This window comes from Lepisma saccharinum, chromosome 27, assembly GCF_977018435.1.
Source record: "Lepisma saccharinum chromosome 27, izLepSacc3.1, whole genome shotgun sequence".
Taxonomy (NCBI): domain Eukaryota; kingdom Metazoa; phylum Arthropoda; class Insecta; order Zygentoma; family Lepismatidae; genus Lepisma; species Lepisma saccharinum.
This window is the reverse complement of record NC_139255.1, coordinates 30,495,839-30,989,941: the sequence shown is the minus strand read 5'-3', so window position 1 is coordinate 30,989,941 and position 494,103 is coordinate 30,495,839. Positions and strand designations below refer to the sequence as shown.

At 39.6% G+C, this 494,103-nt stretch overlaps 2 protein-coding genes and 2 non-coding genes across 6 annotated transcripts; 3 read left to right on the top strand and 1 right to left on the bottom strand.

Moving 5' to 3' along the window:
• Window positions 1–19,430: 19,430 nt before the first annotated feature.
• LOC145980370 (uncharacterized) lies at window positions 19,431–474,485 on the top strand. Of its 3 annotated transcripts, XM_083113431.1 has the most exons (4): window positions 19,431–19,474; window positions 199,112–199,259; window positions 459,454–461,207; window positions 473,831–474,485. In XM_083113431.1, exons 2-3 carry the CDS (start codon window positions 199,157–199,159, stop codon window positions 461,181–461,183), a joined length of 1,833 nt encoding a protein of 610 aa, XP_082969557.1. In that variant the 5' UTR covers window positions 19,431–19,474; window positions 199,112–199,156; the 3' UTR covers window positions 461,184–461,207; window positions 473,831–474,485. The 3 variants fall into 3 exon arrangements, with proteins under 3 accessions (XP_082969557.1, XP_082969558.1, XP_082969559.1); XM_083113432.1 differs by lacking the exons at window positions 19,431–19,474; window positions 199,112–199,259 and adding an exon at window positions 303,450–303,534; XM_083113433.1 differs by lacking the exons at window positions 19,431–19,474; window positions 199,112–199,259 and adding an exon at window positions 330,535–330,772.
• On the top strand, window positions 116,862–116,932 carry TRNAR-UCU (transfer RNA arginine (anticodon UCU)). The gene has a single exon. It is a non-coding gene; the product is annotated as a tRNA-Arg (tRNA).
• Window positions 324,440–324,514, top strand: TRNAV-UAC (transfer RNA valine (anticodon UAC)). The gene has a single exon. It is a non-coding gene; the product is annotated as a tRNA-Val (tRNA).
• LOC145980454 (uncharacterized) lies at window positions 440,570–451,683 on the bottom strand. The gene is made up of 8 exons (XM_083113551.1): window positions 451,491–451,683; window positions 448,605–448,768; window positions 447,467–447,813; window positions 445,722–445,984; window positions 444,909–445,090; window positions 443,561–443,720; window positions 442,551–442,681; window positions 440,570–441,266 (listed from the first exon to the last, which is right to left on the bottom strand). Exons 1-8 carry the CDS (start codon window positions 451,564–451,566, stop codon window positions 440,928–440,930), a joined length of 1,662 nt encoding a protein of 553 aa, XP_082969677.1. The 5' UTR covers window positions 451,567–451,683; the 3' UTR covers window positions 440,570–440,927.
• Window positions 474,486–494,103: the final 19,618 nt, after the last annotated feature.

Here is a 494,103-nt window from a genome sequence, read left to right as displayed (position 1 = left end):
AATGAACGTTAGCACCCAGTCGTAAGCACGACATTATACAAGTTTCTCGGACGGGGGTATTACACATAAGCCTCTCTCGTCCAATGAGAACAACTACACAATTACATGGGGATGCAAAAACTTAATTGGCTCCAGCTGCCGGAATACACTAATCAATCGTCGGCGCGAGCAAAAATTACCTTAAAAACCACTATGCAACAAATAATACTATTTCACGCACACGACCTTGCAATAAAAACAACTACGCTTTCCACAATTAAAAAGGACTCATCAGTCAACTATTGACAAATTAAATGGCGCGACGGGGCGGTCGGTTACACAAGAAATGAAGCACACTTTGACAATTTATACTAAATATTAAAGAAATGAAATGGAGCTTCTAACCCTGAATGCAGACAATTAAATTAGAACATCTGAACATGAAATTACCCTTTTTTATAACAATACCAAACAATTTTTAGACGCGGAAGTTAGGTTTGGGTTTTCCTGAGTAACTTTGCAAATAAGTGAGACGTCGGCGTTAACTGTACGGTGTTGATACTAACGGCGCACGTTTACATGTACATGAGACCCTCTGAAGTATACTGTACCAGACTCTGCTACATGGCGTGGTCATTCATCTCTCCTGGACGCGGGACTTGCACACGGTTCCTTTGTGGCGAAATTGTCCTCCGAGGTCGATCGCGACGAAGAATAATTGCGACGATATGGTGTACTTGCACCTCCTCAGAACTTCGGGCGTTCCTCTTGTCACTAGCGTCGGGTGTACGTGGTCACGCGTCGGTTCGGAATCTCTCTGGTGACGGGCTTCGATTCGGCGTCGTTCTGGAAGCGTCGTTCTGGAGTCGTCCTTCAATCTCTCCCTCTGGCTTCGATCGGCGTCGTTCTGGAGTCGTCCTTCAATCTCTCTCTCTGGTGACGGGCTTCGATCGGCGTCGTTCTGAAGACGTCCTTCGGGCTTTGGGCAGTGTTTGGCTTTGATGTCGTCTTTGGCGTTGGCTGACTGGCTTCATCGGAAGATGGCGATGCATCGTTGCGGGGTCAGGGAAGTCGACAGACTCCCTTCTCAATCTCCTTTAGCCGCCCATGATTATGTAGTTAACGCTTGGCAAAAAACAAATCACCGCGTAATCTTCACCAAAATAAGGCGCACACTGGTACCTCTCTATCCGCAACTCGCTCGTGGTACGTAAGGAAACAAAGTCCACGGACACAAAACAATAATCACGCGAGAGTGTAGCGCGGAGCTGCTCTCTCTATGAAATCCGGGTGAAAACTGTCTCTGGAATCATAGTACTGCCTATATATAAGAGATTCGAATTCTTCCGTTGAAAAGGACGCTCTAGTGGCTTGGCTTCTGTTTCAGAGGGATGGAAATGACCTCTCTCCATTGTCTTGAAAGGCGCGGTCGGCGACGCGTCCTGGATCCTTGCAGGCTTGAGCTCCAGCTGGTTTTCCTGGTCATCCGTGAACATGGGTTCGAACGCCTGCTGCGACTCAGGCCTGGTAGCGACGAAAATAATCTTTCCTTATCTTCGCGTTGGTGCAAATGTGTCATGTTCTAAGCGGCGGCTGTCACTCAAGAAAAACCCGTCCCCAGCTTCCGACGTCTGGCTCGGATACAAGTTTATTCACAAAATAAGATCAAACCTCACACTTTCATGTTTGTGCATAAAATGAATCAATAAACAAAAAATAATTTATATCGAACTGCGTTTCACATGTCACTAGATACCGTGACATTTCGCCCTCCTTCCGATCAAAAAATTCTGTAGGCGAATAAAATTTTTTTTACTACTCTGGGGCATGAAATTTTGACTACAAATTTTTTAACACCCTGTACGAGAAAAGTCAACCAGTTCGATAACACAACACACATGATATAAATGATACCTCCAATAGTTCGGCGAACACTCTCTTCTCCCCTATGGTGAGGCTTCCGCAGGAGGCTACCGTTGAATCCACTTTCTCTTTAAGCTTCTCGTGGTGGTTGACCTCGGTGCACAATGCGACGTTTGGCTGGAACCCGCTCTCTTCTCCTTCCCCGGGCTTCATGAACTCGACGTCAAACTCTTCGTCGCGATTAGCCAGAGTTACGAAATGCTTGCCGATATTCAGGACCGAGGCATATCGACTGAGGAAATCCATCCCGATTAACAAGTCAACAGACAAAGACTGGACCACCAAAACTTCAACTTCTACTGGGTGATCGTTCATGGACGCATGCAGTTTCTCTTCTATTTCCTTTATCTTCTCGGAATTCCCTTCCGCTAGACTCGCTGCTCGCCGTACCTGTCGCTCGAGGGCATCGTTGCTCCGAGTGCAGTCTGACTCCAGCTGTGCACATTGTTGGCCGATGTGTTGCAAAGCTCCTTCCTGTTCACGCACGCTCTGCGCCAGTGTTGCCACCTTGGCTTCCTGTTCATTGATGCGAGCGTCGGTCCTGGCGATCCTGGATTCGATTCGAGCCTCGGATTCTTGGATCGTCTGAAGGAGCTGTTGTGTCACTTCTTCTCCGGAGGCGCGAACCGTCCCTTGGAGGCGTTCTTCCATCCCTCGTACGTCGGTCTGCATCCCTTGCACCTCAGCCTGCAATCCTTGGATGTTGGCTTGCATCTCGGTCTGCATTCCTTGCATGTTGGCTTGCATCCTGGTTTCCATTCCTTGCATGTTGGTCCGCATCTCGGTCTGCATCCTGGTTTCCATTCCTTGGAGCATCTGGAGGACCAGCTGAAATTGGTTGGCACCACTGCCACTTCCTACGTCATCTTCTTCCTTGCTGTGGTCGCTGTCCGCACGTGACGATGTACCCCCTTGGGCACTTGGTATCTCCCTTTCCATTTCCAACGAGCCCTTGCACTGAAGACAAACCGGTCTGGCCCCCTGGCTGTCGATTTCGAAATCAGCAAATTCCTTTCCACAAGCCTCGCAAACCATCATGACGTCACTCTTGTTCAAACAGTCTATACGACGATTTCTTAATCTCATGAAGGCCTTTCGCTAAATATCTGCTCGATTTTCTGTCGCACTTTGGAACAGTTACGCAAACTTACGCGAGCTCACACAAAATGTGAATTACAAATCGATACATAAAAAGAAAAGGGAGGTCCGTCGGGAATCCCTTATCCCGCAACTCAGCCTGAAGCCATAAATTACGCCAAAAACAAAAAAAGTACACAAAAAGTACATAAACAATGCCCTATGCAGCTGCCCTTGCTGCTTTCGCCGAAAAAAATATCTGCCCTATTGTTACCAATTACGCCCAATACCGTGTCCTTACACGTGAACCTATGACAAATACATGAAAATAACCCTCGACATACAAAACGAAAAACACACAAATAACCAGGAACCTAACACAAGAATTTTATGCATGACGTATACAACAATGAAATTTCTACCGCTCTCGCAACCTGGCTTTCCTGGAAAGACATGACAAAAGTTGCCGTCCCATGTTCGCGGCGCCAAATGTAACGAGTGCACTCACGGTCCCCGAAATGACGTGTCAATCATACCCCGGCACGGGGCCAAACGTCGTTATGTGTACGGGAAACCGGTCGTGACTCACGGTCCAGTTATCAAGTTCGGTACTGAGACGGTCGTTTATTGTCATACTATTGCGAGGCGGAGATTAATACCTTGAAAAGTTACACTGTTTTGTTTACCTATGATATGTAGATTCGAACAATCATAAAATACTAATAGCATAATATCTGGTACCTGAAAAACGTCAAATAACAACACTGACGAACGGTAAAAAAGCGAATATATATTGTAACAACAAAAAAATATTGCAATCAACAACTGTTTACAAAGCCTCCTCAAACGCTCACTCATTCACTCTTTCTCTCTTTCACACACATGAGGTATTTTTACATGTGAAGTATGGATACAAATCATGGATCTCATTAACATATCACTCCTTTTAATTTTTCAAACCTTTATGTGAATTTAGGGCATTTGTCTGCCAGCTCCTGTGCTCTTTTAAACTAACTTAAGTGCCAGCCCTCGGAAAGCGGTTAACTAAGACAATTGGGTCGGCGTGGTTAAATCTTTCGTTCGAATGAACGTTAGCACCCAGTCGTAAGCACGACATTATACAAGTTTCTCGGACGGGGGTATTACACATAAGCCTCTCTCGTCCAATGAGAACAACTACACAATTACATGGGGATGCAAAAACTTAATTGGCTCCAGCTGCCGGAATACACTAATCAATCGTCGGCGCGAGCAAAAATTACCTTAAAAACCACTATGCAACAAATAATACTATTTCACGCACACGACCTTGCAATAAAAACAACTACGCTTTCCACAATTAAAAAGGACTCATCAGTCAACTATTGACAAATTAAATGGCGCGACGGGGCGGTCGGTTACACAAGAAATGAAGCACACTTTGACAATTTATACTAAATATTAAAGAAATGAAATGGAGCTTCTAACCCTGAATGCAGACAATTAAATTAGAACATCTGAACATGAAATTACCCTTTTTTATAACAATACCAAACAATTTTTAGACGCGGAAGTTAGGTTTGGGTTTTCCTGAGTAACTTTGCAAATAAGTGAGACGTCGGCGTTAACTGTACGGTGTTGATACTAACGGCGCACGTTTACATGTACATGAGACCCTCTGAAGTATACTGTACCAGACTCTGCTACATGGCGTGGTCATTCATCTCTCCTGGACGCGGGACTTGCACACGGTTCCTTTGTGGCGAAATTGTCCTCCGAGGTCGATCGCGACGAAGAATAATTGCGACGATATGGTGTACTTGCACCTCCTCAGAACTTCGGGCGTTCCTCTTGTCACTAGCGTCGGGTGTACGTGGTCACGCGTCGGTTCGGAATCTCTCTGGTGACGGGCTTCGATTCGGCGTCGTTCTGGAAGCGTCGTTCTGGAGTCGTCCTTCAATCTCTCCCTCTGGCTTCGATCGGCGTCGTTCTGGAGTCGTCCTTCAATCTCTCTCTCTGGTGACGGGCTTCGATCGGCGTCGTTCTGAAGACGTCCTTCGGGCTTTGGGCAGTGTTTGGCTTTGATGTCGTCTTTGGCGTTGGCTGACTGGCTTCATCGGAAGATGGCGATGCATCGTTGCGGGGTCAGGGAAGTCGACAGACTCCCTTCTCAATCTCCTTTAGCCGCCCATGATTATGTAGTTAACGCTTGGCAAAAAACAAATCACCGCGTAATCTTCACCAAAATAAGGCGCACACTGGTACCTCTCTATCCGCAACTCGCTCGTGGTACGTAAGGAAACAAAGTCCACGGACACAAAACAATAATCACGCGAGAGTGTAGCGCGGAGCTGCTCTCTCTATGAAATCCGGGTGAAAACTGTCTCTGGAATCATAGTACTGCCTATATATAAGAGATTCGAATTCTTCCGTTGAAAAGGACGCTCTAGTGGCTTGGCTTCTGTTTCAGAGGGATGGAAATGACCTCTCTCCATTGTCTTGAAAGGCGCGGTCGGCGACGCGTCCTGGATCCTTGCAGGCTTGAGCTCCAGCTGGTTTTCCTGGTCATCCGTGAACATGGGTTCGAACGCCTGCTGCGACTCAGGCCTGGTAGCGACGAAAATAATCTTTCCTTATCTTCGCGTTGGTGCAAATGTGTCATGTTCTAAGCGGCGGCTGTCACTCAAGAAAAACCCGTCCCCAGCTTCCGACGTCTGGCTCGGATACAAGTTTATTCACAAAATAAGATCAAACCTCACACTTTCATGTTTGTGCATAAAATGAATCAATAAACAAAAAATAATTTATATCGAACTGCGTTTCACATGTCACTAGATACCGTGACATTTCGCCCTCCTTCCGATCAAAAAATTCTGTAGGCGAATAAAATTTTTTTTACTACTCTGGGGCATGAAATTTTGACTACAAATTTTTTAACACCCTGTACGAGAAAAGTCAACCAGTTCGATAACACAACACACATGATATAAATGATACCTCCAATAGTTCGGCGAACACTCTCTTCTCCCCTATGGTGAGGCTTCCGCAGGAGGCTACCGTTGAATCCACTTTCTCTTTAAGCTTCTCGTGGTGGTTGACCTCGGTGCACAATGCGACGTTTGGCTGGAACCCGCTCTCTTCTCCTTCCCCGGGCTTCATGAACTCGACGTCAAACTCTTCGTCGCGATTAGCCAGAGTTACGAAATGCTTGCCGATATTCAGGACCGAGGCATATCGACTGAGGAAATCCATCCCGATTAACAAGTCAACAGACAAAGACTGGACCACCAAAACTTCAACTTCTACTGGGTGATCGTTCATGGACGCATGCAGTTTCTCTTCTATTTCCTTTATCTTCTCGGAATTCCCTTCCGCTAGACTCGCTGCTCGCCGTACCTGTCGCTCGAGGGCATCGTTGCTCCGAGTGCAGTCTGACTCCAGCTGTGCACATTGTTGGCCGATGTGTTGCAAAGCTCCTTCCTGTTCACGCACGCTCTGCGCCAGTGTTGCCACCTTGGCTTCCTGTTCATTGATGCGAGCGTCTGTCCTGGCGATCCTGGATTCGATTCGAGCCTCGGATTCTTGGATCGTCTGAAGGAGCTGTTGTGTCACTTCTTCTCCGGAGGCGCGAACCGTCCCTTGGAGGCGTTCTTCCATCCCTCGTACGTCGGTCTGCATCCCTTGCACCTCAGCCTGCAATCCTTGGATGTTGGCTTGCATCTCGGTCTGCATTCCTTGCATGTTGGCTTGCATCCTGGTTTCCATTCCTTGCATGTTGGTCCGCATCTCGGTCTGCATCCTGGTTTCCATTCCTTGGAGCATCTGGAGGACCAGCTGAAATTGGTTGGCACCACTGCCACTTCCTACGTCATCTTCTTCCTTGCTGTGGTCGCTGTCCGCACGTGACGATGTACCCCCTTGGGCACTTGGTATCTCCCTTTCCATTTCCAACGAGCCCTTGCACTGAAGACAAACCGGTCTGGCCCCCTGGCTGTCGATTTCGAAATCAGCAAATTCCTTTCCACAAGCCTCGCAAACCATCATGACGTCACTCTTGTTCAAACAGTCTATACGACGATTTCTTAATCTCATGAAGGCCTTTCGCTAAATATCTGCTCGATTTTCTGTCGCACTTTGGAACAGTTACGCAAACTTACGCGAGCTCACACAAAATGTGAATTACAAATCGATACATAAAAAGAAAAGGGAGGTCCGTCGGGAATCCCTTATCCCGCAACTCAGCCTGAAGCCATAAATTACGCCAAAAACCAAAAAAGTACACAAAAAGTACATAAACAATGCCCTATGCAGCTGCCCTTGCTGCTTTCGCCGAAAAAAATATCTGCCCTATTGTTACCAATTACGCCCAATACCGTGTCCTTGCACGTGAACCTATGACAAATACATGAAAATAACCCTCGACATACAAAACGAAAAACACACAAATAACCAGGAACCTAACACAAGAATTTTATGCATGACGTATACAACAATGAAATTTCTACCGCTCTCGCAACCTGGCTTTCCTGGAAAGACATGACAAAAGTTGCCGTCCCATGTTCGCGGCGCCAAATGTAACGAGTGCACTCACGGTCCCCGAAATGACGTGTCAATCATACCCCGGCACGGGGCCAAACGTCGTTATGTGTACGGGAAACCGGTCGTGACTCACGGTCCAGTTATCAAGTTCGGTACTGAGACGGTCGTTTATTGTCATACTATTGCGAGGCGGAGATTAATACCTTGAAAAGTTACACTGTTTTGTTTACCTATGATATGTAGATTCGAACAATCATAAAATACTAATAGCATAATATCTGGTACCTGAAAAACGTCAAATAACAACACTGACGAACGGTAAAAAAGCGAATATATATTGTAACAACAAAAAAATATTGCAATCAACAACTGTTTACAAAGCCTCCTCAAACGCTCACTCATTCACTCTTTCTCTCTTTCACACACATGAGGTATTTTTACATGTGAAGTATGGATACAAATCATGGATCTCATTAACATATCACTCCTTTTAATTTTTCAAACCTTTATGTGAATTTAGGGCATTTGTCTGCCAGCTCCTGTGCTCTTTTAAACTAACTTAAGTGCCAGCCCTCGGAAAGCGGTTAACTAAGACAATTGGGTCGGCGTGGTTAAATCTTTCGTTCGAATGAACGTTAGCACCCAGTCGTAAGCACGACATTATACAAGTTTCTCGGACGGGGGTATTACACATAAGCCTCTCTCGTCCAATGAGAACAACTACACAATTACATGGGGATGCAAAAACTTAATTGGCTCCAGCTGCCGGAATACACTAATCAATCGTCGGCGCGAGCAAAAATTACCTTAAAAACCACTATGCAACAAATAATACTATTTCACGCACACGACCTTGCAATAAAAACAACTACGCTTTCCACAATTAAAAAGGACTCATCAGTCAACTATTGACAAATTAAATGGCGCGACGGGGCGGTCGGTTACACAAGAAATGAAGCACACTTTGACAATTTATACTAAATATTAAAGAAATGAAATGGAGCTTCTAACCCTGAATGCAGACAATTAAATTAGAACATCTGAACATGAAATTACCCTTTTTTATAACAATACCAAACAATTTTTAGACGCGGAAGTTAGGTTTGGGTTTTCCTGAGTAACTTTGCAAATAAGTGAGACGTCGGCGTTAACTGTACGGTGTTGATACTAACGGCGCACGTTTACATGTACATGAGACCCTCTGAAGTATACTGTACCAGACTCTGCTACATGGCGTGGTCATTCATCTCTCCTGGACGCGGGACTTGCACACGGTTCCTTTGTGGCGAAATTGTCCTCCGAGGTCGATCGCGACGAAGAATAATTGCGACGATATGGTGTACTTGCACCTCCTCAGAACTTCGGGCGTTCCTCTTGTCACTAGCGTCGGGTGTACGTGGTCACGCGTCGGTTCGGAATCTCTCTGGTGACGGGCTTCGATTCGGCGTCGTTCTGGAAGCGTCGTTCTGGAGTCGTCCTTCAATCTCTCCCTCTGGCTTCGATCGGCGTCGTTCTGGAGTCGTCCTTCAATCTCTCTCTCTGGTGACGGGCTTCGATCGGCGTCGTTCTGAAGACGTCCTTCGGGCTTTGGGCAGTGTTTGGCTTTGATGTCGTCTTTGGCGTTGGCTGACTGGCTTCATCGGAAGATGGCGATGCATCGTTGCGGGGTCAGGGAAGTCGACAGACTCCCTTCTCAATCTCCTTTAGCCGCCCATGATTATGTAGTTAACGCTTGGCAAAAAACAAATCACCGCGTAATCTTCACCAAAATAAGGCGCACACTGGTACCTCTCTATCCGCAACTCGCTCGTGGTACGTAAGGAAACAAAGTCCACGGACACAAAACAATAATCACGCGAGAGTGTAGCGCGGAGCTGCTCTCTCTATGAAATCCGGGTGAAAACTGTCTCTGGAATCATAGTACTGCCTATATATAAGAGATTCGAATTCTTCCGTTGAAAAGGACGCTCTAGTGGCTTGGCTTCTGTTTCAGAGGGATGGAAATGACCTCTCTCCATTGTCTTGAAAGGCGCGGTCGGCGACGCGTCCTGGATCCTTGCAGGCTTGAGCTCCAGCTGGTTTTCCTGGTCATCCGTGAACATGGGTTCGAACGCCTGCTGCGACTCAGGCCTGGTAGCGACGAAAATAATCTTTCCTTATCTTCGCGTTGGTGCAAATGTGTCATGTTCTAAGCGGCGGCTGTCACTCAAGAAAAACCCGTCCCCAGCTTCCGACGTCTGGCTCGGATACAAGTTTATTCACAAAATAAGATCAAACCTCACACTTTCATGTTTGTGCATAAAATGAATCAATAAACAAAAAATAATTTATATCGAACTGCGTTTCACATGTCACTAGATACCGTGACATTTCGCCCTCCTTCCGATCAAAAAATTCTGTAGGCGAATAAAATTTTTTTTACTACTCTGGGGCATGAAATTTTGACTACAAATTTTTTAACACCCTGTACGAGAAAAGTCAACCAGTTCGATAACACAACACACATGATATAAATGATACCTCCAATAGTTCGGCGAACACTCTCTTCTCCCCTATGGTGAGGCTTCCGCAGGAGGCTACCGTTGAATCCACTTTCTCTTTAAGCTTCTCGTGGTGGTTGACCTCGGTGCACAATGCGACGTTTGGCTGGAACCCGCTCTCTTCTCCTTCCCCGGGCTTCATGAACTCGACGTCAAACTCTTCGTCGCGATTAGCCAGAGTTACGAAATGCTTGCCGATATTCAGGACCGAGGCATATCGACTGAGGAAATCCATCCCGATTAACAAGTCGACAGACAAAGACTGGACCACCAAAACTTCAACTTCTACTGGGTGATCGTTCATGGACGCATGCAGTTTCTCTTCTATTTCCTTTATCTTCTCGGAATTCCCTTCCGCTAGACTCGCTGCTCGCCGTACCTGTCGCTCGAGGGCATCGTTGCTCCGAGTGCAGTCTGACTCCAGCTGTGCACATTGTTGGCCGATGTGTTGCAAAGCTCCTTCCTGTTCACGCACGCTCTGCGCCAGTGTTGCCACCTTGGCTTCCTGTTCATTGATGCGAGCGTCGGTCCTGGCGATCCTGGATTCGATTCGAGCCTCGGATTCTTGGATCGTCTGAAGGAGCTGTTGTGTCACTTCTTCTCCGGAGGCGCGAACCGTCCCTTGGAGGCGTTCTTCCATCCCTCGTACGTCGGTCTGCATCCCTTGCACCTCAGCCTGCAATCCTTGGATGTTGGCTTGCATCTCGGTCTGCATTCCTTGCATGTTGGCTTGCATCCTGGTTTCCATTCCTTGCATGTTGGTCCGCATCTCGGTCTGCATCCTGGTTTCCATTCCTTGGAGCATCTGGAGGACCAGCTGAAATTGGTTGGCACCACTGCCACTTCCTACGTCATCTTCTTCCTTGCTGTGGTCGCTGTCCGCACGTGACGATGTACCCCCTTGGGCACTTGGTATCTCCCTTTCCATTTCCAACGAGCCCTTGCACTGAAGACAAACCGGTCTGGCCCCCTGGCTGTCGATTTCGAAATCAGCAAATTCCTTTCCACAAGCCTCGCAAACCATCATGACGTCACTCTTGTTCAAACAGTCTATACGACGATTTCTTAATCTCATGAAGGCCTTTCGCTAAATATCTGCTCGATTTTCTGTCGCACTTTGGAACAGTTACGCAAACTTACGCGAGCTCACACAAAATGTGAATTACAAATCGATACATAAAAAGAAAAGGGAGGTCCGTCGGGAATCCCTTATCCCGCAACTCAGCCTGAAGCCATAAATTACGCCAAAAACCAAAAAAGTACACAAAAAGTACATAAACAATGCCCTATGCAGCTGCCCTTGCTGCTTTCGCCGAAAAAAATATCTGCCCTATTGTTACCAATTACGCCCAATACCGTGTCCTTACACGTGAACCTATGACAAATACATGAAAATAACCCTCGACATACAAAACGAAAAACACACAAATAACCAGGAACCTAACACAAGAATTTTATGCATGACGTATACAACAATGAAATTTCTACCGCTCTCGCAACCTGGCTTTCCTGGAAAGACATGACAAAAGTTGCCGTCCCATGTTCGCGGCGCCAAATGTAACGAGTGCACTCACGGTCCCCGAAATGACGTGTCAATCATACCCCGGCACGGGGCCAAACGTCGTTATGTGTACGGGAAACCGGTCGTGACTCACGGTCCAGTTATCAAGTTCGGTACTGAGACGGTCGTTTATTGTCATACTATTGCGAGGCGGAGATTAATACCTTGAAAAGTTACACTGTTTTGTTTACCTATGATATGTAGATTCGAACAATCATAAAATACTAATAGCATAATATCTGGTACCTGAAAAACGTCAAATAACAACACTGACGAACGGTAAAAAAGCGAATATATATTGTAACAACAAAAAAATATTGCAATCAACAACTGTTTACAAAGCCTCCTCAAACGCTCACTCATTCACTCTTTCTCTCTTTCACACACATGAGGTATTTTTACATGTGAAGTATGGATACAAATCATGGATCTCATTAACATATCACTCCTTTTAATTTTTCAAACCTTTATGTGAATTTAGGGCATTTGTCTGCCAGCTCCTGTGCTCTTTTAAACTAACTTAAGTGCCAGCCCTCGGAAAGCGGTTAACTAAGACAATTGGGTCGGCGTGGTTAAATCTTTCGTTCGAATGAACGTTAGCACCCAGTCGTAAGCACGACATTATACAAGTTTCTCGGACGGGGGTATTACACATAAGCCTCTCTCGTCCAATGAGAACAACTACACAATTACATGGGGATGCAAAAACTTAATTGGCTCCAGCTGCCGGAATACACTAATCAATCGTCGGCGCGAGCAAAAATTACCTTAAAAACCACTATGCAACAAATAATACTATTTCACGCACACGACCTTGCAATAAAAACAACTACGCTTTCCACAATTAAAAAGGACTCATCAGTCAACTATTGACAAATTAAATGGCGCGACGGGGCGGTCGGTTACACAAGAAATGAAGCACACTTTGACAATTTATACTAAATATTAAAGAAATGAAATGGAGCTTCTAACCCTGAATGCAGACAATTAAATTAGAACATCTGAACATGAAATTACCCTTTTTTATAACAATACCAAACAATTTTTAGACGCGGAAGTTAGGTTTGGGTTTTCCTGAGTAACTTTGCAAATAAGTGAGACGTCGGCGTTAACTGTACGGTGTTGATACTAACGGCGCACGTTTACATGTACATGAGACCCTCTGAAGTATACTGTACCAGACTCTGCTACATGGCGTGGTCATTCATCTCTCCTGGACGCGGGACTTGCACACGGTTCCTTTGTGGCGAAATTGTCCTCCGAGGTCGATCGCGACGAAGAATAATTGCGACGATATGGTGTACTTGCACCTCCTCAGAACTTCGGGCGTTCCTCTTGTCACTAGCGTCGGGTGTACGTGGTCACGCGTCGGTTCGGAATCTCTCTGGTGACGGGCTTCGATTCGGCGTCGTTCTGGAAGCGTCGTTCTGGAGTCGTCCTTCAATCTCTCCCTCTGGCTTCGATCGGCGTCGTTCTGGAGTCGTCCTTCAATCTCTCTCTCTGGTGACGGGCTTCGATCGGCGTCGTTCTGAAGACGTCCTTCGGGCTTTGGGCAGTGTTTGGCTTTGATGTCGTCTTTGGCGTTGGCTGACTGGCTTCATCGGAAGATGGCGATGCATCGTTGCGGGGTCAGGGAAGTCGACAGACTCCCTTCTCAATCTCCTTTAGCCGCCCATGATTATGTAGTTAACGCTTGGCAAAAAACAAATCACCGCGTAATCTTCACCAAAATAAGGCGCACACTGGTACCTCTCTATCCGCAACTCGCTCGTGGTACGTAAGGAAACAAAGTCCACGGACACAAAACAATAATCACGCGAGAGTGTAGCGCGGAGCTGCTCTCTCTATGAAATCCGGGTGAAAACTGTCTCTGGAATCATAGTACTGCCTATATATAAGAGATTCGAATTCTTCCGTTGAAAAGGACGCTCTAGTGGCTTGGCTTCTGTTTCAGAGGGATGGAAATGACCTCTCTCCATTGTCTTGAAAGGCGCGGTCGGCGACGCGTCCTGGATCCTTGCAGGCTTGAGCTCCAGCTGGTTTTCCTGGTCATCCGTGAACATGGGTTCGAACGCCTGCTGCGACTCAGGCCTGGTAGCGACGAAAATAATCTTTCCTTATCTTCGCGTTGGTGCAAATGTGTCATGTTCTAAGCGGCGGCTGTCACTCAAGAAAAACCCGTCCCCAGCTTCCGACGTCTGGCTCGGATACAAGTTTATTCACAAAATAAGATCAAACCTCACACTTTCATGTTTGTGCATAAAATGAATCAATAAACAAAAAATAATTTATATCGAACTGCGTTTCACATGTCACTAGATACCGTGACATTTCGCCCTCCTTCCGATCAAAAAATTCTGTAGGCGAATAAAATTTTTTTTACTACTCTGGGGCATGAAATTTTGACTACAAATTTTTTAACACCCTGTACGAGAAAAGTCAACCAGTTCGATAACACAACACACATGATATAAATGATACCTCCAATAGTTCGGCGAACACTCTCTTCTCCCCTATGGTGAGGCTTCCGCAGGAGGCTACCGTTGAATCCACTTTCTCTTTAAGCTTCTCGTGGTGGTTGACCTCGGTGCACAATGCGACGTTTGGCTGGAACCCGCTCTCTTCTCCTTCCCCGGGCTTCATGAACTCGACGTCAAACTCTTCGTCGCGATTAGCCAGAGTTACGAAATGCTTGCCGATATTCAGGACCGAGGCATATCGACTGAGGAAATCCATCCCGATTAACAAGTCGACAGACAAAGACTGGACCACCAAAACTTCAACTTCTACTGGGTGATCGTTCATGGACGCATGCAGTTTCTCTTCTATTTCCTTTATCTTCTCGGAATTCCCTTCCGCTAGACTCGCTGCTCGCCGTACCTGTCGCTCGAGGGCATCGTTGCTCCGAGTGCAGTCTGACTCCAGCTGTGCACATTGTTGGCCGATGTGTTGCAAAGCTCCTTCCTGTTCACGCACGCTCTGCGCCAGTGTTGCCACCTTGGCTTCCTGTTCATTGATGCGAGCGTCTGTCCTGGCGATCCTGGATTCGATTCGAGCCTCGGATTCTTGGATCGTCTGAAGGAGCTGTTGTGTCACTTCTTCTCCGGAGGCGCGAACCGTCCCTTGGAGGCGTTCTTCCATCCCTCGTACGTCGGTCTGCATCCCTTGCACCTCAGCCTGCAATCCTTGGATGTTGGCTTGCATCTCGGTCTGCATTCCTTGCATGTTGGCTTGCATCCTGGTTTCCATTCCTTGCATGTTGGTCCGCATCTCGGTCTGCATCCTGGTTTCCATTCCTTGGAGCATCTGGAGGACCAGCTGAGATTGGTTGGCACCACTGCCACTTCCTACGTCATCTTCTTCCTTGCTGTGGTCGCTGTCCGCACGTGACGATGTACCCCCTTGGGCACTTGGTATCTCCCTTTCCATTTCCAACGAGCCCTTGCACTGAAGACAAACCGGTCTGGCCCCCTGGCTGTCGATTTCGAAATCAGCAAATTCCTTTCCACAAGCCTCGCAAACCATCATGACGTCACTCTTGTTCAAACAGTCTATACGACGATTTCTTAATCTCATGAAGGCCTTTCGCTAAATATCTGCTCGATTTTCTGTCGCACTTTGGAACAGTTACGCAAACTTACGCGAGCTCACACAAAATGTGAATTACAAATCGATACATCAAAAGAAAAGGGAGGTCCGTCGGGAATCCCTTATCCCGCAACTCAGCCTGAAGCCATAAATTACGCCAAAAACAAAAAAAGTACACAAAAAGTACATAAACAATGCCCTATGCAGCTGCCCTTGCTGCTTTCGCCGAAAAAAATATCTGCCCTATTGTTACCAATTACGCCCAATACCGTGTCCTTACACGTGAACCTATGACAAATACATGAAAATAACCCTCGACATACAAAACGAAAAACACACAAATAACCAGGAACCTAACACAAGAATTTTATGCATGACGTATACAACAATGAAATTTCTACCGCTCTCGCAACCTGGCTTTCCTGGAAAGACATGACAAAAGTTGCCGTCCCATGTTCGCGGCGCCAAATGTAACGAGTGCACTCACGGTCCCCGAAATGACGTGTCAATCATACCCTGGCACGGGGCCAAACGTCGTTATGTGTACGGGAAACCGGTCGTGACTCACGGTCCAGTTATCAAGTTCGGTACTGAGACGGTCGTTTATTGTCATACTATTGCGAGGCGGAGATTAATACCTTGAAAAGTTACACTGTTTTGTTTACCTATGATATGTAGATTCGAACAATCATAAAATACTAATAGCATAATATCTGGTACCTGAAAAACGTCAAATAACAACACTGACGAACGGTAAAAAAGCGAATATATATTGTAACAACAAAAAAATATTGCAATCAACAACTGTTTACAAAGCCTCCTCAAACGCTCACTCATTCACTCTTTCTCTCTTTCACACACATGAGGTATTTTTACATGTGAAGTATGGATACAAATCATGGATCTCATTAACATATCATTCCTTTTAATTTTTCAAACCTTTATGTGAATTTAGGGCATTTGTCTGCCAGCTCCTGTGCTCTTTTAAACTAACTTAAGTGCCAGCCCTCGGAAAGCGGTTAACTAAGACAATTGGGTCGGCGTGGTTAAATCTTTCGTTCGAATGAACGTTTGTTGTTGTTGTTGAGTTGGTGTTTTAAGTCCACTTTATGCACAGTATGGCTAATCGGGACTGGTCCTACAGTTTAAAGTGGAATCCGAACCACTTGTGCCTCCACCGGGTATCGAACCCGGGATCCCTTGATTACAAGGCAACGACGCTACCACTGCGCCATGGGGAAGGCCCGAATGAACGTTTGCACCCAGTCGTAAGCACGACATTATACAAGTTTCTCGGACGGGGGTATTACACATAAGCCTCTCTCGTCCAATGAGAACAACTACACAATTACATGGGGATGCAAAAACTTAATTGGCTCCAGCTGCCGGAATACACTAATCAATCGTCGGCGCGAGCAAAAATTACCTTAAAAACCACTATGCAACAAATAATACTATTTCACGCACACGACCTTGCAATAAAAACAACTACGCTTTCCACAATTAAAAAGGACTCATCAGTCAACTATTGACAAATTAAATGGCGCGACGGGGCGGTCGGTTACACAAGAAATGAAGCACACTTTGACAATTTATACTAAATATTAAAGAAATGAAATGGAGCTTCTAACCCTGAATGCAGACAATTAAATTAGAACATCTGAACATGAAATTACCCTTTTTTATAACAATACCAAACAATTTTTAGACGCGGAAGTTAGGTTTGGGTTTTCCTGAGTAACTTTGCAAATAAGTGAGACGTCGGCGTTAACTGTACGGTGTTGATACTAACGGCGCACGTTTACATGTACATGAGACCCTCTGAAGTATACTGTACCAGACTCTGCTACATGGCGTGGTCATTCATCTCTCCTGGACGCGGGACTTGCACACGGTTCCTTTGTGGCGAAATTGTCCTCCGAGGTCGATCGCGACGAAGAATAATTGCGACGATATGGTGTACTTGCACCTCCTCAGAACTTCGGGCGTTCCTCTTGTCACTAGCGTCGGGTGTACGTGGTCACGCGTCGGTTCGGAATCTCTCTGGTGACGGGCTTCGATTCGGCGTCGTTCTGGAAGCGTCGTTCTGGAGTCGTCCTTCAATCTCTCCCTCTGGCTTCGATCGGCGTCGTTCTGGAGTCGTCCTTCAATCTCTCTCTCTGGTGACGGGCTTCGATCGGCGTCGTTCTGAAGACGTCCTTCGGGCTTTGGGCAGTGTTTGGCTTTGATGTCGTCTTTGGCGTTGGCTGACTGGCTTCATCGGAAGATGGCGATGCATCGTTGCGGGGTCAGGGAAGTCGACAGACTCCCTTCTCAATCTCCTTTAGCCGCCCATGATTATGTAGTTAACGCTTGGCAAAAAACAAATCACCGCGTAATCTTCACCAAAATAAGGCGCACACTGGTACCTCTCTATCCGCAACTCGCTCGTGGTACGTAAGGAAACAAAGTCCACGGACACAAAACAATAATCACGCGAGAGTGTAGCGCGGAGCTGCTCTCTCTATGAAATCCGGGTGAAAACTGTCTCTGGAATCATAGTACTGCCTATATATAAGAGATTCGAATTCTTCCGTTGAAAAGGACGCTCTAGTGGCTTGGCTTCTGTTTCAGAGGGATGGAAATGACCTCTCTCCATTGTCTTGAAAGGCGCGGTCGGCGACGCGTCCTGGATCCTTGCAGGCTTGAGCTCCAGCTGGTTTTCCTGGTCATCCGTGAACATGGGTTCGAACGCCTGCTGCGACTCAGGCTGGTAGCGACGAAAATAATCTTTCCTTATCTTCGCGTTGGTGCAAATGTGTCATGTTCTAAGCGGCGGCTGTCACTCAAGAAAAACCCGTCCCCAGCTTCCGACGTGTGGCTCGGATACAAATTTATTCACAAAATAAGATCAAACCTCACACTTTCATGTTTGTGCATAAAATGAATCAATAAACAAAAAATAATTTATATCGAACTGCGTTTCACATGTCACTAGATACCGTGACACCGCCTTGCAGGGCCTCTGTTGCCAAAGTAGCCGTTATTTGGCGTATCGAGAGGGACTCTATCCAAGATCATGATGACATAATAGTGTGTCCGGAAATGCATCATCAGATAAACACCTACATGGACGAGAATGTACACTGAGTGACAGAGACAGACGGACACTGAGAAGGATTGTGATCATGTTTTGCATGAAGAATGGTGGAATATCCCATTATCCACTATCCAGGACTTGTATTTGTCCATTCGGATACTGCAGGCCGTTTTGGAGGCGGTCCTGCACCTTATTAGCTACAGCATTCCGACTTTTCTTCGCAGGTGTTTCCATATATTTGTCCATCCCCTGTATGTACAGCAATGCGCGGCATCAACATGAATGGCCCTTTGGAAGCGCGAGACAGCGTGATAATGATTCAGCAGAAAGATGTTGTTCACTGTGCACCACATTTCACACGTTGGATCCTCATTGTCCGGCGACGAGTTCAACTATGTAATTGTAGGTTGAGAAGATCCAATGGACACGAGACGCAGCATTGAATTCTTACTAACCACATGTAAAACCATACGAGAACTTGGAACTATATTTTTGCAAATGGCGTGTACACTCACCGGCAATAAAAATGGGTCACCTAGATCCTGAATTCTCACTTGACTGCAATGCGATGTGTCTTGCCTAAGTCAACCGCGGTGGTGGTAAAGTTGCCATTAAAAATTCCACACTTATCGCTGTAGAATTACGCAATGTTTAAATTGCCATTGTAATAATGTGCAAAACAATGGCAAATTGCACCTGGGATTGTTCCTTGATTCTTTTTTTTTTTGTTATTTTGCAGTCCTGTCTTTCATTCCACTCTCTGCCAACAGGTGTCTCTGACGTCTGTGTGCAAATGGCTGACGTGCATCCATGTTTACTGGTGGAAATCATGTGAATGGTGGGTGGAAAATCTGTGTAATGGATTTCACTCTATCGCTAGATTACTAAAGTGTGTTCCAGCCGTGTCTGGAGGTAGTCTAGACTATTCCGTGGGGAAAATCCTAAGTGACACGTCACCACGCAAACAAGGCAAGATTATGGCCCTGAAATCAGCTAGTTTTTCATATGTAGAGATATAAAACATGGCACAGGATTAATCTAAATTAAAATATGAGCGGTATAATTGTCTACATATCACCTAAAACACAGTTTGCGTTCCATTGTGTTAAGTGGTGCAGTTATTTTGTTACATACTATATGTTGAAAATGATAATGTTTTTTTTTTTCAGATGTGCAAAGGATACTGGGATCATGCGACACCATTGTGACGTAAGTACACGCATCTTGTTTTAACCAGAGTTATTGTAGTGGTTACGTAGACTAAAGATACTGAATTCGCATCTCCAGAAAAATGTTTATGTTCTCTCAACGTGGAATAAATGCACAAACGCATGTCCAGCACAGATATTTCTGCCGTGCGATGCGCGACACAACTCAAGAAGCAGTGTTGCTATAGGAGCAGATAGAAAAATCGCTGCAGTGCGCCGATGCACAGCTGTTACGTACAAGAAAATTAGAGAATTCAGGTCTATCTAACGTTGAGTTTTAAACGTCATGCATTATACCAGGACTAGGATTAATATGTACTAACAAGTGGCTTTGTATGTAGCTACATACATATGGACTAAAAATTCGCAAAATATGAGCTAACACATACGTAAAATTACCAAAAATGCTGCAAAGAAGACTTCTTCATACGATTCCGTATTTGAGTGACTACAAACAAAATTAAAATAATATTATTTTCCATTGCATTATTGCATTGGTGGCGTTCTAACTGTTCACTCCCAAAACCCGTATACACTGGTACGGAACTGCAACGGCAGATAATAACATGCCAACGTGTTAAACAGCGACAATTGGACCACAACACTCCGCCTCAAGCAGTATTATTATTTCCTCTCTGTGATCGGCGACAGTCGGTTGCCTTTGTTGTACATTTACAAACGATGCCGGCTTCCAAAACAATAACAACATATACTGCCACTAGACGATAAGCTGCGCGGCTTTTTCTTTTGCAATGAACCAGGGCCGGCGCTAGTCATTTTGCCTCCCTGGGCGGTGGCGGTTCGACCCCCCCCCCCCCCCGTCATTATGCAGGAACGGGAAATTGAAAATCAATATATTCCTAAGTAAAACATCAAAATATAAAATAAATAATGAGACTTCTTATGTTATTTCAATACTATTAAGAGCAAAATAATATCTCGCTCGACCACAGTTTTCAATAGGCTTATTTTTTTCTTCTCTTCAAATTTTGCCGCCCTGAAAATTTGCCGCTCTGGGGGGGTGACACGGTTCGCCCTCCCCTTCCGCCGGCCCTGCTATGAACTTGGTCACCCATCAAAGCATGGCAATTTTAACACAGAAAACAATATGCATCGCATTAAGCAGCAAAAATGACAGCCTCCTCTATGCCATTTCTACAAGAACACGTGCCGGAGCCAAGAGTTGAAATGCTGTTGGAGCCACATAATTTATTTATTTTGAACATTTCCAATATTATGAAATATGAACAATTTGTGAATTAAACCTGTTGAAATATGTACAATTAAGTATATTTTCCTTAAATATGTAAAAGTAAGTATTTATTAAAGTTAGAAATATGGAAAAATATTGACAATAAAATGTACCTTAAATCACTACAAACATTACTATTCGCAAAGATATCACAAAATTTCAGCGATATTTCGTCAAACTAAAAGTATGTATTTACCTATAAATCCTAGCCCTGATTATATAACTAGTAGATAACATTGAACACAGCTATGGGTTCGGTAAATTGTCTACAGTTCAGAAGCACTCGCACACAACGTTAAACCGGTCAAATACTTAGTATAAAATAAAAATGTGGTGCTTCCAATCCAACAAAACTCACCGTCACTTTACCCGCCTTTCCCCTTCCGTGACAGAAATAGTGCTTCATTATTACAGTTGGCAATACTAGTTACTAGCTAGCAAATGAACATGCACTGCATAAAAGAAGCAACCACTACGCCGTGCTATATTGCCACTTTACCGTCCCTGCCGAACGGTGTGAACCACCAGCTGGAGCGCTATTCAATTGTTTTCAATGATGTTTGCGCGAGTGTGTCCAGGAATGGAATGGCAACATGGCAACAATAGTGAAGGTTAGCGAGCAGGGTAGAACACGTGATGCTAAGAGAGAGGGAGACGAAACGAAAATTGGTATCTACGCAACGGCAACAATGTGTGCGTTGTACTAGCTTTGATATCTAATTCGTGGGACTCGCTTCGAAGAATCTATCTTATTCTCGTCTCAAAGAAAGACAATAACGAGATGGTCTTGTTTTGGGACCAATCCTAAACAGACGGGCCATATTTTTCTTTGTAAATATATTAGTTTCTGACATATATATTGTTGGGTCTGACAAATGGAGGAACATGACAATTCTTTCGATTTCAGAATCCTGCAGTCGTATCTTTAGTAACTTGTCTTGCTGCTGCCATCTATTGAGCGCCGCATGAGTTAAACAGCTTCGCCGTATCGGAATAGGTCATGCACCAGCCAATTCCATAAATCCAGCTTGTGAGAAGCACCCCTATGTGTGTATTACGTATCAGTGCCAGGCCCATCTCCGAGAGCTCTCTCAGGCACGTGAAATTTCGTTTGTCCTTTGTAGATGCCGTTTCGATGGGAACGTCAGCTTTGTGAAGCTTCGACATAATGTGTCCGCCGAGGTAACAAGGTTTGGCGCGAGTCTGTGAATAGCACTTAGCTCCAATTACATGTGTTGGAGGGCTTTTACGAGGCAGCCCTTTGAAATATTAACACTGCGGTGGAATTGGAAGCCTAATGCGACGGGTAGAGGAGAAACGAAATTTTTGCCCCCAGAAGGTTTCACAACAGTTCCAGAGTCTGATACAATCGGTGTCTTATGAAAGTATTTGTTGCGGCCAGGGGGGTGAAATTGTAGCGATGTTTTATAATGAAAAATATTGTTTTCTGTAAATTGCAGGCCTTAAGTTACAGCAACTATTATTATTATTATTATTAATAATAATTATTATATTTTACAATACCCTTCGACACGTAAAATACATGGATCAGAGTTTCCAAGAAGGACAGTGGATTAAGTGGGTCTCAGACTCTGATATCTGTGCGTCGTAAAAAACTACAAAAGACAAAGAAATGTTCATAGATGTTTATTAAAAGGAAGCAACGCGAATCTAGTTTCTGTCTAAATAGATGACTCGAGTCTGAACTTTTGTACAACGCCAAAGTACTAGTAGTACCTAGTAATTATTTTTATTATAACAAAAACAATAGCAATAATAATAATAAACGTTTCCATGAATCTGCCCCCCCCCCTGAGAAAGATCCTGCGGGCGCCCGTCTGTTACCTTGTGAATGACAGGACCTGAATATACAGGGTGTCTCAGTTACAAGTAGCCCTGCTCGAATCAACATGACAAGGATCATGAAAATAAATGAAGTGTGTGTACTGATGGCATTAAGCACCTACCACGGTTCACGTTACAATGGACTATTCCATTTGCTGGTGCAATATAGCCGTCATTTGCCTCATAGACATAAAGGAAAGTCACCAAAACCGACATACCATTTTGTTTTTTACTCTTAACTCGGAGTAGGGAAGGAATTTTCCGATGTGGAATACATCATGTGTACATCAATTCCATGCCCAAATATAAGCTGTATTACAATGTCTATTACAACAACATTTTGTTCCGCAAAATAGTTCTTTCACTTCAGGTACAAATATGCCATCTGAGGAAATGGGTTCCTAAACCGACATACCTGTTTAAATAATGAATTAAATTAGAAAGCAACATAAACGAATATATGTAATGTTTTCTATTAGAGAATAAAGCAATTTCCTTAATCATCATGAATCAAATGCATTTTCTTTAGACTATTTAGCCCTCAATGGCATGTCATTTACAGAAAATTGACGTATAGGCCATGTTCTGCACCTGCACATTGAATATGAGCCCAAGATTGCACATGATGCACATTATCCATTCTTCACCACTGTCATCTTCAGCATAAAGTCCTTCACCAAACATTCAGCATCTTGGATATCTTCATCTCATGCAACGGTTTAGGGAACCCAATTATTGACGTATGTCGGTTTAGGGAACGACGCCATCAATAACGATAACCTCAAAAATAGCTATACAAACACCACATCTTCACAACTGAAAGAAATACATGTTCGGAATCGTTATTCTATCTACAATGACCTGATAAGATAAAACTGTAAAACTTTACTCATCCTCCCAGTATGAATAATATAGTGTCATGCAAAGAGAAACAAAAGTACTGAAATCACCCAAAAACAAAAATCTCTCCCTACAAAAAGAAAACCTCCAGCAGCGCTCGTTTCACTGGTCGCACATTATCTTGGAAGCCTAAAGAATAGATTTACCCTGTTACCACAAAGTGTCAGGACTTCTCGACTGTGAAATAATGGTGTGTCGGTTTAGGAGGATCTATGTCAGTTTTGGTGACTTTCCTCTAAGGTCTTTGACTGGGACACCCAGTAATTCTGTACGGAGATTTGTTTTTAATGATCTCAACAAGTATTCTTTTAAAATGGACATACATCCACCGCCCACTATGACATCATCAAAGATGTCGCTCGATGACAAAACTGCTCATATCTTTGTTGAAACTTATCCAACTCTGGAGGAAATATTTACATACACAATCACTCCAAAAATTTTTGCGTAGATGTAGAGCCACTGGCGTGCGCTAGAGAGGGCTACAACCCCTCCCGAAATATTGATTTTTTTTTCAAATTCAAGCAGTATAGAATTCGAACCGAAGCGGTGAATGCAACATCCCTTAAAATGACCTCGATTTTTTTTCTTTGAACAACTCTTCCGAAATATATAGTATATAGTGTGTAACGTCCACCCCCTAGAACGTAGCTATGTACTCGTAATGTTCACCTTTACAATTCCAGCATCCTCCGGAAGAAAGATTCTGTGTAGAGTGTGTAGAGATGAAGTGATTGCAGTGCCAGTGAACTTCGGGGCACAAGGACAGTGCATCGAGTCCCATCGTCGCTGTTACCTGGTTTCTAGACCGTACCAGATAATGCCACGTCACTGACAGTGGCTGATCCAGAAGCTACAGTTAGAAGGTGCGAATTTCGGTCGGGCAGTTCCACCTCACTGAGAATAAGTTTTAACATACACTTGTGTATGTAAACAATGCATAATCCTGTAAACAGGAAGTAAGCAGCCTTCCATGTTTTAGAGACTGGAGTATTGTCCTGCAAAAATAGGTTTTCATTGATTGATTGATTTAGTGTTTTAATTCCACTTTATGCACAGTGAGGCTAATCGAGACTGGACCTACAGTTTAAAGTTGGATCCGAGCCACTATGTGCCTCCACCGGGTATCGAACCCGGGACCCCTTGATTACAAAGCGACGACGCTACCACTGCGCCAACGGGGAGGCACCTTCAAAAATAGGGGCCCAGGCCTGGAATACATGGTTCTTATTGTATGTTATCATAATTCCTCCCATTTACACGGTTCTAATGGTTCAGGTTATATGAGGAGTAACGTGTATAAACAACGAAAGCAAAATAACTATTTTTTCAAGAGGCTTCTGCTTCGTAACCTTTTGAGGAATATTGCACAGTAGTTCAAATTCAAATTTAAACTGTAGGCTCAATTCCGATCAGCCTATCATCAGTGTAAACTTTAATCAAACTTTAAAATATATTATCGAGCCTAATAAATTTGGTGACGAAAGCCAGAGAATTTTCATAAATAACATTATAGCCTGACAAGTTAAGTCCCGATATGCGCAGATCGCTGCGGAGCACTTCCTATTACGTCATCCTTCCCACCACTCTTCTACGTACTGGTCTGGCCTTGAGACTACGAGTAGTGCTAACTCAGCAAAAATAAGCTAAAACAAATATGACAAACGATTTTTACTGTGTAGATTGACGGTGCCTGCTAATATTATATCAGTTTATCAGTGGTTCATTTGATTTAATCCGGTCTTTGAAAATGCGTGCGTTGCGCGGATCGTAAACAGTAGTATTAAGCACGCGCGTTAAGGTTTATATCGAAGAGAAACTTCTGGGCGAATTACTTCATTTTCTGAATGCGACATCGAGCAGTGGCCTGGTTTTTTTTTAAAGCCGAGTGGGGTGGGGGTTATTTTGCTTATCGTACAACAATCGCTACGAGAAGGCAATCTGATAACACGCTTGCCTGTGTTCTTTTTCTAAAGCACTGAAATGTTCTTGCTCTTTACTCTTAGCTGCATATTTTTGAAATGCAAAAATCAAATCATGCCGGGTGCAACGAAATCCACAATCTGCTCTGGAAAGCCTCTTAGAGGACAGGCCAGAGAAATTGTTTACAATGTTGCAACATATTTGCGAAAGAGTTACATAAACTTAAGTATAATGTTGTCGAGTCCACAAGCGCCGCCACGGGAGTATCTAAAGTTTTGAAAGAATTGGATTGGATTAATTTGTTGTTGTAAGTCCACTTTATGCACAGTAAGGCTAATCGGGACTGGACCTACAGTTTAAAGTGGGATCCGAACCACTATGTGCCTCCACCAGGAATCGAACCCGGGATCCCTGGATTACAAGGCGACGACGCTACCACTGCGCCATCGGGGAGTTCAAGTTTTAAAAGAAGGAAAAGAGTCGTTGGCGAAACGTGAGCTGAAGTTGTGTACTCCGACAGGTAGAAAATAGCCCAGGAAAAAGCGAATACAAATGTCGTTGAAAATCCTCAGACCATTCCGCTCCCTCCAGGTTGCAACACTGCGAACCAACGTCGCTGCAAAGAATGGAGTGGCGAAATGTGGTGCGAGCTGCGCAACAGCTATTTGCAGCGTCTTGTTTTTAAAGTTGTAAAGTTATAGATATAATAATGTATCCAAAATCCTGGCAGTTGGGAGCGGCGATCCCTCCTATCGCCCTCCCCGTGGATCTGCGCCTGGCCACTGAATGGAATCATGCCGAAAGTGAAACAACATTCCACAATTTGTGTTTATACTTGTTTCCAGATGAGACATGTTGCCTCATTGACCTGGAGGTCACCACACTCGTTACAACTTCATTACTTTGTATTTCACGTCGTTAGTTGATATATCCAGGTTGGTCTATCGATTAATACGCGTGAAATCGCCAGTGAGAGATTATGACGCAGTTTGGAAAACAAATCCAAAATACCGGGTGATCCGTTTGAGATGTCAGAAAAGTAAACCTTTATACACAAGAGGTTAATGTACGTATCTGTAAGCAGTTTGTTGTAATATAAGCAGAAAAGATGTAAGTTTCGAATGAGTGGAGGTTTAAATACTTCAGCCACATGGCGGCGCTAATGTGCATGGTAACAAAGGTACCAACATTTGAGGGGCAAGGACAATATACGCAGGGGTGCCCATCCCCCCCCCCCAAAGGCCAATGGCGCATCCCCACAAAAATCATGTCCATGTCATCCCCCCCTCCAAATCATATCATTTGCGCCCTGAAACTATATCGTAATCCCTACACCGAAAGTAACTTTTCCCTTAGCTTTTTGTTACAAATGATGCACCTGCTTTAAAATAAGCAGTATACCAACACTAAGCACTATATTTTAAGAAGTGATGTTACTCATGAATATGGAGAATATCGCTCATGTCTTGTAATGCAGTTATAGCATAAAAATTCACATCCACCTCAGTAAAGCGCCAAACACGTATTGTTGTAACAAACACATTATTGTGAGCGAAGCAAGCAAGAACATTTTTACATCCATTTCTTTTCAGGATTTCAAGAATATTCATTTAACGGGGTGTCAATACTTTCTTAGGATCCAGGGATATTTAGTCTTTTCCAACTTCTGTTTTGGCACGTTCGGGGTCGAAAACGTGTGGATACCATATCGCTAAATACAGTCTCCAAAATTTAATGTTCAAACTCTCTCTTCGCTACAGAAATCCCTTGACAATCTAAGATTTAACACTTTATCAAGAGCTTCCTATCTCCCCCTTTAAATTTCATACTCAATCCTACCACAAAAATGTCCATGCCAATTTTAGACTTACTGTTGATATTGAAGACTGGATATTTCCTCCTCCAAAAAATTAATTCTCAGTCTCCACACCAGAATTTCTGCAACATTCTAAGACAATAGTAATACACAAGAATTGGATACCTTAATGCTCAATGCCCCTCTAACTAAAATACCTAAGACTTAGAGTTGAATACTATCTCCGCCAACGTTTAATTCAGAATTCCCCCCAGAACCCACTTGTCAATTAAGGCCTAATATATAAGAGTTGGATATTTATTATCCCCCCTCGCACTTTCAATAATGACCTTAAACGCTTTATTTTCTTCATCTAATGGATTAAATATGGTGAATTTAAGGTGTAAAATTTTTACCTGTATTTTGGAAAAATATATAAATGTTCAATATTACATTATTTGAAGGGAAAATATCCCCCAAAGAATCTCGATGGCGCAGCCTGCGTCATAATCCCCCCTGTGGTCACCCCTGAATATACGTTTTCTTGGTAGAAAAGGCTTAGCATAAAGAGGCCATAGTGCGGGGACAAAAAGTTGCAAAATGTGGCTGGGGAACTGCATCCTCCACTTCCCGCTCCTCCTAATCGCCGCCACTGAATGTTTGGATTAAAATGAACGTCTTATTAGGAATGATTTAAAACACACACGGAAAACAAATTATTTGTTCATTGTCCATTAAGTATCCCTAGGCTAATGAAAGGCTATTTTGACAAAATATCACTCGTCATAAGTAATAAACAAGTAAGATTGAGAAATCTGTTCAGAATTTAAGAGATTATTAGCTAAGTTGCTCTTCGTTTTCTGAAGAACTGTCATATTACTAATGCGGGAGAAGCAATACACGTATGGTTACATGAACATATTTTTTGATTTAACAAAATGATTTAGGACACAAGGAATTCATCGAAGTTGATCATCGTACCAGTAATACTTCATCTATTTTGCATTGGGTTGTATGGCGTGACCATTTTGAACACACTAGAATGTCAACCTCTATCCTGTGCAGCATACCCTGGAAACTTTATTCTTTCAGGGCAACGAGTCCCTGGCGCTTGGAACAACTGTCGAAGTAATAATTTATGAGGGTTTGTAATTTTGAGTGTTTTCGCCCCTTCGTTACTTTCATCGAATGACCATTGAACCTTATAACGTCGTCATTATTTAAATTAGTAGAAAAATGACTTACAATAAAACAAATCAACCACAACTTACTCTTCCAAAAATGGAGTTTCATTAGTTTATACCTCTTAGAAAGTTGAGATGGTAGTTTCAATCGCACAGCGTTTCATTAGTGGATAAAGGCAGCTAATTCCGTGAACAATGACGTTATTTTCCGAAAGTCTCAAATATTTGTCTCAGGCAATCACCCTCTTAAAATAGACGCATCTTCTGTGGTGATAAAATGCCACGTTTTGTGCGAGTTCTTCCTGTATATTTTTTCCGCCAATGGCATAACGCTGTCGCATTATAATGAAGAGGTTCTGTGTTTGACTCCCCCCTCCTCTGGTGGAAGCACAATGCACACGGGTTCGGACTACACGTTAAACTGTAGGTTTAGTCCCGATTAGCCCATCTGAGCATAAAAGTGGGCTTAGAAACAAACTAACAAAATCGTCTTCTATATACTTCGTGACATAACTTTTTTTTTCTTTACTTCAGCTGCATCTACAAATTCTGTTGACATTTTCGGCTGATTCATGTGACAAAATTTATGTGTGGAACGAGGATTTCTAAATAGGTTAAGCCACTCATTAGCAATTGAATAATGCTGTACCTTTTTCCATATATAACTGATTTATTAAAATTTATTCACTTCGGTATTGTAGTGATTCTTGTGATTCCTTCTTATTAATAGAACGAATATAAAGTTGATATTTCGTATACCATATTGATATTTGAAGATGACAGGTATATAAAAATTTCAATGAAAAAAAAGGGGACACTTCTGGAATTTCAATGCAGAGCTAATTAAAATTATATTATACTCTATAGCAGGCATGTCCAACTTCAATCAAGCAGTGATCTACTTTTTATTGTCACAACAGGCAGTGAGCTACTATTAATCGTTAATCTTTGCAAAAAATTGTACCTACTCAGCCAATATACATTTTAGAAGTTGAATTCAAATAACGTATATTCGTATAATTACAATAGATAACTGCGATCGACCAACAAACGCTCCGCGATCGACCGGTCAATCGCGATCGACGCGTTGGACATGCCTGCTCTATAGCATACTTAAACCCGAAGGTTTATGGCTGCAGCAACACAAGCCTTCAATCTGTCCCTATCCTGGGCAAGATCAATCCAATGTTTCCCATCCCATTCCAGCCAGGCTGGAATCAGGCACGTATCCAGAGGGGGGGCTTAGGGGGCTCGAGCCCCCCCCCGAAAGTTTTAGGTTTACACTAGATAAAATGAGTTTTTTTTTGTTTCTTGTGGAGTGAAATAAAATAATGTGACAATAATTTAAGGAAAGAAATAATTATCGAGGCAAGACGGAGAATGTTCCGTAACCCTGTTATTGAAGATGGGGCACAGGGGGCTCGACCCTCTCCCCAGGAAATTTTTCACTTTACGTTAGATAAAATTAGGTTTTTGGCTTCTTAAATAATGTGAAAATAATGTAAGGAGAGAGATAATTATCGAGGCAAGACGGAGCATGTTTTATACCCCTGTTATCATTAATAGCACCTATCCAAGGTGGGAATCAGGAGGCTTGAGCCCCCTTCAGGATTTTTTCTGTTTACACTAGATAAAATTAGGATTTTGGCTTCTTGAATAATGTCATGATAATTTGGGAGAAATAATTATCGAGACAAGATGGAGAATCTTCTATAACCCTGTTATTGTTAATAGCACGTATCCAAGGGGGGTTGATGTGGCTCGAGCCCCCCCCCAGGATTTTTTTTTTATTTTACACTAGATAAACTTAGATTTTTGGCTTTTTGAATAATGTGACGATGATTTAAGGAGATAGACAAGTATCGAGGCAAGACGGAGAATGTTCTATAACCCTGTTGTTGGTAATATTGCACGTACACTTTTCTTGCGCTTTCGGTGTTGTCTCAGCGCACTTGAGGACTATGTATAGACTTGTCAGCATTTGGAAGCTGCACAACAAAGGTAGAGCGACACGTAGGGCGATTCGTTGTAATTTCTAATCTCTGGAAGGCGGGAGAGGGTACATTCTTGAATGAGAGAAGGAGTCAATTACTGGTGATATTAACGAATCGTTTTATCTGCGTAACGTTCTACAATATAATGAGAATATAAATACGCCGATTCAATTTTTCGATTGATCTGTACAAAGAATCGGTTAATGAGATTTCAGAGGTAAGTGTGACAATTCATACAGTCGATTGGTGATCAGATCAGTCAGCGTCCTCTGGTTGCTTTATAAGATATAGTGATTCGAAAATGAAGGCATTGACGACAGCAGAACTTCCAGGGCCTCAGAGTAGTGCTAGCTCGGTTCGAGGGCTGAAGAGATCAAGGCCTCTCTCTCTTTCTCTCTCTCTCTCTCTAAAGTGAATATTTCATCAGTACCGGATATTAAACGGAAATAAACTGCATAGATCAACTGAAAATCAAAGTTTTGAGTGATGATTTAGTTTTGCCAGAACTAAATTTCGTATATGCAGTCTGAGAATTTCATGATATAAAAAAATACTTTTGTTTAAGCCTACTGGGTTCGAAACACATTCAAACACTTAACTACCATAAAGAGACAGCCGAAAATTTTATGAATGTCGAGATGTGAAAGCAAGAAGATGTTGCATATGTAGACATTTTTGGAGGAAATTGCAGGCTCTACCAGTATCCAAATCAGGGCTCTACCAACTGAGCCACCTAGTCATCCTTGACTTCAACCGATTTTTCGTTAAAATGTCTACATAGTACATGTCCTGTGTATATCAAATCGTAAGGTGTTGCCTGTATAGTGAACAAGCACAGAAAATATAGGAGAGAGAAGAAAACTGAGGAGCATTATCACCGGTTGAGGATAATTTTTTTCTATGGTCAACAAGAGCTACTACTTCAAGGTGACAATGACAGTGGCCTCATAAGGAAGATTTCACACCGTGTCGCCTGAAGATTAGGTTTGTGCGGCCTTTTGTGTCGCTACGGTGTGAAACGTTGCTGTTGATTGGCCCATTCCAATCGACATGTATCGCGTGTCCCTTCGGTCTGAAACCTTCCTAAGTCTTGAAAATCCAAGTCACAAGGGTGGAAAATTAGGGCCTTGTTAAGGTTAGGTGTGAAGGCAGGCAGACGACAGCACCCTAAAGGATCATATCCAAACCTGAAGGAAGAACGCATCTTACTTCAATCTCCAATACGGTGATAAAAACTTCTGGTGAGTTGATTTTAAAAAATGTCCGAGATAAAGAGAGGCGTGCCCAGGATTTTCGGAAGGGAGAGGGGGAATAGTGGGTCAAATGGGGTTATTACCTCACCAACCCTCCCTTGGGCACGTCACTGGAGATAAATGAGAAAGCATTTGATCATACTGGGAGACGAAACATTAGATGTGTTGGGAATGGAAGGGTTTTCATTATGTATTAATTGTTTCGTGATCCACCTGTATTCGAGAAGACTTCCTTTGTTTCGTGCCGATATATAACAAGACAGCGGAAGCTGTGACAGGCATTTTTGAACACTTGTGAGTGCTAAGGCCTGAATCTGAACAATTTGGTGGGTTTCGGCTTTTATAAGAGCTGAAAAAATGGGAGGACAAGACACGTTAGTGGTGTTCAGGCTCGAATCAGAGAGAAATATTCGAGAGCTGTCTGCATCCAGTTCGCAACCCACAATTTGAATCTCGCGTTGTCGAGTGGATTGTCCATCCCGTGCATGTGTAACAGCTTCGTAGAAACACTCAAAGATACCATAGATGTTTTTATACCTGATGAGAAGAAATGGACAAACACACATACTGAGATGGATCCGGCACACATTATTAATGCATGGAAACAGAGGAGTCGAGTGGTAAAAAATGTTCCGATTTCACGTTCTGATTAAAATGATAGCCTTACAGTGGCAACGATTTAAGGGATGTTGCTCCCCATTTTTTATTTTTCTGCTTCAAAATTATGGCCTTTTAATGTTAAGCCTTGGCTACCAGGAGAAAGTAAACTTTCCTTGCAACGCCCTCCGCACCCCCCCCCCGTTTTGGAACCCAATTGCCACCACTGGTCTTAAACATACAATTGTGAGGTTCTTACTATACCCCTTAAAAAAAATGGTGTTGAGCCCCCCCCGAAAGGAATTCCTGGATACGTGCCTGGCTGGAATATACTGTATATACGTAGTGGAGGCCCGGATCTGCAGCCCTCAAGTTCACCCTCAATTCTGATCTAATCTTGATCATACCCTGAATAATTTTGAGCCTCCTAAGCCTACTAGCTGCTTTTAAACATGGAAGTAGTATTAATTTGATCACAGTTTTTGTTTAATAGGTGACCATTTTCAGCATAGGTAATATTCACAAGTAAAATATACATGTTATGAACACCAGGTTACACTTAAATATTTAATCATTCATATATCCCCGAGTATATGTACTTATTGAATTTGATTGGGTGGGCAATCGTGTGGGCACAGGAATTTCTGGGTGGGCGCTTGCCCACCCGTGCCCACCCCTGTCGCCGTCCCTGCCCGGTAGATTAAATAATGGATTTTCATTCTTGAACTAGTTGTCTGTGACACGATTAACATTTATTGAAATAATAGACGTTGAATTAAGATAGCGTCACTAATGCAGACTGACTACTCACCTCTCATAGAACCCACAATCTGGACATTGCCCTGAAAATGATGAAAATAAGTTAATGACCTTTCGATCGGGAAATCTTATGCACTTTTACTTGAACAATATAAAGATTTTAATCTTTTTGCGTTTCGCGTGCAATTGGTGTTCAGCGGAGCGGCGCAAGCCTCAATGGACTACATTGTTGGTTTTCTTCGCTGATCAACAATGCCCGCAATAATGCATCACGCGAGAACTCCCCTCCTTTATTTGAAGGGACTGTGATTGCAAGATGAGCATGCATGGCCGATTTGTATAACTGACTCAGGCCAGGGCCGGCAGGCGGTGCCCCCGAGGGGGCAACAAAGTAATCGATGTTTTAATAGACAAACATCAAGAAAGAAACAATTTACTACTGTAAATCAGTTAGGGCTAATCAATAATATAAGCATAGTAATTAATCTCTAATCTTATTTTGTTAATGAGTAAAGAGTGTATTGTATTTCACAGTATATATTTTATTTGTCATTTTGTACACTTCACAACATCTTATTTGACCGCCCTAAAAAATTTCAAAGTCCGGAATTCGTAAATTTGGCAGCATAGCGCTTCAGAGCCAACTAAGAGTAGCCAACTTTGCAACATTTCATCTTCCTGTTTGAAAACGCTCGTGATTTTTTTTCATTCTTTCACATTCCATAAAGTAAAGATACTCTAAAGCAGTAATAAAATATATGAGTAGACAAAAAAATGTTAAGTAGAAATACGAATGTTGAAAATATTTCAAGATTCTTCGTTCTGAATTTGAAAATAGGAAAATATATGTGCATTGTGCAGCACTGAACAGGTTCTCATCCACCTGGAAAGAATTGCGGTCACATTTGAATGCAAGAAGGCAAATTTATGATGATTTTATGCGAAATGATTAGTAAAGATACCTTGCACAACACCAAACGATTCTGCAAAGTGTGTCTTTTCCATGGTTCCTGGCGAAAAATGGTTCGAAACTCCGGCACAATGTTGCTTCAACTGAGATTAACGTGTTTTACTGAGCTTTCTCTCAGCAATCTCCTGGAGTATTTGGTTAGACGACAGCACTTTGGTTTTTTTTACTGTTTTCGTCAAGATCGAAACATCGTAGGTTCAAATGCCACCCTTTCCATATAATTTTTTTCCTTATTATTTACCGAGTACGAAGTGTTCTAAGAACGTAATATAATATTATATATTACTGTAAATATTTATGCGATGCATGTTCAGTGGCGGCGATTGGGTTTCAAAACTGATGGGGCAAGGTGAGAGGGAGGGGGGAGGGCAAGAACAGTTTATTTCCCTTGGTAGATAATGTTTAGCATAGTGCTGGGTCATCTGCCCCTCCACACTCCATAATCGTCGCCACTGTGCATGCCTCAAGTGATGCTTCTACTAATGTTTTTAATCTTTCAGTGATTGGCAGGGTTTTCGGAAATACTTTTCCTTTCATTCAGCTGTTATAAGTTAACACATATTAAGAACTTACATGTCAACTTTCTGCATCCGGAAATGCTGGACATAAATCGCATAATTATCAACGGAAATATCCAAGAAACGTAGATAAGCATTCTCGTCCAAAGCCGTTTACTTCCCGAAAAAGATTTTGCAAAGAAGTAAGTTTGAACCCATGACCTTCCATTCCATAACCAAACGATCCCCCTACACCACACGGTTCACGTTATTTTATGCACTCGGTTCGGATCCCACTTTAAACTGTAGGTCGAGTACCGATTAGCCTTACTATGCATAAAGTTGACTTAAAACACCAAATCAACCAATTCATCTCCTTTCAGAGTGATCCTTCTATGATACTGTAGTCGGCCAGCATCCGAAAATACAGTTCTGCTTCGCGTATACCAGAGTGTAATTGCATTTAATATTGTGACTAATTTTACTTTAAAACTACAGATTAAAGCGATAATAGTGTCCAGAAAAAGAACCTCAAAGTAGATCTTCACACAAAGTATTTTAATCCATTGCCAAACATTTCACTTAAGAATAATATTATGCTTTTCCATTGACCGTATTTTCGATTCATGGTGAATTTGCTAAAAGGACCATGTCAAGAAATCTAAATATGTAAGTTTTACTAGTAAATGCATTTAAAATGCACGTAACAACAGGGGAGGAGAAAAATAAACCTCAATGCAACAAAAACTGTTAGTAATACTGACAAATAAACTGAAAGTCAAAAAAGGCCGGAAAAAAAAAAAAAAAAAAAAAAAAAAAAAAAAAAAAGTAAAATAGAAAGACCCTAATTAGTAATTATGACCATTGAAAGAGTTGGAGGTATCTTACTTAAAATTTTCTTGCTGAGGGATCGTATCGTCCCATATCTCCACTTTATAATACAGAAAAAAATCAAGTTCATATTTCGAAAATGACTTGGAGTTTTCCACCACGAAAATATGTTTTTCATAGTTTGAAGTTCGTTAGTATTATCGTTCAAGGTTTCCATTGTTATAATTTCAAACATATTTTATATTTCATACGTTGAATATCCATTTCCTCTCTCTTTTCATACAGTCTTTGGAAAAAAACTGAAGTTTCTTGTCAAACGGGGTCTGGTTCAAATGACTCCTTTTCGCTCTCCTGTTCCTACTTTAAACAAACAACAAAAGACTTCGTAACTAAACGATTGCTTGTTCAAAACACGGAAGTTTTACACAATTTACAAAATATGACAAAATTCCAATAGGCATGTTCATCATTTTTTCCTTCAGCGTTTCTCGATTTTATCTGAATTCGTTTCCTCATGAAAATTGCCATGAGGAAATTATAGACATAACATTATGTGTGAATTGGTTTCTTCAAACTGGTAACAAATTTTAACAAGAGCTACCTGGAGAAGAGGTAGCGTGCTTGATTCTTACGAGGGAGGTCGTAGGTTCGATTCTCCACCTAGGCAGGATTTTTTTCAGGAGTATATCGTTGGGTGTGAGACCTACTATAACGGCTGGGGATACGTCGGGCTGACCCCCCCGACTATTCCAACACTGGTTGAAGATCTCCAGGTATAGAGGTGTGGGAGGGAGACCGGAAGTCGGTAGGTATGCCTAGGCCCTTCATGGGCTGTTGCGCAACGGATTATTTATTTATTATATCGTTGGGTGTAAAGTTTATCCACCGTGCTAAGAAGTTAACATTGGTCTCTGTATTTCATGAGAGGAAAGGAAATAGTAAGGGAAAGTTATTTCGATGATAGGAGGAAGTCACATGCCACGTGGAATGCGCAGAATCAACTTACATAGAGCTAAGTCTAATGGTGGTTTCGAAAGTTTGTTATATCTGATACTCGTACTTTCTGTTCAAAGAAGACAAACATTTTAGATACAAAGCAGTGAGGAATTAATGATCATTATGAGGTTTTGAATTTTTTGTTTGTCACTCACTATATAAATACTTATTAGTAGTTTCTTATCGAATCGGTCTTCGTCGCAATAACAATTTACTTATGTTAATTAGCGATTTACGAGTAGTTTTAGACGCATGGTAAGATGGTGGTGAGGAGACTGACAACAGTCATTACGAAGGAACGAACATAAAATTACCAATCTTAGCAATGTGAACTCATTAAACGCTATCCTTCGTTACAGTACTGCACTACGTCACTACTTAACATAACTGTGCATCTTTTTTTAGTATATCGAAATCAAATAATCAATATTTTAGGTGTCAGTGAAGAACAAACAATACATAACTTAAATAACATTCCATTTTGCATCCTGAATACATATATGTAATTTGTGAATTAATCATGATGTGTGTGTTAACACAACATATGAACAATAACTAAAAAGAAAAGTTTTAACTTTAAATCCTGGAAATCTCCTACTTCTAAGGGGAAATGTGCGCAGAAGGGACTTCCCTCAAGTGTGCATTGGATTCATTTTTCAAATATTCTAATATCAACGGTATCTGTTCAGCAAACAAAAATGTGAAAAAAAAAGAAAGAGGAGAGGGTGGTATTTGAACCCGCGACCTTTCACGCTTGACAAAAAATATGGATAGCAGCGCCTAAACCAACTGCTCTACGTTAACTTAATGACGTGATACCCTTAAAAACATATTGACGTTTATGAAGACTCCCACCTTCCTGTGTTTCAAGCACATTTTCTCGACAAGTCGTGTAAAATATATGTTTTTGAGAACTGTTCGATATTATGCAAGGTATTTTAAATAAAATGTCGCATCAACTCCTCACAAACTTGTTTCTTTCTGCACAAACTTGATGGCAATTTCCTGCAGGTGGAGAAAAACTCTGTTCAGTGTTTCAAACCCCCCAAATTTCAAGTCGAGCAAGCAGAATCTTAAATATCCTTCAAGGTTATTTTTCCAATTTATTATTTCTGTTTGATTGCGTATTATAATAGCGGTTTATAGTTTCTAAGTTCATGGAAAGTGTTAAATTGAAAACCTATCACCGCAGCGTTTTTCGTCTAGTGGAAGGACCTACTCAAAGTTGGCTACTCTCACCTGGAGCTGAAGTGCAATGTTGCTAAGTTTACGATTTCGGGACTTAGAATTCTTTCGGGGCGGTCAAATAAGATGTTGCGAAGTGTACACACACTTATTATTAGTCTCTAGCATTTGTTAAGAAATGCACATCTTTAATAATCAAGATAATTTCATTTATTTGCCACCCCATATGCTAGAAGTTTCGCATTTTTTGTATTCGTATATCCAGCCACTAATAGCAGTATAATTGAGGTGCCACCACTTAGTCTGCGCCCTCCTCCCCGCCCCTCTAATGATCGAACGTAGATTGCGTGAATTTTGGATCACTAAGTTGCCAGATAGGAAGCTTACACTCCTTGTTCATAGGTGGCAGGACGGGAAAATAACTTTCATATTGTAAATTACCCGAAAAGCCGCAAAGCAAGTTTCATACCTCTTATACGAGTTATTACACAATTATTCACTTCATAAAAAAGAAACAAGAAATATAATATGTGATGTATATATCAGCGAGAATTTTGAGAGAATTATTCGATATACAGTATATTTCTCTAGTAAACTGATCTATGGGTAACCTATTTTTTCTTTACGGGTATGTAAGAAATAATAAGTTCTGTCAGGGTTTCTTTAAAAAACGCAACAACTGATGAAGTTTTATAGTGCTTAAAAAACATATTTTGCTTGTTGAACCTATTTTAGGTTTATGCGCCTAAATCAAGCCTTTTTAAAGGTTTTTATGTATTTTTAATTGTTTTACAGGATTTTATGTCACACAGAGGCATTTGCTTAGTTTGGTCACAAAAATTCAATGACGAACGTGTTTGAAGCGTACTCTGTCGATTTCCCTTCCTCCAAGTCCATGGTGATTTTTCAAAGCTCTAAACGAAGCAAAATGCCTGGTGCCACTGTTACCTGTACAATCCAAAGTGGTCTGATCTGTTTACTCACTTTCGCGTCACTTCTGTGCTCTGTGGCATTCAAACCTTGCAAACTAACATTTCAGCATTGAAGTTTGCATCACTGACAATGTTTTTGTTCAAAGATCATTTTCAGCGTATAAGATGATCCTCACAGACAAATTGCGGAGTTTGACTGTGGATAACATGAAAAGAGATTTTTGCCTAACTATACGGCGAAGAGTGGATTTTAATAGCAAATTTCCAATGGTAAGTTCTGCCATCACCGTAGGGTAGGGCAACACACATAACGTTATGCAAGATAGTTCGTATTTCAGGATATAGGTGTTTCATTTTCATTCCCGGTGACTATACCTAATTAGCATTTTTCAAGAATTTTGAACTATTTTAAGTTTTTTTGAACCTACTTCAGGATTTTACGAGCCTAACTTTTAGGATTTTTAGAACCTATTTTAGGATTTTTAGAGGTCTAATTGTGAGGCAAGGACTACTGCCCGCTTTAAACGGAAGTATTGTATTTCGTTTAACACTTGCTAGCATAAATGATACACGCTCTCAAAAATGTTATAGCATTGTTTTATAGCAATATTCCTGTTATCATTTGCGATTGCAAAGCTTGTAGAAGCCATTAAATAATATATACAGTACGAAAGGCACACCGAGTTAAACGGTTTTCATTTAATAACTAGCATGTCGTCCTCTTTTCCACTTAATACTCTGTGGACTGTCTCTTGCAGGTTATTGAGGTTTAGGCTTCTGGACTCACAGTCAGTGTAATTCTCTATGGGATTTGTGTTGGGTGTTCTGTCATGTATATTGAGATTGTCAATTCATTCGCACCATCTTATCACCATTCAACACGATTTTAACGATTAGCCAAAAGTGGCAGAAAAAGCGAAATAAAATCAATCATCACTCATTATCATAGCCGCGATTAGCCAAAAGTGGCAGAATATTGTATTGCAAGGCTACTTGTTCAATCATTCTCACAGTAAGTCCAAAAGTGGGAAGAAGCGATGCAAAAACAAATCAAATCAGTCAACCACAGTATATCCTTGCACTAAAGAACACAGGGGTGAACTGTTCTTGGAAGTTCACACTAACTAACTAACGCTCTAACATTCTTAAGCCCGAAGGTTTATGGCTGCAGCAATCCAAGCCTTCCATCTGTCCCTATCCTGGGCAGGATCAATCCAATCTTTTCCATCCTTACCGATTTCCTTTAGGTCCATCTAAATGTTATCCCTCCATCGTCGTCTTGGCCTTCCTACAGGCAGAGGCGGATCCAGAAATTACTGTTGGGCGAATTTCAGAGTCGGGTACCTAACCGAACCTACAATTGCACTGTTTTATATGAACAATGGCTATATGGTTGTTTTAGCAATAGACAACTATGCTATAGGGATTATCTCTTTTAAGGGGTCCAGGGCGGCTAGGGCATGTTTTGCATTTTTTTACCCTTTTTGGAGTAATGGCCATTTTTTAAACTTTTTTAAACCGTTTTAAGTCAGTTTTAGGTCTTTTAAAAGCCATCTAATGCATTTTTCTACATTTGGTGAAAGAAGGGGCATTTTTCATGCAAATTTATTCTTCAAATGTAACCCTTAGATGGATAGAGGTTCCCGACTCTCGTCTCATTGCCTTCAGCGCCTGAATACCTGTGTTTGTTGAAACAAAGAAATTCTGTGCAGCATTGTTGATACAAGCTGTTGTGTAACAATTCAGCTCAAATAATGTGATTTCCTCCTCTATCAGTAAATACATTGTCGCCGAACGGATTATTGATAAAAAACAAGGGGTACAACATGGGCGTCCGGAAGGGGGGGCAAGGGGATGGCCACGGCCCCCCCTGGAAAATGAATGTGGGTTTAAAAATTATATATTTCACACATTGTTTCATTTCAATCACAGTAATTTATGTTAATTATTATAAATTCGTTGAAGAAATAGTGTTTTTTGAGAGGGCATCACTATTTTGGAGGAAAGTATGTGTCCTTTACCTCCCCCTGGAAAAATTTCCTTGCTTGCCCCTCCCTGGAAAATATCCTGCTGTGACAGTCAGATTTACCGTCATTATTATTATTATCATTATTATGCATGTATGTAGCGGTAAAAAGACGTGTTGATTCAAAGTGTTGAGTGTTTTAATTTGTAAGATTACATATTTGATTTTTGCCAAGCCGACGGGAGGAACGAGAGGTTCGCGTGTGTTAAGGGCGAGCACCTGAAGGGTCACGCTATGCGTCTAAAGCTTAGGAAATTCGACCGTAATGACAAACATTTAAATATCTCGGTTTCCAACGGTCAGATTCATGTGAAACTTATACCAGCGCAGCGGCATGTGTGCAAGGACGGATATGTGGAGTTTCGTCACGATCAAGCGACAATTACGGACGCCAGATCAAATCGGTTCTAATTGATCAGTTTGTGGACAGCGATTGCAATTGAGCTATGGGCGACAGCCAGGCGGAAGCTTAATCCGCACAAACTCAACTTCGAGCACGGCTCGTCCCACTTGGGAGACAATAGAGCAAAGTGGACTGACCTCTTCGGAAGCGTCGCTTCAACGATCGCCTAGCGTCGTTTTTCAAAATCTAAATAAAACGAAGGACATGGTTTTTCGATACACAGTCTTACCGCGATCCTTGTAGCGAGAGAAGCTCCGTGCTACCTCTCCACATACAGTTTTGCCGCGATTCTTGGAACGAGATTCGCCCGATGTCAGATGAAGCTACGCCGATGATGCCTATCCGCCGCCATGGAGAGAGAGAGAACGTCGAACGCCGCCCTATTGATACGCCGACGATGCCTACCATCCGCCACGTTGACGCCCCGACGATGCCTACCAACCGCGACAGAGAGACGTAGAGAGAGATGTTGACGCCCCGACGACGCCGACGACGCCCGCTCAGATGCGACGTCCGAACCGCGCCATACCACGGAGATCCACCGATCCCGAGAGGAAGAGGAGCCGGCGAACTAGGTGTTTGAATCCTTTTCGCATCTTCATCGTCGCGACCAAAGGAACCTTTCGCGTGGATACTATGTGTTTTCAATCGCCCATAAAGACGCCTGGATGCACCCCGGAAGCTGAGAGATGGTAAAGTATTCATCTGTGTGAACCTTAACACGTGACGGCCCGATTGATTTAGAGAACGCCCTTGAAATTCGTCGACATTTTGAAAACGCCCACTCAACTCGAAATTTTATATCGAACTCCCGTCGCGCTTGTCATTTGTAATCTATTCGTCTCAGGTCAATTTTTCTTATTCCTTGTGATATTTTTTTATGATCTTAAATTCATTGTTGTTTGTGCTCCTTTGTATTTGTTTAAAGTGCGTACTATTAGAGTAAAGCGCCGCCCGCTTAATTGCATATTCTACTTGAGGTTTGTTCATTTTTATGTGTCAGCGCTGTGTCGCTGCTAGCTATGCCCGGTCGCATATGTGATTATTTGTTAAAGTATTTGCCTGGTAATGTGAATTGCTCGTCGCGGCGAAGTGTTTAAGTCCCGCCTGCTAGAGAGTATATTGTTTGCGCCACTCAACGGAGGTTATTTGTTATGTTTGGAACCACGTGAGGTCTTGTAAAAGGAAAACGTCCGCCCACGTGAATGTAATTGCCGTTGAGACGCCTTTGTTTATACTGGTCAAGTAATGTATGGTCACCGCGCCGACTAGTTTCTTTTTTTAAAAACAAAAGGTGAACTTAAGTAAGGGCTGGCTAGGATTTAAGTAGCACTGGAGCAAAATCACAGATGACCTGATTAGACAAAAAGTAAGATAAAATTAATTGAGAATGCAATAATTAGGGCTTGTCGTCATAAAACCTGTGCATGTCATGTATAATTTCTTGTGTCGATGACCCCATGAGGATTGAATCTGAGAGAGAATGTGAGAGTGCAAGTGTGGGGACCTGTAATGATTCCATTTTTGTTGGTTACAAATAGAATATACTTTTTATTTTCATGTTAATTTTGGGCTATATCATTTTCGTATGCATGTCGCTACCCGTGATTTTCAGGTATGCAGCTAGCCGCTTCCCGGCTACAGGTAAAGAGGTGGTAATTTGAAAGTACATATGTCTTTGTTTTTATTCGATATGGCTTATTACTATGCACTGTTGGTCACCGGTTCCTACACACGAACTTAACCTGGACCGTAACGCTATTTCGCTTGTCCGAGGGAGATTTTGCCGCCTCTATCTAGGTAGTGGTAGCATTTGTTTTCCCGGGCAAGGGGAGGGCGTACTGCGGATGTTTATGGGTACAAAGTTTTGTGCTCTGCATCGGACATTTTGTCAGGGAAACAATTTGCACTCCATGGAACTTAAAGTGGCTGAACAGAAAGTGATGTTGTTCATTTCAAGTCAAGTTCATTGGAAGTCGAGAGAAGTTTTTCCATGTTTTTCTCTTGTCCGACAACCGACAATCATTCATTATTGAAAATTTGCATATGATTTTCATTGTGTACTGCACTCAGTACTTAAAGTGTAAAAGATGACAAAAAGTGAACTTTCTTACTTGTACTACCATACGCAATGTTTCTTGCAATGATACTTCACACTGAATATATATTGTACGCGAAGGACGAACAGACTTTAACACAATTTTAAAATTAAATTGCAAGTCCCAGCGCTCAACTAGTTTTCATAATGTTATTATACTTACATTGCAAGAATTAAACAACACAACTCAACTTCCAAAATATTATTTCACTTTATAACATTTGATATAAACTCATTTTCGATTTCTGACACAAGACATTTTAAGTCAATCTTCTTACATATAACAAAAACGAATCGAAAACATCAACTTGAAACAAATATCGACATTGATACAGCGTTCTTAATCTCAACAGTTCCCTGTTAATTTTATAAACTTGTACGCAATAGAAATAAAGTAAGTATTAGTTATTTGTGATTGTAGAAGACAGTCACAAAGATGACAAAAAGTGAACTTTCTTACTTTGTACTACCATACGCAATGAACATGTGACAGATACTGTTAACGTTAATTTGTAATTTGAATTTCTCTTGGTAGTTTATAAATTTGTTTTACAAATCTTTCAGAATTTTTAGGTCATTTTTCTAAGTTTATAGGGCATTTTCTTGAATTTATTAGGTCATAAATGCATTTTTTAAAGGTAATTTTTTTGGTAATTATAAGATCATCAAAATCCTAGCCCTAGTTATGTTTGTACTACAGGGGTTCCCAAACTTTTTCGTTTCACGGCGCTCTTAGCATTTCAAGATTCTTCCGCGGCGCCCAAGGCAGAATGTTGGCCTATCTAACACTTGCAACGCTGAGTTAGTGTGGTTAGGTTACTTGCCTTAAGTTAAGAAATAAACACATGTTTGAAATTGAGAAACATTTGATGTGTAAAAAGTCCTAAATGAGAACATATTTTGAACAATCATATCTAAAACCACGTGTAGACTATGAAGTAGTTGTCATTTAAGTGAAAATATTGGAACATTTCGTGGCGCCCCTGTAAGCCACCCACGGCGCACACTTTGGGAACCACTGTTGTACAGTCACGGACACTTCTGGGTTGTAACAATTCCAATGATGATAAATGGGGTTGCTACAACCCAGAAATGTCCGTGACTGTACATTGTTACTCATCGGCGTAGCAACATATTGCGGAGCTTGGGCGAGATCAGAATGCAAAGCCCCGATCCATTAAAATTTATATCTCAAAGTGCACAGATAAAAAATCTAGAGGCATGCGTCAGCAAAGGTATTATGAAATTTAAACACCGTATTTCTTCGAATTCCAGGCGCACCTTTTTCTCGCGTTTTGATCTTGAAAATTTAGGTGAACCTTGGATTCGATGGGGTATGCATAAACAGGAGTAGAAAAATACAAGATGCCAGAAAATTTTCAAATTCAGTACAAAAAAATTCTAGTTCGTTTGTGGGAATTTCCGTACCTTTTTTTTAAAAAAAAATAAGGAGCACAGTATATGTTTTTTAATGTTTGTGTGTTTTCTGTATCACGTGTAACATTACGTCATAATAATAAACATGCCATTATATCTTTTTCACTGTTACTAGCCGGATTTTAAAATTTTGGTGATATGGTAGAGTCGGCCGTGTATTAGAATTATTTCATTGTCGTCGCCGCCTTGTAATCAAGGGGTTCCGGGTTCGATTCCCGGTGGAGGCACATAGTGGTTTGGATCCCAGTTTAAACTGTAGGTCCAGTCCCGATTAGCCTTATTGTGCATAAAGTGGACTTGAAACAACAAATCATTCAATCAATAAATTATTTCATTGTTTTTCATGTTGTTACCTGTCGAACCTTGTTGTGGAAGGCCACTCTCGCGCAAGAATTAATTAATTTTAATCCAATGCAATTAATAAATTAAATGTTTTAAGATCATATTTCAAAATGTGTAGCTTTATCTTAGTTGGATTCATGGCTTTCTTAGACCATATTTGCAAATAAAAGGAAAGAGCTGGCTCCTGAGAGGAAAGGGGGCTGGCACCTGAATTCTAACCGTGGAGGTAAATATACACCATCGCAATAAAGTAATATAGAATTAAGTAATTGCAAATTTCAGAAATCAAGTTTTCTCCTCGAAAAAAATCACCCTTAACGAAATTTTGTTTTCTTTAAATTTGTTGTTGTTAGAACAATCAACATTTCACAACAAAGAGTCAGTCTAATTTTAGTAGTGAACTCTGTGATTTGTTCTTATGCTCGTGTTCCTGTAAATAGGTGATCAGTGAGCCAGCTTTTGCAAAGTGCACATCAAACGGACATTAAAAATGGAGAGACAGAAGCATCACTCATATGATGCAGCACTTAAGCATAAAGTTATTTTGTGTGCTGAGGAATTTGGAAACTGTGAATCCGGTCGACCATATACCGTAAGTGAAGTGTCCGTTCGTCGTTGGAGACGTCAGCGACAGCAATCTGTCGTTATCAGCCTCTCTCTTATACATGGGAAGAAGTGGTACAGTCTCCTGCCCTGGGGGCTTCCTTCCACCCCTTTATGATCTGAGGGTTAATTCTGCAATGGTAGGTTAATCTGCCAATTACTTTGTAAATTCTCTCGTCTTGGCCTTCCTTGCATCAGTACATAGCGGTTCTGTGTTTGATTATTTGGTCTTCATTTGTGATGATGTTATTTTTGTTACATATGTTGTAGTAGTCTTCTCAGATTGGTCCGTCGAAAGAAACAATCGTGTTGTAGATTATGAATATGTATGGGTTTGTAAGCGACATAGGGAGTCTGAATGTGTTCGAACCTATTGCTACCAATTTATTTATTACAGGCTCAGCTTTTGAAGTTACATAATCCATGTCATCGTTGCATTTCTCGTAATTTCACACCTAGATGTTTAGCTTCCTTTACTCTTCTAAGATTTTTCTCTGAGTTTTATCTGTGGGTGTTTATTAGCATTCAGCTTACCCTTTAAGATTATAAAGTAGGATTTTTGGGTGGCAATTGTCAATTTCGCCGTATCAAACAAGTCCTCGAGAGAGTTTATCGCAAAACTGGTCTATCTTTCCAACCCTGTTCTTGGATTACCTTCCATAACAATTAATACATGATTTGCAAAGTCTATTGTGCTTTTGATCTCCAAGTTTAGATTCCACAATTCGGAACCTTGAATGGATCCTTGCGTTGTTGATTTTGAGGCCGAGAAGTTAGACATCTGATGTGCTTTCCATCTGATATGGTTCGTGGGCAATCTATGTCTAGGTGCTGAAAAGATGGGGCCAACGTCGGTACAGGTAGATGTCAGTTCAAAGCCTCACAACGCCGTCAACGTCTCTACCATCTGTGAGGGCCTCTTTTTTTCAGTTGGAAGAGGGACGAAAGGCTATTTGTACCTTACGGCCTTGCGCCGGAGAACCAACTGCAATCGACTTGATATATCTCATGCAAATACACTCGATATAATGTCGATTGCATATGTGTATGACAATATCTCGCTTTCATGTTCACAGCGATCTCTTATAATACACATTCTTCCTTTTGGGTCTGCAATACTGACATGGTTAAATCTAAGGTAATAAAAATTGCACGAAGTACTTGAAATACCTATCAGTCAACATAACCTACAAGCTTAAGGAATTACTTCGCAGACCCAAAAGGAAAAACCGTTAGTGGTCTTACATTACATACCTACTATTTGCATACCTACACACACACACACACTGGCTATCAAGACTTACTTCATTACATAGCTACATTTCCTGAAGTGACATGGAAGATCTCAGGAATTACTGCTATTACTGTAATTGTACCGTGGTAAGCTGGCCAAGTTCACCCCAGCATAACAACAGTGGATGCTGAGCCAGAGCAGGACCTTCCCAACCCAGTAATATTCCAGAGCAGACGAACTCGTACTAGCTCGGAGAACCTCATGTACTATCACACCATAGTATAGGGCCACCAACGCAGAGGCAGGCCCATTGTCCTAGGTGGAACTTCCACGAGGTCTCCTACCAAACGGTAGGGAAAAACCTTATCGGAGAGGTCCTACAGTTTTTCTTGCCTCCGAATAACAGGAATCCATGAGATATAGGATGGAAATGTATCGTGTAAAGTGCTTTTAATTAAATTTAAAAAATAAATGAAAAGAAACTGCCTTGGTCAGCAGCTATAGTGTGTTCAATATGGAAACGAGGCATAATCGTGTTACAGCAAGAATCCAAGTTACTTCAGGAAAATCCTGTGTGTTATATTTTGTTAGCACAAAATATAACACACGGGATATAACTAGTAGATAAAATAGCAGATAAATTGAATAATTAGCATTCATTGTGCAATCTAATCTATCAAGCTGTATACAGCAGCGGCGATGGGATTCTATGAGTTCACTAGGCGCCATCTAACTGAGATCTGGTTGGCAGCCTTTGGCACTCTAAGACCTGTTGGCCACAGGGTTTGTCTGACAAACACCTTTGAACATATATAGCATTAATAAGGGTCCCGGGTTCGAATGCTGGCCTGGGAATGGGTGTTCTTTGTGACTGTCCCACCATCTTCATCTTCGCGAGTAGCCAAAAGTGGCAGAAAGACGAAGTAAAATAAGCCAAGTCAATGTAGCATTAATAACAGAAACACGCCGCTTCTGCGACCGAGTGTGTTATGTGGCCGACTTTCGATCTTGCCACAGGAGTTCCCGTGTTCGAATCTCGATCAGGGCATGGATGTCCTTGGAAGTTTCCATTCTTTAGTCACATCATCACTAAATTTGCATCTTTGCTATTAGCCAGAAATTACAGAAAAGCGACTGAAAATAAATACAAAAATCATTCAACAACTTACGTACTATCCTGCAGCTGACAGCATTTCTCAACTTTTGAATGAAAATCCGATGTTGAAGGTTTACTACAATATAATTCTTACGCGTGTCTGGTGGTCAGTTTTTGGATGTAGTTTCATAGCTACTATAACGAGCTTCAACAATGAACAATAACAGTTGCATGTTAACATTGTTGTGCTGTTTTGTGTTAGGTCACGTTCACTTACAAATAATCTAGAATGTAAAAGAAGTTTCGTACTTAAAGAAAGTAAATATTGAAACTGAACGTGAAGTTAGTAAATCTCTGGACTTGGCTAATTTTACTTTTTTTTTTTATGTAGCCATATTGGCATCGTTGCTCTTTACCTGTCCCAGTTCATTTTGAATTTCAGAACGTGGATAATTATTGTGAATTTCATTTCATTGTGTACGTCTGAAATAGTAATTGATTATATTTCGAAAGAAATTCCACCAAATCTGTAAAGTTTCCTTAATTTTCTGTCATTTCTGCTGTGTATAATGCTTCTCGATGTCCTCGAACCGCTAAATTATGAGAGTCAAAAATTGTGTTTATGCTTGTCAACCTTTGTAAGAGAACGTGTCATTGTTGTTGTTTGGCTTCCTGGATCTTCTAAAATCAGATGGCTACGAGTGGTGCCAACTCAGCAAAATTAAGCTAAAACAAATATGACAAACGATTTTTACTGTGTAGATTGACGATGCAGGCTCATATCAGTTTATCAGTGGTTCATTTGATTTAATCCGGTCTTTGAAAATGCGTGCGGTGCGCGGATCGTAAACTGTAGTATTACGCACGCGCGTTAAGGTTTATAACGAGGAGGGTTCTCAAGTTTTAAAAGAATTGGATTGGATAGATTTGTTGTTTTAAGTCCACTTTATGTACAGTAAGTCTAATCGGAACTGGACCTACAGTTTAAAGTGGGATCCGAACCACTATGTGCTTCCACCGGGAATCGAACCCGGGACCCTTTGATCACAAGACGACGACGTTACCACTGCGCCATCGGGGAGTTCAAGTTTTAAAAGAAGGAAAAGATTCGTTGGCGAAAGGTGAGCTGAATTTCTGTACTCCGACAGGTAGAAAACAGCCCAGGAAAAAGCGAATACAAATTTCGTAGAAAATCCTCAGACCATTCCGCTCCCTCCAGGTTGCAACACTGCGAACCAACGTCGCTGCGAAGAATGGAGTGGGGAAATGTTGTGTGAGATGCGCAACAGCTATTTGCAGCGTCTTGTTTTTAAACTTGTCAAGTTATACCACCCGGTTTATTTAAAATACTAAATAGTTGACGTATTCATTCAAAGGGTAATGCTTCACAAAAATTTATAACTGGTTAAGAACATGTTGTAGTAGTTTTATCGCCCACAAAAATTAGCCCTTTCCATCTGTTTTTCTCACGTCTATTTATTACATTAAAAAAGTAATAAGCTCATGGGACACGAGGCCCCTTTGTCCACCCTTTCCTACACCCCTGTTGTTATCATAATTCCTCCCATTGTCATGGTAAACTGAAGGTCAGAAATAAAGAGTAAAAAGAATAAACAAAAAAAAATAAAACGCATTCTCTGCAGTGGTCTCAGGACCCATTCCCTATTAAGGCACCTTGTAGACTCGTTCTAATCCAAATTTGAACTGTAGGTCCAGTTCCGATTAGCCGATCATGAGCATACAAGGACTTTTCGAGCCTGTTAGACGTGGTGAAAAAAATACAGAACGAATGAGTCTTGAATATTATTAGACATAATAATATATCCAAAACATGGCAGTTGGGAGGAGCGATTGCCCATTTCGCCCTCCCGTTGATCCGAGCCTGTCTACAGGTCTGTTACCATCAGGTTTCCCAACAAGAATCCTGTAAACTCTCCTTTCCTGTCTCCTCATCCCTTTTAGGTCCAAATATTTTTCTAAGGATTTTATTTTCAAATAATTTTACTTTATGTTCCTCTTTGAATGTAATAAACCAAGTTTCACATCCATATAATAATACAGGCAAAATCACTGTTTTGTATACATGAAATAACTTTTAGAGCTTTTTAATATTTTTATATATTTTATTGGAAGTTCACACACACAGTAAGCAGGAGATAATGGCAGAATGCAGCGAGAAGGTGGCGCTCACCGCAGCACAGAGCCCGGGGCTGGTAGTAGGCTGGGGTAGAAAGGGCTACATTAATTTTTGCTCGATGACAGAAAGAAGTGGACTAGCCTGGTTCCTGTTGGGTGGATGGAGGCAGAACAAGCTGAAGGGGCGGGACGTGTGTATTGTGTGGTGATGTTGAGACGAGATAGCACATTCTCGTCCAGTGTTCATGGTCAGCTCCGAACAGACAGCAGACAAGGCTGCGAACAGGATACAAAGAACTCTGCGTACGATAATTCAGGAAAGCTTGCCGACGGAGACATCAGAGCCCTAGGTATCTATATGAACACTATCTGGAAGGAACTAAGGAACACTTTGCAAGCCTTAAGGGAAAATTAAGGGTATAACATGACATGGGAGGGATAGGGGGACAGCATCCGGGGCAGGAGTGACTTCTGTGATTTCCAGCCTGTATAGGTGTACTACTGTAACGTTCCTCTGCTGTAGAGTGAACACGAACTCTACCCTGTATATGTGTGTATGGATAAAGAGTTATTCATGTAACATTATCTCTACATAATTGTAAACTAATACTTTGTATGTATTCGTACAGCCTGAGGGCTCGCATTTCAGAAATAATAATAATAACAAATAAATAAACATGTGCATGTATGTATGATATTTTACGTCGCATTTCTGCCACTTTAGGCTAATCGCGCGACGATGATGATGAGTGGTGTTTGATGAAATCAATGAAGGGACAGTCTCAAGGAACACCCAAGCCGAGGCCGGGATTCGAACCAGCGAACTTCGTTGGTGATATTGAAAGTCGATCACTTAACATATTCTGTCACTGAGCCGGCGAATATAATAGCTATGTACGAGTGCGTGTGGTTGTAAGATATTGAATTCCTAAAAAAAATATTAATTTATGTTAAAGTTACTGTAGAAACAGTTAAATTTTCATTAGAATAGAAGTAGTGTCAATATGTGACTCCCACTGCAACTCTGATTTCTTGACCAAACGACCACAAAAAGTTGAAAAACTCACTTTCTCTCCACGTTCCGCGCCTCATTTATTGCGCTGACGATGTTTCACGGGCGCAGAAAAGCAGTGATGAGTGAAAGATGAGCTCTCATCTTCTCATCCTCTCATCTTCTCATCTTCTCATCTTCTCATCTTCTCATCCTCTCATCTTCTCATCCTCCAAAATGTTTGTAGATCGTGACCTTTGTAAACCTCTCTCTCGAGAACGATGTGCCACACACACACACACACACACACACACACACACACACACACACACACACATACACATACACACATACACACACATACACTTATTTTCTCTCCACGTTCCGCGCCTTATTTATTACGCTGGCGATGTTTCAGGGCGCAGAAAAGCAGTGATGAGTGAAAGATGAGCTCTCATCTTCTCATCTTCTTATTCTCTTATTTTTGAAGGACCAAATGTTTGTAGATCGTGACCTTTGTAAACCTCTCTCTCGGGAACGATGTGGCACACACATACACACGCGCGCGCGTGTATCATTTTCTCTCCCTGTTCCGCGCCTCATTTATTGCGCTGACGATGTTTCACGGGCGCAGAAAAGCAGTGATGAGTGAAAGATGAGCTCTCATCCTCTCATCCTCTCATCCTCTCATCTTCTCATCCTCTCATCCTCTCATCTTCTTATTCTCTCCACCTTCAGAATATTGTCGTCAACATTAGAGATGAAGTTGGAGTGCTGGAATCAACGGGAACAAATATTTATATATCGTGACCTTCGTAAACCTCTCTCTTGGGGGAAGGATGTGGCATATACACACGCGCGCGCGTGCGCGTATGCCTTTTATTATTTCCGTATTGTAACACAAACAAACAAACAAAATAATAATTGTTGTTTTTTAGGATACCTGGCCCCTATAACCTCGCCAGGGTGCGTGGTGCCCAACCAAAAAGTAAAAAAAGGTTCTCTAACGGCCACGGTTAGATAACCACACCTCTGTAGAGTTTCACGTGTTTTTTTTTTCTCAAAAATCCTATGGGACACCTCTGTTTATCAAAAATTCGAGATATTTGCAATTTAACGCTGGACTCGGAAAATTTTCGATTGATGAAAAAAATTGGTTCCATGACGACCTATGTTTATTTTGGTATGGGTGGGCAGAGGACACCGAGACTCGACCGACACACTAAACCCGACCTCTCTACGCGTACTCCACGTCACCAAAAAAAATCAACAAGAGGAGATTTTTCGATAACTCTTATTGTTTGCAAAATACTTAGGTTTTTTTTTGATAAACGACAACGACGGAGTCATCAATGAGTAAACGTCTGAACTCGGTGAGCAAGTCAACTTCTGCAAACATTCCCTGACTGTGCGTGCGTGTGTGTATATGTGACGTCGACCTGTTAAGAATGTCACGTCAATAATACTATAGTTTAAATCACAAACCCTGGCACCTTCTGTAAACAAAACCACCTGCATGCAGAAAGCATTGCAAACTCATAGAAGTAAAATAATCCACACGAAAATCCAGCGTTGTTACAGGATTTATTACGTAAGGTAAAATAATGGCAAATTTGTAGTATGGGATACGCTGCCGCAAATGACGTCTCACTTTAAACCCAATGCTTTTTTTTTTGTACTTATTGCTTCATTTTTATGATTAATTTTTTGCACCAGTAATTAGTTCCCATAAATTTGGCTTTTTTTTTTGCATGCGAATTGAATATATTTTACTTGCATCTTTTTAGACAAAATGATATAACATGGTAATGTATATTTCTAAGGATGATATAGATAGGAGTGTATTTGAAAATTGTTTGTAGATTTTATGTAAATTGTATCTTATGTAAATAAAATATATAATGGGCATAAACAGCCATATGCAATGCTGTAAGTCCAATAAATATATTGATGATGATGACAAAGAAAGTTAGTAAATTTATTGCGGTTGGAAACTTTGACAAGCATCCTAATAACGATTTTTTTTTCGCCAAATAGAGTGCACTTCGTAAAATAACTTGGTGACATGGCAAGGCAAGATAAGTGTGAATATTTTGTAGTAATATGCATTGTAACTTTCAATGAGCTTAGAGATTCGTGTACATAATAATATTTTATAACATTGGTTATTTTCTAAAAATAATCATGTGAACAGCAAGGAAGTAGTGCAACTTAGTAATATTGCCTGACTTATTCTTAGAAAAATAACATGCCGAGTTCTGTGCGTGCGGGAAGGTCTCAGTGTTCTCCGAACTTGTTTTCAAAACACCAGCAAGGACAGCCTTTGAAAAGGGGTGAGAAACAGATTCTACTCAATATTTATGTAACGTTCTGTCAGTGGTATCCTGAGAAACCAGCAAATGAAGTGGCTAAGTTGGTATCCCAGTGCAGTGGTGTGTCAGTGTCTGCAGTTTTAAGGGTTATGAAAGAGAGAATGACCGGGAGAGTAACAATGTATGCGGCTGCATATTCGTCTGATGTTTTGAGAGCGGGTTCTCACATTCAGAGGCTCTTATATAAAATGAATAGGTGCGGCGAACTATGAGTGTAACAGCAGATGATTGCGGTCATGGATCAGCTGACGCGGAGTGATACATCGAATCGGTGAGACCGTTTGTTTACAGAAGGTGTCGGGGTTTGTGATTTAGACCTTAGCTTGGATTAGAGATTGATGCGCTTATGTATGTGTGTAAACATTAAGGCATTGACTTGTTAAGAATGTTACATCAATAATGCTGTCTCGGGAATGTTATGCTTTTTTTTTCTCTATAAAAAAGAGAAATGTTTGTTGATTGTTTGGTTAAAAAGAATTTCCTAATTATTTGTTTTGTTTGCATAAAGATTGATACACTTACAGCTATATATGTGCATTAACTTGTTAAGAATATCACATCAATAATACCGGCTCGGAAATGTCATGTCCTCTTCCTCTATAGAAGGTCATATAAAATGTGCTAATTGGTTGGCTAAGGGGGATTTCCTGATTAGTAAATTGAGGTTATAAATATGTACGTATAAAGGTTTTGCTAATATGGAATGCTAAAGCTCAGTACTTGGCTCTCTCAGGGATTCGAATTCTATTAGGTTAAACAGCATAGAAATTTCACAGCAAGAATTCTCATATTTACTGACGATATTCTTAACAACCTGTGTTGTGATTCCACTATAAACTGTATACAAAATATGCAGTCCCTAGAATAAAATGGATGAGGCTTATGAACCTCGACCTATACAGTTGTACAATCTGACAATGATTGGATGTTTTTTTTAAGCATAGCAGAGTGTTTTCGCTTATTTTAATATCAGGCAACAATGTTAGAAAGTGGCCCCCCCCCCAAGAATACAATTTAAAATCACTAATGTGATATGAACTTTTTTACTTGTGTGTATTTGAATATGAAAGTGAGGTACTTTGAATAATTGAGGAGAACAATCACAAATAAGCTTGCAACGGTATTGGGAGGGGTCACGAGTTCAAACTTCAAACAATTTCTGTTAATCTGCTAAGGTGATATCAGTACGAAAATTTGTAAAAAAGAAGAGGCTAATAACAACGATGAGGATGAATAATGATAATTATGATGAAATTGATGTGTGGCACTTAGAAAACAAAAACTTCAAAGTGTATTGCACCAACAGCTACCCCCTCCCCAAATACAAGACAGTTAACAGAGGTGTATTTTTGTTGGTTTACGAGTCTGAGGGCTTAAGTTAGTATGTTCACTATAGCTATACATATTAAAAAATGAAATGACCTGAGCAATAAAATATAACAATACCGATTCTAACTTTTTTGTCGGATGACGTAGTGGTAATGTTGTTGCAATCCCACGCCCTGATGGTGTATAAACTTAAATGTTTTGCATAACATGAAATATTGTTAATGGGAATGTGTTGTTTCTAATGTTAAATATAGAAAGCAGATAAAAAGAAAAAGAAGAAAAGAAATAATGTTGCAGGTAGATACGAAACCTCAGCCCAAACACATATATGATCAGACAGGATGTCAACGATGCATTCATAACTAACATGTGATTATTCAAAAATTGAAATAGTACAGTGGGAAACAACCAACTAACTAACTCTCTAAGCTTTTTTTTAAAACCCGAAGAGAGCAAATACAAGCACAAGCGTAAATAATTAAATAAGTTACAAGGGGTTCGAATTTTTTGATCTAGGTATGGATGCAGACAGGTACTAAGTTTTGTGTGTGATAATGGAAAATCCCTCTTCAATATAATAACATAGTGGTAATGTTTGGTCTTGCCTTGTTCCTATCGATAACATAGTGGTTACACGAAAGAAAGAAATAAAAAAAAAATTAAAACACTGCGTCCCCCTATTAAGAAATACTTCTCGAAATTTATTCAACTTTTTTTGTTCTCTTCCTATCTTCGTAACTAAAAAAAAAAAATGTTTTGTCAAACGTTTGGATGACTATGAAAATATTAAAACATATGATGTAATAATAAAATGTTGTTGCATTGTAATCAAATGAATTCGTTGAATATGTAGAATATGGTAGGATATATCTTAAAATGTTAGAAGCTATTTGTTATGGTATTTTTTTTTTCTCTCTCTCTCTCTCTACTCTTTCTTAAATTTTCATCATCATAGTTAAAATTAATCCAAGAGAAAATATATATTTTGTGTTGACATGGGAAACATGCAATAAAAAATGCATGATCAGTAGTTAAGGTCAAGAGCTGAATAAACAGTGAGGGTGATACACGCAAGCTTCCAGCTGTGTGATTAGTACAAAATTGAGAGATGGAAGGCTTTTGTTGCTAAATCTTCAAGTTTAAGAAGGCAAAATAATTAGTTGGTTAATACGGAGCTAATTAGGAACTGGCATCCTCGAAGCTTCATGCTGCAAGCCTCGCTTTTCAACGTTTCGGTAAACGTTCTTAAACGTTTCAACGTTTCGGTAAACGTTCTTAAACGTTTCAACGTTTCGGTAAACGTTCTTAAACGTTTCAACGTTTCGGTAAACGTTCTTAAACGTTTCAACGTTTATATAAGAACGTATAGAACGTACTGTGATACTCATCTTCACGATTAGTCAAACGTATCATTCATTGGCTGTTCATATATTCCATCCTTAAATTCTAATAATTATGTATTTTATCTAACAACAGATTAAATTAAATACCAAACATTATCGAGAAGCAATTCCCAAAACATTATACTAAAATATTAAAATTATAATAAGTGTTCTTCCATGGCCATTTCAGTCTTCAAACTGCTTCCAACAGCTTCCGTATGTTGATTCGCGATTAGTCAAACATGTCAAATGTAACTGCTATTAATAAACGTACGAGGAAAATAAGTTTTGTAGAAATTCTCTTCTCAATAAGAATACTATATTACTACCTTTATTACATTAAATATTAATTAATTAACTGATTCTCTAGCACTCTTGATTCTGAAAATTCGTGGTTACAGTTCAATTTGTACTTATCCTGAGCAAAATTTATATATATATTCTATTCCAATCTTTACAGATTTCTTTTAGATTCATCTCCATGTTCGTTTTGGTCCTTTACCATCAGGTTTCCCAACAAGATTCCTGTAAAATCTTCTTTATTCCTTTCTATTTCGTGCCCACCTAAGTATTCGTGATTTAATCATCAATCTAATAATACTTGGAAACTAACATAAAATATGTACTTCTAAATTATGTAACCTTCACCATTCACTTGTTTCTTCACCCCTTTTAGGCTGAAATATTTTCCTAAGGATCTTATTTTCAAATACTCTCAATTTATGTTTTTTTTTCAATTGTAAGAAACCAAGTTTCACACCCATATAATACTACAGGCAAAATTACTGTTTTGTGTATTTTAATTTTTATTTTCTTAGATATTAAACGAGAAGACATGTATTTCCTGAATTAAACCTACTTAAGAGACCTGTAGGAAGACCAAAACAAAAATAGAGAGACAACGTTGAGATGGACCTAAAGGAAATCGGTAGGGATAGAAAAGAGTATATAGAACTTGCTCAAGATAGGGACAGATGGAAGGCCTGTGTTGCTGCAGCCATGAACCTTTGGGTTTAAGAAGGCTAGGGAGTTAGTTAGTTAGTTAGTGTGTCTCACTGCTACACGGAAAATCCTACAGGAGTTTTATTTTTTCTTGGAAGTCTAAGATTCACCGAACCTCATATAGTACTAATTATCTTCATCGTTGCGATATAAAAAAAACATAAGTATTTGTGTTGTGAATAGAAGAGCCGGAAAATCGCATGTCACGGTATTTGATGTTATCTGTAACAAAAAAAAAGCATGAGGATCATGTCGGAAATACACTTGTAAAAAACGAGGCTTGCAGCATGAAGCAACAAAAGCCTTCCATCTCTCAATTTTGTACTAATCACACAGCTGGAAGCTTGCGTGTATCACCCTCACTGTTTATTCAGCTCTTGACCTTAACTACTGATCATGCATTTTTTATTGCATGTTTCCCATGTCAACACAAAATATATATTTTCTCTTGGATTAATTTTAACTATGATGATGAAAATTTAAGAAAGAGTAGAGAGAGAGAGAGAGAGAGAAAAAAAATACCATAACAAATAGCTTCTAACATTTTAAGATATATCCTACCATATTCTACATATTCAACGAATTCATTTGATTACAATGCAACAACATTTTATTATTACATCATATGTTTTAATATTTTCATAGTCATCCAAACGTTTGACAAAACATTTTTTTTTTTTTAGTTACGAAGATAGGAAGAGAACAAAAAAAGTTGAATAAATTTCGAGAAGTATTTCTTAATAGGGGGACGCAGTGTTTTAATTTTTTTTTATTTCTTTCTTTCGTGTAACCACTATGTTATCGATAGGAACAAGGCAAGACCAAACATTACCACTATGTTATTATATTGAAGAGGGATTTTCCATTATCACACACAAAACTTAGTACCTGTCTGCATCCATACCTAGATCAAAAAATTCGAACCCCTTGTAACTTATTTAATTATTTACGCTTGTGCTTGTATTTGCTCTCTTCGGGTTTTAAAAAAAAGCTTAGAGAGTTAGTTAGTTGGTTGTTTCCCACTGTACTATTTCAATTTTTGAATAATCACATGTTAGTTATGAATGCATCGTTGACATCCTGTCTGATCATATATGTGTTTGGGCTGAGGTTTCGTATCTACCTGCAACATTATTTCTTTTCTTCTTTTTCTTTTTATCTGCTTTCTATATTTAACATTAGAAACAACACATTCCCATTAACAATATTTCATGTTATGCAAAACATTTAAGTTTATACACCATCAGGGCGTGGGATTGCAACAACATTACCACTACGTCATCCGACAAAAAAGTTAGAATCGGTATTGTTATATTTTATTGCTCAGGTCATTTCATTTTTTAATATGTATAGCTATAGTGAACATACTAACTTAAGCCCTCAGACTCGTAAACCAACAAAAATACACCTCTGTTAACTGTCTTGTATTTGGGGAGGGGGTAGCTGTTGGTGCAATACACTTTGAAGTTTTTGTTTTCTAAGTGCCACACATCAATTTCATCATAATTATCATTATTCATCCTCATCGTTGTTATTAGCCTCTTCTTTTTTACAAATTTTCGTACTGATATCACCTTAGCAGATTAACAGAAATTGTTTGAAGTTTGAACTCGTGACCCCTCCCAATACCGTTGCAAGCTTATTTGTGATTGTTCTCCTCAATTATTCAAAGTACCTCACTTTCATATTCAAATACACACAAGTAAAAAAGTTCATATCACATTAGTGATTTTAAATTGTATTCTTGGGGGGGGCCACTTTCTAACATTGTTGCCTGATATTAAAATAAGCGAAAACACTCTGCTATGCTTAAAAAAAAACATCCAATCATTGTCAGATTGTACAACTGTATAGGTCGAGGTTCATAAGCCTCATCCATTTTATTCTAGGGACTGCATATTTTGTATACAGTTTATAGTGGAATCACAACACAGGTTGTTAAGAATATCGTCAGTAAATATGAGAATTCTTGCTGTGAAATTTCTATGCTGTTTAACCTAATAGAATTCGAATCCCTGAGAGAGCCAAGTACTGAGCTTTAGCATTCCATATTAGCAAAACCTTTATACGTACATATTTATAACCTCAATTTACTAATCAGGAAATCCCCCTTAGCCAACCAATTAGCACATTTTATATGACCTTCTATAGAGGAAGAGGACATGACATTTCCGAGCCGGTATTATTGATGTGATATTCTTAACAAGTTAATGCACATATATAGCTGTAAGTGTATCAATCTTTATGCAAACAAAACAAATAATTAGGAAATTCTTTTTAACCAAACAATCAACAAACATTTCTCTTTTTTATAGAGAAAAAAAAAGCATAACATTCCCGAGACAGCATTATTGATGTAACATTCTTAACAAGTCAATGCCTTAATGTTTACACACATACATAAGCGCATCAATCTCTAATCCAAGCTAAGGTCTAAATCACAAACCCCGACACCTTCTGTAAACAAACGGTCTCACCGATTCGATGTATCACTCCGCGTCAGCTGATCCATGACCGCAATCATCTGCTGTTACACTCATAGTTCGCCGCACCTATTCATTTTATATAAGAGCCTCTGAATGTGAGAACCCGCTCTCAAAACATCAGACGAATATGCAGCCGCATACATTGTTACTCTCCCGGTCATTCTCTCTTTCATAACCCTTAAAACTGCAGACACTGACACACCACTGCACTGGGATACCAACTTAGCCACTTCATTTGCTGGTTTCTCAGGATACCACTGACAGAACGTTACATAAATATTGAGTAGAATCTGTTTCTCACCCCTTTTCAAAGGCTGTCCTTGCTGGTGTTTTGAAAACAAGTTCGGAGAACACTGAGACCTTCCCGCACGCACAGAACTCGGCATGTTATTTTTCTAAGAATAAGTCAGGCAATATTACTAAGTTGCACTACTTCCTTGCTGTTCACATGATTATTTTTAGAAAATAACCAATGTTATAAAATATTATTATGTACACGAATCTCTAAGCTCATTGAAAGTTACAATGCATATTACTACAAAATATTCACACTTATCTTGCCTTGCCATGTCACCAAGTTATTTTACGAAGTGCACTCTATTTGGCGAAAAAAAAATCGTTATTAGGATGCTTGTCAAAGTTTCCAACCGCAATAAATTTACTAACTTTCTTTGTCATCATCATCAATATATTTATTGGACTTACAGCATTGCATATGGCTGTTTATGCCCATTATATATTTTATTTACATAAGATACAATTTACATAAAATCTACAAACAATTTTCAAATACACTCCTATCTATATCATCCTTAGAAATATACATTACCATGTTATATCATTTTGTCTAAAAAGATGCAAGTAAAATATATTCAATTCGCATGCAAAAAAAAAAGCCAAATTTATGGGAACTAATTACTGGTGCAAAAAATTAATCATAAAAATGAAGCAATAAGTACAAAAAAAAAAGCATTGGGTTTAAAGTGAGACGTCATTTGCGGCAGCGTATCCCATACTACAAATTTGCCATTATTTTACCTTACGTAATAAATCCTGTAACAACGCTGGATTTTCGTGTGGATTATTTTACTTCTATGAGTTTGCAATGCTTTCTGCATGCAGGTGGTTTTGTTTACAGAAGGTGCCAGGGTTTGTGATTTAAACTATAGTATTATTGACGTGACATTCTTAACAGGTCGACGTCACATATACACACACGCACGCACAGTCAGGGAATGTTTGCAGAAGTTGACTTGCTCACCGAGTTCAGACGTTTACTCATTGATGACTCCGTCGTTGTCGTTTATCAAAAAAAAACCTAAGTATTTTGCAAACAATAAGAGTTATCGAAAAATCTCCTCTTGTTGATTTTTTTTGGTGACGTGGAGTACGCGTAGAGAGGTCGGGTTTAGTGTGTCGGTCGAGTCTCGGTGTCCTCTGCCCACCCATACCAAAATAAACATAGGTCGTCATGGAACCAATTTTTTTCATCAATCGAAAATTTTCCGAGTCCAGCGTTAAATTGCAAATATCTCGAATTTTTGATAAACAGAGGTGTCCCATAGGATTTTTGAGAAAAAAAAAACACGTGAAACTCTACAGAGGTGTGGTTATCTAACCGTGGCCGTTAGAGAACCTTTTTTTACTTTTTGGTTGGGCACCACGCACCCTGGCGAGGTTATAGGGGCCAGGTATCCTAAAAAACAACAATTATTATTTTGTTTGTTTGTTTGTGTTACAATACGGAAATAATAAAAGGCATACGCGCACGCGCGCGCGTGTGTATATGCCACATCCTTCCCCCAAGAGAGAGGTTTACGAAGGTCACGATATATAAATATTTGTTCCCGTTGATTCCAGCACTCCAACTTCATCTCTAATGTTGACGACAATATTCTGAAGGTGGAGAGAATAAGAAGATGAGAGGATGAGAGGATGAGAAGATGAGAGGATGAGAGGATGAGAGCTCATCTTTCACTCATCACTGCTTTTCTGCGCCCGTGAAACATCGTCAGCGCAATAAATGAGGCGCGGAACAGGGAGAGAAAATGATACACGCGCGCGCGTGTGTATGTGTGTGCCACATCGTTCCCGAGAGAGAGGTTTACAAAAATCACGATCTACAAACATTTGGTCCTTCAAAAATAAGAGAATAAGAAGATGAGAAGATGAGAGCTCATCTTTCACTCATCACTGCTTTTCTGCGCCCTGAAACATCGCCAGTGCAATAAATAAGGCGCGGAACGTGGAGAGAAAATAAGTGTATGTGTGTATGTGTGTATGCGTGTATGTGTGTATGTGTGTGTGTATGTGTGTATGCGTGTATGTGTGTATGTGTGTGTGTGTGTGGCACATCGTTCTCGAGAGAGAGGTTTACAAAGGTCACGATCTACAAACATTTTGGAGGATGAGAAGATGAGAAGATGAGAAGATGAGAAGATGAGAGGATGAGAGGATGAGAGCTCATCTTTCACTCATCACTGCTTTTCTGCGCCCGTGAAACATCGTCAGCGCAATAAATGAGGCGCGGAACGTGGAGAGAAAGTGAGTTTTTCAACTTTTTGTGGTCGTTTGGTCAAGAAATCAGAGTTGCAGTGGGAGTCACATATTGACACTACTAATAGAACATCCTAATTTACGTATTTCAAAATATATATACAATGTCAAACCAGGAAATCTAAAGCCAAACATTGGAACGCGATTCTCGAGTAAAAAAAATGTGTGAAGAACAAATGAATGTGTAGTTAATATTATTTTCAATAATATGCATTTAGTTGCCCTGGAAAGAAAGTGTACGTTTTCTATGGACAAACACCTACCACTATACTAGCGACAAGATTTATATTTCTGAAACCTCGGAAAATATGCGACCTACTAAACTAGCTACACTCCTTCCATGCTAGAGATTCAAACGCTGTGGAAGATTTGTAGATGGAATGAACTTCCGCCCTCCATTACCTCCCTCCCCAGTCCTAACAAATTTAAGAATAACCTAAAGAATTTTCTGTTAGATGAACAATATCTCTGTTCAAGCTCCCACGAGTAACACTACACAATACAGTTTAGATTACATACGAGCCTCGCCAATCCAATCCAATCCAATCCAATGCTTGACAAATCTACAACTATAGCCTATTGTAATATTTACGTATGCGTTGTTCTATCGTATCTCACAAAACTACCATAATCATGTACATCAATCTCAACATCCGTGCGTGAATGTCCTGCTCAGAAATGTTTAGTATGTGTGTTTTAATGTGTGTGTGTGTGGGTGAATGTGTTTTTTTTCTCTCTTTCTTTTTTACGTGTTGTCTTGCTTTTTTTTTATTTTTTTTAAATCTCATCTTTGTTCTTTCCTTGTAACCATTTTTTATTGTATTTTCTTCTCTTTTTTATGATTTTGTTTATGTACACTAGGTAAATGTCAAACGGGGTTAGGTGGGAGAACAGCCACAGGCTGAACCTCGCCCTTTAATAAAGAAAATTTGAATTTGAATTTGAATTGAGATGCTATCCCCCCTTCTCTAGGAATGCAAAAAATTATCTTTTTTTTTTAGAGAAATTCCCTCGCTCTAATACACTCGCGTCAGGCACATATCTAGAAATATGTTTCGGGGGGGGGGGGGGAGGGTCCGAACTAAGTGTCTCAGGAATAATAATAATAATAATAATTAGGTAAAAAAGCTGTACCTATAAAAATAGAGATATAACAGCGCACGTAGCTTACCTTTAGTTAAGATCGGAATAACTTACATAAAAACAAGTGCTCCGGCAATGAAATTAATGTTATATAGATGAATAATTGAATATTTATCGAATAACAAAAATGATGGCACATTTAGTTGGAGAAAAGTAAGTTTCTGTTTAAAAAAAGTTCAGAGGAAATTAATAACCATCGTTTATGCAACAAATGCTATTTTCAATACTTAATTTTAGTACTTCGTAAGTCTTTTTGGGGGGGTCCGACCTCTGGACCCCTCCTAAATACGCCCTTCCTGTCCCTCAAAGCCTTATGATCCCAATATAATCCTTGTCTTCCAATAAGTTCAGAGGAAATTATACAACAACGGTCGCTTTTTGTGCCACTTTTGGCTAATTTGCGAGGATGGGGATGAATGATTATATGATGAAGTTGATGAATGGACACTCACAAACATCCATGCCCAGGCCGAGATTCGAACCTGGGACCCCTGCCGTCGTAGCACGATGTGCTAACCACTCCGTAACGGGGGCCGACGTGTATATTATTGTTTATTTATTAATGAACGATTCATCTTATACATATTATTTAAAATGAAATGCATTTATTGTTACAATTGGGACGGCGTACTATAGTGGAACCACAAGCAAAAAAGCCTGCGCTGACCCGCGAGTCCTGTGCACCGTACTCCCGCGTGGAGGGGTGGGGCAGAGTGGAACATGCTTCCTTATGGCCCGAGTTGAAGGGACGAAGGGGGAGATGCGCAGAGACTTTTCGCCGAAGGTTCTTTTGTTTGTGTTCGCTGGTGTGCAATCACAGCGCGGAACGGCTATTTTGACAAAATCATGTCTTCCTGCTGGCTGCTCCGGGAAGGAGGGATTGTAATGTTGTCGCTTCTTGCCCAAGGGCTAGGTCTAATTGACTGTTTGACCGCGAGTTTCTTCGTAGGTAAAGGCGGCAACAGAGGGTCACTGCCAGAAAGGTGGGTCCAGCGCTGGGAGTTAGCGCGATTTCTAAATACAACCCATTTTCACAGAAACTTTTCAAGCATGTCTCCTTCAACTACAGTTAGGTGGAAAATTAATATCCCTTGACAATGACTCTGTGAGTTTATCCACATTTCGCCATCTTTTTTTCAAAAATCCCATTTTTGCTTTCACTTGCAATGGCTTCACAGTCCGTAGAGGGAAATTTCCCTTGTGTTGCCATCACTGATTAGAGCTCGGAGTTTTATGTAATGTAAATAAATATGTAACAATAATTGATAAAATATGTACCTAAATATGTATTATCAAAAGAATATGTAGCTAAATATGTGATATCAAAGAATATAAGAATTCTGCTAGATATTTATTTTATCAGAACACATTCAACGTAATTTTAAAGACGTAAGTTGTTCAAATTAAAATTGGTATCAAATTTATAAACTCAAAAAAAGCACAGCAACGTGTACATATTTAAGAAACCAATTTTATCAGCTATCAATTACTTTTCAAATTATTGTATAATATGTAAATATGTAAGAGAGCTCTTTGTAACTTTTGAAACAAATTGTAAAAAAAAAGCATCTACAGAGAGAACACTCGAAAGAAAATACATAACTACTTTTGCATTTTTGTACAAGGGAACATATTGTGTAACTCGCTACGTACAGGAAAGTAGCTTTCTTGTCCACCGATGTCAAGTTTCTAGGTGCTTTGCTTAAACCTAAAAGCGAGAAGAAAATGTATAACCAAAAGGTTGGGGGGGGGGGGGAGAAACTTCAGCATCTTTCGATGATTACAAAATACGACCTCACACATTTTCTTCATCATGTTTCAGAGATCGAAAATGCATGAAAAAGGATCAAGATAGAAAAAAAAATAGCAAAATATGTTGTTTTATGTAAAGTAAATTAGCAAACATGTAAAATATGTAATATCCTGGAAAATATGTAAAAATATGTAACATGAAACTTATGCGAAATCATGTCAGTTATATAATTCGTTGACATTTTCCTGTTCAAGATGTGTATCTAGAAAGGAACATAATATGTATAGTCGACGCGCTAGCTACGTTAACGACCGGCTGGCTTTGAAGTCCACGGAGCGCGCCCACGAGCTACAACAATCACAATCAACGCAAAGTGTTGCCACACATCTACTCTACGCCACCTTGTCCCCCCGCGCACAAGCACCTTCCCACGGTCTCCACATTGAAGTTGCAAAGTACGGCAACAGCGTATCCGCAGTCATGTGACTGAGACTCCACGTGGAGTATACGAGCAGAATGACAGTTGCGCCCGTTGGCTCAAGGACTCCACTTGGAGTAGACGAGCAGAATGACAGCTGCGCCCATTGGCTGAAGGAAGGTTGAGTGTGATTGGACGAAAGCAACTCGCCCGCTATTTATCCCCACCCACGTTTGTGGCCGCGGGTTTCTTTTAGTCTTCGACGATTACGAAGTAAACGCGTGGACTATAATTACATGTAAATCCGTGCTCTACTGCTTATGCCTCGTGCGACAGAGCAGGATGCGACAGAATGGAACATGTCCTATAACTTGACAAGTTTAAAAACAAGACGCTGCAAATAGCTGTTGCGCAGCTCACATCACATTCCACCACTCCATTCTTCGCAGCGACGTTGGTTCGCAGTGTTGCAACCTGGAGGGATCGGAATGGTCTGAGGATTTTCAACGAAATTTGTATTCGCTTTTTCCTGGCTGTTTTCTACCTGTCGATGTACAGAACTTCAACTCACCTTTCGCCAACGACTCTATTCCTTCTTTTAAAACTAGAACTTTCCGATGGCGCAGTGATAGCGTCATCACCTTGTAATCAAGGGATCCCGGTTTCGATTCCCGGTTGAGGCACATAGTGGTTCGGATCCCACTTTAAACTGTACGTCCAGTCCCGATTAGCCTTACTGTGTATAAAGTGGACTTAAAACAACAAATCAATCCAATCCAATTCTTTTAAAACTTGATAAACCATCCATTTAGATACTCCTTTTGATTTCGCAAATACTATGTTGCAACATTGTAAACAATTATCTGGCCTGTCCTCTAAGGGGCTTTCCAGAGCACATTGTGGATTTCGTTGGACCCGGCATGATTTGATTTTTGCATTTCAAAAATATGCAGCCAGGAGTAAGGAACATTTCAGTGCTTTAAAAAAGAACACAGGCAAGCGTGTTATCAGATTGCCTTCTTGTAGTGATTGTTGTTCGATAAACAAAAGAACCCCCACCCCACTCGGCTTTGAAAATAACCAGGCCACTGGTCGACGTCGCATTCAGAAAATGAAGTCATGCGCCCAGTAGTTTCTCTTCGTTATAAACATTAACGCGCATGCGTAATACTACAGTTTATGATACGCGCACCGCACGCATTTTCAAAGACCTGATTAAATCAAATGAACCACTGATAGACTGATATGAGCCAGCACCGTCAATCCACACTGTAAAAATAGTTTGTCATATTTGTTTTAGCTTAATTTTGCTGAGTTGGCACCACTCGTAGTCTCAAGGCCAGACCAGTACGTAGAAGAGTGGTGGGGAGGACGTAATAGGAAGTGCTCCGCAGCGATCTGCGCATATCGGGACTTAACTTGTGAGGCTATAACATGACATCGCATGCGTATTTCCATCCGCTAGTTCCCGAGTTCAAGGAAAACTAAAATCGCGTTCATATTTAAACGCACCTCGTATTGATCTGTCAGGTGCTTCTAACCGCTAGGAAATGACTTCCGCTGAGGTTATTAACCAACTCGTTCAATTGCTTTCGGAAACGGAGGAAAAAAGGAGGCAAGGCGATTATCATAACAAATTTGATCGATTCATGCAAATTTCCCGCCGCTTCGGAAATTTTGAAGTCTGTTAGCTCAAGTTTCCTCACCGAGTGTCTCCACTGATAAGCTGAGGAATGAGGTTCTCATTTGAAGGGAAACACGCCTGTCTCAATTTTGTTCGATGGAGGAAATTTGAAGCGCTTGTGCCGTTGAAGATGAAAAATTCGTTTACTGTAGTAATTTACTTGTGCTTACCATGTCATTGCCCTTACAATTAATTGTTTTAAGATCACCACACCATTATTATTATTATCCTTTTCTGTAGTCACTGGCAAAAAGAGTGGGAAAACTACAGAGGTAGGCAAAACTATAATCAATTCAGGCATCAGCCCATTTTTCTCAAGATACAACTTTTGATTTTCCAAATACGAGCTAAGAAAGTCAAGAATCCAACTATACGCACAGCAATGAAATTAGGCGGGTGGCAGAAGTTGCGCTGTTGCCATGTCGGAGCACAACCCTGTGTGTTCCGCGTGGCCGTCCTCTCTGCGGCAGGTAGAGCACTGTTGCCAACTTAGCTCTTTTTGACCCAGGTCTGGCTCTTTCGTGTATACTGCTGGTCCTCAACGTATCACCAGTTCGGCATCTTTGACAGAACCCCAGAGGAAGCCGACGGGGCCCGTATCTGGTTTCGAGCCACCACCTGTTTTTCGGCAAAGCGCTGTTGTCACTTTTACCTGCAGTGTTTAGACATCCATTCACTGTGACGTTTTACTCCCAATGTCTTTATATTGCATAAAAGAATAGCAAAACACAATAACACAACCTAGCAAAGATAGAGAACCGCAACCTCGCGTTTAGAAATCTCTAAAGAAACTGAATTAGCAACATCTCGTTTAGTCCACGTGGACTTGACGAGAGCTGTCGTTTCTTGGACGGACGCTATTGATGGGAAAGGTTTACGAGCTGATGTGCGGAACGATGCGATTTCCCAACACTTTCGCTTTTGGCACTTACAACGTTTACCACTTTTAGTCGTCAATTGACAGGCGGAAAAGTCGAAACTTCCATTTGATTAGCCGTAACTCGAAGTTGAAGTTGATTCCCCGTAAGGAATACATGGGTTTCTGAAAATTCTTATTCATCATATTTTCAAACATCGTATCTAGCTTAATAATCAACTTTTAAAAAACGCTTTCAATTGCAACGTGTGGACAAATTCATACTCTCTTCAACACCGGCGTTTTTCTTCAGTAGCAGTGCCCATTCGGACGATATTGAAGTAAATGCACAACTGGAGTGAAATTGTCACTCTTCCCCTTAAGATAATGAAATATTTCGTTATAGAGTTGGTCTTTGTAATCCATGTGATACAAACTGGCAGTATTTGCTCGAAGGGTCAGGGATGATACAAAAGTGGCCCGGAGAGAGGTCGGCTGACGCTGGAACCAGTGTTGCCACAATATGAGTTCACAATTTCCCTTTCCAAGGGGCAAAATTTCCCTTTTTGGATCAATTTTTCCCTTCACCTAAGCAAATCATACAATAATAATAATAAGTATTAGTAGTGGTAGTAGCAGTAGCTGTAATTATTATTATTATTAATGGTGGTGGAAGCAGTAGTAATAGTATTTCCGTTGGTCCATGTCCATGTGAATGAAAAATGTTAAATTTTTGACATACATGTCACTTTCATCGCTTCCTGACCAGATGTCCCAGGTTTGGATCCTGGTAAGGAATCCATTTAATCGTTAATCCTCATCGTTACTTGTATCCGAAGGAGCAGAAAAGCGATGTACTTAACAGAAATATAAATAGATACAGGCTATAATCAAGGGAGCAGAAAAATGAACAGAAAATGTGAATATGAAAGTGGAACTTAACATTAACTGTAATAATGTTGGATCCAAGATGGCGGACGTAGTCATGACATTCATCAAAAAGTTCCCCCCTAGGCGTAACATTACTACCACGACTACTTGCTGCAATCTACACTCCCTTTCATTTTATAAGCGGTAGTCAGGGACTTTTGACTCACCCTGTATTAATATTCATTCATCGCCATAGAGTTAGGCAACACACACAACGCCTTGCAGGGAGGAAAGTATTTCAGGATGTAGGTGTCCAATTTTTATTGATAGTGACTGTACATAGTTTTCTCAACTCTCCCGTTCTTCTTATCCACGAGCGTAGGGAGAGTTCTGGTAACCTCACAATGTGAGGTTTAATTCTTCTGTTTGCAATAAGAAACTTATTCGCTCAGCAAATGCATACCAAAAGAAAATAAAGAGATAATAATTAGACAAAATATCGTCATTCCGGGAGGGTTGGCAATCCTGTATATTATCCGACATAAAAAGTAAACGACAGTGGCAACCATGAGTCCGTACCGCTTTATTACATACCGGGTGGCCAGAACTAAAATTACCCAACCCAGAGCCCTCTGTAGTCTGTTTGAGGCATCGTAGAATTCTGAAATTTGGTGAATCCACTATGCAGACCATGGGGAAGAGGATAGCGATAAAAAAAGAAAATATAGTTAAATTTTCCGCCACCAGGTTGAAATGTGGCGCTGTACTTTCATGATGGGTTGTACAAATAATCACGTTAAGTGATTTAGCTGAGTTATTAGTTAGAAAGATATTTGTTAGTGGCTGGAAGTTGCGAGAAAATAATCTCTCGTTTATTGCAAGATTGCAAGGTAAAGGCAAATGCATAACCAATTGGAGCAGTGTACGTCATTATTACAACCCATCATGGAAGTACAGCGCCACATTTCAACCTGGTGGCGAAAAATTGAACTATTTTTTTTATCGCCATCCTTTTCCCCATGGTCTGCATTCACCAAATTTCAGAGTTCTACGATGCCTCAAACAGGCTACAGAGGGCTCTGAGTTGGGTAACTTTAATTGTGCCCACCCGGTACATACAGGATGGATTATGCTGTTTCTCGAGAGCTGTGGCTTGGCAACGAGACCTCAAAGAGGAAAATGTTTCTGAGAAAAGTTGTTAGCCTTGATGCCCTCTGCAAGCTGTGAAAGTTTTGTTGATGTTACGCGGCTACACCCCGTGTTTTGTCTGCCACCCCTCCCCCTCCCAAGCCCAAATTAATTCCCGTGTACGCTACTGCTCCTCAATGTTGCCAGAATCATTTTTAGCGCTAAAAACCTCTCAGTTGGCAACACTGTGAACGTTTCTTCAAGAGGAGCGTGCCCACGGTGTGAGGCGACGGATTATGCGTGTGTATTACCTCATGCGCTTTCCCACGAAGCGACAATGACATTCACGAACTTGTTGCAAGGTCATCATGCATTGCCTCCAATCTTAGTGGCCGAGTACAGAATAAAAAGGCGCAGTACGGGATATGGAAGCGGCTTTTTCCCCACAACCAGTATGTGCCGTAGACTATAAGTTTACGTCTACATATGTTGTCTACACGTAATCTACGCGTAGATTACATTGGGTTGTAGTTTACATAGACTACGTAGACAATCTAAAGTGCATTAAAATTAATTTTCAATGGTTTCATGAAACGAAAGTGACATTTTCAACTGTATTGGTTCCTAACGAAATGAAAAGAATCCTATTTACAACAAAATGTATCTTCTCTTCTACGTATTATCAACTATATAGGAAGATGAATAGTTTGCAAAAAACAACAACAGATGGCAGTCGTGAGGTAAGAGTGGTCTTTTCCCCATAAAACACTAGAATATTTCCTATATTAGGTTTCTTCCTAGATGAAAATTTGTTCGAATTTGGAAGAAAGAGTATGAAAAGTTCTCTTCACACATCAGCAACTGATACGCAGTATAATCTTCTTTTAATTCTACGGCGCCCTTTGCTAAGTTATCACCTTTCGCCATGTTGTTTGCATAGATTACGTAATCTACGTGTAGAATGTAGACTATCGTTGTTTACGCGTAGACGCACATCACTGCCCACAACAATGTTACATAATTCTAGAACTGTCCTCCAGTTACATCGCAGGCAGAGGGGATTTGCCACTAGGCTATAGAAGTCCAGGGAGTGCGTACAAAATCGAGACGCTGAAGGAGCAGAAGTGATTAAGACCATCGCCTGTTAAAATTCCTTAATATTGTGATAATAGCAAAATTAAACACGTCAAGTTATATTCCTTTACAATAAACGATGCTCCAGTACATAAGATGCCATTCAAGCATTGGATAGAGATAGTGACAGCATAATAAGTGTATTAAACAGAGCTCGGAAGTTGAGGAAAATTCCTTTTTTTTCCTAGTGTCCGAAGACGAGGCCCAACAATATATGTTCATTTTAGGTCATTGTACACCAGAAAAAGGTTCGTTTTATTTGTCCTTTTTTGTCTTTTTCGGCTTATTGGTTCTTTTTTAACCTTTTTTAAAGGGTTTAACAGCTTTTTTTTGCAACTTCACCTTCTTTCGACTACGTTTTTACTGCCCATTCTCAATTCGAATCATCATCAGTTCATCACCTCTTAAATATCCTTTCTGTAGTAAAGAAATATAAATAAATATATTTGAACCATCCCTGAAACGAGACAAAAACGTTTTTGGACGACTCATGCAGGTACGGTACAAGGTCCTTTAACCGTAACTTGTCTGGAAGGTCGCGCTCTAAGTGGCAACTTTCTCTTGTTTTGAAGCTTTCAGCACGGTGTATAGGCCTACGATCAGACAGCCCGTGCCTGCAAAGATCTCAAGTCAGATAAGGAGGTGCCGCACATATTCATTAAATATGTAATTAAAACTTAAGATATTAATTACTTTGGATCACATTTATACGTTCTTTTTTCCGTTTTTAGCTCCTTTTTTATATTTTTAGCTCTTTTTATAGGTCTTTTTTTTAGCAATTTATAGGTCTTCAGCTTCCAAGCCCTAGTAATAACAATACCCAATATTAGGATAATACATCGATAGGAACTCTTTTTGAGACCAAATATGATATGCGGTCTCCGAAAGCCCACCGCACATAGTGGGGCCCAGTACATGTCTACGGCATCGTAGTGAATTCGCGACCCCCCCACTCCCCTCAAAAGTCTAATATCTTGGAGGATAAGAAGCGTCAAAAGGGGGGGGGGCATTCATCCATTTATGTACGCACGCACTGTCACACTGCTACGTGAGATCGAACATACGCCTGTTCTGTTTTATATGCTGCTAGAGTATCGGAAACGTATAAAAGAAAAGAATGAGAAAGTTACTATACATGAACACGGAGAAGAGATGTCCCCAGGGTAAACCAAGCAATCTTGTAAACCTCGGTTGCGTCACTTCACTTACTGAGAGACGATTTCGCCTTGTAATCAAGGGTCCCGGGTTCGATACCCGGTGGAGGCACATGACACAGTGGTTCGGATCCCACTTTAAATCGTAGGTCCAGTCGCGATTAGCCTTACTGTGCATAAAGTGGACTTAAAACATTAACTCAAACCAATCCAAAACTGAGAGACGATTTAAAATATTTAAATACGCGATCCTTGCTTCTTTTTATTGTTGTTTAACAATACTGTGCCGTTCTAACTATCGGCTCTAAAAACTGACATACAGTAAAACCTCGTTAATCCGGACTAATGAGGGGGTTAAGTTGACCGGTTTAATGAAAGTCCAGATTAACTGAAATAACCTAAAAGAACAGTAGAAAGTGCATTATAACTCCATTTATAGCAACAAGACACGTTTATTATGGTATGTTTAAAGGGCATAGGCCTAAATACACTATACAGTAGGTATAATACCGTAAAATGTAAAGCAAACAATGCAATACACAATGGAATCCGTTACGGAGCAGTATGAAGAATGCGATTGTTGGCTTCTAGCCACATTTTAAACCTTGCATTCTGATTCTTTTTTTTTTCTGTCCGGATTATCGGGGTCATATTAACGAGATTTTACTGTATTTAATAACCTTGCGGTAAAGCAGGGAAAAATACTTCGGTCAAAGTTGGAACACATCAATTACTTATGCAAGTACCAGAATAGCATTTCATCCATTAAAAATTTATTATGAAATCATGAGGAAATTGCTGTTTGCAACGTTGAATTAAACACTGAATTAATCTCGAGTCATATTTTTTTTCGGCTCTTCTAAACCACTGTTATCGTATACAAAAACTTTTATAACACAGTCATCAACTTAGTTGCTTTTCTTGCTTTTTTTGTTGTCATTTTACAAAAGACATTAATACGATCTAGTGCTGCCATCTGTTGTTAAAAAATACATTGAAATTCCACAGCCACTGTTAGTCCGAACGTTCTCATAGAGGAAACAATACATTTATTTGTCATTTGGGGTTGCAATCGATGAAATAAGCCTTCTGTACATTTTTAGGGAGGGTATACTGTAATCTTTCTCTTACGTTTCTCTTCCCTTCTCTTTTGATCTTGTTCCTCTATCAAAGACTCAATGAGTTAGGTTACTGCGCCTTGAATAACGTAGTGTGGAAAACGGCACAGTTCTGCGCGCTCTGGCTGGTTCCACTCGAAAATGATCCGCTAGAGGCGCTGGTGTTGAACCCGGTGCTTGGTATTCGTCTGCTTATAATGGAAGTAAATGGAGTTTTCGCTGTAACGTCTGATTCTTTTACATGAAACATTTCTATGAATGTGATAATTGCTATGATATTTGGTACAGTGGTCGCGAAGATATTAACGAACATTCTAGACAGTCGACCACGTCCTGTTATCGTCATACTTTCGTTAATAATACGGGAGAAAAAATAAGCGTGGAATGCTCTTGGCAACTAAATTTTTGTGTATGAATTACGTTCATTATTATTATCATCATCATCATTTCTTTTAAAGATATACACACTGAAGCATTTGTATTTTGGATATTTACTGTCTCTTTTCTTCCGCTTTAAACTAATCGCGGCGATGATGATAATGATGATTCCATGAAACGACAAGGGGAACCCCACAAAACTTTCTTAGTGCCATCGACATGAGTGTAAGGAAACTTTCTAACCACGACACGGGATGTTCATACTGTCACACTAGTGACACACACTTCCAGACTGTAAAATAGCATTCATTGCACATGAGGGTCCAAACAGCAAACGACACGTTCATATGGCGTATTCGCGTGCTACTTGTTACTTCGGTCGGAAAGCTCCTTAAAGGAAGGGTGCTCAGACGGAAGCGACGCGCTACAGGGGGAGTTCCCAACTAAGTGACAAGCGACATGGTGCCTTCAGTCTATTGGCAAGCGTTCGCTGCTAATTGTGCGAACAACAGATAGGCGACACGAAAAACCGCACATTACAACAACAGATCTAGGCGACACGATAAGTCACACGTGTCGCTTTGTCGCTTGTGCGTCGCTCAAACTGGGCCATTTCCTCAATAGCTTGCAACATGTTGCCGTGGTTTGTTGTTTGCGCATGCGCGATGCAATGAGTGTCTTGCTTTAGTGAGATTGCGCACCAAAGCGACAAGGGGCACGCGACACTTGTCGCTTGAGGATTTCACCAACCGAACGCTGGCCTGTGCTTCCCGTCATGCCGCTACGATGTGAAATGTTGCTCTTGATTGGCTCGTTTCCAAGGAACATGTGTCGCTTCGGTGTGAAAGTTGCCTTGGACCGAATGACCCGTGTCGCTTTGGTGTGAAATCCTCGTATCGTTTGTCGCGTGTCGATTTGGTGTAAAATCTCCTTGAGGAAACGGTGCAGTCAGAGCTTGTGTCCCTACGGTTCGAAAGGCTGCATTGATTACGGACTGCTCGCTTCCAGCGACACTTGTGGTTTGTCGCCTCGGTATGAAATATCTCTCAGGATACTATTTATATTCTAATAACATAGAAATATAGAACTCTAGTACACAATCCAACACCTGACGTCCGGAATCACTTTGCGATGTTTCTTCTTGCGTTACGCACGCATGCTATTTATTTATTCATTTTATTTTACTTTTCTTTCCAAACTAATGTCATTTCGTGACTGCAAATCACTCCACAAATATAACTGTTTCCATCAATTCACGTACCGCCTTTCAAGACAAACAAATCTACATAATATATTCCAAAAACTAACAAAGTCGCATTACTTTCATAAGAAAATTAGCACCGACATTGATCGCACTGCCATCTATGTTTCTCATCCGTCTGGGGAACCAGTTTCTTGGGTCGTTTTCCACACTACGTTATTCAAGGCGCTGTAGTTAGGTTAAACTAGAGGTTATACGGCGTATACCGCCGCCGTGTACCCTCCAATACAGCCCCATTGAATCACCGACCCCGGGGATCGAACAGGGGTCTCCCGCGCAGCAGTCAGGCAAAGTACAAGTCTACAGTCACGTGAAATAAAAACGGGATGTTTAGTTCCTGCAATACGCACTTCAATGCATGGCGTTATGCGTGTTGCATTATTCCACAACAGTATCCTCTGTGGCGGAGTGGTTAGCACATCACGCAACGACGCCAGGGGCCCCGGGTTCGTATCCCGGCCTGGGCATGGATGTTTGTGAATGTCCATTCATCAATTTCATCATGTCATCACTCATCCCCATCTTCGCAAATTAGCCAAAAGTGGCATCAAAGGCGAAGTAAAATAAAGCAAATCAATCAACGATAATTCCATAGCGAAGATCATCAGGAAATCTTCAATTGGTTCAGACATCACCGTGCAGTTAGACAATTTGCATAACGCATTATTTCAAGATCTATGCGTCCAATTTTTGTTGCATGTGACCATATTCCTACAGACGATGAAACAGTTTTATACAAATACAGTGTGTTTCAAAATAATTGATATCATTACAGATGTAAATATATTAGTAACTACACAAAACTACACAGGTGTAATGTTATACTCCATAAGATTTATTCATAAAAAATTGGATAAGAAATTCCAAGGTATGTGAATGCCACAAATGATGTTCACAAGTGTTCAACCTGTGACACGGCACACGTCAAGTGGGCAGAGTGAAGCAGTACACGCTGGTGCAAAGGCTGGTAAGTGCAGTCGCTCTTCCCCCTCCACGCAATCCCGTTCCCTCTCACATTTTCATTGGTTTGAGCCGTCTCGCGTCACTACTCGCATCAAGTCTTGTTCGACGGGGTTCGAGCATACTCCAACACTCAAAATGCCTTTTCTTTTCCAGTGAACATCATGTCTATACCTGTCAAGACAAAAGACATACCGCACTACATATTGACTTTTGATGTGTCTCTGCACATACTGTTAAATTTTCAGATCATTTCCACGAGAATTGGTAACTTTATTAGATTACGAAATTATATCAAATTTATTGAAACACCCGGTATAACAAGCGACTCTGAAAAGGTTTCCAGGAATGGCGAATACAACTCTGAAAAGTTGGAGAAAAATATGGAGAATACGCTGTCATTTCCTCAATAAATTGACGCTTCTCTTTTGTTTTCCACAAGGTAATTGGCCCCTCTGCCTTGCCGAATACTTCGTTCCATCAACAAACTTTACTAATCAGAAGTATTGCATTGGGAAGTAGGAAATATTTCAGCCTAATTGTACTTGAAATTTCTTACGATAAACAAGTTCAAACGCGAAAAGAAAAATTCATAGCCTTCCCTTAACAGTGGAACTCTTCCCTAATTTTCTACAGGCCTTTTGTTTCTCATATTCAACAAAATAAAATTCGATCTGGAATTTCGCAGGAAGTAAACAAACCTACTTTTTTTTCATCCCCTCATATTTTAAATTGAAAATGAACTAAAAATTAGCCTCTGGGCTAAAATAGAAGATTCTTGAAGAAAAGCGTAATTGAAAAACCTTTCCTGCCAAGAAGCGAATTCCAGAATTCCGTTTCTACAAGGAGGGGGTTGGGGGCACGAATGAAAAAAAGAAATAATTAAATTTTCCGGTTCGAAAGAATCCGAAACTCGTTCACAGAATCTTTTTGTTTTACTGAGCAGAAGGGTTGAGGGTTGAACTCAATCCGCATGCCACGCAGTCCAAACTCCCGTTGTGCTTTGCGTTGCATTCCGTTCCTGAAATTTCACGTTCTTCAAAGAAACTTCCGCTCGTGACTCTTTTTTTAAAGAAAAATCTCCACAGTATACGCTCCCGCCTCTTTCATACACAGAATAAAGAATTCAGTTCTTTCTTCTCTTCTAATTATAATTGGCTACGGATGGTTTACAAGGTACCTTTAGCCAGGAATAGTGGAAAGATCAGTAATGACGACTTCATATATATTTTAGGGAAGGGATGAATGTGTGTATGTGTATGTGTGAATGTGTGTGTGTGTGTGTAGATACAGACACACGCTAGTGAAAACATATTTGAGTTTGTTTCACCATAAAACCGGAGGGTTCAGTCATAAGCGAACTGGGAGCAGAATTTTCTTCTTTTGCAGTTCTGTTGCTTCAGTTCACATCAATGTATGAGAAAGAAACAAATAATTTTTTTTCTTCACGATAAAGTGAGGAGTGACATTTTCGCTGCTGCTCAAGAAAACCAAACATTATGAGAGAGTGTGGAGAGACAACTTGAAATTCAAGTTACGGCTAATCAAATGGGAGTTGCGACTTTTCCTCATACAACTGAAATCTTCCATGGGACCTCTTTCCGTTCATGTGTTTTTATGTCATCGGAAGTTTGATATTCCCAAGAGAACAAAAAAATAATATTCCCATATGCGTAATGCTAATTTTTTCCCTCCTTCTACAACGATTCAGCGCAGAGACATCTATTTCCCCAGCTCGCCGCGGGGAAAGGTTGGGGGGGGGGAGATGCAGTGTAGGGTCCTTGCGTCTGGTTGGACACAAACTGTTCCTCCTGTCCTTAATTGCAAACAATTTTCTAGACTTCTTTATCATAATATATCGTCGACTTCCGTGGCGGAGTGGTTAGCACAGCGCGCTACGATACGATAGGTGAAGTTGATAGTTACTTAATGTAACACGTATATCTCTTTAATTAAATAACCATTTTCGTTTAAAAAAATTATATCTCTTCCTCTTTAAATTTATTATTTATTAAAAACCGCATAACGCGTTATGCCTTTCCTGCTGTATATATTATCTAACGTTCTCTGAACTTTTCGCAACGCAATCGCAAATGCTCACCGGAATGGTTCTGTGTAAAGTATTATTAGGATTTTTGGACGCGCTTATATCCTGCTATAGGGACTTTGATGTTTCGCAAACGCGATAACACACAAGCAAGTCAATTGCTGCAGGAGAGTGTTTATGCATGTGCTGTGACATTTTCTGAATACATTTTTGAAATCGCGAAATAACACGAATTTGGCATAAAATGCGAATTGTGGCCTTTCTCACGAATTTCAACACATTTTGTGCTTAAACAACGAGAAATACCGCGAAACATTCTTGTGTTTTAGTCTTAAAGAACAAAATGGACCATATAAATGCATGTATAACGCGCACGTTTTCAAGGGAAAATTGTAATGCGTGTTATAGATGGAATAATTGCGACAGCTACATCACGTGTAATTGTATGTTTCCTACGATTTTTCAAATTCTATTGGAACGTTTTCATCACCGAGGAAAGCAGCGATGGTTTGGCGGGAGATCAAGTGGGCACCTACCGTCACACGGGTGCCGTAACATCGATATTTGTCGCGCAAGAAACCTTTTGCGTTACCGACCGAAGTGGTGCGGTTTTGGCGGAGATCCAGTACACACATACCGACACACGGAATCCTACGCGGTTTACAAGCTATGAATTACGAACAGTAATAGGCCACGTGGCTGACCTCAAATAAAATACTAGTTTAAAAGCACATTAAAGGTATATTTTTAGGTATATTTGGCAGACAAACGTGCTAAAATAAATACGCGAATTTTGGGTAAAATAACACCAAAAGGTTATTTGCAAAAAATAACACCGATAAAGTCGAGGTCCAAAGTTCGGCTAACTACATACCAAAAAGGTCAATTTTACACAGGCATCCAGTTATACATTACGTTATCAAATAGTTACAAAAATGTTCAGTTATCAAATAGTTACAAAAATGTTGAGAGAACATCGGTCTTTAAAACTATGATTAAAAAATTGCTATTGGAATATAAATTATATTCAGTTGAAGAATTTTCGGATATAATAATTTTATAAAATAAATTTAGATTCTTATACACTATATAATATTGAACTTTTATATCACTAGTCCACTATTTAATAAGAAATTAAAGAAATAATTTATTTTGTTGATTTTCCATTGTATTATACAAGTATTATACTATTATAATGCCCAAGTGATGTGTGTGTGTGTGTATATATATATATATTGATTGATTTAGTGTTTTAAGTCCACTTTATGCACAATAAGGCTAATCGGGACTGGACCTACAGTTTGAAGTAGGATCCGAACCACTTGTGCCTCCACCGGGTATCGAACCCGGGACCCCTTGATTACAAGGTGACGATACTACCACTGCGCCATCGGGGAGGCATATATATATATATATATATATATATATATATATATATATATATATATATATATATTGTGTGCGATGTCAACATATTGTATCTTGTAATGTACATGCACCAATGCCCCTCAGGGGTGAATTCGGTGTGAAAACTTCTCAATAAATTTCTAGCAAATGCTAAAGCAGGTCTTAATGTGGGATTGAAACCGGATCTAATGTTACTTGTTGAAAATTATGCATCCGAAAACAGTTTGATGAAAATTTGCAAGGATTCGTTCGCGAAAACCCTTTAAATGATGTTTCATCTTCCTGACATCCCTTCTCAAGGCAGGGATAATTTCCACGGAAACTTTCTTATTGAATTAACTCATAACGTCGTTAACAGGCTTATTTCGCGCTTTGCAGTAACTGCGTTAGGATTTCCTTTTTTTTCCCCTGCGCCAGTAGTTTCCTGGAAATGAAATTTCGGGCCTGGAGGTGTGAGGCTCCAGGGTGGAAGCTTGGCTAATGTCATTTGCAACGAGATGTTATGTCAGCTGACATAGGTTGCACGGGTGGCGCAGCCAAGTTTTCTCTTCAGCTGGGAGATCTTCTTCACCGCTCAGAAACTCAGAAACTCTTGTTGTTTTACGTAAAAGATAGACATGGCTCCGAGACGCAAGGTCGTATATAACCCTCGACCCCGTCCCTGAAATAATTACCATGTAAAGGGTTTATTCCGTGGGCGAAGCGCACAAAGGGAATTCGGTTGGTCAGGTCGTGGGTTACTATTCTGTACAAGCAACTTGTATATTACTAGAATGATTAACCCTAATCCACAAATACAGTCAGAAAATATACAAATATTTACAAAATGACATCCCCATCTACAGAGATAACTTGTACTTTTTACAGACCCAACTCCATCGCCGTGACATATGCATTGGTTTCTTCGGCGTCTTGTTTTAATTTTTGAATGAGCAAGTATACATTTGGATGTGGATAACCAACCTAACCTAACCTATAGTATGTCCAAATGAAAAGGAGACCTTTCCTGTAGCTGCGTTGTATCTAAACGAAGAAGGTAAATATGTTTGCCGATAGATGGCACCGTGTTTGTCCCAGTTTGCAGGTGTAGCGAACGGCTTTGACTGCTGTTTCCTCAGTTGGCAAAGGTTGTTTTGCGCGGACGGATGCATTATGGATTCCTCCAGATCAGCGCAGAGAGCTGTAATCCAATTTCTTCGCACAGAAGGCGAGCATGCTTCACAAATTTATCGCAGGATGAAGGACCTCTACTCATCGGCTGGCGGTTCTGCAACACGTTGCTGAGGCTTAAACAGTCCATCAAAAACAAGCGCAGAGGTAAGCTCTCGAAGGGGATAGTGCTGCTCCAGGACAACGCTAGGCCACATGTGGCCAAGAAGACCCTCGACCTGCTGAGAACATTTCAATGGAAAGTCCTCACACAGATTCTCCGTACAGCCCCGATATTTCCCCATGTGACTCCCATATCTTCGGCCCCTTAAAACAACTGAAAGGTCAACGGTTCACCTGTGACAAGGAAGGCAGAACACCGTGGAAAACTGGATCCGTATGCAACCCAGGAGTTTCTACACTGAAGTCATCCACTCCCTTCCTATGCGCTGGGATCAGAGCAGGAATATCAATTGCAATTATGTGTATCATGTGTGGGTATCATGTTACACATTAATTGTAATTCACATATTATGTAATGCAAATATTCTGTAATCTAATATTCTTTAGATATAACTGTAGTCTCCTTTTCATTTGGGCATAAGCTGGTACCGATATCCATCCGGTATGAGGGAAGGTTTGCCGTTTCTAGTCTCGATAACTTCCGTTACACCCTTGACTAAATCATTCGAGATTCACTCTTGTAACACACTCCTACGACCGTGCCGTGCTCCTACAACCCTCCACTCTACTATCTTAGTCATACGACCGGTTCCGTGAACCAGAAGTTAGGTGCAGTCAAGGCCACTAAGTCATGTGCGCTTCAACCACTGTGCGCTTCGACCACGGCACCAAAGGGTCTACCAATTTGAACGGCTGAACTTTGAAAGAGTGTTGTGGCAACACTGACTGAAATGACGAGATTGAAATGTGACATCTGTGTGCAGTAGTCTGTGTCAAGTTATTATGGAGAGATACATAATGCAACAACGCTTTGAAATTATTCGAGTTTGTTATCAAAATTCGTGTTCAGTTCGACAGACATTTCGTGCATTGAGAGGAATTTATGGTCAACATAATCGACCTACAGGACGCCATATTTACCGCCTCGTAGAGAACATTGAACGAACAGGCGCAGTAGCAAAGGAGCCAACATCTGTCCATCGTCGAGTCGGTCGTTCAGCTGAGAATATCGCTTCGGTAAGTCAGAGCGTGGTGGACGATCCAAACCTGTCTGTTTCATGGCGTTCGTAAGAACTCTGCCTTTCACAGATGACAACATGGCGAATTTTGCATCACGATCTTCACCTAAAAGCTTATAAAGTGCAACTGACTCAAGAGCTTAATTTTAATTAATCGTCTGCATCGGGAGTTCGCTAATTGGGCTCTACAGCAGTTGGATGCCGATCCAGATTTTGGCCTGAAAATCCTCTTTTCCGATGAAGCACATTTTTTCTTCATGGCTACCTTAACAACCAAAACTGTACGATTTGGGCAGATGAAAATCCGCAAGTGATTCTGGACGTTCCCCTTCATCCTGAGAAAGTGACTGTGTGGTGTGGTTTTCGGGCCAATGACGTGATTGGGCCTAATTTTTTTGAGGACCAACATGGAAATCACATGACTGTCAACGGGGAGCGATACAGGAATATGGTGGTGCAGTTTTTGTGGTCTAAACTGGCAAATCTTGTTATCAACAATGTGTTTTTCCAACAGGACGGTGCAACTTGCCACACAGCTCGCCAAACAATGGAATTATTGCAGGAAAAGTTCCCCGGACGAGTTCTGTCCAGAAAGGGTGATGTGAACTGGCCACCAAGATCATGTGATCTAACCCCCCTGGATTATTTTCTACGGGGTTATGTCAAATCTAAGGTCTATGAGACTAAGCCACGCACAGTTCGTGACCCGAAAAGAAACATCGAAGGAACCATTGAGGCTGTACCGCTCAATATGTGTGCAGACGTGCTGGAAAATTGGACATTCAGACAGAATCCATTCCACCCGCCGAAGCAAAGGAGGACATATTGTTCAAAACATAATGACATTGTTTGCTCTTAAAAATAAAAAAAATCTATGTGTCATTATCACTTGTGGTTTTCATTCTATCTAATTTTAAAATTCTAACGTTCAAATTGGTACACCCTGTAGTAAATTTAAATAAAAAATAAATACTGCCTGCCGTTTGTAAATCAGCTTTGAACTGACAGTTGTCTGCGATAATTATACTTGAACTGTACATAAATATAATAATGACAATAGTGATTCATTATATAGTAGGAATATTATACATACATTATAATCATGGACTTGACCTTCAAAATTATTTGTCCATAGACATACTGTACATCTTGTATTTTATACCGATTTTAGACATTGTTGCAGACTATCGAGACTCTATACTCTGTCTCGACTATCTCTGAGGCAAGCAAAGCGAAACAAGACTATGCGCACGTATAGTCGACGCGCTAGCTTCGTTAACGACCGGCTGGCTTTGGAGTCCACGGAGCGCGCCCACCAGCTGCAACAATCACTATCAAAGCACAGTCTTGCCACACATTTGCTCTACGCCACCTTGTCCCTCCGCGCACAAGCAACCTTCCCACGATCTTCTCATTGAAGATGCAAAGTACGGCAACAGCGTATCCGCAGTCATGTGACTGAGACTCCACGTGGAGTGGACGAGCAGAATTACAGCTGTACCCATTGGCTGAAGGTTGAGTGTGATTGGACGAAAACAACTCGCCCGCTGTTTATCCCCACCCACGTTCGTGGCGGCGGCTTTCTTCAGTTCTTGGACGTTTACAACGTATAAACGCGTGGACTATAGTGACACGAGACGGCTCCACCAGTGACCACGTGAGAGGGAATGGGATTGCGTGGTGGTGGAGGGCAAGCGATTGCAGTTACCTGCCTTCGCAGCAGTGTGTACTGTTTCGATCTGCCCATTGGATTTGTCCCCTTCTCTGCCGCTATGCACGGCCTTCCTCCAGAGATAGACGGGACGGAGTATAGCAAATTAAGCGATTAGGTACATACGTATTATTATACATAATATAATAATCAAGGACCTGACCTTCCTAATTCTTTTATACCAAACACACACACGCACACACACACACACACATATATATGTATATATATATATATATATATATATATATATATATATATATATATATATTCTTCTTATTTTACTCATTGTTGCTGCAGACTAACGAGGCTCTGGCGCAGTACCGTAACTAACACACTCTGCGCCCACCCGCACTTTTCAGCTTTGCGCCCCAATTCGTTAATATATATATATAAATATATATTCTGAAATATTAATTCACGCCTATATTTTTTGTAGGTGTACAAATGTGAAATTACATATAATTTGAATCTATGAAAAGGCTGGTACGAAAGAGGCATGCTCTAAATTATATGTTATAATTATGTGTGAAAATACACTGCTATAGTAAAATTAAGATATTGTGCGGTGAAAGTCAGCGTTGTCAGCTTGTTTCCCGAGGAGTCTGGGTTCGATACCCGGTGGAGGCACAAGTGGTTCGGATCCCACTTGAAACTGCAGGTCCAGTCCCGATTAGCCTCACCGTGCATAAACTCCGTACCACCTAACTGTAGACCAGGCGAACGAGAACAAGTCTCTGCGCAAGTAGTGACGCGAGACGGCTCCACCAATGAACAGTGAGAGAAACGGGATTGCGTAATGCGCGACGGTAGTTACCCGAATTCCTCCTTCTCTCTGTAGTAAGTGTGGCAAACTTTTCAAAAGGATTAACCGAACGCATATGACAAACGGACCGTGTTTTTGTTTCCAGGTCCGTACGATTGGTTTAAGAATTTCTTAGGGAAATATTAGGGATGAATCTGCAAGTGCAAATTTTGACAAGCCGTACATTAAGCGTACGGACTAAGGTCTGGACCGTACATCCGTACATGCCATGAAATTTCCGTACAGGTACGTTCAGGACCGTACAATTGGCAACACTGCGCTTTCACCACTCGATTTTCCTCCTCCTCCTCTGCCGATATACACGGCCCTGCTCCACAGTTAGCTGGAACAGGGTATAACTCCCGATGCGAGATTCGTCTTTATGACAGTGACCCTCTGTTGCCTACGAAGAAACTTGCGGTCAAACAGCCAATTAGGCCTACAGCTGCGAACCCCCCTGTCTGGGCAACAAGCTGACCAGATGTCCCAGGTTTGGATCCTGGTCAGCAATCCATTTAATCGTTCATCCTCATCGTTACTATTATCCGAAGGTGAAGAAAAGCGATACTTAACAGAAATATAAATAGACACAGGCTATATTCAAGGGAGCAGAAAAAGGAACAGAAAAAATGAAGATGGGAATATGACCTGGAACTTAACATATACTGTAATAATGTAGTCAGATGTCTTACAGTTTTCCTGAAATTTTGATATTTTTCGTAGAAATTCCCTTTTCCCTTTTGGCTAAAATTTCGGTCCGAATTTCCCTGCAAAAGCGAAATTTCCCTTCATGTGGCAACACTGTTATCGACACTCATCGAGGCACACAACCCTCAAAACCATCGGTGGACGGATGGAGCTATTTAGGTGAGCCGCCAGATGGGCCTGCGATCAGTATAACTGTACAGCAGCGTAAGGACTCGAATCGGAATCACCGGAATCACCAGTAATGGAATCCATATCGCACCGATATAATTTTCCCTTGTGGCTATGACAGAGTGCTTTTGGATGTCGATCTTGTACGCGCTCCTAATTTCATGCCCAGGAAACTTACACGGATCCTTTTGTCTTCTCGGGCCGCGATTTTTTTTCCCTTTCAGTTTTTGAACCGAAAGGGTTTGCGTTCGGGGAAGAGGGGGAACCGAACCGCGGAGAGAGAGGGGCGGGGAAACGGAATAACGGACGTCGGATACGGTTGCCATGGGAACGCAGCGCCGGTGAATCGGGAGTCGGGGGAGGGGCCACCTTCTGGGGTGACTGACCTTACTGCATGGGCGTTTCAGTGTGTGTTGGGCGAGAGAAGCCTCCCCTCCCTGCCCCCTTGGGTTTTCGGCCCTTTGGTGCATTGAATTTGCCCTGCAGTTGAAATTGTGCAGTTTTCCTGTACCGCAGTGAAAAAAAAATACGTTTATTTTTATTCGCGGTTGAGATTCACTAAATATGTCACATCAATACTAACTGACATCAAAGAGTTTTCTTGTATATTATTTGCCCAGGTTCGTATTTCTATGACCAAAATTTAAAATGGAAATATTCATGCGTTTGTCCCTTAGTATTGGGTTGGCCCATAAGTTCGGGCGGTTTTTTAGAAGGGAAATCTCGTTGGCCTCCCACGAGTGCAAGCGAGTTGCTGAAGACTGTATTACAGCGTAAACTCATACGGCCTTTTAAAAATACTTTTCAAATAGAAACTAGATTTATTTGTTTTGGACGAGAACAATCTTAGTGTAGACTGACTGACTGACTCTTTATGTGACTTTTTGTTCCGTGAAGTGTCGCCTTTATTAGGCCTGGCTTCTATTTCTTGTGTGACGTGTGAACTATTGACGTGTTGGTAGTATCTCTGCATTCTTTTACTCCTGCCAATGTCGCTTGTAGTTTTCATCTGCGTTGATCAATTGTAGACGGGTTCTATGCTCCCATCTTTTGGTCCTGCGAAGGATCTATTGGTGATGTGTTTCTGGTAGCTGCTCTACCTAATGGTATTCTTCCTATCTCCGTTAGGGATGGCCAGATCCGGATCCTGGCGGATCCGCAGTTCAGGTTTCCGGTTGGTTCCGGATCCTAAAATTTTTCGGATCCGGATCCAGAACTTTCGGATCCGGATCCGGTACTTTTGGATCCGGATCCGGAATTTTTGGAACCGGATCCGTTTTGCCATCCAACATGCGCTTCTTTGGAAAGTAAGAATGTGCTTATAACATATTGTTACCTGCTAATATACATATATATATATACACATACACACACACACACACACACACACACACACACACACACACACACACACACACACACATATATATATATATATATATATATATATATATATATATATATATATAGTGTGCGCGATTTGTAATTCATTAATACGCTTTCAAGGGAGGTCTAAGTCTCCCCCTCCGAATTTCCATGAAACTTGGCAGGTGTATAGAGTCCCCCCCTCAAATGTCAAGATGAGGAGAAATTGAAGTGGGGATCTGACCCCGAAACCACGTAAATATGGCATAGGAAGAAACAGGGGGCATAGGGCCTCTCTAATCACCTGTCAAATTTCATGGGAATCGGAGGGGGACACAGGGGTCAGATGATCCCCACGTCAATTTGTCCTCATCTTGACATTTGAGGCGGGTTTTGCCCTCAAAAACAGTTTTTTAGCCGAAACAAAAAAAAACAACACGTATTTCTTCCTTTGGGCCCCTCTATACACCTGCCACGTTTCATGGAAATCGGAGGGGAACACAGGGGTCAGATCCCCACTTCAATTTGTCCTCATCTTGTCCTCAGATTTCAATGTTGATTTTCTAAAAGACTGCCCTGAGCGAAACCGTTTGTTGACACTAACTTTATCGTATAATATTAACTATTTAATTAAAAAACCTACCAGAATAACATCTAATTCCGAAACTGCAATTGACAATGTTCTTACAAGTCTCGATCACGGTGACATCTCATATGACATTAAGAATGGTCTCTCTGATCATACGTGCCAAATAATGCACGTAAAAACTACACGTGTTACCAAACAACCTGTTATGCATGAAAATAGAATATATAGTCAAAGAAATATGTACAAATTTAAATCTTTGATAGAAATAGAATCTTGGAGCCAAATATATGTAAGTCAAATAGACAGTGATGAAAAGTTCACAATTTTTACAAATACACTCTACAATATTTTTGACAAAGCTTTCCCTAAAAGAAAAATACAAGCCAAAACTGGAAGGAGAAAACAGTGGATAACACGAGAGGTAAAACAATATAGCAAAATAGAAAGATCCCTAATAAGTCAAAGTCAACGCACTCCCATAAATAAATCAGTAAATAAATTTTACATAAATTACTATAAAAAACAAATAAGAGATGCCAAACAAAAATATTATGCGAACAAAATTGTGTCTTCAAACAACAAAAGCAAAGCAATGTGGGACGTTGTAAATGAAAATACTGTAATGAAAGAGAGAAAAACAAATAACAATATAAAATTATGCACAAATGATATTGAAATAGACGATCCATTTGTAGTGTGTGAAACATTTAATAAATACTTCACCGAATTAGGAGATAACTTAGTAACAAATATAAATAATGCAAAAAACCCATTGCAACTTTTGTGTAACTCTAAACCGCGCACTCTAGAAAGCATGTTTTTAACACCAACCACAACAAATGAAATATCGAAGGAGATATGTAATTTAAAAGACTCAAAGGCAGTAGGAGACGAATTTCCAATCAGAGTAATAAAAGAAATCAAGGAGTTGTTAGCACCCATTTTAGAATATCTCTTTAATGAATGTATCGCGAATGGTATCTTTCCCACTAAGCTAAAAATAGCAAAAGTCAACCCAGTATTTAAAAATGGAAGTAAAAACATGGTTCAAAATTACAGACCAATTTCATTACTACCTGTGCTAAGCAAAATTCTAGAAAACTTACTAAAACGCCGCCTTCTACAGTTCCTTAATAAACACAACATACTATCAAAAGAACAACATGGATTTATTGAAAATAAAAGCACAGCAAGTGCAACACATACATTAATCGAAAACATCTTGCAAGGTATAAACGATAAAAAATTAGTTCTCGGAATATTTTACGACTTGACAAAAGCCTTTGATTTAGTAAACCACAAAATATTAATTTCTAAAATGGAACACTATGGGATAAGGGGTAACGCGCTTGAAATTATGAAATCATACTTATCAAACAGAATGCAATGTGTTGAAATTAGTCACGAAAGAGAAGGAAACGTAAGAAAATACAAATCCACTCTAAAGACATTAAAATATGGAGTTCCCCAAGGATCAATATTAGGCCCACTACTTTTTCTTTTGTACATAAATGATTTACCATTTAATATACAGAATACAAAGATTTTGTTGTACGCAGACGATACTAGCGCAATAATAAAGGGAAATGATGTGAACGAGTTAGAAGCCAACATTGAAAAAACAATGGTAGAAATGAAATCTTGGTTTGACAGTAATAAATTACTATTGAATGAACAAAAAACAAATTACGTGCTATTTCACACAAAACAAAACAATAAAATTAAAGATGTAGTAAAGAATAGCCATCTTCCAGTAATATTAGTTAAACAAAATTTTTAGGAGTTACTATAAATGAAAATCTAAATTGGTCAAACCACGTAAAAATACTTGTTAAAAAACTAAATTCCAAAATATTTGCACTGCGGTTATTAAAACAAACACTTCAAACAAATTCACTAATTCAGGTATATTATGCAATGTTTCATTCACTAATAAATTATGCAATAGAATTTTGGGGGAACTCACCGGCAAGTTTAGAAGCATTTAGAAAACAAAAGCAAGCCATTAGGATTATAGCAGGTATAAAGCCTAGGGAATCGTGCAAAACGTTGTTTAAGAAATTTAAAATATTAACGCTCCCTTCTCTGTACATATATGAAATGTCATTATATGCCAGAAAAAATATTGCGCTGCGAAGTTCAATAGAACACACACATGACACCCGAAATAAACAGCTCTTAAAGCCATACTTCACCAGGCTAACATTAGTTCAAGAAGGACCCCAACAGATGGCAATTAAAATATTCAACCATTTACCAAATGATATAAAAGCCGAAAGTATGACAAGTTTCAAAAATAAATTAAAGAAACTATTAGTTAATAAGGAATATTATAGTGTTAGTGAATATCTAGATTGTAAATTATAGAAAATTTGTAATTATATATTTTTCTTTTATATGAACTGTACTGAACCCTCCAAATACCAATGTATATGGTTTATATGGAGTAATAAAATTGAAATTGAAAATTGAAATTGAAAATTTGAGGGGAGGTTGCCCCCTAGAACAGATTTTTAGCCGAAACAAAAAACACGTATTTCTTCATTTGGGCCCGTTTATACACACACACCTGCCAAGTTTCATGGAAATCGGAGGGGGACACAGGGGTCAGATCCTCACTTCAATTTGTCCTCATCTTGACATTTGAGGGGGTTTTGACCCCTAAAACCGTTTTTTAGCTGAAACAAAAAAACACGTATTTCTTCCTTTGGGCCCCATTATACGCCAGCCAAGTTTCATGGAAATCGGAGGGGAACACTTAGATAACCTCCCATGTTAGTCTTACACTTTGTAATTATATAACACTGCATATATTATAATGTTTTATTTTAATTTGTAAAACTGTAACTGTAGAACAATTGTATAATTTTTGTATAACATTTCTATCTTGTTATATGTGTTAAAGGTTTCATCCTGGAATGGAATGTCTCACATTTACGTGTGTTTTCATTTCCAATACATTCGAATGAATACATATTCGTTTCAATGGCATTTACAAAATCATCTCTGACATTTTATGTTAAACAAGTAAGATTATTTTTGTGCACGAGTGTGTTAGCCGATGCGTAGCAAAGTATTTTAGGAACAACACTTGAAAAAAATTCTTGTAGGACTAACTAATGAAAAATTTCTTTGTAATCGAAGATCATAATACCTTTTAAGATGTGGTAATATTATAATGGGATTGAGATACGAAACTCTCGGATCCGGATCCGGATCCGATACTTTCGGACCCGGATCCAAATCCGGAATTTTCGGACCCGGATCCGGAACCCTCGGATCCGGATCCGAACGGATCCGGATTTTTCGGATCCGGATCCGTTTGGCCATCCCTAATCTCCGCAACTGTTGGATTAACGTGTGTTCTCTGCATTTCCCAGAATTTGTGAACTTCTGTAGTAATGACATCTTTTAGCGGTTGCAGCTCAAGATCTTCTTGGAACTACACATTTGTCGTTCTTCTGGAATGGCCACTGATGATTCGCGGTACTTTATTTTGCACAGCTTGTAGTTTTTGTAGATTTGTTGGAGCAATGTTGTGCCATGCCGGGATGGCATACAGGAGCATTGGCCTGATCATCATCCGGTATATGTTTGTTCTCTTCTCCAGGGATAGTACTAGGTTCCTGAAGATCGCATCAAGAAGAACATTCAAATGGAGCTGCAAAGCTCTGGCAAAGCAGCTAGACAAACGAGGAGCATGGTCAACTAAATGGCGGTTAAAGATGAACAACGCCAAAAGCATTGCAGTACATTTTCACAGATGTCGATTCTACAAGGCAGTAGCGTACGCAGGATTTCATCAAGGGGAGTGTTATTTAGAAAACTTTCTACAAATTCACATTACCATTGTTTTATTATACTTTAATTAATAATAATAATAATAATAAATTAATTAATAATTATTATAATAATTAATTAATCAGTTTAATTACTACTAATAATTACTACTAATGCAGTTGCTATTTATGAAAGAAATAGAACAAAATTACATTTCTTTTGTTTCTTTGTTACAAAATAATTGTCTAGTCAACGGTTGTATATAAGTGAGACATTTTAAGTGTGAAGAAAATCCATAAAAACAAGCAAATATATTAAATTTATTGAAATAATCGAAATATGAAACTCATTCAAGGAGCCGCGCTGGTCTAGTCTGACAACCAGTAGCGTACGCAGGATTTCCTCAAGGGGGGTGTTATTTCTACAAATAAAACTTTCTACAAATTCACAGTACCATTGTTTTGTTATACTTTAATTATTAATAATAACAATAAATTAATTAATAATTCTTATAATTAATTAGTTTAATTACTACTAATGCAGCTGCTATTTATGAAAGAAATAGAACAAAATTACATTTCTTTTGTTTCTTTGTTACAAATAATTGCCTAGTCAACGGTTATTTGTATATGATAAGTGAGACATTTTAAGTGTGAAGAAAATCCATAAAAACAAGCAAATATATTAAATTTCGTGGGAGATCCGGTTTCGATTCCCGGAATTGGTTGGAATTTATCCAGCCTTGTCTCCGCACCCAGCCTCATAGCAATGGGTACCTGAGAGCAACCCTGGGGGATGAAGGCTGCCGGAACATGGTGCTGATCACATCAACTGCAAAATAGTTCGAGATCGAGAATCTTTGGGGCCCATCACACCACTACGTGTGCCTTCATGGTACGGTGCTCTATGCACGGGGGAATTTACATTACCTTTACCTATGGAACTCGCCCAGGATGATGATGATGATGAAGCGCGAGAATACATGTTGCTAAATTCCACTGAGTCTATGTTTTCGTTGAAAAGTAAGTTTAAGACATTCCAACACATTTATCACTTCTAGGTGATTCACAAAGCACTTCTTCAACATTATTTAATGATGTGGATGTAGACTCAGCATCACTTGAGAGTTCACAACGGGATGTGAAATCAATACCGGGAAGAACGTTTGCAATATTGTCGGCACGCTGCGACGAAGCAAGGAATTTTCACAATTCTCGCGAGAGTCACTGCGCGACTCTTTGAAAAAAAAAAAAAAAAAAAAAAAAAAAAAAAAAAAAAAATTGCAAAATTGAACTTTGCGGCCGCTTAGATTGTGTTTGGAATGTTGTGTTTTTCTTCATGCTGCATGGGAATAATAATTCAAATTATTATTATTATTATTATTATTACTGTCGCAGATCTTTGACTGTGATAAATTAGCGATTTTTAATTTTTTTCTACAGCATTTTCCATAATGTTTCAAAAGCTCAAGGGGGGGGTTTAAACCCGGTAACCCCCCCCCCTTGCGTACGCCACTGCTGACAACTTCTTGGGATATCCGGGTTTGATTCCCGGAATTGGTTGGAATTTATCCAGCCTTGTCTCCGCACCCAGCCTCATAGCAATGGGTACCTGAGAGCAACCCTGGGGGATGAAGGCTGCCGGAGCATGGTGCTGATCACATCACCTGCAAAATAGTTCGAGATCGAGAATCTTTGGGGCCCACCACACCACTACGTGTGCCTTCATGGCACGGTGCTATATGCACGGGAGAATTTACATTACCTTTACCTATGGAACTCGCCCAGGATGATGATGATGATGAAGCGCGAGAATACATGTTGCCAAATTCCACTGAGTCTATGTTTTCGTTGAAAAGTAAGTTTATAGACATTCCAACACATTTATCACTTCTAGGTGATTCACAAAGCACTTCTTCAACATTATTTAATGATGTGGATGTAGACGCAGCATCACTTGAGAGTTCACAAGGGGATGTGAAATCAGTACCGGGAAGAACGTTTGCAATAAGGTCGGCACACTCCGACGAAGCAAGGAATTTTCACAATTCTTGCGAGAGTCTCTGCGCGACTTTTTGCAAAAAAAAATTGCAAAATTGAACTTTGCGGCCGCTTAGATTGTGTTTGGAATGTTGTGTTTTTCTTCATGCTGCATGGGAATAATAATTCAAATTATTATTATTATTATTATTATTATTATTGTCGCAGATCTTTGACTGTGATAAATTAGCCATTTTTAATTTTTTCTACAGTATTTTCCATAATATTTCAAAAGCTCAAAGGGGGGGGGGGGTTAAACCCGGTAACCCCCCTTGCGTACGCCACTGCAGTACAAGGAACCACCACAGCTTACATACCTGGGACAACAAATTCCCTTCGGGGACTCAGCTAAATACCTCGGCATCACTTTAGACCACAACCTAAACTTCCGAAGACATGCAGAAGATATCAGATTCAGGGGAAGTCAAAGATTGACTGGACTGCGATCTTCTTAGTGTAGAGTTGCACTGCACTTAATTGTAACACGATTCTACGGAAAATGGATGAAAGGTAACACAAATCCTTTGCATTATCTCAACAAGCATAATTTTATGAGTAATATCTGGTGAAGTGATAAAAATATCCTAAAAATTGACCAAAACTATGGTAGTTTCATTCTTTGATTAAAATATGCTAAAACATGGAAAAACCTCATTTACGTGTTCAATAAAACCAATGCCATCGTGTGGCAGAAATCTAGGGTAAATGTCTGTTATATCGGAGACACTTTTCTTCAAATTTACAGGAGAAACTACTTACGGAAATGAGTTTCTGTTGCATTTATCAAACTTCGTGGAGGTATTTTGTCACTATGGAACGCTGTACAACAGAAATTAAGCACTTTTGATGTAATAAAGTAGCCTTTTGTGCGAAGCGACAACATTATGCCATTGTTTCCATTATGAACCTGCAGATGGCGCGAGTGTCGAAAGTCACGCGGTCTCGCGAGAGGAAGAAGTGTTTCCAAACGTGCCTTTTTTTTAACAGTTTTTTTTTTATTTTTTTAACTATGCGTACCTAACCTAACCCAACCTAACCTAACCTTGCCGGAAATGGTTCGTGGGGCTAACGTGAATGGTTTTTGGGGCTATCGTGGATGGTTTTTGGGGCTATCCGTCAATGGTTTTTGGGGCTGTCGTGAATGGTTTTTGGGGCTATCGGGAATGGTTTTTGGAGCTATCCGTCAATGGTGTGTGATGACATAATGAACACGGAAGTAGGTATTTTTTGGTTAAGAAGGTTGCAACACTGCATGCCCACTCCAAATCAACAAAACACAAGCACAACGCGTGATGATCTACAGCTGTGCGCGAAATATTCTATGTTCCGCAACGGAAGAAAGGACCCAAATGAATTACTCGTAATGTGAAAAATCGAAGTTATTTTCGTGTAAAAACCATAATGGCACCTTGAAATAGGTTCCGCAATACACAATTGGTAAGTACGAACCATTTGAAACTGAAAATATGCGTTAGAAAAGTGTCTCCGATATAACAGACATTTACCGAAATCTAGAAACTATTTAAATTAAGTATTGAAAACAGGTCCTCCTGATGTTATTAGAATAATAAGACGATTTCGATGGGCAGGCCATGTATGAGAAGCAGGCAACAGAACTGGCTGGTAACTGGTACTAAAAAGAACTGTTACTTGTAAATACTTTGGAAGTAGCTCGTTATTTCCAAAGACACTATGGACTATTAATCGTTATTCAACTATAGTAAATGTTACTTGTAAAAGGGTTGCAAGTAACTAGTTACTATACTGGTAACCGTTACTCGAAAAAGCAATAGTTATTCCAAAGAACTAATATTTTCTGTTAATTGTAACTAGTAGTACAGGTGTCCGGGTACTGGGCCGTCTTTTGGCGCTCGAATCATCATTTGGCGCTCGATCGCCTTAATGGATTTCTCTCGTAAGGCATGCGCAGTGTTGCCAACTCCTTACCCGAAAAAATCACCAAGGTTTTTGGTCTAACCTAACCTAAAGCAAGAAGCTGGCAACCTTTTTCTCGCAGTGTTGCCAACACTACACCCGAAAGTAAAGCTCGGTGGGGCTCGTCTTGATGGTTTGCTCTTGTAAGGCATAAACCCCCCCCCTATTTTCTCGCAGTATTACCAACATCTTACTCGAAAAAATCACCAAGGTTTTTTGTCTAACCTAACCTAAAGCAAGAAGCTGGCAACCTTGCTTGAGGCTTGCCTTACAGTGCATAAAGCAAGGTTGCCAACCTACTGGTACTTTTGCCATAGTCTTTTACAAAAAAAAAAAGAGAGGGGAGAGAGAGAGGGAAGAGTTAAACAACCGACAGCCTACCTACAGCTTTTTTTTTGTCTAACCTAACCTAAAGCAAGAAGCTGGCAACTTTGCTTGAGGTTTGCTTTACAGTGCATAAAGCAATTTTTGCCAACCTACATATACTAAACAAGGAGAGCCGGCACTGCCGTAAAAGAGAGAGATGGATGGACAGAGTTGGCAACACTGTGGGCTCACTGTAGCCTTTTATGAGGGGGGGGTCTATTGCCCTCTGTTTACATCTGGCAACACTACCGTAGATTGACAGTGTTGTTAACCTACTGGTTTTTTTTACTGTAAATTTTTATCAAAGGACCTGAGGGGCCCATGTATTTTTTATGTCTGGCAATACTGTTGGGGGCCTAGTGTTGGCGACACTGTGGGTTTTTACTGTAGCTTTTTATGAGGGGGGGGGTCTATTGCGTCTGTTTACATCTGGCAACACTACCGTAGATTTTTTGACAGTGTTGTTAACCTACTGGTTTTTTTTTCACTATAAATTTTCATCAAAGGGCCTGAGGGGTCCATGTACTCTTTATGTCTGGCAATACTGTTGGGGGTACAGAGTTGGCAACACTGTGGGCTCACTGTAGTTTTTTATGAGGGGGACCCATTGTCTCTTTTTTATATTTGGCAATTTTATTGGATGTTTTGTTTGAGGCATGGGTTTTGCCAACCCATCCGAAGAAAATTCCACTATATGATCTTTTACTGGTTAAGTTAACCTACAAATAGGAGTTGCCAACACTGACGAGCATCAAATGATGATTTCGAGCCTCAAATAATGATTTCGAGCATCAAATGATGATTCGAGCCTCAAATAATAATTCAAGACTCGTCGGTGTTGCCAACCCACTCTACAAAAATTCCACTATATGATATTTTGAAACCTTTCACGGTGTATGTTAACCTCACAAGCAGTGTTGCCAACTCGGGGCGAGGCGTAGCCTTTTATGGTGTATGTTAACCCTACCAGCAGTGTTTCCAACTCGTCGTAGCTTTTCACGGTGTATAATTTTTACACGCGCGCGCGTGTATTGTGACGAATACACTCTCTCATTCTTGAAGGATGAATGCAACTTATCGTAATTTTCCAACTGTGGGACCAAATGTTTATATATCGTGACCTTTGTAAACCTTTTTCGGGAACAATGTGTCGCACACACACGCGCGCGCGCGTGCCTGTATTGTGACGCAAGCAAACAAAAAAAAACTTTGCCTGTCATTACAAAAAAAAAACTTTGACCGTATTCTTAAATAACTAACAAGGACAATGAATCTTTTTGGCTTCCGCAAACAGATCAACATGGAGACTGCACCGCCAAATTTCAATAACCTCTTACCTTCCGTATTATCTAAACTCAATGGTTTACTGATTGTTCATCTCAACAGCATTTGGACGAAACTGAATGACGATGTGGGCAAGATGTTTTATGTTTTTAATAACAATTTACATTTCTACGAAATTCCGATCGACGGGAAACTTCAAATCACCGTGAATCCGGAAAACGCAGGCGAAATCAAAATTTCTACCGGCAAGAATATTTTTCGAATCAAGCACGACAAGATGCTTTCTAACATTACGTACGATGTTTCTGCAGGAGATTATCTTTACATGGAACTCCTCGGAGATTACGACAAACTCATTCCTCTTTTTGTAGAATTACGAATCGTCTATCCTATTATAAATAACCGTTAACCAAAAATGCCTAACGACATTTTCGGCAACACCAAGCGTGTAGACCACGCAGAAGAGATTCTCATGTTGGACATTCGACTTAAGAAGTTGAGGACCGATTTGATTGCTTTGCAGGAAACCTTAAACAAAAGTTTAGAGTCGGAAATCGCTACGCTCCAAACGCAATGTCTCGACCCCATTCTGAAAATCGATTCCGAACTGAAAACGCTCATAAAAAATTATGTCGACGTACCTTCTTACGACAGCGTTCAAAATATACAGTTGAGCGTGGATTCGCTTCAAAATGATTTGGCCAAATTACAGCAATTTCAATCGAAAAATGAAGATTTGGAAAAATTGAAACTCGAAATCGAAGAACGAACTTCCGCAATAGAAAAGAATTTCTCTGAACTTCAAACCGTCGTGAACGATATAGATGCAGAACGCTTGCATGTCGTTGTTTCCAAATTACAAGAAGAATTCACCAGCACGTTGGAAGAAATTAAATCCAAGTTGCAGACTTTGGAAGATACAATGACGAACCTACCATCGTCGGACGAACTGCAGGTCATCGGTAAAAGCGTCGCGAACATAAAAATTCAATTGGAGGCCTATCAAGATTTCGAACACATTCAAACCACCATCGCTACGCTTCAGGCGTCCTTGGAATTGATCAACGAAGAAATTAAAAATATTCACGCTGAAGCGAGCGCGCTGACGAGCATTCAAGACACGTTAAGCACGGTTCAGCAGAAGATCGAATATTTAGAAAATTTAAACGTCGAAACGAATCTTGCTCATTTTCATCACGTACTCGACAACATACAGGGTGACTTGGAATCGTTACGGACGAGCGTGCCTTCGAGCGAAGATTTGGAAAAATTGAAAACGGCGGTGACGGCACTATCCGATTCGAACGACATCAAAAGTTCATTGAGCGATCTCGAGAGTAGGGTGGCCAATCTCCCCACCTCCAAAGAATTGCACGCTTTGGAAAGAAACATATCTCGAATGCTGAAACGACTACAAACGGAAACGGCGAACGTGGAACAGATTCGGGACGAAATTAGTTCGCTGGTGTCGACGCTGCCCACTTCGCAGAGCGTCGCCGACCTTCACACGCAGTTTACAGAGATGCGAAGGATCGTGAACGATCTTACCGAGAAGAGCTCGAAATTGAATCAAGTCGAGAACCTTCAGAACATTGTCGTCAACATCAGAGATCAAGTGGGAGTGCTGGAATCCACGCAGGAATCGACGCTGGCCTCTTTCGGTGCCAAGTTGCAAGAACTCAACGAAAACTACAAGCAGTTGAACGTGGAAGTGAAAATCAAACCGTCGTTTTCTGCCGTAACGGATGCCATAATCGAGCATTTGCTGCCCATCGAAAATAAACTCGGACAAGTTCACAGTAATCTCGTCACCTTCGACACTAAATTCGCCAAATTGTTCACCTTGCAAGCCATCGAAATCAACAGCGTTCCCAATCAACAGAGAATCTCCACGTTCGTCGAAGGTAACAAACTGTACATGTTGCATCCTTATCATCCGTACTACAAGTTTCTCCTCGATGGCACGATTCAGATAAACGAATTTTCGTACTGGTCTCACGGCAGAAAAGCTAGCGTTCCTACCATGACTTTGATATCGAATCGTGGTGTCCAGAAAGCAGGAAACATTCCTCTGGCACGTTGGAACGAAACGCGCAACATATATGAAATACACGAAGACGAAGATCTCACCGTTTTCGACGTGAGTGCCGGCGATAAGCTGATCATTCAAAACACGAGCGAAGTACCACCCTCTTTGAATCCCATCACGCTTGTGCTTCTCTTGAAACGTAATCTCTAAAAAAATGTCTAGGCAAGCCATCGTCGAAGAATTGCATAAACCTGCACGCCGTAACTACGAACGTTTGGCTGTGGTAACCAAGGGCATCGACGACCTCTGGCAAAGCGACCTCGTGGAGATGAGTAGCGGCAATTTGAAAAACGTACATAAATTGAACAAGGGCAACAAGTACCTCCTCACCGTCATAGACACATTTTCGAAATTCGCATGGGCTCTACCTTTGAAGGCGAAAACGGGAACATGCGTCACGGAAGCATTCAAATTAATTTTTCGTGAAAGCGGCGGCAGACAACCACGGTTTCTGCAAACGGACAACGGTAAAGAATTTTACAACGCCGTATTCCAAAAGTTTATTCAAAAACACAAGATTCAACATTATTCGACCTTCAGTCACATCAAAGCCAGCATCGTGGAAAGATTCAATCGAACCTTGAAAACACACATGTGGAAACGATTCACGCTTCGGGGAAATTACAAATGGGTCGACATCCTGCCGGAACTCGTCGACACCTATAATGATACGGTACACAGAACGATATGTATGAAGCCAGCCGACGTTACGAAATCTGACGAGCAGCGTTTAATTTCTACAGTTTACTGTCCAAAGTACACGCCCACGACAAAAAAAGCTAAATACAAAATTGGAGACCAGGTGAGGATCAGCAAATTCAAACGCACCTTCGAGAAGGGATTCACAAAAAATTGGAGCACGGAACTCTTTACGGTGGTTCGAGTTCTACCCGGAAACCGACACACGTATATAATAAAAGATAGTAGCGGTGAGATTTTGAAAGGAAGATTTTACGAAAAGGAACTCTCTAAAACAAAACACCCCGACACGTACCTCATCGAGAAAGTATTGCGTAGGAAAGGTGACAAACTGTTTGTCAAATGGCTGGGACTTCCGGAAAAGAGTTGGATCGACGCGAACGAAGTGATCTTGTGAGTACGTGGAACGTGGTGAAGCGTCTACCGGATCCGGAAAGTCAAACGAGAAAAAAAAAGAACGGTGAGTTGCTTCCCGACAGCATCCGCTGTCTGATCGTAGGTCCTTCGGGGTGTGGGAAAACGACACTGCTCGTGGACAATTTTCTCCTCGCACCGAATTGGTTAGATTGGAAGAACAGGCACCTGTACGTGTTCTCGAAAAGTTTGGAGCAATCCAAATACCAGCAACTGATGAAACTGTACGATGGTCTGGACATTGCAACGTTCGCCTCGGAAATAAAACCACTCGACGATTGTCGTGAAAATTCAGTCGTTGTGTTCGACGACGCCATCCTGGAAAATCAAAATGAAATTCGCAACTTTTTCACGCAAGGTCGTCACAAAGGAATGGATTGTTTTTACCTAGCTCAAACGTTTTCCAAAATTCCAAAACAGTTAGTGCGCGACAACGCTAATTTCATATGTTTGTTTCGTCAAGATCACACCAACCTCAAGCATGCGTACGATGACTACGTAGGCGGAGACATGAACTACAATCAATTTTCGGAAGGCTGCTGCTCTACTTGCTGGAACGGTGACGATTTCGGATTCGCGACGATCGACATGACGAGGAAACCCAACGACGGAAAATACAGAAACAAAATCAACGACTTTCTAAACGTTGCAACGTTGTGAGAAACGACGTGTATAAATAACGTCATGACGAAACGAAAAATCGAAGACGAAAATCTCAAGCTTCGCGATTACCTCGCGAAACGCTTCAAAGGTTGGAAATCCGAGAATCGTGGATTCTACGAAGAGAAGAAACGTCAGGATCAACCCGTGATCGATGCCATCAGCAGTCTAGGTAAAGAAATTAAAAGTGTCACGGAACAAAATAAAAATTTGATCAACGAACTCGTACCGCTCGCAGCTAAAAGTTACGCCGTACCCACACCCATTTCGAGCATTCCTTCGACGCCGTTCGAACTGAAGGATGCACCGGCACGACGTCGAGCCATTGGTAGCACGTCGTCTTCGGATAAAATCGAGTTGGGACCTTTGGCACGAGACTACCTGAGCACGGGGAAATTCGACAAGGATGAAGTGTTCGGATTGTATCCCAGCATGGAAACCAGCGAAGGCGGCGGTGTGGTGTGGAAGATTGGGAAATCGAAGGTGACCTTCGAAGGCAACGACATTAAAGTCAATTTAGGCGACAAGGATAGTTGGAACAGGTATCCGGGTACGGTGGGACTGTGGGAACTCGTTGCCAAAAAGCAGCCGAAAGATTACACCGACGAAGATTACCAAAGTTACAAGGAAATTCTGATCATGACGGATGCCTTGTACCAGAACAACGACGCCTCGCAGAATAGGGTGAAATCGAGCAGCGGCGAGAAGTACAGGAATCTCATCAAACCGATTTGGAACCAGGTCAAAACAGGCAGCGGCGTCAAACGCTACAACACGTTACCCAAAGAATTCGTTTGGGTGGACGACGTTAGGAAACTCGTGGACCGATTGTTGGTGATAGCCGGCGAAGAGAATGCAGGCAATCGTAATTTCTACAACGAGAAGGTTGGCATCGTGGACATGATCAGCACGAAACTTTCCAACTTCATCGTGAACGACGACAAGGGCATAGGTTACCTGATCAAAATCATCAACACGCTGCCTCCGAAATTTTGGAACGTGGCCGAAGGAAAGGGACTCGTGAACGACATCATCAACAAGTTACCTTTCGAGATGCATCTACCTGGCTACCAGTACTGCGGACCGGGTACCAAACTCGAGAAAAGATTGGAGAGAGGAGACAAGGGTGTGAATCCGTTGGACGCGGCATGTAAAGATCACGACATTGCCTACAACACCACGCAGACGGATCTGGACGCACGTCACGAAGCAGACAAAAAATTGGAACATGCAGCTTTCGAAAGGTTCGTGAGCAGAGACGCATCGCTGGGTGAACGGGTCGCCGCACTGGGTACCACCATCGCCATGAACACAAAACAAAAATTGGGGTGGGGTATATAAATAACATACCGTAAAAAAACTACACAAGAAAAAGTCTCAGAATATATATATAAATAACATACCGTGAAAATAACACATAAAGCATCAACATGAAGCCCAAGGGTGTCGTGTACCAGATACCATATTCGAATCTAAAAAATCTAGGTGCCCTCGATGGGTTACTCACCAAGAAACAACGCGAGAAGAAACGTTCTTGCTTGTCGAAAGGACACGGAATGAAATTACTGCTCAGCATACCTCAATTGAAAAGATTGCAGCGTTCGCGGAAACAGCAAAAGATCGGAGGTTTCATATTCAGCATCCCCGCCATCCTGGCAGCATTGGGGGCTGTTGGAAGTTTGGCCGGCAGAAGTGCCGCCATCGCGAAAACCGTCATCGACTCGAAGAAGAACAAGGCCGAGTTGGAAGAACAGAAACGTCACAACCTGGCCATGGAGAAGAAAGGGGGGAAGGGCGTGATGAAGAAGTTTAAAAAAAAGAAACAACAGCACTCACCAACCGAGACATTGAATCTCTGATCGAACCGTTACAAATCAAACACTTCAGAGGAGTTTTCATGTCCGACTCGTTACCTTCAAGCGTTAAAAGAAGAGAATGCGGAGTAGTCAACTTGGACGGTCAAGAAAATCCAGGCACGCATTGGATATGTTACCACAAAAATGATGATAAAGCATTCGTTTTCGATTCTTTCGGAGGTGTTCCACCTACAAATTTAATTCATTATCTGAAAACGAACAAAACCTCTATATACTACAACGACGAACGCATTCAAAATTTCGGAGACGTGAACTGCGGTCATCTCTGCCTCTCCGTGCTCGCGTTTCTCTCTAAAATAAATAACCCTACGATCGAGGATTTCCAGAAAGCATTGTGGAACCTCAAACAGCATCACTAGGATGGGCGTGTTCCATCTCACGAGCGAATCTTCAATCTTGAAACTCACGCTGCACGACGACATCGTTTATCCTAAATCCGTGGCTCTGCGTGCATTCTACAGCATGTACCTCATACCTAACGTCACGCAGCACAACAACAAAATTAGCGTCGGAAGCGAACACATCGTCGTCACGCCAGGACAATACAATCTTTCCACTTTGCAAGCTCAATTACCCAAAGGCACATACCTTTCTCAAAATTCGGTCACGCACAGAGTGGAAATCCTATCCGCGACGGAGACCGTGGACCTGGGCACCATGGGAGAACTTTTAGGTTTCGAGAACAACCACCCAAAACTCGAAGCTGGCATCAAGCACGTAGCAACCAACATTCCTAAATTCTTGGCCATAGAGACTCTGAACGTACACTGCAACGTGGCGGAAGGCATGATCACGAAATCTTCGGACGGATTATTAGGAAGTCACAAGCAGACGGGAATCATAGCCACTTTCAAACCAAGTTCCGAGTTCATGGAACCGATCATCTACACGCCCTCTTCGCCGATCTATTTTCCAGTATGTCGCAACCGCATAGACGACATAGAGTTGGTGGTGACGAACGAGAAAGGAGACGTGGTGGATTTCGCAGGTGCCACTACGACGGCCATCGTGGAGATCAACGTATAATAAATAACCATACATGTAAAATGGAGCAAATCGAAAGTTACGAATTACAATCTTTCCCTCCCAACCGTCGCACGTTCGCCAATCTGAACGAAGCGAACAGGGAGATCGAATACGACGTGGACGTAGGCGACGGGTTCATTCATCCTCACAGAGCGGACCTCTACCTTCAATTCGACGTGGTGAAGAAGGAAAGTGGAGACGCGTTTCCTGCAGCAGCAAACTTGATACTCGTGGACAACTTCGTGCCTCACCTGTTCTCGCAGGTGGAGGTGAGGAAACACAACACTGTCATCGACAGAATAGATTATCCAGGCATCACGTCGACGGCAGTGGGAACGTTGAAATTATCCAAAACGGACGCAGCGTACTACCAGGCCGGGGGATTCGAAGCCGGGACCAAAATATCGACGAGAAGTCACACGGTGCTCTTTCCCATGCGTCTGCTGCCTGGTTTCTTCTCGGACTACAAGGAGATCATGTGGAAGGGAGGACTGAGGGTCACGTTTCGAAGAGCGGCCAACGACAACGACGCACTAATGCGATACGCTACTTTGGGTCCGGACGGCACCACGCCGATAGCCAACACTTTACCCGAAGCAGCGAAATGCGTCATCCGGAGCATGGAATTGAGAATGCCGGTGGTGGAATACGAAACGAACTACGCCCTCAAGTACAAAGCGGAGATCTTGAAAAGTCCGCAGGTGCCGATTCACTTTCACGGTTACCAGTGCGTGCAGAAGATGGCGTCGGGAAGTCACATGGAATTCGACGTGACGACGCAGTTCAACAACATACAGTTCGACATGCCAGATTTCGTCGTAGTGCTTTTTCAGACCGGACGCGATAACGATCAGGAAAAAGATTCCAGCAAGTTCGACGACTGCAAGATCAAGAACGTTTATCTGAAGAACGGTAGGAACGGAGTGTTCCCGCGCGAGAATTACAACCTCGACATGACCAAAGACGATTACCTCAAACTTTACGAAGCTTACACGGCTTACAAACGCGTGACCGAAGGAAGCGTGGACGTGTACTACGCGCCCAGCGAATTCAAAGCACGGAGACCCATGACCGTCATCAACACATCTAAGAGGAAACAAGTGGTGGTCAACGATCGTACTAACATCAAGATTGTATGCGAGTTCCACGATGCCTTGCCCGAGGATACTCTGTGCAGTGTCATTCTTATTGCAGAGAAAACATTTGTGTATGACGTCAAGAATGAAAGAGTGACTGAACAGTTTTAAATAAATAAAAAATAGCACACAATAAGAAATGTGGAATTTTATATATATAAGTACAAATTGCAATTAGCAGTTTCCAGAAGTTTAATTTTGCTGTGCCATGCATGCATGTAATCGAGGAAGTGGAAGTAAATTAAAATTGTTTTTTTTTTCGCATTGCCTATTACTTTTTGTTACACTCTGGGCAGGCCTTACTAGTTTGGAGGCGATAGTGGCCCCACGGAAGTGTATGGACCCCACATTCAAGAATACACCTCTTGTCGTCGTGTGCATCCAGAGCAACTTTCCTGACAATATTAGTTGTAAGCACATGATCGACGCTTTGGATACGATGCTCTTTTTGTAGAATGGGCGATTTTGTTCTGAGGCACTCGAGGTAATCCTCAAACATGGTCTTCCCAAATACCGCATTGTTCATTAATTTGAAAAAATCGAGATCAAGTTCCGAAGTGGCATCAGTGCGATGTTTGGTGTTCAGTTCGATGTACGGCTTCAACCATGGAGACTGCCTGAACAAGAGCACGTCGTAAACTGCTTTGACCGAGACCCCTTGCTGCATTAACCACTGGAGGTTCCGGTAGTGTAGCACATAACGCTTTTTGGGCTCCAAGTCCATGACGAGCTACGGTTGATCCGAGCCAGGTGGACACTTGACTTCCGGAGCAGGCGAAAGGTCACAGAATGTATCCTGCAGCTTCTCGGGGAAGTCAAGGTCCACCTCGGCAAAAAACCCAAACTCGTCGCACTCTTTTTCGATGTCGTGGTATAAAGGATCAACCCACTTAAACTGTCCTGTTGGGAGTGGCTGCATCATGGAGTGCCCGTAAAGATTATTCACGTCAGTGTACATGATGTAGCTTGATGGTTGGGAGGGGTCGTAACCAGTGGCCATGTGGTGATTGTTGGCGTGTGCGAAGCGTTGCGACACTTGGACCATGCCGCCCCGGATAGCTTTCTCGATGAAAAGCATGATATCATTATCGGAGATAAGTGAAAGTTTAACTTTAGTCAGCAGGAGCATGGCCGACCATGCCAGTCCAGGAAGACTGTAAAAATATACAGGGTCCAGGTTGTAAATTTTTATCGCAGTCGCTCGAAACGCCTGGAACACATCGGCAAGAAGCGTCACATCAAGCTTCAGGTATGCATCGTGGTAATCACCGAAAGTTCGACAACCCAACTCGACCCACATAGACTGAGCATGCTTGTACTCCTCGTCGGTAATACCTGAACCTCTCAGCTGGCTGTAGAACTTATCCTGGGGAGGCAGCAACTCTTCTTCGAACTTGGAAGGGTCTGTGACGTATTCGTAGGGGTAGACCCCTTTACGCCTGATGAGTGCGACATCTAAGTTCGGGAAACTTGATGTGGTAATGGCTAGTTGGTCGTCTCTGAGCTTCCCAGCAAGAGCATCGAGGCTTGCCTGGAGGAACCTCAGAGAGTCGAGGAACCGAAGCTCGATGCTGCTGCTTGAGTCGGGGATCGGCACCCACTTGCTGATGCTAATATAACGCTCCTCGTTCTGTGCCAGGACATTGATTCTCGCATTGTCGTACCCTAGATGTGTGACCAAGTGATGGAAATCATATCCCGAGCCATTGTGAAAAAAGACCGGTATGAAGCGCGGGTCCCTGGCTCTCAAGTTACACCTGTTGCACCACGGGCCAATGTAGCTTCCGGTCCCATAATGGTCATGGTGGTGGACCTTTTTGTTATCGTCAGTGAAGACCGAGTTGCAAACAGGACAATTTAGAGCCATTTCGTGCTGATGCTTGTCTTCCGGAGACAGAGGCAGCATGGGCTTGGGGGCCAACAGCACCTTCCCTATCTTGATGCCTTCCTGTTGCATTCTCTCCAGGAAGTGTTTGACCGGGTCGGGACCGCGATACACATAGGGCTCGGAGGCAATATGTTGGTCTCGCCACACCACAACATAGGAGTAACTCGAGGCCTCGTGGATTTGGAAAGGAATGGTAGAGGATGTTTCGGGGTTGGGCTCGCAGTTAGACAGAGGTTGAAGAAAGGCCTCGAAGTCTGCTACAATATAGGCAGGATGCTTCACCATAGCACTGTGCATGCGAAAGCACTCTACTGCACCAGGTTCGGGCAGGATAGTTCGTGCAGGCTTGTTGGTACCACAGTAGAGCATGTGGCGAGCTAGCTTCTCAGCAGCAATGTTGGGTCCTCTGATGCGCCGGTAATCCTGCTGTTCTCGATTATGAAATGTAGACAAGCACCTTCGACACACCTCGACGTGGGTTTTGTCTTTGCTCCGTTGGCTCGAAACAAGCCGAGAGAGGGAACGGATAAGGGTGTAATGGTGATGGGTTTCGTCCTTGATGAGCAGGAGGTTGATTTCTCGTACCTCGTTGTTGTTGCTCACGTTGCTCACCCGGATGGGGTGGACCTCATTTTCGTTCTCGGTGAGACCGTAAACATTGATGGCTAATTGCAGGCCCAACAAGTCACGAGCACGAACCTCAAACTTGCGAATATGCGAGACTTCTACAGGGTAGGCAATCCCGGCCATTGCATCCTCTAGTTCCGACTCATACTGCGTGTAGTGGTTAACACGGTACGAGTGGTTTTCCCTAGGTATAGGGTGTAATGCTGCCAGCACCGACCAGAGGAAGCATTTGGTGTCTTTGTTTTGAATATTGAGAACAGCTTTCCTTGCTTCAACCTCGGGTGGCAGGGCAATATAGCTAGACCCTGCCAGTGGCAGGGACTTGCTAAGTTTCAGACGAAGTTCGTGGGGGTCGCTACACAGCGAACCGCCCGAGCCTTTAGCCTGATGCTCCTCGTGCTTTGCCACAAACTCCTCGACAAACTTGTCGTAGATACTGTCGAGGTCAGTGACATCTGCCTGATGTAGTGTTTTTGCTTTTGTCGCATGGAAGAATTTATATATTTCATCAGACGGTTTCTTATACTTGCAGCATAGCACAGCATAGAATTTAGTGGAGTATGTAGCCAATGCATCGTTGAGGATGGATATTATCTTAGCTCGCTCGCTCTCCAGAAAACTACGCACATCGCAGAAGCTGTCTGATGTTATGTTAAAGTCTTCTAATAAATGCTCAAACGCAAATCGGTCTGCTTTCTTCGCCAGCTTGACGCGTTTGGCAGGTGGCGATGCATCGAGGGAGGTTACTTCTACCTTTCGCTTGGAAGGTTGCGGTAGAGATGTTCCAGTGCTCTTGCAAATAAGCTGGTGTCGCTTGAAGTTGGTAATAGAAAAATTTTTTCCACACTTAGAGCACAATTTGGTTGCATATATTCGCTTTCCCGGCACACAAGTACGACAGTGCCTTTGAAAATGTTCACTTGACATAGCAATTTGGCACGTAGGGCAATTTTTTACAGAACGCATAATGCAGAGATTTTTTGGGGGTATGTTATTTAATATCCAATGTTGTGTAATGTAAAATATAATTGTTCACTTTTTTTTAACTATTTTCTATGACCTTATTTGGGTTTTTTTTTTCGCCAAATTATATGCTTCTAGTCTCCTATACAATACAATATACGTACAATATTGTCAACAGTATCATATTTAAGCAGGTCGCTTGTCACTTAAACACTACAGCTCACAGGTTGGTAAAATCTGACATGAAAGCAGATAATACGTTTAAGTCTTATTTATATATAATTTTCACGGGCGTACAATATTGTCAACAGTATCATATTTGAGCAGGTCGCTTGTCACCTAAACACTACAGCTCACAGGTTGGTAAAATCTGACATGAAAGCAGATAATACGTTTAAGTCTTATTTATATATAATTTTCACGGGCGTACAATATTGTTAAGAGCGTCAGTTTTCGTAGAGCTCTCTTTTTCCATCTTCCCTCTATACAGTGAAGCTGTAGAAGACACAATTAGCTAACCTAGCATACAACATACTTTCCTAATTAATATGGATATTGTCACACATTCCTCTTATTTTATACTGTTGTAAATGGAAAAGATTATGTACGGTAAATGTTTTGTATATTATAGGGAAAAAATGCAAAATATCCCCCAACTTTAATTCGATCCACCTCTGAATCGAATTTTTTACATATTTCACGCCGCCATATGTTGTTCTATTTTGCTTCTTTTACTTGCCTTGCTTAATTAACTCTCGCTAATTAGCATTTTTTTGGAAGAAGTCAAATAGAACAACATATGGCGGTATGAGAAATATGCAAATTAAAGAACATTTTAGCAATATAAGGGCCCTAGCAATTAGCTTTCTCGACTAAGAGTACTCTTTTAAACGTCTTCTGCTGATCGTATTACTACGCGAGGACGTTTAAAATGTTTGGGTGTTGAAAAAGTTTGACCCTACTTTTTATTTCTATTGTTTGCTAATAGATGGCGCTAATAGTACCCCCTCCCCTTCCTCTCCCCTCTTCTCCTCTGCTGTATGATAAATAGTACAAATATAAAAATCAAGATTTTGGAGAGCAAAACATAAAATTTGCATGCATCTGATGTCGAACTAAGAACTTTTATCTTTCGGGGAGTCAACATTATTTTTTTACTCAGTCGTCATATAACATGAACACACGCAAATATTCACATGTGCTTTTTATTATTTTGTGTTCGGTAAGTACAAGTATATTCTTACATAAATTATTGTTTAATTTAATAAATTGTAAACTCGGAGCCTGCTATACTAACATTCCTTCTGTCTATTGAAAGCGAATGTTGCGTGCGTACGGAAATAACACAGAAAAAAAAGCGGATGGAAGCAATTTAAAATCAGTGGAGCAAGGTTAGTATTACGAGAGCGTAAAAACATGTGCTTTCATTCAACTTCGAAAAATAAGAATAAATGTGTGCATACAGAACACATATGCTTTCTTTTTACAGTTGTAAAATCATATAAATTGTACATGAAGTAAGTTACGGGAAGGCTCTCTCTTTTATGTCTGTGTATATGTTGTACAATTAGGTACAAGTATTGTACAATTAGGTACAAATTGTTGTACAATTATTTTCCCCAGTTGTCCAGTTGGAGTTGGGGGCATAACACTGGTACTATTTGTAATCACAGTGCTTACTCATGTATTTTGTTTAATATTTTATTTCAAATTCACTGTCAGAAACTAGTGTTGCCAGTTCCTAGATGTAGGTTTACCTACTCTGTTGGTTGTCACTGTCAAGCTTCCAGTATTCGTACAGCATAAAAAGCTATAACCCCCCTCTCAAAATATATACATTGTATACGCCAAGATGCTCAATAGCCTAGTAACACATCATGAAAAAACATGCCAAGAGGACCCAGTGGGTTTATAAGTCAGTGCTGCCAACTCCTATTTGTAGGTTAGCTTAACCTGTGAAAGATCATATAGTAGAATTTTTGTAGAGTGGGTTGGCAACACCGACGAGTCTTGAATTATTATTTGAGGCTCGAATCATCATTTGATGCTCGAAATCATTATTTGAGGCTCGAAATCATCATTTGATGCTCGTCAGTGTTGGCAACTCCTATTTGTAGGTTAACTTAACCAGTAAAAGATCATATAGTGGAATTTTCTTCGGATGGGTTGGCAAAACCCAAGCCTCAAACAAAACATCCAATAAAATTGCCAAATATAAAAAAGAGACAATGGGTCCCCCTCATAAAAAACTACAGTGAGCCCACAGTGTTGCCAACTCTGTACCCCCAACAGTATTGCCAGACATAAAGAGTACATGGACCCCTCAGGCCCTTTGATGAAAATTTATAGTGAAAAAAAACCCAGTAGGTTAACAACACTGTCAAAAAATCTACGGTAGTGTTGCCAGATGTAAACAGACGCAATAGACCCCCCCTCATAAAAAGCTACAGTAAAAACCCACAGTGTCGCCAACACTAGGCCCCCAACAGTATTGCCAGACATAAAAAATACATGGGCCCCTCAGGTCCTTTGATAAAAATTTACAGTAAAAAAAAAACAGTAGGTTAACAACACTGTCAATCTACGGTAGTGTTGCCAGATGTAAACAGAGGGCAATAGACCCCCCCCTCATAAAAGGCTACAGTGAGCCCACAGTGTTGCCAACTCTGTCCATCCATCTCTCTCTTTTACGGCAGTGCCGGCTCTCCTTGTTTAGTATATGTAGGTTGGCAAAAATTGCTTTATGCACTGTAAAGCAAACCTCAAGCAAAGTTGCCAGCTTCTTGCTTTAGGTTAGGTTAGACAAAAAAAAAGCTGTAGGTAGGCTGTCGGTTGTTTAACTCTTCCCTCTCTCTCTCCCCTCTCTTTTTTTTTTTTGTAAAAGACTATGGCAAAAGTACCAGTAGGTTGGCAACCTTGCTTTATGCACTGTAAGGCAAGCCTCAAGCAAGGTTGCCAGCTTCTTGCTTTAGGTTAGGTTAGACAAAAAACCTTGGTGATTTTTTCGAGTAAGATGTTGGTAATACTGCGAGAAAATGGGGGGGGGGTTTATGCCTTACAAGAGCAAACCATCAAGACGAGCCCCACCGAGCTTTACTTTCGGGTGTAGTGTTGGCAACACTGCGAGAAAAAGGTTGCCAGCTTCTTGCTTTAGGTTAGGTTAGACCAAAAACCTTGGTGATTTTTTCTGGTAAGGAGTTGGCAACACTGCGCATGCCTTACGAGAGAAATCCATTAAGGCGATCGAGCGCCAAATGATGATTCGAGCGCCAAAAGACGGCCCAGTACCCGGACACCTGTACTACTGTAACTCGAAAAAGTAATTGTTACTTACAAATGCTTGGAAGTAACTCGTTACTTCCAAACACTAAGATTCACTTGTACCGTTACTCGATGGAAGGAACTGTTGCTTGTAAGTGCGTTGCAAGTAACTTCATTTGCCGCTTCCTCGTAGGCCGCAATTCTTGAAGCCTTCACAATTCGAAAATCGATCCAAGACGCATTGTCATCAACTTCTAGAACATGCAAATTTAGAATCAACATTTTGTAATTTGAAGACTCCGAGGGAGCTAACAGGTCGGCGGATTGCGGTGCGCGAGGGGTTGTGGGGGAGCTAATAGGGTGGCAGAACATTAATGAAAGAACAGGGGTAGCTTGGCTGCTGGGAAAGTCTCTGTAGGGGGGTGAATTCGCGCTGTGAATAAAAAAGAAACTCTTTTACATAATGGTGATGAAAGTGGGACTGCGGAAGAATTCTAATAAAGGGAGAAAAATGAAATAAGAAACGTAAGGGAGGAAATTTCGGTTGTGGAATTTTAGTAGGATTGTGAATTGGCGGTGTCCGTGGGGGGGGGGGGAGAAGTGGGGAGAGCTCCTTTTAACAGTTAAAAGGGCCTGTTTTCATCATTATACGTAGAATGCAAGAGATCACTTTCTTGGTGCTAATATGCTGTATAAATGGAGACGTTGTTGTAGTCGCGTACTTATCGAGATATGCTTCGTGTTTACTAATCAGCATTTTTCTTATTTTTGTGTCGCTTTTTCTGCCTCTGTAAAGCCTAGTTTCCATTCGTCATTTAGTGCACTGTTTCCATTTCAAAAATACTTCTGCAAAATACGCCCGCAACAACACTGGAGTGCAGGACCGCAGTGTAGCGTGTGCTGTGCTTTAGACTATAGTGTAGGAGGCCTTAGAAAGAGCGTTTCGCGGGCTAACAGCAGACGTCGCTCGCACACTATTGCCGATACTCTCGTGTCGTCTGCTCCTCAGCCGAACAAACAGGCCGAGGTAGCAAGAGGCAGAGGTCACTCACCCTTCCAGAAGGGTGCAGCGAGCTAGCTGTGGCAACCGGGCTCGCTCATTTGCGAACCTGATTGGTTCTCGCAGACACACAACCATATTGTCGTCTGCTGCAAGCCCGCGAAGCGATCTTTCTAAGGCCTCCTGCACTATAGTTCAGTGTTTCTTTTCTATTGACTCCTGTTCATATTGTTCTATAAGTTTTACTACTTTATCTTTCGACCACTCCATATTGTCCACAAAACGAACACTCACGTACAACTACACGCAACCAACTACACTCAAATAACAGAACGTTGTGTCGTGACGCCGCTTCAGTCCGAACAGCGAGCACGTGGTTGTAGTCGCGTCGTCTGTTTGTACTCTAGTCCGCATGCCCGTGCCCCAGGAACTTGCTGCAGGCTGTTTCCATTGTCCGCGGCACATGTTGTGCTGACGCTAATTTACATGGGAGCCCTGCATGTACAATTTTTATACATGTGTGTCAATTGGGAAATTCCAAAACCTGTATATTGAAAATATCTTCCTTTGAAGGGTGCACTATTTATTTATTATCTCTTATTTTGTATGGCGGAGATTAAGGCTCATGCCTTACGCTCAACAATATTATACAAAGAGTTCATAATTAATTGCCGGCCCCCGTGGCGGAGTGGTTAGCACTTTGTACTATGATGCCAGGAGCCCCGGGTTCGAATCCCGGCCTGGGCGTGGATGGTTCTGAGTGTCCAATCATCATAGAAAAATAACGAACATCCATAAAACTTTCACATCAGACAATCTACAGCTGACTCCCTTTGGTTAAACCAATAAGTTGAGTAGAACAGTGAGACATTATATATTTGTTTTCATTTTTCTTATTGTTTTAAGTCCATTTATGCGCAGACAGGCTATTTGCGACTGGACCTACAGTTTAAAGTGCGATCCAAGAACCACTATGTGACTCAACAGCATGTCACCAGGGATCCCTTAATTACAAAATGACGATGTTAACACTACGCAATGAGAAACTCATATTTAGCGAGAAGGGCCATCAGTGACGTTTATAGGTCCATGAAATCGATCCAGTCTGTATTAACTGAAAGTTCCCACGTCACAAAAGGGTTAGCCCTCTTACCTTTGGTGCAAATGGTCCTGGGTTCGTTCCCCGATGGGAAATCCAAAATTTCTGTGTTGACCCAGCACCGCGGGGATAATTGGGGAGCTACTTGGAAGCAATAGTAACGAAAGTCAGGAGCAAGCTGTGGTGGGGCTATGAGATTAACACGCGTCATGCAATGAAAAGCCCCTTGGCAGACCTTGACCCTTTCAAGGTTTTTTGCGCCGTGGAGATTTGTTACCTTAATTGGGGATATATTGTCACGTCACAAGTCTCAGCTTCGTGTGTAAAAGCATCGGAGCGTGGTGCTGATCACCAAGTGGCCGAGATTGTGAATGTGTGAGGCCTATAGAGAGAGAGAGAGAGAGAGAGAGAGAGAGAGAGAGAGAGAGAGATAAAGAGAGAGAGAGAGAGATAAGAGAGATAGATAGAGAGAGAAAATTGGAAAGTATTTGAGAGGGAGAAACTCTTCCTCCTCCTCCTCCCCCTCTCTCTCTCTATCCCTTTATTTTCTCTCTCTCTCTCTCTCTCTTTCTTCTCTCTCTCTGGGGTGTAAGGGGTGCTCCTTCCACCTAGTGCACCCAATAGTCAACCTCACTTCCACGTAGTACACCCTGGACTGCAGACTAACGAGGCTCTGGCGTATATAATTTTGTTTGTGTTGTCCTGTGTTTCGTCCTTATTTGTGCTGAGTGCTCCTTTACAGCCTCAGCTTTTAACGAAAGTCAGAAGATTTTAATATTTTATGATTTTAGTTATGCAACGTTAGAGTTGTTATTTGTAATGTAATAACCCCGTATAATGTGACGGGTGCAAAATAGCCTTAGTGCTGACACACCCAAAATTTTAAAATCAAATTCAAATCAAAATCAAATCTTCTCTCTCTCTCTATCTCTCTCTCTCTCTCTATTATTCACTCTCTCTTTCCTCTCTCTCTATCTCTTCCTCTCTCTCTCTATTATTCACTCTCTTTCCTCTCTCATTTTCTTTTCATTCTGATTCTTTACTTCTCTCTCTCTCTATCTCTCTCTCTTTCCACTTCTCTCTCTCTCTCTCTCTCTCTCTCATTACCTCCACCCCCATGTACCTTCATGGCATGTTGCAGTATGCAGAGGGTAGCTTAACCGTTACATTACCGCAAAAGACTGTAACTTGAATGTCATTAATTTTCAAGGGCGTCCCTCCCTTTCCTCCTGGACACCTTTGTATGGATTCCCGGAGAGCTCTGTCAATCAGGAAGACCCGTGGATGTCACCAGGCTTTCGCCACTTCCTCCTGCTCGTGGAGTTCAGGGTTAGACCACACAAGAGCGCGGTCCAGCCGGCGGCCGAAGGTCTCAACACATGAGCAGCCATCCTGCATGACGGCGGGAGGGCAAGCGGGCGGAAATCCGGCGTCCACGCATCGAACGCAGGCCAGGTTACGCACTTACTCTGCTTCCGCAGCAACAACGAGGTCACCACAAGGGGGACGTTTAGAGCTGCGGCCACGGCACCAGCCAATTAACCCTAAGGAGAATGCCACTAACAACAGACACCGTTTATGGAGGGTTTTGGGGGTATACAACTTCGAGCTTACTCCATGTGGAAAACAGAGTGCCCTGAAAAGGGCCAGAAAATGTGACATAACTTGGTATCTTCGTGGCAGAGCGGTTAGCACAGCGCGCAACGGCGCTAGGGGTCCAAGCTTCGAATCCTGGCCTTGGCATGGGTGTTATTTGTGAGCCGCTATTATCTACTCGGTAAGGCGTCTGACTGCCACGCGGGATACCGAGGTTCGATTCTTGGGGTGGGATCTAAAGTGGGACACTTTCCGGTCTTGTCCCCGCATAAAAGCGGCTCTGGGGCTCACCCTGCCCAAATATATGGGTACCTGGGGCCATTTTGGGCGGTAAAGGCTGCCGGAGCGAGGTGCTGATCACATCATCTCCAAGTGCCGAGATCGATACCTCCACATCCCACTATATGCCTCATCGCATGGTGCAAAGTACACGAGGAACTCTACCTTTTTACTTCATTAATTCTCTCTTATCATCTTCATCTTCACAATTAGTCAAAAGTGGCAAAAAAGCGAAGTAAAATAAACCAAATCAATCAATCAACTTAGCCGACCCTGATCTTCTTCTCCCTGCACGCCACGATGTCAGAGGTCCCGCGTTTGAACCGTGCTCAAGGTATGCCTCATCATTAACTTCACCTGTTCATGATCCATCCTCATCGTCGCGTTTAAGCCAAGAGATAGTACAATAACCAAAGTAGAAATAACTTGACCTAAAAGTTATAACTGAAGTTATCTACAGAAGGTTGCGGGCGGCTCACGTCACGATGTTCTGATTTGATTTTTGTTACTTTGCGTCGCTTTTCTTCCGATTTTGGTTAGTCGCGAAGATGAGGATGAATGATGATACGATGGAATTGATGAAGGGACACACTCGATTGGAACTCCAGCTCACGATGTTTTTAGCCTCGGGCCTGACCAGCAGTATAAGAAAGGCACGTTGGGCATTCGTCTTGAAAGGTTTAGATCCACCTAGTTGTCTTAATTCTGAAAATTAGACCGGTTGAAAATTAAAATTGCTCCAGGAGTATACAGATATTTTTTTAATTTGCTTATTCTGCGCCTCTTTTCTAGCTTTTTGGCTATTCGCGACTATAAGGATGAATTATGATTAGATGGTATTGATGAAGGGAATGTCACAAAGCAACACCCATGACCAGGCGAGGAGCCGAATGAGAAACGTTACAGTGCTGACATCTGCAGGCAACCTTCCACACCACACTCGCGTGTTTCTTTTCGCAGTTATTGCAATTCGCATTTAAACGCACTTTCGCGCTTATCATGCACTTTTTTTCTCGGTTAATTGTAATCAAGGAATCTCTTGTTCGATCCCCTGTTGTAACTTATTGCACAGTGCTTCGAATCCAACTTTAAACTGTAGCTACAGTCCCGATTACGACAAACGTGTAACGAGCATACTAATGAATTGAAAATAATATTGTATTGTTTTAACTTTACTATATGTTCAGTTAGGCTAATGAGAACATCACCTGAAGTTTAAAGTAAGAGTCGAACCATTGTGCAATGTGTCTCCACCGGGAATCGAACATGGGACCCCTAAAGTACAAGGTAGCCGAGACAGTTCCAACCGAAATAAAAGTGTAGCAACATTGATTAGAGAGAATTTGCTGATATTACGTTGGAACAAGTGCCAGAAAGTAGGTCTACGACTTTTTAAACTTTTTTTTTTTTGCTTTCCGGATCTCATTTTAAAATGTAGACCCCATGTAGTCTCGATTAGAAATCTCAGGAAGGCGAATGTGGCATCCTCTTCACGCCCGTTGGCTAGCAGCACCATGTAGTTCGGGTTTTTCGCTAAAGATGGCAGGGCAAGACGCGAGTTAACATTCAGTTCTGACCAGGATGAACTGGATGTACCCGAACACTCGCATATCATTTTCATTTGGATATAGCATTCAATGTTTGGACGAAATGATCCTGCTTTGCAACTTATTTTCGTCTGCCTTCTGTTTCTGTGCCACTTTCTGTCTCATTCTTTCCATATCTTACTTTGTATCTCTCCCCCCGTCTCTGTAAAGGGTCCAAGGTTCAATACCCGGTGGAGGCACTTAGATATTGTGCATAAACATTAAATCAACAGACGGTGCTGATCGTCCTGATCGATTGAATGCTGCAAGAACCTGGATGAAAGAACAACTGATCATCCTAGCGTCTGTAAGAACCCGGATGAACGGACAATTTATCATCCTAGTGTCTGGAAGAATCCGGATGAACTGGGCCTCATGGCGCAGTGGTAGCGTCATTGCCTTCTAATCAAGGGGTCCCGGGTTCGATACCCGGTGGAGGCACAAGTGGTTTGGATCCCACTTTAAACTGTAGGTCCAGTCCCGATTAGCCTTACTGTGCATAAAGTGAACTTAAAACAGAAACTCAAACCAAACCAATCCGGATGAACTAACAATTGATCATCCTAGCGTCTTGAAAAGTCCGGATGAACGCACAATTGATCATCCAAGCGCCTTGAAAAGTCCGGATGAACGCACAATTGATCATCCTAGTGTCTGGAAGAACCCGGATGAACCAACAATTGATCATCCCAGCTCCTGGAAGGACTTGGACAAAAATCAAAGTTTGCATCAAGGCTAGGCCAAAAGTCAAAATGTTTGGACTCCACGATGGCGTATTTGTAAGGTTGTTGCCTTGTAATCAAAGGGTCTCTGGTTCAATGACTGGTGCATGTGTGTACTGATTCGGATCCCACTTTAAACTGGAGGTGCAGCCCCGATTAGCCTATCTGTGCATAAAAGGGGACCTTACAATAAAATTCAAAACTCTCAAACTTCCTGCCTGTCCCTCTGTCTGTGTACGTGTGCCTTGCTCTGCTCTAAACAATGCTCGAAGTAAGGGATGCTTTCTCCCAGTTAAGAAAATTTTCGCCAAGCACCCCCCCCCCCCACACACACACACAAGTTACATAAGCATCCCCCCACGCCTACTGCATTGTCTCCATGTTGATCCATACAAGCATCCTCCCACAAATCCTGAAACTTGACCAATCCCTCCCACTAGGAATTTCCACTTTGAGCATTGACTGCAAATATTTTTGAACGGGTTTATCGAGAATTTTCCATTGGGGGGGAGGGGGGTAAGGGTACATTCAGAGTCAAAATGTCCAAAATTTGGATCTTTGTGAAAAATTTAATGGATTCCTGAGGAAATTTGGGGGTGGGTGGATGGCTGTTGATTGGTTTATTTTACTTCGCTTTTCTGCCACTTTTGATTTGTTGTTTTAAGTCCACTTTATGCACAGAGAGGCTAAAGTGGGATCCGAACCACTGTCCCTGTGCCTCCACCGGGTGTTGAACCCGGGAGCCCTTGATTACAAGGCGACGACGTTGCCACTACGCCATGGGAAGGTCCAATGCACCTTTTGAGTAATCGCGAAGATGAGGATGAGTGATGATATGATACATTTATGAATGGACACTCACAAAGAACACCCAGGCCGGGATTCGAACCCGGGACCCGTGGCGTCGTAGCGCGCTGCGTGCGTGTGCCCATCCCGGGGTGTCGCTCCAGAGGGGGAGGAAGATATTGATTCATTAATCTTGGGGTTGGCACCCCCTTTTTTACATTCATTTTCCCAAGGAAACAGGCTAGAAGCTGAACCTTCAATCCGGTTATTTTCTCACCCCCTCTACCCACCCCTTTGTCCCAGCAGGGTGCGTGGAAATCGGAGAGACACATTACAACCCGTAAAGACTGCATTCGGGGACAGAGAAGCTAATCGCAAACGGCAACAATGAGGAAACCAGATCCAGCCCCTCGCCATTGAAGTCTGGCTCTTTTGCGCCAATCCGCGCTCATCCGGTATGACTTTATCTTCCCATTTCACCTGAATGGCTTCTGAAAGAAGAAGCTGCAGCCTCAGGCCTCCAGAGTCCCCCTTCGCCAACGGCTTCTCAGATTCCCAGACAGCATCTGACGCCGTGTCGTCACGATGTCACATCTTGAACAAAAAACTTGCAACGGTCAAAACGTTTGAGTCAGCAGTAGCTGTCCCGCCCTCGGTAACCGCGGACTGACTGCAGTCATATCTCAAATAATTCGCAACCGCAAAATCGGTGTTGCAAATTAGCTGCAGTAGTTACCAGAAAATTGGAAACACTTGGTACTGATAGTTCCTAATCCATTGCACCTGGTGAGTGCCTATTTCGGGGAAGGGGGAGAGATTGACAGGGTCTTCTTACATTTCACAAACTGTATGTGTTTCTTTTGTTTTAGTTTGGGTTTAAGTTCAACTTTTATGCACACAGATAGGCTAATTGGGACCGGACCTACAGTTTAAACAGGGATCCGAGCCACTATGTGCTACGTGTGTAGATGTGTATGCATGTACGCAGAGTCAGGTTGGGGTGACCATGGGCTGTCTCTGGACAACTGAGGGGGGACTCTGGACAGTGTTGTAAATACGCCACTGAAATAGTGATCTAATTCAGGAACGTGACACATATACAGGGTGAGCATTAAGTCTTTCCCTGATTACAAACTTTTATTGCTAAAGAACTATGCTAAATACAGATATGTGGTTTGTTGGAAATGGTAGCTTAATTCATAAAGTTTTTTTATCAGTACACTTCGACATGTGCTCCCTTTGTTGCCCTTAGAACGTCTAAGCGATACTCAATTTCTCTCCATGTCTTTGCCAACAATTCTTCCGTCACCGTCTCTATAGCATCCCGTATTCGTGTCTGAAGAGTTTGCATATCAGGAACTGGTGAACTAAACACTGCGTTCTTAACGTAACCCCATAAAAAAGTCAAGAGGGGTTATGTCCGGCGAACGCGGTGGCCATGATATGGGACCGTCAGACAAGAGAATAAGAATCAGACAAAACAAAGCAATGGAAAAAAAAAACTTGATGTATTGCACTACTTATTGCCATAGGTTTTATTTGCCTATCTACCGTGGAAGTTGAGATATAAATATTCATAATCGGGGAAATGCTTTATGCTCACCCTGTATTCTTAACACATTAATTACTCTGCCATAAGTTTTAAAATAGAATGAAATCAGAAATCACTGCCATCTGAAACAGTCTAATACCCTTGTTCCAGCATCTTACGATAAACACACATGAACTGCAGCTTTCCCTGTGTTTTTGTTTTCCTACCAGGATATGTCCTCATCATTAGCGGCAATTGGGTGCAAGAACTGGAGTGAGGCAAAGTCAGTATATTTTTTCTTATTAGACAAGGGAAACAAATATAGGCTAACATAACATAATTTCAAAACCTACTCTTCTATATGGTAGCTAATGTTGGACTCTTCGTCAACATGATAAAACTAGAATAAATTGTTCACAAATGGGATTTTTGCTGTGTTTAAGGGAAGTAACCTTACGAGACAAAATTTAAAGTGAAGAAATTCGATATTAATAAAATGTCGAAGCAATGGTGGACGAAATTAAAAAATATCAGTTAAAGTGAAATTAACATGTTCAGATGATGCCAGATAACAGTTTGCCTCGAAAATTATTAAATTGCAGGCCAAAACGAAAAATAAATTTAGGAAGACCATATCGCTAATGGGATGATCAATTTTTGTATTGGCAGAACGGACTTTGGTTACACACACCTGCAAGAAGATGAAGTTATTATTTCAGCAGATGAGCGTGTCGTCAATTTCCGTTGTCTTCAGCTACCGAAAAGAACCGACCTCCACTGTTCTTAAAGTATTAACGGCAATTAATGTAATTTTAACGATTCGGTATTTGAAACATTTCTGGTACACTCAACTGCAATTTATAATAATTGTATATATTTATACATGATAAAATATTCATATTGAAATAAAAATGTGAGTATCACGACATACTGTTAACGGGCAGTTATATTTTTATGGTAAAATATAGTAAATTTTACACTGTCTACATACGTTGTCTACGTTTAGATTGCATTACCTTATAGATACAAAGTCTACTCAGACAAAAATAAATTTGTGGCACTACCTTGAAAGAAGTGCCAAATTTTGATTGTTTTTTTTTCATATACAAATGAAAATGATCCTATTTACAACGAAACTTCTAGCAATCTCTTCTAACTACCATCTGTTGGGAGAATGTAAAATGTAGACAATGAACACGTGAGAATCGTTTGAAAAAACTAGTACATTTTTCAATTAATCTCGAACATATTTCAAACAGTCTGTTTTACACTTCGTGGAAAGTTGTTTGTAATGTTAAAGAAGGCTACAAGGTGCTTTTCACACATGTTCAAAAATTGAAATGCAGAATAATTCTATTTCATTTCTATAACGTCCGTTGTTAAGCTTATTGCCATTTTGTTTACATGTCTACAATCGTTGTTTACCATACTTTTCATTGGTCCTTCTGCTATAACGGGGCACTAGTTTACCACCACGGGTTGATTACTCTGACCACAACCTTTCAAGGTCTGCCATCCGTGCGTGTATGAAAGGTTAAGGGTCGAAGAATCGAACTTTTCTATTCTTTTGCCCTTGAACACCTGAGGCATTTCTGTTGCTCTGAACGTAGGTAGTAGGTAATCAGATATTCGGAACATCTAGCCAGCGAGCCTACCAACAGAATAGACCGTGAACAAGAGGGTTAGCGACAGTGATGTGCAGTAGACTATAATTTTACGTCTACATGCGTTGTCTACACGTAATTTACATTGGGTTGTTGTTTACATAGATTACATAAAATACGTCTATAAAATAGTCTACGTGTAAAATGTAGACTATCGTTGTTTACGCGTAGACGCACATCACTGGTTAGCGATAGGTGCGGAGTTAAGATGCTTGTTCATTGGCGGCTTCGGGAGTTATGACTCGCTCCCAAGCTGCATATTAACTAACTAACTCTCTAGCCTTCTTAAACCCGAAGGTTCATGGCTGCAGCAACACAGGCCTTCCATCTGTCCCTATCTTGAGCAAGACCTATAGCTATACTCTTTTCCATCTATACCGATTTCCTTTAGGTATATCTCAACGTTGTCCCTCCATCTTCGTCTTGGCCTTCCTACAGGTTTCCTAATGTAGATCTTATCCTTAGTCCAGGAACCTCCCAAAGTAGTCCCCACCCGGAGATCCGAATGCATATACATTACGGAAATAATCTCACTCTACGAAGTCTGTTTTAAAGTCTACTTTAAAGTCTGAGGCTAATCGCTCACAAACCCGTAAAGTAAATGTTTGCAAAGTTCAATACAGCTGATATCATACGGCAGGGTACTGTATTTGAAATGGGTTAGAAATTAAATTTGAAATGCGGATTTATTATTATTTTTATGTCAGAGACAGAATTTTGACGTCGGAAACAACTGACACTTTTGACTAATCGAGACGATGAGAAGTAAGACGATTATATGAAATCGAGTAAGGAACACCCACGCAGAAACAGCAATGCCCAGGCCGAGACTCGAACCCGGAATGTTCGGTAGCGACATCGACAGTCTCATGCCGGCACCAGGAGGCTTAAAAAAGGAATTTTGAACTTAAATATTATTTTTTTCGATAAGGAATTATTGTTAGGAAAACTTCTTGTAGGAGAGAAGGAATTTGGTTGTCAAGTGTGGAATTTTTATGTCAGAGAATGAATTTCTGCGTTAGAAATTGCATTTGTACGTCACGTGGGCGATTTCTCTGTCATTCTCTGGGTGTCTGAGCATGGAAGAGCACACAGTTGCGGCCAGGTGTGCCCCCCTCTCTCTCTCTCTGGTCTGCAGAACTCGTAAAGTTACAATTGGCTGATTTTCGAAGGCTCCAAACTGGACTTGTGAAATGGGGATGGCTGGATGAATGCCTTTGAATCTTCTAAGACCGACTTCTCTCTCTCTCTCTCTCTCTCTCTCTCTCTCTCTCTCTCGTTATGACCGCGCATTTCTCGGTCTTGTTTGCACAGACGTCGTCAAACAGAGATGGGATGGGAAGGCACGAACTGAAGTGCTTTTCTAAAGTCTAGCGAGACGAGATCGCCGCTCTCCCAACCCACTTGCGATGAGCAAAAGTCATGGACACAGTTTTTCCGTACTTACTGTGCGACCAGTAAGGGTATGGCCACAGTGGATCCGCTCTCGGCCGAACGTTTGCAGTGGCGTACACGGCAGAAGAAACAACACCATATAAGTAAGTAAGTGTGGGCGGTCGTACTGGCGCCGAGCTACCGTATAGTGGCACCACGGGCAAAGGACTTGCGCAGAACTACGTCTCCTGTACATCGCACTCGCGCATAGAGGGGAGGGTTAAGGTGGATCATGCTTTCACTGAGGAACAAATTAAAACTTTTTATTTTGCCGCTGGATGAAAATAGGTGATCTTTAATAAATCGGTTGTGCTGATTTAAAAAAAAATCATAACTAAAATGCTCTATCACGTACCATTTCTGGAGGAAACCATTTTGAAAAATTTTCACCGCACATTAAAAGAAGGATAAAGTATAGCATTTTGCTCCAAACCTTAATGTGATAATGTGAATTTTAGTAATACATTGGGTTCATAGAATACCAAATATGATTGTAAATGATGTGGTTATGACATGCACTAAAATTTGAAGTTGCAGTCAAATAGTAAACAAGAAAGTAAACAGTAAAAGTAACACATGTTTAAAACGTATTTCTGTATGATTTCCGCTTGTAGGGAACCATGGGAACAGCGTAACCACCATCGTAAATATTGCGAGCATCTACTGCAACAGACATGAGGAGCCCACCCTTTATCTTGGTCTCCGATTTTGCATCCGAAATATAGCTCGTAATCTTTCATCACTATTGGTGTAATTTGAGTTTCATTGGGATTTTGTCGTGAACTCACCACACATAGCAAAACAGATTGGGTGAATTTACACAGTTACGAGGCATCACTACACTATTTTCAAATACCACAAAAAACAAACGCAATGAAGCACACAAGCTAACACACAACCTACACTTCCAGCGAACAGAACGCAACTGATAAAGACACAGTACAATAAGTCACCTTGCCTCTTTAACAGACTTTTCTCTACTCTTTTCTTATCTGGTAAAAAATAAACAACAATGTTTGCCCTTTTTTGTTGTCGTTACAATGCTTTCTTCATATTACGCAGGAAAAACAGCCACACATGTTCTCTTGAAGAATCCCTGTATATCATATGGCGAAATAAAAGCTTTGTCACATTTACTTCAGTTTTGTGTTATTTCAAAAACTATACGTGGTGGAGGAAAAAGAACATCATTTTCGTGTTCAGCAAGTCAAAAAACATAGAAATATGTTGTTTTCTGGTTGCGGCAAATTTCATTGTTCCTCAAACCCGAGTTGAACGGATGAAGGGAAAGATGCGCGAAGGATTTTGGCCGAAGGTTCTTTCGTTTGTGTTCGCTCTATAGCGTGCACCGGGACCTCTGAATACGTAGAACCAATTCATTTTGGTTCTTTCGCTTGAATTGAAGACTAAAATGGTAAACGCTGTAAGTGCCACAATAATTCAAACACCGTTTTCCACGTTAAACTGTGAAATGTGCCATGCTTTATAATGTGGTAAACGTGAAATGGGCTGGTAGCCCTCTAAGTAGTTCAAAGGGCATGTAAAGGGGTCACTAGTGTGCACGTTCTTACGGGCTGATGTGCTGAACGATGCGATTTCCCAACACTTTCGCTTCTGGCACTTATAACGTTTACCACTTTTAGGCCTCAATTTTCCAGAAGTATAGAGCGGTGCGCTCTTTATTTGACTTCTTACGTTGTTTTGGGTGACATATACCGCATCCATGGCTATCCAGCACTGAAGGCCACATAGATATCTAGGTCGGGAGATTCTGTGGATATCCAGGACGGAATATCCCATAGACACGTCCTATGGATATCCAGAACGACGGACGAGATATCCTGTGGACCAGTGGCGTATGCTAAGTCCAAGATATGGGCTATCTCACTACACTATGACACGTGACTATGGAAGGAGGAGGACCTGAACACCGTGTATAAATGGATACACACACATTTTGCTCTTTCTCGGCGTCTCCAAGGAAGTATTGTTGCCGTGCCAACGGCGGCTAGGTTGCCAACTCATAAGAAATCAGGTTGCCAACTCCAGAATCACCATCATCTAATTGAAATGAGTAATTTTATTTACAATTTATAATAGCTTTTTCTTCTGTATTCTATTCTCTAGTTTTCAGGCTTCGCAGATAGCCTAGCTTTCCTAGAATATACGCTCCTGCTGTGGACGTCTAATGGATATCCATGGATATAATCTGCACATTTGTGGATATCCTATGTATCTCCCTTGGATATTTGTGCTGTATGTGTGTATGTCCCTTCATCAGTTTTATCATATCACCACATCACTCATCCTCATCGTCGCGATTAGCCAAAACTGGAAGAAAGGCGACGCTAAATAACAAAAATAAAATAATTGCAAAGAATCGCACTTGGCACGTATCATGAAATTAGGTCGACTATTAATTACTGTGCTGGTTTACATGTAATAGGGGCAAGTTCGCTAAACTAAATTTGTAGTTTTAAAAAAATATATTTGAATATCCCGTGTGATTTACTTTCTTTAGAATACCTCACAAGCAAGCGAAATACTTCCTCTTTTAATATAAACATGAAGATATCTCTTGGCATATGAAACATTATTTCAGTAGGGATTATAGTCTTCTGCAGTGTCGTAATTCAGAGTTTCTTGGTGTTTTCAGCAACCAGCCTCAATATTGAAGAACAAAAGAAGGAACAGAATAGAATTGAACAGTTGGGGGGGGGGGAGGGGGGCTAAAATCGTTTTGAAAATGTAACTTATGATGTAGAGGGTGGTCCATAATAATAATAAATGCTCTTATATTCTTCATGTAAAATTATTCATTTTATCCATATCTTGAGAATAACTGTATCAGCATTCATCATGTTAAAATAACCCCGAGAATGGCAATAACTTGCATATTTAAAAAAAAATAATAAAAATGCACAGATATATTTTGATATATATTTGGAAAAAAATGAAAATTACAATGTAAATGTGCATAATGTAAAATAATGTTGTAATCTTCTTTAATATACCTATAAGAATGGATGTAGCTATGGGTGTTTGTTCCCGCATAACTCTCGAACGCCTGCAGAGGTTTCAACGAAACTTGGTACACATATGACTTGCAATATGGAAAGAAATACTGTGGGGGTAAGACACCCCTGGCACCCCTAGGCGTGGGGGTGGGAAGGGGTGACATGTAAAAGTAATCGAAAACGACCGATATTAGTGTGGAATCTGGGTCGCTAAGATGAATACTGACACTACGAATGCCGTTCAAACCCCTGGCACCCCTAGGGGAGTGGGTGCGAAGGGGTGACATGTATGCGGAGAGGATTTAAGATCGCCATGTTTCTTCAACGGACAACTTTAATAGAAGATTGGGATAAATAAATGCCCGGGTAACGCCGGCCAATCGGCTAGTTCTTAATGTATAATTATTGTATGTAGATATACACAGTGAGATATTAAGAAATATTAGGGAAGCTGTTTAATTAACTGTGATAATAATGTAATGATTAACCAATTTACCATTAGTAAATAATAATCATAATCAGTAGTTATTAATATTACAGGTACTTAAATTTAACTATCCTCAGATTACTGAAAGTTGTACTCTTCTCATTATTTCCATGTAACTACGGCCGTGGGTGTGGGGCATCGAATGATCATTTACGCTCAACGTCGCGATTAACTCAGAGAGGAAGAAAGCGTCCTAACCTTCCGGACGAACTTAGGAAACTAAAGAAAACCCTTCCTTTTTCTTCACTTAAAAAAATCAACAAAAGATGGCAGTGCACTGAATGGCGCAAAGAGTTTTTTTTCCCCTCTTCCAGATGTTTCCTCTCCTGGTTGACTGCTCGTGGGGAATGGCACGCGACTTTGCCACCGCTGCCCAGCTGTTGCATGAAATGACTTCAGCGCCGCCAACCGTTGACTTCCTGAACCGCACGGCAGGTGAAGCGCTAAATCCAAATGCCTTTCAGCTGGCTTTCTCGTTGAGGTAAACAACTGGGTTTACTGAGGGACGAACTTACTCAGGCGTTTCAAATGTATTTAGCTTGTTTTGGGAAGTAGGAAAGGGTTAAATTGTGTGCGGGGCGTAATCATTCATTTGTGTCAACGGGTCCCTTAAAACTAGAGCCCGGATTTGACATGATTTTGAATAAGTTTTATGTGACATATTTTTACATAATTTCCAAGATATTACATATTTTACATAAAAAAAACATATTTCGGTATTCCCCCCCTAGCTTTATCCATTTTCCCTATATTTTCGATCTCTGAAACATGTGATACCATATTTTCTAATCAATGAGATGCATAGTGCTTACGGTCACCTAAAATTGACTGCCAAGTCGAAAGATAGGATATAGGCTATATATATAAACGGGATCTGTTACTTATCGAAAGATGATGGAGCTTCTCTCCCCCCTTTTCTGGTTACATATTTTCGTTTCGCTTTTAGATTTAGGCAAAGCACATAGAAACTTGTCATTGGTGGACATGCGGTGCCAAGAATGGCAAGCAGTGGGGGAACTGTCCCCAAACACCCCTAATCGCCGCCACTGGGTGTTGTAATTTCATTTACTTTACGTCGTTTTGCTCCGAATTTAGGCCAATTGTGACGACGAGGATGATTACATGGAACTGATTGTGGGGAACACCCACATGTGTGCCTGCGCTCGAACCTGGAACCGCCGGTCGTGAGATCAGGAGCCCACTACTAAACGTCCTGGATCACTCAGGCGACACGCTTGAGTACGTAACAGCGCGGTAGATTGTCACAGTTGTTAGCGGCACGTTCTTGTCAGTACAAGACCTTCCACTCGAATGATGTCATCCCAGCAAACCGCTCCTTATATAGTTTCGATCACTGCACTTGAGCAAGCACAATCGATTCATTCAGTTCAAAATCATTCATATTCCATAATCGCTTTCAAATCATTCATCATCTATAATCGCCCTACAATCATTCATATTTCATAATTCGCTTCAAAATCACTAATTTCCACAAAATCATTCGATTATTCTAACTATCGATTGTATTTCGATTATTCAAATAATTCGATTATGTCCATCACTATGGGCATTGGTGTTCTTTGTGTGTGTCCATTCAACAATTTCATCATATCATCACTCAGCTTCACATTAATACCTTCACATTAGTCAAAAGTGGCAGAAATGCGAAGCAAAGTAAACCAAATCAGTCATCTTTCATCCTAATTTTTCCGATTAGCCAAAACTGGCAGAAAAGTTAAGTAAAAGCAAGACATGGACTAAGTCTAATGGTCGTATTTCGAGAATTTTTGGTATCTGCGAATATGTCAAGACCTAGTTCGCATTTTCTAGTCCCAGTGCTTGTTCGTCTTGTCACGTGCCAGTGTCGATGACGCAATGAAAGTTGCAAGGAGGATTGGTTTCTCGGAATCGACGAGAGATGGCAGCACGCTATATAAAGAGGAGAAAAGGAAATTATAAAAAACTTAGAGCGGAGAAGAGGGATTACATATATTATAGTAAATTGAGAAATATATAAAAGAGTTCAAATACTATAAAATAAATAAATAGAATGTTGTATATAGTAAATTAAAATAATTAAGAATATGGCCGCATATGAAACGTTTAGGAAAGTTATTAAGTAAGCGAACGAATTCAGAAATCTATCTCTCTTTTTGATTCTCTGGCGAGGAGAACATCGCCATGTTTTGGTTGCTTGTCCCCGGTGGCGCTGTTGTCAAATTAGACGCCCCGAAGCACTTTACGGTTGCGCTCTTTATTAGTCGCACTGGGCCATCCGCAGCGCTTGTTATTAGCGATCCTGGTTATTTCCCTTGGTTGTTGTTTTAGGAGGAGGCGCTATTGTCAGATTAGACGCTCCTAAAAATCCTCTATAGCTTTGGTACAATTCTATACAAGGAATGCAGCATAATGATTTGTCTATATTATTGAGAAGAGATATGGTAAAGTTAAATATTTGCGATAAATGAGAGAATAAGACTTTTTCCAGTGGCAAAAAAGAATAGAAGAAATAAGAATTTGCTGTGGAATGAATAAATAGAAGAATTTATCGAGAATATAAGAATATCTCGTCGGAATATAGAAGATAATAAGAATTGCTGCTGAAAGAAGAAATAAGAATTGATATGAATAGAGGAAATAAGAAACAGCGATGAATAAAAGGGGATGACTATTTTTTTGTAAATAGAAGAAAGAGATTGTCATAAAAGATAGAAGAAAGAGATTGTCATAAAAGGTAGAAGAAAGAAAAAGAAGATTATCCTTTTACCAAAGAAAAGAAGTGGAAATTGAAGAAAGAAGACGTCATTCACATATTTTATAAGAAATTGACGAGATTGATGAAAGAAGAACGAGCCTTTCCATATTTTATAATAGAAGAAATTGATGAAAGAAGAGATACAAGAAAAGAATACCTTTTCGATTATATATATATATTTTTTTTCTCTCTGTATTTTGTATTGTTATCAGAATACAGATCCGCATTTTACTATATCCTCTTGGCTATAAAACGCTTTCTTATTTGGAATTTTCAAATAAAGAACCTATCCCCCTGAGATTAAGATATCTGTAGCCGTGGAAAATAACATTTAAGTACGTACCCACAAGGGGCGTAGCAGTCTACGCTTTTACAAGTGTGAAGTGCTCATAACACTTCCTTCACCTGTTACAAAATTACAACAATATGAATAATGTAAAGTGATTTGGGGGCAACCATTCGAATACAGTGGCCCATACTAAAAAAATGTTATCTTCAAGTTTTACTTTTAATGAAAGGGCCTACTTTACAAGTTGTTTAACGACGTTTTGGTCCTGTCTCGATTTCACTGACATTTATCTGTAACAGCGGCGGCGCCACGATTAATCATCTAGGGGTGCTGAGGGGGTGCGATGCCGAAAATAAAGAAAACATGAAACACACATGCAACCTTTCAAAACTAGGGGGGGCAAGGACAGTTTGCTTTCCCTTGGTAGGTAAGGTTTAGCATAGTGCGGGGGCAAAAATAGCATAAAGCGGGGAGCAACTACAACCCTAACCGCAGCCTCTGATTAACATAAATTACTGACTGAAATGAAATTATATTTGTGAAGTATATATCTTTAGATTGACATCCATTTTCCAGGGAGACTGTGCCCCCTTGCCCTCCCCCTGGACGTCCATGATGATATGCATTAAGTCTTATACTCCAAGATAGTGGTCATACAGTGCAAACTTTCAGAGACATGTTACAGTCTTATTGAACTATGTAGTGAAATGCAAAATGAAATTACCCTTGTCTTTAAAAACAATTTTTTAACCTTTTCAATGTAACCAATGGAGGTACTGCAAAATACATAGTACCTTCCGTCTGCTACTTCAGGACAAAACGCGAAGTTCACAGGAACTTCGTCTTCGTTAAAATCCCTTCTGCCGGACTATTCCCAACAACGAACTGTAAAATTTCTTCGTGAACATTGGGCATCTTCCTAACAGTTTTAAAAAAAGAAGCCTGAAATGGTACGTTTACTAGACATGTTACGTGGACCAAATACATAGAACGTGTTAACAAGAAAACTACCCTTCACGTTACAACTCGCATTAACTACAATTTCCAGATACCTTACCTTTGAAAGCAGCTGAAATTTTTGCTTCAGTGCGAGGAAGAACAAGCAGAAGGAAAATAAACAACTCACATTAAGCTAAAGGTAATTATCGAAAACAAAACAGACCACTTGAAGAAAGAAACGAAGAAATATTCATAACAACAATGCTGACGAAATTAAAAACGGCCGCTGCTCTTTATAGAGGCTGCCGTTAGTACAGGAAAGTATGTGTATCGGCATCTCTTTCAGTGCTTGCCTGATGCATACAATAATAACGGTCTTACTTCAGTACTTAACATTCGGCGCTCAAAATAACGACATGACATAATATGACACTCTAAGGGTTAGAGTTTTTAGTTAAACGTAGGGTGCGCACCCTCGCGCCCCCCTGATCTGTAACAATGTCGGTCTCGTCTCTTACATGTCTTAAAGGGTTTGGTCTTGTTCTTTTCTGGAATTTAAAATCGGTCCCGGTACAATTTACAGTTACAATAACCAGCAGGCTTCTTCACACAAGGAATCTTAAATTTAATTAATGTATAATATATTAACACACAGCAAATTGAATCTTTGGACTATCAAATAGAACCTTTCTACTATCAAATTGAATCTTTGGACTATCAAATTGGATCTTTGGACTTTCCCATTCAATCTTTGACCACCAAATTGAATAGTTGGATTTTAACATTGCATCTTTGGACTATCAAATTGAATCTTTGGACTTCCACATTGAACCTTTGGATTTCCACATTGAATCTTTGGACTTTAACATTGCATCTTTGGACTATCAAATTGAATCTTTGTACTTCCACATTGAACCTTTGGACTATCAAATTGAATCTTTGGACTTCCACATTGAATCTTTGGACTTCCACATTGAATTCTTGGACTTTCGCATTGAATATTTGGACTTTCACATTCAATCTTTGGACTATGAAATTGAACTTTTGGACTCTCACATTGAATCTTTGGACTTTATCAGAGAACGAGGGAAAAGCTCCAAGCCAGATGCATATCCCACTAACTACATCCTGCAGCAGGAGCATCTGTCCCTTGGGTGCCATTTACTGCTCTGACGTCACAACACAATTTGTTTTTTACCGTACCACTTGCAAGACACGTGTGCAAACGGCCTGTGCGTATCTGGTTTATTTATTTTATTTATTTATTTATTTACGACTTTGTTTACATGGCGAAGTTAAGGCATTAATGCCTTCTCTTCCACTTAACCATTAATTACAGGGATCATTTTTTTCTTTGCAGTAAATTGTATACAATTAAAAAATTAAAAAAGATAAATGAAAAATAAAATAATAAAAGAAAAGTAAAGTAGTGAAAGTAAAATGAAACTAAAAATGAAAGCAATACAGTTTGAATACGAGCAGTCAAGCCCTGGATTAACCATTAATTACGTACATTGTTCATTATTTTTACTAACACAATGAAAAAAAGTAGCTTAGAAGAAATTAAAAATAAAAGCAATACAGTTTCTACATGCACACACACACACACACACACAAGTACCTACATAGAAAGCATATTTCGTGGGCTAAATGTATAACGTATTTCTTTCTGGGAATTTAATCTAGGTCCAATTGTTTAGCATGTATAATTTTAATTGTCTTTTGAATGTTACAATTGAGGAGGAGGCTTGGATTTCGGGGGGCAGTCTGTTCCAGTGTCCTGCAGAGGTAACGGTTTTATTGTTTAATGGAGCTGGGGTCTTTATGAGTGCATTTATAGCATCTGCCAAGTGCAGTGAGACTCGTCGAATGCCTCGTTTCGTTAGTCCCGTTATAGTGGAAGTAGAAACCTATTTCTGTATCTTTCCCTTGCATTTTTCCGTGTGATATGCCGGTCCCTTGCTGTTATGGTGTCCGTTTATTATTCAAAGCAATATGACTTATCAGAAAACTAAGAAAAATCAACTAAAAACTAACTGTATCTCCGGAACTATTACACAGAATAGAAGTAATTTGTTGAACATCTTGCTAACATTAAACAAAAATGCATGTACAGAGTTTGATGAACAATTTCTTTGTTGCCTGTTTAAACAATATTACAGGTCGCTTGCCCTCATTTTAAAAAATTCAAATAAATACGAGGAGGTGTCAAAAAGTCAGCTGCACTCTTCCACTTGCTATACTTTCGTTTCGCAGTCCCAGTAACGTTTTCAACGTGGCAGAAGCAGTTGCCGTCGCGAACACTGTCCAAGCAGCGTCCAAATTTACAGTTCGTGCAGTGACTCGCTTTTGGGTTTGATGGAGGGGAGGGGAGGAAGAAAAGAGTCAACCCCGCTGAAATTAATCGTCAGCTACGTCTAAGCCAACAACTCATTTTCCTTCCACATCGATGGAGATATCGAACGCACAGATATCGAAGATGATTTTTAGCCGAGAATTATGTCAACGTCGATTATGTAATGAAAATGTTGAATGAGTTCACGATTTCATTCTTTCACACACACACACCCACTCGCACACACGACACACTCACACTCTAAGTAGTTGACTGGAGAAATTACGGTCTATGACAGTTAATTTCCGCCAACATCTAACTATACCGTAAAAAATTATCATGACCGATTTTAAAGTGTTAACGGCTACACACCAGGGTTCTTAAGCTTCAGGAACCCAGAAATTCTAATGGGTTCTATTGGGTTCCGATGCAGGACCGGAATATTTTTTCTCGCACAATTTAAATTCGGTCCAAGTTGCGTATTGTTTCATTCAAAAAAGGTTCCTGGACCGAATTTAAATTGATCCAGAAAAAAAGGTTCCTGGACCGAATTGAAATACTTTACAGATAAAAAGGTTATTTACGGTCCAGAACCCATTTACGCTTACTGATTTTATCTCCTGGACCGGAATTGAATTTATTTAAAATTCACGGACCTTTAACAACCTTCTACACATAAAGGTAAAAAAAAGGTAAAGTGCTCCCCTGTGCATAGCACCACGCCATGAAGGCGTATAGGGGGTGTGGGGGTAACGCCCCACACTTTCTTGATCCGGTCGTGAGTGGGGATGATGTGATCAGCATCACGCCCCTGACCGCCTTTACCCCCCAGGGTTTCCCCCAGGTACCCATGTTATTCGACGCTGGGTGGGCGCCGGGGCCGCTTCCACCTTTAGAAAAGTCCCCGGATTTGAACCGGCCGGGGATCGAACCCGGGACCTTTAGCATGGTAGTCAGACGCGTTACCGACTTAGCCACCGCGGCCACCACCTAGTTAGTTAACGTAATTAATGTAATTATATGATTCAGCTCTTAAAAACATATACTTATGGTGCACATAACTGCAATTTTAATTATTATCTGTCTCAATGCTGTTCTATAGTCACACGCACACATACGCACTGCTTTCTTTGTCTGGCGGTACGCAACGGTACGCCGTGCCGCCATAATTTAAAGGTGGAATAAGAAACATTAAAGTTTTACTTTTACGAAATAATTGTGTACGCGTGTGTGTGACCACAAGCACGATCACTTATGAACATGCACACATATGAACATTTTGAGTGGTTCTTACATGAGTAAGTTAGACTTACATTGGCATCACGTTTACATGCCATCCATCACAAGAAAGAAGTATTTCAAAGGGGGTTGGAAAAAGAGATGAAAGAAACGGTAGAGAATGGGGGAAAGGAAGAGAATGAAAGAAGCCACAGAGAGAGAGAGAGAGAGAGAGAGAGAGAAGGGGGAGAAAAGAGAAACGCAAGTGAGAAACAGATAAAGATAACTAAAAGAAGCGAAAAATCTTATGGCATATTTCATGACATTTCTCAAGGATAGGCTCGGTCCGTAGCATTTTTCGTAGCGTAACCAATCAGAAGCGACCTCGAGGTCACGAGTGCAGGCGTAATGGCGGCCGCGTGAGATGTAGACAATGTATCACTTCACATTTTCAAAAGTCGATAACTATTCAACCGAGAGGAATACCGTTTCGTGTAAAATGTTATTAGGTACAAAACAATGGCGCTGCTTAAATACATACTTTACAACGTTTACTGTGCACGTATAGAAGAACATTTTAGTTGTTTCAAATGTAAACACTGTGCACTCAGCATAGATGGTGTAACTCAACGCGGCTTTCATGCTGTATATGTTATACATTGTAATCGCAAAAGCTAGCCGAAAAGTTACATGAAATGCTTCCGTTTAAAGTACTGTCTGCTACAAGAATTTTGGAAGAATTTACATAGCGTTGATGCTAGCAAAAATGCTAAAGGAAATGCTTTCGTCTAAAGCCGACCTAAGGGCGAGAATTTACCTTTGTTGGTTGGGATGCCAGGGTCTAATGGGAGGAAACTCCGTCTGATTTCCTTCTCGCCTCGATTTTTCAACAGTGATCCAGACTCTCTCTAATTATTCCTGTTACACTCGCGATAATTCTTCACCGTGAATTGCTTCGCTTTAATCCTATGGGTTATTCTAGTTCTTGGATTCACCTATATCTCTCACGAACCCATCCCCAGGTCTCCCTGCAAATCTGAAGATTGAGTGGGGATCAACGAGGATTCCCGAGACGCCCTCGGACAGGCGCATTCATCACTTGGGCGATGTTGATATCTTTTCCTCTCGGAGGCCGACAGAATGCCTTTACCTGCGACGTCTCGACCGTTTCCTTCTGGTTGCGATGCAAAGCAACGCAGTGCTGCCAACTGTTTCGGAGAATTGTCCCTATAAGGGCACGAAATAATAAATCCTGCCTCGGTGTTTCCAACGTACCTTATATTCTTTTAAAAATATTTTCTCATGTTTTCCACACCAGCTGACAGGTATCAAGCAGCCGTAAATTTTTGTACATATCTTTCAGTCGATTTGACACTCTGTCCTACGTCGTTAATAAATTTAGAGACGCTCCTCTATGGCATTTCAAGGATAAATTAAGATAAAATTATCTCAATGAACAACAACTCAATATAATTTTAGATTTCTGAATATTCAGTGTTATCAAATTCAAGTTATTGCGTGTCCATAGGAGCGATAAATGGAAAATGTTTAACTTAGACAGTGGCGTACGCAAGGGGGGGTTACGGGGTTTGAACCCCCCCCCCCTTGAGCTTGTGAAATATTATGAAAAATGCTCTGGAAAAAAAATTAAATGGCCAATTTTTCACAGTCAAAGATCTGGGACAATAATATTACTATTACTACTTCTACTACTATTACTATTAATAATAATAATAGTAATAATTTGAATTATTATTTCCATGCAGCATGGAGAAAAGCACAGCATTCCAAACACACGCGTCTTTCAGAGTGATGCCTTGAAAATAAACACGAGTTTATGAGGTTAGGTTAAGGTAACTATGATTTAAAACAGAAAAAAAAGTTGTTTTGTATCTCAGTTGCAACAATGTTCAATACACTGCCGTACGCAGGATTTTTTTTCGGGAGGGGCTGGAATAGTAAATGTGGATAGCACATGGCTCCGTTTTGGAGGGCAGGATTAATAATAAAATATTTCGTATTTTTGGAGCTTTTCAGTCTATTAAAATTGTATTCAAAGACATAAATGGTAATCGGGATTTACTTTAAAAGAGGTTTCGCATTTACATATTTTGATTTTTTATAGTTCTTAACGGATTTTTATTTGAAAATTCTGATTTTCTCAAAATTTCGGTAGGGGCTGGAACACCATCGGCCACCCCTCTACGTACGCCAGTGTTCAACGAACATGTATTTTTTTGTGTGTGTGAACAATGAGAATTAACTAAATAAAGTTGGTGGTACGTTGTAAGAGGCTAATGTATAGACAAAGGCTAGGCGGACAAGAATACAGTCACCAATTCGCCTTCCCACAGTATTGTTTACCGCAGTACGTTTGAATGTATCTCTTTAAAATGTGTCACCTTGTTGACTAGACAATTATTCAAACGACAATAAGCTTAACTATTGTAAAATGTTTTATTGGTAAGAACAGGGAGACAATCCAGATGTGAATTATCGGGGACATTTATGCGGGGAAGAAGCCGGAAAAGTTCCAATCAATTTCGGGAATCGAATCCGGATCTCCCGCATGATTGTCACTTGTCAGACGCTCTACCGACCAGATCACCGCAGCTTCTTGGATGAGTTCCATACTTTGATTATTTCAATTTATTTTAATATATTTTCTTGTATTTATGAATCTTCTTCACCCTTGAAATGTCTCACCTCGTTAACCAGACAATTATTTCGTAACAAAGAAACAAAAAAATGCTCCCAGGATTTGATAAAAATCGAATGACTAGAAAGTAATTTCGTTCTAATGTTTTCATAAATACTATATTTATGTAATCTCTACTACTTAATAGTAGTAGTAGTGGTATTAGTAGTATTAATTTAGCTAATTAATTAATTATAAGTATTATTAATTAATTGTGATTGTTATTATTTAATTAAAGTATAATAAAACAATGGTAATGTGAATTTGGAAAAAAATTTAGAAATAACACCCCCCTTGATGAAATCCTGCGTACGCTACTGAACTTAGACATTAACCTTCTTTGATTTTTTATACATATCGTAAGCGTACTTGTCAACTATCTTTCACATTTTCCTCCTTTCTTATAATTCGTTGTTGCACATTCGACTTGAATCAATTACTCATTGTAATTATCTAACTTTTCATCTTTGACTTATTCTTCCTTTACACCTTTCTACTTTGTTAAAATTAGTTTTATCCTTTGTCACTGGTGCTGCCATCTGTTATTGTCTAAGTCAAACATTTTTCTTTTATCGCTCCTATGGACATGCAACAACTTGAATTTGATAACGTTGAATATTTGGAAATCTAAAATTGTATTGAGTAGTGGTTGATAATTTGAGAACCGATTTAAGACGACATCGCTTATCATCGTCCTAGTGCATAGTTGGAGATGGTTAGTTCATTGAACTCTCCAGCCTACTATTGCCTATTTTTGTGAGAGCAGGAAAAGGTTTATTATCCATTTGTCTTGACTCATCTCACCCAACAGGTCGCTAGCTTCCTGGAGATGAGGCCTGTTTGATAAAAGGTTTATTATCTATTATCAAACACGACATCGGTTCTCAATCTTCTTAGATTTTATATACATATCGTAAGTGTACTTGTCAACTATGTTTCACATCTTCCTCCTTTCTTATAATTCATTGTTGCACATTTGACTTGATTTCAATCACTCATTGTAATTATCTAATTTTTTATCTTTGTTTTATTCATCCTTTACACCTTTCTACTTTGTTAAAATTAGTTTTATCCTTTGTCACTGCTGCTGCCATCTGTTAATGTCTAAGTGAAACATACTCCTTTTATCGCTCCTATGGACACGTAACAAAGTACTGGTATATAGTAATGTAAATTCAGTAGGCTATACTGTAAAAACTAGCAACATTTCATAATCTCAAGCACAATATAATGACTTTTCTTGACATCCCTGACTGGCAGTTGGGGAGCTACTTAGAAAAAAAAGGAAACATCGTTTATGGTCTACGATGCGCTGACCACATTTCACCAGTTAAAGGGCTGTTCCCTCACGGGGTATAGTTTAGATTATCTCTTTGGGATACAATGTGTCTTTCTATGTATACCCATCTTTTGTTTGTTTTTGTATTGATTAAAATTTTCTTTTTAATTTTATTCTTACTAGTCTACTTAAGTCCGAACCTGCAGTTTAAAGTGCAATCCGAACCACTGTGGAATGTGGCTCCATCTAGAATCAAAACCGGTACTTCTCAACTGAAACACAAGAACGTCATCCACTAAATGAAGCTATCAGTCTATCGTGAAATTCGAACCACTGCACTTTGCACTGTCCGCATCACACCCGAGATGAAGAAAAAATGAAATAATGCACACTAACATTATCCGTACAGTGATAATCCGTCGCGCAACAGCCCATGAGGGCCTAGGCATACCTACCGACTGCCGGTCTCCCTCCCACGCTTTCCTTTCGTCACCTCTAAGCGTGGAGATCTTCAACCAGTATTGGAATAGTCGGGGGGGGGGGGGTCAGCCCGACGTATCCCCAGCCGTTATAGAATGTCTCCGTGACCGGATTACGCTCACTCACTCACTCGGAGCTCGCCAATTTCCTCACGATGGAGGGTTGCCACCGGCCCTATACGTAGACCGAATAAATTCCGACCAGAACCGGTACATCATACATTAATGAGGGAAATTATGCTATACAATTGTATTAATTATAATGTACTATATTCTAAAATGCTGGTCATATTATTCATTATTTCAGTGCTATTTCAGACAAGCATTTCGTTACTAAACTGGCAATTTCCTGAATATTACGCTTAGACATGAGGAAGTTAATATGAAGTGTTGTTTTCTTGAACTACGAGAAGATAGACGCAGCAGCAGTGGTGACCACCACACGCTGCGAAGCCAAAGGTCCTAGATTCGAACTAGGGGTGCCCATCCCCCCAAGGCTAATGGCGCAACCCCCCCAAATCATGTTATGCGTCCTCCCCAAATCATATCAAGCGTCCCCTGTAAACCATATCGTAATCCCCACAAAGTATTTAATTACGACAGCGTGTCTACCGAAAGTAACTTTTTCTTAGCTTTACTACTATAGTACTTGATCTGTCCATCACTCAAGATCGCCCCTAAAATCGTTCATCACAATTCCCCCCCCCCCCAAAATAGTTTGGATGAATACGTAATAACTGATGTAGCCTACTATTTGAATGAAATACCATGTTAAACTTCCCATATTTTTTAATTGTTCGATGATCGAAAAACTTAAGAAATTACAGAACCTAGAAATTCTTAAGCTCAGAGCGATAATATAATACGGCTCCTCTTTCAAAGATCTCCCCCTCCCCGTTTTTTGGGGGATATATAATTATTTTAGTAACCTATAACAATAAATTTAACTTGTTAAAGTAAAATTTTCCTGTGACAAGATGTTAGAAAAGCGGATTCGATACATTTTTGTTCCAAATGATACACCTGCTTTAAATTAAGCAGTATAACAACACTAAGCATTATATTTTAAGAAGTGATGTTATTAATGAATATCGAGAATATCGCTTATGTCTTGTAATGCAGCTATAGTATAAAACTTCACATTCACCTCAGTAAAACGCCAAACTCACATTCTCGCAATACATTATTGCGAGCAAAGCGAGCAAGAAAATTTTCACATCCATTTCTTTGCAAGCTTTGAAGAATATTAATTTAATGTGGTGTCAATACGTTTTTAGGATCCCGAGATACTTAGTTTTCCCAGCTTCTCTTTTGGCAGTTCAGGGTCGAAAACATGTTATTATTATTTATTATGTGTATACCATATCGCTAAATACAGTGTCCAAAATTTAATGTTCGAACTCGCTCTCCACTACAGAAATCCCTTCACAATCTAAGATTTAACACTTTATCAAGTGCTTCCTGTCTCCCCCTTCAAAATTTAATACTCAATCCCATTACCAACATTTCGATGCAAATTTTATTATAGACTTACTGTTGATATTGAAGAGTGGATATCGCCTGCTCCAAAAAAAACAATTCTCGGTCTCCACACCAGAATTTCCGCGACAGTCTACGACAACAGTAATACATAGAATTGGATACCCCCTCAATTTAATGCTCAAACCCTTTCTAACTAAAATACCAGCCATAATCTAGAGACCTAGAGTTGGTTACTGCCCCCCCCATGTTAATTTGAGAATCCGTCCCAGTACCTACGTGTCAATTATGGCCTAATATGTAAAAGTTTGATATCCCCCCCTCTGCGATAATACCCTTAAATACTTTCTTTTCTTCATTTAATGGATGAAATATGGTGCATTTAAGGTGTAATATTTTCACATATAATCTATTTCAGAAAAATATATAAATGTTGATTTTTTTATTATTTTAAGGGACCCGACCCCAAATTTCTATGCCGCAGCCTGCGCCATAATCCCCCCCTGTGGGCACCCCTGGTTCGAACTCATGTCAAGGTATGGATGTATCGTTGTGTTTGTCCCATCATCAGCTCCATCTATTCATCCTTCATCCGCTTCGTCCCGGTTAACCCAAGAAGTAGATAAGCGACATAGAATATCCAGAATTGAAATGAAGGAGACATGTGACAGTAATTAGTACCAAAATATTTATTTAATACTTTACGGCCTCCCCGATGGCGCAGTGGTAGCGTCGTCGCCTTGTAATCAAGCGGTCCCGGTTTCGATACCCAGCGGAGACACATAGTGGTTCGGATCCCACTTTAAACTGTAGGTCCAGCCCCAATTAGCCTTACTGTGCATAAAGTGGGCTTACAACACCAACTCAATCAATCAAGTTAATACTTTACACGTATAATTGCCTGTAAATTTATAATTTCTTTCCCGAATTAAAATTAAGTCGTTAGGCCAATGCTGAGTTTTGAATTTAACTTTTTGCTTGCTAGGTGACCGAGCTTATTAAGTGGTTGACTTTCGATTTCGCCACCTAAGTTCCCGGGTTCGTGTCCCGGCCCGGCCCGGCCATGGGTGTTCCTTGTGAGTATCTCTTCATCAGTTATATGTAATGGTAGCCGGGCAATTGTCCGTGATTTTGGCTTCATCGCAATTGTTCTAGATTCTAATGTAACCATCACCAATCCTCAAAAAGTGAGGACTCACAACAGTGGCGTCGTTTGGGTTCCAAAACGGCCGTAGCCGGGAGCGAACAAACAAAATCCACTTCACAGCAGAATCGTTGCTATATTTTTGGGGCAAAACACTTAAGAAATTAAGTACATTATGACGAAATTCTGTCAATCGGAATTTGTTTTACTGCAACTTTTCTTCTTTAATAGCTTGTTGGGTGTCACTGGCATTTATATTTACTGTCGAATAAGATTCTAAAAGCATCCTTTGTACATATTCCTATGTCACTACATAATCGAAGCTAACCTAACCTAACCTAGCCATTACACAATCATAGATGTGGCAACACAGCATTGGATGTTGTGCGCTCGTGGCACCTTTCATATACCAGAAGCGCAGACTGCACCCTCCAAAACTGGGGGGGGGGGGGGCAAAGACAGTTTACTTTCCCTTGGTAGATAAGGCTTAGTATAGTGCGGGAGCAAAAGTGACAAGAAGTTGGAGAGGCAACTGCCCCCTCTCGCCTCCTAATCGCCGCCACTGACTCACATTAATTTTAACATACACTGGTCGAAAATTACCTACACACAGTTACATATTCCTGCAGTTGGCTACACTGAAGCAACCTGCCCACTTCTCAACAAAAGCCGTTTGGCTTCTTTCCACGGTTGTTCCGGAGGACGATCAACTTGAAAATTTCCATCTGAATGAGAGGCTGCCGCACTCGAACAAAAGCTCCTATGCGTTTATTCCGGATTCATGGTAGGAAGCTCAATGAGACAGATCTAGGGTGGCGTAAGCAGAACCGAGATTTTAATATTACTTCGTATTTTTTATCATTTCCATTAAATTCGATATGGTTGCATATATTTTCCCGTCTTTCCAATGTAAATTTGCTCATGAAGCACTTACGTCATCAGAATAATCGCTCAAACTTTTGATTATTGTGAAACTGACAACGTTCTTATTAGCAAGTAATATTATAATTAACAATATTTGTAATTATTGACAAAATAATAATCTACGAAATTTCTATTATATCCTTGCGCAAAAAAACAACAGAGCTTTATATTTAAAGAGTTAATAAATGCGCTAACCTAAACATTGGTGTCGATCTTGTCGCTCTGACTAGTACTCACAACCTGAAATTGATACATATGTACATTAATCTGTGGTCATATTCGTCGTGTTATATTTATTTATTAGATAATCAGAAAAAGCTCCGATATTTTGCAAATGCCAAAATGCTTGTAAAATATTGTATAAAGTGTAACCATGTAAAGTTATAAACATAAATAAAACACTTGTAAGTCCTCATGTATTTATTCTATTACAAGTAATTATCATTGGTTGTGTGTAATTAGTTACTTTTCAGTTAACAGTAACTGTGACTGAGTTACTTTCTGAAATGAGTAATTTAGCTCAGTTAATTTTAAAAGGTAACTTTCCGAACAAGGACATATTTAGGGGACGTCCAGGGGGTCCGGACCCCCTCGAAAGACTTACCATTTAACTAAAATTAAATATTGAAAATATGCTTATTTAACATTTGTTGTAGGAATCAATGGGATCATTGAAATTGTAAGGTTTTGAAGGACAGTTCCAAAGAAGATTTATGCACAATACAACTTACGATAATATTCATAGCATATTAATCATGAACTTTACTTTTCGTCAACTGGATCTAAATATTCAACTCTTACCTATTTGACATTAATTTCCTTGCCAGGGCATTTGTTTCTATAGAACTTTTAGCGATCTTAAGTGCACCCAAAGTAGATAATGGATTTGTGCTGTTATAATTTTTATGCCGTATTTTTACCTATTCGTGGAATAATAAAACACAATATTAATTCATTTACATATTTTAATTATAATTTAATTACTATTATTATTATTATTACTGAGACAGTTGGTTCGGACCCCCTGGAAATATATTTCTAAATATGTGCTTGTTTCCGAACACCGACATACATGGAAACAAAATCCAAACGTACGATTTGAGAACGAAACAAGGAGACGAATGTTTATAAATCAAGACGAGAGCTATCACCTTGCAGTTTCGTCTCCCTCGCGTCGATTCCCCCCCCCCTCCCCCCTTCACCCCGGTGCTCTATAGTATAGAGTTTCGGCGATGCCAGTCCTTGCAGTGGACCCATTGGAGAGTCCTCGCACATCTCGGAGACAGATCAATATGTGGAAGAGTCGCGCGCGGTGGGGAGGGGCGGGCTCCCCTCTGTTATGTCCCGCGACGCCTTTTGACTTCCCGCCCTCCGTCCTTATTGATCATAGGATTTCCCCAACAGTCATTGTTCGCACACCATCCTCGCCTTCTTCCGAGGATTTGTTTTCGGAGATATGGTTAGACTTTTCCCCCCTTGTGTTTACACGAATAAAACAGCGCGTCCTATTTAGTTAGAGCTGCTCTCCCTATATGCTCCGTGGGAAGTTATAGACTGGAAATTCAAGGAGTTACAAGTATTTTTTTTTAACATTTTTTGTAATACAAATACACCTAGAATAGAATAGTAACGTCTTTTTATTTAATACAGGACGAGGTTCTGCCTAAAGACTTCTCTACACCTAAACTATGGACAATTAAAGGTTTCCGGGTTCGAATCCCAACCTGGGCATGGGTGTTCTTTGTGAGTGTCGTCATCATCATCTTCGCGATTAGCCGAAGGTGACATAAAAGCGAAGTAAAACCAAACCAATCGATCTGGACAATTAAAAGAAACAGCGTCCGTGTGTTTATGACACTAAAATAATTGTTTTATCATGAACTAATTGTACATGAATGAAAAAGTAATACAAAATTAGAAGAGAATAGGATGAGTGGCACACGCACGCAAATATAAACACGTGTACGTACGCACATTCCAAATCGAGATTAAAATAACATAGGCTATACATAATTCTAAGATCTTGGAAACTAGGGTAAAATAAGATGAACTTTAGTATTGCTAGACTTTAATGCTGAAAGTGCTGAAACAATACAGCGATTTATGACCACATATGTGCCTGCCATCCTACCGGTCAGATTAATAATTGTATTACTATTTGTGACAGTTTTCCTCTGAAATCAAAATGGAATTGTGTTGCAGATTACGATAATTCGGCATTAAACGTTTTGTGGACGGCAACAATAGCCTCAGTTTTGGAACACCCAGTGTAGCACCATATATTGAACGCTTTGTCCCGAATAGTTTCCCATTAAGTTGGTAAGTTGAATATCTTTCTACATTCTCATGTGCATGATTTTCATGCTATTTTTCGATTAATCTTTTCTGCATAAAATTTTGGATGTCGGATTACGGAATGCTCTTGAAGAAGTTACACAGTATCAGAAATGGCAACGTGATGACTGAATCCAAGAGGGAACGTTTCAAAATGTTTCAGAAACATTCCTTCGAGATGAAAGAAAAATGAGACGTTCCAGAAACTAGACAATGAAACATGACATTGCAATGTTTCAGAAACAAAACTGTGACTTCGTGTGGTTCTTTCTGTAACGTCGACGCGAAACCAGAATGTTAGAAACGTAAATTAAAGATTGCAATATTTCTGAAATATGTCTGAAACCTGGTGTGCTGTATGGGACTCGCCAACGTTCAATTTTGGGTTCTCTGAGATGAGAAGCGTGCAGAGAACGTTAAATAATATATACAGCCAGTGTTTATAATTAAAACAACTAAGTTATTCATCCATGCGTGTACTGTATACATCATAAATTATGTATTTAAGCAGCGCCATTGATTTATACCTAATATCGTTTTATAGGAAACGTTATTGCTCTCGGTTGAAAAGTTATCGGCTTTTAAAAACGTGAAGTGATACATTGTTTACATCTCACCCGGCCGCCATTACAACTACACTCGTGACCTAAAGGTCGCTTCTGATTGGTTATGCTGTGGAAATAGGACGGATTCTAGGCTCTAAATACTTTGACAACCGTACAGTAAAACTGAAAACCTTTTCACAGATAAAGAGTTCAATTAAGAAAGTCCCCCTTTTCAACTGCAGCTAGAAGATCACTTGCTTGGTTCACACCCCACTTAACTGACAAGATTGAAGAAATTTTACAAAAACATGACGTGAATCATTTTTGCTAGAAGTCGAGTTTCAAACGCATGAAAATAGTTTATTTTTACTGTCTGGTACATAATGCAATATATTTGTTTTTAGTATTTCACATTTGTATGTATTATTTGTAAAAGAAATCACAAACTTCACGTACTGTACCAAAATAGTTTCTCACTGGTCAGATTTTCAACTGATATAAAATTATCGCTACCCAGTGTGAAACTAAAAAAAATAAACATTCAGTGGATGTTATTTTCAGAATCCACAAACCGTGCACACAGAGAGAAATTTCTATACCTGCCACATCAAGTGTCTCATCTAAAAGTATGATGAATCTACCATAGTATTTTCAAAAAGAAGAAAGGAATTTGAAGGGGGTCCGGACCCCCTGGACCCATCCGCTGGATACGCCATTGGTCATGGCGTAAATGTTAAGAGAAATGCTTTCGTCTAAAGCGAGCCTAAATCGTTGTCTTGAATATCATTGTACTTTCTCCGTGCTTTTTTCCTGAACGCTCAGAACGACAAACTCTCCATGGATACCTTGCGGTGCGTTCTGGCTGTCAACCCCCGCTGTCTCATCCAGCCACAATGACCCAATTTGGATCCGCCGTGTCGCAGATGTTTCTCACCTGCGGTGGATGTCCTCCCCTCCGCAGACCTCAGGGAAGAACAGATTGCCCCTCCCCTCCGCCTCCGCAATAAATCTCTCCCGCCTTAGCTCGAAGCGCCGCGAACACGATTGCCAACTTATGAGCCTATCCTTCACTCCTTCCAGTAGTTTTGGGTTTCGATAAACCTAGCTGTCCGGAGGCGACGAGGTGGAAAGTGCTTGGTTCTGGGGGTTTCATGGTGTTCTGGTCCTCTACGCTCCTCTAAGCTGAAAAATATATGAGCACACCTTCTTATTGAGAGTGGCTTGAGTCTCGTTGGAAGTTAGTACGCTCACCTTTAGGGCAGGGCTGCTGTTAGATAACACACACACACTGCTTTTTTTTTTTTTTATGGGAAGAAAGGTTCCGATATAGTTGGACCATATGCAAAAGAATCAAGTCTATCCTAGATCCGGTTAGAGATTGGTTAGTTCATACGAACTCTCAAGCCTAACTATTGCCTATTTTTGGGGGAGCAGGAAAATGTTTTATAAATCCTTGCCTTGATTTATCTCACCCAGCAGGTCGGTAAGTGCCGGGGCTTGCCCCGAGTTGATGCCTTCCTGGAGTTGAGGCCTGGTTGAAAAAGGTTCCATAAGAACCTGCATCGTACTTGCGCGTGGAGGGGAGGGGCAGAGTGGAACAGGCTTCCTCATGGCCCGAGTTGAACGGATGGAGGGGAAGATGTGTGAAAACGTGTGACTGAAGGCTCCATGCTCTTCAAGTTAATTTGTAAGGGAGCTCTCAGACCGAAGCGACACGAAACCCATGCAGTCTGTAGCATTCACTGCGTATGTGCTACATTCTCCTCCAGTGGAAGGAAACAGCAGAGGCTAGACGGAAATACATAAGGAATATGAACGAATCTAAAATGGAGGGGCTAATGAGGGCCATTACGGGGAGGGAAATGGCGGGAAGGGACGAAACTCAAATAAGGGACCTGGGAACCTTCCTACATCACGTCTGGAGAAAGAGAGCGAATAAGTTGAGGGACGGGAGTAAAAGTACCTGACAGCGGTGTGCAGAAAGATTGTTTTTGACAATATACCCAGTCAACACACTAACTTTGCCACAACGTTGTATGCATGTTGTATTTGGGGTGTAAGGGGTGACCTTCCACGTAGGCGCCCAAAAGTCAACCTCACTTCCACGTAGTGCACCCTGGACTAAAGACTAACGAGGCTCTGGCGACTGGCACTATGGCCAGTATAATTTTGTGTGTGTTGTCCTGTTTGTTGTCTTTGTGTGTGCTGAGTGCCCGTTTACGGCCTCAGCTTTTAACAGAAGTCAGAACATTTTAACATTTTTAGTTATGCAACGCTAGAGTTGTTATTTGTAATGATAAGGGGCTGGTCCCCGTATAATGTGACGGGAGCAAAATAGCCTAAGTGCTGACGCTCCCAAAATTTTAAATTCAAAATCAAAATCAAATCATGTTGTATTTATGATGAATGTTGTATGTAGGGGAACAACGTTGTGATAACGTTGCATCAACATTACAAAAATACATTCCACTGAATGCGCTTTAGTTTGGATGGTCACCACTATGAGCACCACAAGCGTCAGATTGGAGTGTTTTGTTTAATCTGAATTTGTGTGTGCACTATCCACCAAAGCGTATATTTCCTACAGGGTACACTAGATGGCAGTGCGACTCAAATGCAAAACAAACATAAGTTTTAGTAACACAATAGCTAAGGATAACTTCGATTGTAATTAGTGAAAAAATGTGTTTTATTATCCTTCGAAAGATGTGTGAATATTGAAGTTGTAAGGAAGATCTGAAAATTAAATGTGGTGAATACAAGTGAAACTCCCATGATAAATATTTTTATCCCAGACTATATAACAAGGAGCTAATTACTGCAGGAAGAAACTGATTGCCAGGGTGTAGTTAGAGATTGGTTAATTCATCAAACTCTACAGACTAACAATTGTCTATTTTGGTGGAGCTGGAAAAGTTTTTATAAGCTGCAAAGAGAAACTGTGACGTTACACATATGTATTATATACAAAAATGCCTTGGCAATATTGCTAATAACTTACCATGCGATATAACCATAATTAAATATGCATTGTTGTTAGTATATTCGTAAATTACACAGGCAGCAAGGTAATGTTGCAAAACAGTTGTGGCAACGTTAACCTCTTACATTAGTACGAAAGGTAAAGTTGAACAGGTGAGGGCATAAGGAGAAGGGTTATGTGTGGAAAAAGAAGAAGGGAAAAAACAACTTAATCGATGTATGGAAGGAAACGTGTGCACAGCCGAAAAGGCTCATACTGAAATAAACCTAAATTCTATTCTATTCTATTCTACTCATAAGATCGTGGCGACACGATGTACTCTATTGAGGAAACGGTCCTGTACGAGCGCGACACGTGCCGCTTCGGTAAGAAAGGTTGCATTTATTTATAAGGGTTCGTTTCCAAGCGGCACTTGTTGCCTGTCGCGTCTGCTTCGATCTGAAAGCTCCCTCACACTCATGTTCCAAAGTCAGTGAATTCAATTTCCGGAATAAGAAGACCCTACACTTATCTTCCGGAGTCAATACACTCACCTTTTGGAATCATTAAATTCGCCTGGACAGCCAATTCATATTCCACATTACTCTCGTAATCCATGTATGTCCCATGGCATATGCTTTTTACGGATAAGATTCTTGCAGATATATATATATATATATATATATATATATATATATATATATATATATATATATATATACGAGGGACGTTCCGAAAGTAAGTTTCGTTATTTCTTTTCACAGGGAAGCTTTATTACAAACAGAAGAATACAATGTCATAACAAAATACAATCTTTTGGCTATTTTTCCACACAGTCGCCACCGACATTGATACATTTGTGGTACCGTGAAACCAATTTCAAGAAACGCTCCTGGTGAAAATCGGTGCCCAGCGATTTAAGGAAGTTCTTCACAGCCTGTTGCACCTCTTCGTTGCTTCCGAAGTGACGTCCCGATAAGTGCTGACTTCAGCGCACGAAAAAGGTGGAAGTCTGATGGGGCAAGATCGGGACTGTAGGCCGGGTGATTCGATCTCTCCCATCCCAGACGACGAATGTGTTCTGCAGTGACCACTGCTGTGTGGGGTCTTGCATTGTCGTCCAAGAGCAAAACTCCTCGACTCAAGAGCCCTGGTCTCTTCCGTCGAAGGGCGGACTTCGGTTTGCTTATAGCGTGCCGCACTTTCATTTGTGACCACGTTTCCAGCACACGTTTTTCTGCCATACTGGTTTGCACTTGAATGAGTTCGGTTTGCTGCTTATCTCTATTCTTCGGCACTCTGCGCATGCGCCATCGCTCCTCCAATCGTTAATTCAGGAAAGAATGTCTTTTGTTATGGCATTGTGTTTTCTCACTTTGTAATACAGCTTCCCTGTGAATAAAAATGATGAAACTCACATTCGGAATGTCCCACATGTATGTATGTACACGGACTATTGCCTACCCTGCATACAGAATCCTTCCCGATGGCCAGGGGCGCCGACTTGTCAAAATTATTGGGGGGGGCTCTGATCACTGAAATAAATTAATAAATGACTCACTCTCTCCATTTTTTAAGTTTTGGCCTTAGTGTTCGGAATGTCATAAAAGTCAGGGGTGTGCGGGATCCCGAAAAGTCGGGACCGGGATCGGAAAAAAATATTTCCGTCCCGATTTGGACTTCGGGAAATGATTTCCCGACTTTTCGGGATCCCGAGCAGTCGGGAAATACTGAATGCTCATTTTAAAATGTCGTTATTTCTCGACGTTTTCTGCATTGTCAATTTCTGGAACTTATCGTAAATTGTTAGTTTTTAATCCGGAAATCACTTAAAGTGAAAATGACGTGTAGAATTCGAGATTTTCAGAGCTTCGGGAAATTTCGAACATTTCCCGTCCCGCACACCCCTAATAAAAGCCCATGAATTCCTCAAAAATATCCAAATTTTATATTCACAGTTCGAATGCAAAATATTAATTGTCCACGGATGGATATGTCACAAGTTTCGTCAACCATAATAGCAAAATATTCCCGACTTTCAATATCTGCTACCACGGAGCGCAAAACATCTCCCTAATATATCAATGATCTCGTTCTGGATGTCATGTGAGAGCCATTTGTAGCCCGAATGTCCCATCCACTACCCTAGTTCATACACATCGTCTTTTGAAACTCTTCTTAGTAAACATTTTAACAATACTCATAAATACATACTTAGTATATAGTAATAAGTCATGTGTTTTGCTGTCTGTGGTTATAGCCTCCCCAAAGTTGATGGTTTATCGGTCTCAGCCCCCCCAAAGTTGATGGTCTAGAAAATGTGTACTTAAAGTTAATTTCATGTGGCACAATTCAGAGTAAACTTTACAAGAGAAGCAAAATAATACATCAGATCCTCTTAAGCAAAATTATTTGGGGGGCTCTGCCCCCGCATCATTAATATTAGGGGGGGCTTGAGCCCCCCAAGCCCCATGGAGTCGGCGCCTATGCCGATGGCGTAGTGGTAACGTCATCGCTTTGAAATCAAGAAGTCCTGGGTTCACCCGGTGGAGTCACGTAGTGGTTTGAATCTCACTTTAAACTGTAGGTCCAGCCCCGATTAGCCTAAAAACAAACACATGTACAAGTGACTCGAAAACCTCAGCGTACGCACATAACCGAGGGCTATCGTCCCCTTATTGCTTCTAGACCAACAATGAACATGTTTAAGGAGCCATTGTCTAGAAGGATGAATAAACTCAGTGTTAGAAAAAAAAATCACTGGCATTGTTCTAGCACGCTGGTGGTATAATCCATCTGTTCTTCCTATTTACCATCTGAATAATCACTTTTTTCCGCTTTCATTAGGCAGAAAGGGGAGGAGGGGGATAATAAGTAACCTCTGCATGTGTCATCGTTTGTGTCCGTTGTACTTGAAGCATTGTGGACCGCCATCAGAGCAGAAAATGCTGCGAGGTCGCAACGCACGATGCTTTCCTTCCTTTGTTTCACTAGTGATGAATCGTCAACGCCTCACCCAGATGTCGCTCCTTGATTATGAATCGTTCTTCAGCTGTTTTGCAAGAAATCCCTCACGTATGGCAAAACTTTTCCCTTTCATTTCAAGGATCTTTTTACGTGCGTGAAAAGTTTGGCACTTTTCTGTAATAATTCACTCATTTAAGCAAACTTTTTACTTTATCCAAGACTACCTCAATGGAAGTAACAATTTTTAATTATATTTAATGAGTGACATTCTTACACACATCTAAGGATTTCTGGATCAATTTCTTCACCTTTTTTAATAATTTTTATTTTAATATTTTTTTAGTAGAATGAAGAGAATAATTGTATTTTATTAAATTTTAATCCCTTTAATTATTTTTTCTGTTCGTAATAATAATTTATCTTTATTATAAGGTGCATAAAGGTTTATATTTTAATTTAAACTCCCATCCCTTTTATCTCAAAATAAATCCCTGACATAAGGTAAAAAATATCCCTTGAGATAAGGCATGGGATGTAGAGATTGACCCTTTCTCAAGACAACCCAAATATCAATCTCTCTTACGTACAACACCCTGAACTGCATTTTGCAGACTAGGGTGGCTCTGGGGCCTGGACTTACAGCCAGCATTAAACTCCTCCTGTTGTGTTTTGTCCATGTGTGTTTCATCTTAAAATCATCCATCCTCATCTTCATGATTAGCCAAAAGTAGCCGGCAAGCGAAGTAAAACAAGCAATAACCATTCACCTTACTTCAGTTAAAAAAATCGTTCACATAACTCGAAATTTTATGTTCGAAATTCGCTGGACATGATCAGTGCATAAACTACAACCATTATTTACAAGTATTTGGAAGAATTTTTAAAAGCTTATGTCATCTCTCTAAGAACCCTCCTTTGCGGGAAATTTCTCCAGTTTTTCCCACAGAAAATTTCCCTCACTTTCTCCCCTCCGATTTACTTTTAATGGCCCTTCCTTCCGCTTCATTACGGGGAAATAGTTCCTGCACCTGCCACCAGAGGGGGGTTTGGCTTTCTGGAAATTAATACGGGGGAGTGGCCGTCTCAAGGGCACGTGCCCGACTCGTATTATTTTTCACCCGGGGGGGTGGGGGCAGCGGGTGCCAAAAAGGCGAAAAAAAAGCGCAGATCTGTCTGGTTAGAGTTACCGCTGCCTGTGACGTTTGTTCGATTTTTAATTAAAGTCTCCGTGTTCGAGGAACCAAGTTTTTGCACTACTTTTTGTGGGGTTTCGATCTGGACCTTTCAGAGAATTGGGAGAGGAGTGGGGATGGAAGGATTGGAGATAAATTAGATAAATTGAAAGATATGGCATATTCCATTATGTTTGTGGATGGTTGAAGCGGCATTAGGCAATTTATAGCTATTCTTCTGAAGTAGGGAACAAGATACATATGCGCGAGGAGAGAAATTTGATATAAACTTGCACTAACTAACTAACTAACTCCCTAGCCTTCTTAAACCCGAAGGTTCATGGCTGCAGCAACACAGGCCTTCCATCTTTCCCTATCTTGAGCAAGTTCTATATACTCTTTTCCATCCCTACCGATTTCCCTTAGGTCCATCTCAACGTTGTCCCTCCATCTTCGTCTTGGCCTTCCTACAGGTCTCTTACCATCAGGTTACCAACAAGAATGCTGTAAACTCCTCTTTCCTCTCCCATTCGTGCCACATGGCCTGCCCACCTAAGTCTTCTTGATTTAATTATTCTAATAATATCTGGACATGAGTACAAATTATGTAGTTCTAAATTATGTAACCTTCTCCACTCACCTGTCTCCTCATCCCTTTTAGGTCCAAATATTTTCCTAAGGATCTTATTTTCAAATACTCTCAATTTATGTTCCTCTTTCAATGTAAGGGACCAAGTTTCACACCCATATAATACTACAGGCAAAATTGCTGTTTTGTATATTTTAACTTTTAGTTTCTTAGATATTAAACGAGAATACAAAAGTTTATGAAGAGAGAAGTAACATGCATTTCCTGAATTAAGCCTACTTTTTATTTCCTCTTTAATATAATTTTCATTTGTTAATATTACTCCTAAGTATTTGAATTTGGAAACTGGTTCAAACGAGATGTTATCAATAATTAGATTTTGATTATTACCTAACACTTGCTTTCGGCCTGTAAGCATATATTTAGTTTTCTCTTTGTTAACTTCCAAACCTATCTCTTTAGCAGTTTTGAAAAATATTTTAGCATTATTCTTAATTGTATTCACATCATCCCCCAGTAAGTCTACATCATCTGCATATGCTAACAACTGAGTCACACCATTTAATTTTAGTCCTTCTTTAGTTTCTTTTACCTTCCTAACAGCATATTCTAAGGCAAAATTAAAGAGCAATGGAGATAATGCATCTCCTTGTTTTAACCCATCATGAATTGTAAATTTGTCAGACATATTAGTACCCACACGAATTTTACTTTCTGTTTCACTGGTGCATACTTTTATCATACTAACAAGCTTCTTAGATATTCCAAACTCTACTAATATATTATACAATTTATCTCTTTTGACCGAATCATATGCTTTTTTCAAATCAATGAATAGCTGATGGACATTTTGATTATATTCCCACTTTTTTCAAGTGTCTGTCTGATGTGAAAAATTTGATCTGTAGTTGATCTGTTACGTTTAAATCCACATTGATAATCACCTATAATTTCATTAGCATATGGTGTTAGTCTTGTTAAAAGAATGTTAGATAATATTTTATATGTTGTTGAGAGTAGAGAAATTCCACTGTAATTATTGCAGTTCATTTTATCACCTTTTTTAAACACAGGGACAATTATGGATTCTTTCCACTGTTGAGGGATTTCTTCTTTATTCCATATTAAACAAATTAATTTATGAATTTGACATATTAATGAATTTCCACCATATTTAATTAACTCAGCTGGTATTAAATCAATGCCAGGTGCTTTGTTATTCTTTAGCCTTTTAATAGCATCTTTAACTTCATTCAAGTTAGGTTCTGGAACTAAAGGTTCTGCTGTGTGGACTTCATTTACTTCTGATTTATCTCCTACATGGACATTTAAAAGGTCATTAAAGTAATCTATTTACAGGGTGGCGACAGACCTGGAAAACCTGGAAAACCGGGAAAAGTCAGGGAATTTGAGGTGTCAAAAAAAAGTCAGGGAAATGTCAGGGAATTTCATTTTCATTGACTTTTTTAAAATTTATTTATTTAAAGATATCGTTATGGAACTCTGCACGGGAACAGGAAATCTCGTTTGTAAGTTTCGGCCTCAACTTTTAGGCCCCGTTTATGCGCAACACAACCACGGCGCCAGAAATCAGTGATGGCAGGAGGAGAGAAAGAGAGAGAAATTTCTCTTGCCTGGGCTTCTCGGCGGGAATTTTAAATTCGAACACTCTTTGGAGGAAAATTGTTATAACTCTGGCACTATGGGGGCAATCTACTTCGGATAACTTTTGTTTTGCAGCTAAAACATCAGCGCATGCAACCGTGTACAATTCAGAATACCGGACCGAGGAAGGTGAATTGGGGGGGGGGGGGGGGCACGTACCCCGAATTTCAATGGAAAAAAACATAAAAATCTGGAGTTTGCCCCCTCTTCTTCTTCCGCTATTTTGGGGAGAATGCGCGGACTTTAGTATTCTTTTCAAAGAATGGATATTTCTCAAGAGAATGAAACATTTTCCATGTTCTTTGGTGCTATACAAGTTGAATAATAAGCCAAAATGTGATTTTTTTTTTTACGAAAAATAGGTAATTTGCATTTGTGGCGGAAAATTGTTATAACTCTGGCACTATGGGTGCAATCTACTTCGGATAAGATTTGTTTCTCAGCTAAAACATCATAGCATGGAACCGTGTACAATTGAGAACGCCGAACCGAGGAAGAGGGGGCGGTTTGGGGGCGTGACCACCGAATTTCAATGAAAAAAACATCAAAAATCTGGAGTTTGTCCCCTCTTCTCCCGCTATTTTGGGGAGAAGGCGCAAACATTAGTATTCTCTTCAAAGAATGGACGTTTCCAAAGAGATTGAAACATGTTTCATGTTTCTGGGTGCCATAAAAAGTTGAATTATGAGCCAAAATGTGAAACTCTGTTCGCAAATGTGGCATGGATATGTTGCGGAGAGGGGGGAGAGGGGGAGGTTGGTCATCAATATGAATTTCCCAGGTTTGCTCCAGACCTGTGTCAGAGTTTCCACCCAAACATAACAGTATGAAGGTCCAAAAAGCACATTCATTTCGTAATCAGCACCATGATACCATATGGTATCATTGGGGGAGTAAAGGTTAAGTCTCTAAATATTACGTGGAAAATACATTGAATTATCATTTTTTTCTGTCCGTACATGAGTAGTTAGGGGACTTGTCAACAGATGGAGGGGTTAAGAGCGGGTGGCGCCGTCCGATAGTTGTCGCACATCGTAGTAAGGCATTTTGTTGGGCAAACTGAAGGAACATGGAAGCAAATAGGTTCCATCGATACATACGATTTTGGTCAAATATCGCCACCAACAAAGTATCTCACTAGAACATGCCACAGAAATTGCATGGACTGCAACATCCAACAAAAATCGAATGCATAAACAAGAAGAGCTTTAGACTGCAAATATGCTGCTGGAATTTTATTACTCTCCTGGCTCACTTCACCTTATTTAATGTAGCAGTGCTTACGAAGGTTTTCTTTCATCATCCTGACGTATTACTGGTTTTGCACAAGTTAACATTTACATACATTTACAATGGCATTGCACTATTCTTAGATATCAAGAAGAATCCAACCAACTGGGATATGTATTGAATACTATCACGAAAAATGTGAAACATAAATCTGCATTGGTGAACGTTATAAAAATTGGCAAGTGTATGCTCCCAACCTCAAATTTACTGCAACACTAGTATTGCAATGAAATTAACGCCACACTCTATCCTGTCTGTTTATACTCATGAGAGATGGTCATTAATCTCTCACTGAGTAAGTTTAATGTCCAATATTATGAAATTAAATACTAATAATAAATACGTAAATATTTTAATATCATATTTACTTGAATCATTCAATCATAAAAGCAAATCACTTTCTTCAAGAATTGACTTTTCTCTGCCAGCCCTGCTAAATTTTCACTTTCCATCTACTGATTTATACGAGGGGTGGCCAGAAAGTAATTTCCAATTAGTAGGGACATTGATTTTTCACAAACGCTAAAACCATGAAAAATGGTAATTGCTGCGAAGTTGTGTTTGTGAATGTGCAGTGATGTCTGGACACATTTTTCGCCCGTTCAAAATATCGAAATAATGCGAATTTGGCATAAAATGCGAATTGTTGGCATTTTTAGCGATTTTTTTAAAAAAGAAATGTCCTAAAACAAAGAAAAAATTCATGAAATCCAACATTCTTGTCTTTTCTAGGCCATGTTTGTGTACATAGAACATGCAAGTTTTCCAACATTTTACTCAAGAGTAAACTATAGAGTTATACGTACATGGAATAATTCCGACAGTCACATTAAATCATGTATTTCCCACGATTTTTTCAACTTCTATCAAAACCATTTGCATCACAGAGCAAAGTGGCAGGATTCTAACAGGATCTATCTATCGTCACACGGGAGCCACATCTTCGTATTTGTCACACGATATATGTTTTGTATTACCAAGCTAAGTGCGCCACATTGGCATTTGTCAAGCGAGTAATAATGGAGCTCAGACGTTAGGGCATCTGACTAATATTTGAGAGACCCGGGGTCGATCCCCTGCGGGGGAGAACCGGGATGTTTTCCACCTATTCAAACTGCTATCGGCTCCCACCCAGCATCATATGAAGCTGGTACGTTGAGGAAACTTTGAGGAATAAAGGTAGCCAGGAGCGTGGTGCTGATGACATCACCCCTACATTTAGCCGTGATCAAGAAAGTGTGGGTCCCTAATTCCACACCCCTACTATACTCCTTCATGGAAAAGTGCAGGGGAGCACTTTACTTTTACTTCCTCAAAAATCTGTTCCAACATATCAAATTGTCACGAAAATACGTAGACCATGTTACCTACAATTTAAAATAATAGTTTAAAAGCACAATGGAGTATTACGTTTCGGTATATTTGGCAGATAAATGTTCTAAAAGAAAAACGCGAATTTTGGGAAACGTAACACTAACAAGTTAAAAATAATAATGCCAATTTTTTACGCCATAATATGTCGGTATCTGTCACGTGAGATTGATTGATTTTATTTTTTGGGTGCGTCGCCACTTATGGTCATTATGCACCCTTCAGTATATATGGGGAAAATTCCATTATCTAAAATCCTTACCTTAAAATTAAAAAAGGGGTATGGAAAATAACTTTCCCAAAATAACTTTCAAGATATCAAACTCTCACGAAGAGGCATAAGCCATGTGACTTACAATTTGAAACAGTAGTTTAAAAACACCATGAAGGTACAGAAAATGCGCTAAAATGAAAATGTGAATTTTCGGAAAAATAACACCGTATAGTAAAAAATAAAAATAAGAGAATACACCAATTTTTTTAAATAAAAAATATCAAGGTCCCTACCGATTAGGCATAAATAAAACAAGAATATCAGTTGTAATTTATTGCATTAGTAACAGTGATAGTACTAACCTTATTTTCGGCATAATCACTACCGTTGTTCTGGCATTTGTCGTAGCATGGCACTAAATTTTGTATGCCCATGGTATATATGTGTGACAGCAAAGACTGGAACTATCTCTACCGCAGTGTAGCTCTCAAATCCTTGCCCTGCCAGAAACCTCTTCAGTTACACAAAGAGGTGAGAGTCGGTACATTCAAGGCCAGGGCTGTACAGGGAGTGGTCCAAGATCTCTCACCTGAAGTGTGTACTCAGCTGGATGGGGTTGTGCACATTCGATTGGCCTTCCGTGAATTGTCTGCACCATCATCTCACAACGTCCGGTCTGCACACCTCTCACACGATTGCTGGTGGCTCTGTGCCAAATTTTGAGCGTGCATTGTAGGCTACATCGCAGTCGGTGGAGGACTGTATGAGAGCTTCAATCTTTTACCTAGAATTGTCCTAAAACGGCTGCATTGCAACTGTACCAGATTACAGCTACATGGCATTTCTTCCTGCCTGCATGTGTGTGTGTCGCTCTCCGACCACTGTTGCTCCGTATAGGCACCATTGGAGCTTATTTCAGGATGCCCCTCGTATATGAACTTTCAGAAGCTTTTATTATTAGAGTGTTCCTGTTTTAATGTGTGGTTAGCTAAATCATGTACCTATACAATGCAATTCTATAAATCCTTGCGTTTAATTTCTAATACCTACGTACCCTTTTCGGCAGCATTAATGGTACAACTGCATGTTGTCAGTTTCACAGTACTTCACTTGGATACGAGTATACTGTACTGAAGCAGAAATCCCATTGATAATGTAAGGAAATGTGACACTTTATTTTCTTCGATTCACTTGTTTCACTTATATGCAAGAGTTAAGTTGTTTGCTTTACAGAGAAGAGAGAAGTAGCTTTATGCATCGAAAAATGAGTCCACACTCATGGTTCTTGCAAGCAGAGGGAAATATCAACATATAATACCGAGAATGTATAAGGAGACTGATAAATTACAAATTGTATTTCTTAATCATTCACTCTTATCTCATTTAGTCGTAACTTTAAAAATAATCAAGTATTTTATTTTAAGCTTACTGCGTATGACAAAATTCCGTAATCCTTCCGTAGCTTGTGAATTGTAATAATTTTCCAAATTCACTATTTTGCAGTTTGAATTCAAATCATAGAGAATCGAGAAATTAAGTCAATTTCCTAGAAGATAATATTGGTACTTAACAAAACCATACCTGGATCTGTATGAGTTTATTATTTCCATTTGCAAAAACATCGATTAAGTTTAGTTTGTAATTGTCAGGGAGAAATGTAAATTTTGTCCTGGAAAACCTGGAAAAATCAGGGAATTTCATTTCTGCTTGTTTGTAGCCACCCTGATTTAGAATATCGCTTGGGTCAGCTAGAAAATCAACCCGACCCTGTGGCCGAGTGGTTAGCACATCGCGCTGCGACGCCAAGGGTCCCGGGTTCGAATCCCGGTCGGGCTTGGTTGTTTGTGAATGTCCATTCATCAATTTCATCATTTCATCACTCATCCCCATCTTCGCAAATTAGCCAAGAGGCACAAAACGCGAAGTAAAATAAACTAAATCAAATAAAAAAAAATCAAGCTAGAAAATCACCGTCTTTATCTTTTATCAAGTTTACTTTAGGTTGCCACCCCTTTCTAAACTCATTTACACCTTTATATAAATCTCTGATATTTTTATTCTTGCTGTTTGTTTCAATTTCGTTAATTTGGCTTTTCAAGTAATCTCTTTTTTTTACTTCTAAACGTGCGGTTAACTTCTCACTTTATTCTATTATAATTGTTTAGATTTGTATCATCAGAGTTATTTAACCACCTAAGTCTAGCCTGATCTCGTATTTCTATTAGATTATGACATTCATTATCAAACCATGGCTTACTTTTTCTCGGTTTATGGTATCCTATACTTTCTTTAGCTGCTGATTCTATTGCATTACGTATGTGCTCCCAATTCTTATTTACATCTGTTTCATTTATATTTTCATCATCATTTAAATCCTGCAAAACATCAAATCTATTTGACAGTTTAATTTGGTAATTTTTCTTAATTCTTTCATCAGTAAACTTTCCTGTATGAAATTTTAGAACTTTTAGATTTTGTTGCTTATGATTTATCACTGAGAGTCTTTCTCTTTAGTAATTAGCAATTACTAAATAATGGTCACTGGCACAGTCAGCACCTCTATGTGTACGAACGTCAATTATACTAGTATGCCTTCTCTTATCAATGAGAATATGATCTATCTGATTTTGAGTTTTACCATCTGGAGAAGACCAGGTATATTTATGGATATCTTTATGTTTAAAAGTGGTACTTTTCACAATTAAATTCTTTGAGGTTGCAAAAGTAATCAATCTTATACCATTATCATTACTTAATTCATGAAGACTTTCTTTACCAATCGTGGGTTTAAATGTCTCTTCTTTGCCAATCTGTGCATTACAGTCACCTAACAGAATTTTCATATCATACTGAGAAAATTTATCAAAGACCTGTTCTAACTCTGTATAAAAATCATCTTTAGTATTATCATCTTTATCTTCCGTTGGTGCATGTATGTTTATTAAAATAATTTTACACCACCTACCCTGTAAAACTGCATATGATATCCTATCATTAATAAATTCTACTGTTTTAAGAGCCTGTTCCAAAATTATGATTTTCAGTACCACCATAGAAAAAAGTATAATTTTAAGTTTTACAATTCCCTTCTCCTGGCCACCTAACTTCCTGGACAGCTACTACATCTAATTTATACTTAACTATCTCATTAACTGTACACTGAAATGCCCCAGGCCGGTAAAGGCTCAGAACATTCCAGGTGCCTAATTTAATATCCTTATTCCTAATGTAGATCTTATCCTTAGTCAAGGGACCTCCCAAAGTAGTCCCCACCCGGAGATCCGAACGGGGGACTATTTTACTTCCGGAATATTTTACCTTGGGAACATCCATGGCCTTATATTGCTGTTTCTTGACTTTTTTTTTTTTTACAGTGCAGAGTTGTCAGCTCTACGCCTAACCCCCAATATGAATAATAATAATAATAATCAGGTATCAATTATTATTATATAAAGTAATGCAAAATAATTCTAAATAAAATTCTATCATTTTCAGATATAAGAATTAAAGCAAACCCAATATAAAGAGAGGTAAAATTTATTATATTAAATTTATCATATTAAACTAAACTAATCATAATTAGAGATAGTCTCATACTATTATTTTTTCAAATATATTAATAACATTATTATTAATAATAATATACTATATTAATGTAGTAATTGTTTATTTAATGCGGAGCACAGTATAATACTTAATACAGCACTAACATATTTAAGAAGTACAAAATTACACTGAAAACTATGTTTGATATTAAATGTTATAGTAAGACCACAGTCAAATGTAATACATTTGTCTGTGGTAAGAGCAATACAAAAATAACTTATATGCCACCCTCCGTGGCGGAGTGGCTAGCACATCGCGCTACGACGCCAGGGACTCGTTCTCCGGCCCGGGCATGGGTGACTCTTTCTGCGAGTCCCTTCATCAGTTTCATCAAATCATCACTCATCCTCGTCGTCGCGATTAGGCAACAGTAGCAGAAAAGCGATGTAAAACAACGTAATTCAATCAATGAGTCAAAAAACCGAATCTGCTATATGTTAGAGGAAAGATACGGTTTCACCCGGAAATAATTCCAACACAAATGTTTTTTGTGCCAGATTGTGCGGAATGTTTGGGGAAAATCCGCCATCTTGGAAAATGGCGGCAAAAATAAAAAAATAATATCTCGAAAACGGTGCATTGTACACAAAAAATGAAGATAACCAAACTGAAAGAACATAAAATTTGCTAAATTATGGTTTTTGTTTGATAGAGCTACCATAAATCTTAATTGAATTAGAAAGATTCAAAAATCTTCTTTCATTTTTAGAATTAACGTAAAAATTGGTTTCTGACACAAAAAACAGCAAATATGTAAGAAACTATGTAATTTTCGTCCTAAAGTCACTGAACATAATTCATAGCATATGATTTCCTCTAGAGATTGGTTTTTGTTTCGTGCCTTTAGAATCAGGGGTTGAGGAGATATGTAGTTTAATGCAGAGTTATGTGTCTCCCTAACTTTACGTGTTCCATTTCCTATTATATTGGTTCATTGATTGATTGGTTTGCTTTATCTTACTTCGCTTTTTGTGTCACTTTTGGCTAATTCGCGAAGATGGGAATGAGTGATGATATGATGAAATTGATGGACACTCACAAACATCCATGCCCAGGCCGGGATTCGAATCAGAAACCCCTGGCGTCGTAGCGCCATTATGATATTGGTGAGAACGTGATACATTGTTTTATGCAGTGTTTCGTTCACGAAGCGTTTGTTACTTACATGTTGTTTTTGTTGTTTAAAAATGTATGCACTCAGTGGCGGCGATTAGGTGTCTTAACTGAGCAGGGCCGGAGGGGGGCTCAGGGGCTCAGGGGCAAGGTCGGTAAAATTCCGACCTTAGAACACTCACCTCAGATATCGAACCCGGGTCTCCCGCGTGGCAGTCAGACACTCTAACAACTGGACCACCGCAGCTCTAATTTCTTGTTCCAAAAAATTATTTTTTTCAGGAACCGTTTCTCATCTAGGAAGCTAAAACTCGGGGTTATAACTGCAACCTTTCGAATTCGCATTCACATTTAGGGGATTGGGGGTAGGCCCCCCTTTACCCCCTCTCACAGAGTTGCCCCCAGGTACCCATTTATTTGAAGCTGGGTGAACCCGAGGGCTACAGCCGGATTGCGCACACTTTTCCGGTTTTATCAGTGGTATCTGATAAGCCGTTGACAAGCTGTCACAATGTACAGGATTGCGCACAAAAAAATGAGGCGATGTTGTCAGATGTAAAATGTTCTCTAGCCGTTCTCACCTCTGTGGTGTTTTTTTGTTGGATTGATTTGTTGTTTTAAGTCCACTTTATGCACAGTAAGGCTAATCGGGACTGGACCTACAGTTTAAAGTTGGATCTGAACCACTATGTGCCTCCACCGGGAATCGAACCCGGGAGGCGTATTTACAAACCCTATAGTACTTCAGAACCTCAAGCGACATTTGGCTACTGATTGGCTGCCATTCCGGAAGTTGATGCAGCGTTCCTTCAAGTTAACGCTAGATGGCAGGGTTCAAATTAAGAGTGTAGATTTCAGATATTCGTTCCAACAAGATAAGAAACCCATTTACAATAAGGTTCATTTTTTTAGCAAAATTATTTAAATTAATGTTTTAGAAGACAGAAATCAGAACTCTTCTTGAAGTGAATGATTTTTGTAATTAAAGTCGCATCAGTGCAAACATTGTAACTACCAATGACTATTCAGAAAATTATGTATATCTAACGTAATGCATTTTAAACATTATATTTTATTATATAACCGTATATTTCTTAACATAATTTCGACAATCTGTTTACAAACTTTATTACTATATAATCACAAGTCTAATTTTTCCATACTTTTGCTGTAAATGAAGGAACAATGGACACGGAACATAAACACTTCCGGTTCACACAGCCAATAAGAAAGTGTTATATACCTCTGGTTCTGCAACACTATATGGTTTGTAAATACGCAAACGGGACCCCTTGATTACAGGGCGACGACGCTACCACTGCCTTGTGTTTGTTTGTTTGTGTGTGTGTGTGGACTTACACGTGTTTTTGCTGGAAGGGTAGCATTAGATAGGCATAGAGGATGAACCTGATTGGTGGACTAGAATGTAATGGTCGCTGTATCTCCGTATTTATACCGAAGGTCACGAGCTTCGATTGACAGAAGTGTTTGTATCTGGTATTGGTTGTGTTGTGAATGCCTTCTCACGCTGGAGAAGGACGGATTTTGTCTGATGTTTTTCAATTCCACTGACTCCCTGACTAATATATTTTTCAGGTGCATCTTGAAAGTGCAGTCATTAACCTAACCTAACCTAACTTTTGAGTTTGAGTAAATTAGTATGAAAATTGTATCTTGAAAACATCAATAGTGACTTACTGCATTATGTAATTTGGTATGAAAATTGTATATTGAAAACTTCAATAGTGACTTAATGTATTATGTAAATTGGTATGGAAATTCTATCTTGACTTGCTACATTTACTGGTCAAATTATATTTTTTTATTTAATCCTTAAGAAATTTACTATTTTATTTCTAATTTCTCTCTCCCTTCTTGTCTAAAGAAAAAAGCAGTTTTGCACACAGACTTTAGAAGTGGCAACGTTCGATCAAAATCTGTGCGCAAAGCAGGTCAGTGAGATTTGTGCGCAATTCTGGATCCAAAGTGTGCGCAATTCGACTGCGGAACCCGAGAGCCGCTTTAGGCGGGAACATGGTCGGAAAAAATCCTCCTTAGATCACGTACCTCATGAATCGAACCCGGATATCCCGCGTGGCAGTCAGGCTCCCTACCGGCTGCACCACCGCTGTTATCGTGTTCATGAAAACCGTTGAAAAAATCGCAATAACGTGCTTTGAAAGCTGATACATCGCAGCAAAAACGAGTTGCGGTACTCGGATATCCAAAACCATGGAGAAGCGGTTGAAATAAAACCCGGGAAAAAGGGGCTGCGGTTTCAAAATAGCGTGAAACCTTTTTGAAACAATATGAAGCCCTCGAGCCTTAACATTCGCTTTCCCGAGTGGGCGATGAGTGAGGCAAAAACAGGAAAAAATCGATGAAAACAATAAGCAAAGCTTGCGCGAGCATTTACATAAATGCCAGTTTATAAATGCCTTTGTGTGGTCAGATTTCGATCAGTCTCTTCGGCGCTGCCTTTATTGTAAGCCGGTCGCGGAACACTGATTCCCTGCTCCACAGAGATTCGACGTGGAGAGGCTTTTTGGTCCATGAGATGCGAGGGAGGCTGGGATTTGCTGAATGCATTTCTCCTTTGTTCCCTGGGCTTATCCGCCGACTCTCGATCGAGACCCATTGTGAAAAATCGGTCGTTGGGAGCCCGAACCCCCTGGAGAACCGATGCCCTCGAAATAAAGGGATTCGGGAGCAAAGCCGTGATTCCCTCGGGAACTCCCTGTCACGGCAGGAGCGCTCTCTTTGCTTCGTTTTGACCTCTGCAAATACGGAGGCTGAATTTCGAAGAGTGGATGCAGAGAGAGAGAAAGAGTAAGTAATATTAGAAGAAAAGAGAAAAATAGACGATTAAGAGAAACGTGTGAGACAAGAGAAAGAGAAAGTGAGAAATTGAGAGTAAGTGAAGGACAGAGAGAGATAATGGGATAAGGGAAGAATGAAAGACAGAGGGAAAAATCGATGAAAACTTAGAGGATGAAATACAGAAGAGAACAGAATGAGAGAAATAGGGAAAGAGTAACACAGTGGCCGCGGTGGCTCAGTCGGCCGGTTCAAATCCGGGAACTTTTCTAACGATGGAAGCGGCCCCGGCGCCCACCCAGCGACGAATAACATGGGGGAAACCCTGGGGGGTAAAGGCGGTCAGGGGCGTGATGCTGATCACATCACCCCACTCACGACCGGATCAAGAAAGTGTGGGTCGTTACCCCCACACCCCCTATACGCCTTCATGGCGTGGTGCTACGCACAGGGGAACACTTTACCTTTTTTTTTTACCTTTTGTAACACAAAGAATGAAATGGAGAGTGAGGAATAGGAATGAGAGAAAGAACTAAAGTGAAATTGAGAATGATAGAAAAGAGGAGAGAATGAGAGAAATAGGGAGAGAAGGAGAAAAAGATTGAATTGGATAGTGAGAAATAGGGAGAGAGTGAGAAATTGAGAATGAAAGTAAAGGGGAGAGAATGAGAGAAAGAATGAAAGAGAAAGTGAGAAATAGTGAATGAGAGACAAGTAGATAAATAGGGGGAGAATGAGGGAAGGAGAAAAAGAATGAAATGGATAGTGAGAAATAGGGAGAGAGTAAGAAATTTGGAATGAAAGTAAAGGGGAGAGAATGAGAGAAAGAATGAAAGAGAAAGTGAGAAATAGTGAATGAGAGACAAGTAGATAAATAGGGAGAGAATGAGGGAAGGAGAAAAAGAATGAAATGGATAGTGAGAAATAGGGAGAGAGTAAGAAATTTGGAATGAAAGAAAATGGGAGTGAAATAGGGAGAGATTGAGAAAAATAATGAAAGGGAAGGTGAGAAATAATGAATGAAAGGAAAGGGGAGATAAAATAGGGAGAGAATGAGAAAATGAAGGCGTTAGCGAAAATGAAAGAATGGGAAGAAGAAATAGGTAGAGAAAGAATGAAAGGGAAAGTGAGAAATAGAGAATGAAAGAATAGGGATGAGAAATAGGGAGAGAGGAATATTAGGAATGAAGGGGAGAGTGAGACATAGGGAATGAGAGAAAAAACAGACTGAGTGAAGGGGTTAAAGATATGTTCACAGAGATCTATATAGAGAAAGTTGGATGAATTTGCAAGGCGAGAAGAGTAAAGAGAAAAATAGAAACGGGGAGGGGGGAGGGGTTAGTGAAAGAGATGAAGAAAGACAGAGACATTTTATTTGGTCTGAATCAATTTCCCGCGAACAAGAGTGGTGAGATGGAAGTTGTGGAAATTTAATTTACGCCTTCCTCTCTTCCTGTACGTGGCGCGAATGGGTTTTTTGCTCTTTTGTCGCAGAGGTCTTCTGGCATTTTTAGCCTCTGTTCCCGCAACGCTCTCGAAAGTAGGCGTGGTTCCGATACCGAATATAGTCTCGACCCCAATCGATTCCACATCGAATATTACCACACGGGACTTTCGTTCTCAAATAAACTTCATTTTCGTTACTGTAATGGACGTCACCGTATGTACGTAGAGTGAATACTGTGTTCAGTGGCGTGCCTAGGAAAGTTCGAAATGAGTATGATTGTATAACAGGTACACTTTTTAAACTATATTTTCCTACATCTGATCTTTTTTATATTTTTTTAGGAAATTCGAGCCAAAAGGGGGCCATTACCCCGACTCCCTCCCCCTTCGGTGCGCCACTGGTACAGCGAAACTATTGTGTACGAGGGTTAAGTCATAAGTCATGACAACAGGGGACAACTCAAAAAATCTAAGATGTACGTTTGAAAGTGTATGGAATGTTCCTTCGAATGAAGCCACCAAATGAAGTCTGGATGCTGGAGACTCTCGTAGGGAAAAGGCAGAACACAGGACATTGGACAACAGTGTTTTATTATGGCATGGACAACAAGTACACAAGACTACACTACTTGTGTTTTATTAGGGCATGGCACCTGTCCTCATGTAAACACTGTTCAAGTACCATTACCCGTACATCTTTGTCCTTGGACAAAGGATGCCCACTGCGAGAGACAGTTCGGCAGTTGACACTCTGGCCCGTTTGAAGGCCTCCACCCACCTCGCCACTGTTTCATAGGGCATGGCATGCACACCCAATGCTTCCCGTAGCTCTGTATAGCATTCCCATGCATTTCTGCCGTGGAGAACTGCTATTTTAACGTACGAACGTTGCTCTTGCATCATGACCTCCATTTTCGAACGCTCTCACTCACCGACTGAACTTGTGTGCATGTTTACTACCCCACATACACCATCTGGCGGCTTCTTTCGAAAGTACATTCCATACACTTTCAAACATAAAAAAAAGACCTAAAACTCAAAAAAAGGGCCTAAAAATGAAAAAAAAAGGACGTATAGATGTGATCCAAATTAATTAATAACTTCAGTTTTAATTACATATTTAATGAATATACGCGGCACCTCGTCATCTGACTTGAGATCTTTGCAGGCGCGTGCTGTCTGGTCGTATACACCGTGCTGAAAGCTTCAAAACAAGAGAAAGTTGCCAATTACAGCGCGACCTTTCAGACAAGGACCTTGTATCGTACCTGCTTCAGTCGTCCAAAAATGTTTTTGTCTCGTTTTAGGGATGGTTTAAATATATATCTATCTATCTTTTTTTTAATTTCTTTACTACAGAAAGGATGTTTAGGAGGTGATGAACTGATGATTCGAATTGAGACTGGGCTGTAAAAATCTAGTGGAAAGAAGATGAAGTTGCAAAAAAAAGTTGTTAAGACCTAAAAAAAAAGCTAAAAAAAGGACCAATAAGCCAAAAAAGGCCGAAAAAGGCAAAAAAGGACAAATAAAACCCACCTTTTTCTGGCCTACAATGACCCAAAATGAACATATATTATGTTGGGCCTCGTCTTCGGACACTAGGGAAAAAAATGATTTTTCCTCAACTTCCAAGGCATTCTATAAATTGGAAATTGTCAATGCTTCAATTTTCAGAATTCAGAACATCAGCACGTTTCGTCGGAATGAAAGGGAGAGAAAAGGAGGAAGAGAGAGAATGAAGGAAATAGGGATAGGAAGAATTAAAGGGAGAGTTAGAGAATGAAAAAAGTGTGAGAGAAATAGAGGGAAGAAGAAAGAATGGAGAATGAAAAATAGATATTGAGAGAAAATGAGAGAGAAGAGGAGAAAGCAAGAGAAAGAGAGAGAGATAATGGAAGAGAGATAGAGAGTGATGGGAATAGAATGAGAGAATGTAGAATAGAAATAGAGTGAGAGCTAAAGAGGATATAAGATGTTTGTTGTTGCTGCTGAGACAGCCAACTCCGTTGCTATCTGATTTGACACAGTCTCGTCTCGTTTCGTGCACGAGAAAGCCTCTCTCGTCCTCGTCTCGAATCTCAAAGTACGAGTAAAAGTACAAAAATGTTTTAATGTTTGTCCTATTAAGACAAATGTTGAAATACATGTACAGTCATGGACACTTCTGGCTTGTAACAACCTCATTGACTTTTAATGGTATCATTACAAGCCAGAACTGTCCGTGACTGTACATAGTAGATTTTCAGCGAAAAATGCAGGCTCGACCAGTACTCGAACCCGGGTCTCTGGCAATCCGTGCCATTGCTCTACCACTTTTTTTTTAAATATTTATTTACAATTTTTCTTTCATACAGTAATTTTTACATTTTTTTGGATAACAATAGTTCTTTGTACTTTAACATTCCATCAGCACCTTTAAAAAATGTGCGAATAATATTTTTGTTTTATCTTGAGGCACTTTATTATATTCCTGTTTAACATATATTAAAAATTTATCATGAAAATCTATACCTTTGTATATGCAGACAAACAATATATACTGTCCAACCAACCATTGTACACTACGCAATTTAGTACATGGAAAATACGAAAACGTAGGTAACATTATGTTATGCACAGTAAACGCATTGGGATGGGTGCGACAAATTTTACCTAATAACACACAGATATTTCCATATTTCACGTGTCCGTATGCATTCACTTAGCCAGTGTGAAATCGAACCATTTTGTTTACACCTACCACATAGTGGGTCTTGTAACAGTTTTAATTTATGTAATTTCTCTTCCGTCACCACTATATCCTGTACCACACAGTACCACGCAGATTTTACCAATAACGATAAATGTGGTGCTTGAACATTGTTCCATATCTTGTGCTAGGGATGGGTTGGTTGTTTAATCATTATCTTGCAGCTAGGCAGTGTTGCCAAACAACGTGCCTTGTATAATTGAGATACTTTTGGTATTTCAAGAGGTTTCGCTGAAAGTAGGATATAACAAATTTCTAGCACTGATTCTTGTAAATATTTATAATGCGGTGGCACCGTTGCTATAGCGGTCGGAGACTGCAATGCTATGATGTCCAAAATCTGCTTAAGTATTACACCCGTTAAACTGTCTGGGAAGTTTACTAACATTGACATATCTGCTTGTACGCGGAGAGCTTGGCTCTTTAACTCGACGTGCGTCAGGCCAAGTCCACCGCACAGTACTGGTAGACATACATTCTCGTCTTTGCAAGTGCTACTGCAACATAATCTGTTGCCTTTGAAACACTATAGACGTCGACGTTGCCTGGTTCCTCCCAGCGTAGAGATGTAACTTCATTAAATTAGGCACACACAGACGATTTCACACAGGTAAAACAGCGCTAGCGAAAATGCAGGGGAAGCCAGGCCGGCTCGGTAGCTCAGTGGTAGAGCAATGGCACGATTGCCAGAGACCCGGGTTCGAGTACTGGTCGAGCCTGCATTTTTCGCTGAAAATTTACATAGTACATCTCCTGTGTGTGCCTAATTTAATTAATACATGTACATAGTCCATCTTTTTGTAATCAAGGGGTCCCGGGTTCGATACCCGGTGGAGAAACAAGATGATTCGGTTCAGTCCCGATTAGCCTCTCTGTGTATAAAGTGGACTTAAAACAACAATTCAACAACAACCCACCTTTTACCACTCAGACCGCTACTCCCTTGGTATGGCTGGGCAAGTCACATACTAGTCATTTTTATTTAGACAAAATTTTCTTATGGAAATTTTCGATCTTCTCTTTATTGTTAAACGGTGGACTTAGTCTCGTGGCAAATTTGGAGAAGCCATTCAGATGAGAAAAACGTTCTTACAATAAATGGGTCGTTGTAGATCGTCATCAAGTGTAGTAACTGTTATGTGTTTATATAATTTGACTGTGATGCAGATTATATGGGTGTGAAACTTGGTCCCTTACATTGAAAGAGGAACACAAATTGAGAATATTTGAAAATAAGATCCTTAGGAAAATATTTGGACCTAAAAAGGATGAGGAGACAGGTGAGTGGAGAAGGTTACATAATTTAGAACTACATAATTTGTATTCATTGATTGATTGATTGATTTAGTTTATTTTACTTCGCGTTTTGTGCCTCTTGGCTAATTTGCGAAGATGGGGATGAGTGATGAAATGATGAAATTGATGAATGGACATTCACAAACAACCAAGCCCGACCGGGATTCGAACCCGGGACCCTTGGCGTCGCAGCGCGATGTGCTAACCACTCGGCCACAGGGTCGGGCAATTTGTATTCATGTCCAGATATTATTAGAATGATTAAATCAAGAGGACTTAGGTGGGCAGGCCATGTGGCACGAATGGGAGAGAAAAGAGGAGTTTACAGGATTCTTGTTGTGAAACCTGATGGTAAGAGACCTGTAGGAAGGCCAAGACGAAGATGGAGGGACAACGTTGAGACAGACCTAAAGGAAATAGGTAGGGATGGAAAAGAGTATATAGATCTTGCTCAGGATAGGGACAGATGGAAGGCCTGTGTTGCTGCAGCCATGACCTTTCGGGTTTAAGAAGGCTAGAGAGTTAGTTAGTTAGTTAGTAGTTAGTGTGATGCAGATATTATGTTGCGATGCGTGACTTACCAGTGGTGACAATGAATATAAACCAACAGGTAGTGTTATATGAAGGCCTTGGGCTTATCCCTGACACATATGGCAAAGTCAAATTTGCTCTTTACATTTAGTGTATGGTGTTCGAACGGCCATTTTAGGTAGCAAGTAATGTTAACGTCGACGCCCTAGCTACGTTAACGACCGGCTGGCATTGAAGTCCACGGAGCGCGCCCACCAGCTGCAACAATCACATTCAACTTACAGTGTTGCAACACGTCTACACTACGCCACCTTGTCCCTCCGCGCACAAGCACCGTCCCACGGTTGCAATGTACGGTAACAGCGTATCCGCAGTCATGTGACTGAGACTCCACGTGGAGTAGACGAGCAGAGTGACAGCTGCGCCCATTGGCTGAAGGTTGCGTGTGATTGGACGAAAACAACTCGCCCGCTGTTTATCCCCAACCACGTTCGTGGCGGCGGCTTTCTTTAGTTCTTGGACGTTAACGAAGTAAACACGTGGAAATCAAATTCCGAATTTGATTTGAGGTTTGTTATTTAACGTCGCTTTTCTGCCACCTTTGAGTAATCGCGGTGACGAAAATGAGTGACGATATGATAAAATTGATGAAGGAATACTCACAAAGAAGAATAATGCCCAAGGACTGGATTTGAATCAGGGATCCCTGCGGTCGTAGCGCGCTGTGCTAACCACTCCGCCACGCTGGTCCGTAGTACCCTGAACGGGCATCGAAGCCGGTGACCAGTAAACGAAGACAAGGCTTATAAACTTATCCACAAGCGTCTTCACTTGGAGATTTGCATAATTCCCATTTGCAGAATTTCGCATGTGCAAAAACATCTGGGTCTGCTCTCGTATCTAGTCTACCGGGACAGTCCGAGAGAGAAATATGTGGTTATGACATACTAAGTGAATAAGTAAGCTGACTGGAGAAACGCGAGGCAGTTCCAGAAGATGGTGCTCCTCGCTTCCTGTGATTTCCCACGGGAGAGATTCTGGACTTAGCAGACAAGGCTGGAAAAGTGTTCGCTGTCGCGCTTACGGAGGCGATAAAGTAGTCCGGAGAAATGAAAGGTGTCAGCTGGTATCCTGAGGCATTACGTCACCGCACTTTTTGGCTTTGCGGTTTATAACTTTTCCCTCCCTCTTTATCTTCATACTTTGTGGTCCTTATTGCACTTTTTCTCTCTGTGTTTCCCCTTCCTACTCGTCAGCATTACATTACCTATACGCTGTACTTGCTTTAAAACGGAGCAGTTCGGCTGCTTTCGTTATCCCTCGTGCTTGTTCGTGCGGCTTTGCGATATTATGCCTACTTACTTGAACGCTACGACTGTACTCTGGTACTAATCTAGTTTTAGGCACAGACGTGGCCTGTTTCATAAACACGATGTCCAGTTCCTTCGCAGAAGATCCGTAGAAATCCGAAGCTGTCCGAGAAAAGCCGAATCGCTCCGAAAAGGAACGAAACAGTCCGCGTGAAGTCGACACAAACTGTAGTTGAAACTCTTTAATAATTTCTGTCACCTGTGTTTATTCGTATGTTTATGTGTTTGTGCACTTTAGCTGTTTTGGGTTTCTTTTCACTCTCTTTATCTCTTTTCTTCTATTAGTTGTGCTCATTCTATTCACAGATTTTGTACCTCTCTTGTAACGTAATAGTTAATGCTGTCGTCTTTTAATCAAAGAGTCCTGGGTTTGATTTTTTATGTGGTTCGGATCTCCTTTAAATCATGAGAGCGCTAATTGTGAGATAAGGAATGAGTTAAAATTTTTGGGTTGCGTCGGTACATTTTGCCATTTGCCAAATCCAAAAATTCTTACCTGGAATTTTATGAAAAGGGCTGTGAAAAGTGGGGATGGCCAATAATTTTCGGATCCGGGTTACCCGATACGGATCTCAGAACCGGGTACCCGAATCCGGATCTCAGAAGCGGCTACTCGCATCCGGATCTCAGAGTAAGTCAGTACTGTCTGACGACAGTAAAAGGGGCACATTTGCGCATTAATAGTGTTATAGACAACGTGTCTAATACAAGTTTCTGTACCTGTATCGCCTGAACTGTATTAAGATGATACTCTCAGTTCTTGCTTTGCTTTTACGATTGAAATCCCAAGCTCGGTTGACTAATATTTGCCCACGGCTCAGTACGTTATCTTAAACAAGTCATTCTCCAGGCAGGCTTCCTTTGAGGGAACTCTTTTATCTGGAGAATTCCGAAAGGGGGCGACAGCAGATGCAGGGGATTTGTTCAGCTGCGTTCAGGCGACTGGAACGACACCTGGCGAGTATATTTCGGGTAGCTCTTTCGTCTTGCTCGATCGGCAGTCTCCTTACAAAGGGGGAGTTGATACGGAGGGGGTGGCAGGGCGTAAGGTATTGCTCGGTTGCTTCTGAGATAGTGCCCTGTTTACGCACTGTTAGCTTGCAGCGTTGGACGGTTTACTAATTTGGACCGGGGGTGTTACGAGAGACAGCTGGCGTGCCGTGGTGGAAACTGTAACCCAAACACTCCGTTTCGCTTCTGAGGCGCTGTCGCTTTCATGTTTATGCTCTTCAAAGGACTCTCTCTTAAGCGTCTTCTATACGATCAAATTAATCATGAACAAGTCGTTGAACAGCTCTCCTATTGGAAATCTTGAATGGTCTGAGATTGCTCATGTACACGATCAATGAAACTTAGATAAGTTCACATTTGACCAAAAGATGGCAGTGTGTACGGCATGAAAAGAAATCAATAGACTAGCGATTAGCCGTAACAAAGGTAATATTATTTCCAAAGGAAGAAGTAGGACATATTAAAAACTCTAAGGAAGTGTGATGTTGATGTATTTTCTCGGGTCTGCTTTAGACGCGAGCATTTCATGGAACATTTCGTTTAGGTTTTGCGATTAGAATGTATTATAATACATACAGTACGAAAAGCACGTCGAGTTACACCATCTATAGGGAATTCACGGTGTTTACATGAAACATCTATTGAAACAACTATAACTATAACTTGACAAGTTTAAAAACAAGACGCTGCAAATAGCTGTTGCGCAGCTCACACCACATTTCCCCACTCCATTCTCCGCAGCGACGTTGGTTCGCAGTGTTGCAACCTGGAGGGAGCGGAATGGTCTGAGGATTTTCAACGAAATTTGTATTCATTTTTTCTACCTGTTGGAGTACATAACTTCAGCTCACCTTTCGTCAACGACTCTTTTCCTTCTTTTAAAACTTGAACTCTTCGATGGTGCAGTGGTAGCGTCGTCACCTTGTAATCAAGGGATCCTGGGTTCGATTCCCGGTGGAGGCACATAGTGGTTCGGATCCTACTTTAAACTGTACGTCCAGTCCCGATTAGCCTTACTGTGCATAAAGTGGACTTAAAACAACAAATCAATCCAATCCAATTCTTTTAAAACTTGAGAAACCATCCATTTAGTTACTCCCGTGGCGGCGCTTGTGGACACGACAACATTATACAAGTTTATGTAACTCCTCCTGATTTCTCAAATATGTTGCAACATTGTAAACAATTTCTCTCGCCTGTCCTCTAAGGGGCTTTCCAGAGCAGATTGTGGATTTCGTTGGTCCCGGCATGATTTGATATTTGCATTTCAAAAAACATGCAGCCAAGAGTAAAGAGCAAGAACATTTAAGTGCTTTAAAAAAGAACACAGGCAAGCGTGTTATCAGATTGCCTTCTCGTAGTGATTGTTGTACTCGGCTTTAAAATAAACAACAAAAAAAAAACAGGCCACTGCTCATTCAGAAAATGAAGTCATTCGCTCAGTAGTTTCTCTTCGTTATAAACGTTAACGCGCGTGCGTAATACTACAGTTTACGATGCGCGCACCGCACGCATTTTCAAAGACCGGATTAAATCAAACGAACCACTGATAAACTGATATGAGCCTGCACTGACAATCTATACAGTAAAAATAGTTTGTCATATTTATTTTAGCTTAATTTTGCTGAGTTGGCACCACTCGTAGTCTCAAGGCCAGACTAGTACGTAGAAGAGAGGTGGGGAGGATGACGTAATAGGAAGTGCTCCGCAGCGATCTGCGCATATCGGGACTTAACTTGTCAGGCTATAAAATATTCTTCCATACGTGTACAGTAAACGCTATAAAGTATGTATTTAATCAGCGCCATTGTTTTGTACCTAAAATCATTTAATACGAAATGTTATTCCTCTCGCTTGAATAGTTATCGTCGTTTAAAAGTGTGAAGTGATAAGTTGTTTACATCTCTCGCGGCCGCCATTACAACTGCATTCGTGACCTAGAAATTGCTTTTCGATATTTGATTTCAATAGCATGTACTCTGATTGGTCGTTTCCTCTTAAGCCTTCAATTCAAGGACTTGTTCGTGATTTATTTGATCGTGTACAAGGCGCTTTAGTCTGTCTCTCTGCACTCTCGTTTTTCCTGCCCAAGAAAACTTACCTACCGTGGCCAAAGCAGTGTTGCCACTACCACAAAGTACAATTTTCGCTTGTAGAGATGTAAAACTTCCCCTTTTCGCACAACTTTCCCTTTTCCGCACAAATTTCATTCCCTATGTATACATAAAATTTCCCCTTTACGAATGAATTTTCCTATGTGTATGTAAAATTTTTCCTGTTCGCACAATTTTCACTCAATGTAAGTAAATTCTTCCATTTTGGCACAAATTTCCCTTTTTGGCAGCAAAATTTCCTCATTTGGAACAAAATTTCCCTATGTGTAAGTAAAATTTCCCCATTTCGCACAACTTTACGTAACAAAAATTGAAATTGTGATCACAAATCTTTACTAACATGATTTATATATTCTACAAAAGTGTTGGATATGTAAACATGTTTTTAGTTATTTAAATCAAAATATGAAATTAAATAAGGACTTACAATATTAATGTAGCGGCTCATTAGTAATATTTATTAACCTACACGAAATCCGAAGCGAAATCTTGATTGAGGGTCGTGACTTTAGTATTAACCCTCGTATATGTCTCGTATACTAATAATTATTAAATATTTTCTTGATATTGATAGCGCTTTTTTGTTCCAGTTTAATTGATTAACATTTAAGCGGTACCATTTCTTCTTGGGGCTGTCGAATGCTGTTTTCCCCATACAAACGACGAGACGTGGCTATGCCAACAATGCGTGTGCGCGTCGAGGATATATCTGTAGAATAGAAAAGAATTTATTTCCAGTATGAGCCTTACAGCTATACATACCATACAAGTTAAAAATTTTCGTGCACTTTCCTTACACCCTTCCTCCTTTTAGACTGCTTCCACCTTCACACTGCTTGGGAGTTCACAAACACTATTTCACTTCAAATCTTTCCCTATACTTGCACTGTTACCTGAGTGGTTCCTAAATTTTCTCAAATATATTTATTACTTTATTTATTTGGTACCCTCCCCCCTTTCACACATGTTCGCTGTCCCCACTGAGCTTCTTTGCTCTCTTTACCCAGGCGTAGTGTAGGAAAGTTCCCAGATTCCGTATTTGCGCCTCCCCCCCTCTCGGTCTCTCCCTCCTAATAACGCTTGTCATTATATTCTCAATGTTATCTTCATTTATTTCCCTGATATATTTTTGTCTTGCCTCCCCTGTTTCTTTACACTGAAGGAGAATGTGAAATTTCGTCTCGTCTTCGCCGCATAACGGGCATTCTACGCTCCCGTCCTCCCGTTTAAGTCTAACTTGTGCCCATCCCCCCAGTCTGAACCAGGCCAATCCTGACCTTTCTTTTGCCCCACACAAATCTACGTAGTTCCTCCTTCCCCATTCTCGATCCGTATCTACTATTTTCGCCGATGTTAACGATATTTTTGCGTCGCATTCTGCCAAAATTTTCTGTTTGGTAATATATTCCATCCTGGCACGTATGGCCCCTAGCATCTGCATATCAATTCTCCCCTCTATTCCCTCTTCCCACACCCATCCTAGCCCTATACTGTATAATTCCGTCTTTATTTTTGCTACCCATTGCCTCCCATTACCCCCCCTTATCTGTGATTGTACACAGAGTTTCTTCAAATTTCCCCCCTCCATGGTGATCAGTTTTGCCCAGTATTTAATGCTCCTCATTTTGGCATCCACTTCCTCTCTTAATTTTCCCATTTCCCTAAGTGCCCCACATGTTGGCGTACCCCTCCCTACTCCTAGCCCTTGTTTTAGGAATCTAGACTGTACGACGTTTACGGTTTCCCCTCCCTCCCAGACCCATAGTTCGATGCCATAAAATAGTGTTGCCTTAACTTTGGCCTCGTAGACCCCCTCCAGAATTTTGATTGGAATATTTGGTACTTTGTATTTTATTTTCCTTGTTTTCTCTAACGCAAAAATTGCTTTACATTTATTCCTGTGTACGTGCCTTGCCCACCTACCCGTCATTGTCATCACCATGCCTAAATAATCGTACTGTTTCACCCTATCGACACTTGTCTCTCCGTATTTCCATTGTTCATCCTTACCAAATACGTACCCGTTCTTAAATACCATTATTTTGGTCTTCTTCATATTTACTCGCATGGCCCATTTCCCGCAATACCCGTGTAACGTGTCTAGACCGTTCTGTAGACCTGCTGTTGTGTTCGAAATCAGTACCAGGTCGTCTGCGTATAACAAAAGTGGTACCTTTACGTCGGATATCGTTGGTGGATCCGTGTCCCTCTGCGTTATTTCCTCCACGATATCGTTGATGAAGAGGATAAACAGCAGAGGGGAGAGAACGCACCCCTGCTTCACCCCCAGTATTGATTCATTTGCCCCTGTTACGCCCTCATTCCCGCACTTTACGCAAAACTTAACTTTTTCATATGCCGCTTGGAGAGCTCTGATCATTCTGGCGGATACCCCAACGTCCCACAATTTTGCCCACAACATTTGCCTGTTTACCGTGTCAAAAGCCTTTTCGAAGTCGACGTAGCAGCAATATAATTTCCCCCTTTTGACCCCTAGTTTTTCTTGTATCAATGTCTGCAATAAAAGTACATTGTCTATTGTCTGATAATTTTTCCGAAATCCAGCTTGCAGAGGAGAAAGAACATAAAAAATTTCGCACCATTTTTGTAATCGTCTATATAATATCTGGCAGTACACTTTGCTCAGTACGGACAGTAATGAGACCCCCCTGTAATTGTTAGGATTGCTTTTTTCCCCTTTACCCTTGTAGATGGGGCAAATGATGGTATCCGACCATTTTTCCGGAAACAGCCCCTTCCATTATATACGGTCCACACGCACACATGCCGAACGGGCGCAGGCGACGAGAGAAAACAGTTCGTCGCAAATGGGAATTTTCCAGAGTCAATAGGAAGGCCGTTCATGGACAAACAGAACACATCGTGCTCGGACATTTTCCTGTTGGCGTTTCCGAGCCGAAACGTGATTTCGACCGTTTTTCGCAGCCTCATGTCTCCTCCATAACCTCCTCCCCCCACTTCCCCTACCATCTCCGCTACGACGTTTTATGGGCGTAACTAGGGAAGATAAGTTTGGGGGAGGGGTTCAGAATCGATCTTAATTTTGTTTCGACCTTGCACATTTTGTAACTTTCCATCATAATTGTGAATGTACATGTTAAAAGGAAAAATATATAGTGTCACCCTGATTTCTTAATAATGTCTATAAATTAACATGTTGTATGGCTCAGTTGTGACGCAAACGTGAACGTACCAATCAGGACGCTTTTGATCAAATGTATTGACCTTTATGTAGCAATCTAATGAAGTCAGCTCGTTTAAGGCAACATGCATTTATTATGATGTAAATGTAAACTCGCAAATCAAAGATTATCCGTGTTAATGAACTAACCTAATTGTGATTAGTTGATGGCGGAACATTTAAATTTGTATATTTTCCAAAATGTAAGATTTTGTCAACGTTAAAGAAATAATTGTTAACTGAAATGAATATGTAAACTTTCCTTGAAAATTATTCAAAGCCAAACTATGTATTTTGCAAATATCTTTCTGTTATAATTCAGAATATTGTATCTGGAAGTTACCTCAAGGACGGTGTTCGAGACTGGAAACTTGGGTTTCAGTCTCGAAAGGGAGGTCTGTTCCAAGGTAACTTAATATACTATAAGGTAGCGCCATCCGAAAATTGCCGATCATGCACGAGCGCGTGACGTCTTATGGGAGGATCGGTTATGCTCGGTGCCCCTTCGGTTATGTTCGTTCGGGGCTTGGCCGAAGCAAACGGCCGCTATAATTTCTATGCGAGGTTCAGAGAGGGAAAGTGTTTTCTTACTTTGAGGAGGGGGAATTATTAATTATCGAAACTTCGGGATGGTATTGAGGCATTCCTTTAACGATAAGTAACATGACTGATTGATTGAGTTGGTGTTTCAGCAAGTCCACTTTATGCACAGAAAGGCTAATCGGGACTGGATCTACAGTTTAAAGTGGGACCCGAACTACTATGTCCCTCCACCGGGTATTGCACCCGGGATTCCTTGATTACAATGCAACGACGCTACCATTGCGCCATCGGGGAGGCACTAGTAGTAACATAATTGAAAACTCGCAAACGTATTGTGAAAATCCATACTTTTCAAACTTTCTGATCGATGTGTTACAAAGATAGTTGCCCATGTTCTCATTTACCATGTCTTCACTCTATAATCATAGTATACTATAATTTTAACATGCTAAAGAAGAATTGCATGAATGAAAGAGTTAAAAAGGAAATGATCGTTTCATAGATTTATTTTGTTTATTTGTTTCACTCCGCTTGTCTGCCACTTTGGGCTAATCGCGAAGACAAGATAGTAAAATGTCACGTAATTGCCTTATAACGACAGTAAAGGAAATCATACTTCTTGAATAAAATGTATATTCCGATTTTATAACATTATGAACACGATATTGAGCATTGTATGAAATAAATATAATGCCCATTAATGAAGTTTTACTATTTCGTTCAATTTAATATTTCACAAATATAATGTGGATGATTTTGTACCTTTCTACTCAGTGTAAACAATGGATGTCATACTCTCCTTTCGTGGAAAATTTTCTTTAAAACAGTAAGCTCTTTGTGGTGTAGTTGACGAACTATATACTTGTGCCACGAGCTCGGCATATAGAATAGTTTTTCCTTGTTATAGACGACTAAAATGTATTTGGAAATGTAATAGGAAAATCCAAGACAAAGTCCAAAAATGATATTTTACTATTTAACGATTCATACCCTTGTACAGTCCTTCATTGTGATTTCTTGTAACTTATTTGCTATATTTTCATCTATGCTGCAGATATATTATCTTAACCTGTTCTAAATGTCACATGTACAAGGGAGAAATATAATTATCAACATTATTACCCTAATGTCAGTGAACATCAAGTTAAATCTAATTAATGATTATCAATTAAATGGACAGAGTTAATAGAAAAACTATTATCTGAAGAATTAATTATGTCCTTTGAATTCGTAATTTGGCCCAAGTTTAGATTGCAGGGTGATAATCTCTTCATTACACACTTTCCCCAAGATATTCGTGAGTTTTCTTGTTACATTGTCGGTTAGATTATGTTGAAGATTTTGAACTTGTTTAGTTTTTTTGGTTAAAGCAAGTTGCAAGAGCTTGTTCGTAATCTTTAACTTATTAATTTCTTTATGTAAACGTGTGTTGTTCTTCTGTAAGCGATGAATAGTGTTTTCCAACAACGAAACATTGCTAGCAGTTTCTGTACCTACGTCTATTTTTCTTTTTTTCGGCGACATAGTATTTAGCTTATTTAAGGAACGTTTTCTTATTTCACACCTTTCGTAGCGTACATCGCCACAGTCTTTATCAGCACATCCTAAAAATGATTCATGTTTTGAAGAGGAAGGTTCAGGAGAATTTGCTACACCACATTCTCTATTATTTTGCACTGAAGTAATATGGTGTAATTTTAGTGATGGCACTGCAGTTGGCTTCAGTACTTTTTTTGTTGGCAAACACAGAAGTTCTGCTCTTAGATCTCGCAAATAGTCTTCTTTACAAAAATGGGCACTGCATACTCTCGTATTTTTAATATTAATATTATGTTCTCGGTCACAAGCACGAATCCACTGTTTACTTACACGATTATCAGCCGGAGATCTATGATATTTTATATCACTTCCTTTAGTTTTTTGGTTATAATTCTCACAGCTTGTTACTGCACAATTAGGCATGATTATAGGCGGAATGAACAAAACAATCTCATTTCAAGATAAATAATACAATAAAAATATGCGACAAAATCAATAACCTGCTTGTTCCGATTTTTGCGACGTGTTAGTAGCTAAATGTACCCCGCACCAAACTTACTGCACATAGCAACGAGCACCGTCAAACCCGATCCTCCCAGATGACGTAATGCATACGTACTTCACATAGCAACGAGCACCCCCTGGGTCTGTTCTGGTGTCAGTCTAGGAAGAAGTGAAATAGCTTTAAGCCACTCTTCTGTAAAACCTAGATTTGAGCCACCTTAGTGTTGACCTTCCAGTAAGTATTATTTTGTCTTCAAGAAGCTGATCTTCAAGTTCCAGTTACGAGTCACCTGCTTACTCGTTGTAAGTGTTCAGGTGGTTAAATAAACTTTTATCTAAAACTTTACAAACCTTGGTTGGAGTCTTACTAAACCTACCTTGAGATATAGGTTTCATTGTAGACCATTAGAGTCATGTCCAGGACTACAGGAGTAAAGGGTAGGAAGAGTTACCAGGAACGTAACAACTTCTTCTTAACTTCTATCCCATAAATGTAGTGTGCTAAAATATCTGTTAAATTTGCGAAATCATAAAAATTATTCATTACTTTGCTTTAAGCTCGAGGAGATTGGGAAAAGTACCATTAACTTGAAAGGTTTAACTAAACCTACAAATTTTGATGGCAAATACCACCCTTGCCACAGCCAAGTTACACCTATGGAGTGCGCAGAACTCGAAGTTCATCAAATCAAGGTTGATGCCCTTTGTGGTGCATCAACTAACATAAACGTGTAATTTTTGTTTCTTTGATATGGTCATGCAAATTTACATATTTTTAATGCATTGCACGGAGCAGCAACTGATGGAAATATTCGTTGATGCGTTTCCCTTTGTATTTTGTTGCACCAAAGGTTTATATTCTTTAACGTATTGCTGGAGTCCATGTACCAAGGGTTCTTCTCCTGTGGCTGGCTGATTCTTCTTGATTTGTTGATGTGGGATTTATGTTCCCTTGACTCTTATGTGAATGTTTTCCCTTTTATTGGCGTTGTTTTTGTCTTGTCATTTCTGACCTCTGCGACTGTCGCTCGAGGTGGTGGTCTTTTCTCTGCCTGTTAATATGATATGATATTTATTGATATTGGTACGAGCCCTTCGGCTGTGCGTATCTTACAATATTGTTACATAAACACCCCGACCTTAAACGTGCACCCCATTTATCATACATTCAGAAACATTTGGAAAATAATTACATACTATGTACATATATAAATAGCAATGTGGTCCTCTTCTTACATTTGAGATTGTTCATTTTCACAACACTGCACTACACGCTCCACCTATGCCTGAGCCACTGCTGTTCCGTACCCTTCACTTTCACTGACTCCTTGCAGCAGTTTCCTGCGCTCCCTCCAAACTGCATGTAAATAGGAGCCCAGGGCTTTGATATTTACATTCGTTATACCACTCCTCTCCTCCCTACATATAGCCTGGATGGTCTGCTCAATGCTGTCCCTTGCACTGTCCCCCCATTTGCGTTCTCTGAGGGGTGCCGACCAAACACACTCGTGTAGGATGTGAGCCCTCGTCTCCTCTTCGCCGCATAACGTGCAGATGGCACGACCGTCCGGCCCCTTTAGTTTGTGTTGCTTCCACCCCCTAGCAGGAACCAGGCGAATCCACGTCTTTGCTGGTACGTACACGTATCAATGTATCGTTTTCTCCCCCATTCCACCCACACCCCTGGCGGTTGTGCGGCGACGAGCGTTACCTTCTCCCTACATTCTGCCATGATGTCTTGCCTGCTACTGTCCACCAACCTTTCCCTTATGATTTGCAACATCCCAGTTTCGCACCTCCCGCCCCTCACCTCTTCCCACAGTTCCCCCAGACCCATTCTGTACAAGTCGTCCTTAATCCCACTTGCCCAGTGGCGTGCGAACCCTCCCTCAATCTGAACTCGCAGACCCTGTTGTTTCAGGGAGTCTCCGGCCCCTTGTTCCAGCTTCATCCAGTACTTGAAGCATCTCATCCTCGCTTCGACATCCTCCCTATGTTTTCCCATATCCCTCAGGACGCCACACGTGCTTGCACTCGTGCTGGTTCCCAGTATTTGTTTTAAAAACCGCGCTTGTATCTGATTCGCTACTCGCCCCCCTACCTTCCCCCATAGTTCCGCGCCGTAAAGTAGGGTTGCTTTCACCGTTGCTTCATAAATTTGATCCAGCAATCTCACACTGACTGTAGGGACTTTCCGTTGCAGTCGCTCTACCTTGCCCAGCCCATAACAAGCTTTTCCCTTTCTGCCTTCGGTGTGCTTTGTCCACTCCCCTGCCATACTCAGCGTGATGCCTAGATTGGTGAAACGTTTGACCCTTTCAAGCTCGGAATCCCCATAGGTCCACCGCTCCTTTGCTGCGAAAACATAACCTTTCTTGAACGCCATTATTTTAGTTTTTCGTGTATTGACCTTCAACTTCCATGTTGTGCAATATTGTTTAAGTCTGTTCAATCCCCGCTGTAACCCCTGTACTTCGTTTGATATTAAAACGAGATGATCCGCATAGAGAAGCATTGGTATCGGTGTCCCGACTATCTCCGGTGTTTCAGCTTCTTCTTCTCCCACGAAGCTAGCAACGTCATTAATAAAAAGAATGAAAAGTAAAGGTGAAAGTATGCATCCCTGCTTGACGCCTACCGTGCTCTCGTGCTGCCCAGACACCACCCCCTGCCCACATTTAACACAAAATTTGACCCCTCTGTACATATTCATTAGCGTATTAATCATTCTAGCCGAAACCCCCATGTCCCCTAACTTCCCCCATAGCATTTGCCTATTGATAGAGTCAAACGCCTTTTCGAAGTCAACAAAACAGCAATATAATTTTCCCCTTTTCTCGTTTAACTTGCTTTGGATCAGTGTGTTCAGGACAAAAACATTATCTACAGTGCTATAATTGGACCTGAAACCAGCCTGCAGGGGGGTCAGTTTATCAAAAATATCGGCCCATTTTCTCAATCTGTTGTATAGGATACTACAATATACTTTCCCTAACACGCGCAGGAGAGAAATACCTCTGTAATTATTAGTGTCATTTACATCCCCTTTCCCCTTGTATAGAGGACAAATAACGCTCGTCTTCCATATTTTGGGGAAGGTTCCACTATAGAATATGTTGTTGAGCAGAGACCTTCCCGTTTCTGCCAATCGCTCGTTACAATTCAGCACCTTCACGAGATCTGGCCCGATTCCATCAATACCCGCCGCCTTGCCACTCCTCAGCGAGCGAACAGCGGCATCATATTCCAGCCTCGACACACTTTCGTCAAGGATTGGGACAAAAGTACCCAGGAACCTGCCCTCGTTTGGAATAGCCCCTGACCCCCCTCACCTTCCAGCAGCTTGAGAAAATGATCCTCCCAGCTCCGTGCAGAGATACTGCCTATTGTGTACCGACTCCCTTGCAGGTTGCGAATAATCCGCCACAAGTTCCTCGTATCCCGGCCCTGGATGGCCTCCTGAAGGGCCCTCACTTTCCTCTCCCCCCACTTCTCCCTCTCCCTTTCCAAAACTTGCGCGTAACGCCGGCGTTCTTCTAAGTAATTTAATCTAGAATGCTCAGTTTTGCGAGCACGGAATTGCCTTAGAGATCGATCCAATATTCGTTTGTGCATCTTACATACGTCATTATACCACGTGTCAGCCTTGCTGGGAACTTGTTGACGTGTGTCCCGCAACATGTGCCTCGCTGCTCGCATTATGATGTGGTAGTATACAGAGACCCCTCTTTCCACTTCGCCTTCGCCCAACGCTCTTTCCACTTCCCTCGTAAGCATAACCGCTATATCATCTTGCAACCCTTGTTGGAACCACTCTAGCCCCTCCTCTGTAATCTTATATTGCCTCAGAATCGAGGTTTCTTGTTCTTTCTGCCAAGGAGTCGCCACTGCATTAAAATTAACCGCGATCGGACACTCCACTTCCAGCACCAACGGAAAGTGCCGACTCTCTGTCCGCTCGTCAACATAGAACTCCGCCACCCTATTGGCCAATCCGCAAGTTGAAAAAATATAGTCAATCACAGACATCCCGGCTTCGCACACAAATGTGAAATCTCCCTCGAAATCCCTCCCGTATTTCCCGTTCATGACCTCTTTCAAAACTCTCCGCCAGGTTGAGCAACTTTCTCCCTTCCGCATTTATTTGTTGATCTAGGCTTCGTCTGACCCTCCCTCCCCCCTCTTTCCCGTTCGTCATGCAATCCTCCCCTCCAATTCTCGCATTAAAATCCCCCAGCAACAGCACGTCCGTCTGCGGATATTTATCTTCGACAAGGTGCAGAAAATCAGCTACTCGCTCGAAGAATCTGTCATTGTGGTACTTGGACAAGACTGGTTGGTTATAAAGTGCAATCAAACATAATTTAATATTGTCTATACACAGGTGCACGCCTAGAATCCCATTACAGTCAATCTCTATTTTAGTCAGTTGCGCCCGTAGGCTTTCTTTCACGAGCACCATCAGCCCCCCTGGACACCGCCCCCTCCCAGCCCGTCTCTTCATGATCTGTGCATATCCCACCATTCCCAGGCCCTGCGGCGTCTCCGCCGTGCTAAACCACGTTTCCACAAACACCACAACGTCAAATTCGGTGACGTATCTACAGAATTCAGACTGAGAAAGTTTGCCCTGCAAGCCCCCCACATTCCAGCTAATAATTTTCAAAGCCCGTTTCGAAAACGCTCGGGGTTCGTCACCAATCTCACCTCCCCCCACCCCCTCTTCTCCCAAATGTCGCGTAAACTCACCTGGTTCCTGCCTGATGCTCCCTTCGTTTACAGCCGGGTCCAAAGGTCACGGCACGCCTCCCCTGCTTCGACTCCGCAACCTGGGATCTCCTCTTGGGTTGAATTCCTGGAAACGTTCCTGGGCTTTCCGGTTCACTAACCCCCTTCCCCAAGCACCAGTACCCCCGGCGGAGTTTGTCGCCTGGGGGCGCCTTTCTCCCGTGCCGTTGTCCTCTTCTTGTCCAGACACCCTCTCGCTGCTTCCAGAGGCTCCATTGTCCCTTCCGTTTGCGCTGTTGCCATATCTTCCGCCCTCTCCGGCAGCACCACGCAGATCATCGTGTCCTCTCCGTTGTCCCACACAAATAATGTCCGAGCAATCATCGTTCGTCTTGTAAACATATTCGTCTACAATCAGCTTGTCGTAAGATACGTACGCGCGTCTCCCTTCCCTCCTGGCATCTAGCATGTGTCCCGTGAGCACTTGTCGCTGCTGTGCAATTCTGGGTGAATAATCTTCTCTTACGTACACGGATGTGCCGCGTAGTTTCCTCCGATTCGCCAATATCTGCTCCTTCCTTTTGTAATGGTGCAGCTTCACTATTATGGGTCTGCAGCCGGCCACCTTGTAATTAAGCCTGTGAGCTCTCTCGACAGCCTCCTGGTCGAGCTCTACCCCCATCTTCTCCCTCCTGATTTTGTCCTCACACTGCTGCCAGGTCTCACGACCAGTTTCTTCCATGCCATCGAAAATAAGGTTGTTCCTTTTCGAGTGGCCGATGATTCTGTCCACATCAGCCTCCGTTGCACAAAGCCTACGCCACAGATCTTCGTTCTCCTCCCGCAGAGAGTGGTTCTCTCTCTCGAGCTCCTCTAGCCTCCTTCCAATGGATGCTAACCCCGTCTCGATATTCGCCGTCTTCTCGTACACCTCTTGTAGTGTTCCCAGTTTGTCATTAATATTTTTGATAGCCGACGGTACACTGTCCAGAGCTTTAAGCTTGTCCAAGATGCAGTCCAATTCGTCTCCCGAGTTTGGACCCGGGTTCAACTCCACGCCGCCTATCACTAGCAGCATGGTAAGCAGGATGGCACAAATGGCCGTCTCTGTGTGAACGTTTCCTTTATGTACGTCGAAGGATTTCCGAGCACTTGAGCATCTACGGGCGTTCCATCGCCCCACACGCGCTCTCCACACATCAAGCTCCGTTCCCATCTTAAGAGCTGTCACCCGGCAACGTCGCAAATAGCACCACTCGAAAAACACGTCCGTCCTCTACGGAGTTTCAAACTGGTTTCCCGCCTGTTAATAAATGAATGAAATTTCTTGTTTGTTGCTGTTCAAGTGCTGTTGCCTTGACTTCTATTTGTTCTTTCCCCTTTCCGTTGTTGTTGTCTTGTAGCGACAGTCGCAGAGGAAATCACAAGACGAGAACAACGCCAACCCAGTGTTGCCACATGAAGAGAAATTTCCCTTTTGCAGGGAAATTCGGACCGAAATTTAACCAAAAGGGAAAAGTGAATTTCGATTAAAAATGTCACAATTTCAGGGAAATTTTAAGACTTCTTACTTTACATTATTACAGTTTATGTTAAGTTCCAGTTTCATATTCACATTTTTATTTTTCTGATCCTTCTTATTTCTGCTCTCTTGAATATAAGCCTATATCTATTTACATTCTCTTATGTTTATTGAACGTCGCTTTTCTGTATCTTTGGATAATTGTAACGATGAGAATTAACGATTTAATGGATTCCTGACCATGATTGAAACATGGGACATCTGACCAGAAAGCGATTAAGCTGGCATGTACGTGAAAATTTTGTGTAACATATTTTATTTATATGAACATCGACCAACGAAAATTTTACTACTGCTGCTGCTACTACTACTACCACTGCTAATAATAATAATAGTAATTATTATTATATTTGTTTAGGTGAAGGGAAAAAGTAGTCCAAATAGGAAAATTTTGCCCCTTGGAAAGGGAAATTGTGCCCTTAGATTGTGGCAACACTGCGCCAACCGAAAGGGGAAAGAACAAATAGAAGTCAAGGCAACCGCACTTCAACAGCAACAAACAAGAAATGTCATTCATTCATTAACAGGCAGAGAGAAATGACCTCAGCGACTGTCGCTCGAGGTGGTGGTCTTCCCTCTGCCTGTTATTGATCATATTGGAAATTTGTTTCCATACGGTTTCCATTCTCTTGCGTGGTCCTTCCATCCGCTTCACTTTTAACCTCGGCACTGAGACTGCATCTCTTTGCTTCACTTCACTATATACATTGTATAAATGTTGAGAAACGTATTTCAGAACGGATTTCGGAACTGACGTCGTTCGATTTCGTGATCGTGCCCGGATAGGAAACGAAGGTGCTGCACTCTGCCGGACATTTTTTAACATAGGCCATTTATTCCCGGTATTTTAATTTCAAGGAGGTACGTTATCAACACACCTTTATGCTTTCGTCGCCACTTTTGAAACGCTTTGAAGTGCATAATGAGCTTACTTTGAATATATCTATTTTTACACATCAGGTTGATTACGTTCACGTTACAACCTCGTGAACAGACAAAACAGCACACGCATCAAAAATGGACCATATTTTGTCTCCTCGGACCGTACGCCTCCATTTTAGAGATTCTTGTACGTTTATGTTTCTACGTGTATGTACCATAAACACACACACAGCGTGGAGGGTGAATTTCAATATAAATCTTGAAATTACTGTCAGAAAAGAATAACTTTTCATTGCGGAGTTTAGTTCCAAATATTTTTGAGCTTTTTTCTTTTATTGCTGATTGTTGCAGTTAGTGGCTGCGTAGGTCGAATATAGTTCTTAGTCTTAAGAATGATGCTATTCGGATTTTTTGTTTTTATTTTAGGTTTTGTTCTGTTGAAAGGCCTTCAGTAATGATTTCTTAAAAGTTGGCGGTAACAATTCCAGCATCACAACTTTCTTACTTTGGTATCTATATCGTCCCCATTCTTCAAAATTAACGTGAGAATGTTTCCAGGACCCTACAACCAACCAATATAAGGCTAGGAAGTTGGTGACAAATCATATTTTTTTTTTAGATTTTGAAGACAATGCTGAACCTGATATCATTCCGTTTCGCTTCAGTTAGAACTAGAAAACATTGCTTTTATGATGCATTTTTAAAATTTTTCATCCATTTTTAGTTTTATGTCATTTTTCAGTACTTACTGCATTTTTTTTATAGTTTTTGAAGTTTCTTTTTCTCTTTCTCAGTTGTTTCATGAATAAGAAATGCATTTGATAGCCTGACACGTTCTTTGGTGAAAAGTAATAATAAATTCACATGAAAGCTTCGAAAGCATACACGTGATGCCTCTCAGGGTATGGGGTAATATGTCTCTTCGTTGTTCAAACCAAATAAATATCAAAGTTAAGTTTGCACTAAGAAAAAGGAAGTCTATTTTACTTCTTTGCAAACTAAATACTTATGTGTCTAACATAAAATCCAATTCACTCAAAGAAATTAAACTTCTTATAATTCAACTTGATCACTCTATTAAAAAAACAAAAAACAAAACGAGCACGAACTTCCAAATCAAGACAAAAGACACTCGTAATTGCCATGGCAACAGCTCTTAACAAGATACGTATATACAGGTTAGTCACTATCCTGACATTATCAGTGATAGGTAAAATACAGAAATTAAGATTAAAGATCAATAAACATCATAATTAATAACAATAAATATTAGTGCAATGGGAAAGGACGTTTCAAGCCTGAAATGAAGTAAAAATATGAATAGAAAACTACATTAGCACTTTTTTATCTTTGCTTCGATAGTTTAAACCACCAAACAATAGATTTCATAAAATTATTCCACTAGTCTATTCAACTATAATTTAAGAAAAAATAGGCTTTTATTTTAATTGCGCAAATTATTCTTAGGTCAGTTATAAACAAGATAATTCTGTAGGTCATTTTTTTTATGTCATTCATTTCCGAGCCATAGTTACAATAGAACAAACCGCTTGCAATTTATACACGAGACATGATATACAAGTTACATTATTTATAATAAAATAACAGTACGTCTGAGTTAATTTCTTAAATGAGTAACTGTGATATAGTTACTTTTGTTTGAAATATCTCTAACTGTAACTCAGTCACATTTAAAAAAAATATATTTCCAAACATTGGGGACATCTACAATTTGTAAAGAGTACTATACAAGGGACAGAGGAATTTATGATGCACGTGAGAAAATCCTAATTATGTCACATGGCGCCACGGCATCAGGCAACGTGATGGCCTAATTATACAGAGATTCCAGTGTGTCCCGTTGTCGTTATCTGCTCGAATTCCTGTCCCCTGGAAACCTCGTTTCCTAGCGTGCGTGCCTGGAGGATGTTATTGGAGTCACGGAAGCGTTCCTTGGAAGAAATAGGGGGGAGGGTGCAGTTTGTTACATAACTTCCGATCTACTCTCGAACGACCGTGTTTTCTGTTTGGCCCTCGGGTGGACGATGGGTAGACATGCAATGGTTATTTATACAAACACGTGTCACGTGACACCAGCGGCCGCCACGCGATTTGTACCGGGAGAAGATATAGAAATGTCACTTTCCCCTTTACGCTTCCAGGAATCTTTTGTCTTTAAGGGCTGGTTTACATTGCTCGAGTAAACGGGAGAGTTACTGGGACGAGTTACTGGCCTGTGCTCGACTCGACCCTTCTATGGCGAGTAGCTGCAGCTGTTTCGTGCTCATTTTACAGAATGAACCCATCGACGTCATTGTCGATTTTTTTAAAAAAAGTTCTGAAACGGTTTTCACACTTTTTTCCACGAGAAATGAATACAATAATGCACAAGGACATGTCTGAAAAAAACAACTAATTTCTTTGATTTTTCTATTTTCTATCATTCGTGGTTGAACGTAAATTCCTTATTTTTAATTTTATTTCTCCTGCGCCAAATACATCAAGTCTCATCTCTTCAACTTCATACGCCCGTAGTTTATTTTGTTTGTTCCTGGCTATTCGCGATTAAAATTAACCGATATGCCATCTGGTGGGACTTTCAGGAACTAGTCTAAGTAGGATACGTTGTGTTGAAGTCGTTTAAAGTATGGGGAATATGCAAAAGAGTAAGGTCTACTGTTCAGGTTTTTTGTACTCTAAATCGTTTTATGGGTCAGGACAAATGAAAATTTATCATGTGTTTCCACCCCGTGACAGAAGATTCTGGCATGGGGAATGACACTAATTCGGCAAGGAAATTACGAAGAATGCACGAATCTGCTCACTTTATTTTTCGAGAGATGAATATTATATTGCCATGAAAGTAAAATTTTAAATTGTACTTTATAAACAAAACTTTTTTTCTTTTTCGAAAAGTCATGAAGCGTCTTACCACGGGCGTGGTCTCTACCCAATGCATCCATGTATTATGCATGTGTGAAATTTGGAACAGGTGCAAGTCGAGGGAAGATGAAAATAGTTTGAGAATGAATTAATGCCAAATGTAACCAGAAAATGAACATGGACATGCTAATGTTGCTCTTTCATTCAGTACGATGTCCTTTTTTAGTGAGGATAGCCTGGTCATGAAATCGTGAATATTATGGAGAAAGAACTGCAACGATATGTTCGCAATTTTCTCCTGCCAGCTTTTCAAGTATAGGTCAATTTCAATTTCTTTATTTTCAAATAATTTCCGAGAACCCCAGTTCCAACATGAGGTTCAGATGATGCAGCACAACTTTGAACAACCAGTGCGTATACATTAGCGTTTTCCGTGATATTTTTGCCTATCATAATTAAATGCTTCGTTCTCATCACATCTTCACATTCGTTATAGTTCCTGGAATTCACATCGCATTCGCAATATTTGAAAATATCGTGTAATTTAAACATTTTTACCATACCAGCCATGACAACATGTTGCTGTTTCGTACTACTGCTGAATGTAAACAAAGATTTATCCTACATGGAGCGGCCATATTGGAAGCGACACTAGCGCTCAGGTGGTAATTTTAATCGCGAATAATCGACCAAATTCCATGGACACTCGCAGACACAACACAGCACAGACTCTTTACTGTCCTCAGAAAGCGTTTACTCGGTCGAGTCGCTGTCCTCCTTGGACAGCCACTCGACTATCCTGACTACTGGAGCGAGTACTTTACACGGGGAGAGTAGCTTGCTTTACCCTACTCGCTCCAGCTACTCGCCCGTCTACTCGACCAATTTAAACCAGGTTTAAGTTTCTTTCTGGCAGGGCAGGCCCTAGGTATACCGCGTTTCTTAGAACCTGTTCCGTTTCCCGCGCTAGCGATGGCGCGACAGTTTCTGTGCCAATGAGAAACGAGGAAAAAGTAGTCTGCTGGGCAGCGAGGAGCCAATGGAAGCCAGAAGAGAGACTTACGTAGGCGCTGTTGCCACGTTGCGGTCTACCTCACGTGTTTTGTTTGTGTCTTGTTGAAGAAGCTTGTTTTGTAAGAGTGGTGCTGATTGGTGCGCGTTTTAAAATATCCAGGATGGAATTTATTCTGGTGATATTTGCTTGTGTCCGTTTTCTGTTTAGTGCCATCTTAGCTGCAACATTCAGGAATGGAAATTGTGTATATTTGTGCATTTCCGCGTATTTTATTCACAGCCTGGCTTCGGCTATCCCCAGCACGGGGTTCACGCGGTCTGCAGCGGCAATGCCGCGTGGTTTCTGTTAGAAAAGCCAGCGATCAGCAAGCGCGGGAAGTGGAACACGTTGTAACAAACGCGGTATACGCGTGGGGCCTGTGGCATACGCCTATAACAATATTTTCTTCAGATATCTGAAAAATAAACAATTTTTCTCTTAGACTGAAGTACAGGTGGCGCCCCATATAATGTTTTATGAAAAAGTTTGGACTAATTGTATAATAAAATAAACATGAAAACCTAATTGTAACAAAGTTACATAAAATAAATATAAAATATTGTTATGGTCAATAAAATTCATTGATATAAAGCTAATATTCATATTCAAATTCTTTACAGAGAAAATTTTATTGGTTATAATTTTAAAATATGTATTAATAATAAGTAAATAATATCAATTACATCGTAACTATTAACATTTCACCATCCTTGGACTCCAGTAAGTTGAACCCATCTATTATTTCTATATGCAGGCCTACAGGGCCATGAGGCAGGCAACTTTAAACAGATTGTGGTTGTTCACGTTCATTTTAACAATCGAGCTTTATTTTCAATAATTTTCTCATTTACCCTGTTACATTATCACATAAGATACTTCCTATTACACAGAAATATTCTCCACTTACAACAGCGAAAGGATTTCTATCTTAGTAAATACCATATTTCACACCTCAATTTAAAGTTTACGTTAAGCTATTGAGCACGTTTTCCGATAAACACAACGCAATCAGTATCTAGGGTTCTGTAATTTTGTACAGTAAAACCTCGTTAATCCGGACTCCGATAAGCCGGACTTCGCTTAATCCAAACAGGCAAAAGGCTCAGAAAAAAAGAAGAAGCAGAATGCAAGGCTTTATATGTGGCTAGAAGTCAACAAGAGAACTTACCAAAGAAAAGGCAGTTAACCACTGATGAAATTCTGTTTCCCGCAGACTTTGTACTGTACTGTATAGTGTATTTAAGTCTATGCCCTTTAAATACACCGTAATAAACGTGTTTTATTGCTATAAACGGAGATTTAATGCACTTTCTACTGTTCTTTTAGGTTATTTCAGTTAATCCGGACTTTTATTAAACCGGTCAACTTATCCCCCCATTAGTTAGGATTAACGAGGTTTTACTGTATTTAGGAAATCAAGTATGAATTTATAAATTATTATTTTTATTAAATATACAGCGTGGACACAAAATCGCTTTCCCTAATAAATGAAAAAAATACTTTTTTACGGTAATGTTCACTCGTGTAGCGTTAAGTGATCGATTTTTAATATCGCCACCAAAGTTCCTGGGTTCGAGTCCCGACCTTCAGTTCCTTCATCAATTTCATCTCATAACAACTCATTCTCATCGTCGCGATTAGATGAAGTGGAAGAAAAGCGACCTTAAATAACAAACATAAATTTAAACATAAAACAAGAAATTTAAATATCGGTTCACTATTTCTCGATATACCGAACTTTAAAATAACGATGCAATGAATTCAAGGTGACGAATATCAAGGAAGCGAATGCTAGGTGTAAATTCATACTACAACAATTTGAGAAATGAAAAATAAAGTTATACGTAGAATATTGAATCATCGAAGCATTACATATAATTTAGAGAAACATTTATTGGGAGTTTATATAATATAGGGTTGTTTTTCTACATTTTGACAAGAATTTCAAAAAGGAGGACACAAGTTTTTCCATGTAGTTATGTACTAGACAGGCTCTTTTTATAATGCGATCTGCAAAATGTAAACTTTAGTAATAATATTAGAACATCTATAGTCATTTATAGGTCATCTATTGTTGAACTATGTACTAACCTTATTATACCTACAGGTGGCTAGCGATAGGGGTCTAGCAACATGTATTTTCTAGGGGATATATGCTAACAGCACGAAACCTGACGCACCTAACCGACTCATACATGAGAAATATATTTGTCGCCTTGTAATCAAGGGGTCCCGGGTTCGATACCCGGTAGAGGCACATAACGGTTCGGATTCCGCTTTAAACTGTAGGTCCAGTCCCGATTAGCCTTACTGTGAATAAAGTGGACTTAAAACACCAAATCAATCAATCATAACAGAAATAGACATGTGAGTAGGTTAGGTTTAGTGCTGATAGTGTAGGTTGCACAGCACAATACACACGTGACGTCATAAGATTCACGTTATATCTCCAAGTTGCTAAAAATCTGTTATAAATTGTGAATAAATTTACTCATTTCATTAAGAAAACATTGGCGATTCTGAGGTTGGCAACCTGAATCCTTAGGAGTTGGCAACCTGAATTCTTAGAGGATGGCAACCTGGCTGCTGTTGGGATGACAACGTAGCTTCCCTGAAGAAGTCAAAATCGAGCAATATGTGTGTGTCTAACCACTTACACTGGGAGTTTGTGCCAGCCCAGCCTTCTCTCTTGCTTCATAGTCAAGGAACACGTGTCACAGTGAGCTAGTCCAGGTTTTGGACTCAGCATATGACACTGCTACTAGTGTTATACCACAGACAAATAAATAGACAGATATTCACTTGTCTGTGGTTATACCTTGCTTTACACTTCTCTAACCTGACAAGAGGAAGCATCGTGAACGCAGAAGGAGATATAGACGTGATAGAAATTCTGATTTTTTTTCCTTATCCTTAATCCCGTTGAATCAGAAAACTCTCCGGTGGAAATTGAAGCGAAAGATCTTCCTTGTTTTTCTCTCGTCCGGGGAAACTTTCTTAGTCTTGGGTTTCGTTTGACTTGTGACCGGAATTTGAGAACCTGCGGGAGGGAATTTTTCTTCCGCTTTCTGAAAAGTTTTGGCGAAACGCGTGAAGGATGAGCTTCAGCGTCAGATGGGATGAAGTTTCAATCTGCTTCTTTAGTCTCGTGCTTCCTTCGCTCTTCGTTTTACTGGTTCGTTTTTCCTTCTTCCGTAGTCCCGATTCAGCCTATACCCGGTAAAGATTTTGGAGATTTTCCCTACGAATTCATATTTCAGATCGATAGGAGTTGCAGAGAAACTTGGATTTTTTGGACACACTGTTTTTCGAAATAAGAACATATCGACTTGCTTTTGATTCTAAATTCTATATTTGCTATTTAGAGCTTTTCTGCCACTATTATCTAATGGCGACGATGATGTGATTTGATTTGCTTTATTTTACTTCGCCTTTGTACTACTTTTGGCTAATTTGCGAAGATGAGGATGAGTGATGATTTTTCTCTTTTTATTTTTCTCTTTCTATATCTCTCTCTCTCTCTCTCTTTCCTTCTCCCTTTCTCTTTTTTCTCTCTCTCCCTTACTCTCTCTCTCTTTCTCTCTCTTTCTCTCTCTCTTTCTATCTATCTATCTCTTTTTCTATCTCTTCCTCTTTCTCTTTCTCTCTATCTCTCTTTTTCTCTTTCTCTCTATCTATCTCTCTCTTTTTCTATCTCTCTCTCTTTCTCTCTCTATCTCTCTCTTTCTCTCTTTTCCTCTCTCTTTCTTTCTTTTTCTCATGCCCAGGCCGGGATCGAATCGTTGTGCGCTGTGCAAAGTAACAAAAACTTTTAGAAAGTAAATTAACCCTCCCCTATCTGATCTTATCATCTATCCCAGGCGTTCCCAAACATTTTCCTTTCACGGCGTCCTTAGTGTTTCAAGATTGTTTCCGCAGCGCCCAAGTCAGAATGTAGGCCTATCTAACACTTGCAACGCTCAGTTAGTGTGATTAGGTTGCTTGTATTATGTTAAAAAAATAAACACATATTTCAAATTCAGAAACATGTAAAAAGTACCCAAATTACCACTTATATGGAATAAGTGTCATTTCAGTGAAAATATTGGAAAATTTCCCGGCGGCCCTATAAGCCCGTCACGGACGCCTCAGGACACCGTAAGGCACACTTTGGGAACCCCTGATCTATGCACATTGTAAATAGTTTCGCCAAAGCTACTTTATACCTAATTGTAACTTTTAAGCTTTTAATCAGAGAGTTCGGGGAAAGACAAAATTAATAGTTATACTAGCAGTAATGTCCATTTTATAGTTTAATTACAAATAATATATTCACTGGCGTGCTCAAGTGATGGTTGGTGGGGGTCAGAACCCCCCCCCCCCCCTTGAGCCAGTATTCCTTAAAAAATAGAACGTCAAAGGGAGGAAAAGATGGCAAAATGAGGGTTGACTATTAAAAAATAAACATACGTCACCTCACCCCTTTGAAAAATCATGGGCACGCCACTGAGCATATTGTTACATGTCACTTGAAACAAAAGCATATAGGTTTCCCGTGGTCTTCTCAAATTGTAAATAGTGCACGAAAGCGCAGAGAAGTGTGAACTCGTAACTGTTGCAATAAAATAATATTGCTCGTGTATTTATTCTTGATTAGTATCTGCCACCACTGCTCAACCACAGCACGAGGATTACGTGGAAATCCAGTTGGATGAATGCAAGAGACATTCAATTATGATAGCTGTACACAAACAGAATATTCGTCTAAATTAGCAGGGAAATGTTTGTGTAATGAGGGAGATTTAGTTTTCTTGTGCAAGAGCCTGTCAGTGTTTAAATAACGAGTGAATTTATTTCATGTTGATACATAAACATGTTATTTCTGGCCAAATAGAACTATTGGACGTTTCTTTCCCAAAGCATGTATTCAAAATGTCGTGTGCATGAGCAAGTTAAATTTTTTGTTATTTTTGAAAAGGAAAATATAACTATTTACTCATGGTGTAATCCGATCGGCGAGCAACGTAATATGAATCGTAACGTACCCTTCGGTACCCTCACTCATCATTCATCCTTGATAATGGAGCAACTCGCTTTTCGTGGTAAGCTTGATGGTAAGGTGCGAGAAGTGATAACTACACAACCATGAATGACAAAACACAACACTTGAGTTTCATACACCCTAAGACTGGATCAACATGCTAAATGGAAAAGTAAACCTGTTTCTGCCTGGAGATGGACTTCCCACGGTGAGTAATTATGACCGTGACTGTACGGTACCTCGAGAGTTACACTTGCAACTCCCCAACGTTTCCTCGCTACATCGTAGTTCTGCCTCTCTCAATGTTCGCTCTAAAACTGACCAATGACCTCTCTCCTCCCAGATATTTATTAGGATCGATTGTACTAAACAAATGCAGAGTCAGTTACCTGTATCCTCTCCTGGTTTCACCTGTTTACATGTTTACGCCGTTGGTGACCAGGAAGAGCTTAGGTAAAGTCTAACACTGCATACCTGAGTGTCAAGTTCCTGTCTGGAAAATGATGGCTCAATAACTGGGATTTGGAGGTTCATTATATTGATATTTGTAATTATTTCATAGATCGTTACGTAATACAGGGTGTTTAAAAAAGAATCACCCGATTTAAAAAGGCTATATATTTTTTATTTATCAAACCATGAACTTGGAATTGCTTTTAAAATTCACATCTATACATACATTTTTACATAAAAAATGTTCATAAATGCTCAATGTGACCCCCTTTGGACGGTCGCATCTGTCCATACGGTAGGAGAATTCGTCCCATACAGATGCGAGCATATTTGGAGTCACTTCTGCCACTGCTGCTGTGATCCGATTTCGCAGTTCATCCACAGCTGTCACTGGAATCAAGCTGTAACTGTGGGAAAAGCCAGTTCTGAGCATACTGTCGCCGAAATTCACACACTTCAAAGCGCAGTACACAGAAAGCTTGTTGTTGCGACGTCGCCATCTTGCTTGAATCTGATGCGAGTGCGCTACTGCTACCTGCCGGCAATCATGTGAAACTCAAGAGTATCCTCTTCCTAACAGTACGTTGTTCGATGTGTTTTAGCGAACGGTTACTGAGTTAAATGACTTCAAAATCGGATGATTCTTTTTGAAACACGGTGTATTCCAGTAGACTCGATCCTGCGCACATTCCGCAGCCGGAGCCCAAAGCTTGCGCTTTAGGCCGCACGGTCACGCATTTTTAAAGATCGAAAAATAAATGACACCATATATGGAACCTTTCACCTAATAAAATAATAACATAAAAGTTTTACGTAAAGTGCTGAAACTGTTTCATATTTGTGTAAAATATACAGGGTGAGACAAAATAATAATAATAATAATAACTTTTGTACCACACCAGACAGGTTCAATGTCTTTACGGAAATGAATTCCTGAGAAAATTTCATTCTATTTTGATATGCCGCATGACCCCATTTCCGTTTGAAAATTTGAACTTGAATCCAAGATGGCGGAGTCCAAGATGGCGGCCACATTCCTGACCTACCTCAAAAGGTTCGCCCTGAGCCCCATTCTTTGCTTGCGACCTCAGATCTTTCATTTTTTCCTTCCGTTTTCTACTTATTAGGGTGTCCTGGGACTTTTGACTCACCCCGTACAGTCACCAGCAAAAAAAGGGACATCTACATCCTGAAATACCCTTTTCCCTGCAAGGCGTTAAGTGTGTTGCTTACCTCTACGGCGGTGGTAGAAGTTGTCACTGAAAATTTGCTATTAAAATTCACTTAACGCTTAGAGTTAGGCAACACACCTATCGCCATGCAGGGACAAGAGCATTTCCTATTTTTATTGCAGGTGAGTGTACATATCCAATAAATCTTTTACATTTAGGGTACCTTCTTAGTATTCTTTTTGGAAGACATTTTTGCATAAATGTAAAAGTGATTAACAATAGTTTGTGGAAAGTGTTCCAAAAATTGTTTTTTTCTGTGTGATTTCTGTGCTGTGATTGTAAGGTAGAAAAAAACAGTGTACAGCTGGAGATGCAAATTCCAATTCATTCATAGCACAGTATATATACAGGGTGAGGCAAAGAAACGGTACCACCCTTTTAATGTGAAAACGACTTGACGAACGGCGATGAAATGTCGGATTTTCTGAGAAAACGCACATGTAAAATGATATGCTACATGACCCCCTTCCGATTTGAAAATCTGTATTAATTCCAAGATGGCGGCTTTCGAGATGGCCGCCATGATACGCACTAGCCCCATCTGGTGTGCCCCCTTCCCCAATTACCCATATCGTTTTCAAATTAAAAGGGTGCTGCCGGACTTTTGCGTCACCCTGTAGTTTGTTATTCACAGACTCATCTTTCTCTCTCCTCAGGAATGGAGCTGAACTGTGCGTGGACGAGGGACGTACTGAGACGCCATGAGCACGACGTCTCTCCTCCCGAGCAAGCAGCCCTTGAAGACGCTCAACAGGAGTCCCAACTTCCTCAGAAGCTACGTCAGCCTCGGACGCAACAATAATGGTGAGTAGTCGTGAGTTGCTTACACCCGTGTGTCTTCTACATCTGACAGTGCATGCGTTGTTGATTGTTCAAACCGAAACGAACATTTGGTTGGGAAGTAACATGTTACTTTTTCGCCTTAGTAACGCGAACGGCACTTCATTGTTTTACGTTATTTTGCCTGGAGGATTTACGAAGCCTTGTTTGATGGGAGAGAATGAGGGAAAGAAAGAGAGACGAATAAAGAGTGGAGACGATTGAGAGAGAGAGAATTAGGAAGAAAGAAAGACGGGGAAGACAGAAAGGTCGGCAGGGAGAGTTAAAGAGAGAGCGGGGGGGAGAGAGAGAGAGAGGGAGAGAGAGATGGCGAGCGAGAGAGAGAGAGAGGGGAGAGAGAGGGCGAGCGAGAGAGAGAGGGAGGGGGAGAAAGAGAGGTGAGCGAGAGAGAGAGGGAGGGAGAGAGAGGGAGAGAAAGATAAAGAGAGCGAGAGAGAGAGGGAGAGAGAGGGGAGAGAGCGAGAGAGAGAAAGAGAGGGGAAGAGAGAGAGGGGGAGAGAGAGAGAGAGAGATTTGATTTGATTTGATTGATTGAGTTTATTTTACTTCGCGTTTTGTGCCTCTTGGGTAATTTGCGAAGATGAGGATGAGTGATGAAAGGATGAAATTGATGAATGGACATTCACAAACAACCAAGCCCGACCGGGATTCGAACCCGGGACCCTTGGCGTCGCAGCGCGATGTGCTGACCACTCGGCCAGAGGGTCGGGCAGAGAGAGAGAGAGAGAGAGAGAGAGAGACTATATTTCTTTCTGTCTGTTTTTCTCTTTATTTCTCTATTATTTTTTCTTATTTTTTCTCTCTCTCTCACTTATTCTTTTTGTCTCCTCAGAGAAAGAAGGGGAAGGACATAGAGAAATCGGGATTACAGAGAATGAAAGAGAAGAAGAAGAGGGAGGCGAAGAGATAAAGAGAAAAGGAGAAGTTGAAAAGGGGGAGAGAATGAGAGATGTAGAGATAATGAGAACAAAAAAAAGTGACAGAGAGGGAGAGAGTGACAGAAAGCGAGAATGAGACGCAGTATAGAGAGAGAGAGAGAGAGAGAGAGAGAGAGAGAGAGACAGTCAAGAGATGCTATTTCTCTTTCTCTTTCTCTCTTTCTCTCTCTCTCTCTCTCTTTCTGTCTCTCTCTCTCTCTTTCTGTCTCTCTCTCTACGAAGAGGGAAAGAGAGATAAATAAAAATATCGGTATCAATTTTACTTTCCCTCACTTCTCTTCCGTTGTCTTTCTCTCTTTCTCTCTCTCTCTCTATGTGTGTGTGTGTGTGTGTCTAAGATATATGATGTTGAGAGCATGTAAAGTGGCTAAGGAAACATGCGCTACAGAGCACATATGTGACACTTACCTAAACAGTCAAATATAGTTAGTGTTTACATGTTACTTTTATAAATGTATAATTGAAGAGCATACATGGGTTATCAAGCAGCAGCTTGTCTAGCGTTAATAAATATATCACGATCATCTGAAAAACGTCATCCTCAGAGTAGACACGTAACCGTATATTTTATTCAGTCTTGGATAGACGATGACGGATCGATATATTTTTCTGGAATAAGAAAAACTGCAACAATCATTATTCCAGACGTTTCTCCTCGCGCTTGTTCCTTCCTCTTTCTCCCTCTACATGTTGTTCCATTGAGATGCGTGAAACAGCCGATTCATAACTTCCGGAAGAGCAAAAAACGCCTGACTGTTATGCAACCAACACGTATTGAAAGCGTGGCGGGGTAGTCTATACGCCAGGAAGAAAGCTATCGGATTGCCGTAAGGTGCTGAAGCGAAGAAAGGAATGCGCCCGAGTTTGTCGAGAAAAATATCCCTCACGCTAAGAGAATTTCCTTTAGGGTAGGGAAATTTTGTTTAAAGGGAGGGATTTTTTCACTGTGCGGTAGTGGAATTTCGATTAAGGTATGGTTTTTTCCCAAAAGGCACTGATTTTTTTCTCTAAGGTAAGTTCAAGGAATTCGCGATTCAAGCTGATAGTACTACGCTGGGGAAACTGGAAAAGTTCGGTAATGTTCTTATTTCTAGATATGTTTAAAACCACTGACAAGCACCCAAAGCATCCTCCATCATATTTTGATATTATTTGTATGTTGTCCTCACAGGATATTTTTTAAAAAATAAGGGAAACATGCATTTCAAAATATGACACGCATTTTTACACTTCGTAATCAAAGTTTCTCGACTTCAATTCACTGAGGTGATCTGTTTTATTTTCAACGTTTGAAGGGGTGTAGCACATAAAAATCCACAAAATGAAACTTTGTCAAGTAGAAATATTATTTTGACAGGTTTCACATGATGAGTCTATAGGCTTATACCCCACGAGCAGCAAATAGTTTCTCATCGTATCGACCTCCAAAGCGAAGTTTTCTTGTTTTGCGAGAAAAATACATATACTTAAATGTGTCTCTATAATTCCTTTCTCTTTATTTGAAGAAACACTTTCAGAAAATATAATTTGTTAAAAAAGCAACTTTTTTAAAATATAAGAGGGAATTTTGTGTTGTGAGAGGGATTTTTAAGTGAAGAGGGAATTTTGTGTTGTGAGAGGGATTTTTAAGTGAAGAGGGAATTTTTTTGCTTTCGTGAGGGATTTTTCGAAGGCAATATTCCAAGCGGCCACCGCCACAGGGTAATAAAAAAGTTCGTAAAATTTCGTGTTAGTTGCTCGAGAATGTCTGAGAAAGGGTCTGGATTACATGAAAGCTCTCTCCCACGTTTGGATTTGTATGCTGTAAGCCGTCGCGGTTTCTTCCAAATTCTTATGCACGCCATCTAGAGACGGACGTGAGAATCAACGAGCCCTTACTTCACCACTACGATAAGACGGAGCCAGTTGGTGCTTCGGTGTGGATTCTGATGCATATATACTGCAAGAGTCCTTTGCAGTATCAAGAATAACGATTCGGGTTGGGAAAAAATTGAGAACTTTTTAAAACTTTATTTGATTCTCGTGTCGGCTATGACTGGAAACTAGGAGCGGTTAGCAGCGAGGTTCCTTTTGCAGCTGTCGAGCCCTGTTGTCAGTTCTCTATCCTGTTTTGTGGGGGAGGAGGGAAATGATTTGATGTTGAAATTTATCGTACAGAAAGATGGGTAGGCTAGGTTTTTCTACGATAAATTTCAAATATTTTATTTCATCTGGACATTGGTTGAATAATATAGCCAGATGTCGTGCACACCTGTCATCTGACACGACCAATGTTGCCAGCACACCTCGTAATTTCGAAGAAAATTGACTTTTTTATGAATATGCCACAATTAACGCCATAAAATCGTCTGTAATGCATAAAATGTGTAATTATTATTACTAAGCCGATACCGATGTATCGATACGTATAGGTAGGGATATTGAATTTTCGCGATGAGCGAAATCGCGAAATGTGAAAAAAAATGCAATTTTGAACATTCTGCACGCAACTACATCCAAAAGAGAAAATTTGCATGAGTTTTATTCGCGAAGTAATGCGAAATAACCGTGAAATATCATCAAATTAAGTAGAAAACACGCAAAAACCGGCAATCGAGGTTGTGCGCGCAAACTGTCGATTTGTAACGAAACGTTTGCCTAAAGTTTCCTACCACTTGCAGCTGAAAAACGTTTTATCTTCGATCACATCAGGAAGACGTTGCAAATTGGGATTTCCCATGCACATAATCTCAGTTCGAAACCTTCGCTCCCTGTCAAGCTGCATTCCTTTCTTCCCCCGAATATGCAATTTAGAAATGAAGTGATTTTGTGTTGGTTTTCTTTTTGGTTGGACAGCTAAGTACTTGTGTATGTGTACAGTATAATAAAATGAAGTAGTTTATCAATTTATAGCTCTTTTGTATGTTGTTTCCTCTCATGATGAAAAAGTGTGTGCCAATTTTTTTTTTTCACCGCTGATGTAACATTTTCTTCACCGCTCTCCGCAGTTTTTATTTACCATAAATTTGTCTCCCTACGTATAGGTTAAAATTTTCCCACTGATACCATTGTTTTTGAGTCGCTACAACCAACATTTATCCTTTTCAAAAGTTCGTTCATCCTTCCTTATAACAGATGTTTCACATGGAGAATTTTCGAGAAATGGACAAACCAAAACCCTCCTGAGAAGCAGATGATTGACAAGATCAAAAGGCATGGGCAAAGTGAAAGCTTGGGACCAAACTTCTGGAAGGCATGCATCTACCTGGTAAAGGCTAGGTGTTAATAAAATAAATCATTGTCTCCATTTCTTGTTCGCAAACTCGTGGGGTAAGAAAGATGGGCAGTTTTAAAACCATCATTGCTACCATGCTGGGTTGTTTCCGGGACAGATGATTGCGGAATTCTTGGGAAAAACGGGTGAAGGCTGCTGTGGAATTCGTTTTGTTTTATCTACATTCAAGAGAAGAGGGAGGGTTGTGGATTCAACCATTTCTTCTTGTAGATTTGCCTTCTGTATAAGCCTTATATGTAATTGTTGGTATTGGCCGACGCAGCGACTGTTATTTCAAATGACAGAGAATGATGGGCAGCATAGCATAAAGAGGCTTTTTTTTTTAATAACAGTATTTTCATGTATTTTTACGTCGCTTTTCTCACTCCCCAGGTTAACCTAAACCGCAAGAATAAATAGTGTTTATATGAAACTGAAGAAGACTCAATCCACAGTTATTTTCTTGTAACTGGAACACGTTAAAAGTCTTGCCACATTTCAAAAACCTTTCTTTGCATCCTCTGGGCCTACAGAGAAGTTCACAGAAATAATACCAAATTTCACAAGACATTTTAAAGTGATGTAATACTCATGAGAATAATGTGGGAGGTAATATCATTAAAGGCATGTGATGTGATAAGTTAGTTGACTTGGTATCTAGGCTTTATTATTTTAAAATCGAATTTTACAAGTATCTGTATCGGTTCAAAGTGGTATCGGCTCAGCCTTGGTAATTATTTATCGTTTATTTATATATTTATTTGTCTCTTATTTATTTGTGGCGGATATTAAGGCTTGTGCCTTTTCTCACACTCAACTACATACAAAAAGTTCATAATATAAAACATATTCATAAATTGATTCATATATAAACATTGAAAATAACGATCACACAGTCTTAATGTAGATAAAGCAATAATTTTATAAAAATATGCAATTCAAAGAAATACATAAAACATATATATGCATGTACACACACTCATACAACTCTTTTGTGAGTTCGATAAATACCCACACACACCATCGATACACAGCGACTCCACAGCTCCCTTTTATCCATGCTTTTATTTACTTGGAACGAAAACATTTTTACACCTTAGTAACTTTTTCCGCATACTGAACGTTCATGTAGGGTATCATTTTTTTGTTTAATGTTTCAAAAATATCCACACAGACAAAGTTAATACCCATTGCAAGTTTCATGTCTCTATCGCTTCTTGTACAAAAGTTACGTAAGTTCAAAGCCTCAGTCGCGTGACTTTTCGGACACCCTGTACAGCCATCATAAGAATGAAGTTAATGTAAACAAAACCACGTAATTTATGAAATATTGTTTTTTTTCCTATGTGTTAGTTCCGGTGTTACTTTGTCCATGAATATATTGCGCATAGCAGTATACAGGGTGATCCATTCGGGTATGGATAAAATAAAACATTAATAGAAACGTAAATGTGATAGTGGGAAAATTTTCGTGTTGGTGTTTTTGTGAAACATGTGAGTTTTGCTGTAGTGTGTTGGCAACAATGAAGTTTGAACTGATTCGTTATTGTTAAAATGGCGTTTACGAACCAGCAACGGGCTAAATGTGTGGGGGCCAATTGCTTGGCCTCCAAACTCCACAGATTTAACCCCTCCAGACTTCTTCGTCTGGGGTTTCGTTAAAGACACTGTCTATTCACAGACATTGATGATTTGAAACTCAAAATCACGCAGGCTTTCGACAGAATCACCCCAGAGATGTTACACCAGACGTGGAATGAATTGAATCACCGTTATGATTTGTGCAATGGAGGCCATGTAGAAAACTGAAAACTGTACCAAACTGTTAATAGTGTATAAAAAAAGAAACTCTTACCTTCCAATCTTTTGTATACAATGTTTCAGGTAATTACATTTGACCAAAAAAATTTCACATCCATTTTATTTCATCCATACCCAAACGAATCACCCTGTATAATACCAAGGCCCCAAGCCAATCTCCGTGGCGGAGTGGTTAGCACAGTACTCTACGACTCTGCCGAGATCGGCTCGGCATTGTAATGTGAGCACAGCTTGTATATGCTGTACTTGGTTTGATTTGAGTTTTGTTACACAGCGTCGTTTTTTCTGCCTCTTTAGGCTAATCGCAACGATGTGAATGAGCAATGATATTGATGAAGGGGTACAGAAAGAAGTCCCTTACCCATGATGCCCGGGACCCCTGGCGTCGTAGCGCCCTGGGCTAACCACTCCGCTACGGAGGTCGGCTTATATACTGTACTCGAAAGGAGTAGCGGACTCCTGTGCTCAAAACCAAAGAACAGCGACAATGCACTGTCCACGCGTATATAAAAAGCTTGGTTCCCCAAAGATTTTACGATAGGGAGTTGATACTTTTTTTTTTAGTTCTTATTTACTTTTTAGATAGAACCAGGAGAAGGGCTTAACTATCCTTTGTCATATCTCTAGGGGCCTTTGTATATTCTTTCAGTTTTTGTGGACAGAGATAACGGAGGAATTCTCCTCTAGCAAAGCATCTTTTCGTTTACGTCAAACCTTACGATCTTCTTAGAGACGGTAAATATGTTGGAATGATGAGTTTCCTCTATATATATTTTCCTGGGGTTTCTTCCCAGAAAAAACGTCACCGAAGTTTCATCGTTCCTTTTTCCTTCTTTGTTTTAATTCCTCGGAAACTCCCAGCAGTGTATTCCGTAGTGGAAAGCCCCCAAGCCCCCCTGAAGTACCCGCATCCCTTCCTCCCATCATTGAACTGCGACGGATCGTCTGATGATGCTGAAAATTCACTCCCGCATCCAATTTTCCGTTTCGATAGCCAAACCCCCCTCATATCCTTCTTGTAAATTAATTCCTTCTGTTTTTGTTTGGCTGCACTATTTTTTGTATTTCCGTTGGCGAATTCCAATCCTTGTTTCCTTATCTTTTTATTTTTTGTTCGCTTGTTCGGATGAGCCGTAACCGTGGCAACGAAATCTGCTAAATGATGCAGAGCCATTCTCCTATCTGAAAAGCTTCAGAAATTATAGTCCTTACCTCTGACCTTTCAAAGGCAACGAGCTCCCTCACTCTGTCGACCTGAAACCAGAATCATTTTTATTACCACAATAACCTCGTTTCATGGTCGTCGCGAGGAAGAGTGGGAATTGGCATTGTTCATTTCAAGTTCTAGGCCTCCCCGATGGCGCAGTGGTAGCGTCGTCGCCTTGTAATCAAGGGGTCTCGGAGGAGACACATAGTGGCTCGGATCCCACTTTAAACTGTAGGTCCAGTCCCGGTTAGCCTTACTGTACATAAAGTGGACTTAAAGCACCAATTCACTTTTATTATTAGCAAGAGAAATAAAGTTCAGTTACTTAGTATTCAAACAGAGAAACCAAAGTAAGATAATCGTGAGAAAGAAAAAAATCCGTGTATAATACAGGAGACAGTATATTTTCATATTCTACCACTTAATACAAAGAATACATGGTTCCAAATTACAAATTAGAACCCCCCCTAATGTACAGTTTCCTGTGAGAGGTCACACAACGTAAACTTAATAACTTCAAATTCTCCCTAACTTTTAAAGCTTTTTCTTGAACGAGGTGTGTGAAAGTTAATAGCAAAACATAATAACTATACATTTCAGTATATTAATTATGTGATATGTACGTATATATATATATATATATATATATATATATCACATCAGACAGACACTTGAGAAAAAGTGGGAATATAATCAAAATGTCCATCAGCTATTCATTGATATTAAAAAAAGCATATGATTCGGTTAAAAGGGATAAATTATATAATACGAATATTAGTGGAGTTTGGAATACCAAAGAAGCTTGTTCGTATGATAAAAGTATGCACAAGTGAAACAGAAAGTAAAATTCGTGTGTGTATTAACATGTGTGACAAATTTACAATGCATGATTGGTTAAAACAGGGAGATGCATTATCTCCATTGCTCTTTAATTTTGCCTTAGAGAATGCTGTTAGGAAGGTAAAAGAAACTAACGAAGGACTAAAATTAAATGGTGTGACTCAGTTGTTAGCATATTCAGATGATGTAGACTTACTGGGGGATGATGTGAATACAATTAAAATATTTTCCAAAGCAGCTAAAGCGATAGCATTAGCAGGTAAAGGATTCATATACGTATGAATGAAATTTGTTAATTTTTATTTGTAATTGTTATTATTCTATAATAATGATGATTATTATTCCTTCTATTCAAGTTTTATTAATGACTTGACCCCACTGCTCAACGTCCATGCCTCTTCGCTGGAGGTTCCTGGTTGCGCTTTTTCTTTTTCCAGTCAACTTGTGAATGCGGGTTCATTTCTTGCTCTCTGATTGGCTGTTGGAAAGTTACGGTGCTCTGAATGTGAGAATATCTTATTTGCGCTGTACAGTCGGAGAAAGAATTACCTGGGCCGCGGGACCTAGAATTTCGTAACGTCTTAAAGCCTTTTGTTTATGCAACCCAAATAACAAAATATTCGCTTAAGTTTGTCTGGTGGATCTGTGTTCTCGGGAAGGATTGAGCATTGATAGCATGAGTCACATGACTCATGCCCCAGCCACAACAAACAGCTGGGTGCTACGAGTGCTCCAGAAGAAAAATTCAGGAACTGGTTTCTTGACAAGAGCTACTCGTAAGGAAATATTCTTTCGAGTGATATGAGAGTCATTGTCAAGAAGGTTCACTGAAATGATGGTTTATATCGAGTTCTCATCACAGACCACATGTCACGCGTTAATTGTTTAAGTCCAGTTTATGAACTGGACCTACAGATTAAAGTGGAATCCGAACTAAATGTTCATCTACCTGGTATTGAATTCGGAAGCCTTTGATTACATGTCGAAGACGTTACCACTACGCCATCGGAAAAGCAATGGAACGTCTTGAGAAAGAGACGAGTGAAACCATATTTGGCGTAAATTTTAAAAATAAGACAATATTTTGTGGTCAGTTTCGAACCGTGCGAGAGGCATAGCCTATATATTTTTTGTCCCATCGTCCATTTCACGAGTTTATAATTCTTCCTCACCGACACGATTAACGCCAGTGGGAGAAGAAAAGCGAAGTAAAATAACTGAAACAGAAATTAAAGGAAAAAGCGAAATAAATTTAGCCATAATATTCTGCAGGCACTTCAGTCGTGTTCAAGGAATGCTACCTTTAAAGAGAGCCGTGGTCTCTAACTTGTCTGTTTCACTTCGTTTGTGCTCTCGATTCGCTCTGTCACGATTGGTCTAAAACTAATTATTGCGACGTTAATTAAACAATCCAAACAACGAAACAATGCACAATCAACTGCTCAACATTCCAATTTCTTTCGAATCGGAAAACAATTGAGATGCAGTAAAATGAAGCAAGAAGCAGTAATAAACTGGGAATTTGGTACGGTATAGAATTAAATCGGTGAATATGTTCCATTTGATTGGATGTTTGTTATTTAGTGTCGCTATTCTTTCACTTTTGGCAAATAGCGACGATGAAGATGAGTAATGAGTGATGATATGATGACCTTGATTAACGGACACTCACCAAGAACACCCATGGCCAAGCCGAGATTCGAACCAGGGGCCCATGCTGTCGTAGCGCGCTTTGCTAACTACTCCGCCACCGAGGTTGGTTAGGAGTGGACATTATACCATATTTTGTGTGCGCAATTGGGATCAATCAATGGAATGACTAGGCATATTATATTATTAATATATTCATATCATAATATCACGTCATATTATTCGGCACGAAGTAACATCAGAGACATTCAATCTTGCATTATTGCCTTTCAACTATTTCTTCGACTTCAGGTTAATAACATCAATAAGATAAATTATGAAACAAATGATAATGAATGTGGGATATTGACCGTTATTTCGAATTACCTGACACAATCAACATTAAGCAGACTCGGTGGGCAAGCTCATTAAGTGGTCAACCTTCGATCTCGTCACCAAAGTTCCTGGATTTGAGTACCGTCCTTGCCACAGGTGTTTCAGTATTTCGTCATTAATTTCATGTAATGGTCACTCGTCCGCGACTAGGAAGAAAAGTGATGTTACGTAACAAAACTAATAAAAATAAACATGATCGAAGAGTACTTATTTCATCTCTCACGAAATATCGTATAAAACCGGGATATATATATGAAATATATGTATCTTCACATACTTTTTCGAGTTCTATATTTAACTAGCCGAGACCGAGAACGGGAGAGCAATTTTCAATGCGAGAAACCGAGAGACGGAGACACTGTAAAGTCTTGTTTCTTTCTTGACATCTGTCTAATTGAGTTGTTGTTCTATTCGTTATTGGCTTTGTATTGGCAATTATTGTAATTATTCCTCGCCTGTAGGCAAACCATAAGGACGATTTATGATGAAATGCAGTAGAGCAGATAAAAGGGCAAGAACAAGAGAGTCATGCGTGCCCGGGACTTCAACCCAGAACCTTTACGTAACGAGATTTGAAATTGTAGAGAAGGCATCCGTGTTTCGCTTGGCTTTTTCTTTCCTCAACTTCTGTTATTTTATCATGCACGTATAATTAAAATGGATCTGAGAAAATACGTTGCGATCCATAATTGTGTTGGTTAGATGCTATAAATGTGAACTCCAACATGGAATAAATTATTCCCTTTTGTATGTGGTTGAACATGAAATTTTCTTACACTGTGACAATTTCTTTTTTAGTTTTTCTGCACAGATAAGCTAATCTGGACTGGACCTTCAGTTTAAAATGACATACGAACTACTACGTGCATCCACCGTGTATCGAACTCGGGATCCCTTGATTATAAGGTGACGACGTTATCATTGCGCCATCGAGGAGGTCCCGTGAGAAAATATTATTCACTCGATCTATACAAAAATTTATTTAAACATTTACATTTTCGTTTTCTTCTTTCTTTTTGTTAACTACTCTTCTACGACTCTTTTTTTGTCTTGGAATTTCTTCTTGTTTCAGGAAAAAAATAATACATGGAGGCTGTATACCCCCCCCCCCTCCGTGCAAATAGATTGAAAGCTCACTCTCGAGAACTAATTTATAAATAACGTAACCATTAGGAAACAATTTGAATGTTAACTGATATAACTGTAAATGAAACAATACTTACAGACGCTAACGAAATATCTATTCTTGTATAAGCTCACAGGCAACAGGTATGTGGTGAGTCATTCATTCTTGCTAACTACGAGCGAAGGTCACTGAACCAAAGGTGGAAAACAGGCGTCTGCTCTACGAAACTAGGGTTAGCAGACGAGGCCCGTGTTCCTGTTATCAATGATGTACGAAATAAGGAGGAACACAGCTTTCATATCAAACTAGACCTGTGTTTTGGTCCCGTCATTGCATGTAAAACACTTTCTCATCGTGGCATTGGACGCCTACGTAAAGGCTTCTCTGCAAGAAAGATATCTTACCATTGAGGGGAGGAAAAGTGTGTGTGTGTATCGAGGTCCTTCAACTTTCGTATTCTTCTTCATTTTAGAACGCGTGCTGTATCGTCGATTTAATCCAATCTAGCCGTTCTAGGTTTTAGGTTCTGTTTCTGTTCGGTAATTTCACATTGTCTTCCTGCTTATGTTATTCGCGACGAAGCTTCTGGTTTCGATAATCTGGACTATAACGGGATTGTGTTGGTTGGTTGATTTGGTGTCTTAAGTCCACTTTATGCACAGTAAGACTAATCGGGAATGCACCTACAGTTTAAAGTGGTATCCGAACCACTATATGCCTACACATTACTTTGCTGCTAGATATCTGCATGCTAAGATGTAGGAAATGCTACATTTTCAGTGTGTGGAATTAAGATTTATTTCTGATACGAAGAATCGGAGAATGGAGTAGTCAGAAAAGTATCACCTCACATGTTTGAATTATAGCCCCCCCCCCACACACACAGGATATCGGCCGTGGTTTTTATAACGAAATATAACATGGATGAATTGTGTCAAGAAAAACTGGAGCCTATTCACATCCCTACGGAACTTGGAAGAAAGTCCACATAGAAATTAGAAAGTTTTGTTCCGACAAAATCGGGACGTATAGTAAATGAAAAAGCAAAGTGCTACCTTGTGCTTTGCACCAAGCCATGAAGGCGTGTAGGGGGTGCGGAGTTAGGGTCCCACACTTTCTTGTTACGGCCGAAGGTGGGGATAATGTGATTAGCACCACGTCCCTGGCCGCCTTTACCCCCTCCCCTCCAAGTTTCCTAGAGGTACCCACTTTATACGACGCTGGGTGGGCGCCGGAGCCACTTGAACAGGTGGACAAAATTCCAATTCTCTCCAGTCGGAGATCGAACTCAGATCTCTCGCATGGTAATCAAACTCCCTAACGACCAAACTACCGCGGCACATATAGTAAAGCAGCCTTTGTAATTAAGGCAAGAATTATTTTAGCGTTTCGTTCAACGGTTTTAGGGGAATCATTCTCGGACATAGGCTATAACTTTTGTCGGTTCTGCGACCTGGCTTGAGAAAAGGCGATTTTATGACGAACAACATTCCACCTGATGTCACGTGACTTTCCTACATTTCCTGTGTCTGTTGGCTATTGCATGAAAGACGAGTTGCTCCTTGAGACAGACAGAATCACCCGATCACCTAAAGGTGCAATGTGTGTTGCCTACCTTTCCGGCATTATTTACTGCCATTAAAGTCTTATGGGGAAGAACTTTTTTCCACCACTGTACGTTAGGTTATACTGCAGGAGGCCTTAGAAAGATCGCTTCGCGGGCTAACAGCAGACGTCATTCGCACACTGTTGCCGATACTCTCGTGTCGTCTGCTCCTCAGCAGAACAAACAGGCCGAGCTAGCAAGAGGCAGAGGTCACTCACCCTTCCAGAAGGGTGTAGCGAGCTAGCTGTGGCAACTGGGCTTGCTCACTCGCGGACCTGATTGGTTCTCGCAGACACACCCCCATATTGTCGTCTGCTGCAAGCCCGCGAAGCGATCTTTCTAAGGCTTCATGGAGTATAGGTTAGGTTAGATTAGATTAGAAAGCAGCAAATTTGCGCTGAAAATAGGAAATAAGATATTCTCACAATCAGAGCACCATAACTTTCCAACAGCCAATCAGAGAGCAAGAAATGAACCCGCATTCACAAGTTGACTGGAAAAAAATCGCTTCCTGGTTAGAATCCGTGCTTGTTTCGTTCTTTCAACTAATCACGTACCCGGCACCGTGGCCGAGAGCGTTGAGAGGCCGATAGGTTCCGGGTTCGATTCCGAGGGGTCATTGATGTTACTTCGTGTACCGTAAAAGTTGACCGTAATTTTATTGTAGCGCGCCACGGAGGTTGGATGAGAAATCACGTGACCACTTTAAAAGTTTATACAATTTGCAGTGTATTCTTTAGAAGTAAGATAGTGAGAAGTACGAGAAATGTTGGATATCATTCTTTATTCGAGGGATGTAAAACACTTCCACCGTTAAGTCTAAAAGTCTTGCGTGACCCGACTGCCAAGAATCCTCACTTCATCCCTGCGATTAACTATCCGATGATTGTTTGCCGTATCGATAGCATGGAGGGCTCCTGCCCCCTCGAGAGTCATGTCAAACTACCCTCTATTGATCGTCTTATGATCTTATCTCCTGTGGGAATTTGTTCTCGTTTGGAGAGCGGAAGGGGAGGGGGAACCACGGAGGCGGTTCCTGTGGGAAAAGGGAAGGGAGGGATTTCTTTATCGATACAAGTATTCTCTGTTTCTCTTGTGGCTGCGAGCAGTGTTGCTACAACCAGACAATATTTTTTCCCTTTTGTACTGTAAAATTTCCCTTTCTTGTCCAAATTTTTCCTTTATGTGAGAAAAATTGAAACGGTGTTAGCAAAACTTTATCAGCTGTTATTACTTTGTTGTAGTGGCTGAATCGTTGCTATTCTCTCCACTGAATCAAGGAAATATTAGGATTTATGGAATGGATGAAAATCAGGGAGTAAAGATTGATTGATTGATTGATTGATTGATTTGGTGTTTTAAGTCCACTTTATGCACAGTAAGGCTAATCGGGACTGAACCTACAGCTTAAAGTGTGATCCAAACTACTATGTGCCTACACCGGGGAGTAAAGAAGTTGTACACTTTGCGAAAATTATACGAAATGTGTACTAATCGAATTCTTACAATAATTTTAAAAATTAATATAATGGAGCGCTTAAAATATTTCTTATTATATTTCGAGTATACTTCATTCAGCTCGAGTTTAATACACGTGCCGGGTTTCCTAATATTTTCCCAGTAATTTTTATATTTTTCATGAAACTTCTTTCACCTAAAATTCTGATTGAATTTCCCTGCGCAGAGGGAAATTTCCCTTTACATAACAACACTGTTTATGAGGATAAGAGGCAAGAAACATTGTTACGGGGAGGGGACGCGAGAGCGAGAGGGAAGGAGAATGACAATGAGAAAGAGAGAAAGGATGAACTATAGGAGACGGAGAGAAGCGAGAGTAAAATTGAGAGAGGTGACAGAGTGAAATGCGAGAGCAAAGGAGAAAGAAGATAACTGTCATAAAGAGAGAATAGAGAAAAAGAAAGTGATACCCGGTGGAGGCACATAATTGTTCGGATCCCACTTTAAACTGTAGGTCCAGTCGCGATTAGCCTATCTGTGCATGAAGTGGACTTAAAACAGCAACTCACTCACACACTCACTCATCCTCATCGTCGCGATCAGCCAAAAGTGGCAGAAAAGGGGCGCTAAATAAGAATATGATGTAAACCTGATTTTTGATTGATTGATTTTACTCCCCTTTTCCTGCCACTTTAGGTTAATCTCAAAGATGAGATAAATGAGAGGTCAATCACAAAGACATATGAACAGCACACATGTCTATTGGTCCAGACTCCAGACCCTTCTTACTCTAGGGCAGTGGTCATCAAACATTTTTGTGATTGTACCCTTTAGTCGTAACTAAACGTCTACCCCCAACATAGGTTTTCTCCAAATAGTGGGTTTTGGGGATTTTTTCTGGCCTCCTGATTGGTGGGGCTTTTTTGATATGTTGGAGGCGTGTATCTGCAATGGAGAAAAATGGCATTCGGGCTGTATGTGGAAAGATGGTAAGCAAATAAACATTAGACCCCTTTGTTATATAGGGTGAGGCAGTCATTATATAGGGTGAGACAGTCAAACTGGAAGATTTTAATAAAATCACAAAAAAATATAGAAAGCAAATATTAGTTAATTTTTGAACATGAATGTACTGTACATGAGTTGAAATTGCTAGTGTTATTTTTTGAATATGGTGTCAGTAAGATGGCATACTTGGTTTTGCACACATTATCGGAGTCTCAGAGTAAATCCGCAAATGACGTTATGCTGACATATTGGTAACCTTATTCCTGCCTGTCTTTGATAACAGGAGTAATACTAACAAATGAAAATTAAAGAGGAAATAAAAAGTAGGCTTAATTCAGGAAATGCATGTTACTTCTCTCTTCATAAACTTTTGTCTTCTCGTTTAATATCTAAGAAACTAAAAGTTAAAATATACAAAACAGTAATTTTGACTGTAGTATTATATGGGTGTGAAACTTGGTCCCTTACATTAAAAGAGGAACATAAATTGAGAGTATTTGAAAATAAGATCCTTAGGAAAATCTTTGGACCTAAAAGGGATGAGGAGACAGGTGAGTGGAGAAGGTTACATAATTTAGAACTACATAATTTGTATTCATGTCCAGATATTATGAGAATAATTAAATCAAGAAGACTTAGGTGGGCAGGCCATGTGGCACGAATGGGAGAGGAAAGAGGAGTTTACAGGATTCTTGTTGGGGAACCTGATGGTAAGAGACCTGTAGGAAGGCCAAGACGAAGATGGCGGGACAACGTTGAGATGGACCTAAGGGAAATCGGTAGGGATGGAAAAGAGTATATAGATCTTGCTCAAGATAGGGACAGATGGAAGGCCTGTGTTGCTGCAGCCATGAATCTTCGGGTTTAGGAAGGCTAGATAGTTAGTTAGTTAGTTAGTCTTCGATGACTATGACCCAGATGAAGAAACACTCTTCCAGCAAGATGGTGCAACTAGCCATACTGCCAGAGTGTCTATGGATGTGCTTAGACTCGCATTTCATGGTCGTCTCATCAGCACATTCGGCGATATTCCGTGGCCAGCTCGTTCACCCGACTTGCCGGCTCCTGACTTTTCCTTTGGGGTTACCTCAAATCCAAAGTATTCAAGGACAACCCTCCAAGAACCAGGGATGATTTCAAGAAGTGAATTCGGCAAGAGATCCACAACATTCCGTCGGAGATGCTACGCAACGTCATGGGCGGATTTACTCTGAGACTCCGACAATGTGTGCAACACCTAGGATGCCATCTTACTGTGACAGTCAGATTTACCGTCGTCATTATTATTATTGTTATTCATGTCCGTAGCGGTAAAAAAATGTGTTGAATCAAAGTGTTGAGTGTTTTAATTTGTAAGAATACATATTTGATTTGCCAAGCCGACGGGAGGAAGGAGACGTTCGCGTGTCTTAAGGGTGAGCACCTGAAAGGTCACGTTATGCGTCTAAAGCTTAGGAAATTCGACCGTAATGACAACCATTTAAATATCTCGGTTTCCAGTGGTCAGATTCATGTGAAACTTATACCAGCGCAGCAGCATGTGTTCAAGGACGGATGTGTGGAGTTTCGTCGCGATCAAGCAACAATTACGGATGCCAGATCAAATTGGTTGTAATTGATCAGTTTGTGGGCACCGATTGCAATTTAGCTATGGGCGACAGCAAGGCGGAAGCTTAATCCGCAGAAACCAAACTTTGAGCACGGCCCGTCCAAGTTGGGAGACAATAGAGCGAAGTGAAATGACCTCTCCGGAAGCGTCCCTTCAACGAGCGCCGAGCGTCCTTTTTCAAAATCCAAATAAAACGAAGGACATGGTTTTTCGATACACAGTCTTACCGCGATTCTTGTAGCGAGAGCACCTTCGTGCTACCTCTCCGTATACAGTGGACTTCGTTGTGTTTTGCGAACACCAGTGTGTGATAGGCAGTAAGTCTACACGAGTGCGCTTACCTCAACCGCTGGGGGAAGTTGAAGCGAGACCGTGTTTCCGTGATTACCTTACGCCGTTTATAGTTTTTGTGAAACGAGGAACACCGGAAATTATGGCGGGCTAGAGGAAGAAGAGAGATGAGGGCGTTACCCTCGATTCGCCCGATGTCAGACGAGACTACGACCCATGCCTACAACATGCCAAGAAACGACGAGCTACGCCGATGACGCCTACCAGCCGCCACGGAGAGAGAGAGAGAGATACGTCGAACGCCGCCCTGTTGACGCACCGACGACGCCTACCAGCCGCCACGGAGAGAGAGAGACGTCGAACGCCGCCCTGTTGACGCCCAGATTTATTGTCCGAACCGCCCCAGACCACGGAGATGTTCACCGATCCCGAGAGGAAGAAAAACCGAAGTACCAGATGTATGAACGCTCTTCGCATCTTTATCGTCGCGACCAAGGAAACCTTTCGTGTGAATACTATGTGTTTTCAATCGCCCATAAAGACGCCAGGATGCACCTCGGAAGCTGAGAGATGGTAATGTATTCATCTGTGTGAATGTCAGCACGTGATGGCCCGATTGATCTAGAGAACGCCCTTGAAATTCGTCAACATTTTGAAAACGCCCACTCAACTCGAACTTCATACCAAACTCCCGTCGCGCTTGTCATTTGTAATTTATTCGTCTCAGGTCAATTTTTCTTATTCCTTGTGATATTTTTAATGATCTTAAATTCATTGTTGTTTGTGCTCCTTTGTATTTGTTTAAAGTGCGTACTATTAGAGTAAAGCGCCGCCCACTTAATTGTTTAATCTACTTGAGGTTTGTTCATTTTTTATGTGTCAGTGCTGTGTCGCTGCTAGCTACGTCAGGTCGCATATGTGATTATTTGTTAAAGTATTTGCCTGGTAATATGAATTGCTCGTCGCGGCGAAGTGTTTAAGTCCCGCCTGCTAGAGAGTATATGTTTGCGTCACTCAACGGAGGTTATTGTTATGTTTGGAACCACGTGAGGTCTTGTAAAAGGAAAACGTCCGCCCACGTGAGCGTAATTGCCGTTGAGACGCCTTTGTTTATGCCGGACACATCATGTATTGTCACCGCGCCGACCTAGTTTCTTTTTTAAAAGGTGAACTTAAGTAAGGGCTGGCTAGGATTTGAGTAGCACTGGAGCAAAAATCACAAATGACCTGATTAGACAAAAATTCAAGGTAAATTTAAATATGAATGCAATCATTAGAGCTTATCGTCATAAAACCTGTACATGTCATGTATCATTTTTTTGTTGATGACCCCGAAAGGACTGAATGTGTGAATGAAAGTGAGAGCATGAAAGGGGGGGAGATGTAGTAAATTGATTTTTGTTGGTTATGAATAGAATATACTTTTTATTTTCATGTTAATTTTGGGCTATATCATTTCGTACGCATGTCGCTACCCGTGATTTTCAGTTATGCAGCTAGCCGCTTCCCGGCTACAGGTAAAGAGATGGTAATTTGAACGTATATATGTCTTTGTTTTTATTCGATATGGCTTATCACTATGCACTGTTGGTCACCGGTTCCTACACACGAACTTAACCTGGACCGTAACGCTATTTCGCTTGTCCGAGGGAGATTTTGCCGCCTCTATCTAGGTAGTGGTAGCATTTGTTTTCCCTGGCAAGGGAGGGCGTTTCATTACTGACACCATATTAAAAAAAATGAACATTTTTCAGGTACACTAGTAATTTCAACTCATGTACAGTACATTCATGTTCAAAAATTAACTAATATTTGCTTTCTCTATTTGTTGTGCATTATTTAAATCTTCCCGTTTGACTGCCTCAACCTATATTATTGAATGCTCCTTCGTTTACAAACTTTATGATTATTTACAAAACTAAAAATGTGAAGTATGTGTGCTAAGAAGTACATAACATTGATTGTCATATGTTTTTTTCCAGAGTCATTGAAAGAAAACTAATGAACAAAAATAAGTTTGTAAACAAACTGTCAAGCACGATTTTGGAGTTTGTTACCGGATACAAGTACAAACGAGTGTAATATTCAACCAAATCGTACCGGATTATCTCACCTTGGGACAGCGAGTAGGAAGTGAATGGAGAATGTATACCAGCACACACATGGACAGGCAAAACACTAATGTCACAAGAAATAATATTCTATGTTACAGAAGATTAATGTAATGATGCACTGAACACATATAGAATTAACAGTTAACTTACACAGAAGATTACACATGAATAAATAAAGAACTATTTTTAGAACACATTCCGCGATCCGAAACATTTCACACAACCGTCTCTGTTCCGTCCTCTTGAGTGTTGCCAGGTCCTATTCGAAATCGTTTTCTCTTTTTATATCTGCAATATTACTAATACTAACAAGCAGTATAACCTATCTGGTTATAAGTCCTCAGAGTTTCCAGTGAGAAAGATGTACCTGCATAGCCTGACGTATTCTTGACGTCTGGTTGTACACTTGAAACTTTCAAGCTGAGATTTAGCTCCAAATTGAATCTATTTCGGTATTTGTTTCTTAGATACACCATGGATGAAAAATTGCTCTCACATAAGTATGGAATTGTGTAGCTCGACATTTATCTTCCGAGCTGATCGCGTAACCCCTTCAAGTATCCCTGGGGGTACGCGTACGATAGTTTGAGATCTACTGGTCTAGGATGTACTATGTGGAAGTGAGGTTGACATTCGGCTGACTTCGGAGAGAGTCATCCTTTACACTAGGCTTACCATATATTTTTGGGTCCAACCCAGGACATATTCGCGGTCAACTCGTTACTACTGAATTTCAGTTTCTTTTACAAAAATAAATTGAAATTACTTAAAAACCTTAACATTTTATTGGAACATTAAACTATAAATTGTACAACAATTAATTTTCTTCTTTAGCAGCACACTCCAGATCACTGTTATTCCCATCTTTGGCTTTGAAAAAAAATCTCTTATGTTTGCTGAAGTAGCATTAATAACACTGCTATGTTTAACTCTTTTCACGTGGTCTTCAATATAACCTTTTCCTTTATGTGCAACAGAAAATACTCCATCACAGAGTTTACATTGCACAGGTTCTCTGTCACTATCGTTACACAGTTTCAAGAATTTGTATTATTTCTGCAGGTTAACGTTAAACACACACTTTCTTTTGCCCATTGCAAAATGCAAATCGCTTATAAATAGTTATAATTAGAGCCCGGAAGTTTGGCAAAATGCCTCTTTTTATCTACTGCATATATTGATAAAATTTTTCCGGATATACGTTTTTTATGTTGTTTCGAATGTTTTAGAAGCCTTTTCATTTTGCCTATTTTGCCTATTTGGGACCCCACTGCCTATTTTTAATTATAATGCCAATTTTTGCCATTTTCAATGAAATTTGACAATTTCTTATTATTTTTCTCCCAAAAAACGTTGTTGGCATTTATTTTTCTTCCGTTTATTATGTGAATAATTTTCGCCTTATTAAAGTAATATTGAACTCAGGCATGTTTCAACATTGCTGAAGGAGAAAAGTGTGAGAAAAAAGTATTTCATGCTGATTTAGGATATTGCCTTACCGTTAACATTTACTTGTGCATGATTGACTGATGAATACCTGTTGCAGAACACCTGCACAATTACGTCATCACGTCCAACGTCCGTGTCAGGAGGTTATTGACAAGAAACAGCACTAATGTCCAAGGGCCTTTGCATGGATTCCAAAATCAAGTTCTCTATCTTTAGTTTAGTTCTGCACTTTGGAGGGAAAGGATCGTGTAGTTGTCATCATGCCGAAATTTAGTGTGCCATCAAGTGGTAAGTTACATGATTACGTGCGTGAATTTGGTGAAAATTGAAAGCTCTTCCCAATGTAGATTTTAACATTTTGCCAGAAATAATAGATAAAAGTAAACGACTTCCAAATGTGCCTTTTTTTGTTTATTTTGCCTTTTTTTGTCATTTTTAGTGCCTATTTTCCACATTATAAATGCCTTTTTGCCTGCCTATTTTAACGAAAATAAATGCCTGAACTTCCGGGCTCTAGTTATAATTATCAAAAACTTGTACGTAGACGAGTTACTTCACACGCTTTCAAGACCACCAAGACGCTCAGGGAAGTACGAAAACGGAAGCTCTCGGAAGTCGATATCTCGAAGAAAGAGTATAATCGATCCTTATAATCGATCGATCCTTGCCGGTCATAAATTCTGGTCGTGAATATTCTATACCGGTAGCTATTTTCATGTTCAGTTTCTCAAAACCCCGGGCATTTTGCAATCCCGGACAGCACTAAAAAACCAGGACTGTCCGGGCTACTCCCGGACGGATGGTAACCCTACTTTACACCCCACCTGATTCCTGACAAAAGCCAGAAAAACTGCATCATGCTGCATATGTTTCTCTAACGTGAGATGAAACGCATTGCCACCATCTGTTATCTGCACTCCGTTGTTGATCCAATGTTAAAGGCATTGGCCACCTTCGATCTCAAACCCTTTGTATCCGAGTGCGCAGAAAACTCTGCAGTTATCTACAAAAATGGGGCTTAGTTTCTTCTCGCCTCGCTGGTGTCTTTCGCTGTTCCGCAGATAAGCCCCCAATTCGCTGCCTTCGCAGATGGAAATCCATGGACTTTGGAGGAATTTGGTTAATGGATGATGAGATGAGAGGAAATCCTTCGTTCTGGATGCTGGATTAACAAAACTGAACGGGAAGAGGGGGAATTCCCGGAAACTCCTGCTTCCCAATATCCCTGTCAATAATCTCCATCCCGTTTCTCCCGTGTTAGGATTGAGATCCAACCCCCCATTAGCATTTCAAGAATCCCGTCCTTATTTTCAGTTACAACTTTTCAGCGTACTCCCCCGTGCAGAGGCAGTTGAAGGATCTGGCAACATTGTTATTTTGCGAGAATGTTAGATTAGCGCAGGTTTCGAACTTGCGGACTTCACTGTGTCGAAGACCACTTTGAGTTGTATGAGTCTGTTTTAGTTTTGGTTTAATTGGCCAATCTGGACTGGACCTACAGTTTAAAGTCAAATCCGAATGACTACGCCATCACGGAAGCCCAAGGTCAATTTTTAAACTACTGCACGAACATTAACAACTCTAACATTGCAGTCAATACATTAACCCATTCAAGATGAGATAGGTTTGTAGCACGAGAGATCTTATATATATATTTATATATATATATATACACACACATACATATATAAAATTATATATATATATTTATGTATATAAAAATAGATGTATGTGTGTGTGTATGTTTGTTGCGGTATAACTCTCGAACGCCTGGAGCAATTTCAACCAAACTTGGTACACATATCACTTACAATCTGCAAGGAAATGCTGTGGGGGTAAGACACCCCTGGCACCCCTAGGGGCGGGGGTGGGAAGGGGTGGCATGTAAAAATAATCGAAAACGACCGATATTAGTGTGAAAACCATAGCTTTCGGGGTCGCTAAGATGAATAGTGACACTCCCAATGCCGTTCAATTTATTTATTCTTGCTCCTGGACGTGAAACTGAAAATGTTGTTTATATTCAAGTTTTGACTTAAATTAATATTATAGTGAATTTGTAAAATAATTTACTTCATAATTTGTATACTGTAGTTATACTTTTAGATAGCTGCAAATAAAATTAGTTACATTTTACACTATAGTTAGAATTCATTATTTTCTTGTCTAATAGGAATAATAGGAATAGCTAGTATTCAATAAAATTTCGTAAGATTTACATAAGAGCTCATTAATAAATATACTTTTTCAGGTATTATTGATAGATAGGGTGCAGGAAGTTTGATATCAATAACTTCTGGGGCCTTCCCTATGATGTAGTGGTAACTACGTAATCTTGTAATCAAAGGGTCTCAGGTTCGATGCCCGGTGAAAGCACATAGTGGTTCGGATTCCACTTTAAACTGTGGGTCTAGTCCCGATTAGCCTATCTCTACATAAATTGGACTTAGAAACAAGAACTGAAAATCAGTAACTTCTAGCTATTCCTGGACTTTATAATTAAGAACTTCTTCATGTGTCTACATATTGAGGGTAATCTTCCTTATAAATTACTAGCGGATTACCCGGCGTTGCCCGAGTATTTATTTATCCAAATATTGTATTAGACAGGAAAATAATGAATTCTAACTATAGTGTAAAATGTAACTAATATTTAATGTCGTCGTGAATGTCACCAACAATTATGGATTCGACACTAATGTAGGTTATTTTTGACATTTTATTATTCACCCCACTCTCACCCCCATGCCGATAAATGATGATCTTGGAGTTGAACGGCATTGGGAGTGTCACTATTGATCTTAGCGACCCCAAAAACTATGGATTCCTCACTAATATCGGTCGTTTTCGATTATTTTTACATGCTACCCCTTCCATACCCTAGGGGTGCCAGGGTTGCCAGGGGTGTCTTACCGCCACAGTATTTCCTTCCAGATTGCAAGTGATATGTGCACTAAGTTTGGTTGAAATCGCTCCAGGCGTTTGAGAGTTATGCTGGAACAAACTTACATCCATTTTCATATACCGGGTGTCCCAGAAGTCTTTCCCTGATTACAAATTTTATTCATATCCGCTATATGCAAGGTAGAGATGTGAAAGTGGTGCCAAAATGTTGGAAAACTAACGAAGTTTTTTTGTTCCAGGTTTCATTAACGTGGCTGTAGTGTAGCAGTGTCAGTGACCAGGGAACCGGAAATGTTCGCAAATCAGGAAAAAGCTCAGCATGTCGTCTGGTATCATTAGGCAACAAAGCCTGTAGAATTTGCACTTTGTATGCACGAAAAAATAAACGTTTGTGTAAATATCATAAAGATAACTTTTTGGCTGATGTTTTACGTTGTTTAAAATCGCTGAGGTTGATGGTTCGGCCACTTCTCGGTAAGTCAGCAACAGATTCTGTGGTCTTGAACTTGTCATACCACGACTTAATGCTCTCGACATCGGGCGGCATCTTTCCATAAGTTGTTTGAAAGTTCCCCTGCACTGTTATTGGTGACCGGGTCTCGTGACACACTGAGATTTTTCCTGATTTGCGAACATTTCCGGTTCCCTGGTCACTGACACTGCTACACTACAGCCACGTTACTGAAACCTGGAACAAAAGAACTTCGTTAGTTTTCCAACATTTTGGCACCACTTTCACATCTCTACATTGCATATAGCGGATATGAATAAAGTTTGTAATCAGGGAAAGACTTCTGGGACACCCGGTATATAGATAGATTAACTTTGATTTGGTATATTTTACTTCGCTCTTTTGGCTAATCGCGAAGGTGAGGATGAATGGCAACATCGGCATTTCATAATCAAGTATTGAACAACAAAGCCGACCTCCGTGGCTGAATGTTTTCCGCAGCGTACAACGACGGCAGGGATTGGATGTTCAAAATGCAAAATATCCATGAAAAACAGCATGTAACGAACCTGAGAGTTTAAGATTTTATATTTATAAGAAGTTAAGATTGAATCGAGTCGAGATGTATTCTTCTTGCAGTATTGTCTTTACTTGACGCAGCGCGTGGGTACGAGGAAACCGGTTGCTTCTTCTAGTTCTTCAAGGACGTCAAGGAGACATGCTTTCTCCCAATGTCACATTGAGACGTCCCGTTAGAATCCTTATCAATGTAAAACTTCCTCCTGGAAGGAGAGGAACGGGAATTTCTGCTTTTTCTCCGCCCAGAGATAAGGAAGAGTGCCGGAAGCTGTTGATGCGATAGCTCCCCGTGACCTTCTGTCGAAAGCATCGTCGCTTCGAACAAGGTTATCTCGTGGTGACAGAGATGCTTCGTGTTTCCACTTCGATAGCTCCTGTCTTTCGGCACCGCGCTCTCTTGATAAACACCGCAGACGCACACATTTACATTCTCCTTATCAGCACTGCTTTCGACAGCTTGTTAGAGCTGCGTTGACGGCACCGACTCGTACCCGCAAGAGCTTGGGAGATACCTAATTTTGTATTGTACTGGGTCAACGAATTTAGCAATACGACGTGTTTTATACAGTGCTGCCACAATCTGAGGGCACAATTTCCCTTTCCAAGGGGAAAAATTCCCGTTTGCCACTCAGTTTTCCCTTCACTAAAAATCGCATAATAATAAATAGTGCATAATCTGTACTAAAGTTCGATGTATTAAAATTTCCATGGAATGTTGGTGTTTTTCATCCTATTTCGCTTAAAATTTGTTTCGAATTTCCCTTAATGTGGCAACACTGACAGTGTTGCTACAGTCTGCGACACAATTTCCCTTTCCAAGGGAAAAAATCCCGTTTGGCACTCAGTTTTCCCTTCACTAAAAATCGCATAATAATAATTTAGTGATAATAAATAGTACATAATCTGTACTAATATTAAGTTTGATGTATTAAAATTTCCATGGAATTTTGGTGTTTTTCATTCCATTTCGCTTAAAATTTAGTTCGAATTTTCCTTCATAAAGGGAAATTTCCCCTCATGTGGCAACACTGATTGATACACTTATCTTTCACTCTTTGTACACATGTTTATGGTCCCGCACCTTGGCTACGAGTCTCCTGGGGAAAGCGTAACAATTTTTCTCCTGAGATTTTGGCGAGTGCATGAGACCATTGGCTAACCACCACAGTGAGGAAATTGGGGCGTTATTCATTAGTAGCGTTACCCGATCATGGAAACCTACAACAACGACTAGGGTTTCGTCGTGCCGACCACGGCCCGTGGCTGTTGTAGTAGCTAGTATTATATTTTTGTTATTTAGCGTCGCGTTTTTTCCTCTTTCGGCTAATCGCGACGATGATAATGATGATGATTCAACCACCTCCTGTTCTACCGTGATTACACTGCAAAATACACTGTCACTCACAAAACATGACGAGAGTACACGAACGCGACCGATTAAGCCTCCTGCCTCGTTCACTCCAACTTTTCCTCTCCTTTTAAAACGCTCCAGCACCGCTGCTCGCTCTGCGTTCCACACGTGCATACGAGAGCTCTCTTACACAAATATGACTGGTTGCCCAGTCCTGTTGTATGTCATAAGTGCGTATTTTGTGTACCATATTTTGGCCATTTTCGACGATAAAAATTCCTAGATTTAGCGACAACGTTCTATCCTCGACTTATATTTCTAGACAGGGTGCTAATAAAATAACACTCCAAATGACTCCCGGGCGTCTAAAAGTACAATTTTATCTTAAACATTTCCGAGATCTTTGACCATAAAAATCTTAGCTTTAGCTATACAGTCCAGCCAGGGATGACAAAACTAGCTGGAAAGGTCTATTTTAAACGTGCGAGGGGAACAGGTAAATGCACCCGCCAAACTACCCTAATACTACTATATGGATGACTTTTTAAATTCTGAACCTTCCATAATTTATAAACAGATCTCTACTAACTTTGCGGGAGATGTTACATTTGAAACTTCATTGTTGTTTTAACAGCAAACTATTTTCACGGAATTCCTTCCTCCTCAAAATGCCATTGCTGCCACAGATCTCTAGATACTAGACCGGAAACGTGAGTCCTTTAATATTGGTCAACTTGAAGACAAAAATTTCGCAGAGGGGGGATACTATAATGGCAGGGAGCATACATTCATATTTCTACTTGTAACAATTTTTTTTTGAAGATTTTGAGTTATTGCTCCACACACGATTGCAATGTTCGAGTTTACTGAGAAGTATATAACTACATTACACTCCACAAGTAAGAACAAATAATTTCTTCATAAAAATGAAACCTTAACAAGCTCTAATGTGCATATCCGCCATATTTCTACCCCCAGAACTATGTGTGGCCTCAAACAAAAGCTCATCGTTTCCAATCTGCAATTAGAGGTCTTTGATTTCTTCCGTCACCCCTATTTTGACACTGAACAAATCCAGTTGGCACATGCGCACTTCTGTCCATGGTTTCGGCTAATGCAGTCGGACTATAACTTTCTATCTTCGACATGTATTTCTAGACAGTGGCCAATGAAATCCACGTGAAGGTACTCCTGAATGTCTAAAAGTTCAGTTTAGAGAATCTGCTTCACCGTTTCCCGATACCTTAAACCCCATTCTAACGGAACGGCGTGGCTATCCAGGTGGGAGTAACAATTACTCTTCGCTTTGGCCGTAGACCATCACTCCAGCCCGCCTATACAGGAAAGCAACGGCTCATTATAATTAGCTGGAACATTAAGTAATTCGTATGGTTGCCATAGCGACGGGATCGCTCGCATTGCGTCACCGTGGTAACGCGTCCCTAGGCTAATTAATTTCATACGTTCCCGCAGTGATTGTGCATGATTAGTTCGCCTAATTCGTCCGCAGTCACTGCGCCGAAATGACTCGCACGTTTGGCGATTAGTTAAGGGCGGGTTGTCCGATAAACGAGAATGAAAAATTGACACTCGTTTGTCGTTGTTTTCACGTCTCCTATAGATTTTGTTTACCGGTGTGGAAGTCACGTGGGTGCAATCGCTGTGTGCTATACACGTTGTGAAAGATTTCTATTGGACAGTGACCCCAATCAAAGGTAGAAACGCCCTTTGATATTCGCGAATATGTCGTGCAATAAAGAAATTCTGGTTTAGATCGATTTTTGATTCAGTTTTGAAATGTAACTAGTGAATTATCCAGACACTTCAAAATATCAACGACAACCCTCTAAAATTTTTCACAATTGCTCAACTTAAGGTCATTTTGGCTTTAAATTTACCCTAAATAGTAACTTACATCCAAGACAGCGTTGCCAACCTCCCAATGAGAAAAAAAAGTGCTGTTTAGTTCTTTGAAATAATGATAAATTGTGTTGGGATCTATAATTCATTGTTGTTAAATCCACTTTATGCACTTTATCGGGACTGGACCTATAGTTTACAGTGGGATCCGAACCACTATGTGCCTCGATCTGGTGTCGAACACGGGGCCCATTGATTACAAGGCGTCGACGTTACCACTACACCATCGGGAGACTCTACTCACTTCAAAAAGTAAAATAATTACTTGAAGAAAGTAACCGTTACTTCCAAACTCTGCGCATCTTTCACTCTCAGGTACCAAAGCCTCAGTTTCCGGAAAATTTGTGAATAGACAATCATAAGCATTTCGCCTCCTTGTAACGGTATCTTTCGAAACACCCAAAGGAGATTTAGGTCCACGACTGACTTAACGATAACACGGGAAACTTATGACGTCAGCCTCTCCCCTAAACCTAGGGGGCGTTCTGGTGAGTCTCAAGTTCCTAACGAGTTAACTTTTCTCCCGATCGTCTGTTTTCATCTCCTAACGAACATCGAGATAGCAAATCTCCTTGAGGACTTGCAGCAAACTTATGGCAAACTTACATTCCGATAATTATGCCTTGCCTTCAGTTGCCCCTGTCATTAATCCAGTATATTTTATCTTGTTTTCCAGTGCTTGTCAATTGGGATGAGAGCAAAACTAATTTCTCAAATTCTTCCATTCACTTCTATTCCCGGCTAGGTAATACTCAACGGCTTACTATATGTATCATGCCTGGATGTCAAATTTGCAATCATGTACTGACGTCATGTTTACGTGACATCAGGGAGAAGAGATGTTTTAAGGGAGAAAGAAGAGAAGAGATATAAAACAGCCGCACTCAAAGATAGAGAGAGGTAGAGCAAATGGAATATCGGATATGGGAGAGAGAGAGAGAAGGGAAAAGCGACAGAGAGAGAGAAAGGAAAATGAAGAAGAGAGAGAAGAGAAATAAACAAAAAAGGTAAGTAGAGAAGAGGAGAAAGAGAATGAAAGAAGGGAAATAAAGAAGAGAGGATGAGAATGAAAGGGAAAAAGGAAGGGAAAAGGAAATAAATAAGACAGAATTAAAGAAAGAAATGGAAATAAAGAAGAGAGAAAGAGGAAGAAAGGGAGAAAGAAAGGGAAATTAAGAAGAGGGAAGGAGAAAGAAAGAGAGAGAAAGGGAAAAAAGAAGAGAGAAAGAGAAAGGAAGGGTAAAAGAAGGGAGAAGGAAAAGGAAATAAAGAAGAGAGAAGGAGATAGAAAGAGAAAGAATGGGAAATAAAGAAGAGAGAAAGAGAAAGGAAGGGAAATAAAGAAGAAGGAGAAAGAAAGAAAAAGAAAGGGAAATAAAGAAGAGAGAAAGAGAGGGAAAAAGAAGGGAGAAGGAAAAGGAAATAAAGAAGATAGAAGGAGAAAAAAAAGAGAAAGGGAAAAAAAGAAGAGAGAAAGAGAAAGAAAGGGGAAAAAGAAGGGAGAAGGAAATAAAGAAGATCGAAGGAGAAAAAAGAGAAAGAAAGGGGAAAAAAGAAGGGAGAAGGAAAAGGAAATAAAGAAAAGAGAAGGAGATAGAAAGATAAAGAAAGGGATATATAGAAGAGAGAAAGAGAAATATAGGGAAATAAAGAGGAGAGAAAGAAAGTAAAAATGAAGGGAGAAGAAAAGGGAAATAAAGAAGAGAGGAGAAAGAAACAGAAATAAAGAAGAGAGAAAGAGAAAGAAAGGGAAATTAAAAAGGGAGAATGAGAAAGAAATGGAAATAAAGAAGAGAGCAGGAGAAAGAAAGAAAAGGAAGTATAGACGAAGAAAAGATAAAGAAAGGAAAATAAAGAAGGGAGGAGGAGAAAGAAAAGGAAATAAGGAAGAGAGAAAGAGAAAGAAAGGGAAATAAAGAAGAGAAAAATAAAGAAATGGGGATAAAAACAGAGAAGGAGAAAGAGATAGAAGGAAATAAAAATGGAAGGAGAAAGTGAAGGAAAGGAAAATAATGAAGAGAGATCTTAACTAAACGTAAGCTAGATAATGAATATGTGCTGCTATATCTCTATTATTTTCCATCTTTTTACCTATTCATGTAATAATAATATTATTATTATTATCATTTTTATATTGAGACACTCGATCGGACCCCCCGCGAAATATATTTCTGGATACGTGCCTCAACTGTAAAAATAATTGTTAATTTCGTTACTTGACAACAGTAAGCTGGTTACTTTATTACAAAGACTGTTAAATGCTTTCCAGAATCAGTCCTTATAACAAATGTGTGGCTATTCCAAAGATAAGGGAATGATTCTTTTTGAAAGAGAGGCTGTAATTGGGTATCCTTCTATGGTTCTCCAATCTGTCGCGACTTCCAGACGCCGGAAGAATTAGAGACGCCCGTTTTTCACCAGCAGACACCCGTGGAATCCCCAGACTAGACAACGCCCAGTGTCCCATATGGTTGCAATTTGCACCATATTACACGATGCTGCTCCGGATCTACTTTCTGCATGAGAGTAGGTCGATGGTGTATCTTAGGCGGCCGCTCCAGCACATGTTGATTGATTTTGTTTATTTTACTTCGCTTTTCTACCACTTTTGGTTAATCGCGAAGATGAGGATGAGTGATGATTTGATAAGGCGACACTCACAAAGAGCACACTATGCCCAGGTGGAATTCAAAACCGGGATCCCTGGCCTCGTAGCGCGCTGGGATAACCACTACACCACGGGTGTCGGCGCACGTATCGACAAATTTTGCAGTGATGTTTGACGCTGTCGTAGCCTTCAAACATGGCGACACCATGTGTGCGTACTGAAATGCAGGGTGTTCATAAAGTCCCGGTAGTAAAGTGCAAGAGGCCTTAGAAAGATCTCTCCGCGGGCTTACAGCAGACGACAATATGGGGGTGTGTCTGCGAGAACCAATCAGGTCCGGGAATGAGCGAGCCCGGTTGCTAGCTCGCTGCGCCCTTCTGGAAGGGTGAGTGACCTCTGCCTCTTGCTACCTCGGCCTGTTTGTTCGGCTGAGGAGCAGACGACACGAGAGTATCGGCAATAGTGTGCGAGCGACGTCTGCTGTTAGCCCGCGAAACGCTCTTTCTAAGGCCTCCTGCACTATATTACAAAGAAAAAAACTATTCCCTGGCCACCGCGCTCTTCCTGACGCCATCTTCAAAGCATGAAGGCCATCTTGTGAATGAATAACATGTTGACAACTAATTGTATACCCGTACTATTCGTCTCCATGAATACACTTGCTTCGAAGTTCATCTTCTTTTTTTATTATCCATTTCAAAATGCCCCATGTTAGCCTTTACAATACCTCGTTTTCAAACAGCTGTCATGTTCTATGGTAGCGTCGTTTCTGCGACTACTAACTCTTTTTATATTAGGCACTAAAGTCCTGCAAGTCGTTTGACGGCCATCTTGGCTTCAATTGTATAACTTACTGAACAATAATATACCAGAAAAATATCATTTTCATATGGGACAATTTACGTACTGAGAAAGATTGCCACTCGGCATAGAATCTAAATAACTGTCCATAGGCGCCGACTCCATGAGGCTTGGGGGGCTCTTGCCCCCCCCCCCATGTTAATGATGTGGGGTCAGAGCCCCCTCAAATAATTTTGCTTAAGAGGATCTAATGTATTATTTTGGTAAAGTTTACTCTGAATTGTGCAACATGAACTTAACTTTAAATACACATTTGAAATGTTCTAGACCATCAAATTTGTGGGGCTGAGACCGCTAAACCATCAACTTTGCGGGGTGCTATGAACGGAGACAGTAAACACATGACTTATTACTATATACTAAGTATATAATTATGAGTATTGTTAACATTTTTACTAAAAAGAGTTTCGAAATAACGAGGTGATATGACAACTATACCAGCATGTTGTTGTTTAGTGAATTCTATACAATTTGAGGTCGTAAACACGACTTTCAGGCAATATTGATATGTACGATATTTAGTTATCCTCGAAATCTCTTCCTCTAGTCCAAAGAATAAGGGGAAAATAATTCTAAAGTCTTTGAGTTTATTTAACACTGGCTTGCAGTAGGGTACGCAAGGAAAGCTTATGAAAAGTCTGTATTGCGAAAGCGGGAACGGCTATGATCAAAGGCAATATTGCTAAAGCACGGCGTGCTATGTGTTTATTTATTATTGCAAAATTAAATTTAAAAAGTAAAATATTGTAGCAAGAACAAAAAAGTAAAACTATTTGCCTGCGATTTGTGTTAGCATTTATGTAAATAATTAAATAAAACTGTTAAATATTGTAAATATTCCCTATTTTTATGGGTACGTCAACACTAAGGTTCTTTGCACCCGTCACATGTCCTTTCTTTAAAAGTCTGTTTCGGACATTAAAACACACCCATGCCCTCGCCGGGACTCGAACCCGAGACCTCCGGATCAAAGCGAGTTGAGACGACTACCCAACACGCTAGGCTACCGAGGCCGGCATAAAACTGTTATGTTGGCCTCTTAATGTAAATACATAGCCTACTTTTAAATAAAAATGTTAATTGTTATCTAAAAAACAAATGAGCAGACACACGTTTTTCATGTTACATTTCATTTGCATGAGGAATATAATAGCTGCTTAAAAACTGCTATACGAAGACGTAATTTTTATTTTTTAAAAAGGGAGGCAGTTCATTTATTTCTGGGATCAGAGGCCCCCCCCCAATAATTTTGACAAGTCGGCGCCCCTGTAACTGTCTGTCTCTTAAAATTTGGAACGCCTAAAAAATCTGACTCAATGATATTGGGTCTGTCAGTGTGGGTTTGCCTTCAATTTTCCATTACATTGTTGCTTACAAGATTCCTTCATGTTTCAGTATATGGCTTCTATGCATCTTCTCTAAACGATTAATTTCCACAAGCTTCTTTTTATCTTTTGCTAAATTTTAACAACGCACGGGTGTGGTATCCAGTTGCTATTGTGCAAATGAAGATCGCGGTATTTCCATACATAGCAGCAAATTACAAATTATTTACAGAAATATCTGCCTTTATTCAAGGTGTCTACGAGTCCAGAATGTGAAGAAAAAGTCATTATGCTTGTGGTCAAGAATTTTTGCTACTAGGGACGTTCAATATATAAGTTTCCCTGTGCTATAAAGTATTGTATAAAGCAATGCCATTAAAAAGAAGCACATGGTTGACAAGCGACATCCTTCGTCTACAAGGAACAACAATCGATTCGTTATCAGACGTGAAGGCGCATGCGCTCAAGGGTGAAAAGTAAATGCTTGTTCGGAAAACGCGGGCTCGCGTCATAAGGAGTTCAGAAGCATGGATGCTAAGGGCGTTCTGCTTATGGACTTTTTGGAACGAGGAAGAACAATTAATGCTGACCGTTATTGTCAAACATTGGATAAACTGAAAAACGCAATTCGACATAAGCGACCAGGTCTCCTGTCAGCTGTTGTCATTCTTCTTGACGATAACGCTCGCCCCCACTCAGCAGTGCAAACACAACATAAAATTGAAGAATTGGGGTGGGAACGGCTGCCCCACCCTCCATGCAGCCCCGATTTAGCGCCGAGTGATTTCCATCTATTAAAGTCTGAATTGCAAGGTTACCGTTTCGAAACAGATGAAGAAGTGAAGCGTAATGTGAGAATATTGCTCAATAGCCAGAGCCCTGATTTTCTTGCAAAGGGTATGGACAAATTGGTGCAACGGTGGGATAAATGCCTGAATATCTATGGGGATTATGTGGAGAAGTGAGGAAGGATCCTCCTACACATGTATGTATTAGTTTTCTAATGTATCTTAAAAATAAAATTTTCTACAGCATATATTTTATTTTATTTATATTTTATTTTATTTTATTTATAAGCAATCCCATAACAGAGCAATGCTCCAATTAAAATGGGATATTACAACAATACTCACATTATGCAACACAAAAAAAGAAAAAAGAAAATAAAAAGATAAAAAATACAATACAAATACAATACAATATACCCACCGACAAACATAATACAACTAATACAACAAAATAAAAATTATAAAACTAGAATAATACTATAGTACCAATATACATGAAGCTGAAGCTTCAGACTTCAAACAGTATAACGAAACTCCATATTAAAACCCGCACTAAACAAAAGAGATAAACACCCAACTCTCATTTTGATATTTTTCAGATTATCGAACATATAAACATAAGAGATAATATACAAATCCATAAAGTTAAGTGCAATTCAATACATACAATACACAACATAAAAATAAGAAAATTAAATACCATTTATCGTTACATCTTAACTTTGTCTTGAATAGTAGCCCTTTATTACTGATATGTACTTTGCGTAAGGGAATGCAAAATCTACATCAATTTTATCCTTAACAATATTATTATGTAGTCTACACATACTAATGACCACAGAATTCTGATGGACCAAATTTTTGGAAAAAGTGCATATAAACGGTTGACGCAATCTTAATGATTGAGGTTTAGTACAGAAGTTTAATCTTTGCAAAACTTCTTCTGTTTCGGTTAGACCATTAACAACTTTATATAATAAAATATGCTTTGCAATATCAGATCTACTTTTCAAAGAGGAAAATTCAAACTCAGTTAGTAGCATATTATAAGGTATTCTTAACACATAAGACGATTTTTTGTATTTTTTAAAGAACAGATATCTTAAAAATTTATTCTGGATTCGTTCGAGTTTATCAATATATAATTGGAAGTAAGGACTCCAGATTACATTAGCGTATTCCAATTTACTCTTCACCAGAGCATTATACACAACTGTTAAGGCTTTACTACACTGCATTTCCTTTGTGTTTCTAAATATAAATCCCAGAGTTTTGAAACCATTAACTACTAGTTTATCAACATGGTTCTTGTAAGTTAGTTTAGAATCCAGAATTATTCCTAAATCTTTAATTATATTGACTCTCTGAAGACCCACATTACCAATAGTATAATTAAATAAAAATGGAGATGAAATTCTTGTAAATGTCATGGAAAAGCATTTAGCAACATTAAAATAGAGCTTATTTCTTATACACCATTGATTGCATTCACTCAAATCGGACTGTAATTCTGTAAGATCCTTAAATTTTACAATATTCTTGTAGAGTTTTAAATCATCTGCGTATAAGAGACACTTTGAGTAATTAACAACAGAAGGTAAATCATTAATATATAATAAGAACAATAAGGGACCAAGATTGGATCCCTGTGGAACACCCGAATGACTAATATATGTACTCGATGAACAAGCATTATAAAGAACATACTGCTCTCTATTCAATATGTAAGACTGAAATAAAGCAACTAAATCATCCGAGAAACCGAACTGTACCAATTTTTGTAAAAGGATGCGGTGATTTAGCTTATCAAACGCTTTTGCAAAGTCAGTGTAAATCACATCTACTGCTTGATTTTGATTAACTGCCTCAGCGATATATTGAGTAAAGGTAACGAGATTAGTTACAGTAGATCTTCTCGGTATAAATCCATGTTGACAAGAAGATAAATAGGGTTTAACATGGAAAAATATTTTATTGTAGAGTATTTGTTCGAATATTTTAACAGGTACAGATATTAATGAAATCGGTCTGTAATTTGTGATGTCACTAGGGTTACAAGATTTTAATATGGGACAAACTTTACTTATCTTCCATAAAGTAGGAAACTTACCCGAATTTAAAATCAGATTATAAATTTTACATAAAGGATAACATAACCACTCACCACAACCTTTAAATACATACGAGGGTATTCCATCTGGCCCACAAGATTTACTTGATTTTAATTTCCGAATAGACTGTTTACATTCATCCTCCTTGATCTCCATTACAACTAAACAGTGACTCACATCCATGGTTAAATTACCAATATCCAACAGCTCTGTATCCTCTTTTTCATAGACACTACTAAAATATTCAGCAAACGAGTCTGCGATAGACTGATTAGAATCAAGAACCGTACCTTTATATGTCATTGTATTCACTCGAGTATTCCCTTTCTTCTTATTGTTAATAAAATCCCAAAAACACTTTGGATTAGTTTTAATAGCTTCTTCGGAGTTACTAATATATGCTCTATAAACAGCATTAATCAGCTTCTTTGATTCTTTACGAAGCTCCTTAAATCTTAATAGATTAATAGCTGAATGTTTTTTTTTCTTCCTATAATTTTCCTTTGACTTTAACACATTTATAATTTCTTGAGTGAACCAGCATGGATAAGACCGTTTCTTATGTTTCTTTTTAGGTACTCGTCTCGTGATGACGTCATTTAATATTTTGTAAAAATACGATACAGCTTTATCTGGATCATCAAAGTTACCTAATGCATCCCAGTTCACTTCCTTAATGTCTTTATACATATTATAAAAGTCCGCCTTCCGAAAATTAAGAATGTTAGTAGTTCTGTTTTTAATATTACTTTTTGCATTACCAGTGTTGACATGTAATTCTAACGGTGGATGATGTCTATCAATCTTCACAAGAGGATCCGTACACATTCGAACTTCCGGTAAATTATCTACGTTCGTTAATACTAGATCAAGCGTTCTATTATTGATATTTTTAATGTTATTTATGCTAACAAGACCAGTCAGAGACACAAAATTATGCAATTCCATTTCAATTTGATTCCCCTGTGTCAAATCATGAGTCGACTCAATAATAGACGGAATATTAAAGTCTCCAATTATTATAATTTTACAGCTACATATATTAAACATATCTTCTACAAATGCATAAAATGTTTGATAAGCTATAACATTTGACTTTGGCGGGAAGTATACACAAATTACAATTAAAGAGTAAATTTCAAGCCCAATCTTAATGCATACAATCTCAACATTTTCAATATTAACGTCTATGTTTCTTACATAATAATTACTTTTTACAGCTATTAAAGCACCTCCACCCCTTTTATCCATTCTATCCTGACGAAAAATTACATACCTATTATCGCTAAATTCAGAGTCCGTTACATTAGCCGTAAGCCAAGTTTCAGTTATGGCAATTATGTCATAATTGTTCGCTAACACACTCAGATACATATCCGTTAGTTTAGTATTTAAGCCACAAACATTTTGATAATAAAATGACAAATTTGTATGACTCGCCATTCTAAACAAGAGCACGAACATCATGCACTGACTTAAGTATATGTACCCGAGAGTCATTAGCTGCTTTTCTAAGTTTTATATTGCCTGCCCAGTCAATCCAAAGAAAAGCATAATTTCTTTCATTTTTAAGTTTTCTAGCCTCATTGAATACACTCCTCCTTAGCGGTGTTAAATTACAATTAATATATACAGGCCCCCCCTGATTCAGACCGAGGTCCCTACAGTGTAACGTCCTTTTTACTTTACGTCTACGAAGAACTTCATCTCTGACGTCCCTCTTTACAAATTTAATTATTATACCAGGTACATTTTGATTTGATGATTTCAATCTATGACAACAATCAATCATGTTGTCTTCAAGTTTTACATCCAAAGCCTGACCTACATTCTTAACAATATTTACTACATTTTAGTTTTCACTAGTTGGGACCCCACGTATTTCCAAAGTGTTCCTTCTACCATACTGGTCCAGTTCATCCAACTGTAATTCTAAAGTTCCTATTTTCTTCTGTAATCTGGCATTCTCGCTTCTTAAATCATCTATTACCTCCATACATTTCTTCAATTCAACGCTTTGACACTTTAATAGATTGGCGTTCTCGTCTAATTTTTCATGAGCTAAATTCAGTGATTTCCCAATCTCATCCTCCACCGTTTTATTACTTCTGCTTATTACATTTATTTCCTCCTTTATATCTAACAAAAGACGATACATCTCATCATGGGTAGGATGATGATCATCAGAAACCACGGGTGTTCCATCACCAATACTACCTCGGCGAGATTTTACACACACATCGCAGATCCATGATTGTTCCATAGAACGCATAAATTTAATGTCATCCTCTTTTAAATTCACACAGGCGCTGTGATAAATATTATTGCAGGTCTTACACTGAATCTTTTGAAACATATCTTGTCGCACCACCGTTTTGGAACATTTTCCACAAACCCCCATCTTATCGGTGTTGAGTCAGTGTCCGGTTAGAAAATAATTTATCACACTTGGTGACCTAGCAACACTGCGGTTAGAGCAAACAAAATCCAAATTGAGTTGGCAATTCTGAGTCCAACCCCGTTTGTTTACATTATCATTCACCAACTAGAAAATACATCTACTACTGTATATAAGCCAAATATTTGTAATTATTTTTATAAATAAGTGCTCATGCGTACTTACTGTTCTTCGCAAGCATGATATAAACTCACAGATTGCACTAGAATCACTTAAATAACATATAAACACCGGACACGAAACAGTCACCGTTATCGCTGAACCATCGTTGCCATAAACATATTGAACGAACCCACATATTTTTCATACAGTATAGTGAATATACCTGAACTAGGATTTGATAAAATTGAATATTTGGAAATCTAAAATTGAATTGAGTTGTGGTTAGGATTTGTTCACTTTGTTTCTTAAGAATTTCATTATTTTTATGCGTGAAGTTCTCTAAAAATATTAAATAAAGTAATGTGGCCATTCTCCACCAGGGTCAAGTCTAAAGGATTAATTTTTACATGCATTAATAATTAAATCTAGTCTAAATCTCTTGTTAAAGTACAGCTTCAGTTTTCATCTTAACCGGCCTTGTGGTACGGGTTTTTTTATTGAATAAAAATATGTACTTTCTTAATTTCCAACTATACGTAAGTAAGGGGCCAATAAATACATTGTAACGAACCTGAGCGTTTAAGGTTTTATATTTGTAAGAAGTTAAGATTTTTAAAATGTTTATTACTTCAAATAATGTGCAAGTTGTCACAGACAATTATAGTTAGATTGATACAGTTGTGGTTGGAACTTGTATATATGTTTATAATTATGTCAAAATCTGTTCGTGTTGACGTCACTTTCTCATCTCAGCAGAGGAAGTGAACCCACCTGAATGTTCCTCACCTGACGACAGACTGAGTTTGAAAAACAGGTGAAGAAGGTGAAGAATAATATGAACTTGGAAACGGAGAGAATTGAAGTATAGATTTTGGGTTTTCGAGTTTTCTTCTTGTCGATGAGTTGAAAGTAAACAATTAATTATGTAATTTGACTTTCGTTATATGTGAGTGAATTGCCCAACGTTAGTATTGAATGTTCTAGTGTTTTATTGGTAAGTGATTAGGAAATATAAGCGATTATAAAACTGTGTTTAACTTTGAAAAGAATGTTGTGTTTTCTTTTCTACCCAGCAAGCCCTGATGAGTGATAAAAGCTTCTCATGTTCCCGACAAAAGTAGCAGCGGACTAACTTTGGAACGATTGGTGTCCAACTGGAGGACGTTGCAAAATGTAAATAAAAAAAGAAAAATATCAAGAAAAAGTCAAGAATTTTGGGTTTGTTATTTTGGTAGACACCCTGTTATTGATCGATAATTACCAATAATAAAAAGGTTCCATCCCCAACTTAAAGAGTTACATTCAAGAAAACAAATTCAGCCATGTTTCAGACTTGCTTCAGGAACTTGAAAGATGGCGAGCGCAAATTACATGGGAAATCTGTTGCCCTGTCAGTTATAAGACATTGCTCCCCATCGTCCAATCGCCTTAGTCGTTAACCACAGTGATCACCAATGAAAGGTCAGAACTCTCCCGATGTGGCCATCGAAGCAATGATGCCGCTTTTATTGACCAACAGTTTTCCTCCTGTGTTCCATACAAACAAACAGATTCTTGTTTCGTCTTCTCATTATTTTAGCTTCTATGAAGCTTTAGTTTACAGTTTGAGATTTCTGTCCTTTTAGTCTTAAGAAGATTTAGCTTTTAATCGTTAGATGTTTTAACTTTTAGATTTCAGGAGTTTTAGCTTTAATCCTCAGAAGTTTTAGCATTGAGCCCTCAGAAGTCGTAGCCTTTAATGATCTTAAATTTAACCTCCAGTACTCAGAAATTTTAGCATTTAGTACTCAGAAATTATAGTTCTAAGCCTTCAGATGTTTTTAGATTTTATCCCCTAGAAGTTTCAGTTTTTAGTCCTCTGAAGTTTTACCTTTAGAGTCCTCTGAAGTTTTTACTTTTAGTTCCCTGAAGTTTTAGCTTTTACTCCTCTGAAGTTTTTGCTCTCAGTCCTGTGAAGTTAGCTTTTAGTACTCAGAAGTTTTAGCTTTTAGTACTCAGAAGTTTTAGCTTTTAGTACTCTGTAGTTTTAGCTTTTAGTACTCTGTAGTTTTAGCTTTTGCTACTCTGAAGTTTTAGCTTTTAGTCTTCTCAATGTTTAGCTTTTGGTCTTCTGAAGTTTTAGCTTTTAGTCTTCAAAAGTTTTAGCTTTTAGTACTCTGAAGTTTTAGCTTTTAGTCTTCAAAAGTTTTAGCTTTTAGTACTCTGACGTTTTACCTTTGTCTTCTAAAATTTAAGCTTTTAGTACTCTGAAGTTTTAGCTTTTAGTACTCTGACGTTTTAGCTTTTAGTCTTCTCAATTTTTAGCTTTTGGTCTTCTGAAGTTTTAGCTTTTAGTATTCTGAAGTTTTAGCTTTTAGTACTCTGAAGTTTTAGCTTTGTCTTCTGAAATTTTATATTTTAGTACTCGGAAGTTTTAGCTTTTAGTACTCTGAAGTTTTTGCTTTTAGTCTTCTGAAATTTTAGCTTTTAGCCTTCTGAAGTTTTAGCTTTTAGTACTCTGACGTTTTAGCTTTTAGTAGTCAGAAATTTTAGGTTTTAGTCCTCTTTAGTTTTAGCATTTAGTCTTATAAAGTTTTAGCTTTTAGCACTCAGAAATTTTAGTTTTCAGTCGTTAAAAGTTTTAGCTGGTAATCCTGACCCTGAGTTGTGTTAGAACAGGTGAAGCGAAAATCCTTTCATCTACCCGTAGATCCATCTCAGATTTCGTCTTCATGAGAAGCAGCACCTTATGTAGTATATCTTGGGAAATTCCTCTTTCTATAAAGATGTAGCTTGCCCCCACACATCGCAGGTGCCCAATATGACTTCAGTATCTGGCTTCTCTCTTCCGTTCCACGCCCTGCCTAACGTTTTCATATTCCTCTGAAGGTATTGGAAATCAGAGCTCTCTCGCTGGCTGGCTCTGGATATTGGAATTCCTATCTTCCTTTCACTAGCAGAAGGACGTAATCTTCTCGCCTTCCTCTTTGCTTCCCGTTCTTGTTTCCTTTAATATTTTGATTCTTTCAGTGATTGTAGGTATCCTGCAGAACATTTCCCTCAAGAAACATAAATTCCCCTCGGTGCTATAAAGTTTTCCCGCAATAGAGAGAATTTCCAAAAAATTCTATAAAATTATCTCACAAAACAAAAATTCCCCCCTCTTTTTCTATAAAAACAAATTTCTTTTAGACTTAAAAATTCGGTAAGACAAAAATTACAAACATGTATATTAAAATTACCCCTGAGAAGGTAAAATTCCCCTCATTTCCTTCAGGGGAGACAAAATTCCCATCTTTCCTGCAAATATTTTCTAACTGAAATTAAACATCCTCTGAACTTCCCATTGGACTCAATTCGACATTGTTTTAAACATACCATCTGGTTTATCTAGTAGAACCCCTAATTTAATTGAAAAGAAACTCCATATATTTTTTAAAAACAATAACTTTTAAAATATAATTTCACAGAGAAGTGGCATTTAAATCTGCAACATTATATATTTTAAATAAAATTATGGGAGTCCATAAAGTCCTGCAAAAAACTAAAACTCTATAACTTGAAAACTATTAAGTTTATTAACAAACTATTTTGTGTGTACTTACAGCAAGGTTCAAAGTTTATTTCCTGCTTTTTTAGGTTAATCGCCAAACCTCCAATTGTGCACCATTCACGTCCAAACACTGTTGCAGTCTTTTTGTGAAACCGAGAATTGCGTGCTGACGGTGCTCTACTGGGATATTCAGAATCACATCTCTTATATTTTTTCTTTTAGGTCATCCAGATTAGCTGGTTTCTGTGAATACACCTCGGTCTTTACATGTCCCCACAACCAATAATCGCAAGGTTTCATGTCTGGTGATCTTGCAGGCCAAGGTGTGGGCCCTCTTCGGCCAATCCATCTACCTTGAAATTGTTCGTTAAGAAACTGCCGAACTTCAAGGCCAAAATGCGGCGGCGCCCCATCTTGTTGCATGTGGACGTCATTGATGATGCCTAACCTATTAAGTTCTGGCAGAAGGAATGTCTGTAGCATTGGACTCCGGCCCACGCTGTCCTGCACTGACTGAATCACATCGTCACTCGATCCTGGCCTTCCACTGCGTGGCAAATCTGACACACTTCCCGTTGCCTTTAACTTTTCATACCATCTCTTGATACTTGAATTTGCTGGGGGTGGTTTCCCATATGTTGTCTGGAACTTTCTCTGCACTGAAACACAAGATTTTAACTCTGCAAACCACAGAACACACTGTGCCTTTTCCTGGATGGACGCCATCTTAAGTCACATGATCACGTGATTACCAGTGCAAGCGTCACTGAGCAGTGTGGCCAGAACAAAACTTTAAACTTCCACCCTTCTCACCCAAAAAATGTGTATTGTTAAACGCAACAGCTAAAAAGTTATAAAGTTTTAGTTTTTTGCAGGACTTTATGGACTCCCTGTATTTATAGTTTTTGTTGTTGTTTAGTTGTATTCATAAAGTCTAATCTATTGCCTGCGTGCACATTTGCACATGATGAAATGCAGCAATTTCGAAGAAAATTCTGTTTTTCCTCTTTCTGTCTAGAAATTCCTTCAAATTTCCCTCCCGTTCTATATCGTCCCTCTTTCCTTGTTCGTTAATGGGAAAGGGCTGTTCCTCTTATGGATGTCTCGTCAACTTTGTTAAGAGGGGTTCACGGTGACTGCGTCGCCTAAGCGCTTAAAAGGAAAGTCATCAGAGAGAGACGTAATTGTTGGTTCCAGACGATGTGTCGGGAGAGTGAAGGCTGGGGGATGATTTTATCCCCATTTTCCAGCTAATTGCTGCTAAGTAACGATACGGACATTTCCCAGAAAATTTGGCATACCAGAACCTTGTTGCAGAAATGAATTAATATCTGAAAATGAAACTTCTACTAGGAATCGAAATACACTGATTTATCAACTCGTACATTTGATTTAAATTACGAAACTTGCCTTTGCACGTTATTTTGTTTAATGTGTGATACTAATTGTGTAAAACTATTGCTCAAAACATTAATTAAGAACATCTATAATGCTGAAGCGTGTCCTCGGATTGCACATTAGATAGCTTGCATATCTATCTGAAAATAAGCAATTTCAACCCTCTTAAAGTGAAAACCTCTAAAGATTTTTAGTAATTACGAACCATGAATGAACTGTCACATCAAGATATAAGCATTCCTATGCTCCATTTCAAGTTTACACTTTGTGCTCTTTTTTGATATGTGGATAATGCAACACTTCTACGTGTACTTTCGGGGGTTAGATTCACTGGATCCCACAATTCGTCATCAGATCGCATGCATTTTGAGTAAAAAAGATTACGCCCAAACCTTATATAATTCTAATAACCTTGCTCTAGTTTAGGTCTTCATCACATAGGAACCACTTTAATGTGAAGAGATTTTAAAGTGGAAGGTGGGTACATACGGGTGAGTCAATTAAAGACAGTGTACGATCATTGGCCGAGGAAATTACCTCACGTTGGAGGCACGCGAGGGAAAAATACAATAAACAGAAACGTAATTCTTCACAAAACTTACCACTCATACTGTAATGCAACCAAATATGATTTACAAAGCGTATTAATGGGAATGGCTCATTTTGCGAGTCGTGGTGCACCATTTCCCCACGGATACCCGGCTGACGCTTCGGAATCTTCCGCTTGGCGGCGCTAGTGACTTCCGCATTTTGCTCTCGGGCTTAAGTGACGCATCCTATTAAAAAATCTAGCTTCTGTGCATGAAAAATGGCACAGATTTCGTTGTATGTTGGGTTTGAGTCTGTGGTGAAATATTAGCTAGTTGCGTAATATATATAGTTACAGACAAATTCAAGCTTAAATTGTGGATTTAATCATCGTTTTTATTGTAAAAGTGTTCTGTGTTATTACAAGACAGTATATTTATTGAAACGTAAGTTAATATTAAATAATCTTGTGATTTAGAAGATAAATCAGTGTTAAATCTGGATAGCATGGAAGGCTCTGAGCCATCCAGATAAAGTTTCCTGCTTGTAAGAAATTCAACAAATTTCATTCAAGTGAGGGAAAATGTCTAGCGCGGAAATTATTAATCAAAGCAGAGGGGACGTCCAAATGGAGATGAATGAAGTAGTGGAAGTAAAAAATGATACGTCTTCAAATAAAGACGGAGAAAATATGGATGTTGAATTGGTTGCTAAGCAACCAAAAAGTCAGAACTCAAAACGAAATCGAGCAAAAGTTAGTGGAAAGGAGGAATCTATAAATGCTCCAAAAATTTTCAAAGCAAACGTATTAGAGCGTACAATGCAATCAAAGGACAATCTGAATAAAAATGACTTATTCTATCCTGGGCACGATGGCCCATATATTGTTCTTGTTGAAGGCGTGGAACACAATGTTGGTAGCTTTAGTGCTATTATGTTAGGTAGTTACTTAAGAGAAGCTAGAATTAAGGTGAATTTTGTTAAGGCATCGGGTCCTAATCGTGCAAAGGTTTACTTTTTAACATCCAATGATGCAAATGACTTTTACTTGAACAAAGAGTTTCAGAAGAAGTATAAGGTAAATGTCAAAATCCCGAAGAGTCTTTTACACAGAATGGGACTAATATATGGGTTACCGTTAGATATAAACTTAGAAGAAGTACAAGATGAAGCAGAGGCTGAGAGAAATATTCCAATAATCAAAATGGAAAGAATGAAAAAAAAGATTTATCAAGAAAATGGGGAATTTGAGTTCAAACCGACCAAATTGATCAGCGTAACGTTTCAATCACAAAGGTTGCCCTCGCATGTAAAGCTACTCAGTAACATATTTCAGGTACAACCTAAAATAAAATCTGTGATGCAGTGCAGGAATTGTTTCCGTTTCTCTCACACAAAGGATGTTTGTAAGTCCAAAGCGATATGTCCAAGGTGCGGTGATTATGAACATGATGATATATGTGCTTCAGTACCTAAATGCATAAATTGCTCAGGAAATCATCTTGCAACCGAGAGGTCGTGCAGTAAGTGGGAAGAGGAAAGAGAAATTCAGAAGGTGATAGCATATGAGGGCTGTTCATATCAAGAAGCAAAGAGAAAAGTTAGTTCTAGTAGTTCATTTATGACAGACAGAGACGATTATTCTTATGCAAACATACTACAAGATTTCCCAGAGTTAAAAACAACTAAAGCAGAGTCTTCCTTTGTACAAGCTCCAAGTTCAGCAATTACAACAGGTAACAGATATGAGGTGCTGGCCACTCTAAGAGATGAGGAATCAGGGACATCAAGAAACTTATATTCGTGGAAATCTTCTCAACCTCATCTTTACAACATGAACAATAGTTATGCTGATCGAAGACTTGGGAAGATATTTAAAAGTAAAGAAGTTATGAAAAATAAAAGTATGCAAAATCTAAAGTCGTGTGACAATCCTCAAACCCAAAACGAACAAGAAAGACCAGATTATATTTTACTAAATTCCCAAAGCAGTCCAACGTCAGTGACAACAACGGAAAAACGAAAATTACGGACTAGCATCCCACAATATGACTCTCAAAAGCAAATAATGATTAGTTTGTTACAAGTTATGGCAAAACTAACGTCGAACATAACTGTGGATGATAATCTTCAGAGAATTAAAAATATTCTAGTCGATTGTGCAAATATAACTTCACAGTTATTGAAACTTATTGAAGAGCTTGAATCATATGAAGATGCTCAACATTAAATATAATAATCAGTAAGTTATTACATGCAAAATATGTTTTTGTTTGTGCAATGGAATTTATGCTCGTTTCCTTCAAGAAAACTTGAACTCATGAAACTGATAGAAGAGCATCATCCTCTCATTATATGTGTATGTGAAGTATGGGGGGATGGAAGAGTTTCAATTGAAATAAAAAATTATCACGCAGTAATTAATGAAAAAGGCGGAAAAGGATTGTAATTTGACTTTCGTTATATGTGAGTGAATTGCCCAACGTTAGTATTGAATGTTCTAGTGTTTTATTGGTAAGTGATTAGGAAATATAAGCGATTATAAAACTGTGTTTAACTTTGAAAAGAATGTTGTGTTTTCTTTTCTACCCAGCAAGCCCTGATGAGTGATAAAAGCTTCTCATGTTCCCGACAAAAGTAGCAGCGGACTAACTTTGGAACGATTGGTGTCCAACTGGAGGACGTTGCAAAATGTAAATAAAAAAAGAAAAATATCAAGAAAAAGTCAAGAATTTTGGGTTTGTTATTTTGGTAGACACCCTGTTATTGATCGATAATTACCAATAATAAAAAGGTTCCATCCCCAACTTAAAGAGTTACATTCAAGAAAACAAATTCAGCCATGTTTCAGACTTGCTTCAGGAACTTGAAAGATGGCGAGCGCAAATTACATGGGAAATCTGTTGCCCTGTCAGTTATAAGACATTGCTCCCCATCGTCCAATCGCCTTAGTCGTTAACCACAGTGATCACCAATGAAAGGTCAGAACTCTCCCGATGTGGCCATCGAAGCAATGATGCCGCTTTTATTGACCAACAGTTTTCCTCCTGTGTTCCATACAAACAAACAGATTCTTGTTTCGTCTTCTCATTATTTTAGCTTCTATGAAGCTTTAGTTTACAGTTTGAGATTTCTGTCCTTTTAGTCTTAAGAAGATTTAGCTTTTAATCGTTAGATGTTTTAACTTTTAGATTTCAGGAGTTTTAGCTTTAATCCTCAGAAGTTTTAGCATTGAGCCCTCAGAAGTCGTAGCCTTTAATGATCTTAAATTTAACCTCCAGTACTCAGAAATTTTAGCATTTAGTACTCAGAAATTATAGTTCTAAGCCTTCAGATGTTTTTAGATTTTATCCCCTAGAAGTTTCAGTTTTTAGTCCTCTGAAGTTTTACCTTTAGAGTCCTCTGAAGTTTTTACTTTTAGTTCCCTGAAGTTTTAGCTTTTACTCCTCTGAAGTTTTTGCTCTCAGTCCTGTGAAGTTAGCTTTTAGTACTCAGAAGTTTTAGCTTTTAGTACTCAGAAGTTTTAGCTTTTAGTACTCTGTAGTTTTAGCTTTTAGTACTCTGTAGTTTTAGCTTTTGCTACTCTGAAGTTTTAGCTTTTAGTCTTCTCAATGTTTAGCTTTTGGTCTTCTGAAGTTTTAGCTTTTAGTCTTCAAAAGTTTTAGCTTTTAGTACTCTGAAGTTTTAGCTTTTAGTCTTCAAAAGTTTTAGCTTTTAGTACTCTGACGTTTTACCTTTGTCTTCTAAAATTTAAGCTTTTAGTACTCTGAAGTTTTAGCTTTTAGTACTCTGACGTTTTAGCTTTTAGTCTTCTCAATTTTTAGCTTTTGGTCTTCTGAAGTTTTAGCTTTTAGTATTCTGAAGTTTTAGCTTTTAGTACTCTGAAGTTTTAGCTTTGTCTTCTGAAATTTTATATTTTAGTACTCGGAAGTTTTAGCTTTTAGTACTCTGAAGTTTTTGCTTTTAGTCTTCTGAAATTTTAGCTTTTAGCCTTCTGAAGTTTTAGCTTTTAGTACTCTGACGTTTTAGCTTTTAGTAGTCAGAAATTTTAGGTTTTAGTCCTCTTTAGTTTTAGCATTTAGTCTTATAAAGTTTTAGCTTTTAGCACTCAGAAATTTTAGTTTTCAGTCGTTAAAAGTTTTAGCTGGTAATCCTGACCCTGAGTTGTGTTAGAACAGGTGAAGCGAAAATCCTTTCATCTACCCGTAGATCCATCTCAGATTTCGTCTTCATGAGAAGCAGCACCTTATGTAGTATATCTTGGGAAATTCCTCTTTCTATAAAGATGTAGCTTGCCCCCACACATCGCAGGTGCCCAATATGACTTCAGTATCTGGCTTCTCTCTTCCGTTCCACGCCCTGCCTAACGTTTTCATATTCCTCTGAAGGTATTGGAAATCAGAGCTCTCTCGCTGGCTGGCTCTGGATATTGGAATTCCTATCTTCCTTTCACTAGCAGAAGGACGTAATCTTCTCGCCTTCCTCTTTGCTTCCCGTTCTTGTTTCCTTTAATATTTTGATTCTTTCAGTGATTGTAGGTATCCTGCAGAACATTTCCCTCAAGAAACATAAATTCCCCTCGGTGCTATAAAGTTTTCCCGCAATAGAGAGAATTTCCAAAAAATTCTATAAAATTATCTCACAAAACAAAAATTCCCCCCTCTTTTTCTATAAAAACAAATTTCTTTTAGACTTAAAAATTCGGTAAGACAAAAATTACAAACATGTATATTAAAATTACCCCTGAGAAGGTAAAATTCCCCTCATTTCCTTCAGGGGAGACAAAATTCCCATCTTTCCTGCAAATATTTTCTAACTGAAATTAAACATCCTCTGAACTTCCCATTGGACTCAATTCGACATTGTTTTAAACATACCATCTGGTTTATCTAGTAGAACCCCTAATTTAATTGAAAAGAAACTCCATATATTTTTTAAAAACAATAACTTTTAAAATATAATTTCACAGAGAAGTGGCATTTAAATCTGCAACATTATATATTTTAAATAAAATTATGGGAGTCCATAAAGTCCTGCAAAAAACTAAAACTCTATAACTTGAAAACTATTAAGTTTATTAACAAACTATTTTGTGTGTACTTACAGCAAGGTTCAAAGTTTATTTCCTGCTTTTTTAGGTTAATCGCCAAACCTCCAATTGTGCACCATTCACGTCCAAACACTGTTGCAGTCTTTTTGTGAAACCGAGAATTGCGTGCTGACGGTGCTCTACTGGGATATTCAGAATCACATCTCTTATATTTTTTCTTTTAGGTCATCCAGATTAGCTGGTTTCTGTGAATACACCTCGGTCTTTACATGTCCCCACAACCAATAATCGCAAGGTTTCATGTCTGGTGATCTTGCAGGCCAAGGTGTGGGCCCTCTTCGGCCAATCCATCTACCTTGAAATTGTTCGTTAAGAAACTGCCGAACTTCAAGGCCAAAATGCGGCGGCGCCCCATCTTGTTGCATGTGGACGTCATTGATGATGCCTAACCTATTAAGTTCTGGCAGAAGGAATGTCTGTAGCATTGGACTCCGGCCCACGCTGTCCTGCACTGACTGAATCACATCGTCACTCGATCCTGGCCTTCCACTGCGTGGCAAATCTGACACACTTCCCGTTGCCTTTAACTTTTCATACCATCTCTTGATACTTGAATTTGCTGGGGGTGGTTTCCCATATGTTGTCTGGAACTTTCTCTGCACTGAAACACAAGATTTTAACTCTGCAAACCACAGAACACACTGTGCCTTTTCCTGGATGGACGCCATCTTAAGTCACATGATCACGTGATTACCAGTGCAAGCGTCACTGAGCAGTGTGGCCAGAACAAAACTTTAAACTTCCACCCTTCTCACCCAAAAAATGTGTATTGTTAAACGCAACAGCTAAAAAGTTATAAAGTTTTAGTTTTTTGCAGGACTTTATGGACTCCCTGTATTTATAGTTTTTGTTGTTGTTTAGTTGTATTCATAAAGTCTAATCTATTGCCTGCGTGCACATTTGCACATGATGAAATGCAGCAATTTCGAAGAAAATTCTGTTTTTCCTCTTTCTGTCTAGAAATTCCTTCAAATTTCCCTCCCGTTCTATATCGTCCCTCTTTCCTTGTTCGTTAATGGGAAAGGGCTGTTCCTCTTATGGATGTCTCGTCAACTTTGTTAAGAGGGGTTCACGGTGACTGCGTCGCCTAAGCGCTTAAAAGGAAAGTCATCAGAGAGAGACGTAATTGTTGGTTCCAGACGATGTGTCGGGAGAGTGAAGGCTGGGGGATGATTTTATCCCCATTTTCCAGCTAATTGCTGCTAAGTAACGATACGGACATTTCCCAGAAAATTTGGCATACCAGAACCTTGTTGCAGAAATGAATTAATATCTGAAAATGAAACTTCTACTAGGAATCGAAATACACTGATTTATCAACTCGTACATTTGATTTAAATTACGAAACTTGCCTTTGCACGTTATTTTGTTTAATGTGTGATACTAATTGTGTAAAACTATTGCTCAAAACATTAATTAAGAACATCTATAATGCTGAAGCGTGTCCTCGGATTGCACATTAGATAGCTTGCATATCTATCTGAAAATAAGCAATTTCAACCCTCTTAAAGTGAAAACCTCTAAAGATTTTTAGTAATTACGAACCATGAATGAACTGTCACATCAAGATATAAGCATTCCTATGCTCCATTTCAAGTTTACACTTTGTGCTCTTTTTTGATATGTGGATAATGCAACACTTCTACGTGTACTTTCGGGGGTTAGATTCACTGGATCCCACAATTCGTCATCAGATCGCATGCATTTTGAGTAAAAAAGATTACGCCCAAACCTTATATAATTCTAATAACCTTGCTCTAGTTTAGGTCTTCATCACATAGGAACCACTTTAATGTGAAGAGATTTTAAAGTGGAAGGTGGGTACATACGGGTGAGTCAATTAAAGACAGTGTACGATCATTGGCCGAGGAAATTACCTCACGTTGGAGGCACGCGAGGGAAAAATACAATAAACAGAAACGTAATTCTTCACAAAACTTACCACTCATACTGTAATGCAACCAAATATGATTTACAAAGCGTATTAATGGGAATGGCTCATTTTGCGAGTCGTGGTGCACCATTTCCCCACGGATACCCGGCTGACGCTTCGGAATCTTCCGCTTGGCGGCGCTAGTGACTTCCGCATTTTGCTCTCGGGCTTAAGTGACGCATCCTATTAAAAAATCTAGCTTCTGTGCATGAAAAATGGCACAGATTTCGTTGTATGTTGGGTTTGAGTCTGTGGTGAAATATTAGCTAGTTGCGTAATATATATAGTTACAGACAAATTCAAGCTTAAATTGTGGATTTAATCATCGTTTTTATTGTAAAAGTGTTCTGTGTTATTACAAGACAGTATATTTATTGAAACGTAAGTTAATATTAAATAATCTTGTGATTTAGAAGATAAATCAGTGTTAAATCTGGATAGCATGGAAGGCTCTGAGCCATCCAGATAAAGTTTCCTGCTTGTAAGAAATTCAACAAATTTCATTCAAGTGAGGGAAAATGTCTAGCGCGGAAATTATTAATCAAAGCAGAGGGGACGTCCAAATGGAGATGAATGAAGTAGTGGAAGTAAAAAATGATACGTCTTCAAATAAAGACGGAGAAAATATGGATGTTGAATTGGTTGCTAAGCAACCAAAAAGTCAGAACTCAAAACGAAATCGAGCAAAAGTTAGTGGAAAGGAGGAATCTATAAATGCTCCAAAAATTTTCAAAGCAAACGTATTAGAGCGTACAATGCAATCAAAGGACAATCTGAATAAAAATGACTTATTCTATCCTGGGCACGATGGCCCATATATTGTTCTTGTTGAAGGCGTGGAACACAATGTTGGTAGCTTTAGTGCTATTATGTTAGGTAGTTACTTAAGAGAAGCTAGAATTAAGGTGAATTTTGTTAAGGCATCGGGTCCTAATCGTGCAAAGGTTTACTTTTTAACATCCAATGATGCAAATGACTTTTACTTGAACAAAGAGTTTCAGAAGAAGTATAAGGTAAATGTCAAAATCCCGAAGAGTCTTTTACACAGAATGGGACTAATATATGGGTTACCGTTAGATATAAACTTAGAAGAAGTACAAGATGAAGCAGAGGCTGAGAGAAATATTCCAATAATCAAAATGGAAAGAATGAAAAAAAAGATTTATCAAGAAAATGGGGAATTTGAGTTCAAACCGACCAAATTGATCAGCGTAACGTTTCAATCACAAAGGTTGCCCTCGCATGTAAAGCTACTCAGTAACATATTTCAGGTACAACCTAAAATAAAATCTGTGATGCAGTGCAGGAATTGTTTCCGTTTCTCTCACACAAAGGATGTTTGTAAGTCCAAAGCGATATGTCCAAGGTGCGGTGATTATGAACATGATGATATATGTGCTTCAGTACCTAAATGCATAAATTGCTCAGGAAATCATCTTGCAACCGAGAGGTCGTGCAGTAAGTGGGAAGAGGAAAGAGAAATTCAGAAGGTGATAGCATATGAGGGCTGTTCATATCAAGAAGCAAAGAGAAAAGTTAGTTCTAGTAGTTCATTTATGACAGACAGAGACGATTATTCTTATGCAAACATACTACAAGATTTCCCAGAGTTAAAAACAACTAAAGCAGAGTCTTCCTTTGTACAAGCTCCAAGTTCAGCAATTACAACAGGTAACAGATATGAGGTGCTGGCCACTCTAAGAGATGAGGAATCAGGGACATCAAGAAACTTATATTCGTGGAAATCTTCTCAACCTCATCTTTACAACATGAACAATAGTTATGCTGATCGAAGACTTGGGAAGATATTTAAAAGTAAAGAAGTTATGAAAAATAAAAGTATGCAAAATCTAAAGTCGTGTGACAATCCTCAAACCCAAAACGAACAAGAAAGACCAGATTATATTTTACTAAATTCCCAAAGCAGTCCAACGTCAGTGACAACAACGGAAAAACGAAAATTACGGACTAGCATCCCACAATATGACTCTCAAAAGCAAATAATGATTAGTTTGTTACAAGTTATGGCAAAACTAACGTCGAACATAACTGTGGATGATAATCTTCAGAGAATTAAAAATATTCTAGTCGATTGTGCAAATATAACTTCACAGTTATTGAAACTTATTGAAGAGCTTGAATCATATGAAGATGCTCAACATTAAATATAATAATCAGTAAGTTATTACATGCAAAATATGTTTTTGTTTGTGCAATGGAATTTATGCTCGTTTCCTTCAAGAAAACTTGAACTCATGAAACTGATAGAAGAGCATCATCCTCTCATTATATGTGTATGTGAAGTATGGGGGGATGGAAGAGTTTCAATTGAAATAAAAAATTATCACGCAGTAATTAATGAAAAAGGCGGAAAAGGAGTGGGTATATTTGTACATGAAAGTCTGGCATTCAAACCCATATCATTTAATCCCAATTTAGTGATTCTTCGAGAATACCGGGTGGAAGTAGTGGGAATACAAGTGCAAATTTTGAATAAAATATTTACCGTTATCTCGATCTATATACCACCTTCTTATACATCGCAAAAAATTGCAGTGAAACATTTAAGGTCTATGATTAGTTCATTCAAGACTCCATTAATCATAACTGGAGATTTCAATTGCCACCACCCATTGTGGGGTCGACAAGCAGCAGATAAATTGGGTCGAACTCTTGTTGAATGGATGGAGGCGGAAGAGTTAACTATAATAAATGATGGTTCACCTACTCATATGCCTAGAAATGGAAGTAATCCGTCATCTATAGACTTAACATTAATTTCAGAAAAGTATTGTGCAGACTTTACATGGGAGGCCGATGTGGACTTGAGAACAAGCGATCATTATCCATGTTATTTTTATCTGGCTTATTGCCATGCAACAAATGAAAGAATATTAACTATTCGGAAATGGAAAGTATTCAAAGCTAATTGGTCTAATTATACTAAACTTTTAAATATTTATTTCTCAGAGAATGATGGATTAAAACCCGATAATATTACATATGAGGAGTTTGTAAAAATCATTTCGGCTGCGATGGACTTGAGTTGTCCCAGGGTGATAAAAAGTAGTCAGCAACACTTCCCAAAGATATACTGGTGGACAGAGGAGTGTGCTGAAGCAAAACTACATAGAGTCGAATTAGCAAGAATATACTCACGTCAACCAAATCCGGAGAACTGGATAGCATTCAGACACTCTGTGGCAAAATCAAAGAGATTATGCATAAAAGCAAAAAGAAAATCATGGATTTTATTTTGTGAAAATTTACACCCAAGCATGAAATTAGGATATGTGTGGAATAAGTTTAGGTCGCTCAAAAATCCTCGTACAGCAAATGTGGTCCCTTTAAAATCACATTGGAAGACTGAATTTATTCAGAAACTCATACCTACAGTGTCAGACGGAGTAATTGAAACACCAAATGAATTATGTAGTTACACATCAAATCTACGTTCGGCGAAAGGTTTTGCAACTCCAATTTCAAAAGAGGAAATCTATGAAATCATCGGCAACAGTAAAGAATCTGATCCAGGGATGGATGGAATTACTTATTCGATGATTAATCACCTTCCAGATGTAGCGTTAACGGCGATGTGCACAATTTTTAATAAATTCTTAAATAATGGAAAAGTACCAGAAGATTGGTCCAAACAGTTGATTATTCCAATTTTAAAAACAGGCAAGGACCCTCAAGTAGGTAAATCATATAGACCTATAGCTTTGACGTCAGTTATAGGAAATATATTTGAGAAACTGATACAAAAAAGAATAGAATGGTTTTTAGAAAGCCAAAATATATTTCAGTTCGAACAAATAGGATTTCGAAAGGGATTAGGATGCCAAGACGGATTAATCACTCTTTCCTCGTATATTTTCGACTCACTGAAAAGAAACAGAATTGTACTAGCTGCATTCTTAGATGTAAGCGCAGCTTATGATAATGTAGGTATTAATATCCTAATCCAAACAATACAACAGCTAAAAATACCTCACAACTATGTTTTTGATATTATGGAAGTTACTCACTAAAAGATCTGTATATTTCCACTTTTTCAGTGAAAGTAGAGGACCGTATTCAGCCTGCAAAGGGTTACCTCAAGGATGTCCTTTAAGTCCTTTGTTATTCAACATATATATGATCGGGATGAAAAGGAAATTAATTCCAACAGTCAATTATCTTCAATATGCAGATGATATCTGTATCTATATGTCCACGACACAAATTCATACTGATTTTCCTGTTTTAGAGGAACAAATATTGGAAGTGCAAAAGTGGCTTGAAAGTAAAAAACTCTCCATTTCAATGGAAAAATCAAATATTACAATTTTTAGTAAAAAGGGAACACCTCCAATAGTTCACTCAATGTCCCGAAAAACAAGAATTCCCATTACATCCAGAGTAAAATATTTAGGTGTCATCTTGGATGAAAAACTAACTTGGAAGGACCAAATTAAAGCAATACAAGTCAAATCAGAAAAAGTGTTTAATTTGTTCAAAGCAATAGCAAATACTCAGTGGGGATGTCATCCTCGAGTTATGCTTTTATTTTACAAGAATTATTTTCGGCCTATGATAGATTATTCTCTACTGGCAATGTGTAACTTGACAGAAGGAAAGTTGAATTCCATTGATGTCATACAGAGGAAATTCTTGAAAAGATGTTTAGGCGTTATGAACAGCACTCCAAACGTAGTAGTATACATGGAAGCGGGTGAATGTTCCATTTCATGTAGACAGAAGATGTTAGCAGCAAATATGCTCTTCAAAGTGAAATCATATTGTGAGCATCCTTTCAACAATGTACTAACAAATATGATACACTTATATGAAACGGGAAAAATAACAAACAGAAAATCTGCTATGTGGATAGAATTGTATAATTCGTTTTGTCAAGAATACCAGGATGTTCTACAGATGCGTTCACGGCCTGTTTTTTCATTAGATTATCCTCAACAGTCTCTGGATAATATTCATTTTCCTCGTTATTCGCACATATCGGAATATTTTACTCAATGGCCAAGTTTTTATTTCATATACACAGATGGATCTAAAAGCGAGTCAGGAGTTGGATGTGCAGTGTACGATCCACAACATAAAACAGACCTATTATTTCGTCTTCCACAAGACTGTTCAATATTTACATCAGAATCTTACGCAATTTACCAAGCTTTAATATATGTCCAAAAATTAAATTTACAAAAGTTCTTAATACTTACTGACTCGCAAAGTGTATTACAGGCTCTTAAATCTTCTTACAAGAGTCTTTACAAATTATCCCCTTATATTATAAATTGCATACAATTAGTTCAAACAATACAAAAATCTGGAAAAACCATTGAGTTTTCTTGGGTTAAAGCTCATAGTAATATTACAGGTAATTCTCATGTAGATGAATGTGCAAAGAAAGCAGTGCGTCTTCCGAATATTACGAACTTATCATTATACTATTCGGATCTTCTCCCTAGAGTAAAGAAGAAAATTCTGAATGAATGGTTTGATTGGTGTCGAAATGAACTTACAACAGTTGGAGAATCATACAGTCCATTTGCTGAATTCAAAACACAAAAACCATGGTTTCATCATGTAAGTGCTACAAGAAATGTAATTGTATTAATTAATAGACTGAGAACGGGCCATTTGTGTACTAGGCAACATTTATCCAAAATTGGAATAACGAACTATAAGAAATGTGAATGTGGCTGGGGAAGTGCAGATGCACAACATATAATACTAGAATGCTCAAAATATAATAGAGAGAAATATCTTGTATAAAACTTTAAATAATCTAAAGGTTCAGTTTCCAACAAATATGTTAAGTTTAGTTGTTAATCCAGATGTGCGGATTGGTTATAGTTTGTTATCATTTTTAAGGAAGTGTAACATACAATTGTAAAAGGCAAAGTGTTCTTAAAAAAAAAATCAAAAAAAAAATCTAATATCTGTAAAATAGGCGGGATGGACTGATAATATTAATGTAAAACAATTGTGTACATTTTATATGTGTATTGTTATGGACAAAAAACGGCATAAAAGCTGTTAGGTTCCAAATAAAGGAATGAATGAATGAATGAATTCGTTGTATGTTGCACTCGTGCTTCAAGAAGACGGGACAGAGGAAACTGTGTGTGTTTTTTACATTCTTGATTGATGTAAACAGGTACAAACTGTAAATGCGGTACACAACAACACCAAATATCGTGAAAACAATGAACAGATTGTGTCGTATCTGATTCGGAGTTGATTAAAGCGAAAATCTCGCAAGATAGATTGTTGAACACACAATTGTCGTTAAAAAATGATCAAGTTTATTGACTAGCGATTTACTTATCACAACCCGTTCATTTCGAAATACACTAAAAACATTATTTATCGAATAAGCTTTTCTATTAGATTCTGATTGTTGAATATCGCTTTTCTCATCTCTTGGCTTATCGCAACGATGAAGATGATTGGTAAAGTGAAGAAACAAATGAGACAAAAACACATCAATACCTTATACAGGTTTAGAACCGAGGCCAAGATAGACCTCTGTAAACTCGAAACGTGCTGATACGTAATATCTTGGACTCACGGCATATATAATAGTTGAAGACTAAACTGGCTTTACTATTCTTATTCGATCATATTGATAGATATTTGTTATCTTCAACCTGTGCGGCGTGGTTGCATACATTCAGGATAAAATAATGTTATTTTTCGATAGATTTCGAGACAAGAACGAGACCGATAACACGAGACTCGTCTCGATACCACCCGTAACCTCATTTTGCCTAGAAAATAATCCAAAAATATTAAGGCCATGAGGCTGCCGAATCCCTACGCATCACCAGGCCTCCTGTGTCCCGATGATGTATTGATAACATTTCCTTCTCCTTCACCCTACACGAGCTGGGAACGGGTTTCCACGTCCAAGGATGTTATCACGCAATTTGACTTGCAAAATAACCTAGTTCCAGCAAAAACGATGAAAATGGATTGTTGACTTTTGTTTCCTGGTAAGCTTAGCTTCAAGCAAGATGGTTTTCCGGTGTCTGCAGCACGGATGAAAATTTATAAGTTTTTGTTTGACGGGGAGAATCCATCTTGTTTTTCCGTTTCACGTGTTCCGGCGGCAGATGATTTTTCATCCTTCTCTCTTGCTTTTTTGTTTGTTTTATTTTGCCTTTTTTTAAAATGGAAGGTGGCGAGATAGGGAGGCTTTTTGTGCACCATTTATGCCACGAAGCAAAAGTGTGTGTAGCAACGTGGCAGAAGAGAAATATTAGGAAACGGCTTCGCATATTTTCAGTTTCCACCGTAGGATGGCGTTGAAGTTCGAGTGTTGATTCCAAGAAAGCCTATCGATTTAAACTTTTTATTTTTTATTTTCGGGAAATAGACCATCCTGTGCTACACTCGAGTGTAAACAGGAAATTGCAATACTAACGTCAGTGCAGTTGATATGGTTGCCCCGCTCGAGGCCAGGTTATATCTCGGGTGGGTGAATGCAGGTGAGAATATTTCCGTCAATGTCTGTACATAAGGGGCTCTGGTGACACTCAGCCTCTCACCAGCGAGTACCTTAGGACAGCTTTGGAGGGTAAAAGGCGACCGGAGCGTGCTGCTGATCACATCACCTCCACCTTGGTTAAGCATGTAGTAGTAGCATGTATTAATATTACTACTACTAATTATTATTATTATAAAAAATATGTACATACTCATACAGTATTTTCCGGTCTTCCCGACGGCGCAGTGGTAGCGTTGTTGCCTTGTAATCAAGGGATCCCGTGTTCGATACCCGGTGGAAGCACATAGTGGTCCGGATTACACTTTAAACTGTAGGTCCAGTCCCGATTAGCCTTACTGTGCATAAAGTGTACTTAAAAAACCAACTCAATCAATGTATCATACCGCCTTTTCCTTTCCCGTGGAACCATATAGGTTTTTAGTCGATCTGTTTAGCGTTGCAGCGATGTATTGCTGCTAATGGCAGTTTTTTGAACATCTACGCATGTGACACCCAAAGAGTAACAACACTACTTCCTTGCGTTTCACGGTGATACTGCATTCATAACTTTTTGGAATACTGAGACGAAAGACACTTCTTTCCCCATCAAAATTTCAGCGCTGGACATGTGAGTGTTCTACGAACGAGAATTCGCCTGAAATGTTAGCCGCCTCTAGGATCCAGAAGAGACATTGTCTTTGCCCTCCTCCCCCCACAAAGGCAGCGCCGGAAAGCCTTCTCGGATCTGGCTCCTGGAGTTCTGTGGAAACATAGAGGCTGGAAGGGATCTCATCCTGCGGAGAAGCCAGCCATGTGAGATGGGAGAGCGACAGATGGGAGGCTGCGAGGGACAGAAAATTGCTGGAAGCGAATGAGAGTTAGGAGGAGGAAGGAGTGAAGGAGGCTTTCTGGACAGACGCAAAAGTCGCCGCTCCAAACGTCTCCCAGCTTCTCGCTTCAAGGACGGAGATATGATTGTTCTCATCTCGGTCTTGTCTCAAAATTCGAGACAGACCCTTCGAGATTTGTGTAGGCGAGACCATGAAGGAAACCGACTTTTGTCACATCGAGATGACCCCCCCCCCCCCACAAGCATATGTGTAAATTATAGGATATACATATTTGTAATGTTATTAAAAGTAATAACAAAATACTCAATTAAAAAATATTATGATTAATTACATGAAGATGAAGGAAATTAATGTTACTTTTATATATATCAGATATTGGTTATAGATATCATTAAATTATGAAATAGTTTAAGTGGTTTTAATATGTGTAAATTTTTGTTTAGTTTTTATTTTATGTTAATATAAACCAATTAGATTTCATAGTTATTATTATTTTGCATTCTTGTTTTACTTCTATTGTGCGTATTGATGTAGATTTGTTAATGATCTCTTGTGAGAGAAAGCATTCAATACTCACTAATTTGTGTGTGTTTTCGATATTATTCTTAGTAAAGCATATTTAAAATTAAAAGTAATTGCTTATCTTTTGTTTGTTATAACAAAAAGTCTCCCCCTCGACATTTTTTGTTGGCGGGGGATTTTTGAGGCCAAGATTGTTGGTGGGGGGTAATTCCCCTCTCCCCTTAGGATTTCGCACCCTGAACAAGACTGACCTCTAGAATCGAGACTGAAATCACAGTTTAAATAATCGAGATCAGAAGTTTCCTGACTTATCGAGACGATTCAGACTTACCATGAGCAAAAGGCTGTCTGTATATTTACAAAAATATATACATGCTGTTTAATGTTCAATGACTTAAGTTTCTCAAATATGCTTAAATACGTTTTGTATTAAATATGTTTGTATCCATATTGAAATCATTCCATTAGGGTGAACAAATCAGATGATACACTCCGTACACAGTGAATAATTATGTAAAAAAGGTTGTTTCAACCTCATTCATCTCTTACATACAAGAAACTTCGCCACTTTAATGAATAGCTAATTCACCACTTGATGGCGTAGATCGAATTGTAATCAAGAATTTACGGGTTCGGATCGCAATTTAAACTGTAGGCCCAGTCTCGATAAGCCTGTTTGTGCATAAAAGTGGGCTTAGAAGCAAAACTTCAAACATGAAGACAATGTAACTTTATTGTTCAAAAGTTTTCAATGCAGGTTGCAAATATCGTCACGTTTGCACGCTCCGGCACTGCTGAGTCCTTTCTAGATGAACATGCGCTTGGAACTGCGGGGAACTAGTTTGCAGACCTGAAAATAAACTTTCTCCAGGTTCGAAGACGTGCCACTGTAGACGGGGTACTACAAACAGGCAAGGTAGCACGTATGTGGATTGCACGTTCCGCATAAATTCCTATTTATCACCTTCTCCCCCTCTGAAGTTGGATGGGAGGCATGTCTCCATCTCGTTCCCGCATCTACGTGCTTGTCAGCGCGATGCAGACTCCTCTGTGAGGGTTGACAAAGTTTCAGCTAGAATTGCAACGTTCGTGAGCTGATGAATAACAGGCGGCGAGTTGATTCGCTCATTTCTACACCATCCTGCTCCTAGGGGATCTCCCAGTAAGTGTTGGCACATATAAAATAATAATAATTACAACAGTCAATAATTAGTGGTGGTAAAGTGTCAATTATACACTTTTCTTTGAAGTAAAGTGACGTTCGAATCAGAACTTCAGCTATACAGCAGCCCGTGCACCGGCGGATTCTGGAGACCGCTCTGATATAATCTCTTGAAAACAAAATCTCCCGACCAGTCTGTCCTTTCCCTCTCTCTACTTGCTCGTCGAAGCCTGGGATTTAGATTCTCAGTAAATCCTGAAGATGCGGCTCTGGTTCTTACGTCGAGTTTCATTCCAGACGATAGATGTCTCCCCAGGCGCTTCCAGAGGTGCTTTTCTGTTTGCGTTGAGACTCTCCTTTCGAGAGTGATTAATCTTCCCTTTCCACACCTTCGCTGACCTGAATCCATCAAAAAATGTGACGCTCTGCATTTCCTTTTTCCCCACTCCTGCCCACGCACCAGATTTCTATCTTTGGGGAGCAGAGGGGGAAGCGTCCCTAACGGAATCACTTTTTATTTCCGGTTCTAAATGCTTTCTGCTCCTCCCACGGGGCCACAATTTCCTGACCTCTCTGGCTGGATATATAGCTGCTTTTGAAACTTCCATAAGAGTTGGTTCAGTTTTGATGTTACCTCCCCCCCACCTCTTCCAAAATGAACGCAAAAAGGAGTAAAAGCATATTAAGAATCAGACTAATCGTCACCAAGGGCCAAGATAATCCAGTTTACACGCAGAGGACCTGTTAAGTGCATCGCTGACGAACCACAACCCGTGCCCGTTGAGTGAGGTAATTTTCGTAGCATCTCTAGCTGTTTGCATTTGCAGCTTGGAAGCGAGTCATAACTCTCGAAGCATCCAATCAGCGAGCGAGCCGCTGACGTCATCTCAGCTCAGCACCTATCGCTAACCCTCTTGCTCACGATGCACACTACTGCTAGGCTCACTAGCTGGACTCGCGCAGTCAGCTGGAGGTGTTCGGAAAATAATTTTACCTCTAGCGAGAGGTACATTTTCCTTAATGAAGCGCGATAATGAAGAGGGAGCTAGAATGGAAGTATTACTTCTCTAAATATTTAGTAACGTGTTATGAAATTAAGAAACATTGAAGAGGAATATGTCGCACCAAGAAAATGCGAAAACACTGTTCTGATTAGCAAACTACTCAAGTTAAAAAGGGTTAGTTTTCTTTCTCCCGTAAGAAATACAGAAGAGTATAAATTTATTTGCAGATGGTACTTTTAACAATCATTATGTAGGTTAATAATTGTAGATGATGCTTCATTTGATCATGTGATCAAGGGCACCCGGATTCGATACACAGTGGAGGTACATAGTGGCTTGGATCTCACTTTAAACTGATGCAGTCTCGATCAGCATCAAATGCGAGTACAGTGTTGCCAAATAAAACTTTCCTATTCTGTGGGCACACTTCATATCAAAGGCATCAGAGCAGCGTTGCCAAGTGTACGGTCCTGACAATACATATTCGGTAATTCCATGACCCATACGGACGTATAGGGTGTAGACAATGGACCGTGTGCTAAACGTAAGGTCTTGCAGAGTGTTTTTGATATATCTAAAAGAATTAGCAATGGTATGCAAATATTGAACCGGAACGCGGAAATTGTGAATCTGCTGTTAGACGACTATCAGAAATTCCTAACAATTTTTAAAAAAATGTAAACGTTGAGGTTCTTTGAGCAAAAAAAAAAATAGCATTGAAAAATTTATAAGATCAAAGGAACAATTGTGGAACTTCTCAAATAGAAGAAGCAAGAATTAGCAAAGACAACAAATCCCGTTAAAAATATCGATCCATACTCCGCAATTGCAAGGTTGAGAGGTTTGTATGTTTTGGGATTCAATTTCGATGGCAATACCTTCAATACCCGGCTTGATGATCTGGATTCGTTCGGCTTTGGTCAATGGCATGGTGCATCACCTGCAAATGATACGTAATTTTTCACTTTCATATACCCATAACTTCATTGTCATTAAAGTTTTCATAAATTTGACTTCACCACTGAATTCCTGGTGAAATTCTAGCCCAAAACCGTACCCCACATGCCCCCCTTCCCATTTAAAGAAATGAAGTTGGATCCAAGATGGCGGACGAGTTATGACATGCACCAAAAAGTTTCCCTTAGGCCTAACATATTAATATCATGGCTAATTGCTGCAGTCTACACTTGCTTTCATTTTATAAGGGGTGGTCAGGGATTTTGTCTCATCCTGATCTATCGGGACCCCCCCCCCCCAGTGCAAGGAGACAAAGATATGGTATATTTGACATGCCTGTAACGGTTTCAATCCTTTGAGAGGCTGGCAACACTACATCGTAGGCTCCGGTCAATATTCGTCAGAACTGAAATACATTTTCACTTTGTTCGAAACTGTACCCCATACCCATTAGAGAGAGATCCAACAAATGTTAATTTAATTTAATTTATTGTTGTTTGTACAACGAAACAAGAGAAATTGTTCTAGAATGTTCATAATTGATTAGACCCAACCATAGGCGCCGACTCCATGGGGCTTGGGGTAGGGCTCGAGCCCCCCCCCCCAATGTTAACAATGTGGGGCAGAGCCCCCCAAATAATTTTGCTTAAGAGGATCTAATGTATTATTTTGCTTCTCTTGTAAAGTTTACTCTGAATTGTGCTACATGAACTTAACTTTAAATAAACATTTGAAATGTTCTAGACCATCAACTTTGGGGACTGAGACCGCTAAAACATCAACTTTGTAGGGGCTATAACCAGAGACAGCAAAACACATAACTTATTACTATATACTAAGTAAACTTTTTTACTAAAACTAGTTTCAAAAGGCGATGTGCATGATCTAGGGAAGTGGATGGGACGTTCGGGCTACAAATGGCTCTCACATGACATTCAGAACGAGATCATTGATATATTAGGGAGATCTGTTTTGCTCCGTGGTAACAGATATTAAAAGTCAGGAATATTTTGCTATTATGGTTGACGAAACATAAGACATATCCATCCGTGGACAATTAATATTCTGCATTCGAACTGTGAATAAAAAAAAAGATATTTTTGAGGAATTCATGAGCTGTTATGAGATTCCGAAAACTGAGGCCAAAACTTAGAAAGAGAGAGAGTGTGTCATTCATTAATTTATTTCAGTCATCAGAGCCCCCCCCCCCCAATAATTTTGACAAGTCGGCGCCCCTGGACCCAACAGCCAAACAGTTGGTGTGAACTTATATGTGATTAATTCATTTACTTCATTCGCATTTGCTATTTTCGTGATGCAGGTAAATTCCTTGATAGGTTTCTGTAACACAGCCATTTTACTGCATGGCACACTACATATTTGTGATAACAGAGTTGGGCTCAAAAGAAACCTCGGTCACGCTAGAAGAGGACGGTACTTTCATGATTTACATTGACAGAACACCTTCTCTTAATGCTTGGTCGGCTAGTTTATGTAACCCGACCCGGGAGGGAAGTGAAATATGAGGTGGCGAAATTCTTTTCCCGCGCACCCTTCGGGTAAATGTTTTGAAGAAGATGATGCTGTTTTTCCCTAGGAGACAGCGGCCTAAGATATTTCATCGTTCCCCAGATTCATATTATGCGTCGATCGGCAGCACGAACTGTCCTCTATGAACGGGAAGGAACGGTACGGCTTTTCCCCCCATTTTTTTCATATCTGTCCGTTTTTACTGGGAATGAAACGAGGCGTGAGATACTGGAACGGCCAGTGCACGTGTCCATTTCACTTTCCCCCCCCCCCCAAAAGATGTTTCTTTCTTCTTCCTTCTTGAAAAGGGCACAATGACCTCCGACACTATCAGGAAGTTTCACAAATGTACGAGGGTGCAAGGACGTATTTAAGGGGGGCGTCCAGGGGATCCGGACCCCCCCGAAAGACTTACCATGTTCTAAAATAGAATAACGAAAATGTACTTTTTAGCATTTGTTGTACAGTCACGGACACTTCTGGGTTGTAACAACTCCATATGAGCATTCCCTGACATTCGCTACGAGACTCAGCAGCAAGCGGCCCGGCGTCAGCGCTTGTCTTTCCCGGTGAACGGGTCCGCGACAGTCGCTCAAGTCGGCTATTAAAATTACAGTTTTCATATTGTGTACTAACCTTGACTACGGAAGTTGTTGAAAATGATGTCCCTCTGCTGCAACACATTCCTGGCATCTCCGAAGGAAATTGACATTTACATGTGCAAGTTCGTCTACTGTAATTCTCCCGATTTCTCGTACAATGCTCTCTTTTATCTCACATATGTGCGGATTGTCTTTGTATACTTTATTTTTAGATTTCCCCATGAATAAAAATCGCAGGCTGACAAATCGGGGGACCTAGAGGGTTTTTGAAACACCCGTTTCTTGTGAGAGGACCTTTGTCCTATCTCATCGAGTTCTTCCTCAGTAAGTACACGTGGGTTTTTCTTTCGACTTTTATTCAGAACTGACCCTGTTAGCCTAAACTTTTTTACGAGGTTTAATATAGTGGTCCTATGTGGAATGGGAACACCAGGAAATGTCGTTTCAAAACGTCGTCGCACTTCTCCACAATTCCTCTTTCCGAAGTAACACTCGACAAGATAAATCCTTTGTTGTAATGTAAACCTTTGTGGTGCCATATTAAGCCACAATCTTCAACACACGGACACGACACAACACAACTTCCGAGGGAGGATTGATTATACTGGCGTCAGTCTGCAACGTCAACAGAAAGGGAAAGAGAGCGAAGGCAAGGAGAGCGAAAAAAAAACCGACTGTAGCGTGCGACTGTCGCGGACACGTTAACCGAGAAAGACAAGCGCTGACGCCGGGCCACTTGCTGCCGAGTCTCGTAGCGAATGTCAGGGTATGCTCTGTATATGGAGTTGTTACAACCCAGAAGTGTCCGTGACTGTACTATAATCGATGTTATTTATTTCCTATGAACTTGGAAGACAAGGATTATTGTATTGGGATCATACTGCTTTGAAGGTCAGTGCCAAAGATGATTTATGCACACTACTGCTTCTGAAAATATGCATAAAGTATTAATAAGGAACATCCTTTTCTATTATTCAATAAATATTCAATTTTTTATCTATTTGATATTAATTTTCTTGGTTTTTATACAAATTTGGTGATGTTAAGTACACGCAAACTAAATAATAAATAAATGTTATTATATTTATATTCGTAAACCATCATTTTAAGTATTCATGTAATAATAAAAATGGAATATTAATAAATTTACATATTTAAATTAATATTTAATTTAATTGTTTTAATTTTAACATTATTATTATTATTATTTCTGGGACACTTGGTTCGAACCCCCTCAAATGTATTTCTAGATACGTGCCTGCGAGGGTGCGTCGATAAATAAGGTAACTGGCGCCGAAACTTTTTCGTGTACCAAAGATTTTTCAGAAAATTTCTCCTTTCAAAAATCTACTATGATATTCCAAGTTCTGAGAAACTACATCCGTTCAGAATTTCTTTCAAATCACAGAAGTGAATCTTCTACTACTCTGTGACTCGTTTTGTATCTTGTCCATGCATGTTTGTTCTTTCATCAAAGTCATCGTATTACTTTTATTCCTCATCTTCGCGATTAGTCAAAAGTGGCAGAAAGGCGAAGTAAATAAAGCAAATTAATTAATCAACTAGTTTGCTTAGGTTGTTGTCTAGATATATGTGAGAGCTTCGTGGAAACGTAAGCATATATCTAGACAAAAGCGAAAACAAACCATACCAAGATTCTATTGAATGCTTTATACGCGCGGCCATGAAATTAGGTGGGTGGCAGAAGTTCGCGCTGTTGCCACGTCGGAGCAAGTTAGGAGGTTTAAGAGAATGAAAGATCTCGTTGTAGAGTTGGTCTTTGTAATCCATGTGAAACAAACTGACAGCTATATGCTCGAAAGGTCAGGGATGACACAAAAGTGGCCCGGAGAGAGAGGTCGGTCTCACGCTCGAACTAGGCAACGCAGCCCGGTTGACGTTGCCACACAGTTCGCGGGAACCAACGACTTTCGTCCCGCTCTCGCTTTGCTTTTCCTATATGTGGCACCAGTGTAATTCTGGTGACCCGTCTGTTTTCATGGCTGGGCTTCTAGAATGAATTACAAACAGGAGTAATATTTCAAAATGTGGGATATCGTAACGGTTCTTCAAAAGGAGAGAAATGTTCGAAAAGGAGAGGAAGAGAGAGACAAGGAGAGAGAGAGAACAGAATGAGGAAGGGAGAGGGAGAGAGAACAAAATGAGAAAGAGAGAGAGATACGAGAAAGAGAGAGCGAGGAGAATGAGAGAGGGAGAGAAGAGAATGAGAAAGGGAAAGAGAGAGAAGATAATGAGAAAGGGAGAGAGAGAGAAGATAATGAGAAAGGGAGAGAGAAGATAATGAGAAAGGGAGAGAGAAGATAATGAGAAAGGGAGATATAGAGAAGATAATGAGAACGGGAGAGATAGAGAAGATAATGAAAAAGGGAGAGAGAAGATAATGAGAAAAGGAGAGAGAAGATAGTGAGAAAGGGAGAGATAGAGAAGATAATGAGAACGGGAGAGATAGAGAAGATAATGAGAAAGGGAGAGAGAGAAAGAAGATGAGAAAGGGAGAGAGAGAAAGAAGATAATGAGAAAGGGAGAGATAGAGAAGATAATGAGAAAGGAAGAGAGAGAGAAAGAGAGAGAGAAGATAATGAGAATGGACGAGAGATAGAGAAGATAATGAGAAAGGGAGTGATAGAGAAGATAATGAGAAAGAGAGAGAGTGAGAGAAGATAATCAGAAAGAGAGAGAGAGAAGATAGTGAGAAAGGGAGAGATAGAGAAGATAATGAGAAAGGGAGAGAGAGAGAAGATAATGAGAAAGAGAGAGAGAGAGAGAAGATAATCAGAAAGGGAGAGAGAGAGAAGATAATGAGAAAGGGAGAGATAGAGAAGATAATGAGAAAGAGAGAGAGAGAGAGAGAGAGAAGATAATCAGAAAGGGAGAGAGAGAGAAGATAGTGAGAAAGGGAGAGATAGAGAAGATAATGAGAAAGGGAGAGAGAGAGAGAAGATAATGAGAAAGGGATTGAGAGAGAGAGAAGATAATGAGAAAGGGATTGAGAGAGAGAGAAGAGAGAATATGAAATGACAAAGGGAGAGACAGAGAGAGAAAACAAGAGTGATTGGGAAGGGAAAATGAAGGGAGACTGCTGTTATCTTTCTTTCTTTAACCGGAGCTCGATACTTTACCGTTGTTTTCACGGTCCTGGGTAAACATCGAAATCTTGTGGTTTCTGACCGATCAAACCTAGGACTGCTGGCACCAAAGACAAGAGCGAGAACCATTCGGCTAAGCTGGAAATCACAGAAAACATAACGTAACTATATTTGATAAAACGTTGTCAGTAAAATTTGCTTCCAGAGGGCGTAGGTGTTGCGTGCATCCGTGGAGGTACACCGTGTTGCATAATACGATGTGCGCACTTCTTGCGAAGAGCACAGTTTAAGCAGCAGAATTCGAGGTCTTGATCTCTTGCTTCACAGCACGGTTTCGCTAACAGAAGACTGCGGTAGTCAATTGTTTGCTTTCTTTCTCCTGAAAAAAGTTGCGCACATACTCAATAAAGAAACGCACACATATATGAAAAAGCACGAAAATTTCGATAGAGGTTTTGTGTCGGTACTACTTTACTATACCAGAGACACCTGTCAATGATTTATTTCGCACTTTTTTACATTGCTAACGTACTATTCTGCATTGCGGAACATTTATTTAGGTGAAATAATGAATTTCTAACGAAAATAATGTCTATTTCTTACATTGAGTACTTACTGTTCTTACTTATTTCCACACAATATGGCGATAGCTTACCCGTTCATCACGCGTTGTGCCAGTGTTTTGTCGATTTGGAGTGTGCATGCAGTGTTGTAACCTTGTTCAACGAAAGATACCTAAATTTAAAAAATAATAATTAAAAACACCACGAAATTTTTTCACGAAAAAAAATTCAATTTTTGACATAAGGAGTAATTATTAAACCATTGACTTTAGCCCCAAAAACCATCCACGGGTAGCCCCAAAAACCATTTACGTTAGCCCAAAAATTCACGATAGCCCCACGAACCATCACGGGGACGAGGTATGCCTACTAGGTTAGGTTCCATTAGCACTCCTTTCGTTCAATTTAGCATATACAGACAACGACACGTCATCTAATAGCAAAAAGATAGCGTGGGTTGAAACACTGACTATGGCGTTTACGTCATCAAACAAATGGAACATTGTGCTCTCATGCAGAAAGCAAATGGCGGCAGCAGCAATAGCACGTCGGAAAGAGATTTTCGTAGAAAACCACATGCATTCGCATTAAAATGGATCAAAACTACATTCCCGAACATCAACAACGCTACAGAAAATGATTTGCGTAAGTACTTTCTCCTGTAAATTTGAAGAAATCCGTCTCTGGTATAGTAAAGTGTTACCTTTGTGTCAAACAAAGTTTCTCGTCTTGCACTCTTGCAAATATTACGGCTTAATGTAACACTTCTTTTGGGGCTTTTTCGACTTTTCCTATAGGTATTTTCAGTTCTTACGGCGGGCGTTCTAGAAGCTGGCAGGGGAAGTGGGGATCGGGGAACATGACGCTGACCAACCAGAGAACCGACCACCTAGCGGTGGAGCCGAGAATTACGCAGTCGCGGGAGGAAGCTGCAGCGCTAACCTCGTTCTGCACGTTGCTGTGTTGCCAATTCGTCGCGCTGCTGATGGTATTTTGCCCCAGTGTTGATTCCTGTTTGTTATGAGCGGAATGTAGGAATAACATGCGTGGGAGTAATTGTTGTCGCGTCATGTATTGCCTAACTGCATTGTTTCGTCGATAAACGTGTATGTGATGTGACGTTAATTTGTACTCTCGTTGTTCCATTGGAAGTTTTGTGTTTACCAACGCAGTAAGTATCGTACGATGGCGAACAGGAAGGAGGTAGTTCGTAGCCAAGGCAGGAAACAATCAGTAGGGTTCATGAATATTTTCAAAAGGAAGCAGAAAACAGTGGTTCCTTGGCAAGTGTGCACAGAGTGCAACAGAGAGTGTCGGAAGCTTGTGGAGTGAGTGCGCAAACTGTGCAGCGTATTGTTACGGAAGGCAAAGACAGTCTTGAGGCGTCGGGCTCCACGTCATTTGAATCACCGCGCAAACGAATCAAAAGGAACAGAATCACAAAGGCAATCGACGGTTGCGATAAAGATATAATAAGAAGAATTATCCTCGGATATTATGTAAAGGGTGAATATCCAACACTGATCAAGTTACGCGTTGATTTGCAAACAATACACCTGACATGTCTCTGTTTTTGTAAACAAATTGTTTTTCGGTCTCTTTTTATACACTTGATATCATACACTTATCGGTATTCTACTGACCACAAGATGGGGATAATACGCATTCTCAGGCCATACACGAACACAATGGGATGTCTGTATTTCATGGTTCTTTCGATTTCAACTCAACTTTCCCGCTACTCTGGCAACGCTGCAGTTTCTCTCTCTCTCTCTCTCTCTCTTTCTCTCTCTCTCTCTTTCTCTCTCTCTCTCTCTAACCGGCCTGTCTCGTTGCACTGGATAGGTCGTTTCCCCACTCCCACTTCCCCTGCCAGCTTCTAGAGAGCCCGCCGTAAGAACTGAAAAGGGCTATACCTTCCACTGATGATATATTGATTATTTTTCTAATAAGAACATGTAACTAAAATCTCATGATAATCAATTTCGCTGATCCACAACTACTTTCTTTGAATCCACTAACTCACGCCAATATGGCGTCATTTCACATCGAGTACCCTAATGGACCAACCTGTATGTATCTACCTTGGCTATATTTTCGCGGGGATCTGGCAACATGGCCCTCGGTTGCCATGAGAAACGGTGCTGCCATCTGTTATCGAAAAGTTACTGCAAAATTGCCTTTAGTTCCACCTCTCCGCCATCTTGTTTCAGTAGGAGAAGAAAGTAATTCGGGCTGCAAACTTCTTTGAATTTGAGATATGTACTAATCAACCTTGTCGACGAGTACAAGGATGTAGTTGAGTGTAAAGAAATAATAATATTAAAAAAGAACTGACGGCACAACACAAAAGGAGGAGGAGAAAGCATGGAACGTTCTTCTACCGGACTTTTCATTTCTAGTCTGTGGGACTTTAATGCCTTATGAAATGCATTCGATTTTGATGCTACTGATGTCTGTGGTATTTGAATATTTCATTTTTTAATTCTTATATATTTATATTGTCGTGTCGTGTAAATAGCCAGTCACATGTATTTTCGTGAAGTTATACAAAAATATTTCCAACACCATGTAGCAATATCGTAATATTGCTCTCGTTCTAATTTACCTTGCACTTGCATGTAACATATTACATTTATATATGTTTTGTGTTCTGGGGTAGAAAATATTTTGAAACATTACGACTTTGCACCACAGAACCACAAATTATTATTATTATTTTGGCAGTTTTTACGCAGTTCTCGAATTAGCATTGCACGCCCAACATCTCTAGCGTTTGCACGCCCTCGAAATCACTTTCCGCTCTTTTTACAACCAAAAACAACTGCCTGCAGTGGAATGTCTGTCAACCTGTAGTAGCACCATTTTGAATTCGAACTTTCACCAAATTCAACGGAAACGATGCCATTTCGTAGTCTAGGTTATGTATCGTTTTGAACAACCTTCAGAAAGTTTTGAATCCGAAGGACAACTTCAAAAATTCAAATTCAAAAATGCTACTATAGCAGCACTTGTTTTGAATTCGAAAAATTCCTATGCCAGGATGATCTATGGATTTTGTATAGTTTTGAACAACCTTTAATCGGTGTTTCAAAATGACGAGTTCAAAAACGCTTGTTCAAATTTGCAACTCAGGATAAGTTTCAACAAATTCTACCGTTGAATTTTCCTTTTCTTAATACACTCAGGACTGTGCACATTACACTAGAAATTGTTTCATCGTAACACGTAATATTGATGTTGATAGTTCCTTAGAAAAGGGGCCACGCCTTATAATTTTGTCCGGATTGCAGGAGCGAAATACTGATAAAATAGTGTGGTCAGATAAAATGTTTATTAGAGCCGGGAAGTTTGGCAAAATGCCTCTTTTTATCTAGTGCATATATTGATAAAATTTTTCCGGATATACGTTTCTCATGTTGTTTCGAATGTTTTAGAAGCCTTTTCATTTTGCCTATTTTGCCTATTTGGGACCCCACTGCCTATTTTTAATTATAATGCCTTTTTTTGCCTTTTTCAATTAAATTTGACCATTTTTTTTAAAAAAATGTGTATATAAATTATTTTTCTTGAAACTACGAAATGGCATCGTTTCCGTTGAATTTGGTGAAAGTGCTACTGAGGCGTCAACCTGTAGTAGCATTTTTGAATTCGTTATTACGAAAAACTGAATCGGATTCAAAACTTTTTAAAGGTTGTTCAAAACTATACAAAACCCATAGATCATCCTGGCATAGGAATTTTTCGAATTCAAAACAAGTGCTGCTATAGTAGCATTTTTGAATTTGAATTTTTGAAGTTGTCCTTCGGATTCAAAACTTTCTGAAGGTTGTTCAAAACGATACATAACCTAGACTACGAAATGGCATCGTTTCCGTTGAATTTGGTGAAAGTGCTACTGAGGCGTCAACCTGTAGTAGCATTTTTGAATTCGTTATTACGGAAAACTGAATCGGATTCAAAACTTTTTAAAGGTTGTTCAAAACTATACAAAACCCATAGATCATCATGGCATAGGAATTTTTCGAATTCAAAATGGTGCTACTACAGGTTGACAGACATTGCAGTGGAAGCGTCAGTATCGTGAACCAGGATCAGACACCAAAACGGTGGCGAATGGCCGATCAGAAGATAAACTCGTTTTGATGTTCCTAGATCGCGATCAAGTGTTGAACCGTCTTCTTGCAATGGAATTTTCCAGTGATCCTTTCCCGATCGCGTATTTACAAACCCGATAGTGCTGCAGAACCAGAGGTATATAACGTTTTTTTTATTGGCTGTGTGCACCGGAAGTGTTTATGTTCCGTGTCCATTGTTCCTTTATTTACAGCAAAAGTATGGAAAAATAAGCCTTGTGATTATATAGTAATAAAGTTTGTAATCATATTGTCGAAATTATGTTAAGAAATATACGTTTATATAATAAAATATAATGTTTAAAATGCTATACGTTGGATATACATAATTTTCTCAATAGTCACTTGCACTTATGTGACTTTAATTAGAAAAATCATTCACTTCAAGAAGAGTTCTGATTTCTTTCTTCTAAAACATTAATTTGAATAATTTTGCTAAAAAAATGAACCTTGGTGTAAATGGGTTTCTTATCTACGTAGTTGGGATGGGTATCTGAAATCTACACTGTTAATTTGAACCCTGCCATCTAGCGTTAACTTGAAGAAACGCTGCATCAACTTCCGGAATGACAGCCAATCAGTAGCCAAATATCGCTTGAGGTTCTGAAGTACTATAGGGCTTGTAAATAAGCTTCCCGATCCGAATTTAAATTTTGATCTTCGTTCGTGCACTCAACCATTAGTACACATAAAGACAAAGCACAGAACAACACTCAGTCTTACAGTGGATTATACAGGCCGTAGGTGCAGACGGCAGAACCTCCTTAGCCTACAAGTGGAGGAGATGTTGGCTTTGGGATACGTTCTGGGGAGGTCACCCCTTACACCCCCTTCAGAGACGTATACAACTAAGAATACAATAATCAAACCTTCAGGACCTTCCCGGTGGCGTAGGGGTAGCGTCCCGGGTTCGGATCCCACTTTAAACTGTAGGTCCAGTGCCCAAAGTGGACATAAAACAACAACTCAACTTAACTGAAACCTTCAGAAATAATTACACAAAATGCACATTGAAATTAGATAAATATCCAAGTTGTATTTCGTCTCTTTCGCGGAAGATGGCAGATGTATTACGATCCTGTCATCGTAGTTTCCGGGTTAGAGTCACGGTCTGGCAAGGGTGTGATCGCATCCCATTTCGCCTAATGGATTATCTTACCTACTTAATTCCTTTTGCTCCATCAGTGAAACGCCACCATTTGGCTCTGTGACGTGTCACCTCCTTGACCTCTCTCCATGTTTTTCCTTTCTCGGCTGCTTCTTCTTCTATTGTTCTCTTCCATGTTTTTTTCGAACGTCCTATTTTTCGAGCTCCTTGGGGGTTCCAGTTGCTTTCTCTATTGCTCCAGTTCGTTTTCGTAAGGTGTGTCCTAACCACCTCCATTTTCTTGTTTTTACTTGGGTTCCAATTGGCTGTTGTTTAGTTTCACTCCATAGTCCTTCGTTTGATTTTATTTCTGACCATTTTGTGTTGGGGATACGCCTGAGACAACGATTAATAAAGGTTTGTATCCTTCTTGTGTTAGCTTCTGTGGTTTTCCATGTTTCGCAAGCACACAGCTAAACTGATTTTACATTTGTATTGGAAATTCCTATTTTTATCCTTCTAGAAATATTGCAGGCTTTCCAAATGGGACACAGTTGTATAAATGCCCCATTGGCTTTCTTTATTCTATCTTGTATGTCTTCATCTGAACCTCCTTCTTTTGTTATGACACTTCCTAAGTAGGTAAATGACTACTTGTTGAACCAGCTCAGGACAAACATTCAATGTTTCTTTTACTCGTGCACTGACTCTCATTTCTTTAGTCTAATGGATTATCAGCACCCGTCAGTCAGATCTCACAGCTCTCCGCCATTTTAGGCGAAATGGGATATCCCGTTTCGCCGAATCCCATTTCGCCTAAACTAGTTGGAAGGGAAATATGGCAAGCGAGGGAAATTTGGACGGTCTCTCCTCTGGTGTAACCAACGAGCGGTGATCAACGCAAACACCAAACAGTTGGAAACATGTGTGGATGTTAATTACGAACAGTCACATGAGCCAAATAGTCAGTAGCCGAAGTCTTATGCTTAGCGCTAATTAAGGTATTAGGTTAGCTTATTATACAGGGTAATTGAAACTGAATGGTACAAAAAAGAAATCATACCTTGTGAATTAAATTCATTACAGCAGTCACGGGTATGGTTTCTTTTTGTACCAATCATTTTGAATCACTCTGTATTATATTATCTTATTAACATAACTTTAAACGCTAATTGTGAATGAATGAACAACAAAACAGAGCACATATCTCCCTGTAGAGAATCCGTTAAATTTCCCAAATAGGATTAGGCGAAAGGAGATATCCTGTTTCGCCTAAAATAGCGGCCAGGCCATAAATCACATTATTTTGTGCTGATAAGCAATTAGGCGAAACGGAACGACACGATGGGTGTTCTTTGTAAGTGTTACGTTATCAATTTAATGTAATCACGCATCTTCATTTGTCGCGATTAACAAATAGTGGAAGAAAAGCTTCGTTAAAGGACAAAAATACAAAATACAAAATGGCGGAAGTATGTAAGTCGAAGGACAGAGCTCCTATGTCGATTGAAAAGGGTGAAGATTGATTTCGGTTTCATGGGATGCCAGTTCAATATTATCCTCCATTTGCTAAACTGCAGCCGAAATGAAAATAGAAATGATGAATCCGGTGGCAGCTCCCAAATAATGCGTTGTCTAGGTAACTGATGGGCGAACGGCTGAAGACAGCCGATTGGTTCGAAACATGTTCTCGTGATTGATTGTCTCTCAAAGAGGAAGTCGGGGCAGTGTTGCCAGTGCATTTTCAGCCACACTGCTCATACCCAAAACGGGACTTCCAAGGAGGTCAGTTTACCTCTCCTGAAAATTCGGTTAGGTCTAATTGTAAAATTATTGTTATTATTAACGTATTATTTACTAAATAAATGAAGCATCATAAAGAATAAATGAAATATTACCTCCTGTTGTCAAGAGGTATTAATTATTATAATCTCCGTGTGACTTCCATGGTGTTTCTGGTTCCTTCTGATTAACCTTTGATGTTAGTCCGACGCTGAAGTTGAGGAGTGGCAGAAGTATTTATCAGAACTAATCTTCTTCAGAACAGCTTTATTCTTGACCAACCGTTCATGCAACTCCACGAGAAATTACCCCACATATCTGACACACAACGCGCGATTTGTCTTTGAGTTTGTGTCAAGATGCAAGAATTTATGTTCTTGTTGCAGGTGTAAAAATGCCATCACTTTTTACTTCAGCATGAAATATCTCCCAAATTTAGACTTGGTTTTCAAGCTAACTCTTGGACTTTTATAAAACTGGACAAATGGTGTTTTTGAATAATATCGACGGGAAGACCGGAACACGCCTCTGAAACGGTACTGTCCCGGTCAAAACGGGACGTGTACAAGGGTTGATCAAAAAGTAAGGTGAAGGAAGTTCGTAAGCCATAATTTTAAATTATACTCAGATCTCTTACAATGGTACTATTTAAGAGTTTTAAAGATAATGATGAATAAAGTGTGGTGAGATGGTCTAGGTTTACGGCGTCGTTATAGTTTCTCTTTCAGCCGCCTCGCGCCCTCTTGGCGCATGAAATTAAATGCTCCACCGACCACTGCCTATCAGACGTGGGTGTTTCTACACGCCCCACCATGTTTGCGAGGCAAATAAGGTCCGAGTTTCTTTAAGTTTATCCGAAACTGTACAAAATATTTCGTCAAAATGTGTTTTTGATGTGAATGTGAGATATTGTCATGAGCAGTGCTCGAAAAATCATCTTCAGAGCTAGGCGCCAGCTCTGAATATTCAGGCGCCAGGAAACCACCTATTAGCAATTGTGCATACTACGGAGTTTCAAAAGTCGCGCAACCCAAACTTTGAATTGAGATATTTTTCAATGCTAAAAAATTATCATTTTACGCCACACAGAAAATTAGATAAATTAATAACTGGCGGAAGGCAGTGTTAAAATTTTTCCAGAAATGCATTTTTGAGTGAGAAAAATATGTAAGAAATTATCAGAGGGTCATAATTAGACGTCGGATGCCATGTCAATCTGTCATTTGCGACCAATATTGATAATGTGCAGCATTTGATGAATTGTTGACTGGCGATTTTATGGGTTGAGTGAAAAAGTGCCATTTTTGGTACATATCCTCCGTAAATTGCAACACTAGCAGGTCAAAATTTGTCAACAGACGCACGCAACATGTCCTAAAATATTGACCATACTCCATAACACGGGTTAGGTGGCAGAACAGGCTCAGGCTGAACATTGCCCACGCAAATAAAGAATCTTCAAAATTTCGTACATATTACAGCAAAAAATCACAGTCGCCAGGTTGAAAATTTTAGTCACCATGGCGACGGGGATTTTTCGAGCCCTGGTTATGAGAATTTTTTTTGTTTTTTGTCTCATTGAACGATATAATCAAATCTTAAATCAAACTTTTTTTTTAGTAAATCGCAGCTTTCTTAACATTGATTGTGATTTTTGTCTACCATAACCAACATTTCTGCACATGTTTACTTTTTTATTGGTCACCCTGTATGAACGAAAGTCTGATAGTAATTCTATTTTTATTATTATTTCAGGTGAGCTTACTTACGGTGACGTCATGTTACGTGGAGAAATCTGTATGTAGAAATTATTTAATTTCTATAAATATTAGTGAATTATCCTAATTGTTAAGTCAATACACCACAGACAACCATAGATACCGTTTGTATGGAGTAACGACTACTCAGTTTTTTTATATATAAACCTCATTGTAACAGTGTAGAATTTGTAATTTAAATCTGAATAATTCTTACAGAGAGAGATTATGAATAGTAGGCTGAACTTAGTAGTTATAAATACTTGGATGTGTCTCTCACAACTAGTTAGCGTGTACATATAACGCTAACAGAATTCCTTTCAGGCATTTGCCATCGATTCGTGGCTTCTGATAGCGTCTTATTGTATATACTCCTGTCCCTGTAATAGAGTCCCGTAAAAATTTTAGTTATGATTTGTCTAACCAATGGAACCTAGTAGAATACATATAGGAGAGTCAGAAAAACTTGGGTAGACATCACCATATTCTGGCCCGGGTGTTTTAGACGCCATTTTCCAAAATGGCAGACAGCGACAATATTTTGCTTTTATTTCCGCTCCTGAAACCGTTAAAGTCATAATTTTGGTATCTAAATATATGTTTTGAAGGGTGAGGAATCGAATAAAATTGTTCCTGAAGTTGTCTGGTTGTTATTTATTTCAGAAAATCTGTTGTTTTTTTTGCATCTATAAAGGGTAATATGAACAAAAACTGACTATAATTATTTGGAAAGTTACATTTACACAACATAAAAGATTTGAAAATAATATATATAATAAAATAAAGCAGACATAAAAAAATGTATTCCAATAAAGCACACATAATAATTATGAAAACTCTGAACTTAAATGTTTTTACAAGTTATTGCAACAAGCTGAATAATAATATGATAATTTCTTATTTTTCTCCTACACTATCTTTTACATTCTTCGCTGCATTTGCAATACTCAGTGCATGGTAAATATTTCATACAGCATTTACATCTACTAGTAGCACATGCTTTACAAGTACACTGTATTAGTAGCTCAGAAGGCATTTCATGAAGGCAGATATCAGACTTTAGTACGCCATTTGCATCTTTTCACCATAATCGGTTGGTTGCAGGGTTCCATCAGGAAAGTAGCTTCGTGAAAGTTTTAAGCATTTCTGCAGAACAAAAAAAAAAGTATTCTCAAATGTCCATTTCTTATTGAGAAAGATGAGGTTGGTAGCTCAGATATGTGCTTCTGTTTGTGTAATGAATAACGAAGCTCATCAAATGTCTTATACTTAGAGGATGGATGTTAAACTTGAACACGATATTCCTCTACTTTATCAAGTGCTTCTTCAGACAGAGTATTTTCTTCTGCAAATCCAACTAGTAATGTTTCTGGTGATGCTTTAAGTGAAGATGGCTTTGTTCCTATCTTGCTCGTAACATCACTACCTGTAACGATATGTTCCTTAATTAAAGTTCTGTAAAGCGTAGCTCCCAGTTTTCTCCCCAGCGTCTGTAGAGGCACATAACGCACTTTGTGACCCACTCCCACTTTAATCCACATTTCTTCCAATCCTTTCGTGAATAGTTCAAATAGATATCGAAGGACGAGAACAACTACATCAGTGTCATTAGATAATACTATGGGGTATCTTATGCCTGACTCTACAGCATGGAATATATGGAGTATCTTTCTGGAATCTGCTTCTTCTACAAAGGTCTGAAGGTCAGAGCAAGTTCGAAGTTCCTTGTTCATAACTATGAAGGCATCTCTGGTATCATTGTCTCCTGTGATGGTTCCACTTATCACTGTAGTGAAGTTAGTCATTTTTGCATGTTCAATAAAACCGGTAGCAGCGGACAATTGAAGCAGCTGTTTGTTTTTACTTGAAGACCAGAATCTGTCCATCTGTATAGGAATTCGTGTGTCCTATTCGATTGTCTTCATTTCAATTGGATCAGCAGGTCTCCGTCTTTCTATTTCACCTTCGTTTAGTGACTGCTCAATGTAGTTGTCAAATACAAAATCCACTCTTTTAGTTCCGTGGTATTGAGTTGCATTAGTCCAGACTTTATCAAATATACTTTTAAAAGTTCCCATACACTTAGTTCTGAGTTGGTGAACTTGTGACATAAAATCAACTACGACAGCAGTATTCATGACTTCACGTTCTTGAAAACAGTAATCAGTTGGATCTAGTTTTTTCTCCAATGTGAAACAGTAGATACTTTACAGGTTTTGTTGTGTAGCCATTATCATCTAATAACATATTAGTTGGCAGCAGATCATATTTCAAAATATCTTTCATTGTTTCTCCTCGTGCTTTAGCTATGTCTATACTTCTATCAGCTGCAGCTATATTATTATTTTGGGAAGCAAGTTTTGTCTTCGATTTCGGAGCAGGCACTACTGTTTCACCCATCATTGTTGGTAGTCTTACCTTCGTGATGACACCAGAAAGTTTTGTAGTTTTCTTAACGAAACGTTCACTTCTGAATAGTTCATAACTCTCTTCTCCATGCTGTCTCACTTTCATCAGGCGGGTAGCATCCTCTCTAGGTACATATTGTTTACTGATAAAATTATGAAGTTGGGTCTGGCTGGATGTTTCATATGGATTGCCTCTACTGTTCATAAATCCAAATACTGCATTCACAAACATTAACATCTTGGAAGTCAAGTTTCCTGATAATTCATGATGAAGAGTTACCTCACTGTAACTGGTATCATCAGCACCAAGTATTTCTCGGAAACAGTTGCTTATTCCTAGTACCTCGTGATATACCAACTCCCATTCAATGACATACATTTGTTGCTTTGTTTGTCCAATTATTCCTTTAGAGCTCTTTCGAGATCGTTGGATAGTTTGCTCCAATTTCATGACCGGTGACACAGCACTAAATGATCGATTGGTTTGCCTCACTACAAAATGGCCTGTTTGAAATTTCTGATACACTTCAGGATGCTGTTCCTCTAACCATCGCATTTTTCCAGATACCATGATGCATTCCTTAAATAGTTAATACTGTCAAATTCACAGAATATAGGTTGAAGGTTCTGAATAGCTTGAAGGTGGCTATTCCAATCGCCATCTCTGTGAGACGCTATGAGAAATTTCAACAAGTTTACACGGTAAAGGAATGTATCCTAGTATCGGCACATTTCGAACTTAGTGGCACAATCATTTAAAAATTTCTGAAAGTCATTGTACAAAACTTCTAAGGTTGCTAAAAGTTCATTAAACTCTGTTGGGCTTGTTTTCACATTCTTAGTTGAAATACTTATTTTCAATTCATGGGCTTGTTGAATGGCAATAGCATATTTTTCTTTGGGGTTACATTTCCAAAATGCTGACCATTTCATCTTCAATATGCTTCTTCAAGAATCGGTAAGCCCTTGAGCGATCTGACATAATGACTTCCATTCATTACTGATTCTGCAGGTTTAAGACCAAACACTTTGCACCACTGCCACACAGATATTTTCCAATAATGTGCCGGACGACCTTTGCGCAATGGAAGTTTCCAATCATTGGAATGATGTCAGGAAACTCAGAAGGGCTACTCATCATAATATCAGCAATGATATGGAATACACCCTCATCTGAAAATACTGGTAAGGCTGATTGTTTTAAGTGTGAGCAAACATTCTGCAAACTTTTCAATGATAAGAAAACTGTAGCATGTTCTGTAACTGGCCTGGGGATGAACGGAAGAAATCCCACATACATGAGAGGTGGTGTAGCTGTTGATACCAAAGCACGACATCCAGCCCATGTTGGAACAATTAGATCATCAGTTGTATCTTCAGGAATCCCATGTTTAATTAAAGTGATTGCAAATTCAGTTTCAGCATGTCTCTTTTCAGTGTTTTCATTACAGAGCAGGTCTTCCTTAACTATGAAACTTTCATGAAAACATGGTTTGCTGTCTGGTCTCTTGTAATGTAGAACCCTTTGACATGGTAAATCCTTTCATATGTAGTGACTTCGTTGAATAAGATTACTCTGAGATATCCTTGATTTGACTGGCAGTTTTGTTGGATCTGGACAAACAAATCTAAAAAAAAAAAAATATATTTTCTGAAATAAATAACAACCAGACAACTTCAGGGACAATTTTATTCGATTCCTCACCCTTCAAAACATATATTTAGACACCAAAATTATGACTTTAACGGTTTCAGGAGCGGAAATAAAAGCAAAAATATTGTCGCTGTCGGCCATTTTGGAAAATGGCGTCTAAAACACCCGGGCCAGAATATGGTGATGTCTACCCAAGTTTTTCTGACTCTCCTATATGTATTCTACTAGGTTCCATTGGTTAGACAAATCATAACTAAAATTTTTACGGGACTCTATTACAGGGACTGGATTAATATGTGTCTACGTAAACTGCCATCTGTAGGTGAATAGGCTCACTAATCCACACATCCCATGCTATTATGAAATATACATATGTACTAATTGATACAAAAAAATGACCAGGTTTGTTAACCGGAAACGTGAAAATAAGTGTTCCCACAGATTTTGAAAGTTATATTTTCATTTTTTGGCTTAAGTACTTCCGAACACCCTAGATATTCTCTAAGCAGCTCAACCCCTGCAACTTCCGGATTGAAAGTTATGTCTTGGAAATAGTTTTTGGATCTCCCTGTCCAGACGGTAGGACGTCTAACTGCCTCGAGGGAGACCCAAGTTCGATTCCCGGAGTGGGTGATCTAAGATCGCAGTTTAGATAAAGGATTGTTCACACTCGCACGGAAAAAATCAGCCTACATCGTGGGCTTTCGAAGTAATTCACAATGTGAAAGCTTTCTGGATGTGTATACACTGTGACAGCGTATGAGGTGACAAGATACTCGATAGAAGAACGAGTTGTTACCATGTATCGTCTCAATGCTATTCCTAACAGACACGTTTAAAACGAAATGCAAATTGAACCTCATTTTCACTTCCATTTCCCGGTAACTGTAATTTTAGCGTCTCTTTGCTGCTACTTTTTGGCTAATCGCGACGATAGAATCAACCAATCTGCTTCTTTGGTAGGGTGTGGAGATGTTATCCTCAGAGGCAGAATACCTTTAATTGGTTAGTAGTTTCAACAGTATTAGTTAATCAGTTGGGTGAGGAAATTTTTTGGTGGTTATTCCCATATCACAAATAGCCTATGTGCTGACGTGCCCGCAATTTTAAAATAAATCAATCCATTAGTATAGCACATATACTATAATGTACATAATTGATATATAGAAAGGTGGGAACCTGTTTCATTCCAAACAGAAGCAATTAGGTGATTTAGACTCCCCATCTCGGCTTCAGAGATCATTAACTTCCTCCCAGCCTAACTTTATCAAGACCCAAGGAAATGAATCTCACGCGATTGGCTCCCTTTGTCAATTTCCCGCAGCCTCCCTCGACCATTTTTCACCCTTCGCAATCTCCCTATCGGAGGAACCTCGCAAATTTGAGGCTTCTTTTGTTAGTCAAATGAAACGAGGCATGCGATAAAAATGAGCGTTCTTCTTTCAAGGTGAAGAGGGGGCAATGCCCTCCGCAACCCCCACTCCCCCTCCCTGCCCACAAGCATCCTACGCGCCGCCACGAAAATCGTTTCGGAACTGGATCCTCAGCCAAGTAATTCTACAGCGTGACGTCATGGCCTGGTCTTTTCATCCTGGAGAGTTATGCTGCAGTTGGTACAGGGCAGTGTCGTCAGCGTAGAATAATAGGAAAGAGCCAAATCGCATCTAAAACAGAGCTGAGGATCTTACTCGATAAGCTTAAATTGCCATGGCACAACAATCTACGGATGATCAAAGAACGTTTCTAAGCTATAGGTTAAGATTATACATAATTAACTCACAAGGGAGGTTATCTAAGTGTCCCCCTCCGATTTCCATGAAACTTGGCAGGTGTATAGAGGGGCCCAAATGAAGAAATACGTGTTTTTTTGTTTCGGCTAAAAAACTGTTTTAGCTGGCAACCCCCCCCCCCCCTCAAATGTCAAGTTGAAGACAAACTGAAGTGGGGATGTAACTCGAAACCACGTAAATATGGCATAGGAAGAACACGCACATATAATTGGAACACAGACAGCACTGAGCTGTGTTTGCCAGTGAATGCACTTCATATCTCAAGTGTCCCACTAGTGTGTATCTGCCAGTACTATTAGCACACAACTTCAACGGCCATCGTTCTTCACGATAGCACTTGCGTTTGGTACCGACAATCCTACAGTTCTGTGCTATGTGCGTGTTCTTGCTATGCGATATTTACGTGGTTTCGGGGTCAGATCCCCACTTCAATTTATCCTCATCTTGACATTTGAGGGGGGGGGGGTGTTTGCCCCCTAAGACAGTTTTTTAGCTGAAACACAAAAACAAGTATTTCTTCCATTGGGACCCTCATACACCTGCCAAGTTTCATGGAAATCGGAGGGGGACACTTAGATAACCTACCTTGTCAGTTATTATACATAATACATTGTTCTCATTCTTATTTAAACACTGGTATTAAGGAAATTATATATGTGACTCGTCTTACTTATGACTCTTGGGTGTGCGCGTGTAATTTCTTCTTTCCTGGACGTAAGAAGAAAGGATCTCTCGGATGACGTCGCCTTGTCACCAAAGGGTTGTGGGTGCGATCCCCGGTGGAGCCGCATTACACAGTGGTTCAGATCCCACTTTAAACTGTAGGTACAGTCCCGATTAGCTTATCTGAACACAAAAATGAACTTAAAAGAAGCTTTAATTTTGACTTAGCCTTAAAATAACCTTTGACTTTTTATCTAGCCTTAAAACAATCTTTGATTATTTTACGTAACTTGAACAATTTTGGAATTTTGACTTGACTTTAAAACAAACATTGATTTTTTTTCTTAGCCTTATGACAATCTGATTTTTTACCTCCACGTGACTAATTTTAGCTCTTGACCTATTATTTTATGTGAGTTAAACATCCGTGCAGAAAAAAAAACTTTTGACCTTTTGACCTAGCTTTAAAACTCACTTTGACTTCGACCTAACCTTACAACCAACTTCGGCATTTGATTGAGTTAAAATATTTTTTTTAATCTACGTTATGCACAGATGGGCTAATCGAGACTGTATCTGCAGTTTATAGTGGGATCCGAATCAGTGCATCCATCGGATGTTGAACCCGAGTCCCTTTGATTACAAGGCAAGTACCAAATCGTGGAGGCCAAACTTTGACTTTCCACCTAGCCTTGATGAAAACTTTGATTTATGACTGGGTTTTTCCATGCGATAGGATAATCAATTGTTCGTTCATCCGGACTTTTCCAGACGCTAGGATGATAAATTGTTCGTTCATCCGGATTATTTCAAACTCGACTATAATCAATTTTCCGTTCATCCGGGTTCTTCCAGACGCTAGGATCATCAATTGTTCGTTCATCCGGGTTCTTCAGACACTAGGATGATCAATTGTTCGTTCATCTGGATTTTTCAGACACTAGTATGATCAATTGTTCGTTCATCCGGGTTTTTCAGACACAAGGATGACCAATTGTTCGTTCATCCGTGTTCTTCCAGGCGATAGGATGATCAATTGTTCGTTCATCCGAGTTCTTCAGATACTAGGATGACGAATTGTTCGTTCATCCGTGTTCTTCAGACACTGGGATGATCAATTGTTCGTTCGTCTGGATTCTTCAGACACTAGGATGATCAATTGTTCGTTCATCTCCATTCTTCAGACACTAGGATGATCAATTGTTCATTCATCCGGGTTCTTCAGACATTAGGACAATCAGCCGTTCTTTCATCTAGGTTCTTGCAGCATTCAATGGATTAGGGCAATCTGTACCGTCTGTTGATTTATTGTTTATGTCTTTGAAAGCAGAATAGGCAACAGTGGAGCAAGGGGAGAGGGACTTTAATGACGCAAGCAAGTTAAGAGGACGCTCGCCTTCTTAGTCTCGCGTCTTGCCTTTCCAACTGAGTTTTATTTCTCTCTCGGAGCCTCGGGGGTTGCATCAGAGAAGGCACGTCTCCCCGGAGATGTGATTTCTCTTATGTATTTAGTACGGACTCTGCGTCCTTGCTTGCTTCATATTTAAAGTTCCTACCAAAGAACCCTCTTTCCTTCTGGTGCACGAGACCAAGAATGGACTGTACTGCTTTCCTCGCTCAAGTGCGTCCTTCACATATAAAGGAAAGGTTCTTTCATTTTTATTTCATCATTCTTTTTCGTGGTTGGGGAATGAGCCCCTGAATTGTAACCCCCTTTGTTCTCTCTCTTTCACTTTTGCCCCTATTTCGCTCTCCTTTTTTTATTTTTCCTTTTTCCCTTCTTCACTCTCTTTATTCTAGATATCCCTCTCTCTTGCCGTCCCCCATGGCGTAGTGGTTAGCACATCGCGTTACGACGCTAGGGGTCCCGTATTCGAATCTCGGCCTGGGCATGTTTGTGAATGTCCGTTCATCATTTTCATCATATCATAACTCATCCCCATCTTCGCAAATTAGCCAAAAGGTGGCGCAAAAAGCGAAGTGAAATAAAGCAAATCAATCAATTATATCCATCCGTTTTAGTCCTTTTTACGAACCTCTATCACGATATTTTTAAACTTAAAACGGGACTCCAAAAAAGTCCCTTTTCGTGACAATGAATTACCGGCATAGAATTACCGCAAGAGCACATCCTCTGTACTATTACTATGACATTGTTGGGTAGAAATTCTTTCACATTTCAATATCAACGATGTGCCATATTCCAATTTTCTTAAAATAGTGTAGTTTCCTCTGTGTTTACCTGGAGCTAATGCCCCCACTGAACGATTGTTTTCGTACCAAATGACAAGAAAACTCTTTCAGTACAAACTTTTAAAGCTATGATGATTAATAAGGTGAACTTAAAATGTTACAAAATGTTATTTGAAAAGGATTGAAGATCCATTCATCCGCAAAATGTTAATTCTAAATGACTTATTCTAAAGGAAAGCGTTGTTGTAGTGCAATACATATAGCCATATTATGTTGCTGTATTTATTTATTTACATCTCAAACATAAATATTTCTGGCGAGACAGTTTTTATAATAAAATGTGTACACTTTGCCGCCCCTTTTTTCCTTCAGGAAAATATTGAGAAGATCCCGTCTTGTTGTTTTATAAATCTGTTCAATTTATCTCTCTCACTCCTCATTTACTTGTCTCTTTCTCTCTCTCTTCACAATCTCTCAATATTCCTTCATCTTTCTCTCTCTTTCTTCCTTGTTCTGTTTTCCTCTTTCTCTCTCTCCTCCATGATATTTTCTCTTTTTTTCCGTTTCCCCTCTTTTGTTTACTTTTGTTTGTTTTCTTCGCTCTCTCTTTTTATTCTTCTTTCCCTCTCTCCTTCTGCTTTCTTCTGTCTCTTTCTTATGAGTTTTTCCCTGTTTCTCTCTCTTGTAAAGTTCCAGTTCTTATTGTAACGCCACTTTAAAGAAAGTTCCGAAAGATCAGTTTCGCTCTGACAACCATGTGTCAAGTTCACGTGGAACTCAGTATATCTTCCTCTCAAACCTTTCCCACCAATGGCGTCCATTTTGGGAACTGATAGTACTTGTCAAGTCCACGTGGAACCCAGTATATCCTCCCCTCAAACCTTTCCCACCAATAGTGTCCGTTTTAGAAACTGACAGTACTTGTCAAGTCCACGTGGAGCCCATTGTATCCTCCCCTCAAACCTTTCCCACCAATAGCTTCCATTTTAGGAACTGACAGTACTTGTCAAGTCCACGTGGAGCCCAGTATATCCTCCCCTCAAACCTTTCCCACCAATAGTGTCCATTTTAGGAAGTGACAGTACTTGTCAAGTCCACGTGGAGCCCAGTATATCTTCCCCTCAAACCTTTCCCACCAATGGCGTCCATTTTTGGAACTGACAGTTCTTGTCAAATCCACGTGGAGCCCATTGTATCCTCTCCTCAAACCTTTCCTACCAATAGCTTCCATTTTAGGAACTGACAGTACTTGTCAAGTCCACGTGGATCCCAGTATAACCTCCCCTCAAACCTTTCCCACCAATATTGTCTGTTTTAGGAAGTGACGGTACTTGTCAAGTCGTCGTGGAGCCCAGTATATCCTCCCCTCAAAACGTTCCCACCAATAGCGTCCATTTTTGGAACTGACAGTACTTGTCAAGTCCACGTGGAGCCCATTGTATCCTTCCCTCAAACCTTTCACTCCAATAGAGTCCATTTTAGGAACTGACAGTATTTGTCAAGTCCACGTGGACCCCAGTATATCCTTCACTCAAACGTTTCCCACCAATAGCGTCTATGTTAGGAACTGAAAGTACTTGTCAAGTCCACGTGGAGCCCAGTATATCCTCCCCTCAAACCTTTCCCACCAATAGCGTCCACTTTAGGAACTGACAGTACTTGTCAAGTCCACGTGGAGCCCAATATTTCCACCCCTCAAACCTTTCCCACCAATAGCGTCCATTTTAGGAACTGACAGTACTTGTCTAGTCCACGTGGGGTAAATGAGATGTTGCCAATTCAGTTTCTTCAGAGATTTCATAACGTGAGTTTGGGGTTATGTTTGATAGGTCGTGTTAATATGTTGTGCTATTTAAATATATATATACAATGTGGATACATTTGGAGTGTAATGTCTTCGCAGTTCGTGTTGGATGTCTAAACACTGCAAGTAAAAGTGACAACTGCCCCCTTTAAAAGAAAGGAAAAAAAGTGGTGTCGGCTTCCTCTCGAGCTATATCAAAGAAACCGAGCTGGTGTTCGAATCAGGACTTAAACCATCATTGCTTGTCAAACTTCTTTCTATGTTAAAGATACCGAACTAGTGTTTGAATCAGGACTTAAACCATAATTGCTTGACTAACTAACTAACTAACTAACTCTCTAGCCTTCTTAAACCCGAAGGTTCATGGCTGCAGCAACACAGGCCTTCCATCTGTCCCTATCTTGAGCAAGATCTATATACTCTTGCCCATCCCTACCGATTTCCTTTAGGTCCATCTCAACGTTGTCCCTCCATCTTCGTCTTGGTCTTCCTACAGGTCTCTTACCATCTGGTTTCCCAACAAGAATCCTGTAAACTCTTCTTTCCTCTCCCATTCGTGCCACATGGCCTGCCCACCTAAGTCTTCTTGATTTAATTATTCTAATAATATCTGGACATGAGTACAAATTATGTAGTTCTAAATTATGTAACCTTCTCCACTCACCTGTCTCCTCATCCCTTTTAGGTCCAAAGATTTTCCTAAGGATCTGATTTTCAAATACTCTCAATTTATGTTCCTCTTTCAATGTAAGGGACCAAGTTTCACACCCATATAATACTACAGGCAAAATTACTGTTTTGTATATTTTAACTTTTAGTTTCTTAGATATTAAACGAGAAGACAAAAGTTTATGAAGAGAGAAGTACCATACATTTCCTGAATTAAGCCTACTTTTTATTTCCTCTTTAATAGATTTTTCATTTGTTAATATTACTCCTAAGTATTTGAATTTGGAAACTGGTTCAAACGAGTTGTTATCAATAATTATATTTTGATTATTACCTAACACTTGGTTTCGGCCTGTAAGCATATATTTAGTTTTCTCTTTGTTAACTTCCAAACCTATCTCTTTAGCAGTTTTGAAAAATATTTTAGCATTATTCTTAATTGTATTCACATCATCCCCCAGTAAGTCTACATCATCTGCATATGCTAACAACTGAGTCACACCATTTAATTTTAGTCCTTCTTTAGTTTCTCTTACCTTCCTTACAGCATATTCTAAGGCAAAATTAAAGAGCAATGGAGATAATGCATCTCCTTGTTTTAACCCATGATGAATTGTAAATTTGTCAGACACATTATTACCCACACGAATTTTACTTTCTGTTTCACTGCTGCATATTTTTATCATAGTAACAAGCTTCTTAGGTATTCCAAACTCTACTAATATATTATATAATTTATCTCTTTTGACCGAATCATTTGCTTTTTTGAAATCAATGAATAGCTGATGGACATTTTTATTATATTCCCACTTTTTTTCAAGTGTCTGCCTGATGTGAAAAATTTGATCTGTAGTTGATCTGTTACGTTTAAATCCACATTGATAATCACCTATAATTTCATTAGCATATGGGGTTAGTCTTGTTAAAAGAATGTTAGATAATATTTTGTATGTTGTTGAGAGTAGAGAAATTCCACGATAATTACTGCAGTTCATTTTATCACCTTTTTTAAACACAGGAACAATTATGGATTCTTTCCACTGTTGAGGGATTTCTTCTTTATTCCATATTAAACAAATTAATTTATGAATTTGACATATTAATGAATTTCCACCATATTTAATTAACTTAGCTGGTATTAAATCAATGCCAGGTGCTTTGTTATTCTTTAGCCTTTTAATAGCATCTTTAACTTCATTCAAGTTAGGTTCTGGAACTAAAGGTTCTGCTGTGTGGACATAATTGCTTGTCAAACTTTATTTTATGTCAAAGGTACCGAACTGGTGTTCGAATCAGGACTTAAACCATAATTGCTTGCCACACTTATTTCTATGTGAACCATAAGCATACGTACGATAACCAAGGAGGGGTGTCGAGGAGGTCAAGATACCCCCCCACCCCGAAATTCTTACCAAGTCCAATATTAAATAAACAAAATACTTGTTTACTGTGGTATAATATTTTGTCTTACCATGAAACTGACAATAACAAGAGATGTACAAATCGTTTGTTAAAATAAATCAAAATATACACACGTCATATAAAACCGACCCAGTGTTATCATACCTTTCGTTCTATCTCGGTTATTAAAGGTTGCTTCTCCGCCATTGGTTTAATCATGGCGATGAGGACAAAATGTGATATAGGTGATGGAACAAACAAAATGATACATAATTACTTCAACCAGCGTTCACACCTTTGGGTTTCCAGCGCTTTAAGGTACCCATTTTATCACTTGAAGTCTCACTGCCATCTGCTTTCAGAATGTAGAATTATTGATGGTTGGAGGTAGGATAAAATGGGGAAACTTGAAGAATACAGACATCCTTGTTATTTTCATGTAAATGATGAGGAAAAGGGAAGCGAAATAGTAATTATTAATGCTCTGAATGGACATCCCGGCACTTTTAAAATTCACCGAGCAAAATCCGAGTGAGAAATCTCCTGGTTATAAATCGTCTGAGTCAACTGGATGCAGAGGAATTCTCTCTCCAGCCAGAAAGAATAAATGTGAACCAGGTGCAGTTTCTACGACCTCTTCCCACTCTCCTGGTCAGTGTTGCTACACACATGTTCTAGTCACTGACATGGACTTGCCAAGAAGGGTGCTCGGAAACTTCTAGGTACAAATATGTACATTTCAATGCCAAGTACTAGTTTTATGGAGTTTTAAATAACAAGATTGACTAGTCCATCTGTCTGTCACTTCTTCTTCTTCTTCTTCTTCCACACTGTTTCCATTCTCTGTTTTTTGGCTATCTTCTTTATCTTGGAATGTCTTCCCTCCTATCCAGTGATGTGCGTCTACCCGTAAACAACCATAGTCTACATTCTACACGTAGACTATTTTATACACGTAATTACGTAATCTATATAAACATCATGGCGAAAGATGATAACTTAGCAAAGGGCGCCGTGGAATTAAAATAAAATTATACTGCGTATCAGTTGCTGATGTGTGAGAAGATCTTTCCATACTCTTTCTTCCAAATTCGAACAATTTCTCACCTAGGAAGAAACCTAATATAGGAAATATTCTAGTGTTTTATGGGAAGAAGACCACTCTTGCCTCACGACTGCCATCTGTTGTTGTTTTTTGCATACTATTTATCTTCCTCCATAGTTGATAATAGAAGAGAAGATAAATTTTGCTGTAAATAGGATTCTTTTCATTTCGTTAGGAACCAATATAGTTGAAAATGTCACTTTCCTTTAATGAAACCCTTGAAAATGGACTTTATATTGTCTACGTAGTCTATGTAAACTACAACCCAATGTAATTACGCGTAGATTACGTGTAGACAACGCATGTAGACGTAAACTTATAGTCTACGGCACACCACTGCTCCTATCCATCCATCATATAGGGGCACGTATTTAGAAATTTATTTCTGGGAGGGTGTGAGAACCAATATGATAAAAGTATGCACGAGTGAAACAGAAAGTAAAATTCGTGTGGATTTTAATTTGTCTGACAAATTTACAATTCATGATGGGTTAAAACAAGGAGATGCATTATCTCCAGTGCTCTTTAATATTGCCTTAGAATACGCTGTTAGGAAGGCAAAAGAAACTAACGAAGGACTAAAATTGAACGGTGTGACTCAGCTGTTAGCATATGCAGATGATATAGATGTAGACTTACTGGGGGATGATATAAATGCAGAGTGTTTCAAAAGTCGCGCAACCCAAACTTTGAAAATTTATATCACGAAAGCAGTAAGAGATATTTACATCGGGTTTGCTGCATTATAAAGCCTCATCCTTTGAGATATTTTTCAATCCTTAACATTATCAATTTATTCCATGCAGAAAATTAAATAAATTAATAATTGGTGAAAGACAGCGTTAAAAGTTTTTCAGAAATGCACTTTTGAGTGAGAAAACTATATAAGAAATTATCGGAGAGTCACAATTAGACGTCTGATGACTGATCCCATGTCAAACTGTCATTTGCAACCAATGATGATCATATGCAGCATTTAATTGATTTATGACTGGCGATTTTATGGGTTCAGTGAAAAAGTGCCATTCGTAGCTGGCAACACCAGCAGGTCGAAATTTTGACACCGGACGCACGCAATATGTGCCTAAGTATTGTCCGTACATTTACGTGAAAAATCATAAATCATGATTTTGTAGCGAAATTGGACTCTTGAGACAATCCTAGGCCGCCCCTGGTCTGAGTATGGGTGTTCATTGTCAGTGTCCCTTCATCAATTTCATCATATCATCACTCCTCATATTCGCAATTAGCCAAAAGTGACAGAAAAGTTAAGTCCAATAAACCAAATCAATCTACACTAGTGTCCAAAATTAAAGCAACACACAAAAATCCTTTCCTCGTGTGATTTTTTTTTATAAATTAGCCAAGTTTAACCTGTTACTATCGTGATTTTTTTGTTGATAAATCCTGGCACATTAAGGTTATTTTATTTTCTATCTTAAACCAGTTGTCTATGACATCATAAATATTACTATCACCTGATCGTATTATGCGGTCAAATGGACACACGGGAAAGAATTTCCGTTTGTTGTTTTAATTTTGGACACTAGTATATATATGTACTAGTAATATTCAGTACATAATTTACATAGTTTATATGAAGCTGGTTTTTGATCTGCATACAAGTTTTTTAAATAATAACTCCTCTTAAGACACGAAATATTAGTGAAAGGCACGTGAAAGTTTCGTAATGGCCAGTGCCTCGGTTAGGTGATTTCCCTGTAGGTGAGACAATATAACATTTGGTACTAGACGTACCCCACATTTGCATGTGCTAGCTGAACGAGTCTGCAGTTTGCAACACTGCGGCGAGCCGTCATCTTGGTGGTAGTAAACGTAACGATCTTTGCAGTCTTGCAACCGTGAAAAGAATTAAAAGACCGGGTCAACACATGGCTATCCACCCTCCCTACCGTTGTTCTTTCTAGCACATTCCCTATCGGAAGTTGAAACCCGCGTGTCTGCTTCTTGGGCAGTCGTAACTCGCGAAAGGCTTTGGTGAAGTTGCCTTATCTCGTGAATTAAACCTAAGATATTAGGGTCTTTAACGTATTTACAAAACCAACATTCAAATCGCAACTGTAGGCGTGGCTCGAAGCCTGCACCAATTGGATATTACGCTCGCAAGTTTTGGTGACTTACGATCTTGTCAAGGAAAGTTCCGGAGTCGAGTTCCGGTCTGAGGATGTTAGGTTTTCTTCATAAGTTACAGATAATCGCCATTCATACCCATCGTCTAAATGAAAGATTCTGACTCCATATTGAGTCCATTAAAAAAAAAAACATGAAAAATAAAATGACACACATAACAATGAGAATAATAATAGAAGAACAACGACAGTAAAAACCGTATCATTAACTATTCAGCTGGCTGATGTACGCCATTTTGAAAATTGGTTTAGAGATATGGAAGCCTGCAGGTTTAATGAATTGTAGAGGGTTTGCATTCTTATTTATAGTTCGAATGCAAAATGTCAATTGTTCATGTATGGATATGTCACAAGTTTCGTCAACCATAATAGCAAAATATTCCCGACTTTTAATATCTGCTACCACGGAGCGCAAAACTGTTCTCCCTAATATATCAATGATCTCGTTCTGAATGTCATGTGAGAGCCATTTGTAGCCCGAACGTCCATCCACTCTCCTAGTTCATGCACATCTTTTGAAACTTTTTTAGTAAAAATGTTAACAATACTCATAATTATATACTTAGTATATAGTATAAGTCATGTGTTTTGCTGTCTCTGTCCATTGCCCCCCTCTAAGTTGATGGTTTATCGGTCTCAGCCCCCCAAAGTTGATGGCCTAGAACATTTCAAATGTGTATTTAAAGTTAAGTCATGTGGCACAATTCAGAGTAAACTTTACAAGAGAAGCAAAATAATACATTAGATCCTCTTAAGCAAAATTATTTGGGGCTCTGCCCCCACATCATTAACATTGGGGAGGCTCGAGCCCCCCAAGCCCCATGGAGTCGGCGCCTATGGTAAGTGGAATTCCTTTATGGAGAAAGGGTTACTAGTGCAGAGTTCATCATGGTTCTGATAAGAAATCTCAAATCCTAAAGAGACCGAAAAGCGCCATTTGTTTGTTTCTATTTGGTTTTCTCTCTCTCTGTATTATCTTCTTCTTCCTGTTTCTCTTATTTATTATTCCCTTCCTGGAAGAAGAGGATTTTTGTTATTTAGCGTCGCTTTTCCGCCACTCTTGTCTAATCGCAAAGATGAGGATGGGGTGACGATATGAAATTGTTGAAGGGACACTCACTCTGCCGGCATTGGAACCAGGGATCTAGCGTCGTAGCGCGTTGTGCTAACCACTCCGCCACGGAGCTCGACGGGGACAGAGGAGGAAAGGGAGAGAAGAAGTGAAGTCTTTCACTGATATGCACATTTTAACTTTTTGTTTTTTACAGTAACGAAAGTCGGTATACTTCATAGATTTTGAGCTGCTGGATGCAAAAATGACAGTAAAAATTCTCCATTTGCTCTAGTTTACAAGATAAGTCGACATTTCTGTTATATATGCATGCCATTGTGTCTTATGGAAGGCAAGCATTTGACATCTGTGTTGTCACTCGCGGTCTCTTCTTCTGCCACTTGTATGAAACCTTTCAGTGCCATGTTGCAACCAAGTTTCTCATAAAGCATATAAGCTCTTCCGCAAATCCCTTCCAATTGACAGACGTCTTGCTTTCCAAGAACAATGTGCATACTTTCGGAAATACAGGCAGTGTAGTTTGTCCGTCACGATCAAGAAAGCACTCTAAGTTTTCGTTTTTCAATAGCAACACTCCGTTCATACGCCAGAGGTCCCGGGTTCGAATCCCGGCCTGGGCATTGATGTTTGTGAGTGTCCATTATCAATACCATCATGTGATCGCTCATCCTCATCTTCGCAAATTAGCCAAAAATGGCAGAAATGCGAAGTAAAAAAAAGCACATCAATCAACAAACATCATTTTGCATGATAGGGCCATTTAAATGGACAGATAGGCTAATGGGCACTGGTCCTACAGTTGAAAGTGAGATCGGAACTACAACGGGCCTCCACCCAGGATATAACTTGACAAGTTTAAAAACAAGACGCTGCAAATAGCTGTTGCGCAGCTCACACCACATTTCCCCACTTCATTCTCCGAAGAGACGTTGGTTCGCAGTGTTGCAACCTGGAGGGAGCGGAATGGTCTAAGTATTTTCAACGAAATTTGTATTCGCTTTTCCCTGGGCTGTTTTCTACCAGTCGGAGTTCAGAACTTCAGTTCATCTTTCGCCAACGGCTCTTTTCCTTCTTTTAATATTTGGCCTCCCCGATGGCGCAGTGATAGCGTCGTCCCCTTGTAATCAAGGGGTCCCGGGTTCGATTTCTGGTGGAGGCACATAGTGGTTCGGATCCCACTTTAAACTGTACGTCCAGTCCCGATTAGTCTTACTGTGCATAAAGTGGACTTACAACAAATCAATCCAATCAAATTATTTTAAAACTTGAGAAAACATCCATTTAGATACTCCCGTGGCGGCGCTTGTGGACTCGACAACATTATATTTAAGTTTATGTAACTCCTTCTGATTTCGCAAATATGTTGCAACATTGTAAACATTTTATCTGGCCTGTCCTCTAAGGGGCTTTCCAGACCAGATTGTGTATTTCCTTGGACCCGGCATGTTATCAGATCGCCTTCTCGTAGTAATTGTTGTACGATAAACTATATAACCCCACCCCACTGCTCGATGTCGCATTCAGAAAATGAAGTCATTCGCCCAGTAGTTTCTCTTGGTTATAAACGTTAACGCGCGTGCGTAATACTACAGTTTACGATCCGCGCACCGCTCGCATTTTCAAAGACTGATTAAATCAAATGAACCACTGATAAACTGATAGGCTATGAGCCGGTACCGTCAATCCACACAGTAAAAATAGTTTGTCATATTTGTTTTAGCTTAATTTTGCTGATTTGGCACCACTCGCACTCTCAAGGCCAGACTAGTACGTAGAAGAGTGGTGGGGAGGATGACGTAATAGGAAGTGCTCCGCAGCGATCTGCGCATATCGGGACTTAACTTGTCAGGCTTTTTATAGCAACTAACATCAGCATCAAAAAAGTCGGAACTTGAGGCGGGTAATATCGACCACAAGCTTTGGCGCGTTCGGACCTGCTTCCGTTTTCTCAGAAGTTAGAAGCTTCGATTTTTCGATTTTCAATTGTTTCCTCCCAGAAGTTTTGCGCGCGGGATGAAAGTTTCCCGGAATCGAATCCTTCCAGCGACCCGAACGAAACAGAGGACGTGTCGCGGTTGCTAAATACAGGGCAACGAAACACTTGTCCTTTTCTTTCGCGAGCCCTTTCGAAGACACACGATCGATTCGGTGAATTACGCCGTCCGCGGGAAAACAACTACAGGAGGATTTGCCGCTCCCACCGATACCCCTCCCCCCCACTGCTTTTCCTTGGGGACAAAGGCAGCGGGAAAATAATTACGGGGATAGTTTCTGAAGCAGGACTCCCCCTTTTTTTAATCCTGAAAATCTGTGAGTTTTTACTCTGAAATTGTGAGCATATACTGGAATCATAAACTTCGAAGCTCAAAGGAAATCAATTTCCCACAGAACTGAGGAAGATAAGAGCGAAGATTGAAAAACAGCTACAAAAAAAGGAACAAATGAAGTTCAAGGTATATAAATAAACAAGGCACCGGCTCAGCGAAGGAAGGAGGTTTGGAAAAAGCGAAGTGGAAGGGGAAGAGAGAAACAAAATCATAGGCTTAAATACAGCGTGTAACAAAAGTCCGGGAACACTTTAAAGAAAATATTGTAGCGAAACGAGTAGCATTACAAAGTGACAAAGTACATCATTTCAAAGAGTAAAGTTGTAAGTTTTTCTCATTGTAGGTGTTACGTGTAGTTCCATATATCGTCGCTAGGTGGTGTCATAATCAAGATGGCACTTTCTGGAGCTGAGAAGGCTTTCTGCGTGCTAGAATTTGACAAAACAAAGAGTTCAACGGATGTCCAACGAAAATTTAGGATGAAGTACGGGAAAGCAGCACCAACTAGGAAGGCAATCTATAATTGGCATGTAAAGTTTGTTGAAACTGGGTGTTTGTGTGTCAAGAAGAGAAGTGGTCGGCCAGGTGCGAGTGAAAATGATATTGAGCGAGTGAGAGAAGCTTTCACAAGGAGTCAGAGAAAATCTATACACAGAGCTTCACGTGAGTTGGAAATGTCAAGAATGACTGTGTGGTGTGTCTTGCGTAAAAAATTAAACATGAAACCGTACAGACTACAGTTGGTGCAAAAGTTATATCCTAAAGACAATGACCAGCTCTAGAAAGCGCCATCTTGATTATGACACCACCTAGCGACAATATATGGAACTACACGTAACACCTGCAATGATGAAAAAACTTACAAGTTTATTCTTTGAAATAATGTACTTTGTCACTTTGCAATGCTACTCGCTTGGGTACAATAAATTTTTTAAAGTGTTCCGGACTTTTGTTACACGCTGTATTGCAGAGAAATGTAGGAGCGGTTTGAACAGCGCGTTACGACGCCACGGGTTTCGGTTTCGAATCCCGGCCTGGGAATGGATATGTTCTTTATGAGTGCCCTTTCGTCATATCATCATTGATCCTCGTCGTTGTGATTAGCCATAGTGACAGAAAAGCGACGCTAAATAACAAAATTCCAATGCGAGCAAAACAGAACCATTCGATGTGCGTTGATTGCGCGGAAACTATTACACATACAAAGATGAGATTTCGTAGTACTTAATGTGTCCACGAATCTGTCGATGGGAAACAAAAGGTTTACAACAATCGGCATTATAGTGAATTCTTCGTAACAAATAAAAATAGGGATATATTTTGCGGGGGAAATTGTCTCTAAAGAACAGTGGCGTCACGCAATGTTAATATAATACTGCGTTTTGATCGAACCAGAGACCCTGAGCCGTCTATTGGATGGTGTAGTCATTCATCATTCATCTTCCAGGTGGTAATCACTCGCTTGGCCTAAATGTGATACATGGACGTCCACAGGATTTTTTCCAGGGAGGGGCGAGGAAGGTATTTTTTCCCAGGCCAACAAGGCACATTTTCCACAATAATAGTATTGTTCCCTCAAAAAACATTGCTAAAATTTGAATTTATCATATTCATACAATAGTTAATAAATATTGTTGTGGCTGAAATGAAATTATGTCAAAATTATATAATTTTTGGTTGACTTTCATTTTCCAGATTGGGTCACGGCCCCCCTTGCCCCCCCCCCCCTTCCGGACGCCCATGATGTGATATATGCAAGAGGTTACATTTAAAAGAACCGCAATAGAATTAACTTAAGTTAGATAGGGTTTTTTTACTCTCCATGACTGAACCGATACGTACTTAGTTATGAAAAGGATATTACTGTATTTGCCTCCCCGTTCGGATGATGATCATTCCCTCAAGAACTGTAATTGACACACATCTGACCTTCCTGTCAGAGTTCACTGTCCCTCATGCACCACTGTTCAATAATCGTCCCTCCACTCCCGTACACTCGGCAACTGTCCGAGCTCTCTCTCGATTCCACCTCATACGCCTCTCAAGTCAATACCCTAGCATTTCCCTAATTACTTTTTCAGCATTCCATTCTCTGCTTCCTGCTATGTTAAGAATAATATTAGACCTGTCACTTCTACCAAATGCCTTGGGTACGATACGGTGGTATCCTGTCGGTAGAGCGTCTGATCACCACACGGGAGACCCGGGTTCGACTCCCGGCGTGTCTGATCTTAGGTGGATTTTTTTCGTGCAATATGTCTTAATGCGGCGGTTCTCTGCTTCAACCATCAATGGGTACCTGGGAGACAACCCTGGGAGCAAAGGCAGCTGGAGCGTGGTGCTGATCAGACCATGTATGGGGCGTACTTCCATCTCTATGTGCCTCCACGGTACGGTGCAATAGATAGCACCGCTAGGATAATAATAATTGAGAATCTACAAATGGAATCAGAATCATATGGTAATTAGTCATGGTGTAAATTATCACCATTAGCAGTGAGTAACATAAAAGCTGTGGATATTTCAGTATTCTTATTAAAAGTAGTACCCATTGTGCATATCGCATTTACATAATAACCGCAGTATTGAAACTTCAAGCACAGTAGTTTCTAGTAGAAGGAAATCCATAGTTTTGTTCGGGACATCCTGTATATTGATGACAAGTCTGGCAAATATGTAGGGTGTCGAACAATTTAAAGGATCGCTGTTTCCATGTTGCAGGACTGTTCCCCATGGATATCTGCGGTTCCCAGTTAACTACATACCTCGGCCAGCAGTTCTTTTAAAGCCAAGCTCTGGATCCCTGGCTTTTAATTTGGGATTTGGGGGGGGGGGGGGAGTGAGCCGATACTGATGCTGATGTATCGGTTGTATTTACCGATACCTGTCGATACTTTTTCTGGGAATTTTGATCGTTCGCGGGATCCGCAAAAAATGCCGCGCGACACTTCCGCAGAGTCGATTTATCCTGGAAGGAATGCAACAATCGAAGTTTCATTTGATTTAGTATGAGAGAAAACTATGTTATGATTACGTAACTGGTATTTTTATGTTCGGATGTCGTTTTTTAAACATTTTAAAGCAAATCTCTTGGAAACTGATGCTTGTAATTGGAGTGGAGTACCCACCCACTAATATTAATCAATAGAGAACGTATTTTAAGGTCATACCGGTCGTTTGAGATATGTATTTTAGGACATGAAATCAAGTAAAAAGAACATATCTTGTTGCAACTTTTCGTGAAGTTAGCACATTTATTTCCTTTTTAACCCCTCTTTCATGCTTCAGAACCTTTTTCCTTCATTTTCTTTCATGTTTTGTTAAAAAATTGTACAGAAAAATAAATGATTTTCACTCTTCTTGAGCAGCTACATAAAATCCTATAGTGTAGTTTTGTAGAGCAGAACAAGAGCTATGAAATGGTATAATATAATCATTGCAGCCACAATAATTCCCAAGATAATGTAGCGAAACCCGCGAGAGAAAATACAAACTTCAACAAAACCTATTCGGCAGAACAACAGCTCTCTCTGCGGTCCGCGCGCATTATATAACCACAGTTCTCTCTGCGGTCCGCGCGCATTATATACAGAAAGCGCAGAAGAAGAGAGCATTGGGAGGAAATGTACAATACCGGAAGTATCTCCAATTGCTTTCAAATGCGGCATATTCACTAATTTTGGCCTCGTAATCACGAATCTGCAATTAAAATTTGGTGGTCACGTCTAGAAATTGCAAAATGAGTCAAAAAAAGTGGTTCCGTGAACGAAAAACAACTATTTTTTGGAATGATTAGCATTTCAAAACTATGTTTATGATGACCCTTAATTTTAACTATGCTTGCCTAACCTAACCTAACCTAACCTTACCGTGAATGGTTCGTGGGGCAAACATGTTTCCACCTTTACGCGAAGATGCCATTTTCTCACATGCAAATCAACGCTCTCGCTTATTGCACAACACTTGAGCAACGTTGGTAGCAAGACAGTTGTGCGGAAAGGAATACGTCTTCATTTCGTTTCCATGTTAATGTATGGAGAATCATAGCGGTAATTGACAAGGTTATTTTACTATTACTAGACATGACCGCCAATTTTTAACTGCAGATTCGTGATTACGTGGCCAAAATTAGTGAATATGCCGAATTTTAAAGTAATCGGAGATACTTACGGTATTGTCAATTTATACCCAGCATTCAATGAAGGCATTTTATCAACACATTTTTTGCACCTTTTTGAAAACATTTTCAGAACCTTTTTTTTCCCTTTCGCGACCATAACTTTACACCTTAAAATCCTTTCCCTTCAATATTTTTTGAACAACTCTAATTGTTACAATGGACATTTCCACTCAATTTTTTTTACAACAATTTTAAAAACTACACCCTGGAAAAATGACCCCTGCAAGTTCTCGAGTTTCTCTGTGTCCAGTTTAAGGCAGAAACGAGACTTCCAAAGTTGCGAGGATAGCGTTGCGCTGAAAACACGCCGCCGCCATGTTACTACGTCACTCCTTAGGGAGAGCTCGTTTGTCGTCTGCTTCGAGCGTCCAGTTCCGGATGGGTAGCCCATAGACCTACGGGTAGCCCACGGTGAGCGAACACGTGCAGCAGTTTTACAAATCTGTACCGATTTAAATAATGGAAGAAGGAGCGATAGGAGAAAGGAAAGCTATGCTTTGTAATGATCATTCTTCTATGAAATATCCGTGCTGCTCACGTGCAAGATGAATGAAAGGGTTCAGCTGCGTGTGTGTTCTCAGGCCATGCGAAAAATATTGCTTATAAAATTGGTTGCTGACCAGGCACTCAAAAATATGTTTTAAACTTATATTTATCGATATTTACCGTAACCTATGTAGTGCAAAATAGGAATTTTCACATTCTTCACTTTATTTATAAAGCCTATTTAATTTTCTTTTCCATAAAGCAATTTCAGTTTGTGTTCCATTTCTGTTGCGCAAATTATGATCAAATATTTTTGTGCAAATAAGAGAAAATACACTGAGAAGATTACATTAGTTGCACAGTACATATCTATACTTAGTTTATATATAATCATTACAAGGAAATAATGTGTATAACCATGGGCGTATTTAAGGGGGATTCAACGGGTCCAACCCCCCCTCTTTTTTTGGTTCACTAAAATTACCAGTTTCCTTGTTCTATCCGCTTGTTCATAAAAAATTCCTTCGGACTTATTTCATTCTCTTAAATTAGAGACGTATAGGACGGGATACGGATGGGAAGGAAATTTCGTAATTCCACACACCAGATGGGACTGCAGACCAATGTCTGCAATTTCCTGATAGTTTCGGAATTTCTGCGATAAGAAACTGCATTGAGACTGTCAGATCAGTAATTTTCCCCCCATGAGTCATCTTAAAGATATTTGGTTCTTAAAAACGTAGTGACACAAGATGAACAGAAAAGTATCAATACTAGCGTGACTTCGTGACTACATACACACAACTTTGTCGGGTCCAACATCCCCTCCCCCATGCTTCCCAACAAGCTTCCGGCCAGCAGTGTTCTGGATTTTCACTTACGAAATAAAGCAACCCTAATCATACCAAAAGTTGATCCATCCAAAGTTGATCCTATCGAGACGAGGAATGGCAGCCTTGGTCTCGTTCTCGTTGAGAGTTGTAAATGTCTGTCTCGTGTTTATTTGTAAATGTCTCATTGACAGTCTCGTCTCCATTTATAAACATCCGTCTCGGTTTGGGAGGGCAATTCTCGTTCTCGTCTCAAGTCTAGGAAAATATAGAATTAACAACGTATGCAAAGGCTTGTCATTATAAATACAAAAAAAAACTTTCTTAATATTTTTTTTATTACTTTTTTTTACTCCTCGTTTCGACGGTACGGCCCTCGAAAACTAAATATTATCCTACTTATATATGCAAACCAAACTGCAAATTCAGAATTACCAGGAATGAACTGCCGTTGTAATTATTATACACAAAATACATGATTTATCTGAGGAAGTCGCATGTTCCAGGTTTGACTCTCGACCTGGGCATGACTGTTTCCTTGTGAGTGACATTTCATTGAACTGAAAATTGTTAAATGGGAGGATGTTTGCTCGAGACTTTGGGGACAGCTAGGGGGATGCTTCTATTGTTAATGTTAGTGTTGCTCACCGTCTCATAAAAAGAGATGGGACAAGTGAATGTTTTCGAAATGAGATGGGACAGAAGGAAAAGTTCGTCTCTTATCATGGCAGGTTGGGTGATACTTAGATTGTGCAGTTGGTGGTAGTGTGTGTGTGGGGGGGGGGTGTCCTCCTGCACCCCGACTTCGAATACTGCTTGTAGTTATTCATCTTCATTGTAGCGATTAGCCAAAAGTGGGAAGAAATGTGATGTTAGAGATGATACATAATAAATTAACTATGCGTTCTCATCGTTGCGGTTAAACAAAGTGAACGGAAAAGCGACGTAAAAGTAGGCTAAATACAAAAGTTTGCAATATATACATTAACTGAAGAAAACTGTCATTTACTGCAGGTAGTGTTGCCCATTGGACGAGACGGGACAGGCTTTTAAAAATTCGAGACGAGACGAGATTGACCATGTGTCATAAGATAAACGAATATTTTCGAGACGAGACAGCATTTCCACGAGACTCCACGAGACGAGACAGGCCAAAGTCTCGTCTCGTGGGCAACACTAACTGCAGGACATTTAAAAACTCACCGTATCTTTTTATACCGTATCACCTCTTATATTGCAGAAATTGGCGTGTAAACCAGTGTGTTCTAAAAGTATTATCTTAAAATTTGTGAAGAAAATATTATGACGAAAATAATTGTAATTCCAGAAAAGGCATTCCTATAACATTAAGTTCTTGCTAGTCAGAACTAACCTATGTATTCGCAATGAACAAGGCTGTTCACGTGTTCAGCCATTGACTGTTACAAGGTTTGCTTTGTCACCCTAAAGGAAAAACCCTCTACCGAGTGGCTGAATTATAGTAAATACTACTATACTGCTAGGGCATAATTCATCTCCAAGAAATGGAGCACAGATTTTTGCACTGGAAGTTGTAAGATACTTGTTTTACACAGTAGCAAGTGAATTTTCTGTCGCTTCCGCGGCTCATGCTAAGTTGACGGGACGAGCAGAAGCCCCGCCTGCACGCATTTCTAAGTGATGACGTCAGAGGACCTCCTGTCTATGGAGAGGACGTTTTCAAATCCGTGACGTAGTAGGTGAATTTCAGCGGTGTTTGAAGGCGCGTTTCTCGAGAACCAAAACAAATATCGCCGAGATATTTTGCACATCTCATGTTTGTGTCATTATCTGTAAAGTGAATGCATTTAAAAAGTTTTTCATGTCAAAGTGGAAATGTCCATTTTCAAGCACCGGTACAGGTTTTGGTTCAAAATTGTATCCGTTTAACCCTTAATTTGTTTTGTCCAATCCTCTCCACAATATTTTGCAATGTGTGTGACTGTTCTTCCTGTTACGTGCCGCTGTCTCTCCCTCCCTGAAAAATAGATAATACTCGTATGTTTGCAATTTTTATGCGGAGAGTGCTTTCCGACTAACGTGACGATGGAAGGCAAGCCCGATTCCTTATCTTCGTTGCTATGCAACGGTTGGTAGATAGCGGAATCGCTGTTTGGGTAATGTGTTTGGATTTTTCTCAAGAGTGCTAGAAGCTAGTGTTTGCTGTGTTGGGTGTCGCCGGTTGATATCCCCTGCATGGGAATGCTGCTCAAAGGCAAGAAGGCGAAATTGTGTAGGTAACGCCTTTGTTTTTTTAATTTCTTCTTACTTCTCCATCTCCACCAGTGGCAGGGTTGTGGAGGACCGGAATCTATTTTCTCGCACAATTTAAATTCGGTCCAAGTTACTTATTGTTTCATGGAAAAAAGGTTCCTGGACCGAATTGAAATGTTTTTGCAGATAAACAGAACGGTCCAGAACCCATTTACGCTTGCTGATTTTCTCTCCTGGACAGGAATTGATTTTTTTTAAAATTCCTGGACCTCTAACAACCCTGACCAGTGGTTCTTAACCGTGGTCCGCGATGCCCTCTGAGGATGTCCGCAAAGACCTGATTGATAATGATTCATGATTTTGTCTCGAAAATATAGAACATAGGAAGCAAAGTAAAAGTAATTCTAATATGTTATTCTTTTTGAGTAACCTACCCAACTCTGCTCCGGAGCCAGTGGCGTAGCGCAGTTTTCTAGAGGTTGAGAGCAGTGATGTGCGTCTACGCGTAAACAACGATAGTCTACATTCTACACGTAGACTATTTTATACACGTAGATTACGTAATCTATGTAAACAACATGGCGAAAGGTGATAACTTAGCAAAGGGCGCCGTGGAATAAAATGAAAATTATACTACGTATCAGTTGCTGATGTGTGAGAAGAACTTTTCATACTCTTTCTTCCAAATTCGAACAATTTCTCACCTAGGAAGAAACTTAATATAGGAAATATTCTTGTGTTTTATGGGAAAAAGACCACTCTTGTCTCACGACTGCCATCTGTTTTTTTTTTTTTTTGCATACTATTTATCTTCTTCGATAGTTTATGATAGAAGAGAAGAGAAATTTTGTTGTAAATAGGATTCTTTTCATTTCGTTAGGAACCAATCTAGTTGAAAATGTCACTTTCTTTTCATGAAACCCTTCAAAATTAGTTTTAATGCACTTTAGATTGTCTACGTAGTCTATGTAAACTACAACCCAATGTAATCTACGCGTAGATTACGTGTAGACAACGCATGTAGACGTAAACTTATAGTCTACGGCACATCACTGGTTGAGAGCCTGACAGCCCCCCGCCCTCGGGTAAGCTGATTTTTCATGCCTTATTATTGCCGACTTCCTTGGCGTACTGGTTAGCACAGCGCGCTAAGAATGGATGTAGTGTTCATTCATCAATGATCACTGATCTTCATCTTGGCGATTAGCCAAAAGTGAGCAACGCAAAATAAAGCAAATCAATCAATAATGCCTTATTATTATTGGTTTGATGTTATTTCGAGGGAGAGCCCCCCCCCCCCTCCGCTCGCGGCACGCTCATGTGTGTAGTCAAATAATAGTGTAATAATATTCGTCAATTAAATTACTTAAAGATTTGAAATTATTTCACCTTAATTTCCAAACTGTTCATTGTAAGATGTTGCGTATAACCCTACGTGAGATTCGAACCCGCAACACGTCTCTTTCCGTATCCAGTACGGTACTCTTGCTGTGCCGGCCCTTGTACGTGTCAACAAAGGACAATTTACCAACCAGAGAGCTCTCGGCACATGTGACAACGACATGCATCAGCCGAGGACCACATATGTTGATGCATACGTATGCGCCACCTATGTTCCTGTTTGTCGTAAACTGATCTGTTCTTGTCATTAGCACAGTACAAGCACTCCTGCTGATCAAATTCATCCACATGCAGGGACACACAGGCGAATGGGAGAAATGGCAACATGACTCTGCACCCAAGAGGATGTACAGGGTACTAGTAAAGTATTTGTCATGCTCTTTGCTTAAGTATGCCTGTTTATTTGTTAAGTAGGAACCTTTTGTACTGTCACAAATTGAAGAAAAGTGTGTTTCTAGCAGGCACGGATTTAAGGGGGCTTGGGGGCTACAGCCCCGGGCCTGCACAGAGGAAAAGTGCTTTGAAAGGAGCCACAAATTTTAATAAGCTACAGTAGTGGCATTAATTCTGGACACTTTTAGTAAAATGTTATTTATTTAAAAATCTCGAATGTAAAAACTATATTCTGTATGTGTAGAAATATTAAACAAGTTTAAATGACATCGTTCAGTAACTTCAATAATTGCATCTGAGTGCAGCATTGTAGTCTATTATTGTTATTTTCAACCATCAGAACGCTTGTGTGCGATTGTTGTATAGTAGGTCAACTGGGAGCATCATTGTTGTACATTGTTCAGTAGCTTCAAGAATTTCATCTTACTGCAGCATTGTTCTCTGATTATTGGTATTTTCTGTACTGTACTGTGGGTTAAGTGTGAGCTTCATTGTTTGCTGCAGTTGGGAAGTTGACCTACTATACAACAATCGCACACAAGCGTTCTGTTGGTTGAAAATAACAATAACGATTATAATCAGACTACAATGCTGCACTCAGATGCAATTATTGAAGTTACTGAACAATGTCATTTAAACTTGTTTAATATATATAAACATACAGATTTTTCAAAAAATAATATTTTACTAAAAGTGTCCAGAATTAATGCCACTACTCACTACTGTATATAAGGTACATGAATCCAATATGGCCAAGTACCCAATATGGCCTATTTGCTGTTCCCAAGTAGTTACATGGTTAATTCAACAGATGACGTTAGTATGTCATTTAGACTGTCCAAATGACGTGATTGAACCTGTTGCCTGTACCTATAGTACTGCAACTTGAAGACAAAGAAGCGAAATAGCTGAACCTCGTGATTGTCTTCTACGTGATCTAATATTGCATATGGAATTTCTTACGTACTTCATCTCCCAAGTGATAGGTATTGGTATCTCTAGTCCATACTATGATAGCTCAAAATTTGAACTTTACAACAATGTACTTAGTTTAGACTTTAATCTAATGTAATGTTTAACGAAGGAAAAATAACACTATGTAAGGTGAACTCAATATGGCCTACATAGGCATGTATCGTGAAGGGCATGCGCAAACGTAACATTTGTTACTCTTATGTTCACGTGGAGTGTGTGGAACTCATTAAGGATGATAAAGGCCCTTTCATTTTCTCAGACTGTGATATATATAATCCATGGTCATCTGGTAACAAATTGCGACATGTCACTCCCTTGTTTACTGGTTTGCAGACAATGTTATTTCTTTCTGCAATTCTCATGTGTCATTATGTAAATAAAATGTAAGTGTTTCAATATACTTATCTACCTATAAAAACAACATAGTTGTACTTTCTTTAAAATTTCTGTTGCATATTTTGATGCAATAGAACAAAATATATGACTGGGCCATATTGGGTACACATATACCCAATATGGCCTAAACGTAACTTTTTAATAACATCTTCCCTGCACCCATGCTATTATTTGGAATTGGGTCGAATTTTCAGTAAACGTCCAGAAATGTTCCCTCTTTTGAATCTTGCAATTCGTTTTACTTTTGTGACATTGTACACCGTTCGATACAATCGCAAACCTTAGGTAGGCCATATTGGGTTCACGTACCTTATTTCAAGTGTGGTAAACTAAATAACGTAACTAACAATCTGACATACCTTGATCCACAAGTTGTAACTGAAATTGTATTAACACAGAAAACTAAATGCATCATATATATTTGATGCACCAGATGCAGTAAGATATTTTGCCAAGAATCAGGTCTACAGTTCGATGCATTTTAGTTTGTAAAGGTAACGGCAAAGTACATCATATGATGCAAGTGAGTATTCTTTAATGCATCAATTGATTCTTTTTTGAAGCACCTTTCCGCAACTTTCTCGATGATGAACTTAAACATTTGTTCAGAGCTACAGACTTGATGCTTTTTTTAAAACTTATGCATTGTCTTTGTTGTGTGTCAGGAGCCTCACAATATTATTAGGCTTAGGCCTCCACATGTACTAATCCGTGCCTGACTTTATTCTTAGATAGGGGGCGTGTAATCTGGTAATGCATCTTCAAACTGCCCTCTTCCCGTTGATATCTTTTTCTATTCCATCTGAAGTTTGATATTCTGGTAAGGCACCCAATTGTCAACCTCACTTCCACACCCCGGTAACTATTTTTTTGTAGGCCAACGAGGCTCTGCCGCCTGGACTTAAGGTGAGGAATTACAGTTACGCACCAGTTGAGTATTTATTTCAATATCGCCCGAATGGGCACTGCTACTAAAAAAAAAAACCGGATGTATGAATTTCTCTCCATGTTGAAAGTGGAAGCGTTTTTTTATGTTTATTATTAAGCTGGACACGATGTTTGAAAAACATGATGATTAAGAATTTTCGGAATCCCATGTATTCCTTATGGGGAATCAACTTCAACATCAAGTCACGGCTAATCAAATGGAAGGTTCGACTTTTCCGCTGGGGAAATTCATCTTCAATCTGCCCTCTTCCCGTTGATATATTTTTCTATTCCATCGGACGTTGATTTCCCAAGAGAACAAATTAAATAATACTCCCATAAGCGCAGTGCATTTCTCCTTGCCTCCTACGGCCATCCTGGCAGTGTTGCCAAACCTGATACGCATAAAAGAGCTAAATTTCACCTTAAATGGAGTTAAAACTGACTTTCAAGGAGCTAAGTTTACGAAGGCTGGATAAAATGCCTCCCCGGGTAATGTTAGTTGTCAAAGGAATGGAGGCTCTGCTATTACCGTTAACTCTACATTGATGACAATTTATTCTTAGTTTTTAACATCTAGATCCGACGGCATCACGCATCTCAATAATCCACCGATGGTCGTATGATATCGAAAATAAAGGATACACTGATAACAATAGTATGTCAATTTCACGTCAGACACGGCGCTATAAAAAAGTAGCTGGGGAGATAAGAGGGTGTGGGGCTACGCAGCCAATATAACAATATCACGTCACGTGCAAAATGTATACTCATGGCAAGGGTTGGTCTATGTGGGCCGGAGACAGTGATGACATCATAGTGGGGCACGGGGGCGGGCCACTTCACAGCCAAACGAGTGCACAAGATCTGGCGCGAAGAGAGCTAAGTTGGCAACACTGCCACGGTGGGAAGAGCTTGGGAAGAGCTCCGTGGAAACTGTTCCGCATGCCGTTAAGGCCAGTCTATAGGACTATGTGTGGTGTTGTTCTATTTTGTCCTTATATGTATTAGTTTGAGTTGGTGTTTTAAGTCCACTTTATGCACAGTAAGGCTAATCGGGACTGGACCTACAGTTTAAAGTGGGATCCGAACCACTTGTGCCTCCACTGGGTATCGAACCCGAGACCCCTTGATTACAAGGCAATGACGCTACCACTGCGCCATGTGGGAGGCCGCTCCTTATATGTATTGAATGTCCCATTACAGCCTCAGCTTATAACACAGGTAAGACTATTTTAGTCTGACACGTGTTCTCCGTATAATGCGACGGGTGGCAAAATAGCCTTAGTGCTGACGAACCGAGTTTTTCACTTCAATCAATCAATCATGCATACAGAACGGGAACGGCAGCTACAGTTTAAAACAATATTGAAACCACTGGAACGTGGCCACTCCAGTGACGGTTCCAGAAAAAAAAATGAGTAGGGAGGCAGATGTGAACCAGGACAATTTTCCAAATGTGCTTTGTTGTTCCACGTAATACATATTACACACAGATCTATGTCATACCATTGTGTATGCTTTGTACACTAGCATGGGTATTGCATAGTTGCGTTCTGTGGAGAGGGGGGGGAGTTGATTGATTGATTGAGTTGGTGTGTTAAGTCGAGACTGGACCTACAGTTTAAAGTGGGATCCGAACCACGATGTGCCTCCACCGGGAATCGAACCCGGGACCCCTTGATTATAAGGCGACGACGTTACCACTGCGCCATCGGGCTTAGGGGTAAGGGAGGAATAAGCAAAAAATAATAATTTGTAATTACATTTTTTTAAATTTCGTTTTAGAACTTGTTCGGAGAGAAAATTGACAATCGGGGGGGGGGGGGATTATTTTCAAGTACGTTTGAATTTACCGCTTTCATTCGAAAATGTTGATTTTCTTAAAATTTCGGGAGGGGCTGTAGCCCCGTTAGCCCCTCCTGCGTACGCCAGTGTCTGTTTATTCTATATTTTTCGAGACGAGACTTGTTCTTCGGAAGTGAGAGAAGGTCGAGACGGAAAGAGGATCTTATAACTTGAGAGATGGAGACACTGCTATGTCTCCTCTCGTCATCATCATAAAATTGGAGTTCTTTTCAGTAATTTTTATAATTTCCACCTCGGCAGCTAAACGAGATAAGTAGCTTCCGAAAGCCCAATATTCGAGACCGATAGGTCGTGTATTTCAGTTTGTTCTGTCAAGAGACTCAATAACAGACAAATGTTGCCAAGTAAATTACTTGCATCATTTGACGGTAGATGGCACGCACTTGTCAATATATCTATGGTAGACTGTTAGAACAGGATATTCTAGCATGTATAAATAAAGCAACACATTTATGAGGAAATTGAAGTATCTCTGAAAAAAAGTACCTTGATTTTCTTATAAATTGCTTTAGTAGAGTAATGAAATCCGAGATGGTTTGTGGTTTGAAGAAAGATCCTTTCGAACTTGTAATTTCATTCGTTCTACGTCCTTCATGTAAAAAATGTGATATCTTGAAGGTATTTTGGTGGGGTAATCAAGTGTTGTATTGATAAGAGCAGTATTTCAGATTTTTGGAAGTCTGGCAGTATGTTTCTGTGAGTGGTGATTTTAGTGGCGATAAGAGGAGAATGTCCAACACCCTAAGTCAAGAAGTCAACAGGAAGTGACGTGTGTTGCTTGGCTGCACATTGAGTAAAGGTATGTTAATCGCTCAGTAAGTCTGATAAAAATAAAATGGTGTTTGAAACGTAATTATAAAATTGATGATCCTTGGCTCTTCGTTAGACATTCCTGACAGACAGACTGGAATCCTGGACAGATTCACATTATGTTGTTGGCGCCATGTCCTCATGCGGAACCTACAATCCAGATACTAAAACGTGACATGAAGGGGTAACTAGAAGGGGTGGGTGAGGGAGGGCAGGTTGCACCAGTACACGTAACATCCAGAATTCTCGATCACATCACTGGTTTATTGTGACCCCCAAATTCCTCAAAATCCCGTAATTCAGACTATCCCCTCTCTTCGTTTCTTTTTTAATTACCTTTCCTGGTCTCTCTGTCTGTCATTTCTCCTTTTGGTTATCGCTATTTTTGCTCCTTTGCTTCATCTCTTTCCCCATTTCTCCTTTCTCTCTTTCCCCTCGCTTTATTTCTACTTTCTCTATCTTTCATCTTCCCTGGTCTTTCTCTGTCATTTCTCCTGTCTTTCTATTTGATGGCTTGCCTCTTTTCTTTATCGCTTTTCTCTCTATCTTTTTCCTTTTCCTCTTTCCCATCTCTTTATTTTCTCTATCTCTTTCTCCTTTTACTCTTTCCCATCTCTTTGTTTTTCTCTCTCATTCTCCTTTTCCTCTTAAACATCTCTTTGCTTTCTTTAACTCATTCTCCTTTTCCTTTTTCCCATATCCTTATTTTTCTCTGTCTTTCTCCTTTTCCTCTTTGCCATCTCTTTATTTTTCTCTATCTCTTTCTCCTTTTACTCTTTCCCATCTCTTTATTTTCTCTATCTTTCTCCTTTTACTCTTTCCCATCTCTTTACTTTTCTCTTTCTCCTTTTCCTCTTTCCCATCTCTTTATTTTTATTTATCTCATTCTCCTTCTATCTTTTTATCTCTTAATTTTCCTTTATTACCCGTATTAGGCTGTCTCTCTCTCTCCTTTTCCCTCTAACCTGTTGTCCTTTTCTCTTTCTTTTCACTCTTTGGCTCCATTTCTTTATCTGTTTCTCCCTATCTTAATTCCACTTCTCTCTTTATTTCACCTCTTGTTTCTTCTTTATCTGCTAGGGCACTTCAACTATGGCATTGACAAGGCTAGTAGTTCGATTTGCCTTACATATCACAAAAACGTCTGGTAATTGTGTCCATTTCATCATAATCAGATTTGCATTACCTGCATCACTAATCGCTTGCGTCAGTAACGCTTTACTTAATTACTTTGCATTTATGTACTGATATTACCCTGAGAATTATCTGAATTGAGGGATTTGTTTATTTACCAGGACAAAACATACTCTGCTGTGTTGTTTTAAACTAGTACATGTAACGTTACACGGGGAAAACAGTCACTGCAGAAAATATGTTTACTTGTGTAAACAGTTAAGTGCCCTTATTGTACAGCAAAGTAACTGCAACGGCAACATGTTACTTTCAGTAGCAAAGTAACGGTAATTATAATGCGTTGAATATTTTAAAGTTAATTGCACCAACTTTGGTCATGATCTCCTATACCCTTTAACCATGACCATAAACTAGAGGTCATAACAGGAAGGTGCATACGACTCTCAAGTTACAATTATATCGATTTATTTTGAACACTGACGCCTTGTGTGTAGGGTGGAAGTTAGAGGAAATCTTGCAGACGCCAGGAGATTTTTTCTCGATGTTCCGGAACTTCCTGTCTCTTTCCCGTCACTGAAGTTTAGAACGCGCCCTTTCAAGTTTTTTATTTAAAAAAAAAGTGTCGGAGGAACAAAATTTGGCAGGGACTTCACGTTCCTTGTGAAGAGCCTGGTCTCTTTGGCGGTGTTTGCTCAAAAGACTAACTAACCACAGATTCTGGGGGTGTTCGTTCTATTAAAGAAACAGCTTCCTTCCGTTGCTTTTACAGAATAGTGGCGCTGAGAGATCCACAGCACTGTGATTGTAGTCACCGTGATTTTTATCACAATCACAGTGATTTAGAGTGACTTCTTCCTTTTTCTATACCGGAAACGTTTCAGTTGACGGAGAAGTGGGGCTAAGAAAATCACTGAACTGTGATTTTAGTCACGGTGATTCTTCGATCACAACCATAGCTGTTATTTATAGTGGCGTCACTGTGACTAGTTGCTTGTTTCTTACTTTTGACATTACAGAAACGTTTCAGTAGTGACTAATTCACTAATTAACGACGTAGAGCGTAGGAAACGGTTCCGTAGCACACAAAAATTAAAAATCACCATTAGTTCTAATCCACCTGCTTCGGGTAAAAATGTACGTGCAAAAATTCAAGCAATATCAAGTATTTTTCGTATACGTCATTATCTAGGAATTTAAATGAATTTAACTTTTTCCTTGAACCATCATCTTGATGTAATAGTTTATTTTTGTTCATTAATTTTGAACAATGTTGAACAAACTTGGGTTTAGCATCACAGAATGATCTGGAAATTTATTTTAAAATTACCTGGAAAACATAGAAAAATCAGGAAATGTGTCTTGTCGAAATGAATGGGAAACCTGAGTATGTAATAAATAATTACTGAGAACATACAGGATGCCTACCAAAGAACTCTGAGGTTTCACACGAAATGACACGTGGGAAACAACAAAAATTTCAACGTGACCACTGCATATTCCTTTTTCCATCACCGAAACCTTTCAGTTCACAGTATAATGGTGCTAAAATAATCACAGAACTTTGATTTTAGTCACCATGATGTGGCTGTGATTTATAGTGACGTCACGGGTTGCAGCTCTTCCCACGTGCGAGCCAGCATATTAATATTTATTTATTGATATTGGTACGAGCCCTTCAGCTGTGCGTATCTTACAATATTGTTACATAAACACCCCGACCTTAAACGTGCACCTCATTTATCATACATTGTACATTCAGAAACATTTATAAACAGAAACATTTGGAAAATAATTACATACTATGTACATATATAAATAGCAATGTGGTCCTCTTCTTACATTTGAGATTGTTCATTTTCACAACACTGCACTACACGCTCCACCTATGCCTGAGCCACTGCTGTTCCGTACCCTTCACTTTCACTGACTCCTTGCAGCATTTTCCTACGCTCCCTCCAAACTGCATGTAAATAGGAGCCCAGGGCTTTGATATTTACATTCGTTATACCACTCCTCTCCTCCCTACATATAGCCTGGATGGTCTGCTCAATGCTGTCCCTTGCACTGTCCCCCCATTTGCGTTGTCTGAGGGGTGCCGACCAAACACACTCATTTAGGATGTGAGCCCTCGTCTCCTCTTCGCCGCATAACGTGCAGATGGCACGACCGTCCGGCCCCTTGAGTTTGTGTTGCCTCCACTCCCCTAGCAGGAACCAGGCGAATCCACGTCTTTGCTGGTACGTACACGTATCAATGTATCGTTTTGTCCCCCATTCTACCCACACCCCTGGTGGTTGTGCGGCGACGAGCGTTACCTTCTCCCTACATTCTGCCATGATGTCTTGCCTGCTACTGTCCACCAACCTTTCCCTTATGATTTTCAACATCCCAGTTTCGCACCTCCCGCCCCTCACCTCTTCCCACAGTTCCCCCAGACCCATTCTGTACAAGTCGTCCTTAATCCCACTTGCCCAGTGGCGTGCGAACCCTTCCTCAATCTGAACTCGCAGACACTGTTCTTTCAGTGAGTCTCCGGCCCCTTGTTCCAGCTTCATCCAGTACTTGAAGCATCTCATCCTCGCTTCGACATCCTCCCTGTGTTTTCCCATATCCCTCAGGACGCCACACGTGCTTGCACTCGTGCTGGTTCCCAGTATTTGTTTTAAAAACCGCGCTTGTATCTGATTTACTACTCGCCCCCCTTACCCTCCCTCATAGTTCCGCGCCGTAAAATAGGGTTGCTTTCACTGTTGCTTCATAAATTTGGTCCAGCAATCTCACACTGACTGTAGGGACTTTCCGTTGCAGTCGCTCTACCTTGCCCAGCCCATAATAAGCTTTTCCCTTTCTGCCTTCGATGTGCTTTGTCCACTCCCCTACCATACTCAGCGTGATGCCTAGATAGGTGAAACGTTTGACCCTTTCAAGCTCGGAATCCCCATAGGTCCACCGCTCCTTTGCTGCGAAAACATAACCTTTCTTGAACGCCATTATTTTAGTTCTTCGTGTATTTACCTTCAACTTCCATGTTGTGCAATATTGTTTAAGTCTGTTCAATCCCCGCTGTAACCCCTGTACTTCGTTTGATATTAAAACGAGATCATCCGCATAGATAAGCATTGGTATCGGTGTCCCGACTATCTCCGGTGTTTCAGCTCCTTCTTCTCCCACGAAGTTAGCAACGTCATTAATAAAAAGAATGAAAAGTAAAGGTGAAAGTATGCATCCCTGCTTGACGCCTACCGTGCTCTCGTGCTGCCCAGACACCACCCCCCGCCCACATTTGACACAAAATTTGACCCCTCTGTACATATTCGTTAGCGTATTAATCATTCTAGCCGAAACCCCCATGTCCCATAACTTCCCCCACAGCATTTGCCTATTGATAGAGTCAAACGCCTTTTCAAAATCAACAAAACAGCAATATAATTTTCCCCTTTTCTCGTTTAATTTGCTTTGGATCAATGTGTTCCGGACAAAAACATTATCTACAGTGCTATAATTGGACCTGAAACCAGCCTGCATTGGGGTCAGTTTATCAAAAATATCGGCCCATTTTCTCAATCTGTTGTACAGAATACTACAATATACTTTCCCTAACACGGGCAGGAGAGAAATACCTCTGTAATTATTAGTGTCATTTACATCCTCTTTCCCCTTGTAAAGAGGACAAATAACGCTCGTTTTCCATATTTTGGGGAAGGTTCCACTATTGAATATGTTGTTGAGCAGAGACCTTCCCGTTTCTGCCAATCGCTCGTTACAATTCAGCACCTTCACGAGATCTGGTCCGATTCCATCAATACCCGCCGCCTTGCCGGTCCTCAGCGAGCGAACAGCCGCATCATATTCCAGCCTCGACACACTTTCATCAAGGATTGGAACAAAAGTACCCAGGAACCTGCCCTCCTTTGGAATATCCCCTGACCCCCCCTCCCCTTCCAGCAACTTGAGAAAATGATCCTCCCAGCTCCGTGCAGAGATACTGCCTATTGTGTACCGACTCCCTTGCAGGTTGCGAATAATCCGCCACAAGTTCCTCGTATCCCGGCCCTGGATGGCCTCCTGAAGAGCCCTCACTTTCCTTCCCCCCCCCCCCCACTTCTCCCTCTCCCTTTCCAAAACTTGCGCGTAACGCCGGCGTTCTTCTAAGTAATTTAATCTAGAATGCTCAGTTTTGCGAGCACGGAATTGCCTTAGAGATCGATCCAATATTCGTTTGTGCATCTTACATACGTCATTATACCACGTGTCAGCCTTGCTGGGAACTTGTTGACGTGTGTCCCGCAACATGTGCCTCGCTGCTCGCATTATGATGTGGTAGTATAAAGAGACCCCTCTTTCCACCTCGCCTGCGCCCAACGCTCTTTCCATTTCCCTCGTAAGCATAACCGCTATATCATCTTGCAACCCTTGTTGGAACCACTCTAGCCCCTCCTCTGTAATCTTATATTGCCTCAGAATCGAGGATTCCTTTCTGCCAAGGAATCGCCACTGCATTAAAATTAACTGCGATCGGACACTCCACTTCCAGCACCAACGGGAAGTGCCGACTCTCTGTCCGCTCGTCAACATAGAACTCCGCCACCCTATTGGCCAATCCGCAAGTTGAAAAAATATAAGCATAGCCGCTATGGCTGAGTGTCCTTTTTTATTGATGACCAAGGTCGCTAATTTTCTTAACGTTCACTATGTTCTTAACATATCCCGACATAAAAAAATCAAAGGGTGCTATAGCCTGACAAGTTAAGTCCCGATATGCGCAGATCGCTGCGGAGCACTTCCTATTACGTCATCCTCCCCACCACTCTTCTACGTACTGGTCTGGCCTTGAGACTACGAGTGGTGCCAACTCAGCAAAACAAACTATTTTTACTGTGTAGATTGTCGGTGCCGGGTCATATCAGTTTATCAGTGGTTTATTTGATTTAATCCTGTCTTTGAAAATGCGTGCGGTGCGCGGATCGTAAACTGTAGTATTACGCACGCGCGTTAACGTTTATAACGAGGTCAAACTACTGGGCGAATGACTTCATTTTCTGAATGCGACATCAACCAGTGGCCTGGTTTTTTTTTTTAAAGCCGAGTGGTGTGGGGGTTCTTTTGTTTATCGTACAACAATTACTACGAGAAGGCAATCTGATAACACACTTGCCTGTGTTCTTTTTTAAAGCATTGAAATGTTATTGCTCTTTACTCTTGGCTGCATATTTTTGAAATGCAAAAATCAAATCAAGCCGGGTCCAACGAAACCCACAATCTGCTCTGGAAAGCCCCTTAGAGGACAGGCCAGAGAAATTGTTTACAATGTTGCAACATATTTGCGAAATCAGAAGGAGTTACATAAACTTAAGTATAATGTTGTCGAGTCAACAAGCGCCGCCACGGGAGTATCTAAATGGATAGTTTCTCAAGTTTTAAAAGAAGGAAAAGAGTCTTTTGCGAAAGGTGAACAAAATTTCTGTACTCCGACAGGTAGAAAACAGCCCAGGAAAAAGCGAATACAAATTTCTTTGAATATCCTCCGACCATTCCGCTCCCTCCAGGTTGCAACACTGCGAACCAACGTCGCTGCGGAGAATGGAGTGGGGAAATGTGGTGTGAGCTGCGCAACAGCTATTTGCAGCGTCTTGTTTTCAAACTTGTCAAGTTATATGTCAGGACATCGTGGTGGCCATGGGATAGACTGGCTTGTTCCAATCCACCTGTTAGGAAATTGCAAGTCTAAAACCAAACAAATGATCATAGTTTTCTCTTTAAGGCTGTCAACTAATGATGCATTCATGCATAAACAGAACTTTTGCTTGAAGAACAGTATTCTTCCATTTGAGTTATTTAATTTATGATTTTTTTTTAAATCCTGGAGATCTTTTGTGTAAACCCTGTATAGATTTGTTCTACACATCCGCAGATATCACAAGACTCCGTGTTCACATTTTGCCTTCAGGTTCTGCGCAATAAATACATAAATTCCAGGGACATGGTTGTTGATATATCTAGCACGATATGGCATATCTCAGAATGCATTGTTCCCAGCCCTTAAAGCTTCCCCGGTTCCCATTGGCTCGTGCGAAAGTGTCGAGCCAAGTGGCAAATGGAAGCCTCGCGTGCCTTGCCAGAAGCAAATTGCCTCCTTACTTCTGAATTGTGTACTCGACGGCAGTGGCTTATCTGGCAGCACCGGCGTTCGCGTGTGGACGAGAATTAACAGAAAGTGACTTCTAGTCGGTGACCTTATATCTCGAGGCTTTATTGTTTTCTTCCCGTCGCTTTAGCTTTGGCTGTTGTGGTTCGTGCGTGCAGATGTCTCCGATAGCTAACGTTGTTGCCTTGTAATGAAAGGGTTCGGTTCTCGGTGGAGGCACTTTGTGTGTCCCGCCTTAAATTGTAATTCCAGTCCCGGCAAACATAAAGTGGACTCAATACAAGCTTCTGACTTTGATACCATCACCAAAGTTTCCAGGTTCGAGTCCCTTCACCAATTTTTTTCTTATTGATTATGTTATTTTACTTCGTTCTGCCACTTTCGGCTAATCGCAAGGATGAGGATAGGTAAGCAATAATTTATGAAATTAATGACGGGATACTTACAAAGAACATCCATGCCAAGGCCGGGATTCGAACCCGGAACTCCTGACGTCGTAGCAGTAACTCCGCCACGGAGGCCGACTGCATTGCACCCTCCTCAATGTCGCATAGGATGTGTGGAGCATATAGTGCTGGTCCCCAAAGCAACCTCACTTTACTTCAAAGAAAGTTCCGAAAGATCAGTTTTCCCCCTAACAACCACATGTCAGGTCCACGTGGAGTGCAATAAATCGTCCCCTGAAACCTTTTCCACCAATAGCATCCATCTAAGGAAACAGCTCTCGTCAAGTCCACGTGGACTAAATGAAATGTTGCTAATTCAGTTTCTTTAGAGATTTCTAAACTCGAGGTTGCGGTTCTCTATCTTTGCTAGGTTGTGTTATTGTGTTTTGCTATTCTTTTATGCAATATAAAGACATTGGGAGTAAAACGTCACAGTGAATGAATGAATGTCTAAACACTGCAGGTAAAAGTGACAACAGCGCTTTGCCGAAAAACAGGTGGTGGCTCGAAACCAGATACGGGTCCTGTCGGCTTCCTCTGGGGTTCTGTCAAAGATGCCGAACTGGTGATACTTTCAGGACTTGGGTGTATACCGTACGTGGCGTGATCAGCACCACACTCCGGCTGTTTTTACGTCCTTTCTCCCAGGGTTACACCCCACCTCCCTTAGTTAGAGAGGGCCTATTTGTAATGCCGTCGCCTTGTAATCAAAGAGGCCCGGGTTCCAACCCCAGTGGAGGCACATCGCGGTTCGGATCACTGTTGCCAACTTCGCTCTTTTGGAACCAGATCTGGCTCTTTCGCGGACTCGTTTGTGAACTGGAGCTGCCCAGACCTTGCGCCTAGCAACTACGACCTCTTTCACCATCGGAAGACCTTCCTGGGCGGCAAGCGTTTAGACACTGATGAAGAAGTGAAAACGAACCTGAGCAACTGGCTATCATCACAGGCGGCAGAGTTCTATGAGGAGGGTATCCAAAAATTCGTCGTTCCTTACGATAAATGTATAAACCAGCAACGAAATTATGTAGAAAAATAGAGAAGTGTATGTAAATTCAGAACATAAATGTTTTTATTGCAAAACGGACCTTACTTAAAAAATAACCCTCGTATATAAGAAAGCTGAATATTGCGTACGGCGAATTCTTTGTGTTTCGAAAGAAAACAAGCGTTTTAATTCTGACATTTCGACTATAGAGGGTTGTGTTTGGTACATATTAGGATTAATTCATATACATATTACTAAGTTTTACTGTAATCATATATTATTTATACTATGATTGTTATGATTTTTGGTATAAATAAGCGTACTTGTAAACAAACCTGCATACATAAAGAATTGCTCTTTTGGCTAATATTCGTTTGAAACTCATTTTCTATACAAACCCAATGACCAAAATATTTTGTTAAATATACAAGACTAAAATGGCATATTTCACTTAGAATTTTATTTTATTTTAATTTTAATTTGTATTTTTTGGTTTTCTAAAAATTAAATATTGATTTAAATAAAAAAATCATCAAAAATTATTTTTTAAATAAAAATCATGATTTTCATCTACGGCAAGAAAGAAACAGGCATGCTATTCTAGAATGTCGCACACATTAACTTCTTTCTTTTTCCTTATGTCAGACCGGTGTGTGCCTGGCATTAGAGATCATTAGGGACATTGAATTTTCGCGATGCACGAAATCGCGAAATGTGAAAAGAAGATGCAATTTTGAACATTCTGCACGTAACTAACTACACCCCCAATGATGAAATATACTTGAGTTTTATTCGCGAAGTAATGCGAAATGTGTGCTTTTCCACGAAATGAACGCTTTTTCGCGAAATAACCGTGAAATATCATCAAATTAAGTAGAAAACATGTAAAACCGGCAATCGAGATTGTGCGCGCAAACTGTCGATTTGTAACGAAACGTTTGCCTAAAGTTTCCTACCACTTGCAGCTGAAGAACGTTTTATCTTCGATCACAACAGGAAGACGCTGCAAATTGGGATTTCCCATGCACATAATCCCAGTTCGAAAACTTCGCTCTCTGTCAAGCTTCTTCCCCCGAATGTCTACTCAACTTCCAGTTTCATTGAACTTGCTAGCTGTAGCAGCGATAAGATTAGTCTGTTCCCGCACATCAAGGGAAAGAATTGTGTCATTTGTGTTCAGTCATGAATGGATTTTGTTTATCATGATGTGATTTTCAATATGTGTTTGTGTATATGCAGTACTGATTATTTTATTTGTTGGACAGCAAGGATATCCTTTAAATACAAACAATGAATAAATCACTTGAGATATGCAATTTAGAAATGAAGTGATTTTGTGTTGATGTTTTCTTTTTGGTTGGACAGCTAAGTACTTGTTTATGTGTACAGTATATAAAAATGAAGTAGTTTATCAATTTATAGCTCTTTGGGATGTTGTTTCCTCTCATGATGAAAAAGTGTGTGCCAATTTTTTTTCCACCGCTGATCTAACATATTATTTACCGCTCTCCTCACTTTTTATTTACCATAATTTTTTCTCCCTAGCGATCATCAACCAAAAAGCCGAAATAACTTTGAAAACTGATTTTACAGCATTATTTTTCCTTCTTTCTTTCTTTAAGCTTAATTCGAGCATAAGTGGTTAGCACATCGCGGTACGATGCCAGGTGGTCCCGGGTTCGAATTCTCGTCTCTCTCTCTCTCTCTCTCTCTCTCTCTCTCTCTCTCTCTCTCTCTCTCTCTCTCTCTCTCTCTCTCTCTCGACCAAAACCGAGCTACGTACTACTTTGAGAGAAAAGAAAAATTTGGAAATGGAATTTAAGTACGAATAGAAAATGAGTTTCAAACTAATATTAGCATTGAACACGAAGAGAGAGAGAGAGTCCCTTCCGCTAGTAGTTGGTTTGGCAACAGCGCAGGTTGCGTATTGGCTGAACTCATGCTCCTTCTAAAAGCGTACGCCGTATAGTGTCAGTGTTGCCACAATGTGAGGGGACAATTTCCCTTTCCAAGGATCAAAATTTCCCTTTTTGGACCACTTTTTCCCTTCAGCTATAATAATAATAAATGACAGCAGAACCAGTAGCAGTAATCATTATTATTATTATTATTATTATTGGTCGTGATAGTAGTAGTAGTATTTCTGTTCGTTCATGTTCATATGAATAAAAAATGTTCAACAATTTTTTTCATATGTCAGCTTCATTGCTTTCTGGCCAGGCCAGATGTCAGGTTTAAATCGTGGAAAGGAATCCATTAGTTCGTTAATGATCATCGTTACTCTTATCCGAATATGCAGGAAAGCAACGTACAATACACTTAACAAAAATATAAATAGATTGAAAGGACCAGCAATAAGAAAGAACAGCAAATATATTAATTAATTAATAAAATAATGTGGATATGCAACTGTAAACTAAACTGCAATATTGTAAAGTCAGATGTCTTAAAAATTTCCCTTAAATTGTGGTATTTTTAATCGAAATTCCCTTTTCCCTAGAAAAATTCGGTAAGAATTTCCCTTCATGTGGCAACACTGTATAGTGTCTGAAAACAACGGTGGAAGGAGCAGCAGCTTTTATATCCTCATCTCACGCACACCGTAGCACAGGCGGCGCTAGTGTCGGCCAAGCGCTGCACAATCTCCTGCGTGAAATAGCGATGCGAACCGTTCACACACACATACGTGTCGTTGCACATTCAGAGCCGAGATAGCGGCCGTGATAACAGCATCAGGAGTTACGAGGTCTCGAGTTGCATTGCACCTTTCCTCAGCACGTCTTCCTAGATGCATCTCAATTTCCTCTTGTCGTATTTAGGTTCCGCCTCAGGCTTCGTCCACTGTTTTCATCTTTGCAGCACCAATGCTGTGTTTGGTGACCAGCCGTGACTTAACATGCTGACATTATTGTAAGATGACAGTGGCGTACTCAGGATTTTCGTAAAAAAAGGGGGGGTTATGTCTTCCACAGCGCCGACTCCCACAGCGCCCTACGACACGAATCCCGACCTGGGCATGTGTCAGTGGCGTAGCGGCCGTCCCCGCAACCACCGCAATGCTTTCTCTGCGCTTCTGAAATTTTATATAATTTCAGAAATTCAACACATAGTGTGGGTTATTTTTTCAAAAAAACGAAATACACAAAATGTAAGTCAACAATGACAAAATTTGAACTCGAAATTCACCGAGGTGACCACTAAATAGAAACGCCCAATCGGTGAACTTAGAATACGTATCAATAGAGTTACTGTACCTAATTTACGAATCTGGGGACACCACAAATAACTTCACACGACTCTTTTATTTATTTTCATGTGGACCGTGGTCGAGTGGGTTCTCAGTAACATGTCATAAGACAATGTCTGCGATAATAAGCAGGGACGTATCGGCTCAATCAAAGGGCCCCCTGGCAACTTAACCTGTGAGCCCTCAGAAACGCCGTATTAAGGTACTTGCTCGCAGATCGCCTAAAATAAGAAAAAAAATCCCTCATCTCATCTCACTGCTTTTCAGATATACCGTTTGTCGGAATCTTTTAGAGTATAAATTTATGAATCCAGTAGGAAGATTCAGTTGCTCGGACAGTCTGTTTTTTGTTGCCATGCAAACAAGAAAACTTGGTAATTCATGAACTTTTACCACTAATATTAGTGTTATGTGAAGTATTTAGAATGTAACTTTCCACCAAATATTTCAAAGTGGGCCCAAGTCTTTTCATATTCAAATAAGAACTGAGACAAATTTCCCACATAGTCCACACCTGTTAAGTGTTAAAGATTATTTGAAGACTAAATTTGGTAAACGCTGTAAGTGTCACAATAATTCAAACACCGTTTTAAACTGTGAAATGTGCCATGCTTTATAATGTGGTAAATGTGAAATGTGGCTGGTAGCCCTCTAAGTAGTACAAAGGGCGTGTAAGGAGGTCACTAGTCGTTCTTACGGGCTGATGTGCTGAACGATGCGATATCCCAACACTTTCGCTTTTGGCACTTACAACGTTTACCACTTTTAGTCCTCATTTTAGATTTTTAGCTCTAGTGTGATAAGGTAGTTTAATTTTGTTTTAATTTTTAAACACTTCAAAAGGGGGGGGGTAGTAGAAACTGTTGTACGTCCGTTACCCTCTGACGTCATCAATGATATACATATATACGTTGTAGTACTTTCGATTTTTTTTCACTAAAGGGCCCCCAATATTTTAGTTGCAGGGGGCCCCCAGGGCACTGCGCTACGCCACTGGCATGGGTGTTCTTTATGAGTTCCTTCATCATATCATTCTCATCGTCGCGATTAGCCAAAAGTGGAAGAAAAGCAATGTAAAATAACCAGTTTCCATCAATCAAGCCAGTCCTTTTTTCTCTCTCCACTTTTAAAAAGACTGCTGGGCCAAAGAGAGAGTACGAGCTCTACCTTCCCCTCATTGGGCACGCCAATGTAAGGTGATAATTAAAACACTCGGAAATTAATGAGGCCATCTTTTTCTTTTTTGCCTGTACCTTGAAGACATTGCTAAATATGGTCGTATTTTTAGGCATTTCCAGAAATTATTTAACTGATTTTTGCTTCTTGACAGTTTGAGGTATAAAGAGTGACTTTTCCTTACGCACCAATATGTCAGCTTCTCTTTCACGTAGTACACCTTGCCGATCCCCGTAGCGGAGTCGTTAGCACATTGCGCTACGACGCCAGGGTTCCTGGGTTCGAATCCTCGCCTGGATGTTTGTGACTTTCCATTCATCAATTTCATCATGTCATCACGAAGGCCCGGGACTTTATGCCCTATAAAACTGTAAAATATGTATGTAATTATGTCATAAAAATTGGAAAATGTGTCATGAAAAGTTAAAAATATGTCAGAAAAATGCAGAAATGTTCCCAGTAAAGCCAAAAACATTCACGACAGTACTTTCAAATTTATCATTATACAGGATGTCAGTATATTCCAGGGAAGATCGACTTGGGGGGGCGGGGGGGTAGGGTATTAAATGAAGACAGAATTCCTTTTACCTAAGAATGTAGTGGAAAAATGCTGAAAATATAGTGAGGTTCACTACAATTATCCTACGTTTCATTTACTATTATGTCATTTACTATTACTCTTGTGGAAATTAAAGCATAGTTAGCAGCTCGCTAAACAAAGCGGGAGTATTATTCTTCTGTACAAGTTAGTAAGAAAATACGACATCTACTTTTAATTTCTTCGTCCATTTCTTTATCCTGCCATCGATAATATCAACTATCCGTTGCTGTAAAGGTACGAAGAATAAATTATAAAATAACCGATTATATGCAAGACAATTACGAAATTATGAAGGAATATGTCTTATTACGAGAAAATTGAATAAATATGTTGTAAAAACGCGAAATTGGTAAAATAGGTCAAAATATGCCTTATCATGTTTGTCTATTTCGGCCGATTTTCATCAGAAATGTAAGGCCTCCCCGATGGCGCAGTGGTAGCGTTATCGCCTTACAAGCAAGGGGTCCCGGGTTCGATTCCCGGTGGAGGCACATAGTGGTTCGGATCCCACTTTAAACTGTAGGTCCAGTCCCGATTAGCCTTACTGTGCACAAAGTGGACTTAAACACCAAATCAAACCAAATCATCAGAAATGTAAAGATCTTACCCCAGTATTCGATACGATGCCAAATAAAAAATATGTTATAACATGAAGTCTCGGGCCCTAGTCATCACTCATCCTCATCTTCGCGAATTAGTCAAAAGTGGCTCAAAAAGCGAAGTAAAATAAATGAAATCAAATCACGTAGTACACCTTGGATTCCATTCTTGCGGACTAACGTGGCTCTGGCGCCTATACCTGCAGCCAGAGTAACACCACAGACAAGTTTGCGTGTGATAATACTTTGTAGGAATTGTGTTGAGTCGCTCATATGTGTTTGTGACATCGCATCGTCGCTATTAGCCAAAATTGGCAGGATCGCGACGTAAAACCAAATTCAATCAATCCATAAAAGCTTCTTGACAGTTTCGTTCATTTTTTTTTTGTGTATTTGGTTCTCCCAAAATTCTACGTAAAAGTAACTTATCGTGTTACTTTTCAGCAAGTGTTGGTCGTTTTGATTATTGTAGAGAATTTGTAGATCTTCAACTTTTTGAGCTCTATTGATCCATGAAAGTGAAACGTGGTCCCTTAAGAGGAAGAAGCTACGCTCTTGTTTCGGGAATCTGTGGAGCAAAGGCGGGCGTAACGGCAGAGAAGGGGAGAAAGCGAGTGGGTAGAGCAAATTAGTGCGCGCTGCTGTAACCGGTTGGTAGTTGCAGCCGCGTTTTCCCCTCCATGCTCTCACTTCCTTTCTCAAGCGTTCATTGGTCGAACCCTCTCGAGTTCTACTTGCGCAGAGGACTTGCTTTCGATCGCTTGTTCCACATTCCCGGGATAGAGTGCACCGTTAAGATTTTTTTACACAATCTTAAGAAAGATATTTGGACCTAGAAGAAATGGCAGTGGATAGATTTACATAATACTGAACCGCATAATCTGTATTCAGAATCATTTTCTTTCAAATCGCAAATATCCTACATGCAATACACTTCACACCCGTGTCTCAATACAGTAATCACCTACCGTACTTTCGTTACCACTGAAATTACTGCCGCTTCAGACGAATCCTGTTTCTCAGATCTAGAAGTCACTAAGAACTAAACAGCAGAAAGGAAAATCGCTTAAACGTATTAGCCATAATTTCCGGAGAGGGTGAAATAACCAGCAAGCAGGGCACGTATCTAGAAATATGTTTCGGGGGAAGGGGGTCCGAACCCAGTGTCTCAGGAATAATAATATTATTAATAATAATAATGTTTGTATTAAAATAATTATAAATCAAATTAATACTAATTACAATGCATACATTAATATTGTATTATTATTACACGAATCGGTAAAAAGACAGTATAAGAATAGAGATACAGGGTGACAATTAATTAATGACCACATTCATTTTGAGTATAATTTTTTGTGTATTAAACTTGCAGCTACATAAGTAAAGGAGTAGGTAGTATGGTATATGAAATTACAGGAAAATAACAAACCCTGCTTATTTTTTGAAAATAACAGACTTGAGGTACCCTCCATTGAATCGTATGCATTCCTCAATACGAACAAACACATGATCCATAACTTTTGAAAGTGTTTCACATGATATCAAGTCAATTTCATTTCTTATGGCTCTTTTCAAGTCCAGTAAGTTGTTTGGTTTCGTGGCATAGACTTTAGACTTTAAGTACGCCCATAAAAAAAAATCTGGAGCAGTTAAGTCCGGGGAACGAGGAGGCCAGTCAAAGTCACCAAACCTCGAAATCACATGATTGGGAAATTTCTGTTGCAATAATTGCATTGTTTCACGACTAGTGTGGCTTCTTGCACCGTCTTGTTGAAAAAAACATGTCCTCAAAATTGGGGTTTCGACGCTGTAACTCAGGGAAAAAAAATGCTCTTAACATTTGTCTGTAACGGTCACCGTTAACAGTTACAGTAACACCATTTGCGCTTTCAAAAAAATATGGACCTATGATCCATGATCTCGATAATGCACACCATACAGTAACTTTTGCACTATGTGTAGGACGTTCGTGGATTTCATTAGGGTTTTCTCCAGTCAATATTCTCACATTCTGCTTATTCACATAACCGGATAAGTGAAAATGAGCTTCATCGGTCATTATGAGCTTCTATCCAAAATTCGGATTAGTGTTAAGTCCAATTATTGTGTTGCAAAGCGCTAAACGTTTTTGAAAATCAGTCTGTTTCAACTGATGGGATACCTGAAGTTTGTACGGAAACAAGTGCAAATCGATTCTCAGGAATTTGCGCACTGTTTCTCTATTGACACCAACTTCTTGTGTCAACCTTCTTGCAGATTTCTTTGGGCTGTTTGTGATTGCAACTGTCACCCTTTCAATTGTTTCTTCATTGCGCACAGATCTCCGCCTACCAGTACGTTTAGCATCAGTTACACTGCCTCTGTTTCTATGGGATGCAACATATCGTAGAATTGATTATCTCGAAGGACACGCACGCCCGCCAAACCTTGCACGGAACCTTCTTTGAGCAGTGGTCACCGAGTAATTGCTAGCGAAATAAAATTCCACTATTGCTGCTCGCTGTTGTGCACTCCACCTTTCCATGTTACACCACTTAATTTTGCAAAGGTCGATCTTTATATTCACCTAAAATTAAAAATAAAAACCAAATTAGTACCACAAAACTTACAATATAAATGTGGTCATTAATTAATTGTCACCCATTATAAGAGTGCATATTCATTACGTAGCTTACCTGTAGTTAATATCGGAATAATTTACATAAAAGCAAGTGCCCTGCCAAATGAAATTAATGTCAAATAGATGAATAATTGAATATTTATCGAATAACAAAAATGATGTTACATGTACAGAAAAGTAAGTTTCTGATTAAAATTTTATGCATATAATTTTGTAATGCCATTCAAAGCCGTATGATCCCAATATAATCCTTGCCTTGTAAAAAGTTCAGAGGAAATTAATAACCATCGATTATGCAACAAATGCTAATCTTTTCATTACTTAATTTTAGTACTTGGTGAGTCTTTCGGGGGATCCGGACCCCTGGATCACCCCTTAAATATGTCTTTCGTGTCCTTCAAAGCTATGATCCCAATATAATCCTTGTCTTCCAATAAATTCAGAGGAAATTACAACAAATGCTAAAATACTATATTTTGATTATTTAATTTTCGTACTTAATAAGTCGTTCGGGTGTGTGTGTGTGTGGAGGTGGAGTCCGGGCCCTCTAAATACGTCCTTCGTGTCCTTCAAAGCCCTATGATTTCAATGTAATCCTTGTCTTCCAATACGTGCAGAGGAAATTATACAACAACGGCTAAATGAATATATTTTTCATTATTTAATTTTAGTACTTGATAAATCTTTCGGGCGGGCCCGGACCCCTGGACCCCCCCCTAAACACATCCTTACCAGCAAGCTGCACGAGGAGGTACCGATGAAGGACTTTTCAACCCATAACACCCAGAAGTGACTCTTTCCAAAGGTATGTCTGTCGGAACCGTTCTTCATAAGTTTGTTTTATCCCACTGAAGCCAACTTGACACCTAAGTTCCTGGGTTAAAATACCGATCTAGGCATGCAGTGGAGTGTCCAAGATGGTGTAGTTGGGTATTATAGCAAAATATAGGGCCAAATCCTAAAACGTACGACATACCCCCACCCCATGTCGAAAATCCTGGGTACGCCACTGCAGGGATAGATGTTTGTTCTCTGTAAGTGTCCCTTCATCAATTTTATCTAATCGCTCATGCTATTCGTCGTGATCAACCAAAACTGGTATAAAATTTACTCTAAGTAACAGAAATACAAATATCCCACTAGAAATATAAGCGTTTGCAACTAGTAGTAACTTCAATTGTATCTCCCGACCTCCGCGGTGGAGTGGTTAGCACAACGCGCTGCGACTCCAGCGTTCTTGGGTTCGAATCCCAGCCTGGGCATGGGAGTTCTTTGTATCCCTTCGTCACTTTCATCATATCATCACTCATCTCCATGTTCGCATTTATTCGAAAGTGGCAGGGTTCGATACCCGGCGGAGGCACATAGTGGTTCGGATCCCACTTTAAACTGTAGGTCCAGTCCCGAATAGCCTTACTGTGCATAGAGTGGACTTAAAATACCAAATCAACCAACCAATCAAAAGTGGCAGAAAAGAGAAAAAAGTCAACCAAATGAATCAATCATTTGAAGGGTATTTTGTGTTCAAAATTATAAATTTGTGTGTGCATTTCTTATTGACGTTCATTTTAGCACCATTCAATTCTCAAACCAACGGAGATCCTGACCTGCCTGACTCTTTAAACACTCGACTCGAGTCAGACTTGGTTTAATTATTTACAAATAATCCTTTGAATGTGGAATTGGATCCTACCTGGCAGCCACGCCCACCCGTTCGATGCTTCGTTCACAAAATTTCATTTAATACCCTCTGCAGGCGGCTACCGAAACAACTACTCGAATATGTTCGACCCAATGAAAACAGCAGTGGCAAGTTTAGCTTAACGTAGTACTTCATCTCGCCGCTAGATAGCACGACAGTTGCCAGTGTTGCAAATGCAGTGTTTTCCCCCGTAATTTTGGCGAAGAGGCTGGAGTGACGGGTAAAGTGTGTTGTGGTAGTGTTACGTTGAAAGATTGTTTAAATTGCCTCGAATTTTTGTGCTGAGATGTTTTAATAAATGATTATTTTGTTGTTTTCGCACTCATATATAATAATATAATAATGATGTGAATGTGGCAGTTTGTACTGTATAATTCCATACAAATTCAGACGGGAAGTTTTTAAAGCCTTTTTTTTTCTACCACTGCCAAGTGCCATACATAACAATAACCATCGCAAAAATTGTTTTCTTTTAATTTTTATGTTTGATTCTAGTTTTTGCGGATTGTACGTTTTATACGATTTTTTCGGTTTTTTACGTGTCATGAAGATTGATTGATTGATTGAATTGTTGTTTTAAGTCCACTTTATGCACAGAAAGGCTAATCGGGACTGGACCTACAGTTTTAAAGTGGGATCCGAACCACTGTGCCATGTACCCCCACCGGGTATCGAACTCGGGACCCCTTGATTACAAGGCAACAACGACGTGTCATGAAGAAATCCTTTTCTTGCGTGTAATTGCACAACCCTGTGTACAATATACGTAGTATCTAAATCATGAAATTAAAATCTGGCAAATGGTTCAAAAGAATGCCAAAAGTGCCTGACTGCTTACCTGATAAGCATCATTGAACACAACGAATCGGTAAACCTAAGTAACACAGTTCTCTTATGCACAAGTCGGTACTCTCAAACTTCCACAGCGTACAGAGAACATCAAAGCTAACAACCTTTCTTGGCAACATTGTTCATAGGCTACATTTCTCTCCTGCGTGTATGCAACTACGCCGCACAGATTCGTACTAGAAGCGACAGTACGTTTTGGGCACAGAATCAGGTCAGGGTAGACATGTCTCACGTCAGAATTCGTAACTTGGCCCATAGTGGCTATCTTTCCACAGGGCTTTGTTATCTACATTTGTTACATAGACTGTCCATTGTGTACTGAATCTTCCAGTTCCTTTTCATACAGGAAGAATGTCGCGTTGTTGCATACACAGAAAAAATGCCGTTTTGCATGCATCGTTGCGTCGAAATAACGTCTCAGCAAGCACATTGATGTCCTCCTCTACACGCTGTGAAAAGTTGTGGAGGTCGACAACCTCTATGTGATCGATATTTCAATCGCAGGATCCATTCCCGGCTGCGATATATTCTTGTGTTTGTCCAGTCCCGCTTGTGTGTGAGAATTAAGCTTCTTGCTTTGGTGGGGGGGGGGGGTATGTTTTCCCTTTCCCCATGAATGTTTATGTGCAGCTGCAGAAGCGGTGTGGAAAATAGCGCTTTTTCGATTCAGAAGTTGGCAACTTTGCTTTCCCCGTCCGCTCCGTAGCGCGTCAGCTGGCAGTGTTGTTATGCCGCGGGCAGCAGTAGGAAGTGTGTTGAGTGGAGTGCGTGCGAGCATTTTTTTCTCAAGTAGCGTGCGTCCGGCAGTGCCACGCGTCCGTGAGTGTCTGTGTGTGTGTCTGGAAGTAGTCTAGAGGAGCGAGCCCCCTTCTCTGCTCCTCCCTTGGCTGAAGTGAGATGCGGGAAGCGAGGTGACCGCCGAGACATGAACCAAGTCTGCTGTGACACGCTGGGCCCGGCACCATGCTCCATACAGGTGAGTTCCTTGCTTGGGGAAAGTGAACTTGCACTCGCTGCACGGCCTTATTCGAAAGATGCCCGACCTTGGAGGCATGTTCATTGCCCCCATTTGATCTGTTCGGGTGGTCGAGCCGGTAATCCCGTTTTAGTAAAAGCATTGTGAGCTTACTGATTTCGGGCAGTGTTTCGTGTGACTGTATGTGTTCTTTTCGGACAGCTTTCGCAGCGAGTTAACCAAAATTGCTTCTTTTATACTAGTGTTTTTCAACGCCGATATCCGTGACGGAGTTATTATCATAAAATTGCATCTGATGTCCAAATGTGTGCATTACCCGGACAGTTTTATAGTTTTACAGATTGTCCCCATATTCTTTGATTCATTTTTATATTTTACTGTACGGATATTCGGCCCTAGTTCCTTTTGTTTTATTGTGATTTCATCATGCTTCGAATGCAATTTTTATAAGGTTTTCGATTTCGATTTATGTCTGTTACGGAGTTTTAGAGATTACTTAAGATTTTGTTCAATATATGCTTTCGTGGTTAGGTTAGGCACGCCAGGTTTGGCTCTCTCAGCATTAAAATAAAGTCCCTAAATGCATTCTACTAAGGATCCGATATACTTCTACATTCATTCCCTCTAGTCTACGATACTTACAATCACTTGTCATCGGAAAATACATTGTCCAGTCACGGACACTACCGGCTTGTAACGATTCCATTTAAAGTCAATGTATTCATTACAAGCCGGCAGTGTCCGCGACTGTCCATGGGAAGCGCGCATGCTTGCGTAATGTAATTTCTGTTCGGTTTTTTTCAGCATAAATAACTTTTTTCGAAATCCAAACAGTGCTCATTACTTTTACGAAGGTTCCAATTTCGTGTGACAATTATTGCCAAAATGCTACGATATAATTAGTCTTCCTGCTAGGAGATTTTAAAAAAGAATCATAAAACAATCGGAACCATTACCCACTCGCTGGCTGGCTGTCACTGGCGGAAGGGGAAGCGGGGGAAATGTTCCTAACATCGAAAAGGCTCTGGTAACATGTGTTGGTAACAAATGTTGCTAACATTCTTTGATCTTTACCGACTTTTTGTGGATAACAAAATCTCTGTTGTAACATGAGATGTTGATAACAAATTCACAAGCGTTTTTCGAAATGTTGATAACATGTGTTAGCAACCCCGGTGTAAATGCAGCTTAAGAAGTGGTGAAGTGAATCAGAAAGGTAAAGTTTTTAGTTTTTCATATTAGCTGGGATATGCCAACGGATGTAGTTAAAAGGTTTCAATCGGCCAACACCCCCCCCCCCCCCCATTGTGTAACAATGAATTTGGCCAGACTCCGTGGCTGAGTGGTTAGCACATGGCGCTACGGTGCCAGGAGTCCCGGCCTGGACATTGGTGTTCTTTGTGAGTGTTCCTTCATCAATTCTATCTTATCACTCATCATCATCTTCGCGATTAGCCAAAAAGTGGCAGAAATGCGATGTAAAATAAACCAAATCAGTCAGCAATGAAATTGGAGTGCTGGAACGAAATAGATGTACTGAATTTTGATTGAACACACACACACACACTTTCACATTTTAAGCATCAATTATTCCACGTGGTATATCAGGAACAGCTGTACCTCGCCCAGCAATAGAGTCAATTCGAGCCTCTCCGATCTGGCAGTGGTAACGTCGTCGCCTTGTAATCAAGGGGTCCCGGCTTCGATACTCGGTGGAGGCACATAGTAGTTCCGATCCCCCTTTAAAGTGTATGCCCAGTCCCGATTATCCTATTTGGAGACGGTTTTGGAAAGTATGAAAAATAGCTCTGAGGTTCTTAATTATTTACCTTGCCAATCATACCGGGGAATTCATTGTTAATCTGGATATTCAATTTTTGTTGGGCATTGATTTCAATATTTTATAGTAAAGTGACTGATTAATAACACCAGCTGAAATTGTCTGAATGATAAACACCCGAAGACAGTATAATCTACATTAGAGTATTATTTGGACGTTTCATAAAAATTCTGTAGATAAAATTTGACGGGATATGCTTAAAGGCATAGTCTTCTAAACCCCGCGACACGTTAAGTTTGCAGCAGGTTTTATGTATCAATCCACGCGAGAACAGCGCTCACCATTTCCCGTGCCAGTCTTGCCTCAACCGCCGAGCTGTCCATATCACTTACAGTGAGAAAATCGGCAGTACTGCAGCGGAACTACAGGGTGATTTTTTTAAAACTCATGGTTTTCTTTGTTGTGTAAAATTTGTAAATGAAGTATTATTTCCATGCGGCTTGTGGCAAATGAATAAGGAAGGATGGGAGATTTATTGGAGTATATTTACCAGTTTATATGCATCCCGGGTAATATCGCCCATGCCTCAACAAAAACAGCAAATATTCACCAGTGTACTTTTCGCGTCTATATGGTCTGGGTGGGGGTTTGGATGCAGTGCGGAGGTTTAAGTTTCCTCCTGTAGATAGCACCGTTGTCATTGTCAACAATATCCAGGAAACTGAGCTGTTATATCGTTGTGCTGGAAAGTTGTGTGCTTTTGTGTAATTGTTGTGCTGAAAAGTTGCGTTATTGTGATCAGGACTCACAGTAAGAATGGTGTACTCCTTGCAGGAACGTGTGTTTATCGTGAAAAGTTTTTGGAAAACTGATTCAGTTGTTGCTACGCAAAGGGCATTTAGAAACAAATTTTGCCTCACGTTCTGCCCCACAATATTGTCGCTAGTGAAGAAATTGGAAGAAACAGGATCACTTCTGAGTGAGACAGGGAAGCATCGGACCCCGCGGTCAGGTGTTGTGGAAGATGTCAGTGCTCGACTCTTGAGGTCGCCCAAGAAATCTCTCCGTCGTTTGTCACAAGAAACCCGCTATAGCTATTCAACATCAAAAGGCAGCGAAAACTGCGAAACTAAGGGCGTACAAAAATTCAAGAAGTGAAGGATCCAGATAAAGTTAGATTGCTGTAATTGGTTTTTAATGTTTATTGTGCGTAATCCTGATATTCTGAAAATAACGTGGTTTACTGATGAAGCCTGGATTCATCTCTCTGGGTATGTTAATTCTCAGAATACACGGATATGGGCAGCTGAAAATCCACATAGTGTAATCGAAAATCCGTTGCACTCACAGAAAGTTGGGGTATGGTGTGCTGTCTCAGCATCACGTATAGTAGGTCCAATCTTCTTCAATGAAACAGTGAACACAGAGGGCAATATTCATGGAATTTGTTGAAAGTTTGGACAACATTGTACTCTCACCGGGTTATTTTCAACAGGATGGTGCTACATGTCATACATCGCATGACAGTATGGCACTGATTGAAAGTTTCTTTGCGAATAGGGTTATTTCAAAGGGATTGTGGCCTCCGAGGTCTCCAGACTTAACTTTACTTGACTTCTTTCTTGGGGCTTCCTAAAGGGACGTGTGTACACAAACAACCCTACATCCCTGGAAATGTTGAAGCAGAACATTATCACTGAAATTGTGAACATTAGCGCAGAAACGCTATGTCAGACAGCCTTTAACATGGAACGGCGTGTTCGACTTTGTTTACAGGAAGGAGGTCGACACTTTCAGCACCTTCTTTTTTAAAGGCGAGATGTTATGTCATATGTGTGTGCCATAATTTTTATGTTTTATTTATGTTTGAGTGAATACAAAAAAAAAGAACTCATTTTCATTTTCATTAAATCAGTTTAGCAAAAATCCAATACTTCAATGTTATTGTAGGGTACACTGGTGAATATTTGCTGTTTTTGTTGAGGCGTGGGCGATATTACCCGGGATGCATATAAACCGGTAAATGTACTCCAATAAATCTCCCATCCTTCCTTATTCATTTGCCAGAAACCGCATGGAAATAATACTTCATTTACAAATTTTACACAACAAAGAAAACCATGAGTTTTAAAAAAATCACCCTGTATATTCTGCGCGGACGTTTGGGTCCATATATATGCCAAACGTTGCTGCAAACTTAACCAGTCGCGGGACTTACAAGTTCCCTTTTGTATCGGCCAATATAAAGTTACCCCAAACGCCGGGGAAAACAGTTGCATCAAAATCGACATTGATAATTCAATTATTTGAAAGGGAGAAAGATATCAGTCCACTTTGCAACATGTCACGTAATGACACTTTATGGGGATAGCTTTATTTTGGATGTAAATCAAATCCATATGAATTTAAAAGTGAATTTGGTTTTCTGACCACTGTAATCGCAGGCCACCTTATGTCAATCATGTTGAACACCGGTATTTTATATATAAAGCCCCCCGCTCCAAGTAGATCCATCCCTGTTATGCATAATTTGACTACTATTGGATTCGATACAAAATTATCTAAAGAGCAAGCACATCTTTTGTGTTCTCTGGGATGAAGTTGAGAATATTTTCCCAGTTATTTTTTATCTGTTGAAGCTGTTCGTTTAAATCAGGCAGTAGCTGAGTGTTCATTAGCCCTTGCACTGTGTTTTCCTTTTTTGCGAAAATCTCGTTAATAATTTCTGGTTTGGCTATAGATGTCTGTGCTTTTTGTAAAACATATTTTATAGCGGGTTGGTAGTCTGCCTGACCTACATATAAGAGAATTATTGAATGCACAATTTCCTGAATTATTTTCCTACCGACTCGCCCCATTATTATTTTTTTCGCCTGCGCCCTTGTGTCACGCAAACCGGAAACTGTCGAGGCAGAGTTCGACGGAAGGAAGTTGGGTACCTTCATGTAGTCACGTGTCACGACCTCAGCGACACCTGGGCGGTAAGAGGAAGAAGCTCGTCGTGAACCTAATAAGTAAACTGCCATTCAGTCAGAACCTGTTCATATTTTCTGATTCGAAGAATGTAATATTTTCTCACCAACAGATGGCAGCAGGTACTGGAATTGATAGACTTATGTTATTTTCAACAATAACAAACTTATAGTTACAGTTGAAAGTAGTAGTTAACGGCTGGAATTAGTTTGAAATAGAATTTCTATTACAGTTGCAGCAGTAACTGAAATGACTTTCATTGCTCTTCTATGACTCGACAATGCGAATACGCATTGCTAGATTTGTATGGCACATAACTGCTAAGTTAACCATGTATAAGTTTATGCGTTTCTTAGTGCACGTGGACCTTCTTGACTAAAATGCTACATGTGTAATGTGAACGGTCATATTTATACCTTGCAGGAAGTGGACTGGAATAACATATGTGCATTCATTTTTTTAAAAAAATTGAATCACGAGTAAAACATGGTGGTTGCAAAATGAAAGCGAACTGCTTTTCAACACTTGCAGGTACTTAATGTTTTTTACTTCTTGTGGCTACCTGGTGTCCTACATTTGGCCTTTTGTCCGGCGTCCGGAAGGAATTCGAAAGAAATCGTAATGTCCTACATTCGGGATATCACTTAACTTGAATTTAGATACCACTACTTTCAAGGAATAAACAGAAAATCGAAGGGAAATTTGAGACACTTGTTAGAATCTTATCTCACGTATGAGAATATAGTCTCCATATAAATAAGCAATATATGCAATGTGTCATCGCACGAACTTTCACAGCATGTAGCGAATCAACTTTGCTTAATAACGTTTTTCAGTTTGACGCCTCGTTTCGATGCTACGAACCCTCGAAAAACGAATTTTAATTATTCTGAACAAGTGCAACCATGTCTTACAACTTGCCACTAATTGATTAGCTTTACAATTACTATGAACAAAATATATACCTAAGATTTATAAATAATCATGCAGATGTCGGCTTGGTATGTCAGACTAGGCCTAAAGTGATTTTAATGTAGTTTTTAAATATCATCCGTTGCAGATTGCCGAAGTCTCGAATATTTGGTCGCGTTTCGATTTGACAGAAGTCCGTCTCGTGTCGAATTTTAAAGACATTCTTGGTCTCGAAACCACCCCTAATCATTAAAGCTAAGAAACTCGACAGGTTCAGGGATTCATCAGATCCAGCAATGGTATAGGATAGCCGGCCCCCGTGGCGGAGTGGTTAGCACATCGCGCTACAACGCCAGGGGTCCCGAGTTCGAATCCCGGACTGGGCATTAGTGAGTGTCCATTTATCAATTTCACCATATCACTCATCCCCATCTTCGCTAATTAGCCAAAAGTGGCACAAAAAGCGAAGTAAAATAAAGCAAATCAACCAATCAAAGCTTCAATACCTTCGACGACGTCCAAGGACATGCATATAGCACCTGGACGGCCGCCGTCCACTTTTCTGCAGTGTTAGCGTCGGGAATAACGATCCGTCGGCTAACAGCTTTGGTAAGCGTTAAAGTTGCCGACGCGTCAAGGTCATGTGGACATTTTTGCCAGCATAAAGGCTATGTAATTGCTTCAAAAAATCCAACATTTTTTTTATGGCAGACAATACTTTACACGGAAGCGATTGCGTTGCGAAGCGTGTAGAAAACAATACACCACGAAAGGAATGCTGAGGTTTTCATTTAATAACTAATAAATTTAACCAGGAAGAAGTGTAATTTAAAACATGAAATGGTTATTTAATTAATAAGATATCGTGTAAACAACTCAAAACTTCATTTCTGTAACATTACGTGTCCGTCAAACTCACCTGTATATTGAAATGTTTCTGTCCATGAGCCAGTGATAGGTGTTTAGAATTGAAACTACTAATGTGCTCTTCCATAGGCCACGTGTAAAATACACGCGTTTACTTCGTTAACGTCCAAGAACTGAAGAAAGCCGCCGCAGCTGTCATTCTGCTCGTCTACTCCACGTGGAGTCTCAGTCACATGACTGCGGATACGCTGTTGCCGTACATTGCAACTTCAAGTTGGAGACCGTGGGAAGGTGCTAGTCCGGGGAGGGACAAGGTGGCGTACAGTAGATGTGTGGCAACACTGTGCGGTGAATGTGATTGTTGCAGCTGGTGCGCGCGCTCCGTGGACTCCAAAGCCAGCCGGTCGTTAATTAAGCTAGCGTGTCGACTATACTGTATACGCTATTAAGTATGTTTTCAAGCAGCGCCATTCATTTGTCTTTAAAACCGTTTCGCAGGAAACGCATTTTCACTCGCTTAAGTAGTTATTGGCTTTTAAAAATATTTTTTCCGCCCTTGGTATGGACCTAAAGTGGGAAAATCTCCCTCCGAAAGCTCCAGGTTCGATTCTTGGTTTAGCATGAGTGCTTCTTTGCCTTTTTCTTCAACAGTTCCAGCTAAACGCGCGGTCATGAAATTAGGCGGGTGGAAGAAGTTTGCGCTGTTGCCACGTCTCGTCTCTAAATAATATATTCAAAAATGTAAAGAATACATTGCAACTTAAGTTTTGTTTTTACATGAAATATCGCTGGTAGCTAGGACTCGAAAATAGATGATCTTAAAATTAAATATACAGGATGTTTCAAAAGTAATAGCGCAAACTGACACAGGTGAAAGTAGACGATAATAGAAGCAAAAAAAGTCTCACTAAACATGGGTCTGCAAACTAGCCGTAAAAGGTAAAAAAAAGGTAAAGTGTTCCCCTGTGCATAGCACCACGCCATGAAGGCGTAAAGGGGGTGTGGGGGTAACGCCCCACACTTTCTTGATCCGGTCGTGAGTGGGGTTGATGTGATCAGCATCACGCCCCTGATCGCCTTTACCCCCCAGGGTTTCCCCCAGGTACCCATGTTATTCGACGCTGGGTGGGCGCCGGGGCCGCTTCCACCGTTAGAAAAGTTCCCGGATTTGAACCGGCTGGGTATCGAACCCGGGACCTTTAGCATGGTAGTGAGACGCGTTATCGACTGAGCCACCGCGGCCACAAACGAGCCGTTTTCGAGATAATAGCGAATGTGTGATTACAAGCCGCCGCTGACTTCATTGTTTGTAAACGTCATCTTAGTTGGTAAAATGCTAATAATGTGTGCGAATGTGTGGCTACAAGCCGTCATTGATTGCATTTTGTAACACCGAGTGTTTTACTCCTTGCGCGGTCCGATGTTTACTCTTTGTTTACAAAACAGAAGATTTCAGAGAGGTGGCGTTGTAATCAAACAGGATGGATACAATCCGTACACAGTATAATCGTATTGTGGGAGTCACTTTTATTACTGTATTATTAGCATTTTACCAACTAGGATGACGTTTACAAACTATGAAGTCAGTGGCGGCTTGTAATCAAACATTCGCGATTATCTCGAAAACGGCTCGTTTGCTGACCCATGTTTACTGAGACTTTTTTGCTTCTTTATCGTGTACTTTCACCTGTGTCAGTTTGCGCTATTACTTATGAGACACCCTGTGTACGTTAAGTTCAATAGTTTACTTCCAATATAATTTTGTATTCCCTCAATTATTTCTGAAACACCCTGTATACGGACCACAGGCTGATGCTACACTCTGCTCGGAAAGCAAGTTTCGGTCTCGTTTGAAAGTTCGAGGCGAACTTATTTCGCCTGCGTAGCATCCCTGGAGTACAGCCACGGCTTTACGCTTTTCCCTGGCTTCCCTTTGTCAGGGACCGAGCCCCCCTTTCCCCCACTTTTCCGCATCGATTTGTTGGCACGTTTTTGTTTCAATCTTGGCGCTAATTGAGCCAGCAGGTTCAATTATTATTTTACCCGGAGCCGCTCGTGGCCGACGATTATCGATCGAATTCTTTATGGACGACGCCTACCCTGTGGTACATTATGCAGGGGTACCAATGAATTGCTTTCAAATATTTAGCCCTGACGATGCTCGCTTCGTTGTCTCTGGTTCGTCCGTTCGTCACTATATTGTAACGGGCGCTAAAGGACCCGTGCTACTCCTCCCCCCACTTTTCAATTTCCATGAGCTGGGTTTCATATTTCATGTGTATGGAAGAGTGGCGTCACCAAATAGGAGGCGGGTGGGCCACGCCCCTCAGTTCTTTTAGAAATATTTTCTTATTTATTGATTTGGTTTATTTTACTTCGCTTTTCTGTCACTTTTTCCTAATCGCGAAGATGAGGATGAGTTATGAAGGGACATTCACATGCCAAGGCCGGGATTCGAACGCGGGATTGAGTATAGTGGTATCATTATTATTACACCACACAGACACACACAGGCTTTCGGTGTTGCCTCCGGAGTTCCCGGGTTTGAGCCCCCTCCTGAGCATATAAGTGTTCTTTGTGATTGTCTTTTTCATCAATTTTATCTAATCACTCATCCTTATCGTCGCGATTAATCAAAAGTGTCAGAAAAGTGAAGCTGAATAACAAAAATATAAATACAAAATCGAATATTCTGCAGTAATTTGAACCCCTCCCCTGTATTTTTTTCTGGCGTGGGACGTGCCGTATAATCAGGGACGTATTATTTACACGTGTAGGGACTATTGATGGAATATCGTTATAAAAAATGCGGATTTCGTTATGTACAGAGCGTTCTAAAGTCCCCGCACTCAAAGTTTGAGAATTTTTTGCTTATAATTTATTGAACTTGTCAACGTAATGAATACATACATTTGTTAACTATATCTTGAAAACAAAAAATAATTCTTAAACTAAATGTGAGTAATACTGCAATCTCTGAGGTAACACGCTGACAAGACGGCAAACTACTTTCCGCGCGTTGAAATACACAACAATAATATTGGAACTAAATTTGAAACAATCATCCATTGCGGTTTAAACTGGTGCCGGATCATCGGGAAATAACTTCTCCCTCTCTTGACACATATCTCATATGACATACTCAAAATATGCTTCCAGCATAGCGATTGGCAGTGTGCACGTAAAGCTTAACGCCCACTGAGACGCGGAGAAACGCGGCAACAGGGCGCAACATGCGGCACAGTCTCTTCCCGGCTTTTCCCTCCGAGTCAGTGTTGCCAACTTAGCTCTCTTGGAGCCCGATCTGGCTCTTTCGTGCACTCGTTTGCCTGTGAACTGGGGCGCTGCCTCACTATGATACCATCACTGGTTCCGGCCCACATACACCAACTTTTGCCATGATTATACATTTTGCACGTGACGTGATATTGTTATACTGACTGCGTCGCCCCACCCCCTCTTATATCCCCAGCTACTTATTTTATAGCGCCGTGTTGACGTGAAAGTGCCATAATATTGTTATCAGGGAATCCTTTATTTTCGATTTCAAACGACCATGAGATGTTTGATGTCGCAGGATCTAGATGGTGAAAACTAAGAATAAATTGTCATCAATTTAGAGTTAACGGTAATAGTAGCACCACAGCCCATTGACAACTAACATTACTCTAGGAAGACTTCGTAAATCTAGATTCTTGAAAGTTAGTTTTAATTCCATTTAAGGTGAAATTTAGCTCTTTTATGCGCACCAGGTTTGGCAACACTGCCAGGAGGCAAGGAGAAATGCATTGGGCATATGGGAGTATTATTTGATTTGTTATCTTGGGAGTATCAAACTTCCGATGGAATAGAAAACGGGAAGACGGCAGTTTGAAGATGCATTTGACCAGGGGAAAATTCGAAACTTCCATTTGATTAGCTGTAACTTGATATTGAAGTTCATTTCCCATAAGGAATACATGGGATTCCGAACATTCTTATTCATCATATTTTTTAAACATCGTGTCCAGCTTAATAATCAACATAAGACAACGCTTCTATTTCCAAATATAGAGAAATTCACACTCTTGATACACCCAGGGTCATTAGTAGCAGTGCCCATTTGGGCGATATTGAAATAAATGCACAATTGGTGCGTAACTGTATCTCCTCCCCTTAAGATAACCTGCAGACTTCTGGCACGGAAATTCCGCGCTTCGGTTCTGTGCGTTTTCTTGTAGTGGGCGTTACACAATTTGATTTCAATAGAAGCAAACAACGGAAGTTCGGTTGCCGCGTTTCTCCGCATCTCAGTGGCCGATGTGCTTAAAATGTATTGTTGACAAACTGTGATTGTACGTCTCACACCGATGACTGTAACAGCGGCACTGCTCTAAATATAATATGAACTCGTTCTTCAAGGTCATACCAATCCCTACTGGCAGGCTTGCCAACTCATCCAGATGAATGCCTTAGTATTTCTTTAATCTATTAGTGCGAGGACTTTTCGAAGGCACTGTAGAATTGCGGGGACTTTTCGAACGCACTGTAGAACTACATAACCCGTGTTTATGTTGAATATAGTTTTCAGTGCATTAAAGATGCACTACCCGTTTTACGACTTTGCTATTGGGAGAGTGAATAAATTTTGTTTCTTCTTTAAATGCTAAATACAGTCCGACCAGGGAAGACGCGCCTAGATTTAAAAATCAAAATCTCTAAAATTTGAGTCCAATGAACAGCCACTTGGCAGTCTTTCATCCTCAATGGGCTGTTACGCCACAGTTTTGTTTCTGCCTCTGTAGACCTCTCAACATGCCAAATTGAGCGAATTAGAATATAAGGTAAGTGCAAAATGCACTTAAATGAAAAACAGCTTCATTATGTGACGAATTGAGATATGCCAAATGAGGTAGGTAGTTGTCTTGATCACATAGGCTATAGGTCTTATTTAATGTGAAAGTAATAATATTAAGATTTTTAAAAATACATTTTTTGTAATTCAGGACAGACGAGACTGTACTGTCTCCATAATTATCAATGCATGTTTAAGTATAAGTATTTATTTTGCAAAGGAATGTCCACATATTACGAATGTCCTGAGATTTAGTACTCTCGAAATTACATCGCAAATACACAGTCATTGTAATTGTAACACACATTCTACATCTAGTTGCTCTACTCTTTAATGGAAGTCGACACGGATGAATGATAATGAAAGTGAGTACGTACTTGTAATTATAACATTACACCAAAATAAGTTTAATTGCAACACCACACTTCTAAATTTCCCACCAGTTTCTGTGCCATTATTATTATTTATAAATGTTATCATCACCTCCGAATTATAACTTCAATTTATTTCTTTTAATTGACACTGTAATATTTTATGTGCAAAAACTTAATGTTGTATGACCATTGTAATATTCGCAGTACTTGCGGTTCCTGCCATCTAGCGGACGTTATTGAACCTCATTGTAACACTTTTTGAGAGGTCTGTGCAACTCCTTCACGATTTTATCGTGATTGGAAGAACATATACAGCGTGTCCACAAAAATATCGCTACACTTTTAGAACTTAATTAAACCACCAGTTAAATGTATAGTAAAGAATAAATATGAGATTTTTAAAGTCTAATTCACAACACTTCTTGTACAGCGTCTTTCAAAAGTTTTAGGACAACGACATTTGAAACTAGGCAACCCAAATTACGTAAGGAGCTGGTGGGTTGCATGTAAAGTTAGGTTCAATTTCAGGGTTGCCACATGCACAATAGATATTTATGAAATACGCGAAAGTAATGAAATCAAGTATTATTGTATAAAACTCGAAATAAATATCAGTATTACATTTGTCGCAAATAAGAAATAATTTCTGAAAGAGAGAAAATCGATTTTCTAGAGTCGTTTTCACGTTCAGAAGAGACAACGGCGCTTATGGAGAAACCGCACAGTGTTGCCAATACAGCGCTAGCTCATGTTGCCGGGAAATGATGACCTTCCTTCACAATGAAGGTGTTACATATTTTGTATATATAATGATAATTATATGTAATTATTAACATTAATATTATACTGTGAACGTTACAGTTACCCTTTTTACTATGATCCATTGCGATCACTACACACGCGAGTGTAATGCACGAATATGACACTTCAGAAATCACTTAAAAAAGTAAAAATCACTGAGAGCTCACACAACTGAAAACACTTTTTCGGGAGAGGGAAAAAGTCTAAACAGACCAAAGCAGATCTCTCACTCAAGTAAGGGGACCCTGGCACATGGGTTAGATTCAAGTTGCAACCCAAACAAACAAATGAGTTATGGCCCACGTGAACTGATAAGACGTGAATGACTCAAGCAAGGCATGTCATATTTCTATCTTGAAGCCCCATATTTTGTCACGTGTTGGAAAGCCTTTCAAAGGTTAATATGGTGTATATGAATTTATGTGTACGTTGGAAACTGAAAGGTGATCTTCATTTCAGTATTAATGTCGACAGTAATGTAAACAAAAGCAACGTGTATTTGCGACAGCACTAATGTTGCTCACAACAGCAGCATTGGAAATAATTGTCAATTATTAAATTTAAGTAATTTCAATTCTATTATAACAAACTGCATGAAGTTCATATTTTTACTGAATGGAAATAAAATAACAACTGGAAAACTTGGTGGTGATTAGTCGGAATGCTGCGGTGAGTCAGCTCAAGATGGCCAGACAACGTCTCCTTACTTCGCGCGCGGTTCGGGTTAAAAAGAAACTCCAAATGCATGGAAGTAATATTTCTGGGAACCTTTGAGTGGTTATAAAAAATAATTTCATTATTTTCTCCACAACTTTGTCGCTGGAAGTTTTTACTTGGAATTACAGAACAAGAAATGGCCAGCGACGACATTTTCTACTGCACGAATATAAAAAATCTCCACATACTTTATTTGAATATTTTTTAATGCAAATATGCTTTAAAGTATTGATAAATTCTGAGTACCACCGTCACCTATGACAATTAAAAAACAGTGTCAATTTTTTTCATAATGAATGCTTCAATTTTACGGCATGTTTCAACGTTAGGAATGAAAACAATGTAAAAATTGTGTTTTCACAGAAAATTTGCGTTTTTAATTTATCTAAAATTATGTAAGCAAGTTACCAGTTTTTTGTGTTCACCATCGTATTCTCTACAAAATTTCCTGCAAAACTGCACGTACCGATTTTACTTAAGCTAAATTTGTAAATCCAGAAATTTGACAACAGCGCGCTCGTATTTCCCATAAGAAAAGCATTGCCCATAAGAGCCCATTGTGTCTTCTGAACGTGAAAACGACTCTAGTATTTCATCGCTGATGAGTCTACACGAAGGAAAAGAGTAGAGAGGAAACGAAAAGGGACAACAAATGAGAGGAGAAAGGAGAGAGCGAAAGGGGAAGAGGAAAAGTAAAGGAGGAAAGAAAAGATAGGACAGATGAGGATAGGAGAAGTAGTGAGGAGAAAGGAAAAAGATGCGAGGAGAGATGAGGAAAATGGAGGAAAGAGAAGAGAGGAGGAAAAGAGATGAGAGGAGAGGAGAATACGAGGTTTGAGAGGAAGGGAGGAGACCAGAAGAGGGGAGATGAGGCGAGAACACGAGGGAAGGCGATATGACATATAAGCAGAGGAGAAGAAGGGGAGAGAAGAAGGAGAAAGAGAGAAGAGAAAGGAGACGAGAGGAGAGATGAGGTATTTGTAGAAAATATCGTCTCAGCGTCAAGAATTGATGCATTGATCAAAATATCGACATGAAACATTCAATAATATTTTAAAATGAATTGGAGAATGTATTAGATCTGTGCGAAATGACATTTGGCTGAGTTCAGAGCGAGATAAAATCTGCCACGTAAGATATTTGATTCAACCTGCGTTTATACCACTAAAAACATGAATGTAATTTTCATATTTATAAGAATTATCCAATTTTTCTTCACTTCTCAGTTCGTTGAAATGAAGGTTTTGTTATTTAACATTTCTTCTCCCGCCATCGTTAATTCCAAACAGAATCATTTCGTTTTACACTGCGTGGACAATGAACACAATAGGATATGTCTAAAACTTACGAAAATTTTCTGCCACCGGAGGGGTTTGAACCTACAACCACCGGGTTGACAATCTACAACCGTAACCACTACCCTACAAACTTTCGTTAATGAGAACAGCTAGGAGGAGCTGACCAGTGTGAAATGTAGATGCAACTCTCCTCCTACATGCGCAAAGAATACTTGTTTGTAACAAAGAAAACGAAGGTAGTACGAATCGGCGCAAACATTTAATAGAGAATTGCACATGATGGAAACTTTTCATTCGATATTTGCGGAGGTATCCTTGCATTGAACTAAAGTGGGTAAAGGGGTAAAATTAGTATGTCCTGAATTACCACAAATGTAAATAGTTATTTCATTAATATTTGTCAATGTCTTTGAAGCAGTTCACAATTATCGTTAGAGTATCATAATTCACGATCTTATACGTAAAAATATCCCTTTGAAGATGTGTCAGTTCATTTATTTCTTTAATTTGTTTCTAGAAAATTCCAGATGCAGAACAATGTAGCCACTCTACACTGCTATTACAAATAATGTTATAATGCTTATGTTTAATTAAAGAAGAATTTTAAAAAAAGAAAACGTCTTAAGGAGACTCGAACCTGGGACCGCTAGATGCCCAATCGAGAACTCTAAGCACTGCACCATGCCTTTACCTTCCGTTCAACAATAATTTTTATATATTCAGTCACTCCAATATTGTAAATGTCGTTGAATATTTATGTAGTTGAACTTTTACTTTAATTTTGAATTGCTTTTCTTGTATTAGCAGCTATCTTCAAGAAAAAAATTCGAAGTGATGAAGAAAAACGAGAATATTGGTAGCTGCTGTGAAAATGCGAGATATTTCTTCTAACTTTTTATTGTGATTATACATTATTAATGGAAAATATCTAGAGGCTTCTACATTGCAGGATGCAATAAGTACGTTTTATGCACAGTAAGGTTAATCGGCTCTCGACCTACAGTTTAAAGTGGCCTCATTGTCCCTTCACCAGGTATCGAATCCAGGACTCCTTGATCACAAGGCGGCGACGTTACAGATACGCCATCGGGGAGGTTTCGAAGTATTTGAATGTTTATAAATAATGTAAGCTTTATTTGAATCTGCGAATCCTCAAACTACCTGGACTGCATGTGTAGATGTGCCTGCGTTGTTCATTTTCGTGAAATAAACATCAACTGGCATGTGTATGTTCATGTTTAATTGGAATGATAATAATAGAGAATTAAATATATTACATTTTGTACCGCACAGTAAAAACAAAGTATTGTCAGTGTGTGAAAGTCGATTTCTAAATGGTCAAACATAAATTAGAACCTACTTAACATACAGTTTAATGGAAAAATTCTTATGTGGTTTTATAATGAGAAATGAAATGAGCACTTTATAACTATTATGTAGAATATATTTGTTTTGCTTTTCCTTACGCAGCAGCAAATACATTTCATAATACTGTTTTGAACACGAGACATTCGTCAGTAAGCATTACGTCTGTTGCAGTATCACAGGAAGAGAACATCGTCCTGCAATGTAGAAGCCTCTAGATATTTTCCATTAATAATGTATAATCACAATAAAAAGTTAGAAGAAATATCTCGCATTTTCACAGCAGCTACCAATATTCTCGTTTTTCTTCATCACTTCGAAATTTTTTCTTGAAGATAGCTGATAGCTGCTAATACAAGAAAAGCAATTCAAAATTAAAGTAAAAGTTCAACTACATAAATATTCACCGACATTTACAATATTGGAGTGACTGAATATATAAAAATTATTGTTGAACGGAAGGTAAAGGCATGGTGCAGTGCTTAGAGTTCTCGATTGGGCATCTAGCGGTCCCAGGTTCGAGTCTCCTTAAGACGTTTTCTTTTTTTAAAATTCTTCTTTAATTAAACATAAGCATTATAACATTATTTGTAATAGCAGTGTAGAGTGGCTACATTGTTCTGCATCTGGAATTTTCTAGAAACAAATTAAAGAAATAAATGAACTGACACATCTTCAAAGGGATATTTTTACGTATAAGATCGTGAATTATGATACTCTAACGATAATTGTGAACTGCTTCAAAGACATTGACAAATATTAATGAAATAACTATTTACATTTGTGGTAATTCAGGACATACTAATTTTACCCCTTTACCCACTTTAGTTCAATGCAAGGATACCTCCGCAAATATCGAATGAAAAGTTTCCATCATGTGCAATTCTCTATTAAATGTTTGCGCCGATTCGTACTACCTTCGTTTTCTTTGTTACAAACAAGTATTCTTTGCGCATGTAGGAGGAGAGTTGCATCTACATTTCACACTGGTCAGCTCCTCCTAGCTGTTCTCATTAACGAAAGTTTGTAGGGTAGTGGTTACGGTTGTAGATTGTCAACCCGGTGGTTGTAGGTTCAAACCCCTCCGGTGGCAGAAAATTTTCGTAAGTTTTAGACATATCCTATTGTGTTCATTGTCCACGCAGTGTAAAACGAAATGATTCTGTTTGGAATTAACGATGGCGGGAGAAGAAATGTTAAATAACAAAACCTTCATTTCAACGAACTGAGAAGTGAAGAAAAATTGGATAATTCTGATAAATATGAAAATTACATTCATGTTTTTAGTGGTATAAACGCAGGTTGAATCAAATATCTTACGTGGCAGATTTTATCTCGCTCTGAACTCAGCCAAATGTCATTTCGCACAGATCTAATACATTCTCCAATTCATTTTAAAATATTATTGAATGTTTCATGTCGATATTTTGATCAATGCATCAATTCTTGACGCTGAGTCGATATTTTCTACAAATACCTCATCTCTCCTCTCGTCTCCTTTATTTTCTCTCCTTCTCCTCTCCTTCTCTTTCTTCTCTCCCCTTCTTCTCCTCTGCTTATATGTCATATCGCCTTCCCTCGTGTTCTCGCCTCATCTCCCCTCTTCTGGTCTCCTCCCTTCCTCTCAAACCTCGTATTCTCCTCTCATCTCTTTTCCTCCTCTCTTCTCCTCTTTCCTCCATTTTCCTCATCTCTCCTCGCATCTTTTTCCTTTCTCCTCACTACTTCTCCTATCCTCATCTGTCCTATCTTTTCTTTCCTCTTTTACTTTTCCTCTTCCCCTTTCGCTCTCTCCTTTCTCCTCTCATTTGTTGTCCCTTTTCGTTTCCTCTCTCCTCTTTTCCTTCGTGTAGACTCATCAGCGATGAAATACTAGAAAATCGATTTTCTCTCTTTCAGAAATTATTTCTTATTTGCGACAAATGTAATACTGATATTTATTTCGAGTTTTATACAATAATACTTGATTTCATTACTTTCGCGTATTTCATAAATATCTATTGTGCATGTGGCAACCCTGAAATTGAACCTAACTTTACATGCAACCCACCAGCTCCTTACGTAATTTGGGTTGCCTAGTTTCAAATGTCGTTGTCCTAAAACTTTTGAGAGACACTGTACCATTGTTGCACGAAATACGTCGACGCTAGTCGATATATTCATTAATGGAGACAATTGCATGAGTGATCCTCTTGTCTCAGGATGTTGATTGATATCATTGACCTTTGTTCGGTACACGATATGTTCTATACAACCCTATTAAAATATATCATTGGAGTGCTGTCTGGAGAGCAATATGGCCAGGAAATTACGAGCACACTATCTTTAGCAACCATCAATCTGAAGCAATTTTGGTCAGAAAATCATGAACATACAGTGCGCAGTGAGGTGGTGCACCATCCTGCTGGAAGATGGTTGCATGTAGGTTTTCACATATTCGGTTAACAGTTCCAGCTATGCATCTGCAATTTTTTTCTCGGAGAGGGGACAAATGATCCTGTGTTTTGACACCTTTGAACTGATCCCAATTTCTCATATTACCCTGGCAATTTACATTTTTCGTCAATAAGGTACCTAAGGTATTAAACTGATTTATCATAAATTTATTGCCACAAATGTGTTACATCACAACTGAATTTGTAATAAATTTTATGGACACTCTGTATATTGAGATCTCTCGAACGGTTTCCTATGCTGATATCCCAGCTGCTTCGCCCTGGATGGACGCGGCCTACTTTCGGAGCGTTGACCGGCCATGCGTGAAGCTGATTGGTCGATTTTCAGTGTCACTGTCAGCGAACAGAGGTTGCTGTCAAGGATCGATATGGCACAATCGAGAATGAAAGTGACTCCCTTCACTCTTCTACGTTCTCTTCATCCTGTTCCGACCTGGCAGAAGTCACCTTACAGTCTTTCCTACCAAATTAGTGTATTGGTCAGCGTCTGTCTTGAAGTGAATAGCTGTGACCCTGTTTTGTTGTGCGATATATACAGGCACCGCTTGAAGTTACAATTGGAGGATGTTTGATGTGGGGTATACGGGGGACCAGGCAAGTAGCGAGGGGGAGGGCTAAGGGGGCTTCAGCCCCCTCCGAAATCCTATAAATATCTAATTTAAATCGTGTATAGTGGTAATTAATTTTACATCCTTGGCCGGATGTAAAAAATACATCGAAAAAAGTTAGTATAATAGAGAAACCGGGTTATAGTTTTATATTCTACAATTCTATCCAAAGAATAAATGGATCCACAGCGCTCAAAATGTGTAATTTTGTTTCGAGAGGTCGCACAATATAAACTTTGAGTAAAATTTGCCCATAACGTTTAAAGCTTTTTTTTACGGAATGGGTAAAAGGTAATAACAAAATATCTACAATAACTATGAAATTAATTTCAGTATACTAACTGTGCAAAATGTCAGAAAAATAATGGACAACACTTGTGTTGGATATTCACTCGTACGGGGGGCCGAGGGGCCGAGTAGCAAAATCTCCCCATTTATATAGTAATGATAATTAAGTTTGATAAAAGTTGGTTTATTTTTAGTAACTTATAATTAGAGCCCGGAAGTTCAGGCATTTATTTTCGTTAAAATAGGCAGGCAAAAGGCATTTATAATGTTGAAAATAGGCACAAAAAATGAAAAAAAAAGGCAAAATAAACCGAAAAAGGCACATTTGGAAAGCGCTTACTTTTATCTATAATTGCTGGCAAAATGTTAAAATCTACATTGGGAAGAGCATTTCAATTTTCTCCGTCTTGATTCCACATAACTACAAGGTGTTTTTTTAAGTTCTCAACATTCATTGATAGTCGTCTGTCAGAGAGAATGTTTTTCATAATGGAAAATGATTTTTTCAACTTCGACAGAAGTTATTGGAGCATACATAAAACAAGGTAAAGTAGCTGGACTCATTTTGGGTAACAGCATTTTCACCTTTTAGAATATCACAAATTGTTTTCAATTGTTTCAAGTCCTCATTTGCACTCACTACCCGTTTGCACTTTTTCGCAACAGCTGACCCCTTTTCTCCTGGCACTTCCATCATCTGCTGCTTAGATTCCTCGTAGATTTTCATGGATGCAATAATTGTAATTGTCTCTGGCAATGCAACATAATGTGCAAAAATAAACTTGAATAGCACAGGAGTTTTTTCACTTCACGAATTGAAGCCGCTTCATTTTCTGGAAGAGCATCGATCACCTCACTGATTTTTTCAAGGTTATTAGCATAATATATAGCTGCTGATAAAACTAAACTCAGATGCAACTTCCTTAAATTTTCGGGTTCGAGAGGGAGATTTCAGAAATATCTTCCTTGTGTTCGAAATCAACCTGTCCACTTCAGCAGTTAATCATGCACAAGGAAATGTTAACCGAAAGGCAATATCCTAACTGAGCATGAAATACATTCTTCTCACACTTTTCTCCTTCAGCAATGTTGAAACATGCATGAGTTCAATATTACATAAATAAGGCGAAAATTATTCACATAATAAACGGAAGAAAAATAAATGCCAACAACGTTTTTTGGGAGAAAAATAATTTATATACACATTTTTTTTTAAAAAAATGGCCAAATTTCACTGAAAAAGGCAAAAATAGGCATTATAATTAAAAATAGGCAGTGGGGTCCAAAATAGGCAAAATGAAAAGGCTTCTAAAACATTCGAAACAACATAAGAAACGTATATCCGGAAAAATTTTATCAATATATGCAGTAGATAAAAAGAGGCATTTTGCCAAACTTCCGGGCTCTACTTATAATAGTTATTATTGTAAAATGACAATTATAACCGTGGTAATAATAATTATTGTCATTATTATTTGTACCAATCAAGTTTTATCAAATATTTCTGGCGGCGCCTGTGCTGATAAGGGATGACCCCCCATCCCCCGAAATAAAATCCTGGCTACTGGCCTGAGGGAGACCTGTAACCGAGGTCCGGAAAAGTCAGAGATGTCTGCCCCTTAGTCCCAATGTCAGGTGGCCTACATGTACATTATTACACTTAATGAATATACTTGGTATTATTATTAAGAGCAATAAGCAAAAGATAGTCAAGGTTAAAATTAAGAATTGAGATAAGCTAATAAAAAGTTTCTAAATTAGTGTTTTTCTCTTCCGATGTGCCTGCCACTGGTGCGATGTTCATTGTACTTAATTACAAACTACAGAGCATTCCTTGACATTCGCTACGAGACTCGGCGGCAAGCTGCCCGGCATCAGCGCTTGTCCTTCCCGGTGAACGGGTGTACGACGGTCGCTAGAGTCGGCTATTAAAATTACAGGTTTCATATTGTGTACTAACCTTGACTACAGAAGGTGTTGAAAATGATGTTCCTCTGCTGCAACACATTCCTGGCATATCCGAAGGAAATTGGCATTTTCACGTGCAAGTTCGTCTACTGTAATTCTCCCGATTTTTCGTACAATGCTCTCTTTTAACTCACGGATGGTGTGCGGATTGTGTTTGTATACTTTATTTCCCCATTTTTCTTTCCACTTTTATTCAGAACTGACCCTGGTATCTAAACTTTTTTACGAGGTTTAATATAAGCGACTGTCGCGGACCCGTTCACCGGGAAAGATATCGCACTGATGCCGGGCCGCTTGCCGCCGAGTCTCGTAGCGAATGTCAGGGAATGCTCTGTATTATTTACTTATCAAAGTCGCAATTTATAATCGTAGCATTCTGTATCATAATTCTTTTTTGTTTACTTTTCATTGAATTTTGACGCTGTAGTGAATTTTCTTTACTTCAAATAATATTTTAACTTCATGACTTCATTCTATAATTAAACGAATAGTGTATGCTAACTATTTATGATTGAAATATTTCAAGACCATTTTTATCTAGTGTTTTGTTTTAGAAAATGATTGCAGTAAATTTGGATAAGCATGTCATAACAATCCAGGAAGTCAGGAAAGATCAGATTAGTGGCTTAATTGGAAACACCACTGTCCTACAGGGGTGTAAGGGGTGACCTTCCAATTAGTACACACTGGACGGCTTTTTGCAGACTAAGGAGGCTCTGGCGACTGACCTTATGGCCAGTACAATTCTGTGTTGTCTCCTTTTTTGTCCTTATGTGTGCCGAGTGCCCGTTTACAGCTTCAGCTTTTAACCGAAGTCGGAATATTTTAAGATTTTAGTGATGCAACATTGCAGTTGTGATATTTGTTATGGCAAAGGGGCTAGACCCCGTATAACGTGTCTGGTGCAAAATAGCCTAAATGCTGACACACCCAAAATGTTCAATTCAAACCACTGTCCTACAACTCGTAATAAACCGTACACGAACAATTATTTTTAGCTGGCGTGGGGCTTCCTGAAGCGCAAGACTTCGGGCGAATTCATTTGTTACTCTAAGAGTCCAGCTGAGGAGGGGGGGGGGAGGGGTCTCCGAAAACTTTGCTATCTGGAGGATAACATTCCCCCTCATCACCTCTCGCCTCGAACACTGTATACATGGGAATTGCCAAACGTTTATAAGGTAGGAATCATAACTGTTAACTTCCCGCCATTACAGACTAAGCTGTCAGCGAAAACCAACCACGTCGACGAACCGGCCACCACAGTTGCCAAACCTTACCGCGCCAATCCATAAACATGTTTCTGTGATTGGCTTGGAGAGACATAATGTTTAGCGTAGCTTATGCTCGTGTCCGCTCCAAACAAGCGGTGCAGTGGAAATATAGTATTGTAGTAACCTTGTACAGAACTTACATGTAAATAGTGTTTAATAATCACAACAGGAGCTCAGCAACTGCTGTCAAATGTGCGGAAACTGTGTATGAGAATTTCAGCACCCGATTCTAAATGCTCCTTCCGGATTACCGAAAGTGCTCTTGCCACTCTTAAGGAAATTACAATAGGCGAGGGAGTCTGCGGTCTTCCATTGACATTAACTGTAATTTCGATGCATAACGCAATGCCATTTACTCACAGCACTCGTGAGATATACAATTTAAATAAGCTCCCCCCCCCTCTTTCATTCTCATGCGGAAGTTACGAATACGATATTCCTAAGGTGAGGAGTTATAGTTACGCATCAATTGAGCATTTATTTCAATATCGCCCGAATGGGCACTGCTACCTGGATGTATCCAAGGGTATGAATTCCTCTCCATGTTGCAAGTGGAAGCGTTTCTCTATGTTAATTATTAAGCTGGACACGATGTTTGAAAAATATGATGAATAAGAATTTTCGGAATCCCATGTTTTCCTTATGGGGAATCAACTTCAACATCAAGTTACGGATAATGAAATGGAAATTTCGACTTTTCCGCTGGTCAAATACATCTTCAAACTGCCTTCTTACCGTTGATATATTTTTTTTATTCCATCGGACGTTGATATTCCCAAGAGAACAAATCAAATAATACTCCCATAAGCGCAATGCATTTCTCCTAGTCTCCTACGGCCATCCTGGTAATGTTACCAAACCTGATACGCATAAAAGAGCTAAATTTCATCTTAAATATAGTTAAAACTGACTTTCAAGGAGCTAGGTTTACGAAGCCTGGATAAAGTGCCTCCCCGGGTAATGTTAGTTGTCAAAGGAATGGAGGCGCTGCTATTACCGTTAACTCTACATTGATGACAATTTATTCTTAGTTTTCACCATCTAGATCCGGCAGTATCGCCCATCTCAATAAACCATCGATGGTCGTATGAGATCGAAAATAAAGGATTATCTGATAACAATATTATGTCAATTTCACGTCAAATACGGCGCTTTAAAAAAATAACCTTGGAGATGAGAGTGGGTGGGGCGACTCAGCTAATGTAACAATATCACGTCACATGCAAAATGTATACTATGGCAAAAGTTGGTCTATGTGGGGGTCTGGAGCCAGTGATGGCATCATTTTGGGGCACGTGGGCAGGCGCCAAACGAGTGCACGAAAGAGCCAGATCTGGCTCCAAGAGAGCTAAGTTGGCAACACTACCACGGTGGGAAGAGCTTGGGAAGAACCCCGTGAAAAGTGTTCCACATGCCCTCAATACTTCCTGTCTGCTACTTTGACTTCCTGTGCTGTTGAAACATTGTGGTATACCTCTAGTAGCCTAGGAATATGATGCGATATTCCGGCACAGCACTGACAGAAAATTCCACATCAACATTGAAGAATTTTCGGGGAAGACATGACCAATAATGAAATTATGACCCAAGTTCCTTTTGTTTTATTGATATTTCATCATGCTACGTATGTATTTTTAACATTGTTCGATTCCTATTTACGTCTGTTAACTCATACTGCGGAGTTTTAGCGAAGTGTACTTTCTTGCCGCCAAAATATTTGAAGATTTTGAAATGCTTTCGTAGTTAGGTTAGGCGGGTCAGGATTTTCAGGGAATGCATGTAATTGATTGCAAAGTCAGTAACCCCTCTGGAAACCAGGAAGTATTTAGCAGACACCATAAAAGTCACATAATCTCCAATGTTCATGTGAGAATTTGCAGTAAATTGTCTCGCGACTATTGAGCCATAGATCTGAATGCTTAGTTTCTACCAATTTGTTTTACAGTCTGCCATGACAATATCTTCTTTCTTGCTTCGCGGAGGCATGCAATTATCAATGTATGACGTCAGCTGTGTGGTGTGCATGGCTGATTTGCACGAATTTTGTTTACTACACTACATTGGAATGGAGCGACCTTTTGTTTGTCAGCTGTACTTTTCTTCATTGTCCGGAGTCCAATCGGTGAACTTTGGGTTAATGAGATCAACAGATACCATCTTTCTTCATTTACGAGTAACAATTGTGTGATTTATTTCTCTCCCATCGTAGTCGTACTTTTCTGTGCGTGCGTGTAATGAGAGAATGAAAGAGAGATTTGTTCTTCCTGCTTTGTCTCTGTCCTTCGCCCTCTTCCTCTCTCTGAAACATCGCCAAAATAAGAAATTAGTGCTTGTTGGTTTATTTATTTGACGTTTAGGTGTAATACGCAATGTGTACACTTAAAAATTCAATCCAATTTAGTTATTCTTTAATGAAGGGCCCATAAAAATAATTGCCCACCATTTTGGCAATTTTTTTTTTTAACAAAGTACTTTGTCGTGACAGAGCAGAGTGGCACTAAAACCAAATTCATCAAAGTGCACCGCAGGATCTGCCTTGCCCGTTGGGTGAAGCAGTCCGAATCTACTGGTTACTGTCCGGAAATAGAGGATATGCGGAAGATGCGTGTTGGCAGTACTGAATTACTGTCTTGACACATGTTGTTGGACTATGATCCACATCGCTGCAGTTTAATCATTGGAGAGCTGTTCTATCAATTCATGTCGTTCAGGTATGAATAAATCAACTTTACTTTGCACCAGTGTTTTTGTATAACCCTATTCGTAGCTGATATGAGCTTCTGCATCGAATTCCGCCAGCGTAATTGTGAATTTGCTTTTTTACTATTAACCAACATACCTCTCATGTACGTAATTTCTCTTTAACCTATGTCTTTCTGGCCGTCAGTGATCGACCGACCTGTATATATTCGACTAGTCCTCCCTTTGAAAATTGCTCTGTGCGAGGGAAGGGATTACTGTGCTTGGAACAAGAACAAAGTTAACAAAATCAGTATTCGGCACCTTTGGCTAGAAATCACTTAAAAGCGGTGCGAGCCAAGAAAATAATAAGAAGGGGCGGATGTAGCTTATACATTGCAAAATGTGATATAATGTACGTGTAGTTGTGTTTTCGCGTGAATTTGGTGCTTCTTTACAATTTCGTTTAAACTTCACTTATTAAAATAATTAGCAGAACATGTCGTGATAAAGATTTGCTGAAAGCAAAGCAACATTCAGTTTGTCCTTAAAATGTTGAGGGATTGCGAACTGGCAGATTTTCGTAAGGTCAGGAAGCATGTACTTAAGAATAAACACAGTATAAAACATTAAAATGTCGAGCCTGCATTTTTCGCTGACAATTTCTACTTAGTACATCTCCTGTGTGTCTAATCTACGTACAATAATTAAATGTCTTGTTTGTAGAACAGAAGCAAGCTTTCTTGGTAAGAAAAACAGTTGTGTGTCGTGTTTTCCATAACACCAGGTTCCTTTCTTTATGGCCAAAAGAAGTATTGGAGCATGAAAATAGGTAGCTAAAAATAGCAGAATGTGAATAAATGTAAGTTAACAACTGCCAAGAAATTAAATCTTCAGTTCTTGGAAAGAAGTTTCTCAACCGTGACTCCCAACCAGAAATTAAGGCGGCTTATTGCAGTATTAAACAGTCGGAATAGTTCAACTTGGCATATGTACGGAACGTCCATTTTTTTATGGCTGTGGCAGTTTGTGCATGTCACATTACGAGCACCGCTCCTTCTTTTAATTTATTTTAATGAGACAGACGAATATTGCGACCATCTGGTTGCATTCCGAACGCCAAGTGTGGTGTTTCGTTTTCGCCCCTCAGTTTTTTTCTTCTTTCTGCTGTTTTTTTATCTTTTTGTTACTGCTTTGCAGTGTGTGTGAAAAAAGCTTGCGATAGCTTGAAAGGCGAGAAGGGAGATGACAAACATGAAGTTGAAAGAGCGAATGGGGGGACTGGCAGATGGGAAGACTCTAGAAAGCGACATTGATCATTGGCGTAACCACGCAGGGGCTCGTCGGGCCAACGAAATGTTGCCAAATAATCTAGAATTAATGAGAAATGATATGATTATGTTGGCACTCGTCTATCGCAACATATTAGCTGTATATATTCATATCATCTTACATATTACCTAAATGACGCCAAGCACAATCGTGTATATTCTTTGTACACATATCCCCCCCCCCCCTTTTTGTGTGTTTCGTGTCTTTAGTTTGTAGTATGGGGTTAGGTGGCAGAACAGCCGCAGGGTAAACTTTGCCTTTCAATAAATAATAATTGAATTGAATAGACTTTGCGATACATACAGTGCCGAACTTGAAAATTGTGTTTCCATTTTTATTATGCAGAAATTTCGGTTTGGAAGGAATCAACAATAGAAAAATCCAATGGGAACGACCAACTAATGTGATTCAAGAACTTATCAGTGACAAAAAAAGAAAAAGGAAGAGAAAACATTTTTGACCAAATATCGAAGAAGAAAAGTGAATATTTGAATGGGCTAATAATGAGAACTGCCGTATAAGGACTAGACGAAATTTGTTTGTAGTGTCCGCCTGTCTATAATTCCTTTACACCTCCATCTCCCGGCTGAATCCTAGCCTTATAATCGAGGGATCGCGGGTTCGAATCCCACTTTAAACTGTAGGTTCAGTCCTGATTAGCATATCTGTGCATAAAGTGAACTTAGAACAAAAATTCTACGAAAAAGTCTAATTCAAAGGATCCAGTGTTCGATTTCCGGTGACGTCATAGATGGTCTCAGTTTTCACTTTAAACTATAGATACAGTCCATATTAGCCTGTCTGTGTATGCATTGGAGTTAAAACAAAGACGCGAATACGAGAAACGGGAAATGAACCCATATACTACACGCATTTTGCAAAGATATGGATCTTTCTTTCCTCGGGTTGGCTTTTTCTCATCTTGGTCAAACTGTACTTAATTCTGGAAAACCTGAAAAAAATCAATTGTTATATTTATAAAAACACATTTTAATTGAAATTAAATTGGTATATTTCTTAATCTTTTATTTCTTTTTTTGCAGGTAAGTGTCCATACAGTAGTGAGTAAAGAGAACAATGTCCTCACAGGAAACGGTAAGTAGCATGCGACGAATTATAAATCTCGCTAATGTACCGAGTGGGGCGAGGGGAAAATGCCAAATCCATCACCTTTGAACAGTGGCCGAATTGAAAATAAATTACTGCCGGTATGCTCCTAGGCACAGACGTATGAATTGTCAGAATTTTTTTCAGTAGTTACGTTTTTATCACTTTGAAGTTCAACTTCAGTTGTATCGCGTTTTTGGGTGTCTGTTTTAACCACAAATATAATCTCATTTTTCACTTGTGACCAGTGATGTGCGTCTACGCGTAAACAACGAATGTCTACATTCTACACGTAGACTATTTGATACAAGTACATTACGTAATCTATGTAAACAACATGGCGAAAGGTGATAACTTAGCAAAGGGCGCCGTGGAATTAAAAGAAAATTATACTGCGTATCAGTTGCTGATGTGTGAGGCGAACTTTTCATACTCGTTCTTCCAAATTCGAACAATTACTCACTTAGGAAAAACCTAATATAGGAAATATTCTAGTGTTTTATGGGGAAAATACCACTTTTGCCTCACGACTGCCATCTGTTGTTGTTTTTTGCATACTATTTATTTTCTTCCATAGTTGATAATGGAAGAGAAGAAAATTTTGGTGTAAATAGGATTCTTTTCATTTCGTTAGGAACCAATATAGTTGAAAATGTCACTTTCCTTTCATGAAAGCCTTGAAAATTAATTTTAATGCACTTTAGATTGTCTACGTAGTCTATGTAAACTACAACCCAATGTAATCTACGCGTAGATTACGTGTAGACAACGCATGTAGACGTAAACTTATAGTCTACGGCACATCGCTGCTTGTGACACTCCCACGCAAAATGAATATGTCGCAAAAGTCAGTGAATACGACACCAACTGCACGAGAAACATGTTATACCTCAATCCACGACCAAAAGAATCGAGATAAGAACTGAAAATGCGCGTTATGATAATTAAACAGATAAACCACGTGACTGTACATTCTTGCGTATAACATTTTAAATAATTTTGATCAATCAAACCAAATAATATTAAAGGGACAAACATTTAAGGTTATAATTTTAATTCTCCTATGGAACAAGCGAAGTTTACATTATCAAGACTTATTATTACTATTTTAATTGCAGACGCTATTGTCGCGTTTCTCATGAGTCATGACTCATGAGTAGGATTTTTATAACCTAAAAATCACCAAAATATGCAAAATAAAATATGCTCTTATGACCTAAAATTTTACAAAATATGCATCATAATTTTAAAAATATGCCCTTATAACTGGACTGTCGCAGACATCAATATCTAAATGCTGAGATATTTTCACATTCGTACTAATTTTAGTTCACTTTATGGGTCCCTGAGTTGCAATCCACAATGAATACTTTCTGTAAAGTTTCAAATGAAAATAAAAAATATTTTCTTGCAGTAAACCCTCTAATGAACGTGGGAGTAAGAATGAATCCACTTCGAAAATGACTGCATATTTCTTGAAAAAGCGAAAATATGCTGAATATGACCGAAAATCAATCAAAATATGCTCTATCACGCAGAAATGGCCAAATATGCCAAAATATGCCCTTATAAAGCACCTTAATTCAATTAGTTTATTCACAATATGAATTTCTATATATTTAGGGAACACATCACCCTCACGAAAAAAAATGCGAAGTCATGAAAGTCCTAGTCCTACTCATGACTAAATGACCACACCACGGTGTGGTGGCGTATGCAGAGTGGTGCACGGTACAACTCAAACGTGCAAGAAAGAGAGAAGGGGGTGGAGAAAGAGAGATGAACGACTACATTGTGTAGCTACTTGTGCGATCAGCTCCAATAAATAACTGACATTTAAAAAAGTACTCCCGTAATGCCATACCGTCTCATAATGGCCCACTTCGATCACAGCCTTTGATCAGTCTCGATTGGCTAGATCCACATCTTTGTCAAATTTCCCAAGATTTCAGCATTCACAAATATTTTATTATTGTTGGTACCAGTTTGATAGATCGGAGACACATTAAAATCGGATATTTTGTGTTTCGCATGGTTCGTACTTAACAATTGTGTATTGCAGAACATAGTTCAAGGTGCCATTATGCTTTTTACACGAAAACAAATTCAATTTTTCACATTCTGAGTGCTTTTTTTAATTCCTTTCTTCGCTTCCGGAACACACAATATGGCGGGCACATCTTGACTCACGTTGTGGGTATGCAGTATTTTAACCTTCTTCACCGAAAAATACCTACTATCGTGTTCGTCACCGGTGGAAATTAACATTATGCACGGGTAGCTGACAGATAGCCCCACGAACCATTCACGGATAGCCCCACGAACCATTTCCGATACGTTTAGGTTAGGTTAGGCAAGCATAGTATATAAAGAGGGGGTTTGAAACACTGACAGGGACTTACGTCCTCAAACGTACGCAGCATCCGGTTGTCGTAGGCCAAGCAAAGGAAAGCAATGGCAATTGTGCGTCGGTGAGATATTTCTCTTGAAAAATACATGATTTCCCGGTCAAATATATTCAACGATGAAAAAAAATACCTCGACAAACGTTGTAAACCTTGGAGAAACCCATTTCCGTAAGTATTTTCTTGTGTAAAATTGAAGGAATGTCTCTCCGATGTATGAAACTGTTACCTTCTCTCAAATATGCACTGAAACATAAAGAATATGCCGTAACAGCAATACAAATTCGTAATCAATAAATTGTTTTGTCTTTATGATGTGAAGTATTTGTGTAATAATAAAAAAAGAAGGAAGTAGAACTTGTGAGTTTTGAAATATTTTGCAGGACTAGTTGTTATGTATTTTCCAAATATCGGTACCATATGCTCAGTTATATTCATATAGTTCTTGGTTCACTTTTCGAGCCCCGGGTTGCAGTGGTATAGCGACTTCTTGCGCAAATTTTCAAATATAAATGACAGTCTATTGCTAATCAATAGTGTTTGGCTCCTGGAAAAGCTTCCTATTTTGTCAGACACAAGAAGTGGTGCATGCGTATGACCTAGCGAAGCACCTAGTGCCTTCAAAACGTGAAAGCTTTGTTATAAAGCCCCTTATCTGGTTAAGAAAATCATGTACTCGTTAGCAACACTGCCAGAACCAAATTTGTTTACTTTTTCGCTGGGCTGGCAACACTGAAACACTCTCCTCCGCCATCATAAATGGGGGGCAACGCGGGGGGAAAGCTCGATCAATCTGGACGTTTCCCAGGGGGAGCCGAGTTCAATCCCCGACACACGAGGCAGACAAGTCGCCGAGGCAGATTTGATGGTTGGGCGAAAACTCCCATTACGATAATGCCTTCTCTCGGATAAAAAGAAGAGCAGCTTTGCTCTTAATGGAGAAGCCGTGTTGTGAAGACGAGCAGAAGAGCTTCTGGCTCGACTGCGGAAAGCTCTTTGGCATTTCTTCTACTTTTTTTTGCTTTCACCCGTCCTCTTGAGTTCGAAGAAAAGACAAAACATGTAATGCACATTCTGGTGAATGAAGCTCGCTCAAGTTGTTATCGGATTTGAAAAACTGCCCTTTCGAGACAGCGGCATATTGTAGGAATCCCTAAAAAATATTCCTAAGTGCATTAATAATGCTAAGGGTGGTGACGAGTAGTATAATCTGGTCTGTCTCGTTATTTCTTAGTTTCGAGATGCTTCGAAGAAAGGTTAATGCATTTTTCATAAGATAAAGTTCCCCATGCATATAGCACCGTGCCTTGAAGGCACATTTAGGGATTGCGGGTAGAGCCCCACACATTCTCTATTTCGGCCAGTTTGGAGGTGGTGTGATCAGCACCACGCTCCGGCCGCCTTTATCCCCCAGGGTTGTTCCGACTTTAGATCACACATCCCGGGAGTCGAACCTGGCAAAAATTATGCTTTTTTTGTGCATCGATTAATACAGTTAACGTGTAAATGGTTGCTTTGAACTCACCGTGTCAGATCTTCTCATTTGTGCATGCTTTTCACTGTGTATTTTGATGCGCCAGAAATGCATCGTTAGCAGTGTTTGCATTTAGTGTGCTAATAGAGTAAAAAATACAGTTTATATGACGGTGCTGTTGAATTGGCGACTTTCTGCATGAATAATGTAAATATGTATTAACGTATATAACAATTTTTGTCGTGAGATTGAGGCAATATGTTATGTTTTAGTTTGTATGGACGATTCTTTTCATATATTGGCCATAACCATATCAACTCACCCCCTCCCCCCTTGACACGCCTATAACTCTCCTTCCAGTAATATCAGCGTTGCCAACCTTCAGATAAGAAAATGTGCTGTTTAATCTGTGAAGTGAAATTATGCTAAATGCTGATAAATTGTTCTAGAATCTATAATGACAATAATTAATCATTACTCTTGTCGATAATTAGTATCAGTAATTTATTATTATAATTATTTTCGGCCGGGATGGCCAGAGAACTAGAACTAGAGAAAGTTTGAAATGATTCGTCGACTACAAAGCGGAACATTTGTTTTATTTGAGCCCCACAACTTTCTACCGTAGGGTGACCAGACATACTCTTGTTAAGAGTATTATACTCTTTTAGAGGTTCATATACTCTATACTCTTTTCAATTTGCAAAAATCCACAAATATACTCTTTTCCTTGCTATTTAATTTCATTCATTATTTTACGCGTAAAAATGCCTTAAAATCCACAGAACGGAAAACGTCCAGATGTCAACAAACTGAAGTATTTACTCCTTGACTCAAGAATTTCCTATGAACAATTTCAAGAGTCATTTTCATATTCCATCAACAAGCAAAACATATTTCAAATTGATTGGAATTTAATGATAATGATTAGGGATGAGCTGATACCACTTTGAACCGATACCGATACTCTTACCGATTCCCATCGACACCGATACTTGAAAATTGCAATAATTAAAATTTGTTCAAAATATTGATCAATATTGGTGTGTAAATATTCTCCTCCAATTATATGCATCAACATACCAAGTAATTTGCTTTATAATATTCAAGAATTGAATCAGAATATTGAAATAGATATTATATAGTCACAAAATAAAGTTTTTCGTGCAAAATTAGTGTAAAATAAAAAGGAAGCTTTGGTTTTGCATAATTTCCAGGATAATTAGACTGTCAAGAAGTCGCGCGGGATTTTTGCGGACCCCGTGAAAGAACAAATGCATGCGCACCTTCAACCTATAGACTATACTCATTTTGGTCAACAAATTTCTGGTCACCCTATTCTACCGACTTCTTGCCTTGTCCCTTGCGATGTAAACTGGGGAGAATAAAGAAAATATGAAGAGAAGAGGGTGTAATTGGACCGGAAATAACATCTGGGTATAATTTTATTTTTAATTTATGAAATTATCGTCGTTTGAAGTGAATTTCTTCCTTCCAGAGAAGCAGTTTGCAAATTATGCTAGATTTTTCCCATTATGCAAACACAGGGTGATTGGCGCAAACGAACCTCAAATTGTGTTAAATTTAGCATCATTATGCTAGGGTTGGCATCGCTGACGCTTCGCCACTGGTAAAATCTGCAAGTGCAAACCAGTGTTGCCACAATATGAGGGCACAATTTCCCTTTCTAAGAGTCAAAATTTCCCTTTTCGGACTAATATTTCCCTTCACCTAAAAATATCAAATAATAATAATAACAATAATAAAGAAACTTGTAGCAGCATCAGTTGCAATTATTATTATTATTAGTGCTGCTGGTGGTAGCAGTAGGTAGTAGTATTTACGTTGGTTAATTTCGAATAAATAAAATATATCAAACAAATTTTTCACATAGGCCTACATGTCAGCTTCTTCGCTTTTTTGCCAGATGTCCCAGATTTGAATCCTGGTCAGCAACCATTAAATCGTTAATCCTCATCGTTACTATTATCCGCATAAAAGCGACGTACGTACAATAAACTTAACAGAAATAGATACAGGCTTATATTCAAAGGATCAGAATGAGAAGCAACAGAAAAAAATTAAAAAGATTAAAGTGTGGATATGAAATTGGAAATTAACATAAAAATTTAATAGCGTAGAGTCAGTTGTCTTAAAATTTCCCTGAAATTGTGGTATCTTTCATCAAAATTCCCTTTTGACTAAAAATTCTGTCCGAATTTCCATGCAAAAGGGAAATTTCCCTTCATGTGGCAACACTGGTGCAAACGCCCAGTGAAGTTTTAAAGAAATAAAAATAAAAGTTTCTCCAGATCTTTATGGGGGGATACTTTCCACACAAAGAAAACATGGCAACCCTTATAAGGTCGTGAGGGGCGGCACACCCTCAATTTTGGTGCCTCTGCTTCAGTACAAAGGATCATATTACGGTACCTGTACCCTTTCGAGCAATGGTCTATGACAGGTAATCGGTAGAGAAGGCAGGGTCACCAACAAAACAGACGCGTTCCCGTTTCTAGTCGGCGAATTTGGATTGGTGGTATAACCAGTGTTGCCACAATGTGAGGGGACAATTTCCCTTTCCAAGGATCAAAATTTCCCTTTTGGGACCACTTTTTCCCTTCAGCTATAATAATAGTAGTACTATAGATCGACCACAAGGAAAAAAACCTTGGGAGGACAAGTCCCCGCGCAGCTTTCCCTTCTTCCCTCCACCTCGGGCCATAAGGAAGCATGGTCCACTCTCCCCCTCCCCCTACTCGCGGGGGTACTGTGCAGAGGACTCGCGGGTCTGCGCAAGTTGTTTTGTTCGTGGTTCCACTATAGTATTTCCGTTGGTTCATGTTCGTATGAATAAAAAATGTTCAACAATTTTTTTCACATGTCAGCTTCATTGCTTTCTGGCCAGGCCAGATGTCAGGTTTAAATCGTGGAAAGGAATCCATTAATTCGTTAATGATCATCGTTACTCTTATCCGAATATGCAGAAAAGCAACGTACAATACAAAAATAGATTGAAAGGACCAGCAATAAGAAAGAACAGCAAATAAATTAATTAATTAATAAAATAATATGGATATGCAACTGTAAACTAAACTGCAATATTGTAAAGTCAATGTCTTAAAATTTCCCTTAAATTGTGGTATTTTTAATCGAAATTCCCTTTTCCCTTTTGGCTAAAAATTCGGTAAGAATTTCCCTGCAAAAGGGAAATTTCCCTTCATGTGGCAACACTGGGTACGACACATACTTGTCAAAAGTGGACACAGTTTTCCGGATCTAGCAATTCAACTGGGAGGAAATGCAATTTTCAAAACACGTTTTCCCAGAAATAATGCTGATTGTTTGCTGTTGGCCATTTCTTACTGTAACCGTTTGAAATCGGCTTCCTTTTTATGTAGTAGGCAGTGGCGGCGATTGGGTTCCAAATCTGGGGTGGGGGGGGCAAGAGCAGTTTACTTTCCCTTTATACATAAGGTTTAACATAGTGTGGGGGCAAAAGTAGCAAAACGTGGGGGGTAACCGCCCCCTAATCGCCGCCACTGGTAGTAGGTATGCTATTTACAAATGGAGCCGTATCGCTAATATACAGGGTGTACCAAAAGTCCCATTACCCCCCCCCCCTTTGAATTGTAGACAAACCTGCAAAATGTTATTTTAACAGCATGCGTATGATGAGAGGATGGTATACCCTTAAATCAGACCAAAGACCACCATTTACTCCAGAGGATCTGTGTGCACACCACCAGTTTCATGGCACAGTATTATTCGCCTCCAGGTGCGATGTGAAATCCTCCGTAACATAAGATGTCAGATCTGGATTTCGGGGTGGCCATTTTAAGAGAATTCCTCAATGATGTGTTCAGAGACAAATGGATTGGACGAGGATCGCCAAATTTACCAGCACCTTTAAAATGGTCACCCCGAAGTCAAAATCTGACATCTTGTGATAATGCGCTATGGGGGCACATCAAACAGAAAGTCGCCCAAAATAGTTATCAGACAACTGAGGAACTTCAAGAAGCTGTTCGCAGTGCATTTGCTTCCCTCACGTCAGCCATGTTACGGAGGATTTCAAATCGCACCTGGAGGCGAATAATACTGTGCCATGAAAATGGTGGTGTGCACACAGATCCTCTGGAGTAAATGGTGGTCATTGGTCTGATTTAATGGTATACCCTCCTCTCATCATGTTAAAATAACATTTTGCAGGCTTGTCTACAATTCAAAGTGGGGGGGGGGGGGTAATGGGACTTTTGGTACACCCTGTAGATTTAAAAGATAAATCTTCCTTGTATTTCGGAAAAACGAGGCCTTCTGCGGCCTTGTACTATACGCTTTTCCTAATTTATTTTGATATCGCTATTCTCACTTTGATAGATCTCTATGAATAATCGGGTAGTTATTCATACATGTTACATGTAGTTAGTTTCCATTATATTTTCTCAGTTTTGAACGACATCGAGAATCTCGTGCAGTAAGTCTCGTCTCGATTTTACAGAGGGCAGTCTCATTCTGGTCTCGACTAGTCTGGAACAATCGGATCTCGTGCTTCGAGACGAGAACGAGACAGACTTTATCTCGTACCCAGAATTATACACAAATACATTCTTAAAAATGAAGGAAAGATCTCTGTATTTATGGTCATATCTCCCACCCTAAGAAAAATTTCTGGCCACGCCACACCTTTTTAAAAACCTAGTTATATTTTTCAGTGTCAGTGTATTTAGACTTCTTTGGTAATGTGTTTTATAATGCATTCATGTATTGGCCGAGCTGAGCGCGTTGTCGTTTGTGTTCGTTCTTCCATATCTCATCATTCATTTGATTGGTTGAATTGGTTTCCGAACCACTATGTATCGAACCCGGGATCCCCTTGACCGGAAGAGGGAGTTCCTTTCTGTCCCTCCCCCGCTCGTTCACTTTCTTCCCCTTTTCTTCTCTCATTTTATTTAATCATCCCGTGTTTTCTTTCTCCCCCTCTTATCCTCTTTCTTACATTTCCCCAATGAATCACTCTCATATCCTTTTGTCACCCTCCTTCTTCTGTTGTCATATCTCTCTCTGTCTGCTTTTCTTCCTCACTTACCCTTTTTCTTTCTCTCTCTCCCTCCCCTGCCTTCTCCATCTTTCTCTGTCCCTCTCTCTCTCTCTCTCTCTGTCTCCTTCTCTGCTTTCCTTTCTCTGTCTCTGCTTTCCTTTCTCTGTCTCTGCTTTTGTTTCTCTTTCTCTGCTTTTGTTTCTCTTTCTCTGCTTTTCTTTCTCTTTCTCTGCTTTTATTTCTCTTTCTCTGCTTTTCTTTCTCTCTTTCTCTGCTTTTCTTTCTCTCTTCCTCTGCTTTTCTTTCTCTCCTTTCCTTCCTCTCTTTCTCTGCTTTTCTTTCTCTCTTCCTCTGCTTTTCTTTCTCTCCTTTCCTTCCTCTCTTTCTCTGCTTTTCTTTCTCTCTTCCTCTGCTTTTCTTTCTCTCCTTTTCTTTCTCTCTTTCTCTGCTTTTCTTTCTCTTTCTCTGCTTTTCTTTCTCTTTCTCTGCTTTTCTTTCTTTCCTTTCCTTTCTCTGCTTTTCTTTCTCTCTTCCTCTCCTTTCTCTGCTTTTCTTTCTCTCTTCCTCTGCTTTTCCTTCTGTCCTTTCCTTTCTCTCTTTCTCTCCTTTCCTTTCTCTCTTTCTCTGCTTTTCTTTCTCTTTCTCTCCTTTCCTTTCTCTCTTTCTCTGCTTTTCGTTCTTTCTCTGCTTTTCGTTCTCTCTTTCTCTGCTTTTCTTTCTCTCTTTCTCTGCTTTTCTTTCTCTTTCTCTGCTTTTCTTTCTCTTTCTCTCCTTTCCTTTCTCTCTTTCTCTGCTTTTCGTTCTCTTTCTCTGCTTTTCCTTCTCTTTCTCTGCTTTTCTTTCTCTGCTTTTCTTTTTCTCCTTTTCTTTTTCTGCTTTTCTTTCTCTCTTCCTCTGCTTTTCTTCCTCTGCTTTGCTTCCTCTGCTTTTCTTTCTCTCTTTCTCTACTTTTCTTTCTCTCTTTCTCTGATTTTCTTTCTCTCTTCCTCTGCTTTTCTTTCTCTCCTTTCCTTTCTTTCTTTCTATGCTTTTCTTTCTCTCTTTCTCTGCTTTTCCTTCTGTCCTTTCCTTTCTCTCTTTCTCTCCTTTCCTTTCTCTCTTTCTCTGCTTTTCTTTCTCTTTCTCTGCTTTTCTTTCTCTCTTTCTCTGCTTTTCTTTCTCTCTTTATCTGCTTTTCTTTCTTTATCTGCTTTTCTTTCTCTCTTTATCTGCTTTTCTTTCTCTCTTCATCTGCTTTTCTTTCTCTCTTCCTCTGCTTTTCTTTCTCTCTTTCTCTGCTTTTCTTTCTCTCTTCCTCGGCTTTTCTTTCTCTCTTTCTCTGATTTTCTTTCTCTTTCTCTGCTTTCCTTTCTCTTTCTCTGCTTTTCGTTCTCTTTCTCTGCTTTTCTTTCTCTTTCTCTGCTTTTCTTTCTCTCTTTCTCTCCTTTTCTATCTCTCTTTCTCTCCTTTTCTATCTCCTTTCCTTTCTCTGCTTTTCTTTCTGTCTCTCTTATTTTCTTTCTCTCTTTCTCTGCTTTTCTTTCTCTCTACTTATCTTTCTCTCTCTATCTCTCTCGCTCTCTCTGCTTTCTTCCTCTCTCTCTCTTTCTTTTTCTTTCTCTGCTCATCTTCATCTTTCTCTTCCTGTGTTTCTTTCTTTAATTAATTCTCTCCCTCACTGCCTTTCTCTAGCTTCCCCTTACCCTCCCTATCTCTGCTTTCTCTCTTTACCTCTATTTCTCTCTCTCTCTCTCTACCTTTCTCTGCGTATCATTCCCTCTGTTGTTCTCTATCCTTTCCCCCTCTCTTTGTCTTGCTTTTCTTTCGCTCTTTCCTCTGTTGCTGTACTTGGAAACGAAATATCATTTGTGTTTTTATTTAGCATCACTTTTCTGCCACTTTCATCTCGACGTTGAGGATGTGTGATGTTTAGATGTATTTTATGAAAGAGGCACTCTAATAAAAAGCCAGAACTCGAATCCAAGAGCTTCGTTGGTCGTCAAAGTTTGTTAACCCGAACAGCCACCGTGGTGGCTGAAATATCGTGTCGATAACAATCCTTCTCTCATTACGTGTTACTTGTATTATATCAATGAGTAAAATCATTGAAATTCGAAACGACAAGTTGCACTCGGAGTAAATAGAAACAAGGGACGATCCCTGGTGCAGCGTTTCCTAGGAAGTCCCAAGCTGTGCAACTCTCTACTTCCTTGGTGACGTCAACATTTTAGGCAATCGGTCAATAACATGGCCACTTGCGAATGGAAGCTATCTTGCAGACAGGAAGCGATGCATTCTAGCAGACGTGGCAGTGGCACATTAATAAATTATACCGATTTTGCATCGTGTGACTGGGGTCCATAACCTCCCCTTTTCCGCACCTTGCATTCACGTCACGCAGGCACGGACTTCCCATTCGCACAGCGTTGGTGCAGGGTGCCTACAAAGTACCCTGGCGTAGACTGGATCTCGCTGCAGTCTTGTTTGGAATCATGGCTGTTTATAAGGGCAGAGTTTGACCCCTTTCGTTGAAGATTTTGCACTAATTACCTAATCAAATCAATCAACAATCATTTGATTATTTTACTTCGAAGGATGTGGAAAAATATAATTTGATTTATTTATAGTGGTCACATAAACTTCATTTAAAATAATTTATTTTCTTCATAACTTGTTTGTTTCAGAATTTGTTATGGAAAAAATAAAGTGAAAATTAAGATATATTTTGACAGATTTTTCAAAAGTTGAAAATATAAATATGAATGCACTCTTACAGTAAGCATAATTAAGAATGATAATGTTGTTATTCATAGGTTCACATTGATATGTACAATGAGAGTGTTTTAAAGGAAATATATTATTGATTAACTGTAAACTCTTTAGTGTAATTACTAACTGTATTACAATTGTAGTCTTTAACATCATGCAATAGTTATTACTATTATTATTAACGGTTTATAACTATTAAAATTTTACTCTCCTTGGGCCGCTGGAAGTTGGAACCCTCAAATTATTATATATATTTATATATACGGCCATGCTTGGAGTGCAGATATATTTTCCATATGTAAGCCGAATATTAAACTTTCATTTGCTCGGCTAATGATGTGTTCTGGATGATGGTAATGAGTTTACAAGAGCTATCAAGTATTAGCTATGTACTATTTTGAATTAGGCCTTCAGTAAACGATCAGTATCACATATGTACTAAAATACTATAAATACATTGCGGACTTTTTTGTTGCAAATCTTAACGACACCATAAGAGTAACAAATATCTAGGACGGGAATATTTTCTGGTGAGCACAGTATACCCTTAAATGAAATCAATTTCAATTCTCATTTTTTTTAACATAAGCTTTCAATTGTCAATTTTTTTGCGAGGGGGAAAATCCCCTGCATCCCCCACGTTAATTCACACACTGATATGCACCATGATTTGGTTCTCACAAATGTAGCGTCGAAAATATAATGTAGAGGACAATATAATTCTCCATTGTCGCGAAATATCGCCTACACCCAACTCGGTTCCCATCGCCACTCATTTATTAGTCCCTTCTACTTTCCTTGGCTTTGCCCCTCGAACAAACCAAGCCAATTTGTTAGGTTGAAAGGCAGTTGCTCCCCACCCACCCAGTGCCAGGATTCCGAACGTTAATTACGTCGTTTTCAGGATGTCAAATCGACCCTTTTCACCCAATGCTCTCAGTTCATGCAAAACGCGAAATGAAACCTTTCTCGTCCCACTCCAAGGGCCTCTCGACATCAAAGGACTCTTATAACATGATCATCAATTCTGGTTATCTGCGACTCTCTAATTTCGTCTGCACATATTCCGGAGAAGAGATATATATTGCCAAGTTTCCGACGAAATTACCAAAAGGATATTTGAATTCTGTAGAGAGAAGAGGGAGAATAATTTGTGAATGAAATGCGTGCAAGGGGAGTTGATTTTCAAGATGCCTTCAACTTTGAGTTCGAAAGTCTAATGAGAAATTAACCACTTTCATCCATATTTGAGTGTATGTACACACGGGCATACAAAATGGCAAATATCTGACTCGAGACACAAAAATGTAACTTCCCCGGGAATGATTTTCGATCAAGGACGATTTGGTGTGGCAGGGGATGTCTGACGTCATCGCTCATCAACCAATGTCTGTTCTCTACTGCTGATTGATTCGCCTTTATGTATACATCTTGATGTGTTTCATATTTGTGTTATGATCAAGGAATGCAATTGCTTTAATAAATATACTCAGAAGCGGTCACGCGAGAACATATCATCATTTATTTAAAATCTCCAAATTGTGACTGTATTAATTTAAGGAGTGATGCTCAACATATTATTTTGGAATGTCCAATCCACTCAGAGAAACGAAAGACTTTATATACAAAACATTATAAAATATTAATGTTCCTTTTCCCATTAATTTGACTTCAATGTTGTATGCACCAGATATTAGAATTCCATATATTATACTTGCTTTTTTGAGACAAGCTGATATAAAATTGTAATTTATTTTTGTTAATGAATGATTGAATGTAGTTATATAAAAAGGTATTTAAGAGCGTATTGGAACTTTGTGTGTAAAATGTATGTTAAAATATGTATTATTTAATTAAAATATATGCTGGGCGTAAACAGCCACATGTAAAGCTGTAAGTCCAATAAAAAATTGTTGAGTTGTTATAAAATAAGCGACCCAGATTCCCTCATAGGATCGCAATGTAAACACTCATAACCCACAGAACTATTTACACAGATTAAGTTTAAAAGAACTCGTAAAGTCATAATATCATAAGACCAGAATGGACAACAGCATTCAATAAGAAGTAAATGTTGTTTGAAGAAAGTGAAAGATATTAATCACGTGTTGGAACATATATAATAGACCATTGGGATCCATGATTGGTGCCAAGCAAATTCTCCATCACCAAATTTACTCTCTTTATTTTACGCAATGAATTCGAACAAAACGCCAGATAGGCTGCTGGCAATCTCTGCATCAGCATAAGTAAATTAATGAAGTCATGGACAATTTGCCATTCAATACTTGTGGATTCCACTGTTCCTGAACTCGGCAACTTTGGCTAGAAATCGCAAACGCGGTGTGAGCCAATAAAGTAACGACAGGTTCCCGCCAAGCGACCTTCAAATTTATTGCATAATGCTTATCGGTTTGATAGGAGACATTCAAATAAACCAGATATGAAAAATGGACAGTTGACAAGCATTTAGTACCATGCCACTATGAGAGTGTTACTTAGCAATTGTTAACGATGTTGTAGTGAAGAGATTAAGAATCAATCTGTGGCACAGTTCATTGCCCCATATCAAAGAGCTATGCTACAAAGATGTACAAGGGCACCTGAATGATTGTCAAACTTTAAACGGTCTTATCACAGTTATTAGTGTACATGGACAAACTCTGCTTTAGATACGAGGGGAAATAAACAATGACGAAGGTTCTTTGCTTGAGTTTTGTTTGGTTGAGGTTTTATCAATGGGTTAATCCAAAAATGACTTATTTTGATCAAGTGAATGGTATTTTTTCTTGCGTGTTTACTTTGGCACTCCACCTATTAGAAACGTACACCTCACTTCTGCTCTTCGAATGAATTCTGACGGGCCAACCAGCACACCTTAGTGGGTAGCGCGGGGAGGGGTGGGGGGCTTATTCGCATTAGGCATGGTTTCCAGACGAGGCGTTCTGAGCTCTAGTTGTAAACGCCTGTCTCGATCTCGAATATGTAGTACATAAGCAACACATACATCTTGTCGCCGCGTAAACTTTTGTTAACATTTTCGTGTTCGAAGCCCTGTTCTGATGCTAGGAACTCAGGAATTTCATCCTGACTGTATGGAACTACGCTCTTGATAATGGACTGACTTCACAAATGTCTTGTCCTTGTCCCCACAAATCTCATCCTTGTCTTGAGATTTACAAGCTCTTTTCGATGCCATCCCTGTCTACGCCAACCTCCGTGGTACAGTGGCCACTGTAACGAGCTACAACTCTCCATGAATGTATCATTGTCTTTGTCTCATTATTCATTTTGCCCTAATCAAGAGGGTCCCGAGTTCGATACCCGGTGGAGGCACATAGTGGTTCGGATCCAACTTTAACCCGGGAGAACGCGCGCGGCGACATCTTACGGGAGGAGGCGCGCGTGGTCAAAATGACCGCAATCGAAAATTTAGGTCTATTGGGCTATTTTCATCATATTTTTAATGAGTTTTTTTGTTTCCTTGTATCTTTTACACTCTTTTTTCATTTTTTAATACAATATATAAAGCTGGCATGAGGTTTCACACTTTAAAAAAATGTTTTGTTCCTTCTGTAAGAATATAATAGGCGAAGAAAACACGATTTTACCAAAGTTTAGTAGGTAACGTTTTTTCTTTCTATTTATTTTTTTATTGTAAGAATGCAATATAATTATGAAAAAAGATGTATGTACCTTTGATGCAAAGGTTTTAGAAAGAAGCTAATTATGATACTAAATGGTATTTACAATTGTATGTTTTCTACGTTTACTACTACTTTTTTTTTTATTTATTTCACCTCTTCCACATTCTCTTCATTGCAATCAAGATTTCCATTTGCAAATTCCGTACATTAAAAAAAGTATGTGCTCACCGCAGATGCAGAATGAAAGTGGATATATGTTCCTTCATTTTCTGATTCACATTTTTCGCCGCCAAAAAGGTGTCGCCTTACTCATTCAAATTGCCTTCAAAGCACTTTATCACGTTTCACCTCCTCCTAGACTCTTTCAAGAAGTCTGTCAATTCAATAATCTTCTTCCGGGTTCATTACGATACAGGAAAATCCAATAATGATTGTTAAATCTATAAGACGAGAAGGCTCGCGGTGAAAAACACCGCACAAGAAACTAAAGTGGGCCTTTTAAATGGTAGAAGGCCACTGTAGAAATTGTTGGCTGGCCAGCGCGTCCATCATGGATAAGGTGGGGTGTGGAAACAAACGCGCGTGTGCAAAAAGACAAGCAAAGAAAAAAATTGCTGTCAAATCTCCGCCACGTGCGTTCTCGCGGGTCCAGTCTCGATTAGCCTTGCTGTGTATAAAGTGGACTTAAAACACCACATCAATCAATCATTTCTTCCCCTATCATCATGATCAACTCTAGAGGCAGAGAAGCGTCGTTAAATAATCAAAATATAATGGACCTTCTACATTTACGTGTATACATAGTAGTCGTTGCTAAGGCCGATATAAGAGATGTAAAATAATAAAACTGCTAGTTCAAACAACGTGTGCACGAAAAGCTGGAGGAAAGTTCATTTACTCAATACTTAACGCTAGTATTTCCCTATTAGTGTGTTCTAATTGTGAAATCAGAGAAATACTACAGCGCGCAAGGAAACTCCAAAACACAACCAAATTAGTAATCTTATCTGTAGATGCGTAGAGACATGGTGTTGTCAGTGTAGACATCGATTGTTGCGAGGAAAAGTCGTTCAAATAGGATGTTTTCCGGCTGTGAGCAACTTTACAAGTATAGGATGCCTCTGATAGATTACAGCACCTATTTTGTTATTAATAGAGTTTTCCTTGCGCATGTGGGAAGTTGGTGATACATGTGGCATTGTTGCCCAATGTTTTTAAACTCAGGTTGGCAAATGGGAAATAATGAAGAAAACACTTACAGTATATCCAACCAGTGACACGGTAGTATCAAGGGAATCTCACAAATTTCCGGTGTGCCACAGTATGCATCCGCTCATCGACCACGCAGTACTGTCAAGTGAGGGAAATTCGGACCAAATTTCAAGAGAAAAGGGGAAATTCGCTGAAAAAATCAACATTTAAGTGAAATTTGAATACATCAATCTCAATATTAGCACAGATTATGTTAGGTTCCAGATACATAACCATGCATTTTTTTCCTTTGCTGTTACTCCTTTTGAGTATAAACCTATATCTATTTGTATTTCTATTTGTTTATTGTGCGTTGCCTTTCTATATATACGGTTAATAGCAACGTTGAAGATGGATGATGGAACAAAGACATTTGCATATTCATGTCTGACTGAGCAGGGTTCGAAACTGGGACATCTCGCTAGCGACGAGGTTAGCATGTGTATGTGATTAATTTGCTTAACGTTTTTCATATATACGAACACAGGCCAACGAAAACACTACTACATATTACCAAGGGCGCCCGCAGGGAGGGGCCAGTTGGGGCACTTCCCCCTTCCTGAGATTTCTGGAAAGAGTTAATATAATTCTAATGGTGAAATTGTATCAATATTTTACAACAGAAACATGTTGTTTTCTGTGATTATAGGCCTAAGTTACAGCATCTATTATTATTATTATTATTATTTGAAGTAGGGTTACATTTAAGCTTACAGTATATTTTACACTGATTACCTAACTATTAAAAACAGCTTTTTGTCAGTATACAGTTATGCAAATTAGATACAGAATATGGAAATTACAAATGAATGTAATTAAAAATAACTACTAGCAGTAGTAATAACAAAACGCAGTAATAATAGCAATTACAATAATAATTTTTGAAAAGTTGCTATGATCCTGCCCCCCCCCCCCCCCGAGAAAAAATCCTTCGGGTGCCCTTGCATATTACTATTATATGATTCCTTTAAATGAGGGGGGAAATGGGCGAATATAGAAGAATTGTGGCTTCAAGTGTGGAAACACCATCTCGAAATGCTTTGACCAGTTTTATTCAAATGCAACACCAGACCAAAACATCCGAAGTATCTATCTAGCTACCCCAGCCATCTATGTAATACCCTCGAAACTGCATTTCTGAATGTATGCAACCATGTTCACAGTCTCACTATTGAATTAACTTTGTAATTGCGACAAAGTATATGACTTATCTATAAAAAGTCGCCATCTGCAGGTATATGTGAATAAATCATAGTGAGCTTCTGTTTTTCAGATATCATACGTTATACTAGTTCGCACGCTAAAGTTTTTCTCGGCTTTACGGATGTTTTGTCTCGAATTGTCTCGGTCTTGTTACTAAAATTAAAATTACTTTGCTCAGGGATATATCTCCACGGTTGGCAACTCTGTTGTACAAAACCTGCATAGCGATCCCTCACCTTTAAATCAATCGTCCCCCTTGCTCTGTTTTCTGTGCTGTGATGCGCAAGAAATTAATGGCCATTTCTTGGAAAATGTCCAAGACTCATTTCACTCGGCCAGTCTCTGCAGAGAATTTTCTACCTTGCTCTGCTTTCTTAACGAGTTGGCTACCCCTCCCTTTGTGTGTGTCGTAAACCGCAGTAATGGCACTTGGTTTACGAGTTGTGTCTCAAATTACAAACTAGAGAAAGAACCGAACGTCGTTGGCTTTTTGGACCGTTGCTGGTTGTAGGAGCTGTAAATGTCATTTTGTAAACGTTGAACGTGGGGGTTGAAAACAGCATAGTTGTCATTTCTCGTGTCTGCACACTGACAAAGGAACTTGTTGAAAGATCATTACAAAATTGTGGCTTTGCCTGAACGCGTGCAAACATTTTCAAAGTTGTCAGTATTCTGAAAATAATGATAAATAGAATGTTACACTCCTCTCAGTGATGTGCGTCTACGCGTAAACAACGATAGTCTACATTCTACACGTAGACTATTTTATACACGTAGATTAGGTAATCTATGTAAACAACATGGCGAACAAACTTAACAAAGGGCGCGTTGGAATTAAAATAAAATTATATTGCGTATCAGTTGCTGATGTGTGAGGAGAACTTTTCATACTCTTTCTTCCATATTAGAACAATTTCTCACCTAGGAAGAAACCTAATATAGGAAATATTCTAGTGTTTTATTTGAAAATGACCACTCTTGCCTCACGACTGCCATCTGTTGTTGTTTTTTGCATACTATTTATCATCTTCCATAGTTGATGATAGAAGAGAAGATAAATTTTGTTGTAAATAGGAGTCTTTTCATTTCGTTAGGAACCAACATAGTTCAAAATGTCATTTTCCTTTCATGAAAGCCTTAAAAATTAATTTTAATGCACTTTAGATTGTCTACGTAGTCTATGTAAACTACAACCCAATATAATCTACGCGTAGATTACGTGTAGACAATGCATGTAGACGTAAACTTATAGTCTACGGCACATCACTGACTCCTCTGTTCACATAAAGTGGCACATTTTATAAGATTGGACAGTTTAAGTATGTGCCACTTTATCTGAACAGAAGTGTACAGACCAATGCAATTGTAGAAATCATAATAAAATAAAATAAAATAAAACCTTGTGTACTAATATTGTGTTCGTTTTAATCTGATCTTGCGTACTCGTCAGATTAGATTGGTTACACATGCATTGTAAGTACTTAGTAAACTTTTGTTTGTACAATAGCTCATTGTTCAATCCCGCAAACGTAGCACAGACAAATTGCAAGCAATGCGAGTTTCTTTTGTTTCTTCTAAGCATTTTATGTTCTTGTTCCAAACATACGTTTCTTGTCAGTTAATTCTGAAAGTGTGAAATTTTATGCAGTACACAGAGAGTTCAGAATGAATATATCGGAATTAGTAAGCCTTGAATATTTTAATACAATCATGTAGTAGTTTCACATAAAAGTGAATTTATTTACTAAAGAATGTGAAAATAGTGAAATGATGAAGACCTTGACATCAAGATAGTCTTTCGAACTGAAGTTTAGTGCATGAAACATTGAGAGAATTGAATATATCTACAACGATGAAGAAAATTCGTTCTTGAAACGTTTGTAGCTGTTCTTACAAATTTATTGTTCTTATAATAATCGCACATTGTTTCGTACGGACTTACTCCTGTTTCGTATTTCATTCTAAGCTATGGATCTGGCATAGTTTCAGCTCTGTTATTGTGTTGATAAAATGACAGTAGTTGAAAAGCATGGTTGTTAAAGGTCCAGGAATTTTAAATAAATTCAATTCCGGTCCAGGAGAGAAAATCGGCAATCTTAAATGGGTTCTGGACCGTAAAGAACCTTTTTATTTGTAAAGTATTTCAATTCGATCCAGGAACATTTTTTCCGGATCAATTTAAATTCGGTCCAGGAACCTTTTTTTCCGGCTCAATTTAAATACGGTCACGGTCCAGGAACATTTTTTCAGGATGAATTTAAATTCGGTCCAGGAACTTATTTTCAATGAAACAATACACAACTTGGACCGAATTTAAATTGTGCTAGAAAAAAAATTCCGGTCCTGCAGAGAAACTCTATGGAACCCATTAAAATTTATCGGTTCCTGGACCTTTTAACAACCCTGTTGAAAAGTTGCAAAATACCGGTGCCGCCAGTAGTAATTATGTTATGTTATATGGTGCTACTGCTACAGCTACTATTAAGTAACATCTAAAGGAAATAATCCTTCGACAAAAATCTCTGCATTGGTACGGGACCTAATCTAAAATGTTGTGATTTTGCCCTTATTTACTCTTTGTTTGTATAATGGCCGGGTTCGTTAATATGTAAAAGCTTTGCTTGCTTTCTTAACCTATTTATTATTATTACGTATAACTAATTACACAGATTATTATTAGTAGTATTATCCCATAATCTGTATAACTAGTTAAACACTGTACGATTTAGTTCTTTCTTTTAATAAACCGTGTTCTTTCTTTTCCTGACACAGTCTCTGTCCGAAAGGTACAAGTACAGACTTGAAGTATGGTCTTGACGAAAATGAATTCACGTAGTACAGTTCGAAAGCGCCAAGAACAGAATCACGCAAGTGCACCGCTCGCAGTACAGATGGTTGCTGACTAGGTCACGTGATTTTCGCACTCGTTGTTCATTTGATTAAAATCGCGGAGGTAGAAAGCCAGCAACACAGGTTAAATATACGTTATGGGCCAGCAAGTTGTTTTAAAGTTCTTATAATGTGTGGAAATGTATGTGTACGAACATTTGAAAATGCTATGTGATTTCTATGGTGAAAAACAAGTGTTTAAAACGCGGGGAAAACAACGAGTACTCAGTTTTATCTACTGATCGTATTTGGCGCTGCAGTCGAAGTGCAATTCGAAAGACTTTCACTTCCAGTCCACGACTTGAAGACCGCGCTCCAAGACCATAGTCGGAGGATGCTCGCTTCAAGTATGGTCTTGCTCCTTTCGGACACGGCCTCAGTATTTCTTTCTAATTTTCTGCTCTTTGTTGATAGTTTCGTCTGAAGTGCCGCTCCCAATGAATAATTATTATCTTCTTATTATACGCCAAGCAAGGGAGTCATTGTGCTACGTTAGGTTTCGTTTAGACAAAACCAATTAATGTCAAATATAGTAAATTTAAAAACTAAATATTTACTGTCATTTTGTGAAACAATGGCGCGCAGTGGTTACATAAAAGTAGTAGATAGGCGGTATATACTATGGACGGTATATATACACAATATAAGGGAACGATTTTCTTGAAGAGCTGGTTCGGGAATTCATAATCCGAGCTTTTCCGCCTCCGGGGGAGTAAAGAGTAACATTTACCTTGTCGTCAAAGGATCCGATTATCGCTTATTATGCCACCTGCGAGCGCTCTAACCTCCTCCGCAAATGTGTGGAGGAAAGAAACAAGCGAAAAAAGGTCTGTGGGAATCTTCCTGGCGCCCGAGGTCAGGGAACCGCACCCTTGTAAAAATATCTCGTTATGTTCCCATCGCGTGACGCCCGCCTACAACTCCAGACTCTCGAGGCTTCATTAGAATTTCTTTTGTTCACCTGCAGGAGTCGCCTGGCAAGTAGGAGATAAGAGGAGTTGTTGCTACATGGAAAAGATTTCACCTGTGCGCTTCATGTGGACTGCTACTTCATGCGAAAGAAGTGTGATCTCTTTCGTAGCTCGTATTACTTGATCAGTTTTCTGGGTACCTTAATGTAGAAATGATCCACGCCATACACTGGACCAGCATACTAATCTATATGAAGATTTGCTGACCCGTTACTTTTCTATACAGGGTGTCACAAGAAAAGTGACTGAACATTCACTCAAGTTGACAATGGTGGGATCATCACCAGTACGGAAGCAGGTCCTTATCAGCTTCCATGCTGATTTACAGACCTTTTGTGAGATCAGTGGTTTGGATTTCGAGAAGCAACTCTTCCAACAGGACGAGGCCACTCCTCACATCGGCAATGGTAATCTGGCGTTCCTCTAGGAACTCTTTCCAAATAGGTTCGTGCCCAGGGAATCTGCCCGTACTATCTCGTCAGAAGCCTGACACTCATCGTGTGTGACGCTTTTCTGTGGGCATTGTAAAGGAACGGTGTTTCAACCTGCCACGAACCATTCGAGACATGCGTGCAGACTTTGTGCTCCCATGGTTTGCAAGGATCATTGACCGCATGGAGTGTGTAGTGAACAATGACTAACACCATGTGGAGCGTGTAGTTGTGTAAGGACGGCCAGACGAATACTTCGTTACCTTTTTATTGCAACACCCTCTACATTTTTCCGCCTTTCTGTAGATTTCATCTTCTTTTCTGTGTCTTAGAATTTATTACTTACTCTTTCGTTGACCATTTCTTGTAATACATTTTATTTTCCTTTTTATTATTTTCTCTCTTGGGGTTTTCATTTTCTCCCTCCGAGTTTATTCTCCCTCTCTTTTTTATTTGTTTTTCTCACTATTTCTTTCTGTCTATAGCTACTTTATTTCTCCATCCCTCTCTGCTTATTTTCAAACATTTCTATTTTAGAATGACCAGTAAACGTGACATCACACTTTTTCAGAACGCAACATTGCATAAGAATATTTCACTACTTTGCCCTCTAATATTATTGGACGCATTTATGAATGTATTTGCGGAATCAACTTTATTGTTTCCGAGCTAAAGACGTACGCATATTTATAGAATGAATCTCTCTAACTTATCAATTCAATTTTTTAAAATAAAAATATGCAATTTTTGCAAGAGGCGAAATGCTTGATTTCTGACAAGGTAATCTGAAAAAATGAACCTGGTGTGAAGGTTATGAATTGAGAATCCAGTTGGACTGAGTTGAAAAAAGAGAAGTAGTGCTGTGTGTAGCGAAGGTAAAATGAAGATTTACATCCATTCCCGATTCCACATGTGTGAGCAACGAGCCTTTTATTACACCTGACGGAACGTTGGGCTCCTATTAGACGCCAGCGGGAGACCGCACCGCCGCCCTGGCGGAGGAGTTGAGAACCACGGTTGAAATGGAGGAAGGATAGGTTACACTGCACACAGCGCCACCTCATAAAGCTCCCGTCCTCAGTGTCGTTAATAAACAACATTAGACTGAGATGTTTATGTTGCAAGGGAGGTAGTGTAGCAAATCTTCATGGCTGTGACGTAGGATAAAAATGCTTCCATGTTTCCACAGTAATGGGTGTGCCTCAGAGCGACGCGAAATATGAGTATCCAGCACTTTTAATGGGATCGAATTCGGCTTGCCCTCGTCCTATGCAAATGTATTATCGCTTGTATCCCAGGAACTCGTATTATATGTACAGTAAGGGTACTTTCATCTTGTTTGAAAACAATCTGATACAAATTATGTGATGGCTGTATTTCACTATCAGCTTGGCATTGGCATGCAATGTTAATTGGGTATTATCCATTGTCTAGTGCGTTTACCAGAAGCGTATATTATAGGCTAGCTAGGCTATGTGTGAAGGCTGAAGTCTAGAGAATAAAATTCAGGAGAAAAATCGATCAGAAATTGTAAATATTATTATTCATATCAGTGAGATGGCGATACTGATTCTGGAGTTGGCAACCCGATTTCTTACGCGTTGGCAACCCGATTTCTTACGCGTTGGCAACCCGATTTCTTACGCGTTGGCAACCCGATTTCTTACGAGTTGGTAACCCGATTTCTTACGAGTTGGTAACCCGATTTCTTACGAGTTGGCAACCCGATTTCTTACGAGTTGGCAACCCGATTTCTTACGAGTTGGCAACCCGATTTCTTACGAGTTGGCAACCCGATTTCTTACGAGTTGGCAACCCGATTTCTTACGAGTTGGCAACCCGATTTCTTACGAGTTGGCAACCCGATTTCTTACGAGTTGGCAACCCGATTTCTTACGAGTTGGCAACCCGATTTCTTACGCGTTGGCAACCCGATTTCTTACGCGTTGGCAACCCGATTTCTTACGCGTTGGCAACCCGATTTCTTACGCGTTGGCAACCCGATTTCTTACGCGTTGGCAACCCGATTTCTTACGCGTTGGCAACCCGATTTCATACGCGTTGGCAACCCGATTTCATACGAGTTGGCAACCCGATTTCATACGAGTTGGCAACCCGATTTCATACGAGTTGGCAACCCGATTTCATACGAGTTGGCAACCCGATTTCATACGAGTTGGCAACCCGATTTCATACGAGTTGGCAACCCGATTTCATACGAGTTGGCAACCCGATTTCATACGAGTTGGCAACCCGATTTCATACGAGTTGGCAACCCGATTTCATACGAGTTGGCAACCCGATTTCATACGAGTTGGCAACCCGATTTCTTACGAGTTGGCAACCCGATTTCTTACGAGTTGGCAACCCGATTTCTTACGAGTTGGCAACCCGATTTCTTACGAGTTGGCAACCCGATTTCTTACGAGTTGGCAACCCGATTTCTTACGAGTTGGCAACCCGATTTCTTACGAGTTGGCAACCCGATTTCTTACGAGTTGGCAACCCGATTTCTTACGAGTTTGCAACCCGATTTCTTACGAGTTTGCAACCCGATTTCTTACGAGTTTGCAACCCGATTTCTTACGAGTTTGCAACCCGATTTCTTCTTAGGAGTTGGTAAATTTATTTCTATTCATAGCCTAGGACCACGTGACATAGTGAGATAGCCCACATCATGGACTCAGTATACGCCACTGGCGTTTACCTATAGTACACAGTGAGTCCCAAAACTGGGGGTGGGGGGGGGGCAACTGCCCTCCCTCGCCCCCCTAATCGCCGCCACTGAACATATACCAACACTTCGTTCCGAAAGAGTATCTATTGTTTTCAGCTTGCAGAACGATGACTTAAATTTCAGAGTGGCTTGGGGTAAGATGATCATGCCCGGAAATGTATTCCACGCATCATCTTGTAGCGCGGCTTTCAGAGTTAAAAGTTCTTCTTTTTGGCAAGGCAGTCGAATTGCGCCTGCGCAGTACAATCTTACGGGAGACATTTTGATTGACTTGAGTTGGTTTATTTTACTTCGTTTTCCTGCCACTTTTGGCTAATCGCGAAGATGATGATGGGTACTGTGATACCAGGAAATTGATGAAATGAAACTCCCAGGCCGGGATTCGAACCCGGGACCCCTGGGTAGAAAACTTAACGCCCTATTAGCCTATTGTTAATTCTCACAATGGACCGGTTTCGGTAGAAATTGAACTCTTCCGTGTTGGTCTGATATATGTTGGCAGTTTGATGTATCGTAATTTTGGAAAACCCTTTGTTCAAAATATTGTTGCAAAATGGGTGGGTTTAACGATATTTTTGAAAAGGACGCATGTATTGAGTTTCACGCCCTGTTACCAAGGCTGCTCGAACAATCGCCACTTTTCCGCCCCTTCTGAGTATTGTGGACGGTTCGGATGAATGGATAAAGCGACTAATGAAGGAACAGTCATGCCAAGTTCAGGATTCATCCGATTCAAAATTTCCCCCGGGCATGCATCTAATATATAGACCTCTGATCTTTAGGTTCTAAACAGTGTGCTTTCAGGTTCCTAAAATAGGTTCTAAAAATTCTAAAATAGGTTCTAAAAATCTTAAATTAGGTTAGAAAAATCCTAAAATAGGCCCTAAAAATCCTAAAATAGGCCCTAAAAATCCTAAAATACGAGGGACGTTCATTAAACATTTCCCATGACCTAGTTCTAGTTAATGTAGAATACTGAAATTTTACGTGTGTAATGATAGATATGTGCATAGGTCATGAGGTAATTTGCAATTCTGAACTCCTCTTAGTTTTTGTCTTACAAGTACTAAATTGAGACAAGGTGTAGTGATGGATCTAGTGGAATACCAAGCAGTCATCAAGTTTCTTTACTTGAGAGGCCGCACACCAAAGGAAACTTTTGGTGAGATGAAAGTGACCTATGGAGAGGATGCCCCATCGTATGACGTAGTGAAGCACTGGCATCGTTAGTTCAAGTGTGGCCAGACTTCAGTAGAAATAGTTCCCATCCTCGAGCGACCCCAGTCAGCCATTGACGAAGACACCATTGGGCAAGTGAAAGCCGCCATTTTGGAGGATCGCCGCATAACCGTTTGCCAACTAGCTGAAAATGTCAAGATGAGTGTGGGGTTTGTTGAAAAAATCATATATGACCATGTGCACATGCGGAAGGGGTCTGCCCGATGGGTGCCTCGGCTACTCACACCTTTCCAAATGCAGGAACGAGTCACTAATTTGACCATGTGCCAGGAAAACCAGGAGGAATTTTTTGACAGACTAATCACCCAGGTTTAAACGTGGGTCCATCACTATGACCCAGAGACCAAGGCCCAGTCAAAGCAATGGAAGCAGCGGGCAAAGTGATACTCATGGTTATTTGGGACCAGCATGGAGTAGTTATGGTGGATTTCCTGGCGATGGGTACCACAATTACCAGGACATACTACACTTCACTGCTGCAGAAATTGCGGAAGGCCATCAAAACTAAGAGGCGTGGCATGTTGACCAAAGGCGTCCGCATCCTGCAAGACAACGCTCCAGTTCACAACTCGCATGTTGCCCAGACAGAAGAACGGTCCTGTGGAAATGAAATCCTTCCTTATCCCCCGTACTCTCCAGACCTCGCACCATCAGACTTTCACTCTACCCAACCATGAAGTCATTTCTGAAGGGAACGCACTTCCACGACGACGTTGATTTCTGAGGTCAACTCATGGCGTCTGGAGCAGCCTGCAGACTTCTACAAACAAGGTCTCCACGGGTGCATAAAGCGATGGGAAAAGTGTGTGGCCATTGGTGGTTCCTATGTAGAGAAGGACTAATGTCTGTACCAATTTTCGTTTATCTCCGTCCATGGGATCTGGTTCAGGGGAAATCTTTAATGAACGTCCCTCGTAGGTTATAAAAATTATGAAATAGGTTCGAAAAATCCTGAAGTAGTTTAAAAAAAAACAACTTAAAATAGTTCAAAATTCATGAGAAATGGTGATTAGGTATAGTAACTAGCAATGAAAATGGGACAGCTATATCCTGAAATACATCTTGCATAACGTTATGTGTGTTGCCTAACCCTACTGCGATATTAGAACTTACCATTAGAAATTTGCTATTAAAATCCACTCTTCGCCGTATATTTAGGTAACAATCTATTTTCATGTTATCCACAGTCCAACTCCGCAATTTGGTCTGTGAGGATCATCTTATATGCTGGAAATAATCTTTCAACAAAGACATAGTCAGTGGTGCAACCTGCAATGCTGAAATGTTAGTTTGCAAGGCGTGAATGCCACAAAGCACCGAAGTGACGCGAAAGTGAGCAAGACCACACAGATCAGACAACTTTGGATTGTACAAGTAACAGTGGCACCAGACGTTTTGCTTTGTTGAGAGCTTTGAAATATCACCATGGACTTGGAGGAAGGGAAAAGGACAGACAGTACGTTTCAAACATGTTTGTCATTGATTTTTTCGTGACCAAACGAAGCAAATGCCTCTATGTGACATAAAAATCCTGTAAAACCTTTAAAAATATATAAAAACCTTAAAAAAGGTTTGATTTAGACGCATATATCTAAAATAGGTTCTAACCAGCTAAATAGGTTTTTTAGCCACTATAAAACTTCATCAGTTGTTGCGTTTTTTAACGAAACGCTTACATAACTTATTATTTCTTACATACCTGTATAGGAAAAAATAGGTTAAAACCTAAAATCCGAAGTCTAGTAATATAGTATAATGGAGTGTTGAGTGAATTTTGAAATGGGCCCTACACCCTGTATCTGTTCACATCTCAAGAAGTTTTTTTATTTTAAGTTGTTTTTTTTTAATTGTTGTTTGAGCGTATTTTTACTAACGGAATGCTTTGTAATTCTCTTGCAATTTTAACCCAGAGTTCCTGTGGTGATAGTTCTTGATTGATGTCTTTCAGATTGGTTTTCGTTTGTGAACTTGACTGTTTCTGGCACGCAAATAACTCAATAGTTCGGTCGAAACGAATTCAGCGTGGACTAACACGTTTCATCTTGCAATGTGACCATCAGAAAGTATCAAGCGAGTCTGGTGTTCGAGTTGCAATCTGATGACTTTCTGAACAGATTGACTCCTGCTGCGCGGCAATCTGAGTGGAGCTTTCTTCGCTGCAAGTTGATGGTTGCGATACAGCCGTCGTTTCTGAACAGAGAAAGAAGACCCCAAAAGATCGAGTGTTTTTTCATCTTTTTTATAAAGGGATGCCAAGAGCAGATAAGATCCTTGAATTATGGTTTTTGGTCTTATGTTGTTTCTGCCAGAAAGGCTGATCAAGTTGAGGAAAACGTTTCTTATCCATGAACCCACTTTTGGCACTCTTCCTGCTTCAAAGGTCAGCGACTTCTCATTCCAGTAAGATCTCGAAATTGGATATCCTGCTGGAGAGAAGATATAGCACTGGAATCGTGTTATGTACATTTGCACTTTCGCCGTTTCATTTTCAACCATTTTACTTTACGTCAATTACAACAGATAATGGTGGAGATTTCCACAAAACTACTTGCCTCAAATATTGAACAATTTCACACATTTTCTTTCATGAGTGTGAAGTTGCTTTTCATGAAATAAAAGTTGGAGAAGTTTGCCAAAGTCTGACCCTCAATTCCTTTTTCCTCCATAACTTTCTTAATGTTAAAGTTGCAATTGATTTTTCAGCAACGAAAAGTTGTTTCATTACTTGCTAAGTGGTCCCAATGTCAGATTTCGTTTTAGAATGTACTGTAAGAGCATAATGAAATTTAGCAAAGACCAATGAAATTGCTTTTTTGATACTGTGCAGTGGGATCCATGAGTATTACCGTGCAAATTGTCCATCACCATGTTCGTGCACTTTATTTGACCCAATAAGAGCTTCAAGAATTAAAAGAAAACTCAAAACAAGCTGTGACAACATCTGCACCAGCATACATACAAATCCATGGCTTAAAAACACACAGGATGTAAAAGAATAATTAATGAAAATAGTAATGGGCAAGTTGCACGGTAATACTCATGTATCCCACGGTACACTTCTACTAAAAGGGTCGGAATTTTCGTAAGGCACTTTCCCCCTAAAAAATAATAGCTGTGCTGTTTATTTTACCTGTTTGAAACAGTTCAAGAACCACACACATGTTACTCTGTTTTCTACATATCAGTAGTAGAACATCTACATTACTTCAGTAGACTGATAAGTGATATTTTTGCGACTGGCCAATTTGAAGCTAAGAAATCCCAACCTGGCAACACTGCGTAGGTGTATTTTCCACCAGTGTATTTTTTTAAAATTCGGCATCTTGTCATAACCTTAGCATGCATAAAAAGATGTACACGCTTTCAGTTTACCGCACTATTTTATTGCCAGTCTGAGAATTGATGCCTGTGATTCCACTAACTTGCTTTCGTGACATCAAGTCTGTTACGAGCATGTTATGTCTTTTCGGTGCCGTACTGTAAATAAACATTACCGTAAGAGTCTTTAATATGACTTTCAAGTTCAGTAATATGTAATTGTATTCCACGTTTACACATAATTGTTTAAGTATTACCATTGTTCCATTTCAAATTGCATTTCAGTGATTACGGTTTGTGCCACATGATTCATAACGAATCATTTATGGTTCGTGGTTTGTTGTTATCTTTCGCTACCTTCTTTACGAAGGCTTGCTTTCAACTTGTACGCCAGATATACAACTTTTCGTAACTGTTTTTGCTCTTGCATAAGGAGATTAAACAATGTTTGTGGACGACATTCGAGACAGGTATTAACCAACCGTGGAAACAATTTGCGTGAATGTGGAAACCCATTTACAATTGTGTTTTTCTCATTGGCTGACGCATTAGGGCTTGTACTTTCCTCAGTGTTAGATGTCTTGATATTAAGTACATGACTGAACTCTTGTTTTTATTGTTCCATATACAAGCACATGTACTTGTCGTGGATTAAATCGAGCACTTGCATTGATTGGTTGCATTTTGTAATCTATTTTTATGCGCAAACCTACAAGACTACGAGCAAGACGCGACAAACCTTAGCTCTTTGAGTTCAGCAAGACTTGAACAAATATTACACATGCGTTTTTGTTGTTGCATGTATATTTGGTTAAGTAATATTTATATAAATATTAATAAGTACATTATCAAATAATTCATGGCGACTTCCATGCGCGGAGTGGTTAGCATATCCCGCTCCGACGCCAGGGGTCCCATGTTCGAATCCCGGCCTGGCCATGGGTGTTCTTTGTGTTTCCCTTCGTCAATTTAATCATATCATCACTTATCCTCATCTTCGCGATTAGACGAAAGTGGCAGAAAAGCGAAGTAAAATAAACCAAATCAAACAAATAAATTAATCTAGATGTTTGGTGAATTCTGAATTGTTTATTCGACATGTGAACCCCGAATTGTGTATTGGGTATGTGGATCCCGAATTGTGTATTTGACGTGAATCCCGAATTGTGTATTAGACATGTGAATCTCGAATTGTGTATTAGACATGGTAAAGGTAGGAAGGTAAAGTTTCCCGTGCATATAGCACCGTGCCATTGAATCCCGAATTGTGTGTTTGACAAGTGAATCCCGAATTGTGAATTGGACAAGTGAATCCCAAATTCTGAATCCGATATTCGAATCTATTTCGATCCCAACCATCCGTATTCCTTAATTTATTGCGTTTCTCCATGTATTCCAGTCTTCTCCAAGACCTTCATTTCTCAGCATTTTCTCCAAGCACAGTGGGATCCATGAGTATTACCGTGCAAATTGTCCATGACTTTTTCATTAATTTCTCTCTTACATCCTATGTGTTTTTAAGCGATGGATTATAATGTATGTTGGTGCAGAAGTTGTCAACAGCTTGTTTTGAGTTTTCTTTTAATTCTTGAAGCTCTTATTGGGTCAAATGAAGTGCACGGCCACTGTACAATCTTGGTGATTTGTATACTGTAGTTGTAGCAACCAATATTTGTCAATCCATAATTTTATATCCCCGGAATCTTGCTTGCGTTAATACGTTTGTACCCACAGAGCATATCGTATCGCTCCCCACATTTTTTTTTCAGAATAGTATCTTGAAGACCCGAAACGACGTCGGCAAAGAGAAGCACGCTTTTCACATGCTCACTCTGTTTTCTTCTTCCTCTTTTTTTTTCGACAGAAGGCATAAACCAGCCGTGTGTGAAGCTTCGACTGCCCGAGGCGTTGCGGCGGGAGGAATAAAAAAGTTTTTCATCTCGTGCTCATAATAGTGGAAAGCATTTCCTCCTTGTCTGTCCCTTTGCCGATTGTTTTACGCCCGGGTCGAGAGGGGGAACGTCTGTCCTCCATATTTTTTTAACCCCCCGTCTTCTGAAAAGTCTGTTTCACTCCGTTGGTCTCGCTGCATTCAGGCATCCGAAAGTTATTTCGGTGCTCGAAAGGATTTTAGGGGGAGGAAGTGGAAGGGTTTGGGGCTGTGCTGTGTTCAGAAGTCTGAAAAAAAGTGCCGAAACTGATATTTGAAAGTACAGACATTCTGGTTTTGGCAACACTGACAAAGCGATATATCTAAAAACCGGTATTTTAACAGAACTACGTTCGACATTTTCCATTAACCAACAGATAACGAATCGCAATGTTCAAAACCCAATTCCAAGCTCCCAATCTACTTAGTTGGAATTCCTTACTGGGCGTAATGTTATAAAAATGTGACCCAAGACTCTGTGGTGAAATTGCATGTTATCGTTATAGTGTACCAGCAAACGTTTGTTAGGCTTTCAAAGGGATATGTCACGATAGATTTTCGGGACATTGTCCGTGTACTCCATAAAGTCTTCACATCAACATTATATCCATAAAAATATTCAAATACTTTAAAGTATTGTAAATCAAGTCGTCCACTAAAAAAAAACAATGGGTCGCTAGCCAACTTTCAAATAATGCTGGCGAATACAGATATTCAAGAGCGAGCTTCTAGTATTCCACCGCGAGATAGATAGTCGAGAATGGCTAAACGTGGCTTTCCTTCAACTTTAAGAGGAATTTTGTTACTTTCTTCTGAAGAAATGTTTAAAAGTGAAAGCTCATTGAGCCTTTGCATACATGGATATTCATTTGTAACAGAACCAAATATGTTAAATATGTAAATGCAATTATACGGTTATCGGACAGGGTTTTTGTGTTTTCAGGGCCTCCCCGATGACGTAGTACAGTATACACTATCGCCTTGTACTGACGGGGTTCTGAGTTTGATCTATGGTGGAGGTCTACAGTGTTCAGGGTCGGACTGTAAAGTGTAGGCCCAGTCCCGATTAGTGCATAGAGTGGACTTAAACTTAGGCAAACTATTTTTCGTTCGTGTTTACACTGAAGAGCCAACATAACTATAACTACGAATCAGGTATCCAATGCACGCGGATTAGTAAATTCGTATTTACACGACGGTAAATCAGGGCCTCCCCGTTGGCGAAGTAGTAGCGTCGTCGCTTTGTAATCAAGTGGTCCCGGGTTCGATACCCGGTAGAAGCACATAGTGGTTCGGATTCCACTTTAAACTGTAGGTCCAGTCCCGATTAGCCTTTCTGTGTATAAAGTGGACTTAAACAACAATTAATTCAACACGACAGTGAATCGGTTAATGCCTTCGTTACTAGAATTTCCAAGACAAAATGTGCACTAGTTTTTCTTGCAGAAAGGTTAACTATTATTTCGTTTCTTCCAATTTACGATATTATAATTATAACTTTTTTTTATCTATTTCGGTTGTTGGGTTAATCGTGACGTTGAGGATGAATGATGATTAGGTGAAAGGAACACACATACCCGTGACTCTAACCTAGAACCTTCCACCTCCCGCCGTCCGCCTGTTTTGACCCCAGGACATCTAATTTCTCCGCGCGCTATAGTAACCTCTATACAATAGGTGTCCGATACTTTTATTTAGAAGTATTTTGTAAAATGGTAAAACCGTTTTTGGTCTATACTCTGTCCCGGCTAACTGTGGAGCAGGCAAACGAAATCAAGTCTTTGCGCAAGTAGTGACACGAGACGGCACCACCAATGAACACGTAAGAGGAACGGAATTGCGTAGAGTGGGTAAAAACGACTGCAGCTACCAGCTTTCCCAGCAGCGTGTACCGCTTCGCTCTGGCCACTCGATTTCATTCGCTTCTCTGCCGCTGTGCGCGTCCTTGGTTCACGGTTAGCTGGGACAGGTTATATGTGGGCTTGTGACGATCGTAGCTTTGACTTTACTCTTGCTAAATTTAAATCTATAGATAATAAGTAGACACACAAGGGGGGGGGGTGTATTTTCTGTGGGGAGCAGTCATATTTAATATATCCTTGAATGCCATACAAAAATGCATATTTTGGGAAAAGAGGGTGTTTATTGATTTAGTTGGGTTGTGCGCGGATTGGTCGACCGGGATGGAGGGGGGATCCAACCCCTCTAGCGCTGTCAGTGGGCGGCATGCTTTTTCATAACTCGTTTTAAGCAGAAGTGTAGTTTTATTTTCAAGTAATCGCCAATGTAGGAACACAGGCGACAACCGTGGCATGGTACAGTCTTTCGTCACCGCGAGGAGGGAATGACATTTTTTGTCTACTCAACACCAAAATTTGACTTTTCAAGCAAAATTGAACATTGCCTTCACGATGACAATAAGTTTGCTACGGTTATAATATACGGATGTCCCATAAGTTTGGAACCATAGGTTATTTTCATATTACCCTTTTTTTCTGTTACAGGTAAACCAGTAAACCATGGTGGCACTGACTGAGGAGGAGCGAATCAAAGTTATTTTGCTGTAGGGGATATTGATCACAATCTTTAACTGTGTTGTACAATAATAAGTTCCTAACATAACTTATTTTGTTCTTTTTCTATGGTTCCAGCAATGGCGTATGCTGTGTCCAAGAGCTGGAGTAGCTCACTGTGACACCTGCTACATTTTCAAGGAAGCCACGTTGCCATTCCAATTGTAGCCAGGTTGTCAACTGCTTCAGGTTGCCAACTCCTAAGAATTCAGGTTGCCAACTGCTAAGAATTCAGGTTGCCAACTGCTAAGAATTCAGGTTGCCAACTGCTAAGAATTCAGGTTGCCAACTGCTAAGAATTCAGGTTGCCAACTGCTAAGAATTCAAGTTGGCAACTGTTAAGAATTCAGGTTGCCAACTGCTAAGAATTCAGGTTGCCAACTCCAGAATCGTCAATACTTTCTTAATGAAAGAGTAAATTTATTCATATTTTCTATTAGAGTTTTCTTCAGTAATTTACTCTCTAGGCTTTAGGCTTCGAAGATAGCCTAGCTAGCCTAGAATATACGCTCCTGGGTTCCAGACTTATGAGACACCCTGTAATGGATTCATTATATAATTTTATTACAGTGGTTCCGGCCAAAGAATGGACTTGGAAATTCTATTTTTATCTTTTCTGTCGATTGCCAAAGAGGGTCACATGAACCGCTGAACCAATCGGCTTTGTCCAGTTGCCGTGGTGAGGGGGAATTCTCGTGGTACTCTGCGTTGCCAAATTTTTAGATTCTAGTCGTTTTCCAAACAGGTGGCGCCCTCAAAAAGGCCCAGCTTAAATATGGGCGAAGGTTTAAATATGGGTTATCAGTTATCAGCGCTCCCGGGTGCTGCAGCCTGGCAGAGGCTATTGGAACTGGTTATCTGTCAAGGACAAAGGTTGCGCCGCCAATTCGCAAGAGAAAGTGGTGGTTAGTTTCGGCCTTGGACGCTGTTATAGAATTGCGACCTCCCAAAAATTTTTGCAGGTATATTTTAACTCAGCGTTTTCTGTATTCTCATCTGCTTTGTATAGGTTATGATATTAGTGGTACATAAAACAAATGTGGGTTTTCATAATGCCATGATTTGTTTGTGAAATATGTACCACAGACAGAGAAAATTAATTGAAGAAGAAAAATAGCGTGATGGTCTAAATATGGGCTATGACACGAGGTCTAATGCTGAGATCACATTTTCAACAAATACTTGGAGGTTTTTCTTAATTGCGATTTTTCCCATTCCGCGTGATTTTTAAAACAACAGATTATTCATAAATATGAATTTTATAATGTTTTAGCGATAAATGACTGTTTTTTTTTTTAAATTTTAATTGCTTTTTGTGATATTGGCACTAGTAGCCCATATTTAGACCACAATTTTGAAATACATTTTACCATTTTCTGGGAATTGCTTTTTTTTTTTTTTTTTTTTTTAAAAAAAAAAAGTAGACACCTTCTATACTTTAGCATGCTATTTACATTTAAGTATATATTTCATAGATATGCATTTTAAAGGCAGGTGGTTGATATTATATTTTTTGCCTCCGAAAATGACAACATAAAAAAGGGGGGGCCATATTTAGACATTTTTCTCTAGCAACACCGCTTTTCCCCGCTAGTCTGGGTTTCCTCAAGTCCGTTCTTTGGTCGGGCGGACTTTAGTGGAACACTTGTTCGATATACGGTGGATGCATATAGTGGTTCGGGTCCAACTTTAAATTGTAGGTCCAGTCTCGAAAATCTACTTGAAAAGCAAACTCTAAATCGAATCAAATTGGCACATGTAAACCCTTACCCCCCCCCCCCCCCCCACACCTTCGAAAAACGCTGTGCCATCATTTGCCTGTATGCTTTAGCCTTCATTTAATTCTAGATCTAACGAGAAGGAACGAGGCATTGCGTTTTGAAGAAAGAGAAGAAGAAGAAGAAGAGAGCTTGCATCATCTGTTTTTACACCTTCTTTGCAATTTCCCATTTTCTTTGTGTGCTCAGCGCTTTTTCGTTTTTTTCCCACTCGAACGCAAAGAACGTTCCTTCCATTACCTCCACTGACTAGTTCCTATATTTGTCACTTCCTTACGGGGTGGAGCTGGGTTCGCTTTAAGAAAGTGAAACAAACGACGCTCGGCAGGCGCAGAGGGAACTCCGTGTTTAATTAACGTTCTCTAATTAAAAGAAAAGAGGAAAGGTGGTGTCGACCCAATGGGAGAAGGATAAATACGGATAAAATGGCCGACGAATACGAAATAATACGAGCGGAAACAATGGCTGCAAGAAATTCCAGTCAGGAGAAAATGCTGGGAGCGCAGCGTAATTAGCGACGCGAAATGAGCCGAATTACTCGAGGTTATTAATTATTATGCATGCCTTCGAATGTGACCGTGGAGTGCTGCTTTGTTTAGCCCGTTTTCATTCTCTCTGCAGCAGGCACGTAGCCAGGGGGAGGGCTGAGAGTACAGGCGCCATGGCCTCCTTAGTCTGCGCCAAAAACTCCTGAGTTTGCAACCTTCGACAAAAGCTCATGAGTTGTGCAACCTTCACCAAAAGCTCATGAGTTTGCAACCTTCGCCAAAAGCTCATGAGTTTGCAACCTTCGCCAAAAGCTCATGAGTTTGCAACCTTCGCCAAAAGCTCATGAGTTTGCAACCTTCGCCAAAAGCTCATGAGTTGGCAACCTTCGCCAAAAGCTCATGAGTTGGCAACCTTCGCCAAAAGCTCATGAGTTGGCAACCCAGTGCATTCCAATGTCTAAAACGTCGAACAGAGATTGACATTTGGTGGGTGCCTTCTCAAACGGTCACCCCTTATCCAAAAAATCTTTAAGTTGATAAATAACTTTTAGTCATGAATTTGACGTGTGAACTCTCGCATATTAATCTAATTTTTGGATTTGAAATCTCTTTTATTCCTTGCATTAAGGAGTGGAATATGACGAACCTGAAGTACTGACCTACGTTTTGTCTCGGGAATCTGTGGAGCGAGGCCGCGCATGACGACTGAGAAGGGGAGAAAGTAAGTGGGCGTAGCAAAGCAGTACCAAAGCTAGCTGCAGCCGCATTACCCCCTCCTTGGACTCACTTCTCCCCCTCTAGTATCCATTGGTCGACCCCTCCCTAGACACTACTTACTCAGATATTTGTTTTCGTTCGTTTGCTCCAGACATTACCTGGACAGAGTGTACTTACCGTATTTTACAATCATTACTTTTTCACTTTCTGCTGGAATAGTAAATAACTGAAATTTATGTCTGTAATCGACTCAGGCCGGTAGCTAGAATTGATCTCCAGGGGGGGCTCACGGGTTATCAGGGGAGGCTTTGTAAACCAAGACCATTTTTTAAAAAATTAACAGTATTAAATGAAGGTAAGTTGTGTGTGTGTGTGGGGAGGGGGGTGTCATTAAGTTCTATAAAATTTATAAATATCATAGAGATACTACATTTCTTCTACATCTTTTAAAACGTCTCTTGAAGTGTCCATTGACTAATACTGGAATTATCCTTTACACACTCCATACGACTTTAGATGGTACAGATATTTATATGATACAGAACAAAATGCACAATATTCAATCACAGTGCGTACAGTACATTCGACACACTCCACTTACTTTCTATATTGATGAGGGCTGGATGAACCTCAAAGCCACTTATTCAGAGAAATAAGCATTAGAATTTCTGCACGAGATGATGCGGTATGGGAACCGAACACCCTAGTGTACAATTAAGAATAGCTCCCAGACACTACGTTTAAAACTACAGTAAACTTTCAATCAACTCATTGAACATTAAAGGTAGAAGCAGGTGATCAAATTTCTAAACGAGATCTCCACATTTAAATTACGAAAGAGATTTTAGCTGTCACTCCTTTTAAATAAAAAAAAAGACGTTGTGCATAAATACGAGACTGTGAAAGATTGATTGATTTGGTGTTTTAAGTCCACTTTATGCACAGATAGGCTAATCGGGACTGAACCTACAGCTCAAAGTGGGATCCGAACCACTTGTGCCTCCACCGGCGACGACTCTACCACTGCGCCATCGGGGAGGCCCTGGCTGTGAAAGAGCGCCCATCCCAGCAAGCAAGAAAAACTCCATAAATGCACTTTCAGCAAAAGCCTTCTTGTATGGTATTTAATGATATATTCATTCTTACTTTCCCCACCCCCTTGAAAATATCCTTCCCTCATTTGCCTCACTTTTTTTTCTGATGACGTCACCTGATGCAAGAAGGATTTCGAATTTCGGGAATCCATTTTGGACACTGCATTAAACGTATGACGTACAGCCGTGGAGAATGTTTCAAAGCTTAGCGAGTTAATTTGTTTCCTGTCGGTAAAGCTAAGATTTATGAGAAATGTTAGCTTTTGTTGTTATTAATGAAGGGGTGGAGGATTCAACACACTTGCCGCATGGATTAGTCGGGTTTTAGCTCGCGTAGAATAATTACACATCATGGTACGAAGAAATGATTCATAATATTCACAGAATTTATGTGTGTGGAAAACGGAACAGTATGGTGGCTGTTTGAAAATCTTTGGCTTCAAGATGATCCATGGTGAAAGGTCCTACATGCTAGTCTGGTAATTTGAAGTCTGCGGTTTTGTATCATTGATATATGATTGTAACATGCACAGCTTAATTGTAAAACTATGCCTGTCACCTCGTTGGCCGGGATCGACTCAGTCTCGCCCAAAAGGTACTGGGTTCGAGTTTCAGCTATCTTATCTAATTGCCATTCATCCTGAGAATCGCGATATTATGTAGTTATGTGATTAACAATTGAATTCCAATTATATTATTAGTGCTTATGCAAGAATATGGGGAGAAGAAAGTAGTGTTGCTGTAAAATCTTGTTCTGGAAATCTTGACCATTAATTTGGGCACGCTAGGATTTCGATTTTCAAATTTTTGTTGCATACTATCAGTTGCTTATTGAATTTCCATATCATTTGGTACACACGGGAGATGTACTACGAAGAAATTTCTGCCAAAGATGCAGGCTCGACTAGGACTCGAACCCGGATCTCTTTTGCCACACGGTGCCATTGCTCTATGAACTTAGATACCGTGCCAGCCGTGGTTGCAATGGCACGGTATGCCAGAGACCGTGCTACTGGCCTGCATATTTCGCAGAAATTCCGAGTGTTTCATGATATAGAGCGACCACAAGGAAAAGAACCTTCGGTAAAAATCCTTCGCGCACCTTCCCCTTATTCAATCTGCCCCTCCCCTCCAAGCGGGAGTACGATGCGCAGGAGTCGCGGGTCTGCGCAAGCTCTTTTCCCCATGGTTCCACTTTCTGACATCTTTGCTCACACACATTCGTGCTATAATGGAGCAGAAGTTCACATCTTGGAGCACTGTTGTTTGCGTCCTACCAGCAGACTGCTGGAGCAGTGTCAGTGCACTTGGAGCACCCACATTGGAAAGGGAAGGAGCGTATTCCCACGTAATTTTACCACCTGGCATTAAAGCTCCCACGGATAGAATGTGAAATCTTTTCTTCAGTTCATTATCACCTATCTGCCATGACTTTTCACGGTTTGCAAAGTAAAAATTAACGCGCGAGCTTCTCTATGTATCCGTCCAATCGCTAAGTGTGTGGGCGATTACGCAACTCCCGAGTAGGAATTTTTTCACGATGATAGCTGCATGGGAAACTTCTACCACAAGTGAGGGACTTCTAGATCAATTAATTTTCATCTGATAAACGTAGTCTCTCCTTCCTTATTTCTGCTTCATTTATTACGGTCGTATTAATAACAATAAGCACACTGGCGGCTCGTGAACTTTCAAGGAAGCGCACTACCCATGGGCGTTCGTTCCTAAGTGCCCCCCCGAAAGAGTTAATGTAATTGGAATGTGATATTGTAGAGATGTTTTATTACAAAATGTTTTGTTTTCTATGACTTACAGGCCGTAAGTTACAGCACTATTATTATTATTATTATTTGATATAGGGTTACATTTAAGCTTACAGTCTTTTACACTGATCATCTAACTATAAAAAACAGCTTTTTGTCCTACGTACATGAATTAATGTTGTTAAGTATACAGTCAGTGGCGGCGATTGGGTTCCAAAACCGGGGTGGGGGGTCAAGGTCCCAAAACTGGGGGGTGGGGTGGCAAATACAGTATATTTCCCTTTGTAGATAAGGTTTAGCATAGTGCGGGGGCAAAAGTGGCGAAAAGTGGGGGCAACTACCCCCTCCACAATCGCCACTACTGCATACAGTTATGCAAATTGTATATAGATATACAGAATTTGGAAATTACAAATGTATGGAATTTTTTTTAAAAAAAAAAACATAGCCTAAATGCTAAATCCGCAAACACCAGCCAACTCCCCGGTGACGACAGGTCGCCGGGACGCGAATTTTCTTCTTCCAGTCAACTTGTGAATGCGGTTTCAATTCTTGATCTCTGATTGGCTGTTGGAAAGTTACGGTGCTGTGATTGTGAGAATGTCTTATTTCCTATTTTAGCGCAAATTTGCTGCTTTCTAATCTAATCTAACCTAACTTAACGTACAGCGCAAACAAGATATTCTCACAATCACAGCACCGTAATTTTCCAACAGCCAATCAGAGAGCAAGAAATGAAACCGCATTCACAAGTTGACTGGAAGAAGAAAATGCGCCGCCGGGACAGTCGGAAGTTAGTGGCCGAGAGTGCAACGCCGTAACGTCGTTTTCTTGTTCAGTCATGGACACTGCCGGCTTGTAACGATTCCACTGAAAATCAATGTACTCATTACAAACCGGCAGTGTCCGTGACTATACTTTATGCACGGTTTCTTACCTTAACTACAGGTAGAAAATTTGCCCAACAGTCATTGTCCATCACGAACTTCACAATATCACAAATGCTTTGCAATATTGGTTTAAATGAAGGGTCTGACCAATTTTTGAGTGAAAAACTCGAAATTTTCATCGATAAGCCCTTATTCATACAATTCCACTAAAATGTCCTGTATTACATAACTAATTGTAGTATTCTAAATTAAATATAATTTATATTATTCAGAATTTTATTAATATGTAGCTCCAAATCTGTTTCGAAAGTGAAAAATTAAATATATTAAACACAGTCTTATTCTAAATAAAATTACATGTAAATTCATTTTTTTTGTAATGTAGTTATACGCGCTTTGACATGATTATTGTTATGTTAAATAATATCCTGCTAGTATACACATTCTTTTTAAAAATAAATAAGGTTGGTGTATATTAGGAATACCGGAAGTATCTGCCATTACTTTCAAATTCGGCATTCTCACTAATTTTGACCTCGTAATCACGAATCTCCAGTTAAAAATTGGCGGTCAGGTCTAGAAATTGCAAAATAAGCTTGTCAATTACCGCTATGCAATACCATGAAACCATGTTTCTGATATGTGAGAAAATGGCGTCTTGCGTAAAGTTGAAAAATGTGTTTACCCCACGAACTTTTCACGTAAGGTTAGGTTAGGCAAGCATAGTAAAAATTAAGGGTGATCGTAAACATAGTTTTCAAACGCTAATCATTGCAAAAAAAATAGTTGTTTTCTTCAGAAATCAATGGTGTTCAGTCCGTTCACGGACCCACTTTTTTCGACTTATTTCGCAATTTCTAGACGTGACCGCCAAATTGTAACTGCAGATTCGTGATTCCGAGGTCAAAATTAGTGAGTATGCCGAATTTGAAAACAATTGAAGATACTTCCGGTATTCTGTATTTACTCCACGAGGTTAATTTCTAAGATCATTTCGAATTAATTTTCTATTGAATACAAAGTACCGAAATGCGAAAATTCTTATTATTGAGCTCGCAACAAAACATTTTTAACAAAACTCAGGACAAATTTGCAATGGTAAAGAAAAACAGCAAACTGTCACAGGTCTGATTTGGTTTGGTATGTTTACATCTCGTGGCAAAAGAGCGCGGCTAAAAATGTGGAAACAGTCAGGGGCGGCCGATGAAGGGGAACTGCAGTCCTTCCAAAATTAAATATTTATACTTCCGTTATCTTACTGCGTCCCGTTGCGCTGTGTGGAGCTTTCAAATTCACTTGGCGCGCGACAAGCGGTAAACTGGCATATGAAGCCGCTTCCCCCTCGGGGACTGCCAGGACATCTCTATGTTAACTCTAACGTAAGCACTCCTTCCACTTCCCTCCTTGCTTGGCCCTTGTCAATGCTAAAAAGCGGACTGCATTCAACGCAGCCCAATGCACGGTGGCGCTGCCAAGTGGTAGAAATCGAAAGCTCTCACACTACGATCAGACGGCGGACACCGCGCATAAACATGCGATTACTGAGAGAGAAAGTGGTCGTCCGTTTCGCTTGTCAGTAATTGCGTGATAGTTTTAATTTTTCATATCGATTCCAAGAGTTATTTGTGTTCTGGCAGTAATTTTTATAATCTGGTGTTCTGAATGGTAAATTGTACAAGTAATAATGAATAATTCCATGAAAGACCGCCGCATGGAGTTAGTCTTCAAATAGTTAAGGTCAGGTATTTTCTTTTAATGAAAAAACAACAATAAGTACCATGAGCCGCCACTGGAAACAGTATTGAACAAATTAGTAATAACAATACATGAACAAGACAATAATCAAGTGAAACATCATCTTGCCCCTGTACAGTATGCCTTCAGAGTTTTACAAATGAAAAGGCCATTTCCAGCACTTCTTATGATGTCACCCGACTTCGCATGAACGGAGGTAAGTCCACTCCAAATTTCGTTGCAATATCTTTATTAGTGTCCGAGTTATGACCGAAATACAGGGTTGCGCCCCGAGTGAAACACCCGTTATTAATTTGAGATTGAGCGATGTGGTATATTTTAGTCTGGGATTAAATTTTTCATATATTAACATTGCTACATCTAAAAAAAAAATCATAACCACGTTATCCATTTAATTCCTCTGTCTCCCTCAATACCGTGATGTCAATCCTATCATTTTCTCTGTTTCGTACAAGACACTTCAAAATAATACCAAACTTTTGACAATCAGTATATTTGTTTTTTTCTGGATAACTTCCCAGTTTACTGTGTATGGACCGTGGTTCTGAGCCGGATGAAATTCATGAATATGGCGTTACATCACATTTATTTCTGCATAGGCTACACTTATTGTAAGGACGAATATTATTCCCTGATTTATCACACTATTGCACGGATTAACCCATCATCTCCCGCCCAGCTTCACGCAGTAAGACATGTTTCCAAGTGCTTTTAGGATTCCACCACTCCCGGCTCGCTTCACGCATGGAGAAGGTCGCCTGTTGGGCTCAAGGCCACTATCACCGAGCTCTATGCCACGGGCAACAGGCTGTTAAGACATACAGTCCGTTATGTACCTCGGAGGCTGTCGCACCGAATTGGCATACCTAATGCGACGTGCAGCACGACGCATCTGACATGCTTCTTCCTTGTCAAAGCAATCCACTTAAAATGTACGTAACCTATAAAACAGGGTACGACACGACTCTTAATACATAACTGAAATTTACGCTTCGCCCATACCTAAAGTTTAGATTAAGTTGCGTACTTAGAAGAGAATACATTTTATTTTACTTTCCTCTTCCAACTATTAGGAAGACTCCCCCTCTCGGATACGCAGTGTTATTTTATTACTACAGTAAAACACAACCATAGTAAACGCCAGTTATCCATAAAAGTTCATAATCCATTGCGTTGTGGCAATGTACGAGGATTGGAAATAAAGTAGTGGCAACAATGTTATGCTGCATATGATCAAGAGTGTGCCACCTGTGATTTACCTACCATATGAAAAGTGTAATTTTCCAGGTGAATATTGGCCCCTCTTACTGTCAATACTGGCAAACTTACTTTTCAGAATAATTTATAAATAAAATGTCTATAATAGAAACATTAGAACAATAAACATTTTTGTTGATATGCCAATGAGACAATTGAATTTGAACATAATATAAAATAAATTGTAATCACGTCACAACAATATACAACTGAACAAATGTTGCCTCGACAAATTGTAGGCCTACAACAAACATATTATTAACAATGCAAATGTTATCTATTAATAGAATACTTGCCCAAGTCCGGCCCGTGTTGTTAGCAGGAAAGTGAATGTATCACTGGAATGTTAAGCGACAGAAGACAGCGTTGCAATATACATATATTAAGCACCAGAAGAAGAAGAATCTGTAGGTAAGAATGTTTAGCGTTTACTATAGCGTGTGGAAAATGGTTGGACGGGAACGTGAAGTTAGCCAAGGGAAGATAGCGACAACTTTAGCAGCCTGGTCCCGGAGTGTGAAAGTACTTACCATATGATGTGGATGGCGTCATACTCGTATCGTACTCCATCATGAGTTCCTTCCGGACTGACTACTACCACTGGCTCTTGGAATATCATCTTCGTCCTGCTCTACGGAGGAAAGAACTTCATTTCCAAACACATCCACCATGCCAGATGTCACAATGCTGCTCGTTTAAGGAAATTTCTCACACGATGGAGGTGGGAGGTACTCTTAACATCCTCCACATTGTCCCGACATGAGCCTCTTCCACCTTGATCTCTTTTTCTACGTTAATGAACCACTGAGGCGACAGTTTCCTCACCAGATACGCCATGCTGCAAGCAATAGGGCTCTCTCCTTCATGGACAAGAATATAAACAACACTTCAACTGATGTTCAGATTCTTCCAGCAGTGTGGCAGTGTCATAAATATGTCTTGGAATTACTTGAATGTAAAAAGTCTGAAGGTTACGCAACAAATGGTTTGTCATGTACGTATGAATGTATTGGATGTATTGCAACTGCCCTCGTATATGTAGTAATGCAAATATCAACAAAACACTTAACCACGACAAAACAATATACTGTTTATATTGAAACAAATGTTGCTGTGGTGAAAATAGACCTACAACAAACATATTATTCATGATGTAACTATAGCGTACAACAATTGAATTGTTGTATACTATAATGTAGCACTAAAGCGTCAACTTGGCGTGCAGCTAAACTAAACCTAACAAGCCAAACCTTAACATGAAAACATTCCGCGCTTGAAAATGGAATACAGAGCTTGACCGAGAAGATGTTTGACTTACGTGCGATGAGCCGTACTAGTCTGATACAATATTTAACATAATGGCTGCTGGTAGCCTGAGACAATTATAAGTCCACGTGTTTACTTCGTTAACGTCCAAGAACTGAAGAAAGCCGCCGCCACAAAAGTGGGTGGTGTTAAACAGTGGGTGGTGTTAAACAGCGGGTGAGTTGTTTTCGTCCAATCACACTCAACCTTCAGCCAATGGGCACAGTTGTCATTCTGCTCGTCTACTCCACGTGGAGTCTGTCACATGACTGCTGATACGCTGTTGCCGTAGTGTCGATATGTTGTTTGCAACTTTAATGTGGAGACCGTGGGAAGGTGCTAGAGTAGATGTGGCAACACTGTACGTTGAACGTGATTGTTGCAGCTGGTGAGCGCGCTCCGCGGAGTCCAAAGCCAGCCGGTCGTTAACGAAGCTAGCGCGTCGACTATAGTTATCTACAACAGTACTGCGTACTTACATTAATGCATTGCCTCTTGTTAGCAATGTTATTTTCCAATATGATTACATTAAAATATGTAATTTTCCAAGAGAATACTGTGGTCCTCCTCCGCCCACTCTCCATACTCGCAATGTTACCTTACAGAATTATTTAGCCTATGCAGGGTGACTGGTAATTAGATGTATTCCCTGAAAGGGGCTAAAGTAGAGACAATCTGCAATAAATTTGACCATATGATACCCCGTCCGAAAATTAGTAGTTTTCGAGATAATCGAATTTCAATTGTTTTTTTTTTTAAAAAATGACAATTTTCCACATAAAAAGATGAATTGAGAAAAAACTGCTTATTGTATGGAACTTATTTCAGCGTTTTCTGATAGCTAATAAATAAGTGGTTCGTTTAAAAAAAGTTTTTCCCAAATAACAATCACATGTAAGTAACGGGTGGGTCTAAACTTACAAGTGATGATAAAAAAATGCATTCTTAGTTTACTTGGCAACGTATTAATAACAAAAATGGTATGACACGAAGCGTACAAATTACTTAAATTACTTCCTTGTGACATCTGCTATCCAACAAGGTACAAATGTTGCTAACATTCACATTTGTGTACAAGAAATAACACTTGATTCATTTTCATGTGAATGGGATCAATGAACATTACAATTAAAGAACATTACACGTCTTGATCAAAGTGGGCACCTCCATTACGAATGCAGGCACGCAGGGTTTTACGAACATTTGGTCTCTTAACTCGTGATGTGATGGTGTCCTTGATATGTTGACCAGCTGTTGAGATCCTCTCCCTGAGCTTTTCTTGCGAGTTTACCAGTGTCTTGTCATGTGGCTCCAAATGTAAAAGTCGCAAGGGCTAAACCTTATCTACAAAGGAAAATATACTGTCCTTGCCCCCTCAGTTTTGGCACCTTGCCCCCCCCCCCCCGGAGCATAAAAACTTGGATCACACACCACCAGACCCGTACCCAGGAGAGGGGTTATGCCACCCCCCTCGAACTATGAAATAATATGCGAGTTGAATCGACGATTAATTTTTTTCCGTTACTTTGGACCATAACATTTAAACTCTACAACTGTACAGCCAACGACAAGGAATAGGCAAATTGTCCATCACTAATTTCATTCTTTCTTTAACTATACATCTTGCGTTGTTTTAAGGGTTGGAATTCTGTTGATGCGTAGCATATATTGACATGTACTTAGTGGTGTTTTTTTTAAATTTCAATCCATGATCATCCCACTATGGAAAACAGACTGAATGGAAATAGTGATGGACAATTAATTCACTTTCAATTAATTTTGCCCTTGAGTGTACGCTTAGCTTTAGCTGCAATACTGCCATAACAATTGTGGTAACATCTAATACTTCAACAGCATTTCACCGACCACCGTGGCGGAGTGGTTAGCACAAGGCGCTACGGATTCGAATCCCGGCCTTGTCATGGGTGTTTTTTGCGAGTTGCTTCATCAATTTCATATCAGCACTAATCCTCATTGTCGCGATTAGCCAAGCGTGGCAGAAAATGGGCGTAAAGATTCCTAACGTAATCAATCCAACAGCATTTCAGATCTCTTTGTTACGCATTTTTGGATCATGCTCCCCCCCCCCCCCACTCTTTACTCAAGATTCTTTGCTAACTGTGCTCGTGACACGTTGAAAAACAAGGCTCGCTTACTGGAACAAACCGCATCGAACTGCGAAAAAGCAAAGTAAATACTCGTACTCGTGTTTTATGTCAATAGACATATTTAGCAGTTGACGTCATCCGTCGTAGGTCGAGATAAAAGTGTAATTGATGTATGTTTATGGCGCTCTTGAGGGAGTTGCAGCTGCCTGCGCTTAGCCACCAAGTTTGTACAGCCATCGACAAAGATCCATCTTTATTTTCATTCTCTTCGATTTTACACAATTTTTTTTTAAAAAAGGAATGGAATTCTGTTCATGTGAAGCAGATGTTGTCTGCTTATTTTATTTCAAGTAATGATCATATCTATACCCTGTACCAGCTAAAGCTCGCATCACACGGGACTGGATTTCCAGTAGGTATGCCCTAGTTGGCGCTGGACTGGCTAACGATTTTGTAGTTAGTTTTCGCCTCTCACGATACTTATCAGCGTACTTGTCGATAGACTTTTGTTCCCATACGAGGGAAGTTGTAATGGCGGCCGCGTGAGATGTAAACAATGTATCACTTCACATTTTTAAAAGCCGATAACTATTCAACCGCGAGGAATAACGTTTCGTATAAAATGTTATTAGGTACAAAACAATGGCGCTGCTTAAATACATACTTTACAACGTTTACTGTACACGTATGGAAGAATATTTCAGTTGTTTCAAATGTAAACACCGTCTACTCAGCATAGATGGTGTTACTCGACGTGCCATTCATGCTGTATACTTTGCTCTGATTGGCTGTTCCACAGAATCCAGTCGAGGGAAGCAAGTAGCAATTAGAACATGTCCTATTCCTCCAAACCAGTCAGCCAGGCGGCCATGATTTCTACCTAGAAAGTCAGTTCAGCGCCAACTAGGTCATTCCTACTAGAAATCCAGTACCGTGTGATAGGGGCTTAACTGTGAAGCAGGGCCGCGCATATCGGCAGAGGAGGAGGAAAGTCGAGTGGTGAAAGCGCAGCGTTGCCAACCGTACGGTCCTGGCCGTATATGTACGGAAATTTCATGGCATGTACGGACGTACGGTCCAGACTTTAGTCCCTACGCTAAATGCACGGCTTGTCAAACTTTACACTTGCTGTTTTATCCCTAATATTTCCCTAAGAAAATCTTAAATCAATCGTACGAACCTGGAGATAAAAAAAATAACATGTGCGTTCGGTATTATCATTTTCAAAAGTTTGCAACGCTTACAGAGAGGAGAAGGAAATCGGGAAACTCCCGTCGCCCGTTACACAATCTCGTTTCTCTCGCTGTTCATTGGTGGAGCCGTCTCGCGTTACTACTTGCGCAGAGACTTGTTCTCGTTCGCCTGGTCTACAGTTAGATGGTACGGCGTTTAAGGCTCGGAAGTCGATGAAAATTCATATTTGTTTCTGAGCCTTGAAAACAATTATAAACCTTCCGTTTCTCTTCAGTTAGAACCAGAAAAAAATATTGTTATTTTGCATTTTTCGGCCGTTTTGCCTCTAGGTCATTTTTCAGTATTTTTTCCCGTTCTTGTTGCATTTTTGAGGTTCCTTCTTCTCCTCCCCTGCTGTTTCGTGACTTTTAAATGCATTTGATAGAATAATTTACATATGGTAGACCAGGGCATTACGGATCAATTTTTCTTTACAACAGTTTTTATTGGCCAAAGAATTAGGCTAGCAACACAAAACTCTACCAAAAAATTAATTATAGTTTCTACTACATGTGCATAGCATTGAAAAAACCAGAAGTTGAAAATACAATTCAGAAAAAAATATTTTCTGAAACACTGCAATTGATCCGTATTGCCCTGATAGCAGGGGTAAAACGGATCACTAACGGGGCAATATGGATCAGTTTAATTTTATTTATATAACATAAGATTAAAAACATAAAAAACATAAAAACAAGTACCGTATACTGTATTACAGTTTTGGGATCTGACATATACCGCACACAAATTGTTTTCTTCCGACAGCATTTACGCAACGCTCATGATACCATTTACGACAGGACTGACATTGAATCCAATCTCCCATCTCTTTCTCTGCAAACTTGAAAACGTATCTTCGCACAGCTTTGGGTGTTAGCCCGAATCCTCTTCGAGCTAAATCACACAATCTCGAAGAAAGAGCCTGCTCAAACTCATCACTAAACAACGACCAACGTCATCTGATCCACCAGATGTTCTTCGTTGCAATGAAGTATATGGCACACCACAAAGTTCCGCACCTTGCCGAATAGTCTTTTCTCCGGATGTCACCAAACGCACAGCTTGACACATTCCTACTACAGACCACGAATTTCTGGTGGACTTCTTTTGATAATCGCGAACCATCTGGAAATTGAAAGCGTCGTGTTAGAAGAGATACTGTTAAGTAAAAGTACGTAAAACGTACTGAAAGTGGGAGATCCGTTTTGCCCCGTTTTGGCCGATCCGTAATGCCCTGATTTGCATATTCTCGACATATGTCCATTTAAATAATAACAAATAGGGTTAGTCATATCAAATACTGGCACATCGCAAAAACACACCCTACCTTATCACATGTTAAATTGTACCAAACGTCGAACAAAACTTACAATGGGTACTTTTCCTGCACCGTCTCCACCAACTTGCTTACAACAATCACTTGTCACAGACGCACGCCAACTGCCACAGCGAACAAAGACAGGCAGCGAGTAAGCGGGCAGATGGCAGCATGATCGGCTATATTTTTCAAGTTCGTACCTGCAACAGTTTTCTTTGCAGGTCACGTGAACCTTACGTTGATCCATAATGCCCTGTGATCCGTAATGCCCTGGTATACCCTATTTAAATTTCCTGACATGGTATTTTTAGCATGTACGGCGTACAGCATTAATCGAAAATACGGTCAGTGCAAGAGTACAATATTATTGTTAACTGAAATGTTTGGGAATGGATTAAATTATTAATTGTGGTAAATTTATTTTCTTCCAGCAAACTTAAAATACAGTAAAACCTCGTTAATCCGGACTAATGGGGGTGGGGTAAGTTGACCGGTTTAGCGAGAGTCCGGATTAACTTAAATAACCTAAAAGAACAGTAGAAAGTGCATTATAACTCCGTTTATAGCAACAAAACACGTTTATTATGGTGTATTTAAAGGGCATAGGCCTAAATACACTATACAGTACAGTACAAAGTCTGCGGGAAACAGAATTTCATCAGTGGTTGACTGCCTTTTCTTTGGGAAGTTCTCTTGTTGACTTCTAACCACATTTAAAACCTTGCATTGTGGGATTAAGCGAAGACCGACTTATCGAGGTCCGTATTAACGAAATTTTACTGTACTTTGTGTGAAGCCAACTTTGAGGCTCCCTTGCTGGCTTCTATTATTGCTTCAGTCTGTGGTTTTAAAGTAAAATTAGTCGCAATATGAATAAATTATAATCTGATGCACACGAAAGGAAACTGTATTTTCACTACTGTATTGTGAAGGTCCTCTTTGAAAGGAGGTGAAGGACTTACTTATACAGAAAAACCTTGTGGTGCATTTTATGTAACCTTGAAGTAAAAATAATTAAAACTAAATTAGAGCTTAATTTCTTCTTTTCCCTTTGTTTCAGTAGCTTAATCCACCAAACAACGATTTTTATTTAATTATTGAACTACTCGCTTGTAATTTAAGAAAAATTAAGCTTTCATTTTAAGAGGGAAAATTATTTTTAGATCATTTTAAGGCCATTCTATAGGTTGAGATTTTGGTCGTCAACTTCCTGGGAAACAGACTGACTATTACTTTTGCCGTCGGGTGTACGAACCAAAGATCATGTAAACACCAGCCAGCTCAATAGATGGCGCGGATGGTTCTTAATCCAATGAATGAACAATTGAACGACGAGAAAGCCAAAAAGAAGTACCGAGGTCCGCAACTCGTGGACACGTTGCCACAATTCTTTAATTCAAGGACATTTTTGCAATCATATTTTGTTATTTGCTTTTGTGCATAATCCGAAAAGAATGAAGAAAATGCTGTTGTACATACTCTATTCAATGTTGATGTTATTTTGTTTTCTTATTCGTTACTAAGGGGACTGTAGAATAAATGATTAATATACTCGTGTGTTAAGTGACATTTGCCAAGTTATTGTATTTAATTATTGCAACAAACTGCTCCACATTGGGGACAGTTGCAACATGTTGCCACCCTGATTAAACTCGTTTAAGGTCCGTTCTGATTCAGACGAAAATACTCCCTTCTTTGCTTCCAGTGGCGCCAATTTAAATGCTGTGGGGCTCGAGCCCACCCAATAATTAGTCTGTTATTATACAGGTGTCCGAAAAGTCTTTTCCTGATTAATACATTTTAACATATCTGCTATATGTAAAGTAGAGATATGAAAGTGGTGCCAAAATGTTGGAAAACTAACCAAGTTTATTGGGCAACAGGAAACATATGAATAAATCTCCACATGAGCACCCTTGGTAGCACTTAGTACATCTAGTCGATATTCAATTTCTGTCCATACAGTAGCCAACTTCACAGGAGGGATCGATGTAATCACTGTGGTTATCTGTTGTTGCAGAGTTGGAAGATCTGATACAGGAGTTATGTAGACATTGTCCTTGACATAACCCCATTGAAACAAATAATTAATGGGGTTATGTCAGGAGAGCGTGCAGGCCAAGCTGTCGGCCCATCACGATCGATCCATCGTCCAGGAAAAGTCGTATTAAGATAGGCACGAACCGCCCGACCCCAATGAGACGGTGCACCGTCTTGTTGATAAATAACATCCGGGTGATACTCAAGCAACTGAGGAACAGCAAACAATTGTAACATGTCCAGATACACGCCAGATGTGGTGGTGTCCTCGGCGAAAAAGAATGGTCCTGATTTGCGAACATTTCCGGTCTCCTGGGTACTGACACTGCTACACTACAGCCACGTTACTGAAACCTGCAACAAAGAAACTTGGTTAGTTTTCCAACATTTTGCCACCACTTTCACATCTCTACCTTACATATAGCGGATATGAATAAAGTTTGTAATCAGGAAAAGGGTTTTCGGACATATAAAATGTTTCATCATTATACACCAATACAATTCTGGGTGTTATCAAAATATTTCATAATAAATTGTACATTTTCAATATGTTACTTTTCAGTGTCCTATATGAGTCACACCATCCTTTCTCATATCGTTACTGTTAAAGTAAGTGATGATAAGGGCTTATAAACAGTATGAGGGTCAACAGGCACTAAAAACTTCCAAAATAGGCGGGCAAAAAGCACCGAAAAATTCACTAAAATTTATAAAAATCGACAGATTCTTCGTCATTATCTCGGGTTAGGCAGTTACAATTATCCTCGAAATAGGCACTTATGACGAAAATAGGTAAAAAGAGTCGGAAATGACCTGAAACTGTTTTTAAACGTAAAACCTACATTTGCTGGCCAGGGAACAAAAAAGGCATTTTAGGACAAATCCTCACCGTTTAAAATTATATAAAAAAGATCTCACCCACCCGAGGTTTTTCAAAAGTTGGCTCAACTGTGAATGGATGGACAGCTTCTTCGAGGATTCGAACATGAGATCTAGGACTAGGGATTTTTGAGATTAGGGTATATATTTTTCAGGATTCGTATATGTAAAGGGTGGCGCAAAAGTCATCCTATTTGAACTGACCTTTATTTTGACATCTTGTTGTTTATATCAGTAGTGTTTTGTCAGTTAAATAGAAGATACTCACGAAATTTATTGTGTGCGAATAAGTATACCCCACAAGAACGTGGAAAAATTGTGTCAATTTTGCGTGACATTTTTCGGGGCATCCCGTTTTGCTGATTTGCCATGGCCGGCCAGGTCCCCCGATTTCACCGCTCCAGAATTTTTTCCTTTGGGGATATTTGAAGTCATTGGTTTATGTGAATAAGCCAGAGACGTTACAGCAACTACAATATTCAGCAAGAAATTCACAGATTTCCAACACCATGGTAAACGTAATAAAAAAGAGCACAAATTTACATCAATTCGAATGGAGGTTATTTATTGGATGTTATCTTTAAAAATTGAAGACATAAAACTTAAAAGCATCAATAAAAGTTTAACACAAAAGAACTACTTTGTTTAATTTAAAACCACAGCTATAGGCTAAGAAAATCAGGTGATGACTTTTGCGCCTCCTTGTACAATGTTCAGGATTTCGATATGTGTGTGTGTCTTTTCAGGTTTTAGATCTTTTATTCGATTTGATTTTTGTTATTTAGTGCCGCTTTTCTTTCATTTTCGGCAAATCACAACGATGATATGCAATGGCGCGGCGATTAGGTGGGGCGAGAGGGGCAGTTGTCCCCCACTTTTCGCCACTTTCGCCTCCGCACTATGCTAAATCTTATCTACAAAGTGAAATAAACTGTCTTTGCCCCCCCCCCCCGGTTTTGGAACCCAATCGCCGCCACTGATATGATGAAGGGGGACACAAATAACACTCATGACCAGGCCTGGATTGCAACCCGGGACCCACTGGCGTCGTAGCGCGCTGTGCTAACCATTCCGTCAAGGAGGTCGGCTGTTACTTTTGGATCACACCTTACCCTTAATCCGCCATATGTTCTGCGTTTATTCGCCATGTAATTTGGACGAAACAAGTATAGTCCAGCTTCCTGTGCGAGTCCAGCAAGCGAGCCTACCAACAGTGTAGAGCGTGAGCGGGAGAGTTAGCGATAGGTGCTGTGTTGAGATGACGTCAGCGGCTCGCTTCTTGATTGGAGCCTTCGAACCGTTTGACTCGCTCCCAAGCTGTAAATGCAGAACACCCAGAGATGTTACGAAAGTAATCTCACTCTACCACTGGCGTGTTCCACGACGAGGCGTCTATGATCCCGTGTGCATTTTGGCACGGAAGTTTGCATGTCGCCAAGAGATTTACAAGGGGCGCGCTGACGTCATTGACACCGGAAATCGAAACTTGAGAATTTACGAAAGCTGTAACTGGTCAATGGTGCAGCAAATGAACCGCCGTCTCCCAAAATCTACAAGAAACCCGGAAGGAGCTCCCCCCCCCCCAGCTCTCGGGATAAATTTCCGACGGGTCATCCATTTATATGCAAATAAACCCACATTTTATAACGTTAAGCTCGCTAAGGAAATATCGCGAACGAGTAACTCTTAGTTAGAAGAATCCTCCCCATGGGATGGGTTCCAGGGCGGAGGCGGGAGGGGGTAAGAGGGGCGAACGCCGTCCCACCCACGCAATAATTTTCCCGTGGAAGCTGCAACAAATTTCGCTAGTCCTCGTGCAACGGGAAATTTGCGGAGAGGCATGCAATATAAACCTCAAAGAGCCTGTCTCGGGCAGATGCCCCGGGGGGTGGTGGTGGGGGGCGGGGGACGAACGCTCCCTTTGCTAAATTTTAAAGTGGAAAGTGCGCCACCATTGTCGTACGTGCTTTAAGAGGAACTGTCTCCAGGATTACGTTATGCCAGTGGTTCCCAAAGTGTGGGCCGCTGCTCCCTGGCTGGCTTACAGGGGCCCCGCGAAATGTTCCAAGATTTTCACTGAAATGACACTTACTTGTTAGTCTGCACACAGAAAACTAAATGCATCATATCGATTGATGCACTAAAGTGTGTTTCATGGTTTCTTCAAAGAATCCGATTCACATTTGATGCATTTGAATGCATTTTTGTATGTCGTGAAAGAAACACCGAAGTGCATCATTTGACTCAAGTGAGGATTTATTTCAGTCGAGATGCACTACAATGCATCAGCTGATGTTCCTTGATGCACCGTCCTGCATCTTTTTGGATGATGCACATAAACTCTGTAGTTCAGACGAAACGTTTAAGTTCATCAAAACGCATCAACTGATGCATTGAAGTGCATCTTCGCAGAAATAAATCCTCACTTGAATCAAATGATCCACTTTGGTGTTTCTTTCACGACGTACAAAAATGCATCAAATGTCAATCTGATTCTTTTGAAGAAACCATAAAACACACTTTAGTGCAGCAATCGATGCATTCTGGCGCATCAATCGATATGATGCATTTAGTTCTCTGAGTGTACACATGATTTTAGAAACGGATCACTCTGTATCAAATCAAATATGTGCTTATTTAGTACTTTTCATGTATAAAATGTTACTGAATTTGAAATGTTTATTTTTTAACTTAAGGCAAGCTACCTAACCACACTAAATGAGTATTGCAAGTGTTAGATGGGCCTCCATTCTGACTTGAGAGCTGCGGAAGAATCTTGGAACACTAAGGGCGCCGTGAAACGAAAACGTTTGGGAATCCCTGCGTTATGGTATTACTAGACCTCGAATTTTTAGGTTCTAAAAAGTTTGCTTTCAGGTTTCTAAAATAGGCTCTAAAAATCCTAAAATAGGTCCTAAAACTCTTAAGTTAGGTTCGAACAATCTTGAAGTAGGTTCCAAAAAACTGAAAATAGTTGAAAATTCCTGAAAAATGCTGATTATGTATAGTCACCAGCAATGAAAATGGGACACCTATATCCTGAAATATGCACTATCTTACATAACGTTATGTGTGTTGCCTAATCCTGAGGCGATGGCAGAACTTACCATTGGAAATTTGCTATTAAAATCCACTCTTCGCCGTATAGTTAGGCGACAATGGTTTTTCATGTTATCCACAGTCAAACTCCGCAATTTTGTCTGTGAGGATCATCTTATATGCTGAAAATAATCTTTCAACAAAGACATAGTCAGTGGTGCAAACTTCAATGCTGAAAATGTTAGTTTGCAAGGCGTGAATCCCACAAAGCACCGAAGTAACGTGAAAGCGAGCAAGACCACACAGATCAGACCACTTTGGATGGTACAGGTAACAGTGGCACCAGACGTTTTGCTTTGTTGAGAGCTTTGAAAAATCACTATGGACTTGGAGGAAGGGAATTCGACAGATACTACTTTTGTAAGCCCATAGTGTAATATTACTCATGAATGACGTATTGAGACTCAATAGACAGGTAACTCAGGAAGGTTATGCCATTGGCTGGGCTTCTGCGCTGGGCGAGCGAGAGGTCTATGCCCCGCGACAGGTTAAGTTTGCAGCAACATTTCACACATGTAGACCCAAACGTGCGCGCAGAATATAGTTCCGCTGCAATACTGCCGACTTTCTCGCTGCCTGTGACCAGTGATGCCAAAAGCAGGGAAATTTCCCTCGGCACAGGGAAATTTGAGGGTGAAAAGGGAAAATGGAAATTTATTGAAAAATAGCTAAAAAACAGGGAAATTTAAACTCACATTTTCGATTCATTCTTTTAAAAAGTTCGAAAATATTTTTTTCAGGGTGTACTTTTCCAAATGAATAGTTAGCAACAGTGACACTTTTCAGTAAACTTTCTTTCTCCCTGTTATAGATGACCTTGACAGGTCAGTCTTATATTTGTCGCGTTTCCTAGGAAGGCCTCAAGGCACGAGCCGCGCTGCACCTGGAAAGAATTTGGGACGTGATTTTCAATTTCTTTCCTTGTTCCATCCATCATTTCAGAACGTGTGTTAGTGGCTGTGTGTGTGACTTTGTGTGTCCTGTGTCGTTGCAAGGAGAATGGAAGAGGTGACTGATAGGAAGTTACCTGCAACTCCCAAAAAGGTTAGAAACCGTCATGGGGATTTATCTGCCGATGAAAAGATATCTGGGAAACATGTGAAAAAATTTCGTATTGAGTGGCTGCCCATTACTTCAAACTTTTATGATTTTCATAAACATTTAATAATAATAATAATAAAGTTTGTTCCTCAAGCAAAACAGGCGTAAAAAAAAATATATTAACAGCAGGCTCCTAGCTAAGCTTTGACAATGGGTGTGTTTCAAAGTCCGACAACCATTGCGCCGCAGACGAATTTTTTTTTGTTTTGGGGATTTTTTCAACATATTAGTGTTTTATTTTAAAATTCAAATGTTTATTTTAGGATAATTATATTATGAAACTATGATCAGTTTATAGTATTTTATTCAATGGGGGGTTTGAACCCACTAAACCCCCTTATATACGGTCCTGATTAACAGTTATAGTAATACAAAGATACAGCTTCAGATGTGTTTTGAAAAACGAGGGAAATTTAGGTCGAAAAAGGGAAATTTTACACTGGTAAAAGGGAAATCCTGCACTCGGAGATTGGCAACACTGCCTGTGACATGAACAGCTCGACGGTTGAGGTAAGATTGGCACGGGAGATGCTGAGCGCCGTTCTCGCGTGGATTAATACATAAAACTTGCTGCAAACTTGACCTGTCGCGAGGCTTAGCGTGGCAGATCCTTGCCGACTGAGAGAGACTTTGGACGAACTGGACACAGGCTGGACAGGCTGAGTATACTGCATTACCGTCTATCACCCTTTTGGGGCCTGCATGGCCGGGTGTAATTTACCTAAAGTTAAGGGAGTTATTTTGAGTTCTTAAAAGAGCAAGAAAAGGAATTTGTTTTTGTTTTAATTTTTTAGGTGGATTGCTCCGGGTCATGTTGGCTGTGGGGGTTTTGGGCGGGACTGCGGTTGGCTCGGACTCGTGTAGCCGTTACTTACTGACTGGTGACAATCAAATGGGACGAACTGTACTAGTTTAACGGGGATATAATCCTTAGAAATTTCTGTTGAGTTAACTAAATTTGGAAAGTATAAGTAATAATATTATTTGTAATAAAGAATATGTGTTAAAGAATATTAAGTTTAAATTGAATAATTTAAGTACCTAATATATGATCATCCACTGCGCCGATAAGACAATCCTCGTCTCACTTCTTTAGTATTAAAGGGGAAACAAGAGACGTAGAGGATTATACGTTTCAAACACGTTCGTCATTCAATGTTTTCAGGACCAAACAAAGCAAATGCCTCTGTGCGACATAAGAATCCTGTAAAACAATTAAAAATACATAAAAACCCTTTAAAGAGGCTTGATTTAGGCGCATAAACCTATAATAGGTTCTAACAAGCAAAATAGGTTTTTAAGCACTCTAAAACTTCATCAGTTGTTGCGTTTTTTTAACGAAACGCTGACAGAACTTATTTTCTTACATACCTGTAAAGAAAAAATAAATAGGTTGAATACCTAAAATCCGACGTCTAGCTATTACATTGCACGTTGATACATAAGAGTTCGGCTCTTCCTTGGAAATGTTGCTACGTCAGGGAGGGGGCGGTTTAGCCGAATCAATCGTGCTGGATGCGTTACTCGAACTGCGGGTGGGCCACGGTAAGTGCTACAAAAATAAACTTCAATAATAATAATGAAAAGAAGATTTATGTACACTACTACTCAATATGCATAAAATATTAATCAGAAACTTACTTTTCTCCAACTACATGTAACATCATTTTTGTTATTCGATAAATATTAAAATATTCATCTATTTGACATTAATTGCAATGCCAGGGCACTTGTTTTTATGTAAATTATTCCAATAGAATAGAATAGAATAGAATGGTCTTTATTTAAGCAGGCGTGATTCGGCCTCATGGGCCGTTCTTACAACCAACCCTTGTCAAAGATACAATTAATGAATAAAAACAAAAAGAAAGAAAAGAAAACGCATAATGATCATGATAATACAATAAAGATAATATAAAGATTATACAATGATAAAATAATACATTGAATAGATTAGTATATATGCTGTTGAGTAAAGATAAGTAATAAGTCTTCGGTAGTTCAATGTGTGTGTGGGGGGGGGGTAGGTTAGGTTAGGTATGCATTATATGATGTATAAGTGCAGGTGCAATTGTTAACATATGAAGGTTAATGAAGTTGTTGGGACAATAGTAAGTTCTTCAGATTTTTCTTAAAACTTTGATGGCAAATAATGTTAGTCAATGGTGCAGGCAGTTTGTTCCATTCCCTGATCCCTGTAACAATGAAGGACTTGTTATATGTGGCGGTTTTATGTTTTGGGATTTTTAGATTATGCTTGCGGATATTATGTTCGGCTGATGTTCTACGAGAACAGATCTTGTCGGATAAGTATTTTGGGGAGCCACTTTTAAGTATTTTGTGCATCAAGGTAAGTGTTAAGTATTTTCTTCTATTGTTAATGTTTAGCCAAGAAAGTTTATTTAAATAGGGGGATACATGTTCCTTTCTGTTTAGGTTAAATACGAAACGTATACAACAATTCTGAATTTTTTGAAGTTTATAGTTTAGGCCCTGGGATATATTACTGTACACTGGAGCGCAATAGTCTAATGTGGATAGGACGAGTGCTTGCATAAGACGATCTTTAACATTAGCGTCCAGATACAAATGATACAAAGATTTAAGTTTCACCATACAGTTTTTCACAATAAATTCGACTTGTGGCTCCCAATTTAAGTGTCTATCGAACACAATCCCCAAGTTTTTGCTTGCATCCACTTCGCATAGCGGTATACTGCCAAGAGTTGGAGGAGAAGGTGCGTTTTTCTGAAGTTTCTTAAGTGTACCATGAGTTCCTATGGTCATGAAGCAAGATTTTGTTGGATTTAATTGAAGGGAGTTCCTCCGTGACCAACTACACGTAAGCTACGTAATGAATATGCGCTGTTATATCTCTATTCTTATGCAGTCGTTTTACCTATTCATGTAATAATAATATAATATTAATGTATTGTAATTAGTATTAATTTGATTTAATCTAATATCTTAATTTATTATTAAATTCCTGAGACACTTGGTTCGTCCCCCCCTCCCCCCCGAAACATGTTTCTAGATACGCGCTTGGTTGGCACCTCTGATATGGGATATTTTTACCTCACCATGAGGAATTTGTGCTTTAAAAAATGCACTCGTGCCTTGATTCATTGCTTAGAGCTTTATATCGGTGATCCCTTCCCGCCAGTTCTGTTCTATCCCTCTTGAAGTGAGAGGGGTGAGGAGACGCAGTCTTGGGAATAACTCGAGGGAAGTCCCTAAAAACAACAATGGAAGCGGGGCTCCCAGGCTAGAAAAGAAACACCGTTTCTGCGGTTGGGAACAGACTGCATTGAAGCGGAGGGGGACCTTTTTCCCCCTACTCCTTCATGATGGACTGTTGCTATAGAAACTCAAAGGAGATTGCGTCCTCAAGTAATATGTAGCTGAGGGAACGCACTTTTTCACAATCAAACCGTGTTCTTCTGAGATTCCCTTTCCCCTCCTCTCGCGAAAAAGCGAGGTTGTTCACAGAGTAATAGCGAATAAGCACGGTTTCGTTATTGCCTTGTCTACTTTATTCTCAGTCGAGTTAAAAGTACTTGATCTGGATTTTGATTTGCTCTCGACTGTCCAATCCCCTGTCTGCATTTCGGGACCGCCACAAGTCCGGGAAGAGGAACAAATATATTACATTTTATGAACTTGTCACAAAAAAAGCGTATGCCTATATCTCATGCTAGCAGGATTTTCCCATTTCGAGCGAAATATTTCCTGTATTTGAGGGGGAATTTCTTCCCCTTCACGGAACCACGTTCTCTCACCGCGCGTGAATTTTTTATGCACAGGGGGTAAAATATTTTGTTGTCGGGTGAAATCGAGTATTGTTATGGAATGATTACACACACTAAAGTTATACAAGACTTATCCTTTTCTAGCAGCCAACCCACATAACAGTAAAAATCGAGGCATAAGATAAGATGCAGTGCCTCCCTGATGGCGTTGCGTTGTGCTAATGTCTTCGCCTTGTAGTTTGGGGTAAATTTCTTATATCGGACAAACGGCTGAAATTTGCTAGTTCATTTAATTTGAATATTCGTACTTACATATTATGCATTGAGAAACATTGCTGAAGGTGGCATGTCGCTTATTTCACGGAAATAAGCTGTATTTGCGACATATCGAGTAAGTTTTCTTCGTTTCTTTTTGCCTTCGGTAACACGCAAAATGGCGGTCACAGTTTCACTACTGTACTCGGCATGCAGTGTTTCCACCCCACTGCACCCAAAAATACCTACATAGACCAACAAACCATTGACGCATATCGCCACGAACCATTTCCGGTAAGGTTAGGTCACGTTTAGGTTACAATAGTTAAAAATTGGTTTAAGAAAAAAATGCGTAGCCCCACACACCATTCTCGTATAGCCCCACGAACCATTGACACATAGCCCCACGAAAAATTTTCGGAAACGTACCTTCTTCAGTTACAAAAACACGTGTTTGGAAACACTGACTCAATGGATGCAACAGCTTTCGTGCATCGGTTACACATTTATATCGAAAAATAGATGATTTACCGGCAGAATTCAATGAACAATGCGAGAAAACACTTCCCTGAACTTCCACAACTATAAAGAAACTGCATTCGGTAAGTAATTTCTCCTGTAAATTTGAAGAAATCCGTTTTTTCGATATAAGAAATTTACCGTGGGTTGGGTCCGTGTATAGGTCCAGTCCTGATTTGCTTTCTGTGTATCAAGTGCAGGGCCAACTTTCAGTGCAGGGTGAAAATGAAGTTTTGTTCATGGAGGGAATTTTTTATGCATGGAGGGAAATTTGTGTGCAACGAGGGAAATTTCTTGTATATCGAGGGAAATTACTTGGGTACCAAGAGAAATTTTGCCTACTTAACCACGCTATCAGCTGCACGTCTGGGTAGGGACAGAATCGCGCTGCGATTTTTCGCCGGGTGGTGTCGCGTCAGGTGTTGTGGTCATGAAAGCTCGGTGCGAGCATTTCTCTGCACAGCCAATCAAGAAGTGAGCAGAGTCGTCTGAACTGAGAACTTGCTAAGAAAACTTTGTCAACGACTTCGACGTTGGTGGTTCGAGTCGAGAAGTCACTCCGATTCATTCGCCCTAGAACCACAAATTAACGTGAAAAGGGGTTCGGTTGGAAAGTTTCCGTTCCTGTCAGAATTCAAATTGTTCTGTTGCGTGTTAATTAAATAGAAAGTGGACTGAAGAGTTTAGAGATTTTCAGGACATTTCATTCTTTGTTACCTTCGTCAGAATTGAAGTTTTCGTGTGTTCGTGCACAAAAGAAATTTTCTGTTATTAATGGCGTATAGAGTTTCTTCAAGTTTTAACTTGTGTGTAAGGAGTGAGTGACAGTCTTGGAATGCATTCAGTGTGAATCTGTCATCCGCCGCGAAGTTTTATTAGTGTTGGGTGCCCCTGCACAGACTCATAGGTGTAAAGATTTTACTCTTAAGATATATTTTTCGGTTAGTTAAGTGTTAATCTCAGTGAATGAATGAATAAATGAATTTACTATTATTGACAATGTGCTGGCCCACCCATATTTTGTGCTCAGTCGATGAATCAAATTAAATTTTAATTGAATATATTAGGAAATTTGGTTTATAAATTGAAATCTAGGAATATGCACTGTTATTGTTGTGAAGGAACATATACTTGAATAGGAATATAATTGTGCGCCAAATTTTGAAGTTTCGAACCTGTCCCCAGATGTCACTCGGCTCGCTCCCATTCGTTCCACGAGTCTATTAATTTGAAACGCAAGTATGATGAAAAAAATAGGATATATCTGTCTGTAAACATGAGTATTACCATGAAAATTGTCCATCACCATGTTCGCGCACTTTATTTGACCCAATAAGAGCTTCAAGAATTAAAAGAAAACTCAAAGGAAGCTGTTGACAACTTCTGCACCAGCATACATAAAAATCCATCGCTTAAAAACACATAGGATGGGAGAGAAAAATGAATGAAAATAGTCATGGACAATTTGCACGATAATACTCATGGATTCCACTGTTCAGAAATATAAGTTTTCAATTTTACAGCTCCTGAATGTTATTTTTCGGTAACTTATTACATTTTAATTCACTGGTCTTCACTGTATTTCTAAAGTGATATCTAAATTTGATACTGTTTTGTACTAGAGAATTAAAAATTTGGCGAAAAATACTCTCGCAAGGCCTGCCACGATGGCGTAGTATAAATAGATGACTACTTGACTGAGTAAAAAATGTATACAATTGTTCTAAGAAAACTAAGCAAATGAAACAATAGGTTGTTAAAGTTGCACTTACACATACAGGTTTGTGATAATGCAGGCAAGCCGGGATAAATCCCCTCCAACAATTTTTGGTGATCGCAATCTCCATGGTTGCCAGGGCAACGTGCTCATTTGGCATTCAGGCCTTTAACCTGTCATTGCGACACGGACGAACCCCTCTTCCGCATTATGAACAAGGCGGCAAAAATGTTAAGCGACATGTTCGTTCTTGCCAAAAATTGGTGTAATTGAAGTTGTGCCAGGAAAGGGGGGGGGGTGATGTTCCCATTGCAGCAATTCGCGCTGAAAGTGGGGAATTCTAAAGGGTATAATTTTAATTTATCTTTTAGTTACTACGTCTGTCGTTTTAATGTAAATCAGGTTTTTTAATTATTTTGATTCTGTTTAATTGGTCTATTGCGGGGGGGGGATACAGACAAGAATATGTCAGTCTTAAGTCGAGTCCGTTCTCGGTCTCGTCTCCAGTCTCGAAATCACTGGCGTACGCAGGGAGGAAGCTGATGGGGGTACACCCCCTCCAGGAGAGAATCAACATTTTCAAATGCAAACAGCAAAGAATTTGGGGAAATAATACAAAGTGGTAAATGAAAACGGTAAAATGACCCCTTGACCCCTGAATCCAAATTTTTGTCTTTGAACGATTTTTAAAACTAAGTTTTAGAATGATTATTACGAAATACAGGGTGAGTCAAAAGTCAGGTTACATAGATGAATTGCCATCATGGTTGCCAGACTTAACACGCCTGGATTTTTACTGGATCATTGCGTGCAAAAGAAAATTGAGGCCCCGGACCAGCTCAAAGAAAGGATCACACAAGCACCATCTTTCAAATCCCCCATCACCACAACACTAGCAGACATCTTACGCAACTGTAAGCGTCGAATTGAAGCGTACATTCAAGCAGATGGTGCACATATTGAGCATGTACTGTAACTGTCACCATAGCATATCAGGCATGTGTATGTATGTATGTATGCACGTATTTCTTTTCCTATGTAACCTGACTTTTGAGCCACCCTGTATTTTATACGTACAGATACGTGAAATTCACTTTTACAATTCCAGCCCCTCCTAAAAAAATCCTGCTTACGCTAGTACTTGGAATAATTCATATAAAAATGTCAATAAATAAATAAACAAATAAGGAGATGACTTATTACACCAACATGCATAATCTAACCTTACCACAATAAATATCAATCACACCCATTAATGTGTTTGAATAAGTCACATAGTGAAATCACTTTGATTTAGAAGAGATGTCCATATACCTTACATTCTTATCTACCAAATCTGACAAGTAGAGAGACCGAAAATAAATCTCGTCTAGAATTTTACAGGCTGTCATGTCTGTCTCATCTCAGCAAATCGACAAGAGTCTTGTGTGTCCTCATCTCTACAGAAAGCTTGACAACTCTTGCTTTGAATTGCATTTACTGTTTGGTGAATCGAATTGGAACAGGGTGCCTTAATTTATATGAGACAACGTGAGCAATTGGGCTATTATATCAACATGGACGTCCGCAGGATAAGGCGCATTTCCCTCCTATAATAGTGATGCCCCCTCAAAAAACAGTGTTTGTCTGAAATTATCATGTTCCTTTAACACCATTATAATAATGAACATAAATCACTGTGACTGAAATGAAATTATGTGTAAAATACAGAGCATTCCCTGACATTCGCTACGAGACTTGGCCGCAAGCTGCCCGGCAGCAGAGCTTGTCTTTCCCGGTGAACGGGTCCGCGACAGTCGCTTATATTAAACCTCGTAAAAAAGTTTAGAGTAACAGGTTCAGTTCTGAATAAAAGTGGAAAGAAAAATGGGGAAATATTCTGTAAAGTATACAAAGACAATCCGCACACAATCTGTGAGTTAAAAGAGAGTATTGTACGAAAAATCGGGAGAACTTGCACGTGTAAATGCCAATTTCCTTTGGAGATGCCAGGAATATGTTGCAGCAGAGGGACATCATTTTCAACACCACCTGTAGTCAAGGTTAGTACACAATATGGAAACTGTACTTTTAATAGCCGACTCTAGCGACTGTCGCGGACCCGTTCGCCGGGAAAGACAAGCGCTGAGGCCGGGCAGCTTGCCGCCAAGTCTCGTAGCGAATGTGAGGGAATGCTCTGTATATACTTTTTATGTGGATCTTCATTTTCCAGGGAGGTAGGGGTCCCGGGTTCGAATCCCGGCTTGGGCATGGATGTTTGTGAGTGTCCATTCATCAATTTCATCATGTCATCACTCATATCCATCTTCGCAAATTAGCCAAAAGTGGCACAAGAAGCAAAGTAAAATAAAGCATATCAAAATTTAAAAAAATAAAAAAATCCAGGGAGGGCCGTGCCCCTCTCCCCGACGTCCGTGTATATCAACTGTGTAGACTACAGTCACACACTTAATTATCACTATCTAAAAATTATACTAGAAACACAGAAAAATTATTGGGGGGGGGGGAATTTTCGTGATGTTTTAATTTAATATAATTTCTTATGTAATAATATGCATGGACGTTGGTGCCATTTTGTAAGCAAATGCATCAAGTGGAACAGTACCAAATTCCGCCACCGCAAGCACCATCAGCAGTTCCATCTGGTCAAGAGCGGAGATCGCTGTGTGTTGTGGTTTCAAGGTCGCATCCACTTCCAACAGCACATAACTAGTTCACCGAAGTCCGGAATATCCTCAATAACCGATTTCCAGGTCGATCTGCGGCCATTGCATGGCCACCTCGTTCACCTGATATGACACCTCTCCGTTTTTAACTTTGGGGTTTCATTAATGCTCTAGTGTATGTTCCACCCTCACGGGCTATCTAGTTGAGCTGAAGAGCACGAATCTACGCCGCAGTGGAAGAAGTGACGCCTGATATGCTGCTTCGGGTTTGGCAAGAAATTGACTTCAAGTGGAATGTCTGCCGTGTTACCAATGGGACCCACATTCAACCGAAATAGCTTTCCTTACAAAATGACACCACAACCAGTTCTGTAATTTTTCCGAATACATTTTTATACACTTTGAAACGTGCCCGCACACGTCCTCGTTGGAGGCGGTAACAATCAGAAACGGGCCCCACTATCTAAGACGTTCCAGGTTCGACGTGGCAGACACCATATATCTGAAACGGGCCTGTTCAGCGTTAATCACTGCAACGTATCGGGTTCGACGTTATGACGGTCATCAATATTCAGATTTACCCATAATGCTAACTCTATTTTAGCCGGAGCCCGACCCTGTGGCCGAGTGGTTAGCACATCGTGCTGCGACGCCAAGGGTCCCGGGTTCGAATCCCGGTCGGGCTTGGTTGTTTGTGAATGTCCATTCATCAATTTCATCATTTCATCACTCATCCCCATCTTCGCAAATTAGCCAAGAGGCACAAAACGCGAAGTAAAATAAACTAAATCAAATAAAAATATATAGATATATATATTTTAGTCGGAGATATTATAATCTTATACACTCAGGGTTTGGGTATACGTAATGAAAGTTCGCGTCGACTTAACAAGTTTATTACACTGGGGGTAAATGTAGATATCAGCACTTAAAAGTCACAATATCTTCTGATACGATCTCACTGCACTTCGTCGTTCCTGAAGTTCCAGGTTCGAATCTCCTCTGCTTGAATCTTGGAGAGGGAGGACAGAGACAATTCAATTTATTCATCTTTAGAGAAACCAGAGGGGGGTAAGGGACCTTACTTCTCTTTTAGGCCATTGGAATACAACTGTGTTGACATAGAGCATCAATTTAGCGACTCAAGGAACACATCTGCTTTCCTACTAACCAAAGAGTAATATCAACAAGCAAAAGAAATTGACTATAAGCTTATAATAGATAAGACTTAGTTAACGTTATTTACTTTAATTAATAATTTAATAGAGCTAAGCTATCGGCAGTAATTAACAACTGCTTATTTTACCCTTTATGAAAATTAACTATCGATGAACATGACCCTTCGTATAATCTTCCTGGTAGGCCGAGAAATATTGCTACTTCTCGTCTCCGTTCCACCTGAGTAGGCCAAAAGATGAAGTCATTTCTACATCGGCTGTTGTGAGATGTAAAATCTACTAGTAGGCCGAAGAATACGGATACCCTTAGTTTCCGTTCTACTAGTAGGCCGTCTCCCAATACTAAATATATCCACGAGCTAAACCGTAACCCAATACAATGCGTATAATCTACCTGTAGGCCGTACAAGGAGTACGTTTCCGTTCTATAGGCAGGCCACACTGTAGGAGGTTGAGCTTAAAACAATGCGTATAATGTACCAGAGTAGGCCACGCTGTAAACAGCCCTCTTGTATCCCTAAGCACCCGTGTGCTTGCAATGCTGGGCTATTTGCGGGAGCAGAGCTCGACCAAGAGTCTTCGAAGAGTCAACACAGAACTAACTGGCCGGGGCCGCGTCGCTGCTTATATACAATTCTGAGCGCAACGCGAGCGCCTCTAGTGGATACTCGTGAACTACGAGAGCGCTGCTTAACATTGAGTGCCATCTATACAGGTTAATAATGAACTATTAGAACAATAACGCTCCCTAGTGAGATATGGTAGAACTTCGTTCTCTACCAAGCATAGCAGTGAAATCCTATGCAGAAGCGATAACAGAACAGATAAGATTATACAATACAATGACAATAAAAAGAACAAATTCATCAACTTGTGGCGATCTTGCAGGATCGTTACAACTTACAAAGTTGTAAAGTCCTTTATGGAACACCCGGTATATTTTTCCCTCGTAGAGAAGTTATATAAGCTCTGGAGTAATAACTGAAAATCCAAGACGTGCTTAGTCGGAAAAGTGTGTTGTTTTACAAGTTGGCTCGCTCTTCGGGAAGCACGGTGTTAATTTGTAGGCTGCTACAGATGTGAAGGGAAGTTCCGAGTCAATAGCTCGTTTGCGGAACAAATCAGATGAGATCAGTAATTGCGTACATGCTGAACCACGTGCTTCCTCGCTGAACTAATGAACGCTTGCTAGGAAGCTAATGAAATGATGCGAGAGGATGTTAATCACCCCAAATTAAACGTAATTGTCCCCGATTTAGTATTAAGGACAGGACAGCTCTGTTTGTATTTGCAGAGCATGTCTTAATTTACACCTGTGAACTTCCCACAATACTTGATTACAGCGCTCCTAGCGGTTAAGAAGATAACTGTGGAAAAATTGCAGCCTTGGCATTTTGTAATATATGTGCACTGAACAGTGCCTTTTAAAGAGAAGGAACTGGCACCACTGTGAAAGAGAAGATGGCCAACAGTGAACGGTCATTCTTGTAATGTTGTAGTTCTTGTGACAGCATGTTCATTCATCAATTTCATCATGTCATCACTCATTCCCTTCTTCGCAAATTAGCCAAACGTAACACAAAAAGCGAAGTAAAATAAAGCAAATCAGTCAGCCAGTTATTGTACTTAAGTAAAATAAAAGTAACATTGTTAATGTAACATTAGTCTTATAATAATAACAAGAACTAGACACATTCTAACCATTATCATCGAGTAAACATCAGGTACGATAGATAATTTGATTATTTAGAAGTTAGTTAGGGAGCAAATCTCTTATAATAGCCCAGAAATGGATGTTCAAAAGTTCAATGACAAATAATGAAGTGAATCGGAGATTAAGATGGTGAAATTATTATATGCTCTAGGGTACGTATTTTCTGTTCAGAGTTAACTTCGCTTTGCATGTACAGATGTTTCGAGAAATAATGGAGTCACCTTACGATTATCGTTCTGAACAGCGGTAAGCTGTTGGAATGTTAATGGTCTTGTTATTTCAAATGTGTTTTTAGTCGTTACTTCTCTGTATGTGGTTTATACCGCACCACGTAACGCAAGGTACCATGTTCTATTATCAGCAACTACACGAGTCCTACCCTGCGCGGCAATGAATCATTGACGTGTTGCAGTGTGCAAAAGGGGGAGTGAGGTTGCAAAAAAAGAAATGCCGCAGAGTGCAGCACTGGTCAGCAATAGCGAAAGAGGTAGGGGGATCGGAAATTAGCTTCGCCTTCCTCTGTTTTCATTCCCCCACCTCCAATCGCGTGGATGGGGGTTCGAACTGGGGTAGTTTTTCTTCCGCGGCGCCGGTTCATCGTCCAAGATCGCCGGAAGTCTGCCCGTTCACCCAAACTCTTGTTAGGAACTTTCCGGAAGCCATTTTGGGCCCAGGTTTCTAATCCAGTATTGATCCTTCGCGGCGATATTATGTTTCCGTGGCTTCATTTCGAGGCAGTTTGCACTTCGTTGTTTCAGTTTGCATTTCGTTGTTTGTCTTTGTTCACCCTGCTTGCCAAGCATAAAACAACAAAACATTGTTTACAAATAAACTTAGTTTTTCCAACTTTCGAAACAAATTGCATGGCAGTAATGTCGATATTAACGGAACAGGAGCATCAAAGCTCTTATTACTCTTGATTAGTCTGTGGTGTAAACTTGCTTTTTCAGTTCCTAAGAAAGTGTTATAGAACTTGCCAACAACCCATTTCAAATGTCCTATTAAAATGCAAAACGTTTTTTCCATCAAATGAATTGTATATTGTACTCAGAACATGCTTGATTAATGTACGTACATTTCGATTGTAGATAGCACTCACTCTTCGATATATCGAATGTATTTCTGTCACGATCTCTTATTTATTTATTTTCATAGACTTTTATCTATCCACCAGTTTAACAAATTTATGAAGTTTCAATATATACATACATGAAGAGAAAAATAAATTTGTTTTAAGGGATGCTATTGAAGGGGTGGTCAATGGAAGGAAAATCAGGGGAAGAAGAAGATACCAAATTATTGACGTCAAAATAAATGTGTCCTGAGATGCTACAAAGCGAAAGGCTCAAGTTCAAACAGCATGGAGGTTGCATGGAAAGACCTGCCCCTGGGCAGAAAACAACGAATGAGTGGATATATTATATATATACGTATCATAGGCAATGACTATGCTATTTCATAACACGTTTATAACATTATTTTGGACTTCGTGAAATAGACAAAGTAGTGTCAGTGGCGCTCCATATCCACTTTTGCATAAGTCCTGTAAAATAGTTATTTTTGTGTTTCATTAAGTTTGCACTGAAATATACGTAATATGGTTCGGTGATGCAGTCACGAACAATTTCGTGAAGGCAACAAGTACTTGTAAAGGTGAGCTGTGGTCTAACCTGCAGCGCAGGACAGTCGTCAGGGAATTCTGTGCGAGTCGGACCTCTGTTACAGAAATACGGTAATCTTTATTTTTTGTTGATTGTTGTAATGCAATTCTCTGGTTATTGTTAGGTATGCTAGATTATGCGAGTAAATTACCAACGCCAAGGCTTTCTTACTTTTTCTCAAGGTTTCAAAGTGGAATCCCAAACATTGATATGCAACTGGATATGAGCTTAACCTGGGACGTTAATTTTTGAGAAGATTCAAAACCTTGGTTTACTTAACCAGTACCCCCACCTTCATATCAATACGTACACCTCATTCTTTTCTTACCTGAAAAATACTGATTCACACGCTTTCTTAGTGGAACAGCAGATGGTGACCCCCACCCTATTATCCTTTCTCACTTTCTCTTTACTCAGAGTTCAAAAATTGTCTTCCTGTTCTTCAGCAAAACCAGTGTCTTCCTCTATTAATATTGCTTCCTCTTTATTCTTTTTTTCTTTTTCAACGCATCTTCTCTCCAAATCACAATACTCGGACGTTCTACATCTGCCATGATACGTGGCACACTTTCGCGGACGCCTTTTCAGAAGAGTACAAAAGGATGTATTGCAACTGCCGCTTCGCCATTGTTTCCTTGTGCAAGCCATGTGCCATCTGAAAGCGCTGACGTTGCAAAAGGAACATTAATAATAGAGTTGAGAAGCGCATTGTATTGGCCAGCGAAGAAAGCTCGGACGAAAAGCTCAGTCTTGTTACACTCTGTTGGTGATTCTGGATTGTTCTTGCAGTGTGTCTGAAATCAACATTCAAGTTGTTCGTGCATGATTCAGTAGACATTCAAGACATTTAAAACCGAACATTGAAATTTAATGAACAACATTCTCCCAGGAAAATCTGAAAGGTCAAAAACTGCACTCTTCCACACGTTTAGAACACATGTTTTATGTTTTTTTACAAGTGTTTTACAACAATTCTATAATTGAATAGTATACGGATGAGACAGATTTATGACGTAGATTGTTGTTACCGTTATTGCATTCACAATAAAATGTGATATCTCTGAAGACAGTAGCTACTACGGGGACAGAGTTGAGCCTTGCAACGATGGAGTAGTTTAAGCTTCTCGAACAGCCTATATGCGAGGTTTAGAAGTATGTATACATGGACGTCCGATGGATATTTCTCCCTAGTCAAGAAACACTCCTTCAGTTTGAAATTATCATGTTTCTGCAACGCTATTCTGTTAATTGACCTAAATTACTGAGACTGAAGTAAAATTATGTGTGAAATGTGAAATTTAAGGTAAACATTCAATTTATAGAAGCTGTACCCCCTTTCCCCCCTTTCCGAATGTCCATGAACGCACAGATATTTAAAGAAGTTTAAGTGTTTAATTTATAACTAGAAATACAGTGTTTCCTTGAATTATTAAGTGTCCTTATCAACCATTCTTCTTGAAAATAGTCGTCTTGATATATGTGTTAAACGCTTTATTTGTTTAAAACACGCTTGATTAAAGCACCGTTTAAAACATGACAACAGAAACTATTCAATTGTTTATTTTTCAAAAACATACATTTTGCCAACTCTGCCCCTCCATGATCGAAGAAACATTTGAGTGAGTGAAATTTTTTGTACTTGGTTCTACAGACTTGATCTGCCTCCCCCCCCCCCCCGTACTTCACGCACTTCCTCAAAGGGCAGTGGAGGCAATGTTCGAAAGGTGCAAGACCATACTTCAAGCGAACACCATACGAGGTGTGGTCTCGAAGTTCAGTTTTTAAGCCTGGGACTGGAAGCAAATATCTTTCGAATATAACTTCGACTGCAGCGGCAAATGCTGTCAATTGATAACACTACGAACACATAGCTTTTCTAGTGTTGTAAACACTTGTTTTTAACCATAGAAATCACGTATACTTTTAAAAAGTTTTTTTTTACATTTACATCATTTCCACGCAATGGAAGTTTAGAACTAACAACTGGCCGAATTTCGACTTTTAATTTCAAACAATTGAATAACGAGCACACGAGGAAAGTACACAAGCCTGCATTCTCGAGCCCTGCGAAGGCTCGTTTAATTGGCGCTTTCGAACTGCACTAGGTGACGTCACTTTCGACAAGACCTTGGACATTTCGGACAGAGCCGGAGTTAGAGCAGTGGATTTCGAATGTGGCTAAATTGTTTGGTGCTCTCCCTTCTGCGTCCTCGAGTCAAACAGTCTGTCTCGTACACAGCCTTCCGCCCGTTCTTCTCATCTTCTGGGTAGAGACAACTTAATTAAATCATTATGAGACGAGACGGTTGACGACGCCGTTTTTCAGTCTCCCCCAATCGCCACTTGAGCAGCGCCAGTTCATCTCGCGGGGAGTCGACCCAGTGAGTAACAATCGCAGCGTGGTAATCGATTTCTCGCAGCCGTGGTCGCTGCGAGCCATTTTGTCGGATGTGGCCCCCGTTGCTATTGTCTTGTGAAATGTGGCTGACTGTCCCCGTTTTCAAATCAAGATAATTCCGGCAGAAAGCCCAACGCCCGGGCCATTTCGTCCGCTGATTAAGAGACTCAATTTACAAGAATGGAATTAGGTTGTGGTTGACGGCGCCCGCCTCCCTGTTCCCGAAACAGGACTGGTGACGTCACTGATGGGCCACGTTGTTCTTTTGTTTCTGCGCACAATATTTGCCGGTGAATCTAATTTTCGTGCAGTCAAATGCATTATATTCAGTATAAGAACTGTTATTTACATTTCACTGTCTTGCGTGACGTGCACAACCGATTGGAAAGGCAATTTAAAGCAAATTGTCCACCGTCGTATTGATACACTCTTCTTTACGTAATGTGATGGGCCGGGTAGGGGGAAGAGGAGCTACCTCAAGTTGCATTCGTTTACGTACTTCAAACTATCGTCCACAGCATTTCTTCATTTTCTTCTGAAGAAACAGTGATAGAGAGTAAGGAATTATGGCACTGCATATAACCGTAAATGGTATTAGAAGGCTTTGGACTCCGACTCGGCTGTGTATAGGACCGGTGGCAGCCCACCATCGTGAGGAAATTGGGGAGTTACGAGCGTAACCCGGCTGGGGGTTCGACGTGCTGATTCCACGTCACCCCATTACCAGTTGAACATCACACCTCTAGGTAGGATTGTGGGAGGGAGACTGGCAGACGGGAGATAGGCGAAGGCCCTTTCAGGCCTGTAGAGTCACGGAATTATTATACTATAACAGGGGAGGAAGGGTCAGTGGCCCCTTCACCGTAACATTTTTTTAAACAGTGAAGGAAAATTTACTGCATTTGTAAAATTCATAGTAGTGTGCGTTGACGAATTTATTGTTTTGAGTTTCAAGTCCATTTATACACGGATAAGCTAATCGCGGCCGAATCTACAGTTTAAAGAGCGATCCGAACCACTGGGTATCGAACCCAGGACCCTTACAAGGCGACGACGTTATCAAAACGTCATGAATGAGCCCCTAGATATATTTTTTATCTGTATGTGTGTTAATGTGTGAAGTGATAAAGTGAGATAATTTAATGAAATTCGTGTTAACGTTGAACAAAATGCATGGGGGGAGGGGGAGAGCTCAGATTTGTTGTCTATATTTAGAAGTTATTAAGGTACTAGGATTACCTAGGCCGTTTCTATTGCGTCATTACAATTAAAAGAGCACCACAGTGTATTACTTAAAGCAAATTTATTTAAAGACAGGGGGAATATTGTTATTTACATCATCACTTTGTTTGGGTATAAATATTAGTTCCAGGATTTCAGTTTTCACAAAGTTCGGCTTCGGCAAGCAGCGAGCTACATATTTTCAACTCAATAAGCTCTGTATTTGAAAATGTCGTCATCAGCCAGTTTCTTTTTTATACTATATCTCGAGTATGAGACTCAAATATGCATAATTACACGTTCGATTCCTGCCCGGAATGAAGCTCGCCTAATCTCCTGTGAGCTTAATGCAAGGGAACTCCTACACTGCAAAATAATCAGTCGAGCCCGTCCACAGAGCGGTCTTCATTAGCTTCATAAGCCGTGCGTTGTAATGACGAGGGCGAGCTCTTGCGGCTCTCTGCCGAACTAACAAGGGACTTCGCGATTACGTAAAGCTCATTATGCACGCCGGACGTCATGGCCTAGCACAAGGGGACATTTTTCTACCAACGTTGCTTTTGAGGCCCGCTGCTCTTGTGGTAGACGAGCTCTGGAATGCCGAAACAACAAAGGGTTAGTCTGCGAGCCTATCAAATTGCGGGATGGGATAGCAAATGTGATGGTTGCAAAGACTGAAATCTAGCTGACTGTAGTCTGTGGCAACGAAGCGGAATATAAATAAACGAACAGCATTTTCGGTTATTAAAACCCCACAGACCAATATAAGGGCGATTATTAAAACGAGCGCAAACAGCGAGCAATATAGTTCGATTAGTAAAATAATCGAAAAACAATGACTAATATAAGTCGATTATTAAAATTACCGAAAAGAACTATCGGCTAAAATTATAAACTAATTAGTCCATGTTTGGTATCGATGCTGCAATCGTAGAATATACGTATAGGGGAGTGCTTTACGTACAGTTGATTGCATAAGTATTACCAAGCAAATTGTCAATCACATGTTCAAGCACTTTATTTTACCCAGTGATAGCGTCAAGAATTGAAACAATACTCCAAACAAGCTGCAGACAACATCTGCATCAGTATGCGTAAATATATATTCCTTAAAAACACGTAGGATGCAAAAGAGAAATTAATGTAAATAACCATGGACAATTTGTCGAGCAGTACAGCCAACGGCAACGATAATAATATTGTCCATTGCTATTTTCATTATTTTTTTCTACTTCCTGTATTGGACTGGAATTCTGTTAATGCGAAGCAAATATTGTCTTCTGCTTATCAACGTTTTTATTTTATCAGTGGCGGCGATTAGGGGGGCGTGGGGGGGCAACTGCCCCCTCACCTTTTTGCCACTGCCCCCCGCAGTCTACCAAGAGAAAGTAAACTGCAATCTTAGTTTTTTCGTGTTCATCGTATTGTAGAAAACAGGCTGAATTAAATTGGTGATGGGCAACTATTACTTTAGCCGTTGAGTGTACAGTTGTGGACACTTTTGAGTGGTAACAACCCCATTTGCTTTTATTTGGGGTCATTACAACCCAGACTTGTCCGTGACTGAGCTTTCACAGCGTGCAGAGGACATATATAAGGAAAAAATTCTTAATAAATGCTTTGCGATCGAAAATTAATTTTCTGTCCTGTATGAATCGAACGAGAAGGTGCGGATTCCCTATATTTAAAAAAAAAAACCTCTTCCACATTTTGTCCATGTGTGTGTGTGTGTGTGTGTGTGTGTGTGTTCAGTGCCACTGTACAGTGGGATCCATGAGTATTACCGTGCAAACTGTCCATGAATATTTTTATTATTTTTTTCTTACATCCTGTGTGTGTTTTAAGCGATCGATTTTTATGTACACTGAGAAAAAAGTCTGGTTGGCTGGAACAAATCCTAGTTACAGCAACCAAATCCCTTGTTTGTTATACGCGAGCAAAACGTGAAGGTTCAGAGTACAAAATTATTTGTTTGACTTAAATTTGTTCATCCAACCAAATCTTCTGTTTGTTGTATCTAATTGGATATAGTTCTCCGAGCAAAATGTTTGGTACCATCAACCACATCAATTTGTTGGCAGTAAAGGATCTTTTGTTGGAATTATGATTATTAAAAAGTATGAAATCCCCGGGGGGACAGGGGGGAATTTCCCCCACCAACAATTTTGTCCTAAAAAATCCAGTTGGTAAAGAAATTGGTTGGCTTCTTTAAAAATAAAGGATTTATTTATGTATGTAATATAAATACCTGATTAAATATATATCAGGTATATATAATATAAATATATAATGTAAGTACCTGATTATACAGGGTGGCTCAATAAGTCACTTAACACCCTCAGTACAAGGCCACTGCAGCGCGCAACATGGAAATGGTGATGACCAATCGTTATCAGGCCAAGGGGGAACCACATTGACGCCACCCACACGGTCGGCGGCCATCTTGATGTCCGCCATCTTGAATTCAACTTCAGAATTTTAAATGGGAAGGGGGTCGTGCGACATATCAAAATGGGCTAGAATTTCACGAGAAATGCAATGGTGAAGGTTTTTCGACGTATCTTTAACCAGTAAAAAGATATGACTGAATTCTTGTACCAATTTGCTCCTTTTCGAGGTGTTAGAAAAATCCCTTAAAATTTGTTTAGCCCTTCGGTAATGCATCGAGATCAAAGTGACGTCTATGGAGAGACGTTCGCATGCCATTGCACATTATTTTAATCGGATACATCCATGAAGAGCTGTGCATTTTGAATGGTTGTCGCGAACAATTTACAGTATGACGCTGACATTGAATTAAAAGTCCTTCACAGTGACAAGGCTAATGTTTATGTTCATAAGAAAGTTCATAAACAGAATATTCGATGATTTTTATCTGATAACCCATTTTCGACAGATCAAAGTTGAATGGTTAGTGTTGGTAAGTTAATGGTGTGGCGTGCTGTGTGGAACACGATTGGTTAGTCAATTTTCCATCAACGGAACCTTAAATGCTTAGGGCTACTTGGATTTGTTAAATAAACAGTTTTTTTCATCCTTGCTTATGGAAGAAGGTACTTTTGACAGAGTTTTTTCAATAGGGAAGAACACCAGAACACTTATGGGAACGTTATGAACCAGTTTTTGTCCAAAGTTAGTTATCAGATGACAAGGGTCACATATTCTGTTTATGAACTTCCTTATGAACATAAACATTAGCCTTGTCACTGTGAAGGACTTTTAATTCAATGTAAGCGTCATACTGTAAATTGTTCGCGACAACCATTCAAAATGCACAGCTCTTAATGGATGTATCCGATTAAAATAATGTGCAATGGCATGCAAACGTCTCTCCATAGACGTCACTTTGATCTCGATGCATTACCGAAGCGCTAAACAAATTTTAAGGGATTTTTCTAACACCTCGAAAAGGAGCAAATTGGTACAAGAATTCAGTCATATCTTTTTACTGGTTAAAGATACGTCGAAAAACCTTCACCATTGCATTTCTCGTGAAATTCTAGCCCATTTTGATATGTCGCACGACCCCCTTCCCATTTAAAATTCTGAAGTTGAATTCAAGATGGCGAACATCAAGATGGCCGCCGACCGTGTGGGTGGCTTCAATGTGGTTCCCCCTTGGCCAGATAACGATTGGTCATCGCCAATTTCAAATTCCATACCGCAGTGGCCTTGTACTGAGGGTGTTAAGTGACTTATTGAGCCACCCTGTAGTATAGATGCATATACTTAGGTATATATTTCATATTAAAAAAATGCGGTATTTGTAAAGAAGCAAACAAATTTCTTTACCAACTGGATTTTTGTAGGACAAAATTGTTGTGGTGGGGGGAATTGTCCCCCTGTTTAAAAGGATTTCACACTCTATTTTTTTAATATATACTATTGTGAAATTCATTTGTTATATATATTTTTTTTACATAATATGTATACCACTCTCTCACACACACACATGTATGCATTGGTGTAACTTGGTGGGGCAAGGGGGGGGGGGTGCTTGCCCTCCTAAAAGTTTCAGGTTTGTTAACATTTACAAGTTAAGGATACTTTTATCATCATCCTAAGACCTGAGAAGGTAAGTAATAAATAATACGATATATTTATAATTATGCAAATATAACAATTATTTAGCAAATAATCCTGGACACTATTTTTATGGGATGAAGAACTTTTCGACTCTGGCCCCCAAAAGTTAAGCCTCAAGTTCATACAAGTCCCAAGTTACGCTCATGCATGTATGATGTATGGGTCTAAATTAAGTTATCCTCCCTCCGTTACAAGTCTTTATTTCCATCCTTGGAAAGATATTCCCTGTTATTATATGCAGATGCGAAGGGGGCATGGAAGCATATATTTCTTTTCCATATTTGAAAGTGGAGATGATCAGAACCGTGCTATAGCCCCCTTTGCACATCCCTACACCCCCTGATGTGAGGCCAGATGAGTGCCACAGCTACTTCTACTAGGACAGACGAAAAATTTCCTCTTTTTTTTATCCGAGAGAAACAGATATGATCATCAGAACGAGGTATCTTGTATGGTAGTTGGACGTCCTACAAACTGAATCATCAAGTTACCACAGGTTACCATGGATGTAAAAAATCGACACTAATGCTATGCACTTAGTGAAAAAAGGGGAACTATATTTTGAGGTACTGTCTTGTATATGTTGCAATGACACATTGCGGGCCTGTGGCACAGTGGTAGCGTCGTCACCTTGTAATCAAGGGGTCCCAGGTTCATTACCCGGTGGAGGCACACAGTGGTTCGTATCCCACTTTGAACTGTAGGTCCAGTACCGATTAGCCAGTCTGTGCATAAAGTGGACTTAAAACAACAAATCAATCAATCAATGACACATTGCAATCTCACTATAATTTTTTGCATCATGTTTTATGGCATATTTCACTCTAGCTACAAAATGTATGTGGTCTACTCAATTTCTGTGCAGTGACATTGAAAAAAAAATACCACCTTAACGTAATAATAAACACTTCAGTATGAGGAATTTAAAAAAACAATTAAGAATGGCTAGGGTATAGTGCAGCAGCATCAAATACCAAATCAGCTGGTTGTGAAAAACATGGCAAAGTGACTTCAGTTCAGAGACCTATTTCATCTTGCACTCATATACATATCCACACGCAAACAAACTGGTGTCTCGAATAATGAACAAAATCTGTTCCAGGATGTTCATTGAGCAGAACACTGTTTCTCACAGGTCACTATACTCTGTTCCGGGAATCTCAGGAGTGAGCAAATAAAAACAAGTCTCTGCACAAATGGTGACTTGAGAGGGCTCCACCAATGTGACAGGCAATGGAATTGCATGGTTGGGGATAGTGACTTCAGTTGCCAGCCTTTGCAGCAGCGTGTACTGCTTTTTTTTCCACCTGTTCACTTTGTCCCCTTCTCTGCCGATATACACTGTCTAGCCCAAAAGATTCCCAGGAGAGAGTACATAGCAATAATTTTAATCTATTCCCAAGCCAAGTCAAAAAAAAATCTCTGAACATTGCAAAATAAAAAAAAATAATGCTGGGAATATCAAAATACCTTCAATGCTAGGATTGTTTAATTTAGAAGTTATAGAAAATATTGTACACACAATAGTTATAAAAAGTACACACATAACAGTATATATGCAAGTACAAATATCTAATTCATTATTATTTCAGCATTTCATGTTTTGATCGGTCTCTTTTTTAGTGTATTTACAACAATCGTTTTTAACGAATTATATAGCCTGGTCGCTGCTAGTAGATGAAATAGAGTACCCCACATGCTTCTCATGCAAGATAATGACCTACATCTGCTGATGGGTTAATCATGTGTGATTATATTTATGCACAGTTTGCAATGTGGGACATTTTCCATCTCGTGCTGATGTTTGTTATGTAGGATGTTTGTTACGCGAGGCACCAGTTTATTTTTAACACAGAAAAATATTCAATGAATTTAAAAGAAAATGGAAATTAAAGAAAACAAATTATGATACTCTTTTAATGGTACAAGTCCAGTGCACAAGTACACAAAATTTACTACTGAGGACATTTTCATTAATGTTACAGTAGTTGTACAAAATTACTTTAGAAAATAACTGAACTATAATTAAATTACATTGATACATATATGAAATTAAGAAACATAGTGGAGTTTCAAAAGCTACTTTTCACTGATATATATTTCTTGCCAGTACCTGAAATGTGAACATTACTTGGAGAATATTGACATACACTGTCATAAACAAAGATATACCACTCATTAGTATGCTCTACTTCATATGCAAATACATGAGAATTCAAACCAATTGTTTTCATTAATGTTACAACAAAATTTACACTTTTATTGTCATCTCCCAAAATATATTGTATCTTACCAAATAGTGGTTCATCTGATTCAAAAGAAATGAGCAAAACATCCCCTACTTTGTAATCTATCCCTCTTACATTTACTGACAAGCATGAATAAACTTGTTCCTTTAAATTAACTGGTACTCTATGACTGAAATTCGGAATGTCTTTAACATTAATACTGTCTCCAGGTCCGTAAACAACTTCTATTTGTAATCCTTTTCTACTAAGAGTTCTAAAACAGAATTGCAATTGATGTTTCAAGGCTAATGTATAGGCTATATTTCGCCTTGAGGCAACAACATGTGCATAACTTTTCAGTGTTCTATGTTTGCCTTCAAAACGCATGCACCAAATATTTATCAAGGGCACAATTCTATTCATTATTTGTGGATAATGGGTAAGAAAATGGTGCTTTGGCTTGAGATTCTCCTTGAACAATTCTTTGTACAGAAAATTATGCTCAGCTATTAGTGCCTCCAACAATATGCAAATGCTACTTTGGTAAGTTCGAGATGTTACAATTTCTACAATTTCTGCAAGTACAACATATAAACACCAAAAATCATTATCCGAAGGCACAAGATCACCTATCAACAGACCAAAATAACGCACAAAACAAAGCATTTCAGAAGCTGAGTACATAATTTGACCCTTCTTCAGATGTTCCATCGTAATCTTTGGTGGTATATTACTTGTTTCAGATAAGCCGTAATCAAAGAATTTTAGCCTATCATTAAGAGTTTCTAATGTACAGTACTTATTTTCAATTATTTTTTTTTACTATTCTAGCCATATCATACCTACAAATCCCTTCAAGAATGTCATGCATGATATCCACAGCAGCATTCTTTGTGACATGAAAACCAGGAAGTGCATTCCATATGCATTCTTCTTTAATTCCTGTTTCGGTATAATTGTTTACTAAAACATCAGCTTCATAATTCTGTTCATTTCTCATCAACTCTGCTTTTTCGGTTTCAAGTTGCTGTATCAAATTCTTGTGCGCTTTGCAGAATCTACAGGGAAAATTTCCTGAGAAGTTCTCAATGAACCCAAAAATAGAATTCATGCCAAGATTATCTCCTAGTATCAAACTTACCTTAAAATGCAACTGCTTTTCTAATCCATTGTGATTAACTGTTAACCCATGAATTTCCAATGACACAAGCTCTTTTTTTAGCTCCTTGAATACAGACTCATTGCCAAAAGTACTCCTATCTGTACTGTGAAACAGCAAAGCCAAGAAAATATTTTCTAATGTTGACAAATACTCTGCAGATAATCCACCCACTATATAATACACTGCGCCTAACTTATTCTTACCAGCGTGACCGCTCAATGGGTTATCTACTTCAAAATCATCAAAATATAAAAACAATGGAATTTCATATTCATATTGTTTCTCCCTCTGCCTCCAGAATTGACCTTGTATGTAATGTGTTATAGGTTCCTCGCAATCTGAGAGGGTATACATATTTTTAAATATATCGTCTAAGACCCCTGGTAATTCCAAAAAGATTTTTAACACTTTACTCATGGAAATGAACTGTCCATAGTGATGCTCAATATCCAAAACTACTTGGCCACATTTTCTTTTGTTACAGATAGATTCACCGATTTTAAACTGGCTAGGTTTAATGAGAAATTTTGATTCTGTAAAATATTTGAACCTGAGATGTTCTGTATGTAATTTATCAAAAGGATCCATCACAGATTGCAATAAACATCTCATATCTTCCGTTGTCTCATTTGATTTATCAACCAGAAGAGGCTCAATTTTACAAGTCAGAAAGTCAAGTAACCCGTAGCGTAAAAAATCTGTACAATATTCTATTGTTTCCTGAACTTGGTTTCTTGTGTAGCTGGAATTACTGTATAGTTTAGCAATAAACGATACAGCAGAAGCATGCAATGAATTTACAAACCTGTTAATAGGTACAGACTTCAGTGAATTTACATTGGTGCTTGTACTTTTAGGACCACTGTTAGCTGCAGGAAATTCTTGACACACTGTCCCAGATATCTGTGGCATAGTGTAAGTAACTGCAACATTATTTCTACAATGTTTAGTTTCTAGATGTCTCCGAAACGTGTATGCATTTTGGAAACTTCTTTGACAAGTTCCTTGAGCACAATGATAGGCAGTCAAATAAGTGCCAGAATGCTTGTAACTTATGTGCCAAAGAAGCAATTTAGGAGTACCCAAAGTTTTTTGCACCTATAGCAAGTAAACATATTGATGTGCAAGAATATTACATGGAAGAATCAACTATAATGCACTTACACATATTTACACTACATTTTACACTATCACTACATATTACACTTTCATTACATATTACACAACATATTGAATACTTTTATTTGTTAAGATCAAAATTAGTTTCTCTTTCTCAGCAAACTGCACCTTCACTGAATGCACTGGAGAGCACTGAGTGCTTCAAACACTCTTGGAATTTTTGAATCCCATTTTGTTGTTATGTGATAGATTGCCAGCTGAATAAGTAACCAGATATGTTCTGATTCTGGAGGATATGATGCATTGAGAACATGAAAAGCCTTAAAACATATATCCAAGCTCTTCAAAACTGAAGTCATCTTGTACAATGTGCTGTCAATATTTACATAACAACTCTGAATTTCAGTCACTGATGGCCCAACTACAATTATGTAAGGCTGCACTGTGAGGCCTATATTCTGCATTTTTTGCACCTTGTTGTATTTCAGTCTGTTAATGTCTCCAGGAATCTAATACAGAAAGAAAAAATACAATAAATACACATAGCCGGTTGGTTGGTCAGTTCAATCAGAATTACAAAATTCTATGACCCTCAAACATGTTGAAATAAATATAAAGAAAACATTCAAGACTTACATGTAAGGAAATATTTGCTGCAGAATGTATTTTCAAGATAACATTCTGTAACATAGAGACAGTGGTTCAAATCCCACTTTACACTGTAGGTCCAGTTCAAAATAAACAATATGGAATTTGCATTTTTTTTTTAGCATTTATTTAATCCAAAATGTTATCAATTTACACATATTGTATATACAGTGGGATGCATAAGTATTCCTTGGCAAATCACCCATGACTATTTCCATTCATTTTTCTCTTGCATCCGACGTGTTTTTAAGGACTGGCTGTGAATGTATGCTGGTGTAGAAGTTGTTAGCAGCTCGTTTGGTATTTTGTTTCAATCACTGAAAAAGAGAATAAACACGTTCTGGGACCATTTGCTTGGGAATACTTATGCATCCTGCTGTACATATTGCTTGCATTGTGGTTTCCTTTTCATAACTTAACAGTTATTACAAGTAAATGAACATTTTTTTGTCGTGATGCTTGGAGACACCCCCTCCCCTCAAAAATATAAGAATACCTGTAATACTAAGTTATAAAATGGAAAGTTGAATATATTTGTGATGCCGTATTTAAAATTTTCTAAAAGTGAACACTACATTCCACAAGTGTGACACTGAAGTCTAGATTACTTCCTCTCTGTCTCTCTCTTCCTTCTGTATATGTGTCTGTGTGTGTGTGTAATTGTTAAAAAGAATGCAAAAAATATGTGGTTATTTATCTTACGCATTATGGTGACTGGTAATGATATAAGATACCATTCACGTGAAAATTAATTTTCACACTAAGTACACATTCCGAGCTTCCAACTCTGTGAAACAGCAGCCCATTGCATCGAATCTCACTCCCTCTGTTATCTGTCTTTTTTAAATCAGAGCTCTATTTCTTACGATGTAGATTTCCTATTGACATCACAATGCTGAATCAACACCAAAAATGTTTGCCTCCCACTTGGCTTGCATCAGTTACGTGGGAGATCTGCTAATTGTCAAGCATTATATTAAAATTTGAACCTGGAACACCACCTTGAGTAGTGAGTCAGCCAAGCAGAGGCCATGTAGTTATCAAGCTACTATATGGCTGTCTACTCCAATGCTATGAGTTCTTTACACCAATACCCCTAACTGAGACTACATTATCTATATGGAAAGAATTGTGAACAAAAATACCTTTGCATGACATATAATTCCTTCCTGGCTTTCCAGGACGGATGGTTTCCATTGCTTTCTCACACTCCTGATTCTCCCTGGAGGTGGTTGCATATAAGGAAGCAACATGATTTGCACTGTATGCTTTGAATCTGAAATTATAGTTCCAATAGGGTACTTAGGTAATTGATTACACATCCTCAACATTTTCTCAATGCAAAATTTGAAAATGTTTCAAAGGAAAATATTATCCATTAACAAAAATACTTAATATTATCTAGACCTACTGGAAGCATGCAGGCAGAATATGTTACTGAATTAATTGAATAATATAACCTGCATGCTTCTATTTGAAATATTTATATAATTATGGATAAACAGCAGTCCACTAAACTTCTGACTCCTGAGCACTTTCTAGAAATATGGTATATGATTTATGAAGAACTAAACACTATCTCTTCAAAAGCAATGGTAACATGTTATAGTTTAATTAAAAATTGAACGTTGAGTTGAGTTGGTGTTTAAGTCCACTTTATGTACAGAAAGCTAATCGGGACTGGACCTACAGTTTAAAGTGGGATCCGAACCACTGTATGGTTCCACCGGGTATCGAACCCGGGACCTCTTGATTACAAGGCGATGGCGCTACCACTGCGCCATCGAAAAATTTAACCTATGGTGAATAAGAGCACATTTATCTTTATGCCATACTACATTAAGTAAAGTCAAGGGTTCTTTTAAAGAGGCAATCTTGCAAGACAAGTACCTCGGTGTAAATGAGTAAATTGTAATGGTGTATATTGCAAGAAAATCAAAAACACTTCCAACAACTTTTAATCCGTTTCGTTTTCACTTATATTTTCTTTAAAAATTTTAAGATTAATAACAACCAACAGTGTATATAATGAAATACGTCCATTCCTTCTCCAATTAGAATTTGATAAAGTATTCATGCCTAGCTTTTGAAATGATTAATTTCTTTCTTTTCATTCTTATCATACAGGTGAAATATGATGAAACTCTGAACTTACCATCACTTAAATTAGCACCATCTAACAACGACACTAGTTTCATATAATTGACATCTGTTGAGCCACTTTTTAAGGATCTTAAATTCTGGAAAAAAGTTTCCCATTGTGTCAGAAGTTCAAATACACTTTCTGGATGTGCCTGTTCAAAGTCTGATTCTATCTATATAAAGACAAAAAAAAAAAAAAAGTAATATACATAAGTAGCAATCAAAAGACAGAACAAAAGTAGATGTATTTATTTCTATACAGCTTTGTCCTGTGCTTCTATCCCATATTGTGAAATCGACAATACACCATGACCAGGATTTTTTACATCAAGTGAATGTAAATATCTTACAGTGTCTCAAGTCTTTTAATGTGAATGGTTAGGAGGATATTAATCATACTGCCCACATATACCTTTTGAAATCATGTTAGTTGCATTAAGGCAGTAAGAAAACTGACCCTCGTCACCCAGTATCTTCCGATATATGATTGTTCCTTTATCTTTTCTTCATTTCCACCACAGCAAAAAAAAAAAAAAAAAAGAAACAACAAAAACATAGAGCCACTTCCTAATATTCTGGGATACACTGCCTTCCTTGTCTCATACATTCATCCCATAACTACAAAGTTACAACCTATATGCTATTAGTGAGAGAACTGGAGTCACAGTGGTCTTATGGCATTTTACTGCTACATCAGAGACCCAGGTTCCATTCCTGGGGTGGGTGATGTAAGATCAGAGATCTTTTGGCCTTGTCCCTGCATAAAGTGACTCTGGGGTTCACTCAGCCGAATATAAATAGGTACCTGGGGTAACCCTGGGAAGTAAAGGTGGCCACAGCCTGGTGCTGATCACATCACCTTTAAAACTTGGGGGGGGGGGCAAGGAGAGTTTACTACTTTTTAGTTGACGAGGCTTAGCATTACGAGGCCCTAATACTGGAGCAAAAATGGCTAATCGTCACCACTTTGTAGGGCCCTAACCCCCGCATCCCCTAAATGTGCCTTCATGGCACAATGCAATATGCACATGTAACTTTTCCTTACCTACAAACCCCTATGAGAGAATATGTACTGTAGACATATTTTACCAATACGATAACATCATTACGATAAATTATAAAAAATATAGTCACAAATTATCCTAATATATATAAACAGCACTGGAAATACTGTATACACCAGCAGAAAATATGAAAACGAAGCTCCTGGGAAAGATAGATGTGTGTGGCACCCAAATAATATAACAAAAAATGGGACAATAAAAAGCACAAATGTTTAATTTGTACAAAGCATTGAACACTTCCAATTTTTACAAATCTTTCAACTTATTCATTTATTAAGAAATGAGATGTGTGCTTACCAATGTATATCCCAAGCTGTGCTGTAGTACTGGCCAATCCTTTATAAAATGTTGCACTGTGCTTCCATCACTTTTCAGATTCTGTTCCTGCCTCATGCTCCAAGTATTCTTCCAATGTTTTAGTACTTCTGGCCATGGTTCGCAACTATTTGCCAGCCAGGACTTGCTGTTTTCTTGTTCGTCTTTAAGATAAACAGAGAATATGGAAATATTACACAATAGTTTCCACTCCGATAAATTTCTGAACTTCCATAATGATACACATAATAATGAAAATAATGTAAATTATGTATAATATCAATCACAGTAATGAGAAAACTATAAGAACTGAAAAAATTACAATCTCATAATGCTATTGCCAGTGCACTGTGCCTTATCTGGGAATTGAACCAGATTACAATGTGATGGCATTCCCACCATGCCCTATAAGACTTTGATTTGCACTCTTCATTTCATTTTTCGTCCATGTTATAATTTCATTACAAATGGAACATATCAATGAATAACAGCACATTTAACTCTATTCCATACTACTTTAAGTCAAATCAAGGGTTCTTTTAAGAACCTTTCAAGAACTTCAAAAATTAATATGTATGTCCCCATTTACTAAAAATTAAATCTGCCTTACTCTGCAGAAAATAGGTGACTACATGTAACAGATTTGTTATCGCAAATCTTTGTAAAATGGTACAATGGGTTTTAGAGAACATTTACACTGTTAAACAAATAAAAAGGATAAAGAAATGGAAAATTTTTAAGTTGATGAAAAACACACATTAAATATCATAATTCAGACAAAATTTATGAAATTACCTGAAATAGTAGTATCCACATCAATTGCTGATTTTTCTGATAGGCCTATTGTCCTGGATACACTGCCTAGAATCCCAACACTTCTCAATTCTCGAAATTTATTTCTGTATTTGTCCACCAACTTTCCCTTTGATATACAGGATTTGTTCACTCTGCTATCTCTCTTTTTAACTGGAGGAATATAATAAACTGAAACACTTTCTGTCTGGAATATAGACACTATACTTTCTGCTATACTTTCAAATTGGCCATTTCGCAGGCGTCTGCAAAATACAAAATTAGAGATGAGATAAGAATGTGGTATCTCCCCTCTGTAGCAATGGTTTAATTATATTTCTACATAATTAAAAGTTTGAGGCAATACTAAAACTTGTTCATTAATAAAATGTGGACTTATTTTACTTCTGTTCTGTAATATTTGTTTGTCAGATCGAATTTTAGGAAGTTAGAATTCCTGTAGTATCATAATCAAACAAAAACATGTACAGACATTTAAATGCACATTGTACTCATCATTACTTTCCTTTCGTCATACCTTTCAAATCATTTGTGTGTGTGTGTGTGTGTGTGTGTTCATTTCTGTACACTAAAAGTCCGAAAAATAATCATGTATGTGTTTATTTTGTTTGATACTTGACCTGTTCTAGTTAATACTATAGGCAATCGGTACACGATAGTCATGTTTTTCTTACCTTCCACCAAAAGTACACTCATAACACTACTATTAATTAGATTCTTCTTTGGATATCTATCTTTGGTAATGAATATCATGGTGACCAAAGCTGTTATCATGCTCCGAGTAGTCATCTCATGAATATTTACATGATGTATCTTTACATAACTAATAAAAAAAAATAATAAGCCAGCATCCAGTAACCTTGCTGCAAGAAGAAAAGTAAATCTGCTGAACTGACAATAAAGAAATGGGAACAGGTTAAATGGCTGTCATTGTAGATTGAGTTGGTCTTTTTTAAGTCCACTTTATGCACAGTAAGGCTAATTGGGACTGGACCTACAGTTTAGAGTCGGATCTGAACCGATATGTGCCCCACCGGGTATAGAACCAGTGTCCTCTTGATTACAAGGCAACGACGCTACCATTGTGCCATCAGGGAGGCTGGCTGTCATTGTAATAGTACTTACGCCTAAATATAAGAATGCTCATAATAAACAATGCCAAATCCATGGTACAGTTCTTCACAAGATTAAAAATAGTGTAAGTGACATTTATGTCCAGGCTATGCTTTATGTGCATAAAATTCTAAAATTTGGGCATAAATTACACACTGGTATGAGTTCTGTAGACATGAGGTAAAATATGAGTCTATGGCAATGAAATTTCACTATTGTCAGTTCTATTTTTACCTGAAAAAAAAATCTGGTATTCTTCATAAGTGAATTTACTGGGTTAATGCAAATATAGTCTTCCGCAGTCATTTCAGCTATTAAATGATGCTGTTGTATTTTCATTTGCAAGTGCAAGTTATCTACACTACACTTCTGTCAAACACAAATGATCAAGATATTTTTGTCAACTACTGAAAAAAGCTACTGGTATTGCATAATGTTCCTTTTCACTGAATAAACACACTAGTCACTGTTTACCAGATGTCTTTTCCTTTTTTTTTTTTTGTTCAAGTGGAATTTGCAAAATGAGCTTTGTCCCTGATAATAGGCATCTCATAAAATATACTTTAGTGGGGTAGTTCTAAAACTCAGAGAGAATGTTTCAAGCAAAAACTTACACATTAGGATTCTGTAATAAATGGTTGATGATGATATCAACGAGCAGACCTCTGGTCTTACGATTTAGTGATTTTCCTGTCTCATATGTCCCAAGGACAAATCTTCCACTTCCACTTCCTTGTAAGATATCCAAAATGTTTTGTGACGTAAATGGTTCTTGTATTTTAACTGGAATGCTTCCAGATGTCTCAGGTACATTTATGCTATATTCTGCTATTCCACCCTCAGGTTTCACATTATTTACACTTGTATCTTCACAGCACACATCAAATTCATCTATGTAGTTCTCACTTATAGTACTACCAGCTGGTGTATTTGTCAAAGTTTCAGCTGATGAAGATTGCACCTAAATTAAAAAAAAATGTAAAAATAAATATGTAACTTTTATTGTTTACATACAAAAAATGTTTAATGCTTCTTAGTTATACATGAAAAGGAAAAACCATTTGGATAATTCTGATAATTTTTACTTTAATTCATGATTCAATAGAGAAGGAAATCACATAACTTATCTTACATGGTCCCTTCTTTTCATCATTATTGTTGTTTTTTATCACCATGTTAGGCTTATCTGTTTATTTTTAGCCTTCACAACTCTTTGGATGCACATTTTATAAATACCCATGCAGTTTAGTAACAACATTAAAATAAATATGTGAACACTAGTTCAAAATGTAAAATGTATTCATTTCAAGCTCATCAGGTCACCTTCAGAGCATCATGCCCTGCAGGTTAAAAATGGTATTAAACAAAAAGGATGGACAAGATGAAGGGAAGAATAAGCTGTAACTACATTCCCAGGTGTTCTGGGTTGAAACGTAAAACCTGACATATTTCTTTCCCCCATGCACTCGTATTGCATAATCGAGGTTATAAAATTTAAGTCAAAAAAGAAAGTCACACATAACATTTCTTGTAAATTTAACATGAAATGGAAGAAGAGAAAAGTATATGCATACATTGTAAAGACTCAAAATTGGAAACCTCGGTGTTGAGCAGTTAATGGAGTAGTTCACCAAGTTGGTTCTCAATTTTGATGAGGGAAATATGAGACATTAAATTACATACCTCTGTAGGACTAGCAAGTAAGAAACAAGAAACTGAAGTGTAGAAATATATGACAGTTAGGTTACATACCTCTTTAGGCGTATCAAGTAAGTACCCTGTAGATGATAGTTTTACTTGTTCTCTGTATTCTTCAAGTTTTTTCATAAAAATTGCTCTTCTGCCGATTTTTGGAATAAGTTCTCTGAGATGATCTGCAGTGAGCATGCACAATGCACCTATGTCTATTTCATGCTCTGAAAACAAATATAGCAAAATTTTGGAAGAATAAGTAAGAAAGTTTAATTTAGAAAATCCAGGGCTGTGTCAGAATACAGCATTTCTGTCTCTTTCTTGTTACAACAGAAGCCATCTTTTTCTTCAAATGTATGGTGGTTTGTTTGTTTTTATAAGCACTGGTTATTCCTATTTCATTAATCTTGATGAAAAGGTGAAGGGATGAAGTGGCATGAATGAGGTTCAGCATGAGGCCATTCTTTATGTAACCTAAGTGGCCTTTGCCATTGTTAAAGGTTCTGAATACAAGTTTGTAACCTTAACCACTAACACAAAATTGTTTTGAAAATGAATGGTAAGTGAGGTTATAAAACAGACACAAGAGTAGACAACAGTGATTTTAATTTATGGTTATTTATGATATTTATGATGTGGTTTCTGTGACGGTGGTAAGGGTGCTATTAGATAGGGATCCAATATTTCTGCAAACAGAATTCAGTACTTTAGTATTATACATACTAGCTGGTTAGGTTAGGTTAAGAGTATTAGCTAGTTTCAGGATCGACAAAATCATGTTTGCGAGGGGAATATAATTTAACATAGGCAAATGAGGTAGTCGGTATAATACTCAAGTACCCAGAATTCTATTATGCACATGATACTAGAAATGAACAATTATCAAAAACAGGAATCACAACGAGTTATTTAATTCCTTCTTTTACATCACTTTTGGCTAATCTCAATAGAAACGATGAATTGTTATTTGATTAAATTGATGCACAGACACTCCCAAAGGAACACTGCCTCGACCAGGACTGGAATATGGAACCCTCAGTTGGCTACCATGGCATCAGTTATTTAATGGAACTGATGTTTTAAGTGCATGAAGTAAATTGAAAGTAGAATGACACAAAAATGTCGTTTAAGCCCATTTTGTGCTCAGATAACTTAATCAGCATTTGAACTAAATTTAAAATGCAATCTAGAACAGCTGGGCAATGCACCTACACTGGGAATCAAACCTGGAATATCTTTCTTACAAGGTGACAATAATCGTGGTAAAAATTTACTATCCTTCGGACACCTCTAATATTTTCGTTTCGTCAATTTTTGACATTCGTACTTACGTATCTGCTTCGCGGAACATTCCTGAAGGTGTATCAATGTTGGGCATGAGTTTACAATACCGGACCACTCTCCAATTTCTATCAAATTTCGCCTACTTACTAATTTCGGTGTCCTGATGACGTATCTGTAGTTCATATTTGGCGGTCACTTGTTAAAATTGTACATTTACGTGTACAACTTGTAAAATAACCTTGCGATTTACCACGGTGATTGTCCATACACAGCAATTCGGAACCATCTTTCTTTCGCAATTAATTAGCTAATGGTCTTCCTTTACGCACAACAATCTTGTTGACGACAGACGAGGAATGCCTACGAGGTTAGGTTAGGCCTGTTAGGTTAGGTTCCATTAGCATAAATACAAAGAAAAATTAATATTTTAGCTAAGAAAACTATACCTTATCTTGCCTGTTGATTTCTTCATGTTGGGAAAATGGCGTCTTCCGTGCAGCTATTGTTCTTATGGTAGGGTTACGTTACGTTAAGAAAACATAGTTTATTTCATTTTTTCCTCGATTTCCATACTTGACCGCCAATTATTACATGCAGATTCGTGATTAGGAGTTCACAATTAGTGAGTAGGCGAAATTTCATAGAAATTGGAGAGTGGTTCGGTATTGTAAACTCGTTCCCAATGTTGTTTTGATGAAATTTGAACTATGTTTCCTAACCTAACAGAACTAACCTAACCACGCGCCAATGGTTCGCAATTATTTCCAATTTCTAGATCCTGATAATAACACGACACCAAATTTTAACTATGTTTCCTAACCTAACAGAACTAACCTATCCACGCACCAATGGTTCATGGGGCTAGCTATTCTCCGTTGGAGAATTAATTTTCAACGAACAACATGAATTTCAGCTATGAAACATTCCCACATCACACAAAACACCTTCCCGATGTTCGACAATGCTACAGGAACTTATTACGGTAAGTAGTTTCTTATGTAAAAATAAATAAATGTGTCCGAAGGATAGTAAACAAGTACCAAAACAACTTAAAAATTACCTTACGCAAACAAGCACGCTTGCCATGGACAATGTATTTTCCGTTAACAAGCGACTGTAAGTATCGTAGACCAATGGGAATTAATGTAGAAATAATTCGGAAGCTTAGTAGCATGCATTTAGGGACTTTATGTTAATGCTACGAGAACCAAACCTGACCTGCCTAACAACCACGAAAGCATCTATTGGCTAAAACTCTGCAGTATGTGTTAACAGACGTAAATGAAAGTCGAACCATGCGAAAATTGCATTCTTAGTATCATGAAATCTGAATAAAACAAAATGAACTTGGGCGGGAAAGGTTCCTGGCCCGAGAATCAAAGCCATGTTGTCCGCATGGTAGTAAAGATGCTACGCAGACTGAGCTACCACGCCTATGTAAACGCAAAACACACTTGCGCCACATGTAATGCATTATATTCTCTATACTGTATGATTAGATAGTACATACTTGATTAATTAGTAGAGATTAAAATACGAGAGACAAAACCGACACCGATGTGGCAGACTCGAAAATATGCATTTCAACTCGTACGCCTGTACGCAAATTAATATTTATGTTTTTCACATATTATGATTTCTATTTAAAACTGTTCCACTTACCAGCAAATGTAGGAATTAGACCTTCAAAGCCCCACAACTTCAAAAGAATCGATACTTCGTTTCCGAGATCCGCCATGTTTTTCTTGTCACACTTGCCAGTACGAGAATCACGTTCTTTTTGTTCAAGGAACAAAATATCTGTTTCAAAATACAAACAGAACGTCAAACAACAAAATGGCTGTTTCAATGGACAAAACTAACTTCAAACAAGTATGATTGTTAAGAGAACTAAACCAAATGGTTTATGTAAACAGTCACTTTGTAGGTGTAACTAAACTTTGGTTAACCGTACGAAATATTGTGGAACCAAATATATTTTGCCCCTGCAACTAATCCGTTCTCTCCGTGTATGCTGTTGCAGAAGTTATCAACATATTGTTTGAGTTTTCTATTAATTCTTGAAGATCTTATTGGGTCAAATAAAGTGCACGAACATGGATGGTGATGGACAATTTGCACGATAATACTCATGGATCCCACTGTACAGCCTCAACTTTTTTCACTGGCGTAGACATTTTGGTTCTTCGATGTGCTTTAATTTCTTCTTGATAGAATATTAGGAGAGAGGTGAAACTACTTCCGGTGTTGAAGCAATCTCTCATTCTGTAACGGTCGGATTGACCATTACTGGTTTTGGTATATTGTAATAATTAATTGCTGGCCAGCTACAAGGTGTAGGGTTAAGTAATATGTTTCCATGAGTGTACTTTTATGTTATTATTGCTTGTAAGTGTATATTATTGGATTGTGCTTTGCTGGATGTTAGATTCCCCTGTTTTTTACCTCCCCGGTTGGGGGAGCTAGCTGTCTTACAAAAGACCGTTAGCAGTGGAATTTTCCAACGCTACGGGGTCCACGTCCACGGACGTTTAGCCCGGCTATAAAAAAGGCCAGTGGGCTTTAGAAAAAAGAGTGTTTCCCCATTGATCGACGAAAGAGGAACGTCTCCTCAAGTTTAGTCCACTTATGGTGGCTAGACTGGATATAACAATGTAGCATCTGGTTATGCCAGCCCCTGTTGCTGTCCCAAGTCCCCTTTTAGGAAAAGCTTTGATTATGTGGATATTTCCGAATTTGATTAATTGATGCCCAAAAGAAAGAGAGAAGGCGTAAGAAAACGCATTTGTAACGGAATATCATTTAAGCTGAGGATAGGCCCACCGAGATAGTTTTGCTAACTCGGTGGTAAGGGAAGTGCCGATGGTTATGCCATAGGTACGCAAAATATATTGATTTAGAGAATTGGTAATTTGGTCTATGCAAGACTCTCATGGAAACGCTCTGTAAAATATGTATATATATAACTACGTATAATAAACCAATATATCCTACGAGAATGTTATAATTTCAAGAACTACGGTACTGTCCATTTAACCAGTTGTATATTCACTTGCTGTATATGTGTAAACGAACCAGGGACATAAAAATATAAATTGTTATGTGAAACCCCCCCTTTTTGTAATTCCGGCGCAAATATAATCTGCTCGCTTGGCACCCAGGGTGAGGTGAAAGGAGAGATTGAGGGATGAAAGTAGGAAGTAATCCAGAGGGCCGGATACAAACGAGGGATAGGGGGGCCGACAATTTTCACAATTCATAAAGCTTGAAAAAATCATGTAACGGTTTTTCAACGCAAAACTTTTCAAGCGAAAGTCACTCATGCCCGTTTGCACCAACGTGTCAATTTACTCACGAGTAAGAGTAAACTCAGAGTTAACTCACGAATCGGTTGATTATCTGTTGCCTCCGAGATCGGCGAGTTAAAGCGGAGTTAACCCACGCGCAGGGAAGTAATGGCTGCCATCCGCAACCGGCAATGTATCACTTCAGAATTTCAAAACTAAATAAATGTTAAATAGGAACTCATAGATTCAAACTGTGCATCTCAAAAGCGAGAAATATATAGTATGTTACTATGTATATACTTTGGGAGATGTTTACTGTACATATTCTGCAGTACATCGTTTGCAAAATTGCCTGTGCAATAAAAGCATAAACATACACCCAGAAACCCGTAGCGATGTAAATATTAGCAAAACGATCGTGAATACTACGTGGAGATATATGCATGTATATAAAAATCTACTACAAATATAACTGTAACACTAATTACTACGATTGCAAGCTGCACTAATATATCAACATTTAATTAACCTAAATATGCTTCTCCCCATCTTCGTTCCGTGCTTGAAAGTTCCTCATGCCCGTTGCTTGTCACTGTTTAGGGTACCAATGTCCAGGTACTGTTACTTTTATCGTTTCCTTGTTTCCTTCCACACCACGTGTAGAAGCCCGTCAACCACGCCTTCTCGAAAGGCCCGCCAATCACGCACTTCCATCTGTATGACGTTTAGGCACTTACTTTGAGGCTAGCTTATCTCCTAGGGTAAATCCAGAGTTTCGTGACTCGCTATGTCCATCGCACCTAAAGCCCGCATCACACGGAACTGGATTTCCAGTAGGTATGCCCTAGTTGGCGCTGGACTGGCTACCAATTTGCTAGTTGTCGCCTCACAGGATACTTATCAGCGTACTTGTCGATAGAAGTTGTAATGGCGGCCGCGTGAGAAGTAAACAATGTATCACTTCACATTTTTAAAAGCCGATAACTATTCAACCGAGAGGAACAACGTTTCGTATAAAACTTTATTAGGTACAAAACAATGGCACTGCTTAAATACATACTTTACAACGTTTACTGTACACGTATGGAAGCATATTTTAGTTGTTTCAAATGTAAACACCGTGCACTCAGCATAGATGGTATAACTCCACGCGTCTTTCATGCTGTATACGTTATACATTGCTGGAGTAACACTCGGAAACCACAGACAAAAGCTCACTCACAGATTATCTTCACATGGCGAAACTTCGCTCTGATTGGCTGTTCCACAGAATCCAGTCGAGGAAAGCAAGTAGCAATTAGAACATGTCCTATTCCTCGAAACCAGTCAAGCAGTCAGCCAGGCAGCCATAATTGCTACCTAGAAAGTTAGTTCAGCGCCAACTAGGGCATTCCTACTAGAAATCCAGTTCCGTGTGATAGGGGCTTTACACGTTGGTGCAACAGAAGATGATCGTTACTCGAGGATTACCCTGATCCACGGATCGTTTTACTCCCAAGTTATTACAACGTTTGTGCAACCAGGCATCAGACTCGCTTCTATTCTTTGCCCACCATGAGAACGAAATCGATGTAAATAAAAGCACGTGACGTGTGAGCTTGCCCAGTGCTTCATATTGTCCGTAGATGCGTAATTTTTAAGATGAAAATCACACATCATCAGTACACCAGCATACTTGAGTGCTCTCGCTTTACCATGCACACCATCGCTGGTGTAAAAGGAATTTGTTTCGGAAGCTGGGCTGGGGGGATACATTATTAAATATTTCATAATCTTCATTTTTAATCTTCGTGTTAAAAGTTGGCCAAACGATTGATAATCAGGTGTCATTTTAAGGGTGTTTTCATTTATCATTTTGTTATCCTGAGTTCTTATCTGCTTTTATATGAAAAGTTTGATTTCTCAAAATTTCGAAGGGGGCTGAAGCCCCATCAGCTGCTTCCCTGTACGCCAGTCCGCGCACTATGTTCTTTCGCGCAAGATCCCTGGGAAACAGCTCCTATTGGAATTAACCAATATGATTTTCGCGAGTCATGTGCATTTGCTTACATTAGCTTTATCCTTACAGTGGACAGAGAATAGGACACCCCTGGAAAATGACTGACGAGTCACCAGGCAGCTGTAATTAAGAAGTGAATGAAATGCTGAAAAGATTCACCCTTCCTTAACTAACCCCCTAGTGAGGAGTTAGTAAGATGCGCATTGCTTGGAGAAAAATAACCCCCAATTAATTCTCCAGTGACTTATCGCGTAGATTAATTGGCTAAGGGAAGGGGGTAAATGAGGGAGGAGGCGGTTGTGTCCATCGCGTTAACAGCCATTAGCTCCTCCCCTCTCTGCTCTGCCCCTGCAGAAAACATCATTGCTTTTCAGGGTTGCCAGGCACTTTGTTTTGTGCACGCTTTCTGTTTCACAGTGAAGTCCACTGCCTAGCTTGCTGCAATACAGCAATGAAACCCTTGAAACGTAGTGCGTGGTTTAGTAGCACTTTTTTATGAACAGGCTAACTCAAACTGCTGTAAATTTAGAATTTATTTAGTCGACGTTGTCATAGCAACTAGGTACAGTCACAGGCAATAAGAATGAGACACCTAGATCCTGAAATACTCGCTTCCCAGAAAGGCGTCATGTGTGATGCCTAACCCTACGGTGGTGATAGAAGTTGCCATTGAACTTATGTTATTAAAATCCACTTATAGGAGTACATTTTGTTAGGCCCAGGCTGGATGAAATTGTAATATGTACCCCTTGTACCAGGAGCGTATATTGTAGGTTAGCTAGGCTATCAGCGATGCCTGAAGTCTAGAGAATAAAATACAGGAGAAAAATCGATCAGAAATTGTAAATAAAATTATTCATATCAGTGATATGATGGTGGTGATTCTGGAGTTGGCAACCTGATTTCCCACGAGTTGGCAACCTGATTTCCCACGAGTTGGCAACCTGATTTCCCACGAGTTGGCAACCTGATTTCCCACGAGTTGGCAACCTGATTTCCCACGAGTTGGCAACCTGATTTCCCACGAGTTGGCAACCTGATTTCCCACGAGTTGGCAGCCTGATTTCCCACGAGTTGGCAGCCTGATTTCCCACGAGTTGGCAGCCTGATTTCCCACGAGTTGGCAGCCTGATTTCCCACGAGTTGGCAGCCTGATTTCCCACGAGTTGGCAGCCTGATTTCCCACGAGTTGGCAGCCTGATTTCCCACGAGTTGGCAGCCTGATTTCCCACGAGTTGGCAGCCTGATTTCCCACGAGTTGGCAGCCTGGTTTCCCACGAGTTGGCAGCCTGATTTCCCACGAGTTGGCAGCCTGATTTCCTATGAGTTGGTAAATTTATTTCTACATATTGGACTCAGTATACGCTACTGCCTTGTACACAATCAAGCAAAGTGGTCTGAAGTGCATGTCCAAAACTAACATATTGAACAATATTATTTTTTGGCTACATATTTACTTGTGTATTTTGTGGATTTATGTTTAATAGCCTATCGGAGAGAACAATATAAAAAGTTCCAATGGTTATATTCAGGGCCGTTTTTTCTTTTGTTATTAGCGATAAACGCGAAATGTAACGGAGAGATGCAGCAAGTATTATATGCACGATTTATCACAAATATGACTCATTTCCGGCTGTAATTTTGTTGCGAATTTTCGCGAAAATTGACCGTTTCTGCGAACATTTTCATTTTTACGATAAAAACGAAAAAATGGCATTTTTTACAAATTTCCTTTTTAAGAAATGAATGATTTTGAAAGACTTAAAGCAATGTTCAGTAAATAACCAAGGTTTTCAAATATTGGTGAACAATGTGATTTGCTTTTAGGTCATGTAGAGTTATGCAAATTAGCTAAGTGTGTATTCAATGATAAATCTGAGCTCAATGTAATTGACATACTGGAAGCATTAGAAACAAAAGGTGATGCGTTTAAAGAATTTGTTGATAAATGTGTGAATTCATTGAGGTTACCTCTTTCGAACGCAGATAGTGAACTGTTTTTTTCACAGTGCAATCTTGTAGTGTCAGATATGAGAAGAAGTATGAAGGAGCAAAATATTGTCACTTGTTGTATGTTGATGTTTCATGAATGAAAATAAATGAGAGACAGATTGTTTTGTACACTCCACTTTTTCTAAAATATAAATATAACTGAGTAAGGCTGATTTTCAGAAGATGAAATTTATTATTTACTATTTTTAAGCTTACTTTCCCGTAAATGTTGCAAATATTATGCCTTGTATAAAATCATTAATTGATTTAGTAACATTACGAATAAGTGCATGGCATTAAAAATTACCAGGAAATTTTCACGAAATTTTTTAAAAATTAACACCAAAAAAACCCTGCCCTGGTTATGTTCTTCCTTTAGACAGTACAGACGACAGAAGTACAAAAGTTGGTAGAACTAAACTACTTCAGCAGTTTTCATTTCATCTAACCTTAAAACAAACTTCATTTTGAAGTGTTTTTGTTATGATCTAGGGGGTAAATATTCCCACGTGCGGCAACACTGATCCCCCATGGCTCCTGCGTCAATTGCTACAGCTCAGTGTGGAACTCGCTGGTGAGGGAAGCTGTCCCAACATTTTTTTTTTTTGTCCAAGACTGGAGATATACTAGTATTGATGATGGAGGAGGGTGGAATTAAATGAGGGGTGCAAAATCGATAGCCCGCGGTGATGATTAAATATTGCAGGGGTGGAAGGATGAAATGGCTGCAGAGTTTTGTTGCGTGCTCTCATTATGCGTAAAATTATAGCCTTGTCCTGCTTTTGACTTCTTTCTGATGGGCGTAAATCAGTGCTAATTGAGACTAAACGACCAATGAGGGGGAGGCGGAAACGTAGTCTGTTATATATGCGTTGAAAAACGGTTAGAACTCCATTTACTGTCTACCACCAGAGACGTTCAGATTTAGAGCCAAATAACTAACGAATTCAGTCGGGATTTCTTTTCTCAAGTTCTCGATGGTTAGGTTTGGCACAGTTTGTTTTCGAACCCTGCTTCATGCGCATATTATTATTCCAGAAGGAATCGAGTCTTTGGTTTCGGAGGCTAACTTTACGAACCACTTCCAGTAGGTAATTCTTCCCATTGCACAGGGGCCGTAGCTAGACTTCCACACCCGCGGTGAGAATAAAATTTGGCGACTCCTGCACCCAAATTGCTTCCGTCCTCCCTTCTTCTTTCAGCTCGGAAAAAAAGTTGCTTTCCTTTCTAATATTTGCTATCGAATAGCAACTCCCCATAAGGAATCCATAGCAAAAAATTACATTTTCTCTCTCTTGGTCCCTTAACTGTAGCAAAGTTCACTTTCTGAAATAAAATTGTCCAGTGGCAAAGGTTCAAATGAACATTGGGAGTTTTGACAATGCGTTACGGACAATCGTCAATAGCGTTCCAAAACACAACATTGTAATAATGATGGTGGTGAAATTTCCAGATAAAGTTTGTTTTTAGTCAACTTTATGCACAGATAGGATGACTGGGCCTACAGTTTAAAGTGTGATCCGAACTGCTATGTTCCTCCACTAGGTATCTAACCCGTGATCCCTGTTTTACAAGGCGACGAAGAATGAAAAAGGAATTTTCGAATGTCAGCTGATAACATGTGACTATCGATTTTAGACTGTCATTTTTAACTGTACACATATCGTTTTTTTATCAGTCGATTCGGATTCAGTTTACAATGGATTTCATATGCGAGGACTGTTATCTCAAATCGTGTTGAAAACTTGATAGGCACTACTGCTTCTTTATTTTTGTGGCTTACATCACGTATTTTTACGATTTCTAGCCAAGGTTTCCGAGTTCAGGGATTATTTATTATATATGTTTCAAACTGTTGATGGATATCTTTCACTTTCTTCGAAACAGTATTGACTTATTGAGTGCTGTTGTCCATTCTGTTCTTATGATATAACGACTTTTGATTCTTTTCTTTTGAATCTGCTAACGGCTATTTACGAATATGCTTGATATATTGCACTGACTTGTAAAGTACAGAGTCGTCAAAAATCATTGCGAACTTGTTCAATCAAATGCATCAAAGATTTGATGCACCAGAAACTCATCGATTGATGCACTAAAGTGTGCTATTTGGCCTTTGCCAAGAATCAGGTTTACAGTTTGATGCACCTTCCTGTATCTTTCTCGATAAAGTTCTTAAACATTTCTGAGCTACAGTTTTTTGTTTCAACTGTGTACACTTTTCTGTGTGTATTATGCATCAAGTCACAGTCTTATCTCATTTTTTGGCACATAGTAGTAACATTTAAAGTAGTTGAAAAACATTCAATATATAATTCATTAATTTATCTTCATTTTTTCTTTACAGCCAAGAGGAAAAGTGCTGTGGAACTGCTTCAAGAGTCGAAGGCCTTCTACGTCAAGTCGGAGAAGGTGCTGGACACCAAGCAGGAGTTGAAGAACAGCGGCCATCTTCAGGTGACGTCACCTGCCGTCGACATCTTCCTCAGGGCTCCCTTGAAGACATGGCAGTACCTGGACCGCGTGAAGATCTCCCAGGATCGGAGGTCCTGCGAGCAGATCGTGTCTCCGGCCGGGGACAACCAGAGGAACGCGGCCAACCCCTTCGCCACCTTCACGGCGACGGTCACCGCGATCCCCTGCCACCCAAGCGGTGACATCATCAAGTGTAGTGTCGGTAGTGTGAACTCGACCCATCATGTTGTGAATACCGGTTGTGTCGTGAGCGGTGCCAAGTCGGAACGTATGGTGCTTCATCATTACAATCAGCCGAACCATCAGGTGGTGACTTACCACCCGCCGATTCCCATACCCCCTAGAGCCTCGGACAAAGGGTTCACCCCGCCGTTGCCCCCAAAGAGCCCAAGGATAGCCGCAAGACCACGGTCCCGAACGTTCAATGACCACAACCAGAGGCACGATTTCCGAAGATCTCACAGCCACTCCGAGAAAGGCTCCGACGATATTCAGATGAAGCTGAGGCGGTTGTTGAACACGGACTCCAAAGAGAACATCAGCGGTTGCATCGGTGCAAGCGAGAAACGACGCAGCGACATCGGGCATAGATTGCGTTCGGATGCGGACGTTGATATTATCGTCGATTTCGAGGACGCCACGTCACCCATGCAGACCGAGCTGGCGTCGTGCGAGTTCAAGACGGTCGTCGGCGAGGAGACGTTCCTGAGGCCTCGGCAGCACCAGCCGGTCAACTACTCCATTCACAAGTCGATGCCCGACCTGAGTCCGAATAAGTTGGGGACCGTCGGTGGAGAGGAATCGTCGTCGGGCCGAGGTCGTCACGAGTCTCTCGGCGACGAGGAAGCGAGCGACGACAGCGACTCCCTGTCCGGACGGGCGCCGAAGTCCGTCGAGACGCCGCACCGGAGCTACAGCAGGGCGACGTCCGACTACGTCAGCAGGTCCCCGAGCTGCAAGTTCTGCCCGAGCGAAACGGGATCCGCGCCGGCCATGAGGAACTCTGCCGATTCCGACGACGATGACGACGACGGGGCGGATGCGGATGCGGACGACGACGACGACGACGACGACGACAGCGACGGTCCCGTCGGTCTGATGCGCGGCAGATGCGGCTCTGGCGGGCAAGAACTGCTGCGGATGAGCACCAGCGTCGACGTGGAAGGCGACGATGACCACGTGCGCCGAAGACCAATCCTGAGGTCCAAATCCGACATCAGCCACAGGTACTCGCGGTCGTCGGAGTTCTCGCTCACGCCGATGAGGCGCGCCGTTCGCTCCAGCGCCGATCTAGAGTGCTTCTTCGAGCATCTAGGGATGGAGGTGGGCGCCTATCGGTGCCTTGCGGCGCCGTCTTCCCTGGACTCCTCCCCTGTGTTCTTCGAGAGCGTCAGTTCCGTGGATTCGTGGCCCGGGGCGAGCGCCGGCGGAGGCATGATAGGGCCGGACGAAGGAGAGGATACGGTCGCCGTGAAGGACGGGATACGCAACACCAATATCCTCCAGCACGGCATGACGGAGCCTTCCATCGTAGAGCGGAACGCAAGGATCATCAAGTGGCTGTGCAACTGCAGGAAGGCCCAGATAGCGGCCAGCAGCTGATCTTTGGCCGGTCGGCATAGCCAGGTCAGTGTCCTAATTTTCTTCTTCCTGGGGGGGTTATTCCCGAGTAAACAAAAAATAATCGATCAGGCAATTCGATTATAGATGGCGGGGAAAGAACTTCCGGTTTGGGCAATTTTCCAATGTCAACGAGCTTATTTTCTTATAAAAGATCTAATACAAAATGGATCACTTGAAATTTTTGAGTGATATAGAGGAACAAAGGTACCTAGAAAAGATTGGCAATTTCCCTGATCCTTTGGATGAAGATATACGGAAAAATAATAGTATTTTCCAAGACAATGTTGATCTTCTACAAACAGTTTCGTGTTAAGACTTCTACAGGTTGAAATAAAGCTTACATAAATTATAAACATTGAAATATTTCAATTTTACAACAGTAGAATGTATAATTTTCGACATTGTGTAATCAAACACAGCCCCTTTAAGTTTAGATTAATTTTATCATATGGCATAGAGAGAGCGTCGTCAGAAATTTTTGTATCGGCTAAAGGCCAGTAATAAAAGTAGAAATAATAATAATAATTACAACTGTTATATATGTTATACAATAAATAATTACTAAACTAATGAAATAAACAAATTTTATTCGAAATTTATTATTATTTATGTATTAATGCTATTCGAGTGCATATCCAGGACAACAGTTACAATACTGAAATACACAGTTATTGTATTTTATTATTAATTTTTGCAAGTGTCGTTCAAGAAAAGACTTTATTTTGCTAATAAAGTTTACATTGATTACATTAAATTATAAAGTTATAATTTATGGAATTCTGGATGATTATAAACAGTTTCAATTTTTAAATATACTCAACACATGTGCGTTAGACGATTATGATTTTCGAAAGACGTAAAATATTTTCATTTGATTTACTCCGGTGATGTAGTGTCGATTATAGAGCCTATTCCTTCGTGTGTGTGTGCAATCTTTTTGCTTCACTGCCTGAATTCACCGATTTTTCCGTATCGGATATGTCTGAAAACTATGTACAGATACCCGAGAAAAAATAATTGTGGATGTCGCCTTTTCTTAAGACACTCCCTTTACACCTTTGAACTCCATGCTATTCTATTGATAACCGGAAGTAAAGTTCCCGCCAGCTCCAAGGAAGCACAGAAATGTAAACATCCGGTGAATGGCCCCCATAGTTGGTGGGTGTTGTGACGGTCCTGTGAATCCGCACAATATAATTATATGTTTATTGAAATTATTAATTTCATATTATACAAATCACTTTATATTAACGGTTCAAAAAAATGTATAATTATTACTTTGTACAACGTTAATTATGTTTTATGTTATTCATTGCACTATACGCTGTATAAACGAGATATTTGGAATTCTAACGTTGCTATAGCAACGAGAATCAATAGTCATTATGTAGTAGTGTGTCTGACAGAAATGGAAATATAAGTAATAGTGAACTGCATATTACTCAGTTATTTCACTAATATATAGACCCATAGAAGTTGTATCTTCACCTTCGAGTTTTAGTTTCAAATATTTATGAACGAAATATAATCGTGCAAATGATTGAATTGTGAATGTCACAGTATAATTGGTGGTCCAGTATTGTGGAACGTTATCAGCACGATCTTGAGTGATGTGTTTTGCGTGTTAACTTACACCATTGTTCTCGTGAATCTAGTTTGTACATAAATTTATATTATGTACGCATCAAGTAATCCTTATAATCTGAGATCCAAAACAAGTCTTACAGCTAGATCTATCAATTGTGGTGATGAACCTGATGAATCACAAAATAAGAATGGTGCCATGAATATGGTGAAGTGCTGCAAAGATCCCGATAAGGAAAGGTTGGTAGCTTGTGAAAATTGTGGCTATTGGTATCATTTACAATGTTTGGGTTTGTCCGATAAGCATTGGGAGTTATACCAGTTAAATGAAAATTATTTCTGTACAGATTGTGATCCATCTTATGATCCGTTCAGTATTGAAGCTTTTGTGCAATGGAAAAGAAGTCAAGAAAATGTTCAAGAAATTGACATTCGTCCTTCTGTGTTGGCAGAGACTTCAACGGGGCAAAGTAATGTTCCTTTTCAAATGTTTGATCTGCTGGCAGAGTTAAGAAAAATCAGCGAGTCACAACAGATGGAATTTACAAAAATTAGGGAAACTCAAGATTCTATGAAGCAAACTCAAGAGTCTCAACAGCTTGAGTTTACAAAAATGAGGCAAACTCAAGATTCTATGAGGCAAACTCAAGAGTCTCAACAGCTTGAGTTTACAAAAATGAGGCAAACTCAAGATTCTATGAGGCAAACTCAAGAGTCTCAACAGCTTGAGTTTACAAAAATCAGGGAATCTCAACAGGAAATTCAAAATTCACAGCAACTACTCAAGCTTGACTTCCACGAATTGAGTACATCGTTACGAAAGGAATTAGCTGAAGTTGCCGAGTCCTGCAAATTAGCAACACGTTCATTACATCAGGAAATGGAAAGAGAAGTGCAAGGACTAACAGAGAAAATCGAGGAAGTCAACACTACTTGTACAGAGAATTCTCATAAACTTGCTGGGTTGAATGATCAGATTACAGAATGCCAGAACAATGTTTCAGGGTTGTCTCGGCAAGTTCAAAGACTTGAAGTCGTTGTGAGCAAGGATGAAATAACTAAGCGTGTGGAAGCATGTGAGAAAAATATTACTAAGTTAACATCTAATATTTCGACTAATGTTGAATCAAGTAATCCTGTACAAGTTTACAGTTCTCATGTGAATAGTAACTGTCAACCTGGTATTCCTGCACGGAACCTAACCTCTCCTAAATCATCTGATTCTTCAGCGTGTGATGTTTCTGATGATGAACACAATCGCATTGCTTCACAAAGACACAAACGTTCTAGAAATAATCGAGTGAGAACTAGTAATACTAACAAGTTATGTCAATCAAACCGTTCTTTATATTCTGATGGTTCTGGTCAGGAAAGAAAGAGGCAAGTAAACCAAAAGTCAGCAAATCCGCAGAATCATCGATGTGACTATCCTGACAATTGTATGCGTTCGCTTACTCAGGAACCTCGACGGTTGGTAAGATTGAATGAACTTACTGTTCTTCCTAAATATTCTGGAGATCCTGAAAAATCAAGCCCACGTAAGTTTATTAAAACTTTAACGTCCTACTTAGACTTACTGCAAGTTCCTGACATGCAAAGGCTTGAATGTATTACTAATTGTTTTCAAGGACCTGCAGAAGGTTGGTATAATACTCATGTCGATTCGTTTACATCGTACAAACAGTTTGTTGACGAATTTCTGAATCACTACACGTCTTATTCGTTAACTCAGGCTCAATTATCTGAACTTAGAAGTCGTAAATATGATCCTAAATCGACGAGTAGTATGGAAGTTTTTGCTATTCGTACGCATTCAGCATATTATAATTTAGTTGATCGTCCGAATGATGCAGAAGTTATTGATATTTTAATCAATCAGTTGCCCACATCTATTGCACAAACAATATTAGCTGCTAGATTAGTTAAAATGGATGATGTAATTGCTTTACTAAAGAGGTTGGATTTAGTGAATTCAAGATCAAACAAGAGTTTTAATGTTCATGATAATGTACGTGAAAAAAATTTCCGACATGATGGGAATAATTCTAAAAGTTTTACCGACAATAATAGTGCAAGGGCAAAACTGAGAGTTCAAAGTGTTGCTAAAAGTTCATCGTTTGTGAACGATGATGAACCTAATGGAAATCAAGGTTTAAGACGTAACGTAAGACCTAATGATAGTGTTCATTTTGTTTCTTCTAGCGATGAAAATAAAAGAATTAAGATTCCACGTACAGATGTTCCATTTGTTGCAGAAAACCAACAATCAAACTCCAGCCAGAAGACGATGATATTTAATAGAAATAATAATTTTGGGAAACCTAATCTAACTAACAGACCATATAATCGTTACAGACGTAATGGTGCAGGAACTCAAAATTTCCGGCAAAATAGAAGTCCACAAAGCTCACGATACTTCAACAATAATGGTAGATTTATGAGCAACAGTTTCAATGCCAGAAACGAGCAAGAACAACAGCAATTTACACTGCGTCCTAACTCTCAGTTCTCTAACAATAATTTCCACTCATTCCAACCATGCAGTGTATGTGCCAATTGCGGATATTCTTCTCAGTTGTCAACGGGAAACAGTTGCAATGCAACTGCAGTGGCGAATACTCCATTAAATGAAAATGCTCCATCTTTCGATCCAAGAGAAACTTCTTGTAAACAGTTCATTTCTTCTGCCCCTGAAGCAACATTAAACGAACGTCGCGGGTGAACGTGGACCAGTTTGCTCGCACCAACATAATGGAGGGTCCGTCTAAATCATATCGTAGTAATAATATAGGCACAACTTGTCAGTATGCTGTATTAAGTAATTCCGTTTTATCTGAAGTTGATCATTGTTATCCACTTTCAATATTTTTTCAATTAGATTGGTACGAAGATGAACCTACTTGGATTTTAAATGATACTGGTATACCTACTCCTATTACTGATCAACCTTTGATCACAGGAACAGTTTGCGGTATTACCATACAGTGTGTCATCGACAGTGGAAGCCAGTGTAATTTAGTCAGCTATGAATTATGGTGCAGTATAAAATCAATTATTCCGAGTGCCAAACTGGATACCGTGGATCAACTTAAGTTATTGCCGTTTGCAGGACATCAGAAGTTTCGTGTTGCTGGTCGGAAGATTATAAGTATTTCAATTAACTCGGAAGTGTTTTCTTTGGAGATGTTTGTATTGAAGCAACTGCATGCTGAATTAATTCTCGGAATACCATTTTTAAGGCAATACAAAGCTGTACTCGATTTTAGAAGAAACGAAATTAGTTTGATGGCGTCTACAGGTTCCGAATTGGTTCAGCCATTTAACTCTAGCAAAAGCACAACTGATAGGGATCGCTGCCAGATGCAGGAAGTTACTATAGTCAAAGAAGCAGAAAATTTACTTGTCGTTTCTCTAGATCAGATCACAACGAAGGTGCGGTCGTGTGAATCACTCAACACGGAGCAGCAGTCTCAGCTTGAGAATCTAATAATAGAATATCATAGGTTGTTTTCTGATCGACCCCGATCTGCATTCGTAGAACCTTATCAAATTGAACTAGACACAAAGGAACCAATCAAGGCACCTATATATCCGGTACCGTTCGCCAAAAGAGCAGCGTTAGAAAGGGAACTAGAGAAATGGAAGGCCTGGGGAATTATTAAAGAGATGTCTTCGCCTTATTTAAACCCAGTACATATCGTTCCAAAATCTAACGGTGAGTGGCGTCCAGTAGTAGATTTTCGTCGCCTAAACCAACATGTAATTTCACCACTTACCCATGTTGAACCTATAAACGAGCTACTTCAACATTTTAAGGGTGCAAGATATTTTTCTTCGATTGATCTCTCCTGTGGATATTTTCAAATACCACTTACGCCCGACTCATATAAGTACACAGCTTTTTCGTATCGAGGACGACAGCACGTGTTTTGTTACTTGCCATTTGGTATAAAATCAGCTGTTTCTGTTTTTGTTGAAAGAATGAACAAGGTGTTTGGACCAGAGATTCATTCATTTCTGATGATATATGTGGATGACATTTTAATATTTAGCCCAACAATAGAGAAACATTTTGAACATCTTGATTATGTTCTACAGACATTGCAGAAGACGAACATGTCCATAAAATTTGCCAAATGCAAATTTTTCCAAACGGAAATTAAGTTTTTGGGTCATGTGGTGTCTGGTTCCGAGATTAAGGTCGATCATGATAAAGACTCAGCTATTCTACAGTTTCCTGTTCCTCAAAACAAAAGGTCACTTCGCAAATTTTTAGGACTGGCAAATTGGAGGAATCGTTTTATACAGGGATTTTCAGATATCGCTAGTCCATTATATCATCTTTTACGCAAGAATGTGCCATTTTATTGGACACCTCAGTGTCAAGAAGCTTTCTTGTTATTAAAGAATGCTCTAATTTCAGCACCAGCATTGAGTCAACCCGACTTTGATTTGAGGTTTTGTGTTTCTGTTGATGCAAGCCAGAAAGGATTGGGTTGTGTACTTTGGCAAGTTGATAATGATGAAATTCGTGTCATACAATACGGCAGTCGTGCTCTTAGGGGAGCAGAGATTACATATAGTACACACGAATTGGAATGTTTAGCTATCTTATTTGCTCTGGAGAAATTTGCTATATATCTTAAAGGAACTGATTTCAACTTATATTCAGATCATAAGTCGTTATCTTGGCTTAAAACTGCACAATCACTTAATTCTCGTCTTACGAGATGGGCTCTCAAACTGCAGTGTTTTGATTTCACGTTATATCATGTCCCAGGAGTTTCGAATAATATTGCTGATACGTTGAGCAGATTTCCGCCTTGTACTACTTATTCTGCACTTGATGATAAATTATATATCAATCAAGTAATTGTGGAAGATTCACAAGATGATACTTCTTCTATTTGGTTAAAAGCTCAACGAGCAGATGAAAAATGCAATAATATAATTTCTCACCTGGAAGATAGTACAACTGATAAAAACTTTTCAAAGTATCTTCTTCACAACAAAATTCTTTTTCATAAACCCAATTCAGATGAAATTTGTAAACTTGTAGTGCCACGTGAGCTTATACCTTTGGTATTACACAAAATGCATGATTTAAATGGACATTTTGGTTATCAGAAGGTTTTAGCAGCTTGTAGAAGGGCATATTTTTGGCCGTACATGAGAAAATCAATTAGAAATTACCTGAAAGATTGCTTAGAATGTGCACGAACAAAGATTGTAGGTCGGCCGTTGCGGAGAGATGAATATCACGTCGTTTCTCACCAACCTCACGATTTCCTCTCTATTGATTTAATCGGAAAATTACCAAGATCACGTACATATGAATATCTCCTCACAATTGTAGACGTTATGTCAAAGTTTGTTATGATTTATCCGTTAAGAAAAGCGACTGCCAGGGAAATTATCAATCGTTTTGAAGAACATTATTTTAAAAATTACCCTGTATGTAATGTATTATTATCAGATTGTGGAAGCCAATTTACATCAAATGAGTGGAAAGCCTACATGGATTCAAGGAAAATTAAGCATATTACTACCACTACATACAATCCGAAATCTAATCCTATTGAGAGGTACAATAAGGAGATTGTTAGGTTACTGCGATTATTCTGCAATGATAATCACACCAGTTGGTATCCAAAAATAAATTCTATTATTCAGTTATTAAATCATTCATGCTCTTCAGTTACCGGATTATCTCCTAGTGAACTTTTCTTACATGAAGATATGAAGGACTCAATATTTGAAGAAATCAGCTGGCCAGAACAAATTAAATCTTTGCCATGGAAACGCAAATTGTTTTTAGCAGAAATCAGGATTAGACAATCTAGAAGAAGTAGAAAGATTAAGAATGCATTGAACTCGATCAAACTTCAAACAGGAGATTTGGTTATGATAAAAAAAAATAGGCAAGTTAGTTCTAAAATTAACAGCCAGATTCATAAATTGTTCAACTTGTATATTGGGCCATTCCTTGTCAAGGAAATTAAGGACAATAATGCAATTCTTTACACATTGAACCAGCAATATTATGACAAGGTGAACTTTTCAAACCTTCGAGTGTTTAACTGTTCGGAAGAAAAGAGGAATCAACTCTTGTCTGAAAATTAAATTTGTGAGAGTAGATACTGGGAAAAGGAAACCATTCTGTTTATTATTTTGTACAATTGAATGTTCTATTATGGTCTGATTTGTTATTACCTGTTAGGCACAAATCTGTTTATGTGCAAGTTGTTGTCGAATGTCAGATAATATTGTGCATTTGTAACTTTGTTTTAGTTATGTTGATAAACATCTGACTGATTTTTAAATGAAAACTCCTCCTTGCTGTTTCGTAGTTTTCATTTTCCCGGAGGAGGAGAATGTTGTGACGGTCCTGTGAATCCGCACAATATAATTATATGTTTATTGAAATTATTAATTTCATATTATACAAATCACTTTATATTAACGGTTCAAAAAAATGTATAATTATTACTTTGTACAACGTTAATTATGTTTTATGTTATTCATTGCACTATACGCTGTATAAACGAGATATTTGGAATTCTAACGTTGCTATAGCAACGAGAATCAATAGTCATTATGTAGTAGTGTGTCTGACAGAAATGGAAATATAAGTAATAGTGAACTGCATATTACTCAGTTATTTCACTAATATATAGACCCATAGAAGTTGTATCTTCACCTTCGAGTTTTAGTTTCAAATATTTATGAACGAAATATAATCGTGCAAATGATTGAATTGTGAATGTCACAGTGTTAACATTATTTTGCAGCAACAAGTTACTGCGGGAAGCCAAACGGATTATTTGAACACGTCTATAGATGGTACACAACAATTCGGAAAACAGTTAATTTTCCACGAATACGCTCTCGGCTTGACTGGGCCTTTGGCCAACACCAACAAAGCCATTTTTGAAATATCCTCTCCTTTAGAAAAACAGCTGTGATGTTCCAAAATCTGCTTAGCATTGTTTCTGGAGCATTCACGTCAATCTTCATGTCGTTTGCTTTTGCCGTTGTCTTGATATTTGCAATAGTTTTAACAGGCTGATGAGCCACGAAAGCAACCCACGCGAAGGTTCACGAGAATGCTCCAGATGAAATTCTAAGCAGCTTTTGGAACATCACAGTGGTTGTTCGAAAGAAAAGGACATTTCGAAAAAGCTTCGCTGCCGTCGGCCAAGATCCAACCGAGCCTTGATACAATTTGCCTCACTATGCAGTTTGAGTGAAATACGTTACTTGTATTTTGTCGACGTATCTCCAAAGTGACCATTACTACACTTAATGATTATTCTCGGCGTTTGATGTCCTCAAAATGATGACAGATGTTACTGGTATGACATTCTCAGGACAGTCATATCGTATCAGGTCAGGGTTTCCTGATAATTTGCATAATACAGACTGTTACGTAAATCCAAGTTACAGGCTCACAACAAATCTGCCATATAAACTGTCCATTATTTCGTTTTACGTATTTTCCGTGTATCCTTTATCCGTTGTGGATTTGTGGGAATACATACCGGGTGGCCAGAATTTAAGTTACCCAACTCGGAGCCCTCTGTAGCCTGTTTGAGGCATCGTAGAACTCTGAAATTTGGTGAATCCACTAAGCAGACCGTGGGAAAGAGGATGGCGATAAAAAAAGTTCAATTTTCCGCCACCAGGTTGAAATGTGGCGCTGTACTTCCATGATTGGTTGTAATAATGACGTTCACTGCTCCAATTGGTTATGGATTTGCCTTTACCTTGCAATCTTGCAATAAACAAGAAATTATTTTCTCGCAACTTCCAGCCAGTAACAAATGTCTTTCTAATTAATAACTCAGCTAAATCACTTAACGTGATTATTTGTACAACCCATCATGGAAGTACAGCGCCACATTTCAACCTGGTGGCGGAATTGAACTATTTTTTTTTATCGCCATCCTCTTCCCCATGGTCTGCATAGTGGATTCACCAAATTTCTACAATGCCTCAAACAGGCTACAGAGGGCTCTGAGTTGGGTAACTTTAATTCTGGCCACCCGGTATGTCGGATTTGTTGAGATTGAGTACGGTAGAAATATGGACATCACGATAAACCTTCTTTCACACTGAGATTTGGCCGGGCATGATGAAAACCTGATGACAATAAAAACATTGGCTTGAAGTGGTCTCTTCGTGCTATCTGGTCTAGGTCAGTCGGACAAGTCGACTCAGGTCATGTTCTACAGGGAGGGGAGGTATAAGGGCACAAAGAGATTTTCATTTTTCCCACGAAATTTCATTAATGTAAACATGTAGAATTCAATTACTTTCTTTTATCTGGACGAGCGCGGTAAAAACTGGTACTGTGAAAGATAGCATGGGCGTCGGAGGAGGGAGGGACGAACCTGTCCGTCAACCACGCTGAGAATTGACATACGTAGTTCATTCAAAGTTGCAAAGAAAGCAGAAAGCCTATTTTTATTGTTAATAACAAGTAAAATTCCGTTAATATTCGAACATAATAACCAATGTAAGAACTGCATTAGATCGAAAAAAATAGCGTAAAATACAGTAACCAGATTAAGCTTATTCAAAATTAAAAGAATAATTGGTTTCGCAATTTTCATAATTCCAAAAATTAAAGTTTTATGTGAAATATAACAAAATACAGTACAATATCTGTATGAAACGTGAAAAAAATAATGGAAAAGAGTTGTGCTGAATATTCACTCATCCGGGGATCGAGTAGAAGGGTCGTTCCAATGATGTTACAATAAGTAATAATAAATTTTGAATATGATTGGTTTATTTGTATTAGTTTATAATGCAGTAGTTATTATTGTTTAATGACAATCATAACCATTATCTTGATTATTAATATTGCTGTTATTTTTACTATTCAAATTTTATATGACCCCTACGAAAGCTTCTGGCGACGCCAATGGAAGAGGTGTAAAACGGACAGTTCGGATGATAGGTTCATTGAAAATTCGTACCTTTGAGGATAACCCCATATCTAGATTATCCGTTAAATGCGAGGATAAATGATCATCTTAGTATTCAGCCGCCTTGCCACCTTTACACGCTGCCAGCCACGTTTTTCTTCCCGTCTGACCCATTCAACAGGATGACAAATTCTGCAATTCCTCTTAACGTCGTTCCAAAGCAAGGGATGTCTTTCTTCTTCCTTCCCTGATGGCGCTGGGAATCCCAGTTGAAAAGGGCCCTCGTGCACTTCCTTTCGTCCTTCGCATGGGGAGAGAAAAATGGCTTTCAGGTTTCGATTCTCGATCTTGCAAATACCAACGGCTGGAGTCCTATTTGTATCCGTCGGAGTCCCATGGAAGGAATTGGAATGCCCGGCCAGCACAAGAGCAGAGACCCTCGCTGGAAATCAATCTCAATAACACTTTCCAATCTTATATGGACTGGGTCCCTGATCGCGTATGCTTGAGTTGATTTTATACCTTACAATAAAATATTCAGACTTCTTTTTGTGATTTGATGCTGTAGGAATAAGATTTTCAGTAATGCGAGTTCGAGAAATGTTACTTCATCTCCATACAATTATTTTTAAGTGCTATATGAGAGGTAGAAATGGCTGAAATATTCTGGAATTGAAATCTCTGGGTAAAGAGTAAATGCAAGGGTGCCCATCCTCCCCAAAAAGGTAGAACATTCGCACTCCCCTTTATGCCGAATTATTTACTCAAATTATTTTGGCCACAAAATTTGCGGAACAACATAATAGCCTACCCCGAAATCCTACAAATATCTGATTTAAATAGTGTATACTAGTAATTAATTTTACTTAGAAAGATTAAACATTAGATCTAAAAACGTTTAGTGTATAATAGAGCAACCAGCTTATATCTTTATATTCTACAATTTAATCCAAAGAATAAATGGATCCACAGCTTCCAAAATTTATAGTTTTCTTTGTGAGAATTCGGACAATATAAACTTTATGAGTAAAATTTGCTCCTAACTTTTAAAGCCTTTTTTTGAACGGAATGTGTAAAAGTTAATAACAAAATATAATAACTATGAATTTCAGTGCAACTAACTACAAAATATAGGAAAAATAATATCATTCATACGGTGGATCAAGTAGCAATGTTCCTCCATTTATATAATTATAATAGTTATTATTGTAGAATGACAATTATAACCGTGGTAATACTTATTATTGTCATTATTATTTCTACTAATCAACTTTTATCAATGGTCTACCCCTATTTCTGGCGACGCCTCTGCTGATAAGGGATGAGCCCCCCCGAAATAAAATCCTGGCCTGTTGATCTGTAAAGTAGAAGCAGAAGTGATTAGCAATCACAAAATAGTTTTGTCTTCCAATCTACTATTAATGATACAATGTACAGTGGAACGTTGATAACTCGAACCTCAACATCTCGAATTCCTTGATAAGTTGGATTTTTTAATCCCATTGAATTGTCCAAAACACTCAATACTATGTTATCTCAACAATTCGAATAAAACCTTGATAGGACGAATTTTTGTACACTTTATGGGATGCCGTTCGAGCTCAATAACTCGAAGTTAGAGTACGAAGAACCTCTGAGTCGAAGTCTCTATAACTCGAAGTTTTAGACACACGGCCCTCAATAAGTCGAAGTGTAGGGTGCGTACGTACAATGTCAGGTGATCAACAATACTATACATACGTTATAAGCATACGTAGTGCCGACGTTCAGAAGGGTCAGTAAACTTTAGACCTCGATAACTCGAAGTCGGCGATTTTGGCCCTCAATAACTCGAACCTTGGTAAGTCGAAATCCTTGATACCTCGATTTTTTTCTTTTTCCCTTCAAGTTCGAGTTATCAAGCTTCCACTGTATTAGTGTGGATGAGAAATCACCAACACACCTACACACACATAAAAAATAAGGTGCACAAGGCAAAAACAAGAATAGAGACATAAGTGAGTATAACAACCAATTATAGCATGAAATCACCAATTGTTTGATTAGAAAAAGTTATTTATGTAAAGTTCTCATGTTTTCTATCTTCTCATTTTCGTTGTTTTATTACAGGAATATGTTGATACTTCACTCTACATGATGGACGCGTACCGATACACTGTAGATGCTCCTGACATCTATTATCGAAGTGAATATCTTCCTCCAGTCAGTCCATGGAGATGGTGATAATGTCTGTCGTCTATACTCCGAAATGACTCGACACGCTTCTCGCAAATGATAGGAGCAACATAGTGAGTGATACATTGGACAAAATAAGCATTCTGTGATTTATACTAATAAAATGCTTTAGTTTCATTCTTGTAGGCATTGCTGCCTTTAACTGTGGGGTTTCCCCAGAAGCTGAAATCTGAATACTCTCGAAAAACATGGTAGTGAGAAAATGTAGTTAGCATCTCCAGTTGAAAAGTAAATGTGAATATAATAATGGAAGTTATAAAGAAATGTAAATAATTCCTCCTTAGTCTTAGGATTTAAAGATTTTTTTGCCATGCACTGGAATTGCCTTTTGGCATCAAGAAGCAAAGAAAAAAAATAGTCCTAATTGGCTCCATAACAAAATCTGTTGTCATGTCTATGCAATTGAGAAATTTTGTTCATGTATGTATAATCTAGTCGAGTACAGAAGCCAAAAATTTAATTAATAATGGTGGACTATTAAAAAAAGTGTGACATTTTTCATAAGTACAGAAAATTAATGTGTGTGTGTGTGTGTGTGTGTGTAAGGTACTGCTAGTTCATTTTATTATGATCATTTAGCTATAATTCTAGGCATATGCAAATCAAGACTGCATGAAGCATTTCACGTTCTAAACTTTCATTTGCCAAATGTAGGTTCGAATTGGGCTTCCAGATTTTTTAAAATAACTGTTCTGTGTTGTACATATTAAGTGTTTTAGCAGTTAAGAATATTTGTTTGGCTTGGGTAGGAAAAAAATATGTGTTTCAAAGCAATTCATGCAAGTGCAATAGCTGACGTAGGTCTAGATATATATTCGACTGTTTTGTATTGAGGATACGGCCAGAAATGGTGGCATTTATTACAAGAATAATGTTTATGAAGGTATGATTAAGAATAAGCTACATAATGCAATGGTTGCAGCATATACCAACAAAGAGATATGCATATTAAACGTATAATATAAAGATATATTATAAAATACTTACGTTTCGTGAGTATCTGTTTTGCATAACGTGAGTAAGTCGCACACGCCTTTAAAATGAGAAATAGATATGCTTTAGTTTTAAAGAATAGAATTGAAATTGTAGCTGCAAAAGGTACAAGTAATACAGATTTAATTAGTTCTAACTGAAGCCAGGCCTGTGATGAGCAAACATTTTTTTTTTTTTTTTTGGCCTTGAAAACAATTGCTTGTGCATGTTTCCATGTGGAATACAGACAATGTAGTATGAAATGGTTTCTAGGAAATGCAATATTGACTTCACTGTTTTTTCATTTGGATAAAGCTAGAATTAGCATTTTGCAAAGGTAGTAAGCACAAATCACAAATTTCTGTCAAGAATTGTACCAGATATCTCGTTTTTGATGACAAGGATTTATTTTCTTGTTTCGAATTGTCTAGAAGGGTGCAAGAGTACTGAGGCAACACCAGAGCCATTACTTCTTTGGAGGGAGCATCACTTGCAACTGTTTGTCACAGCAAGTCTATACTCGTTGTTAGAAAACACATATTGTATCCATCATATATGATTTGTTCATGATAATATGCTACACAAGGTTCCGAAAGATAATTAAAAGTAAGTCCAGGGCCATTTGGGAAATTGGAAACAGTCAAAATCTGGCAGCATAGTCAGTGGCGTGTCCAAGGCTGACTGCTAAGAAAAAGCATACGTAACTCCTCCCTTTCGAAAATCTTGGGCAATCCATTGAGCATAGTTCCAGGCAACATGCAGCAGATATATTGCCAGATGCTAATTTTATTGCAGCATGTTGAGTGCCACTTGTCATATCTGGAGAATGCAGTTAAAAAATTTTCATCAAAAAGCTAAATGGAGAAGAGCATTTTGCATATTTAGTTATGTAGCAAGATAAATAACTGAAAATGACTCTTAGTGGGAAAGAAATATTGTAACATGAATTCTTTTGCACTATTCTTCTGGCAACAACATTTGACAAGCAGATTGCATTACAGTACATGTGAAAAACACTGCTCCATATAATTGTTCTGCGGTATCAGTTGAATCTCTAACTGCATTGCTGTCATTTGTTGCATGTTGCCTCAGTGGAACTGTGTGCGACATTATTACATCTATAATTTCCTTATCTGGTTGAGAGTGTCTATTCAAGTAGCCCACGGACATGGTTATTTCTCCTGAACTACCACACTTAAAAAAAACAACACATTAAACATGTCCGACAATTCACCATCTTTGAAGGCTGGGAGGACATGTAAAGTGATATTTCTTTTTTATTTGTCCCTTTCTTTTTTCATTAGATTTATTGCGCTGTATTGAAATAAATCTATCTATTTTGCTCAAATTCAAGTGTGGACCACTATTTCTCCAAGGTATTTATCCGTTTTAAAAAAATCAGCTCAATGTCTTGGTGCATACAGCATATGAACTGGAAAACAACTCTTTTTTCATCCTCCAATCTTGAAATGTATATGCTAATTTTGTTCAGCAGCAGTAGCAGACTAGATCTTCAGGATGACTAGCTGTTATAAAAAATTTCAGCTAAAAATCTCTATATTAAGAGTTATTTTGACCACAAATGTGTAATATGACAACTTTGCCTCAATGCCTTCTAAACTACAAACTTCGTTTCACAAATTATTTTTACTGATTAGTGGACCTGCAACTTCTGTGAGTTCTCCTTAAACCCCAGAAAATATAGTCAAGACACAAGTTTGAAAAATGTGTATTTAATCCTGTTTCAAATGGCATTTGTTGTTAATCTCGAGATCTATTTATATTACATGGTTCAGGGATCAGATTCTGCAACAATTGTCTCCAGAATAGTGTTGTATTTTCCATTCCTGTTGTTGAAAGATGAAATGAGAAAGCAAGTGCTGATAGAATTGTTCTCAAGATTTCCTCCTTTCTTGCACAGTTCAGGTACAGTCACAGACAGTTGTGGGTCGCAAGGAACTCACTTTTATTGTGCTCATTATAAACTAGAACTGTTCATTACTTGTTTAGTCCTTATCCTGTTAATTGACTAATATCTAAGTGGCATACAGCAAAATTAGCTCGTGAATTTTCTTGAACCCCATTTTTTCCATCCTGGGCTCTGTAAACAGGCTTTATTTCATTTCCTTGACTTTGTCTTGATTAGAATGCGATTTCTTGTGTGACTCTTTACTGGAGTTTTTGTCTGTTATCACTCTCCTCTTCCTGGAGTAATTATTTATAGTCTCTCAGATATTCAAGTAACCTTTCATTTTCCTTCTTTTTTCAAGCAAAAAAAATCTTAATCCCTAAAAGAAAAAGAACAACAATTAGATAACCCTTATTTAGTTCCTTACCCGATTTCCTCTCAGATAGGAAGACTGATATATTTCAGCTTAATTGTGCTCTGCTTGAAGTGTGGAGATGAAGATGGAAGTAAAAGAGTAAAAAAACAAAACAGGGCGAAGCAAGAAAACGATAAATGATCATTATACAAGATAACATAAATTTGAGTACAACCAGAGCTTGACTAGAAAGGCAAGGAGTATTGTTAGTTGTCAAGGGAAGTAAATCGATGCTTGGCTGATAAAATATTAATGGAAAGACAATGACAAACATCCAAGAAGTATCCTCAAAAAGAGGATCTACAGCTAAAAGTGAAGCAGTTGAATCGGGAAGAACGGAAGTACTAAAGAAACTAGGATTCCACTGATGATGTAACAACTTGAGCAAGGGAGAAGTTGAAGCAGCCCAATATGAAAAACAAAACCTAGGCCCATCTACCATCTAGAGCCCACACAATCAAAGAACAAATCCAGACTTTTCATCTCCTGAGATGTAGTGATTTCCAAGTGCAACAAGCAAACGGTATAAGTGGCAGCAGCAATTATGGGTGGGGCCATTTGCCCCCACCTTTTTGCCATTTTTACCCTTGCACTATGCTATACCTTATCTACCAAGGAAAAGTAAACTGTCCTTGCCCCCCCCCCCCCATTTTTGGAACCCAATCGCCACCACTGAGCGGTATTGACATGTGTCTGGTTTTTGCTCAGTCATAAATGACACTGTCAGGCATAAGTTTGGCAATGCAGAATACCACAAGAATTTCCCCTCACCATGGCAACTGAAGTAAGCCGATTGGTTCAAGGATTATAATAATAATATATCTTTATTGAGCGGGCGAGGTTCAGCGTACGCTGTTCTCCCACCTTTCGACAGAAAATACAAAAATAGAATTTCAAGTTGGTTCTTTCCTAGCTTGGGCTTTACAAGAGAAAAATGTTGAGAAATATGTTTGAGTAACACTGTTGGTTATTAGTTTTCAAGAACTAATAAGAAAGGAGTTTCTGTATGGTTCATAGTGTACAATGGGCCGATGCCGATAAAGTACCGATACCGATAACCGATATTCTACCGATCCGATATAAAATTAGAAATGGTCCTTGAAGACCTGAATGGTTCATTGACATCCTTAATAAATGTTTGTTTCGAGGTGCCTGTAGCGCAAAGGAAATTGCATATTTAGAAATTTACTTTTTTAGAAAATAGGGCATGAATATTATCCATAAAAATTACAACAAAATGTCAGAATTTTGCACTAAATTATCAGATATTTATCGATATATCGGATCGGTAAAATAATCGGTAATTTCACCGATATCTGCTGATACCGATGTTTTATAATAACACTACTTATTCTTTCCTCTTTAATGTCATCTGACTTCTTTTCTGAAATAACAAGCTGAAGCACAATAATCCTTATGAACATAACATTCTCCACTATAACTTGTTACCATTAATATGACTGATCCACTAATTTGAAGAAATCCATGTAAATTGAAGATATTAATAGTGTATAATAGGATGTGGACTATAGCCTACGGTGGACTTAGTAGGTACCATGTACTTATTTTAGTGGTAAGATGTTTTCCTCGAAGAATATGTATTTACATCAGTACTATGTACTGTGAACTTTTTTTTTTTGTTTGTTTGTTTTAGAAACTTGTAAGGATTAATATAGGCATTTTCTATTTGCTACAATGTGAACTATTTGATGGTACTCTATTTATATCAGCAATATTGTTTTCTTTCTTCCAAATATTATACTGCATTGTATTTCTTTCACTAAAACTTTTCTGCTTTTTGTTTATCATCTGTTCTACAAGATATGTGAAATAAAATACCTGAGATATTTTGACATTTACTTTACACTGAAACATTTTAATAGACTCTTTTAACATTTCTAGAAAACCATGGTAACTTCTGTTAAAATTATATATTGTTCTAATTATAATAGATAGAAATGTTGATATTGTTCAAGTTAAACATAAAACTACAATAAATTATCCTGAGTATGGAAGTTATGTAAAACGAAAACCTTGTAAAGGCTATATGAAAAACATAATGTATTGTTAAATGTGCAAAGTAAAAACATGTTTGTAATGTTAAATTATTTTACATCGATCTAATCCTGAATGTTATATTTGCAGTATTTGGCTGTCATTTCTACATGCCTTTACTATGTGTGTGATGTACTTAATGAACGGAGTTAGTACATAGTATAAATAAACTTTATATGAGGAATATATATATGTGTGTATGAAAGATAGTAAGAACATTATCCTAGTCAAATTTCATGATAACAAGTCTGTGACTATTAACATTTTTGCTACTTTGAAGTAGACAATAAGATTGGAAGTGACTTTGCAGCCGAGCTTAAAATGTGTGTATATCCTGTTCATAGTAACAGTATATTTAATGTGTACATACTATATATAATAAATGCTTAAATATTGATATTTAATTAATCATTAGAAGTGATATGAACAGCCTAGTCCTAAACGTCTATTTAGATGTTTGGTTTATTGGTGTTCTTCAGTGCAACATTGTGTTTTTATAAGATTTTTTTTCTGATGGAAACTTTGTATGTAAATATATGAGGTTATGCCATTTTTATGAACTATTTAACTACAGCACTTCCGTAGATACATTGGTGCTCAAAGTAAAAATGTGGATCTGAGTGCATCAGAGTTTCAGTTAAGTGGCATAAGTAATATATTAAAGTATGTCTTACTCCATGTATAACTTTCACATGGGCAGAAAGAGACTGAAACAAGTACTATTTAAAATTCCAGTGCAATTGTAATTTGAAAAGTTGGCTATAGAAAATGAGTTTAAATTGGCTTCCAAACATTTTTATTCAAGTGATAGGTATTGTGAAAATGAAGAAAATTGATCATAAAAGTACTTCTTCCCAAAAATTATAGAAGTTTATGTAAATCTTTTTTCTATATTTCTTTATGATTAATGGAAAACCAAAATGTACTTACTTATCAGTCAAGTCCTGCAAAAAGATACATAGTTGTCTTGCCTGTATGTACAAGATATATACTGTGTTGCAAAAACTGAATGAAAAAGTAAACAAATCTCAAAAATGCACAATGTGAAACATTTTAAATTCAGTAATATTTCATTTATTTTTTAGGTTACTTTCATAATACATTGTGTATAATTGAAAATACATACATAAACATACTATAAAGGTGCATAGTCGGAAGCAGGAAAAAAAATATGTAAAAAACAGCATTTAAAATTTCTCAATTGGCAAGATCAGTATTTCATGTGCACATCAAATGCTATATTATTACTGATATTACCCCCAAAAAATGTGTACTGTCACTGACACAAGCATTTGTAGAAGTGATTTATAACTTTTAAAAATGCTGGGATTTTATATTAAATGCTGTTAATATGTTTTTTCACGTTTTTGAAACTGTTCTCAACAAATACAGATATACCAGTTCGTGAAACCAGTGCAATTATAATGTTACATAAAGATTGGGGCAAAACATTTTCTACCATGTAGTACGAATGGTAAATAAACGATCTGTGAATATAATTCTTGTGGTTTGATAGCAAATTTCAGTGATATACTGGATCACTTTAGACCACGTTAAAATAGAGAATAAATAACTTATATGAAAGACCATTTTTTTTTTTACTTTCGCTTCCTAGAAAACTGGCAAAAGTAGTAGAAATTATAAGTCTGTGTAATCAAGACCATGGAACGCAATGGCTGAAGGAGCTAACTGTGTATTGTATAAGAAATGTGTATGGTGCTCATTGTAAATACACTATAATTTGGCTGAAGGATTGAGATGAATGATGATGGTATGAAATAGGTGAACACCAGACACACAAGAACGCCCATAGAACAAGCTCAATGCTCTCAGACACCAAGGTGGCAATTAAGGGAATTGCAAGTAGTGATGTGTGCAAGAATTTTGTAAGGGAGTTATGGGGGAATATAGTAACCTCCATAAATTCTTCCCCCTTTGGCCATGGGAATGAATGCTCACAGCGCAACAAAAGCTTACCAGTTTTTTTTGTCACTTTTATTAGCCTTTGAATGCCGTTGTAAGCATTCAGAACAAACAAGAATTCAGTTATATCTAAAATGTGCATAATTTTTTGTAAATTAGTTTTTTACATAAATTGAACATTTTTTTATTTTATTTCAACACTCATTCATTCATCAAGCAGATGGTAATTTACTTAATAATTAGACACTCATTTGTAGCAAATAAGAATAAAAATTTCAATACAAAAAAAATTGACAATGTTGGGGGTCAAATTTAGTGTAAAAATAATTTTTCATTGTTACTGTAGTGAATGAAATCTGAAATTTAGTTGGAAACTTTACACATATTTCACAAAATAAAAATGTCCATCCAAATACACATATTCAGTCTTCACCTTCTATTACCTATGTGAAATGTATAGAATATTATAAAATCATACCTTTTTTAAATTTTTCATTCCATATTTTCCTACAGAATTTAATCAAAGTTCCAGAATTCTTCAGAACTCAAAAAATAATCCAGACCCAGGAAAGTGCTGTCAGCAAATAAGGTGCTAATTTCATGTTTAAGTTTCACATTGCAGCACTTGGTGACAAATTGTGATGCATTTCTCACGTTTTGAAATCATCTCAAATGTACCACTCATGCTCTGCATGAGAGTTAGCAACCACAGAAAATGAGAGAATAGATTTCAAATCCATTCAGTCATTTAAACAGGCGTACCTTGCTTTACTATTTTGCCAGCATGGCTTGTCAATTATTTCTGTGGTTTGTGGTTAGGATGAAAATTGTCATCTGAACCAAGCCAACAAAGTAATTTATTTGCTGCCTGTGCCCTTTCAGTGACTGAGATGCTATTTTGACTGAACTTTTGCTTGGATAGAAAACTTTCTTCATAGATAGATACTTTATTTCTTGTGCCCTTAAAAAAGTAGCTTTATACAATGTTTCCTCTCCTTCATTTGTTAACTATTACTATTATCTTAATGTAACAAGAATTGTTTCAGTTGGGTAATTTGTTTCTAGTAGGACTCGCTAAAATCTACACATTACAGTAGAACAGTGCAATTTTATTACCTTTTACAGTATCTGATAAGAAAAGTGTATTTTTTGGTTGAAGTATTTAGACTATCTGACACATTTTTATAAAATACCATGCACATCTTACCTTGTGATCATGATCACATTGCTTCATCAGGAGAAAAAGATGGTTCAACCTCATAGGTAAGTTGTGTTTTTCTCTTGCTCTTTAAGGTATAGTGTTTGTAACAAGAATGAAGGAATTTAGATAAGGTCATAATTGGAGAGGCGAGAGAACAAGTTTCGTGGTACTCCCTTGCATCATATTGCATTTAAGGAATACTGTCTGGATGCTTACACACTTCGAAATCTTGAGAAATTTTAAGGAAAAAAAAGAGAAAGAAAACTTCAGTGAGGATAGCAACTGGGTAACTAGAATATGCCCTTGTTGCTGATAAGCCAGACTTTTGTAGCATTTCAAGTACAGAACTTAATGTTTGTCCATTGTCAAATATTGTGATGGAACTTCATTCACCCTTTCATGTTATCAAAGCCCAATTTTTTCTTGGCCGCCTTTGCTCATTTTAACAGTTTTTGGAGGGTGTTTCAAACCCCTAAATTCTGTTCCCATGTCTTCATGACTCCTTGGAAAGTATTGTTAGGCTCGCTTTAGACGAAAGGATTTCCTTTAACATTTTTGCTAGCATAAATGCTATGTAAATTCTTCCAAAAATCTTATAGCAGATAGCACTTTGCACTGAAGCATTTCATGTAACATTGCAGTTAGCTTTTGCGATTACAATGTATAATATATACAGCACGAAAGGCACGTCCAGTGACACATCTATTGTAAGTGCACGGTGTTGACAATTGAATCAATAGAAATATTCTTCCATATGTGTACTGTGTACGCTATACAGTATGTAAATGTTATTTCTCTCTGTTGAGTAGTTATCAGCTTTTAAAAATGTCAAGTTATACGTTGTTTACATCTTACTTGGCCGCCATTACGTATGCACTCATGACCTAGAGCAAGCTTCTGATTAGTTATGCTACGGAAATAGGACTGATTCTATCGTTGAGAAATTCCATAAAATATGCCATGACATCTGAAATCCAATAAGATTTTTCACTGTACACGGTAACATTTTGGTCATGGCATAAATGTTAAAAATAAGTGTTAAGGAAATGGTTTTGTCTAAAGCGGCTCTTGGAAATGTAATGAGAAGACTTACCAAGAATGACATATTGGCCTTTGCAAGAAGTAGTTGTGATTGTTCACTGTTTTAAGCAACACTGAAATTAGAGTTGGTGCCAATACTGCCTTGGAAGTTACTGGTGCATGTCAAAATGACAAGCTTGTTTTTTTAACTATGTGCAGAAGTATTTTTTTTCTTTCAACATCAGACAAGATAGTAAAATGCAGTCCTAAATAAACAATGTGATTATTTAGAAGTTGTATTATGTATTTCAGTTTACAGATTGTGCTGAAGGTAATACACAAGAAAAGGTATTTCCCAATTCCAAAGCAAGTGCAGTTTGGTCTAGTGGTTGAGGCAGGTGCTCCACAATCAAGAAGTTGAAGGATCAAATCCTCCCCTCAGCTAGAACTTTTCAGTGATGTGATTTTTAGTGTAATGGTAAGTGGCGCCATCTAGTATAACCAATTTCTGAACCAACATCAATTTTTTTTTCTTCAAAAATACCCCTGTTACCTCGCTCGGTAAGGGTGTTGCTCCCAATTCCCCGACACTTCCCTTGGGTGACCATTGTCTCTGATTAGGTGATCGGAGATGTGTGTGAAGGTGGTTGTGGACTCTGCGAACCCCGAAGCTGCCCTGCAGGGCTGGTGCTCACCTTAGGGCGGCACGGGCTCCGTAGAGTCAGAGATGGTTCTTGCATGGCGCACGGAAAGTGGCGAGGTTGAGGAAGTGAGGAATTAGGCAAAGTGTAAGGTAGAGAAAACCAACGTTCACCTCTGGGATTCGAACCCGGCATCTCTGGATTTAGAAGTAGGGGTGTGCGGGATCCCGAAAAGTCGGGACCGGGATCGGGGAAATAATTTTCCGTCCCGATCCCGACTTCGAGAAATTACTTCCCGACTTTTCGGGATCCCGAGAAGTCGGGAAATACCAAATGGTCATTTTAAAAAGTCGTTAATTTTCGACGTTTTCTGCATTGTAAATGTCTGGAAATTATCGGAAATTGTAGTTTTTAAAAAAAAAAAAAATGCAAAAGCAATCACTTAAGGTGAAAATGACGTGCAGAATACGAGATTTCCAGAGCTTCGGGAAATGTCGAACATTTCCCGACTTTGTCGGAAAATTGTGAATTTTTCCCGTGCCGAATGTCAGGATTTTAAAAAAATTCTCGTCCCGATTCCGTCCCGACTCAAAAAATTCTGTCCCGCACACCCCTATTTGGAAGCAACACCCTTACCGATTGAGCTTACAACGGCATTCCCTTGATGTTCTTTGGAACTTGTATTTCAATCCAGTTCGATCTTCTCATGGAGGTAAGAAAGGAAGGAGTAAGGCCTGCGCGGTTTTTCTGAAGCCGGGTCACGTGACAGAACGGGAGAAGTCGGACCAAAACATTCAAAGACGCCGTAAGAAAGCATGTAATTTTGTGTACTTTTGAATAAGATTTAGGAAGCAATGGTGCCTGCTCAACACACGGCTGTTCTAACAGAAGCGACAGGAAACCTGAAGGAATGATATTCCATGTGCAAATAAAGCTATTTATAGTTTGTTTCGTACTGTAGTATTTAAGTGTAAAGTAGACCTCGAGTTTTCGTTTGTAGTTGGATCCTACTTCCATGCTCCTTCCAGCCGCGTGCGCTTGCAGCAGCCGATGCGATGTTCTTCTGTCTGTTGAAGTCATTGGTTGAAGTAGATGCGGCCATTTTACGCAGACAAACTTAAGCACCGCCCACTGACTTCAAAACGAAAGCAAGGAGTGATACGAGACTTCAGGCACCTTGATCTTCTCGTTGCCTGAAAAAAAAAGTCCAACTTCCTGAGAGAAGATTTGAACTCGCGCCCTTTCGAATTCCAACCAACGCTCTTACCAACTCAGTGGAAGATGAACAACTTCTGAGAGTTTGATTTGATTGTTGCCTTGGGGCTATGATATTTTTTGGTCGGTATTGCTGCTACAACTATTCTTCGTCCTCTTCTTCTAAGAGAAGACCCAACCAGCCTAACCTAACAACGAAAAATGTTAAATACTGAACCAACACACCTTTTCGATACGACCGCCCAGCAGCAGCAGCAGAATGAATGGATCCCAACTCGAGCATTCGTGAGATAGTTCATTCCGCTGCAGGTATGTGGCAGCATGATCGAAAAACTGCACTTCACTTTTTAACCGAAAAAGATTCTAGTCTTAGCTTAGGGTACGATCTTTTTGTGCGGGCTGGTTTAGATTTTCACAGCTCCTTCCCTCCCCCACATTTTCTATATGACCGCTACCTAGCGGCATAAGAATGAATTAAGTGGATCCCAACTCGTGCATTCATGAAACTAGTTCATTCCGCTGTAGGTAGGTGGCAGTACCATCGAAAAACTGCACTACTATTGTTTTTATCCGAAAAATCTTTTTGTGGGGGCGCTTGAAGATTTTGACATCTCCTTCCCTTTCCCACAAAACTTTGTGCCTTGGAGCTATGATCTTATTTCGTTTAAAAACAACCAACGCACCTTTTCGATACAAGACTGCCACCTGGCGGTGATAACAGAATGAACTAAGTGAATTTCATACTTATGCGTCCGAAACTAGTTCATACCATTGCAGGTAGGTGGCAGCACCATCATTCTTTCCTTTTTATCCGAAAAAAGATTATAGCCTCAGGGCACGATCATTTTGTGGGGGCGAGTGAATATTTTGACATCTCGGGGTCCCCCACAAAACTTTGTGCCTTGGGCTATGATATTTCTTTTTCGGTTAAAAAACCAACGCAGTATTCTCGATACACGACTGCCACCTAGCGGCAGCAGAATGAACTAAGTGGATTCCATACTCTTGCATTCATGAACTAGTTCATTCCGCTGCAGGCAGGTGGCAGTACCATCGAAAAACTGAACGACTTCCCTCTTTAACCGAAAAAATATTATAGCCTAGGGGGACAATCTTTTTGTGGGGGCGGGTGAAGATTTTAACATCTCCTTTCCTCCCCCACAAAACTTTGAGCCTTGAGGCTATGATCTTTTTTCGGTTAAAAACTGAACCAACGCAACATTTTCGATACACGACTGCCACCTATCGGCAGCAGAGTGAACTAAGTGGATCCCATACGTGTGCATTCATGAACTAGTTCATTCGGCTGCCGCTAGGTGGCATAAAGTTTTGTGGGGGAGGGAAGGAGATGTTAAAATCATCACCCGCCCCCACAAAAAGATCGTGCCCTTAGGCTATAATCTTTTTTCTGTTCAAAACGGAACCAACACAACATTTTTCATACACGACTGTCACCTAGCGGCAGCTGAATGAACTAAGTGGATCCCATACCTGTGCATTCATGGACTAGTTCATTCGGCTGCCGCTAGGTGGCAGTCGTGTATCGAAAAGGTTGCGTTTTTAACAACAAAAAAATCATAGCCCCAAGGCACAAAGTTTTGTGGGGGAGGGAAGGAGATGTTAAAACCTTCGCTATAGCTGGACCACAAGGAAAAAAACCTTCCGTCCAAAGCGTTCGCGCAACTTGCCTGCCGTTATCGGTGTTCGGGGCAGTGTTGCCAGGTCAGATTTGAAAAATTCGGGAGATTGTTCCTTGGGAAACCAGAAGATCTGCTACAAAATCCGATGATCTAATAGTAGCGGATGAACGACGTTCTTGGGGGCGGAGGGGCGGCATAGACGTGCGCAATGTTGGGGGGGGGGGACAAGGGGAGTGGCGCGCATTGTTTACGGTGTAAACGTCACATATACTTTTGTAACAATGGTGCTAAACCCAGCACCCTGTGTTTGGCGAAAATATACCGAAGATCTCCATTTCAGGAGTGGACATGTTTCAAACAAAAGAAAGTAAACCGCCCGCATTTTCAGGTTAGAGGGTGCGTGGAAAACACCCTCAAATTTGCCCTTTCTCAGCACCGACACAAGGGGTTTGGGATGCCTCTATTATCGCGAGGAATTTTTATGACAGGAAATGGTAGAAAGTTGTGTTCACAGATGAAGCTAACGTGCCGCCTTTCGTTGTCGGCGATTTTCCACAATCTTTCAAGTCGAATGCTAACAATAACAAATCAATTTGCCTTCTGCTGGTGTTCGGTGTACAGCCATCGATAGGGGTGGGCACGCGTCCTGCACCATAATGAGAAAATGCATTACGTATGTGAAATATATTTGGTGAATTAGACAGCATGTCTTCCTCAATAATTCAAGATAGCAACGCTTATGCTAGGGTGCCACCCATCCTCCCCATATGCTAGAAATACACACACACACCCACAAACACATACATGTATAACATAATTTGCCCACGCTACGAAGTCAGTGTTTCTACCTCGTAAGGCAAGGACGTTTCACTGTGTTTGTGTCACATCATCCATTTCATCAGTTTTCATTCATCCATATTGTCGTACTTACCCGTAGAGGCACAAAAGCTACGTAACGTTAAAATAACTAAAATAGAAATAGAGTTTAGGGTGGGATAAAATACAGCCATCTAAAAATAGTAATGTAGTAAAAGTAATAAAATAATGTCCTAGCACAATTGAATAGCGTTTGACATAATTTCACAGTTCAAACAGCACTTTTCACGGCTGAGTGGAGTTCCACTCCACATCTCCCCTCCATGTTCAAGTAAGATGAGCAGGAAACGTGTTTTTAAGCTGGCCGTTGGAGGTTCCATAGCAATAGTTTATTAAGGAATTCTCCCGAGAAATCAATACGCCTGGCAACGCTGACGTGAACCAGCGCGAATGTTGCTTCCCCCTGCCCTTTCTTGCACCCGCCGGCGCGATGTGCTTCTGCGCAGGTTTTTTTTGTTTGTGGTTCCACTATAGGTGGCAGTCGTGTATCGAAAATGTTGCGTTGGTTGAGTTTTGAACCGAAAAAAAAAAAGGTTTGTGTGGGAGGGAAGGAGACAGGGGCGCCGACTTGTCAAATTTATTGGGAGGGGGCTCTGATCACTGAAATTAATGAATGACTCCCTCCCTCCCTTTTTTAAGTTTTGTCCTCGGTGTTCGGAATCTCGTAAAAGCCCATGAATTCCTCAAAAATATTAAAATTTTCATTTACAGTTCGAATGCAAAATGTCAATTGTTCACGGATGGATATGTCAAGTTTCGTCAACCATAATAGCAAAATATTCCCGACTTTTAATATCTGCTACCACGGAGCGCAAAACAGATCTCCCTAATATATCAATGATCTCGTTCTGAATGTCATGTGAGAGCCATTTATAGCCCGAACGTCCCATCCACTCTCCTAGTTCATGCACATCTTATTTTGAAACTCTTTTTAGTAAAAATGTTAACAATACTCATAATTATATACTCAGTATATAGTAATAAGTCATGAGATTTGCTGTCTCTGGTCATAGCCCCCCCCCCCTAAAGTTGATGGTTTAGCGGTCTCGGCCCCCAAAAGTTGATGGTCTAGAACATTTCAAATGTGTATTTAAAGTTAAGTTCATGTGTCACAATTCAGAGTAAACCTTACAAGAGAAGCAAAATAATACATTAAATTCTCTTAAGCAAAATTATTTGGGGGGCTCTGCCCCACATCGTTAACATTGGGGGGGCTCAAGCCCCCTCAAGCCCCATGGAGTCGGCGCCTATGGAAGGAGTTGTTAACCCCCACAAAAAGATCGAGCCCTTAGGCAGGAAGGTGGCAGAGCCATCGAAAAACTGCACGTCTTCCCATTTTAACCGAAAAGAGATTATAGCCTAAGGGTACGATCTTTTTGTGTGGGGTTCGGGTGAAGTTTTTGATGGCTTCTTCCCTCCCCCACATTTTCGGTGTAGGTAGGTGGCAGCACCATAGAAAAACTGCACTTCTTTCCTTTTTAACAGAAAAACGGATTATAGCCTCAGGGTACCATCTTTTTGTGGGGGCGGGTGAATATTTTGACAGCACTTTCCCTCCCCCACAAAACTTCGTGCCCTGGGGCTATGATATTTTTCTGGATTAAAAACCTAACTACCACGCCTTTTCGATAGTACAACGAGCTAAGTGAATCCCAGCTCTTGCATCCTTGAATTAGTTCTGTTGCAGACAGAATGGCAGTTCTATATATATAAAAACGTGGGTTTGCTCGGATATTAAGTGTTACAAAATATTGCATGGGGGTTATTCCTGAGTAAACAAAAAAATGATCGATCAGACATATCGATTATTGATGGCGGGGAAAGAATTTCCGTTTTGGCGAATTTTCCAATGTAAACAAGTGGAATTCAGATCGTCACCGACCATATTTTCTTATAAAAGATCGGAAACAAAATGGATCAATTGAAATTTTTGAGTGATATAGAGAAACAAAGGTATATTGGCAATTTCCCGGATCCGTTGGATGCAGATATAAGGGACAATGCTAATATTTTCCAAGGCAATGTTGATCTTCTACCATCAGTTTCGTATTTGAAAATACTTCTCCAAGTTGAAATGAAGCTTACATTAATTATAAATATTGAAATACTTGGATCACAACAGTAAAATAAATAATAATAGTAATTACTACGGTTAAAATTATTGTTATACACTAATAATATAATAATAACCCATAGCTCTACAGCCCGTGAGGGCCTTGGCTTACCTACCGACTGCTGGTCTCCCTCCCACACTGTTCCTCCGTCACCTGTTGTAGCGTGGAGATCTTAGACCAGTATTGGAGTGTCGAGGGATCAGCCCGACGAGCCCCCAGCCGTTGCAGGTCTTCTCGATCGGGTTACGCTCACTCACTCGGAGCTTCCCAATTTCCTCACGATGGTGGGTTGCCACCGGCCCTATACGTAGGCCGAATAAATTCCGACCAGAGCCGGATTCGAACCTACGCCGTCCCGCAGCGAACGAAATCAAGACGAGTGAACGCCTTAACCCGCTCGACTACGGAGGAGGACACTAATAATATATACCTAATTAAATAAATTTTATTATTGTTGTTGTTTATTATTATCATGATATTCGATCCACAAGCTGAGTGAATATCAGGACAACTATTTTCCATTAAGACTTTTACATTTCATAGTTACAATACTGAAATGCACAGTTATTGTATTTTGTTATTAACTTTTGCAAGTGTCGTTCAAGAAAGGACTTTAGAAGTTAGAAAAAATACTCACAAAGTTTATATTGTGTGACCTCATCTAAAATTATAATTTTTCGAATTCTGAAAACTGTGGAACCATTTATTCTTTGAATTAAATGATAGAATATGAAAAAATATCCTGGTTTCTGTAATTTTCACTCATTTTTTTCGATCTAATTCATATTTTACATTGAATACTCTGTTCGAATACTAACCAGGTGAACTTTATTTATGTTATTAACAATAAAAATAACAAACTTTCTGCTTTTCTGTAACTTCAAATAAAGGATGCCAATTTCCAGAGGGAGGAGGAGGTGTTGACTGATATACCGACGCCTGTGGAGAGAGCGCTTTTCAACAACCAAAAGGCAAATGCGTTATAATATTATTATAAGTAGTTCCAACTTTTAAATTTAATCAACACATGTGCGTTAGACAATTATAATTTTCGAAACACGTAAAATATTTTCATTTGGTTTGATCAAGTGCCGACTGCAGAGCCTACTCCCTCGTGTTTGTGTCCAATCTTTTCGCTGTACTGCTTAAATCCACTGATCTCTCTGTATCGGATCTGTGTGAAAACGATGCATAGATACCTGAGAACAATTGTTTGTTTCCCATCTCATGTTGAAACCTAAATCAACACAAATATTGTCGCCTTTTCCGAAGACACTACCTTTACACCTTTGAATTCAATGTTATTCTTTTCAAAACCGGAAGTGCAGTCCCCGCCAGCGCCAAGGAAGCACAGAAATGTAAACATCCGGTGAATAGCACCCATAGTAGGGTGACCAGACGTCCTCTTTTATCCGGACATGTCCTCCTTTTTAGGTGTCTGTCCGGCGTCCGGGCGGATTTTTTAGAAATCGCTAAATGTCCTCTTTTTTTTGGGAAAGAGTATAGAATTGACCATTGCAAATGTGCTGCATTGACAATCCTTCGACACATAACGATCATGATTTAAGGCATAGCCTATGACTTTGGGCACGTTAGTATTCGAACAATGCTCACCTAGCATCTGGGAACTGAACACAATCACTTTCCCGACTGAATCATTAGTAGGAGCGGATTTATAGGCACTAGAAACCTCGGCAGTCAAATAGGCACCAAAATGATGAAAATAGGCACTTAAAAAGGCACTGAAAAGGCACCCTAAAATAAAAAACGACATTAAAATAGTCACTGAATGTGAACTTATTTCAATTTTCTTCTTACAATGCACAGTTATACAGTGTTACCACTTCAGTTTATGCATAAAAGTGCGCTAACGGTTAACAAACAGTTTTTCTTTTGATCAAAATTCACATTTGCGGGAATCGTCAGTTAAAGTAATTCTCACAAAAAGAGCTTGTGCTAACGACTGTGCGAATTTGAACAAATGATGGAAAAAACAATTTGTACCATTGTAACAAAAAAATAATTAAAACAATGTTCCAATTGAGATCCTCAAATCTATCGAATACCAGATTTCAGTCAGTACAACATCATCAAAGCCTTACATCTTTCAATGTGGGGAAAGCCAAAGACACGTAAAGAAAGCTGAAGTATGCAAAAATTGCAGAATATAATTTTTTTGACACCATTAAGCAAAATAGGCACCTCAAAATAGGCATTTATAGGCACTATAAAAATGTGTTTTCGGACTAGAAACACCATGAAACGAACCTTAAACTTTAAACCCTATGTTTTACTACAAAGGCATAAAAATGGCAAATAGGCAAAATTCCGCACCCAAGTCATTAGTATTATTCAAACTCACTGCTTCGCCTTCTGAGACTGCTGGAATGCATGTACTCTGTGCAGTTCCTTTTCGATTGATTCATTTGGTTTATTTTACTTCGCTTTTCTGCCACTTTTGGCTAATTGCGAAGATGGGTATGAGCGATGATATGATGATTTTGATGAAGAGATACTCAGAAAGAACGCCAATGACTAGGCCGGGATTCGAATCCGCAATCGCTGGCGTTGTGGCGCGGTGTGCTAACAACTCCGCCACAGAGGTCGGCCAGTTCCTCTTCGAGTTATACCGCGTCCCGGTTCCCGCGCTAGCTGATCGCTGGCTTCTCTCCGTGCTGGGGAAAGTCAAAGCCAGGCAGCCAATTAAAATACGCAACGTGGCAACAGCATCTACGTAAGCGCTGCTCTTCTGGCTTCCATTCGCTCCTCGCTGCCCAGCAGACGATTTTTTCCTCGTTTCTCATTGGCACCGAAACTGTCGAGCGATCCCTAGCGCGGGAAACGGAACAGGTTCTACCAAACGCGGTATATACATCTGCGATACAGAAACGCATAGTGAGAATTTTGATTGTTAAGTAACATTTACTTTCATGAAATAACGAAGCAAAAGTGTAAATTCAACAATGATCTTGCAAGAAAATATCCAGCTTTTAAAGGACAGGATGGAAGAAACGAATATGAGGTAAAGTGTAAGGTGGCTATCACTTTCCCCTGCTGTTGAAAAAGTGCTAGGAATGTTCGTGCCACTAAAATCATATTTCTCTACCCAATCTAAATTACCAAAAATTTTAATTTGGTTTTTGGAAATAAGTTAAAGCGAATCTTACTTGTTACATCGGTATTAACTTGTGGGAAGATTTCATTCTAATATCCAAGAATTAAAAAAAAGAGTAATATTCTGTGCTTCAAATTGTAGATATTTTTTGTCGTTTGTTAAATAACAGATTAGGAGATTGCTTTCTTTGCTTAAAGGTAAGAGGAAATTATTGAAAGACATCATCTGAAAAGTATCTGTGAGTATAATGTTGGTAAGATTTTTTTATATTGATTAAATTATGAGTAATGGCAAATGTGTTGCCATTTTTGCGACGTCCTCTCTTTCATGACTTTGTCCTCTTTTTTGAAGGTATGTGTCTGGTCACCCTAGCCCATAGGATATATTTGTGAGTGTTGGATCTTCCTTCCCCCACAAAACCCTGTGCCCTGTGGCTGATTTTTATTTTAAGGTTACGAATGGAACAAACACGCTTTTCCAGTAGGACTGGAAGCAGGAGAAACTAATTCAAGTACAGACGACATAGGATAAACTTCCCATTCAGCTTTTCTGCTGTAATTAGATGGCAGCCATATCGAGAAATGTATTTTGTCCAAAGGAAAAAAAATTGCCCCAGAGTAGTGTTTGATGGGCGTTTGTTACAAGTTTTAGGGAAACCCATTTTTAAGTATAGATAGCAGCATATTGCCTGTTGGAGTGCCATTCAATATATGTATTTTTCAGGGTGCGAAATCTTGGGGGGGGGATGATTTCCCCCCACCAAAAATTTCCGGTGGGGAGAGTTTTTGTTATAACAAACAAAAGATAAGCAATTACTTTTAATTTCAAATATACTTACTAAGAATAATATCGAAAACACACACAAATGAGTGTAGTTGTGAGTATTGAATGCTTTTTCTCTCAGAGATAATTAACAAATCTACATCAATATGCGCAATAAAAGTAAAACAAGAATACAAAACAATAATAACTATGAAATCTAATTGATTTATATTAACAAAGCACAAATTAAACAAAAACTTGCACATAATAAAACCACTTGAACGATTTC

Coding starts and splice junctions, on each gene's coding strand:
- LOC145980370 (XM_083113431.1), top strand. CDS start 199,157: ATGAGCACGACGTCTCTCCTCCCGAGCAAGCAGCCCTTGAAGACGCTC. Junction 199,260..459,453: donor CCTCGGACGCAACAATAATG/GTGAGTAGTCGT, acceptor TTTTCTTTACAG/CCAAGAGGAAAAGTGCTGTG.
- LOC145980454 (XM_083113551.1), bottom strand. CDS start 451,566: ATGGCGGATCTCGGAAACGAAGTATCGATTCTTTTGAAGTTGTGGGGC. Junction 447,814..448,604: donor TACTTGATACGCCTAAAGAG/GTATGTAACCTA, acceptor TTTTTAATTTAG/GTGCAATCTTCATCAGCTGA. Junction 445,985..447,466: donor TTATTACAGAATCCTAATGT/GTAAGTTTTTGC, acceptor TGTATTTTGCAG/ACGCCTGCGAAATGGCCAAT.